The 499,909-nt window shown below is 38.7% G+C and overlaps 3 protein-coding genes and 3 pseudogenes across 8 annotated transcripts in view; 1 reads left to right on the forward strand and 5 right to left on the reverse strand.

The window, feature by feature from the left end:
• Positions 1-17,301, reverse strand: part of IL13RA1 (interleukin 13 receptor subunit alpha 1) — a 59,409-nt gene extending 42,108 nt beyond the window's left edge. For both annotated transcript variants that reach the window (XM_081042137.1, XM_081042138.1), the window contains exons 1-4: positions 16,937-17,301; positions 10,836-10,975; positions 5,287-5,425; positions 3,693-3,813 (exon numbers count right to left, since the gene is read on the reverse strand). In XM_081042137.1, coding sequence (XP_080898263.1) covers positions 3,693-3,813; positions 5,287-5,425; positions 10,836-10,975; positions 16,937-17,015 — 479 coding nt within the window. In that variant the 5' untranslated portion in view covers positions 17,016-17,301. The remainder of the gene's footprint in view (positions 1-3,692; positions 3,814-5,286; positions 5,426-10,835; positions 10,976-16,936) is intronic.
• A 38,025-nt stretch (positions 17,302-55,326) lies between these two features.
• Positions 55,327-322,403, reverse strand: DOCK11 (dedicator of cytokinesis 11). 2 transcript variants are annotated; one of them, XM_081043896.1, is made up of 54 exons: positions 322,201-322,402; positions 258,914-259,030; positions 258,735-258,824; positions 258,292-258,374; positions 257,207-257,276; positions 256,398-256,493; positions 237,215-237,349; positions 234,612-234,789; positions 234,135-234,214; positions 232,426-232,509; positions 228,946-229,086; positions 227,533-227,745; positions 219,981-220,103; positions 218,441-218,523; positions 215,577-215,699; positions 215,317-215,393; positions 208,649-208,833; positions 208,482-208,547; positions 206,626-206,718; positions 205,016-205,139; positions 201,335-201,456; positions 200,749-200,835; positions 199,182-199,271; positions 180,105-180,223; positions 178,473-178,542; positions 178,269-178,394; positions 177,270-177,341; positions 176,261-176,407; positions 173,250-173,333; positions 171,977-172,088; positions 171,420-171,458; positions 169,574-169,752; positions 160,202-160,318; positions 158,036-158,111; positions 157,309-157,421; positions 154,990-155,101; positions 144,686-144,752; positions 143,012-143,059; positions 141,522-141,664; positions 140,161-140,276; positions 130,266-130,403; positions 127,237-127,419; positions 117,907-118,020; positions 114,966-115,181; positions 114,824-114,881; positions 89,603-89,709; positions 78,856-78,978; positions 73,339-73,452; positions 72,672-72,818; positions 65,477-65,687; positions 64,914-65,104; positions 64,372-64,472; positions 62,978-63,116; positions 55,327-59,128 (listed from the first exon to the last, which is right to left on the reverse strand). In XM_081043896.1, exons 1-54 carry the CDS (start codon positions 322,300-322,302, stop codon positions 59,006-59,008), a joined length of 6,267 nt encoding a protein of 2,088 aa, XP_080900022.1. In that variant the 5' UTR covers positions 322,303-322,402; the 3' UTR covers positions 55,327-59,005. The 2 variants fall into 2 exon arrangements, with proteins under 2 accessions (XP_080900022.1, XP_080900023.1); XM_081043897.1 differs by lacking the exon at positions 171,420-171,458 and having other exon boundaries at positions 322,201-322,403.
• On the reverse strand, positions 149,023-150,860 carry LOC308494437 (SKA complex subunit 1-like; annotated as a pseudogene). Its single transcript has 3 exons — positions 150,680-150,860; positions 149,943-150,188; positions 149,023-149,548 (listed from the first exon to the last, which is right to left on the reverse strand). The product of its transcript is annotated as an SKA complex subunit 1-like (transcript).
• Positions 322,404-365,627: 43,224 nt separating the features above from the next.
• WDR44 (WD repeat domain 44) lies at positions 365,628-446,859 on the reverse strand. The gene is made up of 20 exons (XM_081042235.1): positions 446,362-446,859; positions 422,266-422,299; positions 416,231-416,305; positions 404,509-405,145; positions 403,881-404,011; positions 402,508-402,603; positions 401,105-401,241; positions 400,399-400,482; positions 392,067-392,173; positions 391,209-391,360; positions 389,336-389,474; positions 388,135-388,199; positions 377,477-377,590; positions 373,900-374,022; positions 371,047-371,238; positions 370,738-370,839; positions 370,409-370,524; positions 369,693-369,820; positions 369,177-369,299; positions 365,628-366,709 (listed from the first exon to the last, which is right to left on the reverse strand). The coding sequence occupies exons 1-20, from the start codon at positions 446,436-446,438 to the stop codon at positions 366,615-366,617; spliced, it is 2,727 nt and encodes a 908-aa protein (XP_080898361.1). The 5' UTR covers positions 446,439-446,859; the 3' UTR covers positions 365,628-366,614.
• Positions 405,624-406,797, forward strand: LOC308494438 (large ribosomal subunit protein uL11-like; annotated as a pseudogene). Its single transcript has 2 exons — positions 405,624-405,636; positions 406,287-406,797. The product of its transcript is annotated as a large ribosomal subunit protein uL11-like (transcript).
• An 18,384-nt stretch (positions 446,860-465,243) lies between the features above and the next one.
• On the reverse strand, positions 465,244-465,713 carry LOC308494670 (large ribosomal subunit protein uL23-like; annotated as a pseudogene). The gene has a single exon. The product of its transcript is annotated as a large ribosomal subunit protein uL23-like (transcript).
• Between the last annotated feature and the right edge of the window lie 34,196 nt (positions 465,714-499,909).

Raw genomic sequence — 499,909 nt, forward strand, 5'->3', positions numbered from 1 at the left:
CTTGTTACTTTTAAGAATCTCTATGTCTTTAACCTTTTGATTAGGATGTATCTTGGCTTCTTTGGGTTCATGTTGTTTGGGACTCTGTTTCCTGGGCTTGTACGTCTATTTCCTTCACCAGGTTAGGGCAGTTTTCCATCATTATTTCTTCAAATAGGGTTTCAATTCCTTGCTGTATCTTTTCTCCTTCTGGTACCCCTATAATGCGAATGTAGGTACACTTGATGTTGTCCCAGAGTCCTCTTAAACTATCCTTTTTTGGATTGTTTTCTTTTTGTGGTTCTGATTGGTGTTTTATGCTACCTTATCTTTACTGTTGATTCCCTCTAATGTATTCTTCATTTCAGTTACTGGATTCCTTGATTTCTGACTGGTTCCTTTTTACGTCTCCTATCTCTTTGTTGAAGTTCTCCCTGAGATCACTGAGCATCTTTATAACCTGTATTTTGAACTCTGCATCTCGTAGATTGCTTATCTTCATTTTGTTTAGCTCTTTTTCTGGGGCTTTGTTCTGTTCTTTGATTTGGGACATGTTTCTTTGTTTCCCCATTTTGGCTGCCTCCCTGTGTTTGTTTCTATGTATGAGGTAGGGCTACTATGTCTCCTGTTCTTAGTAGAGTGGTATTATGTAGTCAGTGAAATATGGACCTAGTAGTGCAATCTCCCCAGTCACCAGAGCTGGGAGCTCCTGGTGTGTCCCTTGTGTGGGATGTGTGTACCCTCCTGTTGTAGTTGAGCCTTGGTTGCTGTTTGCACATCAATGGGAGGGACTGACCGTCATCTGATTGGCTGTGAGGACTGGCTGTGACTACAGCGGAGGAGCTGTTGTGCAGGGGCTGACTCTACAGAGCATGGTTCACTTCACTGGGGCTCTGGTACCTGCCCAGCGTGCCATTTGGGTGTGCCATTTGTGGAGGTGATTGGGTGGTGCTCTGGTGTGGTCTGAAGTGGGCCACCAGGTGTGTTGGTCCTGGGGCCTCTTATGAGGGGCTCTACTACTCGCCAAGGTCAGCTGCTGCCTGTGCCTTGCTCTGGGCCACTTGGTATGAGCTACAGTGTGATCTGCCAATGGTCGCCACTTGTGCTGGGCTTGGTGGTACCTGGAAGAAGCTAAATGCAAACCAAGACCAACTGCCACTAGTGCTAGGCGTGGGGCTGCTTAGCAAGAGGTACAGGGCATGCTGAGGCCAGATGCTGCTTCTTTGCAGTTTGTGAATCTTTCAGACGTTTTAAGAAAATCTGAAGCATGAGCCAAGACAGGCCATTTGTATGGAAAAGCCACTACAAGTGGCTTGGGTGGGTCCGCAAGTTCGGTGGGATGGGGTATCAGGGTGGGGCAGATGGTGCCAGCTAGGTTGATGCAGACTGCACTCTGGGTGGCAGGGAGGGCTCAACAAAGGTATAACGGCTTCTGCCAACACTTCTGTCTGGGAAAAAGCTGCCCTTCCAGCCCTCGTCCTGAAGCTAGACAATTCAGTTTGTCCCCATGTGTCCCCGGCGCCCTTTGAGCTGCTGCCCCAGTGCTGGAGCTCTGAGCAAGTGAGTATGTCATTGAGTAAATCCATGTGTGGGCCCTTTAAGAGGAGCTCCTGGGAGTGCAGCCATCTTCCATCTCACTCAGCCCCAATCTCTGCTGGTTTTCACAGCCAGAAGTTATGGGGACTTCTCTTCCCAGCACTGGAGCCATGGGCTGGGGAGTCTGATGCGGGGCTGGAACACCTCGCTCCTAATTTTTAACCATCATATATGGGTGTGGCACCAATCTGTTCTGTGTCTCCGCCACTCCTACCAGTCTCCACGTGGCTTCTTCTGTATGTCCTTAGTTGTAGGAATTCGGTTCAGGTAGACTTCAGGCGATTCTCAATAAAGATTGTTTTATAGTTTAGTTGTAAGTTTGATGTGGTCATGAAAAGAGGCAAGCACAGCATTTACCTACTCTGCCATCTTGAGCAGAACCCTAACTTTTGCATGCAATTCGTGACGTAGCCATGAGTGCTTTAATATGCCAAAAATATTTTTCAAGTCATTGGACAAAATGGACACTCCAGAATGAAACACCATGTTTATCTTATAGCGTCACAAGTCCTGGACACAGTCCTTTACACTCCATTCTCTCAGAAGTGGTTTGAAAGAATGATAGAAAGGAGGACAAGGCCCTGTGGAGAGCAGATTGCCAAGACTAGATTTCCCACCCTGACATCACACTGACTAAATATCCCCATTCCTCAGAATGTCCTCCTCAAAAGCCAGCCTCTTAGAAACCCTCCATCTATGCTGTTCACCCCTTCAAAACCTCCCCTTGCTACTACTCCAAGCTCCACACAGCTAACTCACAAGAGTTTTTCTATACCTCATGAGAGTTTGTCAAGACCTCTGCAACTGCCTTCATCACACACTTGTCTTTTTATATATATAAGTAATTGTGTTGGGCACTGTCTCCCCCTCTACATTTTAAGCTTTATGAGCGAAGAGATATTTTTCTTATCTCAGCTGCCTATTGAGTAGTTTACCCACAATATGTGCTAATTAAAGTTTTACTGAATTGATTAACCTGGTCCTTTCTTTCTTGTTCTTTCTGTTGCTAATAATTCTAGGCTCTAAAGGAAAGGGAATGATTAAAGATTAATTTAGAAATTTAACAAATTTTTCAGTTATAGTCACAAATGTCACATATAAGTTATTTTGTGGGGAGCTAAATTACTTTTTAACCCTGGACATGATAATAATTTTCGTTTTTTAAGGTAGGCACCAGTGACTCATACATAGCTGGTGGGAATGTAAAATGGTATTGCCACACTGGACAACAGTTTGGCAGTTTGTTATAAAACTAAATATGCAATTAGCATATGATCCAGCAACTGCACTCTTAGGCATTATTCCAGAGAAATGAAAAATTATGTTTACATAAAAACCTGAATGCAAATATTTACGTCAGCTCCATTCATAATAGCAAAAAATAGGAAATCGAGATATCCTTCAATAAATGAATGGTTAAACAAAGTAGTACATCCGTGTCATGGAATACTACCCAGCAATAAAAAGGAGTAAACTGTTGATATATACAACAACTTAGATGCATCTCAAGGGTGTCATGCAGTTAAAAAAAAAAACAACTTTAGCCTCAAATAGTTATATGCTATATGATTTCATTTCAGTAGAACTTTTGAAATGACAAAATTATAGAGACGGAGAACAGATTTGAGGTTGCCCGAGGTTAGAGACTTGGGGAAGAGAATGTGGGTAGGGGGGAATGCAGAGGGAGGTAGGTATGGCTATAAAAGGGCAACTTGAGGTAATAGAACTATTCTGTATCTACACATGTAATAAAATTGCATAGAAACACACACACACAAATGAGTGCATATAACCTGGTAAAAGTTGAGTAAGTTTGGTGGATTGCACCAATGCCAATTTTCCGGTTTGGTATCGTTATCATTGGGAGAAACTGGGTGAAGCATATATGAGATCTCCCTGTACGTTTTTTGGCAGTATCCTGTGGACCTATAATTACTATTTTCCTAAAAGTAGACACCAAAAGCAGATGCATTTTCCACTGAAGCAAACTGCCTATATTCTGGGGGTTGCCAAAAATAGGCTTTTGTGTTTTTAAAAAAACAAACTCTGCTAGATCCAAAGGTTCCCAACATCATCACAATCAGTGCTTCCCCTGTAAGTCTCCTGTCCATACTCACCAGTAGTAGAGAGTATAGTTAGTGTCAGGTCTTGTGTTCCTTCCAGGGAGCCAAGTACAATTCATGTAGCTCAGGTTGTGCCAAATGCATTGTAGCTCTGTCACAGCCGACTCGGGATCACCTAGAATGCGCAGCCAAGAGTTTAGGATGCTTTTCTCCTTATAAGGCAAACTAGCCAATCACTCTTGGGCATGTGGATGGTGAGGGTGTTTCATGCTGCTTTACCCAAATCTAAAATGTTCACAACTTTCTCTCTTAACTCCTGATACTAAGAAAACATTTTTATTATCATAAAGGGATCCCAACTCTTATATCCCTAATTGGAGATGGAATTTAAAGATCAAATATATTTCAATCATAGGAAATGACTACAGGATTCCTAAATGAATGTGACTCTTAGTAGTTGCCTATTATGTGTTATGACTTTAGGAGCCCTAAAATCTTTATGATCTAAAATCTCTACCTTTATAAAGTTTTTTGAGTTAAGGCATCATGTCTCTAAATTAAATGCCTCTGTTTAAGATGCAAACATGTTATACCTAAGGATCCTTGAAGTGGTACTATACTGAGTCATCATCAACCATTTTACTATCATAATACAATTTAGGTTTCTTTTATTATTTATCAAACTCCTAAACTAATGAGAACAGGGGAGGTAAGTTGTTTTAAACCATGCTCCCAGCCTCCTAGCAGTACTGAATTTTACATTCTTACATATATTACTTCATATACTTTTGATTAGTACAAGGCAAGTAGACAGAATGGTCTATAGAACAAGCCATGTAGTGCTAAGGTTTTGAGGTAAGAGAAGAGGCCCTGCACAATCAAGGGGCAGCATAATATTAATAGATAATATGTATAGAGCACTTTCTCTTCGCCAGGCACTATTCTAAGCTCCTCACTTATACTGACATGTAATCCTTTCAACAGTCCTGGGAGGCTGGTACTATCATCATTCCCATTTTACAGATGAGGAAACTGAAGGGAGGAGGAGCTAAGTGATCTGCCTAGGGTCACACAACTAGAAGCTGGCCGAGCTGAGATTTAAACTTGAACATCTGGGTCCTGGTAGCCCTGCTCTTAATCAGTATATGCTACTCCCTGCATGTAACATAAAAGCCAAAGGACACTGGATAATGGACAGGAAGGCAGCTGGTGGACAATGATCTACTTGACAGCTTTTCCTAGGGGTAGTCTTGAATTGGAACCAGACCACCATGCCCATTTTCCTTTTTACACATCTTTCCCCAAATAATCCTGTATATCAAACTAATCTCTCTATATAATGAGGAAGATGGTACATATTTGGGGGTTTTCTGAGGCACTGGACCTAGAATCTGAAGACCTACAACAACTCATTCAGTTCCCTTCTTCCTCATAAAATGAATCAGGACATTGGTATTCAAGGTGTCTGTGAGCACTTTGAAGGCAGGGATGACCTCATATTGATTACTGTGTTGCTATCACCTAGTTAAGTGCTAGAAACTTATTAGACTCAGCAAATGTTTGAAAATGAAATTAACACCGAACATAAGCACATGGATAATTTGGAATTATTCTCTAAATACCAAGAGACACTGCTTTCAGTTATTACCTTCAGGGGGTGAGATGCACTTTTCCACCAAAGTGCTAGGATTGTCACTTTCATTGGTGCTACATTGGGACCCCACTTGCAAACAAACCCTCTCATTCAAGGGCACTTCTTTCGAACGATGAGTTTCTGGAGCAATTTTCTAAAGTTTGGAAATAAAAATAGGCATTGCTGTAGCAAACATACAGAAATACACCTACGTAATAAAACATTAGCATGTTGAGGTGTTATAAGACACAAAAAAACGTAAAGTTATCCAATGATATGAATAAGTCATCTCAACCTGGGGTGATTTTGCTCCCCTGTTCCCCAGGGGACATTTAGTAATGTCTAAGAACACTTTTGGTTGCCATAACTTGAAGGGAGCTGCTACTGGCATTTCGTGGATAGAGGCCCAGGATGCTGCTAAACATGCTACAATGCACAGGACAGCCTTCCTTTCCCGCTACAACAAGAATTATCCTGCGTCAAATGTCAATGGTGCTACCACTGAGACACCCCGGCATAGATAAAAGATAATTTCCCACATTTTAAATGTAGAAACATCATGACCTTTACCTATAAGCCTACCATACTAAAACATTCAACTGTCTAAAAGCCACTCTACAGGAAACACAGTAAGATTCTCAAAATTCAATTACAAGCAGACACAGTATGCCATCGAGATCAAGGTAAATGGGACTGCTTTAAGAATCCAGTGATCCTAGTTATCTCTGAGGAAAGGAAGTAAAGAAGGGGGACCTGGGAGCCAAAGAGAGACTTTTCATTAAGCATCTTTCTGTACTGTTTGACCGTTTTGACTACCTCACGTCTACATATAAATTTTAAGGGTCGCTATGTGCACTGAGTATACCACACTCTTATTCTGAGAAGTAGATAAGCTTTGTGGAACCACAACAGAAAGCCAACTCATAGACAGCACACAGACATAAATCATAAATCTGGTTATTATGATTTAGAATAATGAGATTAAAGGGCTCTTCAGGAAATTAACATTTCCCATGGTGACAGAGTTTGAATTAAGAATGGAGCTGCTTTTAATCAGAACTCCAAGGAGTTTCCTGTTTTGCAATAGTTTCTGACTCAAGATGGAGACAGCATTTCCTTTTATATACGTGCTGATGGACATGAAGGGGAAAATTTGTCATAGCTACCTCTACCACCCTAAGGGGATACTCTGCCATTTTACATGCCTGCTGCCAGCTGAACATGAAGGCAACTCCCAAAACCAGGACATAGGATGCTCTCTGAGAGATAGCTAGCCAAGAATTCATGAATTCAAGAATTTATGAACCATAGCAAAGACATGAAAAAAAATCACTTTATAGATACTGAACAGCTCTTAGACCCTGGCAAGACAGAACTCTGAAAAGGGAGTTATTTGGTTAGCCCTGCAGGAAAAGAAAAAGAAATGTCTGTGAGCAAAATTCTGGCCAGGAGACAAGACTCCATGAACATTGAGTATTTCTGTCCCATCTGCAAAGCTATGCCTATCCGGAATGGGGCCTCCAGCTATTCTTAGCCAAGCACATTTTCACACCTAATTCCTGATTCCTTGCTAAGAAACCTACTTATTATTTGGCTTTCCATACAGTTGCTGCTTACAGGGATGGAACGCACCAGTTTTGCCGACAGAGGGCTTTCTAGAATGTTTCACCTTTATAATTTTCATGGCAAAGTAAGAAAGTGGCCCTTGAGAGGTGAATGTGTGCTGAGCAAATGAGGTTTCTCAGCCTGTGAAGCTGAAAACCAGAATCATAGTAATGGTGGCAGGAAAGCTCCAAATGCAAATTTCACCAACCTCATAATTTTATTAAGCACAAGTCCTACACAGTAAATCCTCACTTAACGTTGTTAATAGGTTCTGTAACTTTAAGTGAAACTACATATAAGGAAACCAACTGCACCACAGGCTAGTTGACGTAAACAAGAGTCAAGTTATTCGAGGACCTGTTAAATACCCCTGAAGGAGCCACCCTGACCTAAGGATCCTTGATAATTCTTGTTTGGAAGCTGCATTTGACTTTTGAGGACACCAGGGGAAAAATATACAGTCAAATGCCATAAATTAGAATCATCATGGAAAAATCCCAGTTCTCTTATTATATTAGATGTTGTTCCAGTGAGAGGGATGAGTTTTATTATACAAATATGTTTATTATATGGAATTGTTTTAATTCAAAAAATACTTTACTACCTTAATTTGAACCTTATGCTTTGGGCATATGAATAATAAAATTACTTGGAAAAGAGGGAGTAGGGGAAAAGATAGAAATATTTTTTTCAATCTTCTTCAAAGCTCAAAGTAAATAATATAAATTGGCATGAATAAAATAGGAACCCGAATTGTCAATGACTGCCAAGTAAAGTGCATCTCTCTCTATCAGGAGAGGAGCTAAAACCCTCCCAGCAGATCTTGATGAGGTATGTGTGATGGCTCCCATGTGACTTTTGGCTACGGTGACTCATTCCACTGGTAGCTAGCTGCTGTATGGTATTGTTCCACATCTCAGTGAATCAGGCCTCCTTTGAAAATTTATCAAAAACCAAGGCCAGAGTCCTGAACTGACCCCTACCCCTCAGGAACAATGTTCATTTGGCTGGATCAAACTCCTCCCAGTTACAGATTTCTTTGTCAGAAGAAAAGGGGTGTCAGCTTCAGCTCTGCCTCTCTGGATGCCTTTTAATTTACTCACCTGGTGAGACCTGCCTATCTCTTGGTGATGAAAGCTATCTAAAATCTAATGCCAGATCCTTCTTCTACTTGCCAGACTGGGAAACTATTAGAGATTGCTTAAACAGTGGTGGAGGGCAACTACTTAAAATAATTTTTTTAAAATCATCTATGAATCCTTGACTCATCTTAATGGTCTTCCAATCTGAAGATTGAAAATGACCTCAAAGGTTTATCTCACTTAGCAACTTGGGACCTTTAGACATTCACATAAGCCCCTTAACATTTACAAACTATCACAATGCCACTGCTTCAATATGCTTCAAAGGATATATGTACCCCAGTTTTGTCTGATGATGTTAATGCTGTGTCCAAAGAACAAAATGAAAAACGAAAGTCACTCCTGCCATTCATACTTAGCCTCAAGATTGTAACCTTCAAAAAGTCCAGACAGGAAATCTCCCCCCAGCACTGATTGGAAGGAATAATCCATATTTATCACAACTGAGGGACTGACAGCCACCAATGCTGTCAAATGGCTGGAATAAATGACTTTAAGCAGAGGTCACCCTTTATGTTCTCCATCTGGTCTCTTCAGAGGCAAAATGGAGAGAATAAGATTAAATGACATCAGGTTGCACCATAGAATATGACCTATAAAAGTGGCTATTGCTTATGGTTCAACCTAACAATAGTAATAATAAAAGCTAACAACTATTGAACACTAATTCTGTGCCAGGTGCATTATAAACATCATCTCCTTCACATGCTCTTCATGTGAAGTAGGTACAGTTGGCCCTTGAACAAGGGAGTTGGGGCACCCACTCTCCCCCAACACAGTAGAAAATACTCATATAACTTTGATCTACAGTTGACTCTGAATACGCAGATTCAACGAACCACTGATCGAAAACAGTATTTTCAATCCAAAACAATATTTTCAATTTGCAGTTGCGAAACCGCGGATGGGAATATAAAAATACTATTTTTTTTTTTTTACAGTTTGCCTTTTTTTTTTTATTTATTAGTTTCAGGTGTACAAGACAAGGTAATACTTAGACGTTCTTTTGATCAGTGGTTGGTTTTATCCGCGGATACAAAAACCGACACATATCAAGAGCCTACTGTATTTATTGAAAAACATTCATGTATAAGTGAACCTGTGTGGTTAGAACTTGAGTTGTTCAAGGGTCCTCTGTACTATTATTAGCTCATCCCACCTCCCACCCCCCACCCCCCCACTTTTACAAACAAGGAAATGGAGACTCAGAGAGGTTAAGTGACTTGCACAAGATCACACAGCTTGAAAGGGGAAGAGACAAAATTTCAAATCCAATTCTATCTGATTCCACTGCCTCCTAAAGTTACTTTTAAGTCTAAATTTCTGTAAGTATACTGACGAATTAGACCCATTTATAGGCATGTCTACCTGACTGATCCTTGAGCATGGTTGACAGGCTAATGAATAGGGGACCTGTTAGAAAAAAGGTGACCTCTCATCAGAGTTTTGATTAGATACTTAGTGGACACTTAAGGGTCTTTCTCGGAATTTCTCAAGACTAAACTACCAAAAGCTGCTACTGACTCCAAATGCCTAAGGCCCCTCCTTAGGAAGAAGAGGAAGCCAACATAGTGAAAAGGGGAACTCAACTACTCAAGTTTTCCCTGCTAGAAATATTGCAGGCTTCTGCATTTAGAGGACCTCTTTTAAAATGCAAATACTTTGACTAGCCTCAATTCTGTATCCATTAACACCTACACTTTAATTAACACCTCATCAAGAAAAGGGCAGGAAGGCAGATTAGCAAATTTCCCACAAGAGAAAAAGCCTGTTCCATCCTAACTTTATTAAGCCTTGGCATACATTAGTTTCCATGTTCCAGCAAGCCAGGGAAGTGAGTAGAGCCACACTTTACACACAAGGACACTGAGGCTCAGAGAGGTCTTTTCAATTAAGTAATTTACCACAGGCCACTTAGCTAGCTGAGTGGTGCACTAGCTACCAAGAACCCAGTTCTCCTGACTTTCTGCCACCAACCTACCTGAATATGGCGATTTCACAATACCCTACTCCAAAGTAGTCACTAATAACAACTTCTCATTCGGTCTCCACAAAATCCTGGACAAAGTCAACCCCAAACATCTCCCACCTCCCCTCCACACACCCCCACTGAAAGAAAGTATAAAGATATAAAACAGATTTGAACAGATGATCTGATGTTTTGAAGAACCCATCAATTAGAAGGGGCTACAAACTAGTAAGGTCCAAGAGAAAATTCCGTTGAATAAGATTATCATAAAGAACCCAAAATTATCCAATCTTGTTAACAAAAATTCACATAAATCAGTCAACTACATCTGACTGGATAGGGTGAAAATTCCCCTCATTTTTCCTCAGGCGTCAGGAAACCTAGTCTAGTCAACCCCACCTGCCATTGACATCTTTTTTTTTTTCACTTTCCATATGGCCATTTGCTTTGCATCACTAGTTCTTGCATACCTATCAGTGCATGTGATTAGCAAGATGGTGAATGTGAAAATCCCCTGAGAAACTAGAAGTGTTGTATAGATACAAGGCTACAGGCAGGAACAGAGGAACCAATTTTAACATAATTATTTACTGACTGCCTAATAGATAAAGATATCTAGCATTTCCTATCAGAGAACCTCAACTGCATTTGATTGTCAAATAATTAGCAAATATCCTCAAATGTTCAATTTTATCAACAGTTGTTTCTGTAATTTTGCCAGTTAAAATTTGAACACAACCCAAAATAAAATTCCCATTTTGAAGTAAGATTAGAATTTGGCTTATTCTTGGCTCTAACTCATAGTGTTCCCTTTATCTCATCAGTGAGATATGTTCCAGAAAACTTACCTTATCCTGCTTGTTGCCAAAATGACTAAAATACCACAGACTACAATTCGGGCTGGCTCCCTCTGGAGGATTCCATGTCCATATTACCGTGCAGAGGTTTTCAACAGAAACACTCAAATTCGTCACTGGTGGCTGAATTTCTGTTCAAATCAAGCACAAGAAATAAATATATCAACATCAGCCAATGTTTTTAGTGGTTCATTTAATCCGTTCCTCCAAGTCCTAGAGGCCAAGAATAAGAAAACTGAGTAGAAATATCTAACATTCAATGATCCAGGCACCGTTCTAAGTACTCTCTACATATTCAACCACTGAATCCTCACAACAACCTTAAATATGAGGCAACTGAGGTACGGGGACTTTGCGTCACTTGTCCCATATCCCAAGGCTGGTAAATGGCAGAGCTGGGATGCAAACCCAAACAGTGTGGCTCCAAGGCTCCGCATTCGTAACTACTTGCTATGCTGTGACACAGAGAAGAGTGTATTCCCAAAGTTTTAAGTTTTCGTTCTGCAGGAATTTGGGGTCCCCTACGCTTGGAATCCACATCTCCCTCAATAGACACTTCCCTCTCAGCAGTTCTGCCAGTGAGTTTAAGCAGCTCATCTTTAATCATCCTTGCTAACTTAACCTGGTAATTGTTTTTATAACTTTTCCATAGAACCACTGAGAAAAAAATTTAACAGCCCTTGCTGCTCCGCTGAGGTGTGACACTAAACAGCTGGAACCGTAGCTTCGACTCATCTGAAGAAGGAGGAAAAGAGGACAAACTGTGAACCAGTGTCTTAAAAATAATTCATCTGGAGAAAATCCACCACGGTCTCCACCAAATATTTACTGACTATTATTTTGGACGCAGCTCTGAATATCAGAGAAAGGAGTTTAACTGCTTCTTCCAAATACAGGGAAATACATTGGTAGCGGGTGGGGGGAGAAAACATCATTTCAGTCTTTCCTGAGAACTTCTCCTGAGGCCAGGACTATCAAAACCATCCCCTTAGACACCGGGTGAGGGATGTACAGGAATGCTCTGTCCTATCTTTGCAACTTTTCTGTAAATCAAACATTATTCCAAAATAAAGTTTATTAACTAATTTTAAAAACAACCCCCTCAAATTGTCTAAAGTGGGAAACTTAATCATTATTAATTACTAAGGACTACAGTTGTGTTAATTTATTAGTCAATAGTTATATTTTATACTCTATGCCAACGCTTTAGAGTACACTGGGTCTCCTTTATAATCTGCAATACTTAAACCATTACCTTCCTCTTTAACTGAACAAAAAAGTTCTACGTGTCCCAAAAATATCAACCACACAGGCACTACATAGTTGGGATTTCCCCAACAGTCAGTTTTCGGCACAGCAGCCTGCAGAGGCCCTTGACTCAATGTTCATTCCCTCTTTCCGGACTCCAGTACCATTAGCTTTCCTGCAAGGTAGACCAGAGGACCAACTGTGAGGAGGAACAGCCCACAGCAGGCCAAGTTCTTGTGGAAACAGGGAATCCCAACTGCATTCACACCCAGCTAGTGCCAGGGAGCACCAAAGGCTCTGGCAACAGTGCTAGCGTTAGGATATGAAGCAATTACAGGAGTATACTACTATTCCGTTTTGGCCCTATCAATGATGGTTTTGAAGATAAATCATTGGTCAGGTATAGAGCCTCCAATGAAATCTTGCTCCTACTGAAGACCACTATCTACTCTAGGATTACCTAACGCATTCTGCACATTCCAGAACCACATTGCAGCAAACTTCCTGGCACTATCTTCCCACCTACCTCCCACTCCCACACAAAAATTAAAGCCCTGATAATAAAAAATATTATCTAGTTATGGTTCACTTAAATTGGACCCCAAATTTCAAGGTATAAAACCTTTTTAGTCTATTTTTTAACCTCAGTATTTTAATAGAACAACAAATAACCTACCCTATTTCCAATCTCCAAATGGGTTTGATTTTTCCCCTATCTGTTTTAAAGTGTCCTTCAGTCAGATAATCTAATTGTTTTGCGTTTTAGGCTACTTGTGGCTATCTGCCATCCATTTTCTTTCTAATGGTTCCTTCCGTTTCTCTTGAGATTCTTCTACTTCCTATACTTTAAAACACACTCACACACACACACACACACAGAAACACAAAGAAACTTTAAATACAATCTCCAGATGTTTAAATATATGTAAATACATGTGTATGTGTGTATAATACATTGTGACATCTACATAAATTAGTGGAGACTGTACTTCTCATAAAAGTCTCTAACAACTGCTCGATGTAGTAGGACAGATAATTTCAGTATAGTGTAGTGACTAAGAACATGGACTCTGGAGCCAGACTGCCTGAGTTCATATGCCAGCTATGCTACTCACTAGCTGGCAAGTCACGTAACCTCTCTCTGCCTGTTTATGCATCTATAACATGAGGATGATCACAATAACCTAATGATTGTTATGAGAATTAAATGAGTTAACATAGATAAAATGCTCAGAACAGTGCCTGGCACCGGGCAGTGCTAGATAAATGTTAGCTAGCTGCTTTCTTTCTTTTTGAAGAGACAAAAGAATTCTAAATCATTGTTTTGGAAGTGATATGTGCCCATGGCCTTTGAGACAGAACATATATCTATATCTATTCTGCCTGATAAGCTTTCCTTAGTTACCTAATTTCACCCATGTCTTAGAGGTTAATCACTGACTTCAGAGAGCGAAGTGGGAAGGAGAGAGGGACTCACATAGCTTCCCAAACTAAACTTCAAACCTCAAGTGAGTCTGTATGATCATCTAGCACAATATCCTATTCTAATTAAGAATTAACACGAGCAATGCTCTTTCTCATAATAAGATATATTGCTTAGCTCATAGTTTTGCATGCATATTTTGGGAAAAGTTAAGGAAATCACAAGAATCACATATGAGTCATCCATCTCCTTCCCTTATGTCTATTCAGTCATTGACCTCCGTGCATTCTTTCTTGCAATACCTCTCTCATGATCCCAATCACACTAATGTGCTTTGCTGGGCCCCGCGAGGCAGGCGGACACCAGTAAGCCATTGTTCTGAACAGAAGGCATTCACAATACATCTTTCTAGTGGAAACCTTCAAGCCTAAACTCCTGCATAGCATCTGTGGAGACAGAGTCCCAGAGAGCAGTTTCCAGGCTCTCGGCCTCACGTGGGGAGGTGCTGGCTCGGGTAGGAATGACCATCAACTGTGATTGGTTGGCCATCAGCTGTAACCGGTTAGTCAATTGGCTACTGACGTAACTGCGGGGCTGTGCTGACTGGTTGGTTGGTTGGCAGGCAGAGAAGTGAATGGCGGACTGCGGATTGTGTGGCTATTACTGCGTGTGTCTCACCTGGCCGCCAGAGACTATAGTGGTATGACTCCCCTACCTGTGGCTCCGTGGGTGTTTCTTTTTGGCCTCACCATGTCCTGCGTTCTTGTGTGGGGAGCGGGAGCAGAGGCCCCACAGGCGGCCCCGCAAGACAAATGGCGCCGCGAGCAGGGTCCCCGCACAACAGCATACTCCAGCAATTCCCCTCACTCAGTCCAGTTTCCCTGCTGGCTTCTCCTCCAGTGTCACTTCCTTCGCGCTGGCCCCCCCTCAGGGCTTTCAAGGGAAAATGTGGCTCTTCTGCTTGGACTGACTTTGCCAATGCATCCTCCTCGCTGACCACAAAAGAACACTCACTCTCTCTCTTCAAGGTCTCTGCTCCTGCTATCCCCCCACATTGGGAATAACTTCTCTCCTCCGCCTTCTCAAATTCCACCCATTCTGAAGGTCTAGCTCAAGTTTTACCTCTTCCAGGAAACTACCAGCCCTCGGTTTCCACTCTTCTGAACGCCTACAGTGCTTACTGTTTGGACCACACATTCTGGCAATTATAAAGCAAATCTCCAATCTATGATTATTCACTTCATAACAAATGGCCTGTACATACTTTCATGGGTTCCAACCAGTCCTGCCCTGCTACTATGGGAGGTGCCCAGCTCCTTTCCCAGCCAAGGACTCCCCTCACTTCTAAACAGAGAGGTGCCGAATACCATGGTTAAGGGCCTGGCCTCTGGAATCAGGCTGCTGGTGTCAGAAGCCTGGCTCCTCCACTCTACCAGCTATGAGACTTTGAGCAAGGCCTCACTGTGCTTCAGCTTCCTCATGTACAAAATGGAACTAATAACAGCACCTACAAGACAGGTTTTGTGTAAAGATTAAATGAAATAGTACAAGTGAAAAACTTAGAACACTGCCTGGCATAAACACTACATAAATGCTAGATGGTTATTAAGACATATCACAATGTGGACTATCAGCCTAAATAGACTAAACTAAGCTGGTAACCTAATCATTTCTATAAACTTTCAGATGATTAGAGCTAGAGAGCCTTTAGAACTTACGGAGCTCAATCCCCTCTTTTCACAGATGAGAAAACTGCTACATAAGGAAGGGGAAATGACTAGCCCAGAGTCCCACAGCTGGGAAATGTCAGACCACTAAAACTCAAGCCCCCCCCTTTTCCTTCCTCATACCTCAATGCAATTTTATCAATATTTCTAATAGGGAAAAAAGTTTCTGTATTCTAAGTAATCAAGTTACCAATGAACCCATGTGACAAAACTGATTAAGTTGGGGGTTGCCAGTATTGTGTAGAACGCCAGCTGTTGTTTCAGGTGTGTGTGGGAGGGAATGTATAGGAGGGAGGGTGCTGGAGCAGCACTATGAAAATCAGGAGACTAATGAGATGGGTGACCCTAGACAAATCGTTTCCTATCTCTGGACCTCTGTTTCCCCAAATTATTATGGGAATCGAATCTCCTCAACTAAACTTAGAGGCACATTGGAGACAAGGATGATGCTGCCCAATGTAAATGAGCAGGTTCTAAGAGAACTTACAGAGTCTGGCTCAGTATTAAACAAGTCACTTGAATAATTACAGACTGACAAACTTCAAACCTCCTTCAGGTCTCTACTCAAATGTCACCTTTTCAGTGAGCTTTCCCACTCTACCCTCGTTACAATGGCAAACCCCTCCCCTCTTAGTTTATCTCTGCAGTACCCAGGGCCATATAACATACCTTAATATTTTATTTTTTTTCCCCTCTGTGACTCTACCCACAGGGCGGGACTTGATCTGTTTTGCTCACCGCTGCATTCTCAGCCCCTAAACACTGCGTGGCACAGAGCAGACTTTGCCTACGTATTGTTGACTGAATCAACAGAGGACGTCAAGGTTTCCTAATCAGCATTCAACTTGGGTTTCAAAGCACAACACGCTAGTGAAAATGCAGTAAGCAAATTGTGGGTGTTTGTGTCGATATGATAATAAAACCTATCAAATTTGGAGATAGTATCATGGCCCAAAATGTCCGCAGGGTCACTCATGCTAGGAGCTGTTCGTGAGGAAGTCATTAACCCCCAACTTTTCACAGAAACTCTGACGAGTTGAATAAAAGTTGCAGCGCAGGGTGAAAGGTATACAGGATCTCTCTGTACTTTGTTTGCAACTTTTTCTGTAAATAGAAAATTATTCCAAAATATAAAGGTTATTAAAAAAAATAAAAAGGCATCTGCCTGGATGCTGCTCCGGATTTCCCAACGGATTTGTTGGACTCCGGAGGAGGCCGTGACCGTCAAGTCCTTATTCTATGAAGACGAGGCTCTGTAGAGGTTCCCTTCACACCCACCACTTCATTGGACCCAGCTCGCCGGGACATCGGTCGCCGTCCCTACTGGCTTCTGGCCCCTCATCCCCAGAGTCCACACAGGACATTCAGGATTCCAACCAGCACCCCCGCCCCCGGACGACGCCGCGGGCGTGTTTCGGTCCCGCGCCCCGGCGCCGGGCTCCTCGGCTCTTCCCGACAGCACAAGGGAAGTGCGGCAGCGAGTCGTCCTCCCGCTCCGCCGCCGCCGCCCGGAATCCGGGCAAGCCCCGCCGCTCCAGGGTCCTCCCACCTCGAACCCTGCGCCGGAGGCCGCCGTCGCCGAGCGCTGGGTATCAAGAGAAAACCGCCGGCGCCCACCCCCGCCGCGGCTCTCGGCCCCGCGGAGCTCTCGCCAGCCCCTCGGCCGCCGCCCCGGGCCCAGGGGCTGCACTCACCCGTGGGCGCGGTGTCCCCGCCGTCGGCGAAGCAGACCAGCAGCGCCCACAGCCCGCAGAGCCGCGCCGACAGCTCCATGCAGCCCCTCGCCTGGGATCCCAGCGGGCGGTGGCAGCCTCGCCAGTCTCCGCCTCCCCCGCTCCCGCTCCCACTTCCCGGCTCCACCGCCCTGGAGGCTGGGGGACGGCGCAGACGGGAAGGGCCGCCCCGCCCACCGGCCGCAGGTAACCGGAGCCCGCGAGCGCGGGCGGGGGCGGGGCGCGGCGGTTCCGCGGTGGTTCTGCCGTTCCGCGGCTCCGCGGCGCGACACCTGGTCTCGCCGCACTTGTCCCCTCCCGAGTCCCGTCGCCGGCCCAACAGAACTTCCTCTGGCCCAGCCCCAGTGCCTGCCGTCTCCGCCCCGGCCTGCGTCGCCGCTGCGTGCCGACTGCTGGGCTTCAGGAGTGCCGAGGATAGGGCCAGCTACGGAAAGAACCTTGGCCTGGGAGTCTGGGCTTCCAATCTTGACGTCTGAGCCCTTGTTTCCTAAACTGTGACATCAGGGTGGGTGAATAATCGCAGACCGACCTCACAGGCTGGATTTGGAAGGCCAGAAAGGGGACTTGGCAGAGCGGCTCTGTGACGAGGAAGAGGTATATTCGAATAATACATAATGTCGAAAGGGAAAGAAAAAGCACAACTCTAAATGTGAGGGTCATTGAGGCTGGGGATGGAGGAAAGCCGGAACCCTTATTAGTTTCCTATTGCTACTGTAATGAATTACCACGAATTTAGTGACTTAAAACAACACAGTTTTGAAGTATTCGAATTCTGGACGTCACAAGTCTCACTGGGGTAAAATCAAGGTGTGGGCAGAGCTGCTTTTCTTCTGGTGGTTCTAAGGGAGAATCTGTTTCCTTGCCTTTTCCAACTTCTAGAGACTGCCCACATCCCTTATCTTGTTGCTATACCACTTAGACTTCTACTTCCCTGGTCACATCTCCTCTGACTCTGACCCTACTGTCTTCCCGTTTCATTTATAAAAACCCTGTCATTAGATTGGACGGACCAGATAATCCATGATAATCTCCTCATCTCAAAACCCTTGATTTAATCACATCTGCAAAGTCCCTTTTGCCATGTAAGGGAACATTCACAGTTCTCTGGGATTGGTGCATGGACATCGTGGGTGGGGGGCATCATTCTGTCACCCCCCCCAAAAAGAGTCATGTCTGGATGGATGATGACACCCAGTAACTGAAGTGCATTTTGGTTGAATGAAACCAGTGTATACTCCTGAAATATGTTGCAAAGAATATAGCAATTAAAATGCTGATAATACACCTAGTCTAGACCTTCCCCAAAGGGCATGGGGATGTTTAACCTATCCGGAACTTGCTCTTGGAATTAAGGCCCTCAAATTCAAGAAATACTTATTGTCCTTCCACGAACTGTGGTACACAGTCATAAAAAGCTGCAACCAGTGCGAGGGGCTATCATAAAGGCAAGAACAAGGAACTCTAGGACACAACGAAGGGGCACCTTCTGGGAAGGGAGGAGCAAGGCAGGCCTGCAGGAAGCAGGCCTGCCTGTGCTGAATCTTCAGACATTGAGTCCTGCAGTTCAAGGTTCAGCATAAATCCTTGCCTGCATATATTATTGAACAAAATAATGTTTATGAAAACACTTTGTAAACTATCAAAGCCTATAGAACTGACAGATTATTTCTCAGTTATCGTTCCTTATACTATAATTTCTAAATCCCCCTGCAAACAGGACAGCAGCCACTCTCTAGCCTAAGGCCTCCCTCCCCCATCACCACACACACGCACTTGTTGACATTTGCCATAAACGTATAATAAGTTTATAATAATGTTTCCAAAATGATTATGTCATCTGCCTTTAAGAAATCTCCAGTTGGAACAGGAGTCCTTGGGGACTGGCTGACTGCCATTGGGGGCACTGTCTCCATAGATTGAGCAAGTGCTTAATGAAAGAACAGTAATAGCAGCAAATGATTAGGAAAATAAGGGTCACAGCTTGTTGTTAGCTTCCAGAACAGACCCTGAGAATTTGAACATTGTGAACAAAGGGAAAAAAAGGACAGCAGTGTGGCCATGATATTTCTGGCCTGCTGTCTGTGAGTAACACTGCTATAGTCATTTCCACTTCCTCTCGACGCTAAACATAAAGCAACATTTTTTTAAAAAATTTGAAGCGGGGGGTGAAGGTTAGGAATGCTGTTTCTTGGACATCAAACTTTTATTTGTAATTTCTGTGTACTTTTATTCAAAGAGCATCTTGGATGGAATTAGGCCACTGTCCTGGTCTGCAGGAAGATGAAGATAAATGGAAGGCTTTCCAGGAACTGCCATAAACACAGAGCTCTCATTTTGCCTTTGTGTAATCGAAGTCATGATGAGTCAACATCAAGTTTAGCTTTAACTCTTAATTCATTGAGCCCTGACAACTTGGGTGTGAGACTACCAATCCCTGTTCCTTTGCACTTTGTCCTGAGGTGGCTGGAATTCTGGGCTGATCTGTTTACCTCAGGCATTCTAGGTGGCTTTTCCGCCCCCTCCCCCTACCCTTTCTCACTAGGCTTTCTCCTTTCCTGTAAGTGAAGTTAGAAAAGGGCACAAACAAGAAAATATCTGAGAGGAGAGAATAATGTCTCTCTTTCCAAAGTCTGGTCTTCTTCCATCAGTTAGAAACACCCACCTGTATTCATAAAGGGCACAGACACCAGCATAAACCATTGGCTTCCCTAAGAATTCTGGCTCCTTAGGCAAGAATCCCACAAAGTGTCTCCTACCTTTTATTAAGCAAAAACTGAACAGATCCTCACGGCCACTGCAGAGACGAAAAGGGAAGAAGCAAATAGGGAATTTCCCTCCTTCTGACACTAGAGCAATGGTTCTAATGGGGGTGATTTTGCCTCCTCAGGGGGCATTGGGCAATATCTGGAGATATTTTTGTCATGACTTTGCGTGGTGGGCATGCTACTGACAGCTCGAGTGTAAAGGCCAGGGATGCTGCTAACCATCCTACTATGCACAGGATAGTCCCCCATCACAAAGACTTATTCAACTCAAAATGACAATAGTGCCAAAGTTGAGAAATCCTGAGCTACTGTACTCTTTGTTATCTTTTGTATTTTGCCCCTACCCACCCATTGTTCTATGCCCACTAAAAATTTGTGAGAGATTAATGCTAAAGGTACTTATCCTTGACACCTCCTTTCCTTGTATCAAGTGCTCCTAGTTTCTCTACCCCACCATATAGCCCTGCAGTCACTTACATCATGAGACATCTCTCAGATATATTCTCTACCTTCTTCACTTCCACTATTTAACTCAGGGCCTTTTCGCCTTTCCCTTATACTATCAAACTGGTCTTCAAATTCGCCCTCCCCAAAACAGATCTTCTCAATGTGCAAATCTGATCATTTCACTCCCAGCTTGTTTCTTAAGTGACACCCTTACCTCTCAAATGCCACAAAGAGAAGTCTCACTCCTTTGTCTGCAGGATTGTTTCTTCATGATAGATTTCCCTAACTCTTCCCAGCTTCATCACCAGCCAGGCTACCCAAGTCACTCAGAGCTCTGGCACTTCTAGCCGAATGGCCACCTTTAGGCTGAATGTCCCTTGTAGGCAATTTTGTTTGGCCTGCATCATGTTTAACTTTATTTGGATTTAGATGACAAAAATTAAAAAAAGAAAAATCAGGAGATTTTGCATAACACCCCATATTTCTAGCTTTTCTTAAGAAATCAGAAGTTCTGGTAACATTAGAACTGTATTCCAGTATACCAACAGTCAGCAGGCGCTAAACAGGAGCGGCCACCTTAGCAACAGGGCACGCTCTCCCTGGCCTGGCCTGCTCCCCTCACTTACTACTTGCCTGGCCCCTGTTTATCACCTCTGATATTTTCTGCCTCCAAACCTTTCCTCTTGCTGTTCTCTTTGCCCAGAAAGCTTTTCTGTTCCTCAGGTGTCACATGTTTTGGGCTTCTTTAACCCCCAAATGCAAAATTCTTTACTCCTTCCTATATGTGTGCTCATGGCACTTGACAAATCCCTCTACCATAGCAAATAATACAGAGGTGTGTGTGCATATCTATTTCTGCCACTGGATTCAACCTCCTGGAGGCCAGAGACTCTGTTCAGAGTGACTCTAGGATTTCCACATAGGAGGAACTTAGGGGCAATCATCTAATTGGAAGGGACAACCACGGGCCTTGTCTTGAAGCCATGCATGTATAGCAAGTACACTGCTCTTACTTAGATTCTAAGTTTATTTGGAGCAGCTGGAGTAAAAATACCATGTGGCACCACAGAGAAGATAAAGATGAATGTCACATGGTCAGTGGCATACCTTGCCTTCAGTGTGCAGGCTTAATTGACTTAATTGAAGGTTCTTGTTCTTCAGCAAGTGGTGTTTCTACAAGTTCGGAGGGGTCACTCAAAGGAGTGCTGTTTGTTCAAGAGGTCTGTGACAGGACCCTTTGGGTTTAGCCTGAGACAGAGTAGCGTGGTGCTGGGGTATCTGGGTCAGTGTCCTGAGCCCTATTGACCTCTAGGTCTCCAAACTTTGCAGAGGTTATTAAATTGACTCTTAAATTCAACAAGGCAGTCCTCTGCTCAGAACTCTCCAACAGCCACCAAGACCCTACCTCTTTCCACATCACTAATTTCTCCTTTCTGTTCTCCTCCAGCTACACTGACCTCCTGGCCATTGTCACAACAGCCTAGTACACTCTTGCCCTGCCTATTTCCTTTGCAACTTGCTCCCCCCTCCAAAATAGCCACAGATCTCACTCCCTCCCATCATTCAGATCTCTCATGGAGGCTGCCTTGGCCACTATATCAAAAATTGCAAGCCCCATCCACACTCATTATCCCCCTTCCTGGGTGATTCCATCTCTCAGCATTCGAATGGAAGCTTCATGAGGGCAGGGATTTTTTTCTGATTTGTTTCCAGCTGTATCCCCAGCACTCAGAACTGTCCCTGATACATAGTATATACTCAATAAATACTTTAATGAATGAAGAAATCACACTTTGCTAGGTACTATGAGGGATACCAACCAACCAACCAACCAACCAACCAACCAACCAACCAACCAACCAAAAGCAGCAGTTCTCGTTTCCCTTGGGAAACTTCCAATCTAAACGTGAAAAGGTATATAAAGCAGTTAGAGAAAATGCAAAAAAAAAACCAAACAAACAATAAGAATGCTCATTTGTGATACAGGTTTCAGAGAAAGGTGAGACAGACCAGTGTGGTTGGAATTGCTTTTAAGGGCTTCTTGGAGAAGATGGAGTTGAACTAGACCTTGAAGGACGACCAAAACTGAAGCAGAGAGAGGTGAGCAGTGAGCAGCAGCCAGTTTATGGCTAGATCTCAAGCAAAAGGAATCACAGCAGACTTTTACAAACAAGGTGGTGACATAATAAAAGTGGTATTTGGGAGATCTGGTTTCTAAGATGAATTACCAAGACTTCCTTAATTCTTGCCTAGTGGCAAGAAGGCTAGGGAAATACCCTTTGAGGTTTTGGCAGTCAGCCTCCTAGACAGTGGTTTGCTGTTACCATCAGACCCCAGGGCTGTGATGCTGATTCTTCTCTGGGCCCAAGGACTAGGGTACTACTCTATAAAATAGCACACCCCTGGGGCCTGAGACCCCTACTCTCTGTTGCTCTCCCGAAAGCATTCAATATCCCCTGCAGTTGCTGTGTGGCCTCAGTCCCTTCAGGCTGAAAACCTTCCTCTCTAAAATTGGCCCTATTCTCATTTCTGACACTTTGGTGTCTGAAAAAGGAAAGGGCCTCTATGCATCAGTCAGGGCTCTCTCTTTGGCTTCTGGTTGTAGTGCTGTCATTGCTGCCACTACCCCATCACCTCAGCCAGGATACCATGAGACCTTTTCACAACACCCTCTCCACCCTGGTTCTACAGCCTTACGTATGTAGGCCCTATCCCCTTTTCCCTTTCCCTGCCCAACTGCACATTGCCAAGGGCAGCCTTTAACAGCCCTGTTGGTGTCTCATCATTTAGTTCCCTCATGTCTGTCTGTCTGTCTGTCTGTCTGTCTGTCTGTCTGTCTCTCTCTCTCTCTCTCTCTCTCTCTCTCTCTCTCTCTCTCTCTCCTTTCCTCCCTCCCTCTCTCTTTCATCTCTTAGCCTTAGGACTCCTCAGTTTAAAGATTCAAATGTATCATTTGCATGTTAGTAGCCTACACCTCCTTGCCCTGAAAGGTCTCCATTGTTTGTCTTGAATGTGTAGGGTAATTAATATTTACATCTGAATATAGAAACCTCCAGTTAGTCTCTCTTGCCTCTTAGTTGTCCCTTCAATCCACAAAGCCTCTCTGAGGAAGGGGCTCTTTGCATAGCTGTGACTCTGCCCTAGGAATCAAAGCTCTAATTTGCACATCCCCAGAAGTCACTTTGCCTATCTGCCTGTTGCACAGTTCCCACTGCAAGCAAGGAATTGAGGCCTCACTTGGCAAACACTGGGCTTGGGGGATAGTGAAGCAGCAAAAACTACCCCAGTTTAGTCCCTGAATTACCTCATCTTTCCCACAACACTTCACCTGGATTGCCCTTTCTGGTTCTGTGCTACTTAGAGCAAGACAACTGCAGCCCGACTTCATTGGTAGCATCTCTCCTGCTGTGCTGTGCTGTGCTGTGTGCGCCCTGGACTAAGAACTAGAGGCCAGCCTCACCACTTCTCAGCCACAGCAGCAAAGGCCAGTCATTTAACTTCTCTGCAGCCTCAGTTTCCAGGATGGTACTAATCTTTGTGAATTGGATGAGCTCTGCTTTGTGGCACAGATTTTTGTAAATGTTCCATGAGTGTCTGAGGAAAATGTGTATTCTCCAATTATTGCCCTCAATATTCTGCATGTGTCCATTAAACAAGTTTATGGATAGTGCTGGTCAAATCAGTATACTTGCTGATTTTGTTGTTGTTGTCTGTTAGACCTATCAGTTACTGAGAGACATGTTAATATCTCCCACTATGATACAATGATGATGGATTGGTCAAGTTCTTTTTATAATTCTGTGTGTGTGTGTGTGTGTGTGTGTATACATATATATGTACATATATATGTATACACACACACAGGTATATGTATATATAAGGTCTGATAATTAAGTTCACAAACTTGTTGCAATGATGTTGCTAACGTTTTTTTGATATCACAGGGATTGTTCATTATGAATTTCTACCAACTGGACAAACAGTTAACCAACTTTACTATTTGAAAGTGCCGAAAAGGCTGTGTGTAAAAGTTAGATGACCTGAACTTTTCTCCAACAATTCATGGCTCTTGCATCATGACAAGGCTCACACAACACTGTCTTTGAGGGAATTTTTAGCTAGTAAACAAAATGGAACACCCTCCCTATTCACCTGATCTGGCCTCCAATGACTTCTTTTTTTGCCCGAAGTTAAAGGAAATATTGAAAGGAAGACATTTTGATGACATTCAGGACATAAAGGGTAATACGACGACAGCTGTGATGGCCATTCCAGAAAAAGAGTTCCAAAATTGTTTTGACGGGTGGACAAGGCACTGGCGTCGGTGGATAGCTTCCCAAGGGGAGTACATTGAAGGTGACCTTAGTGATATTCAGCAATGAGGCATGTAGCACTTTTTCTAATATGAGTTTGCAAACTTAATTTTCCGACCTTATGTGTGTGTGCGTATGTGTGTGTGTATACACACACACACACACATACAGGGTACCAAAAAATGTCTACATATTTTGAGAAAGGAAAAAAAACTATATTAAAATTGTAATACTCAATATATACCAATAACAAAAGATGAATACAAGTCATGTTTGACTTTTGCAATTACAAGAGGTGCTCAAAGTGGTTACCATCAGCATCCAGACACTTCTGATTACGGTGAACTATTGCTTGAGCAACGTTGACCAAAGTGTCCACTTGTATACATTTTATGGCACCCCCGGTATATGATTTTTGAGGCTATTTCATCAGATGCATGCAAATCTAGAATTGTTATAGCTTCATAGTGAACCAAGTCATTTGTCATTATGAGGTAATTTTCATTACCCTAGTAATGCTTTGGGCCTTAAAGTCTATTTTAATTAATATTATTATAACTTCATAAGCTGTCTTGTCATTTGTATGTGCCTGGTGTGTTTTCCCACATCCTTACTTTCCTGTCTCTACCATTATATTTTAGATGTGCTCTTGTAAATAACATATAGGGCAAATTTGTGTTTTCTAGCTGCTAGGCAATCATTGTCTTTATTTTTATTACTTTCATGTGCACAAGACAAAGTAATACTTAGACATTTCATTATATCCCTCAAACTGTGTGGACCCCCCTCCCCCCATCCACTATCCCTCTGACATCACACTGAGCCATTACATTTCCACTGTCTCTATTCCTAATGCTGTACTCCGCTTCTTGTAAGTACATACATATATATATATATAAAATTATAGTTGGCATTCATTATTGTTCAGCTTCAGGTGTACAGTGCATTGATCAAGCATCTACAGCATCCCTGAGGTGGTCTCCCAAATGGGACACGTGTCCATCGGACCCTACAAAATCTTTATAACATTATTGATTAAGTTCCCCAAATTAATTTTCAAAACCCCGTGGCCATCTTGTGGTTACTGACTGTTTTCTAATCCCCTCATCTTCCCCCTTATCCCCACTCCCCTGCCCATCTAACAACCCTCACTTTTTCTTCTTTGTCTCCAAAACTGTTTCTGATTAGTTCATTCACTTATTCTCTTCTTTAGATTCCACATATAAGTGAGATCACATGGTACTTGTCTTTCTCTGTCTGACTTATTTCACTTAACATAATGTTTTCTAGGTCCATCCATGTTGCTGCAAATGATAAGATTTGTTTCTTCTTTATGACTGCATAATATTCCATTGTATAAATGTGCCACTGTTTCTTAATCCAGTCATCTACCGATGGGCATTTCAGGTATTGTTATACCTCCCACTTTGTTCTTATTTCTCAAGATTGCTGAGGCTATCCAGGGTCTTTTATTTTCCCATATAAATTTTAGGATTATATGTTCTATTTCTGTGAAAAATGTCCTTGGTAGTTTGATAGGAATTGCGTTGAATATGTATATTGCCTTAGGCAGTATGGACATTTTAACTATATTAATTATTCCTATCCACGAACATGGTATGTGTTTCCATCTATTTGTATCTTCTTTCATTTCTTTCTTCAGTATCTTATAATTTTCTGAGTACAGATCTTTTACTTCTTTGGTTAAATTTATTCCCAGGTATTTTATAGTCTTTGGAGCAATTGTAAATGGGATTGTTTTTTTACTTTCTCCTTCTGATGTTTTATTATGGCTATATACAAATGCAACTGATTTCTGAAGATTAATTTTGTATCCTGCTACTTTACTAAATTCATCTATCAGTTCTAATAGTTTCTTGGTGGAGTCTTTAGGGTTCTGTATATATAGTATCATATCATCTGCATATAATGGTAATTTTACTTCCTCCTTACCAGTTTGGATGTCGTTTGTTTCTTATTCTTGTCTGATTGCTGTGGCTAGAACTTCCAGCACTATGTTGAATAGAAGTGGAGATAGTGGGCAACCTTGCCTTGTTCCTGATCTTAGGGGGAATGCTTTTAGCTTTTCCCCATTGAGTATGATGTTAGCTGTAGGTTTATCATATATGGCCTTTATTATGTTGAGATGGGTTTTTATCAAAAATGGCTGCTGGATTTTATCAAATGCTTTTTCTGCATCTATTGATATGATCATGTGATTTTCATTTTTCGTTTTGTTAATGTGGCGTATCACATTAATTGATTTGCGGATGTTGAACCACCCCTGCATACCAGGGATGAATCCCACTTGATGGTGTATGATCTTTTTAATGTATTGCTGAATTCTGTTCGTTAATATTTTGTTGAGGATTTTTGCATCTATGTTCATTAGATATATCGGCCTGTAGATTTGTTTTTTTGTAGTGCCTTTGTCTGATTTTGGGATCAGGGTGATAGTGGCTTCGTAAAAAGTGTTTGGGAGTCTTCCCTCCTTCTGGATTTTTTGGAAGAGCTTGAGGAGAATAGGTGATAATTCTATTTTAAACGTTTTGTAAAATTCACCTGTAAAGCCATCTGGTCCAGGGCTTTTGTTTGTTGGGAGATTGTTGATTACTGATTCAGTTTCCCTGGTGGTAATCAGTCTATTCAGGTTTTCTGTTTCTTCTTGAGTTAGCCTTGGAAGGTTGTACGCCTCTAGAAAATTGTTCATTTCTTCCAGATTGTCAAATTTGTTGGCGTATAGTTGCTCATAGTAATTTCTTAAAATTTTTCGTATTTCTGCGGTGTCTGTTGTCACTTCTCCTTTTTCATTTCTGATTTTATTAATTTGGGTCCTCCCTTTTTTTTAATGAGTCTGGCTAAAGGTTTCTCAATTTTGTTTATCTTCTCTAAGAACCAACTCTTGGATTCATTGATCTTTTGTATTGTTTTTCTGGTTTCTATTTCATTTATTTCTGCTCTGATCTTTATTATCTCCTTCCTTGTACTCCCTTTGTGCTTATTTTGCTGTTCTTTTTCCAGATCCCTTAAGTGTGAAGATTAACTGTTGATTAGTGATGTTTCTTGTTTCTTTAGGTAATCTTGCAATGCTATGAATTTTCCTCTTAGGACTGCTTTCACGGCATCACATAGATTTTGGGTCATCGTGTTTTCATTTTCATTGTCTCGAGATATCTTTTGATTTCTTCCTTGATCTCCTGCTTGATCCATTCAATATTTCGTAATAAGTTATTCAGCCTCCATGAATTGTTGTGTGTTCCAGTTTTTGTCCTGTAGTTCATTTCTAATTTCATAGCACTGTGATCATAGAAGACAATTGGTATGATTTCAATTTTCTTAAATTTATCAAGACTTGTTTTGTGGCCTAACATATGGTCTATCTTGGAAAATGTTCCATGTGCGCTTGAGAAAAACGTGTATTTCGCAGCATTGGGGTGAAATGCTCTGAAAATATCAATTAAATCCAAGTGGTCCAATGTATCATTTAAGGCTGTTTTTTCCATACTGATTTTCTGTCTGGAAGACCTGTCCCTTGTTGTCAGAGGTGTGTTGAAGTCCCCTACTATGATAGTGTTACTGTTGATCTCTGTCTTTATGTCAGTCAGTATCTGTCTTATATATTTAGACGCTCCTATGTTGGGTGCATAGATGTTTACTAGGGTTATGTCCTCTTGTTGGATCGATCCCTTTATTATTATATAATGCCCATCTTTGTCTTGTAATGTGTTCTTCATTTTAAACTGTTTTGTCAGATATAAGTATTGCAACTCCAGCTTTTTTTTCATTTCCATTTGCATGAAATATCTTACTCCAACCCTTCACTTTCAGCCTGTGCGTGTCTTTTGATCTGAGGTGAGTCTCTTGTATACAGCATATACAAGGGTTTTGCTTCCTTATCCACTCAGCCACCCTATGTCTCTTGATTGGAGCATTTAATCCGTTTACATTTAAAGTGATTATTGATATATTGTCCTGTTAAAGAAGATCTTTAATTGCTTTTCCCTTGTGAGTGGGTGGGGTTAACTCCTAGGCTGACTAGTTGTTAGACTTGGCTCTGCCCACCGCAGGGTGCTCTGCTGCGTGAGGGTTGACCACTTACATGTGGTTTGGCCTCTATGGACTCTTGTGCCTATAGAGAATTCCCTCTGGGTTTGTGACTTGTAGGTCAAACCCAGTAGTACTCTGGTTTGGTCTGGAGTTGGCCTCTGGATATGTTGAATCTTGTGCCTCTTAAGCTGAGCCCTGGTAGGGCAATTTCAAAACAAAGCAAACCACCAAGCACAACAACAACAACAACAACAAAGAAAAAATCAAATGCATTCAAATGAAAAACAACCAACAACCCACACTAAACACAGGCAAAGATATCAAAGCTATAAAGACAAAACAAAAGAAAACAAAAAGCAGCGCCAGTCTTGGCTTAAGCCCACCAAGTAATCTCCAGGTTGTCCTCTGCGATACCAAAGAGTCCCCTGCCTATTGTGCAGGCAGAGCCGGTCACCTGGTGCCCAAAGTGACTTTGGGACTGTAGATTTAAATGTGTGAGGCTGAGGGGTCTGGATGATAGTTGTTACAAAGTCAGTGCCGTTTCTGCCCTTGCCTGCACATATGCACACTGAGAGTAGCACCACTAGCCCTGTGTCCAGTACTCCTGAGTCTTAGGACACTTCTTCAGTGTGTGTGTGTGTGTGTGTGTGTGTGTGTGTGTGTGTGGCGGGCGGGAGATTTCTGAGCTGCTGAAAGCCGGGAGATGCGTCTGCTGCTTACTGCTGATCTCTGGGAGTGCATTCACAGTTGTACTTGCCCCACCCTAGGCAGACCAGAAAGGGTGGGGGCTGGGGATGGAGGGGTCTTCTCTCTCCAGCCCAGCTGTGTCACACTCTTCCTGAGGCCAGAAAAGGTGGTGGCTGTGGGTGGAGGAGTCTCTTCTCTCCTAGTCCAGCCAAATTCACACTCCTCCCAGCCTCTTCCCTGGGTCAGAGCTGCCTGCCATTCTTCCCAGAGCCTGAGCTCTATGGCTCCTCTGTAATCTGACACTACTCCTCCGTTCAGGGGTCAGTTTAAGTCTCTGGAAGGGCGGGGGTAGGATTGGAAGCGGCCCAGGTATGGGTACTGTGTTCTTTGTCTGCCCTTGGGCCCACCTAATTGCCCCCCCCCACGGAGCGATCAGCTTTGGATTGCAGGGAAAAAGCCCACCTCTTGACTTTTGTGTTCTCTGTTCCGCCCTGGGATCCCCGGCGTCCCTGAAGCTGTGGAGGCCGGCCGCTTTTCCACCGCCACAGATGCGGGCCGCGTCTCCACTCCTCTCCCTTCCTTCTTCCCCTGCTCACCCAATTTGTGCACCTTCAAGTAATCCTTCCACGAGTCTGTTAGCTGTTCAGCGTGATGAGCAAAGAGTTCTTTGATGGGTTATATGTCCCGTTTGTGATGAGATCCAGAATAGAACTCAAAGAGTGCGCCCCGTTTCTGCCATTCCTATGACATCACTCCCGCAATCATTGTCTTTTAATTGTGGAGTTTAGTTTTAATATATTTATAGTTATATCTGCCATCTGATTTTGTGCTTTCTACTTGTCCCATTTTTTTATCCTCTCCTCTCTTGCCTTCTTTTATATGTTGTGGGGAGTTTTGGGGTCTCTTTTCATTGCAACAGCATTTTTATCTTTTGTAAAATAGGCATCATAATAGTGTCTATGACAGGGTTTATTGTAAGGATTGAATGAGATGAAGAAACTCACATAAAATGTGTATCCAGTGCCTAGCACATAGTAAGCACTAATAAATGGGAACTGTTATTAGAAGTTCTAGTATGCTTTTATCTTTAAGGTTCCCTCATCTCTTGCAGTTCCGCTTCTGTTGTTCTCCTTTCTGCTGACATTGTCCCATTTGTTCACACTCCTTTTTCTTTCATTTCTCCTTTACTGCCATTCAATTTCCTGTTTCCTTTTACCCTTTCGTCTTCAGGCCAGTTACGTGTACAAGCTGCAATGGTGAAATCTCTTGGGGAAGAGAAGGTGGAAGGGTTTGGTGGCATAGCAGGGGTCACTCCACAAGGTGACAAAGATATTGCCCAACATGCGGCCAAATCTGCATGTCACCCTCGGCTGATGAAATTGGATCAGCTGGGATCATCAGTTTCTGTGAAATGGGTAATAAGCCAGAGAACTCACCAGCTAGGATACAGTTTAATTCCTTAGCAACATCACCTATAGAATACAGCTGGATACTCACTGTTCCGTCCCAAGAAAGAATCTTGCTGTGGGAGAGTAGGTGTCACCTCACTAGGAATTTGTGTATGTAGAAACCAGAGCTCGGAAAGAGGAACCGTTTGTGCTTGAACACATTGTGGTTAGAGGAAAATTTTGTCATCATTGTTGTGACAGAGCTACAACTAAATTTAGCAAGGTGTGTGTGTGTGCGTGTGTGTGTGTGTGATGCTTGCAGAAAGCAACACAGTATGTTTCCAAAAAGCAAAAAATCCCCAGAACAACAACAACAAAAAGCCCTCTTCTAATTTGGTATTTGATTACCATGGCGATTCCTTACTCCAGTTACTTCAGATCTTTGCTTTTGCTGTGTCCTTTGTAGCATGACATTCTTTCAAGACAGATTGTGTCACTGAAGGAACATTGTCATGTGGTGGACTTTTGGGTGTTTTTCTGTCCTCTGGTGGTTTCCACACTTGGATTGAAATAAACAGAGGTGTTGAACTTCCATATTTCAAACGAGCCTCAATTGAATATGAGAGTCTAATCTTTTGATGGCAATTAAGCATATACTTTTATTCTTCACAGTAAATTTTAAATAGATGCTATTGGTATTGTTTTAAATTTCTTTATTACAAAAGTGCAATTTCAATATAGTGTAGATAAAATGCAATACATTCCTGACCATTTGCATAATACAATAACAAAATGACTTTCCATGTATCAAAAATTCTAAAATGCCTGAGCTATATGTAATGTATCTGTCTTCGTTAAAGAGAATGCCAGCATGGAGACAGGAGCAATTTAATTTTTCTTAATACATGGAAAGGATGTGGAGCAGAAGGTAAGATAAATATATGCTGCATACAGGGTTGCGGAATGAAACACATCTAAGAGGGGAGAGAGTTTTAGGAAAGAGTGGGAAAAGAAATAGGAAAGAGTGGGAAAAGAAAAAGAGAGACGTAGGAACTGGGAGACAGGGTCTTCCAAGTTTAGTAGTCAGATAAATATTTGATTTGAAGTGACTCTGAGGGGGTTTTACCTCTTCTGGTATGCTCTAGACCAGTGGCTCTCAATTTTATTTTACTTTATTTTTTTAATTTCCATTTAAATTCTTAAAAATTATTGAGGATCCAAGTCCTACTTTCTTCCCCTCTTTCCCAAAGGTATTCATCCCAAGGACACCCCTTATTTAACAGCCTGCATTCTAAACTCTGTCTCAGAGTTTCTGTCCCAGGCACCTGATCTGTGATAAGTGTCTAGCACAGAGCTCATCATATTTATGCTTAAAGCATTGAAGCACTAGTTTCCTCAGTTAAAGGTATAATTGACTTTACACAAACTAAATTTAATAACTTCTAGACATGTCTGAATTCTAGATTTTGTAAACATATTCTTTAAATCTCTTAAGGTATTTATCAGATAATAGGACTTATTTTCAAATGAGGGGTAATCATTAGGGAAATGCAAGTCAAAACCAATGAGATACCATTTCACACCCACTAGGATGGCTATTATCTTGAAAAACACCGAAAGTAACAAGTATTACAGAAGATGTGAAGAATTTGGAACATTTGTGCTTTGATGATAGGGTGGAAGGGTTTGGTAGCATGATAGGAATGTAAAATGGTACAGCCACTGTGGAAAACAGTTTGGCAGTTCCTCAAAAACTTAAATGTAGAATTATCGGATGTCATAAAAATGGCAGCATGAGGTAAGCCTCTTGAAATCTTCCCTGGAATTTACAACAAATTGAACACTTACAACTACACAAAGGACTCCCTGCATAGCAGACAGGCAAGACAAAGAGGCTCACTACTGAATTCACCTAAAGGTGGGCAGATTGCACGAGCAGGGGAGGGGGGAAGGGAGAAGTGCAGAGATAGGGTCACATGGGCGCAGGACCAGACCTAGCTCAGTGAGCCGAGCTCGCTGCATCCCAGAACTACCGCAGGTGTGGGAGAGGGAAGAAATCACACTGCTAAGGCTCCGTTTATGGCCCACAGGGCTGAGGGGACAGCATATAACACGGCTGAACCCAACGCTCATGGCAAAGACTGAGGGAAGAAAACTGAAAACAGTGGTTTAAGCCGTCACTGCCACAGAGAATGGTAGGCTTAGGCACGGAGACTAGTCGCAACCTCCCTACCCTTCCAGAGCTCGCCCTGACCCAACCTGCCCAGTGCTAGAAGAGGAACCATAGCAGTGTCAGATCAAAAAAACAGAATATTTGCAGTTTTGGGAACTGTCGTCCACACACACAGATTTGCAGCCCAACTAGTTCCAGCAAAGGGGAGGAAGCTGTGGAAGCACGACTGGCTGCGGTGGTGGTCTCTGTCATTGCTCTGGGACACCTCTCACAACCCACCCTGCCCTTGTCCCCACCTATCTAGGCGGATCCCTGCAGGAGAAAAAAAAAACTGCTGAAACACATGGTCTCTGAATCTGATGGAGAAAGAGCTGTGGAACTTCAAAAGCTCTCCACATCCCCACACAGACGCTGTGCCCTATGACTCACATGAACTGTTAACAGAGGAGAAGCCCGCCTTCCAGGGAATCGCCACACTGTCTGAGAAGCTGTAATAGTGCAGGGAAAACATAACGCTACAGTGTGTGAGAGAGAAACAGGCTGCAGTCAGAGAGAAAATAAAACATTCTACCAACAAGTATAGGCAAACAAAAGAAAGACTTCTTCCTATCAACCTGTTGCAGAACCCACTCCTGTATACGTCTAGGAAGAGAAATAATAAATCAGTGATTGCCATGAATAACCAAGGCAACAAGACAGCTCGGAAAGAAAGTGAAAAGTCTCCAGAAAATGAATTTAAAGATATGGAAATATATGACTTAAACGACAGAAAATTCAAGATTGCAGTAATGAAAAAACTCAACGAGATGCAAGTAAACACAGACAGGCAGTTTAATGAACTCAAAAACAAAATCAAACAACAACATGAACATTTTACCAAAGATATTGAAATTTTTAAAAAGAACAAAATTGAATTCCTGGGAATTGAGAACTCAATAAAAGAAATGAAGAATGAAATAGCCACCTTAGGTAGTAGAGTTGACCACATGGAGTAAACAATCAGTGACATCGAAGATAGAAATCTGGAAATTAAACCGATGGAAGAAAAAAGAGACTTGAGACTTAAAAGAAATTAAAGAGCACTACAAGAGCATTCTGACTCTATCAGAAAGAGCAATATAAGAATAATGGGCATACCAGAAGGAGAAGAAAGAGAGAACGGAACAGAGAGTATATTCAAACAAATAGTCAACGAGAACTTCCCAAACTTCTGGAAAAAACTGGATCCTCGAATCCGAGATGCAAATAGAACACCTAATTACCTCAACCCGAACAGGCCTTCTTCAAGGCACATTGTATTCAAGCTGTCTAAAATCAACGACAAAGAAAGAATACTCAAAGCAGCCAGTAAAAAGAAGAAGGTAACCTACAAAAGAAAGCGCATTAGATTACGTCCAGATTCCTCAGCAGAAACTCTACAAACCAGGAGGGAGTGGAACCAAATATTCAAAATATTGAAAGAGAGATATTATGAGCCAAGAATAATATATCCAGCAAAGATATCCTTTAGATATGAAGGAGGAATAAAGACCTTTCCAGACATAAAGAAGCTGAGGGAATTTTCTAAGACATGACGTGCACTACAAGAAATACTGAAGGAGGCTATTTGACCACCATCAACAGGAACAATTTGTAGCAACCAAAACAAAAAAAGGGGGAGAGTAAAGGCATGAACCGGAATATGGGATAGAGAAAGTAAGCATGCTGAAGAAAATGGAATACTCTAAATATCAAACTTTTTTTACGTAAACATAAGGGTAACCACTCAAAAAAACTCCAGGACTGAAATACATACTGTAATAAAAGAAGAAACAGAGGGAAACATAATAGAATACCACCACACAGAAATAATAGACACAACAAAAAAGTAATGAAACAATAGAGACACAGTCTTACTAAAAAACTAAAGATAGAATGATATGAAATCCTCACATATCAATAATCACCCTAAATGTAAATGGAATGAACTCACAAATAAAAGGCACGGAGTAGCAGATTGGATCAAAAAACTAAACCCAACCATATGCCGTCTCCAAGAGACACATCTCAGGTACAAGGACAAGCATAGTCTCAAAGTGAAAAGGTGGAAATTGACACTCCAAGCAAATCGTATCCAGAGAAAATCAGGTGTACCCATACTGATATCAGAAGAAACAGACTTCAAGGTAAAAATGATACTGAGACACAAAGATGGACATTTCATACTGGTAAACGGGTCTATACAACAAGAAGACAAAACAGTCATTGATATTTATGCCCCCAGTCAGGGAGCATTGAAATATACCAAGCAACTACTAACAGAACTAAAGAGAGAAATTGACCAAAACACAGTTATACTAGGGGACCTAAAGACATCATTGACAGCTATGGATAGATCATCCAAACAGAAAATAAATAAAGAAATAGCAGCCCAAATGACACATTACATGAAATGGACATAATTGACATTTATAGAGCACGTCATCCTAAAACATCAGACTAAACAATTTTTTGTACTGTACATTGAACATTCTCAAGGATAGACCATATATTGGGATATAAAACTAGCGTCAGCAAATTTAAGAAGATTGAAATCATACCAAGCATATTCTCTGATCACAAGGCTTTGAAATTGGATATCAACTGCAAAAAGAAAGCAGGAAAAACCACACATACATGGAGATTAAACAACGTACTTTTATAGAGCAACTGAGTCAAAGAAGAAATAAGAGGAGACATCAAAAGATACATAGAAACAAATCACAATGAAAATACATTCTACCACAATTTTTGGAATGCAGCCAAAGCAGTTTTAAGAGGGAAATTTATATCATTACAGGCCTATCTCAAGAAACAAGAAAAATCCCAAATAAATAACCTCACGTTACAACTTAAAGAACTAGAAAAAGAAAACAAATGAAACCCAAGGTCAGCAGAAGAATGGAAATAATAAAAATCAGAGCAGAACTAAATGAAATAGAGAACAAAAAGACACTAGAAAAAATTAACATGACGAAGAGCTGGTTCTTGGGAAAGATTAAGAAAATTGAGAAACCGTTGGCCAGACTCACTAAGATAAAAAGAGAAAAGTCACAAATAAACAAAATTAGAAATGAAAGCGGGGAAGTTATCACAGATGCCACAGAAATACAAAGGATCACCTGAGAATACTATGAAGGACCATATGCCACCAAATTCAATAATCAAGAAGAAATGGACACGTTCTTAGAAACATATGGCCTTCCTAGGCTGAAGCATGAAGAACTGGAAAATCTAAATAGACCGAACACCAGTAATGAGATTGAATCAGTCATCCAAAGCCATCCCAAAAGCAAATTCCGGACCAGATGGCTCACTAGTGAATTCTAGCAAACCTTCAAAGTGGATGTAATACCTGTCCTGCTCAAACTCTTCCAAAAAATTGAACAAGAGACAGTACTCCCTAACTCATTTTATGAGGCGAACATTACCCTGATACCAAAACCTGGTAAGCAAAACAGAAAAAAGAAAATGAGACCAATATCTCTGTTGAATACAGATGCAAAAATCCAAAACAAAATTCTAGCAAACCGAATGCAACAATACATTAAAAACATTATTCATCATGACCAAGTGGGATTTATCCCAGGGGCACAAGGATGGTTCAACATCCCCAAATCTATCAATGTGATACATCACATAAGCAAAATAAAGGACAAAAATTGTATGATTATATCAATTGATGCAGAAAAAGCATTTGACAAGATACGACATCCATTTATGTTTAAAACACTTAATAAATAGGTATCGAAGGAAAATACCTTAACATAATAAAGACCGTATATGACAAATCCTCAGCTAATCTCCTAATTAACGGTGAAAAACTGAAGCCCTTTGCTCTACGTTCAGGAACACGACAGGGCTGCCATATCACCTGTGCTTCTCAACATAGTGTTGGAAGTCCTCGCCAGAGCAATCAGGCAAGAGAAAGAAAGGCATCTAAAGAGTGATAAATTGTCACTCTTTGCAGACGACATGATGCCATATATAGAAAACCGTAAAACCTCCACCAAAATGCTGTTAGAAACAATCAACGAATACAGTAAAGTTGCCGGCTACAAAATCAATGTACAAAAGTCCTTTGCATTCCTGTGTACTAACAATGAAATCTCAGAAAAAGAAATGAAAAAAAAAATACAATTACTTTTGCAATTGCAACAAAAAGAATAAAAGACCTGGGAATAAACTTAACCAAGGATGTGACAGACCTATATGCTGAAAACTATAAGACATTTTTAAAAGAAAAATGAAGAAGACACAAAGAAATGGAAAGGCAATCCATGCTCATGGATTGAAAGAATTAACATAGTTAAAATGGCCATACTACCCAAAGCAATATACAGATTTAATGCAATCCCCATCAAAATCCCAATGGTACTTTTTAAAGAAATAGAACAAAAAGTCATCAGATTTGTTTGGAACCACAAAAGATCCCGAATAGCCAAAGCAATCTTCAGAAAAAAGAACAATACTCGAGGTATCACACTCCCTGACTTTACCTTGTACTACACAGGGCTACAATAATCAAAACAGCATGGCATTGGCAGAAAAACAGACACATAAACCAATGGAATAGAGTTGAGAACCCAGAAAGAAACCCACATTAATATAGATAGACAATTTTTGACAACGAACCAAAAAACATACAATGGAGAAAAGACAGCCTCTTCAATAAATGGTGCTGTAGAATTGGAAAGCCACGTGCAAAAGAATGAAACTGGACTGCTATCTGTCACCATGTACTAAAATTAATTCAAAATGCATCAAAGACTTAAGCATAAGACCTGAATCAATAAACTGCATAGAAGAAAACATAGGTACTAAACTTATGGATCTTGGGTTCAAAGAGCATTTCATGAATTTGACCCGAAAGGCAAGCAAAGTAAAAGCTAAAATAAATGAATGGAACTATATCAAACTTAAAAGCTTCTGCTCAGCTTCAGGTAACCATCGATAAAATAAAGAGGCAACCAGCTGAATGGGAGAAGACTTTTGCAAACAGTGCCTCCGATAAGGGGCTAATATCCAAAATATACAAGGAACTCATGCAACTCAACGACAACAACAAATAAAACAACCCAATTGAAAAATGGGCAGAGGACCTGAAGAGATATTTCTCCAAAGAGGATATACGAATGGCAAATAGACATATGAAAAAATGCTCAACATCACTAATCATCAGAGAAATGCAAATGAAAACCACAATGAGATATCACTTCACCCCAGTCAGAATGGCTATCATCAACAAGACAAATAGTAACATGTGTTGGAGAGGCTGTGGAGAAAAAGGAACCGTTGTACACTGTTGGTGGGAATGCAGTCTGGTGCAGCCGCTATTGAAGGCAGTGTGGAGGTTCCTCCAAAAATTATGATAGAATTACCATATGACCCAGCAATCCCTCTCCTGGGTATCTACGCAAAAAATCTGAAAACATTTATCCGTAAAGACAAGTGTGCTCCAATGTTCATTGCAGTTTTATTTATGGTGGCCAAGACATGGGAACAACCAATATGCCCTTCGATAGATGAATGGATAAAGAACTTGTTGTATGTATACCCATAGGAATACTATTCGGTTGTAAGAAAAGGTGACATAGGACCATTTGTGCCAACATGGATGGATCTTGAGAGTATAATGCTAAGCGAAATAAGTCAGACTGAAACATCAGAGAACCATAATATTTCACTGATATGTGTTATATAAACCAAAAACAACAAAAGAACAAGACAATCAAATGAGACAGAAAAACTCATAGACACAGACAATAGTTTAGTGGTTATCAGAGGATAAAGGGGGAGGGGGTTGGTGTATGAGTGTAAAGGGGATCAAAGATATGGTGATGGAAGGAGAACTGACTCTGGGTGGTGAACACACAATGGGATTTACAGATGATGTAGTACAGAATTGTACACCTGAAATCAATGTAACTTTACTAACAGTTGTCACCCCAATGAACTTTAATTGAAAACAAAATTATCATATGATCCAGCAATTCTACTTCTAGGTATATATTCAAAATACGTGATAGCAGTGACTTGAATAGGTATTGTGCATGCATGTTCATGGTAGCATTATTCAGAATAGCTAAAATGCAGAAGCGCCACCCAAGTGCCCATTAATAAATGGATAAATAAACATAATATGGTATTTACATACAATGGAATATTATTCAGCCTTAAAAAGGAAGGAAATCTTCTTATCACATGCTACAACGTGGATGAACCTTGAAGACATTATGCACAGTGAAATAAGCAAGACAAAAAGACATATACTGTATTATTCCTCTTATGTGAGGTGTCTGGAATAGTCAGATTCATAGAGACAAGAGGTACAATGGTGGTCACCAAAGGCTGGGGAGAGTGGGAAATGGGGAGTTATTGCTTTATGCATACAGAGTTTCATTTTGGGATGATGAAATATTTCTGGAGATGGATGGTCGCAATAGTTGCACAACAATGTGAATGTACTTAATGCCACTGAACTGTACACTTAAAAATGGTTAAAATGGAAAATTTTTATGTTATGTATATTTTGCCGCAATAAAAAAGTAAAACTTTTTTAAAAAAAGTGTAAATATGTCTGAAATATTGCAATACATTAATAAATTGGTTGCACAAAATAGTTAATGAATCATTCCTTTTTATTGCCAAGTAATAGTTCATTGTATGGATATACCACCTTGAAAATATTATGCTAAATGAAAGAAGGTGGTCGTCAGAGCCCAAATATTGTCGGATTGCCATTATGTGAGATGCTCAGAAGAGGCAAGTCTACAGAGAGAGAAACTGATTTAATGGTTCCCTAGGGCAGGTAGGAGATGTGGGATGAAAAGAGGAATGACTGCTAATGGTGCTAATGGACACAGGGTCGTTTTTGGAGGAGGGAAGTGCGGGTGATGGAAATATTTTAAATCGATTGTGGTGATGGTCATACAACTCAATGGATATACTGAAAATCATTGAATCACTCGAAATGAGCGAATTATATCTCAATAAAGCTGTTGTTAACCAAAAGGTTAGTGAAAACTAAAAGATTCTCTTGAGGAATATCCTTCCTGATTGACCTAGGAAATTTAACTTTTATGCCTCCGTGTGGAAAGGTTCATGAGTTTTCTTGCATTTCCTTTCAATCATTCAGTAGTACCCACTGAAAACTTTCTGTGGGCAAATAACACTGTTGAAGTTACGTAGCAACCTACAAAAAGTATTGTCTTAAAATACAGAGTCTGCCTTTCAGAAACTGGCTGATTAAGGAGACAAGCCATACACACATGAAATGAGATTAATTAAGGCAATGCCATGTTGGAGGTCAATTATCAACTTGCGTTAATGATTCCACTTGCCACACAATCAACCAAAAGTACTATTATTGTAACATTAACAATACTGAAAATAAGATTTCATAGTGGTTAAGAGCAAGGGTTCTGAAGCCAGACTGCTTGGTTTGAATCCTGGCTCCATCATTCACTAGCTGTGTGACCTTGTGCAAGTTACTTAACTTCTCTGGGCCTCAGCTTCCTCGTTTTGAAAATGTGGATGATTTTGATAGTATACTTCAGAAATAATAAAATATGTTAGAGGGTGTTGTGAGGATTAGATGTGTTAAATCATGTAAAGTACTTAGAACAGGTCCTGGCACATAGCAAATTGTCAATAAAAGTATTAGTCACTGTTATTTACAGAAAATGATGAATATTGAATATTTAAACATACATTTTAAAGATACTTCCTAACAGAGCTGTGATCCTTTTGCAAGAGTATTCTGCAGTGCATATGGCAAAGCGTCACTCAGAAATGTCACAGTGTTATTATTATTGGCTCAGGGTATCTGGAATGTCCAGTATACTGTTTGGGCACAACGTAGGGGTTTGATAAGTACTAGAATTGAATGGGGGAAAAAAGTAAACTTTTTAACATTTTTGGATGATGGAAGTATGTATTTTTTTTGCTTTCTCATTTTTTTGTCAAAATGACTGGATTATTATTTTTTTTTTTTAATTAATTAATTTATTTGTTTCAGGTGTACAAAACAAGGTAATACTTAGACGTTCATCATTTATATCCCTCATACTGTGAACCCCCCTCCCCCCATCCACTATCCCTCCGACCTCACACTGAACCATCACATTATATATATAAAATTATAGTTGGCATTCATTAATGTTTAGCTTCTGATGTACAATGCCATGATCAGGTATCTACAGTATCCCTGAGGTGGTCTCCCAAATAGGACGCATGTCCATCGGATACCCAACAAAATCTTTACAACATTATAGAATACCTTCCCCAAATTAATTTTCAAAAGAAAAACCCTGAGGCCATCTTGTGGTTACCAGCTGCTTCCAAATCCCTTCACCTTTCCCCTTATCCCCAACCCCCTCCCACACACCCATCTAACCACTCTCGGTTTTTTCTCTGCGTCCCCAAAACTGACTCTGATTAGTTCATTCACATAGTCTTTTCTTTAGATAAAATGACTGGATTATTTTTATGTTTTGTGTTTTTATTATTAGTATTTCAAGCCTACAGAAATGTATAGGGACCAACATGATGGACACACATATACCCATTACTTAGCTTTATTAAATTTGTTATAACTTGTTTAGAAAATCCTTCCCCATTAGTGGTTATTTCTCAGGGGAGCCCTATTTATTTTTCTGCCCAGAACCCTAGGTAGGCAACCTTTCATTTAGTCTCCTTTGCCAGTGGACAGGCTTTTGTTTTCTAATTTGCCGTTTCACTGAGGGAATATCTAATTAAGGGTCTAGGACTTACAGGAAGTTTTTGGCCCCAAGGCCTTGGCTCCCTCTATGTATGTACATTGTCCTAATTACTATTAGGTTCAGCTGAGAGCAACAGGGCTCCAAAATAATAGTGGCACAAACAAGAGAAAAAATTTGTCGCTCATAACCGTCCAGAGGAAGGCAGTTCAGGCTGGTATGGAGTGTTTGTCCTCACCACGCTCTCAGGCACTCAGGCTCTCCCTATCTTGTTGTTCCTCTCTGTTACCCCTGTTTTTCAAGTCACCTCATGGTCCAAGACGGATGCTCCAGCTCTTACCTTCACTTTTACATTCCAGCCAGCAGGAAAGAGTAAGAAGGGGCATAACTGCTGAATTTGAAGGAAGATTCTCAGTAGCTTCCATACGACATTTGCTTTTATATCCCATTGGTCACAACTTAGTCACGGTAGTCTTTATTCTGGTTGGCTGGCTATTTGTCCAACTACAATATAGGAGTTCTGTTACTATGGATGTAGAGGAGAATGGATATTGGGGGGTGACGAGCAGTCTTGGCCACAGTGATTAAATCTCAAGTCAGTAGAACACAGGTTATTCGAATACCACTGTAGATCTTAGTTCTCGCGTCCTTTCTGACACTTTATATTTTTGCACTCTCAACTGTGCTTTTTAGCCATTCATTCAGTATATTTTTAATTGAGCATCTACTATGGGCCAGGAACTGTTTTTAGAGCTGGGGTTATAGTGGTGAACAAGACAAAAACCCTGCCCTCATGAAGCTTACATTCTAGTTGAGGGAGACAAACCATAAACAAACCACAAAATGCAACACTATAATGTCAGAAGGTGTTAATTGGTATAAAGAAAAAGTAAGCAGGGTATAAGGGGATGGGGAGTGCTGGGAGTGAGGTGAGCAGTTATTATTTCAGGGAAGGCATCTGTGATAAGGTGACATTTGAATAGAAACCTGAATGAAATGAGAAAGAAAACTATGGTGTTATTTTGGACAAGAGCATTACAAGAGCAGAGGTAAGAGCAAGTACAAATGCCCTGAGGTGGAAGTGGACACGGTGTGTTCAAGGAACAGCAAGGAGGCCTGTGTGACTGGAGCAGAGCGGGAAGTGGAGAGGAATCGCAGCCGTACTCCACAGGTAACAAAGTGACAGATCAGCCAGGGCTTTGGAGGCATTTGCTTTTATTGAAATGAGAAGAGAAGCCATTGGGAGGTTTGCACAGAGGCATGACATGATTTGCCTTATGTTTTAAAAGGATCAATTCTGCTGTTGAGTTGACAATAGACTCTAAGGTAGTAAACTGTGGATGAAGGGAGATAAGTTACAAAGCTATTGTGGTTGGCCAGGCAGTTTTCATCCCAAGTTATTTGGACTAGGATGGTAGTAATGGAGATGGTGAGAAAGGGTAAGATTAGAGGTATATTTTGAAGGTAACAGCCAAAAAAAAATGCTGAAGGATTAGATGCAAGGTGTGGAGAGAAAGAGGGTCTGGGAAAAGAGCAAGTTTGGGGGATGGAAATCAAGAAGCCTCTTTGACCAGGTTAAATTTGAGATATGCAAGGGGAGAGGTCATTGTACAATTGGGCATAGGATTTTTGAGTTTAGAGAAATCTCGTTGGAGATACAAATTTGGATGCCATCAGCATATCTATGGCCAATACGTTGGATGAAGTCACCAGGAAAGGCAGCAAGGAGGCTGGTAGACTTGGCAACCTGGAGGATGAGGGCATTCTCTTCTGATTCCCCCTGTTTTTGTTTTTTGTTTTTGTTTCTTCAGTGAAATCAGAAGAAAGACCATTTGCTGACAGTGACATGGTGGTGAGGAAACGGGAGGCTTGAGGAGAGGGGAAATGGTATGAAATATCTATTTGTGACGTAATATATTATAAAATATTTCTAGGTGTTTTTATGGGAAGGATTTTTGCATTATCCATTGAACAATTAGCTATCATAGTTCACTTAAACAGTTGGAAGGATGGTTGGTGACACATAAACACAGTCCCATCCATTTGCTACATGTTGTCTATAGTAAAGGCAGACTTGAGCAGTTGCGACAGAGACGGAGAACACTGGAAGAGAAGTACGTTCCTAAGGAAGAGATGGGGGGCAGGTGATCATGAGGTGCCTGTGGGTCCCCAAAGAGAGAAGCCCAACAAGCATCTCTAGAGCTCAGGAAAGAGGTTGGGCTAGAGAACAAGTAGGTGAATAGTGTTTGCTCTATGTAAAGCTTTAATTTCTTATAGAACCCTAAAGTTGTGGCACAAAACATATGAAGACTAGACAGAGGCTTCTTAGAATTTATTTGAGAAACTGGAGTTATGTTCAGTTTAGTCTCTAGTCTTCCCAGAATATAAGGCCTTTTCTTGTTTAGATTACAGCTAAACAGTGGGGAAAAGGCATAAGGGAATCTTTTGATTTTGTTGCTCTAGGTTGTGCTTAGACAGAGAGGAGAAAACCAAAACCAAAAAGGCAGTATTTTTTATTCCTGAATTCACATGGGTTCCTTCTGAAAACAGTTGTTTTTCACAATACAAAAATAACATTTATTCCTCTGGGCACCACTTATTTCATTGGTTTTAACCCTTTTGCCCAAGTCAAATGATCTTAGGAAGCTCTGATACCGTGTTTCCCCGAAAATAAGACTGGGTCTTATATTAATTTTTGCTTCAAAAGACACATTAGGGCTTATGTTCAGGGTATGTCCTCCTGAAAAATCATGCTAGGGCTTATTTTCCGGTTAGGTCTTATTTCCAGGGTAAAACGGTAACAGAGACAGAGTGGGGATTGCAAGAGCCTAGGTATGGCTGGAGGAGGCTGGGTACCATCCAGCGTCGGTGAACTGAATTTTCCCTCCTCCTTCCTTCTTTCCTCTTATTTTCCTGGATCTCTCTTCTTTCCCCCTTGATTCCTCTGTGTTGTGGTTAAGAGCATGCCTTTTTACACCAGATTCTCATATAGATTTTTATATACACATCTTACATTCTTCCGCCTATTTGTATATTAGTAAATGCCCAGGTTTTTTCCCCCCATTTCTTTTAAAGGAACTCTCACACAGTGTTGGTGGGAGTGCAGACTGGTGCAGCTACTCTGGAAGGCAGTGTGGAGGTTCCTCAAAAAGTTATGAATAGAATTACCAGATGACCCAGCAATCCCTCTCCTGGGTATCTACCCCAAAAATCTGAAAACATTTATCCATAAAGACACGTGTGCTCCAATGTTCATTGCAGCTTTACTTACGGTGGCCAAGCCATGGAAACAACCAAAGACTTAATTTGTTTAGAGCAGTTTATGGTTCGCAGCAAAATTGAGGAGACAGTACAGAAATTTCCTCACACGTACACACAACCTCCCCCACTACCAACATCTCCCACCAGAGGGGTGCATTTGTTATGACTGATGAACCTACATTGACACATCAGAATGACCCAAAGTCCATAATTTATATTATGGTTCACTCTTGGTGTTGTGCATTCTAGGGGTTTGAAGAAATCTATAATGACGTGTATCCATCAATATGGTATCATACAGAGCATTTTCACTGCCCTAAAAATCCTTTGCGCTCCACATAATCCTCCCTTCCCACCCCCAACTCTTGGAAACCACTGATCTTTTTCATGTCACCATAGTTTTGCCTTTTCAAGAATGTCATAGTTGAAATTAGACAGTATGCAGCCTTTCACATTGGCTTTTTTCACTTAGTACTATGCCTCTAAGTTTCTTTCATGTTTTTTCATGGCTTGACAGCTAATTTGTTTTTAGCACTGAATATCAATATTCCGTTGTCTGGATGTACCACAGTTTACCCATTCACCTATGGAAGGACATCTTGGTTGCTGCCAAAGTTTGGCAATGATGAATAAAACCATTATAAACATCCTTGTGCACGTTTTTGTGTGGACGTAAGTTTTCAGCTCCTTTGGGTAAATACCAAGGAGTGCAATCACTGGATCACATGGTGAGAGTATGCCTAGAAAGTGCCAGTCTATCTTCCAAAGTGTCTGTGCCATTTTGCATTCTGACCAGCAGTGAATGAGAGTTCCTGCTGCTCCACATCCTTTCCAGCATTTGGTGTTGTCAGAGGTCCAGATTTTGGCCATTCTAATAGGTGTGTACTGGTATCTCATGGTTGTTTTCATTTACATTTTCCTGATGACATATGATGTGGAACATCCTTGTAAATGCTGTTTTCTTTTTTTGCAAATATTTTCTCTTAGTCTGTGCCTTGTCTTCTTATTCTCTTGACATTGTCTTTCACAGAAGTTTTAAATTTTAATGAAGTTTAACTTATTATTTCTTTCAGGGATCTGTTTTGGGTGTTGTATCTAAAAAGGCATCACTATATCCAAAGTCATCTAGGTTTTCTCCTGTTATCTTCTAAGAGTTTCACAGTTTTGCATTTTACATTTACATTTGTGATACATTTTGAGCTAATTTTTGTGAAGAGTGTAAGGTATGAGTCTAGATTTACTTTTTTGCATGTAGATGTCCAGTTTTCCAGCATCACTTGTTGAAGAGACTACACAGTGTGATCAAATGACATGGTGAATGTTTAAATTAAAAAAAAAGTTAGTACAGTAAAAGGCATTGGCATTAATCCACTTCAAAATACTTCCCTTCAATCGAACACACTTATCCAATCATTTTTGCCACTTTCTGAAGCAGCTCTGGAAGTCTTCTTTCATGAGTGTCTTTAGTTGTGCTGTCGTGGCTGCTTCAATGTCCTGAGTCCATTCAAAACAGTTACCTTTCACGGTCATTTTGACTTTGGGGAAGAGTCAGAAGTCACACGGTGCCAAATCCCATGAATAAGGTGGATCAGGACACACCGTAATATTTTTGTTTGACAGAAATTGCGGTATACCAGAAGCGATATGTGACACGGAGCGTTGTCATGATGGAGGATGATTTATGGTACACTTGAAAACACACTTTCTCTCAAGCGTAGTTCACATCTGAGTGACTGCAACGAACAATTTGAAACTTGTCACACACTGTTACTAATGTTCACGCGCCTCTGCCCATATTGAATATCCATGCCTTTCCATTGGATGTCACTCAGCAGCAGCATTCACTGTATTTTGTGATCACAATGGAAAGATTCTGTGTCACACATCACATATGGCAATTTCTGTCAAATAAAGACATTACAGTGTGTCCTCAACCAGTTTATTCACCAGATCTGGCAATGTGTGACTTCTGGCTCTTCCCCAAAGTCAAAATGACTGTGAAAGGTAAACTTTTTGAATTGATTCAGGACATTGAGGCAGCCATGACAGCACAACTAAAGACACTCATGAAAGAGGACTTCCAGAACTGCTTCAGAAAGTGCCAAGAACGATGGAATAAATGCGTTCGAAACAAGGGCGAGGATTTTGAGGAGGATTAATGGCAATGTGTCTTTTACAGTAATAACTTTTTTAATTTAAACATTCACCATATTTTTGGATCATACCTCATATCTTTGCTCCATTGTATTATCATTGCTCCTTTGTCAAAGGTCAGTTGAGTATATTTATGGGGGTCTATTTCTGGGTACTCTATTCTGTTCCATTGATTTATTTGTCTTTTCTTTCACCAATACCACACTGTCTTGGTTACTGTAGTTACTTGGTTACTTGGTTACTGTAGCTTCGTAGTAAGCCTGGAAGTTAGGTAGTGTCAGTCCTCCAACTTTGTTCTTCTGTAAATGCCCCTTCTTAAGTAGCTACATCAGTCATTTTAATGTCTGCTAGGACAAGCCTTTGTTTCTTAATCCTCCTTTTTGGGCATTAGCTATTTTGACATCATTATGCTTTCTAAACTTTAGAATCATTTTGTCAAGTTAAAAAAATCACTTTGGGGTTTTGGTTGGGGTGGCACTAAATTTACAGATATTTAGAAGTCACATCTTTATAATTATAATAAGGTATGTTTCTCCATTGATTCAGGACTTTATTTTTATGTCCTTTAATAGATTGTTTTCTTGACCTACTGCTTTTCTTTCAGGGCTAATATCTAAGATAAGTGGACTTATCTTAGAGGTCTTGGATTTTGTTTTACTAAAGGTATTAGGTGGTACCAGCAATAGAATTGGAATGGTTTGGTCCAGTTAGCAAGTTGGAAGGTTGCTAGTAGTGAGAAAGAATTTACCAGAAAGTGAAAGTGATAGCTAAAGAAATCATGAAGCAGACCTTGAGAATCCTCAGGTATAACCAACCTGCAGACTAAGTGCTGAGTTAGAAATGAAGGTCAGGCAGACCACTACCGCTTGTGGTATGCAAGCATGCAAGGGACAGATAGTTGCAATTGAAATATCAATTAGTAGGAAAGACTTATTGATGGGATATAAGTCCATTAGTGGACTTATTGATGGGATGACCAGCAAAAGGGTCCTTGAGGACAAACCATCTTATGGAGCAGCCATCCAGGAGTCCAGTGAGGCAGGAAGTCCCTCCACAGCATGTCTCAACTTCTGCACTACTGACATTAGGGGCCAGGTAAATTTTTGTTGTGGGGGGGCTGCCTGTGCATAGTAGGATATTTTCCAGCATCCCTGATCTCTACCCACTAGATGCCAGTAGCTTCCCCACTTCCCAGTTGTGATGACCAAAAATGTCTCCAGACATTGCCAAATGTCCCCTGGGGAGCAAAATCATTCTAGATAAGAACCACTGCTCTCAGGGACCATGGAGCTTACAAATAACCAAAGTGAGCATGTGATGTCAGCTAGCAGGGTACCAGTGGTGAAGGTTAGGGTCTAGGCAATTCAGAGTCTTGGGCAGTTGGCCTCTTGGAAAGAGGAAATACAAGATACCCACTCCCATTGTACCACATCATGGGAAAGGAAGCAGGATGGTGGGGTAGCTGACTTCCCAGCATCAGCAGGAGATGGAAGAAGCAGAGCAGGGCCAGAGACTGATTGGCTCATGGCCATCTGAAGGAGGGAGACTGAGGACAGAGAGGTATCCATCTCTGAGAAATATACCAGATTTTGAGTGGAGAGGGGGAAATTCTAGTTAATGCCACTTCAATACTTTTACTAGGAGGCTTGTCATATCCTGACTAAATGTCAGTTTCTTTGAGTTGCAGCAGCTGAAGAGACTTGTTGAAATGCCCTTAGGTGAGATGGGCTGGAGATATGTGTTGTGGTTGTGGAAATCGATTTGTCCACAGTGGGCATTGGGACCCTTGTGTGAACAGAATGCACAGCACAGGAGTTTGGAGGCACTCCTGGAGAGATAAAAGGACTGAGTGGGGGAGGGCATTGGGAGGTAGGGGCCAGTGCTTTACTAGAATGCAAGGAGGAGAAAGACAACTCTAAGCCCCATCACCTATAGTGAGAATGAAATGTCTGTAAACAAGATTGGTTTTGCAAAGTTTCCCCTAAAGGGTTCTATAGCTACAGAGAGGTGGGCAGGAGATGGGGAAGGGGAACTCTGAAAAGCTTTCTGATCTATTGTAAGAGAGCTATTGTGGGGACAGAGCCCCAGAGAGCAGTCTCCAGGCTCTTGGCCTCACATAGAAAGGTGCTGGCTCGGGTAGTAGATGGCCATCAGCTGTGACTAGTTGGCCATCGGCTGTTACTGGTTAGCCATTAGCCACTGATATAACTGCCGTGGCTAAGCTAACAAAGTGTGGCGTGGTGGTGTGGTGTCCTGGCGTGGCGTAGTCGTGGCCGAGTGTGGATTGCGGATTGCAGAGAGACAGATTGCAGCTAGCAAGTGAGGTTGGTTGGCAGAGACACGTGGACGGCAGGTTGTGGATCGTGTGGCTCCCGCTTCCTGTGTCTCCAACCCAGCCGCCAGCGAGAATATAGTGGTATGACTCCCCTATCTATGGCTCCGTGGGTGTTCCTGTTTGGCCTCACCATATCCTGTGTTCTGATGCGAGGAGTGGGACCAGAGACCCCAGAAGAGATCCCGCCTGTCACCCTGCATGACAGCTATAAAATAGTTATCTGTGAGTGCTGACAGCAGAAATCCAAATGAGAGGTATAAATTAAACTCAGTTGAAGGAGGCTGTGTATCAGAGACTCTATAGAGGGAATACAGAGGGAGCAAGTCCCACCATTTCAATCTCAAATCCAAAACCACTGTGTAATTTTGATAGTGGAAGGAAGTTGGAGGAGGTACCCGTAAACAGAGAGACCCTACAGTTGGGGGGGGGGCATGAGGGACCACTGGTCAATGCTCAGATGTGTATGGCACCTATGAAGATAAATAACTGGCTTCTGTTTAGGAAGACAGAAGCAGGGCTAATATTTAGCCAGGATGCACCAGTATGGCAGCACCGGTTCCTAACAGCTAGCATCTATATGTATACTGGCTGGTGCCCATGCCATAAAGAAAATACTGTTGCTCCATGGGGCCAAAGATCTCCATCATATGGCGAGATACAGTGAGGCCAGAGGTTATCTGTGGAATATCAAATGACAAAAATGGCCTGACCTTGACCCTTCCATTTTCCCTCCTCCACTTACACCTGGAATGGTTGGATGGGTCCAGAGACATAGAAGGTGTGGTGGCTGGCAAAATTCTGCCATACTTTGGGGTTACATGTATATAGATGTTAACTACTATACAGGTGTGCCAGGCATTGTTTACTATGTATTACATATTGAATTTTCACAATAATGTTAAGAGGCAGGTACAATTAATACCTCCACTTTCAGATGATAAAATGAAGGCAGAGAGGTTAAATAATGTGCCCAAGGTACCACAACTTGATAAATAACAGCTGGGATTCTCACCCATCCAGTCAGCTTCAGAATCTGTGCACTTAACTACTACATGCTATATAGAATTAATGCCAAAAACTCTCAAAATCAGAGTCATTAGAGAAAAGCCAAAGCCATCATGCCAATATTTGTTAGGTTAGGTTAGGCTATGTTATGTTCGTTTTATTTTTTATTTCCCTAATTTCCTAATCTTCTACATTTAGGGGAAGAGTGTGCTTCTATATTCATGAATGTTTATGAATGAGCATCGTATGGGACCATTAAAACTGGACGCTAAGAAGATATGTTCTTGACATAATTCATTATCAATGATCAGCATTTTCTTTGGGTTGATTGGCCATGTCCTTATCATCTCCACATCCTATAGAACTGTTCTTATGAAGAATATAGTCAGGACACACACACACACACACACACACACACACGCACACGCACACGCACGTACGCGATGGGGACCCTTAACTAGCTCACCCCCACCAAAAAGCCTCATCTAGAAGCACAGAGTTATCATGAAATACTCTGGGGGAAGGGGACATCATGGGGGTGGCAATTCAAAGAGAAATGAGAAAAATCACAAGATGTTTAAATCAATGGGGATAGCTCTGGAATTTTCCATCCTGAAGATTCTTTCCAGGGCTAAAACTCTGAGTTTTGTTTCTGTAACAAAGGAGGAGGTGGTGGTGGTAGATTCCTTATTTTCAAAAACATTCTTTGTAAACATCCAAAATTATTTCCATGAAAATTGTTTCTCTTACATGTGACATCAATTGTACTCAGCTGACCCTGCGACTACTTGGAGTTGTGGTAGAACAAAGTACAACAACGTTTCCTCCTGGAAGTCTTTGCTTTTCATTGTATGAGGTGTGATAAAAAAAAATACAGTGAATGTTTAAATAAAAAATTTATTACAGTAAAAGACACATTACCTTTAATTCCCCTCAAAATACTCCCCCTTGCTTTGAACACACGTATACCCTTGTTTTTGCCACTTTCTGAAGCAGTTCTGGAAGTCCTCTTTCGTGAGTGTCTTTAATTGTACTGTAGTGGCTGCTTTGATGTCCTGAATCAATTCAAAAAGTTTACCTTTTGTGGTCATTTTGACTTTAGGGAAGAGCCAGCAGTCGCACAGTGCCAGATCCGGTCAATAAGGTGGATGAGGACACACCATGTCTTTAGATGACAGAAATTGCCGTATACCAGAAGCGATGTTGGAGCATTGTCATGATGGAGGATGATTTATGGCACACTGTAAAACACACCTTCTCTCAAGTGTAGCTCACACTCAACTGACTGCACCAAACAAGTTGAAACTTGTCACACATCATTACTAAGGTTTGACGCGCAGCTTCCTGTATTGAATATCCCTGCCTTTCCATTGGATGGCACTTAGCAGCAACATTCACTGTATTGTTTAATCACACCTCGTACTTATTCTGATGGAGATACTTTTGTCAGTTGAGCACACTTTCCTCTCTCATCCTTTTATTTTCTGTGTCTAGCTTTAGTTTGGGATGAGGAAGGACAAAGTACTATTATTATGAAATTACAGTGGCTCTGGAGGCCTCTCAAATCCTGACTATGACACAGAAGAATTCTGAAATAATTCACTGCAGGAGTACTATAGGACTCAGTCAGCTTTGCATTGAACATAACTCCACATTTATATTGGCTCTGCGTTTGCTTCTCAATATTAAATGCTCAAATATGTCAGTGCTAGGCACTATTATTTATATCCCTCAAAAACATGTTTCTCTTCAAGGATGCAGCATTCAGAAGACTCAGTCCAGTGAGTGACAGAAAAAGACTTCCCTTGGATTATCTATGAGATTATAATAGCTTATCTGCATATCTGCTCACTGAATACTGCCTTGATCATTCATATATCTGGCTCACAATGGGTAATCAATAAATGTGTGATGAATGGTCTACAATTCCCAGATTGTAGCCCTAACCTGCTCATGATAGCTTCTAGTAGTTTTCTATCAAAGCCACATGTGGTCAGTGTGCAGGATGAGGAGTCAAGCCCTTAAAACTCAACTCTGGAAGACCCACTGAAACAGTCATTACAAAATGCTACAATACACAAAGAACAAGACTTGTACATCAGAAACTGAGGTTGTCTGAAAAGTTTTCTATTGGGGGAATGAAGCAAATTGAGCCTAAGTTTTCTGGACAAAAAGAAAAGGCTGATTTACTCAGTTTGAGTCTAAGACCAAAGAATAAGTCTGAGAAAAATAAGATGTTACCTGATCTTATATGCACTCTATTATTTTGCTTTGCATGTCCCTTGTAATAGTGATTGGTTTTAATGATCAGTTCATATAAAAATTAAAATGAAGTACATATTTTAACTTCCTGTCAAAAATTCTGCCTAAGGTACTTCCTCAACACACACACGTTAGTTGCTACCCATTCTTCAAGGCTCTGTTCATGCCTGTCTCCTCCACGAAGACTTTTTTGTTCTACACTTAGAAAGGCTCTGCCTACTCAGGCAGTTGTTATTACCACTGATTTCCTATTATCAGACTTCTTCGCATTATCTTTTTATATGACTAGGTCTTATCTCCCCCTCAACCACAATCCCTCTAAGGGCTGGAATATTGTGCACATTGCCTTGCACATAATAAAGGCTCGAGAAGTATCTGTCTAAACTGGCTTTATTTCCTTGAGACTACAAGCACTTATTCTGTGCCAGGCACTTTTAGGTTCCAGGGAAAAAGAGGTGCAAAACCAGACACAAACCCTACTGTTATGGAGCTTACCTTTTTAATTAAAAGGTGGAAGGGATGAACCTTTTTTTGGTCTCTCTAGAAAGTTGCAGCAGGAGACCACAGGAAATAGTATAAAATAGTTGAAAGCACTGTGGAGTGTGAGTCAGGATACCTTGGTCTCATCTCTAATTTGATGTGTATCTTGAGCACATTTCTTAAACATTTGTCATCTGTTTCCCTGTATGCCATATAGGAATCGTATGGTTACTGGGACTGGAATCAGAAAACAGATGCAAACCATGTTGGAGGGAACTTTATCAACCTGATAAAAAGCATCTATGAAAAACCCACAGCTAACACCATACGTAAAGGTGAAAGACCGGAAGCCTTCTTCCGAAGATCAGTAACAAGACAAGGATGTCTGCTTTCACCACTGCTATTCAATATTCTACCGGAAGTTCTAGCCAGGTTCTAAGTAAGAAAATGAAATAAAAAGAATCAAGATTGGAAATGAAGAAGTACTAAAACTATCTATTTTCAGATGACATGACCTTACTTAGAAAATGCTAAAGAATCCACCCCCACCCCCCGCCCCAACAAAACTATTAAACCTAATGAATGAATTCAGCAAGATTTCAGGATACAAGGTCAATAAGAAAAAAAAAAGCTATATTTCTATAAACTAACAATGAACAATCTGAAAATGAAATTAAAAAACAACACCATTTATGATAGCATTAAAAAGAAATTAAGGAATAAATTTAGCAAAGAAGTATAACACTTGTACATGGAAAACAACAAAACATTGTTGAAAGAAATCAAAGACCTAAATAAAATTTTTAAAATCCTGCATTTGTGGATTAAAACACTTAATTTTGTTAAAAATGGCAGTACTCCTCAATTTGAATTATTCACAGCAAATCCTACAAAAATCTGAGCTACCTTTTTTTCCTGCAGAAATTGACAAGCTGAGTCTAAATTTTACATGGAAATGCAAGGAACCCAGAATATCCAAAACAATCTTGAAAAAGAGGAACAAAGTTGGAAGGCTCATACTTCCTAATTTAAAAACTGACTACAAAGCTACAGTAATCAAGACTCTGATGTACTGGCATAAAGACAGACATATAAATCAATGGAATAGACTAAGAGTCCAGAATAAATCCATGGCCAATTGATTTTTGATAAATGTGCCAAGACAATTCAATGGAAGAAAATAATCTTTTCAACAAATGGTGCTAAGATAACTGGATATCCACATGCAAAAGGATGAATTTTTAAACCCTACCTCACACCATATACAAAAATTAGCTTGAAATGGATCAAAGATGTACAAATAAGAGTTACAACTATAAAACTTGAAGAAAACATAGGTGTAAATCTCCATGACCTTGGATTAAGCAATGTCTTCTTAGATACAACATCAAAGCACAAGCAACAAGAGAAAACAATTGGATTTCATCAAAATTGAAAACTTTTGTGAGCCGACCCGGTGGCTCTCATGGTTGGAGCGCCATGCTGGTTTGATTCCCACATGGGCCAGTGCGCTGCACCCTCTACAGCTAAGACTGTGAACAACGGCTCTCCCTGGAGCTAGGCTGCCACAGGCTGCTATGTGCTGCCAGGAGCGGCCGGTGGCCAGCGTGAGCCACCGTTGGCCGGCGAGAGCTGCCGTGAGCTGCTGTGAGTGGCCGACAGGTCCAACCAGCAACCAACTACCTCAGATGCGGGGAGGGCAAGGCTCATAATACCAGCTTGGGCGAGGGAGCTGTGTCCTACACACTAGACTGAGAAACAATAGCTTAAACCGGAGTGGGGGGGGGAGGCAGAAGGGGAAAACAACAACAACAACAAAAACTTGTGTTTCAAAGGACACTTACAAACTGAAACGGCAACCCATGGAACAGAAATATATGGAAATCATATATCTGATAAGAGACTTGCATCTAGAACAGATAAAGAACCATAAAAAGATAACCCAATTCTTAAAAAATCTGAATAAACCTATCTCCAAAGAAGATACAAAAATGGTCAATGAAGCACATGAAAGGATGCTCAACATCATTAGCCATCAAGGAGATGCAAATGAAAACCACGATACTTCACACCCACTAGGAAGGTAATAATCAAAAAGGCAGATAACAAGTGTTGTGGAGAATATTGAGAAATTGGAATCCTTATATACTACTGCTGGGAATGTAAAGTGGTGCAGTTGCTGTGGAAAATAGCCTGGCAGTTCTTCAAAAAGTTAAACATAGTTACCATGTGACCCAGTAATTCTACTCCTAGGTATATGCCCAAGAGAACTGGAAATATGTCTACACAAAAACTTGTACCCAAGTGTTCATAGCAACTTTAATAATAGCCACAAAGTGGAAATAATCCAAATATGCATCAACTGATGAATTGATAAAATGGGGTGTATTATACAAAGGAATATTATTCAGTTGTAAAAAGGAATGAACTACTGATACATGCTACAATACGGATGAACATTGAAAATATCATGCTAAATAAAAGAAGCCGGTCACAAAAGGCCACAAAATGTATGATTCCATTTACATGAAATGTCTACAACAGGCAGATTCACAGATACAGAAAAGTAGATTAATGGTTGTTAGGGGCTGGGAGGTAGTTGGTGGGGAACGGGGCGTGACTGCTAATATGTATGGGGTTACTTTTGGGGGTGATAAAAATATTGTAAAATTAATTGTGGTAATGGTTACACAACTCTGTGAATATACTAAAAACCACTGAATTGTGCATTTTAAATGGGTAAATTGTATGGTGTGTGAATTCTATCTCAATAAAAATGCAAAACAAGAGAAAAAAAGCATGTTGGAAAAAGTTTTAAAATATGTTTTGATAACTGAAATAGTGTACTGTTAGAAGAAGACTGAGACTGAAGCTAGCCCACCATTTTCTGGACCAGAAACCTGAAATATATCTCTGATTATTAATATTTTGAAGAGTTTGGAAATTCCTATTATTCCAATGCATTGCTTAGGTTCTTCATCTCAGATAAAACTAGTATTTATAATAAAAAGCTTGGGTTTTAATTATGCTGGCTTACTTAGTTTGTTAGTTAACCAGTGGGTCCATCTCTTGTGCTATGATACGTTGGTCAAGGTTCCAAGGCTGTTGCTACCACTGCTGCTGGCTATTTCATTTTTTAAAAATATGTTTACATTATTTATGTAGGCAATCAAATCATATAAATATAGGTAATAAAAATCCCATTCATAGACATGATGCAGTGGTGCAAGTGTTTACTAGGAAAATTTGCATGGAATTATTTTCTCTACGGGTTATCACTGTAGTGATAAACTAAGACTACCATTGGTGACTTATTCATTTTACTATGTTCAAAGACTACCAAAACAATAGCTTCCAGGGGAAACTGGATTCAAGCTTAACTGCAAAATAATCAGTATAGCAGAAGTATATTCTCTGATGTGAATTAATTTGTGGAGGCCAAATCACTTCATGAAATCAAACTATCTAAACAGCAATATATACCTAATATATACATTGTTTCAAAACACATTTACCATTCTCTAGTCGAGCCCTCCTTGATCTCTATAGCTTTCTGCTGTTACTCTGAAAGTTGGTGAAATAAATCTAGAGAAATTGTGCCATGACCTGGAGAAGTCATTGGCCACAGGACACAAAATTATCTTTTCCCTTTTCCAGTAAGTCATGTCCAGTCTTTCCACATAATATCTTTTTTGTTTTCATTTTTAGCTGTATTTTATTTAGCATTAGTAAATCTCAGTCTTTCGTTTCCATTTGACACTACTGCAATATATACCCAGTTCAATGCTCAAATCACCTAATATCTCTTATAGTTGTCCTTCTTCTCCTTTCTCACTCACGTGTAGGGTTTTGTGGATGCATAACTAGAATACTGCAGTAACTGATTGGTTTCCATATTTCCATCTCTCTGCCTCAAATACGTTTGGTAGCAATATAAAGGATTAAATCTCTAAAACTAACATTTAATCAAGTAATCTTTATTTAAAAACCTTGACTGGCTCCCCCATGTTTACTGAGTAAAGTCCAAATACTTAGCCTGGCATTCAAGGTCTTCCAAAATCTAGGTCCATGTTTTCTTTCTTTCTAGATTTATCCACCACTCCCTTGAACAACACTAGTCTCCTCGCCATCCCCTGAACTTCTAATTCTTTTTGTACCTTTGCTCATGATGTTCTTCCTGTCTGGAATCCCTTCTCATTTTGAAAGCTTGTTCAAGGCTTACTTTTGCCCATGAAACCATCCTTGAACATTGCAATTCACAATGACCTCTCATTCCTTCAATGTGATTAAGAGTTATGGACAGCGTTATTCATTTGGCAATGCTCATATATAACTTTTCTTGTCTTATATTGTCAATTCTTGTATTATTTCATTTTGTGTATATCTTGCCTTCTCAACTTGATTGCAAGTTCCTTCAGGGCAGGGGCCATTTATTATACTTTAAAAAATTACCCACAGTGTACAACACTATGCTTGGGGACATTATAGGGACTAATTATTGACAAAAGAGCACTACATTTTCCCCAAGATGCCTCATTTTCATATGGCAGCACTCACTCTATGTGATGGTTTCTTACACATCCATGCCAAATATAATCACTTTAAAGGTGAAACTAACTCTATAGGTTACTTCAAGATATTAAGGAATTACAAACTGCCTGTGAAATTTCTGAATCCCCCATTAAAATACAAAATTAACCTTCAACAAATAATTTCACGCTCTCCTGAAAGCTCAAAGATGACATGCAAAGAAAAATGGCCAAGCCAGGAGCATAATCTCTAAGATTTACTTGATCACAAAGTATTTAAAAAGCCAGGGTTTCATGCAATCCGTTTATATTTCAGTGTTTGTTTTTTTTGTTTGTTTTGTTTTTTGTCTGTAAAATAAGCTAAAATACATAAGAAAAATAAGTAAACCTTAAAAATTTACATGAAAGGCAGCCAAAATTATCTGGATAATCCAAACTAAAAAAGGTTTTCACATCTTGGGTTTTTCTTGAATTATTTAGGCAGTCTGAGATTTCTTCATTGTTAGAAATGTAATCCCTAGCTTGCAGGTGCTAAGTCTGTGGTGATTATGTATAGTGACCCAAGAAATGCTGCAACCATCAAGTTCTATCAAAATGCTTGTTAACCTTGGAAACTGAAGAAAATAAGCATTCCAAATGCCTACCTCAGACTCTGTTCCTATAGCTTTCAAGTTGCATAGTATGTACTGACTGCAAATTCTCAGAAACGTTCTGCTTGGCTTTATGGCCTCAGGTGATAAGGCTCTGGCAACAGACGCTGCTTGCTAGGGAACCCTAGGCCATGTGGGAATGCCCGGCCTCGTATGTCAGAGGAGACCGACTTCATTACCTGACATCATCAGATCAAGACATGAAGGAACTAGGTAGGCTTGGTATTTCTATGTGTAACCTTTCTTTGTGAAATTTTCCGTTTAAAATAATACTTTTGTTTCCTTTAGCCCAGCCTTGACTAAAGATTTCAAACTATCTCCCCAATCTGCAATATCCATGTTTTATGAAATTTGATCATTTTTTCTCCAAGGATGAATATGATAATGAATTGAGCTTTCTGTCAAGAAAAATGCTAAATTCAAAGTATTATTTCCTTCACTTCTAATTTTACAAATAAGTTTTACCTTTTATTGTGTTCCATTATACAATTTTACATAGTACCATTATTATTTTAAGCAATAATTAAGCAATTCAAATCCATGTTTTTGATCTCTACTTCTCAGTATATAGATTTACCTAAAAAAGTACAAACCAAGGACAGTGGTGCAATTTTACAGGCACTTCCAAGTTGCTTAAATATTTACAAATACATAAGCACCCTTTTTGAAAGCATTAAAATTTTGGTGTCAGGAGGAAACACTCCATGTATATCAAATCTTTGAATTTTAACATTTGCACAGCTCAAAATATTCCTGAGAAAGGTCAGTCTCGTTGTCACTTTACATCTGCATGTCCTCATATTTCAGCAGCATATCTTGAGGAACCATAACCTCTGTCACTCGATGTACCACTAATTGCACAAAATACATGCAATGTGTCGCTCATCCAGGGAGAATGCATTGTGTCTTCTTGTAATATCTAAAACAAACAAACAGAAAATCTGCATGTTTATCATGAAGCAAAATAGCCACTGCCAAAAAAGTATGTGTATATGGAATTACAGGCATATTTCAATTCACCACTGACACTTAGCTATGTAAAATGACATAAAGCAGAAAGGGCAAAGAATAACATTACCGACTTACGTCTTCAAAGCTGTATTACAAAGGCAGCATAGCAAAAAAGCAGAAAAGATCTGGTTACTCATTAAGAAAAATGAAAGAATGTAAAATGCAAAATTCAATAAAAAGTGAGAGGTAATGCAATCTTTAAAATATTTTTAACACTTTTTAACACATGGTCATAAAAAGAGCTCTAAACAGTGGACTCTTTGAGTTTATGGACCGTCTTCTAACACAGTGGTTCTCAGGATCACCTGTGGGGCTTTTCAAACATGCAGATACCTACCTATGTGCCTTCTCTGGAGACTTGGGAAGTAATATTAAATGAAGAGAAAAGTCGTAAGTGCATATTTCTAAAGATGCACTATAATTATATAAGCTAATTGATATAGAAGATTTTTATGGAAATGAAGAACTTCAAAAAATATATTTTATATCTCATAAGTATATAAATATCTATTAATACATTCATATTAGTATAGATATTTTTAAATTATCCATTTTGTGTGATCAAAAGCAACAGAGATCTTATGTTTGGATTAGATAGAAGAAAAGAATAGCATATAAATCATATCCAACCTCTTCATTATATAGTTCCAACTTAGGTCTCAAGCTTTCAATACTTGGTTCTCAAGTTAGCTCTGAAACTTCAGTATTAAGGCTGCAAATCGGTCTATGGTGGCAGTAATGCATCATGTCATTTATGTTCCTATAAATCATGTTTTACATAAAGTACATAATAAATTTCCTCTTACAAAAACATCACTCATGCACGAATCTGAAAGCATACCATGTTTCCCCGAAAATAAGACCTAGCCAGGCAATCAGCTCTAATGCGTCTTTTGGAGCAAAAATTAATATAAGACCTGGTATTATATTATATATATTATATTATATATATTATATTACATTATATTACATTATGTAAGACCCATTCTTATATTATAGTAAAATAAGACCGGGTCTTACATTAGTTTTTGCTCCAAAAGACGCGTTAGAGCTGACGGCCTGGCGAGGTCTTACTTTCGGGGAAACCCGGCAGGAGGTTTAAGAGATGGCTGATTACCCGCACCTGTGAGAGGTGACCAGTGAACAGGGTAAATCATGGTGAAGAAAATAAAACATACCAAAGAGACACAATGGCCACCACCAAATCTAAGAAACCTGTAATTAATAGTTGTAAGACAATATAAATCCCTGTTGAAAAGTCAAAAGCTTGTGCTCGCTTCGGCAGCACATATACTAAAATTGGAACGATACAGAGAAGATTAGCATGGCCCCTGCACAAGAATGACACGCAAAAAGTCAAAAGCTTGAAGAAGTTTTAAAAAGGAGTGTATATTTTGGTATGCTGTAACAGATTACATTGAAAAGAAATATCCAGGCCATATAGTTTTGTTAAATAATCATTTATGGAGCTCAACAGAATAATTCATATTTTAGTACAAACAGTTTATTTTATTTTGTATTGTTATATTTTCCTTTGAGAAACAGTGTGTCTCAATGTGTAGGGCCACAAAAGCATTCTTTTTTATATGAGAATCTAATGGGAAATTTTGATATACAAATATTCACTATAAAGTCAACATTTGCCCAAAGTAAGGCACATCTGAAAATGATGCATTATGACAGGAGAGGTTGCATAAATATAAACCAGTAGAAACTAATTTTTTTTTGGTTAGCTAACAATATATAATACCAATGATCTATAATACTGGTCTCCACAACTAAATAAAATAGCCATGATTTATGGGAATTAAATGAGACAGGTGGGATATATGAGAGCAGATTTGTAAAATCTATGCTTCAGAGAAAAAGAACTTTATAAAAATGACTGCTCTAAATATCCTAATCACAGTAATAGCAGTAAATTGAATAATCTGTTTTCAATTTGAATGATTTAGAGTTCATGCAGCTAGGTCATGCAGCTGCATGCAAATTAAATAATTTTAATATAGTACTCATTGGATTAAATGGCACGTGTAATTATTTTATATCTTTTGTGAAGGAGGAGCTTTTGCTGTTTTTTCCTATGGAAAAACAGAAACCCATAAACTTGCCAGTTTCTAGGAACGAATTATGTCATCTATTTTGATAAAAGTATACCTCAGAACAGTGATGGTCCAGAAAGGTACACCTCCACTGTACTAAGCTTGAGATAGACAATAAAGGAAGTGGAATGGTTCCCCACCTTCCTAGTCTCAACCACCTGACTGCTATGAGGAAACAAAAAGGGCCTCTGAAAACTGAGCAGCAAAGGGAGGCCTTGGAACAGTTTGCACTCACTCCTGAATGGGCTAATAGAAATAAAGACGGCAAAAAGAAGAAACAGAACTCTGATTCCAGACTCCTCAAGTCAACAAGATTCCCAGCCACAGAGAATGGGCAAGTAGGAGACTGGTCTGGCTGATTGGATTCTCCATACTAAGAGGACAACGGTTAGAAAATTGGACTCCTGATCACTCAGTGCAGCCCTGACTAATTGTAACTAAATATGCTATAGCTCTTTCTTAGAAAGAGCAGACAAAACAAATTCAGAGAGGTAGAACTTGATTCAAAGTCAACTAGTTCTTACTTCTCCAGAAAAACTCTTCACTTCTTTTCCCATCATTACACTGCAGTTCTTTGGATGCTAACCACTGTCGACCTGTTTGTAAGTATACCATTTGTGTGACAGTCTCACACAGGCGAGTGCCTTTAAGCCATCCCTGAAATGCAGATAGCCGGACAGATGAGGGTCTCATTTCTGGAGCCAGATTTAAAAATAAGAATGTGTTCTCTAAAGGATTGTAGTTATCCTCGTTTCTTTTAAGGAAACTTAATTTCTTAAAAATTGAGAGTTTGAAGAGTTTCTGAAGCAAATATTTATCTTATTGGGTGTTTTCCTGAGTAAGGAAGTGAAGGACATTTTATCATAAGCTTAATACGCTCAGTCACTGAGGGACCTGACCATCATGCTGTGACTTTAACAAATGTGTTTAAGATGTTAAAATACTTAAGTGACACTCCATGTATAGAGTGGCTATAAACACAAATTTCAAGACCACCAATATAGGAATGAAGTTCACCAGGATAATCCAGGAGCATAGCAATTTTAAGGTAAGCATATATATAAAAGTCATAACTACTTAATAATGACATAATTTGGCCATAAGTGGTGAAGAGGTCTTCACTTCTGTTTTTCAGGTTGTGTTTCACTAAGTTAGCTGTAATTGTTATTACCACTCAGTTATAGATTAAAATACTAAGGAGTTTTATGAGAATGGGAAGTTTTGCAGGCTGTATGGGTAGTAAAACAAGTCCCAAATTTTAGAACTCACTTGGGATCTCACCAAAATGACAGCATCTAGTTTCTTAGGGATTTGGTTGTTGAGCCAATCATTCCACTTCTTTAGGACCCCTCTTGAGATACTTTTATCCATGTTCATAGATCAACTCAGACTTGCTCAGCTAGTCTCTTCTAATGGCATTGTGGCACAAAGAGGATTATGATTTATTACTGATAATTGCTTTAGCAATTGCCTCAGACGATTGCTTCAAATTTGATTTGCATTATGTCACTTAAATGATTAAAGATAATACAAACAAATTTTAAAATACAGACTGAATAATTTTAAGGTAATGCACTTCGAACAAATAGATTTTGCTAAGTGACATTGTAGGGACCCCAGATCAGATTTTCATTTTCAACCACCCTAATACTTGCCTGCTCATGGATAATGTCAGACAATTCTTTCACCATTTCTCTGAAATTTGACTTTAGCCCTTCATGGTACTCAGTTTGATCCTCTTTAATTAGTCGCTCATTTAGTTCAAGTGCAATGCTGCATGCTTGTATGAATTTCCTGTTGATGAAGATCAAAAGTAAAGTTTTTGTTATTTACTCCCAGAAAGTCTCACTGACAATCCATTTGATATTCGCTTTAACCATGGCTTACCTAGAAAGAAGATTAGAATCCTGTACGTTCTCACTGTGCCTTTGCTAATGCCACTCCCTAAGTCTGAAATACTTTTTATTTTCTCTCATTTTCTTACCACCTTTAAAACCTGGCTCGAAACATACATCCTCTAGGAAGCCTACTTGCTCAGTCATTTACTTGATATTATATCAGCTAAATTTGGGCTAACATTAATTTGTGTCTGTAGATAATGAGTCATTCATTCAAAAATAATTTATTTGGGGCTTACTATGTATCTAGTACAGTGAAGTATATGCCCTGGATTGGTAAGAGTAGGGACAGAAAGTTGATGACTTATCGTAAAAGTATTTTTTCCATTATTTCATGTGTTTATGTTTAATGTCCATAATTAGAGTCTAGGTCTTAGGACACAAAGTACCTCATGGCCCATTTGTTTTGTATCCCCATCATAGCAACTGGTAGAATCTTTTTGTACGTGCCAGGCCCTAATAAATATTGGTGAATAAATGACTACTGGTTACTCTGTAACCTAGAAGAGCTGATTAACACATAGACAGGAAAAGTAAATGAAATAAGTCAGAAGCAAATGAGTGGATAAATTATCACCTTTCTCTTTAGTCTATTTTACTCAACTGTCTCTCAGTCTGAATGTAAACTCTTTTTATATATTAAACAGATTTTTTTTCTTTAACGCAAGACCAGACGTGCCTTGAGTTACAGGGATGCTCACTCAAGACAAGCTGTTGCATGCCCTAGACTGGCAGAACCCAAGTGGAACTAAGGACATAGGACAGGAGCAAATCTCTCCAACCCTTCCAGTTCTACCTTTATTCCTATCCTAAATAGTTTGAAATGCTGTAACATGAGGTCAGTTGGGCAAAGGAGGAAATCTCGTCACGAATTTAGGCTTGTGTTTGTGTCACAACATCCAAAGCAATGAAGTAAACTGGTATATTTCATCCCTTGGGTCACTAGTACATTGTCAATGCCCTGCAGCAAGAAAGAGATTCGATGTTTCCTCACTAAAGTACTATTAGGAGGGCACTTAAATATTGTAAAAGAGAACAGAGAATATCCTTTTTTGGAGGGATATTATTTGGTGAATATTTTGGTTTCTTTTAAGAAAAAAATGAAGTGAAAGGACATACTAGGTCTGATCTGAAAACGACAAAGCACTTACCTGAACATGTCTTTCAACTCATTGACTTTTTTAGGTGGATACTTGCTAGCTTGACTGTCATTTAAGAAAGTCCTTGCATATGCCAATGGACCAGCATTTACCTAAATTGCAAAAGGAGAAAAATGAGAGTTGTCAGAATATAATCAAAAAGTAATTTTTGCATTTCTCTTTAAAAAAAACCAAATAGGTTAAAAATCTGCATCTGAGAAACATATTTACAATTCTTACTGTAAGTTTATTTGAAAAAATGATTAACTAAAGCAAATAATCTGAAAAAATGATATTCTAATAACTTAATGATTTCTGATATGTAAATATGGAGCTTGGCTACAGTCAGAGGGATTTATGTTCAAGTCCTCTGACATAACACAAAATTTATAGAAACTGAACAGAATTTATTTATTGAGTTAATCAAAAATAATGCACGGGTTTTTGCAGTCAATAAGAGTATCACACAATTATAATTAATGCTTGCTCTGTGTCCTTAGGAAAGCAAGAGGAACATCAAGAAACATTTAATACATGTACGGCAATCAACATACCTGCACTGAAACACAGCCCTGCAATTTAAGTTGGAGCTGAATCATGTCCACATCAGCAGAAGAGCAAAGCTTTTGCAGCTCTGCAGTTTTATCTTTTATTTCATCCGTAGCAACATCAATTGGCTTTAAATTAATCTGCTGTTCATAGTTTATAGGGATCCTCTTCTTCACGTATGGAAACGAGTTCGAAGCTATTAAAATGTTAAGATTGATTTATTATCTTAAAAAATCATTTTTTTCAAACAGCCAAATTAACGAAAAAATCCATTGTGCTTAATTCTCCCCATGGTTTCTCTAGATAGTACTTTAGGGCACCATATAGCACCTTATGACTTCAGGATTGAAGGAGAAATTCTCTGTATGAAACATCTTGGAGCAATCACGAATTACATATGGAAAAACTATGGCTTATAACACAGCCATGTTTGTGCAAGCTAGTGACTAAACCGCAGAACAATGAATGATTAAAATTTCAGTTACATTTTCGAGCTGGGCAGCTGCTATTTGTGTTTATCAAAAAAGATCAAGTCAAACAAGAAGTTATCATACAAAGTCCCACTTACTAGTCAAGATTGTACGGCGTTTGCACTGTTCTTCTATACAGCCTTGCTTTTTGCCTGATAATGTATAAGGAGCCTCAAAAACAAATTTGTTGATATTATGGTTTCTTTCAAACTCGGTCTTTCTTTCTGTGAGTTCTTTGTCATCAAAGTAAGGCTTCACATACGTGACTTGGATATGAGCATATTTTGGATCAAGCTCTTTGGCATTTACCTATGAAGTAAGAAAGTTTTTTTATTTAGAGGAAGGGAGAAGGGAGTACAGGTAAGCTGGTCTTTTGAGATCAACTCAGTAACACTGGCATCATGATTATGTTCCCAATGGAACAGACACCGGAGGAGGTCTTTGTTCTTTTTTTAAAAGGATCATTTCCTTCTATTATAAAGAAGTTATAGAAACTTATTTGGAGATTACAGAAAAGTAGGAATAAAAATCCTATTAAATGTAATCTTAACAGGCAGCAGTGATCATTACTCACATTTTCATATATTTCCTTCCAATCTTTTTTCTATGCACATATATTTACAAAATTGAGATCATACTGAACACGGATTTGCAATCTGAATACTTAAAAATATATTAAATGAAAGGACAACAACTTGACTTGGAAAGAAGTCCTGGAAGTACACACTGTTCCCCAATAAAGTCCTGTTCCCCTTCCCCAATAAAAATCTTAATATATATATATATATATATATATATATATATATCTATATCTATATCTATATATATATACATATATATATAAATATATTAAAATGGTTAATTGTACATTTGAATTCCACCACAATAGAGAGGATTCTGAGAGGATAGCAAGCACCAGAAATCTACCTTCCTACCTATACAACAGTTACACTGGCAGAATCTGTCTGATGTAACTATTTTGGAATTGAAGAGTCTATTGAAGGCTTGCAACTTTCAGAGGAAGGCATGGGCAGAAAATTGCAGTTAATTTCGATATTGGTCAGTTTTAGCTCTTGGCACAATGGCAGCTACCCATACCCTACCCTTCAGCCCCATATCAGGGAGCTGTGCACATGTACCCAGGAGAGCATTACTCACAATAGTCAAAACGTGGAAGCAACCCAAGTGCCCACTGACAGATGGATAAGCAAAATGTGGTGTATACATACAATGGGATATTACTCAGCCTTAGAAAGGAAGAATATTCTGCAGTGTGCTACAACATCAATGACCCCTGAAGATATTCTGCTAAGTGAAATAAGCCAGCCAAAAAAAGACAAATACTGCATGATTACACTTATATGAGTTATTTAGAAAAGTCAAAATCATAGAGACAAAGTAGAATGATGGTTGCCAGGGGCTGAGGGGACGGGGGAATGAATTACTGTTTTCATTTGTTTGTTTGTTTTAATTAAAGTTTATTGGGGTGACAACTGTTAGTAAAGTTACATAGATTTCAGGTGTACAATTCTGTATTACATCATCTATAAAACCCATTTTGGTTCACCACTCAGAGTCAGTTCTCCTTCCATCACAATATATTTGATCCCTTTTACCCTCATCAACCACCTCTCCCCCCCACCCCATCCTTTGGTAACCACTAAACTACTGTCTGTGTCTATGAGTTTTTGTTTCTCATTTGTTTGTCTTGTTCTTTTGTTGTTTTTGGTTTATATACCAGATATCAGTGAAATCATATGGTTCTCTGCCTTTTCTGTCTGACTTATTTCGCTTAACATTATAATCACATTCCATCCATGTTGTCACAAATAGTACTATTTCACCTTTTCTTACCGCTGAATAGTATTCCATTGTGTATATATACCACAACATCTTTATTCATTCATCTATTGAAGGACATTTTGGTTGTTTCCATGTCTTGGCCACCGTAAATAAAGCTGCAGTGAACACTGGAGCATACTTGTCTTTATGGATAAATGTTTTCAGATTTTTTGGGTAGATACCCAGGAGCGGGATTGCTGGGTCATATGGTAATTCTATTCATAATTTTTTTTTTTTTGAGGAACCTCCACACTGCCTTCCATAGCGGCTGCACAAGTCTGCATTCCCACCAACAGTGTATCAGGGTTCCTTTTTCTTCACAGCCTCTCCAACACTTGTTACTATTTGACTTGTTGATGATAGCCATTCTGACTGGGGTCAGGTGATATCTCACTGTGGTTTTTACTTGCATTTCTCTGATGATTAGTGATCTTGAGCATTTTTTCATATGTCTATTTGCCATTTGTATGTCCTCTTTGGAGAAATGTCTCTTCAGGCCCTCTGCCCATTTATCAATTGGGTTGTTTGCTTTTTTGTTGTTGAGCTTCATGAATTCCTTGTATATTTTGGATGTTAGCCCCTTATCGGAGGCACTGTTTGCAAAAATCTTCTCCCATTTAGTTGGTTGCCTCTTTATTTTGTCGATGGTTTCTTTGGCTGTGCAGAAGCTTTTAAGTTTCATATAGTCCCATTCATTTATTTTAGCTTCTACTTCCCTTGCCTTTGGGGTAAAATTCATGAAATGCTCTTTGAACCCAAGATCCGTAAGTTTAGTACCTATGTTTTCTTCTATGCAGTTTATTGTGTCAGGTCTTATGCTTAAGTCTTTGATCCATTTTGAATTAATTTTGTTACAGGGTGACAGATAGCAGTCCAGTTTCATTCTTTTGCACATACGTGGCTTTCCAATTCTGCCAGCACCATTTATTGAAGAGGCTGTCTTTTCTCCATTGTATGTTTTTTGGTTCTTTGTCAAAAATTATCTGTCCATATTTATGTGGTTTTATTTCTGGGTTCCCAATTCTATTCCATTGGTCTATGTGTCTGTTTTTCTCCCAGTACCATGCTGCTTTGATTATTGTTGCCCTGTAGTACAAGCTAAAGTCAGAGAGTGAGACACCTCCAGTATTGTTCTTTTTTCTTAAGATTGCTTTGGCTATTCGGGATCTTTTGTGGTTCCAAACAAATCTGATGATTTTTTGTTCTATTTCTTTAAAAATGCCATTGGGATTTATTGGGGATCGCATTAAATCTGTATATGGCTTTGGGTAATATGGCCATTTTCACTATGTTGATTCTTCCAATCCATGAGCACAGAATGTCTTTCCATTTCTTTGTGTTTTCTTCAATTTCTTTTAAAATTGTCTTATAGCATTCAGCATATAGGTCCTTCACGTCCTTGGTTAAGTTTATTCCTAGGTATTTTATTCTTTTTGCTGCAATTGCAAAAGGAATTGTTTTTTTAATTTCTTTTTGTGAGATTTCATTGTTAGTATATAGGAATGCAATGGACTTTTGTACGTTGGTTTTGTAGCCGGCAACTTTACTGTATTCGTTGATTGTTTCTGGTAGCTTTTGGGTGGAGTCTTTAGGGTTTCCTATGGATAGAATTATGTCATCTGCAAAGAGTGACAATTTAACTTCTTCATTCCCAATTTGGATGCCTTTTATTTCTTTCTCTTGCCTGATGGCTATGGCAAGGACTTCCAACACTATGTTGAAAAGCAGAGGTGATAGGGGACAGCCCTGTCGTGTTCCTGAACGTAGAGCAAAGGGCTTCAGTTTTTCACCATTAATTATGAGATTAGCTGAGGGTTTGTCATAGATGGTCTTTATTATGTTAAGGTATTTTCCTTCTTAATGGCTATAAAGCTTCGATTTTACAAGACAAGTAAGTTCTAAAGATGGACATTGGTGATGACTGCACAACCATATGAAGTTAGTATCACTGAATTGTGCACTTAAAATAGTTAATATAGTAAATTTTTTTATGTATTTTACCACAATAAAAACGTTGTTACTATAGTTCTATATTGTAGTCATCAACATGAATTTAATGGCTATATGTATAAACATTATTTATTGGACCAACATCTCAGTAATAGACTCAGATTGTTTTCTAACTTTTTTTTAAATTAAAGTTTATTGGGGTGACAAGTGTTAGTAAAGTTATATAGGTTTCAGATGTGCAATTCTGTTATGCATCTTCTATATATCACATTGTGTGTTCACCACCCAGAATCAGTTCTCCTTCCATCACCATATATTTGATCCCTTTTACCCTCATCTACCACCTCTCTACCCTCTATCCTCTGGTAACCACTAAACTATTGTCTGTATCTATGTGTTTTTGTTTCTTCATTTGTCTTGTTCCTTTGTTGTTTTCAGTTTTATATATCACATATCAGTGAGGTTATATGGTTCTTGACTTTTCCTGTCCTGTTTCGCTTAGCATTATAGTCTCAAGATCCATCATATATATGAAAATATGCTCAACATCACTAATCATCAGAGAAATGCAAATAAAAACCACAATGAGATATCACCTCACCCCAGTCAGAATGGCTATCATCAACAAGACAAATAGTAACAAGTGTTGGAGAGGCTGTGGAATAAAAGGAACCGTCATACACTGTTGGTGGGAATGCAGATTGGTGCAGCCGCTATGGAAGGCAGTGTGGAGGTGCCTCGAAAAATTTTCTAACTTTTTGCTCTTGCAAATAATGCTGCGATGAACATCCTTGCATTTAAAACTGTGCGATTTTTTTCCCCGATTTATTTCTTAGGATAAATTCTTAGAAGTTTCTTAGTTAAGATATGTACATGGTCTTAAGCATTTTGATATATATTATCCAATTACCGTACAGAAAAGCTAACCAATTTGTATATTCACAAGCAGTGTTTGACACTGTAAGAGTGGGTACTCTTGACTGCATTATGGAGGAAGGGGACCTTATTACATTTAGAGCCTAAATTCCGTATTAAGAAGCTATGCTGCTGGAGGGAAATCACAGAATTGTCCTTATTAGAGTTTCAGTTTGTGGGCTCTAACACATTCCTCTCCAGCAATCTGTCCATTAACTCCAGATAATGCCCAGGACTCTCTTTCATTGTTTAAGTCAACTAAAGTTGTACCTTGGATGTTAGTGACTTTGTCAGTATCTTTGCAACTTATGATAGTCAAACCCTTTTGTGTTTAGTGTAGGAAACAAAAAAAAAAGAAAAAACAAAACAAAACAAAAACTTCTCAAGAAACAGCCCCTGTATTCTTTATGTTTCTCCATGTGTACAGGAAGACAGAGATAGTTTCTTAGAATCTTTTAATTTCTCCAAATCCATCCTACTTGTTCTTATATAAAAACCTACAACCCTATCTCTAGAAACCTCAACCTTCTTTTCTCTCCCATCAGAAAAGCTAGATTTCTCCAGAGATCACTCAGGAAATAGGAGGTAATTATCTGGCTAAAACAAAACATATGAGAGAAAAATAAAAGTCAAGCCTGATTTTAGCTTTATAAACGTAAAATACGTATCTGGTAAATCATTCAAACAGTAGACAAGGGTATTTATGAAGAGTAAAAAGTTTCTTTTTTCCCGTGTAAGTCCCTCTCCTCAAGGGTAAGCATGGATAATAATTTTGTATGTATCATTCCAGGAATTTCCTACACATGTACAAGTGAGGATATGTGAATATCAGTTTTAATACAAATGTGATCATCCAGGCATACTGTCCCACACCTACTCTTTTTCTCTCAATACTATATCTTGTTAGATTTGTGTCGATATGAACCTATCTCAATTTTTTAACACCTAGGTTACTATATCCATTATAATATGAGTATGGGTAACATCACCATTTCTTTAGTCATATGGAAATTTAGACTGCTTTCAGGTTTTTGCTATATAAACTTTGCAACAATAAACACCTTTAAACATACATCTCTATGTGTGTACATCTACAAGATAAAATCTTAAATCTGAAACTGTTATGTCCAAGGACACACACTGTTTAAAATATTGGAATATATTATCGAAATGCTTTTTACATTGTCTGTGCCCTTAATCAGATTTTGTTCTTTGGCAAGGTAAAAGACTGTTTTTAATTTTTACTTTCACGCATTAAGAAAGAAATAAGGATGTGAAAAGTAGCAACTGCTTATTAAGTCTGTTGCCCCTGGGGAAAGACTAAAATATTGTGCCCACAAATAATGTCAGGAGTCTAGCTGCCTAGTGGGGGTTTGTCACTAGTACACGTTGGCCAAGTTTTCAGAGATAGAATCAAGAAGAAAACTGTATGTTGTTCAGCAAGCCTGGCTTTCCATTAAGTTTCCATTTATAGTATCAGTAGTGTGGCAGCAAGCCTAAGACTACCTGGGTACAAGGAGATAAAATCTTCCGTGGTCTTGATTCAATAAAACAACACAAACTAGTAAAACTGGTAAAGACAGAAGTTGGGGAGGTTGTATCAAAAATTAATAAATTTTGGACCGATCAGCAAATCTATTTTTAAATGTCTAAGGTGTACATACGTTCAAGATAAAACTATCTCTAAGAGACGTATGTCAGTCTACAGTGAAGAGATCATTTTCACAGTAAACAACAGAGTCTTCACCATTGCCAGGAGGCTTTCCCTCGGGCAAAGCTGTTCAGTGCTTTGCACAGCACCATGCATATCATAGTCGCTCAGGAAATACTGCTGTGGCCTACAGATCATAAGTTTATAGGTCCTTTCGACCTTAAAAATCAGTTCTCATCCTGGGTGCTTCCATGGCAACTAAGGATGGTCAGGCATTCCTACTGTGCTTTCCCCAAATTCTGCCTGTAGGTAATTATTTCCTAGCAAAGGGCCTCTCTTACTGGAAACTTTTTTATCCTGCCTTGGCAGGGCCTGGTGGGATGGATTACTTTTAGAGTAAGGCCCAAGGCATCTCTCCTACACCCACTTCATTGCAAATGTAAATACTGAACTAAGAATATCTCAGAATAAAATGTGTGTCCCAAGGTGATTTTAATCATAAAGTATAAAACTGAGAATCATGATGAACAACAGCATTCACAATAGCAGCTAACCTTTATTAAGCATGATGGCTTCTATTATTATTAATGTTTTTTACGTACCAGGAATCCTATCACTTTCCATATACTAACTCATCTAATCCATATAACTCCATGAGGAAGGCACTATTATTATCTCCATTTAACTAATGAGAAAAAAGGAGGCAGAGAGAGGTTCAGTAACTTCCCCCATGATCACAAAGCTAGCAAGTGACAGAGAATGGAGATGCGAATCCTACTCTCTCTGACTCCAAAGCCCTTGTTCTTTCTCTGAATATCTGGAAAAGCTCTATTTCCATGCTTCTCCTCCATCAGCTAATAAAAGGAAAACATTCAGGAACAATGTACCATGCTTGGAACTAAAAGTAATGATTTCACAATGAAGGCTATAGTTACCTTGTCTGAATCCTGAATTATTTTGACGTTCTCTGTACCAAATTTTTCACCATAAAGTTTAACAAGTCTCAGGGAAATCTCTGAGAGGCCGGTGAGCTTTGGCTCTTTGTAGATGTACTCCTTTCCATCCTCTTCTTCAAAAAAAGACTATTGCAAAATTAAACGTACAATAATTTATAAATAGTATGAGCAAGCAGCATTTAAAGAAAATCTCAATAGCTAGTAATAATGCATTTGAAATACATTTTAAATAATAGTACTAAGAGCCACATTTTAACTTCAGATAAATGAGAATTTTCAAATTCAGTCATATGAACATATTATTGGCCTGAAGATTTCCACACTAGATTTTTCTCATTCCCTGCACACTTACCTGTTTTTTTTTTTTATTTGAAAGCTTGGACTACTAGATATTAAATATATACCTTTAGAAGTTTAACAGAAAGTGAAAGTGAGGGAAAATTTCAAATCTTCTATATTGTACTCTGACCTAATAGATTTAGATATGAGAATCAGTGAACTTTACACTTACAAAAGAGGCCTCCTGCTGTTGTGATAGGCACTCCAGACAGAATCTTAGAACCAGTAACTGCTGCTATAGTAATCTAATAATTCAGAGGTGAATGCTTAAAAAGGAAAATAACTTTATGAACTAAAGTATACTTACTTGGCCATAAAAAGCAACTCTGAAGAAAGTGCCTAAAAGTCTTTTTTTTGTGTGCATAACCTCCAGAATTTTTGTGTAAGCTCCATGAAGAGTTCTATAAACTTGAGTAAGTTTCTGAAAAATGAGAATATACAAATCAGCTTTGTCCATTAGCTCATTATTAAATGTCTTTAAGGTAAAAGCACAGAGGAAAAACGCAACAATATTTCCTTTTCATAATGATTTTGGTGGGGGTCATTCACACTCCCCTCCCGAAAAGTCCTCAACAACTTTAGGTCTAAGTATAGAGTTGAAATTGTTAAATAATGCTGTATTTCTAAGTATCACGCTTTATTTCATTAATATCAAAATGGTAATATAGATTTTAAAAATACCATATTATTGACTGCTATTTTCGATATGCCTGAATTACTTTAACTGAACAGAAACAAAATGCTTTGCTTGAGCTCTTAGGTGGAGATGAGAATAAACAATTCATGCAAAAACTTTTGGAGATGAAAATAAAATGCAGATACATAAGTAAGTAATAGTATGAGCCTCAGTGAGGACTGCTTTTATACAAGTTCACACACGTGTTCAAAGAATATATTCTTCTGCTCACCCAGAAAAGGGGAGGCACATTATGCAAATAACATTATTAAGAATGTGAAATGGCAACATAAAGAATGGGAGAAAAATAATTGCAAATCACAGATCTGATAAAGGTTTCGTATACAGAAAATATTCAGAACTTTCACAATTCAACAAAAATACAAACATCCAATTTTATTATTTAAAAAAAATTTATTAAAGTTTATTGGGGTAACAAATGTTCGTAAAGTTACATAGGTTTCAGGTGTACAATTCTGTAATACATCATCTATATATCACATTGTGTGTTCACCACCCAGAGTCAGTTCTCCTTCCATCACCATATACTTGACCACTTTTACCCTCTTCTACCATTCCCTCTACCTCCTTACCCTCTGGTAACCACTAAACTATTGCCTATGTCTATGAGTTTTTGTTTGTCTTGTTCCTTTGTTGCTTTCAGTTTTATATCCCACATGTAAGTGAGGTCATGTGGTTCTTGACTTTTTCTGTCTGACTTATTTCACTTAGCATAACAATCTCAAGATCCATCCATGTTGTCGCAAATGGCAGTATTTCATCTTTTCTTATGGTAGAGTAGTATTCCATTGTGTATATATACCACATCTTTTTTATCTAATCATCTATCAAAGGTGACTTTGGTTGTGTCCATGTCTTGGCCACTGTGAATAATGATGCAGTGAACATAGGGGTACATGTATCTTTACAGGTAAATGTTTTAAGATTTTTTGGGTAGATACCCAGGAGAGAGATTGCCAGGTTACGGAGCAATCCTATTCTTAATGTTTCGAGGAACCTCCATAATGTTTTCCATAGTGGGTGTACCAATTTACATGCCCACCAACATTGTATGAAGGTTTCTTGTCCTCCACAGCCTCTCCCACACTTGTTATTATCTATCCTGTTGATGATAGCCATTCTGACAGGTGTGAGGTAATAGCTTATTGTGGCTTGGGTTAGCATTTCCCTAATAGCTAGTGAAATTGAGTATCTTTTCCTGTGTCTGTTGGCTGTTTGTACAAGTATGTCTTCTTGGGAGAGGTGTCTGTTCAAGTCCTCTCCCTATCTTTTAACTGGATTGTTTCTTTTGTTGTGGTTGTTGAGTTGTATGAGTTCTTTATTTATTTTGGATAATTAGTCCTTAGCAGAGGTGTTCAAACAACCCAATTTTAAAAATGGGCAAATAAACAGGTACATGAAAAGATGCTCAACATCACTAATTATCAAGGAAATGGAATCAAATCCACAATGAGATATCACCTCACACCTGTTAGAATGGCTATTATCAAAAAGACAAAAACACCGTTGGCAAGGATTTAAAGAAAGGGAACTCCTGTGCAGAACTATAAATTGATGCAGTCAATATAGAAAACAGTACAGAGAGTCCTCAAAAAATTAAAAGTAGAACTACCAACTGATGCAGCAATTCCACTTGGTATTTATCTGAAGAATACAAAAAAACACTAATTTGAAAAGTAATATGCACTCCCATGTTCACTGCAGCACCATTTACAATAGCCAAGACATGGAAACCTAAATGTCCATCGATGGATGGATGGATAAAGAAGAGGAGGTACATATATACAATGGAATATTATTCAGCCATAAAAAGAATGAAATCTTCCCATTTGTAACAACATGGATTGATCTTGAAGGCATTATGCTAAGTGAAATAAGTCAGAAAGAGAAAGATAAATACCATATGATCTCACTTACATGTGGAATCTAAAAAACAAAAAACCTGAGCTTATGGATATAGAGACCAGATTGGTGGTTGCCTGAGGCAGGGGGTGGGTGGTGGGCAAAATGGGTGAAGGGGGTCAAAAGGTACAAATTTCCAGTTATAACAAGAGTAAGTCATGGAGATGTAATGTACAGCAAGATGACTATCGTTAATACTGTATTGCATATTTGAAAATAGCTAGGAGAGTGGATCTTGAAAATTCTTATGACAAGAAAAAGAATTTTGTAACTATGTATGATGATGGATGTTAACTGGACTTATTATGGTGATCATTTTGCAACACAAATAGCGAATCATTATGTTGTACATCTGAAATTAACATGATGTTATGTCGATTTTACCTCAATAAATAAAAAAATATATTAACAGAAAAAATATTGGCAAATATACAAATGGCCAACTAATACATGACAAGATGTTCAAAATCATTGGTCATTAAGGAAATACAAGTCAAAACCATAATGTGATACCACTTCACATCCACTAGGATGGCTTCAATATAAAACCAAAAACAAGTGTTAGTCAGGATGTGGAATGTGCACATTGCTGGCGGGAAGCTAAAAGGAAAACCAGTTTGGTGGTTACTCAAAAAGTTAAACACAGAATTACCATATGGCCCAGCAATTCCACTCGTAGATATATCTCCAAGAGAAATGAATACATATGTCCACACAGAAACTTACACACAAATGCATACAACAGCACCATTCATAATAGCCAAAAGGTGAAAACAACCTTAATGTCTGTCACTGGATAAATGGATAAACAAATTGTGGCATATCCACACAATGGAATATCATTGAGCCACAAAAAGGAATGAAGTACTGATACATGCTACAACTTAGATGAGCCTGTAAACATTATAATAATTGAAAAAAGACAGACACAAAAGTTCACACCTTGTATTAATCCTTTTTTATGACATATCTAAAATAGGCAAATCCATAGAGACAGAAAGCACATTAGTAGTTACCAGGAGATGGTGGGTAGGGTGGAAAGGGATTGCTTAATGGGTATGGGGTATTTTTACCAGTTGATAAAAACATTTTGAAACTAGAGAGAGGAGGTGGGTGCACAATATCATGGATGCACTAAATGCCACTGAATTGTGCATTTTAAAATGGTTAAGTGTATGTTATGTGAATTTCTCCTCAATTCAAAAAGGGGGGCATAGCGGAAGTTCTTTCTCTAAAATCTTTCCGTATTATTTCCTGCAGTTGAACTGCATTTGAGGGAAATTTTCCTTACCTTTATGGCAGCCATCTCTGACACTTTTCAGCCCATTCAATAAAGATCCATTGAAAAATTATACGTCAGCATCCTAGAAACAATTACTTCATCTCATGCAGAATGCTAGGAGATCTATGCAGACCCTACACCCCTATAAGGAAATAGGAGTAATTCCCCTGTAGAAAGTATTGTTTCCTTTAATGTGTAGGGAAGATATATTTTCCTTTGTTCCCTAATAGTTGACTGAGTAGCAAAATGCTCTTTGGTTTATATACCACTTATCAGTGAAATCATATGGTTCTCTGCTTTTTCAGTCTGACTTATTTCACTTAGCATTATAATCTCAAGATCCATCTAAGTTGTCATAAATGGTCCTATTTCATCTTTTCTTATCGCCAAATATTATTTCATTGTGTATATATACCACAACTTCTTTATCCTATATGTGGTATATGAACCAAAAAGAACAGAAGAACAAGAAAAACAAATAAGAAACAAAAACTCATAGACACAGACAATAGTTTAGCGGTTATCAGAGGGTAAGGGAGGAGGGGGGAGGTAGATGAGGGTAAAGGGGATCAAATATATGGTGATGGAAGGAGAACTGACTCTGGGTGGTGAACACACAATGTGATTTATAGAGGATGTAATACAGAATTGTACACCTAAAATCTATGTAACTTTACTAACAATTGTCACCCCAATAAACTTTACTTAAAAAAAAAATGCTCCTTGGGTTTCTAATAGCTTGATCTGTAACCTAAGAGTAAGAAAGTGGATATTTTGAAATCTTTACAAAGGTTCTTAGAATATAGTGCTTTACTAGGAGGGGTAATGCCCATTCTTGGCTCACAGGTTATTCTTTGCCATCTATATGACCTAGAGTTATGTATTTAACTCTTGCTTATTAATATAATCACTTGAACTCCACTGTGATTTTTCAGGCATGCCCTATATACACCAAAAGTATGGCAAAGAGAGAAAGACCCAGAACGTAGGAAGCAAAAGTGAGTGATCTGAGCCAGTTTGGAGCAGAGATTAGAATACATCCAGATGATTTTAAATGTCTGTGTTTTCACTCTTCAACAATGAAAGACTACCTGCCATTTAGTTTTCCTAACTATCTGCTATACTTAAGTATAAATTGCTTTGCTTTTTTAAAAAAACGGCTTGAAGCCTAAATTAACCCTTCCCAGTACAGTAGGGGTAGAAATTATAACATGGACTCAGAGACTCAAATATAAAAAATTCCTGTTCAGTGCTTTTGACAACAACTGTTCATTATACTATTATTATTATTTATTAACTACCTTTTATCAACAATTTTCTCTGGCAAACTAAACTGGGAAAACTCATAATATGGCTATTACTAGTGCTTTATTACTTCCCCCACTGTCATTGCCAGCACCTTTAGTCTCCCACATCGAACTGCAAAGAAAAGAATCAAGTCTATGCCTCTTCTACATGGAAATTCAACAGCATTTTTTAGGGAAGGTTTAGTGAAGACAACATTGATTTTTTTGTGTGTGCCCTGAGGGAAACTGAAGACATGACTAGACTAGAGAAAACCACTGGTATGATCTAAATTTCAATTTATATTTTGGATGTTTCACCCTTAATTTCTATTGGAAAAATTATATGAATATAAGGTAGGAGTCTAAGGATTGAACAGCATTTTTAAGGATTGCAACTTTCCAACTGGACAAATGTGTCACAATGATACATGAGGTATTCATATTATATGATAAAATACCAATGTCATATAATTAACCATCTATTCTTTAGAGGTCACACAGTAGAGTGATAGTAACATAACCATATTACTACTTTTACTAAGACAAAAATAAAGTATTAAATCACAGATCTGATAAAGGCTTAGTATCCAGAAAATATAAAGAACTCTCACAATTCAACAACAAATAGGCAATGATACAAATGTTTAAATTACCTACCTCAAACTCACGACGTTTCTCGTAAATTGGAATGATCAACTTGGAAATCTCAGAAATTACTTCGTAACGTTCTGCTTTCCATAAGCCATCCACACATTGTTCTAGCAACTCCAGCAAAACTTCCTGCATTAAGAGAAAAATGCAACCAGCAATTAGAAATCATTTTAGAGTTCTGGACAAATAAATTTTGAACCATTTTCAAGCTAATAAATGTAAACAGAATGTACTAATTGTAAAGAAATGCACAGGAGTATTCTTGTGTAACTACAGTTTCTAAATCAAATACTTGAAATATTTGAAACGGAAACCATTCTTAAAAATATGAAATTAGGGCAGCCGGTTGGTTCAATGGTTGGAGCACAGTGCTCATAACACCAAGGTCACCAGTTTGATTCCCACATGGGCCCAGTGAGCTGCGCCCTCCACAACTAGACTGAAAACAATGACTTGACGTGGAGCTGATGGGTTCTGGAAAAACACACTGTTCCCCAATATTCCCCAACAAAGAAATTTAAAAGATATATATGAAATTAATGTTCACAATAATAAACGACATCCATTTATTTTGTTTATTCATATAATGAGGATGTTAACTATACTTACAAATGGTAATATATCGAGGATTACCTTTAAAAGGTAATAAGTTGTTTGTTCCAAACTGAGAATGTTTGAATGTCTACCAGTAAATTTTACTAAGCCCATAAATGCTCATTATTTTTTCTTTACAATGAAATTATAGTATATACATAATAAGAGTCATAAGAAAATTTGACAACTTTTAAGCTGTTGCATTAGTGATTAGGTGTTTATTAAATTGATGTGATTTTGGTAAATAATGCTTCCTTCCTGACTGTTGGTTCTAAAATTAGTGAGAATGATAGGATAATAGCTCAAGATAGAGATCTCTGACCTTGCCAGAATGATTAATAGCTGCTATAAAACAAAACTATGTTGTGAACCATCATCTCATATTCTCAACAATGAAAAGACGAAGCCAATTACGAATGCACTCTGTAAGTCTTAAGAGTTTATTTCTATCTTAAAGAGAAACACTTCAGACCTATAGAACTGACTGTGAAATGGCTCTTCCTATATGTTCTGTAGGCAATTTTGAACTCATCTTCTTTCTAAACTAGCTCTTTCTTATGTTTCCTATCTGGCCAGTGGCAATACCCTACAAATCCTTAGCTAGAAAACTAAGAACAATTTTGACTCTGTTATGGGTTGAACTGTCCCTCAAAAAGTTGAAGTCCTAACCCCCAGGACCTCAGAATGTGACCTTATTTGGAAATAGGGTCATTGCAGATGTAATTAGTTAAAGTGAAGTCATACTGGAGTACAGTGGGCTGTTAATCCACCAAGACTGGTATCCTTAGAAGAAGACAGAGTCATACAGGGAGAATACCATGTGACTACAGAAGCAGAGATTGGAATAATGCAGCTACAAGCCAAGGAATGCCAAAGAGCAATAGCCACAACCATCAGAAGAAAGGAAGAGGCAAGGAAGGATTCCACCCAGAGTCTCAGAGACAGCATGGTCCCGATGACACCTTGATTTCAGGCCTCTAGACTGTAAAACTGTGAGAGAATAAATTTCTGTTGTTTTATGCCACCCAATTTCTGTACTTTGTTATGGCAGCCATAGGAAACTAATACACTCTCTTTCTTTACTCATCCTTTAATCAGTTCATCACCAAGTTCTACCAGTTTTACTTCTTAAAATTTCTTAAATCTGGCCCTTCCTGTCCATCTCTACTCACATTGCTAAAGTTCAAGACCTTGTTATTTTTTCTAATTGATCCTCGTGCCTCTAGCCTTGGCACTTTCCAATCTATCCTCCACAAAGCTGCCAAAGAGTTCTGATTAAAATGCAAACCACACCATGTCCCTCTCCATCTCTTAAAATGTCATGATGGCTGCCCATCATTCATAGAACAAGTGACAGGTTCTTTTCATTTGGCACGTGAGGCTTGCAATAATCTGGTCAATACTTCCGTCTAATCACACCCAGTCTTTCACTTTATGCTCCAATAGCAGTGAACGACTAGCTTTAATAGTTCCCCTGAAGCACCATGATGTTAACTTGTGCCTTTGTTCATGCTGTACCCTCTTGTCATTTAATCCCTTTCATTTGGTTAACCCCTTTTAAACAGCTTACGTATCACTTCTTCCAGGATCCTTCTCCTGATCAGCACAGAGCAGCAAAATACTAGACACCTTATTTCCTACTCTGATAATTCACTGAATGGATGTTTATCACTATACTTGCCCATTATGTATCTGACTTTCTAAATAAGCTGTGACTTCAAGGGTAGGGAACAATAATTGCCATGAATAACCAAGGCAACAAAACAGCTCAGAAAGCAAGTGACATGTCTCCAGAAAAGGAACTTAGAGATATGGAGATATGTGATTTAAATGACAGAGAATTCAAGATTGCAATTCTGAAAAAAATGACGAGATGCAAGAAAACACAGAAAGGCAGTTTAATGAACTCAGAAACACAATCAAAGAACACCATGAGCATTTTACGAAAGAGATTGAAATTTTGAAAAAGAACCAAATGGAATTTCTGGAGATTAAGAACTAATAGAAGAAATGAACAATAAAATATCCAGCTTAGGTAGTAGAGTTGACTAGACGGAGGAAAGAATCAGTGAAATCAAAGATAGAAACCTGGAATTTACACAGATGGAAGAAGAAAGAGACTTGAGACTTAAAAGAAATGAAAGAACTCTACAAGAACTTTCTGACTCCATCAGAAAGAGCAATATAAGTATAATGGGCATACCAGAACAAGAAGAAAAAGAGAAGGGAACAGAGGATATACTCAAACAAATTGTTGATGAGAACTTCCCAAACTAGTGGACAGAACTGGATCCTCGAATCCAAGAAACAAATAGAACACCTAACGACCTCAATCCCAACAGGACTTCTCCACGGCACATTGTATTGAAGCTGTCTAAAATAAAGGACAAACAAATAATCCTCAAGGCAGCCAGGGAAAAGAAGACGCTAACCTACAAAGGAAAGCCCATTAGATTATCATCAGATTTTTCAGGAGAAATTCTACAAGCCAGGAAGGAGTGGAACCAAATATTCAAACTATTGAAACAGAGAAATTATGAGCCAAGAATAATATATCCAGCAAAGATATCCTTCAGATATGAATGAGGAATAAAACCTTTCCAGACATTCAGAAGTTGAGGGAATTTTCGAATACATGACCTGCACTACAAGAAATGCTAAAGCAGGCTAGTCAACCACCATCAACAGGGACAATTTGTGGCAACCAAAACATAAAAAGGGGGAGAGTAAAGGCCTGAACTGGAATATGGGAATAGAGAAAGTAAGTGTGCTGAAGAAACGGGAAACTCTAAATATCAAACTTTCTTTTACATAAACTTAAGGGTAACGACTCAAAAAAAATCCAGAACTGAAATATATACTGTAATATAGAATAAACAGAGGGAAACATCATAGAATACCACCACACACAAATAAAAGACAACAACGAAAAGGCAAAGAAACAATGGAGACACAGCCTTACCAGAAAACTAGAGCTAGAATGACAGGAAATCCTCACATATCAACAATCTCCCTAAATGTAAATGGACTGAACTCACCAATAAAGAGACACAGAGTAGGAGATTTGATCAAAAAACTAAACCCAAACATATGCTGTCTACAAGAGACACATCTCAGCTACAAGGACAAGCATAGACTCAAAGTAAAAGGGTGGAAATTGACACTCCAAGCAAATGGTACCCAGAGAAAATCAGGTGTAACCATAATGTTATCAGATGAAACACACTTCAGGGTGAAAAAGGTAACAAGAGACAAAGATGGATATTTCACAGTCATCAATAATTATGTCCCAATCAGGGAGCACTGAAATATACCAAGCAACTACTAACAGAACTAAAGGGAGAAATTGACCAAAACACAATTATACCAGGGGACTTAAATACATCATTGACAGCTATGGATAGATCATCCAAACAGAAAAGAAGTAACGAAATAGCAACCCTAAAAGACACATTAGATGAAATGGATATAATTGACATATATAGGGCACTTCATCCAAAGCATCAGACTATACGTTCTTTTCGAGTGTACATGGAACATTCTCAAGTATAGACCATATATTGGGACACAAAATCTGCCTCAGCAGATTTAAGAAGATTGAAATCATACCAAGCATATTCTCTGATCACAAGGCTTTGAAATTGGATATCAACTGCAAAAAGAAAGCAGGAATAACCACAAACATATGGAGATTAAACAACATACTTTTAAAGAATGACTGGGTCAAAGAAGAAATTAGAGCAGAGATCAAAAGATACATAGAAACAAACGAAAATGAAAATACATCCTAGCAAAATGTTTGGGATGCGGTGAAAGCAGTTTTAAGAGGGAAATTTATATCACTACAGGCCTATCTCAGGAAAAAAGAAAAATCCCAAATAAATAACCTCATTTTACACGTTAAGAACTAGAAAAAGAAGAACAAAAGAAACCCAACGTCAGCAGAAGAAAGGAAATAACAAAAATCAGAGCAGAACTAAATGAAATAGAGAACAAAAAGACAATAGAAAAAATTAATGTGACAAAGAGATGGTTCCTTGAAAAGATTAACAAAATTGACAAACCCTTGGCTAGACTCACTAAGATAAAAAGAGAGTAGACACTAATTAACAAAATCAGAAATGAAAAAGGGGAAGTTATCACGGACACCACAGAAATACAAGGATCATCCAAGAATACTATGAAGGACTATAAGCCACCAAGTTCAATAACCTAGAAGAAATGGAGAAATTCTGAGAAACATAGCCTTCCAAGGGTGAACCATGAAGAACTGGAAAATCTAAACAGACCGATCACCAGTGTTGAAATTGAATCAGTCATCCAAAACCTTACCAAAGCAAAAGTCCTGGACCAGATGGCTTCACTAGCGAATTCTACCAAACCTTCAAAGAGGATCTAATACCAATCCTGCTCAAACTCTTCCAAAAAATTGAAGAAGAGACATTACTCCCCAACTCATTTTATGAGGCCAACATTACCTTGATACCAAAACTTGGTAAGGACAACACAAAAAAAGAAAACTACAGACCAATATCTCTGATGAATACAGATGCTAAAATCCAAACCAAAATTCTATCAAATCGAATACAACAATGCATTAAAAAGATTATTCACCACGACCAAGTGGGGTTCATCCCGGGGCACAAGGATGGTTCAATATCCGCAAATCCATCAATGTGATACATCACATAAACAAAATAAAGGACAAAAATCATATGATTATATCAATTGATGCAAAAAAGCATTTGACATGATGAAACATCCATTTATAATTAAAACACTTAATAAAATAGGTATAGAAGAAAATACCTTAACATAATAAAGGCCATATATGACAAGCCATCAGCTAGTCTCGTCATTAATGTTGAAAAACTGAAGCTCTTTGCTCTACATTCAGGAACACGACAGGCCTTCCCCTATCACCTCTGCTTTTCAACATAGTGATGGAAGTCCTTGCCAGAGCCATCAGGCAAGAGAAAGAAATAAAAGGCATCCAAATTGAGAATGAAGAAGTTAAATTATCACCATTTGCAGATGACATGATGCTATATATAGACAACACTAAAGACTCCACCAAAAAGCTATTAGAAACAATCAACGAATATAGTAACGTTGCTGGCTACAAAATCAATGTACAAAAGTCCATTGCATTCCTATATACTAACAGTGAAATCTCAGAAAAAGAAATACCAAAACAATTCCGTTTTCAATTGCAGCAAAAAGAATAAAATACCTAGGAATAAACTTAACCAAGGATGTGAAGGAACTATATGCTGAAAACTAGAAGACATTTTTGAAAAAAATTGAGGAAGACACAATGAAATGGAAAGACATTCCGTGCTCATGGATTGGAAGAATCTGCATAGTTAAAATGGCCGTATTACCTAAAGCAATATACAGATTTAGCGCAATCCCCATCAAAATCCCAATGACATTTTTTAAAGAAATAGAACAAAAAATCATCAGATTTGTTTGAAACCCCAAAAGACCCCGAATAGCCAAAGCAATCCTAAGAAAAAAGAACAATGCTGGAGGTATCACACTGCCTGACTTTAGCTTGTACTACAGGGCTACAATAATCAAAACAGCATGGTATTGGCAGAAAAACAGACACATAGACCAATGGAATAGAATTGAGAACCCAGAAATAAAACCACATAAATATGGACAGATAATTTTTGACAAAGAACCAAAAAACATACAATGGAGGAAAGACAGCCTCTTCAATAAATGGTGCTGGGAGAATTGGATAGCCATGTGCAAAAGAATGAAACAGCACTGCTTTCTATCACCATGTACCAAAATTAATTCAAAATGGATCAAAGACTTAAACATAAGACCTGACACAATAAACTACATAGAAGAAAACATAGGTACTAAACTTATGGACCTTGGATTCAAAGAGCATTTTATGAATTTAACTCCAAATGCAAGGGAAGTAAAAGTGAAAATAAATGAATGAGACTATACGAAACTTAAAACCTTCTGCGCAGCAAAAGAAACCATCGACAAAATAAAGAGGCAACCGACTGAATGGGAGAAGATTTTTGCAAACAGTGCCTCAAATAAGGGATTAACATCCAAAATACACAAGGAACTCATGAAACTCAACAACAAAAGAACAAACAACCCAGTTGAAAAATGGGCAGAGGATCTGAAGAGATATTTCTCCAAAGAGGACATACAAATGGCAAATAGACATATGAAAAAATGCTCAAGATCACTAATCAGAGAAATGCAAATAAAAAACACAGTGAGATATCACCTGACCCCAGTGAGAATGGCTATCATCAACAAGACAAATAGTAACAAGTGTAGAGAGGCTGTGGAGAAAAAGGAACCCTCATACACTGTTGATGGGAATGCAGACTGGTGCAGCCGTTATGGAAGGCAGTGTGGAGGTTCCTCAAGAAATTACGAATAGAATTACCATATGACCCAGGAATGCCTCTCCTGGGTATCTACCCAAAAAATCTGAAAACATTTCTACATAAAGACACGTGTACTCCAATGTTCATTGCAGCTTTGTTTACGGTGGCCAAGACATGGAAACAACCAAAATGTCCTTCCATAGATGAATGGATAAAGAAGTTGTGGTATATATACACAATGGAATACTGTTAGGCGGTAAGAAAAGATCATATAGGAACATTTGGGACAACATGGATGGATCTTGAGAGTATAATTCTAAGCGAAATAAGTCAGACAGAAAAAGCAGAGAACCCTATGATTTCACTGATGTGTGGTATATAAACCAAAAACAACAAAAGAACAAGGCAAACAAATGAGAAACAGAAACTCATAGACACAGACAATAGTTTTGTGGTTTCCAGAGGGTAAGGGGGGTGGGAGATGAAGGTAAGTGGGATCAAATACATGGCGATGGAAGGAGAACTGACTCTGGGTGGTGAACACACAATGGGATTTATAGATGATGTAATACAGAATTGTACACCTGAAATCTGTGTAATTTCACTAATAATTGTCACCCCAATACATTTTTTAAAAAAGTACTCAACATCATTAGTGAAATATAAATAAAAAACACAATGACATACTAATTCATACTTAACAGAATGGCAAAAATTTAAAAAGACTAGCAACATCATATGTTGGTGAAGATGTGGAGCAACTGAAACTCATCCACTGCTAATGGGAGTATAAAATGTTCCAACCACTTTGAAAAATTGACAATTTTTTGTGAAGTTAAATATGTAACTTCCCTAAGATCCAGCAATGTCACTCCTAGGTATTTACCCAAGAAAAATAAAAGCATGTGCCTACAAAAGGTCATAGATAAGAATATATAAAGTAGCCTTATTCGTAACAGCCCCAAACTGGAAACAATTCAAAACCCATCAACAGGAAAATGGATTGAAAATCATATATCAATACAATGGATATTATCTAATAATGAAAAAGAACACACTTGACATACGCAACATAGATGTATCTCAAAAACATTGGGTTAAGGAAAAGAAGCCAGATACAAAAGGGTACGTAATGAATGATTCCATTTTTATGACACCAAAATACAGGCAAAAGGAATCTGTTGTGATAGAAATTATATAGTGGGGTTGTAGAGGCTGACTGGAAATGGGCACAAGGAAACCTTCTTGGGGAATGGATGTGTTCTGTTTCTTGTTTCTAGTGGTAAGTTACATGGGAGCATATAATTGTCAAACGTCATCAAATTGTTTCAGTTAAGATGTGTGCATATTATTGTACATTAATTTTATTTTTAAAAACTCCTACAAATCAAAAGTCAAAAATACAGTTTTAAAAACAAATTAAATTTCATTATTGGTTTAACTCATGTATTTAAATAGAAGCACTAAATGGCCAACCATTTGTATTGTTCATTTCAATAAATTTTGGAAATCAATGTCATTTATTTTCCCATTAGTTAGGGCATAAGGAAGAAGCCTTATTATGTAAACTAAAACATAAAATGGTACTTTGTAGAACATGATTCCATCTGTATATGTCAAATAAAAAGTACATATGAATTATTACTGTAGAACACAAAAGATTTCTAAGAAATGTGTTTACAAAGAATACTGCTTACAGTTCTTGACTAATAAGAAACATTACCACTCTCCTTGAGAATATTAATAAGGGTCAGGGTTAAGGCCATTTCTATGAATGAGTTGAAGTGGCTTTTTGGAAGGCAGGATGTAACTTCGGTTGTGCTGATAAACATAAAAACTGCCAACATAAAAATTGGTAGTCGATGGGAAATCATCTAAGACCCAAAACATGAATTAATGAAGATTTCACGAACAATGAATTGGGATTAAAATTCAAGTATCTTGATTCTCTGTTATGATTAACTCAGCAAACATGTTTTAAATATGTACTCTTCTAGGTTCTAGGGCTAAAAGAAAACCTCACTGTCAAGTAGGTCTGTGTTAAAGCCTGACATTTATGTAGTACTGAATGACTGATAAAGAGCCTTTACATTTATTGTGAAGTGACCAGGACAGTATGACTGTCTTCATTTCACTGATGAGGAGAGAGACCCATATAGAAATAGTAGGTAAAGCTTCGAGGCATGTATCATTTTAGCTAAATGAACCAGAGCTAACTTGAGATTTGCTTGTATTTTAAAAAACAATTCATAAAGTATTTATAAAGTGTGTCTGTATCGTTTTGATCTGACTGATTCTTGGGTTTCTTAATACAACTTTAAAAGAATGTATTTCTGTTGGACTACAACCCCTTAAATCTCTCTGCTTATGATGTTTGTTTGTTTATTTTTTTCATCTTCCCGTTCTTTAATTGGGAATTTCTCTATGGTTCAGTCCTTGGTTTTCTCTTGCTGTATTATCTCCCATCCTCACTCTGCTTTGATTCTCACACAGATATGACTTCCAGATGTGGCATCTCCAACACTGATCTCTCTGCTTAGGTTCAGTTCTGAATTTCTAATGGCCTGATAGTTATTTCCATTTCAATAACCTTTTACTTCAAATTCAACACACATTAAAAACTGAAGTTATCATCTTCCCTGTAGAATCATCTGTCATTTTTCTGTAATATCCACACGCCAAATCTCAGAGATCCTTGTGACTCTTCCCCTCCCATAGCCAGCAAGTCTTCCGCTTTTCTCCATAACATTTCCTGAATCTGTTACTATCTGGGTATTAGGACTGGACTGCTTCATATCTGGACTCTTATGGAAGCCCCCTCTCTAGAATCTGCCTACAGCCCTTATCCATCTACCTCCCATAAATCTACTACATTACCACCAAATTAACCTGTCCCCTTCCTTGCTTTCACCTTGTCATTATTCTGCTCAAAAACCTTTGACAATTCAACATTCTACTAAATAAAGCCCAAACATTCATAGTTTCTCAAAATCAGACCTCAACTACTACTCTTCTCTATGTGAACTCACTGGTCTAGTCAAAAGGATCCACTCACTTGTGCCCCAAATGTGCCTTATTACTTTCCTACCTCTTAACTTTTGTCCCTGCTATTCTCCTTCTGTTAGAATGCCTTCAGGGTGTCCTCATTCTTCAAATCTCTCTCTAATCATACCTTCTCTGTTCTACCTCAGCTCAAAGGCATCTCTGTCACCTTTGACTTTACATGGAACATACTGTCTATATTATTGACATGGCACTGCCTTGCTTATTTCCATTTCATGTAGGTATCTTATCTCTTCAGGTAGACATTGGAGGTCAGAGATCAGCCATATCTATTTGATAGCTCCTATATCACCACTTGTTCGTAAGTCAGTGCTCAGTAAATATTCGTTGACTGAGTGACAACTGAAGCTGTTCTCTATCCATATGAAGTTTAGAGTAGAAATTTTCCATTTTTATAAATATTTGCATGCATACTCTGCTTAGCTGTTACTTTGTTAACTGTATTTTTAATGGAAATTTTCCCAAATTATGTTGACCCTAATCTGATTACTGGGATGATGATTTGAGAATGATAAATGTTGCATTTCTAAAATCATACAAGAGTTCCAGAGACAAGGTTCCACATTCCAAACAGGAACATCTTTACCCGAGGTAGCTTTAATGCTTATATATCATCAACCCATAAGTTACCTTCCAAATTAAGTTAGCTGTAATGTTTTTTTAATGTAAATAAATTTTAAGAAGTTAAATTTATGTAACTGGCAATGGAAGCCCTGGAATCTTACTTCACTATAATGGACATCCATCATTCCAGCATCTTCTTTCATTGCTCCTTCTTCATCTATATTGGGAGTAATTTTCTTGAAGGCTGAACATCCATTAGGGAATAATTCTGTGTGAATAAAAAGCAGTGATGCAAATTTATTTTTAAGTGTTTTTTAAACAACAGATAGCCTTACAGGGATCGGTTACTTGTAAAAAATAAACACATATATTTGTAAGAATCAAAGTCATAAATTACAGTTATAAAAAAATAATTAAACAAATTATTTCCATCTACTAGATATTCTACCCGTTTTCCCCCCCAAAATGAGCTCAACTTATTTACAAATAAGTCTCATTCTCATTCAAATAAGCATCCTCTTCAATAGCTAGTACAGTAAATGTTTCCCTAGTGTGATCTAAAAATTGTTACAAACACTTTGATCCTATGTATGTTTATGGTCTCTCACCTAGACAAGGGGAGCACATACTTTTCAGGTAATCACTGAATGAGCTTTTGTTACCATCTCTAGTTCCTAAAGAATTAGGGGAAAAAAGTGGGTTGTTTGGGGGAAGCATAGCCTAGGACTTGTAAGCCAGACAAAAAAAAATAAAACAGATGGCAGGCATGAAGCACCCTTGGAGAAACAGGATGAGGCATTGGAAGAACCAGAGCTTTTGGAGTTAGATGTACCCAGCTCTACCACTCATTATGTGATTTTAGACATGTTTATCTCTTTAGGACTGTAAAAATTTTCATTATCTGTAAAATGGAGATAATAGCTACCTTATGAGAATTAAATGAAATGTAAACTGTTTACAGAACCTAGCACATAAGAAGTGTGCAATGAATTATTATTACCAAACAAAGCTACCAATAAATAAACTAGCTTTCCCAAGATAGACTAAGAGAATTGCTGCTAGCTGGTGCAGTAAGTGACTCTGAAGCTGGACCCCTGGGATGTAGAAAGTGAACTCAAGCTGAGAACAGCTGCTGTAGGACTCTGGACAAAATTGTTACCGTGAAGAAAGTGACTGGGTATAGAAGACCACATAGCTGCCATACAGGTTCTGGACAGGGGAACACGTACAACCACTTCTGTTGTAGCTACCTTTACCCTTATCTAAGTAGGCTATAATTTTAGAGTTAAGGAATATTCAGCCTCCTTATAAGAGTCTGCTAGTCAGTGAAAGTGGCCAGTTAGAAGGGAACAAATAGCTTTTGCAATCTATTGTTCTACAGTATCTCTAATAGTGATACTTAGAAATAATGACCTACTCACAACTAAATATCTGGTAAGCTTCCTGGGGTTAGAAGGTGGGGAAGGAAGAAGAAAGGTTCAAGAAAGTCAAACTGCACATTGAGGACATGTCTCAGAATTCTGGTGGAAAAGTTCATGTATCAGGGCTTAGATTTTGTCGATTCTTCCTGTCTAAATGAAAGCTAACTAGAAATTCATATTCTGGTAAGACGCTTGACAGAACATGAGTTATCAAGTAAGCACCACATTTTAATGAGAGATTGAATTGTGGTGAGGAAAGATGGGGTTATTTTGAAGAATTTGTCAAGAACAGAGAAACACATAAGGAGTGGTCAATGGATTTCTCTTAAGGCAGAAGGAGAGGCAGAAATGCAAATGAGATTCACTTTGACCCACTGGACTTTAGAACTGTTTTTGATCAAAGAAATTAGGTAATAAAAAACACTGGAGAGCATGACACACTTCATTTCCAAAGATAAACATGCCTAAAAGGGTCTGTTACAGACTTCTCACAGAGTTCTATTCAAAGTCCTGGGCCATGAGAAGATAAGGAACCTGCACCAGAATGTAAATCAATTCATCAGTTCCTTCTTCAACAAAGTCTTAAAAAAAAAAAACAAGAAAAAAAAACAACAAGTCAGCTGAACAACACTGTGCTTAGTGACACAGTTGATTTACATTCAGGATAATACTCCTTATCTTGTGGACAAGTAAACAGTTCTCCGATTGGCAGCTGATACATGGGCCACTCTTGAGTAATAGTGCATTAGAACTTTTCAAAAATTAGTAGAAAACATCTCTATGAAGTCAAGAGCTAACTTGAGTAAAGAGATAAACAATGTATCCTTTAGGAAGAGATCAAAATGGCGGCATGAGGTGAGCCTCTGTAAAGCTCCCCTGGAATTTACAACTAATTGAACAATTACTCCACAAAGGACACCCTGCACAGCAGACAAGCAAGACCAAGAGGTCCACTACTGAATTCACCTGACAGGTGGGAGAATCGCAGGAGCGGGGGAGGACAGAAGGGAAAAGTGCGGAGTCGGAGCCCCGGGGGCGCAGGACGCAGAACTGGCTCAGTGCTCCAAGCCCGCTGCATCCCGGAACTACCGCAGCTGTGGGAGAGGGAAGAACTCGGACTGCTAGGGCTCCGCTTATGACCCACAGCGTTGACGGGGCAGCATAAAACACAGCTGAACCCAACGTTCATGGCAGAGACCTCGGAGAAAAGACTGAGGGAAGAAGACTGAAAGCGGTGGTTTAAGCCCTCACTGACGAGCAGAGAACGGAAGCCTTAGGCACTGAGACTAGCCGCCCCCTCCCGACCTTCCAAGAGCTCAACCCGCCCCCACCCGCCCGGTGCTAGAAGTAGAACAGTAGCAGTGTCAGATCAAAAGAACAGAATATTTGCTGTTCTGAAACTGTGGAATGCAGACACAGATTTGCAGCGCAACTAGTTCCGGCAAAAGGGAGGGAGCTGTGGAAGCGGACCCATTGTGGTGGTGGTCGCCGCCTTTGCTCTGGGCCACCTCTCACAACTCACCCCGCCCCTGGACCCACCTATCTGGGCGGAACCCTGAAGGAGTAAACAGAACTGCTGAAACATAAGGGCTCTAAACCTGGTGCAGAGAGAGCTTTGGAACTTCAAAAGCTCTCCACATCCCCAAAGGGACGTGGCGCCATATGACCCAGGTGAACTGTTAACAAAGGAGAAGCCATTCCCCATTGTGTGAGAAGCTGGAATAGTGTAGAGAAAACATAGCACTACTGTGTGAGAGAGGGAAAAAAAAAGGTTGCAGAAGGAGAGAAAATAAAACATTCTACCAACAAGTATTGGAAAACAAAAAAAAGACCTCTTCCTATCAACCTGTTGCAGAAGCAACACTTGTAGATGTCTAGAAAGAGAAATAATAAATCAGAAATTGCCATGAATAACCAAGGCAACAAGACAGCTCAGAAAGAAAGTGAAAAGTCTCCAGAAAACGAAATTAAACACATGAAAATATGTGACTTAAATGACAGAGAATACAAGATTGCAGTTCTGAAAAAACTCAATGAGATGCAAGAAAACACAAAAAGGCAATTTACTGAACTCAGAAACACAATCAAAGAACACCATGAGCATTTTACGAAAGAGATTGAAATTTTGAAAAAGAACCAAATGAAATTTCTGGAGATTAAGAACTCAATAGAAGAAATGAAGAATGAAATAACAAGCTTAGGTAGTAGAGTTGACCAGATTGAGGAAAGAATAAGTGACATCGAAGACAGAAACTTGGAAATGACACAGATGGAAGAAGAAAGAGACTTGAGACTTAAAAGAAATAAAAGAACTCTACAAGAACTTTCTGACTCCATCAGAAAGAGCAATATAAGTATAATGGGCATACCAGAACAAGAAGAAAAAGAGAACGGAACAGAGGATATACTCAAACAAATTGTTGATGAGATCTTCCCAAACTAGTGGACAGAAGTGGATCCTCGAATCCAAGAAACAAATAGAACACCTAACGACCTCAATCCCAACAGGACTTCTCCACGGCACATTGTATTGAAGCTGTCTAAAATAAAGGACAAACAAATAATTCTCAAGGCAGCCAGGGAAAAGAAGACGCTAACCTACAAAGGAAAGCCCATTAGATTATCATCAGATTTTTCAGGAGAAACTCTACAAGCCAGGAGGGAGTGGAACCAAATATTCAAACTATTGAAAGAGAGAAATAATGAGCCAAGAATAATATATCCAGCAAAGATATCCTTTACATATGACGGAGGAATAAAGACCTTTGCAGACATACAGAAGCTGAGGGAATTTTCTATTTCACGACCTACTGTACAAGAAATACTAAATGAGGCTATTCGACCACCATCAGCAGCGACAATTTGTGGCAACATAAAAAGGGAAAGAGTAAAGGCCTGAACCGGAATATGGGAATGGAGAAAGTAAGCGTGCTGAAGAAAATGGAACACTCTAAATATCAAACTTTCTTTTACAAAAACTTAAGGCTAACCACTCAAAAAAATTCCAGAACTGAAATATATACTGTAATAAAAGAATAAACAGAGGGAAACATCATAGAATAACACCACACAGAAATAATAGACAACAACAAAAAGGAAAAGAAACAATGGAGACACACCCTTATCAGAAAACTAGAGCTAGAATGACAGGAAATCCTCACGTATCAATAATCACCCTAAATGTAAATGGACTGATCTCATCAATAAAAAGGCACACAGTAGCAGACTGGATCAGAAAACTAAATCCAACCATATGCTGTCTCCAAAAGACACATCTCAGCTACAAGGACAAGCATAGACTCAAAGTGAAAGGGTGGATATTGATATTCCAAGCAAATGGTATCCAGAGAAAATCAGGTGTAGCCATAATGATATCAGATGAAACAGACTTCAGGGTGAACATAAAAAAACGAGAGACAAAGATGGACATTTCATAATGGTAAAGGGGACTATACAACAAGAAGACATAACAGTCATCAATATTTATGCCCACAATCAGGGAGCACCAAAATATACCTACCAACTACTAAGAGAACGAAAGGGAGAAATTGACCAAATCACAATTATACTAGGGGACTTACATACATTATAAACAGCTATGGATAGATCATCCAAACAGAAAAGAAATAACAAAATAGCAGCCCTAAAGGACACATTAGATGAAATGGACATAATTGACATATATAGAGCACTTCATCCTAAAACATCACACTACACATTCTTTTCAAGTGTACGTGGAATATTCTCATTGATAGATCATATATTGGGACATAAAATCAGCCTCAGCAAATTTAAGAAGATTGAAATCATACCCAGCGTATTCTCTGATCACAAGGCTTCGAAATTGGATATCAACAGCAAAAAGAAAGAAGGAAAAAACACAAATACAAGGAGATTAAACAACATGCTTTTAAAGATCGACTCGGTCAAAGAAGGAATTAGAGAAGAATCAAAAGATACATAGAAACAAATGACAATGAAAATACATCCTACCAAAATTACTGGGATGCAGCGAAAGCAGTTTTCAGAGGGAAACTGATATCATTACAGGTCTGTCTCAAGAAACAAGAAAAATCCCAAATAAATAAACTCATATTACACCTTAAAGAACTAGAAAAAGAAGAACAAGTGAAACCTAGGGTCAGAAGAAGAAAGGAAATAACAAAAATCAGAGCAAGACTAAATGAAACAGAGAGCAAAAATAGAAAAAATTAATGTGACAAAGAGCTGGTTCTTTGAAAAGATTAACAAAATCGACAAACCCTTGGCTAGACTCACTAAAATAAAAAGAGAGAAGACACTAATTAACAAAATCAGAAATGAAAAAGGGGAAGTTATCATGGACACCACAGAAATACAAAGGATCATGCAAGAAGACTATGAAGGACTATATGCCACCAAGTTCAATAACCTAGAAGAAATGGACAAGTACTTAGAAACATATAGCCTTCTGAGGCTGAACCATGAAGAACTTTAAAATCTAAACAGACCTATCACCAGTAATGAAATTGAATCAGTCATCCAAAACCTTCCCAAAATCAAAAGTCCGGTATCAGATGGCTTCACTAGTGAATTCTACCAAACCTTCAAACAGGATCTAATACCAATCCTGCTCAAACTCTTCCAAAAAATTGAAGAAAAGACAGTACTCCGTAACTCATTTTATGAGGCTAGCATTACCCTGATACATGGTAAGGACAACACAAAAAAAGAAAACTACAGCCCAATATCTCTGATCAATACAGATGCAAAAATCCTAAAGAAAATTCCAGCAAATCGAATACAACAATGCATTAAAAAAATTAGTCATGACTACCAAGTGGGGTTCATGCCCGGGGCACAAGGATGGTTCAACATCCGCAAATCCATCAATGTGATACATCACATAAACAAAATAAAGGACAAAAATCATATGATTATATCAATTGATGCACAAATAGCATTGGACAACATACAAGATCCATTTATTATTAAAACACTTAATAAAATAGGTATAGAAGGAAAATACCTTAACGTAATAAAGGCCATCTATGACAAGCCCTCAGCTAATCTCATAATTAATGGTGAAAAACTGAAGTCCTTTGCTCTACGTTCAGGAACATGACAGGGCTGTCCCCTATCTCCTCTGCTTTTCAACATAGTGTTGGAAGTCCTTGCCAGAGCAATCAGGCAAGAGAAATAAATCAAAGGCATCCAAATTGGGAATGAAGAAGTTAAATTATCACTCTTTGCAGATGACATGATGCTATATATAGATAACCCTAAAGACTCCACCAAAAAGCTATTAGAAACAATCAACAAATACAGTAAAGTTGCTGGTTACAAATCAACTTACAAAAGTCCATTGTATTCCTATATACTTACAATGAAATCTCAGAAAAAGAAATACAAAAAACAGTTCCTTTTGCAATTGCAACAAAAAGTATAAAATACCTAAGAATAAACTTAACCAAGGATGTGAAGGACCTATATGCTGAAAACTATAAAACATTTTGAAAAAATTGAAGAACACACAAAGAAATGGAAAGACATTTTATGCTCATGGATAGGAAGAATCAACATAGTTAAAATGGTCATATTACCCAAAGCAATATACAGATTTAACGCAATCCCCATCAAAATCCCAATGGCATTTTTTAAAGAAATAGAACAAAAAATCATCAGATTTGTTTGGAACCACAAAAGACCCCGAATAGCCAAAGCAATCTTAAGAAAAAAGAACAATGCTGGAGGTATCACACTGCCTGACTTTAGCTTGTACTACAGGGCTACAATAATCAAAACAGCATGGTATTGGCAGAAAAACAGACACATAGACCAATGGAATAGAATTGAGAACCCAGAAATAAAACCACATAAGTATGGACAGATAATTTTTGACAAAGAAACTAAAAACATACAATGGAGGAAAGACAGCCTCTTCAATAAATGGTGCTGGGAGAATTGGATAGCCACATGCAAAGAATGTAACTGGACTGCTATCTGTCACCATGTACCAAAATCAATTCAAAATGGATCAAAGACTTAAGCATAAGACCTGACACAATAAACTACATAGAAGAAAACATAAGTACTAAACTTATGGAACTTGGGTTCAAAGAGCATTTTATGAATTTGACTCCAAATGCAAGGGAAGTAAAAGCTAAAATCAACAAATGGGACTATATGAAACTTAAAAGCTTCTGCACAGCCAAAGAAACCATCGACAAAATAAAGAGGCAACCAACTGAATGGGAGAAGATTTTTGCAAATAGTGCCTCCAATAAGGGGCTAATATCCAAAATATACAAGGAACTCATGAAGCTCAACAACAAAAAAACAAACAACCCAATTGAAAAATCGGCAGCGGACCTCAAGAGACATTTCTCCAAAGAGGACATACAAATGGCAAATAGACATATGAAAAAAAGCTCAACATCATTAATCATCAGAGAAATGCAAATAAAAACCACAATGAGATATCACCTCACCCCAGTTAGACTGGCTATCATCAACAGGAGAAATAGTAACAAGTGTTGGAGAGCCTGTGGAGAGAAAGGAACCCTCATACACTGTTGGTGGGAATGCAGACTGGTGCAGCCGTTATGGAAGGCAGTGTGGAGGTTCCTCAAGAAATTACGAATAGAATTACCATATGATCCAGCAATCCCTCGCCTGGGTATCTACCCCCAAAATTTGAAAAGATTTATCCATAAAGACACGTGTGCTCCAATGTTCATTGCAGCTTTGTTTACGGTGGCCAAGACCTAGAAACAACCAAAATGTCCTTCCATAGATGAATGGATAAAGAAGTTGTTGTATATATACACAATGGAATACTGTTCGGCTGTAAGAAAAGATCATATAGGAACATTTGTGACAACATGGATGGATCTTGAGAGTATAATTCTAAGCGAAATAAGTCAGACAGAAAAAGCAGAGAACCCCATGATTTCACTGGTATGTGGTATATAAACCAAAAACAACAAAAGAACAAGACAAACAAATGAGACACAAAAAACTCAAAGCCACAAACTCAAAGACACATAGTTTAGTGGTTACCAGAGGGTAAAGGGGGTGAGGTGAGGGAGATGAGGGTAAGGGGGATCAAATATATGGTGATGGAAGGAGAACTGACTCTGGCCTGTGAACTCATAATTGGATTTATGGATGATATAATACAGAATTATACACCTGAAATCTATGTAATTTCAGTAAGCATTGTCACCCCAATAAAATAAAATAAAAATAATGTATCCTTTAACAATGAAAAGGATCAATCCCTGAAGGCCTAGGCCACTAGGTCCATGACTGGGGAAACAAATTCCTGTATGCTGTGAGGAAGTTTAAGTGATTCCCAAATCTAAGATTTTTCATTATTCTTTATTCAGTGATGTATGCAGATTGCTGTAATTTAGGGGAGGTCCAAAAGAGGCACGCTATTCTCCTATGCCTGTGATCATATGAGGCTGAAGTATCTTTGGGAGATTTCTGGGGTGCATTTTAAGTAGAAGTAGAATAACTATGATTCTTCTCAGAAATGTCAACACCTACTTTCGGAAGTTGTGTCTGCACCATCTGGTATTGCCTTCTGGCGTGGACTTTGAGCTTCAGAGGCCACTGTTTTTGCTGCAGTGTGTTATCTTGGTTCCTATCCCTGATGACATGTCTTTACCTAGAGAAGTCTATATCCTCTTGTCTATCAACACCCACCAAACTATCCAGTGATATGAGGAACGTTTTTTTGTTGTTGTTGTTGTTGGCATCTTTAAAATACTTGGGGAAACTTCTGATTCCCCTTAGTCCTGGAAAGATTTTCAAATGAAACAAGTTACTGAATCTAGAAGTGGCAAGTGTGTATATCCCAACAGAGGGAGACATATATTATATTTGAGGGTCAGGGGGATGAAATACATCGTGATGGAAGGAGAACTGATTCTGGGTGGTGAACACACAATGGGATTTATAGATGATGTAATACAGAATTGTACACCTGAAATCTATGTAATTTTACTAACAAAAGTCACCCCAATAAATTTAAAAAAAAGGAAGTTGAAAAGAAAAGAAAAAGTTCCTCAGATACTGTGTCACTCTCTGAAGGACAAGTCTGTTTTACCATTTGGAGTCTGTTTCTTGATTTTGGAATCCTGACTTCTGTAGCTGCCGGTCATCCTCTTTCAGGACTCACTTTTAGATTAACAGATGCTGTTGCTGTCACACTACTCCTGCCTCTTCTCTTAAATTAGCATTACTTGTGTAAAATGCAAAATGTCCATTTTTCCTAATCAGAGAAGGATTATTTCTTTGATTTCTATGAAGGATAAAGTCTAAAAAAACTTGAAGGCATTATGAAATAAATATTTAAATAATTAGTTTAAAGCACTATTTCCACTTGCTGAAACATGTCATTGTTTGGAGTTCAGGCTAGCTGCCTCAAGCTAACATCCATAAAACCAAAGCAATATGTAAATTCTATTTTAGTTGCTATTTTGTCTAATCCTATAGTCATATATCTAAAGCTTAAGGATTGACAATGGAGATAAATAATTCTTGACTTTTGCTTAGCTTTAGGGTCTTTGCACTTTGGAAAAATTCTAGGGAAGAAGTTTACATATTTATTTATAAGTGCCATTTATTTTTAAACCTGGAAAATTGTACTTGGTTAAAGTAGAAAACCTTATTCTAAACTGGTGACAGTAGGAAAATCCTCAGGGTTTTTTCCCCTTGGATTCAATCATTCAGATAAGCAAAAATACCTTCTTTTGAGAAGGAGAAAGAGAAAGGGAGGAAGTAGAAACCAAAGGGGTCTCACGTAATCCTATGTAACATTACATAAGGTGGTCTTGAGAGTCTGCTATCAACCTTTCTGGTATGTGACCTGGATTCCTGACCTCACCTTTCATAGCTGTAGCTTCTGTATTCCTGACTGCTGTCCTAGGGAATGCAACATGCAAACTGCCTAAGTAGAGACCACTATGATGAGCATAAATTATCCCATGAGAAAAGTGGGGAGGACTTTGTAGTATGGGGAAGCAATCCAACCTTTCATAAAATAACACTGCTAGTCAGAAGAAGGGTTAAGAGGTAAGAATCCTGAGGAGAGGGCAAAAAGGAAGCAAGCTGTGATTGGAAAGGAACTGGGGATAAAAATCTTTGTAGACCTTAAGCTATCAGATCCTGAGTACAAAGACTAGGGAATGGGATCATCATTACCTTATAAGGAATGAAAAGAACAAACTCTCTGGGAAAGGAAATTTCTTTTTCAGGGTTGATGAGGGCGCCCTACAGGCCTGAAGCTTTGCTGAACCTCAGGTGCTGTGTGGTGGTAGAAGAATGCAAAAAGTGACTCTTTCATCCCTGGGGGAAAACAGCTGTGCCCTCTCTCAGGAAGAGAAGAGGGAGAGGTACATAAAGTGTAGCCTCCAGAGAATGAGATCTAGAACATTGTGAGGTTCTCAGACAAAAGAGAAATATAGAAAATTTAGATGTTTATTTTATAATTTGGGGGGTGGGAGTAACTAACACCCAGTATCAGCACTTCGAGGTAACTTAGGTAGAATGAAGAGAATCATAAGCCTTTAAGTTCTCTCTGGTAGCAAGAGCTCTGACTGCCTGATAGTTTGAGGCTAGGGTAGGGGGCAGGGAGAACTGTACATCTCCTTCCCCTTTCCCTTTCAGTTCAGTGCCTGAAACACGATAAAAGGGATCTAGAAATGGTCCCTCACTGGTGTTCTATAGCCACCCTTGGGGGCAGAGGTCCAAACCCTTGATTGTTTAGGCAACCACCCAATGAGACTAACCATTTTTTTTCTTGAAAACTGCACACAAAAGAACAGGTGTCTCCGATGTGTGAACTAGTGAGTCAGTCATATTTCATTACATCATGATTTTTTAAAATGCTATATTATAGCTTCAAGAGAAATGGAATAGGACTTTGAGAAAACAAAATTTTTGGCAATTGATATGCCAGAGATTTATAATATATCTTAACTCTTCTTCCCTTTTGTATTCATTACCAAAGAACACTTAACGATAGAAAACAGAGGGTTCCAGAATTGAATTATTTTTGTTAAATAAGTTTGTCTTGTGTAAATAAAACCCTTTTTTTCAGTTCTGCATTCAAATGTACTTAAAAAAAATTTTTTTCTCATTCTTTTTTTCCCCATTTTTAAAATTAGTTTCAGGTGTACAAAAACAATGTAATAGTTAGACATTAACACCCCTCACAAAGTGATAATCCCATCCCCAATGTACTACCCCTCTGACATCGTATATAGCTGTTACAGTTCCACCGACTCTATTCCCTATGCTGTACTCCACATCCTGTGAATATATATATATATATATATATATATATATATATATATATATATATAAATTATAGTTGACATTCAATATTATTCAGCTTCAGCTTCAGGTGTACAGCACAATAGTCAGGCATCAAATGTACTTCTATTTACGCTGTGAATATCGTCTTATCTAGATCATGGAATTCTTAGATTGGATGACAGGTTAACAGAGTTTTTAACTTGTTTTAAATTAGTAGTCTACTTTAGTATAACGATTATAATTTAATTAGCTAATTAACAAAAGGAGGTATTTTGATAGAAATGTTATTTAATCAAAACAGGTTTACATGTTGATACTTATGGCTTAACTAGAATAACTGTCCAAATTTTAATTGTATTTAAGACCAAACAGAAATAACAGCAAGAGTTCCCTCAAAATAGTCAGTCCTATACCACATAAAAAAACAAAGCAAAACAAAGCAAAACAAAGGTTCAATTGTAAGGCCTTTCAAAAGCAAAACTCCAGTTATTTAAATAAATCATTCGCACTTTTCATCTATAGATGAAAACAATTATCAGAGAGGTCACGACATATACGCGTAATACACATCACATGCAAACACTGAAGTATTAAAATCCTTTTTCCCATATTCATAGTTTCAAAACATGAGAAGTACCTTCTAGCTACTAAAAACCACCAACTGACCTAATCAAAATATCTTAGAAATGGTATCTGTTAAGGTACTCCTAAATTTTGTATTAACCTTGGTTCACCCTAATTTAGTCCATATACATGAACATATAGACTATCAAAGAGTACTTCTTTACTTTGTCGACTGACTCAGAGCACTGTTTCCACTTTTTATAATCCTGTCATGTGTGTGATACAGAAATATAAATTCTTTTCTAATACAGCCATATTTTCAAATAGACTAGTTTCCTTATATAGCATTTTCTTTTATTTACTGCATAAGCATCATGGATTGTTTTCCAATTAAAAAATACTATTTAGTGACTTCCTTAATGAGTGTGACTTTTTAAAAATGTCAGAAATGTCTGAAAAATAAGCTTTTATCTTTTTCAGTTTCAGCTACTAGAGTCTGTAACGGACCTTAGATAGCTGAACCCTAAAGATAGATCATTCCTATATACACCCATTCTGCTTTCTGCACTGAATTCCCAGCCACAAATTAAATTACCTTCAAAAGTTAACATGAGTATTGTACCTTGCAGAATTGTTATTAATAGTTCAATGGCAGTTGGACATCTTTGTCATACAAAACGGCATACAGACCACACATTGTTGCAGATCATAGGACAATGTAGCAGAAAATAGACTGTGAGAGTGACTTTACATAGAAGGAGTGAATACTTGTATAGAAGTAACATTTTACCTACTGTAAAAATGCGAACTTCCACAAAACCTAAAAACAGTGAAAACACAGTCTGGCAAATCCAAGATTTGTAAAAACTATGCATAAAACCCATGGTATTTGGGAAAAGAGGAAAGGTTTGTACAAGTAACAGTTTTAAAAATGTAACTTTTTTCCTAGAATCAATTACGCATTAATATATACACGCTAATCGAAAATATATTACAACCATGTCTGGAAAAGCAGTTGAACATTTCCTAAATGGATATTCTGTCATATTTACTGTATAATGTAGTTGTTAATACTGCGTAAGCACTGTTTAACTATTTTTAAACAAAAATGAACTGATTGCCTCCTCAAAACAAGTTTTAAACATCAAAACCTATGCTTATAAAATTTAAAACTTGCAAATGAAAACCACTACAAACTTCTCAAACGTTCCTCATATTCCAGGTATGTCAACCTAGTCATCAAGCATAGAAACCTACAGATATCCTTCAGTCCCTCTCTTCACTGGATGGCTTTTGCTTACCACAGGCCTCACCTGTGCTTTCCTCACTGCCATCTCCATTATGTTGTGGTTGATTACTGTCTTCAGCATCATATCCTCCATTTAGAGTCTTTGAACATGTCTGTTCCTTTTTTAGCTTTTTGTTTCGCCCTCTCTTCATTTAATCTTTGGTTTTATTTGCTGTGTCTATGAGTTTTTGTTTCTTATTTGTTTGTCTTGTTCTTTTGTTGTTTTTCTTTTACATACCACATATCAGTGAAACCATATGGTTCTCTGCTTTTTCTGAATGACTTATTTCACTTAGCGTTATACTCTCAAGATCCATCCATGTTGTCACAAATGTTCCTATATCATCTTTTCTTACCACCGAATAGTATTCCATTGTGTATATATACCACAACTTCTTTATCCATTCATCTAGCGAAGGACATTTTGGCTGTTTCCATCTCTTGGCCACCGTAAATAAAGCTGCAATGAACATTGGAGCACACGTGTCTTTATGGATAAATGTTTTCAAATTTTGGGGGTAGATACAGGAGAGGGATTGCTGGGTCATATGGTAATTCTATTCGTAATTTCTTGAGGAACCTCCACACTGCCTTCCATAGCGGCTGCACCAGTCTGCATTCCCACCAACAGTGTATGAGGGTTCCTTTTTCTCCACAGCCTCTCCAACACTTCTTACGATTTGTCTTGTTGATGATAGACATTCTAACTGGGGTGAGGTGATATCTCATTGTGGTTTTTATTTGCATTTCTCGATGATTAGTGATGTTGACCATTTTTTCATATGATTAGTTGCCATTTCTATGTCCTCTTTGGAGAAATGTCTCTTCAGGTCCTCTGCCCATTTTTCAATTCGGTTGTTTGTTTTTTTGTTGAGTTTCATGAGTTCCTTGTATATTTTGGATATTAGCCCCTTATCGGAGGCACTGTTTGCAAAAATCTTCTCCCATTCAGTTGGTTGCCTCTTTATTTTGTCGATGGTTTCTTTGGCTGTGCAGAACCTTTTAAGTTTCATATAGCCCCATTCGTTTATTTTAGCTTTTACTTCCATTGCCTTTGGAGTCAAATTCATAAAATGCTCTTTGGACCCAAGGACCATAAGTTTAGTACCTATGTTTTCTTCTATGCAGTTTATTATGTCAGGACTTATGCTTATGTCTCTGAACCATTTTGAATTAAATTTGGTACATGATTTAATGCATTGTTGTATTCTTTTGCACGTGGCTATCCAATTCTGCCAGCACCATTTATTGAAGAGGCTGTCTTTCCTCCATTGTATGTTTTTTGGTTCTTTGTCAAAAATTATCTGTCCATATTTATGTGGTTTTATTTCTGGGTTCTCAATTCTATTCCATTGGTCTATGTGTCTGTTTTTCTGCCAATACCATGCTGTTTTGATTATTGTAACCCTGTAGTACAAGCTAAAGTCAGGCAGTGTGATACCTCCAGCATTGTTCTTTTTTCTTAAGATTGCTTTGGCTATTCGGGGTCTTTTGTGGTTCCAAACAAATCTGATGATTTTTCTTCTATTTCTTTAAAAAATGCCATTGGGATTTTGATGGGATTGCGTTAAATCTGTATATTGCTTTAGGTAATATGGCCATTTTAACTATGTTGATTCTTCCAATCCATGAGCACGGAATGTCTTTCCATTTCATTGTGTCTTCCTCAATTTCTTTCAAAAATGTCTTCTAGTTTGCAGCATATAGGTCCTTCACATCCTTGGTTAAGTTTATCCAGGGTATTTTATTCTTTTTGCTGCAAATGCAAAAGGAACTGTTTTTGTATTTCTTTTTCTGAGATTTCATTGTTAGTATATAGGAATGCAATGGACTTTTGTCCGTTGATTTGTAGCCAGCAACTTAACTGTGTTCATTGATTGTTTCTAATAGCTTTTTGGTGGAGTCTTTAGGGTTGTACATATATAGCATCATGTCATCTGCAAAGAGAGACAACTTAACTTCTACATTCCCAATTTCGATGCCTTTTATTTCTTTCTCTTGCCTGATTGCTCTGGCAAGGACTTCCAACACTTTGTTGAAAAGCAGAGATGATAGGGGACAGCCCTGTCGTGTTCCTGAACGTAGAGCAAAGGACTTCAGTTTTTCACCATTAATTATGAGATTAGCTGAGGGCTTGTCATACATGGCCTTTATTACGTTAAGGTATTTTCCTTCCATATCTATTTTATTAAGTGTTTTAATCATAAATGGATGTTGTATCTTGTCAAATGCTATTTCTGCATCAATTAATATAATCTTTTGATTTTGTCCTTTATTTTGTTTATGTGATGTATCACATTGATGGATTTGCAGATGTTGAACCATCCTTGTGTCCCGGGGATGACCCACACTTGGTCGTGGTGAATAATCTTTTAACGCATTGTTGTATTCGATTTGCTAGAATTTTCTTTAGGATTTTTGCATCTGTATTGATCAGAGATATTGGTCTGTAGTTTTCTTTTTTTGTGTTGTCCTTACCAAGTTTTGGTATCAGGGTAATGTTGGCTTCATAAAATGAAATAGGGAGTACTGTCTCTTCTTCAATTTTTTGGAAGAGTTTGAGCAGGATTGGTATTAGATCCTCTTTGAAGGTTTGGTAGAATTCGCTAGTGAAGCCATCTGGTCCAGGACTTTTGCTTTGGTAAGGTTTTGGATGACTGATTCAATTTCAACACTGGTGATCGGTCTGTTTAGATTTTCCAGTTCTTCATGGTTCACCCTTGGAAGGCTATGTTTCTCAGAATTTCTCCATTTCTTCTAGGTTATTGAACTTGGTGGCTTATAGTCCTTCATAGTATTCTTGCATGATCCTTTGTATTTCTGTGGTGTCCGTGATAACTTCCCCTTTTTCATTTCTGATTTTGTTAATTAGTGTCTACTCTCTTTTTATCTTAGTGAGTCTAGCCAAGAGGTTGTCAATTTTGTTAATCTTTTCAAGGAACCATCTCTTTCTCACATTAATTTTTTCTATTGTCTTTTTGTTCTCTATTTCATTTAGTTCTGCTCTGATTTTTGTTATTTCCTTTCTTCTGCTGACGTTGGGTTTCTTTTGTTCTTCTTTTTCTAGTTCTTAACGTGTAAAATGAGGTTATTTATTTAGGATTTTTCTTGTTTCCTGAGATAGGCCTGTAGTGATATAAATTTCCCTCTTAAAACTGCTTTCGCCGCATCCCAAAAATTTTGCTAGGATGTATTTTCATTTTCGTTTGTTTCTATGTATCTTTTGATCTCTCCTCTAATTTCTTCTTTGACCCAGTCGTTCTTTAAAAGTATGTTGTTTAATCTCCATATGTTTGTGGTTATTCCTGCTTTCTTTTTGCAGTTGATATCCAATTTCAAAGCCTTGTGATCAGAGAATATGCTTGGTATGATTTCAAACTTCTTAAATTTGCTGAGGCTGATTTTGTGTCCCAATATATGGTCCAACCTTGAGAATGTTCCATGTACACTCGAAAAGAATGTATAGTCTGATGTTTTGGGATGAAGTGCTCTATGTATGTCAATTATGTCCATTTCATCTAATGTGTCATTTAGGGTTGCTATTTGTTATTTCTTTTCTGTTTGGATGATCTATCCATAGCTGTCAATGATGTATTTAAGTCCCCTAGTATAAATGTGTTTTGGTCAATTCTCATTTCAGGTCTCTTAGTAGTTGGTTGGTATATTTTGGTGCTCCCTGATTGGGGGCATAAATATTGATGACTGTTATGTCTTCTTGTTGTATAGTCTCCTTTACCATTATGAAATGTCCATCTTTGTCTCGTTATCTTTTTCACCCTGAAGTGTGTTTCATCGGAAATCATTATGGCTACACCTGATTTTCTCTGGGTACCGTTTGCTTGGACTGTCAGTTTCCACCCTTTCACTTTGAGGTATCCTGGTCCTTGTAGCTGAGATTTGTCTCTTGGAGACAGCATATGGTTGGGTTTAGTTTTTCGTTAACCAATCTTCTACTCTGTGCCTTTTTATTGGTTAGTTCAGTCCATTTACATTTAGGGTGATTATTGATACGTGAGGATTTCCTGTCATTCTATCTTTAGTTTTCTGGTAAGGGTGTGTCTCCATTGTTTCTTTGCCTTTTTGTTGTTGTCTATTATTTCTGTGTAGTGGTATTCTATGATGTTTCCCTCTGTTTCTTCTTTTATTACAGTATATATTTTAGTTCTGGATTTTTTTTCAGTGGTTACTCTTAAGTTTATGTAAAAGAAAGTGTGATATTTAGTGGATTTTAGAGTATTCCATTTTCTTCAGTAAACTTACTTTCTCAATTCCCATATTCCGGTTCAGGTCTTTACTCTCCCCCTTTTTATGTTGCCACAAATTGTCCCTGTTGATGGTGGTCGAATAGCCTCCTGTAGTATTTATTATAGTGCAGGTCATGTATTAAAAAATTCCCTCAGCTTCTGTGTGTCTAGAAAGGTCTTTATTCCTCCTTCATATCTAAAGGAGATCTTTGCTGGATATATTATTCTTGGTTCATAATTTCTGTCTTTCAATAGTTTGAATATTTGGTTCCACTCCCTCCTGGCTTGTAGAGTTCTGCTGAAAAATTTGATGGTAATCTAATGGTCTTTCCTTTGTTGGTTACCGTCTTCTTTTCCCTGGGTGATTTGAGGATTCTTTCTTTGTCCTTCATTTTTGACAGCTTCAATACAATGTGCCTTGGTGAAGGCCTGTTGGGATTGAGATCATTAGGTGTTCTATTTGCTTCTTGGATTCGAGGATCCAGTTCTGTCCACAAGTTTGGGAAGTTCTCATCAACAATTTGTTTGAATATATCCTCTGTTGACTTCTCTCTTTCTTCTCGTTCTGGCATGCCCATTATTCTGATATTGCTGTTTCTGATGTAGTCAGAAAGTTCTTGTAGATTTCTTTTATTTCTTTTAAGTCTCAAGTCTTTCTTCTTCCATCTGCGTCATTTCCAAGTTTCTATCTTCGATGTCACTGATTCTTTCCTCCACCTGGTCAACTCTACTACCTAAGCTGGTTATTTCATTCTTAATTTCTTCTATTGGGTTCTTAATCTCCAGAAATTTCATTTTTTTTTAATTTCAATCTCTTTTGTAAAATGCTCATGTTGTTCTTTGATTCCGTTTCTGAGTTTATTAAATTGCCTTTCTGTGTTTTCTTGCATCTCGTTCAGTTTTTTCAGAACTGTAGTCTTGAAGTCTCTGTCATTTAAGTCACATATTTCCATATCTTTAAGTTCCTTTTCTGGAGATTTTCACTTTCTTTCTGAGCTGTCTTGTTGTCTTGGTTATTCATGGCAATTAGTGATTTATTATTTATTTTCCTAGACATCTACAGGAGTGGCTTCTGGAACAGGTTGATAGGAAGACGTCTTTCTTTTGTTTGCCAATACTTGTTGGTAGAATGTTTTATTTTCTCTCCAACTGCAGCCTTTTTTTCCCCTCTCTCACATGGTAGTGCTATGTTTCCTCTGCACTATTCCAGTTTCTCACTCAATGGGGGGATTCCCTGGGAAACGGGCTTTTCCTCTGTTAGTATTTCACCTTGGTCATAGGGCGCCACGTTCCTGTGGGGATGCGGAGAACTTATGAAGTTCCAAAGCTCTGTCTGCACCAGATTCAGAGCCCGTATGTTTCAGCAGTTATTTTTACTCCTGCAGGGATCCACCCAGATAGGTGGCCCAGAACAATGGCGGAGACGACCACCATAGCCGGTCCCGCTTCCACAGCTCCCTCCCTTTTCCGAAATTAGTTGGGCTGCAAATCTGTGTCTGCGGTACACAGTTTTCAGAACAGCAAATATTCTGTTCTTTTGGTCTGACACTGCTACTGTTCTGCTTCTAGCATCGGGCAGGTGGGGGGAGGACGACTAGTCTCAGTGCCTAAGGCTTCCGTTCTCTGCTCAGTAGTGAGGGCTTAAACCACCATTTTCAGCCTTCTTCCCTCAGTCTTTTCTCCGCGGTCTCTGCCGTGAGCGTTGGGTTCAGCCGTGTTATATGCTGCCCCCTCAGCCCTGTGGGCCATAAGCGGAGCACTAGCAGTCCGAGTTCTTCCCTCTCCCACAGCTGCAGTAGTTCCGGGATGCAGCGAGCTCGGAGCACTGAGCTAGGTCTGCGTCCTGCGCCTCCGTGACTCCGTCTCTGCACTTCTCCCTTCCCTTCTCCCCCGCTGGCACGATTTTCCCACCTTTAGGTGGATTCAGTAGTGGGCCTGTTCGTCTTGCCTGTCTGCTGTGCAGGGAGTTCTTTGTGGAGTGATAGTTGTTTGATTAGTTGTAAATTCCAGGGAAGCTTTACAGAGGCTCACCTCACGCTGCCATTTTGATGATGTCTTTTCACCTTGATCATGTACTTCCTCTTCAGAATCAGAGGGTGATGTAACGCTCGTTTTAGCTAAAAAAACTTTTCAGTTCAACCTATTTCTTCCCCCCTTTTTTTTGTCTGGCTCTTTTGTTGGCTTATCTTCTTCCTTCTGGCCTCTTCATCATTTTAAAGCTGCTTTTTAGTTTTTTTTCCCCCTCTTGCCCTTTTTTATTACCTTTTGTCTTCCTCAGTTACTGTATCACTCTCTGAAGGACAAGTCTGTTTTACCCTTTGGAGTCTGTCTCTTGATTTTGGAATCCTGACTTTTGCAGCTGCTGGTCATCCTGTTTTAGGACTTACTTTTAGATTAATAGATGCTGTTGCTGTCACACTATTCCTGCCTCTTCGGTTTCTACTTTCTGCCTTTCTCTTTCTCCTTCTCAAAAGAAGGTATTTTTGATTATCTGAATGATTGAATCCAAGGGGGAGAACCCTGAGGATTTTCCTACTGCCACTAGTTTAGAATAAGGTTTTCTAGTTTAACGAAGTACAATTTTCCAGGTTTAAAAATAAATGTGGGAGGGAGAGCAGGGTAAGGTGTATCAAATATATGGTGACGGAAGGAGAACTGACTCTGGGTGGTGAACACACAATGGGATTTATAGATGATGTAATACAGAATTGTACACCTGAAATCTATGTAATTTCACTAACAATTGTCACCCCAATAAATGTAAAAAAATAAAAATAAATAAATGGCACTTATAAATAAATATGTAAACTTCTCTTAAATTTAACATTACTTTTTGTTTAAAATGGAAAATGTCCATTTTTCCTAATCAGAGAAGGCCTCTTTGATTTCTATGAAGGATAAAGTCTAAAAAATCTTGAAGGCATTATGAAATAAATATTTAAATAATTTGTTTAAAGCACTATTTCCACTTGTTGAAACATGTCACATTGTTTGGTGTTCAGGCTAGCTGCCTCAAGCTAACATCCAAAAAATCACAGCAATATGTAAATTCTATTTTACTTGCTATTTTATCTAATCCTATAGTCATATATCTAACGCTTAAGGAATGACAATGGAGATAAATAATTCTTGACTTTTGCTTAGCTTTAGGGTCTTTGCATTTGTGGGAAAATTCTAGGGAAATATTTTAATATTTTTAACTAAGTTCAATATCTAAAGGGTACTGAGGACATAAAACTCATATTTCAGATTTCCATTAATTAATTATATTAGAAGATATTAACCTAATTTATCTGAAAGATAACGTTAAAAATTTATTTAACCGTATTTTGGGTTCTGGTATTTTTCAGTTTATTTGGAATTGCAGGTGTCCAATATTTAGTTTTACTGTAATTTCATAGGCAGACCAGTGATGTACAAAAAAACCTCACATGGGGCCTTCTTTTGATAATTAACCTTTTTCTCCCTTTTAAAACCACACATGTACTAAAAGGGGAAAACTAGAGTATACCAATTTCAAACAAATGGATGGTTCAAAAGAATTTCAGTATCAAACAGAAAGTGTTAATTTAAAATATAAGTAAATGAATCTACATTTTAGTCATGATACCATGTTTGGGTTAGAAAAAGATTCTTCACATGGGTAAAATTATACGAGGCAATCAGACACTGGGTCTTAGATGTGAAATAAAAGATACAACTTAATTTTAGGAATTCTGGAATTAAAAAACAAAATAAAACAAACAGGGTTGTGTTCTCATAGCCAAAGCCAGAGTGATATGACTCCTACTAGATGGTTTCATTTAGACTTAACATTACTCATTCAACCACCTTAAAGGAAGTAACTTGGCCATTGTGATAGATAATGGGAGATTTCCTTGCAATGTCAATTGCCAATCCATTTTTGATATATAACACTGTAAGTTTAAGGTGTTGATTTGAAAAAAATATGTATATATGTATTTATATATGGCAAAATTAATATAGTAGTGTTCCTCACTACACATGATTACCATTGGGGGGTGGGATTGAGAACATTTAAGATCTGCTCTCCTAGCAACTTTCAAGCATGTAATACAGTATTGTTAACTATAATCACTGTGTTATACATTAGGTCTCTAGAACTTTTTCATCTTTTAAGTGGAAGTCTGTGCCCTTTGAATAACATCTTATTTCCCCCAGACCCTGGTAACCACCATTCTACTTTGTTTTTTACATGTTTAGCTTTCTTCAATTCCAAACATGTAAGTGAGATCATACAGTATGTGTCCTTCTCTGTCTGACTTTCTTAGCATAATGCCCTCAAGGTCCATTCATGTTGTCACAAATGGCAAGATTTCCTTCTTTTTCGTAGCTGAATGATACTACGTTTTATATACGCACCATGTCTTCTTTATCCATTCATACAGATCGTTTTCACATGTTCTCATGTTACTAATTAGCATCCTTTTATCTCAGCTTGAAGAACTTTTTTCACCATTTCCTGTGAGGCAGATCTAGTGGTAATGAACTCCTTCAGCTTTTTTTTTCCGCGGGGGTGGAGGGGCTGGGAAAGTTTTTATCTGTCCTTCATTTCTGGATAGAGTATTCTTGGCTGGCAGTTTTTTTTCTTTCAGCTCTTTGAATACATCATCCCACTCTCTCCTGGCCTATAAGGTTTCTGCTGAGAAATCTGCTGATAGCTTTATGGGGTTTGCTTGTAAGTTACAGCTTCTTATCTCTTGCTGCCCTTATGATTCTTTGTCTTTGATTTTTGACAGTTTCATTATAATGTGTCTTAGAGGAGATCTCTTTACATTGAGTCTGTTTGGGGATCTCTCAGCTTCATGAACTTGGATATCCAAACCATTCTCCAGATTTGGGAGGTTCACAAGCCATTATTTCTTTAAATATGCTTTCTGTTTCTCTCACTCTCTTTTGGGACTAGAATAATTTGCACATTGTTTCAATGGCATCACATAAGTCACATATGGGGTCAGACAATTAAATTTGCAAACTCATCCTAGAAAAAGTGCTACATACCTCATTGCTGAGTATCACTATGTTCACCTTCGAAGTACTCCCCTTGGGAAGCTGTGCACTGATGACAGCACCTAGACCACCCTTCAAAGCAATTCGGAACTCTTTTTCTGGAATGGCCATCAGAGCTGTCGTTGTATTATCCTTGATGTCCTGAATGTCATCAAAATGTCTTCCTTTCAATATTTCCTTTATCTCCGGGTAAAGAAAGAAGTCATTGGGGGTCAGATGAGGTGAGTAGGGAGGATGTTCCAATAGTTATTTGTTTATTGCCTAAAAACTCCCTCACAGACAGTGCTGTGTGAACGGGTGCATTGTTGTGATGGAAGAGACATGAATTGTTGGCGAAACGTTCAGGTCATTTTCGTCTAACTTTTTCACGCAGCCCTTTCAGCACTTCCAAATAGTAAAGCTGGTTAACTGTTTGTCCAGTTGGTACAAATTCATAATGAATAATCCCTCTGATATAAAAAAATGTTAGCAACATCATTGCAACAAGTTCGTGAATTTAATTGTCATGCCTCGTAGGTGTTCTTCACTCTTTTTCAGTCTTTTCTGTGTTCTCTGGATAATTTCAAAGGTCCTTTCTTCTAATGCACAGATGATCTCTTCTGCTTGATCCATTCTGCTGGTAATGCCCTCCATTGCATTTTTCACTGATTCATTGTATTCTTCAGCTCAAGTATCTGTTTTTTTCTATGATTTCTTTTTCTTTAACTTCATTTTGCTCGTGTATAGCTTCCCTGGTTTCATTAAATTGTCTATTTTATTGTAACTCATTGAACTTCCTTAAAATAGCTATTTTGAATTCTTTATTAGGTAAATTACAGATCTCCATGTGTCTGAGGTTGATTACTGGAAGGTTATTGTGATCCTTTGTTGGTGTCAGGTTGCCTTCATTTTTCACATTCGTCGAAGTCTTGCATTGCTGTCTTCACATTTGAAGTAGCAATCTCTTCCAACCATCCCTACTGACTGACTTTGGGAGAAAAATACCTTCCATGTGCCCTGCTAGGGATTCTGAAGCTTTCATAGGCCTTCCAGGGATACATCTGCTCCACATCTGCTCTTCTTGTTCTCTCTTGTGGCAGAATTCTTAAGCCTGTATGCCTTCTCTCTATTATGCAACACACCCGGCCACATGCTAATAGCCTTCCTTTTTTGCTTTCCCAACGGTGATGCTAAAGTTCAAGTTTGTGTTCGCTTCCTGGCCCACAGATTCTGGCAGGTGAATTTCTGCACATGTTCACTAGCCATCTAACAAAGCTTGCTCTTACACCATCAGGAACATGCACAGGAAGCCAGCTACAGGATGGGAGAGTGTGGCTGAGGTGTGTGGAACACTAGGGGTGTTTATAGGCCAGTTGGAGGGATCCGTGGGCTAAGTGTCCCTAGCACCTTGTTGGCAGGCTTCTTGACGGAGTCTACAATGCCATTAATAGTAGGATCCATGTCTGTTTAATGCCCTCTGAGAGTCCTAACTGCCACTTTCCCAGCCTCTTTCTGCCTCCCAGTCAGAAAGCTCACGACTCAGTACTCTGGATGGGGCGAGAGAGCCATGGGCCTTTCTGGCAACATCCTGTACAGCTGGGGAAGCCAGGTGCCCAGTCATATGGTCTCACTTTCCTTGCAGAAGAAATCATGAGTGAGAAGTTCTCTCTTGGCTCTGAGCGATGTATGCCACCTTGGGGAAGAGGTGACATGAGTAAAGTCAAACGATTCCTCTTGCCCTCTCCAATGCATCTAAACTTGTATTTTTTTCTGCATCAGCATTCTGGAACTTCTCCACTGGACTCCTGGACTCCCATCAAGGTTCTCTTGCCCACAGGTGATTATCTAAGACTGTTCTTCAGGGGCTCCTGGACTGCAGCTGAGAGGGGCTGGAGCCAGTTCGTAGGCCACTGCAGAGTCCACAGCCAGGACCGAGATCTGTCTGCCTCTTCTCTGATGCACAGGTGGATGACATTCCTCCCAGGTCCCTTGGAATATGGTGCTGGATCTCACAGCCCCCCAAAAGGCACTTTTGTCTATGGATAGATGTCAAATTGTTGTTGGGGGGGGTGGGATACAAACAAGGGATGTCTTATTTGGCCACCTTCCTGATGTGCTGACTCCCTTTAATGCCAAGGTACCATTGCACTAAAATGGCTGTGGAGATATAATCTGTGGACAGCTGTTGGTGAACTTGAGGCAGATGACAGGAAAGTAAGTGACTGGTATTATCCAGAACTTCTCATGAGCTCTGAAAAGAATTTAATCTGTGGCAGTCTTCCAGGGAGACAGTCTTGGAAAATAAACACTGGATATCAGGCCTGGCCTTGTGCTATTTAACTTATTCTTGTACTCTTAACGAAAGCAGAAGGCAAAATGAACTATCCAGTTTTTTTAGTAACAGCTTCTGTTTAACACTGAACGCGGCTAAAGGTGAACATATTTTTCAAAGCTCAATTATATCACATTTGTAGTTGCATGCTACAAAGATAAAAACTATTGTGCTAACTGAAATTCTCCCCATCTCTAAGAACAGAAATATCTTACTTTTTCGATGAAGAAACTCTGCAACCAAAGCTGCTACATGGACATAACACATTGCCACCTGAAAAAGGATAACAAAGAACTATAAGAATGTGTTCCACCAGTTTGGTAGGGTTGTATTTAGAACAAAGCTTTAAGTAATCACCTCTGAAAAATCTCCATTTTTTACATGAATCTTGGCCATGCTATCAAGCCAGGTTTTCCTGAGCTCTGGGGTACTTGCATAGGACTTGGCTAAGCTATACTGGAGATCAATTAGCATTTCAGGGTCTTTCTCATGCTCCTTCATTTGTGCAGTGGCCATAAGAACGGTACGGATTCTCTTGGTCAAGTCTTTGACTTCTGTGGGAAAAGCAGTTGCCTAATTTCAAAACAAACAAAAGACATATTTATCAGTATCATCAAAGTGCTCTAAGCCTCGTCATTCAATCCTGGGACTACCCTGTTTCCCTGAAAATAAGACCTAGCCGGACAATCAGCTCTAATCTGTCTTTTGGAGCAAAAATTAATATAAGACCGGTATTATGTTATATTATGTTATACTACATATTATGTTGTATTATTTAAGTCCCAGTCTTATAGCAAAATAAGACTAGGTATTATATTATATTATATTACATTACATTATTTTATATTATATAAGACCCAGTTCTATATTATAGTAAAATAAGACCGGGTCTTGTATTAATTTTTGCTCCAAAAGATGCATTATAGCTGATTGTCCCGCTAGGTCTTATTTTCAGGGAAATATGGTAACATATGATTTTTTCCTCTTTGTTACTGTTCTTAGTATTTGGTTCTTAGTTCTTGGAATGTGGCATGTCTAAAGAGCTTTAATTGTTTTTAAACTATCCTACTAGCTCAGGCTTCAAAGGCTCTGAACTCGATGGCAGTATATTCACAATACAGAAAAGCATAGACTCTGGAGCCAGACTACCTGGCTTTGATCCTCAGTTCCTCCACTGTGAATTCTATAGCCATGAGATTAATCTATATTCACCTTATTGTGTAACTTTAGTTACAACAGTAACTAAAAGTCGACAGCATACTATGTACCAAGCAGTGGTCTGGGTGCTATACATGTTTTAATTTTTATAACAACCCTGTGAATAAAGTATATCATAATTCATTTTACCAATGGAATACTGAGGCACACAGCAGTTAAGTAGCTTGGCCAAAGTCTCACAGTTGGTAAGTGGTAGAGACAGGATTTATGCCCAGGGAGTATGGCTCCAGAGCTAATGATCTTAGCTACTCTTCCACACCGACAAGCAGACCTATCCCATCCACTGACTGCCACATACACTGAAGTGAAAACCATACTGCAAAAGTGTCCACTTATACAAATAAAAGAGGTTATGAATCACAGAACACTCTAAAGAGGTTATTAACCTCTCCCAAAGTGTTGGTTTATGTCCTTCAAAATCCTTAAGTTACAGATTCCTCTTTATTCTGGCCATTAAGATAGTCCTATCACTTCCTCTTAACCCCACTGGAATAATCACAATTACCTGTATGATTCAAAGAAGGTGAATAAGAGACAAGTGTAGGGTTACAGAGCTTTTCAGTGTGACTATAACCAAATGTGGAGGAAATGGTTTACAGAAGTGCTTTCTTTATCCCTTTAAAAAGAATAATTATATACATAAAGTCCCTTCTTATACAATGAGAGATTCCATTTATTGGGGGAAAGGCATAGGTTGTAGCAGGGTTTATTGGTAGTAACTGCCTTGTCAGAAAAAAACTGTTGTTTCAGAAATGAGTCATGAAAATGATTTCCTTATCAAGGAGAGCCAAAACAGACTCCATTTATTTTGAAAAAGTTACTACTCCAACTTTTATGTAACATGGGATTAAGGATGATAACAACTGGCAAAATAAAGTCTTAGAATATGAATAGAAGATCCTAAATGACAGAGGTTGCTTCTGTACTCAAGGGATTAGTTGGAACATATACTGATCTCCTGGGGAACCAGCGGAACTGGCTGGAAAGCAAACTTTCCCAGCCTGAGGACGGTTGGCACTACTCATGTTTTTTTCAGTCCAAGCAATGTTCCTGTGGGAATTTTTTTGTTTTGTTTTTGTTACATGGAGTCTACACATTCCAAACATCAAGTATGCTATGACTGTGAGCTTTTTTTTCAGATTTTACACAATATTGTCAAATTATGTTGGAAGTTGACCTTTCCCAAGAATGGGGATAATTCCTCTGGGAGGAAAAGTCCACTATTGGCAAAGGATTCCTCTTTTTTGTACACATGTAGCACTAAAGATCAGAACCTGCAACAAAACATTAAATTAATTTTGACAATGTTAGAGGTTTTAAGCAGAGAGGTAAGAAAGAGGAATGGTGGTCTTTGGGTGTGCCACTAAGTGCCTATGGCAGGGGTGTCCAAACTTTTTTCAACATTCTTCACCAAGGGCCATATGCGGTAAAATACACAAACAGTCGGGCCACTCATTCGAGGTGAAGTACGTATTGCCTCACCTGGTTTACTTACGTAAACTAAATATATTTTTGGAATTTGCTGCGGGTCGATTAAAAATGGATTGCGGGCTGCAGTTTGGACACCCCTGATCTATGGCAACCCACAATTAGTTAACAGATCATTCTTCAAACTCAGAAAGCCATCAAATAATGAATCCCTTCTGGACCATTCCTCATCTGTTGGCAATAGAGCAGGCAGCTCTTAGCTGCTCTAAGAAGTGAAATTTTGCGAAATTTGAAATTCAGTGCTTAATTAACCAATATTATAAAATGGTAACAACTGCTAAGAAAGGATCCATTTATTTTCTGAGCAAGTTTAGAAATCAAAACCAGAAAAAAACTTCAAATCCTACTAGCCGTAACTGTGGATACACAGTAGAGTCAATCATCTAATATTAAACATCTGCTATGTACCAGGCAGTGCTCTAGGTACTAAGAGATACAGTGCTCTACAATACAAAGTCTTGGCTCATGAAGCTTACATTCTATGCACGCTATTCTATCAAAAGTTGTGAATCCAATGATAGTTTAATTTTAGGAGTGTAAACTTCCCTGACAGTGGAGGTAGTTGTAGTTTATTATTCGAAGTGAAACATACCTTCATAGGTCTGTCACTATTTGCAAAATTATTGATAATGAATAAAGACTCCTGAAATCTCGAGCCTCCACTCAGCGCTACATCAGCGATTAGCTGGCTTACAGCAATTATAATCTGTGGAAAGAAGCAAACATTGTTTTTCAAATGTCTTTTGAACAAATGCTGTTCGTTTTCATAATTGTATAACCCCATAAGCACTCATATGAAATGAGTCTTTTAAAGATTCTACAGAGTTCAATCATAATCTACTTTCTTCAGACATGAGGGGTTTAAATTCTTCTACTGAAATAACTTCAAAGGTCCCAATTTCAATTTTTTAAAAATTTATTGGAGTGACAATTGTTAGTAAAATTACATAGATTTCACGTGTACAATTCTGTATTACATCATCTATAAATCCCATTGTGTGTTCACCACCCAGAGTCAGTTCTCCTTCCATCACCATATATTTGATCCCCCTTACCCTCATCTCCCACCCCCTACCCCCCTTACCCTCTGCCAATTTCAAAGTTTATTGGGACATTTCCTGGTTAGATGTGAAAGTTTTTTCAAAACTCATAGTACAGCTAGATCCAAAACTGTCTCATAATAGTGAAGTGAAACAGCAGTGGTCAGGTCTCCATTTTGAATATGCTTGCTAGGTAGTAGCTATAGTAATGTTGGGAACAAATGACATTTTCTTTGATGGTTTCTCATTCCTTTTCACTAGCATATTTCAGTGTGCCACAATCCCAACTCTAGCACCTCAGCTCCCTTCATTGTTTCTGACTAGGACCTACCAGTTTAGACAGAAGTATACATAATGGACTTTGATGGTTCTTTTTAATCTCTCAGGATCCCTTGGAGGAATGCCTAAATAATTCATGCTAAGGTGCTAATGGCTGGATGCTTTACCAGGGTCCTTGGGAAGCAGAATACTGTAGGAGCTATGAGTACAGGCTCTAGAATCAAACTGCCTCAGATTCAAATCTTAATTTTATCAATTACTCACTGTGTGGCTTTGGAAAAGTTATTTGATTGACCCTTCTGTACTTCACTTTTCCTCATTTGTTATATGGGAATGATAATACTTGTTTTATAGAGCTGTGCTGAGGATCAAAGAGATTATAATCATAGCAATACTAGTTAACCCTTTATCAAGCTCTTACTATGTGCCAGACATGGTTCTAAGTCTTCACATTTATTAATTCATTTATATTTGAATAAAGGACTTGAGAGAACTGACCCTAACAGGGAATTTCAGGCATACTGGCACAATTGCAGAAATGTTTTAGAGGAAGATGGTAGTCAAGTGACACCTCATGTAAAGGTGAAGTGATATAAAAGCCCTAACATGTAATGCTGGCCCTCACATCCAAAGTAATTATATTGCAGATTTTTACAGGAAGAATATACTTTTATCAGATTTCCACATTACTGTTGACATTTCTAAAAACCTACTTATGGCTGTTTCCTCATTAATAATCCAACCTCCAATAAACAACTCCAATGGGACAGACCATGGCAGTGAAGATATAAATATGACCAAGGATTTCCCATATTACAAAGAGGTCTTTTGAGTCAAGAAGTCCCAACTATGGTTCAGAGATATTTCATCAAACAAGCAGAAAAATATGCAGATGCTGAATAACAACTGTCATATATTAAGTGTCTATTATGTACTAGGCATTGTGCCTCGTACTGCACATACTTTATTTTTATCCCTCATGATAATGCTGCAAGGTAAAATATACTTGGCCTCATTTTACAGATGAGGGAAATGGTTAAGACAGATTTAGGGTTTTGCCTAGAGTCACACAGTAAATAACTAGCTGAGCTATAATTCAGCCCAAGTGGGTCTGATTCTAAAGTTCATGCTTTCCACCACACCTTGAGGCTTCTCTCATTTTTCACTTACCGGGCATGCTAGAACATGAAAAACACAAACTATATTATTACCTGTTATGGAATATTTAACAAGTGTTTTGTTTGTTATTTAATCATCTCATTTAATCCTCGCAACAATCCAATGAAGTAGGTACAAATATTTACCACTATTTTACATATAAATAAACTCAATCACTGAATCACTAAGGAAGTAACTTACTCAAGGTCACACACTGTGCGGTAGTTCTGGAATCTGAACTGGACTCTATGTTCTTAACACCTATATGCTAGAGCAGCACTATACAATAGAAATATGATATGAGCCATGTATGGAATTTTAAATTGTCTAGTAGCCACATTAAAAAGATAAAGGTGAATTTCGATAATTTTACTTAACCCAATATATCCAAAATATCATTTCAACATACAGTCAACATAACATGATTGAGATATTTTACCTTTTTTGGTACTTAGGTGTTAAAAGGCAATGGGTATTCCATATTTATGGCATATCTCAACTTAGACTAGCTACATACATTTCAAGAGCTAAACGGCCACATGTGGCTAATAGCTATTGTATTGGATAGAGTAGCTCTCAATCTTGAACCAGAGGCTAAAGATTGAGTTAAAAAAAAGGAGAGCTGAGCTACGTCATCAAAATGGCGGAGTGAGGTGAGCCTCTGTAAAGCTCCCCTGGAATTTACAACTAATCGAACAATAACTCCACAAAGGACTCCCTGCACAGCAGACAGGCAAGACGAACAGGCCCACTACTGAATTCACCTAAAGGTGGGAGAATCGCGGGAGCAGGGGAGGAAGGAAAGGACAAGTGAGGAGACGGAGCCGCACTGGCGCAGGACGCAGACCTGGCTCAGTGCTCCGAACTCGCTGCATCCCGGAACTACCACAGCTGTGGGAGAGGGAATAACACGGACTGCTAGGGCTCCGCTTACGGACCACAGGGCTGAGGGGGCAGCATGTAACACAGCTGAACCCAAACCTCACGGCAGAGACCTCGGAGAAAAGACTGAGGGAGGAACGCTGAAAATCGTGGTTTAAGCCCTCACTACCAAGCAGAGAACGGAAGCCTCAGGCACTGAGACTAGCCACCCCTTCCCTACCCTCCAGGAGCTCGCCCCGCCCCCACCTGCCCAGTGCTAGAAGCGGAACAGTAGCACTGTCAGATCAAAAGAACGGAATATTTGCTGTTCTGAGAACTGTGGACTGCAGACACAGATTCGCAGCCCAACAAGTTCCGGCAAAGGGGAGGAAGCTGTGGAAGCAGGACCGTCTGTGGTGGTGGTCGCCGCCATTGCTCTGGGCCACCTCTCACAACTCACCGCACCCCTGGTCCCACCTATCTGGGCAGATCACTGCAGGAGTAAACAGAACTGCTGAAACATACAGGCTCTGAATCTGGTATAGGAAGAGCTTTGGAACTTCAGAAGCTCTCCGAATCACCAAAGGGACATGGTACCCTATGACCCAGGTGAACTGTTACCAGGGGAGAAGCCCATTTCCCAATGAATCCCCCCATTGTGTGAGAAGCTGGAATAGTGCTGAGCAAATATAGAAATACTGTGTGAGAGAGGGGAAAAAAAAAGGCTGCAGTCGGAGAGAAAATAAAACATTCTACCAACAAGTATTGGAAAACAAAAGAAAGACCTCTTCCTATCAACCTGCTGCAGAAGACACTCCTGTAGATGTCCAGGAGTAGAAATAATAAATCAGAAATTGCCATGAATAACCAAGGCAACAAGACAGCTCAGAAAAAAAGTGAAAAGTCTCCAGAAAAGGAACTTAAAGATATGGAAATATGTGACTTAAATTACAGAGAATTCAAGACTGCAGTTCTGACAAAACTCAATGAGATGCAAGAAAACACAGAAAGACAATTTAATGAACTCAGAAACGCAATCAAAGAACATGACCATTTTACGAAAGAGATTGAAATTTTATAAAAGAACCAAATGGAATTTCTGGAGATTAAGAACTCAATAGAAGAAATTAAGAATGAAATAAACAGCTTAGGGAGTGGAGTTGACCAGATGGAGCAAAGAATCAGTGACATCGAAGACAGAAACCTGGAAATTACATAGATGGAAGAAGAATGAGACTTGAGACTTAAAAGAAATGATAGAACTCTACAAAAACTTTCACTACATCAGAAAGAGCAATATAAGAACAATAGACATACCAGAAGGAGAAGAAAGACAGAAGGGAACAGAGAATATATTCAAACAAGCTGTTGATGAGAACTTCCCAAACTTGTGGACAGAACTAGATCCTCGAATCCAAGAAGCAAATAGAACACCTAATAACCTCAATCCCAACAGGCCTTCTCGAAGGCACATTGTATTGAAGCTGTCTAAAATCCACAACAAAAAAAGAATCCTCAAGGCAACCAGGGAAAAGAAGACAGTAACCTCCAAAGGAAAGCCCATTAGATTATCATCAGAATTTTCAGCAGAAACTCTATAAGCCAGGAAGGAGTGTAACCAAATATTCAAACTATTGAAACAGAGAAATTATGAGCCAAGAATAACATATCCAGCAGAGATATCCTTTAGATATGAAGAAGGAATAAAAACCTTTCAAGACATACAGAAGCTGAGGGAATTTTCTTTTTTTTTTTTTTTTTGAATACCTTCCCCAAATTAATTTTCAAAAAAACCCTGAGCCCTGAGGCCACTTGTGGTTACCAGCTGCTTCCAAATCCCTTCACCTTTCCCCTTATCCCCAACCCCCCCCTCCCACACCCATCTAAAAACTCTCGGTTTTTTTCTTTGTGTCCCCAAAACTGTTTCTGATTAGTTCATTCACATAATCTTTTCTTTAGATTCCATATATAAGTGAGATCATATGGTACTTGTCTTTCTCTTTCTGACTTATTTCACTTAACATAATATTCTCTAGATCCATCCATGTTGCTGCAAATGATAAGATTTCTTTCTTCTTTATGGCTGCGTAATACTCCATTGTATAAATGTACCACAGAGAAGCTGAGGGAATTTTCTAATACACGACCTGCACTACAAGAAATACTAAAGGAGGCTATTCCACCATCATCAACAGGGACAATTTGTGGCAACACAAAAAGGGGGAGAGTAAAGGCCTGAACCGGAATATGGGAATGGAGAAAGTAAGTGTGCTGAAGAAACTGAAATATTCTAAATATCAAAGTTTCTTTTACATAAACTTAAGGGTAACCACTAAAAAAAAATCCACAACTGAAATATATACTGTAATAAAAGAAGAAACAGAGGGAAACATCATACAATACCACCACACAGGAATAATAGAAAACAACAAAAAGGCAAAGAAACAATGGAGACACAGCCTTACAAGAAAACTAAAAATAGAATGACAGGAAATCCTCATGTATCGATAATCACACTAAATGTAAATGGACTGAACTCACCAATAAAAAGGCACAGACTAGCAGATTGGATCAAAAAACTAAACCCAAACATATGCTGTCTCCAAGAGACATATCTCAGCTACAAGGACAAGCATAGACTCAAAGTGAAAGGGTGGAAATTGACACTCCAAGCAAATGGTACCCAGAAAAAATCAGGTGTAGCCATAATGATATCAGATGAAATAGACTTCAGGGTGAAAAAGATAACAAGAGACAAAGATGGACATTTCATAATGCTAAAGGGGACTATACAACAAGAAGACATAACAGTCATCAATATTTATGCCCCCAATCAGGGAGCACCAAAATATACCAGGCAACTACTAACAGAACTAAAGGGAGAAATTGACCAAAACACAATTATACCAGGGGACTTAAATACATCATTGACGGCTATGGATAGATCATCCAAACAGAAAAAAATAACAAAATAGCAGCCCTAAATGACACATTAAATGAAATGGACATAACTGACATATATAGAGCACTTCATCCCAAAACATCAGACTGCACATTCTTTTCAAGTGTACGCGAAACATTTTCAAGGATAGATCATATATTGGGACATAAAATCAGCCTCAGCAAATTTAAGAAGACTGAAATCATACCAAGCATATTCTCTGATCACAAGTCTTTGAAATTGGATATCAACTGCGATAAGAAAGCATGAAAAAACACAAACACATGAGATAAAACAACATACTTTTAAAGAATGACTGGGTCAAACAAGAAATTAGAGATCAAAAGGCACATAGAAACAAATGACAATGAAAATACATCCTACAAAAATTTTGGGGATGCAGCAAAAGCAGTTTTAAGAGGGAAATTTACATCATTACAGGCCTATCTCAAGAAACAAGAAAAATCCCAAATAAATAACCTCAGGTTACACCGTATAGAATGAGAAAAAGAAGAACAAGTGAAACCCAAGGTCAGCAGAAGAAAGGAAAGAACAAAAATCAAAGCAGGGCTAAATGAAATAGAGAACAAAAAGAGAATAGAAAAAAGTAATGTGACAAAGAGCTGGTTCTTTGAAAAGATTAACAAAATCGACAAACCCTTGGCTAGACTCACTAAGATAAGAATAGAGAAAACACTAATTAACCAAATCAGAAATGAAAAAGGGGAAGTTATCATGGACACCACAGAAATACAAAGAATTATCCAAGAATACTATGAAGGACTATATGCCACCAAATTCAATAACCTAGAAGAAATGGACAAGTTCTTAGAAACATATAGCCTTCTAAGGCTGAACCATGAAGAACTTTAAAATCTAAACAGAGCTATCACCAATAACGAAATTGAATCAGTCATCCAAAACCTTACCAAAAGCAGAAGTCTGGGACCGGATGGCTTTACTAGTGAATTCTACTAAACCTTCAAACAGGATCCAATACCAATCCTACTCAAACTTTTCCAAAAAATTGAAGAAGAGACAGTATTCCCTAACACATTTTATGCGGCCAACATTACCCTGATACCAAAACATGGTAAGGAGAACACAAAAAAAGAAAACCACAGACCAATATCTCTGATCAATACAGATGCAAAAATCCTAAACAAAATTCTAGCAAATCGAATACAACAATGCATTAAAAAGATTATACATGACGACCTGATGTGGTTCAACCCACGGGCACAAGTATGGTTCAATATACGCAAATCCATCAATGTGATACATCACATAACAAAATAAAGGACAAAAATCATGATTATATCAATTGATGCAGAAATAGCATTTGACTAGATGCAACATCCATTACGATTACAACACTTAATAAAATAGGTATAGAAGGAAAATACCTTAATAATAATAAAGGGCATATATGACAAGCCCTAGCTAATCTCATAATTAATGGTGAAAAACTGAAGGCCTTTGCTCTACATTCAGGAACACGACAGGGCTGTCCCCTATCACCTCTGCTTTTCAACATAGTGTTGGAAGTCCTTGCCAGAGCAATCAGGCAAGAGAAAGAACTGAAAGGCATCCAAATTGGGAAATGAAGAAGTTAAATTATCACTCTTTGCAGGTGACATGATGCTATATATAGATAACCCTAAAGAGTCCACCAAAAAGCTATTAGAAACAATCAACAAATACAGTAAAGTTGCTGGCTACAAAATCAACGTACAAAAGTCCATTGCATTCCTATATACTAAAAATGAAATCTCAGAAAAAGAAATACAAAAAACAATTCCCTTTGAAATTGCAGCAAAATGAATAAAATATCTAGGAATAAATTTAATGAAGGATGTGAGAGACTTATATGCTGAAAACTAAAAGATATTTTTGAAAAAAATTGAAGAAGACACAAAGAAATGGAAAGACATTCTGTGCTCATAGATGGGAAGAATCAACATACTTAAAATGGCCATATTACTCAAAGCAATATACAGATTTAACGCAATTCCCATCAAAATCCAATGGCATTTTTTAAAGAAACAGAGTAAAAAATCATCAGATTTGTTTGGAACCACAAAAGACCCGAATAGCCAAAGCAATCTTCAGAAAAAAGAACAATACTGGAGGTATCACACTACCTGACTTTAGCTTGTACTACAGGGCTACAATAATCAAAACAGCATGGTATTGGCAGAAAAACAGACACATAGACCAATGGAATAGAATTGAGAACCCAGAAATAAAACCACATAAATATGGACTGATAATTTTTGACAAAGAAGCTAAAAACATACAATGGAGGAAAGACAGCCTCTTCAATAAATGGTGCTGGCAGAATTGGATAGCCACGTGCAAAAGAATAAAACTGGACTGCTATGTCACCATGTACCAAAATTAATTCAAAATGGATCAAAGACTTAAGCATAAGACCTGACACAATAAACTGCATAGAAGAAAACATAAGTACTAAACTTATGGAACTTGGGTTCAAAGAGCATTTTATGAATTTGACTCCAAAGGTAATGGAAGCAAAAGCTAAAATCAACGAATGGGACTATGTGAAACTTAAAAGCTTCTGCACAGCCAAAGAAACTATCAAGAAAATAAAGAGGCAACCAACTGAATGGGAGAAGATTTTGCGAACAGTGCGTCCCATAAGGGGCTAATATCCAAAATATACAAGGAACTCATGAAGCTCAACAACAAGAAAACAAACTACCCAATTGAAAAATGGGCAGAGGACCTGAAGAGACATTTCTCCAAAGAGGACATACAAATGGCAAATAGACATATGAAAAAATGTGCAACATCACTAATCATCAGAGAAATGCAAATAAAAACCACAATGAGATATCACCTCACCCCAGTTAGAATGGCTATCATCAACAAGTTAAATAGTAAGAAGTGTTGGAGAGGCTGTGGAGAAAAAGGAACCCTCATACACTGTTGGTGGGAATGCAGACTGGTACACTCGTTACAGAAGGCAGTGTGGAGGTTCCTCAAAAAATTACGAATAGAATTACCAAATGACCCAGCAATCCCTCGCCTGCGTATCTACCCCCAAAATTTGAAAACATTTATCCATAAAGACACGTGTGCTCCAATGTTCTTTGCAGCTTTGTTTACTTTGGCCAAGACATGGAAACAACCAAAATGTCCTTCAGAAGATGAATGGGTAAAGAAGTTGTGCTATATATATACAATGGAATACCATTCGGCGGTAAGAAAAGATGATATAGGAACGTTTGTGACAACATGGATGGATCTTGAGAGTATAATGCTAAGGGAAAGAAGTCAGACAGAAAAAGCAGAGAAACCTATGATTTCACTGATATGTGGTATATAAACCAAAAACAACAAAGGAACAAGACAAACAAATGAGAAACAAAAACTCACAGACACAGACAATATTTTAGTGGTTACCGGATGGTAAGGCGGGTGGTGGGAGGGATATGAGGGTAAGGGGGATCAAATATATGGTGATGGAAGGAGAAGTGATTCTGGGTGGTAAACACACAATGAGATTTATAGATGATGTAATACAGAATTGTACACCTGAAATCTATGTAATGTCACTAACAATTGTCACCCCAATAAATTAAAAAAAAAAGAAAGCAGAGCTTTGATTTTCACTGACCTGCAGATGTGTCCTCAAAAAGGTTTTCCTTTTGGTATATTCAAAGTTGTTTCTCATCAGAAGATACAAAAGTGCAGATGCTTCATTCCTGGTTGAGCTAATCTTTGAGGTGCAGCACTTTAAAACTTCATAGCAAAATGCAGCACACATATTTACCCTTCCTTTGAAAAAGGCTGAAGGAAACTAAAGAACAGGAAAAACATAAATAAGTATCAAAAACCCAATCATAAAAATCAATCAACTATCAAGTGCCTACTACATTCTCACCTAAACTATGCTAGGTGCTTTGGGGATTCATAATGAACATAAGACTATGGCTGTGCTCTACAGAATCTGAACTAGTTAAAAATGTAAAGGCAAGCATGTGTCAATGGCAGAACAATTCAAGTCAGTATACAAATCACTACAAAAATGTGAGGTATTGACTATAAATGCTATAGATCTGAGAAGAACTGATGATGGTCTGGAAAAGATGATAAGTAGGTTCTCCATAATATATATTAAGTTAATGAATGACTGAAATGATAAATGATAAGACAGGTCTCAATTTGGGCCTTAAAAATGGGAAGGATAGTCTGCATTAATTACTGTTCTGCTTTATATTTAAACAGTTCCTTATATTATTAACTTCCAAATTCTCATTAAAAATTATAATGGGAATCTATTCAGCAAGTAAAGTTGATCTTTTAACAAAATGGGGTATAGATGAAGTGTACAGACACAAACATACACACCTGCATCCTCATAAAATAGTATTAAGATATATTTGATATGGGGGAAATAGTCAATATTATCTTGATAACTTTGTATGGTAACAGATAATTACTAGACTTACTGTGGTGACCATACCTAAGGAATATAAATGTCAAACACCATGTTGCACACCTGAAACTAATATAATATGGAGTGTCAACTGTAATTTTTTTTAAAGATACTTTTGGCATAGAAAAACAATACAAAGTGACTATCTAATCCTCAAAACAGCTAAGTAGCTGTTACTTTCAAAATGTATTCAGCTTTATTACAATGTCCCATGCATACATGTCTAGGCAAGCAAGTAGTAAGCTGCTTCAGGGTACACAATGGATTTTGTTTTTGTTTTTGTTTTCCAGGGAGTGTGAAGCTAGAGGGCCAGCCTTTTCGAAATAATTTCTTGGGAATCTTGAATTTAAACACATGTTATAGGAATCTATCTTCTTTTTATCATCTTAACACCCGTGCAATGCTATGCAGATAATGAATGTTTACTAAATGTGTTCTGATTGGCAATCAGGAAATTTCATCAACAGTTTCTCCGGATTAAACCAAATCTTGCTGGGCAAGATATTCTAGTATGAAAATAAAGGTATGTGGGAGGGCAGAGTTGTAATGTAGTTAATCCACTATAATAAGTCTTCTACCTACATCACTTCTCTGTGTGGGCAATGGCCAAAATCATCAATGACCTCCTAACTGTCAATTCCAATGGACTTTCTTTCCCCCTTATGTTATTTGACTACTCTGTATCTCATAACATTGACACTCTTTTCTCCTTTGGTGTCCATGATATCCTTCTTTTTTGTCTTTCTTCCTACTTCTGTGACTGTTCCCTCTCATCTCTACAGATTCCTCTTCCAACCCTATCCACGTTGTTTTCCTCCAACATACTGCTCTTGACCTTTTTGTTGTTATTGTTCTTCCTCTGCATACTCTGCAGGGAAAATGAAACCACTTTCATGGGTTCAACTACCACTCATGTGCTGATGATTTCCCTAATTCACTATGCTCCAGCTAGACTGGGCCTTTTAGTCCCCAGAATTTCAAGCTCTCTCCCACTCCAGGTCTTTCCACATGCATGTGCTTCTTTTCCCCAGAGTGTTTTTCCTTGAGCTTTTCAAATGGCTGGCCACTTTTCATATTTCAGGTCTCATTTTAAAATTGACAAACCTATCTAAAATAAGGAATCTCCCACAAATCATTCTCTATCTTAGCACCTTGGTTCTTTCCTAGAACTTGTCATAATTACTATTTCATTTACTTGTTTATTTTCTCTCTCCCCCCTACTAGACTGAAAGCTTCATGAGGGCAGAAACTATGCTTCTTTTGTGTTTCTACCATTGATCTCTAGGACAGTAATGGACAGAGAGAAGGTGTTCAATAAATATAGTATGTATGAATGGATAGATGATGACTCCACATCTAGCTCTCTAAACCTGATCTCAAATCTAGCTCTGTAACCCCGATCTCTCTCCAGAGCAAAGATCTCTATATTGAACTGCTAATCCCACAGCTCTAACTGGATGTCCTTTAGGCACCTTAAATTCAACAAATCCACAAAACAGAACTCATTAATATCTTTTTTCTACATTTCTCATCAGCCACCATACCCCACAATCCAATCAGTGAATTGATGAACAAAACATCTTGGTTTATTAAACTTTTTATTACGTTTAAAAGTTATCAAAAGAAGACCAGAAAGAAATATTTGCTGTCTGTTTCAGTCATATTTATTCCTAAAAGTCTAGCCTGAGGTGTTTGATTAGATGAAGTAAGTGCCCTGAAAATTTATAGCCCACAGATACAATTATCATTGAAAGGGTTCATTTACTTGACTCTCTATTGAGCGTCTACCATTTGCAAGATACTACACAAGACTCTGGAATTATAAAACTTGGTCTCTTCTTTCAAAGTACTTATACATGAGTACACTAACAGATTACATATCTTCAAAATGATAGTACTTTAAAAAAAAGCAAAACAGAAGAAAAACTGGCAAAGTTGGTGATTTGAAAATGGGACTCTTCAAAGGAGCTAACTGAAAAAGGAAGGAACGACAAGGTGAAATAAAAAGCACGTTCTGATTTTAGGGGATTCTTGGTCAGATCCTCTTTATGTATTTGGATGTTCCATATGTATATTTACAAAGGTTGTACTAACATAATGGCATCAATATCTGAGGTTTGTAGATACCATCACAATGATCCTCCTTCCCATCTTTCCTTCTTGCCATGAAGTGAGCCCACTAGCAGTCATGCAGCTTTTTTCCTTACCTTACTAATGAAAGCTCTCAGTGAGGCAAATACATGTTTCAGAGACACTTCAGATTGTCCATTCTTAAGAAAAGCAAGATGAATATCAAATACTTTTTTCATTAACGGGTTGTGGCCATCGTTATTTAAAAGTTGGCTCTACAAAACGTGGAAAAAAAACATTTTATAGAAATAGTTTATGCCACCCATCCCCTAGAATGAGAGAAGTGAATTTACCAATCAATGCCTGTTTGTCAAACCTACAGTTTGAAAGTTTCATTAAAATAAAAAGTTTAATTTTAAAACATCTGTACCATCTTTCAACTTGGAAATTCAAAATGCTACATAAATTACATCTATACATCATTATATCATTTTAAACACATGAAAAAAATTATTTTTCCAATGTAACACACCAATATAGAAGTAGTATGGAAAGAGTATTTTCTTCTAATCTAACCATATTACTTCTCTACTAAGAAATTAGTAAATTTAAAATGAATACAAGGTAACCAGACTTTGTATTTACCTCAGGGAGACTAAATAATGTAAGAATTAAGGAAAATCCAATCCTATATTAAAAGGCTATTATCTAATTTACTTTTTAAAATATGTTTAGTTAGTGTATGTTTAGCCACTGGTGACAAATTAAACCCACTATGAGTAGACATAATAACAGTTATCACAATTGAACAGATCATATAAATTATTTAAATGCTTCTTGTAAAGATAGACATAAAAGATTTCCAGTCAAGATGGCAGAGTAGGTAAATGCTGTGCTCACCTCTTCTCACAACCACATCAAAATTACAACTAAACTACAGAAAACCCATCATTGAGAATTACCTTAAGTCTGGCTGAACAGAAGTCCTATAACTAATGACATACAGAAGAAGCAACGTCAAGACTGGTAGGAGGGGCAGAGACGTGGAATGGGCTGGTCCCGCACCCACGTGTGACCATTAAAAATTGGGAGGGTTATCTCAGCTGTGGAGGTTCCCCCCAGAGGAGCGAGGGGTCCCAGCCCCACACCAGGGTCCCCAGCCCAGGTTTCCAGTGCTGGGAAGAGAAGTCTCCACAGCTTCTGGTCATGAAAACCAGCAAAGATTGTGGCTGAGTGAGACGAGGGGACTGCAGTCCCAGGTGTTCATCTTAAAGTGACCACACACAGGCATATTCACTGATGGACACACTTGCTCTGACTCCAGTGCTGGGGCAGCAACTTGAAAGATGTCAGGGTCTTACAGGAACTCTCTGAATTGTCTGAGTTATTTGGCTTCAGAGTGAGGGCTGGAGGGGCAGCTTTCTCCCAGACAGAAATGTTGGCAGAATCCATTGTTTCTTTGTTGAGCCCTCCCCCTTCCCGGTGTGCAGACATAAGTGGCCACCATATCTGAGTCTCCATCAACCTGACTAACTTCAGGTTCATTCACGTTGCCATGGTAATTCCCCACCCCACCCAACTTGTGGGCTGACCAGTGTCGCTTCCCGTGGTTTTTCCTTAAAATGGCCTGTCTTGGCTCATGCTGCAGATTTTCCTAAAATCTCTCAAAGGTTCACAAAACCCAAACAAGCAGTATCTGGCCTTGGCATGCCCTGTACTTCTTGCTGAGCAGCTCCAAGACCAGCACTAGTAGCAGCCAGCCTTGGTTCGCAGCTTGGCCTCTTGAGGCACCTCCAAGCCCAGCACGGCCATCTGCTGATTCCTTTGTGGCTCATGCCAGGTGGCCTTGGGCAGGACACAGGCTGCGGCTAAACTTGGCTTGCTGTGGGGCCCCTCCCAGGAGTAAGGTGAAGCATCACCCAGCTGCCTCCAAGAACGACACACCCAAAGGGCAGATTGGGCAGGCACCAGAACCTGCTAAAGCATACAATGCCCAAGATGTGGAGGCAGCCTGGCTGTACATCAATGGATGACTGGATAAAAAAAGAGGTGGTACATATGTACAATGCAATATTACTCTTAAAAAAGAATGAAATCTTTCCACCTGCAATAACATGGATGGACCTAGAGGGTACTGTGCCGAGTGGAGTAAGTTGGACAGAGAAAGACAAATGTCATGCGATTTCACTTACATATGGTATCTAAAGAACAAAACTAATGAACAAACAAAACAGAAACAAACTCAGATACAGAAAACATTTTGATGGTTCCCAAATGTGAGCAAGGTTGGGGGATGGGTGAAAAAGAGGGAAGGGATTAAGGAGTACAAATTGGTTGTTACAAAGTAGTTGTGGGGATGTAGGGTATAGTGTAAGGAATATAGTCAATAATATTGTAATAAAACTATGTATGGTGTCAGACTAGCCTGAGGTTTTTGATTAGATGAGGTAAGTGGCCTGAAAATTTACAGCCCACAGATACAATTAGCATTGAAAGGGTTCATTTATTTTACTCTGTATTGAGTGTCTACCATTTGCAAGATATTACACAAGACCCTGGAATTATAAAACTTGGTCTCTTCTTTCAAAGTGCTTATGCATAAGTACACTAACAGGTTATATATCCTCGACATGATACCGTGTTTCCCCAAAAATAAGACCTAGCTGGACAATCAACTCTAATGCGTCTTATATTAATTTTTGCTCCAAAAGACACATTAAAGCTGGTTGTCCGGCTAGGTCTTATTTTCGGGGAAACATGGTAGTACTTTAAAAAGAAGCAAAACAGAAGAAAAACTGGCAAAGTTGGTAATTTGAAAATGGTACTCTTCATAGGAGCCAACTGAAAAGGGAAGGAATGACAAGGTGGAAATAAAAAGCATGTTCTGACTTTAGGGGATTCTTGGTATAACAACTATGTATAGTACTAGATTTATTGGCGTGATCAGTTTGTAAGTTATACAAATGTCTAATCACTATGTTGTACACCTGAAACTAACATAATATTGTATGTCAACTGTAACTGAAAATTTTTTTTAAATATTTTAAAAAAGAAAACATTATCGGTCAGGAAAAGCTGTTTAAATAAACTTTAGACTGCTATTTAAAAAGAGTCAGTTCTCCTTCCATCACCATATATTTGATTCCCCTTGCCCTCTTCTACCATCTCCCCTTCCCCCACTGGTAACCACTAAATTGTGGTCTGTGTCTATGAGTTTTTGTTTCTTTATCTGCTTGTCTTGTTCCTTTGTTGCCTTCAGTTTTATATCCCACATATGAGTGAAGTCATATGGTTCTTGACTTTTTGTCTGACTTATTTTGCTCGGCATAATAATCTCAAGATCCATCCATGTTGTCCCAAATGGCAGTACTTTTTTTTTTATTTATTTATTAGTTTCAGGTGTACAAGACAAGGTAATACTTAGACGTTCATCATTTATATCCCTCACACTGTGATCCCCCCTCCCCCCATCCACTATCCCTCCGACCTCACACTGAACCATCACACCAAATGGCAGTATTTCATCTTTTCTTATGGCAGAGTAGTATTCTATTGTGTATATATACCACATCTTCTTTATCTAATCATCTATTGAAGGACACTTTGGTTGTTTCCATGTCTTGGCCACCATAAATAAAGCTGCAATGAAGAACTGACTCTGAACCCAAACAGGCCCACACCAAGACACATTATAGTTAAAATGGCAAAGCTTAAAGACAAAGAGAGAATCTTGAAAGCAGCAAGAGAAAGGCAGAAGGTTACATACAAGGGAACTCCCATAAGACTATCAAATGACTTTTCTACAGAAACATTGAAGGCAAGGAGGGAGTGGCAGGAGATACTCAAAGTGATGGAACACAAAGGCCTACAACCTAGATTGCTTTATCCAGCAAGGCTATCATTTAAAGTTGATGGAGAGATAAAGAGCTTCCCAGAAAAGAACAAACTGAAAGAATTTATGACAACCAAGCCAGCATTGCAAGAAATACTAAAAGGACTTCTGTAAATAGAAGAAAGATGAAAACAATTTACTACAAATCTAAAAATGGCAATAACTATGTACCTATCAATAATCACTTTAAATGTAAATGGATTAAATGCTCCAATCAAGAGACATAGGGTGGCTGAGTGGATAAGGAAACAAGACCCTTGTATATGCTGTATACAAGAGACTCATTTCAGATCAAAAGACACACACAGGCTGAAAGTGAAGGGTTGGAGTAACATATTTCATGCAAATGGAAGCAAAAAAAAAAGCTGGAGTTGCAATACTTATATCTGACAAAATAGACTTTAAAATGAAAAAAATATTAAAAGACAAAGATGGGCACTATATAATAATAAAGGGATCAATCCGACAAGCGGACATAACCCTAGTAAACATCTATGCACCTAACATAGGAGCACCTAAATATATAAAACAGGTACTGATGGACATAAAGACAGAGATCAACAGCAACACTATCATAGTAGGGGACTTCAACACACCTCTGACAACAAGGGACAGGTCCTCCAGACAGAAAATCAATATGGAAACAACAGCCTTAAATGATACTTTGGAGCAGTTGGACTTAATTGATATTTTCAGAGCATTTCACCCCAATGCTGCAGAATACACGTTCTTCTCAAGTGCTCATGGAACATTTTCTAAAATAGATCATATGTTAGGACACAAGACAAGCCTCGATAAATTTAAGAAAATTGAAATCATACCAATTGTCTTCTCTGACCACAGTGCTATGAAATTAGAAATGAACTACAGGGGAAAAAAACCAGGAAGATACACCAATTCATGGAGGCTGAATAACATGTTGCTAAATAATGAATGGGTCAAGCAGCAGATCAAAGAAGAAATCAAAAGATATCTTGAGACAAATGAGAATGAGAACACGACGACCCAAAATCTATGGGATGCTGCGAAAGCAGTCCTAAGAGGGAAGTTCATAGCACTGCAGGCCTACCTAAAGAAACAAGAAACATCACTAATTGACAGTTTATCTTCACACTTAAGGGATCTGGAAAAAGAACAGCAAAATAAACCCAAAGGGAGCACAAGGAAGGAGATAATAAGGATCAGAGCAGAAATAAATGAAATAGAAACCAGAAAAACAATACAAAAGATCAATGAATCCAAGAGTTGGTTCTTAGAGAAGATAAACAAAATTGACAAACCTTTAGCCAGACTCATTAAAAAAAGGAGAGAGAGGACCCAAATTAATAAAATCAGAAATGAAAGAGGAGAAGTGACAACAGACACCACAGAAATACAAAAAATTGTAAGAAATTACTATGAGCAACTATATGCCAACAAATTTGACAACCTTGAAGAAATGGACAATTTTCTAGAGGCGCACAACCTTCCAAAGCTAACTCAAGAAGAAACAGAAAGCCTGAACAGTCTGATTACCACCAGGGAAATTGAATCAGTAATCAATAATCTCCCAACAAACAAAAGCCCTGGACCAGATGGCTTTACAGGTGAATTTTTCAAAACGTTCAAAAAAGAATTATCACCTATTCTCCTCAAGCTCTTCCAAAAAATCCAGAAGGAAGGAAGACTCCCAAACACTTTTTACGAAGCCACTATCACCCTGATCCCAAAAGCAGACAAAGACACCACAAAGAAAGAAAACTACAGGCCGATATCTCTAATGAACATAGATGCAAAAATTCTCAACAAATTATTAGCAAACAGAATTCAGCAATACATTAAAAAGATCATACACCATTATCAAGTGGGATTCATCCCTGGTATGCAGGGGTGGTTCAACATCCGCAAATCAATTAATGTGATACACCACATTAACAAAATGAAAAATAAAAATCACATGATCATATCAATAGATGCAGAAAAAGCATTTGATAAAATACAGCAACCTTTTATGATAAAAACCCTTAAGAAAGTGGGAATAGAGGGATCATATCTTAACATAATAAAGGCCATATATGACAAACCCACAGCTAACATCATACTCAATGGGGAAAAGCTAAAACCATTCCCCCTAAGATCAGGAACAAGACAAGGTTGCCCACTTTCTCCACTTCTATTCAACATAGTGCTGGAAGTTCTAGCCACAGCAATCAGACAAGAGAAAGAAATAAAAGGCATCCAAATTGGTAAGGAGGAAGTAAAATTATCATTATATGCAGATGATATGATACTATATATAGAGAACCCTAAAGACTCCACCAAGAAACTATTAGAACTGATAGATGAATTTAGTAAAGTAGCAGGATATAAAATTAATATTCGGAAATCAGTTGCATTTGTATATACCAATGATAAAATAGCAGAAGGAGAAATTAAAAAAACAATTCCATTTACAATTGCTCCAAAGACTATAAAATATCTGGGAATAAATCTAACCAAAGATGTAAAGGATCTGTACTCAGAAAATTATACAACACTGAAGAAAGAAATGAAAGAAGACATAAATAGATGGAAACACATTCCATGTTCATGGATAGGAAGAATTAATATAATTAAAATGTCCATACTGCCTAAGGCAATATACATATTCAACGCAATTCCTATCAAACTACCAACGACGTTTTTCACAGAAATAGAACATATAATCCTAAAATTTATATGGGACCATAAAAGACCCCGGATAGCCTCAGCAATCTTGAGAAATAAGAACAAAGTGGGAGGTATAACGATACCTGATTTCAAACTATACTACAAGGCTACAGTAATCAAAACAACATGGTACTGGCATAAAAATAGATACATAGATCAATGGAACAGAATAGAGAGTCCAGACATAAATCCATGCCTATATGCCCATCTAATCTACGACAATGGAAGCAAGAATGTACGATGGGGTAAAGATAGTCTGTTCAATAAGTGGTGTTGGGAAACCTGGACGGACACATGCAAGAAAATGAAGCTGGACCACCTCCTTACACCATATACAAAAACAAATTCAAAATGGCTTAAAGACTTAAATGTAAGATCTGAAACCATAAAATATCTAGAAGAAAATATAGGAAGAAACTTCATGGACATTACCCGGAGTAAGATTTTCACTGATATATCCCCTCGCGCGAGTGAAGTAAGAGAAAAAATAAACATGTGGGATTACATCAAACTAAAAAGTTTTTTCACAGCAAAGGAAACCATCAATAAAACAAAAAGGGATCCTACTGTATGGGAAAAGATATTTGCCAATGATATATCTGATAAGGGATTAATATCACAAATCTATAAAAAACTTACTCAACTCAACTCCAAAAAAACAAACAACCCAATTAAAAAATGGGCAGAGGACTTGGGGAGACATTTCTCTAAGAAGGACATACAGAAGGCAAGAAGACATATGAAGAAATGCTCAACCTCACTAACCATCAGAGAAATGCAAATAAAAACCACAATGAGATACCACCTCACTCCAGTCAAAATGGCTATTATCAATAAATCAACAAACAACAAATGCTGGCGCGGATGTGGAGAAAAGGGAACGCTAGTGCACTGTTGGTGGGACTGCAGATTAGTGCAGCCACTATGGAAAACAGTATGGAGGTATCTCAGGAATCTGAAAATGGAACTACCCTATGATCCAGTAATTCCACTCCTAGGCATCTACCCGGAGAAATCCAAAACTCCAATTCAAAAATCTGTATGCACTCCTATGTTTATTGCAGCACTTTACACAATAGCCAAGATATGGAAACAACCAAAATGCCCATCGGTAGATGACTGGATTAAGAAGCTGTGGTACATTTATACAATGGAGTATTACGCAGCCATAAAGAAGAAAGAAATCTTATCATTTGCAGCAACATGGATGGATCTAGAGAACATTATGTTAAGTGAAATAAGTCAGAAAGAGAAAGACAAGTACCATATGATCTCACTTATATATGGAATCTAAAGAAAAGACTATGTGAATGAACTAATCAGAGTCAGTTTTGGGGACGCAGAGAAAAAACCGAGAGTGGTTAGATGGGTGTGTGGGAGGGGGTTGGGGATAAGGGGAAAGGTGAAGGGATTTGGAAGCAGCTGGTAACCACAAGATGGCCTCAGGGTTTTTCTTTTGAAAATTAATTTGGGGAAGGTATTCTATAATGTTGTAAAGATTTTGTTGGGTATCCGATGGACATGCGTCCTATTTGGGAGACCACCTCAGGGATACTGTGGATACCTGATCATGGCATTGTACATCAGAAGCTAAACATTAATGAATGCCAACTATAATTTTATATATATAATGTGATGGTTCAGTGTGAGGTCGGAGGGATAGTGGATGGGGGGAGGGGGGTTCACAGTATGAGGGATATAAATGATGAACGTCTAAGTATTACCTTGTTTTGTACACCTGAAACTAATAAATTAATTAATAAAAAAAAAAAAAAAAAAAAAAAAAAAGAACTGACTCTGGGTGGTGAACACACAATGTAACATATAGATGATGTAATACAGAACTGTACACTTGAAACTTATGTAGTTTTGTTGACCATTGTCATCCCAATAAATTTTAATTTAAAAAATAATAAAAAAATAAAAAGAGAGAGAAACATAACAGAAATAACAAATTGTAGAGAAATATCTATTGGTTTGTCAACATTTGTTTTTAAAGCACTGGTTAACTTTTTCTATCCCTCAAGACACTAGCAAGTTACCACCACTTAACCAAAACCAACAACAAAAAATACCCCAAAATAATATGCAAAGTTGTAACAGATCTAATAGTAACATCAACAACCAGAATCCCTGAATGGTTTCATATTTTTATGGCTCTTTCCTTAGTCTACTTCCAAGCGTGGTGTAGTGGTTAGAAGCATGGACTCTTGTGATAACTGGCCTAGATCTGAATCCTGATTCTGCACTGACCAGCTATGTGACATTAACCTCCCTGTTTCCTCATGTTAAAATGGGAATAATAGGACTAAAACTGAGTTCATATTTGTATTTTTAAGTTTACTGATGTATAATTAACATGCCATAAATTTTACCTATTTTAAGTGTACTATTCAATTTTTAAAAATAAATTTATAGAGTTGTGCAATCATCACAATCCAATTTTAGAGCATTTCCATTACCTCAAAAACATGCTTGGTGCCCATTTGCAGTCACTTCCGTTTCTCTCCCTCACCCCAACAATGAAAAACTGAGTTAATATTTGTAAAGCACTAAGGATAGTGCCTCACATCTACCAAGAGGTATGTTTGTTAAATAAATAAGAAGTATCTGAATAGAAGGAAGAAATACAATACAAGCCTTGAGACCAAATATCCTTCTTATTTATTGGCACAATGAGAAATGAATTTGGGTTACATTTTAATGAGAACTTAATATTTCATAAAGGAATTCTAAAGCCTATTTCTTATTAGTATCTAATTCAGTTTTCCCTTGTGAGCCTCTTTGAAAAAGCACAAAGGGAGGAGATTATGTGTGTAACTCAGGTGAAAGCAAGCAAGATTTTTCACTTTTGAGTTGTCCCACTAATGTTACACTACAGTGATATAGTTTGTATTTTTCAAAGCACTCTTAGGTCCATTACCCAGTTACTCTCTCAGCAACCCTGCAAGATCATTGCTTTTTACCTTATTCTTTTTAATCACAGCAATGATGATTTGTACTGAGAAGCAAACATCTAAGGAAAAAACACTAAGTGCCTGACTGGGGAAGAGAGCCAGCCTGTCTGGACATCATCTAGCCTGAAAAGACACCTCATCACAACAGGCATTTGGGAACAATGATTCAATCATAATTTGGGCTAAAAATTACTGGATATTTTAATAAAAGTATGAAAGAGAACTGTTTTTAAACACAAAAATAAAACAACAGAATGTAAGAGGTAGAAGGGAGCTTAAAGGAAAATCAGTCCAATCCCCTCACTTCACGGTTATGGCAAGCGAGGCTCAGTAAATTCCCAAGGACACACAGTAGCCAAACTCGGTCCACCATCCAAGTTTCCTCACTGCTAATTTGGGGCTTTTTCACTACACTAAGCTTCCTCTGACTAGTTACCTTTTGTATAATATTTTCTTTGCAATGAGGCCAAGTGAATTCTAAGTGTTAATTTTTACCTTGAAGCACTGGGTGAAAAACGATATGGTATCAAGTACTGTTAGAGAAACTTCAGTAGCAGTATTGCCTTCAAGTAGTGCCTGATGGAAAATGTCTGCTTCAGTTGTTGTAGAACCTAGGATTTAAAAAACGGTAAATTAAAACTGCCTAACAGAGATTCATGTAAGTTTTGAATGATTTTTCCCCAAAAAACTCAGAGACAAGCAAGAAGCAAGGAGGCTCTCAATACTTGCAGACCTAGTGAGTTTCACTGTACTTATTCCTTAACCAAATATGGTCTTGTTTAATGAAGTCTACTAATTTTTACTTCAACTCTGTATCAACAGCTCTACAACACATAATTAGGCGCCCTCTTCTTTGCAGACAAGATTTCAGTGATGGAATATGGTAATGTAACTAGGAAATAACATGCGAGGCATTTTAGGCCGTGCTACTAATTATGTGTGCAAAAATGAGAAACTCCTAGAAATTCGGCTACATTATACAAGGTGGTGCCCTATGGCCAGATATTTTCAATGATGCCAATGATATGAGACTTGCTTCTAAATCAGAAGGAAAACAAAGCATGAGTCAACTGAAAGAAATAGGTTTATTAAATTTTTACAAGTGATAAGAGCAACGCTGAAGGCTGTAAGACTTGCATATTTTTTAAAGGTCTTGAGTATATATGCTCAGAGCCCATCTGCTTAAGACATGTGTTTTTATTATTACTTCTTATCACAAGGCCACTTTTGCTGGCCCTCTCCTCTGCAACCTCCAGAGGACTGCATGGAAATGAAAGTTTTCTCACTCTTTGGCTTTTTATTAATATTTGCTTTTTAGAGGATAGCTTCCATTTATATAACTCTCTAGATTCCCTAGCTGGGCAAGATTTCTCTCCTTGTCCTATTTGCCTTGTCAATACTTCAACCTGTGTGAAATATACCTTTGTCAAAATAGTATTGACAGTTCTTTATTTTTTGCAGTCAGTTTAGCATGTGTAATTCCTTAAAATCACTGAATGATAACTCTAAACAAATATTATATACACAATTTTATTAAGATGCTATTATCTGCATTAAAGTTTAACAGTAGCAATGAAGGATATCTAACATAAATATGATGAGAACAATTCAGTGGGAAAAATTAATTTCTTTGATACTGAACTAAGAAAAAACCACCATTACCTGAAATTGTTGAAAAATCCATGCATGTTATATGATAACGTATGATGAAATGATTGTATACAAACACAGACACACATATAGATCTATGTATGCAAAATCATTTTCAATTGTTTTGGTTATTTTAGCCAGGTCTTCTTTTAGTTTAGCATTACATGTCTGTTTTAAACGGGTGCCCTACACACATTTTCACTTACTGTGATTAAGGGTAAATGAACTTTCCAGGCTACTAAGATGTTGAAGCCGGGCCTGCATTACCCCTGATCTGTTTCGAAGAGCTGGCATGGTTTGCGATTTTCGGTCTACTCCAAAGTGTTTTGACAGCCAGACATCATGTACCCTAAAATAAATTTTAAAGTTAGGAATTGGAGTAGTCTAATAACATATCTCAATGTTAGATGTTTTTTCACTAAAAAAATGATTAGGTTTCCACATAAACACTATACTATGCTCAAGATTCTTCCAACTATTACTTGGCTTAAATGAGACATCACTGGAAATTATATAGAGTTTTAATATGTATTTTAAAAAGCTGATGCTATAAGAATATAATTAAGGATCATAGAGTTTATTTCCCTCCTTTTCCTCAAAAACATCAGAGTAAAGTGAACAATACTCTAATAAATATTCAGTCTTTTCTCAGGAGGTGAGGAAGGGCAAGACTCAGAAAACAGTGAGAGGGCTAATCAGAGTTGAAATGGGGTTGGGGGAGAATTCCCAGATGTTCAAGAATGAGTGCCAATCAAATGTTTCTGGACTTGAGCTAAACTTGGGACCAGAAATTTTTACTCTGTAAACATGTCTATGTTAGGATTTACAAACTTTTCTTTGTTTTCATTTAATTTTAAGGTTCCACTAAAAAATTTACAACTGGGTCATACAGGAACAAAGGAAGAAAAAGAGTCTTGTCTATTCTCTAGGAAACATAGTGGGAGGGTCAGCAGAATCTTAAGGTTAAGGATCATAGTGACAGTTACCATGCCAGCTCCAAGTCATGGGGAAAGACAGTGCAAATCGTCACCTGAATTACCTATTATTAGGATGTTCCAGAGACTCAGCAATTATAAACACCTTCTGAACAGCCTCTTTAATTTTGGGAAGTGACATAAAATTTAACTTTAAAAAAAGATAACTCTATTTGAGTTCCTTTAATGACTAACTCTACACCTAAAATATATCTCATTGAAATAAGCAAGTAATCTTTTCCTTAGGGTCCCGCAAACATTTTTTAAGTATTTATTTCACTAAGACTTAAATAGCAAAAAAGAAAAGACAGATAATATATAATACATATCCTAATCACTGTTGGGGACTTCTGTTTACCTTAATAACTGAGATGTGTATTGACAGGTTATAGATAAAAGTACAGACCTTATTGTCATCCTCACTTTATGGTTTCTTGCCTTCACCTGGATCTAGCCCTTTCTTACATCCTTCAGAAAAGATAGCATCTGTTCTAGGATTAGAACAGAAACTCTGTGTATCAGGCTAACCATCACCCTTTCGAAAACTTAAATATATCAATTCACATTAGTTTAATTTAAACTTTGAGGTGAGACATAATAAATCATGGGTTGTCTTAATGTTAATTCAAAATGAATAATCTAGATTTTACATGGCATGATCAAGACTGCCCTCTGTTGGAGGAAAAGGGAAAAAGTGGAAATTGCAGTGCTATGGGAATTACCTTGCTATGTTTCTTTTCCCCATGTATCTAAAGTGAAACAAACATACTCTAGAAAAAAAAACAAGAAACAGAACAATGCATGTTAGTAAAGTATTGCCATTCTCTGCAATTTCACAAGTGATTTTGAAAAGTCATGTTTTACAAAAAATACCTATTTAAATCATATTACAACATGCATTTTGGTAGACAGAAATAAATATACTCACAACTACTTGCAGGCTTATCATGTACCTTTCTATGTCTGCTACAATTACATCAACATCAAAAAGCCCCATGTCTTCATATACAATTTTAACAACATGTTAAAATAGAACATGTCAATGAAAATCATCCTTTGTGCTCTATAATGTATCATAGGAAAGGTCTCTAGTATAGACATTAATGCTTAAAAAAGGTTCTTAAGCCCTAAAAATTGGGACACATACAAAAGTAGACAGGATAGCATACTAAACTCCCACGAACCCAGCACATAACAGCTTCAACAATTATCAACTCGTGGCCATTCTTGTTTAACCTCTTCCCTGAACAGGTCCCCTTCTCTCCCTCCACCTCCCCTACCTCCTATATTTTTCGAAGTAAATCACCAACATACGTAATACATTTTCATTAGTAAATATTTCAATGTAATTAGCTTATTTTCTTTTTAATCTTAACTGTTGTTTTGTTTGCAGACACTTTCTGCAAAATTTTGAAAGACTTTAATATTTATGCATTGATTATCCTCTGTGTTTTGGTAGACATGCACATACAATATCATATATGTATACTATTTATTTAAAATTTTCGTAGATTTCATTCTAATTTTTCTTTTAGTTTTTAATAATGTAAAAATCGCTCAGCATACAATATAGAACTTCCCACCTCTACCTAGGAAAACAGACAAGATTTGCCCCCAGTGTCTTGGACATTATCTATTATCTGTATCTCTATCTATATACCTGTATCTGTATACCTGTATCTGTATCTATAGATCTGTATAGATCTATAGATACAGATACAGGTATATAGATATATATGCACTTAAGTGGGTAGAATTAACTCTGCATAAGAGGTAAATTCTACAAATTCTAAGTTCCAATAATTTAAGCTCTCCCATTAAGCCAGCATCTGATCAAAATGAATGATTTATGACAGCTGATGCTACTTCTCGTTTTCAAGATCACAGAAAGACTCCTGCTGGGCTGTAAAGATGGTCTATTATTACCGTGTTTCCCCAAAAATAAGACTTAGCCGGACCATCAGCTCTAATGCGTCTTTTGGAGCAAAAATTAATATAAGACCTGATATTATATTACATTAAACCCAGTATTATATCATATCATATCATATCATATCATCATATCATATCATACCCAGTCTTATAGTAAAATATAAGACCAGGTCATATATTAATTTTTGCTCCAAAGACACATTAGAGCTAATGGTTTGGCTAGGTCTTATTTTCATGGAAACATGGTAGCCAGTGTTTTCACAAGTATTCCATCTCCATGTTTTCCTTGTATGTGTGAAGAACCTGTATTTCAGCCTCTATATTACCAAAATAGTTTAACATTTCCTACATTATTAGCAAATAAGCTGTTGAAACCAGGACAAAAGGTAATATTTTATTATGTATAAAAATTAAGCTCCCCCAAATAAGGGGGCAATTAATAAAAATAAATTAATATAACTTACTCCAGAAGTATGAGAATGTTTATGAGCTCCTGAGGAGAAACTTTATTCCAGTAAGATAAGAGAGTATCTGAAAATAGAAAAATAAAAGTATTAGATCTTGAAAATAATTACAGCAAATAGCACTGTGAACCTTAAGCACAAATAACTTAGCTTCAACAATCATCAACTCATATCCAATTCTGTTTCATTTATATTCTCCTCTCCCCTCTCACTGCCCAGTACACACATTGTATTCTTCTGAATTAATCCCAGACATATCCCTCAATCTGTAATTATTTAAACTTCAACATTTTTATTTATTTTGTAAATGTTCTTCTGGATAGCTTATCCCAATTTCATCTCATCCCTGAAGATGAAGGAAGGGAAGCAGACCTGGAGTTTTTAATGAAATTCCTTTTTTTAAAATTTTGCAGATGTTTACTGAAATATAGTTCACATAAAATGTTATATTAGTTTCAGGTGTACACCATAGTTATTCAACACTTATATACCTAAAGAAGTGATCACCATAGTCCAGTAACCATCTGACACAGTACCACTATTACAATATTATTGACTTTATTCCTCATGCTGTACATTATATCACCATGACTCATTTGTTTTATATCTGGAAATTCGAACCTCTATTCCCCTTTACCTTTTCCCCCTTTTTTAACTTTTCAATTACAGTTGACATCCAACATTGTATTAGTTTTAGGTGTACAGCATACTGGTTAGACATTTACATAATTTAAGAAGTCATCTCCCTGACTAGTCTAGTACCCACCTGGTACTATACATGGTTATCACCATGTACACCAAGTCTGCCTTACTTCACACTCAATGCAATACCCGCGAAATCCATCCATGTTGTTGCAGATGGCAAGATTTCATTTTTTTTCTATGACTGGGTAATATTCCATTGCATATATGTAGTACCTCTTCTTTATCCATTCATGCATTCAGGGACAGCAGGGACACCTTCATATCTTGGCTATTGTAAATAATTCTGCAATGAACATATGGATGCATATGTCCCCTTGAAGTAGCATTTTGGGCTTTTTAAAGATAAATATGCAGAAGTGGGATTAGTAGGTCCTTCTTTGTCTCTTGTTAAAGACTTTGTTTTGATGTCTATTTTGTATGGTATAAATATTTTTTTTTGCTTGTTTCTATTTTCATGAAACATCTTTTTCCATCCCTTTCCTTTCAGTCTAGGTGTCTTTCAATCTGAAGTGAGTCTCTTGTAGGCAACATATGTGAGTCTTGCTTTCTTATCCATTCAGCCCCCCCCATGTCTTTTGATTGCAGCATTGAATTCATTTATACTTAAAATAATTGTTGACAGATATGTACTTATTGCCACTTTATTATTCATATTTTTATCTTTTTTTAAATCTTAAAGCAGTCTGTCTTAAGATTTTTTTTTGTTTTTTTAACTATTGGATTGGTGGCAATAAACTCCTTTAGGTTTTTCTTGTCTGGGAAGCTCTTTATCTGTCCTTCTATTCTAAATGATAGCTTTGCTGGGCTGAGTAACCTTGGCTGTAGGTCCTTCCTTTTCATCACTTAGAATATTTCATGCCAATCCCTTCTTGCTTTCAAAGTTTCTGTTGAGAAATCAGCTCACAGTCTTATGGGAGCTCCCTTGTAGGTAACTGCTTCTCTCTTGCTGCTTTTAAGGTTCTCTCTTTGTCTTTAACCTTTGGCATTTTCATTATGATGTGTCTTGGTGTGGGCCTCTTTGGGTGCATCTTGTTTGGAACTCTCTGTGCTTCCTGGGCTTGAATATAGGGAAGTTTTCTGTCATTATTTCTTCAAATAGGTTTTCAATTCCTTGCTCTCTCCTCTTCTGGTACCCCTATGATGTAAATGTTGATACACTTGATGTTGTCCCAGAGGCCCCTTAATCTGTCCTCATTTTTTTGGATTCTTTTTTCTTTTTGCTGTTCTAACTGGGTGTTTTCTGCTACCGTATCTTCTAAATTGCTGATTCAGTCCTCTGCTTCATCTAATCTACTGTTGATTCCCTCTAACGTAGTCTTCATTTCAGTTATTGTATTCTTTATTTTTGACTGGTTCTTTTTTATTTTTTTAATGTTTTCTCTCTCCATTTTTATGTTTCGTATCTCTTTGCTGAAGTTCTCCCTGAAATTACTGAGCATCCTTAAAACAAGTGTTTGGAACTCTGAGGCTGGTAGATTGCTTTTCTCCCTTTTGTTCACTTCTTTCTCTGGAGTTTTGCTTTCTTCTTTTATTTGGGACCTTTTTCTTTGTCTCCCCATTTTGGCTGACTCCCTGTGTTTGTTTGTATGTATTAGGTAGGGCTGTTATGCCTCCCAGTCTTAGTAGAGCGGACTTATGTAGTAGGTGTGCTGTGGGGCCCAGTGGCACAGTCTCCCTGGTCACCTGAGCTGGGTGTTCCAAGTGAGTCGTCTGTTGTAGCTGAGCCTTGGTTGCTGTTTGCATGTCAATGGGAGTGACTGACTCTTAGGCTGATTGGTTGTGAAGAGTGGCTGTGACTACAGTGGAGGAGCAGGATTTGCTTTAGCAGGGCTCTGGTTCCTGCCCAGTCTGCCCTTTGGGTGTGATGTCCTTGGAGGCAGCCGAGTGATATCCAGCTTGGTCCAAAACTGGCACCAGGCAGGCATGGCAGCCCTAGGGCGTCCTGGGAGGGTACCTGCTGCAGAGCAAGTTCAGCCCCAGCCTGTCCTCTGCCCAGGGCCACTAGTATGAGCCACAAAGCAATCTGCAGATGGCCACCACACATGCTGGACTTGGAGGTGACTCAAGAAGCCAAGCTGTGAACCAAGGCTGGGTGCTGCTAGTGCCGGGCTTACAGCTGCTCAGCCAGAGGTATGGGACATGCGGGAGCCAGATATTGCTTGTTTCAGTTTTGTGAACCTTTGAGAGATTGTAGGAAAGTCTGCAGCAGGAGCCAAGGCAGACAATTTTTATGGAAAAGCCAGGGGAAGCAGCTTGTGTGTGCCCAAAAGTTGAGTGGGGTCTCAGGGAGTCAGGGACAAAGAACAGTGTTACACAGGTTGTTGGAGACTCAGATATGGCTCCCACATGTGTCTCCACGCTAGGTGAGGGGAGGGCTCAACAAAGGAACAATGGTGCCTGCCAGCACTTCTGTTTGGAAAAAAGCTGCCCCTTCAGCCTTTACCCTGAAACCAGACAATTCTGTTCCTCTCCTTACAGTCTTGGCGCTTTCCAAGTTGCTGCCCCAGTGCTAGAGCTCAGCACAAGTGAGTCGGTCAATGAGTAAGTCCATGTGCGGGCCCTGTAATAGGAACGCGTGGGACTCTAGCAGCCCTTTGTCTCACTCAGCCACAATCTCCACTGGTTTTCACAGACATAAATTTCTGAGGACTTCTCTCCAAGGAACTGAAACCCTGGTGTGAGACTGGGACCCCTCGTTCCACTGGGGTTAGGGGATCTCCACATCTCAGATATCCCTTCTGATTGTTAATGGTCACATGTGGGTGTGGGAACAACCCATTCCACGTCTCTGCCCCTCCCACCAGTCTTGATGTGGCTTCTGTATGTTCTCAGTTGTAGGGTTTTGGTTCACCTAGACTTCAGGTGATTCTCAATGATGGCTGTTTTGTAATTTAGTTGTAATTTTGATGTTGTTGTGAGAAGGTAAGCACAGCATTTACCTACTCTGCCATCTTGACCGGAAATCTGAACTTCCTAAAATTTTATGCAAGATGATGCATTTATGTGATTTTTTTGGGGGGGGGGCTCAAGTGCCTTTATCTGCTACTCAAAGGGCTCTCTGAAACCAAAAGTTTGAGAACTATAAACTTTAGCAGAAGAAACAGATAATTTTTTCCACTGTTTACATTTGGATTGTAAACTCTGACGTCCTGGTAACACACACACACACACACACACACACACACACCATTTCAGATACAAAAGTCCTTTAAATCTATCACATGTACTTCTCTGTCTACCTATTTCTTTCTTTCTCGTAAAATATATATGCTTTATTTTAAAGAAGTTCTATTTTTACAAGAAACGATGATGAAAAAACTAAAGAAATCACATGTAAAAAATTACATATAAGGCAACTATAAGACTAGCCTCTATACCAGGGGTGTCCAAACTTTTTTCAACATTTTTCACCAAGGGCCATATACGGTAAAATACACAAACAGCCGGGCCACTCACTCGAGGTGAAGTATGCATTGCCTCACCTGGTTTATTTAAGTAAACTAAATATATTTTTGGAATTTGCTGTGTGCCAATTAAAAATGGATTGTGGGCCACAGTTGGCCCGTGGGCCCCAGTTTGGACACCCCTGCTCTATACCCTACTGTTGGCTGGTTCAAAAGCTACCAAGGGCCTCAGATCATAATGTATCGGGTGAGTCCTCCTCCTTGGATCTCTGACAGCCTCCTGCAGTGTCATAAGATACTCAGTATCACATGAAACCTCTTGTCAACTTTCAAAAGTGTGAACTCCTTTATGTCAGCTTCCACTAAAAAATAATGAGCTTTGGTGTCCTTTGTTTTTCATCAATAAATCTGTGATAGAGATTTCTGGCCACAGAACTTGTAATAGACTTTTTTGGTTCATGTAGTAGGATCTAATAATTACTAAGTACTGCCTTGTAGATTTCTTTAATAACATCATCAATTTGACAATAGGTTAAATGAAATTTCATGTATGCAGGAATGCCATTCAACTTATCCGAAGTTATAAAATGCATTTCTTTAATTTTTTTGTTTTTTAAGGGGCTTCTTTGTGCACACAGGTTCCTCAGCTTTGACTGTCTTCAGGATCAAGATCTGATAGATTAACAAAGTTCTGGTTACTGTTACTTGAGGCAAATGGGGAGCAGTATTTTGAAATGTTCCACATCTTTACAATCTCCAAGACATTCACAGAATTCCAAGAATTATTTAGGAAATCCTTATTTTTAGTAAAGTTCAATTCTATTGCTCACCAGCATGTAAAAAGAAATATCTGAGGAGCTCTGGAGTCCTTTATACTTGAGTGAACTGGTAGTTAGTTTGTTTATTTCAGTTACAGGTGAGATTTAGTATTATTTTATATTAGTTTTAGGTGTACAGCATAGTGTTTAGACCTTTACATAATTTATGCAGTGAGTCTCCCTGGATTAGTCTAGTACACCCCTGGCAGTATACCTAGTTGTTGCAACATTGACTATATTATCTATGCTGTACTTTACACCCCCATGACTATTTTGTAACTACCAATTTGTATTTCTTAATTACTTCACCTTTTTCACGCTGGCCCCAACCCCCTTCCCTCTTTGTTAGTTTGCTCTTGATACTAAATTTCAAATTCCTAGTTTGTTCTTGATACTGAATTTCCAATTCCAATTTATTTAGAAGTGCATTTGCTACAGTGATCTCATCTCCTCTTTTATTCAACATAGTATTCAGGGTAGGTTCCTGACGTTGTGAAGGTCTAGGAGCAAACAGCCCATTCAGAACTAAGTTGCAAGCCACGCAAACCCTGGAAGCCCCGTATGTGAGACGCGACTCTGGGAGCGAGATTCAAATTGCCTGGCAGGACTCACACCGCACAGGCACACTCTTTTTACCTAGTTCTTTATTTCTAACATACCTACCTATTAAGATTAAAGAAATAAAAGGATATTGCCACCACTTTGTAGGTATCACGTACGCAGGAAAATTCCCAAATTGCTAGCCTAGTGAGAACCTCCTGAAGATAGCAATGGAGGACGAAGCAATGTGGCTCACATGGAAGGGGCCAGTAGGAGGGGTGTGTGTGAGAGTTTCGACTTTACTTCCAATTGTTTTTAAGATTACGAGTATTGATAGTTTACAATAATTATAAAATACTGATCATCAAGAATAGAAAACGCTAGAATTGAGTCAAATTAAATTTGTTTAAACAAAAAATAAAGCTAGCAGTGATTTCCGGTCTCTCCCCCACCCCCCTTCAGGTGCTTTTCTACTTAGAGAGGCCAGATCATCCAGAAGTCAGTGGGTTTCCGGCCTCTTGTCCAACCGGAGTTTGAAGGCGCCATCTTTTCTCCCGCACACGGGCTCCTCCTGCCGAAAGGCTGCAGCCTCCTTTCCACCCCAAATCCAGTATCTTCTATCCTTTCGTCAGCCATCTGTGAGCCGTCCAACAGCCCAGTGCCGTAAGGCAGCTTCACAGAAGTCTGTAAAAGAGCTAAAGGGCTCATCCCTGCCGCAGCACAATTCTAGTCAGCAGCTCTTCTGACTTTTTCACGGTAGTGGTGTTGTCAAGCCGCTGGCCTCACTCAACCTTTTCCAAATCGCCAGTGAGACATGATACATGCAGGGAGCGTGGGTGGAGGAGAGAAGGGAGGTGATAAGAAACCTCCAAGAAGAGATAAACTGCAGTTAAGTGCATGTGACACACCCACTAATGATTTTAAAAAAGCCTGGCTGACACTAAAGGAGCTCCACGACAAAGAGCTACACCGTTTACAGGCAAAATTAACCGGTTTGAGGAAACAGCGATTGGCAGATGGAAGGTGGACAGGCTCCACAGCCAAAATTAAAGAGTTGACTGAGCAACTAAAAGTCCTCAGTGCCACCATTACTGAGTTGCGAGATAAGTTACGCTCAAAAACATGTGACCAGTGTGCAGTGAATGAAACATACAGGAGTACACTACAGCAAGAATTTTATGATATTCAACAACAAAATCTTAAGTTTATTGCTGAGCTCACTGCAGAAAGGAATAAATTAAGAGAAAAAAATAAAATTCTTTCTGCAAAACTAAAATTGAATCAGCAACAGTTTCATAATTTTTCTGATAGTGATGATGACTTCATTCCTTGTTCTCAAAGGACTATGCCAGTTTTTTCAGTCAGGGAGCCCACGCAAGGATATCAGGCATATCTGCCTGTGAAATTGACAAAGCAATCAAATAGTGAACAGATGAAATCTGGAAGAGAAAAGGAACAGCAAGAAAGTCCAAAGTTTCCAATTCCATTTCACAGTCAGGACCTCTTTGAGGTGCCGGAGACCTCTTTTGAGAAGATTTCTCCTAATAGCAGTAAGCCTACCCCAAAAGGCATTTCCGACACGAAGGCATCTGCAAGTTTTTCCTTAATATCTGCACAAAGTCCTCAAAGGGAGCATGAATTTCAAGTTGTCTCAAACCTTTCAGAAGACAAGCCTGGCCAGCCAAAAAGGAAACAGACCATCACACAGAAGACCTCCTCACAAAAGTCCGGAACTCAGAAGGACTTTTCCTGGAGCCTTTCCAGTATTTCTACAGGAAAAAACCGAACAATTCAAGTAGTATCTGAAACATCAGAGGAAAATATGCCTGGTTATACTAGCTCATTTCCCTTTCCTACAGAGAGAAAGGAAACACTCTCTTCAAATGTATTTCCTTTTGACTATACTTTAAGTGGGAAAAGAAGATCTTCAATTGGTATTCCTCGTTACAACATTGGGTTGAGAGATATCCAGATGCCTTCCACTGAACAATCAACTCTGAGGAAGAATACTAATGAATCTACAGGTGCAGCAGAGTATGGTACTGACAAGCCTCAAGGTGATCCCCAGAGTCCTGTTTTTGGGTGCAGGATAAAGAGAAAAGCCAGGATACAGTCAGAAAGAAGGAGGAAGTAGCTTTCCCTTACCCTCTCTCTTAAGGAAACTGCTTTTCTTCCATAAGAGGGCAGTCTTCCTGCCAACTGACACTGTTTTGACACTATGTAACTGATAACCCCTGACTGATTCCATTTCACTGGACATGATAAACAAGATGCTAAGACCTTAAAAAAAAAAAGCTTGGCACGTGTCTAAGACTTTGAAACAGTGAACTACTGCCAGTTAATAAAACACAGCTATAAAAAGAGAGAAGGAAATTCATTCTTCAAAATCCCTCTACTTCCAAATAAAAGTGTAGAGGTGTACCATCTTTTTGTTGAAATTAAGTTGCTACTGTTTTTGAACCAATAAAAAAGAAAGCCAAGAGAAAACCTGAAAGGGGTGGACTTGTTAGAGTTCAACATTTAAATGCATATACAGTGACTAAAATAAAATATTTACTGGACAATACAATTAGAATACATCCATTGACGAAGATCCAGAAGCCGATATTTTTCAGAATAAAATGAATATGACTTTACAGATACCATACAGCATGACTTTATATGTACAAAAGATAAAAAAGAGATGTGACATAGACTGTATACTAGTTATTAAAAATGTGCTTTTAAAAAGCAAAAGCAAAAGAAAGAAAAACCTAATTAACAAAGACCAAATATTTAACAACCAAGGTCAACGTTTAGAGGAGAAGGAGGAACTATGAAGCTCGCAAGAAACAAAGCAGTCATGGTTTTACCCATGACATTAAAGAAGCAGCCAGAGGTCACTGGTTATCACAGGATATGGTATGTGTGTGTATGCTTGTGTGTATGTACACATGTATTTATGTGTACTGGAGTGGAACACAGAACTAGTCAGCTATGTATCTCCCCTTCTTCCTTTCTTCTCTCCCTCCCACCCCAATCTTACTTTCCCTGGCAGACAGAGGCTTGCCACTGGTTATCACAGTATAAGGAAGGGTGTGTGTGTGTGTGTGTGTGTGTGTGTGTGTATACACGCATGTATTTATGTGTACTGGAGTGGAACACAGAACTAGTCAGCAACGTATCTCCCCTTCCTCCTTTCTTCTCTCCCTCCCACCCCAATCTTACTTTCCCTGGCAGCCAGAGGCTTGCCACTGGTTATCACAGTATAAGGAAGGTTGTGTGTGTGTGTGTGTGTGTGTGTATACACGGATGTATGCATGTGTACTGGAGTGGAAGACAGGAGAACCTGTCAGCAATACATCTCCCCTTCCTACTTTCTTCTCTCCCCACACCTCAATCTTACTTTCTCTGAGCTGTGGTAGTATTCAACTATTTTATTTTCATTTTTTTCATGTGGCTGTTGAGGCTTCTTTGTTTTAAACAAATTTATTGAGAAAATGTATGTGCCATAAAACTCACCCATTTAAACGGTACAACAGTTTGTAGTATACTCAAAGAGTTGTAAAATCATCACCACAGTTTTAGAGTATCTTCATCACCCTAAGAAGAAACCCCGTACCCATTAGCAGTCACTTTCCACTTTCCCCACTTTTCACCTTGTGGGAAGACAAAAACAGTGAGCTGCGGCTGTAGTTGCTAACTAATCCATTATCTCCTGGAACAAAATACCACTGAGTTGAAAATAATCTCCCCTTTACTCATTTCTTTCCCAAAACTTGGAGGCCCATCACATAGCCTTAGTATACTCTTTGACTTTTGCTCTAAATCATACATTCTTAGAACTTAAAGATTCTAGTTATCTTGTTACTGTTTATTAATGTACCTTAGAATTTATTCCTATCTAGCTATTGATTTGTCTTAATGTCTCTCTAGCTATCAACTTGTTTTTATATGTTGCATTATTACAAAAAAGATTTAAAGTAATATTCACTAAAAATAGAAAATATGTAAAAGATAATGATCAGACCCAGGCGCTTTTATGTTCTTCATTCCTGCATATATATATATATATATATATATATATATATATATATATATATTTATTTTTTTTTGAGCAAAAATATTCAGAAAAGGAAGAAAAGGGAGGGAATTGTGTAAGTAAATGTGGTATTTGGGAATAAGATAACCTTCTGATTTTACTTCCAGAAGAAATGTAGTTTATGAAAATCCTTTGGTTATATTCTATCATATACTGTGAAGAGGAACTGGTAATACTAGTATGGTTATATTCTATCATATAATATAAAGAGAGACTGGTAATACTACTAGTAAATAATATAATCACATACCAAGGGAAAAGAGCCTGAAGAAGAACCTGACGCCATACAGTGGTACTGCGAAGATAACAACGACATTCCTTACCCTCAAAGAACTCTTCCTGTTCTTTTTGTTTGCTTCTGTTTTTCCAAATCCTGGGTTAAATAAAAGCTAAAGTATTAAATATTACTTCTGGTTATTGTTATTTCTTTCTGTTTACATTGGTCATTTAATGCATTATATGCTCTGCTCGAAAAAATGTTTAGCACTTCTAAAACTATTGACTCATTTTAGGAATTAACTTTTAATTTTTTTTTTAAAAAAAGTTATTTCAAAAAAAATCAAACCTATATGACCAAAATGAACCCATTTTAAGTTAAAATACAGGAACATTTTTAAGGTCAGATTCTTCAAAGATCTATTTCTAATGAGTATGTGTTCCATATACAGACGATGGTGAAATATTTGTTGCATGAACATGTGAGCCTGTGAGGGTGGATATCTAGTAGAGTCCAGGTTTAATATGCTGGTAACTCACCTTCAGAAATCATTTTTACTATATACAGGTAGCACATCAAGAGGCTTCTGATTTCATACTGATCCAATCGGTTATACTGGGATACACTGCTCCTTGTAGAACTCTGTCGGATCTATAATATAAATACAGAACATTTGTGAACCACATTATCACTGTAGTTTACCATAGTCTTTAACTCAATAACTATTTTTATGATTAGTCCTGTTTGGGAAAATTCTAAGCATGAATCCAAATTTTATATCACACTTCGAAGGCAAATGGGCTATTTGTTGCTATGGAACCTAGTAATATTACTGGAAATTACCTTGGGTCTTCATCAAGATATAGCCATGAATACTGTGTTTCATTCCCATAGGTCCTGTATTTTCATAGTAAAAATTTTAACTAATATGTGACTATTCCAGGGGAAAAAATATTTGAGGAGGAACTTAACTAAATTACATGGAAGCATAAGAAACATTTTAAACACTTTAATTTGAATCTTTCCTTGGAGTTTATTAAAATCCAAACTCCAAATAACAGGTCAGAAAATCTATCTTTAAAAAGGCTAAGGGAGGGAGCAGGGCATGGTAGAGGAGAGTAAAGAGGATCAAATATACAGTGACGGAAAGAGAACTGACTCTGAGTGGTGAACACACAATGTGATATATAGATGATGTAATACAGAATTATACACCTGAAATCTATGTAACTTTACTAACAACTGTCACCCCAATAACCTTTAATAAAAAAAAAAAGGCTAAGGATATTACAAGATCATTACACTAAGGAGAACTAGTAACACTTCATGACTAGAGCATGTACAAAGTAGTGATGTTCCTATTATTTGATTATTTTTGTTAATCAGTTGTTAAGCATGACAAGATCTGACTTATTTGGGGATTTATATGAATAGAAGAATAACCTTTTAAAGAATTCACGCTTGTTAAAAAGTAGTCCTCTGAGTTGAGCTAAACTGGGCTGGGGATCTACGTTTACTAAAGTAGGGTTTACTAAGAAAGAACTTTCACTTGGAGCAAAACATGTAGGTTTTGAATGCCTGCTAGCTGTGTGACTACCATGTTTCCCCAAAAATAAGACGTACCCCGAAAATAAGCCCCAGTTAAGATCATCAGCCAAACGGACGCATTTAGTACGTTATGATGATATTACAGAAGACAACATGACTGCATTTGAATAAATGTAGATTGTTGTAAATGATAAAATAAGACATCCCCTGAAAATACACCCTAATGTGTCTTTTCAAGCAAAATTAATATAAGACCCGGTCTTATTTCCAGGGAAAAAAGGTACTAGCAAGTCATTTAACCTCTTTGTCCTTTACTTGTGTCACCTATGAATGTCTGTTGTCTTAATTCTAAATGGTATGAAACAGAAACCTTTGTGAATAAATTACTATTTATCCAAAGGCTCAAGGATGTATAATCCAAGGGTTCGCAAGGGGTGGTTCCCAACCAGCAGCATCAGCATCACCTGGGGCCTTAGAAATACACACTAGCAGGTCCCATTCCAGACCCACTGAAGCAGAAACTTGGGGGTTGAGGCCCAGTGTCTATTTTTATTAAGCCCCCCAGGTGACTCGGATGCATACTAAGAGTACCATAATATTGGAGGAAAAGTGCTGGAATTAGGAAATCTGGGTTCAGGTCTGGCCCCGCCAGAGCTGTGTGATTCTCCTAAGTCACAATCTCAGTTTCATTTGGAAACTGAGAGTTGAAATTTATTATTTTTATGTACCCTTCTAACTAATTTTATATGACTATGATTTTACTTGTACATAGCAGCATGACAAGGCTTTATTGGTCTAAAATGAGATTTCTCTGACTCAAGGCAGGCCTATCCCACAAACTTTAATGTTAGGCTTGAAAAAATGATTGAAGAGTTGAGGAATATAATCTGATGAAGTGATGTTGAGATCCTCAATTTGAGGACCTAAGTTTCTGTCTGCCAAGTCAATGTCATTAGTCTATTACAAAAGAATGAAAAGCTGAATCAGTCCTACCAGGAAGTTATGTGTTTTAAGTGACAAGGTACATCAGATATTTTAAACTTTTCCTATCTAGAATAGGTTGCAATGCAGTGTGCTAGGGTTAAAGGAGGTATTGAGTTAGAGCTCTTACAGATGAATGTCTTATTCCCTATAAACAGTTTAAGACATCCAGGTAGCAGTTGCCAAGATAGGAAGCAACTGCTAAAATATCCAAAAATTATGGAATGGTCTTTACAAATCCAGAGCAGAGAGCCTCTTATTTACATGAACAGAAAGAGTGTGGTAGCCTAACACATCCCTAGGGTTATCATATTTACTTAGGTTCTCACATTTTCACCAGTGCTGCCCTGATCTGGAAATCCTGTTGCTCCTTCTGGGATGAGGCAACCTCTTGAATCTTCTCTTTTAATTCCGCGATGTCCATTTTGAAAAGACCCATAAGCTGGTGGCGGGGGGGGGGGGGGGAAGTGAAGTCCTTGTTAGCAATAGGAGGAACTGTCAAAATATATTTTAAATAAGTACTGGGTCAACTGAAGTGAAGCTATATTTTAGGGATTAAATCTTGGTCATCTAAAATTGTGAAGTTTATATATTATATCAAAACACTTATAAGAAGCCAGATGAAGGGTAACCATTTTTTTTCTTTTTTTTTTCTTTTTACCTCTTGAAACACTTTACTTTGTATGAAACTACAAGAAATTTCTGGAAAGTCATCAAATAAAGCCACATGATTTGACAGATAACTTTACAGATAAGCAAACTTTGGCCCAGAAAAGGGAGGTGTCTTGTCCAAGACTGGAGACAGATAAAAGGATTAAAAGCCAGTGTTTGTCTCATTATCCTCTACATTCTCAGTATACTAAACTACATTTTTAACAAGTTTAGACAAGAAAACCTAAGCAAAGAAATGTGGCTGCAAGTGTGAGTTAGATTTTAATCGGACTTTAGTAGAGATCATGCTATGTACAGTTTCTATTATGAAATATTTCAAAAACTACAGAGGAAAGGGTACATTTCTAAACAGCCATGCAACATATCTTCACAGGACTTAATTACCTGTGTCTTTGTCAGTGCTCAGACTCCCTCTATTTGTAGGTGAAGTGAAGCCACATGCAAATTCATCCCTGGATGCCTGTAACACATGTGATACCTCTGTGATTTAAACGAACTTGTACACTAAGGTAAGAAATTGGAATTAACAGAATAAGATGTTACTCTGACTTTACACAAAGTTCACTGTGAAAGCCTAAATCAGGTATCAGTACTGGTATTTAGGTGAGAAACTGTTAGGCACAGCTGGAGGAATGAGTTGCAGGAGACCAAAAATTGGTCTATTAGAATTTATTTGGCGTGTTTGAGCTGCGGGAGGTCAGACTAGAAAAGATCATAACCTCTCTGAGCAAAAAGGGGTATGGAATTTTATAGGAGGGGGTAAATTGTTCCCCCTTCAATGTTTCAGGGGGTTTTCATTGCATTGTCTTTAGCAACCAAGGGTTTCAGGGCATGACCAAGCCCTCTGGCTCCACACCCTGGCCCCCAGGCCTCCTTCGGATGCTCAGGCCCACCCAGGCTCGCTGATCACAAGCCCCTAGGAGACAAGGTACAAAGCAAGACAGCATAAGATGGTTTCTACATTCCAGGCAGCTTCTCCAGGCCTAAGGCAAACACAAGCCAGCAGGTACATGGTTCAACTCAAGACAAGATTGCTTTTAAGATAAGAAGGTCCCTGTTCCTGGCCTAAGTACGGCCTAACACAAATCTTTATAAAATAGGTACTAGCAAAGCCTTGTAACCATGACCTCTGGCTAAGACACACAACTCTAGATGGCTGGTGAAAGCTGCAACTGGTGCAGTCTGGTTCAGTTCTCCTGCTTGAAACCAGGGGCAATGCTAGAAGGAGGGGTGTGACCAGAAGCCCTAGGTGAACTTGAGCTGCAAAAGAAAGACCAGAGAAGCAAAATATTTCCAAATATCATTGTCAAATATCGTGGAGCAAGTATACGCATGAGCTACTGGGTGAAGAAACATCAGCCTGATACCCAAGCAGGTGGTGTAATTGGGAGCTACAAGCAGTCAAGTCATCAGGGAGGCTTAAAAGTATCTTTCTCAGGAATCTGAGAAAAGACAAATCGGGGTAGGCTTGACAAATCGAGATGGGGGGATTTCCAAAGAAAGCTGTAAGGAACACAGTTTAACCTGCCACCCAACGACGTGACATGGCTACTAAAAGTGTGAAGGTGATCTTGGGCCATACAGAATGGAGGGGAGGTGGGGCAGATGTTAATAGTCCCACTGGGCAGACTATAAAGTATACAGTTCTGAGCACCACATTTTAATGTGGTGACTGGGAAAATGGAGCCAATTCAGAAGAGTAAAACCAAGAATGTAAAGGGTTTGGAACGACAAATGATGAAGTGGACATGGCTGGTCTGGAGAAAAATTTAGATGGCACATGTGTAAGGGGTATCATGTGGACGTGGGAATAGACTATTCTGTGTACCATCTCTAGAAGGCAAAACTAGGACAAGTAGATAGAAAACCTTTTAGGCCTAATGTGAGAAGGAAAGTTTTCATTATTACAACGGCAAAAGTTTTTTTTTGTTTTTTTGTTTTGTTTTGTTTGTTTGTTTGTTTTGCCAAATAGGAGACTGATCACCTACAAAGTCCCTCTCAATTCTAAGATAATAAGTGGAGAAAAAAGCACAGACCAGCTGTGATGTGCTAAAAGCAAGTCATCAAGAAGTCTGAAAGGAGGTTGCCAAGGGAGGGGAGAAGCAGAGGCATATAGTTCAATCCCTGGTGCCTAACATTTTGGAGGTGAAGAATGTTTTGTTCAGTTTCCAAGTTAAATAAATATATGAAGGCACAGAAAAGCAGCAAATCTTAAAACATTGGGTGCAAAGGACTCTGGGTCTTCTCTTGGACCTTGTCATTCAAAGTGTGGTCTTTGGACCAGAAGCAGCTCAGAGCATATTAAAAGTGCATCATCTTAAGCTCCACCCAGGCCTGCTGAATTAGCATCTTTGTTTTAAAAATTTCCCCAGGGGATTCATATGTACATTAAAGTTTGAGAAGCACTGTTCTAGCAAAAAGTGTAAATATACTCGTAAAAAGAAAAAAGAAAAAATAAAGAGTGAACCATTAAGATTGAGACCATACAGCATATGATCCCAATTTCAAATACATTTGATAAAACGCCCATAGAAATACATGACTACTTACAGAATTAGGCATGGCTGCACAAGAATACAAGGTATCACGCCCTGCTAATCGCTGTATATTTTCCAAAAGCAGTCCAACAAATGGGAGGTACAATTGTGCTATTTTGGCTTGCTGGTTCTGAAAAATAATTATCAAAAGCTTAATAGGTATAAAATATGTCTCTATTACAAATCAAGTTGGCTCCATCTATCAGTTTAAAGACTAAAAGCGAGCAAACATCCATAACAAATTAGTGAAATGTGAATCTATTTATACTTATATTCTCAAAAATAATTACCACAGAACGTTCTTGGTATTTAAATTTATATACAATATGGACTCAAATCCCATCCCTCAAAAATAACTACATAAAGTAAAAAGCAAAAGTTTAGTTTTTTAAATAGCAGTCGACCTATAAAGCATATCATATTAGTCCCATTCTTTAACTCCAGTGAGGATTAAGTTTCATGACAGTGGGGATACTGTCTGTCTCAGTCACTGCTTCATCCCCAGTGCCCGGACTTAGAGCAGATGGCCAATATACATTAGCTGAATGAATGGAAGAAGTGAAAAAACAATAAATTACTGTATTCATTCAAAAACGTTTTTTGCTTTCATTAAAGCTTCAATTAAAATAATGTGATCTGGGCCCCTAAATCAATTATAAGACTTGGGAGACTGATAGGGAGATTGATATATTTATAAATATGTAAATAAAGCCAGGCACTAATAGTCTTAACTAAATACAATTTATTTATTGCTTTTAAGTCAATATCCACATTCATCAAATAAAGGCACATAATAAACTACACTAAGTGGGAGTACGTTATTATAGTTATAATGTGACAAAAGCAATGCAAATTGCAGTAAGTAATAAATACATCTGAAAGCTAAGGAATTTAGCAAAATTTGTTAAGAAAAAATTGTACTTAAAGAAATATAACTGTAATTAAAGGATGTAGCTGGTAGGCATTTTCTATTTATTAAAGACAAGTGGGAATACTAAGAAAAATAATAAGATCCGTCTCCAAGTCAGCTTTCCAAATGATTAGTATAAACAGCATAATTTTATTTGTATTTGAATGTTAAAATAAAGGGATGAATTATTAATTACAAAACAATATGTTACTATATGTTAGAGATGCCCAAACAGCAACTAAAGCTGTGGTCTTCACACGTAGACCATGTGTAATCTATGTAAGTTTTACAGCCTCATCTACCTTTTCTCAATAAGAAGCAACTTTTTTTATTACTTTTTTTTATTAATTTCAGGTGCACAAGACAAAGTAATACTTAGACGTTTATCATTTATATCCCTCACACTGTGTGAACCCCCCTCCCCCCATCCACTATCCCTCTGACATCTCGCAGAGCGATTACATTTCCACTGTCTCTATTCCTAATGCTGTACTCCGCTTCTTGTAACTATATACATATATATACATATATAAAATTGTAGTTGACATTCATTATTGTTCAGCTTCAGCTTCAGGTGTACAATACAGTGATCAGGCATCTACATCATCCCTGAGGTGGTCTCCCAAATGGGACAAGTGTCCAGCGGATATCCTACAAAATATTTACATTATTCACTACATTCCCCAAATTAATTTTCAAAACCCCGTGGCCATCTTGTGGTTACTGACTGTTTTCTACCCCTCATCTTCCCCTTTATTCGCACCCCGTCTCCCATCTAACAACCCTCAGATTTTCCTCTATGTCTCCAAAACTGTTTCTGATTAGTTCATTCACTTATTCTTTTCTTTAGATTCCGCATATAAGTGAGATCATATGGTACTTGTCTTTCTCTTTCTGACTTATTTCACTTAACATAATGTTCTCTAGATCCATCCATGTTGTTGCAAATGATAAGATTTCTTTCTTCTTTATGGCTGCATAATACTCCATTGTATAAAAGTACCACAGCTTCTTAATCCAGTCATCTACCGATGGGCATTTCGGTTGTTTCCATATCTTGGCTATTGTGTAAAGTGCTGCAATAAACATAGAAGTGCATACAGATTTTTGAATTGGAGTTTTGGGTTTCTCCGGATAGATACCTAGGAGTGGAATTACTGGATCATAGGGTAGTTCCATTTTCAGATTCCTGAGATACCTCCAAACTGTTTTCCATAGTGGCCGCACCAATCTGCAATCCCACCAACAGTGCACAAGCGTTCCCTTTTCTCCACATCTGCGCCAGCACTTGTTGTTTGTTGATTTATTGATGATAGCCATTTTGACTGGGGTGAGGTGGTATCTCATTGTGGTTTTTATTTGCATTTCTCTGATGGTTAGTGAGGTTGAGCATTTCTTCATATGTCTGTTTGACATCTGTATGTCCTTTTTAGAAAAATGTCTCTTCAAGTCCATTGCTCATTTTTGAATTGGGTTGTTTGTTTCTGTGGAGTTGAGTTGAGTGAGTTTTTTTTATAGATTTGTGATATTAATCCCTTATCAGATATATCATTGGCAAATATCTTTTCCCATTCAGTAGGATCCCTTTTTGTTTTATTGATGGTTTCCTTTGCTGTGAAAAAACTTTTTAGTTTGATGTAATCCCATGTGTTTATTTTTTCTCTTACTTCCCTGGTGTGAGGGGACATATCAGTAAAATTCTTACTCCGGGTAATGTCTGTGAAGTTTCTTCCTATATTTTCTTTTAGGTATTTTATGGTTTCAGATCTTACATTTAAGTCTTTAAGCCATTTTCAATTTATTTTTGTATATGGTGTAAAGAAGTGGTCCAGCTTCATTTTTTTGCATGTGTCTGTCTAGGTTTCCCAGCACCATTTATTGAATAGACTGTCTTTACCTCACCGTATATTCTTGCTTCCATTGTCGTAGACTAAATGGCTATATAGGCATGGATTTATTTCTAGACTGTCTATTCTGTTCCATTGATCTATGTGTCTAATTTTATGCCAGTACCATGCTGTTTTGATTACGGTAGCCTTGTAGTATAATTTGATGTCAGGTATTGTTATACCTCCCACTTTGTTCTTATTTCTCAAGATTGCTGAGGCTATCCGAGGTCTTTTATGGTCCCATATGAATTTTAGGATTATACGTTCTATTTCTGTGAAAAACGTCGTTGGCAGTTTGATAGGAATTGCATTGAATATGTATATTGCCTTAGGCAGTATGGACATTTTAACCATAGTAATTCTTCTTATCCATGAACATGGTATGCATTTCCATCTTTATGTATCTTCCTTCATTTCTTTCTTCAGCGTCTTACAATTTTCTGAGTACAGATCTTTTACTTTTTTGTTTAAATTTATTCTCAGGTATTTTATAGTCTTTGAAGCAATTGTAAATGGGATTGTTTTTTTTTTAATTTGTCTTTCTGATGTTTTATTATTGATATATACAAACACAACTGATTTCTGAATATTAATTTTGTATCCTGCTACTTTACTAAATTCATCTATCAGCTCTAATAGTTTCGGGGTGGAGTCTTTAGGGTTCTCTATATATAGTATCATGTCATCTGCATATAATGACAATTTTACTTCCTCCTTACTGATTTAGATACCTTTTATTTCTTTTTCTTGTCTAATTGCTGTGGCTAGAACTTCCAGCACTATGTTGAATAGACGTGGAGAAAGTGGGCAACCTTGCCTTGTTCCTGATCTTAGGGGAATAGTTTTAGCTTTTACTCATTGAGTATGTTAGCTGTGGGTTTATCATATATGGCCTTTATTATGTTGAGGTATGATCCCTCTATTCCCACTTTCTTAAGGGTTTTTTATCATAAATGGTTGCTGGATTTGGTCAACTGCTTTTTCTCCATCTATTGATATGATCATCTGATTTTTATTTTTCATTTTGTTAATGTGGTGCATCATATTAATAGATTTGCGTATGTTGAAACACTCTTGCATACCAGGGATGAATCCCACTTGATCATGGTGTATGATCTTTTTAATGTATTGCTGAATTCCGTTTGCAAATATTTTGTTGAGGATTTTTGCATCTATGTTCATTAGAGATATTGGCCTGTAGTTTTCTTTTTTCTTGTGTCTTTGTCTGATTTTGGGATCAGGGTGATAGTGGCTTCGTAAAAAGTGTTTGGGAGTCTTCCCTCCTGCTGGATTTTTTGGAAGATCTTGAGGAGAATAGGTGATAATTATTTTTTGAACGTTTTGTAAAATTCACCTGTAAAGCCATCTGGTCCAGGGCTTTTGTTTGTTGGGAGATTGTTGATTACTGATTCAATTTCCCTGGTGGTAATCAGTCTATTCAGGTTTTCTGTTTCTTCTTGAGTTAGCCTTGGAAGTTTGTACGCCTCTAGAAAATTGTTCATTTCTTCCAGATTGTCAAATTTGTTGCCATATAGTTGCTCATAGTAATTTCTTAAAATGTTTTGTATTTCTGCGGTGTCTGTGTCACTTCTCTTTCATTTCTGATTTTATTAATTTGGGTCCTCTCTTTCTTTCTTTTAGTGAGTCTGGCTAAAGTTTTGTCAATTTTGTTTATCTTCTCTAAGAACCAATTCTTGGATTCATTGATCTTTTGTATTGTTTTTCTGGTTTCTATTTCATGTATTTCCGCTCTGATCTTTATTATCTCCTTCCTTGTATTCCCTTTGGGCTTATTTTGCTGTTCTTTTTCCAGATCCTTTAAGAGTGAAGATAAATGGTTGATTAGTGATTTTTCTTGTTTCTTTAGGTAGGCCTGCAATGCTATGAATTTCCCTCTTAGGACTGCTTTTGCAGCGTCCCATAGATTTTTGGTCGTCGTGTTTTCATTTTCGTTTGTCTCGTGGTATCTTTTGAGTTCTTCCTTGATCTCCTGCTTGACCCATTCATTATTTAGTAACATGTTATTCAGCCACCATGAATTGGTGTGTCTTACAGTTTTTTTCCTGTAGTTCATTTCTAATTTCATAGCACTGTGGTCAGAGAGGACAATTGGTATGATTTCAATTTTCTTAAATTTATCAAGACTTGTTTTGTGGCTAACATATGGTCTATTTTGGAAAATGTTCCATGTGCGCTTGAGAAGAACGTGTATTCTGCAGCTTTGCGGTGAATTGCTCTGAAAAACATCGATTAAATCCAAGTAGTCCAATGTATCATTTAAGGCTGTTGTTTCCATATTGATTTTCTATCTGGAAGACCTGTCCCTTGTTGTCAGAGGTGTGTTGAAGTCCCCTACTATGATAGTGTTACTGTTGATCTCTGACTTTATGTCAGTCAGTATCTGTTTTATATATTTAGGTGCTCCTATGTTAGGTGCATAGATGTTTACTAGGGTTATGTCCTCTTGTCGGATTGATCCCTTTATTATTATATAGTGCCCATCTTTATCTTTTAATATGTTCTTCATTTCAAAGTCTATTTTGTCAGATACAAGTATTGCAACTCCAGCTTTTTTCTCATTTCCATTTGCATGAAATATCTTACTCCAACTCTTCACTTTCAGCCTGTGTGTCTTTTGATCTGAGATGAGTCTCTTGTATACAGCATATACATGGGTCTTGCTTTTTTATCCACTCAGCCAACATATGTCTCTTGATTGGAACATTTAATCCATTTACATTTAAAGTGATTATTGATAGGTACATAGTTATTGCCATTTTCAAATTTGTAGTTAGATTGTTTTCATCTTTCTTCTATTTACAGTGGTCCTTTTAGTACTTCTTGCAATGCTGGCTTGGTGGTAATAAATTCCTTTAGCTTATTCTTTTCTGGGAAGCTGTTTATCTCTCCATCAACTTTAAATGATAGCCTTGCTGGATAAAGCAATCTAGGTTGTAGGCCTTTGTTTTCCATCACTTTGAGTATCTCCTGCCACTCTCCCCTGGCCTTCAATGTTTCTGTAGAAAAGTCATTTGATAGTCTTATGGGAGTTCCCTTGTATGTAACCCTCTGTCTTTCTCTTGCTGCTTTTAGGATTCTCTCTTTGTGTTTAAGCTTTGCCATTTTAACTATAATGTGTCTTCGTGTGGACTTGTTTGGGTTTATCCTGGTTGGAACTCTCTGCACTTCCTGGGCTTGTATGTTGGTTTCCTTCATCAGGTTAGGGAAGTTTTTGGACATTATTACTTCAAATATGTTCTCAATCCCTTGCTTCCTCTCTTCACCTTCTGGTATTACTGTGATGTGCAGATTGTTTTGCTTGATGTTATCCCAGAGGTCTCTTAAACTATCTTTACTGTTTTTAATTTTTTTCTTTCTGTTGTTCTGTTTGTGTGATCTCTGCTAACTGGTCTTCTAAGTCACTGATTCGATCCTCTGATTCATCTAACCTGCTGTTAATTCCTTCAAGTGAGTTCTTTATTTCAGTAATTGTGTTCTTTAGTTCTAACTGGTTGTTCCTTATGATTTCTCCCTCCTTCTTTATGTCATCTCTAAGCTCCTTAAACATTCTTGTCGTCAGTGTTCTCAACTCTTTCTGTCATAGGTCGGTTACCTCTGTTTCATTTGGTTCCACTTCTGGAGGTTTCTTGTCTTCTTTTATTTGAGACATGTTTCTTTGTTTCCCCATTCTGGATGACTCCCTGTATTTGCTTTGATGTATTAGGTAGATCCCCTAGAGCTCTTAGTTCTTGCTGGGTTATCTTATGTAGTATGTGTCCTTTATATTTGACTTGCACTACTTCGTTCTTCTCCTCTGTGTGTGCTCCAAAGGTGACTTTTGTGTTATGTATGTTGTCCTGTTAAAGAAGATCTTTAATTGCTTTTCACTTGTGAGTAGGTGGGTTTAACTCCTAGGCTGACTAGTTGTGAGACTTGGCTCTGTCCACCGCAGGGTGTTCTGCTACATGAGGGTTGACCACTTAAATGTGGTTTGGACTCTGTGGGCTCTTGTGCCTGTAGAGAATTCCCTCCGGGTGTGTCACTTGTGGGTCAAACCTGGTAGTACTCTGGTTTGGTCTGGAGTTGGCATCTGGGTATGTTGAATCTTGTGCCTCTTAAGCTGGGCCCTGGTAGGGCAATTTCAGAACAAAGCAAATCACCAAGCATAATAACAACAACAACAACAAACAACAAAGAAAAAAATCAAATACATTCAAATGAAAAAGAACTAACAACCCACGCTAAACACAGGCAAAGATATCAAAGATATAAAGACAAAACAAAACAAAACAAAAAGCAGCGCCAGTTTGGGTTAAGCCCACCAATTAATCTCCAGGTTGTCCTCTGCTGTACCAAAGAGTCCTCTGTGTATTGTGCAGGCAGAGCCAGTCACCTGGTGCCCAGAGCGACGTTGGAACTGCAGATTTAGATGCGTGGGGCTGAGGGGTCTGGATGGTAGTTTCTACAAAGTCAGTGCAGTTTCTGCCCTTGACTGCAGAAATGCACACTGAGGTAGCACCACGAGCTCTGTGTCCAGTTCTCCTGAGTCTTAGGGCACTTCTTCCGTCTGTGTGTGTCTGTGTGTGTGTGTGTGTGTGTGTGTGTGTGTGTGGTGGGCGGGAGATTTCTGAGCTGCTGAAAGCCCAGATCTGCGTCTCCAGCCTACTGCTGATCCCTGGGAGTGACTCTGCAGTTGTAATTGTCCTGCCCTAGGAAGGCCAGAAAGGGTGGGGGCTTGGGGATAGAGGGGTCTTTTCTCTCCCAGCCCAGCTGTGTCACACTCTTCCCGCAGGCCAGGAAAGGTGGTGGCTGGGGGTGGAAGAGTCTCTTCTATCCTAGCCCAGCAAAAATCACACTCTTCCCAGCCTCTTCCCTGGGTCAGAGCTGCTGGCCAATCTTCCCAGAGCCTGAGCACTAAGGCTCCTCTGTAATCTGACACTACTCCTCAGTTCAGGGTCCAGTTTAAGTCTCTGCAAGGGCATGGGTAGGATTGGAAGAGGAGGGGGAGGGGCCCAGGTATGGAGTTTGTGTCCTTTGTCCGGCCTAGGGGCCAACTGGAGGTTTCAGCTGAGGTTATTGCCTCAAATGCTGTATATGCTGACCCCTCGGCGGGAGAGATCAGCTGTGGGACGCAGGGAAAGAGCCCACCTCCTGGCTTTTGTGTTCCCTGTTCCGTCCTAGGATCCCCTGCATCTCTGCAGTTGCAGATGCCAGCCGTGTTTCCACAGCCGCAGATGCGGGCCAAGTCTCCACTCCACTCCCTTCCCTCTTCCCCTGCTCACCCAATTTGCCCACCTTCAAATAATGCTTGCATGAGTCTCTTAGTCCTTCTGCGTGATGAGCAGAGTCCTTTGATGGGTTATAGGTGTCCCTTTTGTGATAAGATCCAGAGGAGAACTCAAAAAGTTAGCCCTGCTCCCGCCATTCCTATGAAATCACTCCTCATATTACATATTTTGTATCTGACATATTTACATGTCTTTTTATTAATCACTTAATAGTATTTGTTTAGGGATATATATGTATTTAAGGATATATATTAAGGTATATATTTGAAAGAGTACACATGGCTACAGCTGTATGTGATTTTTAAAAATTATAATCCATTAAGAAGCTGTGGTACATTTATACAATGGAGTATTACGCAGCCATAAAGAAGAAAGAAATCTTATCATTTGCAGCAACATGGATGGATCTAGAGAACATTATGTTAAGTGAAATAAGTCAGAAAGAGAAAGACAAGTACCATATGATCTCACTTATATATGGAATCTAAAGAAAAGACTATGTGAATGAACTAATCAGAGACAGTTTTGGGGACGCAGAGAAAAAACCGAGAGTGGTTAGATGGGTGTGTGGGAGGGGGTTGGGGATAAGGGGAAAGGTGAAGGGATTTGGAAGCAGCTGGTAACCACAAGATGGCCTCAGGGTTTTTTTTTTGAAAATTAATTTGGGGAAGGTATTCTATAATGTTGTAAAGATTTTGTTGGGTATCCGATGGACATGCGTCCTATTTGGGAGACCACCTCAGGGATACTGTGGATACCTGATCATGGCATTGTACATCAGAAGCTAAACGTTAATGAATGCCAACTATAATTTTATATATATAATGTGATGGTTCAGTGTGAGGTCGGAGGGATAGTGGATGGGGGGAGGGGGGTTCACAGTATGAGGGATATAAATGATGAACGTCTAAGTATTACCTTGTTTTGTACACCTGAAACTAATAAATAAATAAATAAATTAAAAAAAATAAATAAAAATGTTTTACTCAAAAAAAAATTATAATCCATTTATGTAACAAATCATGAATCAGTTATGTTGTTCTTTATTTTTGTTTCTTTCTTTTTTCCTGTTTTTTTTCTATTTGTTCTTTAAACGTGATCTGAGAAAGAAGTGTTTTTCTTTAACAGTTAACTGAACAGTATTTTTAAAACCTAATTATTTGAAACCAAAAAACCTTATTTGCAAAAATTACGTCTCAATGCTCATATTATGTTCCTTACTGAAGTCTCCATCTTTAATGTAAAATCTGAGCAGAAATTTACTAATGTGACATTGATGATTATATGGACATCCTTACCTTGTGCTGATATCTAGCGTCAAACGCATGTTTTATCAAAAGATTCTTTATGACAGAGATAGCTGTATATCTGATTTCATAAGTGTCTTGAAGAGCAATGGAGGTTTCCCTCAGAAGTAGACCAACCAGGAAATGATGCTTGCAATACTCATCTGATAAACTGTATTCAAGATTTGAATCTGTAGTACAATGAAATGTAAAATCCATTAATAAAAATATTCAAAATTTACTTTAACATTAAAATACTGTATTTATTATTTAGTAGTATATAATCATGCTAGCAAGAGGTATACTTTTATTATTAATGAATCAGAACAATTTTTTATCATACAGAATAAGCATGCAAAATTTCACAAGACAGAAGCACTCATAATTAGGGCTAGATGATAGCCTTAATGATTATTTCAGAGGGTAGGATACTCCCTAGATTTTTTATTCCTAGATTCTTTTTTAACTCTTGGAAATATTAGGATAGAACCTAGAATGAAAGAATACTACATTTAGCAATGTGTCACACATTTCTTTATCATCTGAAGAGATTTCATTATAGCTACAAATTGGAGTGATTCTATATAACAATACTTGATTCACTTTTCTGATTATCCTGTAAAGTAGGGAAGAGAAACTAGACAACTGAATTATTCTAACAGTACTAACTATTGACTGTTCTAGTAAATGTTACATATTGGCCTGAACAAAATGGGATATAAGAAAAGTAGGAAAAAACAGCCTCACCTCACTCCAATTATTACATAAATACAAATCTTTTATTTCATAAAATCACCACTTCAAACTATGTTTTTCACTCCCTTTTAGATCCTCCATCCATTTTTTTTTTTGTTCCTCCGTCCATTTTAAATCCCAGCTGCTAACATCCTAGTTGGGACTTGCCTTATAACTAACTACTCAGCAGGGATTGCGAACAAGTTCAGTAATTTCTACAGTAAATTTCTACTGTATTTCCTCTTGTCTACCCTTTAATTTAGTTCGATCATAAAGCCAAAGGATATGTTTCCTATTTCCTTTTTGTCCTCTATAGCACTTAAGATAATGCTATGTATTCAGTTAGACTTAATAAATGTTGTGAGTAGTCAGATATAATCCTAAATCCTGATGATCTGTCCACAGCTTCTTTTCCCTGACTTCCTCATAGCTATCAATAAATACGGGGGAAGTATTTGAACTCCATGTTCAGAATCTAATAAGGGGTGGTTGAATAAGGGTGCTTGAGTTTTTAAAGATTTTTCCTCCATTTTCACTGGCTGTAATTCAATCACTAAAACCTCTGGTCAGCTGCTACTCTCCTTGAGACAAGGCAGGTGATTTTCTTCCTGTCATTGGTCATGTTCTTTTGTGAATCCCAGTCACTGTCTATGGACAGGAGCCAGTACTGACTAATCCAGGTGGCCTTAACTGGGGAGATCTTGCAATGGTAGTAAAATTTTTCACTTTAGTGATTTAAATAAATCCAAGCAGATGGTTTCACCCACACCTTCAAAATTGTGGTCAAGCAGTCATGACAGAGGTAGAGAGAAGCAAGACAAGCATGGGAGATGATACACACTTAAAGAACAGCTACTCTCCAGCCCCATGCTGGCTTGAGCTGGAACTTGTTTCCTAAAGACAGTGTTTTAAAGTTGATTCCTCTAGCAATCAATGCTCAAGCTTATTATAAAAGCAAAGAAATACACCGCCTCCTATGTTTTCTGGGTACATTAACTAAAGCCTCATTTTGGCTATGAAGGATTTGAAAAGTAAACATAGTCCCAGTCCACCTTAGCCATTCATCAAGTTAATTATTATTAAGAACAGCAAACTACTTTAGAGTGAACCGAGTTAAACCTACCTACTGAAGTCAAACGGTCCACCGCAAATGAAAAAAAATCTAATTAATATATGAAAAGAAAAGGGTCAAATAAAAAACACAGTAACATAAGAATAGTGCTATACAACAAAGCATTCAATAAAACTAGCAATGCAGATAACTGAAGGCATTTCACAAATTTAATACATGCATGCGACTATTTTACTCGGCCTCTATACTTTTCTTTTGATGCTCCTTTGAGTAGAAATGCATCTATGTATGTTTTTTTTTTAATTCGGTCTCATACAAAAGTCCAAACACTCCTAGAGAGAACAATTTTACTAGTATCTGACATCTGTGTTTAAGCAGTAATTTTTGTAACACACCCAATTTCTTCACACTACGAATACTATCACTGACACTATGAAGAAAATGCAGAATATTATTAATGAACCTATCTTCAGATAGTAACAATTCTGAGGTTACCTTTAAATTGGCTGGTTTAACTAGAAAACATTATACTATACTATCACTAGCAAAAGAGAGAGAGAGAGGGAGAGAAGATACAATTCCAAATGATGCAAAACACAAATACATACCTTGAACTCGCTGAAGTTTAGGTTTTGCAAATGCCATTGGCAAATTCAGAGGAATGTAATGTTCATGACTACAAATTGTCTGCAGGAATTCAAACTTATATTCAGTTAGAACCTAAACGGAAAGAAATTATACACGAACTCATATTTAGTAGGCATTTACCATTTTATTTTTAAATTAAATTTATTGGGGTAACAGTGGTTAGTATAATTACATAGGTTTCAAGTGTACAATTCTGTAATACATCATCTATATATCACGTTGTGTGCTTACCACCCAGAGTCAGTTCTCCTTCCATCACCATATATTTGATCCCCTTTACCCTCATCTACCACCTCCTTTTCCCCCTTACCCTCTGGTAACCACTAAACTATCGTCTGTGTCTATGAGTTTTTGTTTCTTTGTCTTGTTCCTTTGTTGCTTTCAGTTTTATATCCACATATGAGTGAAGTCATGATTCTCAACTTTTGGCATTTACCATTTTAATAATTAAATACAGAACATTAATTTTCAAACCAGAAGTGTTTAGTATTTGAAGGACACCTGCAGATGTGACCTGTGCAGGAAAGAGTTAACATAGCAGGGCCCAACATTACTTTTCTTAAAAAAGCCGGTTTGCAAGGTTGGTCACTGGTTGACATTTGGGAAATTGGATTTTGAAATGTTCCCTACATGATAAGGATATACCTTCTGTGCCAGCCTGCTCAGACTATTTGTACAAACAATGCGATTTATGGTGAACACCTGCTTCCCTTTCCTTTCCAAGACACTGGAATTTGGACCAGCCTCCAATACTTGATCAGCCCCCAATAACAACTCTAAATCCCAGTCTCAAAGGGGCTTCACTGAACAGAAATACGGCATATGTGTAGCTGCATATGCACTGCTAGAGAGATGTGCTCTGTGTGACCCTTCACAGGAAGAGAGCATTCAGGAAACCTGGACACGGACTGCTAAGGACTCCATTTCAGTCTTTTCCCCTTACTAATCCAGCTGAGCATCCCTGCTACGTCACAACAATGGATCTTAGCCATGAGTACGACTATATGTTGAGTCCTATGCGTCTTTCTAGTGAACCGCTGAATACGTGGGTGGTCTTGGGGGACCCCCACCCCCGCAAAACACTGTGCAGTATTTCTTTCTTTGTGGTAAAACTATACTCAAAGTACCTAAATGAAAACAGCAGTTCCAAATCCTCTAGAGGACAATAAATGTCACCCTTGGTCTCCCATTCAAATGTCTGACATTCACTACAGTTACATCCTCACACCTCACCTTAGGATCTTTGGGGCTAAATCCAGATATGTAGTCATTTATTAAATTGAACACAAATCCTCTGTCCATTAGTGTCAAACAGCGCTATAGAAATCAAATAAAAATGAATAGTTAGTTGCATAATTCTAAAAGTCTTTCAAGTATAAGTTTCTTTTAAATTTTTTAATTTGTTCCACATCTAGCAGATGACATTCTCTGTTTTACAGGTAATAGAATAATAGCTTTCAGAGCTTTAGGTAACCTTAAAGAAAGAGACAAAGGGCAAGTGACGTATCTTTGGAACTGGGACTCAACTGTACAATTTTTAAGATTATGTACATGTATGCACATATACAAATACATATGTGTATCTGTATATACACATATATCCATATATAAACATATATACACACATATGTGTATATACATAGATATGTGTATACACATATGCATACATACATATACACATGTGTGTATACATATACATACATGTATATATACACATGTACATACACTGTATATGTATATATAAACATATACATATTTATATATGTGTATGTATATATGTATGTTTATATGTACATATACAGTATATTCAGCTACACTGTCTCATTTTGGTCAATTCTTAAAGCTCAAAGTGGAGTGTAACGTGGTCAGTTAGCTAATGAAAGTGGGGCTTGCCTATGTAAACCTTTTAGACAAAAAGGTAAGTTTTTCTTTGTGTCCTGTGACGTCTTATCTATTAAAACATTCTTCCTCTGTGACGGTAACATTCAAGGACACTCACAATCTTGTCCCAACCTACTTTTCCAGTTGCATCCCCCAACATAGTTTCTGTTTATTACCCCCTCAAGATGCACTGTGTAGTCCCACCTCTGGGTCTTTGCTCATGTCAGGATAGCTAGCAATTCCATCATTACTTCTACCTAATCCTGCCCATTCTTCACTATTCTGAAGAAGTTCCATCTTCCTTAACCACCTTGTACCACAGCTCCCTCTAAACACTTTATTCTATACTAGTTTGTATTGGACTTATTATTTTCCTGTGTTTTCACCTAGATAAGACTATAGGAACTATCTCTTTTTCTTTGTGTTCTTCAGAGTACCCAGAATATTCCTGTGAAATAAAAGGAACTGCTTGTCTCTCACTTCTCACCTCTCCTTTCAACTTCCACTGCCACTGCCACTACCCTAGGTCAGACCCTCATCACCTCTCACCTGGATTAATGATGCAGGCTTATATTTATTCATTCATCCAACAATTTGATGACCTACTGTATTTGAGACAATGTATATATTCTAGTGAATAAGACATGATCTCTATTCTTGTCCAATGGTAAAGACAAATAAACAAAAAATTAAAATACAGCACAACAAGAAGTCGCGGACACATATGTAACAGGTAAACAACAGAAGGGGTGATCAACACCGCATGGGAAGGTTGAGCCTAAAAGATCAATGGCCTCTGCCAGGTAGATAAGGGGGAGGGATTCATTTAATTGGCTGCCCTGATGCTGGTGTTTTCCTCACTTCTTCCATCAAACCAGTAATAAAATTATCCTCAAAAATCTTTGGTGTTTCTCCATTGCTTATGGATCGAAATCTAAATTCCTTTGCCTGACATTCAAGGCCTTCCATCATCTGGTACAAGATGGCCTTTCCAGCTCGACCTCCACACATCTTAAACTCTCTGTCTTACGCATCCCTAAACAATTCCTGAATGTGCTTATCTCATATTTGCCCATGGATCCTCTATCTGCAACACCCTCATCTCTTGTCTTGGGGAACTTCTAGTCTCTGTTCATACTCCCTGGTTATAATCCCTCCCTTTCTTGTTTTCCTATTTTATTTTGTTGGTACTTTCAGTGTAACCATATCACATTTATCATGTATACACATTTGAATATGATTACAGAGACAGCCTGTTGCATCTTTAAATCCTCACATAGAAGATAGACAAATATTTGTTGACTTCAGGAAATACTGCTATTAAATTGACTATGTTCTAGTCCTTTATATAGTATACTTCAAGTTTAAACTCCATGGAAGAAAGTGAGATTTTAGATTTCAGACAGTCTCATCCTTAGTTTACTTAAAAAGATCTGTGAATGTTTGATTTTTAATACACAGAAAGGCTTACGTAATAGTGTTCAAACTTTATTTTAATTCTGGCAAAGAGAGGTCTTATGTCAGAAAGTCATACTCTGGAGATCTGAAATCTGGCTGTGAATTTTTAATAAGAAAATGAGGGTATTAGACATTAAAACTGTTTAAATGGATTATTGACCGTCAGGTTCTTAATGGAAGGTTGATACATGATGAAGAGCGGGAGTGAAAAGAAGCAAAAAACAAAACTAAGTGCATTACAAACCTATGCCCCTTCTCTGCAACAAATCAAGTATCATCGTCACCCACTTTATAGAACTACATTCTAACATTGCCCTTACATACTGATAATAACAAAATATAACAATTATAAATGAACTGTCTTTCATAACTATAGGAGTTTTTGGTATCTCTCAAAATAATCTCACTGGCCAAAATTAACAATTTTCACTTACATATATTAGCAACACGTAGACTGTAATTACATCAGCAAACAGGTTGCTTTAATTGAAGAGTTGCAAACTCAAGGGCCAGCAGGACTCAGAGAAGCAATTTAAATGCATAGAGAGTCGGGTACACTAAGTAGTGGTGAGGATAGTGTTAACCTAGAAAGTACATGCCCCATCTAAAGGCACTCAAATTAATATATTTGAAAAAAAACCATGTGAAACAAGCAAAACATGCCTTCTAGCTAAGCCACCTGTGTGAGATCGCTGATTTAATTAATTAGCCATTTCAGTGGGAGGAGAAAAATCAAACTTGGCTGTTTAACTAAACTGATAAATCAATTCACTCACAACTTTCTCTAGCAGCCTTATAAAGACCTAGCTGAGTCTCTAGAAAGTGGGTAATTTATTTTCCTTTGGCTTTAAAGACGATATTGGTGAAGAGTAATCCTTATCATGTTCTGGCCGCCTTTAACTCACCTTCAGGAAACTAGCCAAACTATAATTGACATTTCTGGACTCATCAGGAATCTCCGCATAGCGAATAGTCACATGGGGAATTATTGCAAGAAGCAAGGAATGTAAGACATGATGATATGACTCAGGAAATCTCTGACCTCTGGGAAGCTTAAATTAAACAAGTATAGAAAAAAGTCAGAGTTGCAAAAGGTGAAAACAAATTGCCATATTTATTTCCAAATATATTCTATATGTAAATGTGTTTTTAACTAGAGTATAATTTTTCTTCCAACTTAAAAATGACATATTTTCGATCATTATAGGAACTATCTGGACTTCTAATAATATAAGCAGCTGAAATCATCAACAAGAGTAAGTCATTCTGACCTAACTTTAGAATCATGTCCCTGAGATGCAGACACATCCCAATTTTTCATTCCATTTTTTTCCCGACACATAAAATATAGATGCATCCATTCATTGCAATTTTAGTAAATCCATTCTATGAAAATTGTGATAAAAATGATACATACGAGATGAATGTTTTTTATTTCACAAGTCTTGGTTACAGCTTCTATAACTAAGAAAATTTCTTTGTACCTCAAAACAGTTTGAAAACATAGCTAAGTTTATACACCATATTCCAGGAACACAACTATTGCATAAAGTGTTTTTATTTTATTTCTTATTTGGTACTTGTTCATCTTCCAAATGAATGTTTTCAACATAGACATTTTTAAATCACAAGACAAAAGGAAAGCATTTTCCCTTTTCTAAGATAATACATTTTACATGGCAAATAACTAATATGAAAGAATCTAGGTGGAAGAGTCTCTGAAGATTAGACTTTAAACAAAAATAACTGTCAATATCAGCACTCAGATTTATGTACTACACCCATTTTTTTAAGGCAAATTCAAAAAGTTAAGACCTAAGAGCTCTTACATATAAGGCTTTGCATGTCATGGCTATCTGTGAATACGATTAGTGGTCTTTGTCTGTCTTAAATAGTACTCTTGAGCCTACTTACCTTAATTTTATTCTCTTCCAACAAGTATGTGGCCATAGACTTTGCAATAATTTCAAAGAAAAACCATGAATACTAAAATAAACAAACAAAATAAATCTTTAATAGTTGCCCAAATCTTTGAAGTTTAGCAAAGTTTAACAAATCCATATGGGTCTTATCTCTAATAACATTTTAAAGTGTTCCCAATTCACTATCAAAGTCCCACAGAATAACTTCAAATGGTGTTGGCAGAAAGATAATGTACCTCACAGCCAACTATGATGTACACAGGGCTTTTAGTGAGAATGTTTGCCTCAGTGGAAAGGGGTGTTTTATCTCTGACATTGTTTTGAATTGCCTACATGTGGTAGTAAGAGCAAAACAACTTTTAGTTAATTTTATCATTGCTTTTAAATTCTCTGCAGACAATAAATCTCATTACTGCCTGCACCCAGTGGGAAACACAACCCTGCCCTTGGTACACTGGGGTCAGCTCAAGTAGCATAGATGGTGGCCTACATACTGTAATTTAAAGAATACAGAGAAGCTTCAAACAGACATATCCTAAGATACCTGAAATCGAAATTCTACCATTAATTATGGAAATTGTGAAAAAGATGACAATAATAAGAGCCACCATTTGAGTGCCTACTATGTGCCAGAAACAATGTCTTAAATGTTTTACTTGTATTTCAGAAATGAGGAATTGGAGGCTCAGAAATGCTAAATAACAGGCCTCAGGTCACAGAACTATTATGTGGTGGATACAGGATTCTAACCCAGGTCTACCTGATCCAAAATTCTTTCTGTTACACATTTGACTGAGGGCAGGTGGTGGGAAGGGTGAAGCAAATGGAAAATGTTCTTTGGAAAACTTGAGGAAAAAGGATGCATGGGCAAAGTGACAAGGAAAGGGAGAACCACATGAGAAAATAATGAAAGACTAGAACTCAAATGGGAGTGTATCAAACAAGTATATCTCTTGCTGCTTTTGTTCCCTGGTGTGTCCTGTTTCCTTACCTTTAGCAGTTTGTTTATTGCTAAAAAGTCTGCAGACTGTTTCAATATTGCTATCATCGTGGTAGCCAGAATTTCGTGTATGAGCTGGGCATGAGGAGCACTTGGTTTTTCAGGTCGGAAGCTATACTACAAACAAAGAAAATGAACTGTAAGACAAATTCTTACACAAAACAACTGCTCAGAAAGCAAGCTTACTCCACAAACCTTTATGAATGATCTTAAATAACTATCCAAGCCTTCTTCATGGCACTTTGACACGATATGTAAGATAACCCTGAAACAACATTCACAAAAGTCAGCATGTCAGGCTACAAATAATTTCCATAGTTTGACTGTTAGGCTAAGACAACCATATCTAACCCTAAAAATACCCATCATTGCCCGAATAATTAAAGGTGAGATGATTGCAAAAGATATAATGGTAGTTCGAGTCGAACAAAGATTTCGGCATCTAGCAGGCTCAGGGCCTTATAAAATACACTTTCTAGTTCAAAAGAAAGATATTTCATTTTGGCAACCCAGATGATTCATCTCCTTTCTGAATCTCTGTATACATTTGAAGTATAGTCATAGCTATGATGTAGTAAAAGACCTCAAGTAAGATAAATTTTGGGATCCCCTCAAGTGAGAATAAAATGAAAAGTACAGAAAAATAAAATGAAAAGCATGTCAACAGATGAGGGAAAGGGAAGGGAGAGACAGGACAGGTATAATGACATGAACTTAAATTGGAAGTAAATATAAAAGTCATAGAAAGTTTTAAAGTTAAGAGAGCAGCAGTGCTTCTCAAACTATAGTATGCACCAGAATCACCTGGAGGGCAGACTGCTCAACCTCTCCTCCAGAATTTCTGATTTTTTAGGTGTGGGGTGAAGTTCAATGATTAGCATTTTTTAATAAGCTCCCAGGTGATACTGATGCTGCTGGTTTGAGAACCACATGTTGAGAACCCCAGGACTAGAGTAATGCTTCTTAAATTTTCAATCAGACTATCTCCAACAACAGAGAAGAGCAAACTCTATGCAGGTGGATGCAGCTTGAGTCCTGATGGGAAAGGTTGTGGCTACAGCAGAAGCAGCAAAGCCAGAAACATCCAGCACTGAGCTCATGATTTTTTTTTGAAGTTTCCTGTTTTAATTTCAAAATTCAGGTGCATTTTGTGTTCTACTCTCTAATATATCCATATTTGTTTCATATAAAAACTACACTCCCATACTCTTTCAATTGAAAAATAATGGCTTAGGGCTACTCTGTCCAGTATTAGAGCCACTAGCTACAAGTAGCTTTATAAATTTAAATGAAATACAATTAAAAATTTAGTTTCTCAGTTACACTAGCCACATTTCCAGTGCTCAGTAGCTAAATGTGGCTAATGGTTACTATGTTGCACAGCATTAGTGTAGTATATTTCCATGATTGCAGAAAGTTCTTCTGGACAGCGCTGGTCAAGGGCAATGGTTCTCAAACTCTGTTGCATTGTGGAATCACCTGGGAAACTTAAAAAAAATACTAATGCTGAGTTCTACCTACAGATATTGGCTTAACTGGTATGAAGTGTGGTCTAGAATAGAAAATTTTAAAAGCTCCCTAGGTGACTCTTACATGCAGTAAACTGTTAGAACTCCTGGTCAAGAAAAACATTAAGTTTCTCCTATGGCTTCTGGTACAATCTAACCCTGGGGATACAAGGCCCCCAGTCTGAGAAGCATGTAACTAGAGAAAATTGGTATTAAATTTGCCTTTTGGGTGCTCGTTTGGAAGATGAATTTGTATTTAAAACGAAGAAACGCAAAAGGAAAAAAACTTGCTTCTTTGTATTACAACACCAGAACTCACATGGTGCAGTTGATAGGAACGTCATCTTCGTGGGTCATATTTGTGAGAACTCGGAAGAGTTGCATAAGAATTACAGGTAGAAACTGTATCATGACTTGGATCTCCATGGCATGCAAACACTAAAATAAGTCATTATTAGTTATGAAAACAAACAGAAATATGATATAACTTGCAAATGTGAAACAACAAAAAATTAAGTAATGAGAAATACATTCACTAGAATATAACCGCACTTAAATGTGAACTTTATGGAACTGGAGACTCTGTGAATTACTTATCCCCATCTCTATTTCGTCACTCAGATTTTGTTAGTTTACTTAATATTAAATGCTTTACTGAAGAAAACAAGTATAACTGGGATAAACAGGTTTTGGAATAAAGACGACTGACTCTCAGTAAACAAACAATTAAGGAGAGTGTGCACGTGTTTACAGGTACTGGAGACAGGCCTACTACCACAGACCTCAGTGTATGTTAGAAAGGAATATGGCCCATCAGCTAATCTGGTGAGAACTGGGACTCAGTAAAGTATGTTTCTATATACAATTGGTTTTACACTGACACCATCTGCAAAACTGTGGTAGTTTCTGCATTTTAATAACCTCATAATAAACTTCTTCAAACTGCTAACACTCGGTCTCTAGTGATAGGTGTATTAACATCAAAAAGAAGAAATGTGTTCATATACACATAGAAATGATACATGGAGTAAAATTTGTAAAATTTCCTTCTTCTTCCAGCCCTTCTCTCCACATTCATTCATTCACCCACTCATTTAATCAACCGGCCAACCACAAAATGAAAACAAATCTTCCTAGGCACCTTCTACATCACTTCAATGTTTGGTGCTATGGAAAATACAGAAATGGATGAGAAAAGCCTCTGTGCCTAAGGAACTCAATATTTATTTTTAATCTCCCTGACTTTTGCTCTATCTTACCATTCTTATACTCGTTATCCCTTTTCAACACACTACCATTTATTTTTTGTATTAGGCTCAGGTTTACAAAACAATGCAATAGTTAGACATTAATCATTAATATCCCTCACACAGTGATAACCCCCCTACCCTATCTACTACCCCTGTGACATCGCACACAGACATTACATTTCCACAGTCTCTATTCCTACTGCTGTACTCCACTTCTTGTAAATATATATATATATATACATATATATATATATATGTATATATACATATATATGTATATAATTATAGTTGACATTCATTATTGTTCAGCTTCAGCTTCAGGCGTACAGTGCAGAGATCAGGAATCTACATCTCCCTGAGGTGGTGTCCCGAATGAGACAAGTGTCCAATGGATACACTACAAAATATTTACAACATTATTGATTACATTCCCCAAATTGATTTTCATATCCCCATGGCAATATTGTGGTTACTGACGGTGCTTTCTAATCCCCTCACCTTCCCCATTATCCCCACGCCCTCTCCCATATAGCAACCCTCAGTTTTTCCTCTGTCTCTGAGACTGTTTCTGATTAGTTCATTCATTTATTCTCTTCTTTAGATTCCACATATAAGTGAGATCACATGGTATTTGTCTTTCTCTGTCTGACTTATTTCACTTAACATAATGCTCTCTAGGTACATCCATATTGTTGCAAATGGTAAGATTTCATTCTTTATGGCTGCGTAATACGCCATTGTATAAATGTACCACAGTTTCTTAATCCAGTCTTCTGCCAAAGTGCATTTTAGTTGTTTCCATGTCTTGGCTATTGTGTACAGTGCTGCAATAAACAAAGTAGTGCAGAAATTTTTTTGAATTAGATTTTTTGGATTTCTCCAGATTGATACCTAGGAGTGGAATTGCTGGGTCATGAGGTAGTTCCATTTTCAGTTATTTGAGACACCTCTATACTGTTTTCCATAGTGGCTGCACCAATCTGCAATCCCACCATCAGTGCACGAGGGTTCCTTTTCTCCACATCTTCGACAGCACTTGTTTGTTGATTTCTTGATGATAGCCCTTTTGACTGGGGTGAGCTGATATTAAATTCTGGTTTTTATTCGCATTTCTCTAATGATTAGTGAGGTTGAGCATTTTTTTCATATGTCAGTTTGCCATCTGTATGTCCTCTTTAGAAAAATGGTTCTTCATATCCTCTGCCCATTTTTTAATTGGGTTGTGTGGTTTTTTTTTTTGGAGTTGAGTGAGTGTTTTTTTTTATAAATTTGGGATATTAACCCTTTATAGGGTATATCATTGGCAAATATCTTCTCCCATTCAGTAGGATCCCTTTTTGTTTTATTGATGGTTTCCTTTGCTGTGAAAAGAACTTTTTAGTTTGATGTAATACCATGTTTATTTTTTCTCTTACTTCCCTTGCCAGAGGGGATATACCAGTAAAATCTTACTCTGGGTGATGTCTGTAAAATATCTTCCTATAATTTCTTCTAGGGGTTTTATGGTTTCAGATCTCACATTTAAGTCTTTAAGCCATTGTGAATTTATCCTTGTATATGGTGTAAGGAGGTGGTCCAGCTCCAGTTTTTTACACGTGTCTGTCCAGGTTTCCCAGCACCATTTATTGAATAGACTATCTTTAACCCACCGTAAAATCTTGCTTCTGTTGTCGTACATTTAATGACCATATAGACATGGATTTATTTCTGGGATCTCTATTCTGTTCCATAGATCTATGTCTGTTTTTATGCCAGTACCAAGCTGTTTTGATTACTGTAGCGTTGTAGTATAATTTGATGTCAGGTATCATAATACCTCCTACTTTGTTCTTATTTCTCTAGATTGCCAAGGTTATCCGGGGTCTCTCATGCTTCCACATAAATTTTAGGATTATATATTCTACTTCTGTGAAAAATGTCTTTGGTAGTGTGATAGGAATTGCATTGAATCTGTATGTTGCCTTAGGCACTATGGACATTTTGACTATATTAATTCTTCCTATCCATGAACATGGTATGTGTTACCATCTATTTGCATCTTCTTTAATTTCTCTCTTCAGTATCTTACAACTTTCTGAGTACAGATCTTTTACTTCTTTGGTTAAATTTGCTATTTATTTATTTATTTATTTACTCATTTATTTATTGGGTGACAATTGTTAGTGAAATTACATAGATTTCAGGTGTACAATTCTGTATTACATCATCTATAAATCCCATTGTGTGGTCACCACCCAGAGTCAGTTCTCCTTCAGTCACCATATATTTGATACGCCTTCCTTCATCTCCCTCCCTCCACAACCCCTTATCCTCTGGTCATCACTAAACTATTGTCTGTGTCTATGAGTTCTTGTTTCTCATTTGTTTGTCTAGTTCTTTTGTTGTTTTTGGTTTATACACCACATATCAGTGAAATAATAGGGTTCTCTGCTTTTTCTGTCTGACTTATTTCGCTTAGCATTATACTCTCAAGATCCATTCATGTTGTCACAAATGTTCCTATATCATTTTTCCTTACTGCGGAATAGTATTCCATTGTGCATATATACCACAACTTCTTTATCCATTCATCAAAAGACATTTTGGTTGTTTCTAGGTCTTGGCCACCGTAAACAAAGCTGCAAAGAACATTGGAGAACACGTGTCTTTATAGATAAATGTTTTCAGATTTTGGGGGTAAATACCCAGGAGAGGGATTGGTGGGTCATATGGTAATTCTATACATAATTTTTAGAGGAACCTCCACACGGCATTCCATAACGGTTGCACCAGTCTGCATTCCCACCAACAGTGTATGAGGGTTCCCTTTTTTCCACAGTCTCTTCAACACTTGTTACTATTCGTCTTCTTGATGATATCCATTCTGACTGGGGTGAGGTGATATCTCATTGTGGTTTTTATTTGCATTTCTCTGATGATTAGTGATGTTGCGCATTTTTTCATATGTCTATTTGCCATTTGTATGTCCTCTTTGGAGAAATGTCTCTTCAGGACCTCTGCCCATTTTTCAATTGGGTTGTTTGTTTTGTTGTTGAGCTTCATGTGTTCCTTGTATATTTTGGATATCAGCCCCTTATCAGAGGCACTGTTTGCAAAAATGTTCTCTGATTCAGTTGGTAGCCTCTTTACTTTGTCCATGGTTTCTTTTGCTGCACAGAAGCTTTTAAGTTTCATATAGCCCCATTCGTTTATTTTAGCTTTTACTTCCATTGCCTTTGGAGTCAGATTCATAAAATGTTCTTTGAACCCAAGGTCTGTAAGTTTAGTACCTATGTTTTCTTCTATGCAGTTTATTGTGTCAGGTCTTATGCTTAATTCTTTGATCCATTTTGAATTAATTTTGGTACATGGTGACAGATAGCAGTCCAGTTTCATTCTTCTGCATGAGGCTATCCAATTCTCCCAGCACCATTTATTGAAGACGCTATCTTTCCTCCATTGTATGTTTTTAGCTTCTTTGTCAAAAATTATCTGTCCATATTTATGTGGTTTTATTTCTGGGTTCTCAATTCTATTCCATTAGTCTATGTGTCTGTTTTTCTGCCAATACCATGCTGTTTTGACTACTGTAGTCCTGTAGTACAAGTTAAACTCAGGCAGTGTGATACCTCCAGCATTGTTCTTTTTTCTTAACATTGCTTTGGCTATTCGGGGTCTTTTGTGGTTCCAAACAAATCTGATGATTTTTTGTTCTATTTCTTTAAAAAATGCCATTGGGATTTTGATGGGGATTGCAGTAAATCTGTATATTGCTTTGGGTAACATGGCCATTTTAACTGTGTTGATTCTTCCAATCCATGAGCACAAAATGTCTTTCCATTTCTTTGTGTCTTCTTCAGTTTCTTTGAAGAATGTCATAGTTTTCAGCATATAAATCCTTCAAATCCTTGGTTAAGTTTATTCCTAGGTATTTTATTCATTTTGCAGCAATTGCAAAGGGAATTGTTTTTTCTATTTCTTTTTCTGAGATTTCATTGTTAGTATATAGGAATGCAATGGACTTCTGTATGTTGATTTTGTAGCCAGCAACGTTACTGTATTCGTTGATTGTTTCTAACAGCTTTTTGGTAGAGTCTTTAGGGTTTTCTATATATAGCATCATGTCATCTGCAAAGAGTGATAATTTAACATCCTAATTCCCAATTTGGAAGCCTTTTATTTATTTCTTTTGCCTGATTGCTCTGGCAAGAACTTCCAACACTATGCTGAAAAGCAGAGGTCACAGGGGACAGCCCTGTCGTGTTCCTGAACGTAGAGCAAAGGCCTTCAGTTTTTCACCATTAATTATGAGATGAGCTAAAGGCTTGTCATATACGGCCTTTATTATATTCAGGTATTTTCCTTCTATACCTATTTTATTAAGTGTTTTAATCATAAATGGATGTTGTATCTTGTCAAATGCTTTTTCTGCATCAATTGATACAGTCATATGATTTTTGTCCTTTATTTTCTTTATGTGATGTATCACATTGTTGGCTTTCCGAAGGTTGAACCGTCCTTGTGCCCCGGGGATGAACCCCACTTTGTCGTGATGAATAATCTTTTTAATGCATTGTTGTATTCGATTTGCTAGAATTTTGTTTAGGATTTTTGCATCAGTATTCATCACAGATATTGGTCTGTAATTTTCTTTTTTTGTGTTATCCTAACCAGGTTTTGGTATCAGGGTAATGTTGGCCTCATAAAATGAGTTAGGGAGTACTGTCTCTTCTTCAATTTTTTGGAAGAGTTTGAGCAAAATTGGTATTAGATTCTCTTTGAAAGATTGGTAGAATTCACTAGTGAAGCCGTCTGGTCCAGGACATTTGCTTTTGGTAAGGTTTTGGATGACTGATTCAATTTCGTTACTGGTGATAGGTCTGTTTAGATTTTCCAGTTCTGCATTGTTCACCTTGGAAGGCTATATGTTTCTAAGAACTTGTCCATTTCTTCTGGGTTATTGAATTTGGTGGCATATACTCCTTCATAGTATTCTTGCATGATCCTTTGTATTTCTGTGGTGTCCGTGATAACTTTCCCTTTTTCATTTCTGATTTTGTTAATTAGTGTCTTCTCTCTTTTCGTCGTAGTGAGTCTAGCCAAGGTTTTGTCGATTTTGCTAATTTTTTCAAAAAGCCAACTCTGTCACATTAATTTTTTCTATTGTCTTTTTATTCTCTATTTCATTTAGTTCTGCTCTGATTTTTGTTACCTCCTTTCTTCTGCTAACCTTGAGTTTCACTTGTTCTTCTTTTTCTATTTCTTTAAGGTGTAACATGAGTTTATTTAGTTGAGATTTTTCTTGTTTCTTGAGGTAGTCCTGTAATGATATAAATTTCCCTCTTAAAACTACTTTCGCTGCATCCCCAAAATTTTGGTGGGATGCATTTTCATTGTCATTTGTTTCTATGTATCTTTGGATCTCTTCTCTAATTTCATCTTCCACACAGTCATTGTTTAAAAGTATGTTGTTTAATCTCCATGTATTTGTGTTGTTTCCTGCTTACTTTTCACACTTGATTTCCAATTTCAAATCCTTGTGATCAGAGAATATGCTTGGTATGATTTCAATCTTCTTAAATTTGCTGAGGCTGATTTTATATCCCAATATATGGTGTATCGTTTAGAATGTTCCATGTACACTCGAAAAGAATGTACAGTCTGATGTTTTAGGATGAAGTGCTCTATATATGTCAAGTATGTCCATTCCATCTAAGGTGTCATTTAGGTCTGCTATTTCGTTATTTATTTTCTGTTTGGATGATCTATCCATAGCCGTCAATGATATATTTAAGTCCTCTATTATAATTGTGTTTTGGTCAATTTCTCCCTTTAGTTCTGTTAGTAGTTCCTTGGTATATTTTGGTGCTCCCTGATTGAGGGCATAAATAATGACTGTTATTTCCTCTTGTTGTATAGTCCCCTTTACCATTATGAAATGTCCATCTTTACCTCTTGTTATCTTTTCCACTCTGAAGTCTGTTTCATGTGATATCATTATGGCTACACCTGATTTTCTCTGGATGCCATTTGCTAGGAGTGTCAATTTCCATCCTTTCACTTTGAGTCTACGCTTCTCGTTGTAGTTGAGATGTGTCTCTTGGAGACAGCATATGGTTGGTTTTAGTTTTGGGATCCAATCTCCTACTCTATGCCTTTTTATTGGTGAGTTCAGTCCATTTACATTTAGGGTGATTATTGATACGTGAGGATTTCCTGTCATTCTGTCTTTAGTTTTCTGGTAAGGCTGTGTCTCCATTGTTTCTTTGCCATTTTGTTGTTGTTCTCTTATTTCTGTGTGGTGGTATTCTATGATGTTTCCCTCTGTTTCTTCTTTTATTACTGTATGCATTTCAGTTCTGGATTTTTTTTGAGTGGTGACCCTTATGTTTATGTAAATGAAAGCTTGATATTTAGAGTATTCCATTTTCTTCAGCACGCTTACTTTCTCCATTCCCATATTCCGGTTCAGGCCTTTACTCTCCCCCGATTTATGTTGCCACAAATTGTCCCTGTTGATTGTGGTCGAATAGCCTCCTGTAGTATTTCTTGTAGTGCAGGTCGTGTATTAAAAAATTCCCTCAGCTTCTTTATGTCTGGAAAGGTCTTTATTCCTCCTTCATATCTAAGGGATAACTTTGCTGGATATATTATTCTTGGCTCATAATTTCTCTCCTTCAATAGTTTGAATATTTGGTTCCACTCCCTCCTGGCTTATAGAGTTTCTGCTGAAAAATCTGATGATAATCTAATGTGCTTTCCTTTGTAGGTTACCGTCTTCTTTTCCCTGGCTGCTTTGAGGATTCTTTCTTTGTCATTGATTTTAGACAGCTTGAATATAATGTGCCTTGGGGAAGGCCTGTTTTGGTTGAGGTAATTAGGTATTCTATTTGCTTCTTGGATGGGAGGATCCAGTTCTTTCCACAAGTTTGGGAAGTTCTCATCAACTATTTGTTTGAATATGCTCTCTGTTCACTTCTCTCTTTCTTCTCCTTCTGGTAAGCCCATTGTTCTTATATTGCTGTTTCTGATGGAGTCAGAAAGTTCTTGTAGAGTTCGTTCATTTCTTTTAAGTCTCAAGTCTCTTCCTTCTTGCATACGTGTCATTTCCAGGTTTCTATCTTCGATGTCACTGATTTCTCCATCCGGTCAACTCTACTTCCTAAGCTGGCTATTTCATTCTTAATTTCTTCTATTGAGTTCTTAATCTCCAGAAATTCCACTTGGTTCTTTTATAAAATTTCAATCTCTTTCGTAAAATGCTCATGTTGTTTTTGATTGCATTTCTGAGTACATTAAATTGCCTTTCTGTGTTTTCTTGCATCTCGTTGAGTTTTTTCAGAACTGCAGTCTTGAATTCTCTGTAATTTAAGTCACATATTTCCATATCTTTAAGTTCCTTTTCTGGAGACTTTTCACTTCCTTTCTGAGCTGTGTTGTTGCCTTGGTTATTCATGGCAATTACTGATTTATTATTTCTCTTCCTAGACATCTACAGGAGTGGCTTATGCAACAGGTTGATCGGAAGAGGTCTTTCTTTTGTTTTCCAATACTTGTTGGTAGAATGTTTTATTTTCTCTCCTACTGCAACCTTTTTTTTCCTCTCTCACACAGTAGTACTATGTTTTCTCTGCACTATTCTAGCTTCTCACACAATGGGGGGATTCCCTGGGAGACGAACTTCTCCTCTGTTAACAGTTCGCCTGGCTCACCACGTCCCTGTGGGAGTGCGGAGAGCTTTTGAAGTTCCAAAGCTCTGTCTGCACCAGGTTCAGAGCCCGTATGTTTCAGCGTTCTGTTTACACCTGCAGGGATCTGCCCAGATAGGTGGGGCCAGGGGTGGGGTGAGTTGTAAGAGTTGGCTCAGAACAATGGCGCGGAGCACCACCACAGCCGATCCCGCTTCCACAGCTCCCTCCCCTTTGCCGGAATTAGTTGGACAGCGAATCTGTGTATGCGATCCACAGTTCTCAGAACAGCAATCATTCTGTTGTTTAGTTCTGACACTGCTACTGTTTACGCTTCTAGCACCGGGCAGGTGGGGGCGGGGCAAACTCTGGGAGGGTAGAGAGGGGGCGGCTAGTCTCAGTGCCTAAGGCTCCTGTTCTCTGCTCCGCAGTGAGGGCTTAAACCACCGTTTTCAGCCTTCTTCCCTCAGTCTTTTCTCCGAGGTCTCTGCCGTGAGCGTTGGGTTCAGCCGTGTTATATGCTGCCCCCTCAGCCCTGTGGGCCGTAAGCGGAGTCCTAGCAGTCCGAGTTCTTCCCTCTCCCACAGCTGAGGTAGTTCAGGAATGCAGCGAGCTCGGAGCACTGAGCTAGGTCTGCGTCCTGCGCCCGCGCGGCTCCGTCTCTGCCCTTCTCCCTTCCCTCCTCCCCAACTCGTGTGATTCTCCCACCTGTAGATGAATTCAGTAGTGGGCCTCTTCCTCTTGCCCGTCTGTTGTGCAGGGAGTCCTTTATGGAGTTATTGTTGTTCGATTAGTTATAAATTCCAGGGGAGCTTTTAGAAGCTCACCTCACGCTGCCATTTTGATCCCGTGACCTCTTTGGTTAAATTTATTGCTAGGTATTTTATAGTCTTTGAAGCAATTGTAAATGGGATTGTTTTCTTAATTTCTCCTTCTGATATTTTATTATTGGTATATACAAATGCAACTGATTTCTGAATATTAATTTTGTATCCTTCTACTTTACAAATTTCAATTATCATTTCTAACAGTTTTTTCGCAGAGTTTTTAGGGTTGTCTAATATAGTATCATGTCATCTGCATATAATGACAATTTTACTTCCACCTTACCAATTTGGATGTGTTTTATTTCTTTGCCTTGTCTAATTGCTGGGGTTAGAACTTCCAGAACTATGTTGAATAGAAGTGGAGAAAGTGGGCAACCTTGCCTTGTTCCTGATCTTAAGGAGAATGGTTTTAGCTTTTCCCCTTTGAGTGTGATGTTAGCTGTGGGTTTATCTTATATGACTTCTATTAGGTTGAGATATAGTCCCTCTATTCCCACTTTCCTAAGAGTTTTTATCATAAATGGCTGCTGGATTTTGTCAAATGCTTTTTCTGCATCTATTGATATGATCACGTGATTTTTATTTTGCATTTTGTTAATGTGGTGTATCACATTATGTGATTTGCAGATATTGAACCACCCTTGCATACCAGGAATGAATCCCACTTGATCATGGTGTATCTTTTTAATGTATTGCTGAATTCTGTTCACTAATATTTTGTTGAGGATTTTTGCATTTATGTTCACTAAGGATATCGGCCTGTAGTTTTCTTTTTTTGTAATGTCTTTGGCTGATTTTCGGATAAGGGTGATAGTGGCCTCGTAAAAGTGTTTGGGAGCCTTCCCTCCTTCTGGATTTTTTGGAATAGCTTCAGGAAAATAGGTGATAATTCTTTTTTGAACGTTTTGTAAAATTCACATGTAAAGCCATCTGGTCCAGGTTTTTAGTTTGTTGGGAGATTGCTGATTAGTGATTCAATGTCCCTGGTGGTAATCAGTCTATTCAGGTTTTCTGTAACTTCTTGAGTTAGCCTTGGAAGGTTGTATGCTTCTAGAAAATTGTCCATTTCTTCCAAATTGTCTAATTTGTTGGCATCTAGTTGCTCATAGTAATTTCTTATTTTTTTTTTTTGTATTTCTGTGGTGTCTGTTGTCACTTCTCTTTCATTTCTGATTTTATTAATTTGGGTCCTCTCTGTCTTTTTGTTGATGAGTCTGGCTAAAGGTTTGTCGATTTTGTTTATCTTCTTGGAAAAACCAGCTCTTGGATTCATTTATCTTTTGTATTGTTTCTTTTCATTTTCTTTCTCTTTTTTTGGGGGGGGGTCTCTATTTCATTTATTTTCACTCTGATCTTTACTATCTCCTTCCTTGTACTCCCTTTGGGCTTATTTTGCTGTTCTTTTCCAGGTCATCTAAGTGTGAAGATAAACTGTTGATTTGCGATTTTTCTTGTTTCTTTTGGTAGGCCTGCAATGCTATAAATTTCCCTCTTGGGATTCCTTTCACTGCATTGCATAGATTTTGGTTGTTGTGCTTTCATTTTCTTTGTATTGAGATGTCTTTTGATTCTTCCTTGATCTCATTGTTGACCCATTCATGATTTAGTAGTAGCATGTTATTCCGCCTCCATGTATTTGTGTGTCTTCGAGTTTTTTTCCTGTAGCTGATTTCTAATTTCATAGCACTGTGGTCAGAGAAGACAATTGGTATGATTTCAATTTTCTTAAATTTATCAGGACTTGTTTTGTGGCCTAAAATGTGGTCTATCTTGGAAAAGGTTCCATGTGCACTTGAAAAGAATGTGTATCCTGCAACGCTGGGGTGAAATGCTCTGAAAATATCAATTAAATCCAAGTGGTCCCATGTGTCATTTAAAGCTGTTGTTTCCATATTGATTTTCTGTCTGGAAGACCTGTCCCTTGTTGTCAGAGCTGTGTTACAGTCCCCTACTATGACAGTGTTGCTCTTCATCTCTGTCTTTATGTCAGTCAAAATCAGTTTTATCTATTTAGGTGCTCCTATGTTGGGGGCATAGATTTTTACTAGGGTTATGTCCTCTTGTCGGATCTATCCCCTTATTATTATATAGTGCCCATCTTTGTCCTTTAATATGTTCTCCATTTTAAAGTCTATTTTGTCAGATATAAGTATTGCAACTCCAGCTTTCTTCTCATTTCCGTTTGCATGAAATATCTTTGCAACCCTTCAGTTTCAAACTCCAACCCTTCAGTTTCATCCTGTCTTTTGATCTGAGGTGAGTCTCTTGTATACAGCATATACAAGGTTCTTGCTTTCTTATCCACTCAGCCACCCTATGTCTGTTGTTTGGAGCATTTAACCCATTTACATTCAAAGTGATTATTGATAGGTAGATAGTTATTGCCATTTTTTATTTGTAGTTAGATTGTTTTCATCTTTCTTATGCTTATAGAAGCCCTTTTAATATTTCCTGCAATGCTGGAGTGGTGGTAATAAATTCCTTTAGCTTATTCTTTTCTGGGATCTCTTTATCTCTCCTTCAATTTTAAATGATTGCCTTGCTGGATAAAGCAATCTAGGTTGTAAGCCTTTGTTTTTCATCACTTTAAGTACCTCCTGTCACTTGCTCTTGGCCTGCAAAGTTTCTGTAGATAAGTCATTTGATGGTCTTATAGAAGTTCCCTTGTATGTAACCTGCTGTCTTTCTCTTGCTGCTTTTAGGATTCTCTCTTTGTCTTTAAACTTTGCCATTTTAACTACAATGTGTCTTGGTGTGGACTTGTTTGGGTTTATCCTGGTTGGAACTCTGCACTTCCTGGGCTTGTATGTTGGTTTCCTTCATAAGGTTAGGGAAGTTTTCGGACATTATTACTTCAACTATGTTCTCAATCCCTTTTCACCTTCTGCTATTCCTACGATGCACATGTTGTTGTGCTTGATGTTATCCCAGAGGTCTCTTAAACCATTTTCATTGTTTTTTATTCTCTTTTCTTTTTGTTGTTCCGCGTGGGTGATCTCTGCTACCTTGTCTTCTAAGTTGCTGATTTGATCCTCTGCTTCATCTAGCCTGCTGTTAATTCCTTCAAGTGAGTTCTTTATTTCTGTTATTGTATTCTTTAGTTCTAACTGGCTATTCATTATGATTTCTCTATCCTTCTTCATGTCATCACGAAGCTCCTTAAACTTTCTTATCACCAGTGTTCTGAACTCTGTCTCTGATAGGTTGGTTACCTCTGCTTCATTTGGTTCCAGTTGTGGAGGTTTCTTCTGTTCTTTTATTTGGGACATGTTTCTTTGTTTCCCCATTCTGGCTGACTCTCTGTGTTTGCTTTGATGTATTAGGTAGATCCCCTAGAGTTCTTAGTTCTTGCTGGGTTATCTTATGTAGCTTGTGTCCTTTATATTTGACTTGCACTACTTCGTTCTTCTCCTTTGCGTGCGCTCCAAAGGTGACTTGTGTTGTGTATATTGTCCTGTTAACGTTGATCTTTAATTGCTTTTCACTTGTGAGTAGGTAGGATTGACTCCTATGCTGACTAGATGTGAGACTTGACTCTGCCCACAGTGGAGGTTCAGCTGCGTGACGGTTGACCTCTTAAATGAGGCTTGGACCCTATGGGCTCTTGTGCCTGTAGAGAATTCCCTCTGAGTTTGTCACTTGTAGATCAAATCCAATAATATTCGGCTTTGGTCTGGAGTTGGCCTCTGGGTGTATTTAATCTTGAGCCTCTTGTGCTGGGCCCTGGTGTAGGGCTACTGCAGAACAAAGCAAATCACCAAGCACAGCAACAACAACAAAGAAAAAAGCAAATTCACTCACATGTAAAAACAACCAATAAACCACACTCAACACAGGCAAACATATCAAAATTACAAAAACAAAACAAAACAAAAAAAGCAGTGCCAATCTTGCCCTAAGCCCACCAAGTAATCTCCAGGTTGTCCTCTGCTGTACCAAAGAGTCATCTGCGTATTGTGGAGGCAGAGCCGGCCACCTGGTGCCCAGAGTGACCCTGGGACTGCAGTTCTAGATGTTTGGCTAAGGGGTCTGGATGGTAGTTTTTACAGTCAGTGCAGTTTCTGTTCTTGCCTGCACATATGCGCACTGAGAGTAACACAACCAGCCCTGTGCTCAGGTCTCCTGAGTCTTAGGGTACTTCTTCTGTGTTTGTGTGTGTGTGTGTGTGTGTGTGTGTGTGTGTATGTGTATGTGTGTATGTGGATGGTGTGATATTTCTGAGCTGCTAAAAGCCCAGTGCTGCCTCTGCCACCTGCTGCTGACCCCTGCGTGTGTCTCTGCAGTTGTCTAGGCAGGCCAGAAAAGGCGGGGGCTGAGGATAAAGGAGTCTTCTCTCTCCCAGCCCATCAGTGTCACACTCTTCCCAACCTCGTCCCTTAGTCACAGCAGCTGCAAACTGGGTTCTCCCAGATCCTGAGGGCTACTGCTCCTGTGTAATTGGACACTACTCCTCAGTTCAGGGGCCAGCTTGAGTCTCTGGAAGGGCGGCGGTAGGATTGGGAGAGTAAGAGGAGGGGCCCAGGTATGGTGTTTATGTCCTTTGTCCTATCTAGGGCCCAGCTGGAGGTCTCAGCTGAGGTTACTGCCTCCAATGCTGGATATGCTGCTCTTGACAGGAGAGATCAGCTGTGGGAGGCAGAGAAAGAGCCCATCTCCTGGCTCTTGTGGTATCTGTTCTGTCCTGGGACCCCCTGCGTCTCCATAGCTCCAGATGTGAGGTGCCCCTCCACTCTGCTCCCTTCCGTCTTCCCCTGTTCGCCCAGTTTGCCCACTTTCAAGTAATCCTTATAAGAGTCTCTTAGCTGTTCTGTGTGATGAGCAGAAAGTCCTGTGATGGGTTATAGATGTTCAATTTGTGGTAAGTTCCAGAGGAAAACTCTAGAAGACCACCTCGCTACTGCCATTCCTATGACATCACTCTCGACACTACCGTTTATATCTGAGTCATTTCAACAGGGACCTCTTAGATCTCTGTGCAGCTTGTCTTCAATCAAACACATAAGGCAAGATACAGAGCTCAAGGAAACCATAGGCTATCCTTCAATTTTTTCTTACTCTTACCCCCTCTTTTATATCCTTATTACCATCATCCCTTTTCATGACCCTCTAACCTACAGCCAAAACAGTCTAATAATTTCCTAAGAAGTCTCTGTACAGTTTATCTTTATTCCCAATATGTCTCTCATTTCCTAATTAATCTTCCTCAATTACTGGTTACAGCAGACCACCTCCTGTCAAGATTTTTTTTGATGCCTCCCCATTATCTAGGGCAGTGGGTCTCAATCAGGAACCACTTTACTCCTCCCCTGCCCCCCCAACTCACACACACACACACGACATCTGAGAACGTGTGAAGATATTTTGGATTGTCACATCTGTGGGGGTGCTACTGACATCTATTGGGTAGAGGCCCGGGATGTTGCTAAACATCACACAATACATAACCCAGCCTCTTACAACAAAGAATTAGTATGCCCAAAATGTCAGTGGTACCAAGGTTGAGAAACTAGGACCTAGGATATTAAGTCCAAGTTACTTAAGACCCAACCTACATTTTTATCGTTAATACTCATTATTCTTCACAAGACCAAACTGGTGTCTTGAGTGATCCTTCAATGTATATGCATTCCTACTTTTGTGTGTTTGTTCACAGTTTTTAGCCAAATCCTAGCCATGCTTCCTAGTCAAGTTCAAACCCCCACTTCAATGAAGCTACTCATTCACTCAATGAAGAAAGGTGCACTGAATGAACTACCAGTTGCCAAGCACATCTAAAAAAACATGGTTCCCACCATCAATCCGTTCCCAGTCTATGGGGGAAAAAGACACAGAACTAAATCACTGCAATACAAACTGCAAACAGTACAATAGTGGTATATACAAAATACACAAAGGAAGAAGCAACTGAGTCTGCAAGTGGGCATGGAATGTTCGATAAGGCTTCAGAGAGGAGGAACCTTAAAACATAAGCAGGATAAGGTCCCAGAGAAAAGAGAGGTGGGCATTGCATGCAGAACTCATCTCCCTGCATCAGTCTTGCTCCTCTCCCTTTTATTCTCAACATAGCAGCCAGAGTGTTCTTTATGAAAGCAAATTCGATAATGTCATTTTCCCCTAGTGAAAAAAACAAATCAAACTACCATGAACAAAAAGCTGTTAAGGGCTTCCCATGCCTACAGGAACCCTGCCCATCTCTCCAAACTCATTTCATGCCATTGTCTCCCCTCACTGCTCACTGTGCTCTAGTCACACTATCTTTTCTTTTTTACAGTCCTTCAAACATGCCATCACAAGGGCTTTACACCTGTTGCAATATTGTTATCCTTTTACACAGCTTTGTTACTGATGTATGTCTTACTCTAAGTCAGTCTCTTTTTAGCTTAACACATCATCTCTTCAGACAGGCCTTCCCTGACAGTTCTATCTAGAATACACTCCTGCTTATGTGAGATCCCATTAATCTGTTCTACTTTCTTAACAGCACTCATCTCTATCTAAAATTACTTTCTCAGTAATATCCTCTTTACCCCAACTACAGCAGGTATGTTTTCAGAACTGTTCCACATTATATTTCCAGCACCCACAGTAAGTGTTCAATATTTGGTGAACAACTGAATAAATTAATAAAATCGGAATCATAAGATAAAGATGGGAACCTCTATTCTTGGTGGGTGCTCAGTTCACGGAACCCTTTGCACTCATACCCTGTATCTTGCATTTGACATTTAATCACATATTGCTTTGGACTGTCATTTGTACTGATGACCTATACTGCCTTTTAACTTCTATGCATTCTGTGTCTCCAATTAGGAAATAAGATCTCTACGGAGAATGGCCCTAAGTTATTCCTGCTCTGTAAGCCTCACAGCATCTAAGAAAATATTAAATCCATAAAAAGAGCTCAACAAGTAGTTGTTAAATGAATTGATAAGACAATGTCATTTACAGGGACAACAGATAGCAAGGTTTGGTAGAAAGAACACGGAACTAGGAGTCGAGACACATGTCACAGGCTCAGCTCAGGTCTGCTACTAACCAGCTGAATGACCACAGGCAAGTCACCTCTACTCGGGTTCCAGACAATAGTTTACTGGTTACCAGAGGGTAAGGGGGGTGGGGGGTGGGAGATGATGGTAAGGGGGATCAAATATATGGTGACGGAAGGAGAACTGATTCTGGGTGGTGAACACACAATGGGATTTATAGAGAATGTAATACAGAATTGTACACCTGACATCTATGTAATTTTACTAACAAATGTCACCCCAATAAATTGAAAAAAAAAAGAAAGAAAAAGAAAACCTCTAAAATCTCCTTCAGCGCTAACATTCCACAGAGGTGGTTGGCTTTCTGTAACCACATGGCATTTCACTCATTGTCACTAGAGGGAGAGTGTGGGTCGCAAATGTCAGAAATTTCTACACCCTTAAAAGCACAAACATGAGTATTTTCTTTTTTTCTGTTTTAAGAATACCAGTATGTGAAAAGGATGTCTTGTTCCATTTCATTCTGTTAAAACCTTTACAAAGCTTCCCCACTGGATGAAAAGCCAAGGATCTTAACAGGCTAAGCTTTCATACATAGAGCTGGAATTCTAGACATTACGTGAGGGAAGGATTTGAAAGTTAGATGACTGTTATACTTCTTATCACTTCTTAGTGATAATTAAGAATGATAGCCCCCATTTATCAACTATCTCCCTGCTTCTACCCTTCTGACAATGTATTTCTATGATAAGCAGAATGATACTTTAAAAACCAAAGTCACAGTTGTCATGCCTTTGTTCAAAGTCCTACAAGGCTTCCCATCTCGTTCAGAATACAATCCAAACTCTTCGCCATCGCTTATGAGGCCTTACCCAAAGAGCTCCCCAGCTACCTTTCCAATGTGATGTTTTATCACTCTGTGTCAGCCACAATGGAATTCCTGCTGTCCCTTGGACGCACCAAGATAGCTCCTCAGAGCCTTTGTACTTGCTATTCCCAGCTCTCCATCAGAAATCCACAGAGTTGGTGCCCTCATTTCCTTTAGGTCTCTGTCAAATGTCGCTTTATCAGAGAGATCTCCTCTGGTACTTGATTCTAAAGAGAGACCTCTTATCACTCCTTATCTCCCTTCACTATGTTTTGGTTTTCCTTACAGCACTTATTACCACCTGACATGATGCATCTATATCGGTATCGATATATCTATATCTACACATATCTATCTATATCTGTATACCTCTCTCTCTCTCTCTCTCTCGATATATATATATTACATATACTCTATCTCTCTCTCTCTCTGTCTCTCTCCATATATATATATATATATATATATATACACAAATATATATATATATATATACACATATATATATATATATATATATGCTTTCCTATGGGCCAGGCATCATTCTTAGCATTGGGAATGCAAGTGAAGAAAACAATGTCCCTGTGGTCAAGGAGCTTGCTTTCTTGTGGAGGCAGATGGATAAAAAAACAAATACAATGAATATATATATATTTGTATTTGTTTTTTTATCCATCTGCCTCCACAAGAAAGCAAGCTCCTTGACCACAGGGACATTGTTTTCTTCACTTACATTCCCAATGCTAAGAATGATGCCTGGCCCATAGGAAAGCACTTAAGAAATAAGTATGGAATGAACAATTACTATACAGCAGATATAGTATCTCACTTCGGCCTCACGACCACCCTACAAATTGACACTTTGACCCTATGAGACCGATGAAGACACAAAGGCTTGGAGAAGTGAAGTAACTTGGCCAAGGTCAATCACCAAGTTAGTAAGTGACAGATCTGGGACACAAACTCAGTCTGTGAGTCCAGAACCCATACATGTCATCTCATGTCATACTACCTCTCTAAAAGAAATGAACATTTTTGTTTCCTGAGAATATTAAGCAATAACAGGTCCAAAGGGAAATCCTATAGAGGTTTCATTTAAAAATCAAAATTCCTAGGGGTGCAAATGTCTATTACATTGTTTTGTACACATCAAACTAATAAAAAGAAATCAAAAGTCCTTAGACTTGCCATGGCTGACCTACTAAAGGAGCAACCAAAAGAAGAGAGTCACTATCTGCTAGGTCTTATGCTGTGTACTTCAATCCTAGCACACTAGGGACTAAGTGTAGCCTTGAGTTCTCAATACATTTGATAAGCTATGGTAGTTCTTAAGATTCTCTTCTATGCAACATGCAGAAACTAGGTTTCTTTAGGTGACCCTTTTGATAGTCTCTCATGCACAGACACAGGAACCATTTTACATTTTATTCCAAACAAAAGTGATTCTGTTTCTCCTGGCCCTTTCTCCCATAGCATTCTCCACCCTTCCTGGGCAGTCAGCAGGAAGAGAAAAGACCTGAAAAATCAATTTGTGGAACTGAAATAAACACTGTCAGGAGATTTTCCAAAACATGTCATCGAATTCTGGCTACAACATTTTCTTCCTAATGTAGCAACTCTGCTGTGTGATTCTAAACAGCCACTTGATGGAAAAGTACATAATAAAAAGTATTGTCTAGAGGATACACAGCCGAAAGTATTTTAAAGTATTAGTTTGATTCCCCCTCCTACCCCACATCAAAATGTGGCAACAGAAAGACATAAAAAACAAACTTTTTGCCGAAAGCTGCTGTTCATTTACCTTTAAATATTTAATGAGCTCCCCTGGAACTTCTTTTGAGCCTGACTGAATCAGCTGGCAATGATGGAAGAATTTGTGCACATGTAGATCCTGAAAATCAGATGGACACAGCCATATGAAATTTGATTCATTTACCCTCAAATGCAGGCTGTCTCCCTCCTCCTCCTCCCGCATCTTGCAAACCTCTTTATCTGGGTATTCTAATGCCCAGACTCGGCAGCTGTAGCTACCGACATGTGTCTATGTCCGAGGGGCCTCCTGACCGTCACACAAAGCAGCAAGACCAGGTAAATTCAGCATGGACCTGCGCACAGCAGGTAGGCCACAATTTATGCCCAACTAGTCAACATTCATTTAATTCCTTTTTTGCCTGGTAGTGTAGTCTGTGAAGTTGGGCTGCTTCTACATTTTAATGAAATGAGCAGGAACAGAGGTCAGAAATGACAACTGAAGAAAAGATAGCAGCAGCGGTTACCAGAACAATAGTCTCAGGCATTCAGTGCCCAATTTCCCACAGCACTTCACCGGTGAGTCCAGAGGTCCTCTATGATATCTATATACACTGATTTTGTGGACATCGCAGACTATATCAAGAACTGGAATAATGAAATTTGGATTTTGATCTGCTTCCTCTAATTATGACTTGTGTAACCTTGGGTAAATCATCTAACCTGACTGAGCTACAGTTTCTTCATCTATAAAATGTTGTGTGGGCAGCAGGGAGTGAGGAGGACCTTGGAGGCCACACCAAGGAGCGTGGACTTCATCTTCTCCATCCCTGATTTTCCTCATTGGGCTTCAGGCTTCCCACAGATGTTTGATTGTAATTTCATGGGTGCTGAGGCTAAGAGTTGACTGTTAGCAGCTAGCCACCCATGATCCACTGACTTCAAATTTCTGTGTCCAAGTCTAGTCTAACCAGGAGAAAACCACCAGACAAATTCCAATAAAGGAGCATCCTACAAAATACCTACAAGATACTAGTAACTCCTGAAAACTGACAAGGTCATCAAAAACAAGGAAAGTCTGAGAACTTGTCACAGCCAAGAGAAGCCTGAGGAGATATGACAACTAAATATAATGTGTTATCCTGGATAGGATCCTGGAACAGAAAAGGGGCATTAATAGGTAAAAAGTAAGGAAATCTGAATAAAGTACAGATTTCAGTTAATAATTATGTATCAATATTGGTTCATTAATTGTAACAAATGTGCCAGACTGATATAAGAGGTTTGTAACAGGGGAAACCAGGTACAGGATATAAGGGAACTCTCTGTACTAGTCTCACAATTTTTCTGTAAATTTAAAACTGGTCAAAAAAACCCAAAACTTTAAAAAATGGTGACAAAAGCCTCCACATTCCTTTCAGAGTTTTGTGAGGCTCAAATTAGTTAATGGGAATAAAAGGATTTCATAATTTATGATCATTATTAAGAATGACATTACTACTAATGAGAAAGTCCTTCAGGATGCTTCTCTAAGGCTGTAGAAAATCAAATTTAGTCTATTTTAATCAAGAAATATACTTGAGTATTAAAAATGACAAAATTCATTTGATTCAACTTACTTGAGTGTAGATAGTAGACTCTAAGTGGCTTTTAATCTTCAACAAAGGCTTTGCACCATCTACCCACTTAATATCCACATTAGATTGCTGTGAACAGAAAATACACGTGAATTTCTGTAACATAGCAATGGACAGATAAGCAACATAGCACACTTCTATCATTTCAAACTTTTTTTTCCCCCCAGAAATGAATGTGTCAGTTTCACACAGAGGGAATTATTGGAGAAAATAACCTGCCTTTAGAATAAATGTATCCTAGATCATTTTGAATTTCCAATCCTTTGCAGATCAATCAATAAAAATGAATTGCAAAATAAGTGAATTTTTAAAAATAATGCACAAAATCCAAACCCCAGTTTTTAAAATGATTATTACAATCAAGAGACAAGAGGTTACTTTTTCAGACTATTATAAAGGCTTCTAATAACTCATTTTCCATACTTACCTTTGTTGTGAACCAGCACCGGTCCTCAGACCACACTTTGAGTCACTATCAACTAGAGCAAACTATCAACTAGGCCAAAAGAATTCTACTTTTTCAACATTTCATCATGATTACATGAACAAATGCAGATAAATATCCTACCCTTCTTAATTCTGCTTCGTTCAGGTTCAAGTAGCCTGGGGGAAGATTGGCTGAAACTGGCAGCTGCTGCTCAAATGTGATGATTCTACCATCCTTCAGCAAAGGTACCCAGGCAAAGCCAACTGGAAGGCAAGAATCAACCATGATAAATGAAACAGCAAATACAATTAGCTACATGAATGTCTGACTGCTGAGGAGTGGGGCATGGTGGTAATGTTTCTGTGGGTCTGCATGCGGGAGTCCTTATTGGCCATCTGAGTACTGGGGAAGGAACAATGACTTTGGGTTGCTTCTTAATCCCAGCCTGGCCACTAACAAGTTTTTTACTCTATTTCCTTGACTATAAAAATGGGTACAACAATACACAGTCTCTCCATCTAATAGAGTTATTGCAAGACCAAAGTGAGATAATGTATGAAAACACTTTAAAACTTGAAAAAAAAAGTGCATCGATATTATTATCTTTACACTTTGGGGAATAACTTTGGGTACACTTATTTTTTAAAGATTCAGCTCTCTCTCATCCATCCTTATTAAGAGTGCAGTCTTATATCTGAGAATACCTCAGACAGCAATCACCAGGGTCCAACATTTCTGATAGCAACCCTAAGGTAAGGGACTATGCAGGACTCGTCACAAGTCAAGGCTGCATTCCATGTTTACACAAGGCAGTACTTAGTTGGGCAGTTTTCCTGATTACAGAAGGAAGAGGTGTTGTAGGAGAATGCAGTAAGGACACAGTGTTTACAACTTGAATCCACTGAGATTTCCCCCAGTCTCTTAACTGTTCTACCCAAAAGAGCCTCTTGGCTTTCTATTAGAAAACTCATCATGTTCTAGCTAAAAAAGCCAGAACCATCTGTGTCAGTATTTCCATTATAGAGATTACTCTGGGCTTCAAGTGTTTATAACTCAGTTAAAAAAAAAAAAAAAAAAAAAAGCTTGCTCTGGACCAAGTGTTGGCATACAAGGGACCCCGGGGTGTTGGCTGGAGAGCACTTTTAAATCCATTGCTTTCTGATTCTTTAAAATTCTTTGCGTGAGTGTGTGTGTGTATGCGTGTGTTTATACTGTGAACACAGAAGTCAACACAATCTGGTTAGAATATTTTCATTCGCATGTTTATTTGGCAAATGCTTCAATTCTTTAAAGAAGATAATATGTTGCTTTCTCTAAGTAAACTAAATGGTTTTCTCAGACTCTGAAACACGCCTGAAGGGCCTGTTTACTAGTACAACTTCAGAAATGCTTTACCCAGAGCTCTTTTATAAAAGGCACAGGAAAGTAACATGAGCAAAATAACCATTCAAAAAGACTCTGTCAGAGTCGTTAAACTGAAAATTAGACAAATGACAAAAGGTTTCCAGCCCAGAAAATAGGAAAATTAAAGGAAAATGTATTTCTCATTTTGGGCAATATTTTTTCCTCATAGAAATTTTTACTGAGCTATAATTCAGACACCATATAATTCATTTATTCAAAATATACAGTGGTTTTTACTACATTCACAAAGCTGTGCATCCATTGCCACTACCTAATCCCATCACCCCAAAAGAGACTCCATACCCCTTAAAAGTCACTCCCTATATCCCTCTTCCCCCAGTTCCTGGCAACCACTAACCTACTTTCTGTCTCTATGGAATTGCTCAGGCAACATTCTTGCACTGTGAATGCATCACAGCATGGCCAATTGTGTCTCTCTCAGTCAAAACTCATACAGAGCACCTGGAAGCTGTAAAGGCACAATGTCAAACACATGCCATCTGACATCAAAGGTGTGAAGCCACTTAAAGGATGGACAGATAAAAATGATGAGTGGCACATAGAATAACTGTTTCATGCTCCACTGAGCATCTTGCCCACTCTGTCTACAATTTGGATAAGGAAATAGTATAATAAGTTGTCTTTTCAGAGGTATACTGTCATGAGTTTTCATTACTCTGCCAGATTTCTTCTCAACCCTCAAGGTCCCTGCCCTGACCACACTGCAGTTTCTATGGGGATACAGAACAGGACCACACTATCCACAAAGGGAACTTACTAATATTCCATCCTTTCGCCTGCCAGGCATCACTCAGATGTCTCACTAGCACCTCAAACTCAACATCTGTCCAAAACCTACCATTCCCACCCACAATTCTGCTATTTGGCAACACAGTTGACCCTTGAACAACGTAGGGATTAGGGGCACGGATGGCCCATGCAGTTGAAAATCTGCGGATAATTTAAATTGGTCCTCTGCATACACGGATTCCCAACAACCAGTTGACGTTTGAACAACACAGGTTTGAACTGAGCGGGTCAACTGATAAAAATCCAGTGTAAGTGGACCCGTGCAGTTCAAATCCACGTTATTCAAGGGTCAACTGTACCTCCTTCCCACTTTTGAAACTTCAGTGCTAACTCTGAATCATCTCTCTAGTAGTCAATCATTTGCCAGGTCCAATATATTCTTATTCTGTAATTCTCATTTTCTCCATTCCCCTGCTACTGCCATAGTGCACCCCCTTTCTTTCCTGGTCTTTTGAAATACCCCCTAACTGGTGTTTCTTCTTTCCTGCTCTAGCTTACCTCACCCATAATATTGCTGCCCAGTTGGATTTCATACAAAATAGCCCTTACTGGTATTTATAATCCTTCAATACTTCCATATTGGTGACAGAATAAAATCAAATCCACAGCCTGGCATTCAGGGCTTTCCACGTTCTGACGCCTGCTTTCCAAACCGGCATCCTACGATTCCCCTCCCAGCACCTTGTGCTGCGGTCATATTGAACTACTTGTGGTTCCCTGTCCCTACCCCTCAATACTCAAAGCCTCACTCAAAACATCACCTCCTCCTGGAAGACTTTCCTGATTCCCAGCCACTTGTCCCTCCACCGGCTGAAGTAACAACTTGCTCTTCTCTGAGATCACATAGCACCACTTTCGGGGTAACTACTACTTTGTATCATGTATCGTAGTTGTCTACACAGGATTTATGCCCCCTACCAGATCATATGCTCGCTGAAGATGAGACTATGTTTGACTCTCTGCTGTATTCTCCACAGTACAACATCTTCCTCACAATATACAAAATGAATGAATTTAAGATTTAGCCAGTCTAGTTTGGATACGAATCTTAGGGCATGCTGACATTTATACAGTGGGTGTGACACAGGCCATGTTTATAGGGACTTCTATGTTCTCCAAGGATGTTTCTTATTGATTTATCTAAAGCCTTGCAGAATAGGATCAGGACCGGGACTTACTCAAATTCATTAAATCTGTTCTATTAGAACCAGGCAGGCCCCAATCTCCCTCAGGCTCAAAAATGCCCCTAGCTCTGGGCTCACTTCCCTCTTCCTCAGTAAGCAGAACAGGAAAATTCTGGTTGCTGGGCTATTCTTCATAAAAGAAATAATACAAATACTATATCACAGTATGTATTTATCTCTGAGAAGGGCAATATTATGTTGCTTATGGTGGTCCAAGAACATTGGCAAGCATTTGGACATTTGGTTGAAAAGATGATAAAATGAACATATAATTCATCTTTTACTAATGAACTTTTTAACTCAGAAATGGACTTTATGGTGAGGGGAAGTAGTAAGTGGTCTGTAGCTTGATAAAAAGAGTTTATATTCTAGACAATTCCATCTCAAATAGCTGGAGAGAGAGACATTGAAAGCACACACGTACCTGGAGTTTCAACTGTGTCCTGCTTTTTGGTTGTTCCCTTTGTGTTAATTTCACAACTTACATGATAAAAAGTGAAAAGCACATGATGTTTCTGATGCAGGTGAATGGGAAGTTCAATTTTAATCTGAAATGACAGCAAGATTACACATAGAATTTTGTTTTAATGGTCAAGCTGGACTGTCAGTCCTTTAGTTCAGTTTCATCATACTTTTCCAATGACATACTTTTCTAAATGACAGGCCAAGTGGTCCAATAGATATAATTTAAATGTTTTCCAAATGCTTTCCTGGTCAGTTTCAGTTTGACAACAATATTCTCCTGGGTTGTAAGAGCCAATTGATTACTTTTGTGGGAAAGTTCAGTGGATTCTCCTGGCTTCAACTTTGCTTCAGGATTTTCTAAAACACTGGATCAAAACTACATACTCACAGCCCCAGGATGCTATGTAACTCATTCTGAATTAGTGAATGCAATCTGTCTAAAATGGACACTGAATTTGAAAGGTTACTTTTTTCTAAGTTGTTGCCCTCCTTTGCATGAAAAAAAAAGCTTCACAAATAAATATGCAAAAAGTCACTACGGTATTATGGTATCCACAAATTAGTCACAGCATCCAAACCACCTGGGTATCTAACGCTCTGCTGTACGTAAGTACAGCCGTACTCCCTCCCTGGGTGGCAAAAACACAAGGCCACTATCCTCCTCCGTGTCTCCCATGAAACTAGGGGCATTGGATTAAGAAAGAGATAAGCAAGGTCTAAGGCTGGGGTAGAAGGCCTCCACATGACAGCAGGTGCACCCGGGGACATCACTGACAGCAGGGGTGATGGTATCAGATCAAGCCAGGAATGAAGACATGAGGCCCCAGAAGCAGAAACAGCAGAGCTTCTGGCCTTGGATGCACGTCCAGGGGCCATGCAGACACGGGAATCAAAGCGATGTGCAGATTCGGATAAACCAGGTACATACAGACTAGAGGAGGCTACGACAGAGACACTAAGAGAGCTACCAGGAAGTACACAGACACATAGACTCAGAGAAGCAGGAAGAAGGAAAGAGAGGCAGATATAGGGTCTGAGGAGGGGAGCACAGAGACTGGGAGACCGTGCTACTCAACACTGCACAGAAGCATTTAGTGCAGCCAGTGGAATTCCGGTGTCTCAGCTGCGCTGCTGTCTCTCGAAAAGCATTTCACTTAGAGAGGCTGCACCCTCCCACACAGAACTGCAGGAGGAAAGTGCTAGAAGAGCCTTCAGAAAACCTCTTCCGAATTTCTTATTTTAAAGCTGAGGAAATAGAGACTCAGAAAGGGGAAGTGACTTGATCAAAGTCACAGAGCCAGTTGTCAAAGCTAAGGCTTCAATCCCAGTCCCAGTCTGATTGTTTCCTGCATTGTTACCTCACCCCAGAGCCCTTCCATTTGTAGGCAAATCTTCCACAGTCATCAAAGGGCACCAAGCCGGCAGTGGCCTTTGTTTTGATGTGACAGTTTCTATTTTCAAGGCATAAAACATTCAGGGATTGGAAGTGCAGATAAAATGAAAAAAATGACTCCAAAAGAAAAAGAATAACGACTGTGTTTTATACACGTCAGAATAATGTATTTTTACCTCATCGTAGAACTCTGGATTCTGATTGTGATGTGAAACAACAGCGTATGCATTTGCGGTAAAAACAGACCCTGCAGGTTTTCCATAAACACACTGCAAAAGAAGGAAACAGAGTCACCACTCTCAGTGCAGGTCTTCAAACGTGATGCTATGGAACCACATACAGTTACAGGCATCTGTGAGCACAAGGCCATGGCCAAGCCCACCTGGCTCTCCCCATGAGCTTGTAAATTCCAAGTCATTTACAGTCACTCAACATCACCCCAGACATCACCTAACTTGGCTGCATAGATGTTTCTGAATTTCCAGCCACCCAAGAAATGCAATTCCAAACTAGCTGACAGTGAGAAGTCAAACACAGCTTATCATTTGGAAGGGAAACACTCTCAAACCTGGCCTGGAAAGCTTACTTCTCTCATGCTATTTACGTTTCTTAGTATAAGAAGCTCTCACTCAGCAGTCAGCAACATTTGCTGAAAGCTTGTTGTGCAGTGGGAAAGATGAGGAGTTTAAAAAGCAACAACAACAACAGAAAACACAACAACAAAACCCCCACCCAAAAAAACAGCAGATACATTCCTAGCCTGACGTAATTAAAAATTAAGCTATAGACAATTTACTGTTCTCTCACTTTATAAGCCACATTTTAAAAGTCACTGGCTTTCTGTAATACCAATAAAAATAAATGTAAGGCTTTCTATGGTTCCATGGAAAGATCCAATTTCATTTCTAGTATGAGTTTTTCACTTCCATAGGCCTAATAAGCTCAAGGATGAATATGGAGTCGGCATGCCAAGGTACTAATTGCCTCACTCTGTGAGTTCAGAGCCAGCCTCCAGACCAGCTAAGAAACGAAATTAAGACTCCATGTGAGTACAGAGCCAGCTCTTCTTAAATATGGTTACAAAGGCAATTTGCAGAAACTGCTGAGAGGTAACCTAAGACTCTAAGTATACAAAAGGATACTGCATAGGGGAAAATGAGCCGTTACTTTCATCTCCACTGAAGGGAGAATCAGAGAAAACAAACTTAATTTGAGCAAGCTAATCCTTAATTTAACTTAGGTTTCTCTGTGGAAAAAAAAATCTCTTTTAAATGGTAGGGGCTATTAAACATTCAACAATTTAGTCAGGGGCATTCCAGCCTCTTTCCCTAGGCAGTTTGAGTGAAAGACTAGCCATCCATCTGTCTGATTGAGGAGCAAGCTAGAGAAGTGGCAAGCCAGATGAACACTCTGTGATGACTAAATGTTCCGATTTCTCTTTCAGGCCTATGATCAATGGGCTAAAGAACAAAAAGTAAAAAGCAGCTATAAAGAGTGAAAATGTAAAAGCACTGTGAAGTCACAGGTATTTAAGGATTGCTCTATAATACTAAGATGCTGCTTTTCACATATCACTAATCCAAGTCTGGAGGCACCATTTGGCCAGTCAGAGAGTACAAGTCATATCTCAGATCAAAGCAATCACGCTGTGCTTCTGTCAGCTCAAAGCCCGTTCAGGTTTCAAAAAGAAGGGAGTGTATACTCCCCTGATGGTACCATTATAAACTGTCAGGTCATAGGAGAAAATGACCTTGTGCTTGGGAATCCATGAATGGAAAATCAAAGTGGAGCAAAGGCAAAAATCTGGTATATGAAGCTTACCCATTTTTAAAGCTCCTCCCTCATTTTGTTATTTCTTAATATTTAACTAATCCTTATAGTTAATGTGTGAGAATAGAGAAGGCAATGTTACATTTGTCACTTTAGTACATTTTCTTTTGGACGTTTAACCAAATTAAACTTAGCGTATGAAACTACAAAGTTCCAGAATCTCTAGCTCTACTAACAATGCTTATCAGTTTCATAAACAAACCTTTAGAGCTCTAGCATCACTTTCATCTGAATCTCGGAATTCCACACAGACCGCGATGTTCCTCGCCTAAAATGATTAATCATTCAAAATGAGTAACAGAATGAGAAGATTATAAATAACATTAAATAACATTTTATATGCCCAAATGTACAGTTTGCATTGTTTACCTTCGCAAATGTTTTCTGGCTATCGTATTTTAACTGCAACGGATACACATACAGATGGTTTTTGTAAATGGTAAATGGATAACAGTATTTTGTCATTTCTGGAACAAACTCTTCAACCTCCACAGTAATATTTTGACAATTCTTTTCGAAAGGCTTCAGGGGCACATATGAAGAAGTAATACAATCTATAGCCAAAAAAACAACAACAACAAAAAACAGACAAAGTTAATAAATTTAACAACCATTAATACATTCCTAACATTTATAAAAATATACATTGATTGTGTTCTCAAAGAGTGATTTAAAAAAAACATAATTCTTAGTGATTGACAAAAAGTCACACAACCCGTTTAAGGACCCAAAAGGACAAGTAGGGTAAACAGATGCCAGTTTCAGTGGAACCCCTCAAACAAGACATGGATTGCTATTTCATTCTCAGTGAAGATTACAGTGATTTGCCAAATAAAACACATCATAATTTTGACAATTTAAACTCTGCAAAAAAATCCATTACATTTTTTCTCCTATGCCTGCAACTTCGCTTTCACTGCAAATTTTTATTGGTATCAGGGAAGTAACAGTAAATTTATGCCTCCAATTAGCTCAGGTCTAGCCTTTTAAAGAATTAACTTGGTGCACGTGCAAATTTTCACCTAAGAAATAACCGAAGCCTTTTGAAACTACAGATCTGATGATGTGTTACGAACGATAATTTCATAGGAGAAGTATCTGTTCAGGTCCTCTGCCCATTTTTTAATTAGATTCTTTATTTTTTTTTTTATTGTTGAGTTGTACAACTTCTTCATGTATTCTGGATATTAGCCCCTTTTCAGAGGTTTGTTTGCAAATATCTTCTCCTATTCGGTTGGCTGACTCTTTATTTTGTTGATGGTTTCTTTGGCTGTGCAGAAGCTTTATTAGTTTGATATAGTCCCATTCATTTATTTTTGCTTTTACTTCCCTTGACTTTGAGGTCAAAATCATAAAATCCTCTCTGAACCCAAGGTCCATAAGTTTAGTACTTATGTTTTCTTCCATGCAGTTTATTGTTTCAGGTCTTATGTTTAGGTCTTTGATCCATTTTGAATTAATTTTGGTACATGGTCACAGATAGCAGTCTAGTTTCATTCTTTTGCACAAGGCTTTCCAGTTTTTCCAGCACCATTTATTGAACAGGCTGTCTTTTCTCCACTGTATGTTTTTGGCTTCTTTGTCAAAAATTATCTGTCCATATATATGTGGGTTTATTTCTGGGTTTTCAATTCCATTCCATTGGTCTCTGTGTGTTTTTCTGTCAATACCATGCTGTTTTGATTACTGTCGCTTTGTAGTATAAACTGAAGTCAGGGAGCGTGATACCCCCAGCCTTGTTCTTTCTTCTTAGGATTGCTTTGGCTCTTTGGGGTCTTTTGTGATTCCGTACAAATCTGGCAGAGGACCTGAATAGACACTTCTCCCAAGAAGACATACAAATGGCCAACAGATATATGAAAAAATGCTCAACTTCACTAGCTATTAGGGAAATGCAAATCAAAACCACAATGGGATATCACCTCACACCTGTTAAAATGACTATTATCAACAAGACAAGTGATAACAAGTGTTGGAGAGGCTGTAGAGAAAAAGGAACCCTCACACACTGCTCATGGGAATGTGAACTGGTCACTATGGAAAACTGGTCACAGTCACTATGGAAAACAGTATGGAGGTTCCTCAAAAAATAAAGAATAGAATTACCATATGACTCAGCAATCCCTCTTCTAGGTATCTACTCCAAAAATCTGAAAACATTTTTCTGTAAAGATGTATGTACCCCGATGTTCACTGCAGCATTCACAGTGACCAAGATATGGAAACAATCAAAATGTCCTTCGATAGATGAATGGATAAAGAAGTTGTCGTATATATACACAATGAACTACTACTCTGCCACAAGAAAAGATGAAATACTGCCATTTGCGACAACATGGATGGATCTTGAGATTACCATGCTAACCAAAATAAGTCAGACAGAAAAAGTCAAGAACCATATGCCTTAAGGCAACAGCAATCTTGAGAAATAAGAATAAAGTGGGAAGTATCACACTACCTGACATCAAATCACACTACAAGGCCATAGTAATCAAAACAGAATGGTATTGGCATAAAAACAGACACATAAATCAATGGAACAGAACAGAGAGCCCAGAAATAAATCCATGCCTATGTGGCCATCTAATCTATGACAATGGAAGCAAGAATCTACATGGGGGTAAAGACAGTCTGTTTAATAAATGGTGCTGGGAAACCTGGACAGACACATGCAAAACAACGAAGCTGGACCACCTCTTTACACCATATACAAGAATAAATTCAAAATGGATTAAAGAGTTAAATGTAAGACCCAAAACCACACAATTCCTACACGAAAACATAGAAAGTAACTCTGCAGACATTACCCTTAGTAATATTTTTACCGATAATATCTCCTCAGACAAGGGAAACAAAAGAAAAAACAATTATGTGGAATCACATCAAACTAAAGTTTTTCCACAGCTAAGGAAACCATCAACAAAACAAAGGCTTTTTCACTTATATGTGCTTTTACACTGAACTAAAACGTTTTTCCATAGCAAAGGGAACCATCAATAAAATAAAAAGGCATCCTATAGAACGGGAGATTTTGCCAATGATACATCTGATGAAGGGTTACTATCCAAAATTTATTTAAAAACTCATACAATTCAACACCATAAAAACAAACAACCCAATTAAAAAATGGGCACAGGACCTGAAGAGACATTTCTTTAAAGAGGATCCACAGATGGCCAACAGACATATGAAAAACTTCTCAACCTCACTAACCATCAGAGAAATGCAAATAAAAACCACAATGAGGTATCACCTCACTCTGGTCAGAATGGCTATCATCAATAAATCAACAAACAACAAGTGCTGGCGCGGATGTGGAGAAAAGGGATCCCTCGTGCACTGTTGGGGGGATTGCAGATTGGTGCAGCCACTATGGAAAACAGTATGGAGGTATCTCAGAAAACTGGAAATGGAACTACCCTATGATCCAGTAATTCCACTCCTAGGTATCTATCCAAAGAAATCCTAAACACTAATTCAAAAAAATATATGTACCCCTATGTTTATTGCAGCATTATTCACAATAGACAAGACATGGAAACAACCAAAATGCCCATTGGTAGACGACTGGATTAAGAAACTGTGATACATTTATACAATGGAGTATTACGCAGCCATAAAGAAGAATGAATTCTTACCATTTGCGACAACATGGATGGACCTGGAGAATATTATGTAAAGTGAAATAAGTCAGACAGAGAAAGACAAATACCATCTGGTCTCACTTATATGTGGAATTTACAAAACAGAAACAGACTCAGAGATATAGCAGAAAAAAAGTGAGGATTTCTAGATGGAGGGGAGTTGGGGAGAAGGTAAATGGATTAGAAAGTACAAATTTGTAGTCACAATATTGCCACGGGTATATGAAATACAGTTTGGGGAATATGATCAATACTGTTGTAAAGATTATGTAGGGTGTCAGATGGACACTGGACTTACTAGGGAGAACACTTCATAGACTGGGTAGATGCCTGACCACTGCGCCATACACCTGAAACTGAAGTTGAATAATATTCAATGCCAACTATAATTATGTATATATAGTCACGGGATGTGGAGTACAACATAGGGAATAGAGTCAATGGCATTTTAACAGCTATAATTGATGTCAGAGGGGTAGTAGATTCGGGGAGGGTGGTTATCACTTTATGATGGCTATAAATGTCCAGGTATTATATTGTTTTGTACACCTCAAACTATATACATACATACATACACACACACACACACACACACACACACACACACACACACACACACACACACACACACACCCCTAAAGCAACAAAGGTACAAGAAAAACAAAAATAGGAACTCATGGACACAACAACAGTTTAGTGGTTTCCAGAGGGTAAGGTGGGGTGATAGAACAGGGAAAAGAGGGTCAAATATATGGTGATAGTAGGAGAACTGACTCTGGGTGGTGAACACATAACGCAATATATAGATGATGTATTACAGAATTGTACACTTGAAACCTATGTAGTTTTACTAACCAATGTCACCCCGATAAATTTAATTAATAAAAAAGAATAATTTTAATACTTCCAAGCATGAAAAACAAAGCCTTTGAGAAGTGTAGCAGTATATGTTATTGAAGTAGCCACTGTAGTAAAGGTTATTCATATACTTAAGGGGCTCTAAGACTGCTTGTCCTTGTTGCAGAGCCATAATGATGGAGAAGGAAGACCCAGGGAGAGTCAGACCTGAGGACACAATATTTTTTGTTGGGTTTGGTTTCCTCTGATTTTTATAGTGATACTTACAATAAAATATCTGGAGTAAAGGTACACAGACACAAGTGATGATTCCATTGCCAAGAGATAACTACTGTTAATATTTTGGTATATTTTCTTCTGGTCTTTTTTTATGTATGTTTTATGTAAAAATACAAAAATCCTACTATATGTATCAAACTTTATCCTTGTTTTTTCAGTTATTTTCAGGTGTACAAAACAATGTAATAGTTAGACATTTACACCCCTCACAAAGTGATAACCCCCTCCCCCAATCTACTATCCCTCTGACATCGTGTATAGCTGTTACAGTTCCAATGACTCTATTCTTTATGCTGTACTCCACATCCTGTGAATGAATATATATGTATATATACATATATACATATATACATATATATACGTGTGTGTGTGTGTGTATAAAATTATAGTTGACATTCATTATTATTCGGCTTCAGCTTCAGGTGTACACTTCAGTGGTCAGGCACCTACACCGTCCATGATGTGGTCTCCCTAGTAAGACAAGTGTCCATCAGATTATCCTCGTTTTGTTGGCATTTTATGTGTTATTCCACAAACTCTTTATAAACATCATTTTTCATGGCTGCATAAAGTTTCATGGCATTGTTGTACTACAACTGCCTTAACCACTCTGACAGCGTTGGACTCTGGTTGTTTCCAATTTGTCCCAATATAAACAATGCTGCAAAGAACATCTTTATGCATGATCTGTCTATTTCAAATTATTTCTTTAGGAAAAAATAATCCATTGTACTTAAATGTTTTAAAACAGAAATTGCTACTCTCCTGCTTACAATCCTTTAGTGACTTCTCATTGCACTCGGAATAAAATTCAATCTTGTACAGTTACCATGGTCTATACAATTCCCTGCACGATGTGACCCTTTCTACTTCTCCTACTTTAACTTCTATCCCCATTGTTCCCATCACCTGCCATATGACAGCCATACTGGCTCCCTTTCTGTTCATAAAAACCAAGCTTTCTCCCACCTCAAGATCTTTATATATGCGACACCCTCAGTGGGGACTATATAGTCCCAACTACTATGTGCTGTTTGGCCCACCTTTTTAAAGTAGACCACCCCAGTCACAAACTGAAATTAGTGACTTATTTGTTTTCTTGTTTATTGTTTGTCAGATCTTCTTGACTTTTATCTCCATAAAGCTCCTAGTATATTCAATAAATGTTTACTCAAAGGGCTTATTCAATGAATAAGTGGATAAATAGAATGCCTAATTGTACTACTCATGATAGGTGATGGTGCCTGGCCAAAACGTAGCCAGAATTACACAGCTACACTTAAAAACATTTTCATAAATTTGATAGATGAGCAAAAGCATGTTGCTGTTTTAACTTGCATTAGTGGTACTATTAGTAAGATTGAACATTTTTCAAATATTTATTAGCCACTTCATTGTATTTCCTGAAAAGTATCTTTTGTGTCTTCTGCTCATTTTTCTCCTAGGATCTTAGATTCTTACCTGCAGACAAGAAAGAACTCCTTTTTGGCTACTTAATTGTTGAAACTTATCCAAGGGAAAAGGTAGCAGAAAGTAACTGGGGAACACTCACAACCTCATATATATGAAACAGCATCTGATAAAGTGAACTTCCTGTAACCATTCACCATGTGTACTGGGTTGAATTAGTGTCTCCCCAAAATTCATGTCCACCAGAACCTCAGAATATGACCTTATTTGGAAATAGGGTCTTTGCTGATGTAATTAGTTAAGATGAGGTCATACTGGATTGGGAGGACCTAAATCTAATGACTGGTGCTCTTAGAAAAGGGAAGATGGCATGTGATGATAAAGGCATAGACTGGAGAGATGCAGCTACAAGCCAAAGGCTGCCAAGGACCGTCGGGAGCCAGGAGAAGCTAGGAAGAGGCAAGGAATCACTTTTCCTTAGAGCATTCAGAGGGAGCATAGCCCTGGTGACACTTAGATTTTGATTCTAACCTCCAGAAGCATGAGAAAATAAACTTCTGTCATCTTAAGCCACCCATCTTGTAACATTTTCCTACAGCAGCTCTAGGAAACTAATGCACCACGTAAACCTCAAGAAAAATATTGAAAAGATAAAAATCTGAGATTCAATCATAGCTTTTAAGGTTTGTTTGCAGTAAGAGAGTTCTTACTTGACAAATCCACAGGACTACATTCTCTCTAGGAAAGTAATACACCCCGTAAACCTCAAGAAAAACATTGAAAAGATTAAAAACCTGAGATTCAAACATAGCCCTTAAGGTTTATTTGCAATAAGTGAGTTCTTACTTGACAAATCCACAGGAACACATTCTACTGTGATGTCTAGCTGCCCAGGAATAATCTGCAATTTGGTCTTCTCTGGCCTAGGTGTAAAATAAGAATATTTTATACTTAAAAATTGTGATTACTAAATACAATGCTTACCCTGTATGCAAACTTAAAATCTCAAGCATTCAGTTTCTCCCATATAGGACTCACATTCATCATTTTAAGAAATTATAATTCATCTATGATATTCCTTTCCTTCAGTAACTCCACATACTTACTTCTTGTATTCTGAGAGCAACTTGAGCACGTCTTCATTTGAAAGCTTGCTACTGTCTTGTTTATACAAAGGAGAAAATCTCCCATCCAGATCCAGAGAGCCTTGAATATCTTTGAAAATGGGTCTAAAACAGCAACAGAAGGGGTTTTTCTAAAAAAATTATATTAGATTGATAAACACCAATAAAATTAGTGCTAGTGGGAGTATAAAATGGTGAGACTACTTCAGAAAACAGTTTCGCAGTTTCTCAGGAAGTTAAGCATACACCTACCGTATGATCCTATAATTCTACCCCTAAGTATATTTCCACATGGTACATAAATGTTGATAGCAGATTTGTTATAGCCCCAAACTGGAAACAACACAGATATTCATCAACAAGTGAATGGATAAACAAACCATGGTATATTCATACAATGGAATACTACTCAAAACGAACAACTGATACATACAACAATATGGATGAATCTCAAAAACAGACTAAACAGAAGAAACTAAATGCAACGGTATGTACTACATGATTCTACTTGTTATAAATGTCTAGAATATATCACAGTCATCTACAGTGATAACAATAGATGGAGTAGAGGTTCTGGAGTGATTGATGTGTTCTCTATCTTGGTTGGGGTGGTAGTTACATGACTATGGACATTTGGAAAAATTCATCAAATTGGACATACAAAATGTGTTAATTTCCATCAAAGGTAAAGTACATCTCAAAGTTGATAAAACTTAAATTAGATCTTTAAGATCCGTTTATACAGAGTTTATAATATATATGTAGAGTTTCCAATATAAATCTGAATTATCCCTCACCCTCCCCTTCTCCCATTTGTAAGTGGCTATTTTACTGCAGAAATGGGAAGTAACGTGCAAATATCCAACACAGCGGAAGCAGCTCTAGCCAGAAACATAATTCCCCTGGCAGAGCCTCTAAAGATGTAGTTATAGGCATCAAGCACTGTCCCTATTTCTAAGCATACCTCCTTTATTTTCAGTAAACACGGGGTTATCATATACCTTTTAAATACCCCATCCAAGCCTCTAGAGTGAGTTCCTGCCACTGGTGACAACCAAAATAATTCAGGAAGGGAAAAAAACAGTATAATTCCTCATCAGAACTGGGGATCAAAGCTTCTAACTTTGAAGATTTTAAGATTAATTTTTCTACTGGCAAAACAGCATCAAGCAGCTACTGCTATGGCCTGAAAGGGACACAGTGTGGCCCCGTGGTCTAGAGTCACCAGCCGTGGGTTCTGATCCCTGCTCACACACATGCTGTGTAAACTTGGGCGAGATTTTTTTTTTTTACTTCTGTGCCTCAGTTTTCTCATCTCCAAGATGGGGATAACAGTACCCACCTCTTAAGAAAGTATACATTAAGCACTGAGACCACTGCCTTGTACAGAGTTAGCACTTAATAACTATAAATATTAATAACAGCAGCAGCAGCAGCAGCAACTGACTTTTCAGGCTGGAGCATCACTAAGTAAGCTTATATTTACAAGCCACATCTCACTCTCTGTCTCTGTAATGCCTAAACATACCACCCTCCACTACTCTTTGCCATTCACCTATCCTTGGTTATCATTTTTTTTACCATTCTGTATAACAAGGACAATGTGCCTTTTCATCTACCAACATACAATGCATTTTGAGACCTTCCAAAAACGTAAATGATTATAGTGACAGAAGAATCAATTAACTTAGAATCTCCTACCCTTATGCTACTACTCAACACCCACTAAACATAACTGATTGAATTATTTACAACACAGTGCCCTTTACCCAGAAGTTCTAGTGCGCTGTACTGGTTGTACCACAAACAGGTGATGAACCCGTGCTGCAAAGGTGGGATAAGCAAGAAAAACATTTTACGTCATTACTGTATGTAGACTTGCAAGACTTGGAAAAAAAATCACATAATCTACCGTAAGATATATGGTATAGATAACACGCTTCCAAATACACAACCTTTGAAGAGTTTGCCAAATCTGTCATCAGAAAGCAAGAAAATCTATTAATTAATTACACACTTGCATTTAACAACTGCATTCTTTGCATGTTTTCCAGAATTATTCTATGATAGCTTTTCAAAACATAAATCCAGCCAGCTCTGAAATAGTAGAGTTAGCACTCAATAACTACATAATTCACTACAATTTCTGGTTTTTTAGAAAAAATTTTCATCACTTTAGCAAATAAGCTCTGCTTTAAAACACAATAAAATTAAGTGTGTCAGTCAGATCAGAAACCCAAGCCAAAGAAAACTTCCCTCAAGCAACACATATGAAGAAATGAAAGGGTCTTTGATGCACAGCAAATTCTAAGAGAAAGAATTTTTATATCCTATTATGAACTAAATGTTCATAAATGTTGTATCCCATACCCTCCTTCAAAGTTCATATGTTGAAATCCAATCCCCAAGATGATTATATTAGGAGTTGGGGCCTCTGGGAGGTGATTGGGTCATGAAGGTGGAGCCCTCGTGAATGGGATGAGTGCCCTCATAAGAAGAGACCAGAAAGCTTGTCAGCCCTCTTTCTCCCATGTGAAGACATAAAGGGAAGTCAGCTAACTCCGACTTTGAAGAGAGTCCTGACTAGAACCCAACCATACTGGCATCTTGATCTCAGGATTTCCAGCTTTCAGAATTGTGAGAAATAAATGTTTGTTGTTTAAGTCACATGTCTGCTGTCTATGGTAATTTGTTAGAGCAGCCTGAAGAAATTAAGACACATCCCAGATGCTCCAAGCTATAACTGGCTTGTCAGAAACAGACTGCTGAATACTGCTGACAAGGGCGACAGCCTTCAGCTTCACACATGAGTATGGGTAGAGGGTCAGGATTGTATATGTACAAACCTGGCAGCCCAGGCAAAGGGCATTCTGTATTGTCCAAGGCGGCTGCACACTTGCTTGGCTGTCCTGTGTACCTTCTGGGCTGTCTAAGGTCAGAAATAAGAAGATAGGCTCATATTTATTCAAACTACCAGGGACTCACCTAGAAAAATAATTTCCCCAACTTACTGATTGATGTAAAACATCAAAATATAGAAAAAAATATACAGAAACAGCTACAAATGAAGCACAATATACAATGGCTACCCAAATTCCAAGACCAAAGTAGTATTTCTTAAAGGTTTTGTGTTTTCCCATTAACAGAGCATTCATCAAGATATGTAAGAACAGACAATATAGATGTAGGGCACATTTTGGACTAACTACCCTATTGGGAAAATCTTAAACATTTTTAATGTGTATTTCCTTTTACATATGAGCAAGCAGACTCTCATCATGCTTGGGAGAACTTTTTTCTCAAAACAGTTGACCTTTTTAATCCTAAGGCAAAAGCCAAGTGACCAAGAATCAATGCAATTAGTTCAGTGTGGGCAGGGTCCTCTGTATGCACAGGGACTGGGAGGTGACAATGCCTAGAGGATCTCAACAGGCTGTGAAATGCTGGCTGCACAATTATCCATAGGGATGAAGAATGCTCGAGGCTTTTATCAATATCGTTGAGACATTTTTTTTCTTCACAAATTAGTCACATGTCTCCTCAGCACCTTCCACTTCATAAACGCTATTCAGATTCACAACTAAATGTCACATACAGCAGATGGACTCTTCATAAATACGCAGGTGCTGGAGAACTAATGAACTGTGCCACAAACACTTTCCCTCTCTGGGCAAGTCTCAGTTTTCTCATTTATACAATGAGAGCAGTAGAGTCAATCAACAATTTCCATAAGTTTGGATTTCAGGGTCCAGAAATTTGGATGATTATATGGGTTGCAGACTTTTAATGTTGCCATTTGAAAACATGAACCGGTGAAAACAATCCCTACCACTTGCTCTACCAACATTTCACGAAAGTTAGATAGGTGTGACATTCACCAAGCAGGAAGGGCAAAAATTTCAGAATAAAGGACACCCTTCGAACTGAATACGTTTAGCTTCATGAAAGTTCACTGTCTTGTCTTTTCCCACTTCATCATCATGCAGGAATAAACTTGAGTACAGACTGGCACTTGGGAACTACAGGCCTGGATCATCTTTCCCCTGCCAGCTCCGACATTCTAGGGCTATCTGTAAAACAGGGTCGCCACCGCCAAGGAGACTGTCAATGAGCCGATGTTACTGAAAAACCTTTAGTCCCTATTTTCATAAGGCAGCAGAAATCAGATTATCATGTCAACAGAACATAAAAAGTCATGTTCAATCATTAGCATGCACACTCACCTAGTACACAGTATTTTCATGATATACTCTGTGGTAACAGAGTAAGTTTTAGGTTTTGGTTTTTGTTTGTTTTTGAGGGGTCATTGACAATCGCATTTAGGATATCAGTAAAAAGCAAATTCTACATTAAGCTGAAATGTTCATAAATGATCTTTATAAATACCTTTGCTGGGTCTGAATTTTTGATGTAGGGCTCCGCACAGTGTGCAATGTTTCCCTGGAGCACCTTTTCAATTCGTGCAACTAGAAAAATTTCAGGATGTGGGTTCGTCACTGAGAAAATTCCCTGGGGGAAAAAATGACTTCCATTAGATTGTTTTATATAACCTCATACATACAGTTGTTCAATTAATGATTCCTAGTAGTGTTTAGCATAGATTTTTGATAGTCAACAAAGGATCATGTCCAGGATCCTAAGAAACAGATAGCATTTTCTTTCATACAATGGGTTGGGTTTTTTTGTTTGTTTGTTTTTTTGTCACCAATTTCACATCTATTAGTCCCCAAAGCGCAGGTGTCATCCTTGCTACTTAGCCTCTTGTGTCTGGCTGTCTTTGCAAGTTGCATTCTTGGACCTAATTAACACAATGTGTACTGTTTGGCTTAACTGGCATGTACTAAAATAATATGCTTTTCTCAAGTGGAGCTGGAGAGACATTCACTCACAATTAATACTAACTGCAGCTAAGAGGAAGAAAATACGCTGTTGCTCTGTGTAACCATTTTCAAATTGCGTAACATAAAAAACTAAATCATCCTGTAGAAAGCATTCCTTTGTGGCAGATAAACAGCTGTGGGGCTTTGAATGTAAATGTAGGGGAGAGAGGATCCAAACCTTATTTTATTCCTGGTTGCTTTATTTAAGGGTACTAATGTAGATGCAACCAAAGTTACAAAAGTTTTCTTTGAATGTATGTGGAACAACCATGCCACCCTGTCTAGCTCAGCTCCTTCCAAATAGCCTGTGAGTTGATTGTGTCCATTGTTTAAAGGAGCACCACACAAAGGAATGCAAGAGGAACAATCCATGACTGGGACACTAGCTACCAAGTTTTGTTTTTCTAATTGGTGTACTACCAACTGTGTTAATATAGTCTTTCCAGTTTTCAAAGCATTTCAGACACGTGATCTCATTGTTCCAGATAAAAGCCTCTGTGGTAGACAGGGCAGAAGACAAAACTGACTATAAGACACGAAGTAATTCCTTCCACAAACCAACAGCTTGCAAGGATCCCAGGTAATGGCTGATCCAAGTTTGAACTCTCAAGCAGCAATCATGAAACAAAGTGGTTAAAAACTCTCAGGAGCCAAATTTCCTGGGTTCAAATTCTGGCTCCACCATTTATGAGTTTAGGCAAGTCACATCTCTACGTCTCAGGTTTCTCATCTATGAAATGGGGATGATGATAGTACTAACTACTGCATAAACTTCCCATGTGGATTAAATGAAGTCATACCCATTAGGTACCTGGTTATTACTAGAGTGGCCCAAAGCACCTCAAGGTCACAAAACTGGATTTCTGGTACTGCCAGGAATTTGCTTCAGCTGTGAGATGCAGCTGGCAGACTGCCTTCAGTGTAACCTCAGGCTTACCGATTGTCACATAACTGTGCTGGGTGGTTTTTGTGCATTGTCTCACTTAAGTCTTCATAAAAACCCTCAAAGCAGATACCAAGATATACACATTTTAAAAGTCAAGAAATTGAGGAATGAAGGGGTTTATGCAGCAAGTAAGTGGGTGAAGAAGATTGTGGCCAGGGCTCCCAGACTCCATAGCCCATGCTATGCTGCTTCTCAGCCTTGAGGCCTGTGAAGCCAACATCTCACACAATGAGGCTGGATGAGAAGAGTAATACTGATTACTGCTATAGCTACTGTCCACTGAGCACCTATGGCTCCCCATTCCCAGACTCTCGGCATTTCCATACACTGATGCCAGCAATGAGTATTATAATTTAAAACGATTTGACAATTGATAAAAGCAAGCTGCTTTCTCTTATTTATCTGTGATGACTATTACTGCTGCCCCTACTAGCAGCTACATAGTATGGAGCAAACATGGTGGGCCTGGTCCAGTGCCCAGTGGTTTCCAGCACCCCTTGTCTGAGCCTCTCAACAGCCCTGGGACAAGGGTGCTAGCATTAACTCCAGTTTATAGACGAGGATGCTGAGACATGCAGATGTTTATTTTTTAACTGACCAGAGATTACAGTGTAGGAAGATACTCTTTGGAGTTGTTTTGCCTTTTTTCCAATCAATTTCTAGCCCTGCCCTGCCCCCAAAACACAGAAGCGTAGCCAGAGAAAGCCAAGGAGGCCCACTCCTGAGGGCTGGGAATCTGGCCTTTTAGGACAAGGCCTCTGGCTGAGCCCTGCTTCCTCACCAAGGAGGCATGGATGTACCTGCCCCCCACAGAGTGACTCTTACCCACTTCAATGCATCCTCCTTCAAAAGAATGGGTCACCCCCCTCCCAGTTCCCAGCACTTATATAGGCCCCTAGGGCATGGCAAGGCATGTGGTAGGGGGGCTCTGCACCCTTTCACCAGCCCAGTAACCGCTGCCCTCCAGGAGGGAGCCCACAGAGTCACAGAGAGGCACACCCCCAAGAGTCAGCAGCTCCCAACCCAATCTTGGGGGACAGGGCATCTGGGAAGGAAATGCCAAGAGGCTGAGAGTAAAGTGACTGTCACAGGGACCATTTGGTGTCAGGGAGGCAAAACTATTCAATGGACCCAACTTTCTCAATTTTCTGTGGTCACCCTGTTGCTCCTCAGGAAGCCACTGAGAGAAAGACCCTGAGGAGCAAATGGGGAGGGCCTAGAATGGCCCCAAAACACTCACCGTCAACCAAGCCCTGGAAGCTGCCTCTTCATATAGATAATGCTGCCACTTGAATAGCCTTGCTGGAAGGGATAGGACTGCCAGACAGCCCTTTCCAGCAGTGCTGGGGAATAGGGTTCTTCCCTCTCTCTAGGGTGACATGAAAGGAGTACAGTACAGGAGTAAAAACCTGTGTCTTTTACGGAACCTGCTAGACCTAAGTTCAGGTCCTGTTCCTCATCTCATTAGCTCTGTGACCTTGAGCAAGCCACTTGACTGCTTTTGTGCCTCAGTTTCCTCATATGTAAAATGGGGATAGTAATAGTACCTACCTATTTTCAGTCTGTCTCCTACACAGTACTGCTTCCTAGTCCTAAACAGGAAGAAGTTGAGAAAAAGACTTCTTCAAAATGAAATGTTCGACTCTTTGAAATAAATGACCACTTCCTGGTATCTTTAGCTGATTTGAAAAAGGGTGCAAAATGATAAAGCCAGTAAAGGCCACGGCCCATCATTCTCACCTGTCCAGTTCTCAGCTATTCCTTTGAGGCCTCTCTTAAGTCCCACATCTTTTGTGGAGTCTTCTAAGTAAACTCCCGACCACTGACCGTGCCTCACATTCCAAACTCTTCTACTACCATTATGTTATATACTTCAGCACTTAATTACATTCTGACTAATATTGTTAACTGAGGTCTTTTAAACAGTGCTAGGTTCAAACCCTGCCAGCACCACTACTGGCTATGTAATGGTGAACAACTTACTTAACCTCCCTGAACTGCAGTTACCTCATCTGCAAAACAGCAATGATTATACTATTTCACAATGATTATACATATTTCCCATGATGATTCCATGAGACATCAGAGGAAAATTCTGGCACACGAGATACTCAAAAAATGTTGATTTTCTTCCTGACCTAGATTACAAGTGGGATGATACCTGAAACCACAATTTAAACTTTTTGCATTGAACCTATAGCTGAGTACATTGAAGTAATATAGTAAATACATTGGCTTAAAAGGACTTATTTGATACTATGTGGGAAATTTTAAACATATCATTCAAAAGCATGTTCACAAAAATTTGTAACACTGAACATGCTCAATCTCTTTCATTTTTAATCTATTTTTTCATGTTTTATTAGTTTCAGGTGTAGAAAACAATGTAATAGTTAGACATTTATCATTTATATCCCTCACACAGTGATTACCCCCCTCGCCCCATCTATTACCCCTCTGACATCCCATACAGTCGTTATATTTCCACTGTCTTTATTCCTAATGCTGTACTCCACTTCTTTTGACTATATACATAAAACTATAGATGACATTTATTATTATTCAGGTGTACAGAACAGTGATCAGACATCTATACAATTCCTGAAGTGGTCTCCCTAAAAAGACAAGTGTCCATCAGGTACCTTACAATATCTTTACAACATTATTGACTATAGTCTCCAAACTGTCCTTTGTATCCCCATGGCAATCTTGTGGTTACTGACTGTGCTTTCTAATCCCCTCACCTTCTCCCTCATCCCCAGCACTCCTCCCATCTAACAACCCTCAGTTTTTCCTCTATATCTCTGAGACTGTTTCTGATTAGTTCGTTCATTTATTCTTTTCTTTAGATTCCACATAAGTCAGATCATATGGTATTTGTCTTTCTCCGTCTGACTTATTTCACTTAACATAATGTTCTCTAGGTCCATCCATATTGTTGCAAATGGTAAGATTTCATTCTTCTTTATGGCTGAGTAATATTCCATTGTAGAAATGTACCACATGAGATACCACCTCGATCTCTCTTTTAAAAGCATAGGACACTGTAGTGGAATGTTCACATGTGTGTTACTCACATGTCATGTGAGTAACAAACTAAGGGGCCATAAGGGAACAAGGGACAATATGTGAAAAAGCTACCACAGACCTATAGTCCAAAGAGGGTAGTGACAGCACGTGCAAAGTCTTCCCCTACCATTTGGCAATCTGTATCAATACCGTGTTTCCCCGAAAATAACACCTAGCAGGACAATCAGCTCTAATGCATCTTTTGGAGCAAAAATTAATATAAGACCCGGTATTATGTCATATTACATCATATTATATTAGACCCAGTCTTATATTTTATAGTAAAACAAGACTGGGTCTGATATTATAGTAAAATGAGGCTGGGTCTTATAGTAAAATATGACTGGATCTTAATTTAATATAAAGACGCATTAGAGCTAATTGTCCGGCTAGGTCTTATTTTGGGGGAACCACGGTAAATATAATCTTTGACCCTGAAAACCTCAGTGCTTGGAATTTATTCTAAGGAGATAATTCAACAAATGAGCTAACATGTACACACGTGGATGTTCAATGCAGCGTTATTCATTACATCTAAAAATTAGAAATATGCTAACGATCTAAATGGAATACCATATTAGCCTTCAATAAGAATGTAACTGATCCAGAAATATTGATATAGAATGATAAATATATTAAATAAATATAGTAGGTATAAAACAGCATGAATATGATACACATTAGGTATACCCTTACACAAACTGTATGTCTTCATACATACAAAACAGAGATGTCTAGAAAGATGTTCACCAAAATGCTAATAGTGGTCATCTATGGGTGATGGTTTTTACTTTCTTCTTTATACTTTTTGTATTGATTAAATTTTCTACATAATAATGCATTTATCTTTATAATCAGAAAAAAAGAAACATTTTTATTTTTTGAAAAATAAATCTCCTTACAACTCGAGCTGCTTTGTTCTTATGCTTCTTCCTACTTTAATTCTATCCAGACTCTAGTTTCCTTTCAGTTGCAAACGTCTGGAAGACAATCAGTTGTGATCTGCCTCACCTCTTATTGCTACAGGTCTGGTCAGAGGTCAAAATGGCAGAACTATTAGGCTCTTCCTACAGGGGTTCTCTGCACCAGTAGGACAGCACAGAGCAGTATTACACCTGTGACACAAGCAGTTCCCTCCACTGCTTTTCAACCAGAACTGTGTCTGAAGAGCTTTTATGCTCTATTAAAATTACATTCTTATGGTGGAAATGGAAATTAGGAACGGGAGGTTATTGTAGGGTCTGTTTTTTTCCTCAAAGAAACAAGCCTTTCAAGCACCTATTGCCTTGCTCAGAAGAATGGGTGTACGAGATCTGACAATTAGGTTTGCGAACTTGCCACCATGCACTAACTTTGGCAGCACTGTACAAACAGCTTGGTAAGGTTTCATAACTTTGGTATATCAGTGTCTCACAGCTGTGTTTGTGTTGACGTGTGGCGGTGTCTTGCTGAGTGGCGTTCATTATTGTTGTTGCATGTTTTTGTATGCCGTCGCGCGAATGTCTGAGCTTGAATTAGAATGCACAAACATTAAATTTTTTGTTAAACTTGGAAAGAGAGGAAGTGAAATCAGGGACATGTTAGTCCAAGTTTATGGGGATAATGCCATGAAGAAAACAGCAGTGTACAAACGGATGAAACGTTTTTTTTGAGGGGAGAGAACAGGTCACTGATGAAGAGAGGTCAAGGCGGCCAGTAACTAGCAGAGCTGACAAAAACATTGCAAAACTTCATTGAATTGTGCATCAAGATCGCTAGCTGACTGTGAGAAGCATAGCAGACCAAGTAAACATCGATAGAAAAACAGTTAGGAAAATCTTAACTGAAAATCTTGGCATGAGAAAGGTCTGTGCAAAAATGGTCTTGAAGGAGCTCACTGATGAACAAAAGCAAGGGAGAGTCAAAGTTTGCCAAGACCTTTTGGAGAGGCAAGATGATGTTTTGGGCTGTGTAATCACTGGTGATGAAACATGGGTGTATCAATACAATGCTGAAACAAAGTGTCAAATTGCACAATGTAAGTCAGCCAATTCTCCATAACCAAAAAAGTTCCATCAGTCCAAATCAAGAGTCAAAACAATGTTGCTAACCTTTTTCGATATCAGAGGGATTATTCATTATGAATTTGTACCAAGTGGACAAACAGTTAATCAAGTTTGCTATTTGGAAGGCTGCATGAAAAAGACGAAAACAACCTGAACTTTTCACCAGCTCACACGGCACTGTCTGTGAGGGGGTTTTTAGCCAGGAAACAAATAACTGTATTGGAACACCCTCCCTACTCACCTGATCTGGCCCCTAATGACTTCTTTCTTTACCTAAAGGTAAAGGAAATATTGAAAGGAGGATATTTTGATGACGTCTAGGACATCAGAGATAATACGAGGACAGTTCTGATGGCCATTCCAGAAAGAGTTCCAAAGTTGCTTTGAAGGGTGGACTAGGTGCTGGTGTCGGTGCATAGCTTCCCAAGGGGAGTACTTCGAAGGTGACCATAGTGATATTCAGCAATGAGGTATGTAGCACTTTCTCTAGGATGAGTTCACGAATTTAATTGTCAGGCCTCATATGTATATGTCTGTGTGTGTCTGTCTATGTGTGTGTCTGTGTTTGAGTGTCTGGTATGAGTCTGGATCTGTTGTCTCTGTGTGAGCCTATGTGTCTGTGGCTATGTGTGTGTCTATGGCTGTGTGTGTGTGTGTGTGTGTGTGTGTGTGTGAGAGAGTGTCTGTCTCTGTGTCTGTATCTGTTTGTGTATCCGTTTCTGTGTGTCTGTTTGTTATCTGCATTCCATCTCACAAAATACTTCCTCTGAGATTCACATCATGGTCCCAAGGAAAATGTTACTTCGCCAGTGTATTACTAGCATATTTGCTGGTTTCCATTTTTTTCCCTTCCACTTCTGTCACTAGAAAAACACCTACATACAGATCTTACAAGAGATGGAATGCCCATGAAAATACTGGCCTACATGATGAAACAACCCAAGGGTTTCTCTGTTTTTCATTCTGAAGGTACTACCAAAACTGAGATCATTTTTTACCTGCTTTATGTAGCATAACTGAGATTCAGCAATTCCATGAATGAAAGACTCGGGTGAAGAGCTCTTTGCGTTTCCATCACTGGCCAGTTGGGTTGAAGTGCCCCACAGCATTTCACGGACACATGGGGGATTCAGGTCTACGTGGAAGTCAGCTGAAATCTTACAATTGTTCTTTACATCAAATAAAGCAAGATTGATAAAAAATGGTTCAACCTGGGAATGAAGACAATTACATTTTTAAAAGAAAACTTTTTTAGGTGGAGTTGGGGGAGGAACACAAATTACAAAATAATATTTTTTTCATCTGTCAAGTTTCTGTGATTCAGTACCCTCCTGAGTTGAACATTTAGCTAAAATTGCATTATAGCTTATTTGCATAAAAGAAAAAAATATTCTAAATAACAGGCTATCAAATTTTAACTTTTTTCAGGTATAAATAATGTCACAAGTTATAAATTTTTTTACATGATGAGTAGAAATCAGAAGCCAAATTTAAAGAACAACACCAATTGTTCTACGAATAAAATTTAATTCTCTATCGGTTTATTGAAATGACCCCAAAATAATGCCATTATAATAGAGTAGAAGAAATAAATCTTCCCTTTTGTTATGTTACAGCTTACTGGATGATACATTTCATAAGAGCTAATATCAGTCAACATCAAATTACTTGACAAAAGCTCTGTTGCCCCATCAGCAGTTTTGGAAGACATGATTTCTCTCTACAGATGGCATTTGAAAACTGGTCACAAAGAGAACTTTCATGCCAGATGGCATAAAGATTAACTCTTTACACACAGAAAGTCTCCTAGTGCATTTAAGCTACTTTGTAAGGGAATATATCATTGTGGATATTTTCCAAAGATAAAACTTGAACCAAAAAATCAAGATGAACATAAAATGTAGTCTCTCTAGCGATACTACATTTATAGTTTCAAGTATTTCTGAGCAACTCAAATGATCTGTGATAGCTAATAATTAGAATTTCTGTGCAGCACAAAACGAATTCACTCTGAGAACAGTGAGTGAGGCTAGCTGACTGCACAGCATCTGTACCTCTGCATGGCTTTGGTGTTCATTACTCATGGCTATGAGCCAATTTCACAGAAGTCATATTCTCTAGTACAATTCACAAATTTGAGGATTATCCAGGTTCTGGGGACAGATCTCTCTTGAATGCAAAGAGACTATTCTTTCTATTTTGAATAGGTAAGACTTTCATGAGTCTTCTCAAGATGACTATACATTCATATTTTGGCAAAAGAAAGGCATGTATGAAATTCTTCCATGTCAAATTTATTAAAACATATAGTAATGGCATTTTCACCCTGTAAATTAGTTCTCAGTGATAATAAAAAAGGAGTTTCCTTAATACACTGGTTTAAGGGAGGTAAAAGGAAAAGTTATACATACATTTGTAGGTGGTCCTTTTGCATTGTCTCCAATTTGACCCAAGATATTGAAAGTTAAATCATGGCAATTTACCAGGAAACGTTTATTGCACTTTTCTTCAAATGGCTTTATATCAGGTTCAATTCCTGAAAAGTCCAACCTCTACAAAACAAATGATATGAATCATTTCCAAAAGAAAATATGATTCATATTAACATAGATCCACAAGTTAAAATTGCAGAATCCAACAGTCTTCTGTCCGTTCTTCATTTGAATCCTTTTTATTTTTCATTCAACAAGCCTTTGTAGCGCTCTTAGACTAAGGTTCAAACACTGATAAGGAAGTTCTGGAGGGAGATAACTCTGATCTAAGACAATGGATAAGTCATAAGTCTGTACCTTGACCTACAAAGCCCTACTCATATATGACAGGACTTCCTACCTCCCCCCATTCCTCTGACCTCATCTCCTACAACTTTTGCCTTTCCTCCCCACCCTCTGTTCCAGCCACACTGGTATCGTCAGTTATTTCACCAGCACACCAAGTACACTCCCACCTCAGGGCCTTTGCACTTGCTGTTCTTCCAGGAACCCTCCTTCCCTAGATAGACACATGGCTTACTCCCTCATTTCATTCAGTTGGCACTTCCAGACCTTCCTTAACTCAATTAAAAAAAAACCTGCACACTGAGAGTCTATATTCCCTTTCCTTGATTTAGTATCCTAACATTACATTTTTATATTTACTTAGTTGCTTACTGTTTATCTTCCCCACAAAATATATGCTCCAGGATGGCAGAAGTTTTTGTTTCCTTTATGAGCTGTGCAGGAGGCAAAACTGACATGAATGGATATGGGGGCCATCGAAAATGACACAATGGTCTCTAACTTGGAAGATTCGGTAAATTGTGACGTTATGAACTTAATTGTGAAATAAAAATGAATAGCAAATATGGGGGAAGAATGAGTACGGATGATGAGTTCAGTTTGGGATGTGTTGAGCTTGAGGTGATGTTAGTAAGTGGTTGGAAAAATAGGAGAGGTCTGGATTGGAGACCTGGATTTGGGAGTCGGTGGCAACTATAGGTTGAGAAGGAGGGTGGACAAGGCTAGAGCTCTGGTGACCACCTACGTTTAAATGATGAACAGAGGGAGAGGAGAGGCGTCTGCTTAGGAAACTGATAAACACTGAGCTCAGCTTCTAACAGAGCTGGGGGATGTACCCTGCCTGTAATAGATGTGTGTGTGTGTGTGTGTTTACTTTTTGGTCTTTCAAATTTTTTTCAGTTTTTTAAAAAGATACTATGAGTGAAGGAATTCTTCTTAGCAGGGGAGGAATCTGTCCCTCCCCAAAGAAACTCATAGAACCCTCCTCCTTGGCTCACACAGCTCAGGCAACCTAAGTTCATCTGTTCATTCTGAATGTCTGAACAGACTAACATTAGGTTCACAAATGGGAGGAAAAGTATAGATTGGGATAACTTACTATACTTTCATTAAGACCAGAGACTTGGTAGATAGGAAATGATTGGGTGAATCTGAGCAAAAAATACTGTCAATATGGAAAACGCAAGCCAAGAAACACAAGAATTTTTCTCAATTGCCTAAGTAATTCAAGCCAAAACAGGTATTGTGCCTGAAGCATCTTGGATAATTATAGCCATTCTAGCCTAACCTGTATCACTAACAAAATCCTCCTTAAAAGGGCATGAAATATAATACTTGTACCCGAAAGCACAATTTCCTCTGAGTCTATTTATCTACAGAAATAATACAAATGTGTGGGACTAGATAGCTCTCCCTTTAATACTTATCTGTGAAGCCAGGAGGCAAATCATTGCCATGGAGATCAATTCTAATTTCCGCCCATTTATCTGCTCTCCTTTCTATCTTACTCAGACAGTGGAATGTGAAGAAAAACTGGACTAAAGCACTCCTGCCCCCAAGATTTTTCCCTTCTGAGGTCTGTGAATGCATATCTCTAAACACTGAACTGTGGCCTAAGAGACAGCTGGTATTTTAGGATAACTGGCACTTAACCTAGAAAAGATACTCAACATATACAACATGGATTTCTCTGTGGTGAGACTGCCTTCCATAATCAACATTAAATTCAATTTTTTGTCGTTAAACTTTCATTGCAACTATGAATTTTTCTCTCACTTATAGCTCATTGATAAACAATTTAAACATAAAACCAGTTCAGTTTCGTGACCACAAAAACACCACACCACAAATTTTTAAAGATAAGGACTGAGTTCCAACCACAGTCAATTGGCTTCTTTGTATACCATGAAAGGGGTTGCCATGTCTAATTAAAGCCCAATCATGGGGTGGTGAGTTGGGGGCGAAGTGGAAATCAAAGGCTTAGACAAATATGGAACAAAGAAATTTCTGAATATCTTAGAACTAACATTCCTGAGGCCTGCTATAATTTTTTTTAAATCATAACTTACACACATAACGGAATAATGATGGGGGGAAGGAAAGGTGAAACATTTGAAACAAATTTTCCCCAAATAATTTTATTTTCTCATGTGATATTTTTCTTAAGGAAAAATTTCTGTGTTATTTACAGACTATAAACTTTTTCCATTTCAAACAAAAAATGTAATTAGGAAACTTTCCTAGGTAATTAGGAAAGGTATGAAGCAAAAAAAAAAACACCACACAAAATCAGTCTTCCCCAAATTATTTCATATTTTCACAATATATTTTCACTGAAGAAAAAACTGTAATGCTTATATAATGAATACTTTTCTATTTCCCCCCCAAAAAAAACCAAATCTCAAAGATTTTAATTAGAAATCTCACGTACAAAAGGTAAAAAGAAAACAAAAATAGTGTTCTTTCCTCAAATAATTTCATTTCTCATGAATTTTTTTCTGTTAGAAAAAATATTTGTAATACTCAAACACTAGAATTTTTCACTTAACCAAATCACCAATTTAATTAGAAAGTACCATGAAATTAAATATTAATTGCCTGTCTCTTAGTACGACAAGTGCCTAACTCTCACAAAAAAAGGTTAAATACACATGTATATACACCAACTTTCCATTTAAAGTGGGATTAAGCCAAACATGAGAATTATCCCAGTTCTACAGGCTTACATCAAAACTGGAAAATAAATTATCTGTCTTATATGACCTGGTGTTCTTTTACACTGCAGATACTCACTGCTACTAGACCACAGTTGTACTTAATATGTGAAAAGACCACTGACACCATTTTCAGGATTCTTTAATTCAACCATTTTGAGGCATGAGGTGAAATAAAAATAGAGAACTGAGAAAGAAAAGCAAATGTCTTGAGTTTCAAGAGAACTCAAGACAGTTCTCTTGAATGAAGTTAGTTAAGTTACCTGTTCAAAGTGAACCAGACAAATACAAAGCAATCAGTAATGCCCAGTGTGCAAAAATCAATGATTTCAATATTTCACAGGTGTTTTTTTCCGAGTAAGTAACAATTTTAGGATTATTTAAAGAAATATGTTAATACCTGAACTTCCGAATCAAAAGAAAAGAGGTTCTGTCTTCCGTCTCCTCTACTGAGCTTGTTTAGCTGTTCAGTTTCTCTTCCATACTAAACATTTAAAAATATATATTTATATATGCTCATACACACCAAACATTACTTTACTTCCTTCAAACCAGTATTAAATTATCATTTAAACATATAGTTTATGTGAAACTAGCAATCTGACACAGCTTCAAAAATATACCACTCTCCATTTCCATGTTCTTAAGATGGCAAAAAGTCAATGTCACTGTGACCCACGAGCTATGGATCAGGTTCTTAGACTCTCTGTGTTCCTCTCATAACACCAAGAATGTTGTTCACCCCATACATAGTAGTACAAAACAGGAATCCAAGAGACTCTGGATGTAAAAGAGAAATAAATAAAAGAGGAAACACTATCTTTTACATATCCATGGTGTTAGCCATAGGATATTATACACAATTCTGATTCTGTCACTTTAGGAAAAACATAATGGGCTGTACAATCTGGAATGACAAAGAGTCAGAGGGGATACATTAAAATCTATAAAATTATAGAAAGCCTAGATCAGGGGATCATGAATATATTCCTAAATTTTGGAAAATAGCTTTGAAGCTTAAGAGAAAGATAATTTTAAAACAGAAAATAGTAACTTCTAAATCTGTGTAACTTAGTAGTCCAGGTAGAGGAATAAAGTAAAAATAAGTAGGTTTGACAAGTATTTAAATAAATGAATGGGTTATTAAACCTGCTAATCTATTATAGTACAGAGACCACAGAGATAAGTGTGATAATCACCTTTACACTTTCTAAATTGGCTCACCTCAAACTCTAAAGAGCAGAGTAATTAACACCAATGATATTCGTTCACCAAAATCTTTATGTAATTAAATTATTCATATACGTCATATACATACGTATTTACATACAGAGAGAACATATGATTTGCATAGGAAATTAACATATACAAATCATTAGATTGAAAATCATGTTCAATCTATACCAACAGCCTCTTGAAAGAAGAACATGTATTTTTATGAATGACATACAATACAGTTGATCCTCCATATCTGCAGGTTCTGCATTCGTGGATTCAATCAACCAAAAATCAAAAATACATATTTCTTAAAATGTTACACTTTTGTGGAGGTGTTCCATGTAATTAGCCCTTCAGTGGTTGTGTCTATACTGAACATGCACTGACCTTCTGGTCATTATTCCCTAAACAACACAGTATAACAACTATTTACATAGCATTTACATTGTATTAGGTATTATAAGTAATCTAGAGATGATTTAAAGTATACGGGAGGATGTGCCTAGGTTATATGAAATACTATGCTATCTTATATAAGGAACTAGAGCATCCTCAGATTTTGGTATCCCCGGGGGTCCTAGAACTAATCCTCCTAAGATACTATAATCAAACTGAATAAGTAGTAACGGATAAAATTAATAAAGTCACCAGGATCTAGAAATACCTTCCTACCATCTAGGAAAAAAATAAGATTTTACCAAACTGTTAGTTGACACTTACAAGTCCAACTTTAAGAGTGTAACTTTTCTTTTAAAATCTCTACCTAATTCATTCATTTGCTGTGGTTTTTAACTTAGAAATGACATTGCCAAATGGAATCCAGTATTAAAACATTAATGGGTAACCCTGCATTGTCTCAGCTGAAGGCAAGTTGCCATAGGAAAGAAATACCTTCATCAGTTCCGGATGCATGCTCCTTTCCAAACTGGCCATGATATTCTCAGCTTTTCCTTGGCTGCTAGTTTCATCATCTGCAAATTCATTAAAAGTAAATGTTCCAAACCACACAGACCACTACTAATCACCTAAGAGGAACATCCTAACTATCTCTCCCACCTCATCCTCTCCTACTAGATTTATTGGGAAGAATTTTGATTATGAAAGCATAGGGAAAACTTTAATGGACTTTTGACAATCTGCCATGAATTCCCTATCAGTTTTAGTCTGGTTACATTTCATGTGTCAGAGCCCATGTATTATAGCATCAACTCTTAAAAATAAAATCTATCAACCTCCTTAGTCACTTTTAACGAAGAAGTAGGTCAATGTTCAAGATTAAGAGTCCTATATTCACCCTGCACAACAGACATTCCCATGGATTAAAGACAAAGGCTTTACCTCAATAATGAATCATTTTAAAATTCTGACCTTGTGCTGTTTCTACTGTGTCCTTTTTCTCTTGCACTAAACTGTCAGTATTGATTTGAATAATCTTTTTCAAAGTTATCAACCATTCTTCCATCTCCTGCTCAGTTTCAGCAGCCAGATAATGGCTATACTTATCTAACATCTTGAGTTCAAAAGCATGACGGCGCATTTTGGGGCACTAGAGGGGGAAGAAAAAAAAAGCACATGTTCAGTTAGTTTAGTTGCCTTTTTCTGTCTTTTTTAAATATTAAATTTATTGGGGTGACAATGGTTAGTAAAATTATATAGGTTTGAAGTATACATTTCTATAACACATTATCTATATATTGCATTGTGTGCTCACCACCCAGTCAGTTCTCTTTCTATCACCATATATTTGACTCCCTTTTCCTTCTTCTACCATCCCCTCTACCCCCCTTATCCTCTGGTAACAACTAAACAAAGGAATAAGACAAATGAACAAAGAAACATAAACTCATAGACACAGACAACAGTTTAACTGCTCTTTTATTGTTAGATTTCATTAGTTTATTTTTTTACCTCAGCATACCATATACATATGTCAATAATTTTATTAAAGAGTTGCTTCTTTCAACAAGAAATAGAAACCCAAAGACAATCAATGACCATGTCAAACATATCTTTTATGTTCCCTCAGTACTGAGCAGAGAGATATATACACAAATTTGGCATAAAATACTATTTGTTTACGACCATTTGACATCCTTCACATTTACATAAACCACCACCACAAAAGTAAGCAAATGTTACAATTTCCACTCTCTTTAAAGTTTTCTTTGCATATTTATAGATTTTCAAAATCAGCCATTAAAAACAAGTTTCAATGTGACCTAAAATAAATCTGGTATTTGCTTTATATCATACCATAAAACGCAGTTTCGATACCTAATTCACTTTACCACACATAATACGCATCATGGTAGCTTAAAAGAAGACTGTAGTTGTTTTACATTCCATGTGGTTCTCAGCAAAAAAAAAGAACATGGAAATGGCCTATGCTGAATACTAGCACACAAGGCAAATAAAACCCTCCTCCTTTCTTCAAAGATGACGACACAATCTTTTATATTACCACCTTCTCTGTCATGACAAAAGACATGACACTCTCCCTCTCCCAAATACCTCAGCATTAATTTTAAGAAATGTTTAGGAATCAATCATTTTCACTGTACAATCATTATTCAAGAAGGAACCAAGAAATTTCCTCCTGATTTTCAATGTGTAGGAAAACAAATGACAACATTAAACTGCTGTTGCAAATCATAAAGATTTATATATTTGAAAATATTTGAGAGGAAGGATCATAAACAGATGAGGAAAGCAGACCCTGGGAATACTATAAAGAAAGGTCAATCCAGACTAGAGCTAACTGAGAAAATCTGGTACTTGAGTATATTCTCTTTCTTCCAATAAGGTAAGAAAGCAAAGACATCTGGCAGTCACATAGATTTTCATATTCTTCCAAGTGTTTTTTCATTTGATACTCATGATAATCTTGTTTGATCAGGGAAATAGACATTATTAATCCCACTTTACAGTTTTGAAAATTAAGATTCAGGTGTTGAAACCCCAGTGTTCCCTCTTGTCGACCATGGCTCTGTAGTAATGGCTCCTATTCCCTTGGTCAATCAGCTTCCTATTTAGTAGATCATCTCTCTGCCCCATTTCCCACCCCATGTTTGTCCATGTTCCCTCAGTAATTCAAATCAGCAAACATTTGTTAAGCCACTATTGTGTGCAGAACACTGCTCATTATTATAGAGGACACAGACATAAGTAATCCAAAAATGAATGTGCAGAATTACCCACAAATTAGAGTATGATTCACAAATTAGAGTATGATAGAAGAAAAAGCAAAGTAGTCACACAAGGGAGAGGGAGCTTAATTTCATTTAGTAAAATTAAGGGAATAAGGCTGAGGAATAAAATATAAAACATTTCATGGTAGAAGTGCTATTAGAACCAAGTCTTAAAAGATAAGGTTTATATAGGAACAGAAGGTGAAAGTATATGTCAAGCAGAGAAACAAATGTAAGAAAAGCACATACGTGTGAAACTCTGTGGAGGGCTTAACCTGGTATGACTAGAGCACAGCATGTGTAAGGAGATGCAGGCAGGATGAGGTTAGAAAGCTGGGTAAGACCCAATCACTGTGGGCCTACTATGCCATGATAAGAGCTTCAGATCTCACTCTGCAAGTCGTAAATCAAGAGCCAAAAGGTTTTGAGTAGACAAGTGAAAGACCCCATCTATGTCTTAGGAAGATGGAGTAGGGCAAGAGAAATCATAAAGCAGGAAGGCAAGACTCTAGGCCAGAGAGGAGAAAAGGGAAAACCAGAGGAAGGGCTGTGAGAGGAAAAATGGTAAGAGATTTAAGAGGGCTTTGGGAGTCAGACTCCAAAGGACTGGGTAAACACTTGAATACTGGCACAGAGCAAGAGCAACTACATAGGATTCTGAGGTGTCTAGTATGAATATTTTGGTGGATAAGATGCTGTTAACCAAGAGAGAAAAGGGCTGAGGTTCTGAAGAGTTGATCAATAACCCTCCTCAAGAAAGAAAGATTACCTCTATAGCCCTACCTGAACAACGTCAATGCAGGCGTCCAAGTAGATGCAACCTTTAGATTCTTTCGAATTTTTCTCATCTTTATAGGAATTGAGAATATATGAACCATCAGGAAGCTGAGTTAAGTAAAAATACCGTCTCTTGAATACCTATAGGGTGAAAAACCAGCAATGAATGACAACTTTGTTACATATACATTTCATTTGAACAGCTTCTTTGAACTAAAAACCTTGAAAACCTAGCCACAGGCATTATATCCGGACAATCTTCAGACAACTCTGAAAGTCATTAGGAATTATAATTATCTTCATTTTTTTAGTGGAAAATTTGAAGTCAAGTGATTCACTCTCAATTAGTCAAATATCTAGAGAAGAAGTTTTAACACTTTAAACTTTATAAAATATTTTTGTATTTGAATCCAACTATCCATTTCACTATAGCATCTTTTCCAATTTAATTGCAAACCATGACTAAACTCCTATAATTTCCATCACATCATCACAAATCCATGTATAAACACACACACACACACGCACACACACACCTCTATCATATATTTACATCTGACCCACACATCTTACTGCAGTCATCTATGCTGTTCCAGTGTCCCCACTTCTGAAACCCCAGCTTACAGCACACTCACAGGGAAACACTGAGCCATTAGGTATCTACAAGTTATTGTTGAGTGCCCTGAATGCTGAGATTTGAGACAATAGGCCCAATGGCATTCTGCCACTCGTTTGAAATTAGGGATTCACAACAGTTAAGGAGGAGCCTGTTACTACAACTCACAGCACAACCCACAGGAATGGGGAAAAGGAGGAAGACAGCCTGATTCATTCATGCTGCCCCTCTAGTCTCCCCTAAAAAGAATCTTGGACCTGATAAAGAAGGTGAGAAAAGGAGATTCAGAGCTCTCTGATGAAATGATGCTTCTTTCAATAAGCCGCCAACTGCAAGCTGTGTCAAGCCAAGCATTTGTTATAGTAAAATTCTCCAGGATGCTGTATATAAAATCATTTCAGGCAATGGGAAGATAGACTAGGAAGTAGACTGTTGGTGATTATTGATGAAATAAATGCATTCCAATGCATCTTGTCTTACTGTCAGACATTCACTTTAAGATTTAAGCTTGTCATTTTCAATCACACATCCAATGATCCAGTATGATGTCTGACTATTTTAAAAACTTTAATTATGGAAGGATTACCATTTAGCAAGATCATTCTTAAAAACTACTTCATACCTGGCAAAGTACATGAAATATCAACAATTTATTTTTCTACAGCATGAGTAAGCAAAATATAGAAACCTGTTAAGGGGCATTTCTTTACAAAAAAAAACAGTAGAAAGAAATAATATGCTTGCAGTTATTTTTGACTTGTTTAAATATTGTTGATTTTGCAATTAATGACAAAAATATACCAATGTGAGGAACACCCTAACAGGTTAGACTGGTAAATGCTACAGCTTCTATTTCAGGGAGTGGCCATATGGGCTATATGGTATCAACAGAAAGAAGTCCAAGCAGAAAATATCACTTTGTTTTTCATTGCCAATCATGAAAATGTTACTGCATTAGGATATAAAGGGAGGGAGGGAGGGAAAAAAGGAGGGAGGAAGGGAGAGAAGGAGGGAAGAAGGGAGAGAGTGAAGGAAAGTCATATAGTCTCGTATTTGACTTACTTACGTTCAAGTTTATTGGAGCTATAATTGAAGAAATCTAGATTCATACACAAAGAAATGTTAACCATAATGGTGAGTGAGTGAGTGAATGTGTGTGTGTGTGTGCGAGTGTGTGTGTAAACACACACACGTGTATGTATGTTTGCTTATTTTCATGACAATGGTTCACATGTTATTAAAATGATGCAAACAGAAGACCTAAAATTACATACTGAACCTAATTAAAAATGAACAAAACATCACTTTTTAAAAAGTTATTATAATAATTATGTATGAAAAAAATTAAAATGTTTTCCAGGCAAAAATTAATATGAAAAAATTACAACCAGATTAGAATCTGAACTGTGACCAAATCTAAAACTTAAAGTCTATAGATTCAGTGGTACAGTCTGTAAAATCACTTGTACAGTCCATAGCCTGCAACAAAGAGAGGAGCAGAGGAAGGGAAAATACAGAGCAAACATTTGTGGCACAGAGTCAAATTACAGTCTGTGAAATTTTTTTCATGTACAGCTGCCTCACCAAGCAAAGATGTTTGTGGCAGCTGCCACTTCCAATATTAGCCAAGCATATCATTACAAAAGAGATGGAAAGGGATCTGAAATTACAGTAAATCATTTCCTATAACATTGTAATTATGTCTAAATGTGACACTGAGGTAGGTAGCTCATGAATCTTGGGAGAGAGGAGATGCTTGAAAGTCATATGATCTTAACTCAATTCCAGCACTCCTGCTCACCAGCAGTGAAATTGTCCTCAAGACTGTGCTTCTCTCAGTTTCCTCAGTCGTAAAATGATGGGACCAGACCAGGTGATCTACAAATAATTTTACTGAAACTGAATGAAGAAGACAGCAGCCTTCCTAGGCTGGAGGCTACCCTCCCCAAGCGATTTCCTACAGGCTAGAAGCACACAGTTTGTACTGTAAGGAAACTGTTGGTGTTTTTCCCTCTTAAGTCATTTCTATAGAAATCAGACTCTGCCCAAAAAAGAGATCTCTAAGATCTCTTCTCATGATGTATGTTAGGTTTCAACTTCTGGGGACCTTTTAAGGTGCTTTTCAAAGAAAGGAGTAACCTAAAACTCTCATATGGAACCAAAATGAAAATCAGAAACATGACTTCCTTGACATTTTTAAAGGGATGTGGTTACTTTGGGTACAGACCTACATGGTTTTTTCCATTTCAAAAAGAAGATTGCTGTTAAAATAATGACTATATAGAACAGTGGTAACTGTATCATACCTTTCATCTGAAGGCCTCAAGGCCTTTGTAACCAATTACTAATTCTTTTAATGTCAATTGGGAATCAGGACCATAATCCACATTTTACCTAACAGCAAACTGAGAGACCAAGAGCTCACTCAAGTTCCCACAGGCAAGTCAATGGTGGAACTGGAATCAGAATCATGTGACAGAGACACAGAGCATCCTGCCCACACCCTCAAATGTCCTCCCATCAAAGTTAAAATAAGACCCGAAATCCTCACCATAGCCTAGGATGATGTACATGATCTGGCCTCGAATTAGCTCTTAGACTTGAATTATGCTGCTTCAGCTACACTGGCTTACCAGGTATTCCTCAAACACCCCAGCAAGTTCCTTCAGGCCTTTGCATCTTCTATTCCCTCAGCCTGGAATCCTCTTCCCCATCTATCCACATTCTTCACTCTCTTCTTTCAGGTCTTTGCTTGAATCTTACCGCCTCTGAGTGGCCTTCTAGGACCACCTACCCTCATCGTAGCACCCTATTTTTTTTTCTAGAATGATCACTATCCAAATAAATTTTATTAATTTATCTATGTGCTGTCTGTCTCTTTTAGACCAGTATCTATAACATATGACAGGCTGGAGTCAAACGTTTGCAAAATAAATGATGAATGAATGAATAATCCACTCTCCAGTGCAGATTCTCTAGCAGTTTCATCCAATAGAATGGTGTTTAATTGTAATGCCCATATTCTTCCTCCTCCTCCTTCTCTTCTCCTTTATTATTTTTCCTAGATGGTGAACCCAGCTGAAAATTCCCCACCTTACTCAATGAGAAGCATGAATCTTGATGAGGGGCCCACTCAGACCACCCAGGAGAATTAAACAGAGAGGAAGCCAGAGATCATTCTGAAGGCCCTGAGCTGCCTGGATGACAACTTTTTGAACATTTACCACATGACCCTTTCTGGAGCAGAAACAAAGGCCTTCTGTCACTCAGATGAATCAAAGATGGAAGGTGGAAGTTTAAGCACTTAGTATCCTCAAATTAGAAAGCCTTTTATTATTTTATACAACAAATCTCAAGAGTGTTTCCCTATGTGTGTTACCTAAAGGTTAATTGTGTTCAGCTCAAAATTAATGAATCAGGAGCCCTGAGAAAGGATGTTGTAAAGGCTTTCAGCAAAGTAGACAGGCAAAGTAGGTGGGCCAAGAGCAATGTAGAAATGGGGCCAGGGAAACTTATTTGACTAATGTCTCAGATAGAATAGAACGAAGAGGCAGCAAGAAAAGGGAGAAAGCAGGAGAGCAAGAGACACACTGGTCTCAGAGATGTTCTGAGCAAAGATGAAAGAAACAATAGAGAAGAAAACCCCACAACTTACCAGAAAACTGAGTTGCGGTTTATTATAGATGAATGTCAGGAACTTCATCCTGCTGACAAACCCCTACCAGTAGCCTGGCAATCTAATATATCACTCACCTCTCTCCACCATATCATTTTACAGTCACACCAAGTTTTAATATATCACATAGGTCTACCCTCTGTAAAACTGGTTTAAAAAAACTGCTTAAGCTTTTCATAAATAATTCTACCATATCTGGGCACTAGAGATTTTTAAACTATTTAGCTAGAGGCAAAGTCTAGTAGGAGGGGTCTATGATCCATCCTTCTCATTACAGACAAATTGTTTTATCAGCTTTATTTTCAGCATATCATGGCCCAGCTCAAATTTTCAGTGACTCTCAATTACCCACATACTAAGGCTCACATGCCTGATCCAGCATTCAAGGCACTCCCACAATCCTACTAATAATATAAAATAATAATTGCTGACATCTGTGGAATGCTTACCCCTTTACACTCTGGCTAAGTGCTTTCCTCATATTATATCGTTTAATTCTCTTAACGACCTTGTGTGGTAATTACTAATATCATCTCCATGTTATAGAGGACAAACTGAGGCACAGGGAGATACCAAGCTCCAGACCAACTCTCATGACTACCCAACTTCTCCTAACACCTGCCCTATACATTATTGCCTGCCACACTCACCTCCTTTCTGAGTCCCTTCCTTTGAGGCCCCACCTCCTTCAAGAAGCCTTCCCAGATCACAGTGATCTGAACTCATATAACACTTGGTCTCTGTACTACCTTTAAACAATTCATTATTTTTATTGTGTCTCACCTTCCCAAATAGGTTATAAGCTCTACATACTATTACACTTCTCTTTATCCTCCGCAATGCTAACACCTTGTACTAGCATTCAATATATATTTGGTGATAAATTCAGTGATTCCTAATAGTATCTGGCACATGAGAAGCCTCTAATAAATGGTTTTAAATAGTCATCAATGAATAAGGGAAAACAAAACATAAAAAAACAAATTCATGAGAAATCCCTTTCCCATAAAATGAGTGTAATCCATTTGTTAGCTGTGAGAGACAGTGTGGTAGACTTGGGAATACAATGCAGTAACACATCAAAGGTAAAAGATTTTTCTCTTCTTTTAGTTCCAAAAAACACAGTGACCTTGGCCTCCCAACAATTATTTTAATAGTATATGTGCTTTTTAGGTAAAATTCTCTTTTGATTTGTTGTTCTCCCACTGCAGAAGAGGGGGTAAAAAAATCCCTTCTGAAACAGTCAAAGAGTAAGTGAGGACTATTAGCCTCTGCATATATAACAAATGACTCTCTTTAGTGAAAGAAAGGAAAGAAAGAGAAAGGGCACTAAAAGTGAGTCATACATCAAACAGTTGAACTTGCAACCCGATAACATACCCGGATGCTTCAATGTTGAATTGCTGAGAATGGGGAGAAGAGAGCTAGACGAATGTGACCAAACTGAGCTAAGAAGATGCATAAAGGTGGGTGTCCCAACGGTTGGCCAACAATCTGCAACAGATTTTTTTTATAATGAAAAACCACCCTTGAGAGTAGATTCTTCCTTATTCCATGTATCAATAAATCCCTTAGGAAAAACAGTTCTAAATACTAGGGGAAGGTCATGTCCAGTATCAAAGCTATCTAGTCCACATCAAATTCCTTCACTGATATGGAAAGAAGTTGGGAAAAAAGAGATGTTTCTAGCAGCTTCTTGAGAAATAGAGAATGTGAATGAATAAGTTTCTGTGAGGACTAGAGTTTTTGTCAAAGGGGATCATTGATTTCTAATGATATCTTAAATTTCTCTCCAAAAATTTTCTAGGAATTGAAGAGTGGCAATGGGTTGTGTTCTCATTAACTAGAAAGTACAAATCGAGGAAATTAATCACCTATGACAAAGCTCGTCTTGTTTTAACATGAACGCCAAGAACAAAGCAAATTATAAGCTTTGAGTGAAGTGGTCACTGCACCCAGACAACCAACAGGGCTTCTGCAAGAGGTACATGATACTACTAGCATCCTCCTCAGTGAAAGGACCTGCTCAGACAGTGAGACTGTGACTTGTGGAGTGATACACATCATTAGCCGCTGTCCTCAGTTGTCAGCCAATTAACAGGGATGCTCAGCAAGCACTTCTGGGGAAATAATAACAACTGCAGAAAGTGGTGAAGACTCTACCCTAACAACAGATTAGAGCTGGGGGGAAGGTATATACTGGGGAAAATGCAAATTTATTCCCTAACTATTGGGTTGTATAATCTTCCAATATGAAGAACTCAGCTTAGTTCTTTCACCAGTCTGTTTTTTCCTAGAGCACATCATCACTGACTTTTCTTGAAAGCTTTCTGGCAGCTAGCTAGGGAGGTTTCACTTTCTAAAGCAGCCCATATATGAATTACTTTGGCTACATTATTCACATCCCATTACAGTTCACATGGCTGCTTTCTCAAAAGATCTTATAAAGTAGGAGTCTTCTGATTCCCTTTTATCTATTGAATTTTGCTGAATCTCTTCTAACCCTCCTTCCTTCATTCTTTTCTCCCTACCTTCTCTCATAATTTTATTTTTCCCCTTCCTTGCTATTACATTCCCTTATTTCTGACAGTCAAAATGTCCAGGGAAAGAACTTGGACTTGTTTGTAAAACGCAGTTTAAACTGGTTATGCATCATTTCAAACTTGCCAAAGGTCTGATTCTACATAATTTTAAAAATCCAGAAATTTTTAGTGAATATAGAACTTTAAATCTGCACCTCACTCTAAAAAGCACCAAGCTGCACTACTTTAATCCCTGTCAGCCCCAGAGAGATGTACAGGCCAACGTCAAGCCATAGCACATCAAGGAGGCAGAGATAAAACAGGAGGGAAGATAGCTCCTGCAGGCTGTTATTTGCCAATGAGTCATGACGAACACCCAAATCCTTCAGCTGTAGCTTCCTGGTTAGTCTGCTGTGAGTTCGCAGGGCTATTAAAGCTTGAACTTCTGATAGAAAAGGTTGTCTACTCTGAACTCTGTGAACTCTAGCACTGTGGTGCCCATTGCTAAGGCTACCAAAGCGCCTCACCAGTTTGGGCTGAAGGTCTTAGCAGGCAGAGGACTCCAGATGCAAGGGTAAAACTGCCACCAGTATCAGGAAAATGACTCAGGTAATGGCATACCTGAATCATCTTCCCATTTGCTTGTGAGACTCATTAATATTATTCACTTCAAAGACAACATAGTTCCTTTCAGAATGTCTCATAAACTCTGTCAGCCCTTTGCTTCAGTGCTTTTGCCTGTCCTTTTCCCACCTCTCCAAGAGGTAGGTCAGCCACTCACCCCACCTTTACGTTTAGCCTCTCTCCTAGGCCTGAGCCAATCCCAGCCAGAGGAGGAGGAGGGTATATGACCCACCACCCTGTAATAGGACACCTAAGGGTACAAGCCAGAGTCCCACAATGTACCTTAGTTCATAGGCCTGGACTTCTGCTTTGGCCCTCACTCCAAATTCCAGCCAGGCGACTACAAAACTGCTACCCACACCCAATCCTCTCCCTGTCTGCTCCACACACTCACATGCCCTCTATTTATATACAGAAAGAGTACAGTAAATACTGCAAGTTTCAACTAAGCTCGACAATGCTGAACTAGATTTAGAAAAAAAGAATTGTGTTTTTTTTCTCCCTCCTTCTTTCGCCTCCCCCCACCAACTCTGGTTCAAGCCATTGTTTCTCAGTCTAATTGTGTAGGACACCGCTCACTGGTATTATGAGCCTTGCGCTCCCCCCCCACCCCGAGGCAGTCGGTTGCGGGTCATCAGTTGGCTGCTCACAGCAGCTCACGGCAGCTCTCCTGGCCACTCACGCTGGCCACCAGCCGCTCCTGACAGCATACAGCAGCCCACGCTGACCTCCAGCTGCTCACGGCAGCCCAGCTCCAGGGAGAGCCGTTGTTCACAATCTTAGCTGTAGATGGCACAGCTCACTGGCCCATGTGGGAATCAAACGGGTGACCTTGACTTTGGGAGCATGTCGCTCCAACCACCTGAGCCAACTCACCGGCCCAAGATTTGTGTTTTAACTATTATTTTTAGTAAATTTATTGGGGTGATATTGGTTAGTAAAATTAGAGGTTTCAAGTGTAAATTTCTATAATATATCATCTATATATTAAACGCAATTCTTACAAGAAAAAAATATATTGGCAAAATCCCTCAGACACCTTAAAGAAATCTGGCTGAACTTTCCTCTTATGCCCCTTCTAGCTGTGATAAATACTACTGAAATACAATACTACTGCTATGGCTTAGGAGGTGAAACCAGAAGATATAGGTTATATATTCAGCTCCCAGAAATCCACAATGGAGACCCATAATCCATAATGGAGAATAGCTGGGATAAGTGAAACCCATAACCAGAGATAATCCCTAAGTCTCATTATAGCCTTCATATCTCAAATTATTCTCTATTCACTTTTTTAAAGAAGTATGTAGCACACATGAACAATTTGGTTTAGCCTTCCTTTCCTTCTGCTGCCTACTGTTTGGTAGATGTTTTAAAAAGCAATAAGAGTTTTTTCTGGTATGTGAATTACATCTCACTAAAAACATTAAGTGGCCAAAATATGAACAGCTTACGATAAAAAGAGGAAAAGCAAAGAGTCTAGCTCAGCAGCAGCAGAGCAACAATTAGCTGAAGAAAAGCAGCAGCTGTGCCCTTCAGCCAGACCACGTGATCACCAGGGTGCTTCAGACCCACCACCCCCTTCATGCACAGCTCCTCGCTGGCCCCTATAGGTGGTGGAGTTTGCAACCTCAGGATAGCTAATACACAAGCTGAACAATCAACCTTTAACTAACTGAATTAGTTTTCTACTGCCATTGTAACAAATTACCACAAACTGGCTTAAAACAACACAAATATATTACCTCACAGTTCTGTTGGTTAGAAGTCTGACCTGGGTCTCACTGGGCTAAAATCAACATTGTAGCAGAGCTGTTGTAATGCAGGGTGTCATGCGGGGTCTCTGGTCCCACTCCCCACATAAGAACTCAGGACATGGTGAGGCCAAAAAGGAACACCCATGGAGCCATGGATAGGTGAGTCATACCACTATAGTCTCGCTGGCGGCTGGGTTGGAGACACAGGAAGCAGGAGCCACACGATCCACAACCTGCCGTCCGCTTTTCTGTCAACCAACCAACCCCTTGCTAACTGCTGTGCTAACTGCAATCTGCGCTTGCCAGCCACCATCTTCTTGCTAGCCCCCATTTGCTGCTAGCGTAGCCATAGCAGTTATATTAGTGGCCAATGGCTCACTGGTTACAGCTGACGGCCAACTAGCCACAGCTGATGGCCATCCAATCACAGTTGATGGCCATTTACTACTTGAGCCAGCACCCTTTAGCGTGAGGCTGAGAGCTGCACTCCTGGGTCTGTCCCCACACTCCACCCCTACAGGGTCTTGCCTCACAATCTACGCGACAAGCGTCTTCCACAAGGGGCCCTGTGCAAGGAGCCTGGAGGTGAATGCAATATCCTGGACAAAGCCAGGGTCTCTGGACACAGCCAGGGTTTCTCAGGGTACCACCAGTCCTTCTGGGCACAGCCAGACTTCCTGGGCACAGCCAGAGCCTCTCACATATTCTCGACAGCAGCTGGTCAAGACACAAAAGCAAACATCTGCCATTCCACTACATGGTGATGCGTTCCCAAGCAAACAGCCAAGCAGTCCATTAAATTAGGGATGGAGCCCATTCCCCATAGTCCACAGTCATTCGCCAGGGCTGTGAGCCTCACAATCTGTGCCCCCTCCGCAGGGCGAGGGCTCCAAGTCCTCCTCAACCTGGGGGTCAGGGCCTCAGGAAGCACTTCCCAGCCCACAGGGCAGCAATAACCTTTGCTTTCTTCGACCTATGCTGGTCAGAGAACCGTCCACGTCTTTCCACCCCTTCACGGGGGTCCAGCTCTCCAGTAGCTGCTCCTCCTGGTCTTGTAAGAGTAGGTTAGCATAAAAAAGGAAGCCATTTTCTGAACGACCTTAACAGGGTGTGGACCAGATGTCCTGTTTGAAAAGAGCTTATCTTGTTAACTGCCAACTGGGTGGGGTACAAGCTAGCTTATCTTGTCAAACCCCCAGAATGTGGTACAAGCCCATGATATGTATACTCTTTGAAGCTATGGAAAATTACTGGATGCTTTAAAAATGCTATATAAACCCTTGGCTTTGAGTGCTTGGGGTCCTTGTTGAAACCCGCTGTGTCGGGCAGATACTCGGACCCCAGCTAGCTGGAAATAAACCTCGCTGCGTGACTTGCATTATCACGTGTATCCTCTGTCCAATTGAGGGGTGGTCGATTCTAGACCTTAACATTTGCGGGCTCGTCCGGGATCCCAAGGGAACAGACGACTCCCGATACCGAGGTTTACATAGGAACCGCAGTAGGAGGTTTGGCCACCTCCAAGAGGAGAGGACTGAAACAGGTCCTCGACCAGAGACTGAAACAGGTCTCTGCCCGGTCCCAATTAGGGGAGGCCTCGACCGGAGAGACTGAAACAGGTCTCTGACCGGTCCCAATTGAGAATTCTCATGGGAAGGAAGGAGAGGATTACAACCCTGGAGGCCCCATTACTGGAAGTCGTGGGAGACGTCCCCGACGAGAAGGTGGCCCAGCGACGTCCGCAGTGGACGCCGTTTGGTCGGGCCCTGGGTAAGGATCCCGAGTGTGGTGTGACTGGTGTGATTGAAACGGCACCTGTGAATGTGGTGTGGTTGACTGGCGAGTGGGTGTTGAAAAGTCCTGTGCGAAGTTGTGTATTTGCTGGCATTGTGTCTTTCGTCTTTTCTTGGTTTCTCTTTGTGATAATTATGGGACAGGCTCAGGTAACACCTAAGACCCTGCTCCTGAAGCACTTTCCTGAAATCCGCTCGAAGGCTCGTAATTATGGTGTGGAAGTGAAGAAAGGAGCGTGAGCAGATCCTCACTGAGGCCAGAAAGAATGTCCCTGGTGACAACGGGCGGCCAACAACCTTGCCGAACCTGATCGACGAGCACTTTCCCTTGAATAGACTGGATTGGGACTTTGGGAACACAGAAGGTAGGGAGCGTCTCCGAGTCTACCGCCAGAGTCTTATGGCAGGTCTCCGAGTGGTGGCACGCCGCCCCACCAATTTGCCTAAAGTAAAAGCTGTGATGCAAGGGGAAAATGAAAGCCCGGCCGTGTTTTTAGAACGCCTCTATGATGCTTATAGACAGTACACCCCGTTGGACGCCCTAGCAGAGGAGAATCAGTCAGCCGTAATTATGTCCTTTATAAACCAGGCTGCGCCAGATATTAGGACAAAGTTGTATAAGCAGGAGGGACTGGGAGAGATGACCATTCGGGATTTAATGAAAGTAGTGAAGAGAGTCTTCAACACTCGAGAGACTCCCGAAGAAAGAGAGGAAAGACAGAGTGCATCAGAGTAGGGAAAACAGGAGGCAGCAGAAGGAGATGGCCAAGATCTTGCTGGCAGGCGTGCAGGGCACAGCCAGGGCGGGACCAAGTCCAGCCGGACCAGCCCGACCTCGGAGACCGCGGCCCAGACTAGATAGGGGACAGTGTGCAAACTGCAAAGAATATGGACATTGGAAGAGGGAGTGCCCCAAGCGCCAGGGCCAGACCAGGCAGGAGGCTCGGGTTCTGCTGGCAGGAATGGACAGTGACTAGGAGGGACAGGACTCGCATCCCCTCCCTGAGTCTTGGGTAACTGTGTATGTGGAGGGGAAGCCAGTAGGATTCATGGTGGACACAGGAGCCCAGTACTCAGTTTTGAATAAGTCTACGGAGCCCTTATCTCAGAAAACCACTCTGGTGCAGGGAGCGACTGGGTCCAAGGCTTATCGGTGGACCAGTAGGCGCCAGGTGGACTTAGGACACCACCAAGTAACCCACTCCTTCCTGGTTATCCCTGGATGCCCTGCCCCTTTGTTGGGGCGCGATCTCCTGACTAAGATCAGGGCCCAGATCCACTTTGAGCCGGATGGCATCAAGGTAATGGATGGCCAGGGACAGCCCCTCCATGTTTTAACCCTGTCTCTTGCAGATGAACATCGCCTGTTCACCCTGCAGGAAAACTCCTACAACCCTCCCTCTACAGAGTGGCCTCGTGACATGGTTTATTGGCTTAGAACATACCCTCAAGCGTGGGCGGAGATAGCGGGTGTGGGTTGGGCGGCCCGCCGAGCACCGGTGGTGGTCGAACTCAAAGCCTCGGCCCAGCCTATCCGGGTCCGCCAGTACCCCATGTCCACCGAGGTGCGGAAAGGGATTGCCCCACACATCAACCACCTACTAGAAGCTGGGATACTGAAACCCTGCCACTCTGCCTGGAACACCCCACTTCTCCCCGTTAAAAAACCAGGGGGAAAGATTATAGGCCAGTCCAGGACTTGAGGGAAGTGAATAAGAGGGTCGAAGACATCCACCCCACGGTCCCCAACCCTTATACCTTGTTAAGTCGCTTGCCCCCTTCACACGTTTGGTATATCACCCTAGACCTAAAGGATGCATTTTTTAGCATAGCCCTAGCACCCAGCAGCCAACACATTTTGCCTTCGAATGACATGATGGCAGTACGGGAACCCCCAGGCAGTTGACCTGGACTAGACTACCACAAGGCTTCAAAAACTCTCCTACTCTGTTTAATGAAGCCCTGAATCAGGATTTGGACTCGTTTTGCCGGAGCCATGATTCAGTTACGCTCCTGCAGTATGTAGACGATTTGCTTCTGGCGGCCCCCTCTGAAGCCGAATGCCGACGGGCCACTGGAGACCTCCTCCAGGAGCTGGGGCGGTTGGGCTATCGGGCCAGTGCAAAGAAGGCTCAAATATGCAGATAAACTCACCTTCGGGCAACATCTGAAGGTGGTGACCCCCCATGCGATCGAGGGGGTCCTGAAGTATCCCCCTGGTAGGTGGATGGCCAATGCCCACCTTACCCATTACCAAGGACTCCTGCTAGATGCACCCCGGATCATCTTCGCCAAACCTACCGCTGTGAATCCAGCCACCCTGCTGCTGACCCCGGATCTGGAAGCCCCCCTGCATGATTGCCAGAAGATCATAGCAGAAGTCACCCAGGTGCGCCCCAACCTCCAGGACGCTGCCCTTCCTAACAGTGAGTTGGTATGGTCTGATGGAAGCAGCTTCATTATGGACGGGGTGCGGAGGGCGGGCGCGGCAGTAGTAGACCAAGGCGGGAACATCATTTGGAGCGCCTCGCTTCCCCCGGGGACCTCCTCCCACAAGGCCGAACTGATCGCGCTGGCGGAGGCGCTAGAACGGGCGAGGGGAGACGAGTGACTGTCTATACCGATAGCCGCTACGCTTTTGGCACTGTCCATGTGCACGGCGCTATCTACCGGGAGAGAGGCTTTGTTACAGCGGAAGGAAAGGTTCTGCGCAATCTCCCAGAGGTACAGAGACTGCTGGCGGCTGTGCAAAAGCCCCAGACAGTTGCAATTGTCCACGTCCCTGGGCACCAGTCTGCCTGGACCCCGGAGACTGAAGGAAACCGGCGGGCGGATAAAGCTGGCAAGACAGCAGTAGTAGCTTCATCAGCTTTGGCACTCACCCTGCCTGCACCCGATCTCCCGCGCCTGCCCCCGCGACCTGACTACACTCCGGAAGACCTGCAATGGATTCGGAATCACCAACGCCCAGAGCCTGATCAGCATGGGTGGTGTCGGGATGCAGAGGGAAGATTGATACTGCCGGCAAAACTAGGATTGTTTCTCCTTTCCAACCTGCACCAAGCCACCCACTTAGGAAAAAAGAAGTTGCTGATGATTCTCGAGTCTGCCCGTCTCCAGTTCCCCCGACAAACAGCTCAGATCCAGAAGATCGTGGATCAGTGCGTTGGGTGCCAGGCTATGAAACTCAGTAGGAAGGGACCCCTACATACAGGTACAAGGGTACGGGGGAGAGCGCCGGGACGGAGTTGGGAGGTGGATTTTACTGAGGTAAAGCCTGGGAGGTATGGGAATAAGTACTTGCTAGTAATGGTTGACACATTTTCAGGCTGGGTGGAAGCCTTCCCCACGAAACGGGAGACTGGCCACGTTGTTGCTAAGGCCTTGCTAGAGGAAATTATTCCCAGATACGGGATCCCCGAGGTTTTGGGTTCTGATAACGGCCCAGCTTTCATCAGTAAAGTCCTACAGGGACTGGCCCGAGAGATGGGGACCAATTGGAAGTTACATTGTGAATATAATCCCCAGAGCTCAGGGCAGGTAGAGAGAATGAATCGGACCCTAAAGGAGACTTTGTCTAAATTGGCCATCGAGACTGGCGGGGACAGGGTGACCCTCTTACCCTATGCCATCTTCCGGGTTCGGAACTCACCATATGTACATGGATTGACACCCTTTGAAATTCTGTATGGGGCACCACCACCCATTATTGTTCGTACTCTACCAGATCATGACCCCAATGTGGCCCCAAATTATCTGGCCAGTTTGAGGGCCCTGCAGGAGGTCCAGTATGAGATATGGCCCCTAGTGCGTTCCCTGTATGAGACCAAGGACGCACCGGACCCGGAACATGGCATCGTTCCAGGGGATTGGGTATGGGTGAGGAGACACAGGTCCAGGACCCTGGAGGAAAGGTGGAAAGGTCCTTATATGGTTCTTCTGGTTACTCCCACTGCCTTGAAGGTTGACGGCATCGGGCCTTGGGTCCATCACTTTCACGTGCGCCGAGCCGATCAGCTGGAGCAGACACAAGCTGGGGAGTGGACCGTGCGGCGACACCCTGATAACCCTCTGAAGCTGCAGCTCTCCCAACCTCGGGGAAGCGCCTCACTCAACGATGAAGTGGCTGCTAGCCCTGACTCTGTTCAACATCTGGATAAGGAGCCGCACGGGGACCATAACATTTGGGGGCTCGGAGACCAATGCCCATCGGCCTTATAAACAGACATGGATCCTGACCGGTGGAGAGACTGGTGCAACTCTCAGCGAAACCACCCACGTGGCCCCACTGTCCACGGGGTGGCCAGACCTATACTTCTGCTCCAGAGATATCAACCCTGAATACAGGTCCACGGCACCCAATTTAGCCTGTAGCTATGGATTTTATGCCTGTCCAGAACATTCTAAGGGCCGACATTGTGGGGGGGTCCAATATTCTTTCTGTAAAAAATGGGACTGTGTCACCTCTAATGACGGAGATTAGAAATGGTCGGTATCACGACCTAACTCCCTCAAATTTGCCTTTGTTAACAAGGGGAACTGTATGTCGTGTTAGGAAAAGAGTGCTGCTTTTATGCTGACCATACTAGTATAGTAAAAGAATCCATAACAAAGGTGAGAGAAGGGTTAGCCAAGAGAAAATGGGAGAGGGAAGCTCAGGAGAACTGGTTTGAGGTTTGGTTTAATAGGTCCCCCTGGTTCACCACCCTAGTTTCTACCTTGGTTGGCCCGTTTGTTTTGCTTGTGCTTATTTTAACCTTTGGCCCTTGCATTTTAAACAAGCTTATTAATTTTGTGAAAGATCGTATTAATACCGTCCAGTTCATGGTCCTAAGACAACAGTATGAGAGATTGCCTGCCCCTGAGGGCCTCTATGATCCGCCTGTGCATGAGCAAGATTCCTCATTATAAACAACAAAAGGGGGGAATGTAAGAGTAGGTTAGCATAAGAAAGGAAGCCATTTTCTGAATGACCTTAACAGGGTGTGGACCAGATGTCCTGTTTGAAAAGAGCTTATCTTGTTAACTGCCGACTGGATGGGGTACAAGCTAGCTTATCTTGTCAAACCCCCAGAATGTTGTACAAGCTCATGATATGTATACTCTTTGAAGCTATGGAAAATTACTGGATGCTTTAAAAATGCTATATAAACCCTTGGCTTTGAGTGCTCGGGGTCCTTGTTGAAACCCGCTGTGTCGGGCAGATACTCGGACCCCAGCTAGCTGGAAATAAACCTCGCTGTGTGACTTGCATTATCGCGTGTGTCCTCTGTCCAATTGAGGGGTGGTCGATTCTAGACCTTAAAAGTCTTCCTGAGACTGAGTGTGCATACGCACAGACTGCTCCACCACCCTTTGGAGAGCTTTAGCCAGCACCGTACCCTGCTCGCTGCGCCATTTGTCATGCAAGGTGTCATGTGGGGTCTCTGGTCCCGCTCCCCACATAAGAACTCAGGACATGGTGAGGCCAAAAAGAAACACCCACTGAGCCATAGATAGGGGAGTCATACCACTATAGTCTCGCTGGCAGCTGGGTTGGAGACACAGGAAGCAGGAGCCACACGATCCGCAACCTGCCGTCTGCTTCTCTGCCAACCAACCAACCCCTTGCTAACTGCACTCTGCCATACTAACTGCAATCTGCGCTTGCCAGTCACCATCTTCTTGCTGGCCCCCATTTGCTGCTAGCGTAGCCACAGCAGTTATATTAGTGGCCAATGGCTCACTGGTTACAGCTGACGGCCGACTAGCCACAGCTGATGGCCATCCAATCACAGCTGATGGCCATTTACTACCTGAGCCAGCAGCTTTAGCGTGAGGCCGAGAGCCTGGAAACTGCACTCCTGGCTCCATCCCCACAGCTGTATTCCCTTTTGGTGGCTCTAGGGAAAAATCCATTTTCTGGCCTTTTCCAGCTTCCAGAGGTTGTCCACATTTCTCAGCCCATGGCTTCTTCCTCCACTGTCAACACCAGCAACATAGCACCTCTCTCCGACCCTGCTTCTGTCCTCCCTTCTCTTTCCGTAACTCTCTTCAGCCTCCCTCTTCCACTTGTAAGGACCTTTGTGACTATACTGGGCACACCTGGATAATCCAGGTTAATCTCCCTATCCGCTGATTAGCAATTTTAACTCCCCTTTGTCTTGTAAGGGAACATTTATAGGTTCCAGGGATTAGGACATGGACATCTTTGGGGGAGAGGTTATTCCTGTGTTTCCCCAAAAATAATTCCTAGCCAGACCATTAGCTCTAATGTGTCTTTTGGAGCAAAAATTAATAAAGACCCAGTATGATATGATATGATATGATATTATATTATATTACATTATACCCAGTCTTATATTAAAATAAGACCAGATCTTATATTAATTTTTGCTCCAAAAGATGGATTTGAGCTGATGGTCCAGCAAGGTCTTACTTTCAGGGAAACACAGTATTCTGCCTACCACATCAACCAGTCTGTATTTAACAAATTATGAAAGAAAATTTAAAGCATGCACTTTTTATAGGCAACTGTATTTTGATTTTCAATATATGAGCTCCCACAAAAGTTACATGTATAGCAAATTATAATTTATAGGCATAAGAATAACTCACCATTGAAAGGAATCCTGTGGTGAATTGTTTTGTACAGATATTAATTCCATAATGTCTTATTTTATGAATCCAGATTTCCATACATTATATTTACTTAATGTTGGGCTAAAGTTCAGGTATGGATAAAACACCTAAATATTTTGAGAACATTAGGGGAAGGGAGTGCAGTAAAAAAACTACAGAACCATTTTATGACAACCTGCACAGAATTACAACCCTCTCACACGCATTTCTGAACCTGACAACTCTGATAGGAGATATAATAAAGATTTGAGTCTCACTCCCTCAGCTAGTGAGCACCAATGGTGTGCTGGTGAAGAACATAGGTCAGGCATCAGCCTGCCTAGGTTCAAATCCCACCTCTGAAAACTTGGAGCTGTCGTACCTGGGATTAATCACTGAATTTCTTTGTCCCTCACTTTCCACATCTATTAACTAAGAATAATACAGTACCTTTAACATGGGGCTGCCATGAGGATCAAATGAGACATAGAATATCAAGCATACAGTATGATGCCTGGCACTTATTAAGTCCTCAACAAATGGATTCTCTTATCATCACCATGTGTGGAGGTCCTTGATTAGGTACAGGAGACACACAATAATCATCCTACAAGTTGGATTCGTTATTTTCAGAGCTTGAAAATGAAAGTGAGACTAGGACATGACCACTAAACGGAAAGCAGCAGGCAAAATATTAAATTAAGATAAAATTTGAGTCTTCCTTTGGTAGACACCCATGGTTTCTGCTTGCAGGCAATGTGAAAGATAGAATGACCTTCAAAATGTAATGGAAGTGTGAATCACCCTCAGCAAACCACATGATCTTACATTGAATATCTGAAAGAACGGTTATATTTGGTATCAGGGAATCATTTGTTTCTCTGCTCAGAATCTTCAAGTAGCTTGTTAGTCTTACTTCCAATTTTAATAGCTCTTCACAGCTTCCCAAACAAAGCCAACCTCATGTCTGAGGTATTCAAAGCTCTGTATAACTTTATCTCTCTGTTTCTACCTTTGTCTGGCACAAACCCCTTACACAAACTCACTATTCTGGCCAAACTACAAAGCTCTCTAGTTCTGATAGGATTAACATACTGCTTTATATAGTAGTTAATCTGCCATGTTTCTTATCCAGTCTAGAGGCTATGGAAGGACTGGGACTACATCTTACATAACCATTTTTTTCTCCACAGAGACCAGCATGTAATAAGCTCTAATTAATTTTTGCTAGACAAATGGATTATGCTATCCTTCTAGTCATTGCATTCATTTCCACATAGGAACCTTTGGTGCCCTTTTCTTTCAAAGCTCTTTTATTCATTCAACTGACAGCTTCCTTTTTAAATTCATTGATTCAGAAGATAAAAATTACATTTCTTTAAAAAGTTGCACTTCTAAATTCATCCTGAGGTTTCAGATTTTTAAAGTTCCACACATCTGTGAGAATCCTCTCATTAAAGTTTTGGTTTTTTGTTTTTTGTTTTTTGTTTTTGTTTTTGTTTTTGTTAGGACTCATCTACAGTTTTTTAGAAGACATGTTTCTAGACAGGCTACTCATGAGACTATCCTTAAAATGATGAAACAACATAACTACTTCTTACCTTCATGGTAACTGTGATGGTGCTATTTACATTTGCTTTATGCAACCAGCCCTGTTTTATCACACCACCCTTCTGAGAACATAAAGAAGATGAATCCTGAAATAAAGCAAAAACCATCAGTGAAACAGCAGCCAGCCATCTAATTAAATATTTGGTGGGACTCGAACTAGGCCCCACCCCATTTTCTAATTAAAGCATAAAGTTCCCTTCCCCTCCATGAAGATGCCTGATTAAACTTGAAATTTTTGACTATAGAATGACAGGCTTTTTGCTGCACAAACAGTAAGCACTCGATATTTACTGAAATATATGACCCATTTTCTGGGAAAGTCTTCTGCATTATGTAAACAGGCAAACTGCATCTCAAAAATGTTACATCCAGGCCATCTGTCCAATTAGGGATCTATGAGGCAGGAGAGTCCAGATGAATCACCACACCACACGCCTACTGCGGGAAAAGCAACTCCTCAAGCATGTCCCACAGGTGGGAAAATACGTTTATATAAAAATCACAGCCCATTTCACTTGATTTTTTTCTCAATTCCATTTGGAAATACAACTATATATATACATATATATATATATATATATATATATGTGTGTGTATATATATATATATATATATATGTGTGTGTGTATATATATATATATATGTATATACACATATATTTAATTTTGAAACACACTCATTAGTTTGAAAGATGGCCACAGATCATTCAAAAACATTTCTTTCCCTCATCTTTTCTCAAGGAAATTTCTCACAGCAGAAGTGATTTTGAAAAAAGCAGTATAGTCTCCCCCATCTTTACCTCATCTTTCTCACAGTCCTCATCAATTTCAAATACATGATTGGGAATCTTTTCTGGTCTCAGAGATTTGCTGAAAATTCAAGAGAATTGTCTTAGACACTGAACAGAACAAACAAAACAAGATGAGTAGACTTCTTTCTTTCACAACCAAGAAAATGCCAAGACATGAGGAGGAAAAATTCTTTGCTCCCTTCCAAACTCAGATTCTCCCCACTGACTAAACTTATATTACTTTTTATATAAAAACTCCCACATGTGCAGCCAGTAGCAAAGACATAACTAAGCCCAGATACTTTGTCAGGGGAGGGCAGAAATTGCCAAAGGATGTGCGCCAGAGCTGTTAGTGGTGGCAGAACCTTAACTTATACCAGGTCAAAAAGCAACATAGTGTAATTCTGGCTCATCCATCTGTTTGCTGTATGACCTTGGGCTGATCATCTTAGGATTCAGTTTTAAAGGACATTTTTAAGACAGTTTTCTCCTCTGTGAAAGTGCTTTGAAAACTACAAAAGCCTGCACAAAGTCTTATTTCTCCACAGCATTTTCCATGTGCTATCCTTTGAGGCTGGTAGCATTACAGACAAGAAAAGGGAGAAAAGGGAGGGCTCAAACAATTTGAGTGACTGGCCCAATGTCATCTAGGTAGTATGTGGTAGAAATAAGATCTGAACCCTGACAGTCTGGCTCCTGGGCTAGTGTGCTCGCAGCAGTTCTTCAACTCAACTGAAAGAGATGCCCTTTTGTCAAAAGCTGTCTGGAGTGATCAAATTGAGCCAAATAGCTTTCTGATTGACACCACTGGGAAACGCTCCCTATGTTATCCAGAATCAAATAAAGATGATTTTATATATCAATATAGATACACCAAAGCCAAAAAGTGAACTCACGCATTTTGGAAAAAGTTTCAGCGAGCAAAGTTAAAACATATTCAATTACCCAAAATACTGCATTTATGAAATATGCTGGTTGGTTTAGGTTTTGCTTTACCATAAATTATAACTAACAAGTTTCACAAGTGGTTAAAAAAAAACCCAAAATGTTTCTCAATTCTCCTTTTGAAGGTTTCCCGTGAATTCTGAACTTACCATGGCAACATTCGAAAGTCCCCAGAGAAATCTTCATACTTGTAATTTATCACATGCCAATCTGTGCTATAGGTTTTAATACACTGAAAGAAAAGAGGAATCATAGTTTGATACATAGAAAAGTACACATATATCCACTTTTTAACCATTTGGGAAATGTTGGTACTGGGATCTTCCTCTGGGGATTAACTGTGTCTCCCTAAACCAAATAGCAGCACTGAAGTACTGACTCCGAGTGCAGACCGTCCTCAAATCCAAAAGAAAAGGACTGAGAACACACGCTATGCCTGTGAAAGTGCTCAAGCTGCATCCTCTGTATCACATCATAGACACTTGTTACGTAGGTCAGTTAAGATACAGCAATTGTTATTTTCCATTTACAGTAAAGGAAGAATAGTTTAGATATATGATGAATATTCCTCTGTGGACTTTGAGCCTCTTACCTCTTTGACAAACAAACTCTGGGCCCTCTTCTCAGCGTCTTCTGGCACAGTGGACTGCACTGTTCTGCGCTGACGACTTATCACCGAGATCTACAAGACAAGGAGCATTCTTGCTGTAAGAATTGGCTTGGCAAATGCAGGGGTTTTTTTTTTCTTTTAAAAAGTTCTTGTGAACTCACGGATATATCTTCCATTGGAAACATAAGCAGGTCTCTCAGGGGGTCACTGTAAATCTGGGTTTTTCTTTGGCTGATGACATTCTCATAATCCAAGGGCTCGACGACTTTGGTTTTCTCCTTAATAAGAGACAAAAAGAAAAGTTAATGTGGGCTAACGCCCAAGAGTCTCTGCACGTGCTAAAGACATTATTTCACAAAAGAAGGGATTACAGATGATAATAAGCACTTAATGGAGACACATTTAACAAAAGAAATACTCCCCATAACTAGATACACACATCAAACACATACGTACATGCACAGACTTCTCTGCTAAAGACAAGAGTTCTGGTGAAAGACACTGAACTCCGCTTATCCATGTGCCTTCCAAAAATATACTGAATTTAAGGTAAAGCAAAAAGTGGCATATTGGAAGCCTGTCAGTTGATACTGACTGCGCATATGCTGTTCACTGGGTAACTGAACGGGAGAAAGTATCAACATTCATAGGCCTCCTCTGTACCAGGCATGCTGTCCAACGCATGTATCAAGGTCCAGCACAGTGGGGGCCAGCACCCGTATGGCATACTGGAGATGTTTGATCCAGTGGTCAGGGCATAAAAGGGTGAGGATCCAGGTGGCAAAGTCAGTGGATCTCTGTTGGACTTCCAGGAGACCTGACCACTGACAGGCTAAAGTTATAAAGAGCTGAGTCAGTGACTCTGAAAAATCTAGGATATGATTTATTAATAAGAGTAATAGTGTTTACTGAGCGCTTCCTATATGCCAAGCACCATGCCGAGTGCTTTCTCTACATTTGTTCATGTAATACTCATAGCAACTCTATGAAATGAGTTTAGTCTTTGTCCTCATTTTACAGATGAGGAAATCCTGGACTCAATTCAGGTTAAGTAACTTGACCACCTTCAAAGCTGGAATTCAAACCTGGGTCTATGACTACAAAAGTTCTGTTGTTTCTAGCTCATGCAGCTTTTCCTCCCCTCAGAAATACAAGAATATACTAATGTTGAAGATACAGAACTTGGGATAAGGTACCATCACCTACCTTCCTATCATCTTTTCCCTCACTAAACTTAACCATGATCTGATATGCCATCTATTTCACCTCTCTGTCTAACTAAGGGCAGGGATTTTCCTTTATTAGTTCACTGCTCTAACCCCAGCACCTAAAACATTCATTAATTGTTGAATAAACTGTGTGTGTGTGTGATTTCTAATAATAACATTTTACTTAAATCAAACTACACTCTTTTTTCTTAAAAAATTTATAATAAAAACTGTAGAAAGAAAACTTGAATTTTAGATATATTAAAACTTATCACAATGGATGAATTTAAGATACATTAAAACTTAGTATCATAATGGAATAGGGGTTACATTAATATTCCTGTACACAGTATTTGAGGTAGTCTCCAGTACACTATATCCACATAATCCTTTGAGGATGGTTTTTACAATACACGGTTCCCAATATGTCACAGTGATAGTGCAGGTCCATATCTGAAGGGCATCTCAGATCTTCCTCCATCAGGTTACTTAGAAAAATTAGAGTAAACCACATGACCAATAAGAATCAATGTTCATCAGATCTAAAAGATCCACACAAAAATAGTATGGAGATTTCTCTAAAAATTAAAAATAAAACTACCATATCACATAGCAATCCCACGTAGCAATCCCACTTCTGGGCATATATTTAAAGGAAACAAAATCACTTTCTCGAAGAGATATTTGCACTCACATGTTCACTGCAGCACTATTCAAAATATAGAAACAACCCAAGATATAGAAACAACCTAAGATACAGAAACAATCATGATATAGAAACAACTTAAGTGACCATCTACAGGTGAATGGATAAAGAAAAATGTGTTTTCTATATATAATGAAATATTATTCAGCCATGAGAAAGAAGAAAATTTTGTCATGTGTGACAACATGGATAAATCAGGAGGGCATCATGCTAAGTAAAATAAGCCAGACAAAGACAAATACTGTATGAGCTCACTGATACATGAAATCTACAAAAAAGTAGAATGATGGCTGCCAAGGGCAGAAGAATGGAGGAAAATGGGGAGATGTTGATCAAAGACTTTCGGTTATGAGTAAATTCTGAGGATCCAATGTACAGCATTGTGACTAGAATTAACAACACTGTTTTGTGTACTTGAAAGCTGCTAAAAGAGTAGACCTTAAAAGCTGTCACTGCACACACAAAAAAGGTAACTATGTGAGGTGATAGATGTGTTAAGCAACTTGATTGTGGTAATCAATTTGCAACCCATACATATATTAAATCATCACACTGTACACTTTAAATATATACACTTTTATTTTTCAATTATACCTCAATAAAGCCGGGGGGAAATATCCTAACAAAGATATACTTCATTTCAAGTCCTAAATTTGGATTTGTGAAACCATGAGATCAAATCAAGCAGATCATCCCCATCGTGTTTGTGAATACTTGTGCAAAATGAGTCAAAATAGGAAAATGAAATCCTATTTGGGGAACTCAGAGATTTTCTGATAAGAAAATTGGACCCCCTTTTCCCATATGTAACATGTTCTCATGGACCCAAGTCAAAGGAAACTGTGACTGCAGCTTCCAGCTCTAACACTCAAAGTCTGTGATCAATTTCTCAGAGTAGTTAAATGAATTAAGCCCCATCTAAATAGGCAAGCTTTAGGCACTGAAAATAATTCCAAAGTCTTGCCGTTGTTGCCAACCATCCCCCCAATACAGATTGCAAAACAGTCCTCAAATTTCAATGTTTAACCTGTTGAATTAGCATCTATTAACCTCTCTGTACAATAATTTCACAAGCACCTGCTCCAAGTAACTTTGAGAAAGAAAAAGAATGCTCCTTCATCTTTGTAATGTAGTTGACAAATTAATATGGAAAAGCATATATCAAAATGAATCACTTATTTAAATGCACAGTATATACCCTCTAAAAATGAAACTCACAGCTCCCCATGTGTTTTGAAGGCCATATATTCATGTTATGTAAAACAAGGTTTCACTTTTCATTTTAAACTGAAAAAACTAAGCATTCTAGGTCTTCATTCCTACTTCATTTGTCAGGAGTAACTCATTTACAGAAAAGGTTGGGGTGGCTTTTCTGGGTCTCACAAAGCTTCCCCTAATGGATGATCTAGGCCCGAGCCGCTAGCCTATCGCACCCCTGCCTCCAATGCCCATTTATTTCTCCACCCCATCGCAGGCAATAAAAGTACAATTCAAACATATGGTGATGGAAGGAGAACTGACTCTGGGTGAACACACAATGAGATATATAGATGACGTATTACAGAATTGTAGACCTGAAACCTATGTAACTTTACTAACAATTGCCACCCCAATAAACTTCAATTAAAAATAAATAAATAAATAAGCACAATTTAAACTAGAAGTGGGAGAGGAGTCAGTCCCAAAAAATTGCACCCTACATTTCCCTTCCAGTAGGATTCTTGTAATTCTGTTGGCATTAGAGACAAGGAAATCTTTGACTTTTTGAATTATCATGATTTAATGGTGGCTCTGTCCTGCAGTCTAGAACATATCCCTTATCTAACCTTCCTATCTATCTTTTATTATTAGACTTATACTCTAAATAAAGCTTCTATCACAAACAAAAAGGGTCATATCTCAGGTCTGTAATTTTCTCTTCCTGCTAGTTTGTGCACTGACTAGCCTGAAAGGTGCTTTTTCATAATCAAGAAAACTGTCTTGTAATTAATGGTACTTTATAAACACTCAAATAATAGCAAAGTCCCACTGTGCACTGCTATACAGTTCTGTAGCAGTGTTAAGTAAAAAGCAAAAACATTTATACAATCTGGACTGAAGGAAGCATATGTTTCAGACTTCCCTTCCTAAGTAGTGACAGGAAAACTGTCAACTGAAATTTGGAGCCTACTTAGTTTTCACCATGAAGGAAAATTTTTTTAAAAAGGTTTGCCTTTAAAAGTTCTCATTCATTGATTCTTAATGTCTCTTGACATAACTTGCTAGTCATATTATTAATTTTCTGTTGTTGTTGTTGTTGAACTTTCAATATACATTCTACCTATTTCACACTAAAACCTTTCCAGTATACAAGGAAAATACTGTCATTTCAACTTTATACATGAAGAAACTGGCTCAAGGCTTAAGATCAACTCTCTATATTTAGTAGCAGAACCAGAATTCAAATCTAGGTCTTCCAGTGCTGATCCTTTTTCTTTTCTTATCAGTGTTTCCAAGACTTGACTTCTTCACATGCAATATTCAAGATTTTTGGCACAGCTTCTGTATTATCATACGCTTCATTTTTTTCCTCAAATCAAATCTCTTTATTGAAATACATTTACTGAAACAGTAAGCTTACATCATCCCCATAAAATAAATCAGTATTTTCCTAATCTCTAATAAAATAAAATACAAAACATCATCTTTATGCCATGGTTTCGGGCATAGTGCACTCTTCCAGGCTTACTCAGGCTGCTAAGGACCAAATCTAAATGGGATTCCATGTGTAAACCCTAAAACTGTGAAGAAATGCTCAATTCCACAGACTGAGATAACTGTCTGATTTTTAACATAGAGTAAAAGGACAGAGATTGAAACAGGAAACATCAGTACAGATTTCATTACAGTCTGCTTCTTGGTCCAAGGAGACGGAAACGAGAATCCTAAGTAGTCACTAACGGCATCAAATCCTTAGACTTAGGATTTTGTGGGGGTTCCTGTGCATCCTGTACAGGATGACTGATCCTTTATCATAACTGTATCTGTACAAATATAAAACCAAGCTGACAATCCTAGAAGAAATATGTAGATATTCACCCATCCAACCACTTATGTATTTAAAAGCACGCATGACTAGCAAGCCTACTTATGCTATCATTAGAAACTTAACCACGTAATTTCAATTTCATTTAAAACGCAATGACAATCACAAAATATTTCTCTGTCAATAAGAAATCAGCCTGGGTTACTTCTGCTTACATATCAGACCAAAGGTCATGAGTTTACCGGTGAATCTTTTCCTTTGGAAACGAGTTCTCTTTAAGAATTCTAAGAATGTCTCTTCTGTAAGACTAAAGTGAACAGACTTCACACAATCCCTCCTGAAGCACAATCGGAGGGAGACCAGAGGCAGACAGAAAGCTTGGTAGTGGGGCACAGGGTCATCCCAAAACTCTCCCTACACCAACACCACCACCTCATTCTCCAAATTAATTTTCAGTGCAAAAAGGAGCATGGCAACAACTGGTTTAAGAAAGAGAATGATTTAACCCAAGAGTGAGAAGCTCATTTTCACAATATTGCTGTCACACTACTTGTTTCAATGGCATCTGAACATATTCTTACTGAAGATAACACTCTTAGGAGAGAAGTAACATACCCAAAAAGAGAGGGTTACTCGATGAGTCTCTCCTTCCCATCATTCCTCCACCTCCCTCCCTTGGGAATTTCTTCAGACGCCCTGGGCATTCAGCTCCCCTTTTGTTTCAGGCATTTGTAGCAGAGTTTGAAGTGCTTTCTCCACAGAACATCTTAAAATAACACTTTGCACTCAAAATGGCCACTGGGGGCATGCAATTTCTGGGAAGGCAGAAAAGAAAGTGAGTTTGGTATAAGGCACATTTATCAAGTCCCTGCGAAGGTCCAGGCTCTCTGCTAGAGCATGGTAATGCCGAGATGAAAAAGAACCAGACCCTGCCCTTGAGAAGCTCACTCTAGTGGGGGAGGCAGATAAACCCACACCAAGCCATTAAGTTAATCACTGAAGCTGTTGTAAATTAAACCCCATTTGGCTGCCCTGCATCTGATATAACCTCTGATAGCCACATCTTGTTCCAACAAAGCAAGTGAACAAGTGTTTTTGCATGCTAAAGTGTGTGAGCCCATCTATCCACATTTATTAGAAGGATTTCCCTGTATGGGTATGTGTGGTCCGCAATCATTTCATCTTGTCTTCTTCTTTTGTGGAAAAACTCCGTTAAGATCAGAGACCAGGTAACGGTTGAAGAGTGGTGTGTGAGGATGAGGAGCAGCAAAAGTTGTGCTGTAACTAACAGAAGTGAGAAATGTCACTACTGCAGACTGGAGATTTCTAGAGGAAGACCCTACACAGCTTGACAACAAACCATAACTGAGGACCTTTTTCATAAGGTTCAAATGAACAGTATTTGACTTGGTTATGACCCTTTCTTTTCTAAATCATGTGATTACCTTCACCAACTAATTTCTTTCCTTCTTTCCCAGTTAGGAACTCCAAGTACTGAAGCACCTCTGAATTAATATAATCTGATGATGATGCTAGGGGAGAGAAGGCCATCTTTTTAATTAGCGCAATCCAACTTGGCAAAATAGACATGAACATATTTTAATAAAGAATGTTTTACGGGCCAAATCTTGGCACAAAAACCCACCTACAAACTGCATTCAAGACACTAACCTGTCTTAAATCTAACTAAGGAAAAAATCACACTTTTCATGATACTGTTGGGTCACGCTTATCCCCAATCCGTACCTTGGCTTCTGCTATTCCTCTGACAGCCCAACCTCCAACCTCTCTCACCTATGGTCCTCACTGTCTTCACCGACCACTGTGGCATTTATTCATATATAGCACGGAACTGCTTTGTGGGTAGCTTGCTTATTAGTCTCCTTAGGAGGACTGCAATCATACTTTCTCTACCACTTACACTGAACATTACTATATAACAAGTTAAGCATTTTTATATCTATTATTTCATTTAATTCTTTCAAAAACCCTGCAAGGGAGCTTTTTATTATGCCCATTTTACAGAAGAGGAAACTGAGACTTAGGCAGGTCCAGTGTCACACAGTGTATTTGATGGATTTGATGGACTCCAGAGCCAGTGCTCTTAACCATGGTATACATAAACCTATGTACAGTGAACTTAACAAAAACAAAACATTTCCCCACCCTTGCTCCTACCATGTTTCATTTCCTTGGATGGATTTTGCACTTTGGTATTTGTTAACGCTTCCTCAAACTATGCTATCATTTCAACCAAAGTGAGATCTTGCCTTCTCATCACCCTGTTGTAATTGCACAAGGAGTTTTGCATTTCTAAGTTGTTGCTTCCACCTTAGCATTTGTCATCAATGAGTAGGAATTAGCACATTAGGTCTTTTACTTTGGGAAAAGGAGTTGGCAGATTCAATTTCAAGTGGGTAAAAAATCAAATTACACACACACACACACACACACACACACACGAAAAAAAAACACAGTAAGATATTGTCAAGTGACCCTGTCTAATTCATCTCAGTATCCTCCACAGAACCCAGAAGACAGCCATGAGAACTACAAAGCCAGAAGCTCTTGTGATTCATGAGGGATAACTAGCTGAATAATACATGGAGACTGATCTGACATGTATGCCTGCGAAGCCCAAATGGCAGCACACAAAGAGAGAGCTATAAGTCATTGCTAAGGCTTTCAGAATTAATTTTCAGACCCAGCTTTAATTTAGAAACAACTTACTGCTCTAAGAATCAGCAAAATGAGATTTTAAAGGTATTTAAATCTAACATAGAAACACTGAGGAAAAATAAAACGCATTTTTGTCTTGTAGAGTTTTTGCACAGGAAGGGAATCTTTAAATGCCATATTACTTCCCTATCCTGTCTATTTAGCTACTTATATAAACTGAAGAACTATTTTTAAAAACCTACAGCAAATTTATATTATTTTTTTAAAGTCATGAAATAAGTCTACATACACACTATATGATTAGTTCCAACTTGGTTGGAAGCGCTTTTCATTACAGCCAACTCAAATATTACGCAAATAATCTAGGTTATCTACAAATGAATAAATTTCAATGAATGCTATACCCCAAAATTTCATTTTAACCAAGAATTATAATTGTATCCAATATGCTTTCTGACAGGTAGGAAAACTGATTTGCATTCAATCACTCCTGACCTTTTATGTTCCCTTTGTGCTAATAAGCATTTATATGACTCAAAGATAAGACAAAAAGAAATAAAAATGGAAAGGCTTCAATAAAGTGAGAGAATGGCAAAGCACCTTTTTAAAACTGGAAGAACATAGTTTCTAGTCTTTAGCACACCATTATTAACAAAACAAAAAAATGTGCCTTGGTTATACACAATGGCTTTGTAACAAATCAAAGAACAAGTTCACGTAGATGTATGCTCGTACAAGATTACTGCAGATAATCTGTTCATACAAGGAGAAATTAGACGGTATTCATTATGTGCCCACCAACTAATTTATAACCTGATCCTCACTGATTTTTTCCTGAATTTTATCAACAGAACCATAACATACCTTGCATTCTTAAGCAAAACAAAACATAAAGAGCACTGGTGTTCTATAGGTATGTGGATTTAGCTAGCTGGTTTACTTGCATTCAATGAAAATATAAAAACCTAACGGTCCTGTTTGTGTCCATTTGAATACAAAGTAATACAAGCCTATTTAGTTATAAAATCTCAGTAATCTATAAAGCAGCCACACATTATTCCCTACACTGGATCCAACCATTGGTGTACCCATCCCATTAATCTGCTCCTGATAATGGAGCAATGAAAATTGATGGGCCCCATTTTGAAAATCAACCTTGACAAGGGCAAAAATGCATCTTTTAAAAATATTTTCATTTTCCATTATCGGTCATATTGGATCTATCCATTCATCTAAATTCTCTCTGCCTTTTTTGAACCTACCAATACCTTCAGTCTACACCATTTCATGAGATAATATATGAGTATTCTAAAAGCTATTTGAAGCAAATAAGTGATAGCTCCTTTGACTTTTCTTAAGATTGCCTCTTTAAAATGTCAGGAGATGCCCCAGTTTTGGGTAAAATATTCAAGTATATGGGGACCTGATTCATGTACATCCCATCTACCCACTCAGGATTAAACAGGTATACATACCCTCTTTGGCTAGGTTCTGTCTTTTGGTGAGGTGAGACAGGAGTCTATCGGTGGTTGCCAAAGTCCTATTGGCAACCCCATCTTACCGTCCTGTTGGCCCTAATACAGCCTGGGCAGACTGCCCTCCGTGTCCAGCCTACGATCACTCTTCTGTTCCCTTTACCTGAGTATAATCAAGTTCAGAACTTATGCTCCTATTAATGAGTTTCAATCATTTCCCCAGCTCTTGTTCATCCAGAAACTCATCTCGCTTTATCCAGCCTCATGGGGTTTCACTGTGGTACAGCTCCTGTAGCTTGGCCTCTCTCAACTCTTAGGAAAGGGTGTTAGACCAGCATCCCTGGGTAACCAACCCTTGGCTATTCGGCTTTTTTACATATTTGTCTCTTTAAAAAAAAATGCCTACCCTATCTATACTCTTTAGTTTTCTTTTTAAAGCTAGTTTCCTCCCTATGACAAACCTCCTGTCACCAGAGATACCATGTGAAAGGAGAGTCTCAGGGGTTGACCCTTATGAAAGGTTTTTTGAAAGTCTCAAGTAAATAACCGTGATGTGATGAAAATGTTCCCAAATTGACTGTGGTGATAGCTGCTCATATCTGTGAACGTACTCAAACCATTGAAACGTCCTCTTTAAACAAGTGAGGTGCATGGTATGTGAATTGTATCTCAACAAAGCTATTAAGGAAACTAAAAGAGAAAAAAATAACCTACCCAGTTTCACTTTTTTACGGCTAAAAAAAAAAAAATCCCTCCAAAATTATTAAGAGATGAGTCCCCAGTAAAAAACAAACAAACAAAAAAAAAAAACACCAACAGGGCTCCTCACTAGAATCCTTAGGTGTCAATGTCTAAGAATCCTGCACTCTAGCATTAGATCCCACTGACTGGCTGCGTACAAAAGTGAGACTTGCTCTGGATCATTCCCTGAGGGCTCTTCTGGAGTTTTGCTTTTGTTCTTTTCTTTTTTTAGTTTCAAAACAAGATGATTAGACATTTACACGCCTCACAAAGTGATAACCCCAAAGTCTACCACCCATCTGATACCACACATGGCTATTAAAACACCACTGACTATATTTCCTGTGCTGTGGTTTACATCCTGTGACTATATTTTTTTTTTTTGGTTATAGTTGACATTCAATATTATTTTATATTTGTTTCAGGTGTACAGCACAGTAGTTAGGCATTTATATAATTTATGAAGTGATCCGCCTGACTAGTCTAGTACCCACCAGGCACTATACACAGCTGTTACAATATTATTGACTATATTCCCTATGCTTTACTTTACATCCCCATGACTATTTTGTGACCACCAATTTGTGCTTCCTAATCCTTTCACCTCTCTCACCCATCCCCCAACCCTCCCTCCCATCTAGCAACCATCAGTTAGTTCTCTATAACTATGAGTCTCTTTCTGTTTTGTTTGTTCACTTGTTCTGTTCTTTAGATTCCATATATAAGTGAGATCACATGGCATTTGTCTTTATCAGTCTGACTTATTTCACTTAGCATTGTATACTCTAGGTCCATCCATGTTGCTGCAAATGGTAAGATTTCATGCTTTTTTATGGCAGAGTAATACTCCATTGCATAAATGTACCACAATTTTTTTATCCAATTGTCTACTGATGGGCATTTTGGTAGATTTCACATCTTGGCTATTGTGAATAGCACTGCAGTAAACATAGGGGTGCATATAGGTTTTTTTTTTTTTGGTTACGTTTATTTTTTTATTTTTTATTTTTTTATTTTTTTTATTTATTAGTTTCAGGTGTACAAGACAAGGTAATACTTAGACGTTCATCATTTATATCCCTCACACTGTGAACCCCCTCCCCCCATCCACTATCCCTCCGACCTCACACTGAACCATCACATTATATATATAAAATTATAGTTGGCATTCATTAATGTTTAGCTTCTGGTGTACAATGCCATGATCAGGCATCCACAGTATCCCTGAGGTGGTCTCCCAAATAGGACGCATGTCCATCGGATACCCAACAAAATCTTTACAACATTATTGAATACCTTCCCCAAATTAAGCATATAGTTTTTTGAATTGATGTTTTGGATTTCTTTGGATAAATACCCAGAAGTGGAATTGGTGGGTCATAAGGTAGGTCTATTTTTTATTTTTTAAGGAAACTCCATACTGTTTTCCACAGTGGCTGCACCAATTTGCAATCCTACCAACAGTGCATGAGGGTTCCCTTTTCTCCACATCCCCCTTTTCTCCATATCCTCGCCAGCACTTGTTGTTTGTTGATGGAGCTCTTATAAACTGAAATCCAAAACATACGGCTTAGTTCCACATAGTCACAGAGCATCAGCTATGTGCCACGCAGTGGGCTACAAAGCTAGGAAAACAAAGATGGACAAGATGTGGGCCCTGCCCTTCACTAACTCATGGGCTTGAGGGGAAGAAAGACCCCTAAGAGTTAAAATATGATGGGGTAAGGGCTAGAACAGGGGACACAAAGAGTGCTATGGGGATGCAGGTAAGGGAGAGATTAATGCCACTCATGAAGGAGGGTCAGCGAGAAGGTGGCAGGTGCGTTGACCCTTGAAGGACTGAATAAAAATATCCATGGCAGGCAAGGTGAATAAAGGCATCCAGGCAAAGAGAACATAAGTATTAGTATGGAGGAATAACAGCATGTGCTCAGGGAGTCTGAAAATGAACAGAATAGAGAGAAACGACCAAGATGAGCTGGAAAGGCATGTTTATGGAAGGTCCCGTATGCCAAGGCAATGAGTTTGGACTGTTTCCTAGTGTAAGCGATGGGAAGCTGGCAGAGGTTTTAAAGCAAGGAAACGACATGAACAGATGTTTTACTCATATTTATTATGCACTGAAAGCCAAAAGGTCAGCGTTAATGAAAATTAATCCATAAAATGACAGCATAGGCTGAAAATTTGCCCCACTGTCTATATTTTCCAGGAGCAATACACTGAATTATGGAAAACTACTCATTAGAGTTGCATATAAAACTATTGAGGAAAATAAAGTGCTGTAAAGGGCCTTTCATTGAAAGCAGAATGCTTGCATCTTCTTTGTGTGACAGAGATTAAATTGGCCTGAACATTTCATTGTGAAAAGATCAGCTGCCAATCTGCACTTGTTTCCAACACCTTTTCAATGGCTAATTTGACCCAACATCGTTAAATTTTTGATGAAACGTAAGTTGGACCACAGTACTCCTTTATTTAAACCTCTCCAATGGCTCACCATAGCCTGAAGAAAAAAAGCTCTAAATGTTCAAGGCTTTTTTAAATCTGGCCGCCACTCATAGCCTCCAGCCCGTGCCCTCCAACCACAGTGGGCAGATCTCCTAATAGGCCCTGTTATCCCACCTTTGCTGATTCTGACCGCTTCACCCAGTTCTCCCCCCAACTCCACCACAAGATTCCATGAAGCTAACACTCCATCTAGATATAAATGGCCACTCCTGCCTTCCCAGTGCTCCCCACTTCCTCAGACCCAGAACTTATACCTGTACTTGCTTCCCCATTCTAGACCTGTCAAGAGTTGCTGAGGTGCAGTGCCTGTCCATTTCCTTTTCTGTTTCCCCCTCAACTAGAATGAAAGATCTATGATTACAGTCTTTGTCTTATTCATTGCTCTGTGCCCAGCTCCCCAAAATTCTATCTTGAATGACTGAATAAGCAAACTACGAACCCACTGTCAATATCTTTCTGGCCCTCAACATTAAGATTTTCTGCCTCTCCCAATTTTTCAAGATAACCACAATCTACAAAATCCTGAAATGCACACATCTGGGTAACTGTCCAAAGGAGCCCTGCTATTGAACACTTCAATGACATGAATCATCATCCATTAGTTTCTCTTTTGGTAAATTCACAATGCTATATATGAAACTTTCATAGAACCAGGCACACCCACACCAAGAAATGTAAAGTATCAGGAGGTAGAAAATCGTGTTCGTTAGGCATTCAAATTAAAGCAGAGAGAAAGTTGATGACTCAAGCAAAACTCCATTTTTGCTGGTAATAGTTTCCCCGTTGCCAAACTTCCTCCTAAATAGGCACTCTGTCTCATTCCCTCACTCCTTCCAGCTCACATTTACTCTCTGTGCTGAATGTGCCCACAGGTACATTTTCTTGCTTCTTCCCCTAAAAGTAATCCAAAGTGTCTCCCTGTTACCCATGCCCAGAAGCACTAGCAAGAAGCACTCTCCCCACACCCTAATCTAAGCATTTTGCAATGTTAACCCTTATCCCTTGCAAATGCCACCAAGAGACCTTAGACTTACAGGTCTGTACAGGTCTCTTCCTAGAGCATGTGGCTGAACCACTTTCATAATAACAAAACTATTCCTTTCCCAGAAAAGAATCTCTACACCTTCTCCCCAGTACATTCTCCAACTACACTAACATAAGCCATTCTCTCAATGTGACAGTGTATTCCTGTCTTACTTTCATTCTCAATTTAACCTGGATTCCATAGCAGATAACCCTCTCAACTAACCCCGTTATTCTGAACCACATCCACGCCATTCCCCAGCCCCGGATAAAAGCCCCTGCTTGTTTTCCTTTGCTGTTTCTGGAGAAAATCCTGACTGGGTGTTCAGGGGCTTCATTTACACGACACAAATCCTATGCTGAGCTAGGTTCTCAGTCCCAAAACTTTACTTACTCCTGGTTAGCTCCCTGTGACCTACAGTAAAACAGGACACTTGAGGTTTCACAAATGGAAAATCTCTTACAATGGCACTGATTAATTTGCATAGTCTTATGTAAGGGCTGTGCTACTGAATCAGATGTCCCCACATTGATGTTAACAACATACATATAACTCTTCATCCTTCCACATTTATTTGGCGGCCAACCCCTTTTAGGGTGTCACCTTCTCCATTCCTAAAGTGGTTCCTAATCTGGGGTCTTAAGTGATCCTTGGATGGGCTACATGGGATATGAAACTCTAAAATTATATGCAAAATGTTCTGTGTACATCTTTGTAGGAAAATACTCCAGAGCTTTCCAGAATCTCAAAGGACTCTCTGATGCAAGTTTAAGATCTGCTGCCTTACTAACTTCATATAAACAGGTTGTGTTATTTTTATATAACATTTATTGGTATGTATAATTATAAAAGCAATATATGTTCATTGAAAAAATTTTAATCTGGGGGGATAAGAGTATTGGTGTTTAAGGGTAGAAACATATAGTGAACAGTAAATAAGCCACAGAGATCTAATATATAGTATAATGAATACAGACACTAATATTGTGCTATAATTATATAATTAATATGATAAATACCACTATATCAGCAATATACTGCAACACACAAATGTATCAAAGTAAGACACTGTATACCTTAAACTTACACAATGTTAAACATCAAATTTATTCGATTAAAAAAAAGAAAAACTGGAAGAACTGGAAAAAATAAAACTTCTACTCTGATATGGGGAAAAAATTTTTAATCCAAAATTGAAAGAAGAAAATAAAAGTCACTTAGAATCCAAAAAGAGAAGTCATTTAGAATCCCACCATCCACAGATGACCACTGTTAGCATTTTGATGTTCCTACATCTCTTCTTTTTTTTTTTTTTATCCTTCCACATTGGATTCATACTATCGATTTCTGGTAGTTAGTGTTCCAAATAATATAAGAGAAACTTCATGGTACAAAGAATTTGGGATTACGGAGAAATCCAAAACTCCAATTCAAAAATCTGTATGCACTCCTATGTTTATTGCAGCACTTTACACAATAGCCAAGATATGGAAACAACCGAAATGCCCATCGGTAGATGACTGGATTAAGAAGCTGTGGTACATTTATACACAGCCATAAAGAAGATCTAGAGAACATTATGTTAAGTGAAATAAGTCAGAAAGAGAAAGACAAGTACCATATGATCTCACTTATATATGGAATCTAAAGAAAAGACTATGTGAATGAACTAATCAGAGACAGTTTTGGGGACGCAGACAAAAAACCGAGAGTGGTTAGATGGGTGTGGGGGGGGGGTTGAGGATAAGGGGAAAGGTGAAGGGATTTGGAAGCAGCTGGTAACCACAAGATGGCCTCAGGGTTTTTCTGAAAATTAATTTGGGGAAGGTATTCAATAACGTTGTAAAGATTTTGTTGGGTATCCGATGGACATGCGTCCTATTTGGGAGACCACCTCAGGGATACTGTGGATACCTGATCATGGCATTGTACACCAGAAGCTAAACATTAATGAATGCCAACTATAATTTTATATATATAATGTGATGGTTCAGTGTGAGGTCGGAGGGATAGTGGATGGGGGGAGGGGGGTTCACAGTGTGAGGGATATAAATGATGAACGTCTAAGTATTACCTTGTCTTGTACACCTGAAACTAAAAAATAAAAAAAAAAGAATTTGGGATTAGTGTTCAAAAATCCCCTTAATTTCCAAAACACATTCACCAACAAGTATTTATTGAGCATGTGTAATGTGCAAGATGTACTACTCCAGGGGCAGCCGAATGGCTCAGTTGGTTAGAGCACAAGCTCTAACAACAGGGTTGCCGATTCAATTCCCGCATGGGATGGTGGGTTGCGCCCCGCTCCCCATCCCTAACCCTGCAACTAGATTGAAAAACGGCCACTGGACTTAGAGCTGAGCTGCATCCTCCACAACTAGATTGAAGGACAACGACTTGATTTGGAGCTGATGGGTCCTGGAAAAAACACACTGTTCTCCAATATTCCCCAATAAAAATTTTTAAAAAAGATGTACTACTCCAAAATAAAAGAGAGAAATCCTTATCCAAGATCTCACACAAGGTGTTTAAAAATTCTAGGGATTTCAATAGGTTATGTGAAGCTACCCCCTAAGAAAGAGACTCTTTTAGCTTAAAATGGCTGGACCCGTATCAACTGAAGGGGGGAAAAAGGCAGATGGCAATGATTCACTGTAGACTTGGAGAAATGCAATTAAACCACCAGAAGTCAGGTTTAAAAAAAAATGATAGTTTCCCTTTATTACCAAAATGGAGACTCTCATCTAATGATAGAAAAACATACATGATAAAAATAAATACATGAGATAGGACTATATAGTAAAGGCTCTCGTCATCTCACAGGGCCCATAAACTGACTCTCGGGTGTATTCCCTATATTTTGAGCAATGACATTAGGGAGTAGTTGTGGCCTCCTATGGTGGTGACTATTCAAAGAACAGCACTTGTTTGAATGTGGAATTCCACTGTGTTTGAGGAAGATCGGTGTAATTACTACACTGCCACTGCTTACATATTTCACAATCAAGATAATTCTGGCAAAACAGGATTATTGTTTCTCTGCTTTAAATAACTAATACTTAGAGCAGAGGATGGGCCAACTAAAGGATTTCTTGCCATCTAAATCCACTCTCTCCAATGCAATTTTTATCCAACAGTTAAATAATATCCCATTTTCAAGCAGGAAAGCAAATGAATCTCTTTCTAGAATTCAAGGCAGAGTGCAGTGAAATGCTTAAGAGCTTTGTGTATTCCTTGCTAAACCCTTGAGCCTTTTCTTCTTTCTTCTGATCAATGGAGGTTTCTCAGACAGAGCAATCCAGGCCCAGCCCAGTAAGAGTTTCCTGGAATTGGGGAATGTACCAGCATGTTCTGTGGAAGCCACAGTCTCTGGCCACGTTAAAGTCATGCTCTGCTTTCCCATAAACACCACAACCTGAGAGAAGCTGCTTTTTCAGGCTGTAAGCAAGATGGTCATTCGGCAAATAGGCAGAGGCAGCCCCCTTGTGATGCCTGAGCATCTTTCTCTTCCTCAGGGACCCGTGGTCAGAGCTCCTTTTGGAAGTAGACAGAAGGACTGAGAGTGGACACAGGAGATAAGAGCCACACTCGGTGTAAGGGGGACTTGAATGATGGCTAAATGGGATGCTGTTCCAGTGGTCCGTGTTTAGCAAGAGAATGACCAAAGACTTTCGAATACCAAAGACTTTCAAGCCCCTTTATATACTTTTCATAAAACTGTAGCTAGAAGCCAGACCTGCTGACCCTAGGTCCCTGTGCTCTTGCCAGCAGCTGTTTCCACAATGTGGTCATGGCCTGAGAACCACTGCATGGCTGAGGAAAGACTTTGCAACAGAAGGCCTGCCATGGCAGCTATGGTTTTCACTACTCTGAGGCCTTTTTCACTTGTTTGTGGATTGTTTAAGGCACCAAATTTCACCGAGGAATGAGGGGGTGCTACTGTACCAGCTATACAGGAAGTGGTAGAAAGGGACTGTCATTTTTATTGACAAGGTGAGAGTAGTTGGAAGTAAACGTGGTCAAGTGAAAACATTATGTATTCTGAGTGGTGGAATTATGGGTGACTTTTTCTTTCTTTTTCCTTTTCTGTTTTTCTAGCACAAGTATTGTTGTTATAATGCAAAAAAAAATAATCACTTTTTATTATGGTAATATACACAAAACCTACCATTGTAACCATTTTTAAGTGTATACTTCAGTGGCATTAAGTACACTTACACTGTTCTGCAACCATCACCATTACTCATTTCCAAATCCTTTCATCATCACAGACAGAAACTCTGTACCCATTAAACACTAATTCCCCCATCCCACCTCCCCACAACCCTGATAATCTCTAATCTACTTTTTCTCTGTGAATTTGCCTATTCTAGGTACCTCATAAGAATCATTCAATACTTGCCCTTTTGTGTCTGGCTTCTTTCACTTGCATGATGTTTTTAAGGTTCATCCATGTTGTAGCATGTGTCAGAATTTCATTCCTTTCAAAGGCTGAATAATATTCCATTGTAGTATATACCATGTTTTCTTTACCTGCTGATGGATATTTCGTTTGTTTCAACCTTTTAACTATTATGAATAATGCTGAGATGAACTCCTGTGAGCAAGTATTGTATGAGTCCCTGTTCTCTGTTCTTTTGGGTATATATGAGGTGTGATCAAAATTTTTAAAAAATTATTACAGTAAAAGACACATTGCCATTAATCTCCCTCAAAATCTCCCTCACTTCAAACACTCTAATCCCATCATTCTTTCTGAAGCAGTTCTGGAAGTCCTCTTTTGTGAGTGTCTTTAGTTGTGCTGTCATGGCTGCCTCAATGTCCTGAATCAATTCAAAACATTTACCTTTCATGGTCATCTTGACTTTAGGGAAGAGCCAGAAGTCGCATGGTGCCCGATCCAGTGAATGAGATGGATGAGGACACATTCGAATGTTTTTATTTGTCAGAAATTGCCATACTAGAAGCGATGTGTGACATAGAGCATTGTCATGATGAAGGATGATTTATGGCACACTCTAAAACACACCTTCTCTCAACCATAGCTCACACCCGAATAACTGCACTGAACAAGTTGAAATTTGTCACACTGTTATAAGGTTCGACACGCCATTTTCCATATTGAAGAGCCCTGCCTTTCCATTATATGGCACTCGGCAGCAGCATTCACCGTAGTTTTTGATCACACTGCATACCTAGAATTGGAGTTGCTGGATCATATGGTAATTCTGTATTTTTTGAGGAACTTGCCAAGCTCTTTTCCCCCAGGGCTGCACTATTTTACATTTCCCCCAGCAATGCACAAGGGTTGCAACTTCTTAACATATTCTCCAATTCTTTTTTATTTCCTTTTTTTTTTTTTTGGTAACAGCCATCCTAATTGGTGTGAAGATGTATCTCACTGTGGTTTCGATTTCCATTTACCTAATGACTAGTGATGTTGGGTATCTTATTGATCATTTACATATCTTCTTTTCTTCAAGTTCTTTGTCCATTTTTAAATGAGGTTGTTTGTTGAATTGTAGGAGTTCATTATATATTTTGGATATTAATCCTTTATCAGATATATGCTTTGCAAATATTTCTCCCATTCTGTGGGTTGCCTTTTCACTCTCTTGACAGTGACCTCTGCTACACAAAAGTCTTTAAGGAACTCTTATTTTTTAAAAGAAGATATAGGTAATATTTTCAGGGAGCAGGCAAACAGCCTAAAGTATAAATAAAGAAGGGAATCCTTACATCTCTTTTTAAACTTCCCTTCCATGGATAAAGGAAGAAGAACTGAGGTCTTCTCAATGAGGAAACAACTCATAACTCCTACCCCCTACTTGGCTCCTCCCTAGGCAGCTACTGCTATAGGACACTTGTGGGCTGGTGAGAGTTATAAAAAGGGAACTCATGCTGGGTGTGGTAGGTTAGCCCAGTGGGAGTGGGCAAGATGGTGGGGACATGGGATCCTGTAGTCTTTTAAGGTGCCCCAGTTTCATCAGGCAGACATTTCATAAGCTACCCTTTCTCTGCCTGGGTCTTGACTACACACATTAAAACTTCCAAACTTCTCACAGGGAAGATAAACATGTACACTTGTTATTACTGAATGGAACAGACTGTTATGTCATTATTGTGAAAAGTGACCCCCAAGTTCAGTTCCACCCTGAATAATCAAACTCTCCAGAAGTGATTCCCTCTGTTTGTAAACTGGAGGCATTGCCTTTTCTCTGTCTCTGCCCTTTGTTTCTTTGCTTCCCCCCTCCAATCACCCTTCCTCCCCTCCCCCCAGCAAAATGAGGCTTCTAAACAACTACTTGTCACGTGGAAATTTATTTTCCAAGTATTTTTGAAGAATGATCAATTTCTACAGGCAATGGGAAGAAGCAGCATATACTCATTTTCTTCTAGGGATGGTCCTGGAAGTATCAGGGGCTAGACAGTCAAATCCCTTGAAATGGCTGTGCCTTAGCCTATGCGAACAAGAAATCTAAATTTCAGGACTATTGTGAGGCTGAACTATCGAATATCTTTTAGACTAAACGTTAGAAACCCACTGCATGTCCTATAAATTGATATTTCCTCCTATACAAAAGTAAGCATTTGTCATCAAAGGTATTCTCAATTACAGATCACTGATCTACCAAACTGCTTTTTTCCCTCATAAGTAGACTAATAACTGCAACTTTTCCCTTAACTAGGAAACATACCTCAAACCCAGGGCAGGGAGGGGCATGAACTGAGTCCTGCACATACATTCATTTACAAAGAGTCAAGTTAGAAGGATATCTGTAGGAAGGCCTTCACCTAGATATTCCAAAGCAACTGGCTTAAAACTGTTAGTGTTAAATAGCCTTTATTCTTAGGAAATCCTTTCTTAGTACTTCAATGATTAAGAAAAAAACACACCTCAACTCCTTTAACATATGCTCACGTGCTCCACCTTCAAAGCCATTTCATTATTGGAGTGAGAGCCAGTGAAAGGAAAGAGGAGAGAAAGAAAAAAAGAAAAGTAGCTCTTCTCTACCACAGGTCTAACATTTAGTAAAAGCCTTTATTGAAAGTGAACATTTATTGAAAACATTTATTGCTAAGCACTAGGTGCTGTGGTAAATACATTACATGTGTTATCTCATTTAATTTCACAATAATCCTACGAGGTAGAAAACACTACCATTACTCAAATTTTATCAATAAGAAAACGAAGACTAAGAGAGAGTAGGCAACTTGCCCAAGTGAGTGATATAGTCAGTGTGTTAAGCAGAACCCCAAAATATCTATCCCCACTCTACTCACCCTGTATAATCCCCTTCCCATGACTGTAAGTAGGACCTATAAATATTATGAGATGTCACTCTCATTACATTACTAATAAATTGCCTCTGAGTTCATCAAAAGGGAGAGTATCCTGGCCTAAGCAGGTGATCCCTAGAAGAAGAACTGGGTCCTTCCTGGAGACATTCACTTGCTGGCTTTGAAGAAGCTGACTGCCATTTTATGGGAGGCCCACATGGCTAGGACCTGAGGGGGTCCACTAGGAGTTGACAGCCATCCCCAGGTGAGAGCCAGCAAGAAAACCAAACAGTTGGGGTGACCGGATGGCTCAACTGGTTAAAGCGCAAGCTGTTAAAAACAAGGTTGCTGATTCAATTCCCACATGGGACGGTGGGCTGTGCTCCCTACAACTAAAGATTAAAACCGGCAACTGGACATGGAGCTGAGGTGCGCCCTCCACAACTAGATTGAAGGACAACGACTTGACTTGAAGCTGATGGGCCATGGAAGAACACACTGTTCTCCAACATACCAAGAAACAAAGAAAGAGAGGAAGGGAGAGAGGGAGAGAGAGGGAGACAGAGAGAGAGAGACAGAGAGAGAGAAAAAAGATAGAAAGAAACAAAGAAAGGCAGAAAGAATGAGAAAAAGAAAGAAAGACAGAAAGACACACACAGACAGACAGACAGACAGACAGAAAGAAAGTAAGAGACAGAAAGACAGACAGACAGGAAGGAAGAAAGGAAGGAAAGAAGGAAGGAAGAAAAAGAAAGCTGACCAGACAATCTTATAACCACAAGGAACAGAACTGTGTCAACTTGAAGGAGCTTGGAAAAGGCCCCTGAATCTCCAGATGAGAACACAGTCAGGCAGACACCTGTGAAACACTGAATAGAGACTCCCACTGAGCCCTGCACATACTTTGGAACCAGAGAAACTGTGAAATAAAAAGCTGCTAAGTTTGTGATTTGATACACAGCAACAGAAAACTCATACAGTCAGGACTGAAACCAGGGCTGTTTAAATCTGGTGTGCATCTCAACTATTTCACTAGTTTATGTAGCAGTTTCACAAATTCCTAACCATGTTTAACTCTTCAGAAAGAATAAACAACAGAGTTGCGATCAAAATGGTGGCGTGAGGTGAGTCTCTGTAAAGCTCCCCTGGAATTTACAACTAATTGAACAACAATAACTCCACAAAGGACTCCCTGCACAGCAGACAGGCAAGAAGAAGAGGCCGACTACTGAATTCACCTCAAGGTGAGCGAATCGCGCAAGCGGGGGAGGAGGGAAGGGAGAAGTGTGGAGATGGAGCCGCGTGAGAACAGGACGCAGACCAAGCTCAGTACTCCGAGCTTACTGCATCCCGGAATTAATGCAGCTGCGGGAGAGGGAAGAAGTCGGACTGCTAGGGCTCCGCTTATGGCCCACAGGGCTGAGGGGGCAGCATATGACAAGGCTCAAACCAACGCTCACGGCAGAGACCTCGGAGAAAAGACTGAGGGAAGAAGGCTGAAAACGATGGTTTAAGGCCTCACTGCCGAGCAGAGAATGGAGGCCTTAGGCACTGAGACTACCCGCCCCCTCCCTACATTCCCAGAACTCGCCCCGCCCCCACCTCCCTGGTGCTAGAAGCGGAAAGTAGCAGTGTCAGATCAAAAGAACAGAATATTTGCTGTTCTAAGAACTGTGGACAGCAGACAGATTCGCAGACCAACTACTTCCCGCAAACGGGAGGGAGCTATGGAAGCAGGACCTGCTGTGGTGGTGGTTGCTGCCATTGCTCTGGGCCACCTCTCACAACTCACCCCGCCCCTGACCCCACCTATCTGGGCAGATCCCGGCAGGAGTTAACAGAACTGCTGAAACATATGGGATCTGAATCTGGTGCAGGAAGAGCTTTGGAACATCAAAAGCTCTCTGCATACCCAAAGGGACACTGCACCCTGTGACCCAGGCGAACGATTAACAGAGGAGAAGCCCGTGTCCCAGGGAATCCCACCACTGTGTGAGAAGCTGGAATAGTGCAGAGAAAACATCGCACAATCGTGTGAGAGAAAAAAAAGGCTGCAGTCGGAGAGAAAATAAAACATTGTACCAACAAGTACTGGAAAACGAAAGAAAGAACTCTTCCTATCAACCTGTTGCAGAAGCCACTCCTGTACATATCTAGGAAGAGAAATAATAAATCAGTAATTGCCATGAATAACCAAGGTAACAAGACAGCTCGCAAAGAAAGAATAAAGTCTCCAGAAAAAGAACTTAAAGATACGGAAATATGTGACTTATGAGACAGAGAATTCAAGATTGCAGTTCTGAAAAAAATCAACGAGATGCAAGAAAACACACAAAGGCACTTTAATGAACAGAAAAACACAAGCAAAGACCAACATGAGCATTTTTCCAAAGAGATGGAAATTTTAAAAAAGAACAAATTTCTGGATATTAAGAACTCAATAGAAGAAATTAAGAAAGAAATACCCAGCTTACGTAGTAGACGTGACCACATGAAGGAAAGAATCAGTGACATCGAACATAGAAACCTGGAAATTACACAGATGGAATAAGAGAGAGACTTGAGACTTAAAAGAAATGAAAGAACTCTACAAGAACTTTCTGCCTCCATCAGAAAGAGCAATATAAGAACAATGGGCATAACAGAAGGAGAAGACAGAGAGAAAGAAACAGAGAGTATATTCAAACAAATAGTCTACGAGAACTTCCCAAACTTGTGGAAAGAACTGGATCCTAACATCCAAGATGCAAATAAAAAATTACCTCAACAACAACAGGCCTTCTCCAAGGCACATTGTATTAAAGCTGTCAAAAATCAATGACAAAGAAAGAATCCTCAAGGCAGCCAGGGAAAAGAAGACGGTAAACCACAAAGGAAAGCCCATTAGACTATCATCAGATATTTCAGCAGAAACTCTGCAAGCCAGGAAGGAGTGGAACCAAATATTCAACTATTGAAAGAGAGAAATTATGAGCCAAGAATAATAAAACCAGCAAAGATATCATTTAGATATGAAGGAGGAATAAAGACCTTTCTAGACATACAGAAGCTGAGGGAATTTTATAATACACGACCTGCACTACAAGAATACTAAAGGAGGCTATTCGACCACCATCAACAGGGACAACTTGTGGCAACCAAAACATAAAAAGGGGGAGAGTAAAGGCCTGAACCGGAATATGGAAACGGAGAAAGTAAGCGTGCTGAAGTTAATGGAATACTCTAAATATCAAACTATCTTTTACATAAACTTAAGAGTAACCAATCAAAAATAAAATCGAGAACTGAAATATACACTGTAACAAAAGAAGAAACAGAGGGAAACATCATAGAATATCACCACACAGAAATAATACACAACAACAAAAAGGCAAAGAAACAATGGAGAACCAGAAAACTAAAGATAGAATGACAGGAAATCCTCACGTATCAATAATCAACAATCAATAATCACCCTAAATTTGAATGGACTGAACTCACCAATAAAAAGGCACAGAGTAGCAGATTGGATAAAAAAACTAACCCAACCATATGCTGTCTCCAACAGACACATCTCAGCTACAAGGACAAGCATAGACTCAAAGTGAAAGGGTGGAAATTGACACTCCAAGCAAATGGTACCCAGGGAAAATCAGGTGTACCCATAATGATATAAGATGAAACAGACTTCAGGGTGAAAAAGATAACAAGAGACAAAGATGGACATTTCATAATGGTAAAGGGGACTATACAACAAGAAGACATAACAGTCATCAATATTTATGCCCCCAATCAGGAAGCACCAAAATATACCAAGCAACTACTAACAGAACTAAAGGGAGAAATTGACCAAAACACAAGTATACTAGGGGACTTAAATACATCACTGACAGCTATGGATAGATCATCCAAACAGAAAATAAATAACAAAATAACAGCCCTAAATGATACATTACATGAAATGGACATAATTGACATATATAGAGCACTTCATCCTAAAACATCACACTATATATTCTTTTCTAGTGTACATGGAACATTCTCAAGGATAGACCATATATTGGGACAAAAAATCAGCCTCAGCAAATTTAAGAAGATTGAACTCATACCAAGCATATTCTCTGATCACAAGGCTTTTAAATTGGATATCAACTGTAAAAGGAAAGCAGGAAAAAACACAAATGCATGAAGATTAAACAACATAACTTTTAAAGAACAATTGGGTCAAAGAAGAAATTACAGGACAGATCAAAAGATACATAAAAACATACATGTGTCCTATTTGGGAGACCACCTCAGGGATACTGTGGATACCTGATCATGGCATTGTACACCAGAAGCTAAACATTAATGAATGCCAACTATAATTTTATATATATAATGTGATGGTTCAGTGTGAGGTCGGAGGGATAGTGGATGGGGGGAGGGGGGTTCACAGTGTGAGGGATATAAATGATGAACGTCTAAGTATTACCTTGTCTTGTACACCTGAAACTAATAAATAAAATAAATAAATAAATAAATAAATAAATAATCAACAGAAAAAAAAAGATACATAGAAACAAATGACAATGAGAATATATCCTAAAAAATTTTGGAGATAAAGCAAAAGCAGTTTAAAGACGGAAATTTATACCATTACAGGCCTATCTCAAGAAACAAGAAAAATCCCAAATAAATAGCCTCATCTTACACGTTAAATAACTAGAAAAAGAGAAACAAATGAAACCCAAAGTCAGGAGAAGAAAGGAAATAACAAACATAAGAGCAGAACTAAATGAAATAGAGAACAAAACGACAATAGAAAAAATTAGTGTGACAAAGAGCTGGTTCTTTGAAAAGATTAACAAACTGACAAATCCCTGGCTAGACTCCCTAAGATAAAAAGAGAGAAGACCCTAATTAACAAAATCAGAAATGAAAAAGGGGAAGTTATCATTTACACCACAGAAATACAAAGGATCATCCAAGAATACTATGAAGGACTATATGCCACCAAATTCAATAACCTAGAAGAAACAGACAACTTCTTAGAAACATATAGCCTTCCAACGCTGAACCATGAAGAACTGGAAAATCAAAACAGACCGATCACCAGTAAAGAAATTGAATCAGTTATCCAATACCTTCCCAAAAGCAAAAGTCCAGGACCAGATGGCTTCACTAGTGAATTCTACCAAACCTTCAAAGAGGATCTAATACCAATCCTGCTCAAACTATTCCAAAAAATTGAAGAAGAGGCAGTACTCCCTATCTCATTTTATGCGGCCAACATTACCCTGATACCAAAACCTGGTAAGGACAACACAAAAAAAGAAAACTAAAGACCAATATCTCTGATCAATAAAGATGCAAAAATCCTAAACAAAATTTTAGCAAATTGAATACAACAATACATTAAAAAGATTATTCATCACGACCAAGTGGGGTTCATCCCCAGGGCACAAGGATAGTTCAACATCCACAAATCCATCAATGTGATACATCACATAAACAAAATAAAGGACAAAAATCATATAATTATAGCAATTGATGCAGAAATATCATTTGACAAGATACAACATCCATTTATGATTAAACACTTAATAAAATAGGTATAGAAGGAAAATACCTTAACATAATAAAGGCCATCTATGACAAGCCCTCAGCTAATCTCATAATTAATGGTGAAAAACTGAAGCCCTTTGCTCTACGTTCAGGAACACCACAGGGCTGTCCCCTGTGACTTCTGCTTTTCAACACAGCGTTGGAAGTCCTTGCCAGAGCAATCAGGCAAGAGAAAGAAATAAAAGTCATCCAAATTGGGAATGAAGAAGTTAAATTATCACTCTTTGCAGATGACATGATGCTATATATACAAAACCCTAAAGACTCCACCAAAACGCTGTTAGAAACAATCAATGAATACAATAAAGTTGCTGGCTACAAAATCAACGTACAAAAGTCCATTACATTCCTATATACTAACAATGAAATCTCAGAAAAAGAAATAAAAAAGCAATTCCCTTTGCAATTGCAGCAAAAAGAATAAAATACCTAGGAATAATCTTAACCAAGGACGTGAAGGTCCTATATACTAAAAACTATAAGACATTTTTGAAAGAAATTGAAGAAGACACAAACAAATGGAAAGACATTCCGTGCTCATGGATTGGAAGAATCAACATAGTTAAAATGGCCATATTACCCAAAGCAATATAGAGATTTAATGCAATCCCCATCAAAATCCCAATGGCATTTTTTAAAGAAATAGAGTGAAAAATCATCAGATTTGTTTGGAACCACAAAAGACCCCGAATAGCCAAAGCAATCTTATGAAAAAAGAACAATACTGGAGGTATCGCACTCTCTGACTTTAGCTTGTACTATAGGGCTACAATAATCAAAACAGCATGGTATGGGCAGAAAAACAGACTCATAGACCAATGGAATAGAATTGAGAACCCCAAAATAAAACCGCATAAATATGGACAGATAATTTTTGACAAAGAAGCTAAAAACATACAATGGAGAAAAGACAGCCTCTTCAATAAAAGGTGCTGGGAAAATTGGACAGCCACGTGCAAATGAATGAAACTGGACTGCTACCTGTCACCATGTACCAAAATTAATTCAAAATAGATCAAAGACTTAAGCATAAGACCTGACATAATAAACTGTATCGAAGAAAACATAGGTACTAAACTTATGGACCATGGGTTCAAAGAGCATTTTTATGAATTTGACTCTAAAGGCAATGGAAGTAAAAGCTAAAAGAAATGAATGGGACTATATGAAACTTAAAAGCTTCTGCACAGCAAAAGTAACCATCGACAAAATAAAGAGGCAACCAACTGAATGGAGGAAGATTTTTCCAAAAAGTGCTTCCGATACGGGGCTAATATCCAAAATATACAAGGAACTCATGAAACTCGACAACAAAAAAACAAACAACCCAATTGAAAAATGGGCAGAGGACCTGAAGAGACATTTCTCCAAAGGGGACATACAAATGGCAAATAGACATATGAAAAAATGCTCAACATCGCTAATCATCAGAGAAATGCAAATGAAAACCACAATGAGATATCACCTCACCCCAGTCAAAATGGCTATCATCAGCAAGACAAATAATAACAAGTGTTGGAGAAGCTGTGGAGATAAAGGAACCCTCATACACTGTTGGTGGGAATGCAGACTGGTGCAGCCTTTACGGAATGCAGTGTGGAGGTTCCTCAAAAATTACAAATAGAATTACCATATGACCCAGCAATCCCTCTCCTGGGTATCTACCCCAAAAATCTGAAAACATTTATCCATAAAGACACGTGTGCTCCAATGTTCATTGCAGCTTTGTTTACGGTGGCCAAGACATGGAAACAACCAAAATGTCCTTCGATAGATGAATGGATAAAGAAGTTGTGGTATATATACACAATGGAATAGTATTCGGCAGTAAGAAAAGATGATATAGGAACATTTGTGACAACATGGATGGATCTTGAGAGTATAATTTCACTGATATGTGATATATAAACCAAAAACAACAAAGAACATGACAAACAAATGAGAAACAAAAACTCATAGACACAGACAATAGTTTAGTGGTTACCAGAGGGTAAGGGGGGTGGGGGGTGGGCAATGTGGGTAAGGGGGATCAAATATATGGTGATGGAAGGAGAACTGACTCTGGGTGGTGAACACACAATGGGATTTATAGATGATGTAATACAGAATTGTACACCTGAAATCTATGTAATTTTACTAACAATCGTTACCTTAATAAATTAAAAAAAAGAATAGACATGAATTTCTATTGAACAGTGTTGTTTATGGTCTTTTCCTTTTGTAATGCAATTTTCAAGTTTCAGAAATGTTTTCATCACATTCCAGTATAGAAACATATTTATTGATTCAAAAGAAAACTGCTCAAATACAATGTAATAAGGCGTAAGTTGTGATGAAAATCAGTATGATGGAAAACATAAGATTTAATTTACCAAAAACACCTTGTTAATTGCGGCATGGCTTTTGGAAGGGCTCCAGGCTCAGGCTGTACTACTTAAGAGTACTCCTGGACTATTGCGTGACCTATAAGATCCATCATCTGGTGCCTCCACGGAGATGACAACTCATCATCTCTTTTAACAGGGACTGAGTGAAAACTCACTGAATAGAAACCAATGAATTCTCTGCTTAAGTGAAATCAACTTAAAAGAGAATCTCCAAAAATCAAACCACGCAGTTGCTTCTGGGAGGGCGGCAGTCAACTCATGCTTCACATTCTCCTTTCACATACAAACACACACACAAACTAGACATGGCAGCAAATTGGATGAATAATAATAGCTAACACTTACTGAGCTGATGCCAGTTGTTTACCACAGGTTACTCACTTAGACCTCACAATTACCTTATGAAGTAGCTATTATTAGCACGATCACCCCCATTTTATAGGCAAAGAAACTGGGACTTAGAAAGGTTAAGTAACTTTCCCAATATTCCACAACCAGAAAGTGGCATTTCAACCCAGATGCTGACACCAGAATTCACATTCTCAGTCACTTTGTTGTATCAGCCCTATTTGTGCTGCTCTCCAACTAGATAGTTCTGCCATTTTTCACAGTACCTAGCAATGTGCCTTCACATAGGAATGCTCAAAAAATGTCTACTGATAAGGATAAAGAATGAGGCCTGGGCCTGAGCGAAGGTCAGGCCTCCAGGCCATTTATCATGGTGAGAAGACAGAAGGCATGGAGAGGTCAGACGTTGTTATGGGATAAGGAGCAGGCTGAAGGTAGTGCCCCTCCCACTTATGTGGGTACCAATCTAAAAGTAAGTCAATAGTATACTACTGAGAACTCCAAATATATGTTAACTAACCATATACAGGAATATTTGATTCTGGCCCTAATATCACAAAAAGAAAAAAGAAAACGAATCCAGTTTTCCATAGTTTATTTCTTCCTTTTGGAAAAGTTACTGCTACACATCTGGAAGTGATTTTCTAACACACCAGTTCCAATGAGTCATCTACAATATTAAGCAATGATTCCATAGGGTGAACCCTGATCATATTTTTCCAGTAAGTGGCATCCACTGAGGTCAATGAAAGGCAAAAGGTGACACAGAGATGGAGAACCTCACCTTCCATGGCCCCATTTTATACTGTGAAGAATATGAGTTTTAAGAGGTACAGGAATGCAATCTATCCAGCACTAATGCAAGAGTTGTTCTAATACACTCAGTTTCCTTTCACTGGCCATGTGCATAAGATGGATTCAAAGGTGCTTGAGGGGTCAGCAACCCTAAGTAAATTGGCAGAAGAAACATTACAGGGCCATATGTAAACATGGGGCAGTCAGAAATGCAGGGGCTGGGGGGTGGGCAGAGGGCCTTCCTGGACAAAAGAGTAAGTTCCAAACCCTTAAAGCTGCCAGCAAAAATTTCCCCAAGGAATATTCTATAAAGGATTGCCAATCCATCCCTTGCCCTTTCAGCCACATCCTAATATAGTGACTCCAACTATCAACTTTTAACCAATATCATATTGGTTTCCGAATACTTCAAACCTCTAGTATTGATGTCTAGAAGTATAAGTTAAGGCCATTTCCCAGAGTCTTCTGACACTTGGATATCTTTCAGATTACAATGAAGGAATGAGTCATGTTCTTTAAGAGGCTGAGGAGCCACTTACAGAGATATTTTAAATCTTTCAGGTGACAAGGGTGTTATTTAGTTCCCAGAAACAATAATTGACTAAATGGGTACCTCAGGTTTCAAGGAGTTAATGCAACTTCCCCAGAGATTTTTCTCTGCTGGCCCCAAAACAATGGATTTTAAATGGCACAGGAGTTATAAAAAACTAACATTAAGTCCTACTTTATAAAATATATAAATTAGTGGGTGGTTATTTACATTACAAAGGATTATTTGCTTTGCCAAAGGATTCCAATCGAATTTATTAAAAAATCAGATTCCCCTAATTACACTAAATGATTTGATTTGCACATGGGTGTCATAGAGCAAGCACAACTGTACTAAAACCTGAATGTGATTAGCAGGTACCTCTACACCTTGTTTTCAGTGGTTCACATTCCCATTTCATCAGTGGGGTGTATTGCCTCCAGAGCCATACAGTGAGGAGCCTATCTTAAAATTTCTGACTCACTCCCCCCCTCTAACAATAAAATTGCTTTGCTTTTACCTAGCACTTTTCATCAAAGCCTTCAAAGTGATCAAGGCACATTTGCTAGTCTTCATAATTATGCCAAACAAGTTGGCCAGAGAGCAGGAATGTAACCTTCCAAACTACCAGGTATGAGGAAAAAAATTAGAACCATAGACAGGCAGAAAAATTAAAGGTCTGTGTAAGCACAAAAGAACAACATTTAAGATTTTTGGGGTTTTTTTTTTTTACAAAAATAAAAATAAAAGATTTTATGCATCTATTAAAAAATTGATTACTTTTTTTTCAAGCAGTTCACAACAAAATTGAGCTGAAAGCACAGAGTTCCGTTTCCATGTACAACCTTGCCCACACAGAAGCACAGCCTCCTCCCCATTATCAACAACCCCCACCAGAGTGGGACATTTGTTACCATCGATGAACCTGCACTGACACATTATCATCACCCAAGTCCATAGTTCAAACTAGGGTTCACTCTTGGTGGACATTCTATGGGTTTGGATAAATGTCTAAGGACATGTACCTAACATTAGTCTCATATAGAGTAGTTTCACTTACGTAAAAGGCCCCTGTACTCTGCCTATTGTGCCTGCCTGCCCCCTACTTTTTAACTTATCAAGAGAAAACACTCAAAACTCAGTTTAAACACATTAAATCTGTTTACATATATCAGTTTTATACTATAATCAGAGTGGGGTTTGGAAAGAAAAGGACTGAGAAATGTAGTGGGGAGAAGACAGACAAGAACAGAAGCAACAAAAAAGAAACAAACTCAAGGATGAGCATGCTGACAGAAAAATAAAGGCATACAGTAGAAAGGGAATAAATGAGACCCAGCTTACCAAGAACTACACCAGAATCTAATTATCTTAAATGTCAGAGGCAAGAACTTCCATTTCAAAGCTCCCAATTCATCAATAATTCTCCCATGCATTTGTTTTCAAATGCACAGCAAGTCTAAGATTATTTTTTTTTTATCTTTTTTTTTTGTTGTTCTTGAGAGCCCACTGGCCCATGTGGGAATCGAACCAGCAGCCTTCGGAGTTAGGAGCATGGAGCTCTAACCACCTGCGCCACCCGGCCGGCCCTAAGATTATTTTTAAATAAAAGAAAAAATACAGCAAATTCAGTAAAACTGAACAGAAATCCTAACAGTATCAACACATATCATCTATTAATTAGCTTTACTTGAAATTTAAGTCCCTCTAGTGATTTATATTATTACCGTGTTTCCCAAAAATAAGACCGAGTAGTATATTAATTTTTGCTGCAAAAGATTCATTAGGGCTTATGCTCAGGAGACGTCATCCTGAAAAATCATGTTGGGCTTATTTTCTGGTTAGGTTTTATTTTTGGGTAAACAGAGGAATGGCAGCAAAGGATGACTACAGTAGCAACAACATGAGACATTTCACATGCAAGAAAGATGAGAGCAATTCTAATTTACATTTCAGAAAATTCAAGATAGGCATTTCTAACTCTCAAAAATTATAAACATAATATGAAACAGTAATTACGATTTCAACCCAAAAAAATGGCGGCCTGATGTGAGCCACTGTAGTGCTCCCCTGGAATTTACAATGAATCGGACAACAATAACCCCACAAAGGACTCCGTGCACAGCAGACAAGCAAGACGAAGAGGCCCACAACTGAATTCACCTCCAGGTGGGTGAATCCCACGAGTAGGGGAGGAGTGAGAGGAGAAGTGCAGAGATGGAGCCCCGCAGGCGCAGGACTCAGACCTAGCTCAGTGCTCCGTGCTCACTGCATCCCGGAACTATCGCAGCTGCGGGAGAGGGAAGGACTCGGGCTGCTAGGGCTACGATTACGGCCCACAGGGCTGAGGGGGCAGCATATAGCACGGCTGAACCCAACTCACAGCAGCAAAGACTGAGGGAAGAGGGCTGAAATCGGTAGTTTAAGCCCTCACTGCGGAGCAGAGAACTGAAGCCTTAGTCACTGAGACTAGCCGCCCCCTCCCTACCCTCCCAGAGCTCGCCCCGCCCCCACCTGCCCAGTACTAAAAGCGATAAAGTAGCAGTGGCAGATCAAAGGACAGAAGATTTGCTGCTCTGAGAACTGTCGACCGCAGACACAGATTCACAGCTCAACTAGTTCCGGCAAAGGGGAGGGAGCTGTGGAAGCAGGACTGGCTGTGGTGGTGGTCCTCACCATTGCTCTGGGCCACCTCTCACAACTCACCCTGCCCCTGGCCCCACCTATCTGGGAGGATCCCTGCAGGAGTAACAGAACTGCTGAAACATACGGGCTCTGAATCTGGTGCAGAAAAAGCTTTGGAACTTCAAAAGCTATTCCAATACGTAACAACCTGTAGCACACGCCACTCCTGTAGATGTCTAGGAAGAGAAATAGTAAATCAGTGATTGCCATGAATAACCAACGCAACAAGACAGCTCAGAAAGAAAATGAAAAGTCTCCAGAAAAGGAACTTAGAGATATGGAAATATGTGATTTAAATGACAGAGAATTCAAGATTGCAATTCTGAAAAAACTGAACTACATGCAAGAAAACACAGAAAGGCAGTTTAATGAACTCAGAAACACAATCAAAGAACACCATGAACATTTTACAAAAGAGATGGAAATTTTAAAAAATAACCAAATAGAATTTCTGGAGATTAAGAATTCAATAGAAGAAATTAACAATAAAATATCCAGCTTAGGTAGTAGAGTTGACCAGATGGAGGAAAGAATCAGTGACATCGAAGAAAGGAACCTGGAATTTACACAGAGGGAAGAAGAAAGAGACTTGAGACGTAAAAGAAATGAAAGAACTCTACAAGAACTTTCTGACTCCATCAGAAAGAGCAATATAAGAATAATAGGCATACATACCAGAAGGAGAAGAAAGAGGGAAGGGAACAGAGAATATATTTAAACAAATCGTCGATGAGAACTTCCCAAACTTGTGGAAAGAATGGATCCTTGAATGAAAGAAGCAAATAGAACACCTAATTACCTCAAACCCAACAGGCCTTCACCAAGGCACATTGTACTGAAGCTGTCTAAAATCAATGACAAAGAAACAATCCTCAACGCAGCCAGGAAAAAGAAGATGGTAACTTACAAAAAAATGCCCATTAGACTATCATCAGATTTTTCAGCAGAAACTCTACAAGCTAGGAGGGAATGGAACCCAATATTCAAACTATTGAAAGTGAGAAATTATGAGCCAAGAATAATATATCCAGCAAAGAACTCCTTTAAATATGAAGGAGGAATACAGACCTTCCCAGACATACGGAAGCTGCAGGAATTTTCTAATACACGACCTGCACTACAAGAAATACTAAGGAGGCTATTAGACCATCATCAACAGGGACAACTTGTGGCAACCAAAACATAAAAGGGGGGAGAGTAAAGGCCTGAACCGGAATATGGGAATAGAGAAAGTAAGGGTGCTGAAGAAACTGGAACACTCTAAATATCAAACTTTCTTTTACATAAACTTAAGGGTAACCACTCAAAAAATATTCAGAACTGAAATAGATACTGTAATAAAAGAAGAAACAGAGGGAAACATCATAGAATACCACCACACAGAAATAATAGACAACAACAAAAAGGCAAAGAAACAATGGAGACACAGCCTTAACAGAAAACTAAAGATAGAATGACAGGAAATCCTCACGTATCAATAATCACCCTAAATGTAAATGGACTGAACTCACCAATAAAGAGACACAGAGAAGCAGATTGAATCAAAAAACTAAACCCAACCATATGATGTCTACAAGAAACACATCTCAGCTAAAAGGGCAAGCATAGACTCAAAGTGAAAGGGTGGAAATTGACACTCCAAGGAAATGGTACCCAGAGAAATATCAGGTGTAGCCATAATGATTTCCGATGAAACAGACATCAGGGTGAAAAAGATAACAAAGACAAAGATGGACATTTCATAATGGTAAAGGGGTCTATAACAAAAGAAGACATAACAGTCATCAAAATTTATGCCCCCAATCAGGGAGCACCGAAATACACCAAGCAACTACTAACAGAACTAAAGGAAGAAATTGACCAAAACAAAATTATACTAGGGGACTTAAATACATCATTGACAGCTATGGATAGATCATCCAAACAGAAGATAAATAACGAAATAGCAGCCCTAAATGACACATAAGATGAAATGAACATAATTGACATATGTAGAGCACTTCATCCTAAAACATCAGACTATACATTCTTTTCTAGTGTACATGGAATGTTCTCAAGGATAGAGCATATATTGGGACATAAAATCAGCCTCAGCAAATTTAAGAAGATTGAAATCATACCAAGCATATTCTCTGATCACAAGGCTTTGAAATTGGATATCAACTGCAAAAAGAAAGCAGGAGAAAACACAAATACATGGAGATTAAACAACATATTTTTAAAGAACGACTGGCACAAAGAAGAAATTAGAGGAGAGATCAAAAGATACATAGAAACAAATGACAATGAACATACATCCTACCAAAATTTTTGGGATGACGCGAAAGCAGTTTTAAGAGGGAAATTTATATCATTACAGGCGTATCTCAAGAAACAAGAAAAATCCCAAATAAATAGCCTCATGTTACACCTTAAAGAAGTCGAAAAAGGAGAACAAGCAAAACCCAAGGTCAGCAGAAGAAAGGAGATAACAAAAATCAGAGCAGAACTGAATGAAATAGAGAACAAAAAGACAATAGAGAAAATTAATGTGCCAAAGAGCTGGTTCTTTGAAAAGATGAACAAAAACGACAAACCTTGGCTAGACTCCCTAAGATAAAAAGAGAGAAGACACTAATTAACAAAATCAGAAATGAAAAAGGGGAAGTTATCACGGACACCACAGAAATACAAAGGATTATCCAAGAAAACTATGAAGGACTATATGCCACCAAATTCAATAACTTAGAAAAAATGGACAAGTTCTTAGAAACATATACCCTTCCAAGGCTGAATTGTGAAGAACTGGAAAATCTAAACAGGCCGATCACCAGTAACGAAATTGAATCAGTCATCAAAAACCTTCCCAAAATCAAAAGTCCTGGACCAGATGGCTTCACTAGTGCATTCTACCAAACCTTCAAAGAGGATCTAATACCAATCCTGCTCAAACACTTCCAAAAAATTGAAGAAGAGTCAGTACTCCCTAACTCATTTTATGAGGCCAACATTACCCTGATACCAAAACCTGGTTAGGACAAACAAAAAAAGAAAACTACAGACCAATATCTCTGATGAATACAGATGCTAAAATCCTAAACAAAATTCTAGCAAATCGAATACAACAATGCATTAAAAAGATTATTCATCACGACCAAGTGGGGTTCATCCCCGGGGCACAAGGATGGTTCAACATTCGCAAATCCATCAATGTGATACATCACATAAACAAAATAAAGGACAAAAATCATATGATTATAGCAATTGATGCACAAAAAGCACTTGATAAGATACATCCATTTATGATTAAAACACTTAATAAAATTGGTATAGAAGGAAAATACCTGAACATAATAAAGGCCATATACAACAAGCCCTAAGGTAATCTCATAATTAATGGTGAAAAGCTGAAGCCCTTTGCTCTACGTTCAGGAACACGACAAGGTTGTCCCCTATCACCTCTGCTTCTCCACATAGTATTGGAAGTCCTTGCCAGAGCAATCAGGCAAGAGAAAGAAATAAAAGGCGTCCAAATTGGGAATGAAGAAGTTAAATTGTCACTCTTTGCAGATGACATGATGCTATATATAGAAAACCCTAAAGACTCCACCAAAAGCTATTAGAAACAATCAATGAATACAGTAAAGTTGCTGGCTACAATATAAACGTACAAAAGTCCATTGCTTTCCTATATACCAACAATGAAATCTCAGAAAAAGAAACAGAAAAAACAATTCCTTTTGCAATTGCAGCAAAAAGAATAAAATACCTAGGAATAAACTTAACCAAGGATGTGAAGGATTTATATGCTGAAAACTATAAGACATTTTTCAAAGAAATTGAAGAAGACACAAAGAAATGGAAAGACATTCCGTGCTCATGGATTGGAAGAATCAACATAGTTAAAATGGCCATATTACCCAAAGCCATATACAAATTTCATGCAATCCCCATCAAAATCCCAATGGCATTTTTTAAAGAAATAGAACAAAAAAATCATCAGATTTGTTTGGAACCAGAAAAGACCCCGAATAGCAAAAGCAATATTAAAAAAAAAGAACAATACTGGAGTTATCACACTCCCTGATTTTTGCTTGTACTACAGGGCTACAATAATCAAAACAGCTTGGTATTGGCGGAAAAACAGATACATAGACCAATGGAATAGAGTTGAGAACCCAGAAATAAAACCACATAAATATGGACAGATAATTTTTGACAAAGAAGCTAAAAACATACAATGAAGAAAAGACAGCCTCTTCAATAAATGGTGCTGGCAGAATTGGATAGCCACGTGCAAAAGAATGAAACTGGACTGCTATGTCACCATGTACCAAAATTAATTCAAAATGGATCAAAGACTTAAGCATAAGACCTGACACAATAAACTGCATAGAAGAAAACATAGGTAGTAAACTTATGGACCTTGGGTTCAAAGAGCATTTTATGAATTTGACTCCAAAGGCAATGGAAGTAAAAACTGAAATAAACAAATGAGATTATATGAAACTTAAAAGCTTCTGCACAGCAAAAGAAACTATTGACAAAATAATGAGGCAACCAACTGAATGGGAGAAGATTTTTGCAAACAGTTCATCTGATAAGGCACTAATATCCAAAATATAAAAGGAACTCATGAAACTCGACAACAAAAAATCAAACAACCCAATTGAAAAATAGGCAGAGGACCTGAAGTTACATTTCTCCAAAGAGGACATACAAATGGCAAATAGACATATGAAAAAATGCTCAACATCGCTAATCATCAGAGAAATGCAAATGAAAACCACAATGAGATATCACCTGACCCCAGTCAGAATGGCTTTCATCAACAAGACAAATAGTAACAAGTGTTGGAGAGGCTGTGGAGAAAAAGGAACCCTCATACACTGTTGGTGGGAATGCAGACTGGTGCAGCCGCTATGGAAGGCAGTGTGGAGGTTCCTCAAGAAATTACGAATAGAATTACCATACAACCCAGCAATCGCTCTCCTGGGTATCTACCCAAAAAATCTGAAAACATTTCTCTATAAAGACACGTGTACTCCAATGTTCATTGCAGCTTTGTTTACGGTGGCCAAGACATGGAAACAACCAAAATGTCCTTCCATAGATGAATGGATAAAGAAGTTGTGATATATATACACAATGGAATACTATTCAGCGTTAAGGAAAGATGATATAGGAGCATTTGTGACAACATGGATGGATCTTGAGAGTATAATGCTAAGTGAAATAAGTCAGACAGAAAAAGCAGAGAACCCTATGATTTCACTGATATGTGGAATATAAACCAAAAACAACAAAAGAACAAGACAAACAAATGAGAAAGAAAAACTCATAGACACAGACAATAATTTAGTGGTTACCAGAGGGTAAGGGGGTGAGGGGTAGGTGATGAGGGTAAGGGGGATCAAACATATGGTGATGGAAGGAGAACTGACTCTGGGTGGTGAACACACAATGAGATTTATAGATGATGTAATACAGAATTGTACACCTGAAATCTATGTAAATTTACTAACAAATGTCACCCCAATAAATTTAATAAAAAAAAAATATGGTGATGGAAGTAGAACTGACTCTGGGTGGTAAACACACAATGGGATTTATAGATGATGTAATACAGAATTGTACACCTGAAACCTATGTAATTTTACTAACAAATGTCACCCCAATAACTTTGTTAAAAAAAGAGCAACAGCAAAACAAAAAAAAGAAATAATTGCCTTACTGTATTATTTTATTCAATCCTTAGAACTACCCTGTTAGGTCAGTACTATCATTATGTCCATTTTACATATGAGGAAACTGAGGCACTGAATGGTTCAATAAATTCGCATATATCACATGTGCATTATTTTACTAAAATATGATCATACTCAGCATGCTGTTTCATAACCTAAGCTTTTCTCCACCTTAAAAATAAATATAGATGCCATTTTAATGACTGCATAGTTTTCTGTTGTATGGATTTAGATTTGCCAAGTCCCTTACTTTTGAACATTTAGGTTAAGTTTGGGAGTTTTGTTGTTGTTGTTTTACTATTATAAACAACTCTGCAAGGTTGACTGAAGTCAGTATTATTATTTCCATTTTACAAATGAGTATAAGGAGGTTCCACAAAGTTAAATAACCTGCTCAAGGTTGTCAGGGGAAATGCTGGGACCTCTGATACACTGACTACTATGCATTAGCTCCTTCCTCTCTCCTGCCAGCTTCTTAAGGCATTCACTCACTAATGGCCAAGAAAAGTTGTCAACAACTATAGTTATGAGACTAGTGAAATCAATCCTCTCTAACACTGAAGAACTTGCATGATAGGCTGAACAACACCCCCACAAAGATATGTACCCACCCTAGTCCCTGGAACCCGGAAATGTTCCCTTATTGTAAAAGGGTCTTTACACAGGTGATTCAGTCATAGGTCCTGAGATAAAAAGGTCATCCTGGATGATAAGAGTGGGCCCTAAATGGCATCACAAATGTCCTTGTAAGAAAGAGGCAGGAAATTTGTTATAACAGAAGAGGACAAGGCAATTTGACCACAGAGGCAGAGATTGGAGTGATGCAGCTACAAGCCAAGGAATGCTGGCAGCTACCAGAGCTGGGAGAGGCAAGGAACGGATCTTTCCCTAAATTCTCCAGAGAAAGTGTAGCCCAATGACACCAATTTCGGATTTCTGGCCTCCAAATCTGTAAGAGAATTAAATTTGTTGTTTTAAACCACCCAGTTTGTGGTCATTTGTTACAGGAGCCACAGGAAATCAATACAACTAGAAGGAGGCTATAATCCTGCAAAAGGAGTAATTTGCTCCCAAATGAGGTGGAGGGGGCATTTAACCTAAGCCCTGCAAGACAGATAGGATTCCCTTTAGCAGGGAAAGTGTTGGAAGGGCATTCCGGAAAGAGAGGTCAGCATAAGCAAAGGCATGGAGGTGAGCAAGTGTACAGTTTGTTTGGGGAGCAGCAAAGGGCTGGCGTTGACTAGAGTAAAGGCCACAGGAAGACATGTAGTGGGAGAAGAGAATTCAAAGGTAGAATACGCCTTCCTGGTGGAAGGAAAGAACAGGAAGGCCTGCTAAGAAATCCAGGTGCTCATTCATGGTACTGTAGAGCCAATGCAGATAGAGTTGGTATCCTTATGGGTTTGGAGATTTTGGTATTTTCCCTCATCCTCTCCTGAGAGACAGCAGAATGATGGTCAGTCTCTAGCTATAAAGACAGTAACATTTTTGCTTGCTGTCAAAATGATCCACTCTGATTTGTCAAACTCCTAGGGACAAGTGGACAAAATCGTCCCTGAATGATTTATCCAGGGAAGGGGCAAAAAAAACAAATGGCAGTGGAACAGACCTGCCCAATTCCACCTGGTGTTAACTGGGAGGATGCTCCCTCCTGTCCACCCCTTCACCCCCACCCTCGGAAGACCAACTCTGAAATGTACCTGGCTGCTCTGAACTGGGCATGGCCTCTGCCAAATAATTACCTCAACAAAGCAAAATCCTCCATTTAATTGAGCCGCGAAAACTTCATTTGTCTCTCACGCGGAAGGTTTCACTTTTGAAAGGTCTACTAATCCAAAGGCCACTCTTTCCCAACTAATTCCAGCAGAAAAAAACAAAGTGACAAAAACTGGGCTCTGTAGTAGTAATTATATCACTTCTTAAACTCTTCATTCTTAGGCCATGACTCCACAGATAGAACCTCCACATCTTTGAGTTGGAACTAAATCCAAAGCCACGACACTGTAGGGAACAGCCTTGCCAGATGTGTAGCTCCACAACGTGCCCTTAGCATCTAGGCCATTGGACTTTCAGAAAAGACGCCCAGTCATCACTAGCTCAGGCCTTTGGAATTTTCCATCCTTGGCTAAAGAAAAGGTTAAAAAAAATAAACACAGTGATGGCCCTGTCCCACGGAGAACACTTTTTGGCCAAACACTGAAATGAGAGGGAAGGAAGAGTTGAGAAAAGGAGAAGGGAATAGTGAGAATGAGCCACAGTGGAATGAGCAAGCAAAGGGGCTGGCTATAGGAAAGCTATGGAGGTGAGGTTGGACCAGGTAGCCAGATATACATACAGATTTTCCTGAAAGGTGACAGTGCAGAGAGGTAAACACCAAGATCAGCCATTGAGGAGAATCAAAATGAGGGGGAAACAGTAAGGGATAGTAGAAAGTGGAAAAGGGAAGAAAGCAACTTGATAGGGAGAGGACACACTAAGAAGAAGCCAGCCCCAGTGGGCGCCACTCGCAGAGGGAGTCTCAAGGGCTCAGAGGGGAAGCCTCTATTGCTACCATTCCTGTCCAGCAGGGTTTGCTGCCTTGAGAAATATGGGTCTGGAATAGGTGTGAGCTGTTGCCCCCTTCCACTTGAGGATGGAGGAAGTGAGGGCAGGCTGATGTGACACATGAGTCCCTCCACCCTAGTCTCCCCAAAAGAAATCTGGCCTTTACAGTTTTGGGGTGGTCACAAGTCGCTGTTCTCCGTCTAAATAGGAGAATTGGGGTCCAACTATCATATACAGTGGAGAACTGCATGCAAGTATTCTCTACGTTCCCTACCTAATTCATTTGGGGTCTTAAAATTTCTCAAGTTGACAGTGTGCACTGCCTCCTGCCACTAAATAAATGTCTAGTCACCCCTTCGGTCCCAGACAAAACTGTTCCATTTACCTAGTATAATTTCTAAAGAGTTTGATTTCTTCCTGTTTGAGTCTAAAAATATACTGCTACCCTCATTAAATATTGTTAATATTTTAATCTCTGGTTTCTTAGTATGTTACAATGAAAAACATACTTCCTTCCATCTTACCATTTTTTATCCTTTAGTTTCCTCAGTTTAAGTCCTTGTCTTGCCTTCCCCTATCCCCCCTTCCCCACCCGCAACCTTTCTCTAAGTAGATTTAATCCATTAAAAAGAAATCAGTGAAAATAGATTCTCTGCTTTTCAATTCAAGCACGTTCTAAAAGTATTTCCCTTAGGATTTGAGCATGAACTGAATAAAGTATCTATCTCTTCCTCCAGCCAAGGCAGCTCTCTTCCACAGCTCAGCACACCTTTCTCTCTCTAGCTCACTCTCCAACAATACTTGCTTTCTAGTTCCTGCTGGTATATACCACAGCCCCAGATATTCGAGTTGAAAGGCGTCAACTCTGTCACAATGCTCATCAATCAAATGCATACCACCCAGAAGCCACAAAGTGCAGATGAGGGCCAGAAAAAAGTAAAAAAACCCAAACAAAAAAGTAGTAAATCAGTAAAATAATATGAAATAAAATATTATAAAATAAACCAGGTTGAAGGGAAAGAGCCTACCTATCATTTGAAGAAAAGGAAAACCAGTTTCTAAAACAGATTTAAATATAATGGAATTACAGCTAATAAATGCCCTTTCACATTTTAGAGATTAGCAGTACATAAATCCATTAGAAAAACGTTAGCATAATCCCACTTAAAACATCTGAATTTGTTAAATTGAGATGGCTTATAAGCAGAATTGAAACTGTTTTCCTATTGAGGTGAAAAAATGAAAAATGGAACAGTAGAAACTGAAAGTGAGTACTGTATATTTTGCCTGTACAGATTTTTTTTAATATATATAAAATTATACTTGACATTCACCATTGTTCAGTTTCAGGTGTACAGTACATTGATCAAGCATCTACATCTTCCCTGAGGTGGTCTCCCAAATGGGACACGTGTCCATCAGATACCCTACAAAATCTTTACATTATTGATTACGTTCCCCAAATTATTTTTCAAAAACCCTGAGGCCATTTTGCGGTTACCGACTGTTTTCTAATCCCCTCACCTTTCCCCTTATCCCCAACCCCCTACCGATCTAATAACCCTCAGTTTTTCCTCTTTGTCCCCAAAACTGTTTCTGATTAATTCATTCACTTATTCTTTTCTTTAGGTTCCGCATATAAGTGAGATCATATGGTACTTGTCTTTCTCTGCCTAACTTATTTCGCTTAACATAATGTTCTCTAGATCCATCCACGTTGCTGCAAATGGTAAGATTTCTTTCTTCTTTATGGCTGCGTAATACTCCATTGTATAAATGTACCACAGCTTCTTAATCCAGTCGTCTACCGATGGGCATTTCGATTGTTTCCATGTCTTGGCTATTATGTAAAGTGCTGCAATAAACATAGGAGTGCATAAAGATTTTTGAATTGGAGTTTTGGATTTCTCCAGATAGATGCCTAGGAGTGGAATTACTGGATCATAGGGTAGTTCCATTTTCAGATTCCTGAGATACCTCCATACTGTTTTCAATAGAGGCTGCACCAATCTGCAATCCCACCAACAGTGCACAAGCGTTCCCTTTTCTCCACATCCACACCAGCACTTGTTGTTTGTTAATTTATTGATGATAGCCATTTTGACTGGGGTGAGGTGGTATCTCATTGTAGTTTTTATTTGCATTTCTCTGATGGTCAGTGAGGTTGAGCATTTCTTCATATGTCTGTTTGCCATCTGTATGTCCTTTTTAGAAAAATGTCTCTTCATCTCCTCTGCCCATTTTTTAATTGGGTTGTTTGCTTTTTTTGGAGTTCAGTTGAGTGAGTTTTTTATAGATTTGGGATATTAATCCTTTATCAGATATATCATTGGCAAATATCCTTTCCCAATCAGTAGGATCCCTTTTTGTTTTATTGATGGTTTCCTTTGCTGTGAAAAAACTTTTTAGTTTGATGTAATCCCACGTGTTTATTTTTTCTCTTACTTCCCTCGCACGAGGGGATATATCAGTAAAAACCTTACTCCGGGTAATGTCTGTGAAGTTTCTTCCTATATTTTCTTCTAGATATTTTATGGTTTCAGATCTTACATTTAAGTCTTTAAGCCATTTTGAATTTATTTTTGTATATGGTGTAAGGAGGTGGTCCAGCTTCATTTTCTTGCATGTGTCTGTCCAGGTTTCCCAGCACCATTTATTGAACAGACTGTCTTTACCCCATAGTACATTCTTGCTTCCATTGTCGTAGTTTAAATGGGCATATAGGCATTGATTTATTTCTGGACTCTCTACTCTGTTCCATTGGTCTATGTGTCTATTTTTATGCCAGTACCATGCTGTTTTGATTGCTGTAGACTTGTGGTATAATTTGAAGTCAGGTATCGTTATACCTCCGACTTTGTTCTTATTTCTCAAGATTGCTGAAGCTATCCGGGGTCTTTCATGGTCCCATATAAATTTTAGGATTATATCTTATATTTCTGTGAAAAACGCCGTAGGTAGTTTAATAGGAATTGCGTTGAATATGTATATTGCCTTAGGCAGTATGGACATTTTAACCATATTAATTCTTCCTATCCATGAACATGGAATGTGTTTCCATGTATTTATGTCTTCTTTCATTTCTTTCTTCAGCGTCTTATAATTTTCTGAGTACAGATCTTTTACTTTGGTTAAATTTATTCCTAGGTATTTTATAGTCTTTGGAGCAATTGTAAATCAAATTGTTTTCTTAATTTCTCCTTCTGATATTTTATCATTTGCATATACAAATGCAACTCATTTCTGAATATTAATTTTGTATCCTGCTACTTTATTAAATTCATCTATCAGCTCTAATAGTTTCTTGGTGGAGTCTTTAGGGTTCTCTCTATATAGTATCATATTATCTGCATATAATGATAATTTTACTTCCTCCTTACCAATTTGGATGCCTTTTATTTCTTTTTCTTGTCTGATTGCTGTGGCTAGAACTTCCAGCACTATGTTGGATAGAAGTGGAGATAGTATGCAACCTTGTCTTGTTCCTGATCTTAGGGGGAATAGTTTTAGCTTTTCCCCATTCAGTATGCTGTTAGCTGTGGGTTTATCATATATGGCCTTTATTATGTTGAGATATGATCCCTCTATTCCCACTTTCTTAAGGGTTTTTATCATAAATGGGTGCTGGATTTCATCAAATGCTTTTACTGCATCTATTGATATGATCATGTGATTTTTATTTTTCATTTTGTTAATGTGGTGTACCACATTATTTGATTTGCAGACGTTGAATCACCCTTGCATACCAGGGATGAATCCCACTTGATCATGGTGAATGATCTTTTCAATGTATTGCTGAATTCTGTTCGCTAATATTTTGTTGAGGATTTTTGCATCTATGTTCATTAGAGATATCGGCCTGTAGTTTTCTTTTTTTATGGTGTCTTTGTCTGATTTTGGGATCAGGGTGATAGTGGCTTCGTAAAAAGTGTTTGGGAGTCTTCCCTACTTCTGGATTTTTTGGAAGAGCTTGAGGAGAATAGGTGATAATTCTTTTTTGTACGTTTTGAAAAATTCAACTGTAAAGACATCTGGTCCAGGGCTTTTGTTTGTTGGGAGATTGTTGATTACTGATTCAATTTTCCTGATGGTAATCAGTCTATTCAGGTTCTCTGTTTCCTCTTGAGTTAGCCATGGAAGGTTGTTCGCCTCTAGAAAATTGTCCATTTCGTCCAGATTGTCAAATTTGTTGGCATATAGTTGCTCATAGTAGTTTCTTAAAATTTTTTGTATTTCTGCAGTGTCTGCTGTCACTTCTCCTCTTTCATTTCTGATTTTATTAATTTGGGTCCTCTCCTTTTTTTAATGAGTCTGGCTAAAGGTTTGTAAATTTTGTTTATCTTCTGTAAGAACCAACTCTTGGATTCATTGATCTTTTGTATTGTTTTTCTGGTTTCTATTTCATTTATTTCTGCTCTGATCATTAGTATCTCCTTCCTTGTGCTCCCTTTGGGCTTATTTTGCTGTTCTTTTTCCAGATCCCTTAAGTGTGAAGATAAACTGTCAATTAGTGATGTTTCTTGTTTCTTTAGGTAGGCCTGCAGTGCTATGAATTTCCCTCTTAGGACTGCTTTCGCGGCATCCCATAGATTTTGGGTCGTCGTGTTCTCATTCTCATTTGTCTCGAAATATCTTTTGATTTCTTCCTTGATCTCCTGCTTGACCCATTCATTATTTAATAGTAAGTTTTTCAACCTCCATGAATTGCTGTGTCTTCCAGTTTTTTTCCTGTAGTTCATTTCTAATTTCATAGCACTGTGGTCAGAGAAGACAATTGGTATGAATTCAATTTTCTTAAATTCATCAAGACTTGTTTTGTGGCCTAACATATGATTCATCTTGGAAAATGTTCCATGTGCACTTGAGAAGAACATGCATTCTGCAGCATTGGGGTGAAATGCTCTGAAAATATCGATTAAATCCAAGTGGTCCCATGTATCATTTAAGGCTGTTTCCATATTGATTTTCTGTCTGGAGGACCTGTCCTTTGTTGTCAGAGGTGTGTTGAAGTCCCCTACTATGATAGTGTTACTGTTGATCTCTGTCTTTATGTCAGTCAGTACCAGTTTATATATATTTAGACGCTCCTATGTTAGGTGCATACATGTTTATTAGGGTTATGTCCTCTTGTCGGATTGATCCCTTTATTATTATAGAGTGCCCATCTTTGTCTTTTAATATGTTCTTCATTTTAAAGTCTATATTGTCAGATACAAGTATTGCAACTCCAGCTTTTTTCTCGCTTCCATTTGCATAAAATGTCTTACTCCAACCCTTCACTTTCAGCCTCTGTGTGTCTTTTGATCTCAGGTGAGTCTCTTGTATACAGCATATACAAGGGTCTTGCTTCTTTATCCACTCAGCCACCCTATGTCTCTTGATTGGAGCATTTAATCCGTTTACATTTAAAGTGATTATTGATAGGTACATAGTTATTGCCATTTTTTTAAATTTGTAGTTAGATTGTTTTCATCTTTCTTCTATTTACAGAAGTCCTTTTAGTATTTTTTGCAATGCTGGCTTGGTGCTAATAAATTCCTTCAGTTTATTCTTTTCTGGGAATCTCTTATCTCTCCATCAACTTTAAATGATACCCTTGACGGATAAAGCAATCTAGGTTGTAGGCATTTGTGATCCATCACTTTGAGTATCTCCTGCCACTCCCTCCTGGCCTTCAATGATTCTGTAGAAAAGTCATTTGATAGCCTTATGGAAGTTCCCTTGTACGTAACCTTCTGCCTTTCTCTTGCTGCTTTTAAGATTCTCTCTTTGTCTTTAAGGTTTGTTATTTTAACTATAATGTGTCTTGGTGTGGACCTGTTTGGGTTTATCCTGGTTGGAACACTCTGTTCTTCCTGGGGTTGTATGTTGGTTTCCTTCATCAGGTTAGGGAAGTTTTCGGACATTATTACTTGAAATATATTCTCAATCCCTTGCTTCCTCTCTTCACCTTCTGGTATTCCTATGATTTGCATGTTGTTGTGCTTGATGTTATCCCAGAGGTCTCTTAACCCATCTTCATTGTTTTTTATTCTTTTTTTCTTTCTGTTGTTCAGTTTGGGTGATTTCTGCTAACTTGTCGTCTAAGTTGCTGATTCGATCCTCTGCTTCATCTAACCTGCTGGTCATTCCTTCAAGTGAGTTCTTAATTTCGGTAATTGTGTTCTTTAGTTCTAACTGGTTGTTCTTTATGATTTCTATATCCTTCTTTATGTCTTCTCTAAGCTCCTTAAACATTCTGATCACCAGTGTTCTGAACTCTGTCTCTGATAGGTTGGTTACCTCTGCTTCATTTGGTTCCAGTTGTGGAGGTTTCTTCTGTTCTTTTATTTGGGACATGTTTCTTTGTCTCCCCATTCTGACTGACTCTCTGCGTTTGCTTTGATGTATTAGGTAGATCTCCTAGAGTTCTTAGTTCTTGCTGGGATATCTTATGTAATATATGTCCTTTATCTCGTTCTTCTCCTCTGCGTGTGCTCCAAAGGTGACTCTTGTGTTGTGTATATTGTCCTGTTCAAGAAGAACTTTAATTGCTTTTTGCTTGTGAGTAGGTGGGTTTAACTCCTAGGCTGACTAGTTGTGAGACTTGGCTCTGCCCACCGCATAGTGTTCTGATGGGTGAAGGTTGACCACTTGAATGAGGTTTGGCCTCTATGGGCTCTTGTGTCTGCAGAGAATTCCCTCTGGGTGTGTGACTTGTAGGTCAAACCCGGTGGTACTCTGGTTTGGTCTGGAGTTGGTTTCTGGATATGTTGAATCTTGTGCCTCTTAAGCTGGGCCCTGGTAGGGCAGTTTCAGAACAAAGCAAATCACCAAGCACAACAACAACTACAACAACAACAAAGCAAAAAAAAAACCTAAGTACATTCACATGTACAAACGACCGACAACCCCCACTCAACACAGGCAAATATATCAAAGAAATGAAGACAAAACAAAGCAAAGCAAAACAAACAAAAAAACCAAACAGAAAAAAACACAAAACAAACAAACAATAAAACAAAACAAAAGATAAAGAAAAAGAAAAAGAAAAAATAGAAAACAAAGCAAAGCAAAACAAGGAGCAGCACCAGTCTTGGCTTAATGCCACCAAGTAATCTCCAGGTTGTCCTCCACTGTGCCAAAGAGTCCCCTGCCTATTGCGCAAGCAGCGCTGGTCACCTGGTGCCCAGAGTGAATTTAGGACTGTAGATTTAAATGCCAGGGATTGAGGGGTCTTGATGACAGTTTTTAGAGAGTCAGTGCTGTTTCTGCCCCTGCCTGCACAAATGCATGCTGAGAGTAGCACCCCCAGCCCTGTGTCCAGTACTCCTGAGATTTAGGACACTTCGTCCGTGTGTGGGGGGAGGGCGGGCAGGAGATTTTTGAGCTGCTGAAAGCCAGAAGCTGCCTCTGCCGCTTCTCCCTCTGTCTGTACAGATTTTGAAACAAAATCTGGGGGCTTCCTAGCTTTTTACGTGATTTTCAGTGCATCAAAACTTGGTCAGTCATCTAAGGGCCTGAAAAAAAAGATAGGCCAGGCCTCAGAGAAATATAGCCATGACCAATTAGAATTGATGTAAAAATAGAAAATGCAATCCACATCTGTGATAGAGTACTTCTTCGGAGCAGTAAAGTTCTCTGCCATCAGTTCATCCTGGGTATTTTACTGGCCAGTGTGAGGAGGTCTGGTGCAAATGTGATCAGCCAGAAAGCTTTTGTGGTGTCTCTAAGATGGCAGTGGCTGGATTTGGTGAAGAGAGGAATTTTCAACTTATCTCTCAATTGAAATCACCATGTAGCCAGAAGGAATCAGAGAGATTTTCCATTCCTTCTCTCTGCTTCGCCAATCATGTTTTAGAAACCCATTTCTGGGAAAGGATCCTACAATTACCTTGGAAATGAAGGGGGGCCATGCCCGGTATAGCTCGACATTCAGAATGGGTGAAGTATCTTTCACACAGGACACATGAGAGGTGTCTTGGGGCTTGTTAGCTAAAGAGTTATTCTCTGTGATGTGAAACCATCCCTTTTCTCTTTTAAACACACATACACACACACCTCTACCTCTTTTTACTTTAACTGAGGCTGGAAAATTCCATAGGCCTGAGCTGGCTACATGCCTGCTAAATGTCTGGCCAGCTTGTATCCTGAAACACCTCAAGTCTGAAAGCAGTGCCTACTTACAAGAACTCTAGGCCGAGGGAGTTTTGTGGGGGGGGAAAAATTAATTATGAATAATTTAAGAAAACATCCAAATTGAAATTGCAGACTACAAACCTGTATTGCTTTCTTTCAGCCAAAATTCTCAAAAGGGATTGTGCTTACTCATAATTCTGTGAAGACTTCTGCAGCTGGCTAACAGTTTGCCAGTCTACCAGATCCCTGTCCCTCCTCCACCAGGTTAGCATCCATGTTGGGAACCCATCTGACTCTAGGATTTTACCATTATTCAACCTCCAGCAATGCCTGAGCAAGTAGGCAGAATAATGGTTTCCCAAAGATGTCCACATCTTTGACTATGCTACATTACACAGCAAAGGCGACTTCACAGGCGTCACTGAGTTAAGTATTATGAGGTGAGATTATCCTACATTATCCAAGTGGGGCTAATGTAATCATAAGGGTCCTTGTACGTGAGAGAGAGGCAGAAGAGTCAGAAACAGAGGAGATATGATGACAGCAGCAGTGTCAGTATGATACGATGATACTTGACCAGCATGGTAAACTTCAAAACGAGAAAAACTTGACCAGCCATTTCTGCCTTGAAGATGGAGGAAGGGGCCATGAGCCAAGGAATGAAGGCAGCCTCTAGAAGCTGGAAAAGGCCAGGAAACAGATTTTCCCCTAGAGCTTCTGCAGGGAGTGAGGCCTTGCAGACACCTTGGCGTTGGCCCAGTGAAACCCATGTCAGACTTGTCACCTCCAGAACTGTGAGACAACAAATCTGTGTGTTTTGAAATACTAAGTTTGTAACAATTTGTTACAGCAGCCACAGGAAACTAATAGGCCATGTAATCCTCAACTAGGCCACTGGCTAAACTCGTCATCCCAGGCATTCTGCCTCCTCTGAGTTCTCTAAGAAGATACTCAACTCCTTCAGTCCACAATCCCACCCAGGCTGAGCTCAAGCTGTTATAAGATCAGGTGAGGGTACGACAGCCATCCTTAGGACCAGCAACAAGTCCAGACCTCACTCTTAGAAGAACTGGGCCACTGGGCAGAAACCCAAGGCATAGCATTAGATACAGGGTAAGGGGTCAAAACTAGGATACAGTGACTGGGACAGCAACACAAAGGGACAAAACAGAAGATAAAACCCAGTGACCAGAAATGGGTTTTAAAGAGAGGGCAGAACCAGCAGCCTCTAGGACTTGGGGCCCAGAACCTGAGCTCTGAATGTGAGAGTGCTCTGATGTCACCTGCATAGACCTAGGCTGGTCTCTTGACCCGGGGTGGACCTGGGGCGATACTGAGCTGGCTCTGGACATCAGAGTAGCTCCAGCGACATGAAGAGAGAGGGAGGTAGGCAGGGAGAGGAAATGGGGTTTCAATTACAGACCTGAGCCTTATACAATTTTCTTCTGATGAGAATTCTGCCAGACCATTTTGTTTGAAAGGGGCAGACAGAGACCAAGTTCCTCGGCAAGCAGGCATCATGTCGGTCACTGGTAGTGGAGGAGCAGTTCTCCCCCGGGAAGCAGGTTAGCAGAGAGACCCTCATTGCTCTACAAGCAATAGAGCATGATGTAAATAACACTCTGTAGGGCAAAAGGAACACTACTGGCCCCTGTGAGCTTTTAAATAACGATTTAGTTCAATTTTTGTAACAGTTGATTCCGAGCCCTACTGAACTTGTTATTTCTCCGAGGTAAATTAGGTATCTTAGAAGGTGGTATTCCCTCCTTCAGGTCTCTAGGAAACCATTTAATACACCAAAGCATTAGGAACTTGTTCACCTATGAAAATAAACTGGTTGTTCCAACAGCACTCTTCCACTCACACCATGAACACTGACAACAGGTTCTGCAAGACATAAAGCTGTCAGTTTCTCAAGTGAGAAAACTGAACTACTAATATAAAAGGCATGGAGAGAAATACGTATGTTGTTATGTTTGGACAGTATTAACCCACTTGAAAAAAAAAAGATAAAAGCAATTCCATGAACATGATCCTAGGTACCTCCGCAGAGTCAGTATTCTGGAGATTTTTTTTCCCATATAGTTATTCAAATAACAAAGAAAGGAAGAATGGACAATTGCAAACAGTTCTCAAAATCCTTAGGTTTACTTTGGCAAGGAAAAATCTATACTGATCTTGCCCACATTTCTCAATAACAATCTCATCCTTTTTTTCCCCCTCACTTCCTAATTTCCCACTAAAAGACCTAAGGTTGTTCAGAAATAAACACTATTTCCCAATAGAAAGAGGTCATCACCAAAACCACACAAAAAGAGCTTCCTCCACCTGCTTTACTGTGGAATCTGGCCCAGGAGCCAGTACTTCTTTACCTAATTACTCCAAAGGAATTGAGACACCTGGAGTTCATTACCTGTTTTGTCATTTAGAAAATATGGATAACCTACAGCTTGCCTCACTTGAAACCATGCCTCTGTTTCCCCAGTTATAGAAGAGAGATGACAGCAATGCAGTATGTGTGTAATAGTGACTTGTAAGAACATTCAAGACCACACGCATAACAGCATTTTTTAACTGTTCATAAGACTGGGTCTATAAAAATTCAAGTTCTTGTCATCTAAAAAACATTTCCTACAAAGGCATTCCCCAGCTTCCTGACACACTTCACTGAAACACTCAAATAAAGATGTTCTGTCTCAGAGGCTTGGAAGAACATTTGACTTCTTAGTTAAGTCTCAGCCAGTAGAATATTTCAGTCATTAGGGAAAGCAACATGATGGAAAAGCTAAAGTACCAGAATATCTTCAAACATTTCTCAGCAGCTTGAAACATACACAATCTGAAATAAGCTTTCAGGAAAGGCAAAAATACAGCTTCCGGTGAACGATACTCAATGGGCAATAAAAATAAGGTGGAGAATTGCAGGGAATCATTAATAGCAAATTTAGGTGTGACTGTGTGAATTCCGCACAGACAACAGGTAAACCACGTCGCTGGAACAGTTGGCATATTTTCCGCAGTATCGACTTAGCCGTACACACCATTCCTAACATAACTTGTCCTGCTGCCTCAAAACCAGAATAGCCAAATATAAAAAGTACATTAATTTCTTAGGAGACCTTTAGGCTTTAAAATTTTTCCACTAAAATACATGTTTCCAAAATAGAACTTTAAAAAGGCATTTGAATTTCAATAGTCACTTGATTTTTTAAAGTGAGGATTAATGAGTGGAAGGGATGTCAATAAAGTTTTGAGAAGGAAAGGAAAGAGTACTGAAGTTCTTGTCATGCAGGGACTTAGCTCCTGCTCCCCACACAAGAACGCAGGATATGGTGAGGCCAAAAAGGAACACTCACAGAGCTACAGATAGGGGAGTCATAACACTACAGTCTCACTGGAGGCTGGGTTGGAGACACGGGCAGGCTCCACATGATCCGTCCGCTTCTCCACCAACCAACCCAGCCGCCAGCGAGAACAGTGGTATGACTCCCCTATCTATGGCTCTGTGGCTGTTCTATTTTGGCCTCACTACGTCCTGCGTTCTTGTGCGGGAAGCGGGACCAGAGTCCCTGCATGACACATGGCGCAGCAAGCAGGGTCTCAACCAGCATGGGGAACAGGAAACGCGATCTGCCTGGAGAAACATGACCCCTCAGTAAATTGGTCATTCTCTCGAGCCGCTGGATGGCATACCATCCTCTTGACCATGGCGGGCATCGCCTGCCTTTTGGTGGTCTGCTGCTGCCGTGGGCTCATAGAGTTGTGGACATCTTACACGGAGGCCATCGCCCATTCAGATACCTGGCACAGCAAGCAAGATTCCGGCAAGAATGATGTCTGACTCTGGGCAGGAGGACATGTGGCCCCCACACAGTGTGTGGTGCCCAGTGGCCACTGTTCTCAGGAGTTGGACCCCCGTAGAGGGGTGGAAGGACATGGATGGCTTTCCGACCAGAATAGACTGAAGAAAGCAAAGGTTGTTGCAGCCGTGTGGGCTGGGAAGTGCTTGCTGAGGCAGCCCAGGTGCGGGATTTGTAGTCCACGAGGAAACGCTTGCTAAGTCCTCGGTGAATGATGCGGGTGAGGTCAAGGTCGTCCCTCACCCCCAGGTGGGGGAGGACTTGGAGTCCTGGCCCTGCGGAGAGGGCACACATTGTGAGGCCAATGCACAGCCCTGGCAAATGACTGTGGACTACGGGGAATTGCCTTCCATCCCTGATTTAATGGACCGCTTGACTGTTTGCTTGGGAACATACCACCATGTAGTGGAACTAGCGGATGTTTGCTTCCTGTGTCTCGCCCGGCCGCCAGCGAGACTGTGGTGCAGGAAGACCCCTTGTTGGGGTGCAGGCAGATGTTTGCTACCTTTGTCTTGCCTAGCCGCCGTCGAGAGTGTGTGAGCACCTTGTCTGTGAGCCACTATTGTTCCAGCACGGTACCCTGAGAAACCCTGGCTGTGCCCAGAAAGCCTGGCTGTACCCAGGATATTTCATCCACCTCTAGGCTCCTCGCATAGGGCCTCTTGTAGAAGATGCTTGTTGCATAGATTGTGAGGCAAGACCCTGGAGGGGTTGGACTGTGGGGACAGTGTCCCAGAGAGCAGTTTCCAGGCTCTCGGCCTCACATGGAAAGGTGCTGGCTCGGTTATTAGATGGCCATCAGCGGTAATCAGATGGCCATCTGCTGTGGCTGGGTGGCCATCAGCTGTTACAGGTTAGCCATTAGCCACTAATATAACTGCCGTGGCTACACTAGGGGATTGGTTGGTTGGCAGAGAAGCAGATGGTGGATTGCAGCTAGCAAGTGGGACTGCTGGTTGGCAGAGAAAAGGATGGCGGGTTGTGGATCATGTGGCTCCTGCTTCCTGTTTCTCCAACCCAGCCGCCAGTGAGACTATAGTGGTATGACTCCCCTATCTATGGCTCCGTCGGTGTTCCTTTTCGGCCTCATCATATCCTGCGTTCTTGTGTGGGAAGCGGGACCAGAGATCCCACATAACAATTCTATTTTTCCACACAGAACCCAATTCTCCTTTTTCCACCCTTTTGCATAAACCACACTGAATAGACTGTCAGAAAGGTGACTGCTTCTGCCAGACGCCACACATGCAAGTTCCCCAGACCGGAGGACCTTCTTCACAAGCATAGGACTAGGTGTTCCTCCCCACTAGAGGATTAGACTTCCCACTTGAGTATTCCTCAGATTAATCTGAAGACAAGAATTGCCAAAGACCCAGATCCCTAGCTCACATCCCCTGGGCTCTTCAATATGACCAACGCCGACTGAAAATGGATACTACGAAGAACCTAATGGAGAGGGCCCTGCCAGCTTCTTTTTCCAGGAAGGGTATGACTCTTGGCTCAGCCATGTAGCTAACCCTTTGGCGCAGGATTTGGAGCAAGGAAATAAAATTAAAAAGCAAGCATATCTGCTTCCCTTCTGCAAGTTTACTTTCATCTGTTGACTTGTAAGGTACACAAAAGATGTCTTCTGCCCACCATAAAGCCTGGGAATAATAATGAGAGCTAATAGTCACCGAGTGCTTCCCATGTGCCAATGCTTGCTCTAAGTGCTTCTCATGTAACAATTCCTTTAAGCCTTTTTCAACAAGCCCACAAGAGGGTTTATCAAGGCATAGGTAGGTTAAATAACTGGCCCAAGTTCACCCAGCTAGTAAGTAGCTAAGTTGAACTTTGAACCTGGGCAGTGTGCTTCCAGAGCCTACTCCTAAGCACTCTGCTCTAACAAGCAGGAGCTTCCAAGCAAATTCCAGCCAAATGAGGCTGTCCCTTTCCAAAAGAGACAGCTCTGGGAGTCTCCAGGGTGGGGCCCTGCAAGAATTAACAAGGCGTCTGGTTCTAAGTTGATAGTATAAACAGCAGGCCAATGTTAGCCATGAATCCTTATGCACTCCTGACAAAAGCTAAAGGAAACCAAGATCTAAATCCCAAAGAGATATGTATCATAAAATTACGGTTAGGATTCACAGAAAAGGGGAAACAGCTCTAGCTACTTTTCCCTCCTGTGGTTTTTGGCCTTCCCTCCTGTGTTTAAAATAAATGAACAAACAAACAAACAAATAAATAAATACTTTTTCAACATGCCTTACTGACAATTCTGTATCTCAGAAGAAAGCAAAACCAGGTAGGTAAATAAATGACTCCTCTGAATTCCAACAAGCAAGGTGGAGAAGGGGTCTTGAAGTGGAGATCTGGGGATTTGGGATGGTAATAAGCACTTTGTAATCCACAGAGGCCAAGTAAAGGAATGCCAAGGTGACACACGTGTACACTATATATGAATTTCTCAGTGTTATAGCTACCATTTAGTTTCCCATTAAAAAGGGTGGGGGCCACTGTAGTCAAATAAATGTGGGGAAAATGACACAGATTAACACTGTTCGTTAGCAAAGGCCTACTGAACATTGTTGAACCCAGAAAGGACCTAACTCTTGAAAAACATTAAGGATCACAAAAGAGCTTGATGTCAGGGACAGAGATGTTGTAACTAAGCTTAGAAGGCAGAAGCACCAGCCTCCTGCTGTGCTTCTATCTTCTGTTTGTTCTTTGCACACATCTAATTTCCTTTCCTGGCTTGTGAGTCCAAACACATAAACATCCTATTCAGCTTCTTTCAGCACAGCAGGAGTGCGGGGCACTACTCATCTCCACTGCTCAAACCCTGGCAGGGGAGCTGCCCAGGGGTGATGTAAATTACCATCAGCACTCTAAGTGGAAGTCTGGGGCTGGCCTCCAAACCATTACTCCATGCCCTGCCTCCCACTTCCCTAATCACCCGCAAAGGTACAAACCTCTTCAATCAGCTAATTTCACCTACAATTTTCACCTCTTGTCAACTCAGCCCTGGCTATGCCTCCCCTTCCTGATCCCACTTGGAACACTTTCTTCTCTGCCCTCAAGAACCTTAGTCTGTTGCCAAAACACAACACTACATGCTCAGCCTTCCCCTGAAATATTCTCTCCATTGCCTTGCCTAACAGAAACCTAGTTTTGCACTGACAACCCTCACAAGTTGAGGATGCTCATTTTCTTTTCCCTTCCACTAGCACCAAACATGCTCTTCCTCCAGTTCACCCAAGCTCAGAAACCTGTCATCTTGACCCCACCTCCTCTCTTCTTCTTTTCCTCCCACTTCTTCCTTCCCCCTTCTCCTCCCTCTTCAAGAGTCACCAAATCCTGCTGCTTTGATCACTGACACATCTCTTACATCTTACCCCTTATCACCATTCTCAGGGCCTCAGTTAAAGCCTTTGTTCTTTCTCTGTCTGGAACTATATATTTTAACTAGTTATGTACCTGGCCTTCAGTCACCCAACATCGCATCCATGCTATATATTGTTGAGTGCACTTTCCGCTGAGTACCTCGTGCATCCCAGGTACTGGGTGAGGCACTGAGAATAGAGATGAATACACAGCTCCTGACTTCTCGGCTCATATACAAAATGAGTAAGAAATATTGTCCCCTCCCCCACTGTATTCTGATGGTCCCTTCCAGAATATTCCCCTCCCCAGCAGATCTCTTTTTTTAACCTTTATGCTTCACTTATACATCAGACACTTTCCATCATTACCTTCTTTAATCCTCACAAGAACTCCAGAGGTAGGTACAACTATTGATCCCCATTGTAGAGATGAGGAAAATGAGATCTGGTTACTTGCCTCAGTTCACAATGCAAGCATGTGACAGAGATCAGATTCAAGCCCAGGTCTGACTCTTGAGCCTGTGCTCGGACTCCCACCTTTTAAATAGGACATTGAGACCTTGGAAAAGAGCCCAAACAGGGTGACCAGAATGGTGAAGAATCTTGGAACCAAGTCACATTAGGAATAAAGGAAAGAAATGAAGGCTCTTTGGCTTTGTGAAGGGTGAATTTAAAAATGACATACATGGTGGCTGTCTCCAAATATTTGAAGGGTTGTCATTTGAAAGAGGAAGCACACATACTGTGTGTGGCTGCAAACAGCAGAGGTAGGCTAGCCATTTGTGGAACTTAAGAGTAAATTTCAGCTCAAGATGCCTTTCTAGCATAGCCCTCTAAAAAGCAGGGAGTATGTGTAGGGGACATTCCTGTCTCAAGTGGGCAAGGGGTCTAATCAGCATTTCTGTGCACATCAGAATCACCTTGGCTATTTTTTTAAAATGCAGATGCCTGGCCCCACCCCAGACTTATCAAAACAGAATCTTGGGGATGGAGACCTTTATTGCAAGAATTATAAACAAGGCAAGTCCGTAAGAAGGTTCACTCAAATCCTCAAAAGAATAAGAATGGCTAATCAACATACAAACTGTATGTTTTCAACTTCAAGAGTTCTCAAAGAAATGCAAATTAGAACTATGATGCACTATTTATCTTGTATCAGATTGCACAGATTAAAAAAATATTACTATCCAGTGTTAGCATGGGAGAGGAAACACGAACACTTATATATTCTGCTAGTGAAAGAGTAAATGGCAACAACTTTCTGCAGAGCAATTTAACAGTATGCTTAAGAAGAATTTTTAACACTAAAAATGTGTGTAATGTCTAAGCAAGCAATTCCAATGCCAGAAACTTATCTGAAAGGGACAATCTAGCAAGTTTGAAAATGCCTGCCTAGAGATGTTCATTCACTTAATGTTTATAGCCGCGCTATCCAACAGAACTTTCTGCAATGATGGAAATGTTCTGCCCGTGGTGTCCCATATGTAGCCAGCAGCCACATGAGGCTATCAAGCACTTAAACTGTGGCTAGTTAATTTAGGAGTTGATTTTTTAAATTTTTTAATTCATTCAAATTTAAATGTAAACAGCCACAGGTGGCTAGTAGCTACTGTATTGGACAGCTCATGTTTATAACACTACAAAATTAAAAATGACCAAAATAAAAAATAAAAAATGATTACCTATGGTACACCCATAGTGGAATTTTGGCAGTCGTTAAACATGATTGTGTAGATTTATATTTATTGATGTGAAGAAATGTTCATAAGATATTGGTAAGTGAAAAAATTAAGTTCATATATTTATTCAATCCATATTTTCACATATAAACACACACAAAAGAGTTTTAATATTAAAAGTTCCCTGAGTGATAGGTGATTATTCTTTTCTGTTTTTCTAACTCTTCTACAATAAATGTGTTTATTACATAACAAAGCAATAAACGTTTCCAAAAGAAGGCTTACTGATATTTAGACTACGAAAAGAAACAATTCAGAGAATATAACATGAAAAAAATTCTATTTGGTGCTTCAAAAAGGGTCCAGTGAGGCCTGTGGTTTCACAGCACTCTCCACTGAGCTTTTGAACAGATCCTCCAGGAGTGGCTTGCTGTAGGCCCTCCCAACCTGGAAAGGCCAACAGGAATAGTGAGACTATTCCATGTTTAGGCACCAAAACTCCCGGCAACTCGCCCGACTCAGTTCATTCAGATCAAAGCTAAGTCTCTGAACTGGAACCGCTTGGCCCATCGAAACTGGCTTTATTCCGCTGTGTCAGTTGTTTTGTTCTATATTAAGTACTTTCCACAAATTCCCCAGGGAAGAGGGATCAGGGGAGCTGATTCATTTTCCAGCCTTTCCTAAATTCCAACCTAACAAACATTCTATGCAAAGGTAGTGTATGCTGGGTGGGCGGAGTCAATAGTTGCAGAAGCTTTGCAGCCCTTTCAGCTTTGGGGGAGTTTTTCCTCTAATTGGAGTTAGGTGAAATCTGGCTGCTGCCAGTCAGGGGACACTGCACTCATTACCCTGCCTCAAAGGGCTACAACCTGTAACATCTAGCAACTCTTTCCTGATCCTTTGGAGCACGCGGAGTTGAGGGTAAATTCAGCAGCAGCAAGCAAACAGTATTTAAACACCTCCTAGGTGACTTGCCCAGGCACAGTGACTCCTCTTTAGGAGAGCCAGAATACAACAGGTTTATCAAATGCCTTTGTTCTCCCTGAGACACAAATGCCTACCATGTTTCCCCGAAAATAAGACTTAGCCAGACAATTAGCTCTAATGCATCTTTTGGCGCAAAAAATTAATATAAGACCCGGTATTATATTATGTTATATTATATTATATAAGACCAGGTGTTATGTTATGTTATGTTATATTATATTTATTATAAAGACCCAGTCTTATATTATAATAAAATAAGACCGGGTCTTTTATTAATTTTTGCTCCAAAAGATGCATTAGAGCTGATTGTCTGGCTATGTCTTATTTTTTGGGAAAAACACAATAAATCCTGAATTATAATAAAAACAGCATTAAAACTCTGCATTTAAAACATGTATGTATGTAAACATTTCTCAGTTAATCATATATACTCAGGTTATAATATTCCTCCCTAAGCAGCCTCTCTTGAGAAATCTCTGCCAACGGTTAATTCTCTAGTAATTATCCCTTTCCCTAGGTTAAAACCGACCTTCATAAAAATGTCAAACTTCCAGGAAAATGAAGCAACGAAAACAGTCTATATCTGCTTCATTATACAGTTAATATATTTGTGGAAGTACTAACAACTGAATGAAGGTCTGAGTACACAACTCTATACTACACAGAGGATACCAAAAAAAATGTATACACATTTTAAGAAAGGAAAAAACTGCATTAATACATACCGATAACAAAAGATGACTACAAGTCACTTTTGACTTCTGTAATTACAAGAGGTGCTCAAAGTGGCAGACACTTCAGATTATGGTGAACTACTGCTTGAGCAACGTTGACCAAAGTATGAACATCTCTTAAAATGTTATACATTTTTTTTGTATTGCTTGAGCAACGTTGAACTACTGCTTGAGCAATGTTGACCAAAGTATTAACATCTCTTAAAATGTTATACATTTTTTTTGGCACCCCCGGTATATAGCTCACGCCTTCTGAATTTTTCAAACAGCAAGCAAAACGAAATAATGTTAGTGAAGGGAATCAAAGTTTTGCCACCCTGAAGCTGCCTTTTCGGGATATTGATTTTAAGAAACAAGACTCAGAAAGAAAATTTGACCCTCTCCCCTTTCCTGTCCAAGAGATTCAGACAGAAAAATCTACTTCTGGAAGGAAATCTTAGAATGTTCACCTTAGCCTGATTTGAATTAAGCATGGCAAATATCAGGGTTCCAGGCAGGCACTTGTTAGCAATAATTTTCCTGCCATGTATGTTCTGCTCTTCCTCAAGTACCTGTAAATCGCCCATTCTCACTCCTGAAATCTAATACTCCACCCCACCCTTTTATCCTTTGCCCAAAATGTCATATATACCTAATGCTGCCTCACTGTCTTTGGAATTTTCATGGGTATGTGAATTCCCTATGAGCATGTACTAAAATGTGATCATCTCCTGTTAATCTGTCTCTGTTAATTTGATGAACAGCCAAAAGACTTTAGAAGGTAGGAGAAAAAAATTGGGTTTTTTAGCCCACACATTAGCAACATGCTAACAAAGGTTTAATTATATATATATTTAAAAAAAACACCTAATAAGGAAATATTGAATATTGGCCCAGCTTGGTGGGTTTTCCAAGTTCTAGTGAGAGAAACTCGTACAGCATAGGAAAGCTTGACCTACTGTGGTAATGACTCCATCTTGAAGCCCTAGTGCGAGTATCACAGGTTTACAGCAGCAAGTGTAAATCCTACTTCAGATGTCCCTTAGGAATAGTTTAGGGCTTAAATCTGAAAAGAATCAGAAGTTACAGAGGCAGCTGCAATGTTGTCCACTGGCTCTCCAGCATCCCATGGCTTTGCTATTGGTTAACAGCAATTTGTGTCAGAAAAGCAGGGACTAAGAGCCATTTAAGAGGAGAATCCATTCCATTTAAGACTGTTTCCTTATTTCTTAATTGACTAAACTGCTTAAAAATAGCATTCACCAAGGTGCTAAGAACAATCTAAAATTGACTTGTGTATATAATCTGGGTGTTTTATTGACAAACACATACACACAGACCCAACCCAGGTTGCAACTAATGAAAACAAATGGAGGAAAAGTCATCCGCATTCACTTACAATTACAGGCTGTCTAGCATTGTGTCTTGCATGCAGTAAGGGCTCAATAGATACTGGTTGATTTGAGATTCCTAGAATCAGTTCTCCTTCACCCCCAAAATTTCAGTGTGGATCACATACCAGAGTAGTAGTAAGTATCATGCCTGTGCCTTGCCTAGTAAAAATCTGTGGCCTTGGTCCCAAGTAAGCTAGGCTGGTAGCATCTCCCCAAAGACTCTCCTCTCACTAACAGTTTTTCCAGCTTTGCCAGACTCAATGGCAAAGATGCACCTGTGCTACACAAAATTCTTTTTTAAACCTAAAGACCTGGGCAAGAATGCTAATGTTAACTTTTTGCTGCTGAGGGTGGCGGGTCAAACGTTGGTGAAATCCCAGTGGAGGTTTGCTGAGTCCCATTTATTCTCTTGAAACCATCTATCCACTTTATAGGTTCCCTACACACGATGTGGTAAGTCAGCCACCCCTGCTGAAGCAAGGTTTTCTTTCTTCCTTCCTGAATTTAGGAAAGTGTTTCTTCGGCTAGGCAGATGGAATCACTTGCTGACAAACACCCAAGAGAGAGCCCTGGTGTAAATACCCTACACACAGCTTGCCTTCCTGTCATAACTGGCTGCGATGACAATGGAGGTTCCAATCTGACCTAATAGGACTTCATTCTAAAATCGGAGAGACACACAATAAACCAAGTCCACTAAAAGAACACTGAAGGTCTGGGTTTTGCTCTGCTGAAGAGCAGAATTAAACTTCCAAGGGTCTGGCCAACATAGAGAGATTTTTTTTGTCACTTGGCTTAGCACAGTTGAAGCTATCAGGGATCAGATCTTTATCGCAAAGGTACATATTTTACTTTTGATCCTCCTCCAGAACTCACACTAATGTCAACTTTCTCCACTGTTGGGAACAGGCCCCTGGCCTCCCTTTAATGTTGCTTTTATCATAGATTCTACAAGATCAACAGAAAAATTACAAGGAAAAGCTGTAAAATTCCCTTCTGATGATAAGTTGTTTTAACAAAAAGATTGTCCGCTCTTAAGTGGTGAAATTTAAACACAGCAGGCGACAAGGTAAGGTAAAGGGAGTGGAGAGAGACAAAAAAACGAACAAAAAAAACCAAAGTAACAACAAATACTCGTCAACCAGTCTATTGCAAGGAAATTGGCAACGAGTGTCTTGAAAACAGAAGGGGCAAGTGCCAGTTAGCACCGGTCCGAAGTCAGACAATTCGAATGAGGCTAAGGGTGTGATGGGAGGGTTCCCAAGGGGTCAGCGAGCTTTCAAATGCTCATTCCCTAGCCTGGAACGGTGGGGCACTCACCACAGGTCCTCCATCCCAGGTCTGGCACACCCCATCTTCCCCAAAAAACCTACAGGGTTCCCCATTCCTTGCCTCTGGAGAGCTCCCGGGTCCCAGGGGATGCCCTCGCCCTGCCGCGGCCAACCCCGCGCCCACTGTCCCCGGAACCTCGTTGTTTCCAATCCCTATCCTCCGCGGCAGCAGCAGCAGCAGCAGCACCCCTTCAACACCCATCACCACCCTCTCTCTCCCCAGTAGGAGGAGGAAGTCGCTCTGCTTCCTCTGTTCTCACCGCCCGCCAGAGCTTGGGCGCCCGGGGTTTTTGGGTGGGGTTCTTTTTTGTGTACACGGTGTGTGTGTGCGCGCATGAGTGTGTATGTGCAAAACGCTCATCTCATCCTTCCGCCCAGGCTGCCTCAGGTGCCGGCAGGAGGGAATAGGGATCTCGTTGTGCCTGGTCCCCTGGCTTTGTGCTGGGTCTCGGGCACCTCGGAGTCCGCTCCCCAGTTCACACCCCTGGCTCGTGCTAGGGGTCCGAGTCCCCAAGGTCCCGCCGTCGTCCAGGCGAGAGCACGCCCCGCCGCGCCCGGCAGCCGCAGCGCCGTCAGCTGGCACTCTGACCCCCGCCCGCGGCAGGCAGCGCGCAAACTTACTGAACCCAAGAGCACGGAGCGCACGGGCAGCTGCCTCGAGCGCTGTCCCTGTCCCGGCCCCCCTTGCGCGGGAAGCCACCCCGTCGCTCTCGCCCCGAACGCGTCCTCCGAGATGTCCCGTGCCCCGGCCACTCACCAGCACCACGGAGCCCCGCACGGCCTCGGACACGCTCTGCCGGAGTTCAGCCGCCGTGCCAGGCTTGCTGAGACGCTTGGTGAACTTGCGCACTTCGGCCATGGCCGCGGGCGCAGGTCTACGCGGGCGTGCTCAGTGCCCCGGGCCAGGCCGGCAGCGGCCGCTGCTGCTCCCTCTGTTTACCCGCTGGCCCGCCAGCCACAAAGCTGCGCGGCGCCCGCCGCCCCTCCCTCCCTCCCGCGGCTCCTCCCTCGTCCCCTCCTTCCCTCCTGCGCTCGCTCGCAGTCCTGCCCCACCGCGGCGGCGGCGACGGCCGCTCCCTCCACTACAGAGCCCGAGCCTTGCGCGATACCAGCCCAAGGAGGAGGGCGTGTCTGGGAGGAAGGGTGTGTGGACCAGGAGGGAGAAGTGGGGGGGAGGGCGAGGTCACGAGGGAAGAGGGGGGAAGTGGCAACCGCTCGGGCTCCGCCCGCAGCTGATGTTGCTGGTGCAGCCGCATCCGGGAGGGGAGGTCTGGCTGCAGCATTTTTCTCCTCGGGGAGAGGGCCGGGATTAAGAAAAGTCTCCAAGTGTGGAATACGTTCCACCCCAGTACTCCTTTGCCGCCAGAGTCTGTGGTGCCCTCAGGAGGGCTGGAGACTCGCGTGTCAGCACCCCGCAAGCCCCCAGGACCCAGGCTTCCAAGGGCTGGGAAACAACGTGGAGCTACGCCTATTGTGTGCTCCGCGGAGGAGGGGTCGCGCCCTTGTCGAAGGACAGAGAGCGCTTTTCTGGCAGGAGCAGCTCGACTGAGCCCTGTCCTCACCCGTCGCGTTTTCTTACTCAGTCTGGCCTCCTCACGGAGGCCACCCTGGGAGGCAGCAGGCTGTAAGAAGTGGAACTTGCTGTGGCAGAACCCCACCACCACCACCACCACCACGGGCGCGAGAGCTGATGGCGGGGCCTGAGCCTGTGGCAGGTTGTCTAGTTAGCAGGGACTGCGCGCCGGAGGATGAGTTAGGAGTGGCATTAGGAAGGCCATTGCCTCGGTTCTGGAGGACTTACCAGTGTTCTAGAAGCTTTTACATGTGTCCTGCTATCACTTCTCCATTTCCTACTCCTTTCTTTATCCTCATCACCTTCCAAGAAATTGTTTTCCAAGAATCAAAGAACATCTTCTGACTAGATGTAAAATAAACATTCTTAAGGCACAAATAAGGATGAGAATCTTGAAGTACTAGTGACTCTAAAACCTCCTAAGTGCAAAGTGGGAGAGGATTCACCGGTGGTGGCAATTTCTGTCTGGTTACTACATTTTTTGAGAGTTTGAAAATGGCCCATAATTTCTGGGGAACCATGCAGCCTTTATAAGAGAATTCCTACCACTGCCAGAGGGCGCTTCACTTTTCCCAACTTCAAAAGCCAAACAGTCGCACCTACATGTGGCATTTTGTTATGGAAACCCAGCAAGGACCAAGTCTCTTAGCAGGAAGCAGGTCGATTTCAGCAGCCATCACATTAGTCCTGATAAAGCACAGATGGAGGATCTTAGAGGGCCTGGGACTGGAAGTCCTCTAAAGGCAGAGGCCTTGTATCACCAGTCTTTGCTTGCTTTACAGTGTGTGTGTGTGTGTGTGTGTGTGTGTGTGTGTGTGTGTAAAATTTGTTAATTGTTGGATGTGTGGATCACCATGAATTCATGCCTTCCATTTCATGAATGCTTGTGTGGCTTAGCCGTTGGTTAACCTCCACAGCAGCCATAACACTTTTTCCTTGATAAGAGCCAAAATATGCTTCAGGTATAGCACAGCCATAGGGCTTAGGGAAGGCAGGCCCAGCTCAAGGTGATGAATGATGATTGGTTAAAAAAATCATGATACTCTCACTCCCACTCAGTGTGGGCCAATGGAATATAAAAAGGAAGTGTGGGAGGAGGGTTCCTGGGAGAGTTTCCACCATGATAAAAATGGATGGGCAGGAGACCTCAGCTCCTCCTGTCTTCCTGAGAGGAGTGTTTTCTTGTGAGGCATCTGCCCTTGGCAGCAATTTTGCAAACACGGGGGAAGGCCAAGATCATCTCAGAGAAGCCAATCCAGACTCTGGACTGTATTGAACTATTGAACCTACCCTTGTACTACCTGCCTCTGAGTTCCTTTTTGATACAAGTAAACCCTTTTGGTTTATGCGACTTTTAGTTGAATATTCTGTTGAATATTCTGTTACTTTAAGCCTAAAGCATCCTTACTACTACAGACACTATGAGGTCAGACAATTAAGTTTGCAAATTCATCCTAGAGAAAGTGCTACATACCTCATTACTGAATATCACTACAATCAACTTCCAACTGCTCTCCTTGGGAAGCTATGCACCAACACCAGCACCTAGTCCACCCTTCAAAGCAATTTTGGAACTCTTTTTTCGGAATGGCCATCAGAGCTGTCGTCGTATTACCCTTGATGTTCTGAATGTCATCAAAATGTCTTCCTTTCAATATTGCCTTTACCTTCGGGTAAAGAAAGAAGTCCTTGGAGGCCAGATCAGGTGAGTAGGGAGAGTGTTTCAACACAGTAATTTGTTTACTGGCTAAAAACTCCCTCACAGACAGTGCCATGTGAGCTGGTGCATTGTCATGATGCAAGAGCCATGAATTGTTGGCGAAAAGTTCAGGTCGTCTTAACTTTTTCACGCAGCCTTTTCAGCACTTCCAAATAGTAAACTTGGTTAACTGTTTGTCTAGTTGGTGCAAATTCATAATGAATAATCCCTGTGAAATTAAAAAAAAAGGTTAGCAACATTGTTGCAACAAGTTCGCGAACTTAATTGTCAGACTTGTAAGTCTGAAGTTCAGGGAAGAGATCTGATCTGGAAAAGTAAATTTGCAAGTCGTCAGTATATACATCTGTGCTGTCAAATACAGTAGCCACTAGCCACATGTGGCTATGGAACATTTGAAATGGGGCTAGTCTGAATTGAGACGTGCTGTAAGAAGGGTAAAATACACACCAGATTTCAAAGACTTAATACAGGAAAATGAAAGGGAAATATCACATTAATAATTATCACATGTTGAAATTATAATATTTGGGATATATTGGGTTAAAGAAAATACATTAAAATTAATTTCACCTGATTTTTTTGACTTTTTGAACGTGGCTACTAGGAGATTTAAAATGACATATGTGGCTCACATTATATTTCTATTGGATAGTGCTAGTACAGATAGTATCCAGAGCCATGAACACTGAATAAGGTGGTCAAGGGAGTGAGAGGAGTAGCTAGAGAAGAGGTCCAAAGATTGAGCCTTCAGTCATTCCAGCATTGACTAAATAAACACACACATACACACACACACACACTCACTCTACTGAGCTAGAATTATAAATAATAAAGCACACTCATTATACAGATATACGTGTGTATATCCATGTAACTACCTCCTTACTATATTTTGTTTTAATTGCAACTTAAAATGAAGAAATCATTTGGTATATGTGCTGCCGAAGCGAGCACTGAAGAAATCATTTGGAATAGATATAATTGGAGCAAAAGGAGGGACACAAACACCCTGTTTTACAATATTTAGGTACTTTTTAATTTAGCGATTTCAGAAATTATTTCACTCTAGATAACTCCTGAGTTTTTAGAAATCAAAGGCTCTAATTGTTTACATCCACTTGTAATTATTCTAACTCTCTGTGTGTTAGATTCAGACTCAGTGTGACCCTAAGACTGTTTTTGGTTTTTGTTTGGTTGTTTGTTTATACCTTTTCTTTCAACCAAAATAGCCCCTGGGAGTGAGGAGAATGAGTTTATATAGCTACAGGCTACTTGCAGACTGCTGACCAGACTATCCCTGCACATGGCCAGGGGCTGCCATTCACATCTTCTAGGATGTCAATGGTGCTCTCTACAACTGCGCTGTGCCTGACCTGCTGGTGCATATGTTTAATATGTGATTCTGAATGACACAGAAACTGCAATCACTGGGGTACAGGGGACAATATATTTCAGTATGATGTTTAATTGGTAAATATTGCCTATGAATTAATTCCCTATCATGTTTTCATTCCCCTGATAATTTTTCATTGGCTTTCAGTAATTGTTGGGCACAGCACACCATTTTAAAAGGCAGGCTATAAAATCATAAGAACAATTATATAAATGGTTCCCTTAGACATCATCCTTTCCAACACTCTCTGGCTTCCTTAGCAGTCTTTTTTTTCTCACGAAAACAGCACACAAAAGCAGTTTAACAGGGTTTTTCATTAACTTGAAACTTTTAGGAAATTTCTGAAAACAGGCAACATTATACTGCTACAGGTTTACAAGCACAACTTTTCTGTCTACTTTTCATTATGGAAAATTTTATACACTGTACAACATACACAAAAGCAGAAAGGATAATATAATGAAATCCTCATGTACCCATCACCCAGCTAAAACAATTAATGGCTTTTTACTAGTCTTGTTTCCTCTACCACTGTCATGTTTTTTTTTTTTGCTGTAGCATTTTCTTTAATAAAAGTTTCTTGGGGTGACAATTGTTAGTAAAGTTACATAGATTTCAGGTGAACAATTCTCTATTACATCATCTGTAAATCCCATCGTGTGTTCACCACCAAGAGTTAGTTCTCCTGAGATCACCATATATTTGATCCCCTTTACCCTCATCTACCACACCCCTCCCCCTTATCCTCTGGTAACCACTAAACTATTCTCTGTCTCTATGAGTTTTTGTTTCTCATATGTTTGCCTTGTTCTTTTGTTGTTTTTGATTTATATACCACATATCTGTGACATCATATGTTCCTCGGCTTTTTCTGTCTGATTTATTTCGCTTAGCATTATAATCTCAAGATTCATCCATGTTATAACAAATGGTCCTATTTCATCTTTTCTTACTGCCGAATAGTATTCCATTGTGTATATATACCACAATTTCTTTATCCATTCATCTATCGAAGGACATTTTGGTTGTTTCCATGTCTTGGCCACCGTAAACAAAGCTGCAATGAACATTGGAGCACACGTGTCTTTATGGATAAATGTTTTCAGATTTTTGGGGTAGATACCCAGGAGAGGGATTGCTGGGTCATATGGTAATTCTATTCATAATTTTTTGAGGAAACTCCACACTGCCTTCCATAGCAGCTGCACCAGTCTGCATTCCCACCAACAGTGTATGAGGGTTCCTTTTTCTCCACAGCTTCTCCAACACGTTACTATTTTTCTTGTTGATGATAGCCATTCTAACTGGGGTGAGGTGATATCTCATTGTGGTTTTTATTTGCATTTCTCTGATGATTAGTGATGTTGGCCATTTTTTCATATGTCTATTTGCCATTTGTATGTCCTCTTTGGAGAAATGTCTCTTCAGGTCCTCTGCCCATTTTTCAATTGGGTTAGTTGTTTTTATGTTGCTGAGTTGCATGAGTTCCTTGTATATTTTGGATATTAGCCCCTTATCGGAAACACTGTTTGCAAAAATCTTCTCCCATTCAGTTGGTTGTCTCTTTATTTTGTCCATGGTTTCTTTTGCTGCACAGAAGCTTTTAAGTTTCATATAATCCCATTGGTTTATTTTAGCTTTTACTTCCCTTGCCTTTGGAGTCAAATTCATAAAATGCTCTTTGAACCCAAGATCCATAAGTTTAGTACATATGTTTTCTTCTATGCAGTTTACTGTTTCAGGTCTTATGCATAAGTCTTTGATCCATTTTGAATTAATTTTGGTACATGGTGACAGATAGCAGTCCAGTTTCATTCTTTTGCACGTGGCTTTCCAGTCTGCCAGCACCGTTTATTGAAGAGGCTGTCTTTTCTCCATTGTATGTTTTTTGCTTCTTTGTTAAAAATTATCAGTCCATATTTATGTGGTTTTCTTTCTGGGTTCTCAATTCTATTCCATTGGTCTATGTGTCTGTTTTTCTCCCAATACCATTCTATGTGGATTATTGTTGCCCTGTGGTACAAGCTAAAGTCAGAGAGTGCGATACCTCCAGTATTGTTCTTTTTTCTTAGGATTGCTTTGGCTACTCGAGGTCTTTTGTGGTTACAAACAAATCTGATGATTACTTCTTCTATTTCTTTAAAAAATGCCATTATATTTTGATGGGAATCGCATTAAATCTGTATATTGCTTTGGGTAATATGCCCATTTTAACTATGTTAATTCTTCCAATCCATGAGCACGGAATATCTTTCATTTCTGTGTGTCTTCTTCAATTTATTTTCAAAATGTCTCATACTTTTCAGCATATAGGTCTTGATTAAATTTATTGCTAAGTATTTTATTGTTTTTGCTGCAATTGCAAAAATATTTTTTTTTATTTCTTCTTCTGAGATTTCATTGTTAGTATATAGGAAAGCAATGGACTTCTGTACGTTGATTTTGTATCTGCAACTTTACTGTGTTTGTTGATTGTTTCTAATAGCTTTTTGTTGGAGTCTTTAGGGTTTTCTCTATATAGCATTATGTCATCTGCAAAGAATGACAATTTAACTTCTTTATTCCCAATTTGGATGCCTTTTATTTCTTTCTCTTTCCTGATTGCTCTGGCAAGGACTTCCAACACTATGTTGAGAAGCAGAGGTGATAGGGGACAGCCCTGTCGTGTTCCTGAATGTAGAGCAAAGGGCTTCGGTTTTTCACCATTAACCATGAGATTAGCTGAGGGTTTATTATATATGGCCTTTATCATGTTAAGGTATTTTCTTTCTATACCTATTTTATTAAGTGTTTTAATCATAAATTCATGTGGTATATTGTAAAATGCTTTTTCTGCATCAATTGACATAATCATATGATTTTTGTCCTTTGTTTTGTTTATGTGCTGTATCACACTGATGGATTTCGTCTGATGAACCATCCTTTTGCCCCTGGGATGAAACCCACTTAGTCGTGATGAATAATCTTTTTAATGTATTGTTACATTCAATTTGCTAAAATTTTCCTTACGATTTTTGCATCTGTATTCATCAGAGATATTGGTCTGTAGTTCTCTTTTTTAGGGTTGTCCTTACCATGCTTTGGCATCAGGGTGATGTTGGCCTCATTAAAAGAGTCCTAACTCTTTTTTTTAATTTTTTTTATTAGTTTCAGGTTTACAAGACAAGGTAATACTTAGACGTTCATCATTTATATCCCTCACACTGTGAACACCCTTCCCCGCATCCACTATCCTTCCGACCTCGCACCGAGCCATCACATTATATATATACAATTATAGTTGGCATTCATTAATGTTTAGCTTCTGGTGTACAATGCCATGATCAGGCATCCACAGTATCCCTGAGGTGGTCTCCCAAATAGGACACATGTCCATCGGATACCCAACAAAATCTTTACAACATTATTGAATACGTTCCCCAAATTAATTTTCAAAAAACCCTGAGGCCATCTTGTGGTTACCAGCTGCTTCCTAATCCCTTCACCTTTCCCCTTATCCCCCACCCCCCGCCCATCTAACAACTCTCGTTTTTTTCTTTTTGTCCCCAAAACTGTTTCTGATTAGTTCATTCACTTATTCTTTTCTTTAAATTCTTCATATAAGTGAGATCATACGGTACTTGTCTTTCTCTTTCTGACTTATTTCACTTAACATAATGTTCCTTAGATCCATCCATGTTGTTGCAAATGATAAGATTTCTTTCTTCTTTATGGCTGCGTAATACTCCATTGTATAAATGTACCACAGCTTCTTAATCCAGTCATCTACCGATGGGCATTTCGGTTGTTTCCATATCTTGGCTATTGTGTAAAGTGCTGCAATAAACATAGGAGTGCATACAGATTTTTGAATTGGAGTTTTGGATTTCTCCGGATAGATGCCTAGGAGTGGAATTAGTGGATCATTTTCAGATTCCTGAGATACCTCCATACTGTTTTCCATAGTGGCTGCAGTAATCTGCAATCCCACCAACAGTGCACTAGCGTTCCCTTTTCTCCACATCCATGCCAGCATTTGTTGTTTGTTGATTTATTGATGATAGCCATTTTGACTGGAGTGAGTCCTAACTCTTTTAAAGAGACTTTTAGAGTCCTAGTCTCTTTTAAAAAGACTACTGTCTCTTCTTCAAGTTTTTGGAAGAGTTTGAGCAGGATTGGTATTAGATCCTCTTTGAAGGTTTGGTAGAATTTACTAGTGAAGCCATCTGGTCCCGGACTTTTGCTTTTGGGAAGGTTTTGGATGACTGATTCAATTTCGTTACAGGTGATTGGTCTGTTTAGATTTTCCAGTTTTTCATGGTTCACCCTTGGAAGGCTATATGTTTCTAAGAACTTGTCCATTTCTAGGTTATTGAATTTGGTGGCACATAGTATTCTTGTATTCATAGTATTCTTGGATGTTCCTTTGTATTTCTGTGGCATCTGTGATAACTTCTCCTTTTTCATTTCTGATTTTGTTTGTTAGTGTGCTCTCTCTTTTTATCTTAGTGAAGGTAGACAAGAGTTTGTCAATTTTGTTAATCCTTTCAAGGAACCAGCTCTTTGTCACATTAAGTTTTTCTATTGTCTTTTTGTTCTCTATTTTATTTAGTTCTGCTCTGAGTTTTACTATTTCTTTTCCTTTCTTCTGCTGACCTTGGGTTTCATTTGTTCTTCTTTTTCTAGTTGTATAAGGTGTAACGGGAGGTTATTTATTTGGGATTTTTCTTGTTTCTTGAGATAGGCCTGTAATAATATAAATTTCCCTCTTAAAACTGCTTTCGTTGCATCCCCCAAACTTTGGTAGGCTGTATTTTCCTTCTCATTTGTTTCTATGTGTCTTTTGATCTCCCTTCTAATTTCTTCTTTGACCCGGTCTTTCTTTAAAAGTATGTTGTTTAATCTCCATGTTTTTGTGGTTTTCCCTGCTTTATTTTTGCAGTTGATATCCAATTTCAAAACCTTGTGATCAGAGAATATGCTTGGTATGATTTCAATCTTGTTAAATTTGCTGAGGTTAGTTTTATGTCCCAATATACAGTCTATCCTTGAGAATGTTCCATGTACACTAGAAAAAAATGTGTAGTCTGATGTTCTAGGAGGTTGTGCTCTATAAATGTCAATTATGTTCATCTCATCTAATGTGTCATTTAGGGCCGCTCTTTCATTATTTATTTTCTATTTGGATGATCTCTCCATACTTGATACTGACGTGTTTAGGTCCCCGAGTATAATAGTGTTTTGATCAATTTCTCACTTAAGTTCTGTTAGTAGTTGCTTGGTGTATTTCAGTGCTCTCTGTTTGGGGGCATAAATATTGATGACTGTTATGTCTTCTTGTTGTACAGTCCCCTTTACCATTATGAAATGTCCATCTTTGTCTCTTGTTACCTTTTTCACCCTGAAGTCTGTTTCTTCTGATATTATTATGGCTACACCTGATTTTCTCTGGATACCATTTACTTGGAGTGTCAATTTCCACCCTTTCTCTTTGAGTCTATGCAGGTCCTTGTAGCTGATATGCGTCTATTGGAGACAGCATGTGGTTGGATTTAGTTTTTTGATCGAATCTGCTACTCTGTGCCTTTTCATTGGTGAGTTCAGTCCATTTACATTTAGAGTGATTATTGATATGTGAGGATTTCCTATCATTTTATCTTTAGTTTTCTGGTAAGATTGTGTCTCTGTGGTTTCTTTGCCTTTGTGTTGTTGTCTGTTATTTCCGTGTGGTGGTATTCTATGATATTTCCCTCTGTTTCTTCTTTTATTACAGTATGTATTTCAGTTCTGTTTTTTTTCAAGTGGTTACACTTAAGTTTATGTATAAGAAAGTTTCATATTGAGAGTATTCCCTTTTCGTCAACATGCTTACTTTTTCCATTCTCATATTCTGGTTCAGGCCTTTACTCTCCCCCTTTTTATGTTTTAGTTGCCACAAATTCTCCCTGTTGATGGTGGTCAAATAGCCTCCTGTAGTATTTCTTGTAGTGCAGGTCATGTATTAGAAAATTCCCTCAGCTTCTGTATGTCTAGAAAGGTCTTTATTCCTCCTTCATATCTAAATGACATCTTTGCTGGGTACATTATTCTTGGCTCATAATTTCTCTCTTTCAATAGTTTGAATATTTGGTTCCATTCCCTCCTGGCTTGTAGAGTTTCTGCTGAAAAATCTGATGATAATCTAATGGGCTTTCCTTTGTAGGTTACCATCTTCTTTTCCCTGGCTGCCTTGAGGATTCTTTCTTTGTCATTGATTTTAGACAGCTTGAATATAATGTGCTTTGGGGAAGGCCTGTTTTGGTTGAGGTAATTAGGTATTCTATTTGCTTCTTGGATGGGAGGATCCAGTTCTTTCCACAAGTTTGGGAAGTTCTCATCAACAATTTGTTTGAATGTATTCTCTGTTCCCTTCTCTCTTTCTTCTCCTTCTGGTATACCCATTGTTCTTATATTGCTCTTTCTGATGGAGTCAGAAAGTTCTTGTAGAGTTCGTTCATTTCTTTTAAGTCTCAAGTCTCTTTCTTCTTGCATACGTGTCATTTCCAGGTTTCTATCTTCGATGTCACTGATTTCTCCATCTGGTCAACTCTACTTCCTAAGCTGGCTATTTCATTCTTAATTTCTTCCATTGAGTTCTTAATCTCCAGAAATTCTGTTTGGTTCTTTTTTAATTTTTCAATCTCTTTGGTAAAATGCTCATGTTGTTCTTTGATATCGTTTCTGAGTTCATTAAACTGCCTTTCTGTGTTTTCTTGCATCTCGTGAGTTTTTTCAGAACTGCAATCTTGAATTCTCTGTCATTTAAGTCACATATTTCCATATCTTTAACTTCATTTTCTGGAGACTTTTCACTTTCTTTCTGAGCTGTCTTGGTTATTCATGGCAATTACTGATTTATTATTTCTCTTCCTAGACATCTGCAGGAGTGGCTTCTGCAACAGGTTGATAGGAAGAGATCTTTCTTTTGTTTTCCAGTATGTGTTTGTAGAATGTTTTATTTTCTCTCCGACTGCAGCCTTTTTTTCTCTCTCAAGTGTAGTGTTATGTTTTCTCTGCACTATTCCAGATTTTCACACAATGGACATTTTCCCTAGAAGGCAGGTTTCTCCTCTGTTATGAGTTCGTCTGTGTCATAGGGCGTGGCATCCCTGTGGGGATGCGAAGAGCTTTTGAAGTTCTAAAGTTCTTCCTTTACCATATTCAGAGTCTGTGTGTTTCAGCAGTTCTGTTTATTCCTGCAGGGATCCTCCCAGATAGGTGGGGCCAGGGGCGGGGTTAGTTGTGAGAGGTGGCCCAGAGCAATGGCTGTGACCACCACCACAGCCCATCCTGCTTCCACAGCTCCTTACCGTTTGCCAGAACTAGTTGGGCTGCGAATCTTTGTCTGCTGACCACAGTTCTCAAAACTGGAAATATTCTGTTCTTGTGATCTGACAGTGCTGCTGTTCCGCTTCTAGCCCTGGGTAGGTGGGGGCAGGGTGAGCTTTGGGATGGTAGGGAGGGGGCGGCTAGTCTCGTGGTTAAGTTTTCCGTTTTCTGCTTGGCACTAAGGGCTTAAACCACCGTTTTCAGCCTTCTTCCCTCAGTTTTGCTCCAAGGTCTCTGCCATGAATGTTGGGTTCAGCAGTGGTATATGCTTTCTCCTCAGCTCTGTGGGCCATAAATGGAGCCCTAGCAATACGAGTGCTTCCTTCTCCTGCAGCTGCGGTAGTTCCGGGATGCTGCGAGCTCGGAGCACTGAGCCAGGTCTGCGTCCTGCACCTGTGGGGCTCCGTCTCTGCACTTCTCCCTTCCCTCCTTCCCCTCTCGCGCGACTTGCCCACCTTTAGGTGAATTCAGTAGTGAGACTTTTCGTCTTGCCTGTCTGCTATGCAGGGAGTCCTTTGTGGAGTTATAGTTGTTTGATTAGTTTTAAATTCCTGGGGATATTTCCAGAGGCTCACCTCATGCCGCCATTTTGATAACGTCTCTTCAATAAACTTTAATTTAAAAAATTCTGTACTTCCTCCAGTTCTATGACTTCAGATGGTTGTTGCTTCCTCTCATCTCCTGATTTGTGAGTGTAAGAGAGCCCGAATCTCTCCACATTCAATCTTTGCCATTGTATTGCTTTTATGCTCATGGCTCAAAAGCAATTTTTCCCTCTTAGAGGATTTATTTTTAGTATCTTATACTTAATAACTATTGACTTTGGTTTCATTTTTCTTTTGAAATGGCTCAGAATGTCTACAGACTCAATGTGTTTTTGACTTCTTGTCTTCTCGCAGTACTCCTTCTGAGATTTTCTTTTTCTGCTATTATAACTAGTAGTTCATTTGAAAGTTTATGTCTGGGGTCATCCTAAATGTTGTGTTTTTTTACCCCTTCTTCCACCTCCACCCCCACTCCAGTTCAAGCTGTTGTTTCTCAGTCTGGTTGTGTAGGACACATCTCCTTGGCCCATGCTGGTATTATGAGCCTTGTACTCCGGCCACTCACAGCAGCTCACAGCAGCTCATGGCAGCTCAAGGCAGCTCTCACAGCGGCGTCCTCGGTGTTAGGAGACGGCACTCCAACCACCTGAGCCACCGGGCTGGCCCATGCTAAATGTTAAATTCTTTCTTCATACCTTCTTTGCACAAGCTAAAACTGTGAACAGATATATACTGTATACATATAACTATGTATATCATATCAGTGCATTTATTTACATTTTTGTTCACAGTCACAGATTTTGAATAGTCTGTTAATTAGTATTGTGAATGATTTAAATATATCCCTTTATACATACAGATTGCTATGGCTTGAATGTTTGTGTGCCCCAAAATTCATATGTTGAAACCTAACCCTCAATGTGAGGTATTAAAAGGTGGTACCTTTGAATGGTGATTAGGTCATGAGGGTAGAACCCTCATGCATGGGATTAGTGCTCTTATAATAAAAGAGACTCCACAGAACTCCCTAGCCCCTTCTGCCATGTGTGGGTGTCATGAGAATTCTGTGACCTGGGAGAGGTTCCCTCACCTAACCATGCTGGCACTCTGATCTCAGACTTGCAGCCTCCAGAACTGTAAGAAATAAATTTGTTGTTTATAAGTGACCCACTATGTGGTATCTTGTTATATCAGCCTGAACAGACTAAGACACATACATACATATGTGAATATGTATGTATACACATACTTACATGTATAGACACATAAAGTCTGTTATACTTTCCATGCAAATGTTTCTACTCTTGCTACAAATATATTTACCCTTAAACAATATATACTATCTCCCCCTCCCTTTCATTGCCCGTCTTCTAAAATAAATGGGCTACCACTGCTTCCCCTGTCACTCACTTGTTCCTTAGCTGCCTGCCGGAATCTCATCACTGCATGACACAATCTTCTCACCTGAAAGCCATCACCTTATTTGATAACTTTTCCTCAGTCCTCATTGTTCCTCATCCCCTCCCTCTGGAATCCCTTTTCCATTAAACACTCTTATGACCTGGTCCCTGTGACATGAGGAAAGACAGGGGCTCAGGATACAAGTCCTGCTTTGCCACTCCCACTTGGCAGGCCTGTTTCCTCTCCTGACTTAACGGCTTCACACATCTTAATGTGCCTTTCTAGGTGGATGTTCTACTCTTACTTTATACTGAACGTGTTAGAAATAAAGCTCCTTATCTTCCACAAAGCCAGCTTCCCCAGCTTCACTTTTCCTGTCAATGACATCATCACCAAACATGAAACCTGAGTCATCTTTAACTCCTTTCTTGACTTCACACCCAAACTCTATCAATCACCTAGAATTGTTGATTCTTTAAAAAAATTTTTTTCCAGTTTTACTGAGATGTGATTGACATACATCTCCGTATAAGTTTAAGGTATACCGCATAATGACTTCACATACATATATTGTGAAATGATTACCACAGTAAGTTTAGTTAATATCCATCTCCTTGTATAGTTACAAAAATTTTTTCAGAATTTTTCAAGACATAAAACATTATTAATACATTTGAAATCTCCTCTGTACCTTTCCTCAATCCTATTCTTCACTCCTTAGAGATAATCAATCACTATCTAAATTCTGTATATAGCTTCCCACGCAACGTTTTATACTTTTACTACATATGCATTTATCCATAAATAATATATAGCATTGTTTTGTGTATTTTAAATTTTTACATAAATGGTATATTGTACATCTCATCCTATAACTTGCTCTTGTGATTCAACAAAATGATTTTGCGTGTTGCCCATATTAATACATGTATATCTGTTTCATTCCTTTGAATTGCCATATACTATTCCATTGTATAATATACTACAATTTAACCATTCTCCAATTGACTTGTAGGTTATTTCTAGTTTTTCACCATAATGAATGTTACTGGAATGAACATTTTTGTACATGATTCCTTGTGCACCTATGTAAGAGTTTGTCTGGAGTTTGAATAGGCAGGCCCATCTTCACCTTTCCCATAAACTAGCAAATTGTTCTTAAAAGTTGTGGGACAGTCCCACACAAGCAATTTATGAAAATTCCCCTTTTTCTTTTCCTCATGATTATTTGGTATTATCAAACTTTCTTCTAAAAGCATTAACATTCTGTTTTCATAGTTAAGTATTTAATTAGCCTGAGATTTGTTTTTGTGCATGGTGTGTGGTAGCGATCCAATATTATCAATCTCTTTCAATTTGGACAACCTATTTTCTAGCGAGACTTAATAAATAGTGCATCTCTTCTCCTCTTATTTGTAAAGTCATCTATCATATACTAGGTTTCCATATGCAGGTGAGTCTGTTCTCACTTCTCTGTTCCATTACATTGAAGCTCTTATCCATCCCTGTGCTACAGTGTCTTCATTCCTATATCTTTATAATATGTTTTCATATTTGGTAAGGAAAATCCTCTCATATTGTTCTTCTTCAAAATGTGTTGGTTATTGGCACTTTTCTTTTCCATATGAATTGGAGGATCAACTTACCAAATTTCATGAAAAAGAAAAAAAAAACATGTAGGGATTTTTATTGGAATTGTATTTAATTTATAGATCAATTGGGGGAGAATCAATCTCTTTATGATATTAAGCCTTCCCATTGAATATGGTATACCTCTCTCTTTAGTAATGTCATCTTATAATTTTCACCAGAAGGGCTTTACATATCTTTTCTTAAATTTACTTAACAAAAAGCTAGTTATTTAATAGCTTTAGTCCTATTGTGACTATGATCTTTTTTTGATTAGTCATTCTTATTTTATAGAAACTATTGAATTTTTACTGCTGGTCTTGTATTAGCAATCTTGCTGGATTCTCTGGTGGGTTCCAATAATTTGTAGATTGTCTTGGATTTTCTAAACAGACAGTCGTGTCATCTGCAAGTAACATCAGCTTTGTTTCTTCCTTTTTGATTCTTATTCTTATTTTGTTTCTTTCTTATTGCATTGGCTAGACTGTCCACCACAATGTTGAATACTAGCAGACACAATTTTAATATTAATGAAAAGTACTAATATTCTAGTATTAGTACTAGATTCTAGTATTAGTACTAGATTAGTACTTTAATATTCTAAAGTACTATTAACATTAAGGATGATATTTGCTTTAAGTTTTTTGGTAAATACTCTTTATCAACTTAAGGATGTTCCCTTCTATTCCAAGGCAGCCATAATTTTACTGTGAAGGAGTAATGAATTTTATAAGATACCTTTTTCCCTGGATGTGAGGCTGGACAATTAAGTTCGCGAACTCATCCTAGAAAAAGTGCTACATACCTCATTGCTGAATATCACTGCGGTCATCGTCGAAATACTCCCCTTGGGAAGCTATGCACCAATACCAGCACCTAGTCCACCCTTCGAAGAAATTTTGGAACTCTTTTTCTGGAATGGCCAACAGACCTGTCGTCGTATTGCCTTTGATGTCCTGATGTCATCAAAATGTCTTCCTTTTAATATTGCCTTTATCTTCAGGTAAAGAAAGAAGTCGCTGGGGGCCAGATCAGGTGAGTAGGGAGGGTGTTCCAATACAGTTGTTTACTGGCTAAAAACTCCCTCACATATAGTGCCGTGTGAGCTGGTGCATTGTCGTGATGCAAGAGCCATGAATTGGCGAAAAGTTCAGGTTGTCTAACTTTTTCATGTAGCCTTTTCAGCACTTTCAAATAGTAAACTTGGTTAACTGATTGTCCAGTTGGTACAAATTCATAATGAATAATCCCTCTGATATCAAAGAGTGTTAGCAACATTGTCTTGACTCTGGATTTGGACTGACAGAACTTTTTTGGTCATGGAAAATTGGCTGACTTCCTTGTGCACTCTGACGTGTGTGTGTGTGTGTGTGTGTGTGTGTGTGTGTGTTTGTGTACTCAATTATAGTTGACATTCAATATTATTCAGCTTCACCTTCAGGTGTACAGCTCAGTGGTCAGGCATCTACACAGTGGTCAGGCCATGAAGTGTTCTCCCTAATAAGTCAAGTGCCCATCTGATACCCTACAAAATCTTGACATTATTGATTATATTCCCCAAACTTTCTTTCATATCCCTCTGGCAATATTGTGGCTACTACCATGTTTCCCTGAAAGTAAGACCTTGCCAGACAATCAGCACGAATGTATTTTTGGAGCAAAAATTAATATAACACCTGGCATTATATCATATTATATTGTATTAATTATATTTATTATATTAATTATATTTATTATATTATATTATATTACATTATATTATATTATAAAGACCCGGTCTTATAGTAAAATAAGACCCGGGTTTATATTAATTTTTGCTCTAAAAGATGCATTACAGCTGATTGTCCGGCTAGGTTTTATTTTCGGGGAATCATGATAATTCGTACTTTCTAATCCCTTTACCTTCCCCCCATCCTTACCCCCTTCCCATCTATCAACCATCATTTTTTTCTCTATATCTCTTAAACTATTTCTGCTTAGTTTGCTCATTTATTCTGTTCTTTAGATTCCACACATAAGTGAGATCATATGGTATTTGTCTTTCTCCCTCTGACTTATTTCACTTAGCATAATATTCTCTAGGTCCATCAATGTTGTTGCAAACGGTAAGATCTCATTCTTCTTTATGGACTAGTAATACTCCATTGTATAAATGTACCACAGTTTCTTAATCCAGTTGTCTACCGATGGGCATTTTGCTGGTTCCATGTCTTGGCTATTGTGAATAGTGCAGCAATAAACATAGGGGTGCATATATTTTTTCGAAATAGTGTTTTGAATTTCTTTGGATACATACCCAGGAGTGGAATTGCTGGGTCATAAGGTAGTTCCATTTTCAGTTTTTTGAGGTACGTCCATACTGTTTTCCATAGTGTCTGCACCATCTGCAATCCCACCAACAGTGCACGAGGGTTCTCTTTTCTCCACATCCTCGCCAGTACTTGTTATTTGTTGATTTATTGATGATAGCCATTCTGACCATAGTGAGGTCGTATCTCATTGTGGTTTTTATTTGCATTTCTCTAATGATTAGTGAGGTTGAGCTTTTTTTCATGTCTGTTGGCTATCTGTATGTCCTCTTTGGAAAAATGTCTCTTCATGTCCTCTGCCCATTTTTCGATTGGGTTGTTTGTTTTTTTGGTGGTAAGTTGTATGAGTTTTTTTAACCCCTTATCAGATATATCATTGACAAATATGTTCTCCCATTCAGTATGATGTCTTTTTGTTTTATTGATGGTTTCCTTTGCTGTGAAAAAACTTTTCAGTTTAATGTAATCCCACGTTTAATTTTTCTTTTGCTTTCTTTGCCCAAGGGGATATATCAGTAAAAATATTACTAAGGGTAATGCCTGCAAATTTGCTTTCTATGTTTTATTGTAGGAGTTTTATGGTTTTGGACCTTACATTTAAGTCTTCAATGCATGTTAAATTTATTGTCATATATAGCATAAGGAGGTGGTCCAGTTTCTTTGTTTTGCAAGTGTCTGTCCAGTTTTCCCAGCACCACTTATTGAATGGATTGTCTTTACCCCAATGTAGATTCTTGCTTCCATTGTCATAGATTAAATGGCCATACACACATGGATTTATTTATGGGCTCTCTATTCTGTTCCATTGATGTGTGTCTGTTTTTATGCCAGTATCATGCTGTTTTGATTACTATAGCCTTGTAGTATGATTTGATGTCAGGTAAAGGGATACCTCCCACTTTGTTATTATTTCTCAAAATTGCCAAGGCTATTCGAGGTCTTTTATGGTTTCATATAAATTTAGGATTATATGTTCTAGTTCAGTGAAAAATGTCATTGGTAATTTGATAGGGAGTGTTGAATCTACATATTGCCTTGGGTAGTATAAGCATTTTATCTATATTAGTTCTTCCTATCCATGAGCATGGTATGTGTTTCCATTTATTTGTATCTTCTTTAATTTCTCTCTTCAGTGTCTTTTTTATTTTAAGTTTCTTTATATATATATAAAGAAATATATATATATAAAGAAAAAATATATATATATATATTATTAGTTCTTCAGTGTCTTATAATTATTTAAGTACAGCTCTTCTACCACTTTGGTTAAATTTATTCCTAAGTTGTTTTTTTTTTTTTGCTTTTTTTTAAGAAATTGTAAATGGGATTGTTTTCTTTTTTTAATTAAAGTTTATTTGGATGACAATTAGTAAAGTTACATAGAAATTGTTTTCTTAATTTCTGCTTTTGATAGTTTGTTTATGGGATATAATAATGCAACTGATTTCTGAATATTAATTTTGTACCCTACTTCTTTACTATATTCATTTATCAGTCATAATAGTTTTTTTTGATGTTGTCTTTGGGGTTCTCTTTATATAGTATCATGTCATCTGCATATAATGACAATTTTACTTCCTCCTTTCCAATTTGGATGCCTTTTATTTCTTTTTCTTGTCTGATTGCTGTAGCTAGAACATCCAGTACTAGGTTGAATAAAAGTGATCAAAGTGGGCAACCTTGTCTTGTTCCTGATCTTAAGGGGAATGGTTTAAGCTTTTCCCCATTATGATATTAGCTGTGGGTTTATTCTATATGATCTTTATTATTTTGAGACATGATCCTTCTATTCCCACTGTGCTAAGAGTTTTTTTTTTAATCATAAATGGCTGCTGGATTTTGTCAAATGCTTTTTCCTCATCTATTGCTTTGACCATATGATTTTTATTTTTCATTTTGTTAATGTGGTGTGTCACATTAATTGATTTGCAGATATTGAACCAACCTTGCATACCAGGAGTGAATCCCACTTGATCATGGTGTATGATCTTTTTAGTGTATTGCTGAATTCAATTTGCTAATATCTTGTTGAGGATTTTTGCATCTATGTTTATTAGAGATATTGGTCTATAGTTTTCTTTCTTTGTAGTGTTTTTGTCTGATTTTGGGATCAGGGTGATAGTGGCCTCATAAAAAGTATTTGAGAGTCTTCCCTCCTTCTGGATTTTTTGGAATAGTTTGAGGAGTATAGGTCATCATTCTTTTTTGAATGTTTGGTAAAATTCACCTGTAAACCACGGGCTTCTGTTTGTTGGGAGCTTGTTGATTAATGATTCAATTTCAGTGGTAGTAATCAGTCTATTCAGATTTCCCATTTCTTCTTGATTCAGCCTTGAAAGATGGTATGCTTCTAGAAAATTATCCATTTCTTCCAGATTGTCTAATATGTTGGTGTACAGTTGCTCGTAATTTTTTTAACTTTTTGTATTTCTGTGGTATCTGTTTTCACTTCTCCTCTTTTATTTCTGATTTTATTAATTTGGGTCCTCTCTCTTTTTTTCTTGATGAGTCTGGCTAAAGGTTTGTCGACTTTATTTATCTTCTAGGAAAATTAGCTCTTGGATTCATTGATCTTTTGTATTTTTTTTTGTCTCTATTTTGATTATTTCCACTCTGACCTTTATTATTTCCTTCCCTGTACTCCCTTTTGACTTATTTTACTGTTCTTTTTCCAGTTCCCTTAGGGGGTGAAGATAGACTATTGATTTGAGATTTTTCTTGTTTCTTTAGGTAGGCCTGTGTTGCTATGAATTTCCCTCTTAGGACTGCTTTTGCTGTAGCCCATAGATTTTGGGTCATTGTGTTTTCATTTTCATTTGTCTCAAGATATCTTTTGATTTCTTCCTTGATCTCATTGTTGACCCATTCATTATTTAGTAACAAATTATTCAGCCTCCATCTATTTGTGTGTTTTCCAGGGTTTTTATTTTCCCCATGTAATTGATTTCTAATTTCATAGCACTGTGGTAAGAGAAGACACTTGATATGATTTCAACCTTCTTAAATTTATTGAGACTTCTTTTGTGGCCTAGCACATGGTCTATCTTGGATAACGTTCCATGTGCACTTGAGAATATATATTCTGCTGCTTTGGGGTGAAATGCTCGAAAAATATCAATTAAATCCATCTGGTCTAATGTGTTATTTAAGGCCACTGTTTCCATACTGATATTCTGTCTGGAGGCTCTGTCCATTAGTGTCAGTGCTGTGTTGAAGTTCCCTACTATGATAGTGTTACTGTTGATTTCTGTCTTTATGTTGGTCAATATCTGTTATATATTTAGGTGCTCCTATGTTGGGTGCATAGATGTTTACTATGGTTCTGTCCTCTTGTTGAATTAATCCCTTTATTATTACGTGGTGCTCTTGTCTTATTATAGTCTTCATTTTAAAATCTATTTTGTCCAATATAAGTACTGCCACCCCACCTTTTTTCTCATTTCCATTTGTGTGAAATATCTTATTCCTTCCCTTTACTTTTAGTCTCTGTGTGTCTTTTGATCTTAGGTGGGTCTCTTGAAAACAGCATGTACATGGGTCTTGTGTTCTTATCCACCCAGCTACCCTATGTCTTTTGATTGGAGCATTTAATCCATTTATATTTAAAGTGATTATCGATAGGTACATAGTTATTGCCATTTCATTATTTGTATTCCTGGTCTTCATTAGTTAGTTTCCACCTTTCTTCTGCTTAAAGCCCTTGTAACATTTCCTGTACTACTGGCTTGGTGCTAATGAATTCCTTTAGCTTATTCTTTTCTGGGAAGCTCTTTATCTCTCCTTCAATTTTAAATGATAGCCTTGCTGTGTAGAAGACTCAATATCCTTTAATAAACTCTTCTTTTCTGCTGAATTTTCCAGTCAGCTTCTGTTGCTTTCAAATGAGAACACTGATTGATAGTATGTGTCAAGAGCCTTAAAAATGTGCGTATTCTTGAGCCCCCATCCTCAGACACTTCCTGAATAATGCACACACAATTCTGTGTACAAAGATGTTAATCCAAGTGTTATTTACAATATTATTATTATTATTATTTTAATTTATTGGGGTGACAGTTGTTAGTGGAATTACATAGATTTCAGGTGTACAATTCTGTATTACATCATCTATAAATCCCATTGTGTGTTTACCACCCAGAGTCAGTTCTCCTTCCATCACTATATATTTGATCCCCTTTACCCTCATCTCCCACCTCCCACCCCCCTTACCCTCTGGTAACCACTAAACTATTGTCTGTGTCTATGAATTTTTGTTTCTCATTTGTTTGTCTTGTTCTTTTGTTGTTTTTGGTTCATATACCACATATCAGTGAAATCATATAGTTCTCTGCTTTTTCTGTCTGACTTACTTCACTTAGCATTATACTCTCAAGATCCATCCATGTTGTCACAAATGGTCGTATATCATCTTTTCTTACAGCCGAATAGTATTCCATTGTGTATATATACCACAACTTCTTTATCCATTCATCTATTAAAGAACATTTTGGTTGTTTCCATGTCTTGGCCACTGTAAACAAAGCTGCAATGAACATTGGAGCACACGTGTCTTTATGGATAAATGTTTTCATATTTTTTGGGTAGATACCCAGGAGAGGGATTTCTGGATCATATGGTAATTCTATTCGTAATTTTTTGAGGAACCTCCACACTGCCTTCCATAGCGGCTGCACCAGTCTGCATTTCAAGTGTTATTTCAGAAAACCGAAAAATTGGAAACAATGTAAACCTCTGACACTCAGAGAATGGTTGAGTAAATTATGGCACACCTAGAAACGGGGATAATGTAAAATCATTAAACAGAATCATTAAAGGAATATTTAAGGATATGGTAAAATGTTATAATATTAAAGTCATGAAATCTAAAAATGTACATATGAGGTATGATCTATATTGTTATAAAAAAAAAGGCAGGAAGAAAAGCTGGAAGAAAACATGCCAAAATGGGTCTGCTCTGCATCATTAATTTTTTTTCTGGCATTTTTACACTTTCTAATCTGTTACACAATGAATAAGAATTATTCTTGTAATGATAAAAACAAGCCTCTTCTCTCTTCCTGTCAGACAACCTATACACCATCAGGCAGGCACATTTTCATTGTGCAAACAGACTGGGTGATTTCTGTGGGGTGGGCATTCCAGAGGCAAGGTATTTCAGAGGCTACAGGGGCAGAACAGCCAGAGAGCTCACAGCTTCTTTCAATATTATTCATAACAGAGCTCCTGGAGAAATCCCCCCAAGCGCCTTGGAGTAATAGCTCCCTTCTGTTGATTCTGAGTGTTTGGTTTTCATTTGCTTAGGAGCCCCTCAACTTCCTTCTGGCCTCCCCTTTGAGAATTCCCTCCTGTATGAGGTGGCAAAGTCTCCCCAGACAGATCTAAATATTACAATCAGGTTAACAACTTCAGCACAAGGATCAAAAGGACTGTTTCTCTAACAAAGATAAGTGAGCCTTGGGAAGAATGGGTGTGATGGATGGAGAAGGAGTCGTGTGTAAGGCAACAAGGTTCATCTTCCTGGAGTGTCCATTTTACTAGATGATGGGTAATTTTAAATGGTGTTTTCACATAACAGCAAATTTGGACATATGGAGTAAAAAGCGAAATTCGCATAGATTTATAAAATAAAATCCAAGGCTTCAATGAAATTTTATGCTTACAGCATTCATATGCCTCTGCTTTGGGACATTTCTATGGAAAAACGTGGGACATACACAAGGGCATACCTTTGCTTCTCTGTGAGGTAGGCATTTGATTTCTTCCTGTATCAGAACAATTAGGTTCTTCACAGAATTTCTGGGTCTAACTGCACAAGGAGCCCCCAGGAGGTTCACTGAGAGTAAGCCACATTTTTTTTAACAACTCAAGATTTATTCAACATGACTAAATAAATGGGAAGTAATGATTTCTTTTTTCCACTGAAAACTTGTAAAAGTTTTTCTCCTTTGCCTACTTGGTTTATGTCTTGGAGATTTTGTGCAAGACTGGATAACATGTCTCTATTCAGCTTTACTAGATAAATACCTGAAATCAAGTGTCATCTGAGGGACCTTTCTTATCAAGGCTTTCCAGATACATTCTGTGATTGCAGTCAGACCAAAGTTCCAGCTTGTAGGTTCGTCTTCTAGAATCTCTTTAACAAAGCTTTGTCCTTTTGTAATATTTTCTTACAAATCCTAACAGTGACCTCTGGTCGCTGAAGGGATTACAGGGCATTTCTGACTGAACTGTGAAATACTCTGAGATTCTAGAAAGAGAAGTGGGTCATGTAAAAACTCTAACGGAACACACAGAGATGCATTTTTTCATCCATTATTTTAAGGATATTTATTACGACTCTACCATGTACTAGGCACTGTTCTAGATGCTGGGGATTCAATGATGAGCGAAACCTGACACCATCCTGGCTCTTCAAGGAGCTCTTATCCAGTGCAAGAGATAGGTCTTAATGAAATAAGCCACAAATGAATTAATAATTATAATCAGAATAACATAAACAGGCTTTGACAGCCTCCTCAACTCTGCTCTGGTGTATGGACAAAAGTATCTGTAATGTTGGATTATTATCATTTCTACCTTCTCCCTACAATAGAATTATACATCTGCACCCTTTGCCATGCAACTTTGAAGTACATCCCACCTGGTAGAGTAGGTAGAGTATATTTCCTCATTCCAGTGGCTTTGGGCTTGGTCATGTGACCTGTTTTGATCAATGATTCCATTTGGCTGATATTCATGACCCTAAATGATAGTGTATCAGTTCTGAACACAGGCTTTAAGAGGCGTTTTATATTTTTGCTTCCTTCTTATACTCTTGCCATCCACTAAAAGATGAGTGTGCTACAGGTAGCTGCTCCTCTTTGGTGTGGAGCCTGGATCAAGACGCAGACCTGAATCCAAGCCTAAGAAGCCAGGCTAGCTGTGCCTAGTAGACCCATAGCCAGCCCACAGAACCACAAGCAAGAGAGAAAGATTTGTTGTTGTAGGTTATCTGAGATTTGGGGGGTTGTTGCTGCAGTAAAAGCTGACAGTCCATCAATTTATGAATATTTACTGAGTACCTATTATATGCCAGGCACTGGGCTCTGGGCTGGGATTAAGTGGTTAGCAAAATCAGACACTGTTCTCATGAAAATCACAGACTACTGCTTACTTTTGTTTGGTTGGCATATTTTTTTCTCATTCTTTCTTTTTATTTCCTCCTAAAGTGGGGCCAGCACGATGTACTAAGAACATGCTTGAGATCTTAGTGTTGTTTGGTCTGGTCTTGAGTTTCCACCACCCCCCAACCCCCCAACATTTCTTAGCCTCTTTGGGGCTCCTAGAACAGAGATATTACTGTCACATTTTCATTTCCAATGGCACAGAAAATGTGTCTCCCTTGGGGAAAGAAGTTTCCTTGCCAGTGTCAGGGGTTGAAAAAGATTGGAAACTACCCGTATTTTAAAATTCTGTGTTGTTATGAAAAAGTTTCCTATAATTTAGTGCCTTTAAGATGTTTCATAGATGCAAGCACAGTATGCCTTAAGGCTGTCTTCTATCTGAACACAAGCACTCAAGGTAGAGGCCTCTCCACCTTTGTTCTCTGAGAAGGAAAGATTCTTCACTCTCAATGCCTTGAGAGAACTGATAGGGGCATTGCTCAAATGTTACAAACTCGTTCAAATGTCACAGCAAAGGATACCAAAGTGTTACCTATACATCATCTAATTGAATCTTCCCAACACTCTTAAGGTGTCAGTCTTCATTAAAAACATTACTGAGCACCTACTAGGTGCCAGACATTATTCCAGATGTCTGTGAATCTATTAAACAAACTAGACAAAGACCTCTGCCCTTGTGGGCAGTAGGGGAAAACAGAAAATAATGCAGTGTTAAATAAATTAGCTAAATTACAGTGTTAAATAAATTAGCTAAATAATATTTTAGAATATCATGATTATAAAAAGAAAAAAAGTATGACTAAGTACTATTATTTTCTTTGGAAATAGAGTATTAGTATCAGGCCTGGGTTCAAATTTCAACCCTGCCGCTTACTAACTAGATGATCTTGGGCAAGTTACTGACATTCTCTGAGCCTCAGTTCAAACCTCTCTTGAAATATTGTCTCGAGGACTGAGATAAGACAGGTAAAATGCTTACCACAGTGTCTGACCCATCGTAAGTGCTCACTGCCTCTTCTGTGAAGTCATATGTGGTCCCTGTAGTCATAGAGATCTAAGGGTCATGGTACGGGTTTGCAAACACATCTTTTAAGCTTTTAAATTTAGAAATAATTTTTAAAAATTACAGAAAAGTTGTAAGAATAAGAATGGTAGAGACTACCTATTATTCTTATAGCTCATTTGTGCACGTTTTCTCTCAGTATACATTTTCTGAACCATTTGAAAATAATGGGTCATAATTTATGACCCATTACTTCTAAATACTTCAGTGTATTATTTTACAAGAATAGAGGTATTCTTTTACATGACCATAGTACAATTATCTACTTCAGTAAATTTAATAGACACAATTTTATGTAATCTACCACTGTATTCTAATTTTGTCAGTTGACCCAATGATGCCCTTCATAGCATTACCTCCCCTCCGTACAAGATCCAGTCTAGGATCAGGACTGTATTTAATTGTCATGTCTCTTAATCTGCAAACATTTCCAGAGACTTTGTCTTTTTTGATGTTGACATTTAAAAATATACAGTTCTCACCATCCTTGTTTTTTTTTTCTTCAACAGAACGTTTCTTAGTTGGGGTTTGTTTGATGTTTTCTCATGATTAGATTCAGATGATGCATTCTTAGTGATGCTGGGTCCTTTTCAGGGTCTCACATCTAGAGACACACATTGTCCATCTGCACCTCACTGGTTATCTTAATTCTGATCACTTGGTCAAGGTACTGTCTAATTTCTTCACCATAGAGATATTTAAGACCATGCAAATATCTTACTCCTAATCAAAAGCCAATGATGATTCTTGTCTGACATTTAACATGCATGATAGTTGCAAAATGCTGATTTTCCAACTCAAGCACTTCCTTCACCTTCATCAGTTGCCCTCTACTGTAAACAAGATCCTTTCCTTCTTCTCCATTTGATCGACTGATTGATCTGTTTATTATTGGTATGGACTCATGGCTTTCTAGTTTTTCAGTGTCTCATAATTCATTACTGTACTTTGGTTCTCAATTTGTCACAGATTTGGCCTACAGCCTTTTCAAGCTGGTTCCTGTCCTTGTGACATACCCCTGTCACTTATTTTGAGCACTTCCTTAATTTCTGGCACAATACATTCTAGGCTCATCTTGTGTCTACCTGGCCCAGCCCTGAAAGGCGCTCCTTACAATAAGATCTTTTGATGTCAGCTTGCAGCTCTATCACACTGCAGCTGGGGCAGCCCTGCAAATGCCAAGGCTACGTTTGTGGGAGTTTTATGGAAAGGTGCATCTCTGGGGTACAGGATAATTTCTGTGGAGTAATGGGAAACAAAGTTGATTAGAAAGTTGTCCAGAGAGCTGGAATTTTTTGTGTGGAATTTAAGTAAATCGAAATCAATGAAGTTTCCTGATCAAAACTCTTGATTTGAAATCCTAGTAAAAAGAATAGAAAAGGGGTGAGCTTGAAGATTAAGTAAAAACTTTATTTCTTAGCTGGGGATAGATAGTCTGGACAAGACAAGTATATGTTTGATTTCCTTAGAGGGCATAAAAAGAAAACCATGTAAAACACCTCTCGTAATTTGCTTTGTGTAATATAGGAACACAATAGTTAAGACAGATGAAACCAACAGAAATCCTAATTTCATTTTTGTCTCCACATGTAACATCAATTTCTTTCACCACCTTTTTGTTTTTTGGTCAGGACTGGCTGCAAAGAATACAAGTAAGTACTATACAAGCAACTACTTTGAGCCTCATCTCCTTTCTCTGACTACCCTCTAGTGGAGGTGAACTGAAATTATACAATGGCCTAAAAACAGATTGCTGAAGAGAAAATAAAAACCAACACGGTGAATTAGATGGTGAGATCACCAGTTAGAGCTGGAAGGACGTAAAATATCCTTATGTCCAATCCCTTATTTTGCATATATGGAAACTGAGGCCCAGGGAGGGGAGTAACTACTTGCCCCAAATCAGAAAACTAATAGCAGAGCCAGAGCTCACACTGCTCTCTGATATGCCCCATCATTTTAAAGAAATCCTTGAAAACTTTTCTATTACAAAAAAGTTAGTGCCTAGAGAGGGGTCCAAGACGGCGATTAGGTGAATGCCGTGCCTACAGCCTCCCAGGATCACACCAAAACTACAGATACATTCTAGAACAAACGAGGTGTCCTCGATTGAACACTGAGGTGTCCTTCCAGTGTTCAGCCACCTTCTGTAGGTTTGAGGTCAGTCCATTTCCTGTTTCTGCCCCTCCTACCAGTCTCGATGTAGCCTCTCCTTTACATCCTTAGTCATAGGGGTTCTGTTTAGCTAGTCTTCAGGTTCCCACAGTGTTCTCAGGACATTTTTGCAAAGTGGTCATGGCCTGGCACTGGTGCAAGAACCAAAACTGCATTAACTTTGTAAACACCACCACCCACAACCCGAAGCTCACTGGAACCCTGCCCTGCCCACCTAGAGCTGCATTGCCAGGGGCACTGTCAGCTCCTGGGCAGCTGGTCCCACCCCACAAGCCACTGAGGCCTTTTACAGCAGTAGACGGCCACAATTGCCTGGGAAGTTTTGGTGGTGGGCAGTCAGCCACAACGTGTACTGCAGACTCTCCTGGGAAGCTCTGGGGGATCTGTGAGTCTGAGGCGAACAATGGCTGGCTGCAGTGTTCTCAAGACATTTTGTGAAGTGGTCACAGGCCAGGCACTGGCACAAGAACTGAATCTGTATTAACCTTGTAAAAACCACCAGTGAAGTCTCGTGACTCCCTGAGACCCAGCCCCGCCCCGCTAGTGCTGCATCACTGAAGGCACTCTCAACACTGGGTTAACCAGCCCGGCCTACACACCTAAGGAGACTCTTTTAATGACTGAGCCTTACAAGCAGCCGGCAGGTGGCAACAGGCATAGAGGCCCTGAGCCTTTCGGTAAGCTGCCCCAGACCCATTACTGGAGGCAGCTAGCCTTGGTTCACAGCGAGGCCACCCCCACACACCTCCAGGTCTAGCACAGGCAGCAGCCAACCACATATAGCTTTGTAGCTCCTATCAGGTAGTCCCGGGCCAGTCATAGACAAGGCTGAAACAGGCTTGCACAGGAGCCCCTCCCAAGAGACAAGACAGAACAAACCGAGTGGCCAGCTTCAGACTACAACAGAGGACCACCTGATTAGCCTCACAATCAGCACACCCAAAGGGTGGTCTCAACAGGCACAAGAGCCCACTGGGGTGAATGCCCCTCTGAGGGGTCAGACCCCACATACGTGTTTCCCCGAAAATAAGACCTAGCTGGACAATCAGCTCTAATGCGTCTTTTGAAGCAAAAATTAATATAAATATTATATAAGACCGGGTTATATTATAGTAAAATAAGACCGGGTCTTATATTAATTTTTGCTCCAAAAGACGCATTAGAGCTGATGGTCTGCCTGGGTCTTATTTTCAGGGAAACAAGGTAGCAGCTCATACACTGTGGGCATAGCCAATCCTCACAGTTAGTTAGTCTGGGAGTCAATCCCACCCACTGATGCACCAAAAGCAATCAAGGCTCAACTACAACAGGAGAACACACACAACACACTCAAGGGACAATCCTAGAACACACACACAGATCAGGGAGACTGCGCAGTTGGACTACACAGGACACATACCACATAAGGCCACCCAGCAAAAACTAAAAGACACAGGAGATCTACTTAATACATAGAAGTAAACACATAGAGGCAGCCAGAATGAGGAAACAAAGCAACATGTCCCAAATAAAAGAACAGGAGATACCTCCAGAAATAGAACTAAATGAAATGGAGAAAACTAACCTACCAGAGACAGAATTTAAAACACTGGCCATAAGAATACTTAAGAAACTTAGTGAGAACTTCAACAAAGAGATAGTAAGAACTATTTTGACTTTGGGGAAGAGCCAGAAGTCACATTATGCGAGATTCAGTGAATAAGGTGGATGAGGACACACCGTCATGTTTTTATTTGACAGAAGGTGCCATATACCAGAGATGATATGTGACATGGAGCGTTGTCATGATGGAGGACGATTTACAGCACACTTTAAAACACACCTTCTCTCAACTGTAGCTCACACCCGAATGACCGCGCTGAACAAGTTGAAACTTGTCCCACACTGTTAAGGTTTGACGCGCCATTTCCCATATTGAAACTCCCTGCCTTTCTGTTGGATGGCACTTGGAAGAAGCATTCACTGCAGTTTTTTAATCACAACAGAAAGGCTCTGTATCACACATTGCTTCTGATATATAATTGAAAACTATACATCATTCTTTTTTCTCCTTGAACATATAGTTCCATTCTTCTCTAAGATTTTCATCCTAATGTAATATATTTTTATTCTGGAAAGTGTTTATATTGAGCATCCTGTCATACTTTCTTGCAACAAACATGCGGATGCATGTTAACTTGTGTTTTCATTTCCTGTGACCACAATGCTCTAAATGTTAATACCTTTCTTCTGAATAGTTAGTTATATCACTACACACTCAGTCAACATAAATTAACAATTTTAATCAATAAACACGAGGAATAAATTTTGTATTGGAAATAGAACTCTAAATGAGGTGGATGGAGCAATTTTCAATTAGTTGATATTCCTATGAATGATTATTTCTTACTGCTAAAAGGAGACAAGGTTTAGCCTCAGTTTTACTTATATTTTCCTTTTCTTTATACATATACACGTTGAGGGACCTTATTCACAAATTTAACTAGATGAAAATTTTGTTATAAGCAGTGCCACTCGATTCTTTCAACCCTTTCTAAGTACATAAAAAAAAGAACCCTGATCTATTATCAAAGTTACTTTTTAATGGTTAGCTGACAATTGGTACTCCTTCAATTTTGTTGAAAGCAAAGAATTGGAAATCACTTGACCACCAAGAAGATATGCTACCTTGTTATTACTCATGTTCTCAGCTCCAACACCAGTATTATGTATTGTCCCTGTTTGTCTCTATTTTTTTTTATTCCCTGGGGCCATGTCCCATAATAAGTTTTGGGATGGATGAGAAGTATGATTTTCTTTTATCTGTCAAGGCAGATATATGCGATCATGAAAGGGGAGGCAGATTTTAGGAAATCTGAGAACATATGGAAGTAGAGGATATGGAAATTGATTCCTTTAAAATTATGTGCCTATATCGGGGGTGCCAAAACATGTATACACGACTCATATTCATCTTTTGTTATTGGTATATATTACAATTTTAACATTTTTCCTTTCTTAAAATGTGTATACTCTACATTTTTTTGGCACTCTGTATATGCCTTGGAGAGTTTTCATGTACCCTCAGGGGTATGTGTATTTATCTTTAACTACAGCTGCTCCAGCCCACGGGACCTCAAATTCTAGTGCTTATCATAATTGCTTGGCGAGTTTGTAAATAGGCAAATTCTGGGGCTGGCTCTCTGTGATTCTGATTGAGGTCTGGGGCAGGGACCAGGACTCTGCGTTATATGCCCCCACACACACACATGATGCCAGTTGCCTGCACTTGACACTCAAGGAATCCTGGGCTAGAGTATAAGATGCAGACAGTGCCTGTGGATTATTGGCACACGCATGTACCCAAACACCTGTGGCCTTTTCATCTTTGCTCAGGTTCTAGGGCAGGCCCCTGAATGAGGCTAAAGTAGCTGCCTAGTGGTTTGTGTGTGACTACAGACATTTCTCATATGCCCTGAGTAGCCCACAGGCCAAAGGAAGGTTGTGTGTCTTTCAAGAGTGGTTATAGGCAAGGCATGCTGCTGCCAGCTTATAATACCTGTGAGGGCCAATCATTAAATTAGCAAGCCATTTGTTAAACAGTCATAATTAAACTTTAAAATACAAGGTAAGTTATAGTAAAGACAACAGTAATGCTCAAAACATCACTTCCTAATTTTCCTACTTTTTACTATTATTTATGATCTTGAGATTATTTACATCTGTTATGGTAGAAATATTATATAAAAGTGTACTACTACATGTCTCTTTCTCAAGCTGACATTAGGTGAGGTCACACTGGTAGCGTGAAATTGGTTATTGTGAGAGTATTTACAAGATGGAAATGGCAAATGCTAGAAATTGGGGCTTTTAAAGAGCTGACTGTTGAACATTTACCAGCACACTCACCTCTGGTTGTTGGCTTTGGGCAAATCCATGGCCCTACTTGTCTGCCTTTTCCCAAAGGAGTTAGCTGCTTGAACTTCCATTCGTAGCTCAGGGATTTTAAAAACAATCTTCTAGAAAGTTGCTAAAAATACATTCCTGCCTCCTTCCCCCAGAGATTCTGATTCAGTGTGACCCAGGCGTCTGCATGTTTAACAAGCTCCCAGGTGCTTCTGAGGAAGGTAGACCAACCACAGACCACAGTTTGAAAAGTGCTGCCCCATCAGATTGGACGGAGAGTACCAAAGAGAAACAAAAGGAGAAACAAGATGTCCTGTTCTTGACATTAATGCATGACAGTGGAATGCTTTCATATAATTGTTTATATTTATAAGCTTAAAATAAATCCTTTCTCTAGTGGAGATGCTTTACAGCTTGGCTGAGTGAAACCAGCCTCTGTTGGTTTATTCCTTTGATTTAGTGAATGCCCACGTCAAAGCAAAATTCGAGCCCATGAAGCCACACATAATTTTCAACGTCTCTTCTATTACTCTAACCTTTTCCACATTTTTCTGTGCACTGCAGCAGACTCAATTCAGATTGAATATTTGTTGAGTACCTCATACTTGCAAGGCCCTGTGGTCAACTTTCGTATACACTCTATGGGCCAATCCATAATAATCAACAATTAAGTGAATTATCTTCTGCCTCTGTATCTATTTCAACTTGATTCCCAGGGGTTTGAAGGTTTTCCACCACCTTCCACTCCTTCTGCCACCTGCGTCTATCCCAGCTGTTTCTGCCTCTGCAGTCTGTCTGCACTCCCCCTTTCCCATGCTTCAGGGTGCACTCTGGCCATACAGAGCTTCATTAAGATCAAGTGTGCCTTTCTTTTTTGCCTCACCCCAAATTCACCTTTTAGAAGACTCTCCTGATTATGGACTGTGACTTAGTACAGTGAAATTCAATTTCAGTTCTCATTGGTCATTAATTTAAGTTTTACTCATATCCAACATTCTTAGAAAATAGTTCTGATTTGCACTGCTTTACTTAACACTTTGTTTTGCAAATAACTTAGGTTTCATGGTTCACTAAAATACGTATAATTTGTGTGAAGAATCAGCAGATTCATACTGTTCATTCCTGCTCTTTGGTTCCCACTCTGTTTGGTCTGGTCCCAGGAGGAGCGAAGTCCTGCCATCTGCCATCTGCTGCAATATTTCTCCCCACTCCTCCCAACTAGGGATGGTGAAAAGTCTGAGGTCTGTGTTCTCCTAGCATTTATCCAGATAATGAATAGCATGCACTGTAACATTTTAAATGTTGAGTACTACCTAGAGCGGACAATATTTACTGATGCAGCTGATGAATGTATTTGGGTGAAAAAAAAGCATTAGGGAAAATGCTTCTCAATATACTGATTTGGGGCATGGGCAGTTGTAATTAGGGGTAGAACTCAGTCACTGAGTGTGCCACTCTAATGCCACAGATCAGAATTATAATGTCAGCATGAACATAAAGCCTGACCAGTCCTGGCAGTTGGGTGAGACAGGTAATGGGCCTGGCCTTACTGGGGTTCCTAGTTGCCACGGGCCTAATAGAGCCAGCCCTAGGAGCAGTTGAAGTTACTGCAATGCAGTTTAGGGATGTTCTGACTTGGCACTACTATGCCTGCCCTGGTAGTCTTAGTTATTGTTGGGGTTGGGCTGTGAACTATCAGTTTATTATCATCAAGCCAGTCTGACATTCCACATACCAGAGGTATGTAACCTCAGTATGACCTCTAACAGTGACACAACTAGGTATATCCCAGGCAAAAAAGTAGGTCTGTGGAGTTTCTTTTGGGGGTCTTCCCATATCCCGTTTTCCTTTCTTCTCAGTATCTTCCAACATTTTTCCACTACTCTAGTATTCTTTATACTCAACTATTAGTATATGCCAAATAACAAGGAAAATTAACTAATACCAGTTTAACTATTCCTTCCTAAGGTGAAAAACTTTCAAGACCCAAACAAATGAAGCTATGGAAGTATTAAAAAAAGGCAGAAGAATGAATATACCTGGGTGTGGTGGCTGGCCTTATAGACATGTGGGGAACAGCGAGCCAACTCTGTTACTCACTCCCCTTTCTCCTGCCAGACAATTATATTGCCAGGAATCCCATCTCTGGAAGTGAGCTCCCACGGTTGACTTCAACAGACTTCACATGGCTATGACTTTGCAGGGGACATAAACTGTGAGTGCCTTGCATATCAAAGGTCCTCTATAATATCTGTTGAGTGAATAAGTGAACGTGGAACTAAGTAAATCCTTAGCTACAATGCCTCTGAAGGAACGCTGACAGGCACATGGACCATGAGAATTAGAAGGAATCTTAATCTAAATACCTCATTTTATTAGGCTTTCAGAGAATTACTTAACTTACCTTTAAGAGTTCATGCTTTAAACTTTCTTTTTAAGGATCTATCATCTTAAGTCAATAATTAGAAATTCTGACAAAGACACTTACCTCGGTATCTTCCATTGTTATTCATAGCAATAAAATACAGGTACAACCTGAAAGTTCAATGGATCGCTTAAATTGTGTCCATATGATGAAACAATTTATGCACCATGAAAAAAAACATGGAAACTGCCACTATGTAGTGTATTATTCAAATTCTTGTATAATTATATAAGCTCTTATTTTATATATATATATATGTTATATATAATATATATGTATATATATATAAAATCAAATACACTAAAATATTAATACTGGTTATCTCTGAATTATGTTATTATGGGTAATTATTTATTTATACTTTTTGGTCTACATCAAATTTTCTACAAGTATAAAGACAAAGAAATAAAATTTAAATATAAGTGGATTTCTTATGAATTTGTGTCAGCTTATAGATCAGCTATGCCAGCAAGTAAATCCACTCTACCATATAACCCTTGCTACTAGTCCCAACCAGCAATCAGCATATATAACCCAACTCTCCTCCCATGAATGCTGTTTTGAGGGTAATATTCTGCATGTAAATAATCCTTAAATCACGTTGTCTCTACAGCTTTTTACCAAATTCTCCTATGATTTAGGTTTCCTACAAAACTGGAAGTTGAGTAAATGTGTAACAGATCCTCATGTTCTTTATGCCGTGACATTACTCTGAAGAGGCTTTATTAACAAATTCTAATACTGGAAAGAGCTTTTCGGTAACGAAGGGTGTTCTGATTGTGATCCTTGAAGCAAAGGGCGATACCTTATTATCTTTCTCTTCTGTACAGTATCTAGTACAGTAGGAACTCTGAAAATATGCAATAAAATAATTGAAATCTTAATTGTATCTCCTTCATGAATTTCTGAGATCCAAAGCATATTATATATGGCTCAAGGCAACCTAGGTGATTATCTGAAAGTCATTTCCTTTTAATTTTTTTTAAAAATTAAAACGGGAAAGTTTTTTTATTAGTTTCAGGTGTACAAAACAATGTAATAGTCAGACATTTATACCCCTCACAAAGTGATAACCTCCCTCCCCCAAATCTACTACCCCTCTGATATCATATATACCAGTTAGTTCCACTGACTCTATTCCTTATGCTGTACTCCATATCCTGTGTGTGTGTGTGTGTATGTGTGTATATACACACAAATATATATATATATATATAATTATAGTTGACATTCATTATTATTGAGTTTCAGCCTCAAGTGTACACTGCAGTGGTCAGGCATCTACACCATCCATGAAGTGGTCTCCCTAATAAGACAAGTGTCCATCGGATACCCTATAAAATCTTTACAACATTATTGATTATATTTCCCAAACTGTCTTTCGTATCCCCATGGCAATCTTATGGTTACCGATTGTGCTTTCCAATCCCCTCACTTCCCTTATCCCCTCCCCCCTCCCATCTAGCAACCCTCAGTTTTGCCTCTATGTCTCTGAGACTGTTTCTGATTAGTTTGTTCATTTATTCTATTATTTAGTGTCCACGTATAAGTGAGATCGTACGGTATTTGTCTTTCTCCGTTGGACTTATTTCACTTAGCATAATGTTCTCTAGGTCCATCCATGTTGTTGCAAATGGCAAGATTTCATTCTTCTTTATGGCCGAGTAATACTCCATTGTATAAATGTACCACAGTTGCTTAATTCAGTCGTCTACTGATGGGCATTTCGGTTGTTTCCATGTCCCGGCTATTGTGAATAGCGCTGCAATAAACATAGGGGTGCATAATTTTTTTTTTTGAATCAGTGTTCTGGATTTCTCTGGATAGATACCTAGGAGTGGAATTTCTGGGTCATAAGGTAGTTCCATTTCCAGTTTTTAGAGATACCTCCACACTGCCTTCCATAGTGGCTGCACCAATCTGCAATCCCACCAGCAGTGTACCAGGGATCCCTTTTCTCCACATCCGCGCCAGCACTTATTTATTGATTTACTGATGATAGCAATTTTGACTGGAGTGAGATGGTATCTCATTGTGGTTTTTATCTATGCTGTTTTAGCCTCAGTCAGCTGCTTCAAACTTGGTTTTCAGACTTTTCAAATTGGTGAGCTCTTCAGAAGCGCATCACAAATACATGTATTTTATCAAGAAATTGGCGTTAATTTTCTTGTAAAATTCCAAAAGTTTCTGCAGAAATCAACAAGATGATCCTAAAATTCGTATGGAAATGTACATTACCCACAATGGCTAAAACAACTAAAAAGGAAGAACAAAGAGGGAAGACTCATAGTTCCCAATTTCAAGTTAATACACAGGTGCAGGAATCAAGACAGTATGGTACTGGCATATGGATAGGCATACAGATCAATGGAATAGAAATGAGAGTCCAGAAATAAACCCTTAAATTATGGTCAAGTGATTTTCGACAAGAATGCCAAGTCAATTCAATGGGGAAAGAATAATCTTTTCAAGAAATGGTCCTGGAACAACTGGATATCCACATGCAAAAGAATAAAGTTAGACTCCTTTCTTATACTATACGTAAAAATTAACTCAAAATGGATCATAGACCTAAAAGTAAAGAGCTAAAACTATAAGACTTTTAGAAGAAATTTTAGGAGCAAATCTCTGTAATCTTGGATTAAGGCCGTGGTCTGTCAGATATGACACCAAAAAACAAAAGCAAAAGAAAAAAATAGACATATCAAAATTTAATAGATTTTGTGCTTCAAAAGACACATCAAGAAAGTGAACAATTTACAGAATAGCAGAAAATATTTGCAAATCATATATCTGATAAGGGATTTGTATCCAGAATATTATAAAGTACTCTTGCAACGCAATGACAAAAGTAACCCAATTAAAAATGGGCAAAAGATTTGAATAGACATCTCTCCAAAGAAGACATACAAATGGCGAGAAAGTACATGAAAAGATGGTCAAAATCATTAGTCATCGGGAGATGCAAATGAAAACCATAATGACAAGGGACTTCACACCCACTAGAATGGCTGTAATTTGAAAAAAAAAAGATAACGTGTTGACAAGGATGTGGAGAAACTGGAACCGTCATACACTGCTGCTGGAAAGGCAAAAGGGCACAGCTGCTAGAAAACAGCTCAGCAGTTCCTCAAAACATTAAAAAGTTACCATTTCACCCAGAAATTCCATTCCTAGGTATATACCAAATAAAAATGAAGACATGTCCACACACAAAAAAGTGTAGGAATATTGAGAGTACTGCTATTCATAATAGTCAAAGACAGGAAACAATGCAAATGTCCATTAACTGATGAATGGATAAACAAAATGTACAATGGGGTATTATTTAGAAATGAAATGGAATGAAGTACTGACACATGCTACAACATGGATGAAACCTGAAAATATTAAGCTGAGTAAAAGAAGTCAGGAACAAAAGAGTACATATTGTGTGGTTTTATTTATATGAAATGTCCAGAATTAGCAAATTCAGAAATACAGAAAGTGGATTAGTGGGGCTGGGACTGGGTGAAAGGAAGTGGGACGTGATTGCTAATGGGTACAGGATCTCTTCTTGGGCTGATGAAAATGTTCTAAACTTGGTGGTGATGGTTACACACCCAAAATCATTGAATTGTATACTTTTAAGTGGGTGGATTCCATTCTATGTGAATTATACATCAATAAAGATGTTTAAAAGGTTTTATACAGTACATGTGAAGGAGAATTTTAGCCATTTATTTCAGTATCTGTGTATGTCTGAACATTATATATATTATCTGATAAGCTCTGAAATGCTACGCAATTTGCTTCATCTCTGATCTTGTCTGGTTTAGATGTATTTCATGCATGATCTTTTTTTTTTTTTTAAATAATCTCTTTTCTTTTTTTAAATAACCATTACTTTTATTTGCTATTTGCTATTTCTTTTCTTTTTTTTTTTTTTTTTTTTTTTGGTTGAGAGCCCACTGGCCCATGTGGGAATTGAACCGGCAGCCTTCGGAGTTAGGAGCACGGAGCTCTAACCGCCTGCGCCACCCGGCCGGCCCTTCATGCATGATCTTAAACATAGGGCCTGAAAAAACATAGCCACAGGCTGAATAATTAGTTTTAGTATTTCCAATTTCCCTGTTTCCTGTTAATAGTCTTACCACTTTTTAGATTTTTAAAAACATTACTGTTGGGAGCAGTGTTATAGACTGAATTGTGTTGCCCCCAAATTCCTATGTGGAAGCCATAACCCCCAGTAGCTCAGAATGTGACCGTATTTGGAGATGGGGGCTTTAAAGAGGTGATTAAGTAAAAATGAGGCCTTAAGGTGGCACTTAATCCAATCCGACTGGTGTCCTTATGAGAAGATCTGATTAGGATACACAGAGACACCGGGGTCCATGTGCAGAGGGACGACACTGTGATGAGGCAGCAAGAAGAGAGGCCTCAGAAGAAACCAAACCTGCTGGCATCCTGACCTTGGAACTCCAGCCTCCAGGGCTGTTACAAAATAACTTTGTGTTGTTTAAGCCAACCAGTCTGTATTTTGCTATGGCAGCCTTAACAAACTAATGCATGCAGACTCATCGCAACCAAGTTCCAGGGCTGTATGGCTAGCCTCTATAAAGATCCACAGCATGAACCCCAATGGCCAATATATTCAACTTTTAAAGGGTCCATTAATACGGCTATACCACCATATCTTTTTATCAGGAGAGGGAATTGAGTTATTTACAACTAAATTAGAAATGACTTTTCAGAGAATGAACTTCATGTATTCTAATAAATTACTAATTCCTTAAAATGTCACGTTTTGAGTATTCTTAAATAAATTTGTTTTTTGATAATTCAGAATACTTCTTATATATAAGCAAGGAGGAATCGATACCTGCTTACATGGTGAATTAGAAAACTGCGCTTCTACTTAACCTGACATTCTACACATTTTTCTTACCAGAGGTAAGAAAATCAGAGAAGACAAGCCCTTTATCATGTAAACATGGAGTCTGTACAGAACCACCATTCTTGTCTATTTCTCCTATTAAACTCCCTCAAGGTCTTTAAACAGACTAAGCACTTGATGTCTGCTGAATGAGTGAAACCTTAGTGCAGATTCTGTAAAACTGCTTCAGGATAATGCTAAGCATCTGAAAGCAAGGCAGAAAACTGTCTACAGAAGAATGCCATTGCTCATTGCTTACTTACTAAGTATGGCTATGTGCATCATCAAATCCCAATAGATTTTATTAGGACAGATAATTTAAATGAATTTAATATTAAAAAGGTAATGTGGGTAGGGAAATATGGTGCTGACCTAAGTAACTGTAGAAAGTGGTGTTTTGACTGCAAACTATGACACCAATAACAAAGAACTGTACATAAACACTCTAGTATAGTTGATAAAGTTGTTTCTCATGGAGGTATAGGTTAGCAATTCTGAAACTGCTGAATATGTTATGCTCGAGTTGAACAAATCTGTAACTGGACAGTAAATAGTGGGAGCCAGGTTTGTTACTGTTGGAGGCTGTTACTGATAAACAAGAGGAAGCTAGAATGTTCCATGTGTTAAGGAATTAAAGTCAGTGACATTAGTGAGAACTCTAATTTCATATAGTACTTACACAAAATATTTCTAAGTGTGCATATATACAGCGCTAGTATATACACATGGATTTCCTTGCTGTCAGCTGAGAGCGCCAAAGAGAAATAATACCTTAGAAGCCACAAGCATACCTGCCATCCAGATCTTGGTTTCTAATACCATTCTCCAATAAAAGGAACCAAGGCTCCCTGGATAAACGACTCATTCTAGGGCTGGGGAAGGAAATATTCAAGATGAGCCTGAAGCATGTTAGAGTAACAGAAAAAAGTAAGGAAATGCTCAAAAAGGGAATAAAAAGATGAAGGTATGTCTAAAGGACACAGAAGAACTCCCAACAGCTAAGGCTGAACAAGTTGAACAAAAGTTTTGGATTTATAAGTCAAAGTATAAAATAAATACCTGTAAGTCCATACTGACATAAATGGTTGAATTAGTAAATTAAGGAGGGAGATCTGTCTCCTGCACAGACCAATCCCAAATAAGTTATATAGATACTTGCCCCTCAAGGCAGTGGGCCTTAACTCTTTTGTCCCCACCCCTTGAGTTTGGGGCTATGCTTAGTGATACCCTTTCAAAGAACAGCTTTATGAAAAAGGAGAAAAACAGTAACTTTATAGTGGAGAACCCTGATAAACATTACCTTCGCCAGGTGGTAAGTTATGTTGATAATATGTATCCTTGATGTGATGTAATGAAAAGAGCAATTCCTGCGGTCTTCCTCGCCCAAAAGTCCATAATTCGAGTCGAATCATGAGAAAAACATCACACAAACCCAAATTGAGGGACACTGAACAAAATACTTGACCAGTACTCCTCAAAACTATCAAGATAATCAAAACGCATGGAAAGTCTGAGAAACTGTCATAGCTAAGAGGAGCCCAAGACCTGACGAGCACATGTAATGTCATTATCCCGGATGGGACCTCAGAACGAAAAGATATTAGGTAAAAACTAGCAAAATCTGAATAAAGTGTTGTGTTTAGTTAATAGTAATGCACTAGTGTTGGTTCCTTGATGTGAAAAATGTACCACAGTAATGTAAGATGTTAATATTAGGGGGAAGTAGTGCTGGTGATATGTCAACTCTTTGCAAACTTTTGTGAAAATCTAAAACCTTAAAATAAAAAGTTTATTTAAAGTAAGAGTATAATGTGTTTGTATAATTTGGTATCCTCGATTGGATCTTGGAACAGAAAAAGGACACTAGTGGAAAAACTGCTGCATGTGAATAAACGCTAGAGTTTACTTAATAGTAATATATCAGTGTTGCTTTCTTAGTTTTGATGAATATACCATGGTAATGTATTAACATTAGTAGAAACTGGGTAAGGAGAATGTGGTAAACTCTGTAGTTTCTTTGCAACTTTTCTGTAAGTTTAATTATTCCACAGTGAAAATTTTATTAAAAAACATAACGCAGGGTAGCTGGATGTACAAGCAACATCTATTTGCTTGGACCATCCTAGGTAACCTACATGATGGCATTTGATTTGTTTGGTATTCTGCAGCGGATCTCCCCTCGTCTTACCCACCAACCCCCCCTGCACCCCCGCTGGCCCTACTGCAGAGATCTCAGTGTATTTCATGTGCAGGGCTCTACAGCAGGAAAGTGGCTGTGGTTAAAGGGGGGAACCTGATTTCCCAGGAAACTAGATGACTCAAATCTAGAGAACAAAACAAAATGGGTCAAGCCTCAGAACTGAAGTGAACAGGACAGCAGTTGGGGAGAAGAGGTCTGTTAAACAAGAGTTAGCTCAAAACAGAAGACAGTTAAGATTTTGGGGGGAAATAAGAATGATTTTAGGCTGGGAGGAGAGGGCACGGCACCAGCGAAAATGTTGACAGAGTGGGTGCTCCATTTTCTCTGTCTTACCTATGGCTTATTCAGAAACTTTTACCCATATTGCCCTTGCTACTTGTAACATTCACATGAACAAAGATTGGCCCGAGAATCAAGAGGCTGCCATGAGTTACTAGGAAGGGTAGAACAGATAGGGGTTTGGGCAAGAAGAGGCATTTCTAGGGTCACAGCCCTGACAGTTCCAAGCCTCTTCCTTGTTTCTGTGGAAATCTTTTCCACTGGACTGTAAGCTCATCTGACACGGGGATGCTGCCTTAGTTTTCTCTCGTCCCAGCAGTGCTCTGTATATAGCTGGCGTTCAATAAACATCTGCTTAATAAGTAAGGCAGGAAGCTAGGAACCGGTGAAGCTGAGGATGTTTTTTCTTTGGAAAACTTATGGAAAAACATTAAATCCCAAAAGTGTCTTTACCTTGGACCCCCATAATAATTAAGGTACTTAAAAATATTCTGGTTGTTTGATTTTTCTATCAGTGAGGGAGATCTGGCCTCTGACTCTCAAAATTGTACGAGTGAAATTGGAATTTGGGGGATGGATTATTAGGTTGGTGCAAAAGTAACTGCAGTTTTTGCAATCATTAACCTTTTAGCCTCAATTACTTTTGCACCAACCTAATATTAATGTTAAACATACATTCCAAAGACTAAAAAGCCACTGCCCAGGTGTATAATTTGACCAGAGAAAAATGGCATGGTAAATTATGCTGAGTCATTCATATTTAAATTCCAACTGAGGTAAATAAGACAAGGCAAAAAGGTTCAATATGACTCTTCAAAGAGCTTTTAATGAAATGCTGTTTTAAACTTGTTCATCTAGCACATGTCAGCCTGCCACACCAAGTCCATGATGAAACTTTCACCAAAGGAGAAACTGGAAAATAAAGTAATATGGTTACTTTTTTCAAAAGCTCATTTTATTCACTTTAATAGACTGTTCATTGCTCTAAAATGATAAGATGGGCTTGACTTTTTTTAGGGTGGGGGGTGTCTAGGAGGGCACTCAGGGATTTGGAAGAGGCAGTGAAAAATGTACGTTTGTTGAGTACACCCACTGGCTAGATACCAAGCTTTACATATACATCATTTCTCAGTACATTTTTACAATTTCAGTTAGGTATTCTCATATGACAAATAAGAAAATGGAAATTAATATAAGGTAAATAGGTTGCCCAAGGAACGTGCTAATGGAGGGAACCAAATCCAAGTTTATTCTATTCTAGAATCTGTGCTCTTTCCTATAATACCACACCACTTATTATAGTGAGTTTTGATACTCAATTTAAGGAGAAATATTGTTCAGCTTTTCTTTGTATACATCTTGATGCTACCCTTTCAAACTCACTTTTTGACTTGTAACTTGGCAGTGTATTTATATAGTAAGAGCAAACATTTTAAAAACTAAACTTGGAAGTATTATTCTCGTAAGCTTGCATCCCTATTATTTTTTTTTCCTTTTTGTTCAAGAAACCACATAAAACTTATCAGGAAATATCCATATGGCAACACCCTGGTTATTTGCAGCTGAAATGAGGGCACCACAGCAGACTACAAGGCCCCAGGCCGAAGTCAGTGAAAGCTGAGCTCTCTCAAAGAGCTGAAGACATCAAGTTGTTTGAAACACTAGACCAATCACACTGCCATCCAGACCTTGAGACTAAAGAAACGAACTGGTTAGAAAGCTAACAGCATAACAACTCTATTTGCCAGGTAGAGAATGGAAGAATGAGCAGAGAGATGGGGATGGGGAGAGGAGGAGAAGAAGAGAGTACAACATTGGCAAGAGAAGAAAACAGCACAGGGGTAAAACCAAGGCAAACAAAAAATCCAGAATACTCCAAGGTCATGCTGATTATCATGGATATGGTCATGGCTCCCCAGCTTCTCACTTACATACTGAAAACAAATGCAGTAAAGAACATATAAGCATACAGATGACCTCTTAGCAGTGTTCATTTTAGAACTAAAAAAAAAAAAATTTCCCTAAAGGTATGTATCTAATGCATTATAATATAGAGGTCTCAAATTTGGTCTTCTGCTTGCTGAAAATCAAATTATAAAACAAGACTTTGTTTTTCTTACATTCCTCAAATTACCAAAGCCATCTGAAAATAAAGTTGCATGTTTAACAAGTGTTGATGACCAACTTTTAATAATACATATTTAATTTTCAGAAACATATGCTAACCATCAACAACATGATAAGGGTTCCAATGCCCCAGATGTTATTTCATTGGTACATTGTATCAATATGTACAAAGGCTTTCAAATTCAACCACACAAAACAAAACAGCTTAGTTTTTAAAACTCCAATGCTTTAAAAAAATGTAAACAGTTCATTTTTTACATTATTGTAAAAAAGAAGACTCACTACTTAATACGGCTTAATTTTTTTTTTAAGTGAGCAAAGCCTGGTGCTCATGGATAAAGAATGAAAAGAATTCTTTACATTGAAACATTGTGCTCCAGTGTGGCAAAACAAAACAAAAAACAAAACAAAAATCTATATGTACACATACAAAGAAAAGAATCTTAAGTCCACAATTTAGACCACACACAAAAAAATCTTGTCCCCAAATTGAGAAATTTATAAAAACCATTTACATGGTTGTTGACCTATTGAAAACCTATATAACATTTTAAAAACAATAACTCAGTCAAAAGATACCACTTTTCTTAAAAATGAAATTTTGTGCAAAAGAAATTGTTTAAGCTAGAAACAAGACTCCTTCCCCAACAAGAGGCCAAAAGAGCCACTGAAATAATTTAACTTTGTTAAGATTTAGTGCATGTAACCAAAAGGCACACACACGTGATTAATATATTAATATTTTCATGCAGAAACCTGTGCATGTTCACAATTATATAAGAAAAACACAAACATAAGAAAATGTAAAGCCTAATGTTTGGCAATGTTATTCTAGCCACATTCCTTTCTAGTCTTATCAGTCCAGGGTTTACTAGATCATTAACACTGCCTCTCAAAAAATATATTATATTTGAACAACTTCTAATAAAAATTAAAAAAGGACGTTAGCCTGAAACACTAATATTTTTTTCAGTTCTGATACATACAGAAATTTACTGATATATTTTAAATGGCATTTCAAATTAAGATATATTTTTTCTTTTGTTAATAAACACTTTGATTGCTCCAGTGAAGTCAGCAGAGAGAAGAACTTCTGTGTTATCTGTCTTCATAATACCTTAAAAAGATAAAAAAAATACTTTTAGTTGATTTAAAAAGAATATGAAGCCTGCTGCCACAATCATCCTATGCCCGTGATGGGGCAGAAGATCCTCTCTCCGCCTTTTCCGTCTCTCTTTTCTGGCTCACTCCTGCAATCCTTTCATCCTCCTGTACCTCTCCTCCTCTCTGAGGCTCACTTCCACTAACCTTGTCTTAGGCTGGTCTTTCCTTGGCTTGGGGAGATTCCAGTCCCTTGGGGCCTGGAAGCCTGGATTTACTCTCATGCAGCCTTGGCCTCTAAGTTGTCTAATGCTTCATTTTGTGCCAAGAGGCTGGCATGTTCCTCGGTCCCAGGACTGGAGTGCTGGGAGAATGGGATCAGATGGGCAAGTCTATTGTTATCAGGGTTCTTTAACGAGGTTGATGGTTAGGGTTTATTGTACAGCAGACATACTAAAACTGCCAGGAAATGAAGTATACATGATTGATCTATGAATGCTGCCAGCACCTTTCCCCTTTACAGTCCATATTGAAGAGCTATGTAGCTATAATGAATGGCAAAAACATTTACATTTACCAGTAAAAGCATTTAACAAACAAAATTGAGCATTAAGTAACTCTATTATGCATAGACAAAGGTTGTAGATTTAAGGACTGATTAGTAAGGAAGAAAATAATCCAAACTTTAACTGGAAAATTGTGCAAAGGATGAGTCAGACAAAAGGGTTTCACTTAGATTTGCTAAAAACATATCCTAAGCCTTTGAACATTCCTTACTACCCTTCTCAAAGTCGTGCTATGCAGCAGAAGCAGCAGCAAAGGATTTGGGGATATGAGAAAGGCTGGAGAAGAAAATAAATCATATACATATAAATACTTTATAATATACAATAATAATGAAGATGATAATGATAATGTCTACTACATGCCAGGCATTTTGCCAGGCACTTTACATATGTTGTCTTTAATTCTTACCACAACCTTGTAAACTGGGTATTATCACCATTTTACACATGAGGAAAATTAAAGCTTACATTGTCAAATATGTCAGGAATAAAAAGAGAGAGCGCAATCGGATATATTTTACGATCTCATACCCTGGGTTTAAGAGTTTATTCTCAGATTATACCTACACAGGCACAAAACAGCAAACACAAGTCTGAGTGTGATCCTTTAAAACCTATACCTCTTTCAAAAGGACTCAGTGAATTAACTGAACCTTCTTAATAAGGTACAGTTTTGACAAGTTTAAAAAAAAGTACTCTTCATTTTTCCTCAAATTGTTTAAAAGCTGGAATTTTCTGTAGAATGTATAGAGGAAATGTATAGACTGTAAAAAGGTATCACTGGGGAAAAAGAAAAGGAAAAAACCCAAATGACTCACATTAGATAAGTTAGAATTTGATTCTGAGGGAAAAAAAAAAAGGAAGTATTTCCAAACAGGCATTTAGTAAAGATTTAATTCTATGTCGGTTTATTTTTAAATCTTCTAACTGAAAGAAGTGCTTGACTGAAGTTCATCTTTGCTATCCGAATTTTTCTTCACAGACAGCAGTAGTATATTTAGTGCAGTGTACAGTGCAAATAATACCACAAGGGAAATTATCTGAGGTTAAATGAAATAAAAACACTTGAGAACTTTTAAGCACTCAAATACTTTTATAGAAGTACCTTTTTTTTATACACTGTATCTACTGTTGTGGCTTTGTATGTCTCTAAAAGACCTGGCTGTAGCCTCTAAAGTGAAAAAACACATTTAATGAACTATTCTGCAATTTATTTTAATACAAACTTGTTTTAAAAACTGGATCAAATTTGCATGGTTTTACAATACTCTTAAGGACTAACAGGAACCATTTTTATATAATTAGCACTCAATACTACTTGGTTTCTTTTCACTTCCTAACCCTAAGTATTTTACATGACTGGGGTTACTACTCATTCTCAAAGCATATGCTACAAATGGCAAGAAATTACAGGCTTGTAAATAGCTACCTATAAGAAACTAAATTTGTGGCAAGTAGGAAAGAACACTGCTTTCATTTTGGTTTAATCTTTTTATTCAGTAAATGTTTATTAAGCATCTACTGTATGTAGGCAAGCACCATATAGACATTGGCACTACAACAAAGAAGACATCCAAAGTCTCTGTCCTCAAAGAAATTAGAGTCTAGAAGAGACACATAATAAATTTTATATTTTCATGCCTTGTTTACGTTTCTCCAAGGAGAGCAGCTGCCCAAAAAAGAAACCATGAACTTTCAAATTTTTCGTTTTTAACTCCCAGGTGAATTTAAAAGAAGTAAAACTTGCAAGAACTATGTTACTGAAATGTTCAGAAACAGGTATCTGACAACCACTATGCTGTCAACAAAAAATATTTTTCATACTCATGAAAACCTCCTAATACCCAATACTAGGTCAATAAGGCTACTAAATGCAGACTAGAAAAAATGTAGGACAAATAAAATATGAGTACCTACCAGAGGGCATGGTATCCAAAATTTCAGCATCTTCACCTTCTGGTTTTTCAGACTGCACATCCGAAGACAACATCAAACTTGGGTTTGGAGCAAAAATGGCTGATGTAACCACTGCATTATGTGCTGGGGGGAAAATTTACTTTAGAATAACCAAGAAATTTAATTCTAAACATCAAGACAAAGAGTGTAATATGCAAAAAATACAACAGTGTATATTACATGCAAATATTTTTTTAAAACTAGCAAATAAGTAACTAAGAAGTATTTAAAATCCCAAAATATTTTCTTTAAAAAATGCCACACACAAATTCTGAGATTTCATGACTTCTCAAATTTTAGACAAGTATAAGTTCTTCCTTGGTATAGAAAAATCCAACCAAGCCAAACACAAAGCAAAAAAAAGTTATAACTGCCAAACTCTCTTTCAAATAATGCCTATACAAATTTACTTCTAGTACATATCCACTTTAGCTTTATTCACTAATAAAAGACACACAAAAGTAGGCATTTACTTACCTTTGATACCTTCCCAAAAGTCATTACGATCTCTCCTGACTGAAGTAAACTTGCTTAGATCATGGTAAGTACTCCAGATATAAACGTACTTATCTTCAGAGCCGCTAACGAGGTAACTAAAATCATGACTAAATTTGGGGGAAGAAAAAAAAATTCATTTTTGTTTTTTCTTTAGATTCCACTCTATCAGAACTTTCTACTTTAAAATACCTAAGAAAATACCCAGGAGAGCTTGTTGTAATATAGACTCCTAGTCTCACACCAGAGGTTCTGACCATACAGTTTTCACATGGGGGTCAGAGGCATTAGTATTTTTATCAAAGCCCTAGGTTACTGTGCTGCTGGTTAACCCACACAGGGAGGAACACCTCCTTAGGAGATGAAAGAGAGAAGCAGAGAATTTTACCAATTAAATTACTGGGTAATTACAGTAGTTCCCTATTATTCATGGGGGATATGTCCCAAGACCCCCAGTGGATGCCTGAAACTGCAGATAGTGCCGAACTCTATATGTACTATGCTTTTTCCTATACACAGTCATGTGCCACGTAACTGTCTAAGATTGTGTAAGTATATTCTATGATGTTCCCACAATGAGAAAATCACCCAGCAACGCATTTCTCAGAATATATCAGATATAAAGCCTAGATCAATGGAAAATGGGAGAAAAGGAGGAATGTTCTGACCTCTTTGGGGAATTTCTCATTGCTGTTTACCTGAAACTTGCTTTGATCTGGCTGCTGCTGTTGACATAACCCTTATACTTCATGGACAGGGACAAATCTCTAAGATCATATAGTCTGATTCTGGAGTCATTTGAGGTTACCAGTATCTAAAAATAAATCAAGGGAAAAGTAAAAAGTGTAATATTTTAATATAAGTTAAGCTATAATCAAAAAAGGGTGTATACGTATACAGAATATACCTCAAAACTAGAAAAAGCAGTATTCCATAGGAAAGGAAATATAATCTTAGCTAAGATATTAAGAGCTAACTTTCAGAAGTCTACAGAGTGCAGAGAGTGATTATTTTCAATACTTAGTACCTTATTTTCTCCAGGTAAAGGCTCAATGCCAGTAATTTTTCTTCCAACTTTGTTGCGCCCTCTGGTAGATCGCACATGTATTTGTGTGTGGTATTTCAAATGCTAAAAAGAAATCACAAATTTAAAAGATCAGAATTAGAAGGAACCTCAGAGATTATGTGATCCAACTTGCAGCCAGACATGGTATTATTTACCCCAATTTACAGATAGGGCAGTTAACGTGCAGAGAGGATACACCAACTTATCCCAAACCACAAAAATGTTTTACTATGTATTCAACTATGTAATTTACACAAGATAGTCATTTACCTCTGTGTCATAGAAAATACATCTGCCATCATATGTCCCAATCACTGCATATTTGCCATTCTGACAAAAATTTGCAGCTGTGATCAATTTTGTTTGACCATCTACTTCATTCCACAAAGCCACTTTTTTGTCAGGTATGTTCCAAAGGCGGAGCTTTCCATCCAATGATCCACTTAGAAAATACCTGTCATCCTAAAAATGTGACAAAAGAGAAAGCTTTCATTTTATCACATCAAGAAAAACTCATTAGCAAATCAGTATGTCTATTAGAAATGTTTAAAATATGTAGATCTCATTTAAAAAGTATTAAAGTATTCTTCATGTAGGTATTATTTTATTCACTGAAAATAACAAGTAAAAACTTCAGTATTCAATCTGAAGGAATGGCATACTGATTGCCTTATCATATCCATAAACTGCTTTTCCCGAAGTATATGGATGTTAATAGACAATGTGTTAGAATGTGTATTGTGTAGAAGGGTTCTGTTATCAAATAAGTTTGAGAAATTCTGGGTTACGGAAAATTAAACAAGATTCTCAGTTAACATGCATTCTGTATTGCCAAAAAGGGGATAAAGTAGGTAGCATTTTCCAGCTTATTTAACCATGGACTTTTTTTGCAGAGAGTTGGTAGGGGGTCAAGGTAGGAACATCTAGCATGGCTAGTACCTTCAAGGAACATGCTTTGAGAAAAACCACACTGTAATGATACACTTGTCCTAGACTTCCCTAGGACACATGTAACAACAGTTGGATAAGAGAGTAATGCCCACCCCAATAAACTTTAATTAAAAAAAAAAAGTCATGCCAGTTAGCCCACAGAACCAGTCAATTTTTGGAACTCTGACACCATGTCAGCAGAGAATCGCTTCACTAATCAGATTCTCAATCTCAAAGCAGAGTTCTCAACGGGGGGTAATTTGGCCTCACAGGGGACATCTAGCAATGTCTGAAGACTTTTATGATGGTCACAACTTGGGGGTGGGTGACATCTAGTGGGTAGAGGCCAGGAATGCTGCTAAACATCCTACAATGCCCAGGACAGACTTCTCTCCCTGGTTGACAAAGAACTATTCAGCTCAAAATGTCAATAGTGTCAAGGTTGAATAACTCTGCTCTAAACTAAACCAGGCCTACCACTAAGCTGGTCTAACTTCTGGTAACATAAGCATCAAATATAAAATAATAGGGATGCCAAAACAAAAAACAGTCTCTTCCCTGCTCAAGATTATTCTTCTTACCCACCTCTGAAGCCCATCAAGGATAACCTGGGCATTTTTATGGCTATGCTATCGTAGGTTTGACTCAATATCTACCAGTAGAAAAGCTTAACAAGTAAAAACATTTCATCTTGGTCTTACAATTCAGAATTTTATTCATGTACATACATACACATGTGTGTACTCATGTATGTGTGTGTATGCATCTCCATTTTGCTATTTATTTTACAACTTTGCCATCTTCCTTCCAGATAACATTTAATAGAGTCATATTTCCTAAGAAAATGTCAACATCACCCCATTCTTCCCTAGAGCCTCTGAAAAAACTCTCCAGGTCAGTAGAATTTTTAGAAACAGGGCTTTTCAGTTTCCAAAATAAAAGTACAGAAAAATTATTGACTAAATAGAAGCCTTAATGATAATGTAATATCACCACCTAATACCTCTCTTGTTCCACTCTGATACATTATAGTTAAAATAGAGGTAGAAGGAAGGATTTTTCTCATAGTTGCTGACAGGAATAAATCCATCCTTTTATTGCAATCTTGGGTGACAGGTAGAGGTGTTATTCAGAAAGAAGCATCTAAAGGCCTGATGGTTACAACTGATGAGGTATTAATATAAATTAAACATTTTTTTTAATTTTTAAAAGTTTTTGACCAAGTCTTCTAAGAGTTCAGAATTATTACTGCCTATGTTATAAGCTTGCCCAGGGAGGGAAATTATATTGAGGGAAACAAAAAGTCATTCTTCTTTCTTAATCTGGGGAAAAAGAGGAAAAAATGTGATTATAATTAAAACATTTCATTAAAAAGATGACAGAGACGAGGACATAATTGGAAATGCAATCATAACATCAATGCAGGGGTGAGAAAATAATCCCACATCAACTAGGGTCACCACAAGCCCGCCAGTTATTTCAGCCTAGCTAGTGGAGTAGAACTAACATGTGACTTCCCTGCAAAGAACTAAAACAAATTTAGCCCGATGCATTTGGTGGCTCTATCCTATAAGGACATAAGATAGGCCTGAGATTCCATGACAGCAGAGTTTTCTCCTTTGGTTGAAATCATATGACATGCTTTCTTTCCAGAGGGAAGATATTAACGAATTTTCTACACTGAAAATTAATAAGAAGGGATCTCAAGATTAACAATGTTGCCAGACATTAAATAGGAATTCAACATTATCCTGTAACAAATGTTGGTCTTTGCCTCTTTCAACTCTTTCCTCTTTGTCTCTTCCCCTTCCCAAACCTCCTCCCACTACTATTCCTGCCTATATGCTTCCCTTCCTCATTTATCCACCTGCTGCTGTCTTCTCTTCTCTCACCATTTCCAATATCTCACTTCTTTAATAGGATACTTTCTTCATTTATACCCTGAATGTCCTTTTAAAAATTTGGGATTACTTTTCACTGTCATATTTAGAATATAACATTTCCACTTCTTCTAACGCAGATTAGCAGAGTATTTCCTTTTTCATTTTTAAAGTAAAATGAAACATTAAATTAAGCTGTTCTTAACTATGTGGCTGTTATAATCATTTTCCTGTAGTCTAATTACCCTCCAGGGAAATCTGGTTCCCTCAGCTTCCTTATAGTATAACAAAAAATATATAAACAATTACTTACTCTTGGATGGAAAGCTATGGCAGTAACAAAATCTATATGCTGAAAACAGCAAAGGCATTCTCTTCTGGAAATATGCCATAACCTGACTGTTTTATCCATCGAAGAAGAAAGCAGAAAGTAGTTCTATGGAAAAATTGTCATTGATTATTTTATCATCATGTGGAAAAAAATATTATACAATAAAAGCGAACTTCTGTTGTAAAAAACTACCTCAATAGTTTTGCCATTAGTATTGTTATATGCACCATCAGGAAGAACAAAAGATTATCCAATTCACTTGGAAGATCCCACTTTTTCCAAAACAGTTAAATAGCATATTTCTTTGATTCTACAACTTTTCCACATTACCTATTCTGGAATTAGAATGAATCTTACGATCTATGTCAAAAGAAATCTGCCAGACAGACAACAACAAAAGACTAAAGTGTACCTTAGTGGTTATAGCCTGCATATATTGAAACTTAGCTATGAATATAAGGCATCTTTTAATTTGATTGTTACTTCAGTTATTTTCACATTGACAACACTGGCGAATTTGAACTCACATGGACTCCTTAAATTGTCACTTAAAAATGCCTTCAAAAAGATTACCCTAGAATGCAGCATGGAAATGAAAAGTTACTGTGCACCTGTCATACTGCAGGCAAGAAAATTAGAGATTAGAAATTGTCAAATCTCTCAGAATAGATCATAGAATTTTCAAAGCTAGATGAGCATAGTGAAACGGATTTGGCCATCACCCAGGAACCTAACATCCATCTGTCGAAAGCTTCTACCTGGCAGAAGAGCTTTAATTTCTAAACACAATCTATTTAAAGGAAGAACTACGAGTTATACTGAAGTAGAAAACCCAAATGAGACCCTAGTATTCTTTGGTATGCATAAAGGTGCTAAACAAATTGAAGCAATGATTACATTGATTTAGTACTTACAATGTGCTAAACATTACTCTTAGCACTATACAGCAACCATATGAGGTAGGTATCTTATTGTCCCCTTTTACAAATGAGAACACTGAGGCAGAGAGGTTAATAATTTGTCTGTGACTACACAGCTTGTCAGTGGCAGAGTGGGTAGTTTGGCTCTAAGGTCCAGGCTCTAACCAGTACACATTCTGCAGAGTGCTTATGTAGAACATGTTACAGAAACAACAAGATGTTCTGTCATTTACTCGAAGCAATAAAAGAATGTTATATCTTTAAATGTAAAAGACTAAGCATAAAAAATGATTTGGATATGTAACTGTATGGTGCACATATGCTATATGAGCCAGTTTAGAAAGTGTACATTTTATGTGGTATACCTGTTTTTAAATAGATGGTGCACCTCACAATTAAAAACAACAGAGTTTTGAAAGATTTACAATAACTTGTGAAACATCTAATAACAATTGTTTTTATTTTCAAGATCTACTCAGTTCCAGATTTTTAAAGAGCATACACGGTTTACTTATATTTCCTGTTGATTAATAACAAACTATGTAAAAACTACCGTGTCTCCCTGAACATAAGTCCTAGCATGATTTTTCAGGATGACATCCCCTGAACATAAGCCCTAATGAGTTCTTGGAGCAAAAATTAACATAAGACTCGGTCTTATTTTCGGGAAAACACAGTAAATCTATGGTTTGCTATTCATTAAAACTAACTTCATTCAGTTCTTGCAATAGTCCATTGCTTTTAAGCATATGAAAGAAATATAAAGACATCCCTAAAAATAAAGATGCTGAAGACATGTTAAGACTTGTCCTAATATGCCAAGAGATTTCTGTTGAATAAATATTTATTAAATAAGTGAAATGAAATAATTTTCTTAAACTGAACATGATCTTGGGAGTCAAGAAAATTATATTAAAATCTAAGTTCTAACCATAACTAGTTTTGTGATCTTGGACCAGTCAGAGTCCCAGTCTTCTAATCTACAAAATGAAATATCGTCTACCTCACAGGGTTAATGTTGGAAGAATTAACAAGGTAATTCTTGGTACCTGCTACAAAATAAGTTTTCAACAAACAGAAAACCCACTATAAACATCGATTTTGCTTGGTACTAAAGAGAAACGACAGTAAAATGAGATCTGGTCCCTACTCTTTAGAGTAGGGACTTAGAATCCTGTTGCAAACAAGACCTAGAATTGTACATACTTGTAGGTAAACAGTTAAGTAAAAAAGAAAGTTTAAGAAAAAAGCATACAGATAGATGAAGGCCTTTGGAACAAAAACAGGTTTCCTAGAGAAGAAATTGTGCCTTAAGTGTGATGCCTGCCCTACAGATTTCAAACTTGCCTGCCCCCACAATCCTGTGAGCCAATTCCTTAAAATAAACCTCCTGAGTATGTATATCCTCTTGGTTCTGTTGCTCTGGAGAACCCTGACTGATACAGTGGTCAACGGAAATCTTATTTCTTCCAGTTAGTATGACATTTCAAAAAAAATACTGGTTTGCTTTAAGAAAGTAAAATGAGTGCAAGGTTCCCAATTACGTTTTGTACTTCTTGTTCCAGATGAATATAATTATCAGATTAAGGACACTTTAGATTTCCATCTTCTGACAACTCAGTCACATTTCACACAGGATGGGGAAGGAGTACAAAGACACTACGAGGGATCCGTTTAAAACTAGACTACCATGTGAGGCCCAAGCTTCTTCCAGGAGGTTAGAGAAAGACATTATGACGGATGGATTATGAAAAGAATCCAGAACATCTAAACAAGTATGACAGGAGCAGCAATTCATAAATGAAGTGATTCAAAGCTGGAGGTCAGAGAAAACCTGACTTGCCCACATACACCAGCAGTATTTTTGTGGTACATGAGGTTCTCCTGACATAGCTAAAATAGATGGGCATCACTATCATCCTTGATAGTCTTTTGTTAACTCAGTTGACTTCTCAGTTTAAAGCTTTAAATATTACTTTCCCCCCAAATTCTTAACATATTTTATATTATTATTACTGACCAATTTTAATACAAAGAAAGTGTAAGGCATCATGCAAAAATTCCAAAAACTGCTTCCTGCCTCAAAGACCTTAAATCAAATTTAAAATAGCTCAAAAAGTAAAAAAAATTAAAATAGCTCAAGTTTTCACAAAACTGAAAATACTTGATCAGTGGCAAAACACCCTCTACTTCTGAAATAATTTTGCTTTAAGGGAAAATAATTTTAAAAATGAAGATTTATCATTGATTAGTAAAATATAACTGTTAAATCTAAATTAATAATGTAGCAGATCAGACCCAAAGCAGTCTTGATAAGATAAATCAAATTTCACCTTTGTAGTTGAAGTCATATCCATTTTGCTGAGTAAGGATACTTTGCAAAATTACAAAGAGGCAAAAGGTACAGTATACAGACAGATCCAGACAGAATCTGATAAGTAATATAAAGTAAACATTTCCTCATTAGCCTAACCTGACATTTCTCTTTTTTTAACTTTAATTTGTAGATAACTCCCACAAGGTATATATGGGTATTCAAACACTAGACAGTGTGACAATCATACAAATAAAAGATTTGCCTTTATCCTAAAGTCATAGTTACATAGAATTAATTCACAATTCAAATACGAATTTCTTACTTTAGACCATGAAAGATCAAGGAGATCAGCAGTATGTCCCTTATATTTACAAAATGGCCGTTGTCGAAACGGTGCGTTTTTATCATCGGGGTCTTCATCAGCTCCACTGCATACCTATTTAGACAGAAACGTATTAGCAAAATAAAAGCTTCAGACTCTTCCCATCTCATCTGTTCTCTCACCATTGTGTACTGACGCTTGATTGAAATCTTGATGCACCAAAAGCAAACTCCTCTTTATGCTGAATCTACTAATCACCTCTTCACCTCCTTGACCTAAAAAATAACAAACTAGGATCTTCCCTGAAGACCTCGTACTACCAGTCTTTTCCTGCCAGAGCCCCCACCCTGCCCTTTTCTGAGCACGTGTTCCTTCCGGAGAGGTAGGAGCCAGCACCAGGGGATGATCATGACCAGCTAATCAAAACGAGCTCACTCCCTTTCCCAGTGATGAGCAGTTTAGGCATGGGCACGTGCTACAATTTTCATGAATTAGTCAGGAGGGAAAGATTTTTTGAGGTGGGAGGGAATAGAAGGAGGCTTGAGAAAGATTTCCTCATTCTTAAACAGGGGAATACTTAAAGGGACCTTCCTCTTTCCTACCTCTGAACACTGTTGTCTGCATGTGACACCTAAGAGTGCAGCAACCATTGTAGGACCATGAGAGGAACCAACCCAAGAGAACAACAGATAAAGAAGAGCAAAGCAGGAAGATGGTAGGATCCTTTGTCCCTGATGACTCTACTGAATTGCTCAGTTAGCCAACCCTGGAACCACCTCACCTCCAGACTTACTTCCTTATTGTTTAAGCCATTTTCTGTTAGATTTCTGTTATTTGAAGTCAAAAGCATCCTGACAAAGAGAGGTAGAAAAAGCAACGCCATTCTTGTGTGCCGTGCACTTAGTTTATAACATGCTTTTGTATTCATTATCTGAATGAATCCTAACAACTGTGAGTTAGGTATTAACATTATGAAGACGAAGGAATTAAGAAAAAAAATCGAGGCTCAAAGAGATTAAAATAACATATTAAAGGTCACACAGCCACCTGTAAACAGCAGAACCAAAGTGGAAATACAAGTCATCTAACTTCAAGTCTAGAGATTGTTCCTTGAATATTTTAGAGGTTGTAGCATGAGCACAAGTACAGAGTGCTGGCTAAGTCTTGTTTATTTAGGGAATGATGGGTAGGATGATGAGGATGGAGAAAAAGTAAAGGGAGATGTAGTAGGGGATTAGGGTGGAAAGGTACTTTGAGACCAGATCATAAAGAGCCACAAATTTGTGGCTTAAAAGTTCAGATATTCTAATACAATGGAGAGCCCACAGAAGTTTCTGAAAAGAAAAAAATAACATGATCTGACTGGTGCTTTAGAAAGAGAATGCTGGGCAATAGTGTAAAAGACGATTTGGAGAGAGAAAGTGAAAGAAGAAAGAGCAATCAGTTAAGTTTAAGAGTATGAGGGCTTGAACTAGGAAAGTGGCCATGGCGATAGATTAAAAACTCCCAGTATTATTTTTCTAGAACTTTACAGTTTATAAAACATCTTCACATCTACTGTAGAGATAGACTAGCAACACAAATGCCAAGCACTACTGATCCTAGATGACTAGAGCTACTTCCCCTAATTTTGCTGCCATCTTAGTGAGCACTGCTGGAAGACATAAAACTAAACAGGCTTGCCCCATTACATCAAATTCAGCTTTTCTTTTAATCATCATTTACATTTCATTAACTCCTCAGCATATTTCCTCCAGAAGTAATTCCAGATCTTTATTTCCTCCTTAAATATCCATTTTCTTCTCCCTATATGCTACCTTTTTTTCAAAATACTTAATGCCTTTCTGATTATAAAATAATGCATGCTCAGCGTAGACAACTCAGAAAACAAAGAAAGCAGAAAAATTAAAATTAAAACCACCTATAATTTGCTAACATTTTGACTACCTTCAATCTTTGTTTTTAAAAACAATTGAAATCATATCATACACACGATTCAGTATTTTCCTTTTTATTACATCATGTGTTTTCTGTATTTCACTCTGAAAACATTTACTAACTGCATATGGACGTACCATAATTTAGTCATTCTCCAATATGTTGGTCACTTAGACATTTCCATTTTCTCCCTAATATAAATAGCAATTCAATGAACATCCTGGAACATGAATCTTTATCCCCATTTGACTATTTTTTATCCTAATATAAGGGGCATTACTACTCAAAAGTTTGAAGTCTGAGACTTTTATGGTGTCTCTTGCTGGTTGTTTTAATAAAAGCAGGTAAGTTTACTTAAATTTTTTTTTAGAAATAAAGGAGTATAAAGAATCAAATAAAAATCACCCCAAATCCTACCATCTAGAGATAACTATATGTAATAATTTAATGTATTTCTTTTAAGTTTTTATCTATAAATATTTATAGATATTTTTAGCCAAAATTTGGATAATATTGTATGTAATTTCTCAATTCTGCTTTTTTTTCACTTTACATTTTATTTTGGATATTTTTAACATCATTAAATAGTGTCTGAAAACAATTTAAGGACGAAATAACATTCTACTGTACAGATTATGCCATAGTTTTTATTTCCTAGTTGTTAAAAATTTAGCTTGTTCAAGTTTTAGCTATTGTGAGAACACTAAAATGAAAATCCTTTTACTTACATCTTTGGGTGTATCTGATTATTTCTTTATAATAGATTTTTAAAGGTAGAATTACTAAATACAATATTATATATTTAATCTAATTTACATATGTCTCTACATAGGTATCTATATCTAGAGAGACATTTATATCTCTGTATATAGTTACATACACAAATATAATATATATAAAACTTTATTATGGACATTTCAAACATACACAGTAGACAGACTAATATAATAAATAGTATAATGACCCCCATGCATCCACCACCTACTTTAACGATCAACACTTTACTCATCTTGTTTTATCAATCTTCCTCCCACTTTTATATATTTGCTCACTTTTGCTGGAGCATGTAAAGCAAGATCTGAACCCCACTGATTTTATCAGTAAATACTCTATATGTATCTCCAACTAATATACTTTTTAAAATATACTACCTCTTTTAAATATACTACCATGCCATTATCACATCTAAAAATACTATTTGTATCATCTAATATCTAATCCATATTCTAATATCCTTATTACCTAAAAATGTCATTTTAAAGTTGGACTACTATGAAAACTTGTAAGCCTTCTGATATTATTATCACTTACCAGATACTGTACTAGTTACTTGAGATACCAAAATAAATGACATTTCTTACCTTATAATCTATTCTCAGTATTTGAAAGCCATAATGTGCCTTTTAACAGGTGTCATTAACAAATTACGCCATTCTGTTCAGAAACCCTCCATTAGCTTCCATCACTCTCAGAACAGCCAAAGTCTTCACAATGGCCTACACGTTATGACTGCCCCATCAAAATCTCTGCGACTTCATTTTCTATTACACCCTGTTGCTCACTGGCTCTAGCTACGCAGGCCTCAATGCTGTTTCTTGAATACACAGAACTCCTGCCTTATAACAGTTTCACTTGTTGTTCACTCTACCTAGAATACTCTGTCTTCCAGATAGCCAGATGATCGCTCCCTCACCTCCTTCAGATTTTGCTCAAATGATAACCTCTTGGTGAAGCTTTGCTTGTCCACATTATTTACTCCCTGTGCCTCCACTTAATATGCTTTATTTTATCCATGAAATTTATCAGTTTCTAAAAGGAATGGCCAGGTTCCAAAGACATTTCTGAGATCAAGTGGGCAGGATGTCGTAAATGAGCAGACATTGAAGGGAGAGTAAAAAGTGATCACAGTTTCTAACTCAGGAGATGGTAAGGGTGTTAAACAAGGAACTGACACCGAGTACTGTCAAAGGAGTGGTTTTCTCGGGAAAAGAATACATACTTAATTCCGTTTTGGACATATATTAATTATGGTTGATCTCTGCCTTCTCCCATGCAGAGGTCCTTGGCATGCACTTTGTATTTTCAGTGACTAACACACTGTAGACATTTAATAATTGTTGACTAAACCAAATCTTAAATAATGCGTATTTTTTAATAAAATGCTACATATGTAGAATTTCACAAAAATTACCTCTTACTCTTTAGTTAACTGTCTTCATCCAAGCTTTTGATTCTAACGATCTTGAAGAGGATCAGGATGTCACCCCAAAACATGTCCTTTTGCATAAGGATTATTTTGGGCTGAAATCAATTTAGGAGAAACAGACACAAGAAAGTCTCTACCTTTCCCCTTTCTACCTGAAAGCAGAGCGTAAAATTCCTTTTGTGAAGGTGTCTTCCCCTCACAACTCCTTTATCAGGAAGGAAAGAGTGAATCTTATCTCTGGAGATAGCATGAGTCTGCATAAACAGGGCTTTACTAAATAACCTTTATCTTCAATTAGCTTCCTCCAATATATTTACTGCCCCCAAATTTACCAGCCCTAAAAGTCTAAACCCCCTTTTTCTTTGTCTTGTCACATCTCCACAAACTTATTGCTCTTTGTTAAAATGATACATAAGCCCCTACGTCTGATTGTTTCTTTGGATCTTCCCTATTTTGGGGTGAAGGCCTCCATATGCATATGTAATAAACCCTTTCTCCTGTTACTCTGTCCTTTGCCAGGCTATTTTGTAGATCCCAGCTGTAGAACCTAAGAGTGTAGAGGAAATTTTTTTTCCTCCCCTACAATCTACTCTCAAAAATTCTAAGCAGCAGTTAAATGTGATCACACCTATATCGATGTTCCACTAAGCAAGCATACCAAACACAGATTTACCCAAGAAAAGCATTCATTTCAAGAAACCGATACTTATGACTTCCAGTGTCAAGAAGAAATTTGATAAGTCCCTAGCATAATGGAGCAAATCAACCATGCCCCTCTTCCTTTCTGCCTTACATTTACTGAGCGACTTTTGGAAATCAGTAGAAACAGAGAGTGTAATTCTAGGTTTGGCATGACCAATGGGTAGGTAAGTGATCTGCTGTGCATCTCTCTGTATGCCTAACTATACAACAGGTACTTTCAGGTATTCTATTTTACACAGATGCTAAGAAGACAAGAGTGAGAACATAGTTCAAATATGCTATAATATTATCAGTATCATGCAAGAAAAGAACATGCCCATCAGGAACATAAACTCCACTGTGTTCACTGCAGTTAGCACTAAGTTCAAAGGTAATGCCAGATATTGAACTCCAAAGGCATATGAAATAGCGGCCTCTTTTTTAACTGTCCCCAAATAGAATGACAGAAGTAACAGAACCCCAACCTTTCCCTGGAAGCAACAGATATAAATGATATTCAAGACTCCAGAAAAAAATCTTAGTACTTCAGAGGGTCACTGCATTTTGTGTCAAAGAACTACTATCATATTTCCCCGAAAATAAGACCTAGCCGAACAATCAGTTCTAATGAGCCTTTTGGAGCAAAAATTAATATAAGACCCGGTCTTATATACATATATACATACACACACACACACAAACACACATATATACACATATATAAATAATATGACATGACATGACATGACATTATATTCCTGGTCTTATATCAATTTTTGCTCCATGAGACGCATTAGAGCTGATGGTCCGGCTAGGTCTTATTTTCGGGGAAACACGGTATGCTCCTCATTTAAAAGGTCTTGTATTTGGGGTGATTGGTTAGCTCAGTTGGTTAGAGCATGGTGCTAGTAACACCAAGGTTGCTGGTTCGATCCCCACATGGGCCACTGTGAGCTGTGCCATCCTTAAAAAAGGAAGGAAGGAAGGAAGGAAGGAAGGAAGGAAGGAAGGAAGGAAGGAAGCAAAGAAAAAAGGAAGGAAGGGTCTTGCATTTAAACAAGACTGGGAGTTACTTAGGGTTTTGGGGGGCATGGATGGGAGTAGTTAAGAACCTGTAGGCAGGACTGTTGAAATCAGCATAATGAAAGATGGTGCAAATAGTCCCTGTTTTTTTTTTTTTAAATCTTTCAACCAATATTTATTCAATGTGAGTCACATGACAAACACTGAGATAGATGCTGGGAATTAAACAGTAAATTAGACAGACTTACTTTATAAAATGCCACTATATTTTAGGGGAAAAGGATAAAGAGTTGATATACAGTTCAATAATACAACAGTGACAATCATCTACGAGGTGAAAAAAAACAAATATGTTTTTTATTGACATATCGGGCAGACATATCTATAGAACAAAGACTTGCAGGAGTTAGTGTTTACTAACTGATCATCTTTTTCTTATTTTTAAACCTAAAATTCTATTCTATAAACACATAGTACATTATGCATTTTCATTATTTTTTTCTGACTTTTACACTAGTGGAATAATTATTTACATAAAACCAAACTAAAGATGCAGGCATTATCAATACTGTTTCTCACAAGGTATGTTTATATTTATGTTTTAAACAATCAATCACATTTTGGAGATATTTGACATTGAAAAGTAATACACTCACACAATGTGCATGTGTCTGTGTCTTATAGGTGTCTTCAAATTTTCACAGCTCAATATTCTGACACACAGTGCACACCCCCAGATACATGCAATTGACCCACACAGTGCACACATACATATTTGTCAACTGTATAACTTCAACTTCAATGCAAATTTGATCATATCACTTAATGTTCGATAACGGGAACTTTTAGAGAAGTCTAAGGAAAGAGAACTGCAACATTTTCTTTGCAGTAGTAAAAAAACATTTTATACTTAAAAATATTTGTAATTACTGAGACAGGGTAGTACTTCACAAGATTTATTATATGAAAACCATTATAAATTTAAAAATATCTCTGTATTATGTGGTTTTTATATCACTATAATACAAAAATTACAAGCTACATGAAGGTTTATCAAAGGGAAATGATTAAAAAGTGTAAACATTTATATAACAGAAAATTACACGGTTCTTACAAATAAAGTTATAGGAGAATAGTTAATATGAATGTGCTTATGATATAAATAATGATGTAATAAATATTATAGAAAATCAATTAATTATACATTAACTTTCAAAATTTTTGCTAATTTTGTTATAAGTGATTTTTTACTTCTACTTCCATATGTTTTCAAAATAAACATAATATAATGATATAAAAACAAAGTGGAATTCTGGAAATTGCTATAAATTCCCTAATTTTAGTACAAGTCTCATCTCTTTCATTGTATTAAGTATAATGAAATACAAACAAACAAGTAAATAATCCTGGTAAAATTCCCTTGTTCCACCTTTTACTCGACATGTCAGATTAAAATATATAACTAAAACATTTAAAACTTTTAAAACATGATACATTACTCTTATTTGGCAGAATTAAACACATTGGTGTTTATATATCACTATTAGGATGAACCGTGTAATAGAAAGCATATATAAATTATTTATATAAGTTCTTCATATGAAGAATCCTGAACTAGTGGTAGATAAACTTGGTTCAAATATTATTTTGTTTATAAGAATAGTCCCTGTTTTTAACAGTAACCAAAGCCTGGAAAATTTATGGTGAATTAAACCAATAAAAGCAAACCCTTTTCCCTAAAAAGTGGTTAACATTTTCTATGCTACATTAGTGGGTGAAGGTTTTCTGGAAGAAGTGGGCTCTGAAGAATGGACAAGCTTGGATAGAGAGAAGGGAAATTGCAAGCATCCAGATAAGGGAAACAGGAATAATGGCACAGGAACTCAACACTGACTCAGGCCTAGGTTAGGTTCCAAGGATACTAAGATCTGTGAAGTACAGTTCTTTGCCTTAAACCAGCCTGAGACTAGACAGTGAGACAAACTGCCAAGGAGGACGTGGTAAGTAACACTAATGTTAATATGACGTACTCTCAGAACAAAAAGGAAGAACAACTTTGCCTGCTTGATTCAGGGAATATTATAAGAGATAAGGTATATGAAGGAGGAGAGGGCTTCGCCCTGTGAGGACAGGGGACAGGAAGGGAGTTCCAGGCAAAGCAAACGGCATGGACAGACATGAAAGTGAGTGTTTAGGGCACATACCCACATCCAGCATGGCAGGTAGGGTATGCAGGTACTAGGGAATTAGAACTGAGTTAAAGTGGTGAGATGAGGCAATATCGGGAAGGACCTTATTCTGTAGGTGACAAGGAACCACCAGAAGATTGAAAAACACAGAACAGCACAGTCAGATATGTATAGATATGTGTATGTATAGATATGTATAGAAAATGAACTGGGCAAAGACCAGAGACAGAAAAAGCAGCAAACGTTCAAATGAGTGTTAAAGGCATAGATGATGTGAGCAACAATGGGGGATGAAGGAAGATTCCATGGGCATTTGTAGGTGGAGGTAGAGTAGACGGGAATTTGTAACTAATTTGATATGTGGGTAAGGAAGGAAAAGCAATAGAGTGTTTCTGACTGAGGTAAAAAAGGAACTTATAGATGTTGATGCCATTAAAGAAGGTTCAAAACAGAGGAGAAGCAGGATGTGGGTAGATAATAAAAATATTTCCATGAACGACCATTAACATCTATCCAGACACCTGGGAATTATCTTAGGCTAGTCACTTCACACCCAGCTGATGAGTCACCAAGTCTTATAGACCCCACTTCTCTGATGTATCTCAAATTCAGCTCATCTTTATGGTTCTTAGACCCACTGCTATCAGAATCTATCATGATCGAAGTACCCATTTCTCTTCTGGGTTAACAGCCTCTTAAGTGGTCTCCCTGTCCCTAGCCTGGCACCCCTATTCAATCTATCCTTTACGGTGCTATCAGACTGTTCTTTCTAAAACAAAATCCTGAATATTTTAATTGAGCTCCTGATCAAAACCCTTCAAAGCCCCCTCTCCCTCAGTAGCTTGAAGGATAAAGTTCAAAATCTTGGTTTAACACAAACAAAAGGCCATGTAAAATTCCAGTGCTGCCTATCTCTCCCACAACTCTCACTTACCCTTTTGTCCACCCACATGGAATTTCTTGTAGCACCTTTAACATGCTGTGCTGTTTCAGTCTTCATGCCTTTGCACTGGCTACAGGCTCTGAAATGGCCTTTTCTGCCTTCTCTCGTGAACTCCTAGCTCAAACCTCAAAGCCTCCAGGAAGGTTTTCCTGACACCCTGATTCACGACACTAACTCCTATACTTGTGCAGTCCCTTCTGTAGAATATTATCATCCACTACTGTAATTGTGAATGTATCTTTTTCACTAGTCAGCCAGGTCCCTGAGGCCACAAAATATGTCTCATTTAACTTTCCAGAGTCTAGTGCCGTGTCTGGCCCATGTAACAGGCACTCAGAAAACATTTACTCAGGGAATTGTTTCAGATCTATTAATTGATGTGCTTGAAGAACACGTAGGTGGAGAGATCCCATATATATTGTTATGTGAAAAGGGCGGCATGCACAGTAAGATCTCATTCTTGTTTAAAAAACATAAAGCTACTGAAAGGCTAGGAGAATTATGGAGCTAAAGCCAGTTTAGGATGGGAGGAAGTGGGTAAATCCACTGAGAATGGCCAAAGAAAGAACCCTGAGAAATAGCAACAGTATAGAGGGTGGAGGAAGAAGAGACAACATGGATAGAGAACGAGGAAAAACAGATCCATGGCAAGCTGAGAGGAGTATGTTCAGAGTAGGTAAAAATTCATGTCAATTACTATAGAGCCAGTGAAATCACAGGTGGATATTGTAGCTTCTCTTTACATTACCCTTGCCTAGATCAGTACACTAGAAGCACAGGGGACAGCTTAGAATAACATTTTATGTTGTACTTTTTAGGTTTAAAATTAGTTATAATATTCAACCTTCCAGCTCTGAGACCAAATGAAAATCATTAAGATATTTAAAACTACCTAAAACTGTGATAAAGCATTTATTAAACCAAGAAAATGGGGACGCCCAGATGCCTCAGTTGGTTAGAGCACGAGCTCTGAACAATAGGGTTGCTGGTTCAGTTCCCACATGGGCCAGTGAGCTGTGCCCTCCACAACTAGACTGAAGACAACAAGCTGCCGCTGAGCTTCTGGAGGGGAGGCCGGATGGCTCAGTTGGTTAGAGCGCGTGCTCTCAACAACAAGGTTACCGGTTCAATTCCTGCATGGGATGGTGGGCTGCACCCCTTGCAACTAAAGGTTGAAAACGGCAACTGGACTTGGAGCTGACCGGCGCCCTCCACAACTAAACTGAAGGACAATGACTTGGAGCTGATGGGCCCTGGAGAAACACACTGTTCCCCAATATTCCCCCATAAAATTAAAACAAACAAACAAAACCAAGGAAATGGAAACATGAAAATATTTCAGCATCATTTTTTCTTTCTTTAATTACCTATAACTCAGGTATCCATTATTATTTTTAAAAAATATCTAACATGGATTTGAGGGAAGGGGATTTTGTTTCATTTAAGTTTTCATTAGTAGTTTGGTAGCTTGAGTAGTATTATTCACTGTCTAACAACCTTTAAACATCACACTTTTTCATTTACCAATTCTAATTGAAGAAACTCTTGTTTCTAACACATCTAATTTTAATTAAGTGCTTTCATGCAACTGTAATTTCTAATAAACAATAAGGTACTTCATGGTAAACAAATCAAATCACAGTATTTAACAATAGTAACCATAAAAGAATGAACATACCCCTGTATCTGTATCAGATTTTGATGAATTTAGACTTTCCTGAGAAGGTGATGGGGACACACGTCCTAAAAACAACATAACAATTGTAAAAAGGCATGTACCTACATGTGCACACACACACAAAAAAATCAGAAATAATGACACAATAACACCTAATTAATAGTCATGAATGTAACAATCTGGAAAAATCCACAGGAAGCATTAATTCTTTAGGCACCAAAATATTTGTTTTTATCATTTTTATATAAGAACTTTATAAAATGGCTTAACCATTTCCCCAGTTAAATAAAATATTGTTAAATTCTCATTATTCACAGTGAATACATTCTTTTCAATCATAACAAGTAGCAAGATGAACAATAAAAGGGCAGAAAGGGTCTAGGCTGGGGTAAGTCTCAAGGGCCACTGAAAGTAGTCTTTTTGCTCCAGGCGGGGCAATAAAAAGAAATGCATAATAAACATAGTTTACTATGCTCTATATTCTTGCTCAAAGGCACTTCTATGTATGTCCTTTCTCCCATCTCTTAACTTATTGTTTTACAGCCTTGGATGACTGGGGGTGGGGGTAGGGTGGGGAGAGCGGGATTTGTGGAGAAAATTTATTGTAGTTAAGTAATTACAAGAAAAGAATCCCATAAACTTGAAACTCCTATTTACATCAATTCTACATATTTTCCTGATAATTTACTATGATACAGAAATATTTCACATAGTTGTAATCACTGTGTACATATACCATCTTCTGAGGTTTCTCTTTTCCATTTAACCTTTTTTCGTATACCCTTTGATGTACTGACAAATCACATTTACTTTCCATGGCTATGTTTCTGTAATCATGCTTTACTTATTGGATGTATATATTATTCTTATGCTTTTCCTAGATGAATCAGATATTTATTTTAACCTAGGATAGAAGTGAAGATTGCCAGGGTAAACCAAATAACTTTGTTCTCAATAGCTGATGAAATTAACTCTGCACTACACTTGAAAGAGGATAAAGTCAAAAGCTTTGTGGTAGCTTTTTTCACTGGGTTTAGATGCTTTTTGCTGTTGACCTCTGTCTTACTTAGGTTTGTGGCTACAACGGGAAGTTAGTAGTTGTTGTAAATGTTGCCTGATTAGAGGGCATTATTATACCTAAAATGTAAAAATGCCAGATGTCTCTAGATTTTTAAAGCCCACAAATAAATGAAAAAAATACCTTCAGTATTGTATTTCATTCGCATATTGTTGAAATAGTCAAAAGCATTTTTTAAAGCCCATATTCTCACTACATTGTCTTGTCCAGCTGAGGCAAGTAATCGACCACAGTGAGAAAATTTCATTGTCCAAACAGCTCCCTATGAAAACAAATGACGGTTCAAAGTTATTATTTTAAATATTAAGACACTAAGCCAAAATAAAAAATTATGCCAAATTATGCATACTAAGATAATGCTCCCATTACTAACATCACTTAAACCAATAGTCCAATGGTGATACAATACCACAAAGAGGCACTTTTAGGAGAAAGGAGAGATACGATAGTGCAGTTTACCATACTCTAAACTAACAATTTCAATTCCAAACCTTGTCCACATATTACTCGAAATAGGAGTTGTGAGGTAGCTTGAAATCTTCATTGTAAAAGCATGAATACTAGATTGGGATTTCAGTTTCCTAGCTGAAAATCAGGGGGAGTAGGATAGGAGGAGGCAGAGCCCTCACCATAGCACCAACAACTTCTGACCAGTACTGACAGAAGAGTACGATCCACCTTACCAGTAACCCTTATAGTATTAGATATTTAGAAATGTTGGAATGGTGTGGTTTCCTCCAGTTTTTCTCCGCAGAAAGGTTTTGCAGTATATGGCTAGAATTCCCAGACAGATACTGAAAACAGAGTGTGTGTGTGTGTGTGTGTGTGTGTGTGTTGGGGAGGGGGTTAAAGAATGTGAACTCTTAAACTGGAAAGGCCAAATTCTATTATAACAAATACACAAATACTATTATAACTACTATTACAACACACATCTATGCAGATCAAAAAGATTACCCAAGTTAGAGGCAACAGCTCATTTACTGGAATAACATTCATCTCTATAAAATTCAAGTATATTAAGAAATTTGTCATTTGGAGCCTACTACAATGAGATTTTACTTACAACTGGAAAGAATGAAAGACAGTCAATATTGTACAAGGAAATTCATCAGATTCCTAAAGGAAGTTACTATAATCAACTCAAACATTTTATGTGTAGATTATAAATACCAAAGTTTAAATGCCAATCTGGCTGCCATCTTATGTTTGCGGTTGCTTCCTTCCAGTTAGGCCAACTTTTAGATTTAAAATCTAATAGATAAATAGATTCCCTGATTAAGAACACACAATATCATACATCCAGTTCTGAGTTCATTACTTCATTCCCTATATTCCTAGCATTTTCAGGAGAAATATAATTTGTATACTCATATCTACTTTGGTACATTTTAAGTCTGATAGAAAAGTTGTACCTTTACCTACCTCTGTCCTTGTTTTAGGTCACTTTACAAAATATATTGAGCTTCTGACATTTCCCCCCCAATTTTATTGGGGAATATTTGGGAACAGTGTGTTTCTCCAGGGCCCATCAGCTCCAACTCATTGTCCTTCAATCTAGTTGTGGAGGGTGCAGCTCACTGGCCCATGTGGGAATCGAACTGGCAACCATGTCATTCAGAGCTCACGCTCTAACCAAATGAACCATCCGGCTGCCCCAAGCTTCTGACATACTTGTGTAAATTATTTAAAATATACTGGGGAACACTTTAATCATTTTTGAACGTGATAGATGACCCTCTAATATAACTGTTTTAAAGTCTGGTACCTTTACATTGCTTTCTTAATGATACAGACTTAAATTTACTTAATTCAATAACTTACTTCTTGAACAATAATTCAGATAGACTGCATTACTAATTCACTAAATCGTATTAATATCAATTCACTCTTCTTAAGTAAGGATAGAAAAATTATATACATAAGAAGAGATCTGCTCTATAGAAGTATTTCTCTCAATGAAAACAGAATCGATAGTGAAAAATATCTCGCTTACCATATGTTCACCACTCAGATCTTGCACCACTTTGATCTGATCAAAATCATAAGGTCCTTTGAAACCATGCGCTGCTTTGAATTTAACAGGTCTTGTGTATGGCATCCCTTCATCATCACTGGACGAAGGATCATCTTGATCAGTATGAAACACTAAATAGAAAACCACCCAAAATCATCACTAACTAATATAAATATAGCAATCATATTTTCATATCCACTGCTAACCAAGAAAAATTCATTAAATGGATAAACAAAATCTGTCTATTACTAAATAGTATATGGATTCCAAATCCAGCTCTGTCCTTTATTATCTGTATGATCATAGGTGAGGTGCCCAACCTTTCTGTGCCTGAGTATTCTCATCTATAAAATGGGGAGAATAATAGTGCTTCCCGCAGGTTTTATGAGGACTAAATGACTTAATATAGCTGAAAGTGTTTAGAACAGTGTCTGGCACAGAATAAGTGCTATATGACTGTTTATTATAAAAGATAAATGAATATAATTACAGAAAGGGCATAAAAAGTTAAGATGTGCACAAATTTAGAAAATTTACCTATTTTTGAAAATATTTATAAAAACTAAGTCGCCTTCCATAACTAATTTATAGCTGATTACTGAACACTCTTCTAGGTTGCCAGAGTCACAAAGTATGTACAAATTCAAGTTTAAGATGCATAAATTCATTTTCCTTACCAAATTAAGTGACAGTGAAAGTTACATGATTTATTGAAATGCTAAGATATCAGCTATAAAGCTTTATTTCTTTCGATAAAATAGGATGCTTCTTAGAAACTGCAGGCTAAATTTAAATGGTAACAAATGAAATGTTCAGTTGAAATGTTCTGTCACTTACCTTCGTCTCTCACACTTTTAACTTTATTTACAGCACGTTCACCGTATTCCTCAGCCAGATGCTTTGCTCTTTTTACTGATTTTCCTAGGAACTTCTTTAGTTGAGTCCTTAGCGAAAATACAAAAACATCACAATTATTTATTAACTCAACTAACTGTAAAAGTTCAAGAATTCACTGATAACCTTATTAGCTGTGGCTGGTAAAATATATTATTTTGAAATAGCTCTTTTATTTTTCTTTTACATAAACAGCAGGTCTCTGAGCTCTCAAATCCACTGTATGGAATAAGTATATTCAAGTCAACATGGCAACAAAGCAGATATAGGCACTTCCCCCAATGCACAATATAGTATGCTCTAAGAGCATCGGTTTTCACTGGTGAATGATAATCTACTGGCCAGGCTAGGATGGGAAGGGAGTGTTTAGAGCGAGATACATGAGCCATCTCCCCGGATCATCTGATTTAGAGAGTATGGGTAGGCCATGAATATGCAGTGAGAACTGCTTTGAGAAGATTGCTTTAGATGGCTATCCTTAAAAACTCATTTTAGGTTAAGTCATAAAAATGGCAGTGTGAGGTGAGCCTCTTGAAATCTCCCCTGGAATTTACAAACAATGTGAAAGTTCTAACTCCACAAAGGACTCTGCGCAACATGCAGGCAAGACTAAAGGTACACTATTGAAATCACCTAAAGGTGGGCAAATTGTGCTAGCAGGGGAGGAGGGAAGGGAGAAGTGAGAAGGGGAAGTAGGTACACAGGACCCAGACCTAGCTCAGTGATCTAAGCTCGCTGCATCCAGGAACTACTGCAGCTGCGGGAGAGGGAAGAACTCAGACTACTAAGGCTCTGCTTACGGCCCATAGGCCTGAGGCGACAGCATATAACATGGCTGAACCCAACGCTCACGGCAGAAATCGGAGAAAAGACTGAGGGAAGAAGGCTGAAAAAAGTGGTTTAAGCCCTCATTGCTGAGGAGAGAACTGAAACCTTGGGCACTGAGACTAGAAGCTGCCTCCCTACCCTCCCAGAGCTTGCCCCGCCCCCACCTGCCCAGTGCTAGAAGCAAACAGTAGCAGTGTCAGATCGAAAGAACAGAATATTTACAGTTCTGAGAACTATGGTCCACAGACACAGATTCGCAGCCCAACTAGTTCCAGCAAAGGTGAGGGAGCTGTGGAAGCAGGACAGGCTGTGGTGGTGGACACAGCCATTGCTCTGGGCCAATTCTCACCTCACCCCGCCCCTGTCCCACCTATCTGGGTGGATCCCTGCAGGCATAAACAGAACTGCTGAAACACACAGGCTCTGAATGTGGTGCAGGAAGAGCTTTGGAACTTCAAAATCTCTCCACATCCCCATAGGGATGCGATGCCCTATGACCCAGGGGAACTGTTAACAGAGGAGAAGCCTGCCTTCCAGGGAACCCCCCCATTGTGTGAGCAGCTGGATTAGTGCAGAGAAAACAGAACACTACAGGGTGAGAGAGAATGAAAGGCTACAGTCAGACAGAAAATAAAGCATTCTACCAACACCTACTGGAAAACAAAAGAAAGACCTTTTTCTATCAACTTGTTGAAGAACCCACACCCATAGATGTCTGGGAAGATGTCTGGGAAGAGATGTCTGGGAAGAGAATTAATTGCCATGAATAACCAAGCTAACATGACAGCTCAGAAAGAAAATGAAGTCTCCAGAAAATGAACTTAAAGACATGCAAATATATGTCTTAAATGACAGAGAATTCAAGATTGCAGTTCTTAAAAAGCTCAACAAGATGCAAGAAAACACAGACAGGCAGTATAATAAACTCAGAAACACTATCAAAGAGCAAAATGAACATTTTACCAAAGAGATTGAAATTTTAAAAAAGAACCAAATAGAACTTATAGAGATTAAGAACTCAATAAAAGAAACGAAGAATGAAACAGCCAGCTTTGGTAGTAGACCTGACCAGATGCAGAAAAGAATCAGTGACATCAAAGAGAGAAATCTGGAAATGACACAGATGGAAGAAAGAGACTTGAGACTTAAAAGAAATGAAAGAACTCTACAAGAACTTTCTGACTCCATCAGAAAGAGCAATATAAGAATAATGGGCATACCAGAAGGAGAAGAAAGACAGAAGGGAACAGAGAGTATATCCAAATAAATAGTAAAGGAGAACTTCCCAAACTTGTGGAAAGAACTGGATCCTTGAATCCAAGATGCAAATACAACACCTAATTACCTCAACCCCAAAAGTCTTCTCCAAGGCACATTGCATTGAAGCTGTCAAAAATTAACCACAAAAAAGAATCCTCAAGGCAGACAGGGAAAAGAAGATGGTAACCTACAAAGGAAAGCCCATTTGTTTATCATCAGGTTTTTCAGCAGAAACTTTACAAACCAGGAGGGAGTGGAATCAAATATTAAAACTATTGAAAGAGAGAAATTATGAGCCAAGAATAATATATCCAATTAATATCACAAATCTATAAAAAACTTACTCAACTCAACTCCAAAAAAACAAACAACCCAATTAAAAAATGGGCAGAGGACTTGAGGAGACATTTTTCTAAAAAGGACATACAGAAGGCAAGAAGACATATGAAGAAATGCTCAACCTCACTAACCATCAGAGAAATGCAAATAAAAACCACAATGAGATACCACCTCACCCCAGTCAAAATGGCTATCATCAATAAATCAACAAACAACAAATGCTGGCTCGGATGTGGAGAAAAGGGAACGCTAGTGCACTGTTGGTGGGATTGCAGATTAGTGCAGCCACTATGGAAAACAGTATGGAGGTATCTCAGGAATCTGAAGATAGAACTACCCTATGATCCAGTAATTCCACTCCTAGGCATCTACACGGAGAAATCCAAAACTCCAATTCAAAAATCTGTATGCACTCCTATGTTTATTGCAGCACTTTACACAATAGCCAAGATATGGAAACAACCGAAATGCCCATCGGTAGATGACTGGATTAAGAAGCTGTGGTACATTTATACAATGGAGTACTACGCAGCCATAAAGAAGAAATCTTATCATTTGCAACAACATGGATGGATCTAGAGAACATTATGTTAAGTGAAATAAGTCAGAAAGAGAAAGACAAATACCATATGATCTCACTTATATGCGGAATCTAAAGAAAAGAATATGTGTATGAACTAATCAGAAACAGTTTTGGGGTCACAAAAAACCGAGAGTTGTTAGATGGGCGGGGGGGAGGGGGTTGGGGATGGGGAAAAGGGTGAAGGGATTGGGGGGCGGCTGGTGACCACAGGATGGCCTCAGGGTTTTTTGAGAATTACTTTGGGGAACTTATTCAATAGTGTTTGGGGATTTTGTTGGGTGTCCGATGGACATGTGTCCTGTTTGGGAGACCACCTCAGGGATGCTGTGGATGCCTGGTCATGGCATTGTACACCAGAGGCTGGACATTAATGAATGCCAACTATAATTTTATGTGTATAATGTGATGGCTCGGTGTGAGGTCGGAGTGGTGGTGGATGGGGGGAGGGGGGTTCACGGTGTGAGGGATGTAAAAATAAAATAAAATAAAATAAAGCTAAAAAAAAAAAGAATAATATATCCAGCAAAGATATCCTGTAGATATGAAGGAGGAATAAAGACCTTTCCAGACATACAGAAGCTGAAGGGATTTTCTAACACACAACCTGCACTACCAGAAATACTGAAGGAAGCTATTCAATCAGCATAAACAGGGATCATTTGTGACAACCAAAACATGATAGGGGGTACAGTTAAGGCATGAACCGGAATATGGGAATGGAGAAAGTAAGCATGCTGAAGGAAAGGGAATACTCTCAATATTAAGCTTTCTTTTACATAAACTTAATGGTAACCACTCAAAAAAATTCCAGAAATGAAACATACAACGTAAAAAAAGAAGAAACAGATGGAAAAATCAGAGGATACCACCGCACAGAAATAATAGACAACAACAAAAAGGCAAAGAAACAATGGAGACACAGTGTTACCAGAAAACGAAAGATAGAATTATAGGCAATCCTCACATATCAATAATCACCCTAAATGTAAATGCACTGAACTGACCAATAAAAAGGCACAGAGTAGCAGATTGGATCAAAAAACTAAACCCAACGATATGCTGCCACCAAGAGCCACATCTCAGCTACAAAGACAAACATAGACTCAAAGTGAAAGGGTGGAAATTGACACTCCAAGCAAATGGTATCCAGAGAAAATCAGGGGTAACTACACTGATAGCAGATGAAACAGACTTCAGGGTGAAAAAGGTAACAAGAGACAAAGATGGACATTTCATAATGGTAAAGGGGACTATACAACAAGAAGACACAACAGTCATCAATATTTATGCCCCCAATCAGGGAGCACCGAAATATACCAAGCAACTACTAACAGAACTGAAGGGACAAATTGACCAAAACACTATTATACTAGGGGACTTAAATACATCACTGACAGCTATGGATAGATCATCCAAACAGAAAATAAATAACAAAATAGCAGCCCCCAAGTGACACATTAGATGAAATGGACATAATTGACACTAACAGAGCACTTCTTCTAGGACATCAGACTATACTACATTTTTTTCTACTGTACATGGAACATTCTCAAGGATAGACCATATATTGGAATATAAAACTAGCCTCAGCAAATTTAAGAAGACCGAAATCATACCAAGTGTATTCTCTGATCACAAGGCTTTGAAATTGGATACCAACTGCAAAAAGAAGGCAGGAAAACCAAAAATACATGGCGATTAAACCACATACTTTTAAATAACAACTAGGCCAAGAAAAAATAAGAGGAGAGATAAAAAGATACACAGAAACAAATCAGAATGAAAATACATCCTACCAAAATTTTGGGGATGCAGCGAAAGCAGTTTTAAGAGGGAAATTTACATAATTACAGGCTTATCTCAAGAAACAAGAAAAATCCCAAATAAATAACCTCATATTATACCTTAAAGAACTAGAAAAAGAAGGACAAATGAAACCCAAGGTCAGCAGAAGAAAGCCAATAATAAAAATCAGAGCAGAACTGAATGAAATACAGAAAAAGACAATAAACTAAATTAATGCTACAAAGAGCTTATATTCATTGAAAAGATTAATAAAATTGACAAACCGTTGGCTAGACTCACTAATATAAATAGAGAAAAGACGCTAATAAACAAAATTAGAAATGAAAGAGGAGAAGTTCTCACGGATGCTACAGAAATACAAAAGATCCAAGAATACTATGAAGGACTATATGCCAACAAATTGAATAACGTAGAAGAAATGGACAAGTTCTTAGAAACATATAGCCTTCCTAGGCTGAATCACAAACAATAGGAAAAATCTAAATATACCGATCACCAATAGGGAAATTGAACCAGTCATCTGAAACCTTCCCAAAAGCAAAAGTCTGGAACCAGATGGCTTCACTAGTGAATTCTACCAAACCTTCAAAGAGGATCTGATACTTGTCCTACTCACAGTCTTCCAAAAAACTGAAGAAAAGACAATACTCCCTAACTCATTTTAAGAGGACATTACACTGATACCAAAACCTGGTAAGGATAACACAAAAAAAGAAAACTGCAGACCAATATCTCTGATGAATACAGATGCAAAAATCCTAAATAAAATTCTAGCAAATCGAAAAAAAGATTATTATAAAAAGATTATTCATCACGACCAAGTGGGGTTCATCCCAGGGGCACAAGGATGGTTCAACATGCACAAATCCATCAATGTGATACATTATGTGATACATCACATAAACAAAATAAAGGTCAAAAATCGTATCATTATATCAACAGATGCAGAAAAAGTGTCTGACATGATGCAACATTCGTTTATGATTAAAACACTTAATAAAATAGGTACAGAAGGAAAGTACGTCAACACAATAAAGGCCATATATGACAAATCCTCAGCTAACTTCACACTTAACAGTGAAAAACTGAAACCCTTTGTTCTATGTTCAGGAACTCGACAGGGCTGTCCCCTATCACCTCTGCTTTCCAACACAGTGTTGGAAGTCCTCACCAGAGCAATCAGGCGAGAGGAAGAAATGAAAGGCATCCAAATTGGGAATAAAAATGCTAAATTATCACTCTTTGCCAATGACATGATGGTATATATAAAAAACCCTAAAGATTCCACCAAAAATCTATTAGAAACAACAAATACAGTAAAGTTGCCAGCTACAAAATCAACGAACAAAAGACTATTACATTCCTATATACTAAAAATGAAATCTGAGAAGAATAAAAGAAAAAACAATTCCTTTTGCAATTGCAAGAAAAAGAATGAAATACCTAGGAATAAACTTAACCAAGGATGTGGAAGACCTATATGCTGAAAACTGTAAGACATTTTTAAAAGAAATTGAAGATACAAAGAAATGGAAAGACATTCTGTGCTCATGGAATGGAAGAATCAACATAGTTAAAATGGCCATATTACCTAAAGCAATATACAGATTCAATGCAATTCTCATCAAAATCCAAATCCCATTTTTTAAAGAAATAGAACAAAAAATCATCAGAGTTGTTTGTAACCCCACAAAAGATCCCGAGTAGCCAAAGCATTCCTAAGGAAAAAGAACAATGCTGGAGGTATCTCACTCCCTGACTTTAGTTTGTACTACGGGGCAACAATAGTCAAAACAGCATGGTATTGGCAGAAAAACAGACATATAGACCAATGGAATAGAACTGAGAACCACATAAATATGGACAGATAATTTTTGAGAAAGAAGCCAAAAACATACAATGGAGAAAACACAGCTTATTCAATAAATGGTGTGGCCAGAATTGGAAAGCCACATGCAAAAGAATGAAACTGGACTTCTATCTGTTACCATGTACCAAAATTAACTGAAACTAGATCAAAGACTTAAGCATAACACCTGACACAATAAACTGCATTGAAGAAAACATAGGTACTAAACTTATGGACATTGGGTTCAAAGAGCATTTTAAGAATTTGACTCCAAAGGCAATGGAAGTAAAAACTAAAAGAAATGAATGGGACTATATGAAACTTAAAAGCTTCTGCACAGCAAAAAAAACCATCGACAAAATAAGGAGGCAACCAACTGAATGGGAGAAGATTTTTGCAAACAGTGCCTCCGATAAGGGGGTAATATCCAAAATATACAACGAACTCATGCAACTCAACAATAAAAAAACAAAGAACCCAATGGAAAAATGGGCAGAAGACCTGAAGAGACATTTCTCCAAAGAGAACATATAATTGGCAAATAGACATATGAAAAAATGCTCAACATCACTAATCATCAGAAATGCAAATAAAACCCACAATGAGATATCACCTCACCCCAGTCAGAATGGCTATCATCAACAAGACAAATAGTAACAAGTGTTAGAGAGGCTGTGGAGAAAAAGGAAGCCTCATACACTGTTGGTGGGAATGCAGACTGGTGCAGCCGGTATGGAAGGCAGTCTGGAGGGGCCTCAAAAAATTGCGAATAGAATTACCATATGACCCAGCAATCCCTCTCTGGGTATCTACCCAGAAAATCTGAAAACATTTATCCATAAAGACACGTGTGCTCCAATGTTCATTGCAGCTGTATTTACAGTGGCCAAGACATGGAAACAACCAAAATGTCCTTCAATAGATGAATGGATAAAGAAGTTGTGGTGTATATACACAATGAAATACTATTCGGCAGTAAGATAAGATGAAATAGGACCATTTGTGACAACACGGATGTACCTTGAGGTTATAATGCTAAGCCAAATAAGTCAGACAAAAAAAGTAGAGAACCATATGAGTTCACTGATATGTGGTGTATAAACCAAAAGTAACAAAAGAGCAAGACAAACAAATGAGAAAGAAAAACTCATAGACACAGACAATAGTTTAGTGGTTACCAGAGGGTAAGGGTGGAGGGGGGTGGTAGGTAAGGGGGATCAAATATATGGTGATGGAAGGAGAACTGACTGTGGGTGGTGAACACACAATGTGATTTATAGATGATGTAATACAGAATTGTACACCTGAAATCTATGTAACTTTACTAACAATTGTCACCCCAATGTTCTTTTAGTAACACTTCCGGTATGTACTGTCAGACAAACAATACAGACATGATGCAAAATTTATTAATCATCTACTATATGTCAGACTCTATAAAAATGACCAACACAACCTCCAGGAACTCATAATCCATTGGCTGGGAGCAGGGCGTGGTGGTGTGGATGGCCATATAAACTGGATAGAACACAGATTTAAAATACTATGGTAGTTCTCTATTTTTTTAAATAAAAGCTTGAAATAAAGTAAAGGGATGTACTGTAACTCACGTTTTCTGTTTTAACCTTCCACCATCAGTATCTGTTGGTTGAGACTGTAACTTCTCTTCATCATCGGACTGTGCCGCATCATTACTACAAGGGAAAGAGTAATTTTGAAAAATCCATTTTCCTTATACGTCTCAAAAATCTCTACATATACTTACTACAGAATTACAGGGCTTTCTGCTGGGCAAAACATGCTGCACAGAAACGACAAATTGCATTGTAATTGTCTTCCTCCTCAGTCATTAGGCACATCATGTATTATACTTTAAAAAGCTTTACTTGCACAGAAATTATTCCTTAGATCTACATATGTCCCATAGAAAAATCAATGAACTCACTCTAAAGCTATTTCCTGACCCTGCAAATCACATATAAAATTCCTGATCTTTAAAGCAAGGCTTCAGAAGACCAGATGTTTATAAAATGGATGTTTAGCCTCAATGTTTTAATACTGTTTCTAGTGTAATATAAATCATTTTCAAAGAGAAACTAAATACTACGAGATTGAAGATATATACTATTTTCCCCTAGTAATTGTATAGTCTTAAGAGAGAACAAAGTTTAATACATAAACTACTTTAATTCCAAATTTAAAAAACAGAAGGCTGAATGTAACCCAATTAGGGCCTGTCATAGTTCATAAACAGAAAAATCTTCAACCATCCTGAATGGAATACAACAAATGATAAATAGTAACATTAGGCCATACCTTACGTATTCTTTAGTCCTTCTCATGATGTGTAGAGTGAGAGGATTAATACCTGTTGGCAGTTTCTCCTCCGCAAGACTCAAAGGTATTTCTTCTCCAGTATCTAGGTTCTTAATCATTACACTGGCTAAAATTTCCTGAGGCAAAAAGTAACATCAAGCGGACCTATAATTTAATTATTTTTCTGAATCTACAAAATCCTCAAAACTTTAAGCTGAGGACTTTCTATACACATTCAGTACTGTGTACAACAATTTTTAACATTTTTAGTGAGATACAACTCACAAACCACAAAACATACTCATTTAAAGCATATATGTAATAGTTCAGTGGTTTTGAGTATATTCAGAATTGTGCAACCATCACCATTATCTAAGTTTAGGATATTTCCACTACCCCAAAAAGAAACCCCATACCCAGTAGCTGTCATACCTTGTTCCTCTCTGCTCCCAGCCCCTGGCAACTTTTTGTCTCCATGGAATTGCTTATTCTGGACATTTCAAATACATTAAATCATACAGCATGTGGTCTTTTGTTATTGGCTTCTTTCATTCAGCACCATGTTTTCAAGGTTTATCCATACTGGAATATGTATCAGAACTCAATTGCTTTTAACTGTCAAAAACAGTCCACATGGATGCATGTACCACATTTGATGTGCCCATTCAACAGTGATGGACGTTTGTGTTGTTTCCACATCTTGGCTATTATGAATACTTGTGTACATTTTTTGTGCAATCATATGTTTTCGTATCTCTTTCGTGTATAAACAGTAGTGGAATTGCTGTGTCATGGTAACTCAATGTTTAATATTTTGAAAAATTGCTAAACTGTTTTCCAAAGTATAATTTTTTCATGTTTTGTTTAAAAGAATCAAAAACTAAGATTTTGCTTTAGAACTTCATTTTGACTGAATTGGCCGATAGATCTATGCTAAGTTTTAATGGTAAGAAACACTGAGTCACTATGCATTGCACATCATCTAACAAGTATAGAAACGTATACATATCTACAATGCCAAGTTCTTTTTAAGGCCATTTTCTATAAAATATAGACCTGTTTCAATATGTTTATCACACCACATAAGTGTGCAAAAGGGCAAGGTTAAGCCTGAGTTGCAAACTCCAGCATATTAAAAAAATCAAAAACTAAGGCAATCTTCATTTGCATTTCTTTCTTCTACGTTATGATTTTTTTGGCTAACAACAATAAACAAATTTTAATCATGGTAAAATATACATAATATAAAATTTACCATTTGAACCATTTTTAATTGTGTCATTCGGTGGCAGTAAGTACATTCACACTGCTGTACATGTACCTCCATCTCCAGAACTTTTTCACCTTCCCATTATGGTTTCTATATTTTATGTTTTTAAGAACAAAAAAATACATAATTATACCTCATCAGTAAGCTCTCTCCCAGAGTTGGATCTAGGTCTCTGAGGGCCCATCACTTCACCTGCTATTGTCTGCCCATCAGGTGCTTTTCCATTTTCCTGAAATTATAATTTTATAAACAGAAAGTAGACTGAGTCAATTTCTATAAATATTCAATTATTCATTACCATACACAGTTCTAAAAAATTCTGTTAATTCAGATAATGGAGCCTACTTATAATTTAAATGGAACACTCCATATTAGCTCTTTATTATTACCAGCATGCTGAAAAACATTAGGTACCAAAACTATTGTTGCCCATGAAACAATGTCTTAGTAGTCTTGAAAGCAAATACATGTTCTATTGGAATCTGACCCAAAAGCAGTTCTGTACTAGTAGAATGCCAGCACAGAGACTGCCATTAATCAGGGCTATGCATATGGATATCGCAAAAGCAGGGGTCCTCAACTTTTTCTGTAGAGAGCCAGGTAGTAAATATTTTAGGCTTTTTGTTTCATGTATAGTGTCTGTAGCATATTCTTTTGTAAACAACCCTTAAAAAATGTAAAGACCATTCTTAGCTTGGGGGCCCTACAAAACAAGGCCAGTGCCAACCTCTGCTCTAAGGCTATGACAAGACTTATCATAGTCTTGTCACCTTTCCCAATTTGCTAACCTTCCCCAATCACTAACCCATGAGTAACCAGATTCCCAGAATTCAGTTGTGCTAAAAAAATTCATGTTATCAAGTCCTTTTCTATTGTCTCATTTGTGGATGTATAGCATAGTGTATGAGTTCTTTTTTCTGATTAGGAGAAAGGAATTATAAAAAATTAAAGTCCGGGAGGGATAGTGGATGGGGGGAGGGGGGTTCACAGTGTGAGGGATATAAATGATGAACGTCTAAGTATTACCTTGTTTTGTACACCTGAAACTAATAAATTTAAAAAATAAAAAAATAAAAAATAAATAAATAAAACAGTGAAATAGAAAAAAAAAAAATTAAAGTCCCCAATTTTGTCCACCATAGGTCAGGTAAATGAAGACTGTAGTTGGTGTTTACTAATAATATTACAAATAGCACCATTTGTCATTTTTACACTACATGGCCAGGTACTTGCCATATGTTAGCTCATTTCAACCTTGCAAGAAACCTTCCAGGAATGTTTTCCCCTCATTTTATCAATGTGGCATCTGAGACTCAGATGTTAAAGAGCTTCTTGGAGTCACCCAGCTACTTAGTAGCAGAGCTGGACAAGAGATGTAAGGAGGTCAGGTTTGGGGGAAAAGGAGATATTTGGCTTGGAGAAAAAAGAAAGTTCAATAATCAAACAAACCAGCCAGTTGCAGAACGGTGATAAAGCCTGTATCAAATATAACACAAATTCACGGACCTGTGCAGTAACGATTTTATCTCCACTGGTAGCACTTGCCAAATCAAGAGAAGGTTGAGAATCCTTGACTGTACTGTCTGAAGCCATGTGTGTAGTTAGGAGAGTATCAGACGTAATGTTTTCTTTGGGAACTGCAATAATAATAATAACCATAATAACTATTATTTATATAGGACTTTATACATAGCTTGAAAAGTGCTTAACCTTTATTTGTCTGATTCCTATAACAACCCAAAGATGAAAATGGTTTTATTACTCTTGTTTTACATATGGGGAAACCAGGATTCAAACAAGTTATTTAAATTCCTAAAGGCTATACAACTCAAACATTCATAGATCTAGGACCTGAATTCAAATCTTAAGTCTCCAAACCCCATGTTCTTTTCACACCACACTGGCTCTCCAATGGTAACAGATTTGAAAGTTTGAAGTCTGTTGAAATGTTCAATTGTAGTAATGTAACTAATCACCAATGTAAACATTTTCACTTCTTATTACTAAAATAACTTTTATAACTGGGTCATCAATGTGGTTGTACCTAGCATAAACTGAAACAAATTCAGAAATTTAAACAGTTTCAACTCAAAAATCTCCCCAACAAAATATTTATTTCTCAATTAATACTTGCCATCTAAATCAGGTGTTTTAAGAGCCTCGAACTCCAATTCACTTTTCTTTTTTCTTGGTGGTGGAGCAGGTCGAGATGGAGGTGGTGGTCTAGGAGGTGGGAAATTAGTTGGAGGGGGTGGACGTGCAGGAACAGGCTTCTTTGTACTAGCCACTATATCAGGTTCTGGAGTAAGCTGTCTTGGGGGTTTGGCAGGAGCCAATTCTTCCACGGCAGTAAAATCTTTAGCAGATGAGGAGTTTGAGGACACAGGTTCTAGAACGTCACTTCCTTTGATTTCTACTGCTTCCTTGTTCAATACTTCTGTTTCAGTTTCAGGCACATCAAGCTGCTCAGGTGAACTTATTTCAGTTAACTTAGTGGTTTCATCTACTGGCTTCTCACAGGTGTCATCAGAAGGAAAGGATTTTTTTGACTCTAATTCAGTTTCTTCAAATGCATTCTGATTCTCTGCCCTTTTGGAATCTTTCTGTAGTACTTGATCTATGGCTAACAGTCCAGATATATTGCTAAGATCTGTTCCAGCCACAAGAGGACTAGCAGTAGCCTGATCAGAGTGTCCTTTTCCTCCAGAATCCAAAGAGTCACCTTCAATCCGTAGTACTTTCTGACTCTCCTCAATAATACTTTCAATAATCTGATGAAACGTTAAAAGGCAGTTTTTTAAAAAATGAAGCTATTTGTAAGAACATAGGAAATGTTCTTAATACTTTACATATTTTAATCTTTACAACAACCTTAAGAGATAGCACTCTTACTATCATCATTTTACAAATGAGGGAGCTAAGGCACAGAGGGATCAAGTGATTTGCCCAAAGTCACAAAGCTAGTAAGTGAAGAAGCTGGTATAAACCCAGGCTGTTTGGTTCCAGAATCTGCACTCTTAGCCATGATAATAGGGAATCTGTGTTAGTACATGTAATCAAAAATGTTCAATCAACTCTGTATAATAAGGTCAAACCTAAATTTACTATTCGGACTCTTCACGTTATTGTTCATTTACATACTTATGCCAAGTTAGTTGCAATAACAGCCTGCTGATTTGAGTCTAGTTAACAAAACCATGAGAATCAAAACCACCTACCACAAGAAGTTAAATTGTTAAATTCAAGCCTATGACAGGAAAAGGTAGCAGATGCAAGGAGATTAACTTTCTTAAACAAAATATACACCTAATGACCCACTATTCAGAGGGATGGCAGGACCATGAAGAGTTCAAACATCCAGCTCACCTTGCTTTGCCCCCTTCATTTCTTTTCTATAGCTACAAAATACAGATAGGCTTTCTCTGTATTCTACCAACATTTAGAATAAAATGTATTTTCTACCCAGTCCTGTCATTATTAACATATTAAATCTCCCAGCCTGCTTATCTTTCTGTCAGGCCGAACTACGGATGACTTCTGCTTCTCAATTCCTTGGCTCCTGAAAGTTAACACAATGTGTCACAGAACTGACCTAATCTGGCTTGCCACAAATTCATGCTAACTTGAACTGGAAGTTATTGCTGTTCAATAATATTCATCCTTGATTTCCCAGTTAATTTTTCTCAACCTTCAAATACTTTATCCTAGATGTATGTCACTTTTACCACAGGAATATTAACTGGAGTCCACCTAATTTACCAATTAGGTGGTTATTGAGTATCTAAGTGATAACAGAAGCCAGATGACAGTCGGTTTAAGAATGAATAAGAGGCTTTTTTCAGCTTTTGGCTTGGAGGAGGCCAAGGTGCAACTTTCTTGAGTTGCCCCGAATCTGGGTTTATCCGATACCAGCTGCTTCTACCAGGCCGCCGAAGTTCAACCCCAACGAGATCAAAGTCATATACCTGAGGTGTACTGGTGGGAAAGTCGGTGGCACTTCTGCCCTGACCCCCAAGATTGGTGCCCTGGGTCTGTCTCCAAAAAAGGTTGGTGATGACATCATCAAAGCAATGGGTGACTGGTGGAAGGGTCTGAGGGTTACAGTGAAACTGACTATTCAGCACACACAGGCCCAGATTGAGGTGGTACCTTTTGCCTCTGCCCCAATCAGCAAAGCCCTCAGAGAACCGCCAAGAGACGGGAAGAAGCAAAAAACATTAAGCACAATGGAAATATCACTTTTGATGAGATTGTCAACATTGTCTGACAGATGCGGCACTGGTCTTTAGCTAGAGAACTCTCTGGAACCATTAAAGAGATCTTGGGGACTGCCCAGTCTGTGGGCTGCAATGTTGATGGCCACCACACTCGTGATATCGTAGATGATATCAACAGCGGTGCAGTGGAATGCCCAGCTAGTTAAGACTACAAAAGAAAATATTTCAATTAAAGATCATTTGACAACCAATGGGAAAAAAAAGAGGTGAAGACATATAGAGAGCTGGCAGTCTATGATTTTCAAAAATTTGGTTATAAATACAAGAGGCTGCAACAAAGTGACCCAGCATTTTTACAAGCTGAGGGGAATGAGCCAAAGGAAAGGAAGGTAACAGAGTTCTGGAGAAGAAAAGAAAGAGGGTCTATTGTATACTATACCCGGTATATACATTCTCTATTTAATCATCATACAGACTTTATGAGATGGTTGGATTATCTCCTTTCTACAAAAGCAGGTATCTGAGGTAAAGGCATTAAGAATTTTGCCTAAGGTCCCACAGCTAATAAAGTAGAAAGTCAAAACAGAAATCTAGGATTTTATCAAATATCCTCTGTTCTTTATATCATGCTACTTTGGAAAGGAAAAAAAAAACAACGAAATTCTCAACAATAACATGAGGAAGAGGTAAAAGGTGAAAACGAGTTGGCAGGTAAGGAAAGTACGAGATGATGAAAAGGAGTGAATTCAGGCTTCTTGGCCACTAATGTCTACATGCAGTAAGAAATGAGGTCATCTGCTGTTTTGGGTGGGATACAAGTGGGCACAGTGAGCATGAGGTGAACATAAAGGCTTGAAATAATTACTATACATAATGAAAAGGTCCATGCCACCAGACGGGTCAAAATGAGGATGAAAATCACAAGTCTTCCCTAACCCCTTATCTGAGAACAATCTCTCCTGTCTCTGAACTCCTATCATTCTTACTGTTCACTATAGTATGAGCTATACTGTAAATACGAGGTAGCATATGGGCTAGCTCTGTATAAATATTTTCTCCACACCAGATAATTAGTTCTTAGGAAGCAAGACCCATATTTTCTAACTCCTGAGATGCCCATAAAACACCTACTTACAGTGCATAACCTTGTATTCTTCTCCCTGGATTTTAAGAGGTAGCAAACAGGGAAATAGCAGAACAGTGAGAATCGAGACCACCATGTAAACGATCACGCTACAGCAACTGTTTGCTTCACATCATCTTCCTGCCCCTCAAAACTCACTGCTTTCCCAGTGACTATAAAATAAATAACAGATGTTTTAGTATGATATAAGGCATTCCCATAATCTGACCTTAACTTTGATCTCTAGACTCATCCTCAACATTCTGCACATTCGTCGTCTCTAAGCCTTTCTTCTCCTATCTCTGCCTGCCTAAATCTTATCCACTCATCAAGAACCAGCTCAGATGCTACTTTTCCTCCATGAAGTCTTCCTCATTCCTACTCCCCAGTAGGAAGTAAAGTCTCCCTTCATGTTCTTGTAATAGTTTCTAAATTTACTTGCACCTTATTACATTACATTCAGTTTTGTTACCCAGTTTCCTCTTCTACTCTTTGCCCCATGGTGTTTATTTACAATTTTATCAGTTTCTAAACTCGCCTTAAAAAATCACCATTTTTCTGCTACTAACTATAGTTACCCATTTGTAATTTATCCCAAGAAAAAAATTCTTAAAAAGGGAAAGAAAAGCTCTAATGGAAAAAGTAGAAACATTTCAAGTTTTCAACAATAAAAATAGCTAGGTACGTGTGTAATACAATTGCTTGATGGAAACTGATATTATATCAAATGAAAACCGAGTATTGAAATAGTGTAGAAATATGATGAAAATGTAAAAATGGTAACAGGAAAAGGGAGAATACAAAATTTTATCTATACTATAATTAGGGAAAAATATGCAAATAGGTGAGAAACAGAAGGGAATACTGAAAAATCAAGATAGCTGCTTGTTACAGTCCATTAACTGTAGGCAATTTCTAATTTTAAAAAAAGGTACCAGTCTTGTTATCTTATTTACACTGATACACAATACCATCATTTCTCCCAAAAAGAAAACTTTTCGTTTTAAAGGAAAAAGTATGATCAATATTAAAATATGTCTTCCATTACATTTCTAAATTCCATTAAAGGCAGGGCAATGAATCTCCACTGTGGGCGATTTTGCTCGGCATCCTTCCCCAGAAATGTCTGGAAACATTTTGGTTGTCACGACGGGGTGGGGGGAATCTACTGGCATCTAGTGGGTAGAAGCCAGGGATGCTGTTCAACATCCTGCAGTGCACAGAACAGTCTCCTCTTCCCTCACAAGAAAGAATTACCCAGCCCCAAATGTCAATAGCATCACTATAGATACTCTTGAGAAACTCTAGGGTAGAGAATGTGTCATCTTGTTGGTCTCTGGAAATCAACTAAGTAGAACGATGCCTGAGGTGTAGAAAACACTCAAAACATAGATGAATGAGAACACACCACCACCCTTTCTCCTTGGGTTGTATCCTGATACTGAAAACTACTCCATTGTCAAAATCTTGTGCTCAGTCTCTTCTAGTAAACCAAACTCTTCATAGCATCAATTCTTTAAAAGGTATCAAAGGCACTATGAGAGTAATGACTTCTTATAACCTGCAACTCCTAAAGACTTCAGAATTTGCTGCACTGAGCTCAATACCTTTAACTGTTGGTAGCAACCTCAAGCGTAGTTAAAACTTATTTTAATAAAAACAAGCATAAAAATAAAAACACTTTACAAAACATTTTAAAAATACTGTTTCAAACTAGAGGAGACAGGGAGTTGAGGGGAGGCGAAATATGGTAAAGGGGTTCAAATATATGGTGACAGAAGAAGACTAAACTTTGAGTGCACACAATGCAGTATACAGAAGATGTATTATAGGATTTTACACTTGAAATTTTCTAATTTTACTAACCAATGTCACCCCAGTAAGTTTAATAAAAAAATACGGCTTCAAAAAATAAATTACCAATTACAAAATGACTTCTAAAAACACTGATGAGGGATGTCATTAAAATGGCGGCGTGAGGTGAGACTCTGTAAAGCTACCCTGGAATTTACAACTAATCTAACAATAAAAACTCCACAAAGGACTCCCTGCACAGCAGACAGGCAAGATAAAGAGGTCCACTACTGAATTCACCTCCAGGTGGGCAAATCCCGCGAGCCAGGGAGGAGGGAAAGGAGAAGTGCAGGGACGGAGCCGCGCGGGCGCAGGACGCAGACCTAACTCAGTGCTCCGAGCTCGCTGCTCCCGGAACCACCGCAGCTGCGGGAGAGGGAAGGACTCGGACTGCTAGGGCTTCGCTTGTGGCCCACAGGGCTGAGGAGGCAGCATATAACACGGCTGAATCCAATGCTCACGGCAGAGACCTCGGAGAAAAGACTGAGGGAAGAAGGCTGAAAACGGTGGTTTAAACCCTCACTGCAGAGCAGAGAATGGAAGCCTTAGACACTGAGACTAGCTGCCCCCTCCCAGAGCTCACCCCGCCCCCACCAGCCTGGGGCTAGAAGCGGTATAGTAGCAGTGTCAGATCAAAAGAACAGAGTATTTACTGTTCTGAGTACTGTGGACTGCGACAAAGATTCGCAGCCCAACTAGTCCGGCAAAGAGGAGGGAGCTGTGAAGCAGGACCTGTGGTGGTGGTGGTCCCTGCCAATGCTCTGGGTCACGCCTCACAACTCACCCTGCCCCTAGTCCCACCCATCTCAGGGCAAATTCTGCAGGAGTAAACAGAACTACTTAAACATACAGGCTCTGAATCTGGTGCAGGAAGAGCTTTGGAACTTCAAAAGCTCTCCAAATACCCACATGGACTTTGTGCACGGTGACCCAGGCGAACTATTAACAAGGAGAAGTCCATCTCCCAGGAAATCCCCCATTGTGTGACAAGCTGGAATAGTGCAGAGATAACATAGCACTACCGTGTGAGAAAGAAAAAAAAAGGCTGCAGTCAGAGAGAAAATAAAACATTCTACCAACAAGTACTGGAAAACAAAAGAAAAACCTCTTCCTATCAACCTGTTGCAAAAGCCACTCCTGTAGATGTCTAGGAAGAGAAATAATAAATCAGTAATTGCCATGAATAACCAAGGCAACAAGACAGCTCAGAACGAAATTTAAAAGTCTCCAAAAAGGAACTTAAAGATATGGACATATGTGACTTAAATGACAGAGAATTCAAGATTGCAGTTCTGAAAAAAATCAACGACATGCAAGAAAACACAGAAAAGTAGTGTAATGAACTCAGAAACACAAGCAAACAACATGAACATTTTCGAAAGAGACTGAATTTTAAAAAAGAACTAAATAGAATTTCCAGAGATTAAAAACTGAATAGAAGAAATTAAGAATGAAATAACCAGCTTAGGTAGTAGAGTTGACCAGATGGAGGAAAGAATCAGTGACATCGAAGATAGAAACCTGGAAATTACACAGATGGAAGAAGAAAGAGACTTGAGGCTTAAAAGAAATGAAAGAAGTCTACAAGAACTTTCTGAATCCATCAGAAAGAGCAATATAAGAATAATGGGCATACCAGAAGGAGAAGAAAGAGAGAAGGGAACGGAGAATATACTCAAAGAAATTGTGAATGAGAACTTCCCAAATTTGTGGACAGAACTGGATCCTCGAATCCAAGAAGCAACTAGAACACCTAATTACCTCAATCCCAACAGACCTTCTCCAAGGCACATTGGATTGAAGCTGTCTAAAATGAAAACAAAGAAAGAATCCTCAAGGCAGCCAGGGAAAAGAAGACGTAACCTACAAAGGAAAGCCCATTAGATTATCATCATATTTTTCAGCAGAAACTCTACAAGCCAGGAGGGAGTGGAACCAAATATTCAAACTATTGAAACAGAAAAATTATGAGCCAAGAAAAATATATCCAGCAAAGATATCCTTTAGATATGAAGGAGGAATAAAGACCTTTCCAGACATACAGAAGCTGAGGGAACTTTCTAATACGTGACCTGTACTACAAGAAATACTAAAGGAGGCTATTCGACCACCATCAACAGTGACAATTTGTGGCAACAAAAATGGGGCAGAGTAAAGGCCTGAACCGGAATATAGGAATGAAGAAAGTAAGCGTGCTGAAGAAAATGGAACACTCTAAATATCAAACTTTCTTTTACATAAACTTAAGGGTAACCACTCAAAAAAATCCAGAACTGAAATACATATTGTAATGAAAGAAGAAACAGACGGAAACATCACAGAATATAACTGCACAGAAATAATAGACAACAACAAAAAGGCAAAGAAACAATGGAGACACAGCCTTACCAGAAAACTAAAGATAGAATGACAGGAAATGCTCACATATCAATAATCACCCTAAATGTAAATGGACTGAACTCACCAATAAAAAAGCACAGAGTAGAACATTGGATCAAAAAACTAAACCCAACCATATGCTGTCTCCAAGAGACACATCTCAGCTACAAGGACAAGCATAGACTCAAAGTGAAAGGGTGGAAATTGTCACTCCAAGCAAATGGTACCCAGAGAAAATCAGGTGTAGCCATAATGATATCAGATGAAACAGACGTCAGGGTGAAAAAGATAACAAGAGACAAAGATGGACATGTCATAATGGTAAAGGGAACTGTACAACAAAAAGATAACAGTCATCAATATTTATGACCCCAATCAGGGAGCACCAAAATATACCAACCAACTACCAACAGAACTAAAGGGAGAAAATGACCAAAACACTATTATACTAGGGGACTTAAATACATCATTGACAGCTACGGATAGATCATCCAAACAGAAAACAAATAACAAAATAGCAGCCATAAATGACGCATTAGATGAAATGGACATAACTGACATATATAGAGCACTTCATCCTAAAAACATCAGATTATACATTCTTTTCTAGTGTACATAGAACATTCTCAAGGATAAACCATATATTGGGACATAAAATCAGCCTCAGCAAATTTAAGAAGACTGAAATCATACCAAGCATATTCTCCTATGCCAAGGCATTAAAATTGGATTATCAACTGCAAAAAGAAAGCAGGAAAAAAGACAAATACATGGAGATTAAACAACATACTTTTAAAGAACGACTGGGTCAAAGAAGAAATTAGAGGAGAGTTCAAAAATACATAGAAACAAATAACAATGAAAATACATCCTACTAAAATTTCTGGGATACAGTGAAAGCAGTTTTAAGAGGGAAATTTATATCATTAAAGGACTATCTGAAGAAACAAGAAAAATCCAAAATAAATAACCTCATGGTACACCTCAAAGAACTAGAAAAAGAAGAACATGCGAAACCCAAGGTCAGCAGAAGAAAGGAAATAACAAAAATCAGAGCAGAACTAAGTGAAATAGAGAACAAAAAGGCAATAGAAAAAAACAATGTGACAAAGAGGTGTTTCTTTGAAAAGATTAACAAAACTGACAGACCCTTGGCTAGACTCACTAAGATAAAGAAAGAGAAGACACTAATAAACAAAATCAGAAATGAAAAACAGGAAGTTATCAAAGACAACACAGAAATACAAAGGATCACGCAAGAATACTACTAAGGATTATATGCCACCAAATTCATTAACATAGAAGAAATGGACAAGTTCTTAGAAACACATAGCCTTCCAAGGCTGAACCATGAAGAATGGGAAAATCTAAACAGACCGATCACCAGTAACGAAATTGAATCAGTCATCCAAAACCTTCCCAAAAGGAAAAGTCCGGGACCAGATGGCTTCACCAGTGAATTCTCCCAAACCTTCAAAGAGGATCTACTACAATCCTGCTCAAACTCTTCCAAAAAATTGAAGAAGAGACAGTACTCCCTAACTCATTTTATGAGGCCAACATTACCCTGATACCAAAACCTGGTAAGGACAACACAAAAAAAGAAAACTACAGACCAATATCTCTGATGAATACAAATGCAAAAATCCTAAATAAAATTCTAGCAAATCGAATACAAGAATGCATTAAAAAGATTATTCATCATGACCAAGTGGGGTTCATCCCTGGGGCACAAGGATGGTTCAACATCAACAAATCCATCAATGTGATACATCACACAAGCAAAATAAAGGAAAAAAAATCATACGATTATTTCAATTGATGCAGAAAAAGCATTTGACAAGAAACAACATCCATCTATGATTAAAACACTTAATAAACTAGGAATAGAAGGAAAATACCTTAACATAATCAAGGCCATATATGACAAGCCCTCAGCTAATCTCTTAATTAATGGTGAAAAACTGAAGCCCTTTGTTCTACGTTCAGGAACACCACAGGGCTGTCCCCTATCACCTCTGCTTTTCAACATAGTGTTGGAAGTCCTTGCCAGAGCAATCATGCAAGAGAAAGAAGTAAAAGGCTTCCAAATTGGGAATGAAGAAGTTAAATTATCACTCCTTGCAGATGACATGATGCTATACATAGAAAACCCTAAAGACTCCACCAAAAAGCTATTAGAAACAGTCAACGAATGCAATAAAGTGGCTGGCTACAAAATAAACGTACAAAAGTCCATTGCATTCCTATACACTAAGAATAAAATCTCAGAAAAAGAAATACAAAAAAAATTCCTTTTGCAATTACAGCACAAATAACAAAATACCTAGGAATAAACTTAAACAAGGATGTGAAGGACGACCTATATGCTGAAATATATAATACATTTTTGAAACAAATTGAAGAAGACACAAAGAAATGGAAACACATTCCATGCTCATGGATTGGAAGAATCAACATAGTTAAAATGGCCGTATTATCCAAAGCAATATACAGATTTAATGCAATCCCCATCAAAATCCCAATGGCATCTTTTAAAGAAATAGAACAAAAAAATCATCAGATTTGTTTGGAACCACAAAAGACCCCGAATAGCCAAAGCAATCTTAAGAAAAAAGAACAATACTGGAGATATCACACTCCCTGACTTTAGCTTGTACTACTGGGCTACAATAAGCAAAACAGCATGGTATTGGCAGAAAAACAGACACATGGACCAATGGAATAGAATTGAGAACCCAGAAATAAAACCACATAAAAAGTGGACAGATAGTTTTTGACAAAGAAGCTAAAAACATAAAATGGAGGAAAGACAGTCTCTTCAATAAATGGTGCTGGGAGAATGGAAAGCCACATGCAAAAGAATGAAACTGGACTGCTGTCTGTCACCATGTACCAAAATTAATTCAAAATGGACCAAAGACTTAACCATAAGACCTGACACATTAAATTGCATAGAAGAAAACATAGGCACTAAACTTATGGACCTTGGGTCCAAAGAGCATTTTATGAATCTGACTCCAAAGGCAATGGAAATAAAAGCTAAAATAAACGAATGGGACTATATGAGACTTAAAAGCTTCTGCACAGCAAAAGAAACCGTTCACAAAATAAAGAGGCAACCAACTGAATGGCAGAAGATTTTTGCAAACGGTGCCTCTGATAAGGGGCTAATATCCAAAATATACAAGGAACTCATGAAACTCAACAACAAAAAAACAAAGAACCCAATTGAAAAATGGGCAGAAGACCTGAAGAGACATTTCTCCAAAGAGGACATACAAATGGCCAATAGACATATGAAAAACATGCTCAACATCACTAATCATCAGAGAAATGCAAATGAAAACCACAATGAGATATCACCTCACCGCAGTGAGAATGGCTATCATCAACAAGACAAATAGTAACAAGTGTTGGAGAGGCTGTGGAGAAAAAAAGGAAGCCTCATACACTTTTGGTGGGAATGCAGACTGGTGCAGCTGTTATGGAAGGCAGTGTGGAGGTTCCTCAAAAAACTATGAATAGAATTACCATATGGCCCAGCAATCCCTCTCCTGGGTATCAACCCAAAAATTCTGAAAACATTTATCCACAAAGACAAGTGTGCTGCAATGTTCATTGCAGCTTTATTTACGGTGGCCAAGACATGGAGATAACCAAAAATGTCCTTCGATAAATGAATGGATAAAGAAGTTGTGGTATATATACACAATGGAATACTATTTGGCGGTAAGAAAAGATGATATAGGAACATTTGTGACAACATGGATGGATCTTGAGAGTATAATGCTAAGAGAAATAAGTCAGACAGAAAAAGCAGAGAACTATATGATTTTACTGATATGTGGTATATAAACCAAAAACAACAAAGGAACAAGACAAACAAATGAGAAACAAAAACTCATAGACACAGACAATAGTTTAGTGGTTACCAGAGGTAAGGCGGGTGTGGGGTGGGGACGAGGGTAAGGGTGATCAAATATATGGTGATGGAAGGAGAACTGACTCTGGGTGGTGAACACACAATGGGATTTACAGATGATGTAATATAGAATTGTACACCTGAAATCTATGCAATTTCACTAACAATTGTCACCCCAATAAACTAAAAAAAACACCCTGATGTATTTTTAATCACAAATTCAACAGATTCACGGAAATTTATGAATTATCCACCACTTACAGAGCACTATACTGAAGGAATACAGAAAACTTTCCACTTTGAATATACCATGTAAATGACATCTGCTAAACTAATACTGACATTTTATCTTACCAACCTTTTTAGACACATCTTGTTTCAGTTCTTGTACAGGGGATTCATTTCCAACTTTGTGTGCAGTGTTATCTGTTTCCTATTTTAAAAAGAAAAGAATCAGAGATCAAACGATTGCTCTGTTTAAAATGGGGAAAAATTAGAAAATATAGGATTAATAAATTAAAGGCCCATAAAGGGCTTAAATGTTTGCATGCTGATAGATGCCCAGAGATTTTATGCTAACTAGGACAATGTGATTTGCATAAGAAGTTTATCAATCAGCAATTTTCAATTTTTCTACCGCAACAGGATAGTTTCCTTTAAAAGTGCCCAATTTTTTAAATTAAAAAACTGTATAGGAATATAAGAACTACTAAGTACCTCTATAGCTTAAAAAGATTAAGGATTTAAGTAAAGGGTTGAAATAGAACTGTTATTTTCCCCAAAGTATTGCTCCATAGATATGCATAAATAAAAAAATATGTAATGCAGAAAACCACATTCAGACAATTGTGTTCTTAAAAACTCTACATGTTTTACATAAAAGGAATCAAGACTTAACCGAAATTAAATGAAGTTCCCCAAACAGTAACAGATGAACAAAAGTAAACCCACCAAAAATACATATATATCTACGTATACAATCATATACACATACGTACATATATATATATATTTGGGAGGTTAGAGAAGATAGAAATGGATACTGCATTTCTGCTGGAAAAAAATTTGGGTAAAATAAGATAATCATACACTTGTACATCTTAACACCATATCCTTCTGTATCTTAAGTCGTCTTTACATTTATAGAAGTACAGCAATTTTAATGCTACTACTGGTACTGAGGGAAAAACAATTCTTGGTGCACACCACAGATCTTGTTAAAAGAAGGCCACTATAGCCACTTTTTGTCAGATAAGCAACCTAAGGCACAGAAGGTTGTATGTAAGTATTAAGGTAGCAATTCTACCAAGTATCAGGATATGATCATGATGGGCTTCATGATATAATTGCTCCAGAGATGAGTAAATGCTAAAGGTCTAATGTGCTAGTGAAATTTCTGTAGGACTTCCAATATCATTAAGCTGAAAAGTTGTTTCATTGAATGCCTTCCAGCATTCGTGGAATACTACCAATCTTATATAGATTCTACTATAGAAAAACTGTTTCATGGAATTTTAAGTGTTAGATAAAATCCAAACTCTACCACAGCCTATAAGGGCGTAACATGATATGGCCCCGCCTACATCTTTGACATCTCATCTCCTACATTTCTCACCTCCCTCTCCCACCAAAACCCCACAATTACACTTTTGCCAACAGGATGGTTCCTTACCATCCTTACAGTCATAGCTCAAGTGTTATTACATCAGAATAGCCCTCCCTGACCACCCTGAAATAAACTCACCCCCTTGACTTTCGATCACATTATCCTATTTTACTTCATTGCACTCATTACCATCTGAAATGACCTTATTTACTTGCTTTTTGGGGGGCTCTTCCCTGCCTCACTAGAATGTCAGTTCCATGAAAGCAGGGACCTTGTTTTGTATACCACTACATACTCAGTACCTAAAACAGTGCCTGGCAAAAGTAATCATTGGCTGAATGAATGCTGAATAATGCATGCTCTGGTTTTCCTTCACTAAAGATACATATCTTAAGTTTATATATCGTTCAATCGAATCCTGGTTTTAAACTAAAAAACACTTCTAATGAAAACCAATTTTGGGTTGGGGGAAGAGTGAATTGGAGGAAGGTGGTCAAAAGGCAGAAGCTTCCAGTTGGAAGATAAGTAAGTACTAGGGATGTAATATACAAAACAATGACTATAGCTAGCACTGCTGCTTGATACATGGGAAAGTTGTTAAGAGAGTAAATTTTAAGTTCTCATCACAAGGAAAAATTTTTGTCCACTTTTTTCCTTCTTTTCTTTTTATTGTATCTAAATGAGTAGATGTCAGCTGAACCTATTGTGGTAATCATTTCACAATACATGTAAATTAAACCATCTTGCTATACACCTTAAACTTATACAGTGATGTGTGTCAATTATTTCTCAAACTGGAAGAAAAACAAATAAGAAAATAATCTTGACAAGATGAGGGACAGAAAATACCTGAAAGCTGATGGCCTTAAGAACAGTTAATGCATGTTAGAGAAACTCCTTCAACTGTCCTATAAATTAAGTATATGTATCCAATTATCCTCCAATAACTGTTCTTCAGTAGGAAAATCAGAAGCATTGTACAACCTAATTCTGTGGATATTTTCCCTAAGCAAAAATATACACTAATCATTCCTGTACCTTAATTTAATTTGTTTGAATGAAGCACTTACAAAGATCACAGATTAACATTCTTACACTGATCAAAACTGCCAAGCAGTGATTAGACTTCTATTTTATTTGGCTTTAAGAAAACTCTCTTGGACTTTGACCTTTTGAAAGCTATCAACTCCTGTAATTTAAACTGCTATTAAACCATAAGTTTAAAGGAGTGATATGGCACCTACCAGAGGATCTGATCTGTACAGTTAATCAAAGATTTCTTGGGGGGTGGGTGATGAGGGTAAAGGGGATCAAATATATGGTGATGGAAGGAGAACTGACTCTGGGTGGTGAACACACAATGGGATTTATAGACGATGCAATACAGAATTGTACACCTGAAATCTATGTAAATTTACTAACAATTGTCACCCCAATAAAATTAATTTAAAAAAAAAAAGATTTCTTAGTCAAACCTGATTTAGTATATCTATATGTGCATATATATATGCATATATACGTGTGTGTGTGTATACATATACACACACATATATATTCACGTATAATTTTGAGTCATGTAGGTTCAGGTGCTTCCCCTAGCACCTTGATCAGTCTTTGGGGCAAAAGCAATGCAAGCCAAGCATGTGCCTGGAAACAGCCAACACCAACTTAGTTAGACTTGAGACAGTCCTCATTTGTTACCCCTTCTGAATCTGGGCTGTCTGATTAATAAAGCACAGTACCTACTAAACTCCAGCTTCCCACCATCAAACCATTTCCCTACCCTTTATCTATCTCCACCTCAGAAACATGCTTCCTTTAAAAAGTATGTTAGATCATTCAAATTCTAGCAATTCACACCACCTTCCTCACCACCTTGTATATCAGAGAGCTGTTTGTATCCTCCTCACAGTATTCAATTTTAAGATTTGAGCTTTTTAAATTTTAATAAGCACATCCAACAAAAGACTTTCACAAATCATTTGCACAAACATGATCTACACTCAAATCTTCATTATCCACTAAAAAAACCTTAAGCTAAAAATGTTAGTTATTAAAAAATTCATGTCACTTCTAGTTTATAGTAGTAAGGAAGGGGAAGCTATTAACAGTGATAAAATGAAATTGAAAAAAGATGTTTTAGAGATGCGACCTCCACTTTTTTTGGCTAAGAGGAAAAAACCAACTCTTAAATAGTTGTCATACTCATCCATCCATTCCTATCAACACTGTCCCTTTGTCAGAGTTTTATGTCTTAACATTCTGACAACTTCTTAACAACTCTCTGCACTTAGTCTCTTTCCTCCAATTGTTCTCCAACCCTTCCTCCACTTATCTTTTACTAATTCCCCAGAAAAAAAAAACCTTGGAGAGCACAGCTGTAAGACATATAAGAATGGACTTTTTAAATGTTTTTCTTCAAAAATTTAAAGCCCAGAGTTTTTAACCTGACGTTCAAGGCTCATCAAAATTTGGCCCCAATTTCCATGAAATGTTTACATTGGTCACACTGCTCTCTCAATGCTCCCAGAAAATTCTATGCCTTTGCATATTAATTAGCTTTGTAATACTACTGCCTAACATACAAGGCTTGCCCAATTTTTCTCTATGTGCCCTATGCAAATCTCTCCCAATTTTCAAAGCCCAGCAATTTCTACCTCTTCCCTGAAACTTTTCTCTGCTATTCCAGGTACCAGTACTTTCATAGTTACTCTCTTCCTTCCTCTTCAAAACTCCTTGTAGCACTCAAGGTCTATTCTGTTCTACAAACATCAATACCACACATCTCATCTCTTCGTATACATGTCTCTACCGTAAGATAATAAAATCATCAAAAATTGGGACTACGTCAAACTTTTATTTGGGTTGCTTAAGATATCAATAGTTATGTTGTTATATATAATATGCATTCAATAGTCTGAGTACCTCCATACCACAGAAAACTAGCTTGTAGTATAAAAGAACAAACCATTGATACATACAACAACTTAGATGGATCTCAATCTCCTTCAGTCAATTTCAAAAGGTCACACACTGTATGATGCTATTTATACGAAATTCTTAAATGACAAAGTTACAGAGCTGGAAAACAGATTAGTGGCTGTCTAGGGTTAGGGATGATGGTGGGAAGGTGTCAGGTGTGACTTTATATAAAGGGATAGCACAAGGGAGAGCTTTGTGGTGATGAAACAGATCTGCATCTTGGCTGTGGTGGTGGTTACACAAATATACATGTGTAATAAATTGACATAAAACTATACACTCATAATGTATCAATGTCAAATTCCTGGTTCCAATATTATACTATAAATAAGATATAACCCCTGAGGAAATGGGTGAAGGATACATAGGACTTCTCTGTACTATCTTTGCAGCTTCCTGTGACTCTATAATTATTTCAAAATACAACATAAGAACAATATCCAACTTCATATTTATTTACTAAATATGTACATTTTCTATCTAATTTTATTCAACTTAAGGACAATCTATAATTACTGAAATAAAGTAGATTCCCAAAACCTATTTGTTAGAATCTAAAGACATCTTAGAGCTAAGTGGCATAAACAGCAATTGTCTCTGGATATGGGGGTTGGGAAGTAGAAGATGAGGGATGAGATGGAAGTTACATTTTCAACTATCTACTTTTGCAATGAGCAAATTTTAACCATGTCTATATTCTACTTTGAAAATTGTTTTTATTAAATAGGCTATCAAATAGTTTTTATAAAATACAAGGAATAAAGAATTATGATGTAACCTTTCTTAAGCACTCAATTTAAGAAAAAGAAAATAGTTACCATTAGCTTTCAAATCTCTTACATATCCCTTTCCATTTCTATTACATTCTTTCCCCCTTAGAGACGACTGGTATCCTAAAGTTTGTGTTTATCATTCCTTTGCTATTCTTTACAGTTTTACTGTGCTTATAACTCTAAAAAAATATAGTCTTTAATTTTGCAAGCTTTTGAACTGAATATAAATGGAATCTTACTGCATGCATTTTTCCATGAGTTGTCTTTTACCCCCCTACTCAACCTTATGGTACTGAAACTCATCCATGCTATTGTGTATAACTAATTCATTTATATCCACTGCTGTAGACTATTCCATATGAATATACCAAAATTTATCAAAGAGATCAATATCCAATGTGTATAAAAAGATGGTAGGACACTGGAAATGGAAAAATAGAGCATGTTTGAGATTATACATACATATGTACAGATACACACCACACAAAAACATTTACAAACATACAAAATACACATACAGTATATACCCAATTTGATGTAAAATATCAAATGTCAGAGAATTTGGTGATATTCCTATGCTTTGAAAGGCTCTCAGGGGCATAATGTCTCAATAATAAACTCCTTTGCTTGGATATAAGGCTAGGATTGATTGTTATATATAGTGACGATACCAGTACATGTGCCCATAAGACGTATACGAGTGTTTTGGTTACTCCACATTTTTGTCATGCAGGTTTTCTTTTTCAATAAACACACACACACACACAGTATTTTATAGTGTTCTTTTATTCTAAAAATTATAAGCCAAATAAAAATTACTGAAAATCTAAAAAATACTTATAGTCCCTACCTTACAGCACAATAAGTATTTCTAAAGTATCTAATTACACCTAGTAAGATACAATGTGACAATATGTAGCAAAAAATAAGAAATAGAAAACAAAAGCAAGAAAAAGAATTACATAAAAAAGAAAAATGAATGAAAAGTGTTTATGATTTGTAGAAACATAACTTTCAGAAAGCACAACTTACCTCTAATGTTGAAATTCCAACCTTTTCTGGAGACCTGTTAAGAAATAATAGCAAGGTGGTGTTGAATAGTGGAGGAGAGAAGGGAAATAATTCTACATACTTATTAAAGACAAGCCCACCTTTTCAAAAACATGTATTCTGTGATTGAAAAAAGTTCCTTTACATAGAGAAAATGTAGAAAACATAAAAAGTAGAGAAGAAAATTAAAGTGACTGATAATCTATGTAGCGATTTGAGTATGTATCTTTTGTCTTTCTACATATCTATATCTTTATGACATAATACTATAATAAGCAACTTTGTAAAGAAAATTTTGTGCTCCTCCATGATAAATTTCTTCAAACTTCTTTAGAAGTGGAACCGCAGTTCAAAAGTATACACAATTTTCAGCATTTTGAGACACTTTCAAATTGCCCTCCAGAACAGCTGTACCAATTTATACTCCCACTGCTCTGAGTGCATACCCCTGCCAAAAATGAGTGTTATTTTTAAATGTTTACAAATGTGATAGGCAAAAGTATGTCTCATTGTTGTCTGAATTTATACTTTTTTGATTTACAGTGTGGATGAAAAGTTTTGTGTGCATCAGACATTCACATTGCTTTTGAAGAGAAATGCCCGGTTTTGTTCATAGCTCATTTTTCTACTGGAACAGAACTCTATTCTTCATCACAGACCATTCTAGATACAAGAATTCTAAAAAGTAACTTTTCACCAATTATTTTCACATATCCCTGCCACATTTCTTTTCAAATAGGAACTGTTTAATATCTACTACAAAGCATAAAGGAGAGTCACACCCTTAAAGTTGCTTATTATATTTTAGGGCGAGGCAGTAAGGAACACTTTTAAATGATTATTATTAATATGCCATTCCTAATTTCTTTTTGTAAAATACAATGATCACAGATGATACAACTTTGTATTGAACGGCACCTTCAAGATCATCTAATCACACAGCCTCTTTTTACAGCTAAAGAAACTGAGGTGCTGAGAGATTAAGTGATTTTTCCCTAAAGTCATATATTTAGGGACAGAACCAAGAAAAGCATCGAGTCCTACCTACTACCATGCTCTTCACATGCCAAACTGAATAATCCATATTTGGTAGAGGAATCCTTGAGCTCTAATCAAGACTTGTGATAAAAAATTACTTTTGCCATTTAACAGAAAATGAACTCCTTTATTCAACAAACATTTAATGAATACCTACTATGTACCAGGAACTAGAGATAAGAAGATGAACAAGACACAATTCTAATTTAGGGAGTTTTTGAAGGCTTGTTTAAAACACAAAAAAGGTAGCTGTATAAAATAGTGCCCGCCATTTAATTGCAGTGCCTGGACAATATAATTTCATGGTAAGAAAGGACCATTTCCAGAAATAAAAAAAATTATATCCTCAATTATTTGGCTTCTCTGGCAAACCTATACTGCTGTGTAACAAAATCCTGTTTATCCAGCGGTGACTAGGACCAAGGGTATTCTGATTTAAAAAAACAAAAAACATTCCACACAAAGGATATCTAAAATAATACAAGTGCAATCAAAACAACAACAAAAACAAACCTTGAAGGGGCTCAAATTTCCATGGGCACATATTCTAAATGCCAATCAGGTAAAACAAAAATCACCTGCCATAGAGGCATAGAAGTAAAAGGAAATAAGATTCAAAAAAACATTAAGCTCCACATGAGGTAGAAAACGGAAGAAAAAAAATTTCTGCCTTCCCCATGACCGTCACTGTAAGAAATCTGACCAGGTATTTTAGATGTCTACCCAAACAAACAAAACAAAAAACAGACTAGGGAACCACATTTATTTTTTGTATGTGACTGGTTTCATAAAGCGCACTTTCTGGCTGTTGATTCACAGGATCTAAGTGATGGACTAATTGTTGACACACATAAGAAATATTCCAGATTGGTTCTGGTGGGGCTTTACACATAGCTGTGTACAAAGTATAAAGAGTAACTTATTACTTCCTTTTGAGAGACAAGAGGACACAGTGAAAAGGCCATGGGTTTTCAAGTAGATGAACCTTGATTGAATATTGTTTCTACCATTTACCTTATGTGTGATCATGATCAGGTTACTTTCTCCAGGCCTCAATCTCCTCCTCTGTAAAAGGAGGAGTGCATAGGCCTGCTACAAAGATTAAGTGAGACAGCACATGGAGCACACATAATAAATAGGTAGTTGTTTCTTCAGCAGCTTTGAATTGTTCCACTGAAACTCACAAATGATGAATTTCACTATGTTTCTCCAAGGCACTTTGGCAGTGTCAGCAGTGGGGCGCCCAAGACCAATTTCTGGAACACAGAAAAGATACCCTAAAGCCTATCAAGCTCCAGCCCACTTAACAAGGAACATGAAAAATGCCAAATTCTATTGAGCTGATGATTAACATGGGATCCTGCTTGCATTTTTGGTGATGTCATTAAACAAAAAAACTAATAACAAAAGATACTCCTGTTTGAAACATTTTAAATGTTAGAGTTGTAAAGGTCTTGGTAGATAGTAAAACATTACAGACTACCATAGCTTCTTCCAGTCTAAATAAGCCTACAATTGTCTTTAAAGAATCGGTGAGAACCGATTCTTTCGTCATACATTTTTGATCCATTTATAGAACATCAACATCTAGTAAAAAGCAAAAGCATTTCTCTAATTTGTAAAGTTGACTAAAATGATTTGTTATCATGTGTCAAGACGAGAAAAAAACAATGCATTTCACAGCAGGAAACAGTAAATCATTATTTAGTATTCCCACAGGAAGCACTCCTAGTAGCAGCCATGGCCATCAAGCAGGTGTCAAAAACTGTGCTAAGACTTGACTTGCTTTAGCTTCTTTAGTTGTCACAACTTTCCTATGAGACAGTGATGCTACCTCCCCTATCTTATACAACACAACTGAGGCCTGGGTCAGATGAGGTCATGTAAGTTGTACTGCCAGAATTTGACCCCAGGCAGGCTGACTCTAGGGCCCATTCTCTTAACTTCTTTGCAATATTGCCTCTTTTCAGGGTAAGGTCTTAAAAGATGACGGTTATGAAAATATTCCAAGTAGTGCTATGAATGAGCACCAAAGTAAAGGCAATTAACGGTGCTTCTTGGGTTTAACCAAACTGAGTAAGTCAAAGGCTCTGAATCCTGAATTCAGAGGCTCTGAATACAATTAAAACCTAATTGATTTGGCACTGCTAGGTAATAAAATAATGAAATGTTCCATAAATAAAATTTCCAGAAAGATGAAACTTCTCTTTGAGTGTCAAACTTCTGAAAGCAGTGTTTTAATTGTTTTTGAACTTCAAATTTCAAAAGCAGCCTGTAAATAAGTACAGGCTAAATCTTGTTGTTTCAGTAATCTCTTCCTTGAAAATACCTTCTTAAAGGCTATACAATTTTCCCTTTCTCACTGACTCAGAAAATTATCAAGTTCAAATACTACACTATATTTTAATACTCTAATGCCCTCCAGGAACCCTGAGGTGCAGGGGATTTACTTGCCTTCACACTAGAGGCCCCTAGACTGTATGTCTGGAATGCCTGTTTCGCAGTTTTGTATCTCCTTCCTCTATTAAGTGGTCACTTCTTAAAAATGGCCATGTGACTGCCTTTAAAAGCTTTCCACCCCCACTTCTAATTTTTGCTTCTGATCTGCATTGAGATGGGAAACCAGGTTTTTAAAAATGGAACTGCGTACTAAAGGAAGAATCCAGAGATTCTGGGCAAGTGTATCCCCATGAGAATTTTTGTACATGACTTTATTTTGGACTTTGGGGCACTTTTTTTATTGTTCAGAGGATGTTTTAAGTAATTATTTCTCATTCACAGCTGTATCAAAGAATTGTCACTACTAAAGAAGTAGCCACCAGATAAGTGAGGTGTCACTAATTTACAGTGTCCCTAGCCAACCACTCAACTCTTCTCTGTTACTCAGACTAACTTCAAAGTAGAGATAATAACATTATACTATTTCAGAGTGATTATCATCCTAAAGAAAACAGCTACAGACACACACTGCATAAGGAAGTTTTTGTCAATGAGGAGCTGCATATAGGATGGTGGTCCTGTAAGATTGTAACTGGAGCTGAAAATGTCCTATTGTAAGGTCCTCCTCAGCACAGCATCTGGGGTGATGCTGCTGCTGTAAGCAAACCCGCGGCACTGCCAGGCTTATTCAAGTATAGTTCATACAGTTATGTACAGTCCATAATACTCGATAATAAAATAACTGTCACTGCTTTGTTATTTATTATTTAGTATACTTTTGTCGTTGTTTTAGAGTGTACTCTTTCTACTTATGAAAAAAAGTTTGCTGTAAAACAGTAAAACAGCCTCTTACACCCAGTATTTACTGCATCTCTTGGTGGCATCATGTTCTTGTGTGTGATTTAATCTCGTGTTGTTTTGTACAGTGACGTGCTCTATAGGCTTGAACCACATAGCCTAGGTGTGCAGTAGGCTATTCCATCTAGGTGTGTGTAGGTGCACTCTATGATGTTCCCACAATGACAAAATCGCCTAACAATACATTTCTCAGAATACATCCCTGTCCTTAAGCGGCTAGAACTATATTCATATTCGAGTTTGGGAACAGGAGAAGTAGGGAACTGGAGGTCAAGAAAACTAAGTCCTACTCTTGGCTTTCACAACCAACTAGCTGCGAAACCTGTAAGCAAGGGTTTTAGAGTTCCTGTAATTTTAGGAAATTTTAAGACTCTTGATCAGTTTGGGAGTGAAGATGTTCATACCATGATTAATGATCTAAATTTTACACTGTCTGATTTTCTTAAATTCAAGAAAACATATATTATAGAAAATATGGACATAATCCAACACACACACACACACACACATAAATGTCCAGTAATACCTCAACACATCTACTTAACTAGAAAAATATTCTTTCAAAATTTTATGTAGATACTAAACTGAGCATATTAGATTCCTCCTTTTTACAGGCTGAGTAATTTTTTCATGAAAAAGTCCAAATGCCTACTATAATATAACTTTTATTACACCCCACACAAGTGAGGAATCTTGAAGGAAACTCTGAAATAACAGGTAGACATATTTAAGTATAGGTGGTATTCATGACTTTAAATAAAACCTAACAAACCAAAATGAGAACTTCAAAAGTCCATTTTTCATTTCAAAAAAATTTATCACAGGGTATTTTTTAAACAAATATTTTTGATGCATTTAAATATCTGATAAACAAAACGCTTAATTTAAACAATAAATGTGTTTATTACAAAGTTGAAGATATTTTTAACTTTAAAGGCCTAAACTTTATTATTTTTTTAAAAAACCCAAATGGTTTACAGATCAAATACTACGATTATTTTTAGTGTGGCTTCCACAGATTTTGAACATAAAAGCAATTTTCAGATTAGTACTTCACCAACTTTCAATACAAATAGACTATTTTAATTCATTATACCCTGCTTTCTATAAGAAAGTTATTTTCATCCACTCACTATGTTGAGTTTATACTAACAAAGATCATGTTTGAATATAAAATAATGTGTGACAGATGCTTTCTCCAGTCCTTATCTATTTAGCATTTTAAATTATAGGAGTTTTCCTTTTGCAGCTAGGGTATTTATGTTCAATACCAAGGCATTTTAATGTCTGCCTAAACTTTGACCTGATCCAGTGATAACCTTCAGATACCTGAGGCAAAATTTCATCAGAATAATAAGGTCATTACTCCCAAAGGTAAGTGCTCAGTCACTGGGATTTGAATCTAATGACAATAACTGCAATTTACCCAAAAGTTGCCCACCAAGTTTCCATAGGAAGCAAAATGTCAAATGCTTTATAAACTGACATAATACTTCAATCAATACAATTTCAGTGAAAGGTACAAATATGCAAGCAACACAACACTTTATTAACTCTCTTAGCTCAACTTTGGAACTTGCTAAACCTGAATCTCTAATTTAGTAATGTTGAGAACAGTATTCATTTACTTTATGGAAACAAAATCAATCCAACAGAAAATGCATAGCAATAGACTGTTTTTAAGAGATTTGGATGCAACATAACAACTTTTCTGTGAAAGGTGTTTGAAGTGAGTATACTACCTGTTGATGTTACTAGTGTGAAAGATTGGTAATTATTTTCAAAGTCCTAAAAGGATTTAAAAGAAAATGTCAGCAGGGAAGAATTATTTTTTTTCAGTGTTTGAAGAAAGCTTAAGAATCATTTAGAACAACAATCTCATTTCACATGTGAAGAAAATGAGGCCAAGAAAGATCACATTAATCCATTAACATTTACCTACGGCTTATCATGTATCAGCACAGTGCTAGGTAGGCGCTGGATGTAAATTAGTGAACACAGCAGACATGATCCCTGACCTCCAAAAGCTCATGCTAAGATTAAAGGCCTAATTAGAATTAGGACCCAAGTCTCTTTGTTGATTCCAACAACCCAAGCATCCTATAGATTTACCCTAGTAATTGTAATATTCCCTCATCGGTTTACATGGGTGCGTAGCCAGTCAAGTGAAATTGGCCATTTATTAAAGCCTTGATTATCTAGACGTACCACCACAAAATCCCAGGAAGGCTTGGGAGTCCCAGACACTGACTGGGCAACTTGACTTGACATCCATCTGGAAGTACCGTGTTTCCCTGAAAATAAGACCTCGCTGCACCATCAGCTCTAATGTGTCTTTTGGAGCAAAAATTAATATAAGACCCAATTTTATTTTAATATAGGACCGGGTCTTATGTAACATAACATAACATAACATAACATAACATAACATAACATAACATAACATAACATAACATAAAACACCGGGTCTCATATAAGACCAGGTCTTATATTAATTTTTGCTCCAAAAGACACATTAGAACTAATGGTCTGGCTAGGTCTTATTTTCAGGAAAACACGGTTGAAGGGCTGTAAGTTTAGCTACACAGTAAAAGAACATGAGCTGGAATCAGGAGATATGAGTTTTTTAGTCCTTAATCTACCAATAACGATTATATGACCACACAAAATATTATGGGGTATTTTCCCAACTTTTAATTAAGGCTATTTCAAACATATACAAAATTAGAATATTATGAACTCACATGTACAACATATTGACCATGTTTGATAATAATCAATTTCAATACTCCCCTGCCAGATCATTTTGAAGCAAATCTCTGAAATTATTTCATTTTTATCCAAAAAATTTCAGTATGTACCTAAAAAAGATTTCTCTTTAAGACATAACCACAGTACTATTATCAAATTTAAAAATTCCTTATTATACACAGTCAACATTTCCCAGATTGTCTCAATTTTCTTTTTTTTACAATTGGTTCATTTCAATCAATATCCAAATAAGGTCCATACAGGTTGACGTGTCTCTTTATTTTTTATTAGTTTCAGGTGCACAAGACAAAGTAATACTTAGACGTTTATCATTTATATCCCTCACACTGTGTGGACCCCCTGCCCCCCTCCACTATCCCTCTGAGACATGTCTCTTTAAATCAGTAGGTTCCTCTTGATCTTTTATTTCTTGCAGTTCATGTGTGAAGGAACTAGGTTGTTCATCCTGAAGATTTTTAGGCCAGCGAAACTATTCTGTATGACACTATAATGACGGATACATGTCATTATATCTTTGTCCAAATCCATAGGATGTACAACACCAAGAGTGAACCCTAAAGTAAACTACAGGCTTTGGGTGACTATGATGTGCCGATGTAGGTTCATCAAGTATAACAAATGTGCCCTCTGGTGGGGATGTTGATAGTGGGGGGAGTATATGGGAAATTTCTGTACCTGCCTCTCAATTTTGCTGTGAACCTAAAAACTGCTCTAAAAAAAGTCTTAAACAAACAGACAAAAGAAACTAGATTGTTCATCCTGTAAAATTCCTCATGATATGAATTTTGTTGATTGCATCTCCATGGTGACATGTTTTAAGAAGTATTTTAAATGAAAACTCACAAGATTAGAGGGATGGAATGGACACATATACAAGAAAAACTGCAAAAACCTACCAGAACAGTATCACAAAGACTGGTCTCAAAATGTGCTATGATTTTTTAAAAAATACTAGAGACAAAGCTTTTATTTCAATTTATTTTCAGAACAAGAAAGTGTAGGTCTGCTCATATGTGGGTAAATAGTATAATGTAAAAGACTGCTTAAATTCTTTTCAAGTAAGATTACTGACAGTCAAACCAGACAGGGAAAAACAAAGTGTAAGAATAAGGAAATTGAATCCCAAAGCATTCAAGGAGATAAAAATACCTAGCTAATCTAAATGAGTTCAGTTCTCCTGTCCCACACAAATTATATCCCAGCATACTCTGAGAATTTAGAGCTCAATCCCTATCAAAAACCTTTGAAGAATAAAGGAAGATGGAAGAGCATTAAGTAAAATACCATAATAGTCAACACAAGGAAATCAGGTAGATGCTACAAACTATAAACGGATTTGCTTGATATCAATCCCAAGCAAAGTTCTTAAGCACATTATTAAATGGTTTAAGGGCCCTAGCCATACGGGTAAAGACATTCATTAAGAGTCAGTAAGCATTCACAGAAAGCAAATCATGCAAGATTAACGTAATTTACTTTTTCTATAGGGTTACTGGCCTAAAATATAAAGAGAATACTGTACACATGCAAAAAATATGGATTTAAGCACTAAATTTTATAATTCTCTCATAATGAGAAAATTATAGACAAGAGATGCAGACTAAAATATACTTAGGTGGGTATGTAACAGGTGTAACATTATCCAAGGTGTGCTGATTAACAAATCAATGAAAAACCATTAAGGAAATATCAAATATTTCCTCTTGTGCTCTATCCTATTTGATGTTCTTATGAATGTCTTGAATGAGAACACCGATGAAATAGCTATCAAATTTGCAGATGACACAAAAGGTGGGATAGGGAACACAAAAAGTTGCAATAGGGACAAGGCTGGCAGGATCCAAAATATTTCAACAGGTTGGAACAATGGGCCAAACCCTAACAGAATACACTGAAGTAGGATAAGTGTAGAATGCATGATTGGGGAGATATGACTTAATAGCAAATCGTGTGCAAACATTTAGGTATTTTTGTTGCTTGCTCAGAGTAATAAAGCCTGTGATATGGCTGCTCAGAGAGCTATTGTGATCTTAGGCTGAATTAACAGAACTATTATGTCCAGGGCAAGGGGAGTGGTACATTCTATTCTACTTCTCACTGATAAGAGCACTCTTAAGAATACTGTGTACCATTGGGATACCACATTTAAAAAGAACACTGATAAAATAGAACATACCCAAAAGAGAGAAACCAGTTTGGTGAATGTTCTAGAAGCTCAGTAGACTACATAACAAACTAAGGATGGTGAACATGGAGAAGAAAAGGAAGAAATGAATGCCTTGACCTTTGAATTTTTGATTTTTTCGGAAAGTATAGGCAGTGAAATTTTGCATATAGGCTAATTTTCTTATTTAAGTCTATGTTTTAACTTTTAAACTGTTATTCTGTACTTAATATGTACAAAAGAGTACATGTAGCATATACATGTAACTATAAAGCATAATAAAGTGAACTGTGGCTCATCATGAAACCTGAGAATAAGAATAGCATCAAAAGCAGTGCAGCTACTGTGTGCTGTATTCCACCTGCTGCCTTTCTTTTAGAGGGAACCACTAGCCGAGATTTAACTTCCTGTTCCCTTACCTTCTCATTTTTAAAATGTAATATATCCCTAAATAATATACTGTTAAGTTTTGCTATTTCTGAGCTTTGTTTTCACTGATGTACTTTCAAATAAAAAAGTGTTGGACTCTACAAGCAACATTGCACTGAAAAATCTTGGTATTTCTGTCAGAGAAAAGGCTACCCGTGGTACTGCACACTCTAGCTGTATCTCAGTCTCATAACTCTGCCCATAACCACCAGTCTCCTTCTGCTTCTCCCCCACCTAGCGTTGCCACATCTAGCAACTACAAATACAGGCTGCCCAGTTAAATTCCAATTTCAGATAAATAAATTTTCAGTATGTGTATCTACAATTGGAATTGAACTGGGAGTCCTGTATTTTATCTGGCAACTCTACTCCAGCCTCAAGTTAATTAGGTGGACAATTTATCCTATGATCTGTTAGTGTGTGATAAAAGGACAAAGTTGGAAGAGTTGCATGGCCAATGTCACAGTATAAATATTCATCTAAGTATTCAATAGCATTCACTGACTGGGAAAAAGTTTTGTACATGTGTGAATTCTGTCAAAGATTTTCCAGATAGCGTATTAAGTGCATATGCCCAAATGCAAATACTGGTATATATGCTATTATGTCATTTCTCAAAAACAATCACTGACGAGTAGAAAGGTGTATTAACAGTTTCATTATTTTGGCTTATCTTGTCCCCCACACACACAAAAAAAGAGGATGGCCACTTTAACAAACTGACAAAATCTCTAGGTACATAAACTGACTTATAACCACTATTTAGGAAAATATTTATATCACTTTAAAAATTACCCTCAGTTAACATGTTCAAAATGAGATTAACCTATATAGGTCAAATGAACATCAACAGCCAACTTTCTAGATAAATATCAATTAAAATTATGTTGTCATTAAAAAGGAATTCAGCTACTATATATACAAAGTCATTTTAGGACACTCTTCACTTTACGAAAAAGATATTAGAAATACTTCAGATACATTATTTCTTTATCAGTCAAAAATCTTATAAGCTTGTAATATGAAATAGAATTTGCTTCTTAATTCTCTCAATACATACTCTCAACATCCTCCCACAACCTTAACTGAAGCACTAATAGCTCCTAGATTTGAATGTCAATCAATACAAGTGTGTACTAAGAACCCATATAGATTAGATTCCCTAAATAGAAGCTAGTTGCATTGCCATGCCTGGCTTATTGCAAAACCCGTGATTTGAAATCAGGTATTGACATGGCAGTAAGAGTCTAACTTGGCTTTTCAGAACTTCAGCAAGTGATTTCTCTCCAGGCAATCATTAGATCACCTTTTCCAATTTTAAACTCAAATCTTCATCACTCATATGTTTTAGGTCATCAGGACTTTGAAATCATGGTGTTAAGTGTTTTAGTCAACTTTTAAAAAGAACACTGAATTTCTGTGGTTTCAAAGAGCTAAATCCTATCTCTAGTTTCTCACCCCTTAGCTATAGACAGATCTTTCTGCCTTTTGGGTTTGGTGTTTCTTTACCTCTTATCTCCCGGTTATCTGAAAAACAAACAAACACACTTGTAAGCCTTCTGAAAATAGGGAGGAAGGAGTATGCAGACTGAACCTTTGACACCTGCTTCATAGTCAACTAAACAACCAGGAACTCAAAAACCCACCTCCTAAAGCAAGCAAATAAAATGAGTGATCTCACACTTAACATTCCCATCTCCAGACTTCTCATTATACTGTGTGCAAAGAGTATACAAAAAGAATTGGGCAACACACAGAGAAAAATGGACTGACAAAGTCTTTTTCTGTCAGTAAGAAGACTCCCCCTTTTTTAGGCTCTACTGAAATAAGGTGGTTGGTTCTGAAGAAGCTGCCTGTCAGGTTGCAAAATTCCTAATAGTCTTCTAAAGAGGAAAAAAGGAGCAATGGCATGGAAGGAGGGAATACAGAGTGAGTCAGCTAGAATAAAGCTGGTGGCTGGGGGAAACATTTTTCTCATAGGAAGGTGACTACAAAGGGCTTAACAGAGAATTACCCTATAGCCTAATTTTGTTTTTATCCCCCTCTTCTTTTTGCCTTTGCCATCAGGAAAATATTATATAAAAGTAACATGAGCTTAAGCAGCATAAACTGAATCAGGCAGAGTAAAGAACAGCTTGCCTGTACCAAGAAGGTACTGAGATTCTGAGGTCCTTGAGGTGAACAGGATATGAGCATAGATAAGGCCTTAGCAGTCATTAAAGTAAACAGGTAATTAAAGGGTTTTGCTTTCTGAAACCCAGCAAACTGAAATAGGAAGATCTGATGGCAAACTAAAACCAACACAAAAGTGCTAAATCTAAATTAGGAATCAGAAGGGTTCTGGTGCTCAGAAAACAGACATGAAGATTCATGTGGGCTGCTGTGTGTCGCCAGCGAGAGCTGCTGTGAGTGGCCAACTCACCACCTGCGACCCACTGACTCAGCCAGAGGGAGCACAAGGCTCATAATACCAGCATGGGCCAGGGAGCTGTGTCCTACACAACTAGGCTGAGAAACAACGGCTTGAACTGGAGTGGGGGGGTGAGAGGCAGAAGAAGGGGGGGGAAAAAGTAAATGCCAGTAACTTCTAAGATCACACCATATAAAAATTAGAGCTCTAAAGAACCTGTCACAACTCCCCATTCTTAAAAAATTTAAATAAATCAATTTCATTATCAGTAAACTGATTCTTCTTCAGATTTTGAGATTCTTTGCTTTTCTCCTTCAGGGTTCACTGCTCCTTACTAAACATGGGCAGAAGAACAAAAATCAAACCAAATGACTAATTTTGTTTTTTAAATTAAAAAAATGACTGTTATCTGATAAAAGGGTTGATGGGAAAGGTAGTTGTAAACCAATGACTGAACTGAGGTTTTGGTATATCTGGTAGCTTTTAATTATTCATGTTCTCCCTCAATATCATGAATAATAGAAAACTGAACATATTTCAGTAAGATTTAATATTAAGCACTTTGTTTTATAAATGTTACTGATATGCTTTATGTATTTGAATTTCTACTTCTGTAATCTTTAATATGTCTGTAATGAAATATGTATTAAAGACTTGATATTCTAGAAAAATATCAAATTACCTAGAATGCTTACCTACATAAAATATTCTGTAGGCCCTCTTTATTATTTATTATAAAAAAATTACTCAATTTTATTTACAACTTAAACAGCAATTACTGATAACGTGATTTTTCTAATTACCTACCTAGTATGAAGGCATTTTTCCCATTAATTTGACAGTTAATAGAATTTTGATTAGGTGGAAAATATTAATAACTACCATATGCATTCATTGTCATGGCTAGAAAACACCTTCGAGGACAAGGAAAAAAAAGAAAGGAACACTGTGTTTCCAATTAGTGGCTCACAGCCAAAATATGAATCAGTTATACCAAAAAGCAAAAAAAAAAACAGGAAAAACCAAACAGTGTGGCCTAACTGAGTAACTGACAACAATCTACAAAACAACTATAGAAAAAAAATTGAAATCAAGACTTTTTCATGAGGAACAGAAGCCCAAATACACAGTGGCTCACATCTTGAGGGGTTTTCCCTTAGGAACAAAGAACATATCCTTTGAAATGCAGTTAGCAGTGCCTGGAATTCTAACTCTTCCAGTAGCAAGGTCATTTCCTGACCTACCTACCGTACCATAATCAATTCCGTCATAGTTTTAAGAAGAGCATAAAAAAACACTTTTATTATTTTAAACAGTAAATTGTACATTCCTAAATGGCAGAAGAGTTAACCTCATCGTTCTAATAATTGACATTTAAAATATCACCAGTGTTTATAGCTTAGAAAAGGAAAGTATAGGGAAGACTCTGATGTTTTACATCTTCACTCAAAATCATCATTTAATTATCACAAATTAGTGAAGTTGCACTTTTGTTAGCTGTCCCTTATCCACCCTGAGCTAAGTTTCCTTATTTGTAAAATTAGGATAATAATTGTCCTACCTATCTCACAGAAATTGTCCTTCTATCTCATAGAACTGCAGAATAATCAGAAGAGATAAAGTGAATAAAAGTTCCTTGAAAATTAATGCCCGCTATTACTTGACAGTATGGCATTATATAATTCGTTTATGTAACAACATGTAGGACTATAATACTTCTTTCTTATTGTGAATACATTATCCCTGGGGAAAAAGCTGATAACTTTGGAATTGATACGGAATTGATAAGACTGCTGGATAACTGGCAACATCTCCCAAGGCTTCACTGTTAACATTTAATATTTACTGAGTACAGGATGTCCCCAAGTTGCAAAGGACCCATAAATATAAATCTAAACTATTATCCTTGCCTCAGCCCATTCCCATTTCCTCCCTCTTCACTCTTACAGGAAGTGTGTGTGTGTGTGTGTGTGTGTGTGTGTGCGCGCGCGCGTGTGTGTGTGCGCGCGCGCGCGAAGTTGAGGGGCGGGATTTGAGAGAACCAGGAAGCTCCAAAGTAGAAGAAATTGTGAGGAGAAGTGAAACACCACAGAGTATACCTGCCTACAAACCATCCCTATCACCACTTAACTCTTTCATCATTTGTATACATCAACTGTGGACATCTCTCTATCCTGGGAAATAAAAGTAAAGGTCAAAAGTCAACAGCCAAGAGCAGTGACTGGGACAAAATCAGGATAGTAAAGTTCACTTAAAGGAAAACAGACTGATCTCAGTCGTCATTAATCTCTAAAGTCAATCCAATAAAGATAAAATATTAATTACAAAATACCGGCAAACCTACTCTTTCACTCAAAAAGGTACTAGTTTTATCAAGCTACCTATTTATTCTGTTCACCTATCTTTCACTGACCCAATAACCTAACCCCACCTATGATGCTAACCAATCCCATTTATTAATCCATCCACCACATTCAATGTAAGGAATCTTTCCCTTTGTCATGCAGGGTATCATACAGGGCTCTAGTCCCGCTCCCCACATAAGAACGCAGGACATGGTGAGGCCAAAAAGGAACATCCACGGAGCCATAGATAGGGGAGTCATACCACTATAGTCTTGCTGGTGGATAGGTTGGAGACACAGGAAGCAGCAGTCACACTATCGGCAACCTGCCGTCCACTTCTCTGCCAACCAACCAACCCCACTTGTTAACCGCAGTCCGCTCCTGCTAGCTCAGCCACCATTTTCTTGCTAGCCCCCATTTTCTGCTTGCATGGGCACAGCAGTTATATTAGTGGCCAACGACTCACTGGTTACAGCTGACAGCCAACGAGCCACAGCTGATGGCCATCCAGTCACAGTTGATAGCCGTTTACTACCCGAGTGAGGACCTTTCTATGCGAGGGTGAGAGCCTGGAAACTGCACTCCTGGCTCTGTCCCCACACCTTTACTCCTTCCCAAAGACCCTCCCATTATATTTCATCCATCACTGTCCCTTATCAGTTGAAAAGGACAATAAATAATGCTAGAAAATCTTTGCACTAATAACATTGGGTAAGCTAGGAAGGAGAAAGCTGGGGATGAATGGGGTGGAAATGGGGCTGGGGAAAATGGTCAGACCTCCAGCCATGTCAATTTCACATGGGTAAATGTACTTTAAAATAGAGCTTTTTAAAAACACATACAAATTAATACTACTGCTACCGTGTGTTATGTGGGTACTGTGTTGGAACAACAGCGACTCGCAATCAAGGTGCTTACATGTTCTCGATGGCGGCCGGTCAAGACACAAAAGCAAACATCTGCCAGTTCCACTACATGGTGGTACGTTCCCAAGCAAACAGTCAAGCGGTCCATTAAATCAGGTATGGAAGGCAATTCCCCATAGTCCATAGTCATTCACCAGGGCTGTCCTGGGGGTGAGGGACGACCCTGACTTCACCCTCAGCTCCCATGGAGGACTCAGCAAGCGTTTCCTTCTGGGACTACAAGTCCTGCATCTGGGCCACCTCAGCAAGAACTTCCCAGCCCACAGGGCCGCAAGGACCTTCGCTTTCTCCCGCCTCTGCTGGTTGGGGAACCGTAGGCATCTTCCCACCCCTCCACGGGGGTCCAGCTCTCCGGCAGCTGCTCCTCCTGGTCTTCCTGAGACTGTTCATACGCACAAACTGCTCCACTGCCCTTCGGAGAATTTTGGCTGGCACCGTATCCTGCTCGCTGTGCCATGTGTCATGCGAGGTGTCACACGGGGTCTCTGGTCCCGCTCCCCACATAAGAACGCAGGACATTATGAGACCAAAAAGGAACACCCACGGAGCCACAGATAGGGGAGTCATACCACTATATTCTCGCTAGCGGCATCTGCCTCTCTGCAATTCGCAATCCACAATCTGCTCTTGCTAGCCCCCATGTGCTGCTAGCGTAGCCACAGCAGTTAAATTAGTGGTCATGGCTCACTAGTTACAGCTGACAGCCAACTAGCCACAGCTGATGGCCATCCAATCACAGTTGATGGTCATTGCTACCCGAGTTTGCATCTTTCCATGTGAGGGTGACAGCCTGGAAACTGCACTCCTGGCTCTTTCCCCACACCGTGTTTCCCCAAAAATAAGACCTAGCCAGACAATCAGCTCTAGTGTCTTTTGGAGCAAAAATTAATATAAGACCTGGTCTTGTTTTACTATAATATAAGACCAGGTCTTATTTTACTATAAGACTGGATATAATATAATACCCTGTCTTACATTAATTTTTGCTCCAAAAGACACATTGAGCAGATTGTCCGGCTGGGTCTTATTTTCAGGGAAACACGGTAATAACCAGAAAGATGAATCGCTCAGTCTCCCAATTTAAATAAAGACTTTCAAGTTAAAAGAGGGCTATGGATATTAAGTTCATCCATGGCAAGTCTTTCCAATTCAAGAGCAGTGCCAGAAAGAACACTCCCACCTCTTCTCTTGAGCCTACGTAATAATAACCAGGATGCCTGCTTCTGAGAAAGTGGGTTTGAATAAAACTCTACATTCTATTTATTGGTTCTCTACAAAACTTGACCTGTGGTTCATAAGATTGCCCATGGTTCAATGAGTTTGTACTAAGAGAGTCTATTACAATTAGTAGTAGTGGTCAAGTAGGTCTTACACACGTAGGCTTGCTCTGTACAGGCTGCCAACCAGGAAATATTGTTAAAGTTCCAAAACTTTTATGTTTCACCCTTGGCCATTCTTTAAAAACAAAAAAAGTTATTCTTCCCCGCCCCCTCTTCTTTTCAAAAATTTTAAGGATTAGGGCCCCATGGAAAAAGTAAAACTTTTTCTACTTTTAAGTCTATCTGTGCAATTAAAATTAAGTTCTGCTCGGGGGATTATCAGAATTTAACCACAGTTTTGAATAGGATACACTAGTCTTAAAATGATACCCTTCAAATTACAATTTCAATAAAAATTTAAGCCAGGAAGATTTAATTGAATCATTTCAAAAATTTACCAGCTTACTACATAATCTTCTAATTCAGAACGATAAACACTTTTTGAAAAGTACACAAAATATCTTAAGACTAAAATTCTACTTTGATTTTTAAAAAGATATTACTTACATTGTTATGTACGAAAATGGCTACCAATATCCACTAAATCATTAAGATTAACCACCTCCATCAGTTAACCAAGAGACTCATTATGCATATTTAGAAGTTATTACTGTACTATACAATATTAAGCATGAGCACCAAAATCAAACACTAATACAAACACTAACATGTAAATTAACCGTTTATATATCCTACTTCTTCAATATTTTTATTTTCATCAAGACATGTAAACGTGTATAATTTAAAACTTTTAATAACATGAATTCTGAAGTTTTTTAAGAACTAAAAAGATATGTCAAATAGATAGAAAGACTTATAATAAAGACCCATACAACTATTCAGTCTTAACTTTTTTCCCTGTTTATTCAAAAGCTGCAAAAGAAAGATAATAACCTTTCCTATTAAATTTCTAAACAGTTTTCTCAAATTAGAATGAATTAATCTGAAGGCCAAACATTCTTTCTACAACCTACAGAAATAATTTTTGTTAGAAATCAGATTATTTATTTGGTAGTTGCTGATGAATCAAGGTGCTTTTAAGTCACTTCAGCTAGTTTGTGATGATAGTCTAAAATCACATCTGCAAATATATTTCTTAAATGGTCACTTGTGATCTTGAAATTTATTCTCGCTGATATAACAAAGGGGTGGCCATTGAATGCCACAGATGCAATGCATTCAGTCTTCTAGACAATGACTAACAATGCAACTCAGAAAATTAGTATGAGGAAATTGTTTCCTAAACGTGTTCTTGTTCAATTCTGTATGTTTAAAAATGTTTGAAGACAAAAAGGTTTTGTGGACTTAAAACCAATTGACCCTGATGGAATGCCAAACTAAACTGCCAGACAGCTGCAGCTGGTAATAAAATGCTAATGTAAGACCTGAAGAGTTTAGCAGAACCTGATTATATGGCAATCCTCCTATCTGAGAGAAGACAAAAGAGCTAGAAGAATAACTGACAGGCTGGTCGCTATAGTAACCAAAATAAATTTGTATACTGACTGGGGAAAAACACTGGCGTTTCCATCAGATATGAGGCCCACATTATGTCTTACATGCTTATTCCTCAATTTTGAATCATTGGATGACAGACTAATACAAAGACTACTCAGTTTGCAATAAGGGAATAAATACAGTTCTGCTCTGAAGCGTAAGGAAAACACCCAATTAAAGGTTTAGCTGGTTAGCAGAGTAACATTTGACATCTAGAGGGGAATACACCTTGTGAAAGTTTGTAGAAATCAGCTTAGCTCTGGGTAGAAAACAAAAATGGAGGTTAATTATTAATTCAAGTTAAATATCAGGAGGACATCATAAAGCACCTATATTTTTTGACACTTTAAATTTTTTTGGAGGTATTTCTTATGGACTATTAATCTCTTACAGAAAGGGTTATTTAATACACACTGTGCACGCATATATCTAAAACAATACTAAATGGTGTGATTTGTCTTATCTCAGCTATCCGTAACCTGGGAAGCAGCTTTCCAACCTGCTCTCTACACGGGCTGCTAAGGCTACCTTCATTGCCTACACTTCCATCACCTCCAGCCCCATCACCCCGCCTTTCCTCCACCTGCACCACCCCATAAGTAATTAGCACAATTGCAGGCAGAGTAGGAGGAAACAAACAGCCCCATCAAGGGGCTTCCCAGGCAAATTCACCTGACTTTGTCAAAGTTAAAACAATGAACTGAAGAGAACACATGGATTGCTGTGTAATGTACAGGTTATAAAATAAATCTCAAATACCAACAATTAGAAATTGTGTTTTTTTTGTTCTGTAGGACCACCACTGAATTGTCAACATCCTAAAACAAACGAGGTTTTTAACATTTTAAAAATAAAATTTTATCTACCCTATTTTATGCAGTTTATCCCAAGAAAAGAACGAAGTTTTCAATTTACAGGAGTTTGTACAGATTCAAATTGAGCCCCCAAATTGCCATACTACTGAGACTGTCCTACCTCCAGAAGTCACCAATTGACATTTGGAGGGCACTAAATTTGGAACTTGAACTAATTAATATGTAGGCTCCCCCCTTTAATAGGATACACAGGTGTGATAACACAGCATTTACAGATATTAACATATTTCGATCAATTCGCAAAGCCACCAGCAACCAAATATAAACAATGATTATATTAAGGTTAGTGCAAAAGTAATAGCAGTTTTTGCAATTACTTTTAACCTTTTAAACCAGTTACTTTTGTGCCAACCTAATATAATCTATAATTAAATGCCAACCCATGAACAGCCATTTTTAAGGAATATTTCCTCAAGTAACCCATATCACACAAATATTTTTATTGAATATTGTATCAATTTTCAATTCAGAGAGAAATGTTTCTGATGCCTAAGTAAAGTGAAAAGTTGGGTTTTCAACAAAGGCAGCTATGCAACTTTTTGTTTTTTAGACCGGCCAACTCTTCAAGGCAGTTTGATTTCAGTTCTCATGATATATAAATCAAGATTTCATCGGCTGGTTGGCTCGGCTGGTTAGAGCGCAGGGCTCATAATGCCAGTGTCGCAGGTTCAATTCCCACACAGGCCGGGAAGCTGCACTCTCCACAACTAGACTGAAAACAACAACTTGACTTAGATCTGATAGGTCCTGGAAAAACACACTGTTCCCCAATATTCCCCAACATAAAAACAAGAAAAAAAGATTTTGCCATAACTCCAATCTAGAATGATAGACTGCAGTTCACACTAACTAGACTCTTAAATAAATAAAATAAAATAAAATAAAATAAAATAAAATAAAATAAAATAAAATAAACCACTGTTCTTAGATCAGCTATTCTGCAACCATCTTTCATCCTGACTTGGGAGAAAATTAGTGGGCAAACGTTAGGATCCTCAGAACAGTTACTGTCCTGACAGCAAACCACTGTAAAAATAGAACATTGGTATATAGGAGTGGACCATCTTGAGAGCCCCACTAACATGGTAATTGCCAGAAACCTAGAATAGGGATACCTAGCAATACTTTCTCTCCCTCCACAGACAAGGCAGCATGGTCTAAATGAGCAAGCAGGAGACTGGGGTTCTAGTTCCCAGTCTGCCACTAACCAGCAATGTTTCACTTCCCCTCTTTAAGCCTAGGTTTCTTTCAGTTAAATGGGAGGTCTGGGCTAACTGAGCTCCCGTCCCTTCCTACTCTGAAAATGTTAACCATTCTATCCTTCCTTCCAATGCCTCAAAAATATTTTGTTTACCATGAAAAAAACTTTTTAAATAAAGAATGCTCAAAAAGTTACATTTATTTTTATAACATGTTCTCAGTACCTGTGGGGACAGAGCCAGGAGTGCAGTTTCCAGGCTCTTGGCCTCACCTGGAGGGGTGCTGGCTCAGGTAGTAAATGGCCATCAACTGTGATTGGATGGCCATCAGCTGTGGCTAGCTGGCCGTCAGCTGTAACCAGTGAGCCATTGGCCACTAATATAACTGCTGTGGCTACGCTAGCAGAAAAGTTGGGGCTAGCAAGAAGATGGTGACTGAGCTACCAAGAGCAGATTGCAGTTAGCAAGTGGGGTTGGTTGGCAGAGAAGTGGACGGCAGGTTGTGGATAGTGTGGCTCCTGCTTCCTGTGTCTCCAACCCAGCCACCAGCCAGACTATAGTGGTATGACTCCCCTACCTATGGCTCCGTGGGTGTTCCTTTTGGGCCTCACCATGTCCTGCGTTCTTATGTGGGGAGTGGGAGCATAGACCCCGCAGGCCGCCCTGCACAACAGTGCCAGAGTTTAGTATGTGTATGCATAATCGACAAATTAGCAGGAACATTCACCTCATGTATAATTTACCCAGTAAATATTTAACTTGACATCTATGGATATTGAAAAATGTACCTAATACCATCGTTTGTTAAAATTAAAAAAAATCATGGAAAGATTTCCCAAGAATAAAAGCTTATCAATAAAAGCACACTATTAAACCTCAATATAATGACAGACTATTAGAGTTGGAAGGGTTCTAAGAATGTAATCTCTTCAATTTAAAGATGAGGAAATGAAATGATTCATAGTCCAGGGCTTTTTTCTACTATATCACACTTCTTCCTCCCTTTCCTGCTTTATCAAAAGACAGCATAGTAGCAGAAAGAATGCTAGAATGTGAAACTGATCTGGATTCTAGTCCTAACTCGGTTATTAATTTGCTGTGGCACCTTGGACAAGTCACTTTCCCTCTCTGGGCAATACACATTCCTGAAAGAGGAAGTGGGAATTTCTAGCCAAGAGAACTGAAAAGTCTGGGCTGCTGGTTTTAAATAGATGCATCAGTTCAATTCAGCAAGTTGTTCCTAAAGCATTTTACACCAGAATCTCTTGCAGGATATCCTCTATGCACACGTGTACACACACACACACACACACACACACACACAGTGGGGCTGCTATAATGTATTAGAAAAAAAATACTGAAGTAGAAGTCTGAAGAACTGGTTTCAAATCCCAGCTCTGTGACTTACATGCATTATCTCCTAGGCCAATTCATTAACCTCTTAGAGTCTAACGTTCCTCATATGTAAAAACAGATAATAATGAAACCTGACCTAAAATATCAATCAAAATAAAGCAATATAAATGTGGTGTACATTGTAAAGCTGGTCAAGTCGAGATGATCTGCCAGTGTGAAAAGTAGGCTGCACTAAAATCACAAATTTTTCTATAAAAAAACTGGGCTGATTTTTTAACTTATTAAATTTGCTTTCAACGTGTAGAATAAGGCTGAAGACACCACTGGAGGGAAACTAGAAGAAATAAATCAATTTCAGGAAACAGACTATGTATTTGGATCCTGCTGATTAACAACAGCTGATCTCAACTGTCTACTCAGTTTACTACAATTTAGTGAAATGGTCTGTGTACTCTAGAACATACAATAGCAAGGAACATTTTTTTTTAAAGTGTCCAAACTCAGTCTGTTAACCTCTTAAGAGTTTGTATGATGTGCCACTCTAGTTCATATCAAAGGACAGAAGATATTTCTGATGACCAGGTATCTAGTGACACCATCTGTTTCCACAAATCAAGATTTCTCACTGCATTTCTAGGTTGTTACCCAGCCAAGTCTCCTCACAGTACCTTATGCAAATGACAAAACATCACAAAGGATAGAGGAAATGTTAATGATGCCAACCTTTTGCTGTCCTCCCAGTACTGCTAGTTCTTTTCAGATGCAGTTCTCCAGATGAGTCCAATTTTCTTCTAAATCCCCTATTACAGGATGGAGCCCTGACATTTACAGACTGGTGCAGTAGTTTTACCCATTGGGCTCAACAGGCTCAATATTTGGGCAGGTTAGAATTAAAATTAGAACACTGGGTCCTAAGAGCCAGTTTTTTACTTTTCACCTAGTATCAAAGGATCAAAGAACTTGAGAAGCTATATTGTCCTATGAGGGAAGAAGTAACTATCAATTCTATCAAAATGACTCATTCGGTTTAGATAAGTTAAAAAGTCCCAAGTTCTGCATACTTCCTCCCAAAGTAAGCACTGTGTGAAATTCAATTTGCTAATTCCAAGAAAGGAAGAAGAAGGAAATGAACATTTGCATTATTTCTGTGCCAGGTGCTGGACTAGGCAATTTACACAGGTCCTGATATATAGCTGTCCTTCAAAATGAAATTGGTTTATTCATTGGAAAGGAACACTATTCACATAGTTCTAAATTGATTACAATCATATACATCGATTGTTATTCCCTATTCCACCTACAGACACAAAAGTACTAAGGGATTAGGTCTCTCATTTAACCTGAACTGACATGACAGTATATATATTACGTTTTAGAACGACTTCTAGACTGCAGAGCTATCTTTATTTGTATCAAAGGAGGTGTTTCTTCCAAAGGGTAAGCTTGAAAATTGACGGCAGTTGATTCTTGGAAACGAATTAGTGGCTTACATTAACACACAAATTTTACCAAGTTATTACACTATTAAAATATATACTTCACTGCCTCTAGTTCCACAGAAGTCTGTAGATGAGTTTGGCAAAATCGCTATAAACATTATTCCAACTTTGAAAAGTGGAAGAGTGGGTAAGTAGAAGTCCTAGTCAAGCGAAGCATTCCAACTACTGTACTTCCTACTCAGAATCTCCCATATTAATCACCACTAAAACATCTTGCAGAATTAGATAAAGAGCCCAAAGCTGTGGCTCTCCTTCCAACCACCAGATTACTCAGCACTTGTTTGTATCTGTGTAGTCGGTTGTGTACATTTATGTCCGGCTACCCTTTTAAGACCGCATTCTCCCTAATAGTAAAGGACCTTACCTTGTCTTCGATTTCCTTTGCCTCACGGGAAAGTTCTACTTTAATAAAACATTGTTGATCTAAAGTACATCAGCTAGAGGACTTTCCTAAGTAAACACCCAACCCTTTCCCCCGCTGCTTTTCTTTCCATGCAACGAAAAGACGGCGGCAAATCGCGAGTTACAGCTACCTCTAAAAAGAATAGGTAAGTTAGCAGCAAACCAAAGAAAGGGGGGAAATGTATTTTCTCCTGTTACTTCTCCTTTAGTCTGTGGTCCCCAAGGCCAAAACGGATGTTTGAAAGGTAAGTTCTGAATCCCAGAAACACAAATCATCGGCTCTCAGGCACGTCAGCTGTCCCACCTCGCAGAAAGCTGGACAAGACGAGAAAGGGGTTCCGAGAGAGCCACTGGGGCTGTTCACTAGGAAAAGGAATGAGTTTGCCCGAGGTGGGCGATCCCCCAACCCCCAACTCACTCTGAAGTGCCCGAGTGAGACTGAAAGGAGCAACGGTGGAGGACACAAGCGGGACCTGGGAGGGGAAGCGGTGGAAGGCACAGGGGAAGCAGAGGGACCGCGATGCCCGGCTTCTGGGCCACAGCTACTTACCCTACAGGGTAGACGCCCCCTAGGTGCACATCTTCAGGGGCATCAAAGAATTCCTCGGTGTCGCTTTCCGACGCCATTTATAGGACACACCCGCGGGTGAGGGGGCCGATGCCGCCTGTGAGGGTGACTCTTGTCTCCACCTCGTCGTCCTCCACCCCCGCGAGACCAGGGGGAGGTGGGCCCCGCGCGAGGATAAGGAGGGAACAGATGATCTGGAGTGAGGAGCCGGTTAGGGGCACCGGGGTTCCGTCAGCTGCCGGGCTGCAAGAATGACCAGCAAAGCGGCCACCTAATGAGGCGGCGCAGGGTCTAAAGACTGTTGCTGCCACCGCTCCCGGCGATAGGGGTAGAAGCAGCGGGAGAGAAGACGCGGTGGCTCTCCTCGGTGGGGGAGGGCGGGCGGGACGACGACAGCAGCTACAGTTTCTCCGGCAGCAGCAAATTATAGCAGCTGTGAGAGCTAGTTGCCCGCAAAAATACGGACGCACACCTAACCTCGCGAGATTTCGGGCGGGGGCAGGGGGCTGGCAAAGCGTGGGCGGGGCGAAGAGGAGGAGGGGGCGGCTCCAGAGAGGCAGCGCTCGGATTACTTCGGCCCGAGAAGCGTATCAAACTGCGCAAGCGCGTTGAGGTCGTTCAGTGAAGGCCGGAAGTAGCGGAGAAGGGTGGGGATGAGCCTTCTGAAGGGAGGAGTCTGGAACCTGCGGAGTAGCGGCGCGGTACCCCGGCTCTGAGGGAGCGCGCACGAGTAGGTGGGGGTTCAGTACAGCGTCTTACCTGCCAACTCTGTAGTTCCTAAGAGAGGCATTTTCAGAGGGGTGATTTTGAGTCTTCTTTTTTCTTAGGAGGAAATGCTGTTGGGAAACGTTGGCTTTGGGGTTTGCTTTAACATCGTCTTAATTTAACCAAGCCCTAAATAGCCCACCGTAGGTTGTAGGAGCTCCGCCACCTTTAGCCTTATAAGATTGACGCACTTTATTTACTACAAGATCTCTAATCGAGATCCCTAGATATGGTCCTTCGGGCCACAGGGTGGGGGTCTGTGAGAGATACGTGGGGAGTGTGTCAGTTCCATGATGGATTTATTGCTGGAGCTGAGCCAGTATTAGGCCTCCAGTTACTTTTTCTCTACAAACGTCTGTTGCTGCCCTCGTTAAATGTGAGAGAAATTATTACATAATGGCGGAGATGTGCGTCAGTCAAATAGTAAATGTATATTGAGCAGATACCCTTGCAAGGCTAAGAGCTGGTAACTAAATTCTGATCCTCTCGACTGCCCAATGTCCAGTGATGAAAATAGGTAATTTTTAAAAGACTAAGATATTCTTATTTAAACAATAGATCATTGACCATCAAAGGAATAGCATTGACTTTATATGATCGTGAAATACATTTATTTTTCCCACTGACATCATGACAGTAAGGCTGTCGTGCAGGGCGGCCTGCGGGGTCTCAGCTCCCACTCCCCACATAAGAACACAGGATGTGATGAGGCCAAAAAGGAACACCCACGGAGCCATAGATGGGGGAGCCATACTGCTATATTCTTGCTGGCAGCACAATAGTCTCACTGGAGGCTGGATCCACACTGTCCACAATCCGCCATCCTAACTGCAATCCACGCTTGCCGGCTCAGTCACCATCTTCTTGCTAGCCCCCATTTGCTGCTACTGTAGCCACAGCAGTTATATTAGTGGCCAATGGCTCACTGGTTACAGCTGACGGCCAACTAGCCACAGCTGATGGCCATCCAATCACAGTTGATGGCCATTTACTACCTGAGCCAGCACCCCTCCAGGTGAGGCCGAGTGCCTGGAAACTGCTCTCTGGCGCTCTGTCCCTACAAAGGATCTCTGAGCTCTTTATGCAGCCTTAAGTATTGCTCAAGATAGCAGCAGAAGAGAGTGGATTGGGACCAGGGGCATGGCCCTCAGAAAGGCTGGAGTAGGGCTCTAAATTCCTCCTTGGAAAGCAACCATGAAAACATGGAGGGTGGCTAGCAGGCTTGTGTAAAACCAAATAACTTGTACTGTGTATATTCTGTAACACCCCAGGAAGTTTAGGGAAAACTGCCTAATTAAATATGGTAATATTTCTTGCAGCAAACCATATGATTATTCATACAGAGTAAATAAATACGAGTAAGTAGCCTTATTCAGTTTAGGTCACATACTACTGCCAGTAATTTAGATCAATTTGACTGTCAAATAACTTATTAAATACAATTTTTTGTTGTTTCCAGAGCTTTTTTGGATTTCAGAATTGCAGACAAGCGATTTGTGTCTCCTTCTCCATGTGACTCTGGTCACAATTCAGTAATTGTTAGCTTTTATGTGTGTTTTTTAATTAGTTCAGGTGTATAAAACAACAATGATTAGACATTTACACCCATCACAGATTGATAGCCCTACCAAGTCTACGATACCTTCACTATATTCCCTATGCTGCAGTTTGCATCTGTGACTATATAAATTATACTTGGCATTCAATATTATATTAGTTTCAGGTGTACAGCGCAGCAATTAGGCATACATAATCTATGAAATGATCCCCCCAGTAAGTCCAGTACCCATCTGACACCGTGTAACGGTGACACTATATCTTCTATTTTTGAATTTTGGACCTCTGATGTAATTAAATTTGGTAGTGGTTTGGCTTGGGACATTTTGAAAGTTTTTTTTCCTTTCTTTGCTTCCCTTCCCTCACCCCAAACCTTGATGACTGTTCACTGTGCATTTACTATGCATAGAAGTTCCAATGGTTCTGTTTACTTCAGATCAGTGGGCACTCCTAGCCCAGTAACTTGGGAGGGGTTTTTTGCATCTGTATGGGATTCACTCCTGACCTTGGGGCAGAGCAGTCTCTAGGAAGTGCTTTTTCCTGAAGTTGCCTGGCCAACTTCTTCCTTTGTTCTGCCCCTCCTTGCATGTCTATAAAACCTCTGGTGTGGTATTAAGAGCAAGAAAGCAGTCTCTATGACTGGGAGTACACTGTCTTCCCTTAATGCTGGCATTTTGGAATAAAACCTGCTTTTCTTTTCACCAACCTTGCCTCTGGAGTTTTGGCTTTCATGCGGCAAGTATCCGGACCTTTTCCAGGCTAATAATCCTACACAGTCTTTACAATATTATTCATTATATTCCCTGTGGGAAATATATATTTCACATTGCCATATCTATTTTGTGACTACAAATTTGTATTTCCTAATCCCTTCACCTTTCTCACTGTCATGCACGGTCTCAGCTCTCGCTCCCCGCACAAGAACGCAGGATATGGTGAAGCCAAAAAAGAACAGCAATGGAGCCATAGATAGGAGTCACACCACTATAGTCTAGCTGGCGGCTGGGTTGGAGACACAGGAAGCAGGAACCACACGATCCGCAATGTGCCGTCCACTTCTATGCCAACCAACCTCACTTCCTAACTGCAGTCTGCACTTGCCAGCCACCATCTGCTGCTAGCATAGCCACGGCAGTTATATTAGTGGCCAATGGCTCACTGGTTACAGCTGATGGCCAACTAGCCACAGCTGATGGCCATCCAATCACAGTTGATGGCCATTTACTACCTGAGCCAGCACCTTTCCACGTGAGGCTGAAAGCCTGGAAACTGCACTCCTGGCTCTGTCCCTGATGGAGAAACTGACCTAAAATGGTTCCCTGCCACGTGGAACTGACCTAAAATGGTGGCCCAAGCAAAGAGAGAAGTCCCCAGCCTAAGCCCCAGCCCACTTCTGCATAACCTAATCCAAGCCACACCAAGCCAACCACCAGACGATACCTACCCCTTCCCCAACTCCAGGAAGTACCCAACTCATAAAAACCTGCTCAAAACCTTGCTAGGGGTTCAGTATTTTGGGAAAGATCCCGCTGAGCCCACCGGTGTAATAAAGCTGACCTTCCTAACGCTCTGAGTGCCGCTTGGGTTCTTTCCGGTCCTGGTATCCATAACATTCTTGGTTCCCTGACCGGGAACCCAACCGCGCTGGCCCCTTGAGCCACCAGTTTGGGCGAGAGTGGGCCATAGGGTGGCAGGAGAGCCAAGATGGCACTAGGTGCGCCCTGCTGATTTCGGCAGGCCCAGGACCGGTGAACTCCCGCCGGCTCCAGCCCGTGACTCCTTGCTGGACCCCAGTAGAGAGAAAGGACAGACAGCCAACCAGGACATCGGACATGGTAAGACTCCGGGACCCAGACCCAGTTAGGCCTGCCTAAGGGCAGAAGGATAGCCTGATCACCTCCCGTGGAGTCCCACTTCGGACTTTAGTTAGGGCCATTCCAGGGGAGGGCATCTTTCCTCCCTGAATGAATGTGTGTGTGCTTGGTCCTAAATGGGATTCTGTGTGGATCCACGGCCTCTCGACTATGGATCCTGAGTGAGCCCCAACCTGCGTTCTGTGGTAGCGTCGTACAGCATAATGGTGATACGCACTCTCAGAGTGCGACCTGGCCTGGGGCTTATATGGGCACACCTTAGCTAAGACGTACCCAAGGTTCCCACGAGGGACGCGGCCAGGCAGGCGCCTGATTGAGACCCTTCCCTTGTCTATGCGACATTGAACATCATGGGAGGGAGTCACGTTCTAGACTGCATGTTAAAGAATTTCAGGAAAGATTTCAGAGGTGATGGGGTCAAAATGACCCCCGGACGACTCTGCACTTTATGTGAGCTGGAGTGGCCAAGTTTTGACGTGGGATGGCCCACAGAAGTCACTCTTCACCCCATGATTCGCCGAGTCTACATAGTTGTCACAGGTACCCCAGGACATCCAGACCAGTTCTCTTACGTTGACTCGTGGTTGGAAATAGCCCGAACCCTTCCTCCTTGGGTACGGTTCCGCTCCAATAGTAAGGGACAGTCCAGGATCTGCATTGCACGGAACCCACGAGGCTGCACCCAGAAAGACATGGCTAAGGCCATTTACCAGGGGACCCCGATGAAGAGCCACCACCACCTCCCTATGCACCACGGCCAACAGCTGGCGCATCTCTGCCACTTCCAGACACTCCGCTTCCAGCCTCGGCCTCCCCGTGGTCCCAACCCAACCAGTCTGGAGCCAGACTTCATAGGTTTAGTGGGAATAGAGTCGAACTGAAGAGGACTGGGCTTGTTCAAACTCGGCCCCCATGAGCCCACAGTTGACTTAGATGTAGGGGGCCAAACAGTGACTTCTATGGTAGATATGGGAGCAGAACACTTGGTAGTCACCACACCAGTGGCACTGCTCGGGGACAACAGGATCACCATAATGGGAGCCACCAGGGATCAAGCTAAGAGCCGACTGTTCTGCCAGGCTCGGACTTGTAAACAGTGTCGCACGAGTTCCTCTACTTATCAGACTGCCCAATCCCACTCCTGGGACTCAACCTCCTTACCAAGTTAGGGGCGCAAATCTCCTTCAAACAATCAGGCCAAGTCACCACGTCACTGCAGCCCCCATCAGAGAGACTTATTCTGTCTATCACCACCCCAAGGGAAGAAGAATGGAGGCTCTATGGGACCGGCAGTATAGAACAGAACACAGAAGCTACAGGGCCAATTTCCCGGAGGTTTGGGCTAAAGATAACCCACCTGGGCTAACAAAATATAAGACCCCAGTTTTGGTGGAACTGAGACCCGGAGCTCAACCCCAACAGCTACGCCAATACCCCAACTCCAGGGAAGCTCGGGCAGGGATTCAAAAACACCTCGCCCATCTCAGAGCAGCAGGGATACTTGTAGAGTGCCAGTCGCCATGGAATATGCCCCTCCTGCCAGTGAGGAAGCCTAAAGGAGAATACCAGCCAGTACAAGATTTAAGGGTGGTAAACCAAACCACAGTCTCCCTACACCCAGTAGTTCCAAATCCATATACTCTCCTCAGTCAGCTGCCCCCGGAGGCTGGATGGTTCACCTGTCTGGACCTGAAAGATGCATTTTTCTGCATTTGGTTGGTGCCCCAGAGCCAATCACTGTTTGCCTTCAAATGGACTGAACCTGATACCGGCCAGCAGCTCCAACTGACATGGACTCAGCTCCCACAGGGCTTCATAAACTCCTCAACCCTTTTTGGGGAAGTGCTAGCCTCAGATTTAGCCACCTTCCCTCGAGAAGAATACCGCTGCACTCTATTGCAATATGTGGATGATCTGCTTTTACCCTGTGCCACTGAAACCGAGTGCCAAACCACGATGCAGGCACTCCTGTCCCACTTAGCTGAGACAGGTTATAGAGTCTCCTGGAAGAAAGCCCAGCTCTGCAGAAAACAAGTACAATACTTGGGCTTTGTCATCTCCAAAGGACAGCGGGCCCTCAGAACCGAGCAGAAGAAAGTCATCACTTCCCTCCCCCGGCCCACCAACAGGAGAGCGCCCCATGAGTTCCTCAGGGCCACCAACTTCTGTGGGATCTAGATTCCTGGCTTTTCGGCAATAGCCTGGCCCTTATATGAGGCTCTAACTTGTCAAGAAAAGGCCCCCATGCTTTGGACAGAAGATCAAGAACACACCTTCCAGCAGCTCAAGAGCTCACTTGGACAGATCCCAGCCCTCGGGTTACCTGATGCTGAGAGGTCATTCCACTTATTCGTCAGTGAAAAAGACAAAATAGCCTTAGGGCTACTGGCACAAACAGTTGGACTGTGGCTTCATCCCATTGCCTACCTCTCAATGAAGCTAGACCCAGTAGCAGTGGGTTGGCCGCCATGCCTGCGGGCCCTAGCAGCCACGGTAATTCTCATCAAAGAGGCGGATAAGCTCACCTTAGGCCAGAGACTCATAGTTTAAGTACCCCACTCGGTCACCACCTTAATGAACAGTCAAGGACTCTGATGGCTGTCGAATGCATGGCTGACTCAGAATCAAGGGCTGCTCCTGGTAAATCCTCGGATCTCATTAGAAACTGTGTGCACACTGAACCCAACCACTTTCCTGCCAACCGAGGAAGGGGATCCAGAACATGACTGTATAGAAGTTATCAACGAGGTCTGCGCCACCAGACCCGACCTCCAGGACAGCCCACATCCTAACCCAGGCCTTACCCTGTGTACTGACTGCAGCAGCTTCCTGAGGGACAGAAAACGTCACGTGGGGTATGTGGTAACTACCACAGATGAGGTACTCGAGGCAGGGGCACTTCCATTGGGATGCTCGGCCCAACGGGCAGAACTATGGGCACTAATAAGAGCCCTTACTCTTCCGAGGGTCGAAAAGTCAACATCTACACTGACTTTCGGTATGCCTTTGCAGCTATCCATATCCATGGGGCTATATTCAAAGAAAGAGGCCTTCTGACCATGTAGGGAAAATCTATTAAAAATAAACAAGAAATCCTTAAGCTCATACAAGCCATTTGGCTTCCCCAGCAGGTTGCAGTTATCCATTGTCGGGGCCACCAGAGAGGCAACGAGCCCTCAGCAGTCGGGAACAGGCTCGCCAACACCACGGCCAAATCAGTGGTGATGGGAAGCCCTAGTGAACTACTCCTGGTCACTAACACTACCACCACGTCCCTCCCGCAGTACACAAAAGAAGAACTCAGATGGGCAAAGTCAGACAGGGCCACCAGATTGCCACAAGGGTGGTGGCAACTGCCCGATGGAGGACTCTTCATCCTAGCCCCCTGCTAGGTTCTCAAGTAACTGCTGAATATCACAAGTTGACCCACTTAGGAAAAACTGCTCTTGAGGGCCTCCTAGCCAAAAACATCTACATTAACCGGGTGTCAGCTCTTTGCAAATCAATCGGAGAACACTGCCTCACTTATGCAAAGAACAATCCAAAGTCTGGCTCTAGCCCCATCCCCGGGATTCAGAGAAGTGGTACTGCACCTTTTGAGGACCTCGAAGTCAACTTCACTGACATGACAAACTGCCACGATACTAAATACTTGCTGGTCCTGGTCTGTACCTACTCCAGGTGGGTCAAAGCCTTCCCCACTCAGACTGAGAAGAGCTGCAAAGTAGCCAAGGTCCTCCTTAGGGAGATTATCACTCGCTATGGGATTCCACTTTCTATCCACAGTGACAATGGGCCAGCTTTCATAGCAGAACTCCTCCAGACGATAACCAGAGCCATGGGTGTCAACTGGAGACTCCATACAGCACACCGACCACAAGGCTCAGGGAAAGTTGAACGCATGAACTGTACCCTCAAGGAGACATTAGATAAACTCCACCAGGAGACCTCCCTACAGGGGGTGGACCTCCTACCACTAGCCGTCCTTTGGGCACACTGCACCCCTGGCAAATCTGGATTCTCTCCCTTCAAAATTATGTTCCGGAGACCCTCTCCCCTGCTAACCAGCCTCCCTGGTGACATTCGCCAGCTGAGGTTCTCCAGCATCCAAAACCAGATGGCCGCGCTAGGCAAGGTCCTCACAGATGTACATGCTTACATTCGGGAAAGGGCCCCAATTTCTCTCGGGGCCGCGGTACACCCCTTTACCTGGGGAGGCCAAGTCTGGGGCAAAGATTGGAAGCGCCAACCCCTCTGACCCCGGTGGACAGGCCCTCACACTGTTATACTTGTTACTCCCACCGCTCTTAAAGTTTCAGGCATCGCTCCGTGGATCCATCACACTCGAGTTAAAAGAGCCCAGACGGAGGACAACGCCTGGATCTCCCAACCTGACCCGGCCCATCCACTCTATCTGACCCTCAAGAAACAGCCCAGATGAGCCTCGCCGTCGTCTTCCCGGCCTCCGTCTTCACTGTCATTGGACTCCTACTATTTCAAGCCTTTGCTGGTCCCCTTGGCTCCTACCCCTAGCCAGCCCACTCCTCACGATCCTCCTCCTTGCCACCATTGGGCCATGCATAGTTAACGCTTACTTGTGTTTCATAGAGACCTCTGTCACCCGTTGGGCTACAGCCTGGATCCTTGCCCTGTGGGGTTATTGTCCTCTTAGCTAATAGGATGATCTCTAAGTTGTTACCACTTACAATCATCAACAGGGAGGACATGATGGAGAAACTGACCTACAATGATTCCCTGCCACTTGGAACTGACCTAAAATGGTGGCCCAAGCAAAGAGAGAAGTCCCCAGCCTAAGCCCCAGCCCACTTCTGCATAACCCAATCCAAGCCACACCCCGAGCCAATCACCAGAAGACACCTACCCCTTCCCCAACTCCAGGAAGTCCCCAACTCATAAAAACCTGCTCAGAATCTTGCTAGGGACTCAGTATTTTGGGGAAGATCCCGCTGAGCCCGCCAGCATAATAAAGCTGACTCTCCTAACTCTCTGAGTGCTTGTTTGGGTTCTTTCCAGTCCTGGTATCCATAACATCCCCACACTCCACCCCTCCAGGGTCTCGTCTCAGTCTACATGACAAGCATCTTCTGCGAGGGGCCTTGTGGGAGAAGTCTGGTGGTAAATGCAATATCCTGGACATAGCCAGGCTCTCTGGGCACTGCCACTCTATCGGGGCACAGCCAGAATTCCTGGACACAGCCAGGTCCTATCAGGGTACTGCTACTCTCTCTGGGCTCAGCCAGAAATCCTGGGCTCAGCCAGGGCTCTCAGGGTACTGCCACTCTCTCTGGGCACAGCCAGACTTCCTGGACACAGCCAGGGCCCTCAGGGCACTGCCACTCTCTCTGGGCCTCTCAGGGTACCCTGTTAGAACAACAGTGGCTCACAGTCAAGGTGCTTACATATTCTCGATGGTGGCCGGTCAAGACACCGGTCAAAGCAAACATCCTCCGGTTCCACTACATGGTGGTAATTTCCCAAGCAAACAGTCAAGCGGTCCATCATATCAGGAATGGAAGGCAATTCCCCATAGTCCACAATCATTCGCTAGGGCTGTGTGTTAGTCTCACAATATGTGACCTCTCCACAGGGCAAGGGCTCCAAGTCCTCCCCCACCTGTGGGTGAGGGCCTCAGCAAGCGCTTCCCAGCCCACAGGCCATAATGACCTTTGCTTTCTCTGGCCTCTGCTGGTTGGGGAACTGTCCATGTCTTCCCACCCCTTCATGGGGGTCCAGCTCTCCAGCAGCTACTCCTCCTGGTCTTCCTGAGACTGAGTGTTCATATGCACAAATTGCTCCACCGCCCTTCGGAGAGCTTTGGCCTGCACCGTACACTGCTCTCTGTGCCATGTGTCATGCACAGTCTCAGCTCTCGCTCCCCACACAATAACGCAGGATATGGTGAGGCCAAAAAGGAACACCCATGGAGCCATAGATAGGGGAGTCTTACCACTACAGTCTTGCTGGTGGGTGGGTTGGAGACACGGGAAGCAGTAGCCACACGATCCGCAACCTGCCATCCACTTCTCTGCCAACCAACTTCACCTGCTAATTGCAATCTGCCTCTCTGCAATTCGCAATCCACACTCCGCCATGCTAACTGCAAACTGCTCTTGCTAGCTCAGCTACCATCTTTTTGATAACCCCTACTTGCTGCTAGCGTAGCCACAGCAGTTATATTAGTGGCAATGGCTCACTGGTTACAGCTGACGGCCAACTAACCACAGCTGATGGCCATCCAATCACAGTTGATGGCCATTTACTACCTGAGCCAGCACCTTTCCACGTGAGGCCGAGAGCCTGGAAACTGCACTCCTGGCTCTGTCCCCACACTCACCCATCCCCCAAGACTCCCTCCCATCTAGCAACCATCAATTTTTTTCTCTGTGTCTATGTCTATTTCTGTTTTGTTTGCTCGTTTATTCTGTTCTTTAGATTCCACATTTAAGTGAGATCACGTTGTATTTGCCTTTCTCACTCTGAATTATTTCACCTAACGTAATACCTTCTAGGTCCATCATGTTGTTGCAAATGGTAAGATTTCATTTCTTTTTAGGGCAGAGTAATAATGGGTTGTGTAAATGTACCACAGTTTCTTTATCCAACCGTCTGTTTGTTTTTTTTTTTCTTTATATAGGTATTTTATTTTACTTTATTTATTTATTTATTTATTTTTACATCCCTCACACCGTGAACCCCCCTCCCCCCATCCACCACCACCCCGACCGCACACCGAGCCATCACATTGTACACATAAAATTATAGTTGGCATTCATTAATGTCCAGCCTCTGGTGTACAATGCCATGACCTGGCATCCACAGCATCCCGGAGGTGGCCTCCCAAACAGGACACATGTCCATCGGACACCCAACAAAATCCCCAAACACTATTGAATAAGTTCCCCAAAGTAATTCTCAAAAAACCCTGAGGCCATCCTGTGGTCACCAGCCGCCCCCCAATTCCTTCACCCTTCCCCCCATCTCCAACCCCCTCCCCCCCGCGCATCTAAAAACTCTCGGTTTTTTGTGACCCCAAAACTGTTTCTGATTAGTTCATACACATATTCTTTTCTTTAGATTCTGCATATAAGTGAGATCATGTGGTACTTGTCTTTCTCTTTCTGACTGATTTCACTTAACATAATGTTCTCTAGATCCATCCATGTTGTTGCAAATGATAAGATTTCTTTTTTTCTTTATGGCTGCATAATACTCCATTGTATAAATGTACCACAGCTTCTTAATCCAGTCATCGACCGATGGGCATTTCGGTTGTTTCCATATCTTGGCTATTGTGTAAAGTGCTGCAATAAACATAGGAGTGCATACAGATTTGTGAATTGGAGTTTTGGATTTCTCCGGGTAGATGACTAGGAGTGGAATTACTGAATCATAGGGTAGTTCCATTTTCAGATTCCTGAGATACCTCCATACTGTTTTCCATAGTGGCTGCACTAATCTGCAATCCCACCAACAGTGCACTAGCCTTCCCTTTTCTCCACATCCCCGCCAGCATTTGTTGTTTGTTGATTTATTGATGATAGCCATTTTGACTGGGGTGAGGTGGTATCTCATTGTGGTTTTTATTTGCATTTCTCTGATGGTTAGTGAGGTTGAGCATTTCTTCATATGTCTTCTTGCCTTCTGTATGTCCTTTTTAGAAAAATGTCTCCACAAGTCCTCTGCCCATTTTTTAATTGGGTTGTTTGTTTTTTTGAAGTTGAGTTGAGTAAGTTTTTTATAGATTTGTGATATTAATCCCTTATCAGATATATCATTGGCACATATCTTTTCCCATTCAGTAGGATCCCTTTTTGTTTTATTGATGGTTTCCTTTGCTGTGAAAAAACTTTTTAGTTTGATGTAATCCCACATGTTTATTTTTTCTCTTACTTCCCTCGCGCGAGGGGATATATCAGTGAAAATCTTACTCCGGGTAATGTCCATGAAGTTTCTTCCTATATTTTCTTCTAGATATTTTATGGTTTCAGATCTTACATTTAAGTCTTTAAGCCATTTTGAATTTATTTTTGTATATGGTGTGAGGAGGTGGTCCAGCCTCATTTTCTTGCATGTGTCTCTCCAGGTTTCCCAACAGCACTTATTGAACAGACTGTCTTTACCCCATCGTACATTCTTGCTTCCATTGTCGTAGATTAGATGGGCATATAGGCATGGATTTACTTCTGGACTCTCTACTCTGTTCCATTGATCTATGTGTCTGTTTTTGTGCCAGTACCATGCTGTTTTGATTACTGTAGCCTTGTAGTATAGTTTGAAATCAGGTATCGTTATACCTCCCACTTTGTTTTTATTTCTCAAGATTGCTGAGGCTATCCGGGGTCTTTTATGGTCCCATATAAATTTCAGGATTATATGTTCTATTTCTGTGAAAAACGTAGTTGGTAGTTTGATAGGAATTGCATTGAATATGTATATTGCCTTAGGCAGTATGGACATTTTAACTATATTAATTCTTCCTATCCATGAACATGGAATGTGTTTCCATCTATTTATGTCTTCTTTCATTTCTTTCTTCAGTGTCGTATAATTTTCTGAGTACAGATCTTTTACATCTTTGGTTAGATTTATTCCCAGATATTTTATAGTCTTTGGAGCAATTGTAAATGGAATTGTTTTTTTTAATTTCTCCTTCTGCTATTTTATCATTGGTATATACAAATGCAACTGATTTCCGAATATTAATTTTATATCCTGCTACTTTACTAAATTCATCTATCAGTTCTAATAGTTTCTTGGTGGAGGCTTTAGGGTTCTCTATACATAGTATCATATCATCTGCATATAATGATAATTTTACTTCCTCCTTACCAATTTGGATGCCTTTTATTTCTTTCTCTTGTCTGATTGCTGTGGCTAGAACTTCCAGCACTATGTTGAATAGAAGTGGAGAAAGTGGGCAACCTTGTCTTGTTCCTGATCTTAGGGGGAATGGTTTTAGCTTTTCCCCATTGAGTATGATGTTAGCTGTGCGTTTGTCATATATGGCCTTTATTATGTTAAGATATGATCCCTCTATTCCCACTTTCTTAAGGGTTTTTATCATAAAAGGTTGCTGTATTTTATCAAATGCTTTTTCTGCATCTATTGATATGATCATGTGATTTTTATTTTTCATTTTGTTAATGTGGTGTATCACATTAATTGATTTGCGGATGTTGAACCACCCCTGCATACCAGGGATGAATCCCACTTGATCATGGTGTATGATCTTTTTAATGTATTGCTGAATTCTGTTCGCTAATATTTTGTTGAGAATTTTTGCGTCTATGTTCATTAGAGATATCGGCCTGTAGTTTTCTTTTTTTGTGGTGTCTTTGTCTGCTTTTGGGATCAGGGTGATAGTGGCTTCATAAAAAGTGTTTGGGAGTCTTCCTTCCTTCTGGATTTTTTGGAAGCGCTTGAGGAGAATAGGTGATAATTGTTTTTTGAATGTTTTGAAAAATTCACCTGTAAAGCCATCTGGTCCAGGGCTTTTGTTTGTTGGGAGATTATTGATTACTGATTCAATTTCCCTGGTGGTAATCGGACTGTTCAGGAATTCTGTTTCTTCTTGAGTTAGCCTTGGAAGGTTGTGCGCCTCTAGAAAATTGTCCATTTCTTCCAGATTGTCAAATGTTGGCATATAGTTGCTCATAGTAATTTCTTAAAATTTTTTGTATTTCTGTGGTGTCTGTTGTCACTTCTCTTTCATTTCTGATTTTATTAATTTGGGTCCTCTCTCTCTTTTTTGTAATGAGTCTGGCTAAAGGTTTGTCAATTTTGTTTATCTTCTCTAAGAACCAGCTCTTGGATTCATTGATCTTTTGTATTGTTTTTCTGGTTTCTATTTCATTTATTTCTGCTCTGATCCTTATTATCTCCTTCCTTGTGCTCCCTTTGGGCTTATTTTGCTGTTCTTTTTCCAGATCCCTTAAGTGTGAAGATAAACTGTCAATTAGTGATGTTTCTTGTTTTTTTAGGTAGGCCTGCAGTGCTATGAACTTCTCTCTTAGGACTGCTTTCGCAGCATCCCATAGATTTTGGGTCGTCGTGTTCTCATTCTCATTTGTCTCGAGATATCTTTTGATTTCTTCTTTGATCTGTTGCTTGACCTATTCATTATTTAGTAACATGTTATTCAGGTTCCATGAATTGGTGTGTCTTCCTGGTTTTTTTTCCCTGTAGTTCATTTCTAATTTCATAGCACTGTGGTCAGAGAAGACAATTGGTATGATTTCAATTTTCTCAAATTTATCAAGGCTTGCTTTGTGTCCTAACATATGATCTATCTTGGAAAATGTTCCATGTGCACTTGAGAAGAACGTGTATTCTGCAGCATTGGGATGAAATGCTCTGAAAATATGAATTAAATCCAACTGCTCCAAAGTATCATTTAAGGCTGTTGTTTCCATATTGGTTTTCTGTCTGGAGGACCTGTCCCTTGTTGTCAGAGGTGTGTTGAAGTCCCCTGCTATGATAGTGTTGCTGTTGATCTCTGTCTTTATGTCCATCAGTACCTGTTTTATATATTTAGGTGCGCCTATGTTAGGTGCATGGATGTTTACCAGGGTTATGTCCTCTTGTCGGATTGATCCCTTTATTGTTATATAGTGCCCATCTTTGTCTTTTAATATGTTCTTCATTTTAAAGTCTATTTTGTCAGATATAAGTATTGCAACTCCAGCTTTTTTCTCACTTCCATTTGCATGAAATATCTTACTCCAACCTTTCACTTTCAGCCTGTGTGTGACTTTTGATCTGAGATGAGTCTCTTGTATACAGCATATACAAGGGTCTTGCTTCCTTATCCACTCAGCCACCCTATGTCTCTTGATTGGGGCATTGAATCCGTTTACATTTAAAGTGATTATTGATAGGTACATAGTTATTGCCATTTTAAAATTTGCAGTAAATTGTTTTCATCTTTCTTCTATTTACAGAAGTCCTTTTAGTATTTCTTGCAGTGCTGGCTTGGTTGTAATAAATTCTTTCAGTTTGTTCTTTTCTGGGAAGCTCTTTATCTCTCCATCAACTTTAAATGATAGCCTTGCTGGATAAAGCAATCTAGGTTGTAGGCCTTTGTGTTCCATCACTTTGAGTATCTCCTGCCACTCCCTCCTGGCCTTCAATGTTTCTGTAGAAAAGTCATTTGATAGTCTTATGGGAGTTTCCTTGTTTGTAACCTTCTGCCTTTCTCTTGCTGCTTTTAAGGTTCTCTCTTTGTCTTTAAGCTTTGCCATTTTAACTATAATGTGTCTTGGTGTGGGCCTGTTTGCGTTTATCCTGGTTGGAACTCTCTGCACTTCCTGGGCTTGTATGTTGGTTTCCTTCATCAGGTTAGGGAAGTTTTCAGACATTATTACCTCAAATATGTTCTCAATCCCTTGCTTCCTCTCTTCGCCTTCTGGTATTCCTGTGATGCGCATGTTGTTGCGCTTGATGTTATCCCAGAGGTCTCTTAACCCATTTTCATTGTTTTTTATTCTTTTTTCTTTCTGTTTTTCAGTTTGGATGATCTCTGCTAACTTGTCTTCTAAGTCGCTGATTCGATCCTCTGCTTCATCTAACCTGCTGGTCATTCCTTCAAGTGAGTTCTAAATTTCAGTAATTGTGCTCTTTAGTTCTAGCTGGTTGTTCGTTAAGATTTCTACATCATTTTTTAGTTCTAACTGGTTGTTCTTTATGATTTCTATATCCTTCTTTATGTCTTCTCTAAGCTCCTTAAACATTCTTATCACCAGTGTTCTGAACTCTGTCTCTGACAGGTTGGTTACCTCTGCTTCATTTGGTTCCAGTTGTGGAGGTTTCTTCTGTTCTTTTATTTGGGACATGTTTCTTTGTCTCCCCATTCTGACAGACTCTCTGTGTTTGCTTTGATGTATTAGGAAGATCCCCTAGAGCTCTTAGTTCTTGCTGGGTTATCTTATGTAGTATGTGTCCTTTATATTTGACTTGGACTACTTCGTTCTTCTCCTCTGCATGTGCTCCACGGGTGGTTCGTGTGTTTAGTATACTGTCCTGTTCAAGAAGAACTTTAATTGCTTTTTGCTTGTGAGTAGGTGGGTTTAACTCCTAGGCCGTCTAGTTGTGAAACTTGGCTCTGCCCACTGCAGGGTGTTCTGCTGGGTGAGGGTTGGCCACTTAAATGAGGTTTGGCCTCTATGGGCTCTTGTGCCTTCAGAGATTTCCCTTTGGGTGTGTGACTTGTTGGTCAAACCCGGTAGTACTCTGGTTTGGTCCAGAGTTGGCTTCTGGATATGTTGAATCTTGTGCCTCTTAAGCTGGGCCCTTCATTAATCCTTCCACGAGTCTCTTAGGAGTCTCTTAGCTGTTCTGCGTGATGAGCAACGAGTTGTTTGATGGGTTATATGTCCCGTTTGTAATAAGATCCGGAGGAGAACTCAGAAAATGTTCCCTGCTGCCGCCATTCCTATGATGTCACTCCTGTCCAACCATCTGTTTATGTGCTTTTTGGTTATTCCATATCTTGGCTATTGTGAAGAGTGCTGTAGTAAACATAGGTGTGCATATATGTTTTGAATTATAGTTTTGTATTTCTTTGGTTAAATAACCAGGAGTGGAATTGGTGGGTCATAAGCTAGTTCTATTTTTAACTTTTTGAGGAACCTCCATACTGTTTTCTATAGTGGCTGCACCAATCTGCAATCCCACCAACAGTGCACAAGAGTTCCCTTTTCTCCACATCCTCGCCAGCACTTGTTGTTTGTTGATTTATTGATGATGGCTGTGCCGAGAGGAGTGAGATGCTATCTTATTGTGGTTTTTATTTATGTTTCTCTGATGATTAGTGACATTGGGCGTCTTTTCATATATCTATTGGCCATCTGTATGTCCTCTTTGGAGAAATGTCTATTCAGGTCCTCTGCCCATTTTTTAATTGGATTGTATGGGGTTTTGTTTGTTTGTTTGTTTGTTTTGTGTGGTGTGTTTGTTGAGTTGTATGAGTTTTTTTTTAAAACAAATTTAGGATATTAACCCCTTATCAAATATATCATTGGCAAATATCTTCTCCCATTCAATAGGATGTCTTTTCATTTTGTTGATGGTTTCCTTTGCTGTGAAAAAACATTTTAGTTTCATGTAGTCCTATTTGTTAATTTTTTTCTTTTGTTTCCCTTGCCCGAGGAGATATATCAGTGAAAACATTACTAAGGATAATGTCTGAAAGTTTACTTCCTATATTTTTTTTAGGAGTTTTATGGTTTCGGGTCTTACATTTATGTCTTTAATATATTTTGAGTTTGTTCTTGTATATAGTATAAGAAGTTTCATTTTTTTGCATGTATGCAATTTTCCCACCATCATTTATTAAACAGACTGTCTTTACCTCAATGTAAATTCTCAGTTTCTTTGTCATAGATTAAATGACCATATAGGCATGGATTTATTTCTGGGCTCTCTATTCTGTTCCATCAATCTATGTGTCTCTTTTATGCCAGTATCATGCTGTTTTGATTACTATGACCTTGTAGTGTAATTTGATATCAGGCACCATGATACCTCCAGCTTTGTTCTTTTTTCTCAGGATTGCCATGGGTATTTGGGGTCTTTCATGTTCCATATAAATTTTAGGATTATTTGTTCTAGTTCTGTGAAAATTGTCATTTGTGTTTTGATAGGGATTGTGTTGAGTCTATATATTGTTTTGGCTAGTAGGACATTTGTTTCTCCTTCCTTTTTAAAAAAATTAGTTTCAGGTGCACAAAACAATGCAATAGCCAGACATTTCATCCCCGCAAAGTGACAACCCCCCCGAATCTACTGCCCCCCTGACATCGTTCATATCTATTACAATTCCATTGACTTTATTCCCTATGCTGAACTCTATATCCCATAAATACATACATACATACATATACATACATATATATGTAATTATAGTTGGCATACAATATCATTCAGCTTCAGCTTCAGGTGTACAGTGCAGTGATCAGCCACCTACACCGTCCCTGAACTGGTCTCCCTAATAAGACATGTGCCCATCTGACACCCTACAAGATCATTGATCTTCAGAACATTGATTCCCCAAACTGTCTTTCATATCCTCATGGCAATATTGTGGTTACCAATTTGTGCTTTCTAATCCCCTCTCCTTCTCCCTCATCCCCACCCACCCCATCTAGCAACCATCAGTTTTTTCTCTATTTCTCTGAGACTATTTTTGTTTACTTTGCTTATTTATTCAGTTAGTATGGACATTTTAACTATATTAATCCTTCTTATCCATGAGCATGGTATATGTTTCCATTTATTTGTATCTTCTTTAAATTCTCTCTTCAGTTTGTTACAATTTTCTGAGTACAGGTCTTTTACTTCCTTGGTTAAATTTATTCCTAAGTATTTTTTTAATGCAGTTGTAAATGGGATTGTTTTCTTAATTTCTCTTTCTTATAGTTTATTAGTATATAAAAATGCAACTGATTCCTGAATATTAATTTTGTATTCTGCTACTTGACCAAATGTATCTATCAGTTCTAATAGATTTTTTTTTTGCGTTAACCCTGTTGTTTATTGTGTACAAGTATACCAAAGTATGGCCTCCCCCCAGCACAACCAGAAATCAACATAAAGAGACAAATATACAGTGAAAAAGTTTTGTATTTAGAATTAGCCAGCTGGACTCAGTTTAGATGATCCCAATTTTGTTGGCAACATCCAAAGCATTGTAGTTAGGAGCCAGTCGAACATATGCCTTCTTCTCTCCATCAGGCCTGATCAGGGTGTTGACCTTGGCCACGGCAATGTCATAGAGCTTCTTCACAGCCTGTTTGATCTTGTGCTTGTTGGCCTTGACATCCACAATGAACACAAGTGTATTGTTGTCTTCTATCTTCTTCATGGCTGACTAGGTAGTTAGGGGGAATTTGATGATGGCACAGTGGTCAAGCTTCTTTCTCCTGGGAGTGCTCTTCCAAGGATATTTAGGCTGTATTCGGAGCCACAGTGTCTTGGGCCTTCGGAAGGTGGGTGATGTCCGGATCTTCCTTTTTTTGTGGCTGTGGAAGCCTTTTAGGACTGCTTTCTTTGCCTTCAAAGACTTTGCTTTGGCTTTGGCTTTGGGGGGGCAGGGGCTTCCTTCTTTGCTTTTGGCGTCATCTTCGTGAAAAGTGATAGATCTTTGGTGGGATCTTTGGGGTTCTCTCTCACTATATAGTATTGTCATCTGAAATAATGATAATTTTACTTCCTCCTTTCCCATTTGGATGCCTTTTATTTCTTTTCCTGTCTGATTGCTGTGGCTAGAACATCCAGTACTAGGTTGAATAAAAGTGGTGAAAGTGGGCATCCTTGTTGTGTTCCTGATCTTAAGGGGAATACTTTTATTATAGCTTTTCCCCATTGAGTATGATACAAGCTGTGGGTTTGTCATATATGGCCTTTATTATGTTGAAATATGTTCCCTCTATTCCCACTTTGAGAGTTTTTTTTTAAATCATAAATGGCTGCTGGATTTTGTCAAATTCTTCATTTGCATCTATTGATAAGACCGTATGATTTTTATTTTTCAGTCTGTTTATGTGGTGTATCACGTTAATTGATTTGCAAATATTGAACCAACCTTATACTAGGAATGAATCCCACTTGATCATGGTATATGATCTTTTTAATGTATGGTTGAATTCAGTTTGCTAATATTTTGTTGAGGATTTTTGCATCATGTTCATTAGGGATATTGGCCTATAGCTTTATTTTTTTGTAATGTCTTTGTCTGGTTTTGGAATCAGGGTAATGGCAGCCTCATAAAATGAGCTGGGGAGATTTCCCTTCTCCTGGATTTTTTTGGAATAGTTTGAGGAGAATAAGTGTTAATTCTTTTTTGAATGTTTGGTAAAATTCACCTGTGAAGCCATCTGTTCCAGGAATTTAGTTAGTTGTGAACTTGTTGATTACTGATTCAATTTCGTTTGTAGTAATTTGTCTTTTCAGATTTTTGTGTCTTCTTTATTCAGCCTTGCAAGATTGTATGCTTCTAGGAATTTTTCCATTTCTTCCAGGTTGTCCAATTTCTTGGTGTATAGTTGCTCATAGTATTATCTTACTTTTTTTGTGTGCATTTCTTTGGTGTCAATTGTCACTTCTCTTCTTTTGTTTCTGATTTTATTTATGTGGGTCCTCTCTTTTTCTTAATCAGTCTGATTAAAGGTTTTCCAATTTTGCTTATCTTTTCAAAGAATTACCTCTTTTTCTTATTGATCTTTCATATATTTTTTTGATATCTATTTTGTTTATTTCCACACTGATCTTTATTATTTCCTTCCTTGTAAGCACTTTAGGCTTTGTATGCTGTTTTTTTCCCAGTTCTCTTAGGTGTAAATATAGACTGTTGATTTGAGATTTTTCTTGTTTCTTTAGGTAGGTGGGCATTGCTATGAACTTCCCCCTTAGGGTTGCTTTTGCTGTGTCCCATAGATTTGGGATCATTGTGTTTTCATTTTCATTTGTCTCAGGATACCTTTTGATTTCGTCCTTGATCTCACTGTTGACCCATTGATTATTTAGTGGCATGTTATTTAGTCTCCATGGATTGGTGGGTTTATCAGTTGTTTTTCTTTTAATTGATATCTAGTTTCATACAGTTGTGGTCAGAGAAAATGCTTGATATGATTTTAATTTTATTAAATTCATCGAGACTTGTTTTGTGGCCTACCACATAGTCTATCTTGGAAAATGTTCCATGTACACTTGAAACAAATGTATATTCTGCTGCTTTTGGGTGAAATGGTCTAAAAATATCAAATAAATCCATCTGGTCAAGTGCATCATTTAAGGTAGCTGTTCCTGTGTTGATTTTCTGTCTGAAAGACCTGTCCATTGATGTCCAATGGGGTGTTAAAGTCCCCTACTATGATTGTGTTACTGTTCATCTCTGCCTTTATGTCAGTCAATATTTGCTTTATATATTAGGTGCTCCTATGTAAGGTGCATAAATATTTGATAGGATGATGTCCTCTTCTTGGATTGATCCCTTTATTATTATGTAATGTCCTTTTTTGTCTCTTTTTATACTATTTGTTTTAAAGTCTATTTTGTCCAATATAAGTATTGCTACTGCAGATTTTTTCCCATTTTCACTTTCGTGAAATATCTTTTTCCATCCCTTTAATTTCAATCTCTGTGCTCTTTCTATCTGAGGTGTGTCTCTTGTAGACAGCATATGTCTTGTTTTCTTATCCATTTAGATATCCTATATCTTTTGATTGGAGCATTTAATCCATTTACATTTAAAGTTATTATTGATAGGTACATAGTTATTGCCATTTTATTATTCATATTTTTATCTTATTTGTTTTCTTATTTTCTTTTTTCTTCTGCTTGAAGAAGTTCTTTTAACATTCTTGTAATAGTAGGCTGATGGTAATGAATTCTTTTAGCTCTTTCTTGTCTGGAAAGCTCTTTATCTGTCCTTTGATTTTAAATGATATCCTTGCTGGATAGAATAGTCTTTGTTGTAGGTCCTTGTTTTTTTATCACTTCGAAGATTTCCTTCCATTTCCTTCTGGCCTGTAAAGTTTCTGTTGAGAAATCAGGTGATAGTCTTATGGGAGCTCCCTTGTAAGTAAGTAGTTGTTCTTCTCTTGCTGCTTTTAAGATTCTCTCTTCATCTTTGACCTTTACCATTTTAATTGTGATGGTCTTGGTGTCTCTTTGGGTTCATCTTGTTTGGGACTCTCTGTGCTTCCTGGGCTTGTATGTGTATTTCCTTCACCAAGTTAGGGAAGATTTCAGTCATTATTTCTTCAAATAGGTTCTTGATCCTTTGCTCCCTCTCTTCTCCTCTCGTAATATTATGATACAAATGTTATTATGCTTGATATTGTCCCACAGGTCCCTTAAACTATCTTCATTTTTTTTTAATTTTCTTTTTTATTTTTGTTGTTCCAATTGGGTAATTTCTGCTACCTTGTCTTCTACATCACCTATTCGATCCTGTGCTTCATTTGATCTGCCTTTAATTCCCTCTAATGTATTCTTCATTTCAGTTATTGTATTCTTTATTTCTAACCAGTTCTTTCTCATGGTTTCTATGTCCTTCTTTATGCTTGCTATCTCTGTTGTAATTCTCATTAAGTTCCTTAACCATTCTTAGAATCAGTGTTTTAAACTCTGTCTCTGGTAGGTTGGTTGCCTCCATTTCATTTACTTCTATTTCTGGAGGTTTCTCTTTTTCTTTTATTTGGGACACTTCTTTGTTTCTTGATTCTGGCTGCCCCTTTGTGTTTGCTTCTATGTATTAGGTAGATCTCCTATGTCTCTCAGTCTTTGCTGGTTTGCCTTATGTAGTATGTATCCTGTGTGGCCTGACAGTGCAATCTCCTTGACCTCCTGTTCGTGTGTTCCAGGAGTGTCACTTGAGTGTGTTGTGTGTGTTCTCTTGTTGTAGTTGAGCCTTGATTTCTTCTTAGGTGTCAGTATGTGGAATTGACTCCCAGGCTGACTGACTGTGATGATTGGTTACACCCACAGTGTATGAGTTGCTATGTGGAGGCTGACCCCTCAGAGGAGGATTTGCCCCACAGGCTCTTGTGCTTGCTGAGAGCCTCCCACCCTGCTTTGGGTGTGCTGCTTGTCGGTCTAGCCAGTTAGTGCCCTGGTGTTGTCTGAAGCTGGCCTCTGGGTGTGTTTTTTCTCATGTTTCTTAGGCAAGGCTCCCATGCAGGCCAATTTCAGCCTTGCCTGTTATTGGCCCACAGCTACCTGGTAGGAACCACAAAGATATATGTGGTTGGCTGCTGCCAGTGCTAGACCTGAAGGCTTGTGGGGTGGCCTCACTATGTACTGAGGTCAGCTGCCATCAGTATTGGGCCTTAGACAGCTTAATAAAAGGGCCAGGGCCTCTTAGGCCTATTGCCATCTGCCAGCTGCCTATGAGGCCCAGCCATTGAAAGAGCTTCCTTAGGTGCATGGGCCCAGCTAGTTGACCCAGTGTTGCAGGTGTCCTTGGCAATGTAACACTAGCTGGTCTGGGCAGATTCCCAGGGAGTCACAAGACATGGCTATGTTTTTTATAAAGTTAATGCAGATCCAGTTCTTATGCCAGTACCAAGCCTGTCACCACTTCTCACAGTGCCCTGGGAACACCACAGCCATCCACTGCTCACCTCAGGGCAGTGCCTGGCTTGCGACCACTTCATGAGATTCCCTTAGAACATTTCAGCCAGCCACCACTTCCTTCAGGCACACAAATTCCTGAGAGCTGCCCAAGAGTGGCAGCAGCTCAGTTTTTGGGTTTCTGTCTACCACCAAAATCTCCCTGGGCTGTCATGGGCTGCCCACTGCAGCAAAAGTCCTCTGTGGCTTATTGGGCTGGGTCTGCCACCCAGGTGCCCAAAGTGCCCCTGGCAATGCATCTCTAGGTGGGTAGGGTTGTGTTCCAGGGAGTTAAAGAATGTGGTCAATGGTTTCTATAAAGTAAATGCAGTCTTGTCTCCCACACCAGTGCTGAGCCCACGACTGCCCTGCAAAAACACCCTGAGAACACCACAGCCAGCCACCACCCATCTCAGGCCCATAGGTTCCCAAGAGCTGCCCAAGAGACACTGCAATGCAGATCTTGGGGTTCCACCCACCAGCAAACATTTCCTGACGTCCATCTACCACTGCAAAAGGTTTCCATATCTTCTGGCATGGGGCCAGCAGCCCAGCGGTCAAGAATGTCAAAGTAGCACCAGCTGTGTGCGGGCAAGGGGCAGGGACCCAGGGCGTCACCAAGGCAGTGCACACATGCACATTCCACCAGACCAATGCGGTCCCAGCTTGGCCCTTTGGGAGAGAGCTTAACACTGAAAAGACGGCATCTCCTGTAGGCCACAGTTGTGTCAGACTTCAAACAGGGACAACAATGTCTCCTGTCCCTGTAGCTCCCACCTGAAGCCACACAACTCAATCCCTCCCTGCATATCCGTGGAGCTCCAGAGCTGCTACTTCTCCACCAGTGACTAGATGAGTGCCCACCAGCAAGTCCATGTGCTGGCTCTACAAGAGGGCATGTGGGTTTCCAGCCTCCTTCCACCTCACCAGATAGGGCAGACAGCATCCTCGTTGATTTCACTGTCCAATGCCATGGGAACTCCTTCCTGGCACAGGACCCCTCCCTCTTCAGCAGGGACCTCTGCCACCTAGGTGTCCACCCCAGTGTTCAATCATGGGCTTGGGGTCAGCCCACTTCAAATCTCCACCCCCTCATCAGTCTCGATGTGGCCTCTTCATTATGTCCTTATTTATAGGGGTTCTGTTCAGCTAGTCTTCCGATGATTCTTGAGGTTGATTGTTCTATAATCTATCTGCAATTTTGATGTGATCCTGGGATGCAGTAAGCATAATATTTACCTAATCCACCATCTTGGACCTCTCTAGCTTTTATGTGTTTTAAACATTTTAATTTCCTAGGTGTAAAAATGTATCTCAAAACGCTATTTTATTTTGTTGCTCACTAGGAAAGGTATGAATTTTCCCTTAAGATTTATGGAAAGATATAAGTAAATAAACTACCTGAATTTATTCTCTTCCTTGTTATCTAATAGTGAATTTATGTTTGTTGTAAAAATTAAAGTTTGGTGTTTTATACTATTCTAGGTGCTGAGGACAATTCAAAGATGAAGAAGACAACTTAGTTCCTGTCTTCCAGGAGCTCACAATCTAGCAATGGAAACAAATAATGGAGTCCTAATTTTGTGCTTCTTTTCACCATACCATACCACCTCTCTTGAACCTTTTATAAGGTACCTTAAATATTATAGTTAGGAAAAGTCAAAATAGAATAAGAATGATAAGTTGATAACATTGTTAGAGTTATTAAAGTTGTCTATTTAAATGCTTTTATCAATTGTATGATAAAAGCATTTCTGGAAATGTCAAAATACATGGGTACCATTTATCATCCTTTAAAAAAATTAAATTTATTGGTATAACATTGGTAAATAACATTACGTAACTATCATTCTTTTTAAATATGTGAAAAGATGTGTTTGTTTTCCCTGAAACAGCTGTTTTTGAGTTTTAAAGGATCAGGTTTTAGGATTAGCCAAAGGCATTGGTTTTGAAGCTTTTCCCCTTATTAGGAATGGAAGCCTTTAATCAAATCTATTTCATGTAAAAGTCCACATATCATAAAAATGAAAACTGCTGTAGTTGAAGCAGAGATAGTTTAGGTCCCTGCTTGCTTGACCTTCTCTAAGTGCCCAGAGACTGCCCCCAAGTCTTCATTAAAAAAAGAAAATGAAACTATTGGTCCAAAGCAGGGGTTGGCAAAGCAGGGTACACTGGACAAATCCATTCCTACTGTCTATTTTTGTAAATTAAGTTTCATCAGAACACAGCCAGGCCTATTTGTTTATGTATGCTCCACAAAGCCTAAAATATTTACTTTCAGGCTCTTTACAGAAAAATTTTGCCAACCCTTGGTCCATAGGATACTATTTTCTAGGGTACGCCAGAACTGAAAGTATACTTTAATGATTTTTTGAATCAGTTTCACAATAGAATTGTATAATACAGCAAACACATTTACCAATAAAAATGAGGATACAACCTTTTTGCCACCTTGGTAATTCACAATGACTTTAAAAACTACACAGCTTTTCTGCTTTTTCTGTCTGATTTATTTCGCTTAGCATTATATTCTCAAGATCCATCCATGTTGTCACAAATGGTCTTATTTCATCTTTTCTTACTGCCGAATAGTATTCCATTGTGTATATATACCACATATGATTTCACTGATACGTGGTATATAAATCAAAAGCAACAAAAGAACAAGACAAACAAATGAGAAACAAAAAACTCATAGACACAGACAGTAGTTTAGTGGTTACCAGAGGGTAAGGGGGAGGGGGTGGTAGATGAGGATAAAGGGGATCAAATATATGGTGACGGAAGGAGAACTCACTCTGGGTGGTGAACACACAATGGGATTTATGGATGATGTAATACAGATTTGTAAACCTGAATTCTATGTAACTTTACTAACAATTGTTACCCCAATAAACTTTAATTAAAAAAAAGAAAACAAACAAATAAACAAAAAACTACACAGGTTTAACACCAAGGTGGATTGAAGGAAACTTTTTCTGCTTTCTTATCTGCATAGCATAAACTCTACTAGAGGTCACAGATAGTACATGGAACAACTTGTCTTTGGGATGCTCACTCTCTCCTCTTGGCAAGAATACAAACTGGCAATATCCTTGGGGCCAGTTTTGCTCCAAACCAAGGGTAATCACTTGGAACCTCAATAATACATGTAGGCTTTTTATGTATAGGGTTAGGTGATTTGAGGTACAATATTGACATGAAAGATTTAATATTGAAATCTCAGTGAGAGTTTTTATGGATTTTAAAGTAACACAATCCATGGGGGAAAAATCATTTTGGAACTAGCCAAAATTTGTCAGGACTAAGATCAAATTCGATAATCAGCAGCCCTCAATTATCTGTTTGAAAGGTCAGTTGTATTACACATTATAATAGTAAATATTCAAAAAATCATTTCTATTTGACTTTGGAATCTATATCTTTTTTTTTTAATTGGGGTGACAATTGTTAGTGAAATTACATAGATTTCAGGTGTACAATTCTTTATTACATCATCTATAAATCCCATTGTGTGTTCACCACCCAGAGTCAGTTCTCTTTCCATCACCATATATTTGATCCGCCTTACCCACATCTCACACCCCCGACCTCCTTGACCCTCTGGTAACCACTAAACTATTGTCTGTGTCTATGAGTTTTTGTTTCTCAATTGTTTGCCTAGCTCTTTTGTGGTTTTTGGTTTATATACCACACATCAGTGAAATCATAGGGTTCTCTGCTTTTTCTGTCTGACTTATTTCGCTTAGCATTATACTCTCAAGATCCATCCATGTTGTCAAAAATGTTCCTATATCATCTTTCCTTAACGCCGAATAGTATTCCATTGTGTATATATACCACAACTTCTTTGTCCGTTCATCTGTGGAAGGACATTTTGGTTTCCATGTCTTGGCCACCGTAAACAAAGCTTCAATAAACATTGGAGCACATGTGTCTTTATGTATAAATGTTTTCAAATTTTTTGAGTAGATACCCAGGAAAGGGATTGCTGGGTCATATGGTAATTCTATTCATAATATATTAAGGAACCTCCACACTGTCTTCCATAATGGCTGCACCAGTCTGCATTCCCACCAACAGTGCTTTAGGGTTCCTTTTTCTCCACAACCTCCCGAACACTTGTTACTATTTGTCTTGTTGATGATAGCCATTCTGCCTTGGGTGAGATGAAATCTCAAAGTGGTTTTTATTTGCATTGTTCTGAGGATTAGTGATATTGAGCATTTTTTCATATGTCTATTTGCCATTTGTATGTCCTCTTTGGAGAAATGTCTCTTCAGGTACTCTGCCCATTTTTCTTTTTTTTAAATTTATTTATTGGGGTGACAATTGTTAATGAAATTACATAATTTCAGGTGTACAATTCTGTATTACATCATCTATAAATTCCATTGTGTGTTCACCACACAGAGTCAGTTCTCTTTCCATCACCATATATTTGATCACCCTTACCCTCATCACCCACCCCCACCCCCTTACCCTCTGGTAACCACTAAACTATTGTCTGTGTCTATGAGTTTTTGTTTCTCATTTGTTTGTCTTGTTTTTGGTTTATATACCACATATCTGTGAAATCATACGGTTCTCTGCTTTTTCTGTCTGACTTATTTCGCTTAGCATTATACTCTCAAGATCCATCCATGCTGTCCCAAATGTGCCTATATCATCTTTCCTTAACACCGAATAGTATTCCATTGTGTATATATAACACAACTTCTTTATCCATTCAACTATCGAAGGACATTTTGGTTATTTCCATGTCCTGGCCACCGTAAACAAAGCTGCAATGAACATTGGAGCACACATGTCTTTATGTATAAATGATTTCAAATTCTTTGGGTAGATGACCAGGAGAGGGATTGCTGGGTCATATGGTAATTCTATTTGTAATTTTTTTTAATGAAATATATTGGGGTGACAAATGTTAGTAAATTTACATAGATTTCAGGTGTACAATTCTGTATTACATTGTCTATAAATCCCATTGTGTGTTCACCACCCAGAGTCAATTCTCCTTCCATCACCATATATTTTATCCCCTTTACCCTCATCACCCACCCCCCACCCCCTTACCCTCTGGTAACCACTAAATTATTGTCTGTGTCTATGAGTTTTTCTTTCTCATTTGTTTGTCTTGTTCTATTTGGTTTATATACCACATATCATTGAAATCATAGGGTTCTCTGCTCTGTCTGACTTATTTCACTTAGCATTATACTCTCAAGATCCATCCATGTTGTCAAAAATGTTCCTATATCATCTTTCCTTAAAGCGGAATAGTATTCCATTGTGTATATATACCACAACTTCTTTATGCATTCGTCTATTGAAGGACATTTTGGTTGTTTCCATGTCTTGGCTACCCTAAACAAAGCTGCAATGAACATTGGAGTACACGTGTCTCTATAGAGACATGCTTTCAGATTTTTTGGGTAGATACCCAGGAGAGCGATTGCTGGGTCATATGGTAATTCTATTCCTAATTTCTTGAGAAACCTCCACAATGCCTTCCATAACGGCTGCACCAGTCTGCATTCCCACCAACAGTGTATGAGGGTTCCTTTTTCTCCACAGCCTCTCCAACACCTGTTACTATTTGTCTTATTGATGAAAGCCATTCTGACTGGGGTGAGGTGATATCTCATTGTGGTTTTCATTTGCATTTCTCTGATGATTAGCGATGTTGAGCATTTTTTCATATGTCTATTTGCCATTTGTAAGTCCTCTTTGGAGAAATGTCTCTTCAGGTCCTCTGCCCATTTTTCAATTGGGTTCTTTGATTTGTTGTTGTGGAGCTTCATGAGTTCCTTGTATATATTGGATATTAGCCCCTTATCAGAGGCACTGTTTGCAAAAATCTTAACCCATTCAGTTGGTTTCCTCTTCAATTTATGGATTGCTTCTTTTACTGTGCAGAAGCTTTTAAGTTTCATATAGTCCCTATTGTTTATTTTAGTTTTTACTTCCATTGCCTTGAGTCAAATTCATAAAATGCTCTTTGAACCCAAGGTCCATAAGTTTAGTACCTACGTTTTCTTCTATGCAGTTTATTGTGTCAGGACTTATGCTTAAGTCTTTGATCCATTTTGAATTAATTTTGGTACATGGTGAGAGATAGCAGTCCAGTTTCATTCTTTTGCATGTAGCTATCCAATTCTGCCAGCACCATTTATTGAAGAGGCTGTCTTTCCTCCATTGTATGTTTTTGCCTTCTTTTTCAAACATTATGTGTCCATATTTATGTGGTTTTATTTCTGGGTTCTCAATTCTATTCCATTGGTCTATGTGTCTCTTTTTCCGCCAATACCAAGCTGTTTTGCTTATTGTAGCCCTGTAGTACAAGCAAAAATCAGGGAGTGTGATACCTCCAGTATTGTTCTTTTTTTAAAATATTGCTTGGGCTAATCAAGGTCTATTATGGTTCCAAAGAAATCTGGTGATTTTTTGTTCTATTTCTTTAAAAAATGCCATTGGAATTCCGGATCAAAATGGTGGCGTGAGGTGAGCCTCTGTAAAGCTCTCCTGGAATTTACAACTAATCAGACAACAATAACTCCACAAAGGACTCCCTGCACAGCAGACAGGCAAGACGAAGAGGTCCACTACTGAATTCACCTCCAGGTGGGCGAATCGCGCGAGCGGAGTTGGAGAGAAGGGAGAAGTGCGGGGACAGAGCCACGATGGGCGCAGGACGCAGACCTAGCTCAGTGCTCCGAGCTCGCTGCATCCCAGAACTACCACAGCTGCGGGAGAGGGAAGGAATCGGACTGCTAGGGTTCCGCTTACGGCCTACAGGGCTAAGGGGACAGCATAGAACTGGCTGAACCCAACTCTCCCGGCAGACACCTCGGAGCAAAGACTGAGGGAAGAAGGCTGAAAACTGTGGTTTAAGCCCTCACTGCCCAGCGGAGAACGGAAGCCTTAGGCACTGAGACTAGCCGAGCCTCCCTACCCTCCCAGAGCTCGCCCCACCCCCACCTGCCCGGTGTTAGAAGCGATAAAGTAGCAGTCAGATCAAAAGGACAGGATTTTTGCTGTTCTGAGAACTGTGGACCCCAGAAACAGATTCGCAGCCCAACTAGTTCCGGCAAAGGGGAGGGAGCTGTGGAAGCAGGACCGGCTGTGGTGGTGGTCGCCACCATTCCTCTGGGCCACCTCTCACAACTCACACGCCCCTGTCCCCACCTATCTGGGCGGATCCCTGCAGGAGTAAACGGAACTGCTGAAACATATGGGCTGTGAATCAGGTGCAAAAAGAGCTTTGGAACTTCAAAAGCTCTCCGCAGCCCCACAGGGACGTGGTGCCCTATGACCCAGGTGAACTGTTAACAGAGGAGAGACGCGTCTCCCAGGGAATCCCTCCATTGTGTGAGAAGCTGGAAAAGTGCAGAGAAAATATAGCACTACTGTGCCAGAGAGAAAAAAAAAAGGCTGCAGTAAGAGAGAAAATAAAACATTCTTCCAACAAGTATTGGAAAACAAAAGAAAGACCTCTTCCTATCAACCTATAGCAGAAGCCACACCTGTAGATGTCTAGGAAGAGAAATAATAAATCAGTAATTGCCATGAATAACCAAGGCCACAAGACAGCTCAGAGAGAAAGTGAAAAGTCTCCAGAAAAGGAACTTAAAGATATGGAAATATGTGACTTAAATGATAGAGAATTAAAGATTGCAGTTATGAAAAACCTCAAAGAAATGCAAGAAAACACAGAAAGGCAATTTAATGAACTCAGAAACGCAATCAAAGAACAACATGAGCAATTTACGAAAGAGATTGGAATTTTAAAAAAGAACCAAATGGAATTTATGGAGATTAAGAACTCAATAGAAGAAATTAAGAATGAAATAACCAGCTTAGGTAGTAGAGTTGACCAGATGGAGGAAAGAATCAGTGACATCAAAGATAGAAACCTGGAAATTACACAGATGGAAGAAGAAAGAGACTTGAGACTTAAAAGATATGAAAGAACTCTACAAGAACTTTCTGACTCCATCAGAAAGAGCAATATAAGAATAATGGGCATACCAGAAGGAGAAGAAAGAGAGAAGGGAACAGAGAATATACTCAAAGAAATTGTTAATGAGAAATTCCCAAATTTGTGGACAGAACTGGATCCTCGAATCCAAGAAGCAAATAGAACACCTACTTACCTAAATCCCAACAGGCCTTCTCAAAGGCACATTGTATTGAAGCTGTCTAAAATTAACACCAAAGAAAGAATCCTCAAGGCAGCCAGGGAAAAGAACACGGTAACCTACAGAGGAAAGCCCATTAGATTATCATCAGATTTTTCAGTAGAAACTCTACAAGCCAGGAGGGAGTGGAACCAAATATTCAAACTATTGAAAGAGAGAAATCATGAGCCAAGAATAACATATCCAGCAAAGATATCCTTTAGATATGAAGGAGGATTAAAGACCTTTCCAGACAAACAGAAGCTGAGGGAATTTTCTAATACACGAACTGCACTACAAGAAATACTACACCTGAAATCTATGTAAATTTACTAACAATTGTCACCCCAATAAAATTAATTAAAAAAAAATACTAAAGGAGGCTATTCGACCACCATCAACAGTGACAATTTGTTGCAACCGAAACATAAAAAGGGGGAGCGTAAAGGCCTGAACCGGAATATGGTAATGTTGAAAGTAAGCGTGCTGAAAAAAAAATGGAATACTCTAAATATCAAACTTTCTTTTACATAATCTTAAGGGTAACCACTCAAAAAAAATCCAGAACTGAAATATATACAGCAATAAAAAAGAAACAGAGGGAAACATCATAGAATACCACCACACAGAAATAATAGACAACAACAAAAAAGCAAAGAAACAATAGAGTCAAAGCCTTTCCAGAAAACTAAAGATAGAATGACAGGAAATCCTCACATATCAATAATCACTCTAAATGTAAATGGACTGAACTCACCAATAAAAAGGAACAGAGTAGCAGATTGGATCAAAAAACTAAATCCAACCATATGCTGTCGCCAAGAGACACATCTCAGCTACAAGGACAAGCATAGACTCAAAGTGAAAGGGTGGAAATTGGCACTCCAAGCAAATGGTACACAGAGAAAATCAGGTGTAGCCATAATGATATCAGATGAAACAGACTTCAGGGTGAAAAAGATAACAAGAGACAAAGATGGACATTTCATAATGGTAAAGGGAACTATACAAGAAGACATAACAGTCATCAATATTTATACCCCAAATCAGGGAGCACCAAAATATACCAAGCAACTACTAACAGAACTAAAGGGAGAAATTGACCAAAACGAAATTATACTAGGGGACTTAAATACATCATTGACAGCTATGGATAGATCATCCAAACAGAAAGTAAATAACGAAATTGCAGCCCTAAATGACACATTAGATGAAATGGACATCATTGACATATATAGAGCACTTCATCCTAAAACACCAGACTATACATTCTTTTCTAGTGTACATGGAACATTCCCAGGGATAGACCATATATTGGGACACAAAATCAGCCTCAGCAAATTTAAGAAGATTGAAATCATACCAAGCATATTCTCTGGTCACAAGGCTTTGAAATTGGATATCAACTGCAAAAAGAAAGCAGGAAAAAACACAAATACATGGAGATTAAACAACATACTTTTAAAGAACGACTGGGTCAAAGAAGAAATTAGAGGAGAGATCAAAAGATATATAGAAACAAATGACAATGAAAATACATCCTACTAAAATATTTGGGATGCGGCGAAAGCAGTTTTAACTGGGAAATTTATATCATTACAGGCCTATCTCTAGAAACAAGAAAAATCCCAAATAAATAACCTCATGTTACACCTCAAAGAACTAGAAAAAGAAGAAGAAGTGAAACCCAAGGTCAGCACAAGAAAGGAAATAACAAAAATCAGAGCAGAGCTTAGTGAAATAGAGAACAAAAAGACAATAAAAAAAATTAATGTGACGAAAAGCTGGTTCTTTGAAAAGATTAACAAAATCGACAAACCCTTGGCTAGACTCACTATGATTAATTGAGAGAAGACACTAATTAACAAAATCAGAACTGAAAAAGGGGAAGTTATAAAGGACACCACAGAAATACAAAAGATCATTCAAGAATACTATGAAGGACTATATGCCACCAAATTCAATAACCTAGAAGAAATGGACAAGTTCTTAGAAACATATAGCTTTCCAAGGCTGAATCATGAAGAACTGGAAAATCTAAACAGACCAATCACCAGTAAAGAAATTGAATCAATCATCCAAAACCTTCCCAAAAGGAAAAGTCCAGGACCACATGGCTTCACTAGTGAATTCTACCAAATCTTCAAACATTATCTAATACCAATCCTGCTCAAACACTTCCAAAAAATTGAAGAAGAGTCAGTACTCCCTAACTCATTTTATGAGGCCAACATTACCCTGATACGAAAACCTGGTAAGGACAACACAAAAAAAGAAACCTATATCTCTGATGAATACTGATGCAAAAATCATAAACAAAATTCTGGCAAATCGAATACAACAATGCATTAAAAGGATTATTCATCACGACCAAGTGGGGTTCATCTCCGGGGCACAAGGATGGTTCAACATTCGCAAATCCATCAATGTGATACAGCAGATAAACAAAATAAAGGACAAAAATCATATGATTATATCAATTGATGCAGAAAAAGCATTTGAGAAGATGCAACATCCATTTATGATTAAAACACTCAATAAAATAGGTATAGAAAGAAAATACCTTAACATAATAAAGGCCTTCTATGACAAGCCCTCAGCTAATCTCATAATTAATGGCGAAAAACTGAAGCCCTTTGCTCTACGTTCAGGAACACGACAGGGCTGTCCCCTATCACCTCTGCTTTTCAACATAGTGTTGGAAGTCCTTGCCAGAGCCATCAGACAAGAGAAAGAAATAAAAGGCATCCAAATTGGGAATGAAGAAGTTAAAATATCACTCTTTGCTGATGACATGATGCTATATATAGAAAATCCTAAAGACTCCACCAAAAAGTTGTTAGAAACAATCAATGAATACAGTAAAGTTGCTGGCTACAAAATCAACGTACAAAAGTCCATTGCATTCCTATATACTAACAATGAAATCACAGAAAAAGAAATACAAAGAGCAGTTCCCATTGCAATTGCAGCAAAAAGAATAAAATACCTAGGAATAAACTTAACCAAGGATGTGAAGGATTTATATGCTGAAAACTATAAGACATTTTTGAAAGAAACTGAAGAAGACACAAAGAAATGGAAAGACGTTTCGTGCTCATGGATTGGAAGAATCAACATAGTTAAAATGGCCATATTACCTAAAGCAATATACATATATAATGCAATTCTCATCAAAATCCTAATGGCATTTTTTGTACAAATAGAACAAAAAATCATCAGATTTGTTTGGAACCACAAAAGACCCCGAATAGCGAAAGCAATCTTAAGAAAAAAGAACAATGCTGGAGGTATCACACTGCCTGACTTTAGCTTGTACTACAGGGCTACAATAATCAAAACACCATGGTATTAGCAGAAAAACAGACACATAGACCAATGGAATAGAATTGAGAACCCAGAAATAAAACCACATAAATATGGAGAGATAATTTTTGAAAAAGAAGCTAAAAACATACAATGGAGGAAAGACAGCCTCTTCAATAAATGGTGCTGGGAGAATTGGATAGCCATGAGCAAAAGAATGAAACTGGACTGTTATCTGTCACCATGTACCAAAATTAATTCAAAATGGATCAAAGATTTAAGCATAAGACCTGACACAATAAACTGCATAGAAGAAAACATAGGTACTAAACTTATGGACCTTGGGTTCAAAGAGCATTTTATGAATTTGACTCGAAAGGCAATGGAAGTAAAAGCTAAAATAAACAAATGGGACTATATGAAACTTAAATGTTTCTGCACAGCACAAAACCATCGACAAAATAAAGAGGCAACCGACTGAATGGGAGAAGATTTTTGCAAACTGTTCGTCCGATAAGGGTCTAATATCCAAAATATACAAGGAACTCATGAAACTCAACAACAAAAAAAGCAACAACCCAATTGAAAAATGGGCAGAGGACCTGAAGAGACATTTCTCCAAAGAGGACTTACAAATGGCAAATAGACATATGAAAAAATGCTCAACATCACTAATCATCAGAGAAATGCAAATGAAAACCACAATGAGATATCACCTCACCCCAGTCAGAATGGCTATCATCACCAAGACAAATAGCAACAAGTGTTGGAGAGGCTGTGGAGAAAAAGGAACCCTCATACACTGTTGGTGGGAATGCAGACTGGTGTAGCCGCTATGGAAGGCAGTGTGGAGGTTCCTCAAGAAATTACGAATAGAATTACCATATGACCCAGCAATCGCTCTCCTGGGTATCTACCCAAAAAATCTGAAAGCATTTCTCTATAGAGACACGTGTACTCCAATGTTCATTGCAGCTTTGTTTACGGTAGCCAAGACATGGAAACAACCTAAATGTCCTTCGATAGACGAATGGATAAAGAAGTTGTGGTATATATACACAATGGAATACTATTCGGCGTTAAGGAAAAATGATATAGGAACATTTGTGACAACATGGATGATCTTGAGAGTATAATACTAAGCGAAATAAGTCAGACAGAAAAAGCAGAGAACAGTATGATTTCACGGATATGTGGTATATGAACCAAAACCAAGACAAACAAATGAGAAACAGAAACTCATAGACACAGACAATAGTTTAGTGTTTACCAGAGGGTAAAGGGGGTGAGGGTGGGACATGAGGGTAAGGGGGATCAAATATATGGTGATGGAAAGAGAACTGACTCTGGGTGGTGAACACACAATGGGATTTATAGTTATTGTAATACAGAATTGTACACCTGAAATTATGTAATTTCATTAACAATTGTCACCCTAATAAATAAATTTAAATTTAAAAAAATGCCATTGGGATTTTGATGGGGATTGCCTTAAATCTGTATATGGCATTGGGTAATATGGCCATTTTAACTATGTTGATTCTTCCAATCCTTGAGCACGGAATGTCTTTCCGTTTCTTTGTGTCTTCTTCAACTTCTTTCAAAAATGTCTTATAGTGTTCAGCATATAAATCCTTCACATCCTTAGTTAAGTTTATTCCTAAGGGAATTGTGTTTTGCATTTCTTTTTCTGTGATTTCATTGTTAGTATATAGGAATGCAATGGACTTTTGTACGTTGATTTTGTAGCCAGCAACTTTACTGTATTCGTTGCTTGTTTTTAATAGCTTTTTGGTGGAGTCTTTAGAATTTTCTATATATAGCATCATGTCATCTGCAAAGAATGATAATTTAACTTCTTCATTCCCAATTTGGATGCCTTTTGTTTCTTTCTCTTGCCTGATTGCTCTGGCAAGGACTTCCAACACTATGTTGAATAGCAGAGGTGATAGGGGACAACCTTGTCGTGTTCCTGAACGTAGAGCAAAGGGCTTCAGCTTTTCACCATTAATTATGAGATGAGCTGAGGGCTTGTCGTATATGGCCTTTATTATGTTGAGGTATTTTCCTTCTGTACCTATTTTATTAAGTGTTTTAATCATAAATGGATGTTGTATCTTATCAAATGCTTTTTCTGAATCAATTGATAGAATCATATGATTTTTGTCCTTTATTTTGTTTATGTGCTGTATCACATTGATGGATTTGCGAATGTTGAACCATCCTTGTGCCCCGGAGATGAACCCCACTTGGTCGTGATGAATAATCTTTTTAAAGCATTGTTGTATTCGATTTGCTAGAATTTTGTTTAGGATTTTAGCATCTGTATTCATCAGAGTTATTGGTCTGTAGTTTTCTTTTTTTGTGTTGTCCTTACCAGGATTTGGTATCAGGGTAATGTTGTCCTCATAAAATGAGTTAGGGAGTACTGTCTCTTCTTCAATTGTTGGAAGAGTTTGAGCAGGATTGGTATTGGATCCTCTTTGAAGGTTTGGTAGAATTCACTAGTGAAGCCATCTGGTCCCGGACTTTTGCCTTTGGGAAGGTTTTCGATGACTGATTCAATTTCATTACTTGTAATCAGTCTGTTTAGATTTTCCAGTTCTTCATGGTTCAGCCTTGGAAGGCTTTATGTTTCTAAGAACTTGTCCATTTCTTCTAGGTTATTGAATTTCCTGGCATATAGTCCTTCATAGTATTCTTGGATGACCCTTTGAATTTCTGTGGTGTCCGTAATAACTTCCCCCTTTTCATTTCAGATTTTGTTAATATTGTCTTCTCTCTTCTTAGTGAGTCTAGCCAAGGGTTTGTCAATTTTGATAATCTTTCCAAAGAACCAGCTCTTTGTCACATTAATTTTTTGTATTGTCTTTTTGTTCTTTATTTCATTTAGTTCTGCTCTGATTTTTGTTATTTCCTTTCTTCTGCTGACCTTGGGTTTCACTTGTTCTTCTTTTTCTAGTTTAAGGTGTAACATGAGGTTATTTATTTGTGATTTTTCTTGTTTCTTGATATACGCTTGTAATGATATAAATTTAATGATATAAAACTGCTTTACCTGCATCCCAAAATTTTGGTAGGATGTATTTTCATTGTCATTTGTTTCTATGTATCTTTTGATCTCTCCTCTAATTTCTTCTTTGAGCCAGTCGTTCTTTAAAAGTATGTTGTTTAATCTTTATGTGTTTGTGTTTTTTCCTGATTTCTTTTTGCAGTTGATGTTCAATTTCAAAGCCTTGTGATCAGAGAATATGCCCTGTATGATTTCAATCTTCTTAAATTTGCTGAGGCTGATTTTATGTCCCAATATGTTGTCTATCCTTGAGAATGTTCCATATACACTCAAAAAGAATGTATAGTCTGATGTTTTAGGATGAAGTTCTCTATATATGTCATTGATGTACATTTTATCTAATGTGTCATTCAGGGCCGCTATTTCATTATTTATTTTCTGTTTGGATGATCTATCCATAGCTGTCAATGATGTATTTAAGTCCCCTAGTATAATTGTGTTTTGGTCAATTTCTCCCTTTAGTTCTGTTAGTAGTTGCTTGCTATATTTCTTTGCTCCTTTATTGTGGGTATAATTATTAATGACTGTTATGTCTTCTTGTTGTATAGTCCCCTTTACCATTATGAAATGTGCATCTTTGTCTCTTGTTGCCTTTTTCACCCTGAAGTCTGTTTCATCTGATATCATTATGGCTACACCTGAATTTCTCAGGGTACCATTTGCTTGGAGTGTCAATTTCCACCCTTTTACTTTGAGTCTATGTTCGTCCTTGTTCCTGAGATATGTCTCTTGGAGACAGCATATGGTTGGGTTTACTTTTTTGATCCAATCTGCTACCCTGTGCCTTTTTACTGGTGAGTTCAGTCTATTTACATTTAGGGTGATTATTGATATGTGAGGATTTCCTGTCATCCTATCTTTAGTTTTCTGGTGAGGCTGTGTCTCCATTATTTCTTTGCCTTTTAGTTATTGTCTATTATTTCTGTGTGGTGGTATTCTATGATGTTTCCCTCTGTTTCTCCTTTTATTACAGTATATATTTCAGTTCTGGATTTTTTTTGAGTCATTACCCTTAAGTTTATGTAAAAGAAAGTTTGATATTTAGAGTATTCCATTTTATTCAGCACGATTACTTTCTCCATTTTCATATTCGGGTCAGGCCTTTACTCTCCCCCTTTTTATGTTGCCACAAATTGTCACTGTTGATGGTCGTCGAATAGCCTCCTTTAGTATTTCTTGTAGTGCAGGTCGTGTATTACAAAATTCCCTCTGCTTCTGTATGATGGAAAGGTCTTTATTCGTCCTTCATATCTAAAGGATATCTTTGCTGGATATATTATTCTTGGCTCATAATTTCTCTCTTTCAATAGTTTCAGTTATTGTTTCCTCTCCCTCTGGTTTGTACAGTTTCTGCTGAAAAATCTGATGATAATCTAATGGGCTTTCCTTTGTAGGTTACCGTCTTCTTTTACTTGGCTGCCTTAGGGATTCTTTGTTTGTCTTTGATTTTAGACAGCTTCAATACAATGTGCCTTTGAGAAGGCCTGTTGGGATTGAGGTAATTAGGTGTTCTATTTGCTTCTTGGATTCGAGGGTCCTGTTCTGTCCACAAGTTTGGGAAGTTCTCATCAACAATTTGTTTGAATATATTCTCTGTTCCCTTCTGTCTTTCTTCTCCTTCTGGTATGCCCATTATTCTTATATTGTTCTTTTTGATTGAGTCAGAAAGTTGTTGTAGAGTTCTTTCATTTCTTTTAAGTCTCGAGTCTCTTTCTTCTTTTATCTGTGTAATTTCCAGGTTTCTATCTTCGATGTCACTGATTCTTTCCTCCATATGGTCAACTCTAATACCCAGGCTGGTTATTTCATTCTTGATTTCTTCTATTGAGTTCTTAATCTCTAAAATTTCCATTTGGTTCTTTTTTAAAATTTCAATCTCTTTCGTAAAATGATCATGTTGTTCTTTGATTGTGTTTCTTATTTCATTCAATTATCTTTCTGTGTTTTTTTCCATCTCATTGAGTTTTTTCAGAAGTGCAATGTGGAATTCTCTGTCATTCAAGTCACATATTTCCTTATCTTCAAGATCATTTTCTGGAGACTTTTCACTTTCGTTCTGAGCTGTCTCTTTGCCTTCGTTATTCATGGCAATTACTAATTTATTATTTCTTTTCCTAGACATCTACAGGAGTGGGTACTGCCTCAGGTTGATAAGAAGAAGTCTTTCTTTTGTTTTCCAGTATGTGTTGGTAGAATGTTTTATTTTCTCTCTGACTGCAGCCTTTTTTTCTCTTTCACACTGTAGTGTTATGTTTTCTCTGCACTTTTCCTGCCTCTCACACAATGGAGGGTTCTCTGGAAAACAGGCTTCTCTTCTGTTAACAGTTTGCCTGGGCAAGGGCACCACATCACTCTGGGGATGTGAAGAGCTTGTAAAGTTCCAAAGCTCTTCCCACGCCAGATTCAGAGCCCGTTTGTTTTAGCAGTTCTGTTTACTCCTGCAGGGATCCGCCCAGATAGGTGAGGACATAGTCGGGGTGAGTTGTGAGAGGTGGCCTAGAGCAATGTTGGCAACCATCACCACAGCCGGTCCCGCTTCCACAGTTTCCTCCCCTTTGCCAGAACTAGTTGGGCTGCAAATCTGTGTCTGTGGACCACAGTTTTCAGAACTGGAAATATTCTGTTTTTTTTTTATCTGACACTGCGACTCTTTCACTTCTAGCACCGGGCAGGTGGGGACAGAGTGAGCTCTGGGAGGGTATGAAGGGGTTTGCTAGTTTCATTGCCTAAGGTTTCCATTCTCTGTGGTCTTAAACCACCGTTTTCAGCCTTCTTTCCTCAGTTTTTGCTTCAAAGTTTCTGCCGTGAGCGTTGGGTTCAGCCCGTGTTATATTCTGCCCTCTCAGCCCTGTGGGCCATAAATGGAGCCCTAACAGTCTGATTTCTTCCCTCTCCCACAGCTGTTGTAGTTCCGGGTTGCAGCGAGCTTGGAGCACTGAGCTTGGTCTGTGTCCTGTGCCTGCACGACTCAGTCTCCACACTTCTCCCTTCCCTTCTCCCCTGCTTGCGCAATTTGCCCACCTTTAGGTGAATTCAGTAGTGAAAGTCTTTGTCTTGTGTGTCTGCTGCACAGGGAGTAGTTTGTGTAGTTACAGTTTTTCAATTTGTTGTAAATTCCAGGGGAGATTTCCAGAGTCTCATCTCATGCTGCCATTTTGATGACGTATCCAGATTTCTTTTTTTTAAAAAAAATGATAAATTTTTAAATTAGTTTCAGGTGTACAAAACAATATAATAGACACTTATCATTTCTATCCCTCACATAACGATAACCCTCCTCTCCCATCTACTACCCCTCTGACATCGCATAGAACCATTATATTTCCACTGTCTCTATTTCTAATGTTGTACTCCACTTCTTGTAAATATATATATATATATATATCTATAAATGTAGTTGACATTCATTATTTTTCAGCTTCAACTTCAGGTGTACAGCGTCATAATCAGGCATCTGCATTATCCCTGAGGTGTTCTCCTTATTGAGACAAGTGTCCATCGGATACCCTTCAAAATCTTTACAACATTGTTGATTATATTCCCCCAATTGACTTTAGTATCCCCGTGGCAATCTTGTGGTTATCAATTGTGCTTTCTAATCCCCTCACCTTACCCCTTATCCCCACCCCCCATCTAGCACCCCTCAGTTTTTCCTCTATGTTTCTGAGACTGTTTCTCATTAGTTCCTTTGTTTATTCTTTTCGTTAGATTCCACATATTAGTGAGATCATATGGTATTTGACTTTCTCTGTCTGACTTATTTCACTTAGCATAATGTTCTCTAGATCCATCCATATTGCCATTTTTTGATGTCACTCATTTTTTTCTAATAAGTTTTCTTGCTTCCAGTCTTCCTCCTCTGTCAGTTGACAACTACTCCTGTTACTACTGTAGCAGATTCTAAAACCTGGATCTTGTCTTCTTGCTCTTGCTTTCCTGCTCAGAAACTTCATAGACTCCCCATTTCCTGAAAATTTAAGTCTGTATTTCACAACTTGATATTCATAATCTTGTTAAGCACCCATTTCACTCACTTGTTCTTGAGTGTCAATCATTGGGGCCAGGACAGCTAGGTCAGAACATTGCTGGCACCAGTAGCAGAGTTTTAACTGAAATTTTTAACCATGACATGGGATTCAACTACAGGTAGCTCCTGCTTTCCAAATGTCATATTACGCCACTTTGCTTTTGCAGAAGACCTACATTGTTAGTACAGTAATGGCATTTTTCGTGAAAGTGAAAATCCTTGTCGGATTTCTTTGTTAACGAAAACAGGTGTTAATGTATCCACTTCCAGGATGTAAAATGGAAAGAGACTAGTTGAAGTCTGTGTATGGAAAACCTAATTGAGATAGAATGGGGTGGAAGGTGTGTGTCAGTCTGGGAAGTTCAGGACTTAGTCTTTGAACTAAGAGTAAGATACAAGTTACTGGCTAAACATTTTATGTAGTGCTTACTACTTGTTGGTAGTAACAGGTATAGCTTGTTAAAGGAGCTGGGTCCTCACTTGGAGGAAGGGGCAGGGAGATCTCTGGGGTCGTTTTTATAAGAGCATGAATCGCATTTATGAGGCCTCCACCCTTATGCCCTAAGTGCCCCTAAGGCTCCACCTCTAAATATTGTCACATTAGGCATTAGGTTTCAATGTATGAATTTTGGAGCGACACAGACATTTAGTCTATAGCACTCTGCTACAATACTTTTCACTCAAAATCACAAACAGAATTATTGTCAGAGTAGGGAAGGAAGACAGGAGGTAAGCCAAAGAATTACAAATCTGTGATGGCCATGAGAAGAGTTTTGTCTTGCCTTTGCCTACTTTGAGAAAAAATGTGGACAAGACCATGGCTTCAAGTTATTTACATTGAGAGAAACTATATCAAACTTGAGCTATAGAGAGAGTCAGAATAGCATGATAGGTATAGAATCTGGACTAGGGAGTATAAAGTCCTGTCTCTACTACTTGTTACCTGTGTGACTTTGAGCAATTTATGTAACTTCTCTAGGTCTCACTTTCTTCATCTGTCAAATTGAGTAGATAATTTACCTACCTTATAGGTTTGTGTAAGTATGAGATTAGTATTTGTATATCACATAACCTGGTGCAGAATAAATAATAATTGTTAGATATTAATATTATTGTGTTTGGTATATCAAGTACAAAGGGCTCCAGCTTTCGTTTTGTTGATTTAAGGGTTGCTTTTTATCAAGTCCAATAACCCAGTCCAATAACCAAGTGAAAGGTTTTGCTTAATCTTAACTTAGCTTTGGCCATTTTGACACTTTGAGCATATTATGGAAGAGGATTTACAATCTGTTGGATGATTTTGTCTGCATTTTTTTTTATCCCTTTATGCGTTTCTAGGTGGACAATTCTAGAAATCTTATAGATGGAGTGAGAGAGAGGGAAGACAGAATATTGGGTTCAGTGTAATGTAATTTTTTTGGTGTACTTTAAAACATTACCATAAGGTGGAGCTCTTCCCTTACTTTAGAATCACAAGTAGCTTGCAATTCAATTTTGTATAGACTTGTATAAAATTTCGTATAGACTTGGAGGGAGAGTAAAGAAAGTAAGTTATTTGTTGTCTTGGTACACTAAAAGTAGTCCTGTTTTATGAAAGAATAAAGGTGTGAAAGTTTGAACTTTGAATATCTTTTGATAGACAAATAATTGCTTCTAAAAAAATCAAAATATCTGTTTGAAGATTTTAGATTTAAATCAGAAACATGTGAAGGTCTAAAAAAACAAACGCATGCAATCTAAAATGAGTTGAGCAATAAACCACTTTACATATGTGTTTGCATGTGTTGGGGGGTGAGTGTGTGAATACACCTACTTCCCACACATACATACATACACACACATCTCAATCTCTCAAAGACTGTTAAAGGATCTCAAATTGATGTCTGAATGTGCTTGCTCCTGCGAGACGTGAGGAAATCCAGGTCAGTTATCTGAAGTCATTTGCTTACATATCACAGGTGTCTGCCCCAGGTGGCCAACATGGCTGTGGGCCTTAAATGCTCATGAGGATGAGGGACCTACCTGTATACCTTGACTAGCACCCAATGAGAGAGAGCATTTCAACTATTCTCACCCGTTCATGACCAAATTTCCAGATCTGTTTCTGTGCCTAGTGGACCAAATTTAATTGCAGGGAATATCAGAGGCTAGCACAACTTGGATGGGTGGGGTGCCTTAGGGCTTGATCAGGAAATTCTTACCTGAGGCAGAAAAGGGTATCATCTGGGTTGTGGGATTGTAGGTAATTTACTTAATCTCTATACAATTTTGTACTGGCTGCTTTAAAAAAAATCTTTAGAGTGAGCATATAGTACTTTTGTAATCAAAATAAAATAATTTGATTTCAATTTCGGAAGAACAAACAAACAAACTAACTAAGAAAGTTGCAAATTGGATAAGATCCAAACCTCTAGACTTAGAGGGCAGCACAAAGTATCAGCAAAACTGAAGGGGGTAAAGATGGGTGTTGACATTGCAGTATGGAGCCAAGAGTCCAGGTTCTGGGGATGAAAGCAAGCATAAATGACTGATTGCAGAACACTGGGGATGGTGGCCATGGGTAATCCTGAATAAGTGCTTAGAGAGAAAGGAACCCACCCTCTTGGGGCCAGCAAGGCCAAGCCTTACTGGGGTGACCTGGGTACCTGACAATTTCTATGGTGTGCTTGAGGTGGAAGGCAAGCTTCCTGCCTCAGCTCCTGGTCCATGACTCCCGACTTGTGGGTGGGAGGTCAGTATTCATGTTTCTGGTCTGGTGGTGTTGGGGTGCGTCAGGTCTGAGGAATGGCAGGCAGGATCTTGATGGGTCAGGTGCAGACCATTCCCTTTTCCTGGAGCACTGGGCCATTCCACAGATAACACTCCAGAGTTATAGTTTTTATCAAAAGGCAGCATTCCTGTTTTCTCCATATCCTGGCATGCTATATATCCATGTTATACTCATGGATATATAACACCTGGGAATGCTGCATAGTACTCCAGAGGGACTCTGGCTGGTGGAGAGGAATCACTTTTGTTAAAGGAGGACCTTAGAACCAGGAGAAAATATAAAGGAGAAAAACCTGGAAGTTTGTTGGAGTCCCCTAGATTTTGGGGAAGTTAATTAGGGAAAGTGGAGGCAAGCAGGCAGAGTAGTCGGTTTAGCAGCTTTGCCTTGGCTTTATTCCATTTTGCATTGAGTAGGTGTCATCACTGCATTTTCCCTCATAATGCTTTAGTCTTAGGAATAAAAAATATGGGCCTCTTCTTTATTCCTCAGGTACCTGATGGAAAGCACTGGAATCCTGCCTAATATGCCTTAATGTGTGTGTGTGTGTGTGTGTGTGTGTGTGTGTGTGTGTGGAGATAGAGAGAGAGAGAGAGAGAGAGAGAGAGAGAGAGAGAGAGAGAGAGAGAGAGAGAGAGAGAGAGAGAAAGAGAGAGAATGAGAGAGAGAGAGAGAGAGACAGGGCAAAAGTCAAAAGGGTAGCAGAATTGATATCTGGGCCAGAAAGCCAAGGTTCAAAAACTAAATATAAATGGCGCATTGTGATTTGTGGGATTAGCAGATTAGTGGCAGCTATCAAAGCTGCAGTACACATTTAGGAATCTAAAGTTAAGGAAACGAAAAGAAATAGGTGGAAAACAATTCAAATGATCTGAAATTTAAAGGGCAGATACAAATAACTAATGCTTTTAAAATCTGTTTTTGGTGTTAGGCATGTTTTGCTCAGTACATACACCTTTTTAACTTAGTGGAATATTTTATAGCTCTGTTGTATTAGCCAATTAACTTGTTTGTTTCCCTAAGTCTACATAAATTTTATAAGAAATGGAGCATCATAAGATAAAAGAATTGACAACGATAGCAATCTATCATTTTGCCCTTCCCAACATTGAAAAGTGCCTCTGTATAGCCATTGGAAAAGAAAGATGTTAGGGCTCTAACTTATTTTTATGTTTAGATGACAAATATCATATCTTTGTGTGATTGGCTTTATTTTGAAACAGAATTTTTTTAAGGCCAACTTTGTTTCTCTGACCCAGTTTTTCCCTCTTCTGTCACTTGGCTTATTTGAAATATGAAACTGGGAACCAGGCACTTGGGGCCTCATGATTATTATGTCACTGATCTGGTATGTGATCTTGGCCAACATGGTTAACAAAGGAGGCACAGAAAGGTTAAATGGGGTTTGAAAGACTGTAAATACTGACCTGCCTCATTAAGATATTCTTTAGGTCCAGTACATTTTTTTTTTAACCGCAAAGCAAAGCAAAGCAAAAATAAGCTCTTTTTTTTCTACTCCTGTCTCTTTCTTACTGCCTATTTTCCTGCCTTCCCACACCTGCTGATCAAGTCTGCAGTAGAGAAGGCCCCTTTTCAAAATGTCTTTCACCCCTCTTAGGCTGGGTTCTTGAGCAGTCCATCAGCATCTTTTGGATATACTTCTGGGTGCTTGGTCTGTGCAAATGGGGAATTCTATTTGGGAAAACATAAAAATTTGTTTTGAATCATCTCATTGGGCCTATGTAGATCTATCCTGGGTATGTTTAAGGACCTAGGTGTAATCTCAGTGCTGTCCAGGGCTAATGATGTGCACCCAGACCCCTTTTGAGGGGTAATTGAAGGGAAGGCTGGGGTCACCAACCTACTTGGGAGAGCAAGCTTGCTTTCTAGAAGGCCTGGAAGAGGACTTGGTGCTTGAAACTATCTGAGAATCTCCATGACCATAACCATCGATTTATTCTTGACCCTATCAATAAAATGAGTATTAAATTACTCTTAGCATTATAATCTCAAAATCCATCCATGTTGTGGCAAACGGCACTATTTCATCTTATTGCAGAGTAGTATTCCATTGTGTATATATACCACAAGTTCTTCATCCAATCATCTATTGAAGGACACTTTGGTTGTTTCCATGTCGTGGCTACTGTAAATAAAGCTGCAACAAACATCGGAGCACATATATCTTTACAGATAAATGTTTTCATAACGCTAAGCGAAATAAGTTAGACAGAAAAAGTCAAGACCATATGATTTCGCTGATATGTGGGATATAAAACTGAAAACAACAAAATAACAAGAAAAACAAATGAAGAAACAAAACTCAGACAGAGACAATAGTTTAGTGGTTACCAGAGGGTAAAGGGGGAGGGTGTGGTAGATGAGGGTTAAGGGGATCAACTATATGGTGATGGAAGGAGAACTGACTGGGTAGTGAACACACAATGTGATATATAGATGTTGTATTACAGAATTGTACACCTGAAATCTATGTAACTTTGCTAACAATTGTCACCTCAATAAACTTTAATTAAAAGTAAAAGAAAAGAAAAAAATTACTTGTCTCCTATGTAGCTCATATGCCTATCATGTATATTAGATTAAAAATTATAAGAAGCAATAATGTATTTGAACTCCTTGGAAATACAATTTCAAGGCATAATCATAATAAAGCAGCATTATTGTATTATAACATCTGTTTGAAGGTCTGGTGGTATAGATTGTGATCCCTGCTAATGCAGTCTATAATGGCCAGGACTCCAAATGGCTCTTTGCTAGTTCTAATTTATATGTGGAGCTATAACCAAATTTGCTAGTGGGACTATATTAGTGTCTTTTGAGTTGCTCCAAATGGGGAAATATTTTAAAGCTTTAATTTAAAATACATGAATCTATTCAGAAGCATATTGGGATTAGGTTCAGTGCCAAATAAGAGAAAAACTCTTCTCCTAAGCACCCAGGCTAGAAAACTTGCCATCCTTGACACCTCCTGCTTTCCCTTGCCCTACTGCTCAATCTTAGAGATTTCATCTTCTATGACAGACACTGCCAGTTACCTCCCAATATCCATTCTTCCTTTTCCTCCTTCTCCTTATTAAAAAACTGGATTGTTAGCTGGGCATATTGTCACTTAGCTAAAAGACATTATTTCTCAGCTTTCCTTGTACCTGTTTATGTGACTAATTTCTGGTTAATGAGATAAAAGTGGGTGTGTTTCGGGGTACTTCCAGGAAGTCTTCTTAAAAAGGTAGAGATTACACATTTATTCTCTTCTTCCTCCAGCACACTGTCTGGAACAAGGATGCAATAGTTGGAGTTCCTGCATTCATCTTGGACCATGAAGACTCATACTTTAAAAATGGCAGAGTACATACCTAGGAGTCCAGATCCTTGCAGATTTCATGGTGTTACCCTAGTGACCCTTGACTGCCTACCTCTGAAATTCTTATTTAAGCCACCTTTATTGTGCAGTGGTGCACACAGAGGAAATAGTTTTGAGGGGAAAGATAAAGGTTTGATTTGGGGTAAATATGAACCATTGGTAGGTCACTGAGGGAGAAATTTGGAAGAGTCAGAAGTATGTAGAGATAGTAGGGCTGAGTTAAACCATGCAACTTCCTCTGCTTCTCCTCGGCTGTCCGTCTGTGTTATCATTAAAATCCGGAAGACATAGAATTCGTTCCACAGAGCTACTTGGGGGAAATGTTGGCTTCATCTAGAAGGCCATTGACCTAACTAACTGGAATAGGTCTCCCTGCTTTCAGTCCTTGCCCTTTGAAACTATTTTATATATTTGGTCTTAAGGTAACCTCTTGAAACTATTTTTATCCATATTTACCGACTAGAGTCTGATTTTCTTATGCTGACACCCATGGCTCTCCATAGTCTGGTCTGAATCCACTTTTCCAATTTTTTTTCATTGTGTCTTCTCATGCACCCCATGCTTTAGTCAGATTGATGTATTTACTCTGTCCTATTTATGCTTCAAAATTTTCTCTTTTATGCCTTTGCATATACTCAGAATCATTGCTAACCCATGTGGAATCTTGGTGCAAAGCAGAAAAAGGTGTCTTTCTCAAAACACTTTACTTCCATCTGTCAGAAAATTGTTTTAATGTGCTGACTGTTAGAAAATGTTATTTTCCTGCTGTGTTCTAGAAATTTTTGTAATAAATATGCAAGTCACCAACCATTGGAGTAATAAGAAAGTTATTAAAATATGAAAATTTTCAAATAATCTAGATGTCAATAATGTTAACAGTGCCCCTTTAGCTGTGGTATTCCTTTGCAGCCCACAAACTGAAGAACAGTGAGTGGGGACCTGCTCATACTGTTTGTTCCATTCACCTGAAACTCCCACCTACCACTGCCTTCATATGTCCAAGGGCTACTTGAATGTCACTTTCATGAAGCTTTCCCTGATTTTTCAAGGTGGAAATAAATCTTCTCTTACCTTGAAAACTCAGTACATTTTATCTGGACCTCTCTTGGGATATTTATCACTTTCTGATAGTAGTCTGTTTATTTATATCCATGTCTCATCACTCTTTTAGACATAATGTTCTATGAGGGAAGGATGTGTTTATGATTTACTTTTGTAGCTTCAAAATACTTGGCAGGGTGCCTAACACTTAGGATTATCATATGTCTCAGATTGCCCAGGACAGTCTGGTTTTATGCCTGTTACTCTGATGTGGGTATTAATAGTGCCCCATCCCACAATCAAAATGTCCCAGTTAGAATGATAAATTGTATAATCACTCTACTTATGGGGTATGCATTCAGTAAGTAATTGATTGATGGATCCATAGATGAATGATAGAGATTAGACAGCTATCCACATAGAGAAGTTAATTGAAAATGTAGAATCGCTAAACTCATCAAAAGAGAGAAAATAGAGAAGATGAAGCCAAGGATAAGGAACTGTAGGGAATGTGACGGTCCAGCCGCCACGGATCGAACGGTACCTGGAAGGGGGAGCGGGAATGCAAAAAGAGACACACACACATATGATGATGCGGCCGGTCTCCACTGATAGTGGAGCGCTTTCTTTATTTTCCTTCACCAATTTATATCCTTTAGGTACGTGCAGTTTAACATTCACTGGCTTGTGTTATCTTACAGAGAGTAAATTTTCCAACTTTTGCAAAGAAACTACAAATCACTACAAAACTTCTCCAAAGTAATTACCACAAGAAAGAGACTACCAATTATCCTGATAGTCACCAGTTATCTGTGTCTGGGGAAACGGCCACTCCCCCCTCATTCCTAAGCAACTTGCAAAAACACTCTCAAGGTTTTTATTGCAGAGATAAGGCCTTAGCCATAAATTGAGCCAGACCACCAGACTCCAGAGCAACAGTAAATAATGGCTCCCCACAAGGGAACGCTTGCATTTAAGGGATTGATACAGGAAAAGGAGTGAATGAAGGAGACAAAGCAGAAGTAGTTAAACAGTAAGAGAAAAATCAGGGTAATTTCACTGAAACCATGGAGAGAGTTTTAAGCAGGATAGTGTAATCAACATTGGTAAAAGCTGCAGCTAGGTGAAGCAAGGTGAATTCTGAGAAAAAACCATCTAAGCTGCCAATTATTAGGTCATTGCTGACTTTCAAGACAGGAGTTTCTTTTTCTTTTTTCTGTTTTTCTAATCTTAAACCAGAGTACTTTATTTCAGTAGAATCAAAAGGAGGAGGAATTAGAGTCTATGTATATTTGATATTTGCAGGAATGAATATATAAAAGTCTTTGTGATCTAATAAAATTTTACTTTTTTAAAAGCTTTCTCCCCTCCAATTACTACATTCCCTTATCCTAGTTATATGTTTTGAAATATATATATGGTATATAGATAATAGTATCTATATACATCTTTTTTTAAATTAAAGTTAATTGGGGTGAAAATTGTTAGTAAAGTTACATAGATTTCAGGTGTACAATTCTGTACTACATTATCTATAAATCCCATTGTGTGTTCACCACCCAGAGTCAGTTCTCCTTCCATCACCATATATTTGATCCCCCTTACCCTCATGTCCCACCCTCACCCCCTTTACCCTCTGGTAAACACTAAACTATTGTCTGTGTCTATGAGTTTCTGTTTCTCATTTGTTTGTCTTGTTCTTTTGTTGTTTTTGGTTTATATACCACGTATCAGTGAAATCATAGGGTTCTTTGCTTTTTCTGTGTGACTTATTTCACTTAGCATTATACTTTCAAGATCCATCCATGTTGTCACAAATGTTCCTATATCATCTGTTTTCTTACTGCCGAATAGTATTCCATTGTGTACATATATCACAACTTCTTTACCCATTCATCTATCGAAGGACATTTTGGTTGTTTCCATGTCTTGGCCACCGTAAACAAAGCTGCAATGAACATTGGAGCACTTGTGTCTTTATGTATAAATGTTTTCAGTTTTTTGGGTAGATATCCAGGAGAAGGATTGCTGGGTCATATGGTAATTCTATTCATAATTTTTTCAGGAACCTCCACACTGACTTCCAAAACGGCTGCACCAGTCTGCATTTCCAGCAACAGTGTATGAGGATTCCTTTTTCTCCAGCCTCTCCAACACTTGTTGCTATTTGTCTTGTTGATGATAGCCATTCTGACTGGGCTGAGGTGATATCTCATCATCGTTTTTATTTGCATTTCTCTGATGATTAGAGATGTTCAGCATTTTTTCATATGTCTATTTGCCATTTCTATGTCCTCTTTGGAGAAATGTCTCTTCAGGTCCTCTGCCCATTTTTCAATTGGGTTGTTTGTTTTTTTGTTGTTGAGCTTCATGAGTTCCTTGTATATTTTGGACGTTAGCCCCTTATCGGAGGCACTGTTTGCAAAAATTTTCTCCCATTCAGTTGGTTGCCTCCTTATTTTGTCGATGGTTTCTTTTACTGTGCAGAAGCTTTTAAGTTTCATATACTCCCATTCGTTTCCGTTGCATTTGGAGTCAAATTCATAAAATGTGGTTTGAACACAAGGTCCATAAGTTTAGTACCTATGTTTACTTCTATGCAGTTTATTGTGTCAGTTCTTATGCTTAAGTCTTTGATCCACTTTGAATTAATGTTGGTACATGGTGATAGATAGCAGTCGAGTTTCATTCTTTTGCATGTGGCTATCCAATTCTCCCAGCACCATTTATTGAAGAGGCTGTCTTTCCTCCATTGTATGTTTTTAGCTTCTTTGTCAAAAATTATCTGTCCATATTTATGTGGTTTTATTTCTGGGTTCTCAATTCTATTCCATTGGTCTATGTGTCTGTTTTTCTGCCAATACTATGCTGTTTTGATTACTGTAGTCCTGTAGTACAAGCTAAAGTCAGGCAGTGTGATACCTCCAGCATTGTTCTTTTTTCTGAAGATTGCTTTGGCTATTCGAGGTCTTTTGTAGTTCCAAACAAATGTGATGATTTTTTGTTCCATTTCTTTAAAAAAATGCCATTGGGATATTGATTGGGATTGCATTAAATCTCTATATGGCTTTGGGTAATATGGCCATTTTAACTATGTTGATTTTTCCAGTCCATGAGCATGGAATGTCTTTCCATTTCTTTGTGTCTTCTTCAATTTCTTTCAAAAATGTCTTATAGTTTTCAGCATATAAATCCTTCACATCCTTGGTTAAGTTTATTCGTAGGTATTTTATTCTTTTTGCTGCAATTGCAAAGGGAATTGTTTTTTGTATTTCTTTTTCTGAGATTTCATTGTTGGTATATACGAATGCAATGGACTTTTGTATATTGATTTTGTAGCCAGCAACTCTACTGTATTCGTTGATTGTTTCTAACAGCTTTTTGGTGGAGTCTTTAGAGTTTTATCTATATAGCATCATGTCATCTGCAAAGAGTGATATTTTAACTTCATTCCTAATTTGGATGCCTTTTATTTCTTTCTCTTGCCTGATGTCTCTGGCAAGGACTTCCAACACTATGTTGAAAAGCAGAGGTGATAGGGGACAGCGCTGTCGTGTTCCTGAATGTAGAGAAAAGGGCTTCAGTTTTTCACCATTAATTATGAGATTAGCTGAGGGCTTGTCACAGATGGCCTTTGTTATGTTAAGGTATTTTCCTTCTATACCTATTTTATTAAGTGTTTTAATCATAAATGGATGTTGTATCTTGTCAAATGCTTTTTCTGCATCAATTGATAGAATCATATGATTTTTGTCCTTTATTTTGTTTATGTGCTGTATCACATTGATGGATTTGCGCATGTTCAACCATTCTTGTGCCCCAGGTATAAACCCCACTTGGTAGTGATGAATAATCTTTTTAACGCATTGTTGTATTCGATTTGCTAAAATTTTGTTTAGGATTTTTGCATCAGTATTCATCAGAGATATAGGTCTGTAGTTTTCTTTTTTTGTGTTGTCCTTACCAGGTTTTGGTATCAGGGTAATACTGGCCTCATAAAATGAATTAGGGAATACTGACTCTTCTTCAATTTTTTGGAAGAGTTTGAGCAGGACTGGTATTAGATCCTGTTTGAAGGTTTGGTAGAATTCACTAGTGAAGCCATCTGGTCCAGGACTTTTGCTTTTGGGAAGGTTTTGGATGACTGATTCAATTTCTTCACTGGTGATTGGTCTGTTTAGATTTTCTAGTTCTTCATGGCTCAGCCTTGGAAGGCTATATGTTTCTAAGAACTTGTCCATTTCTTCTAGGTTATTGAATTTGGTGGCATATAATCCTTCATAGTATTCTTGAATGATCTTTTGTATTTCTGTGGTGTCCGTGATAACTTCCCCTTTTACATTTCTGATTTTGTTAATTAGTGTCTTCTCGTTTTTATCTTAGTGAGACTAGCCAAGGGTTTGTCGATTTTGTTAATCTTTTCAAAG

Source organism: Rhinolophus hipposideros, assembly GCF_964194185.1.
Source record: "Rhinolophus hipposideros genome assembly, chromosome: X".
NCBI lineage: Eukaryota > Metazoa > Chordata > Mammalia > Chiroptera > Rhinolophidae > Rhinolophus > Rhinolophus hipposideros.

What these genes read in the sequence shown, in the direction of transcription:
- DOCK11 (XM_081043896.1), bottom strand. Translation starts at nt 322,302, where the DNA reads ATGGCCGAAGTGCGCAAGTTCACCAAGCGTCTCAGCAAGCCTGGCACG. An exon ending in CCCTTTGCCTGGGCTGCCAG is followed by an intron (nt 215,700 to 218,440) that starts GTTTGTACATAT and finishes TTGCTGTTTTAG; the next exon opens with ACCCATTTTCAAAGATATTC. An exon ending in GAGTTGCTTTTTATGGCCAA is followed by an intron (nt 72,819 to 73,338) that starts GTAAGTATACTT and finishes ATTTTGCAATAG; the next exon opens with TCTTTTTTTGAAGAAGAGGA.
- WDR44 (XM_081042235.1), bottom strand. Translation starts at nt 446,438, where the DNA reads ATGGCGTCGGAAAGCGACACCGAGGAATTCTTTGATGCCCCTGAAGAT. An exon ending in TAAAAGTGTGAGAGACGAAG is followed by an intron (nt 391,361 to 392,066) that starts GTAAGTGACAGA and finishes TTTTCTATTTAG; the next exon opens with TGTTTCATACTGATCAAGAT. An exon ending in ATCTGAGTGGTGAACATATG is followed by an intron (nt 389,475 to 391,208) that starts GTAAGCGAGATA and finishes TTGTTTTCATAG; the next exon opens with GGAGCTGTTTGGACAATGAA.